Below are 558170 nucleotides of genomic sequence, written 5' to 3' on the forward strand. Positions count from 1 at the left end.
TGTGCATGCATCCATCCTCTGTGGAGCGGAAAGTGGGCAAAGGACCCATTATTTTTAGAAAACAATAGCGGTACCTGGTAGTGACGGAGTTTGCCCACCGTGTCACGGGAGTTTGAGCAATGCTCGCCCCTCACCCAACCCCCGCCCGGGCTGGTGCTGGAATGCAAATCCCCGCTGCCATGGGCTGCCTGCCTGTCTGAGAATGGATGCTGCCGGCTTCAGCGCCAGCATCCCAGGGGAGCACACACTGCAGGGACGCCCGGCTTCTCTGGCCTGCTCCCACGGAGGAGACCCGGGATGGGCTGCTCCCACAGGTCGGCAATAAACACTCTTACAATGTGTGTAGCAACCACACTGCTTATAAAGGAAATTCGAGCTAAGTTTTAGATATTTTCATTACAACAATATCACGGGTATTTCTGTCAGCTATCTATTCAGTGCATGAGAAACGTTAATGTGATGACATTTATATGGACACTGCAGTATTCTGACAACTGTGCAGGAATACTGATGAGCAAATATCTATCTAGTCTCACAGATCAGTGGTGATCACCCTTCCTAAAAAGAAAATCCTCGGTGTCAATACCTTCATTCATTTAAACCAACTCCTTGCTGGCACTCTCACACGAAAATGGGTCATGTGTTTGGGAGTTTCTGACTTTCCAGGACCATCTAGGTGCACCTCTTTAGACCAGAGAAGCAGGACTCTGAAAGTCCACTGCTAGCGACTGACACTGAGACATCTTGATCATTATAGGATGTCCATTTTGTGTGAATACAAAGAAGGTACTTGTATGTCAACTTTGTGGTGTTTTACCACATCTTTCTTACTTCTAACCATGGACTACGATTTATTATCGGACATCAAGCAGTCAATGTTTGCACATGTATGTAACCTGCTGACAGAAGTGATCATCCACCAGAACAGTGTAGCTTTCTTGAATTGGGCTTGCTATTATTATTTTTGGGTGGGAGATGTAACTTGATTTTACTCCATTTGTCACACGCTTACTGCCCTGTAAAATTTCCATGTTTTATTTCATTTTTTTCTGTTTCTACTGTGAGAAAACGTCTTGCCATTTACGTTTTGGCCAGCAGGGAAAACGCGGATTGTTTTGACCTGGCCATGTTCCATCCACCAGTATCCTAATGAGCTAAATTGTAGACTTAGGAGGTATGGTGTTTTTTGTTGTGTGTGTGCGTGTGTGTGGGGGGGGGGGTTCTGTTGAAATATAATATATTTTCGGATTGCCAGGCAAAAAAGGCAAGTATACATTTATTCAGGCTTTTTTTTTAAAGAAACTAGTTTAATGCCGACTGACTTTGTCTGAAGAAATGTTAATATTAGCCAATCAAAGTAGTTCTCCCTCTTGCTGTTTGTATTCGGGCATGAATTGCCTAATGCCCAGTATTTCTGCTGCTGTTCTGGTCATTTTAGGAAATTGCACATATATGTGTGTGGGGAGCTCTGTGTGTGGGGGGATTAAGCTAATGGCAATGTAATGACAGTGCCATTTATTTATCTGTTTTCAAAAGCAAGACATAAATAACAAGCATTTACAATGCAACGGTTTCGCCTTTGGAAAAGTTAGAGCTATTGACAATGTAAAGGACAATGCCATTTATTTATCTGTTTTCAAAACCAACACATAAATACAAATTTTTTCATTTACAATGCCAATAGCTCAAACATTTCCAAAGGCGAAACCGTTGCATTGTAAATGCTTGTTTTACTGTATTTTTACTTTCTTTCTTTTATGTCCTGCTTGTTTTATCTTATCATATATACATGTCTGTAAACATACGCAATAAGGATTTAATGTGTTTCTTCCCTGTCAGCCTGTTAACAATAAAAATTTTTTTAAAAAAACACCAAAAAAAAACACAGAGAAGACTCACGTTGAGGCGAAAATAATTATTCCAAAACAAAATAAAACTGCATAAGCAGTTTGGGAAACAGTGGCGGCTTGCGTAGGGCGTGCTGCGGGTGGTGAGGCAGGGCGGGGAGGGGCATGGTTGGGGGTTAGTAAACTCAGACATACAACGAAACGGGGGAAAGTAATTATTATATTCCTCCGTTCCGTCATATTACTAAGTTTACTACCACCCCTCCCCCACCCCACCGCCCGCAGCACGCCCTATGCGAGCCGCCACTGTTGAGAAATAATTAGACTCTTTTAGACGTATCTACATCACAGTGAAAACCTGTTATTATCTTTTCTCTGAATTCTTTATTTGGGGCGACAAACATGTCCCATTGAAATTGATCTCCGAGGTGGCTGGCCACTACATGCAGCAGCTGTCTTCCTTTTAGGTGTCAAGAAATTTAACCTCATTTCCCCTGCCCTGCTAAGCCTCCAATGCTTCCCACTGAACCGCGGGCCCAATGTAAAACCTCCTGCATTACCCACAGAGCGTTGCACTCCTCTTCACCCTCCTATCTAAACGAGAAACAGAAAATCTCTGGAGCATATTGGGGTTCCAGAAATGCCCAATCCCTGCTTCTTGAACAACCCCAACTTCAGTCATTCTCTGGTAGTGCCACAAGAATCTGGAACTCCTTACTTCCCTCCCTCCACCTAACCACCTGCCACGTCTCCTTCATAAAGGACCTCAAGTTCCACCTAGTTGACAGGCACCGTGGCTAATCACCCCTGACCATACTTAAGTACTCTTTCCACTAGGATACGAGCTACCTTTGGGATGTGACCCCCGCCATCTTAATCGATGCTTGACCTGTGCACGACCTCTAACCAATCTGCAGCAATTGTCCTTGCAGCACCTACCGATGCAAATGTCTGAATGTAATTATTGTAATTGTAACTCGCTGTACACTTGTTATCCTGCTACTGTTAGGGTGACCTCCCATCCATAAATTTCACAGACCACCTGCTATTTGGGCCTCGTCCATTGTCCGTAAGGATTTCTTTCACAGACTCCTTTTGTCCGTAATTCTGACCATCGCAGCGAGCTGTCCCCTGCAAGCAGCCTGAGTGTTCTGTAACTCTCACTGCAGGGGCCTGCTCTCACTCCTGCTGTGATCAATGGCCTGCAGAAGCCCCTCACCGACATGGCACAGATTGCTATTGGCCAATTATCATTCTATATGACGGCCTAATTATCACTGACAGAATGATAATGGGCCTCTCTGTGCAGTGACAGGATGACTTTTTTCCCCTAGTAAGTTCACTTCCGCTTGATGCCGTGTGCAGACTCCAGAATGTAACCAGTATTTGGTGCTTTATTTTCTCCCCACAACAATCAGAATCTTTTAGTGGAGTCAATCTCTGTCTGTCAGCCAGAGTGTGAACTCTCAAAACAGTGTTCAATAATCACAGGCAGTATTTGCCATGCTTGGCTCTCATCTGTGTGATGGGTTGAAGGGTTTTGAGTGATGCTGCGGGGCTAGCAAATGCGTATTTCAAACACACCCAGCTAAATGCAGTGTAAGGTAAAACTACAGCACCACCCACTATAGTTTACAGCAGAATACTTACACTCCTAACAGCATATTGTGGGCGTGGTTGGCATAACTGAGTCTACAACCAGCATAATGGTACCTATCCTACACATATTGTAGAAATGTTTAGAATAAAAACCTCTACATACCCATCTCTAGAGACAAGGGGCAGACTTCCCACAAATGGAGGCCTTTCAATTGGAGCTAACACCCTAGAAAAGGGCAGCTCATTGAAGGCCCTCGCCCTGCCCCCTCGGTAGACATGAGAAATACATTATGGAAAATGGGTTAGTAAAATTGCTTTTTCTGAGCTGCCTTTATCACTTTGAACTTTTTGGGCATTTTCTTAGAGGAATTGGCTATGCACAATGTTTTCAAATTGCCCTTGGTCTTGTTGAAACCCCAATGTCCTGGGCAAGGGCCAGCTTGCTTGGCAGACCGTCAAAGCATTGGAATATGCCTACATCATTTCTGCCACCATGGGAGTAAGATTAAGTCAATCCTTTGTTTAATGGGCCGAAAGTTGTCACAGACCAATGGTCTGTTAATACTCTCCCGGATGCAACAGCCAGTCCTCTAGCTCCTAAGCGGCAAAAATATAAGTACTTAGTAGGACAAACAAGTACTATAATTCAGACCCAGGGTACACCAAGAAGTGGTAGGACAAGGAGCAATACTCCAACACCCCAAAGATAATCCCACCATCTAGCTAGTAGAAAAATACAAATCATTATATTAATTATTATCACTTTAAATGATGTAAAGTTGTATGAACAATATTACACTCATTGTTGCTGGCAAAAGGGCCTCTTATATCAGAACATGATCCAGATTGGACTCTAGGCAAGAGGTGAAGATGATTAGCAAGATGGTAAGTTTTGGCACAAGTGGCAGCATTTATGAACACACAAGGAGGGAACCTGAAAGGAATCAGCAAACCAACGAAGAGTCATCTTCATTGGTTTGCTGATTTTTTATCCCCAGACTAGGAAGGTAAAGGTCCTTCCTGCCAGCAAGCAGCAGCCAACTTACTGGTTAGGACCTCACTGTGTGACCTGATTAGAACAGGTGACTAGTCATTCTGCAAGTGAAGAAATGTACAACCAGTCACTTCTCAGACTCCTTTCATTCTGTAAATTCATCTCTACAAGCACCCAAGTGGACCCACTTTTCACAAAGGCAGTTATCCCCTGTTTCTTTACTCCTGTGTTTTCCTATCTTCAATTTCATCTTTACCTAGTTGGCAATTCTAGAAGGAAATTTGGAGACACCAAGCATCACTCCCTATTGAATATTCACAGATTGTCCCCTTGGTTTGTTCCAGAAAAAGCCAGAGACAGTTAAGGCCTGACTTGAACACTAAGAAATCAGCTGATCAGCACAAAGAAGAAGGTAGCTATTGAATTTTAAACAAGTATTGACAAAGGCGAAAAGGTCCTTATGTAATATTCTTATTGATTGCAGCATTAACATATTAGAGCGAGACTCAGGGAACAGCATCATATAGAGAATTTCAGTACAAGCACACCAGTGGAGGTGGAAGGATACACCTAACAAGCCAGTAGCGTGAGGTGAATGGTGATAAATCCACTGGGTTGAAGCCAGACTTAATTTGTCAAAGACACAAGACATGTCTGCTCTGCAGCTTATCCATCACTCAGGACTGTACCAGCCCCTAAGTCAATGATTTGTAAAGCGCAGATCACCCATGACAGTCTCAAGGTGCTGCATTGTAGGCATGGAGAGATTAAGGGGCAGATTTATGTCGGACTTGCGCCACGTTTACGCCGCTGTTGCGTCACGCAACGGCGGCGTAAATGTGGCGCATCCCTGAGACCCATTTACAACGTGACGCATCTAGGCAGATGCGTCACGTTGTAAAGCCCTGCACCACATGTGGGCGTTCCGGTGCAGGGTGGGCGTTCCAGGGCAGGTGCGCCTCGCAAAAGTGCCTGCGTGAAATCTACAAGATTTCACGCAGGCACTTTTAGGCCAATGCTGCGTCAAAACCCTGCGCCTGCTTGAAGCAGGCGTGAGGCTTGACGCAGCATTGGACAGATAGGGCCCCCCAGAGCATTGCTGGAGCTGCGTCGCGCTTGCGACGCAACTCCAGCAATGCGCCGCCTTTACAGCACAGATGTGTCACGCATCTGTGCCGTTTTTGCCCCATGGTGCGCCGCCTTGTAAATGCGGCGCACCATGGGTGGCGGAGCTGCGGTGCACAATAACTGCCACATCCCTGGGGATGCGCCAGTTATTATAAATCTGCCCCTAAGTGATTTCCCAAAATCACAGGATATTGATGCCGCCAACGAGGCTCAAACCTGGGTCCCACCGGTTCCGAAGTCGGCAGCTCAGGCCATAACACCACAACCACTCATCACCAGCTGAACAGACGTGGAATACCTGAAGTGATCTGACACATAAAGCAGGCCACTCGGAGAACTGCACTTTACTCCAGCAGTGCTGGTCCCAATTAGCTATATCCTATGCGAGACGCTTTACATCTCACAATGGAACTCAAATATGAGATGCTAGTAACAAAGTCCATCGAAGTAGATCTTCCCGACTACACTTTCACCAAACATGCCTGCTCAGGACCATGAACTGTAAACAAAATATCAGACCGGACAACCCAGTGCAGTAACCATATATATAAATCATATGGAATACCCCAAAAATACCTGCACAGTTGCTCAAAATTGCATGTGAAAGGGCGAGATTTTGATCGATACCTTATATCTATTGATCCAAACCTCGATCTGGTCGACTGAACCTTTGTTGCCTGTCTATGAGGAAAGAAAAGTGCACCTATTTCCAAGTTAGTTCACCCAAGAAAGGACTCTACTCCCAAAGATCACAAACAACTTCTAGCTTTCAAAAGTTTATTGTAAAGAAATGATAAGCTGCAAATACAAGCATCTCAAAATGAGATTCACGAGATACACAGGTCCAATTACATACATGTGCTCTCGAAAAGCCCTCAGACGAGCAACAGAAATCACTAACACAAGTTCTAGGAATAATAAAGCTATCAGCATAGACGCATATCTCTCCTTCATTTAGGTTGGAGGAAAACGCAAAGGTTAGGCTGTCCCTACCCTGCTCTAGATGGTATCCCTACTTAACCCAATCCCAACCTAACAAAGGTGTCAGCAGTGAATGACCCCCAAGGGAAGTCACTCACTCTAAGTCTCTTGGTGAAAACCTATAGTTCTCCAGTCATGACCCCTCTCTGCCTACCCATCCGCTCTCTAAAGGGTCCTCAGGTATCTGCTCTAACTCCACCCAGGGGTGCTGTCCCTAATACAAAACAGTCAACAACATTTGAGACGCCCCTTGTGGAACGCCCCTCACGTGGTGCTACTTCTGGCTTTTTCCATGATGCTTTGTCTTGGGCCACATGCGTTAGAGTTGACCTTGCTTCTCAGACTCTTCTCCGGCCCGCTGATACCCCTCAAACATTCCCGAACCCTCCTCCATGTCTGGGCCGTCTACTGAACAGGCCTCTATTCATTCATTTATAATTGGATCCCCCCTCTTCCTTTGCAGACAGATATCTGTAGCCAAGAACCCAACTCTCATATACTTCTAAAAGAAAAAGGCTTGCAACATTTCTCAGCCCAGACATGTACGTATAAATCAATGCTAAAACATTTCAGGCCTACAATAATTCTCATTATGATTATAGCATTCAACTTCTTCATTTAATTAAAGCATGTTAATACTCTTATTCTATTATTAAGTAAACATTTCTATGAATCATGGCTTATTTAATGCAATGACCAAAAACCTTAATACAATCTGTGTCGTGAAAAGAACCACCTTCCCTTTCCCTCCAGCTCTGGCCCTGAGGCCTACCACATTCTGCGTTTAACCGCATACCATCTTATGTTTTAGCAGCTTCACGACATGGATTCAAAAATACTCACATCTAATAAAATCATATAATGTCACACATTTCTGTATTAGTTCCACTTCTACTTAAATCTCTACATTAGCTATACATTCAGAATATAATTGCAGATACTATTAGCACTCATGGCATTTCTCCTCATGATTTGTGCTTACTACAGGTAAGTGTGGTGTACTCATACATTTAAGTCAGTTTGCGCTCTCTCAGTTCCCCCCTTTGATGACCTCTCGGGGTCATCACTTAACATTTAAACTGCAGTTATTGCTGGCATTCTCTGCGCTTCCAGAGCCCTCAGGCTCCTGTACTGATTATCTTGTATGGCAGCCAATCTCTGCAGCTGCTCTCTTTGGGCCCTTTCTGACCTTCTTGCTCTGTACCATTTGAATACCCTCACCAATCCCCACAATATAATCCCACAGATCAATATTATGATGATAGGCTTTAGAATATACCATACAAAGCTTTTGCCTAAGGTGGAAAACCACCCTCCAACTGTACTCATTCCGTGGCCCACCTTTTCCCAGACATTTTCTCTACTCAAGTCTTCGATCTCTTTGTGAATATTAGTTATGTTCTTAATAACTTTCTCAAGGGGCTTCGAATTGTCTGGAATGTAAGTGCAACATTCCTGGACCTTCAAAGCCTTACAGACTCCGCCCTCTTTTGCTAATAGGACATCTAAAGCAAGTCGGTTTTGAAGAACCATAGCCCTTATCGATTGCATCTCTCCTTCTACCAGCATTAAGGACTGAGCAGTGCTGGCAGACAACCTGTCGACAACTGTTGCCAGTCGTCTAATTTTAACATCATTAAGGATTACTCCCAAAAGAGGGAACATAGCTCCAAAGACATCTCCAACCATTTCTGCATCGCCTACATCTCTCCTTCCCCTCGAAGATGTCTTACCCTCAATGATCACTAAGTCTTGTGCATGATATATTTTGGGGAAGACAATTGCCAAGTAACATGATCCATACCAGTTGTCAGGTAGTCTCACGTAGGCATTTCTTCCACATACAAAATACACATTTGGAATCACTTGCATTCCCTTTAGGAAATCCTTAGTGTAGTACTCTAAATTAAAAGCATGCTCACAGTCAACTTCACCCACGTATACATTTTCATAATACGTTTTGGCTCGGTGAAGACATAGCTTTCCTCTCTTCGCTTTATCTAAAGCTATTGGACCACTACTACCCTTTCTCTTGTGTGACTTCTCTTCCTCGGTCCAATCTGTTTTCCATTGTCCTGATTTTTTCAAAATCTTTTGTCTCCTGTAACGATCATCCACCTGCCCTATGAACTTCTTCTCGACTTCTGACACCTTACATGTCAGGTTATTTCTACGGGCATGTGAAGTATCTAAGGTAATCCAAGGAATGAAGAACTTGGCCAATCTGTCTTCACTCTTCCAGTAGTCCCATTTGTTCATCTGCTTATAATTTGGGACTTCTGGCAACACTGAATCATAATTAGAGAAATAGTATTCAAAACTATCTCTCTCATAAAATATACTAAGCAATAAGCTACATGTAATGCCATATGTCAGCGGGAGATGATGGTATCTAATACCCTCGTCTACAGATGCCGGCAACTGCATGCAGACATAACAATCCTTAACCTCCATGGCATCCACGTATTCATACAAGAGTTTAGCATAAGCATTTGACCTAAAGTCTCCTTGGGACTCGTCTACATGTAACCTGCGGGCTTCTGCAGCCAATAACGCTTTCTCTTGAGTGTTTTCCCTTTTCTCACCAGCAACAGTAGGTGTAAGCGTTACTACAGAATTCGCATCAGTTACCTTTACCTCTTCTTCATGTCCCTTTACATAAGAAATTGTTACCACTAAAGCTATTAATATTATCACTCCTACTATTAGTGTACCTATTATACATTTAACTCTGCGGTTCGGGGTGCCGGCCTCCATTTCGTCAGACAATTTGGCTCTCTCTTATCTTGGCAAAAAGTTCTTTTCCTCTCGTTCCTTTACAGTCTCTTTTTAATCCTTTTGTCTTTAGAATCCAACTGGAGGCTGACAACCTTCTTCACAAAAGTCCTTTAACAGTTCAAAAAGACAACCCTAGCCCTTCTCCATCAACTCAAAGGAAGTTCCCTAAAATTCTCTGCTTCCTGGGCGCTAGGTAATCTTCTTTTTCTGCTTGTTTTATTTACAAAGTTCTTTAACAGTCTACTATCAGATTTGTGGTTGCAGCTTCAATAGCATAGTTCAGTATTTCCAAACGAAGATTGTGCTCTTCATGTGCTGTTATCGTTGTACCAAAGTCGGGGAATTGCAATTCTGAAAGGAACATGTGTTTTAACTTGCTGAGGCGGGGAGGTCTAGGGAGCATGAATGTTAGTGACCCTTCTTGTTCGACACCGGGTACCAACAGTCTTATTTCCACGGTGATAATGGGCTCAGAACTGGACACCACCACCGCTCGGATCCTCCCTGTCTCCGGTTTCACAGACATTTGTCGCCAGATATGTCCACTCAGGTGTGGAGTATCTTCTGTTAGGCACACGCACTCTTCTTGACCTTCTTCGGTCCGGTGCTTCAGCGCCCTGAGCACCTTCTTCTGGGTCTGAGTCTTCTGATATCGGAGGAAGGGTTACCTCTGGAGTTGACCTCAGGCTAGAGCTCCTTCTTTGCGGCCAATTAGCTTCTCCACGTGCCCTTCTACTCCTTCTCCTTCTGGTCTGTTCTCGCTCTCTTTCAGACCTGTCAGGGTCAGACTCGTACTCCCAGCTGCTTTCTCCTTCTGTAGCGTCGTCTGTTTCGCTGTTGTACTGACCGTCCTCAGCTTGGTCAGACTCGTTCCCTGCTTCTGCTGGCACCTCTACAGCTTGGCTAGCCCCCTCTATGGCTTCTCGGTCCTCTGCTGGACGTCTATCCGAGAGAGGAGCTGTTTCTTCCAGAGGTGCTGGAACCCTTCGCGTATGTGACGCGTGGATCCAATTGGGCAGGCCTCCCACCTTCACAGCAGTGTTCGTGATCAGGATGACCTGGAAGGGTCCACGCCAACGAATATCCAAGCAGCTTCTTCTCACATGTTTCTTCACCAGGACCCAGTCCCCAGGATACAGGTCATGGCAAGGGCCCTGGCACGCTGGAACCTCGGCAGCCTGCACCTGAAGGGACACAGAACGCATGGCGTCAGACAGCCCCTTACAATAGTCCAGGATCATATCATCTGTGATATTTAACAGTGCAGTAGCTGGGACAGATGGCAGCCTCATTGCTCTCCCCATTAACACCTCATGTGGTGACAACCCTGTCCTTCTGTCTGGGGTACTGCGAAGGCTCATGAGAACTAATGGCAGGGCATCAGGCCAACTCAGGGTTGTTGAGGAACAAACTTTAGCTATTCTGGACTTGATCGTGCCATTGACCTGCTCCACAATTCCTGAGGCTTCGGGTCGGTAACTGCAATGTAACTTTTGGTCGATATTTAACGCTACACAGACCATCTTCACAAGCTCGCTGTTAAAATGTGTTCCCCTATCTGATTCCAAAAAGGCCGGCACCCCGAAGCGAGGAATGATTTCCCTGAGCAGTAACTTGGCCACTGTGAGGGTGTCGCACCTACGTGTAGGGTATGCCTCAACCCATCTGGAGAACACACAAACTATCACCAGGACATATCGGAGGCGGTTGCACCTTGGCATTTCAATGAAATCTATCTGCATTCGATTGAATGGACCTCCAGACCTTCCTATGTGACTTAGTGCAACTGGTGTTCTTTTCCCTACATTCAGCTGCTGGCAGGTCACACAACGCTGACACACTGCTTCTGCTGCTATTCTAAACTTAGGATTGTACCAAGTCTGTCTAAACACTCTCAGCATAGCATCTCTCCCTAAGTGTACGGGACCATGTATGAGTCTAGCCATTGGACTCACCATCTCATTGGGCAACACTGCTCTGCCGTCTGCTGAGACCCAAAAATGGGTCTCACCCATTACACATCCTGCCTTTTCCCATGTTTCCTTTTCAGAATCAGGAGCATTTTCTTGCATGGTTGACAGTTCATCCCAAGTATCAACAGTTTCCAGTATCATGGCTAATTCAGTTCTTACATTTATTCCACCCACATCCACCTCTGTGAAAGAGTAACCTTGCTCTGCGCAATACCGCGCAACTTCATCAGCATATCTATTGCCTTTCGAAACAAAGTCCTCATTTCTGGTATGTGCGGTGCACTTTACAACTGCGATACTTGCTGGACATTGCAATGCCTCTAACAACAGGCGCACAAACTCTCCATTGCGAATGGGAGAGCCTGAAGAAGTCATGAACCCTCTTTGAGACCATAACTGCCCGTAATCATGAACTACCCCAAACCCGTATTGGCTGTCGGTGTATATGGTGACTCGAATTTGATTGCTTGCCAAGCAAGCACGTGTCAGGGCAATAATCTCGGCTACCTGAGCGGAGTGTACTCCTTCCAGGCACCCAGCTTCCACAACTCCAGTAATTGTACATACAGCATAAGCTGCTCTCAACTGCCCAACTTCGTCTCTTACACATGAGCCATCGACAAAGAAAATTTCATCTGGGTCAGTCAGTGGCTCATCTACGATGTCGGGTCTGGGTTTGGTGCATAGTTCAGTCACATCAAGACAGTCATGGTCTGTATATTCATCATCATCCTCAATATCATTTGGAAGTGGCATCAAGGTAGCAGGGTTCAAAACAGAGCATCTCTTGAGGGTCACGTTCTCGGCAGCAAGAATAACTTGCTCATAGCGTGTGAGCCTGCTATTGGTCAGATGCTGTGTTTTGGTCCTGGTCATCAACAGTTCAACAGAATGTGGCACGCACACCTCTAACGGGTGCCCCATGACGATATTTTCACATCTTTCAATGCTGACACCCGTTGCAGCAACGGATTTGAGACATCCGGGCAACGCTGCGGCTACTGGGTCTAAAGTAGCCGAGAAATAAGCAACTGGTCTACGGGCATTCCCATGGATTTGGACTAACACAGACAACGCGCAACCTTCTCTCTCACAACAGTAAAGAAAAAATTGTTTATTGTAATCAGGCATTCCCAATGCCGGAGCACGACACAGGTCCTCTCTCAGCTGTAGGAACGCCATCAAACAGTCTTTGTCCCATGGTACCGGATCACTCACCTCTTTGTGCGTCAGTTTTTGCAAGGGCTTTGCTTTCAGTGAAAAGTTCACGATCCACTGTCGGCAATAACCCACCATCCCTAGGAACATCCTGACCTCTCTCTGCGTCTTAGGCGCATTCATTTTCATGATCGCCTCTATCCTGTCTGGTGACACTTTTCGTTTGCCTTTCTCTATTCTGTGTCCCAAATACTGCACTTCTGTCAGGCAGTACTGCAATTTTCCCGGGGACACCTTATGCCCATTGGCAGCTAGGTGATTTAACAAAGCAATGGAGTCTTCCCTGCAAGCTTCTTCTGTTTCTGACGCCACAAGGAGGTCGTCTATGTACTGGACCAGAACTGACTTCTGGGGCAGCACTAGACTTTCAAGATTTTTCTTCAAAAGCTGGTTAAAGATCGATGGGCTCTCTGTATACCCCTGAGGGATACGACACCATGTTAGGACGCGATTTTCCAGCTTAAATGCGAAAAGAAAATGGCTTTCTTCGTCCAGAGGGATCGAAAAGAAAGCCTGGCAAAGATCGATCACAGTGAACCACTCAGCTTGGAATGGAATCTGAAACAGTATCACTGATGGATTCGGTACCACTGGACAACATGAAACGACTATGTTATTAATCTTTCGAAGGTCCTGTACTATCCGAAATTTCCCATTTGGTTTCTGCAGACCCATAATCGGGGAGTTGCATGGACTACCCACGATTTCTTTCAGTATTCCCTGTTTAATCATGGACTCGATCACGGGTTTTATGCCTGCAATCGTTTCTGGAGTCAATTTGTATTGGGGTGTTCTTGGGAACTCAGCATGTGGTTTCACTACAATTTTCACTGGGTCCACCCCTTTGACCAATCCAATCTCTTCCCCAGTGAAATCCCATACTTCTGGTGCCACTGTCTCTCTCAGGTCCCAGGGGAGCTCCTCTACTGTTAAAGTAGGGTATAGTTCCACGCATATTCTAGAGTTTGCAACTTTGAAATCTGCATCATCATCATTGGTCAATACCTCCACTCCCTGAGGTGTACAGTATATAGTACAATTCAATTTACACAACAGGTCTCTTCCTAGCAGACACACAGGACTTGAGTCGCAAACCACAAACTGGTGCTCATCGCTGTACTTCCCTATTTTCACCTGCACCGGTTCTGTCAATTGGCTGGTTATTCTCCTGTTTGCGACCCCTACCACCTGTATGGTCTCTCCAGACATGGGCAGGTCTGGAACTGCAGCCGATCTGATCGTGGATCTAGTGGCTCCTGTGTCCACCAGAAATGTCGTAGGGCACCCTGCTACTTCTGCTTCAACATAGGGTCCCCTCTGATCTACCTCCAAGGCTGCCCCGAGGGTGCAGTCTTCTCTTTCCACTCTCTGTCCGGTTAATGGGTCCACATAATAGCACTCTTCCCCCTCCACAAACAGGGGCATTTGTCTATAGGTCTTACCCATACTCCCTACTCGAGGAGGTTGCGGGAACTGGGCTCGGGGAGGAGCCCCCCCCCCTTTGAGCACCTTTCCTTGGTATGGCGTTACCCCTCTTGTAGGCGCGCTCTGGACCTCTTCCTCCTCTATCTCTTGTTCTCCTATCTCTACATTGTAGGGGCACTCGCGTTTCCAATGCCCCACCTCGTTGCACTGGTGGCACCTAGTCGTTTTCTTCAAGGCGGCTATGTCTATTCTGGGTCTAAAGGTGGAACTCTCCTCATTGCCCTTGTTCTGACTGTACTGCTTCTTTCCTCCTGTACCTGTCCCTTGCTGCTGTTGCTGTTGTCCCCCCTTCCCTGCTGCCTGCATCTGTACCACCATCAACTTTTCTTTTAGTTTCTTAGCCTTAGAGTCTATCTCATCACAGCAGTACCTGGCATATCTCAGTATTTCGTCTAGGGGTTTAGTTTGCCAACAAATCGAGTGTTGCTGAATCATTAAACTAATATCCGGTCTCAGTCCCAGGACGAACTTGGACACAAATTGCCCTATGTCTTTTGGATCCATTACATCCAAGCCGCTATACTGTTTAAACGCCTTCAGCAATCTCTCGTAATACTCGTGGACTGTCTCTTTGGGTTCCTGTCTTGTTCGGTCTATTCTGACCCAATCTATGTCTTGCATTGGCACTTTCTCTTTCAGCCAAGTCATCACCCTCTCGTATTTTGCCATCACAATCTCGGACGGCCCATTTGTCTTGGCATCTCTCTCTGGCTCCGTTGTGGGCCACTCAGCGCTAACCTTGCATGCTGTCCACAGATCGCCTGGTACTACAATGTCAAACAGCGTGTTCAGATCTATCCAAAGAACCTTTGAGATTTTTACAAATCTCTCCACTTGCTTGTACCACTCCACTGGGCTTTCACGTAATTTGGGGAAAGAGGTGGTAAAAGCAGCTAAATCTCCCCTACTCCAAGGGACATGTACATAGTTCCCATTTGCGACTTCACGCAAAGGGTATGCTTCTATTCCCTGCTGTCCTGGTGTCATACCAATCATGCTTCTCCTACCGGTCCCTTTCTTGGACCACCTCTCTTCCCACTTATCTAGTGCCCTCCATGTCCTTATTCCAGTAATCAGTTCCCTTATGTGTGTTTTCAGCCCAATCGTTCTCCTCTCATCTAGGTCTCGATCTGAGTAATGTAGCCTGTGGTTACCCTGTAATGCTTTGGTTCTTGACAAGTCCACCATATATTTGCCTGCTAGTTCGACTAACTTCTCATGGACTGCTCTCGCTTTTCGAGTAATGTCCTTTGCCATATACAGTATTTCATCCTGTTCATACATTTCCATTCTTTCTAAAGGCAGGGTACCATCTACCATGTCATCCAGGTCTGACCTTAAACTGGAGACATCGAGTCTCTTGGCTTTTATCTCAGCTCGCAATATGTCTTTCGAAGGGGGCTCACTGGTCTCCCTACCATCCCAACTTCGAGCTCTACGTTTGGGCTCGGGAGAGTTAATGGGTGGTCTCCCTCGCTCCCATCTCTCCAGGTCCCATGCTCGGCCATCCGATCTAGGAAGGTGATGGAACACGGGCCTGTTACCCCCACTCTCTCTCTGCCCACTCTCTTCTTCTTCTCTCCTCTCACCGCACACCTCTCTGTTATTTTCCCTCTGTTCGCTACTCTCTCTTTGCCTCGTATTGCTCAGTACCCGATACGATCCTTCCTGGTTCCCCATATTCCCTGGGCTGCGCTCATTGCCGTCATCACAGGGACTATGGTGCGACCTCTCACAACTCCCATTCAGTTCTCTGGTGCCGAGCACACAGTGTGGACATTTAAAGCTGTTTCTGTACTCTTGTGCTCTCCTCTCCCCTTCACTGAGTATTGGGCGCGCCACCCCTTCACTCCCGGGGCCCCCGTTTTCCAGGTCTGTTCTACCTCCACTCCGGGCCCAATGGGTGACTCCCCTACTCCCTCTACAGTCCCACTCCGGGCTACTCTCTCCAGCCCCGCAGTGAGTCCGTGCTCTGCTGTCCTGACTTTCCCTTTCTGCTTCCGCAGCATTGATGCTCTTTTGAGCCTTCACTGCCTCATCCCACTGCTTCATGTACTCATTCAGCTCTTGAAAGGATTTTCGTCCAGATCCCCTCAGATCCATTGGCCATCTAGGGCCCCCAGGATCTCCTCCTGGGTCCCCTGCTGTGTGCATCGGTGTACTCCACTCTCTGGGTATCGGCATCTGACTTGGGGAATTAGTGGTATCGTTCCTCCTTGCCTTCTCTGCTCTTTCTCTGTCTTTCCGTACCCGTTCTTCCCCTCTTGCTCTCTCCTGGTCATATATCGATATTATAGGACCTATGGTGACAGGTACCTGTAGTGCATCTGGTAATGGGTAGGATGTGGCGCTTTCCGTTTCCGGCGCTCTTTGTACCACAAACCTCCCGACTACCTGTTGCACCTGACTAGGCTGGGACAGCTCTTTCTTTGGCTCAGGATCCCACTCTGAACTGGGAAGCGGTCTATGCTCTCCTGCATTGCCCCCCTTTTCTCCTTCCGTATTCTCGACCTCTCCCCCTGCTTTATTATACGGGGGTGGCCTGTCCGTCAATAATCTGTTTATCAGGCTGTCCTCTGTTTCGCTCTCCTCATCTTCTTCTAGGGGGCTTTTATTTACTGGCGCCTCTAACACTGGGTACAGTTTATTTATTTCCAAATTATGCACCCTCCATCTTTTAGCATCCGCATCCCACCTGGCATCCTGTACTGCCCTTACCGATCGTTTCACCCTTTCCTGTCGTCTGTTCATATTCTTCTCATGCGCTGCCCTAAGCCATGCATCAAGAGCTTCAAACTGGGTTGGTCTAGGCAAAGGTCTCATTGAGGTCATGACTGATTTTAATCGATGTAACACCTCTAATCTGAACGTCCCGTACTTCGGGAACGTCAGTTCCTCATTTCCTTCAGTAATCTTACTCCACTCTGATATCCAAAGGATCGTATGCAGCCCAACATTTACTGCCATGTAACGAGCTGGCGTACCCTCCGGCGGGGCTTCTTCCCCTTCATACGATCCCCGCTTCTCTCTTTTAAACATCGCTTTCAGCCATTTAAAACACTTCATAATTATGCGCAAAATATCCAGCCTCGCTACTCTGTTTACTTCCTGATGACAATCCACCAATCCTGTCGCGGCTTTGCTAGCTTGGCCTATCACAGCGCGGTCTTTCTCCTGTCGGCCAATCACTGCGCGACACCACCTGACGTCACTTTTCTCCGCTTCGCAGCAGCACCCCTCCTTTCTCAACTCGTCTCCCGGTTATGCATGCGTCCCATTCATACACCGAAAAATGACTACTTCCGACCAAGCGGTCACTTCTCTCGACTGTACGTCCACAGTCTATCTGTAATTGTCAACGCAACTGACGAGATGTCTATCGTCTCTCTGATAGGTTGCTTACACACACAGTAACTTCCGACCAGCGTCCGTTACCCACGCACTCACTCTTACGTTCCCCCTATCTCGGTCTCTCGGGTGATCAATGGTACCTCATGACCCCCTTCACACTAGTTGACAATTACTCTGGGTGTCCGATACACCCGAACCACTTAAGCTCTCCTTGAACTTAAGATTTCCGCCGGTTGCGCGCGCTCACAACCTGTTCCACAGTCACTCTACAGACATTCAACTCCGCCAGACATTACAACATAGATACAATACAAAACACCGCAATCTACCACGCATAACCCTTTATACTCACTCTCGACCGATACTGCTGCTTTTTCTGTCTCACGTCATCCGGATCTTCTCCAGCGGGCTGTTCTTCCGATCATCGATCTCTAGGGGCCTTGGGGTAAGCTAACCTGGCCTAGGTCACCGTCCTCAAGAAGGCAACCATCCTCTATAGCTACCAACTGAAAGGGCGAGATTTTGATCGATACCTTATATCTATTGATCCAAACCTCGATCTGGTCGACTGAACCTTTGTTGCCTGTCTATGAGGAAAGAAAAGTGCACCTATTTCCAAGTTAGTTCACCCAAGAAAGGACTCTACTCCCAAAGATCACAAACAACTTCTAGCTTTCAAAAGTTTATTGTAAAGAAATGATAAGCTGCAAATACAAGCATCTCAAAATGAGATTCACGAGATACACAGGTCCAATTACATACATGTGCTCTCGAAAAGCCCTCAGACGAGCAACAGAAATCACTAACACAAGTTCTAGGAATAATAAAGCTATCAGCATAGACGCATATCTCTCCTTCATTTAGGTTGGAGGAAAACGCAAAGGTTAGGCTGTCCCTACCCTGCTCTAGATGGTATCCCTACTTAACCCAATCCCAACCTAACAAAGGTGTCAGCAGTGAATGACCCCCAAGGGAAGTCACTCACTCTAAGTCTCTTGGTGAAAACCTATAGTTCTCCAGTCATGACCCCTCTCTGCCTACCCATCCGCTCTCTAAAGGGTCCTCAGGTATCTGCTCTAACTCCACCCAGGGGTGCTGTCCCTAATACAAAACAGTCAACAACATTTGAGACGCCCCTTGCGGAACGCCCCTCACGTGGTGCTACTTCTGGCTTTTTCCATGATGCTTTGTCTTGGGCCACATGCGTTAGAGTTGACCTTGCTTCTCAGACTCTTCTCCGGCCCGCTGATACCCCTCAAACATTCCCGAACCCTCCTCCATGTCTGGGCCGTCTACTGAACAGGCCTCTATTCATTCATTTATAATTGGATCCCCCCTCTTCCTTTGCAGACAGATATCTGTAGCCAAGAACCCAACTCTCATATACTTCTAAAAGAAAAAGGCTTGCAACATTTCTCAGCCCAGACATGTACGTATAAATCAATGCTAAAACATTTCAGGCCTACAATAATTCTCATTATGATTATAGCATTCAACTTCTTCATTTAATTAAAGCATGTTAATACTCTTATTCTATTATTAAGTAAACATTTCTATGAATCATGGCTTATTTAATGCAATGACCAAAAACCTTAATACAATCTGTGTCGTGAAAAGAACCACCTTCCCTTTCCCTCCAGCTCTGGCCCTGAGGCCTACCACATTCTGCGTTTAACCGCATACCATCTTATGTTTTAGCAGCTTCACGACATGGATTCAAAAATACTCACATCTAATAAAATCATATAATGTCACACATTTCTGTATTAGTTCCACTTCTACTTAAATCTCTACATTAGCTATACATTCAGAATATAATTGCAGATACTATTAGCACTCATGGCATTTCTCCTCATGATTTGTGCTTACTACAGGTAAGTGTGGTGTACTCATACATTTAAGTCAGTTTGCGCTCTCTCACATGCATACCGAAAAAACATGAAGTCCACGAATATCACAACCTAATATAAACTTATTCTGACTTGTACTTATGTTGGTTGTCTATTTACGTACTTATATACTATTGCCCGACCTCCTCGGATGTGTCAGTGAAACATACCTTTTGCACAGAATTTTTGTCCTGAATTGTGGCCTTCTGTCCTGAATTGTGACCCTTTGTCCTACATTTTTACACTCACCATCCTGAATTTGCTCCCATGCCAGTCGGTCACCCTAGCTACTGTTGTAAAGCGCTCTGATGCCTTCGGGTTTCGGCTTACTAACTCAAGATGGTCCCGTATGCCTGAGAGTTGAATGTCAGCCCAGCTCTTCTACGTTTGTGTTCTGAGCCTGGCCACGCCCACACTCCTGCACTCAACCCCTGGAGAGGGCAGAGTCCTCTGCACCTGCAAGTTGAAATCAGGGGCGCGGACGTCCAGCATCTTGACTCTAGAGATGGAAGGACGGAGCCAGGAGCGAATGGGCAGAGGGAGCAGGTGAGTGGCATGAATGTATAGCACGCGCACGTTAATGCATTCCGAATGACGAGCCACTTGGTGGGGTGCATAACAACGGAGTTAGTGCTGTCAACATCCCTTACTCCTGCCTCTCAACTTTCATGAGCAAAAAGAGGGCGATCTCTGCCGAAAGTGGTCCATTGTACACAAAATGTGCTACTACAGCGAAGGGGCACAGGGCGGCTGCCGCCACAAGGGCATTTTGTAGATGTGGAAAAGCATAGAGTACCAGTAAATTACGACGTAACGAGTTATGAGCGCTATGACATCACCAACATCAGGTGCCCAGCGCTATAAAAGTCAATCATTCACTAAGTCAAGACACAACAACAACAAAAAACTGTAGTCCAAAGATAACCTGACCTTTAGGACGTTGACTTTATGATAGAAAATATTTTGAAAATGTGCACGCAGAAAACCAAAACAATTAACAGAACTTGATGTGAATACTTATTTGGCTGTTTGCGGAACCATGTGTTAAATCGAATTTTTAAGCATACGGGACTTCCTGACGTCCTTCTTCTTTAATTGCTTACCATATATGTTTCCATCTGTTCAAGCTTCACAAACGAAGAGCTCCGGAACATTTTAGACACTACTCTGTTAAAATATTGTAACGCAACAGGAGACTGGCAAGACCACGTCTATGCGCGATGTGCAGCTCGAGTCCATTTTTAAAACTTTTTTTTTATATTCTATTACTTTTAGACTTGTTTATCCATGGAACAAGTCCTAAAAAACAGAAATGCATGGACTAACCAACTTAAGCAGTATTCAAGTGACATCATGGCAAGTGCCATCACAGTGCGGGACATCGTACATTGCATCACAGGAAGCAGCATCAAAACCCATGACCTCACAGGAGTTACATCACAAAAAGTGACATCAGATCTTAAGACCTCACACATATGTTTACCGGGTCTTTCATGAGTACATTTGAACGCATTACAATAGTTAACAGGTGAGATTTTGCGTAGTGGTTGTGTCAAAAAAGTGACGCAACCCTGACACAAAATCTAGGCCTCAAGTTATGCATTTATTTTTTAAAACCCTGCCACAAAGAAATTGGTAGCAAGGAGAACTGTGGCAGTAAATCTGTTCTGCTTAATTGGTTGCAAAGTCTGCATTTTTTAAATATCTTTTGGGGTTAAGGCACTAACTGCACAGATCTTTGTATGCCCAGTAAATATCAGGGAATAATAATGGTAGAATAACTCTGGAGATTAACATATTTGCTGGAGAGATTTGTGTTTCATCTAGTCCCACTTTTCAATCAAATTAGCATTGAGGGTTAATATTTTTACCTCATGTAAATGGGTAAGTGGGTTCTGCTTTTAACACAGCGATCCTTTTGTTACTTGTAGTTTATAAATTGTACTCCTAATATAGCACAGTAGCTATGCAGAACATGTGTCTACTAAACCTTCTAGCTCTCACTGTGTAACACATCCTGTATTTTGATTTACACACACATGATTTACTGTCCATGTATAATGTGTACGTGTGATGTAAAGCACCCTGACACCCTGACTTGGGATGAGTAGCACTATAGAGCTATGAAAGACGTAAAACAAAGTAGTTGTTTTAGAATTGTTGTTTGTGTAAATACTGGTACAGACTAACACATCTAAAATTCTTACAGTGCATGTATATCTCTTAAAAACAGCGACTGAAATAATGTACTTGTGAAGTAATAACAAGCTGTATGCCTTTGTTTCCCCTCAATTGTATTTGCACCTATGTCTGAGTCCGTAGGCTCTCAGCCTTGTTCTTTCTTGTTGTTTACCTACCGGGTCGCGCTGCATCCTGCCTGCCTTGCTGGGGCTGCCATAGCTGGCGCCACCACACCACCGGGCCGCGCTACATCCTGCCTGCCTTGTTGGGACTTCCATAGCCGGCGCCACCACACCACCAGACTACCACCCCCAGGACCGCTTGCGGCGAGCACGACCCTGACCTGGTTACCACGCTCCAGGAGGCGCTGAAAAGGACGCCCGGGGCCGAGTTCCTAGGGAACCGTGATCTTTCTTGTTGTTTACCTACCGGGTCACGCTGCAACCTGCCTGCCTTGCTGGGGCTTTCATAGCTGGCGCCACCACACCACCGGGCCGCGCTGTATCCTGCCTCCCTTGCTGGGACTTCCGTAGCTGGCGCCACCACACCACCGGACTACCACCCCCAGGACCGCTTGCGGGGAGCACGCCGCTGACGCGGTTACTACACGCCAGGAGGTGCTGAAAAGGACGCCCGGGGCCGAGTTCCTTGGGAACCGTGTTCTTTCTTGTTGTTTACCTACCGGGTGATGCAGCACTACTTCGGAAATAATTTCTAAAACCATGTCACCTTTCCCTGAAGTACAAAATCATACATCTACTCGTCAGTGGGGCCCATAACACCGCGAGTTACTCACAAAACATCTTTCATCCTACGTCATGGATCAGTGGAATTCAAAGGAGAGCTGATGCATCATAGCGGAGTGCCTAAAATATAACTGAACATTTATACTATTTACACCTACAGTTTAAATGAGTTTACCATGGTTTTTATTAACAAAACATTTATTTAGACACACCACCATTTGGGTCAACGGATCTGCTAGTAAAAAATTAGGCGTAGGAAAATACAAGACCAGCTTATTTCTCAAATTATCTAATTGTTATTAAAAGCAAAGTTTAGCATGTCTAAACATTTGTTCACTCTATTTATTTCTTTATTTAAAACGACATTAAAGGAATATGAGTTTTATCTCAAACAGTTATATTCATTTATTTCAGAACTTCAGAAACAGACATTATTATTTAGATTTTAGAAATACAAGTATTAGCAAAAGACAGATAGTTCCCAAAATTCATTTTCTCCTAACATCCCTAACGAATAACCTCATCTAAAGCTCAGTTCTCATTCAAAAGAAAATAGAAATGTATTCAAAGTCTTACATATCAGGAAAAATCAGCATTCCGACAGCATTTCAGGAGGAAATCGAAAAGGAGTTTTTTCTTAAGTAAAATCAGCACTTTTTATACCTTTTTCACTAACTTTATCTACAAAAGTAACTATCAGCATAAACTCGAGTTCTGATTGGACAATTTAGGGGTTGATGAGCATCACCTCATCATTCTAATATTTGCTTTCCGTTGTGTCAGCTAAATTTTAAAGGGTTCTCTGTTTAAGAAAGTCTTTGGCCTAGTCACATCCTCAACTAGCAACTCCATGAACTTTCCCCACGTTCAGTAATTCAAACGTCCATTCTTTTTGTCAGTCATCAGGTCTTCCAGGGCATGTTGGTCTTGAACTGTTTTCATTCAGGCACAGGCAGCTCGCATTCATTCTCGTCTTTTAGCCGCGCATGTGCTTTATCTCTCGCTGTCCCAATAATCGAGAAACTCCATGTTTTTGGTAGGCCTCACGAGCCAGAATGGGAACTATCATAGAAACAAACACAAATAAATGTTAATTATTGAAGTATAGCCCTTCTGTTTACCTCCCCCCATACTAAGGTTTCCCTATTAGTTATTACCTAGCAAACAAGCTACATTTATGCGTGATATGCTCACCTGTCTCCAACCTCTAGCCACAAATACGTAAACAAAAAGCACATTCATGCCGTTTTTGATTATTTAATCGCTGCTTATTAGTTCATGACATAACAAAGGGCTAGATGTCGGTGACTAAATACCGGTCGGTAACGGTGAATATCGGTAAATTTCACCTTTACCTACCGGTATTTAGCCATGTGCGATGTTGGTATTACCGATTGGCTTCGTTAATAAGTAATCGGTAAAAATAAGGGAAAACATTTACCGATTCCTTATTTACCGATTCGGAGAAAAAAAATACAGATTCGGAAAAAAAATACAGAATCGGAAAAAAAATACAGAACTGGAAATAAGGACTCGGTAAAAATTCTGTAATGCGATGTACCAAAAATCGGTAATACTGAATTTGTCAAAAATCGGTAAATAAGAATCGGTATTTAACACTAAGTGAAAGCAGGTGGTAACCAGGTGCACTGCATAAAACAGCCCCAAAATGCATCAGTGTGAACACAATGGCGGCCCTGTACGTGATAGCAAGGCGGCTACGTTTGTGTGCAGCAGGACTGAGGATCTGGAGACGGGAGGAGCGCGTGTACAGAGTGCGAATAACACTGTTCCAACTGACTGAGGCTGAAATCCATGAACGCTACAGGCTACACCCAAACACCATCTTGGACCTCATTCGGGACCTGCACCCACTCCTTGAGCACCAGACACCAAGGGTGCACGCAATACCCACTCATGTACAGGTACTCTGTTGCCTGCACCTCCTGGCATCTGGCAGTTACCAAGGGGTAACAGCTGTGGCAGGTGGAGTTTCACAAAGTTGCCTGTCGCGTTTTTTCCGCAAATTCCTGGATGCCATGTTGCAAAGGATGGCACACTACATCAAATTCCCCAGCACACAGGCAGAACTGCTGAAGACCAAGTTGGACTTTTATCAGAAGGCCCACTTCCCACACGTCATAGGTTGCATTGACGGAACACATATACCAATTTGCCCCCCTGCTGCGACTGAGTACATCTACCGCAATCGCAAGTCCACACATTCCATCAATGTACAGGTCATATGTGATGCGAAGAACATTATCACCGACATAGTTGCAAAGTTTCCAGGGAGCACCCACGATTCATACATATCTGGAACAGTGGGATATATACCCGTCTCCTTGCAGGAGAATTTGGTGAAAGCAACCTGCTAGGTACGTATATGTGACACCCCCTGAATTACACAACTGTTGCTGAGATTGTACGCTGTGTAATACTTAATTACATCTCACACACAGGTGACAGTGCCTATGCAGTGCGCTCTTTCATCCCGACTCCGTACCTGCACCCATCCACCCCAAGTGAAAGGAGATACAATGTTGCACATAGATCGACACTCAGTGTGGTTGAGCGAACATTTGGACTGCTCAAAAGCCGGTTCCGCTGCCTGCACAAAAGTGGAGGTGCACGGCAGTACCAGCCCTTGGTGTGTTGCAAAATCATAGCTGTATGTGCCATGATGCATAACCTTGCCACTAAGAAGGGTACACCTGTTGAAATGTGTGATTCTGAAGAGGAGGATGAAGATGAGGAAGGTACACAGCCACAGCACAGCGCAGCAGGCGGCGCAGCTGCAGCAGATGGGAGACAGAGACGGTCAGAATTCACAAACAATTATTTTTGAGTAAGTGATGAGACAAAGCCATGTAATGCTTTTATGTCAGGGTGTTTAATAGACCTTTCATCAGGCAAATTACCAGCACACCATGACACCAGCTATGTGTTCAAAAGGGTTACTTCACCCACTACAGATTTGAAATTTAGGGCCGTGCCTATCTCCTGCGCCCCCGCTCACCAGTGCCGCGTCCTGCTTGCACATTGTTCTCAGCAGCACTGTGTCCTGCAGCAGAGCCATGCCTCACACTGCGCCTCCTACTCTGTGGCAAGGGGGGGTTTCAGTGCTACGACTGCTTGCCCCCTCACTTTCCTCAACGTCCCCGGAACCGGTGGCAGCAATCTGATTTGTCTGCATGATTTCAACAGCACTGGTGACTGTGACCAGGCCCTGGCTAACCTCACGGCTGCACTTGGCCATCTCCAGTTGCATGGCCACAGATCTTCTACTCATTGTGAAGCCTGCTTTCACCTGCCTGTCTCTCCGCCTTGCAGCACGCTCCCCCTCCATTCTGTCACTTAATTTGTTCACTGCCTCTGATACCTTCTTTAGTCCCTCTGCCATTGTATTGTTTAGGTAGTATATGGCCTCCTTCATTTCATCCACCTTCCTGTTGTTTGCCACCATCTGCCTCTGAATGGTCCGCATTGTCTTCCCCTGCAGGCGCTGCACTATCAGCATTTGGCCCTCCAGGCCTGCAAAGACATTTGAGCCTTTAAATTCTGGACTTTCGGATCTCAGGCGTCGTCTACGGACACCTGTGCTGTGTTCCAGCATGGGGGACTGCGCCCCAGATGGCTGTGTGTCTGCGCCTGGTGATGTATGCTGGACTTCCTGCCTGTCCTCCTCTGTGGCATCAATCTCCGGAAGTGGAGCAACTGTGTAGCGCTTTCACTTTGGAGGTGGTGGTGGTGGTGGTGGAGTAGTTGTTGCAAAGGGTGGAGGTGACAGAACTTCCTCGTCACTCCTGTTATCCTCCCTGGGAGCAGCAGCAGTCTCCCCCTCTGAAGCCTGTGGCGTTGTTCTGCCTGTGAATACAGAATGTATCATTACTCACTTTTCTTGCAGCAAATGTGTGCTAATAAATTTCACAACTGACATCCTAGCTGTCTGACCTCTGCTATCTCATCATATGATGTGTAACAATTGCCTAAGATTATTGGGGAGTGGCTGTTTTGCTACCCATTGCTAGGGACTACATTTCCCATGATGCATTGCACAGCTTACATAAAACATGGCCTGGAGTGGGATTGTGGCAGGGGGGATTGGGGTTAGGGAGGCGAAACAGTATGATGTAATGCAACTTACCTTGTGTGTTGGAAGGTCTAGCAGAGCTATCCACATCCCCAATTCCACGGACACTCTCTGGCTGGAGGGTGGATTCTACCAGTTGGTCCAGGGCAGTAGCAGCAGGCGCTGTGGAGCTTCCACCACCTGTTTTTCCAGATTGTTTCTGTCGCTCAGACATCCTCTCCTTGGCACGTGCTCACAGGTCGAACCAGCGCTTTTTCAAGTCCTCAATTGTCCGTGGTGTGACACCAACTGCATTTATTTTTTCTTCGATTACCATCCAAATGCCCCTTTTCTGGGACTCAGGCACGTTTAGTGACCTCTTACCAAAGAGCTGGTCATGGTCTTTTACTACTTCCTCAATGAGGACCTCCAACTCCTTCTCACTGAATTTAAGTTTTCTTTTTCTCCCAGCTGCAGAATCCTTGTTTTATCAGATGTGGCCATGGTGCAGTTTGTCTCTGTGAACTGGGTGTTATCTGTTCTTCTCCTCTGCTGTTGCTCCCAGTCTCTCCAACAGCTACTGATTCAGTGCACCTGCATGGGTGTGGCCACTTCCTGGTTGGGAGTCATGTGCTTGTTCTGGATTGGCTGATTCAACAAATCCAGTTGTTTTTAATTACCGATTCGGTATTTACCGATTCGGTATTACAGAATCGGTATTTCACCGATTCGGTAATGGGTTTTCGGTAATATATTTACCGATTTCCATAAAATCTGTAACTATTACCGAATTGGTAAATTTTAACGAACTATTACCTACATCACAAATACCGATTCCTTATTACCGATTCGGTAAAAATCAGTAATAACGATTCGGTATTTGTGAATTACCTACATCTAGCCCCTAATCACATAATTAGTTAATTAGGATTGCAACATAAGCAAAATTAGTTTCCCACGTGTACTTGTGTAGGCGCAATTTTTATTCTAAGTTGGTTAATTTCACACATCACTCAATTAGTTCAAGTTATGGTTATGGAAGTGTGATTTCACAAGGGGTATAAAACATTTTGTTTCTCCACCTCGCTCCATCAACTCCCTCCTTTGGTGACTTTATCACCAAATATCTCCCAAAATTTTGAAAATTTTATCTAAACATGTTTCGAGTTCTTCAGATTAGTATAGTTTAAACTCTAGTATCTTCTTCTATAGTTTCCCCAAAGACTCTTTCTTGAAATTCCTTCATTTCTATTTCATAGTTTTCTCTTTCTCTTTCGTGTTTTTCTTTAGTTACGTTCTTTATTGACTTTCTTGCATTCCTTCTTTTTCTATATACACAACATAATCTTATCATCAAAATCACTAACACTATTACTGTTACTGGAATTAATATTTTACCTACTATAATTGAACTACCTATTTCTTGAAACCAATGTTTAGCTGCTGAAGGACTTTTACCAAGTCGTTCAAGAACACCATCAACCTCCAGTGGTTCAATTTCTCTGTGCAACTCTGTAATGTTTGTAATGTACTTTTCAATATTTTGACTTTTGTCTGGAATGTAGGTACAACAGTGCTATACCTTCACAATTCCACAAACTCCTCCTTCTTTTGCCAAAATTATATCAAGAGCAAGACGATTTTGCATTACCATAGCTCTCATAGCAATCATTTCGGTATTTACCATTAAAAATCCACCGGCTGTATCTGTTGACAAATGATCTACTATCATTGACAATCTTCAAATTCGATTCACATTAAAAGATATTCCCACTGCTGGTATCAGTGCTCCAAAAATATCACCTATTATTTCTATAACACTCTCTCTTTTTCTACGACTTAAAGGTTTACCTATCTCATGTATGCCATTAGTACCTCTATCTACATGAAAGATTTTAGGAAAGACCAAACCCACATAGCAGGTCCCGTACCAGTGGTCCGGTAATCTATAGTAAGCTTTGTTCCCACATATGAAGTATATGCCATGAAAGCTGGATCTTTTCCCCCTTTAAATCCCCAACCACCTAGGATTCTATAAATGTCTTTACATTGACTTGCTCCCACAAAATAATTGTCATACACAGTGTTGTCTCTCCTAATAAAGAATTTCCCTTACAATGGAGTGTCTATATTTATGGCTACATTCACATTTCTTTCATCAAGATTTTCATCTTCAAATGTCCAATATTTGGATTTCTCATGCTTTACTTTTTCTTTACGTTTATAAGCAATTCTTCTCTCTTCAACCATATCTCAAAATGTTTTCTCTTCAATTCTCATTTTACATGTCAAATTATTTTTAAAAGCGTAATCATGGCTTAATTCATCTATTTCTAAAAAGAATTCCCCCATTACTCTAGCAGACTTAACTTTATTCACAGCATCAACAATTTTTAACTTTGCAAAAACATCATTTGAATTTGAGTATTAGTATTCCAGTTTTCCTGTTTGGTAAAACAGGTTTGCAATCACACTGCACGTGACTCCATATGTAAGTGGAAGGTGGTGATAATTCAGCCCTTCTGAAAAAGATGCAGGTAATTTTACACAAACATAACAATCACTAGCATCCATTGTCCTAACATACTCAGATAAAAATCTTGAAAACGTGTTCTTAGTGAAATCACTAATGGAACTATCCTGATGCATTTCTGGTCTATATACATGCTGCTTGTTAGATTTTGATTCCACATTTTGTCCACTTGAACTCACATTATGTTTCAATTTCACTAAATTATCCTGGAAATGCATGACAATAGCTAATATTATCTATATCAATATTAGTAATCCTATACATATCAAACATGATCTACACCATTTTCTAAAGATAGAACATTTCGTTTTATGGTCATTGCTAGACCTTTTTTTTTTTTTTTACACCGCAAATTATTTTTTTCCAAAAATTTTTCTTCGACCTTTTGTCACCTATTGGCTTTCACCTTTCACTCACAATGTCCTCTTTTAAATCAGGATTTCAGATGTATACCTTTACCTTGTCCCTTTGATCAATTATCACTATTCTCTGTGATTCCGTTCTTTACTCACTTTTCCCATTTGTCTTTAGGCAGCATAAGTTCTCTTCGCTACTGTTTACTTCTTCAATTGGAGGTAACACTATATATGTCCATTCAGGTGATTTGTACTTCTGATTTGGTCTTCTCACTCTTTCTTTTTGGCCTTTGGACAACTTCTATTCTTTTTCCCAACTACTCCTTTTGACTGGTTATTTTATTTACTTGATCTTCTGGTTTTTTTCCTTTGTTAACCAGTATAAATCTCAGTCCATCATTTCCTTTAGGCCAATTATCTCCTTTACAAACTCTTTTTGTCTTAGGCTCCGTGGTGTTATGTTCCACTCTCCAAGCCCTTTTTCTTGAACCCTTTCTCAATGGAGTTTCATCTGCGCTGTCGTCAGTTTTACCTTCAGTCTCTTTAACAGTTTTATTTATGACAAACTTTATAATGTCTTTTTCTTTTTCAGAATCAGTTTCCTCCTTCGACAGTTCTTTCACTCTATTAGGAACATCTCCATAGCTGATACTTGGAATCTCATCCTTATCGTGAGTTATTTCCTCTTTTCCATTGTCAGGATTTTGGTTCCTGCTTTCAGAGCTTTCAGACTGTCCTTCAGAATTTTCTTGATCACCAGTTTTATCTTTACTTTGCTCAGTGTCCTTACTGGTGTTAGTCTCTACCAAATCTCGATCTTCAGATTGATCTTCAGAATTCGGTATTTCAACAATTTCTCCTTCACATTCAGACGCCGATCTTACATCTGATACTTCCAGATGTCGACGTTCTTGTCAAGCTTCAGTATCTGGACTTCTCTCTGGTTCGCCTTCAGAGTCAGAATTAGTTGTGCTTTCACCTTCCTCTTTTGGATTCTCAGGATCAGGCACACGAATGGTATGGTTTGCAAGTACCCATCTTTTTACTCCAGCACATTTAACTGCAGTGGTGCTGACCAATATGACTTGTCTTGGTCTCTGCCAACGAGACACCAAACAATTTTTTCTGTGGTGTACCTTTATTTGGACCCAGTATCCAGGAACTAGATCATGAGCTGGACTTTTCTCTTTCGTGTTTGATTCAGTTCCCACCTGATGGAACACAGAAGTCACCACGTCAGACAGGTTTTTGCAGTAATCCAGCATGATGTCATCATTAATAGTTAACAGCTTATCAACTGGTACAAATGCTTGTCTCATCACCCTGCCCATTAAAATCTCATGTGGACTCAATCCAGTTTTTCTGTCAGGTATGCTTCTTAAGGTCATCAAAACAAGTGGTAAGGCATCTGGCCACTTTAGTCCTTTTGCCAAACACATTTTTGCAATCCTGTTTTTGATGGTTCCATTTACTTGTTCAACTACCCCTGAAGCCTCAGGCCTGTAAGCACAATGCAGTTTCTGGCGAATGTCCAGTGCTCTCCATATCATCTGCATAAGTTAATTTTGAAAATGAGTGCCACGATCAGTTTCGATCGTTACTGGAAATCCTAACCTAGGGATTATTTCACGTAAAAGTAACTTTGCAACAGTTAGCCCATTATTTCTCCTTGTGGGGAAGGCCTCTACCCATCGAGAGAACAAACAGATGATTACTAAAACATATCTGAGTCTGTTACAAGGTGGAAGCTCAATAAAATCCAACTGCATTCTTGTAAATGGACCTCCCTCCCGTCCTATGGTTCCCGGACTTACAATTTTTTTTCTATTTGGATTAAACTGCTGGCACACTAGACATCTCTGGCACAGGCTTTAAGCAATCATCCTAAACTTGGGATTGTACCATGTCTGTCTAAACAGACGAAGCATGGCATCTCTTCCAACATGAGCTTGACCATGGTACATTCAGGCCATATTTGAGATCATGCTATCGGGCATTACTGGTCTTTCATCTTTGTAAACCCAAATTTCATCTTCCTCTCTTTGTCTGCATCCTGCTTTTAACCAGACACTTTTCTCTTCCTCATCAGCTTCATCCTGCATTTGCCTCACTTCCTGCCAAGTTTCAACTACTGTGGTTAGCATTAAAGGACTTGAAACATGTTGTTTTTCTCTGTCCCGATTAATGGAGGCCAAATTTTTAGCACAATATTTTGCAATTCAGTCTACATACCTGTTGCCTCGGGTGATGTAATCATCCCCCTTTTTTTGAGCCGCACACTTCACCACAGCAATCTTGTCAGGCAACTGAATTGCATCTATCAACATTCTCACGAATTCTGCAGTACGTATTGGTGATCCTGCAGAAGTCAAATAACCTCTTTGGGACCACAGCTGTCCGTAGTCATGGACAACTCTGAATCCATACTGACTATCAGTCACTATGGTAATCTTAATTTCCTTTCCCAGTTCACATGCTCGAATCAAAGCAATCAATTCTGCTATTTGAGCAGAAGGAATCCCTTTCAGACAAGATGCTTCCAATGCATCTGCTACTGTGCAAACAGCATATGCTGCACTCTAAACACCTTCATTTGTTCTTAGACACGAACCATCAACAAACATTACATAGTCTGATTCAGGCAATGGCTCATCTCTGATGTCTCGTCTTGGTTTGGTACAGTATTCAAGAACATCTAGGCATTTGTGATCAACTTCATTTCTCAGTTCAGTTTCCATGGTATCAGGCAATAGTGTAGAAGGGTTTACATTTACGCATCTAGAGATTGTCAAATTTTTTGCTCCCAGAATTACCTTTTCGTATTTAGTCATTCTATTGTTGGTGAGGTACTGCGTTTTTGTCCTAGTGAGGAGAATCTCCACAGAATGAGGTACATACACCCTCACAGGAAATCCCTTCACTATTCCTTCACTTTGTTCTAGACTGACACTTGTAGCTGCTACTGCTTTCATACAACCTGGCAACGCTTTTGCAACTGGGTCTAAAACAGCGGAGAAATACGCAATTGGCTTTCTCAGTTTTCCATGTCTTTGAATCAGTGCTGATAATGCACATCCTTCTCGTTCACTGCAGTACAGTACGAACTCTTTTTCATAGTCAGGCATCCTAAAGCTGGTACTTCACATAAACACGTTTTCAGCTGTTTGAAAACTTCCATCTCAGTTTTGGTCAGTACTATAGGGTCTCTGAGATCTGCTCTTGTTAATCTCTGTAATGGTTTTGCTATCAATGAAAATCCACTAATTCATTGTCTACAGTATCCTACCATTCCCTGGAACATCCTTACTTGTCTTTGAGTTTTTGGTGGCTGCATTCCTTGTATCATTTTGATTCTTTCCGCAGTGACTTGTCTAATTCCTTTGGCAATCTTATGACCTAAGTATTGCACTTATTTTTGACAAAATTGTAACTTTGATGGAGACACTTTATGTCCCTCTTCTGCCAAATGATTCAACAATGCAACGGTATCTGTTATACATTCATCTTTTGTCTTTGATGCCACTAGGAGATCATCAATGTACTGAACCAATACAGACTATCCAGGCATGTTCAAACTTTCTAGTGATTTCTTTAACAACTGATTAAAGATAGATGGACTTTCAGTATACCCTTGAGGAATTCGGCACCATGCCGACTTACGATCTCCGAACCAGAACCCAAATAATGGCTGGCTTTCTGGGTGCAATGGAACTGTAAAGAACGCATTACACAAATTGATCACAGTGTACCATTCTGCATCATGGGGAATTTGATATAAAATCACTGCTGGATTTGGTACAATCAGACAACATGGGACAACTATTTATTAACCTTTCTCAAATCCTGTACAATTCTGAAGGTTCCATTTGGCTTTTTCAATCCCATTATCGGTGAATTACAAGGACTACTTTCTATTTCAATATGCCTTGTTCAATCATTTTGTTTATCACTGGAGTTATTCCTTCTATTATTTCTGATGTCATTTTGTATTGGGGAATGTTCGGGTAACTCACACCTTCTTTTATAGAGACTTTTACAGGATCTACATCTTTCATTAATCCAATATCTTCTCCTGTGAAATCCCACACCTTCTCTTTCACTACCTTTTTCAATTCATCAGGTATCTTTTCTCGATCAAAGACAGGAAACAACTTATTTTGTTCTGCCTCAATCATTAGCATGGTCATTTTATACAAGCTATCTTCATCTGGGGTTTGCAGTTCTTTGCCATCTGGCGAACAGTATATGGCACAGTTCATTTTACACAAAATGTCTCACCCTAACAGATGTACGGGACTACTATCACACACCACAAATCAATGCATGTCTTTGAAATTTCCAATTTGTACTTCAACGGGTTGGGTCAAGGAGGTTTTAATCTGTCTATTAGCTACGCCTACAACTTGGATGTGCTCTCCCGAGAGAGGAAGATTTTGGACTTCCACTGATCTAACAGTAGAACGGGTAGCACCAGTGTCCACCAGGAAAGTTATTCCTACATAATTCACCTTTTCGTTCACAAATGGACCAGACTGATCTACCTCAAGAGTGACTCCACGCACACACTCTTCTCCCTCTCTCATGCACCGTCAGAAACTTTCATCCGACTCACTCCCGCCTTCCTCTTGTAACCAATACTGGGGACTCACATTCACTCTGGGTGATCTATTTACCTGCTCGCCTCCGCTGAATCCTGTCTCTGCACTCTATCTCTGCAGATTTACACTGTGTGGAAGTGGCGGTTGTGGCACCTGACTTTGCTGAGTAACTATCTACTGCTGTTGCAGTTGCTGTTGAATTACCTCATGCTGCACCTGTGGATTCAATGATGTATTTTCTGGATTAACTCTTGGTGGCTACTTACACTCTTTCCTCCAATGCCCAATTCTGCTGCAATTATGACAAGGGAACTTTTTCTTGAGCTTCTATATTCCCTACTAATTTTGTTTTGTTGAAATTTCCTTTCAATTTTCCCTGACTTGCATTAGTATTTTATTTTCCAATTGTGCCACTTGGTGTTCTGCTATCTTCACTTGTGCCCACATAGTCTTTTCTTTTAATTTATTTTGTTTGGCATCAATTTCTTCACTACAATATTTGGCTTTTCTTAAGACATCATCAACAGTACCCGATTTCCATCCTATCATACTATGCCTAATCATGTCTCCAATTTCTGGCCTTAATCCATACACAAATCGATATATAAAATGACTCATGTCCTTTTCACTCAATTCTTCATATCAACTGTATTGTTTAAACACCAACAACAATCTTCCATAAAATGCATGTACAGATTCTTTTGGTTCCTGTGTAGTTCTGTCTATTTTGACCCAATCTGTTTCTTTTGGTGCAATTTTATTCTTCAAGAACACTCTCACTTGTTTGTATTTTCTCATTACTTCAGGTGACGGAGCACCTGTTATTTTATCTCGAGGATATTCCTCCTTTGGCCAATTCACAGTTATTTTACACTCAGTCTATAAATCTGCTGGCACAACTATATCAAATATTCCATCCAGATCAACCCATAGCACTTTTGAAAGTTTCACAAATCGATCTACCTGTCGATACCATTCTACTGGTTTTTCTCTCAATCTAGGGAAATCATTTGTAAATGATAGTATATCCTGTCTACTCCTCCCGGTATTTCTCTCATAGGAAATTCATTTGCGACTGTTTCTTTTTCTCTGACTAGGAACGCTAATGTAGATTTATCACTAGCCTCTTCTTTCTTCTTTGCCCATTTAACTCTCCTCTTATTCACATCTCCCCATCTCCGTAATAGCACAATCAATTCTTTTATTTGGGTTAATCTTCCGGCAGAATTCATATTTTCAATGTCTTTTTCTGAAAAGTCAACTCTATAGGAGTTCTGCAATGTTTTATTCTTAGCGAATTCTACTTCAAATTCATTTGCTAATCCTGCTAATTGATCATGTACAGACTTCGCTTTCGATGTTATACTTTTGCACTGTCTGTTCCAATTGTTCCAATAATTAATTCTTCCATATCAATTTTTTAATCTTGCTACATCTAATACTTTAGGTTCATGCTCTTTTAATTTCAGAGTTTTAATCCAATCACTTAATTCTTGTTCTGATGGCCCTACAGGAGTTTGTGTTAAATCTATTTTCTCAATACTCTTTTTCAGGTTTAGCAGAATCAGATTCTGCTCCGGTTGCATACTTATAGGGTAAACTCTGATTGAAAGTTAAGTCAGGCGGATTTACATTATTTGCTCGTCTAATTTCTGACAAATCTGGATAAATATTTTCTTTTACTTTCTGCAAACTCTGTTGTAAAGGGATTGTCAGACTAGGCTCTTTTATTCTTTGGTTTTCAAACACTTGGATTACAGGTCCTATCGATACTGGGGCTGTTACTGCTTCTATGTTTTTCGTAAGCTCCTGTATCTGTTATGTCAATTCATTTGCAGACCGTATATATTCAGCAGTGCTTGTTTGTTCTTCAACTCGCTTTTCTACTCTATTTACACTTTCTCATTCGCTAATTGCTTGGGAGTACCGGTAAGTCTTGGTTCTGTTATTGAGGTATTCGGATTGTACCTCACTTCTACTCTTTCTGGTACATCTCTAAAATGTGAAAATTGCCTTGGGGTTTCATTAATTCTTTCATCTACGGGTGGAGCATTAGGTGTAGTCCATAAAGAACCTGGTTGATACGGTGGTGGTCTCCTATTTAATATTTCTTCCAATACAGCATCCTCTGATTCACTATCACCATAACTTTTTTTCCCTGTTTCCACATTTTTCCTCTTCTCTGTACATTTCCGCCCTTCATATTCATCCAGTAGTCTGACTGGATACATTCCAAAACACATGTTAGCATATCTCCATCTGCGCATTCTACTTTCATGTGTTTCTCCCCATAAACCACGCAATCTACCTCTTGGTTTGATATGTCTTTCCGACCTTTCTCGTTCCATTTCGTGCATCTCATCTTCCCATTCAACTAAAGCTTCAAACTGAGTCGGTCTAGGTCTTGGTTCAAGCTTCATCATCCTTTCTCTCAAGTTTCGCAAAACTGCCACATTAAAAGATCCAACTTCTGGGAAAGCTAGCGCACCATCATTTCTGGTATACCTTGCCCAATTCTCTAACCAAACACACGTATGGTAACCATATTTCGACAACATATAGGAAGCAGGCGTTTTTGGCGGTAGAAGTAATTTTCCCTCTCGTTACGACCGCCTTGTCCAAACACATTTTCAACTTTTTAAACCATGAAGGTTTCTTCTTTTCCTCTTCGTAATAGTAATCCATTTTTCTGTAAATTCCCTGTCTTTCAAAAGATCGCGTACTTTTCTGTTGCTGTTCCGTAACACCAACCTATCACAGCGCGGTTTACACTAGCGTACCAATTAGAACAAGATACTTCTCTTCAGGGCTTAACCAATAGTTTCACTGTTTTTCGTGATGCATCAATCAGTCCTTACTCTGTCTTGGTCACAAGGACCAATCCCTGCGCGACACTTTTGACGTCACCAACGCTCCGACTTCTGCAGCGCCGACTGACCCCTCCTTTACAAGGTTTATCGAGAAGCCATATTTACAAGATATTCAACTGGATCGGTTAGTAACTTACATAAAACAACTCCATTTGTCTGTTTCGCTAAACAATCACACAAGTATTCTGTATTTCCAGTAGACAGCGCTTACCTCTTCTCTACCACAGAATTTTACACTCGCCGATAAAGTAGCACCACTTCCTCTACTTTACCCTTCTCTCAAGCTCGGGTTAAGCTCTATTACTCTCCCAGCAGTAAGTTTTAAATCAGGATGCACAATGATCCATGTACTTGAAAGCTAAGATTTCATAGACTGTCCTCGCTTTGCATTCATCCTTTCACATGGAAAGTCCCTAAACTTGTGATGTGCGACGACACCACTTGTGATATACGACGATACCACTGCAGTATACTACCCTTTGAAACAGACTATGCTATGTGCAACTTCACTTGCCACACTTCCTCTGCCTGCAGACTAAGTGACCAGCTTTACGCAATACTCGGAAGCCTTTTCAGGACTGCACATAACATAATACGACCTCAACAGATGTTAGTCATAATTCTGTACATCAAAACCCTTATATAACGCTTTATACATAATCCTAGCTAATTCTATAGCAACCAATGCTCTGCTACCAAGCTAATTACTGATGCAGCGCTACTCCGGAAAACATTTCTAAAACCATGTCACCTTTCCCTGAAGTACAAATTCATACATCTGCTCGTCAGTGGGGCCCATAACACCGCGAGTTACTCACAAAACATCTTTCATCCTACTTCATGGATCAGTGAAATTCAAAGGAGAGCTGCTGTATCATAGCGAAGTGCCTAAACTATAACTGGATATTCATACTATTTACACCTGCAGTTTAAATGAGTTTATATGGTTTTTATTAACAAAATATTTATTTAGACACACCACCATTTTGGTCAACGGATCTGCTAGTAAAAAGATTAGGCGTAGGAAAATACAAGACTAGCTTAATCCTCCATTTATCTAATTTTTATTAAAAGCAAAGTTTAGCATGTCTAAAAATGTATTCACTCTATTTATTTCTTTTTTAAAATGACATTAAAGGAATATGAGTTTTATCTCAGTTATATTCATTTATTTCAGAAATTCAGAAACAGACATTATTATTTAGATTTCAGAAATACAAGTATTAGCAAAAGACAGATAGTTCCCAAAATTCATTTTCTCCTAACCTCCCTATCTAATAACCTCATCTAAAGCTCAGTTCTCATTCAAAAGAAAATAGAATATTATTCAAAGTCTTACATCTCAGGAAAAATCAGCATTCCGACAGCAATTCAGGAGGAAATCGAAAAGGAGTTTTTTCTTAAGTAAAATCTGCACTTTTTATACCTTTTTCACTAACTTTATCTATCTACAAAAGTAAATATCAGCATAAACTTGAGTTCTGATTGGACAATTTAGGGGTGGATGAGCATCACCTCATCATTCTAAAATTCGCTTTCCGTTGTGTCAGCTAAATTTTAATGGGTCCTTTGTTTAAGAAAGTCTTTGGCCTAGTCACATCCTCAACTAGCAACTCCATGAACTTTTCCCACGTTCAGTAATTCAAACGTCGATTCTTTTTGGCAGTCATCAGGACTACCAGGGTATGTTGGCCTTGAACTGTTTTCGTTCAGGCACAGGCAGCTTGCATTCATTCTCGTCTTTTAGCCGCGCATGCGCTTTATCTCTCGCTGTCCCAATAATCGAGAAACTCTATGTTTTTGGTAGGCCTCACGAGCCAGAATGGGAACTATCATAGAAACAAACACAAATAAATGTTAATTATTGAAATATAGCCCTTCTGTTTACCTTCCCCCATACTAAGGTTTCCCTATTAGTTATTACCTAGCAAACAAGCTACGTTTATGCGTGATATGCTCACCTGTCTCCAACTTCTAGCCACAAATACGTAAACAAAAAGCACATTTATGCCGTTTTTGATTATTTAATCGCTGCTTATTAGTTCATGACATAACAAAATCACATAATTAGTTAATTATGATTGCAACATAAGCAAAATTAGTTTCCCACGTGTACTTGTGTAGGTGCAATGTTTATTCTAAGTTGGTTAATTTCACACATCACTCAATTAGTTCATGTTATGGTTATGGAAGTGTGATTTCACAAGGGGTATACAAAATTTTGTTTCTCCACCTCGCTCCATCACGGGTCGCGCTGCATCCTGCCTGTCTTGCTGTGGCTTCCATAGCTGGCGCCACCATACCACCGGGCCGCGCTGCATCCTGCCTGCCTTGCTGGGACTTCTATAGCTGGCGTCACCACACCACCGGACTACCACCACCAGGACCGCTTGCGGCGAGCACGCCGTTGATGCGGTTACCACGCGCCAGGAGGCGCTGAAAAGGACGCCCGGATCCTCGTCCCGCGGGACGCGGGCGGCGCCGGGAGAAGCCTGGGACAAGGGCGGGGCCGTCCCAGGCCATCTGAGGCCACAGGAGGCCGGGCTGGGCTGCCCCCTTGACATTTTGTACACCATATTATTGTTGTGGTGAGCCCAAACAGCTCTTACCTATATTATCATTTGTGTATAATTCATTTTTGAGATACTGCTGGTGTTTTGTCTTTGTAGATAGGACTAGTTGTCTTAAACCAATATTTCTTTGTGTAGTGACAATGGCCAAAAGAAAGTCACTTACGGGAAAAGGGGTGGCGGGCACGTTAGATGCCTTCCTGAATAGAGCAGAGTCAGTCTTAATGCACGAGATTGCCGTAACAGAGCGTAGGCTTTCTCTAGATCCCCTGGGCACAGGAACATCAACCGCTTTGCATGTGCAGGAAGTAGACTCATCTACCTCTCCTGTTGGTATATCTCCCGTTTCTGCCCGTCCAACACTGGTAGTTCCATCTCAAGACTCCGTTTATTTCAATACGGAGGGTGCTAGACTTAAGGTTATCACTAGGGCCCAAAAAGCTAAAAGTACTCGCTCAGCCCAAAGGAAATCCATGGGCAAGAAAAGAAAATCAGTGAACAGCCTTGGCCTACCCAACAAAAGACAAACTACGGGTATGGGTCATCTTAATCTCCCCGAGCCGCCTTCACCTCTACCGTCCCGGGAGCAAGCTTTTGTCCCGGAGACTACTGGAGCTGCCCTAGCTGCAGTGGGAAGCAAGGATTTCTGGTGAAAATTGGAGGACTTAGTAAGGGTGGTCACGTCCCCCCTGATGGTGTCACTTACTAACTTGGAAAAAAGATTGGCCACTTTGGAAAAACTGTGTATGGCCATCACTTCAGTAAATTCCCATCTGGGCTCAAGTCCTCCCCCAGCACCAACCACGGCTTCGATAGTCCCCTCAAGTACTACCGATCAGCATAGAGTCCCTGGGTTTCCACTATGTCTAGGTAATCCCCCTAATGCTATTGTTTCCTCGGCTACTAGTGGAAAGCCTGTTGAGAATACACCTTTGCAGTTTCCTCCTGGTGGGCTGGTGCCTCCAAATAGGAACTGCAATAATGGCCAGCAACAGGGGCCTTCGATCTCTGAACATATCACATCTAACTTTGATCATTCCACATTAAGTAAAGAGCTAGCCAATCAACCGAGGATGGCCCAAGTGCAATAGAGGGCAGATAGAGAGAGTCTTAGTGCTCCGGGAACATTCTATTTGCTGCCAGAAGCTAATCCATTAACTGTAGTTCTAGTAAACGTTCCTACATTACGTCAAGGGAAATTTGAGCATTGGTCAACTTTGCGTAAGAGAGCTCTTCATTTTCTATCTGGGAGGACGAGCCTGTCAAACGAGCTCTTTTCCAATTTTAAGATGGCCCGTAGGATAGACTGGGTGGGTGGCTCTGTAAAATCTTTGGAGGGGGACTGCGTTGTTCTCTCTTTTGCTTCACCACTGCTGGTCCATACAATTCTCAGTAGGGTGGCTTTTCTTTCAATAAAGTTTCAGGGGGTCAACATAGTACCTTTGGGTTTTTTCTACCGGCCTGATAGAGTTCCACAACCATGTGTGAGGGTTCCTGACGGTCCTTTGTCACATTCTGGATATTCTATACCAGTTAGAAACTTTTACAAGCCACTTTCTAATCTAGATGCAGTTGACTGACTGTCTACTCCCACCCCTACACAGTGTGATATCACGGTGGTCACTAGAAATAACTCGTGTGTGGGACCCCCCGAGGGGCAAATTGACAGCTTTGAGCCTCATCCTGAAGCTTCTAATATAGTTTCTAATTGTCCCTCAGGCCCAAACTATGGTAGTTTAGATACTATTTTGCCAAGGATAGAAGAGATATCTGTCAGTGCTAGAATTAATCCAACTACCACAGGAGTGTTGTTGACTCGTAGAAAAGATTTATCTGACATTAACATCATCTCTTGGAATATTGCTGGGCTCCGTGAAAAGGTCACAAACCCAGTATGGGTTGGATATATAGAAAAAACAGATATTGTCTGCCTTCAGGAAACTTGGGCGTTGGTTCCTGTTCACATTCAGGGCTATTTGACCTTTAATACTCCGTCAGTAAGAGGTTTAGGAGGCAGGCCCCAGGCAGGGCTATGTATGAATGTATCAAACTCATTATGTATGGACAGGATTTTAACTAAAGGGGGGGATTGTAACCATCATATCGTTCAATTTTCAGTAACAAGCACAAAAAAGAATCCTCATGGTGAATTTTTATAATAATGTTCCTGTAGAGAATCTGGGGGCTGAATTATCTCGCATTGCTGAGACCCTGGATGCTATTTGCACCCTGACTACTGTGCACTCTACTATTTTATGGCTGGGGGACTTCAAATGTGCATTATGTAGACCATTGAGTTAAAAAATCTGCGGGTACCCGATGGATCAGGGAGTCCCTACTTGTCATTTTACACATTCTAAGCTGGGCGACCATCTTAATAATTTGATGTCTCATTATGATTTGGGTTTCGCTAATGACTTTGTTCCTTCTTCTGTTCCTATGTCTGCTACTTTTAATGGAAGAGGTTTATCCTCTGTTATTGATTTCATTATGGTTTCATTCACATTTGCCTCTAGTCTGCTATCTTTTGATATAGGGACCATGGTTTTGAGTGATCATTACCCGCTTTGCCTTAAGTTCCACTTGCAAACTTTTGGGCCTGTGAGGAATACAAATTTTTAAAAGTATAGCGGGCATACTGGAATTCAATAGAACCAAGGGGGATGCTATTCCCTGTCGAATGTTGAACCCAAGGTATTGACCAAGCGGCTAATCTCTACCCATAAAACTGCCTTCAATATCTGCCTCAGTGAGTCCTCCTTTCTGGAAGAAATTACTTCCTCTTTTAATGCGTTAACTAATGAGGTTAAAAAGCTACTGACCGCCCAACGTGTTTCTGCCCCTAAAACAACTGGTTGGTTCGACAGCGTTTGCTCTAAAGCGTATTTCAATCTTAAACTGGAACTCCATAAACAACACAGATCCCAACGGAAGGTTATGAGGTCAAGAGCCACTTATAGGAAGGCAATAGCTGATAGAAAGAGATCACTGAGGGAAGAAGCGTGGGGGGAGCTACATGAGGCCGCAGAAAAAAGGATTCGGCGGCCTTCTAGAAAATCCTAAGAACTCCACCCTTGATAGGGGATGGGAGACCTACCATTGAATTGGCCATTTCAGAAAAGGACTGGATAACCCATTACTCTGCTCTATATAGTGATCCACATTTTAATGAGTATCCACTTCCGCAGTCCCCGTGTACATACAAGGGCAATCTTCATGTTACTCTGGATGAAACATTGTTAGCCCTTGAGCGCAGTAAGGGGGTCAAGGCTGCTGGTCCTGATGGGGTTCCAGTTGACCTGTTTAAGTCAAATGTTACGTTATGGGCCCCTCTTTTAACACAGCTGATAAATGCCAGTGACTGCTCCACCTTCCCTAAGACTTGATCTGAATCAATCATCGTGCCAATCTTCAAGAAGGGAGATCGTCAAGATTCTGTTTGCTACAGACCAATCACCCTTCTTGACTCTATGGTAAAGGTGGTTGGTCGAGTCATCCTGCAACGGCTTCAGGACAGGGCAACCAAATCCAATGTTCTATCTGATCTGCAGTATGGGTTCCCGGGAGGGCCTGGGTACCCTTGAACAAAGTCTTAACCTGGCTATGATAGTCGGGAAATACACTCGAGCAAAAAATGGGAAACTATACCTAGTTTTCGTTGACTTGACTGCAGCTTTTGATTCTGTTGTCCATGCGAGGCTATGGGAGACCCTCATTGATCTTGGGGTGGATCATGGTCTAATCGCTTTCCTGCACCGTTTTTATGAGAGAGCTTCCGCTAGCGTTAGATTTGGGACGAAGGGGCAATGCACTTCGGCATTTCCTGTTAGAAGAGGGTGCGCCAGGGCTGCGTGCTGGCCCCCTTTCTTTTTAATTTATATATAAATGGTATGACCGACGCACCTCTTAAGGGGGGTTCAGATTTTCCGCAAGTTGGTGGGAGAGGAATCCCTGCTCTCCTCTACGCCAACGATGCCGTCCTCATGGCGCGCACAGGCAATGTCCTACAAAAAGCCCTGACCAGTTTTAGTGCTTTTATGGGTGACCTGGGATTAAAAATTAATCTTTCTAAGGCCTTCACAATGAATTGTGTACCTGGGTCCCGGAGGACTAGTGGTCGAGACAGTTTTCTGGAGGGAAGCAAGGTAGCTAATACAAGGACCTTTTCATATCTTGGTGTCCTTTTTAGCTACAACGATACTTGGAACCAAGCAATCACCCAGAAAAAATTGTCCTTTATTAGATCCATTAGTGCCTTGACCACCTTTACCAAAAGATTAGGGAGGAAACCCCCCAGGGAGCTTATACATATATACAAGGCTCAATGTGTATCGGCTGCGGTATATGGGGCTGGGGTTTGGGGCATTTCTAATCCATCTACCCTGCAAACAGTAGAAAATCTCTTTCTTCATTATATTCTTGGTGTTCCACCTGGTACGTCTTCTTTTGTTTGCCATGAGGAGTTGGATCTTTCACATATTACGGATCTTATTAAACTCGAGCCCATACTTCTTTGGCACAGGATTTGGTCTAGTGAACTGACCCAATAAAATCGTAAGATCTTGTACGATTGCATGAAGCTAGATGGAGCATTGAAAATTCCTTGGCTCAGGTACATATTCCAGTTTGCCAAAGACCTTGGCCATCCTGAGTATTTTTTTAAACTGAACTCAATGACCCAAATGTCAAGGAAATCTCTGAAGAAAGATTGTTTGAATATTTCGGGATCTGCATGATTAGCGGTTGAAGCCCCAAAACCCACAGTCATTTACCATCAGCCAAGGCTTACAACCTTCGACATGGAACGTACTTAAAGTTTGTTTCCAAAGACCATGACAGAATGTTATTAATGAGATTCCGATTAGGAATAGTCCCGTTAATTAATGACTGGTCAAGAGAACTCCCTCGGTGTATGTGTGACTTTACATCGGAACAGTCTACCATTCACTTACTCTTCTTTTGTAAAAAAAATTATGAATTAAGGAAATTCTGGATACTTCCCATTTTAAGTTCCTTTGGCCTAAGGCAATGTCGTCCAGCCCTCGTGCGATTGCAATATTTAGAGAATGAATTTGTGACTTTGAGGGTTTTTAGCTTTTTGAAGAAAGCTGTGTGGCTGAGGAAAAGTATTTTTTTTTAACCCTGATGGGGTTTTTCCCTTTTAAACCCTTTTTGTATAAATATTTTAAAATGTATAGCTTTATCATTTTCTCTAGATTTGTATTTTCATACTGTGATTTATTTATTCTCTACACTTTGATGTTTGCTTTTATGATTATATGTATATGATCGAATAAAGCTTGATTTGATTTTGATTTGAGTACATTTGAACGCATTATAATAGTTAACAGGTGAGATTTTGCGTAGTGGTTGTGTCAAAAAAGTGACGCAACCCTGACACAAAATCTGGGCCTCAAGTTATGCATTTATTTTTTAAAACCCTGCCACAAAGAAATTGGTAGCAAGGACTGTGGCAGTAAATCTGTTCTGCTTAATTGGTTGCAAAGTTTGCATTTTTTAAATATCTTTTGGGGTTAAGGCACTCACTGCACAGATCTTTGTGTGCCCAGTAAATCTCAGGGAATAATAATGATAGATTAACTCTGGAGGATAATGTATTTGCTGGAGAGATTTGTGTTTCATCTAGTCCCACTTTTCAATCAAATTAGCATTGAGGGTTAATATTTTTACCTCATGTAAATGGGTAAGTGGGTTCTCCTTTTAACACAGCGATCCTTTTGTTACTTGTAGTTTATAAATTGTACTCCTAATATAGCACAGTAGCTATGCAGAACATGTGTCTACTAAACCTTCTAGCTCTCACTGTGTAACACATACTGTATTTTGATTTACACACACATGATTTATTGTCCATGTATAATGTGTACGTGTGATGTAAAGCACCCTGACACTCTGAATAGGGATGAGTAGCTCTATAGAGCTATGAAAGACGTAAAACAAAATAGTTGTGTTTGAATTGTTATTTGTGTAAATACTGGGAAAGACTAACACATCTAAAATTCGTACAGTGCATATATATCTCTTATATACAGGAAACTGAAAAAATGTACTTGTGAAGTAATAACAAGCTGTATGCTTTTGTTTCCCCTCAATTGTATTTGCACCTATGTCTGAGGCCCCAGACTCCCAGCCAGGCTACTCCAACAAAAGGAAGCCTGATGGCCCCTTAAATTCGCCCTTTGTTTTGGGCCTAGCTGGAATGTAAAATAACAAAGTCCTCTCGCCAGCGCGTTGCTTCACGGAAAAAAAGCAGACATTGTGAAGGGGCTGCTTAACTTAATGTGACCCGTTGTCTGAAAATCACACCAGGACGAGTTTAGCATATTTCTGTAGGGTCCAACTACTTCACTGGGTAAACAACATCAATCAATCAATCAATCAATCAAAACACTTATATAGCGCGCTACTCACCCGGGAGGGTCTCAAGGCGCTTGGGGGAAGGGGTCCGCTACTGCTCGAACAGCCAGGTCTTGAGTTGTCTCCTGAAGGCGAGATGGTCCTGGGTCAGTCGAAGGTGGATGGGGAGGGAGTTCCATGTCTTGGCCGCCAGGTAGGAGAAGGATCTGCCTCCTCCAACATCCACAAAGTGAAAAGAGTGGGTAGGTGCAGAGTACCTGTTTGCTCCTGAGAAGTGCCGCTACTCTCCCATTAAATGTATTGCAGCTGTGCTGATACGCGCAGGTACCCTACCTGTCAAATTAAAGGAGTGCAGGTACTCAGTTCCAGATAGTACCTGCCCAATTAAAGCACTGACTACAAGTCCCAGAAGAAAAAACTTGGACTGGAGCAGTACATCACGTATAGACCTGGGAAACTTGTCAGCTATGAAGTTCATTTCTCCCACACAATGACTTTGTGTATCGAACTTTGTGACTGTACTATCAAAGGTTCTTACTGGGTGGTTCATAGGTTTTGAAACCAGTGGAATCCGTAGAAGTGTTTTTAGGGGGAATACAAAAGGGGCCCCAGGGAAAAGTAGCAGTGCCACCTACAATGGGCAGTCATGAAGTCTGCACATACACAAACACATGCAAAGTAATTGAAACATTTGAAACAAACTACGAATGAAACATTACTTAGGTCTGTGGAAGGGGCAGCTGTCTAGGGAGTGTCTCAATGACTCCAGTTCTCCTTCTCTCACTACTTTCGTCCACAGTCTCTCAGACACTTATGCTCTTTTTCTCCTGATATCTCTCTGACACCCATCATTTGTATTTCACACAGATCATCTCTTTACTCCTCGGTGCCCTCTTTTCACTCTCTCTTGCACATGCTTGCTTGCATCTCCTTACCTTCCCACACACTATGCATCCACTCACCTGTGAGCCCTGCCTTTTCATTAACTTTTGCGCTGTCCCCATTTTGACACCTGTATACCTCTTTCACAAACTCTCACATCGAATTACATTTACAATTGGAACACCTGACAATTGCTCTGTGTGCTCTGCAGAGAGGCCAAAGAAAGGATAATCATTTAGCCTAAATCCCTTTAAGACCCAGTGGCTGGCACTGTGAGAAATACAGGCTGCTTCAGCTTGAATACCCCAGCAGTCAATTGTAGCCTGTACAAGCACTCACTCACAACTTGAATTCGCACAAACATATAGAGGCTACTCACAGTAGGCAATGCATGAGTAATATTTTACATGAAAAAAGTATATAAACACATCCTGGAATAATCAAATACTTTTAGGGAATTCAAGAGTAAGTAAAATGTGAACTGTAAACTGAAACAACATTGCTCTTTCCAGCCTTAGGGGGCAGTATATGTTTTTGTTGCCAGGTGGTGGGGCACATAGGGGATGGGGGAGAACAATGACGGCTGGGTACTACCCCCTCTCCCCTAGCACCATCTGTCTCTAGTGACAACACTATTTAAAGTTGCTGTGTAGAAGCAGTTGAGCCTCTGAGCATGTATAACAGAGACTGCAAAGCAGCACAAACTTGAAGCAGAAGGAAATAATGTACATTGCCACCTCCTTTATCACTGCTGCTTGAAGTCACTACAGGCAGAGTGGGTGGAGGGCATATAGTGTGTACTAGAATCTAATGTAGGGACTTCTGTGGAATGTTTTCAATTCTCCCTAGCTCCCCTCTCACTTCTTCACCCTCTTCATTGTTTCCTTCAGCCCATTCTTCCCGCTGGCTTCAAATCCCTTCTTCACCGAGCCCTTCTTGCCTTAATTTTGACTCTATTCTTGTCGCCCTCCTTCATCTCTGCTCCCAGTATTGTCCCCAGCTCCTCTTGCCATCCATCTTTAGCCCCCTCCTCCCACTTCCATTCCCCTCACGCTCCTTTGTCTTCTCCCCGCTCCTCCCGATTTATTGCCCTCTCCCTCCTACATCCCCTCTCCACCTCTCCCTCCTTCATCCCCTCTCCCTCCTACATCCCCTCTCCACCTCTCCCTCCTTCATCCCCTCTCCCTCCTTCATCCCCTCTCCACCTCTCCCTCCTTCATCCCCTCTCCACCTCTCCCTCCTTCATCTCCTCTCCCTCCTACATCCCCTCTCCACCTCTCCCTCCTTCATCCCCTCTCCCTCCTACATCCCCTCTCCACCTCTCCCTCCTTCATCCCCTCTCCCTCCTTCATCCCCTCCCCACCTCTCCCTCCTACATCCCCTCCCCACCTCTCCCTCCTTCATCCTCTCTCCCTCTCTCACCGCCTCTCCCTACTTCATCCCTGCTCTCTTCTCCCTCCTTCATCCCTGCTCTCTTCTCCCTCCTTCATCCCTGCTCTCTTCTCTCTTTTCCCTCCTTCATCCCTGCTCTATTCTCCCTCTTTTATTCTGGCTCCCCTATCTCTCTCTCATCCTGGCTGCCCTCTTCCTCCTTTCATGCCAGCACCCTCTCCCACCTTTCATCTTGGCTCTCCTCTCCCTCCTTTCATCTTGACTGCCCTCTCCCTCCTTTCATCTTGACTGCCCTCTCCCCCATTTAACCTAGGCGGCCCTCTCCCCCCTTTCATCTCAGCTGTCCCTCTCTCTCTTTTCATGCCAGCTCCCCTCTCCCTCATTTCATCTTGGTTGCCCTCTCCCTTGTTTCATCCTGGCTCCCAATTCCCTCTTTTATCACAGCTCCCCTATCGCTCTTTTATTCTGGCTGCTCTCTCCCTCCTTTCACCCCAGCTGCCCTCTCCCTCTTTTATCCCGGCTCCCCTATCTCTCTTTTATCCCGGCTCCCCTATTTCCCTTTCAGCCTGGCTGCCCTCTATCTCATTTCATATTGCCTGCCCTCTCCGTCCTTTCATCCCTGCTCCCCTCTCCTTCCTTCGACGAAGCTCCTGTCTTGCTCCTTCATCCCTACTCCCAACTTCCTTCTTCATACAATCTCCCCTTTCGTCAGCCAGTTCTTTCCCTTTTGTGAGCGCCTCACATTCCTTCAGCTCAACTGCTCTCCCTTGTTAACCCTCTCCTTTCCCTCCAGACCTTCAACTATTATCCTGCTCGACCTTTTTTACCTTGTCTTCCCTTGCTTGGCTCCTGCTGAGTTACTTTCATGTCCCTTTACAATCTCTCTTTCTCCCTCCCTTTCCCTCCACCAGTTTATGTATTTTTGTTTGGTGGAGCCTAGGAAGCGCGCATGCGTTGCCTGCAAGACATGTTGTATCTGCTCTGTGGGCTTTTGGCGCGCCCATCATTGCCATTTGTCCTTTGTTGTGCCATTTAGAAATGCTGCCTTTTTAGGTCCAGATCTGTTGACTGGTTGTGAGTGTTTGATTGGTTCAGATGCTCCGTCCATCACCACCCCCTTTTGTACTGCCTTTTTAGGTCCAGCATTCGAGACCTCTTGGACATACTTTAGTATATACTTCTTATATACTTTAGTACATACAGCCTGCCCTTAGGCTTCCCATTTGCTGGCTCCCTTGTCACTCTCATATTCTTTTTCCCCATTTGTTCAAGGCATGCATTTGTCATGCCTCCTATTGTGTTTAGCTCTCCCAAGAGCAGGGACTAAGTACAATATAAATACACCGGTCACCATTTTAACATCTGTTCAGGAACTCCTTTCTTCTTTCTTGAAAAGCAATTCACAGGATTCGTCCTGTTTTCACTTGTTTGCTCCGTTTTTATAAACAAGGTCTGTAAATCTTGTCATCTAGTCACATTTGCTGTGCATTCAAAGACCGAGGTCCAATATCCAATGCTGTTTGCCAGCGCTTATTTTCTTTCTCTGATTTCAAAGTTAGAGGATTTCCTATTTTGCTTGCACAACCCCAAACCCCCTCCCCGTTCACTGCTTGAGCCCTGCGGTGTTGCTTGTTTGTCCTTTGTCTCTATTTAGCCACCCCCTGCAGTTCTCCTCTCTTGCGGCTCTCTCCTCTGAGTTAGAGCATCTATGGTTTCGAGCTTTCACTTCTGACCTTCCCCTTTTCTTGATTCAGGACTGGTGCCTTGGTCGCTCATTTAGCTTTACAAATGCAGCTCTCCCTGCTCAGGCAAGCCTTGCCCGTCACTGTAAATGTACATTTACAGGACCCTTAGCAGTGTGGGGTCGCATGCGCTTCGCATCGTGCCAGCACTTTCTGGCAGGACGTGTGAGCTTGGTGTGTGTCAAGAAGGGTAACCTTTCACAAAAACGAAGAGGCAGTTTTGTAATAAATGATGCAAGGCATCAAGCACATACAGCCCTGCTACTCTGGAGAGTGACAGCACGTGAACATTACCTGAACTGCAGCCTGAGGTTTTCAGACGAGCATCTTGAGTTTTATGGACTCTTCCTTTGAGTTGTAATAAATAACTCCTTTCCCGTCCATTCATTGTTGAAAAAACGTGCCTTTTTAATGTCAACGTAATAGCTTTGTATAACCCATGTGCTCCTATCAACATTGTTGATAACTTACGTTTTCGTGGGAGCCTAAGAAGGTTTTTTTTTTTAAATTATGTTTCTAATGCTGCCTGGTAAGAAGCAGTCTAACACTGGAAATGTGGATTTTTTTACTCCATTTTGCTGACTTTTAAAAAAAAATTCAAGCCAACATAAAACAAATGAATTAATCTCGTGGGATTTTATTTGCGAGGACATGTGCTTTAGATGTGCATTTAGATAAGACCTGCCACCTACAGGAGAATTATTGCACATCTTAATAGTTTATAAAGCGAGGTGAATGTGCTGTTGAAAATCGTGCTTTCTGATCTTTGTTTATTAGGCCTCACAATACAGTTTTTTTCAAAACCAAAGTCAAATGTACCAACTTGATCAAATAAGAGACCTGCCAGTTGAATGGAGCCAGTATTGTATCTCGTTTGGTAATCGGTCGACAGTGGTGCTTGATTAATGCAGTCATCCAGGTTTGGTGCTCTTCTCCTCCACCTGTATTTGCTTTCAACGTTTGCCCTTTACTTCGCCCCCTCCCTTTTATAAAAATTCAAGCACTAGTTAATTCCCTCAATGTTTGTTTGGTAACTATGGGGCAAATTATCAACAAAGTGGCGAAGAGAGGCGTGAGCCATCTTGGCTTAACGCCTCTCTTCGCCACTTCGGAAACGGTAGGCTGCACCATATGTGTGCTCCTTTATGCAGCACACATGTAAGTTACAAATTGGCATTTTTAAAAAGAGGTTTGTTTATGTACAGGAAGGGACACCTTCCTGTACATAAAGAACCCTTGGATTTTTCCTTTTTCCATGTGATCTGCACAAGGCAGCACACATGAAAAAAGCAAAAACGAGGAGAAATTAAGCATTTCTCCTCGTTTTGCCCCCTTAACGCCAGGGTTTTCTGCTCTTAAATTTGGCCCTGCCACCTATTATCGCCAAGCTTGATAATAGGTGGCAGCGTCAAAGTAAATGGGTGTTGCAGTGGAACACCCACCGCAACACCCACTGCACACCCTCTTTCACGATGAGTTTATCGTGAAAGGGGCCCTATTACCAAGGCAGCGTTAAGTCAATTAACGTGGCATTAAGCCACTTTAATTGACTTAACGCTGCCTTGATAATAGGGCGATGCAAATATCGCCACGTTATCGGCAGAAAAGTGCCGATAACGCGGCGATAAGGGGCTTGATAATATGCCCCTATATTTTTTATTCAGTGTGTTTCTTAGAAGGAACATTCCACACAGAGGTGACCCTAAAGGTGTTATGAACTTCTATTATTTGTCAAATGGTCACAGGTTTGAATCCCGATGAGTCAACTCCTCATCCTTTCTAGGTCGATATTAAGTACCATACACCTTTTTTATTCAGCTTCAGGAACCCAGAGGTGAATGTACATTTTCACAATTATACCTTACGTATGCCAGTATTACCTCACTTGCTTTTGTTTGCATATCACTAATATGAGGAGTAATACGATTTCTTTCAGTGTGGCTCACATGTCAGAGAAACATCCTCGGATGGCCAGAAGACACCCTGGGCCTCATTTATGAGGCCTTGCGTGAGTTTTGCGCTTCCGATGCGTCACTTTTTGTGACGCATCGGCGGCGTAAAACATGCCTCCTGATGCGCACTATTTACAAAGTGACGCATCTAAGCAGGTGCGTCACTTTGTAAACCCCTGCGCTACATTATACCTGCGTCAGGTATAATGTATGCAGAGGGGGCGTTCACCCGCAAAAAGCCTCGTAATAGTGACGCAGTGAAATCTACGAGATTTCACTGCATCACTTTTAGGACGCTGTTGCATCAAAATCTTGCGCCTGCCTCACAGCAGGCGTAAGACTGACGCAAGCCCTTTCACATGGGGCTTTCCCCATGTGAAAGGAAGCATTGCTGGAGTTGCGTCACTTTTGTGACACACTCCAGCAATGCGTCACTTTTGCGCCTACAGATACGTCAGAAATACTGACGTATCTGTAACTCCTTGCGACATGATGCGTCATATTATAAATATGACGCATCAACCATGTCGCAGGGAGAGCGCAGTGAAAAGTGACGCATCGCTGTTTTCACGCAGCGATGCGTCACTTTTCATAAATGAGGCCCCCTATAATTTTACATTTCAACACAGGATAGAAGCACCCAATAAACCCATGAAGATTAACCTTATGATTCAAAACGTTGCCATATCTGCCTATGTAGGCGTTTTTTGCTTTTATTTCAATAGCAAAACGAAACCGATCCTATTTTCAGCAGTTTTTTTTGGGTTTTGTTTTTAACCCACAATGGTTCCAGATAGTGAAAATTAGTAACTGACATTTGGGAGTAGACGTGCTGGTTACAGTGTACAGGAAAACATGAGCGCATTGATAAAACTTTAGACTGCTTGGGGCAGAGCCATGCAGCATGTTTTAGAGCATTATAAGATTTGATGGATTAGTCTCCGTGCAACGATAGCCCTTGCTGTTGTTTGCAAAGCTGTATTGGGTGAGTTTTTATGGAGTCAAACCATAATGGGTAACCTAGATTTTACTGTTCTTCAAAAACAAGGCAGTAAGCAAAAGTCTTAAATATCATATGGTTGCTTTTATTATTTTTTGAAACACCTTAGAGATTGGGGTTGTCACACAATCACAGGTCTGCGGTGCAGCAACGCCTCATGGCCTACTACTGATCATTGTGCACACCTAGGTGTGGAAACGGTGACTTTGTAACTTACTGGATAATGACAACTGGCCATGATTCAGAAAGATTTTGCTGTGACTTAGTTTTAGAGTACCTACTTCTTATTGTTGACTAAGCCAGGAGTACTCCTGACTTGCACCTGCAATACAGGAGTAAGTTGAGGAGAGGATGTAGCCTTATGGCTAGAGTGGTTGACCTCAAAGCTGGGGAACCGGGTTCGAGTGTCGGCAGGGACGCTCATCATCCTGTGATTCTGGGCAAATCACTTAATCTCCCATGCCCAACAAAAATGAATGTGTCCATCTGTAGTGAAACTGGTGCTCATGTAAAGCGCTCTGATACCTGATATCTTCGGGTCTAGTTTGCGCTATATAAAAAAAAGTTTCTACAAGGACAATCACACACACTAAGCAAAATCTTTATGGATCTGGTCCATTTAGTAGCTAAACGCTCAATGGAAATATAGATCCAGCTGTGTATGTTGTGTTTTTGGTCTGATATTGTCATTGAGTTATGTCGGTTGGTTCATAGTTGCTGGTCCTCACAGCTTTCTAGCATTCCGTAGGTGCCAAGATTGTGTATGTTTTATATCGGTGCATCATTTAGTGAAGTAGCATCTCCATCGCGTAAAAGCACTGTCCAATCTTTAAATGGAATATTTCCAAACGAGCATTGGGGAGATCAGCAACCATGGGAATTCTGTACCACCCTGCACTTTGCCTAAGCTCAGTTTTTTATAGCTGATGTTCCCACTCCTATAATTTGTTTATTAACTCTAGGACAATTCTTTCCATAATGATTGCAAATCTAACGTGTGCAGTTAGATGTACAAGACTTCCAACCAGGGCCCTTTTAAAAACATTTCGGATTCACTAACATAAGCAAACTCTTTGAATGGTTTACTCGTGCTGGTCATTCAAGTTTGTAAAGCAGGAGGTCATGTAAGAACCATGAAGATAGTGCTGCTAAAACATTATAAAGCTAGTGCTGCTAAACCAGCTGATTGTGGTGTACAGGATCCACACCCAGGCAATTTCCAAGAGTTTTCTCCTAGCTAAACCTCAGACTTGAAGGTTTCCCTGGTCAGGTCATGCTGTTGCATAAAAGCTGATCTGTGAATTTTTGGTTTTGTCTACTGTGGCTGCCACATTGTGAGTCAATGAAAATGTGTTCTGACCTATTTCAAGTCATATCAAAATGGGACTTGTAAAGCGCGGCTAAACACTTGTGAGGGTCTCCAGGTGCTGCCTCAGTACTTGGTTAAATCGGTACTATATGCACATACAACCCCTTGACAAAATAACTTCCCTTGAGTTTAGCTCGCCTTTAATAAATTCTTAAGGTGCATGATAACTCCTCATTTGTTGTTCTATGGGAACTCCATTTTTCACTGGGGGATTGCATTGCCTTACAATTCAAGGGTGACAGTTTTGTTTGACTTTCTAGCCACCAGTCATGTGTCCATAGTTAAAAATTAGATGCAGTCTAGTAGCGCATACTCATTGTTTACATGTCTTCTACCAGGGGCGGCCTTAGGCATGTGCAAGCTGTGCACCTGCACAGGGCCACCAAACCCCAGGGGCCACCACGCCAATATATATCCTTAATATAATAATCCTCTGAGGATGGATACATATTTGCGTGGATACATATTTGCGTGGCGGCCCCTGGAAGGGATTTGGCGGCCTCCGGCTCTGTTCACTTCCAAACACCCTGACCCCCCTCCCCCCCTCTTCACTGGCCTCTGCACTCCTCCCCACCCGGACCCCCTCTTCCGGGGCCCCCTACCTACGCTCTCTGCCCAGGGCCGCCATGAGCCTAGAGCCGCCCCTGCTTCTACCTATGCATCTGGATGTAGGACAGAAGGTGCTTCTATTCCCGAGTCCCTCATATTGTCAAGTTGTGTTTGCCCCTCAGTGATTAAGTACCACTCCAGCACCAAAAGACCTGTTGGTGAACGTCTGCTTCTTATGCGTGTCTCCCTATGTTGCGTTCCTGCTTTACTGTCTCTATAATTGGCTATAATCTCTCCTTTCACTGTTTGTATTACAAGCACTGTTGTGTTCTTCTATTAAGTACTTCATGAGTGTTTTCAAGCTGTCTCCCTCGTGTACTTCTCTCCGTCTGCACTATGTTGCTGTCTGTCACCATAATGCTTCTCCCCACCCTCTCCGTGTTGTTTTGTCCTCACCTGCATCCATCTTCACCCCCCCTTTATTATTCGGCTCCTCACCCACACACTCGTATTGCTTTACCCCAATCCCCATGTTGCTTTTTTACCTCTCACACCCTCCTAGCAGTGCATTGGCGTTGCCTCCCCAGTCCCCACCCTCCAATGTGCTGCTTTGGTATACCCCACCCTCCATCATATTGCCTAGGCACCCCCTTGTGTTGCTTTGTTTTTCCCTTCCTCTTCTGTGTTGCTTCTGTCAACCCCCCCCCCACACTGTTTCCCTGCCCCCCGCCAATGCTTTTTCTTAACTAAGGTCCTCTATTTGTGATCTGGTGTCTGAACAGTCCAAAGTGTGAGTGTTCTTGTGCCAGCTTTATGCTCAGTAGCTGCCATTGTGAACTCTATGTTAATCGTCATTACACCTTCTTTCCTGTCCTGGGTACGTGTGGTATTCCTATTGATTTAATACTCTTGCCCGCCACTTCACAGGCTGATCCAGAGATAAACCAGAATTTACTTTTTCATACACTTTAGAAAAAGCCAACATTTTAAAGCAAATAATGAAGAATATATTTGTGATACCAGCATAATAATGTGGGGCAGCTGACATACTGGAAAGATATGTTGTGTTCTAATTATTATAGCCCAAAAACTGCAAGTCTTTTTAGTACACTTTTAATGAAATATCTTGACACCGTTTGTAAGTGCCCTACAAGATCATTACGTGCTCCAGGCTTTCTCCGGAAGGTTGCTGATGATTATGAGACCATTTTCATTGAATTATTTTAGGTTTTGTGATGCATTGGGTAGTCTGATTAATTCATTAAGTACTCCTTGGCACCCTATATGTTGAAAAGAATGCCTTTAAGCTCCATCTAGGCACTGCACATTGTAAACCCTGGTTTAATAACGACTATAAAACACAATGGAAAATGACAATAAGCATGTTGAAACTACAAAGAATATGACAAATTCACCCTCATTCACTTGCACATTTCAAAAAGAGATTGAAAAAAGAATCCAGTAACATGCATCATATCACTCCTGCTATTGATTATTAGAGGTTTGTTTTCATTGCATCACCGACTGGTGCAGTTTTGAAGGCATTTTTTAATAACATAGTTTTTATTTAATTTCCTTAAGGTTGCAGACTTCTCCTATATGGTCATGAATTGCATTTCCAGTGTTTATTAAATAGCACAAAAGCCCAACCTTGGGTCAATGTGGCCATTCACCAGTGGCATGTGAAGTAATAGCAAATCTTGTAGTAGCCAGCATAATGAGCTGCATGGCTAAACACTATATACGTCATAAATGGTAAACAGCCCTCATAACGAAGCTGTCACCCCGCATGCAATTACAAAGCAGTCGTTACTACGACCGCGTTGTAACAACGCATACCTTTACCCCACAAGTCGTAACAACGACTTGCGGCGGGGGGAGAAGGTGTTGGATTTAAAATCCAACACCTTCCCCACTGTCTGCACAGGCTGGAGTTGGGATATTAAATCATACTATTCCAACATCCAGCGCCCCCCTCCGCAAGTCGTTGTTCCGACTTGCGGGGTAATGGTATGCTTCGTTAAAACGTGGTTGTTGTAACAACCGCGTTGTAATTGCATGCGGAGTGAAGGTCTGCATAAAAAGGAGGCATATTCGTCCCAAATGCACGACCTATTGCCTCCCAGGTGCTTCAAAAGTAGTCCTTTTTTGTTGGCCATCGCAACACGTTCACGCCTCCTCCTACCACACCGTGCGATGGTCTTCCTCCTGCCTGTGCTTTGCAGCCTCAGGGTTCTTTCTGGTTTATAAATAACCCTTCTTTGGGTGCTTGGTTCTCTCCCAGGCAATTATTCTAAGTGATCTTTTTTGATGGCCATCGCACCACATTCACCCTCCCTCATGGTACAGTGCGTAATGGCCCCTCCTCCCATCTTGGCATCCCAGCCTCAGTGTTCCTTCTGGTTGTCGGCAGCAATGTTTTCACACAACACCAGTCAAAACAGTGTTTAGAAAGGCACTGAAGGTTTCCTTTGTTCTCGTGCCTGTCCTTGGGTATAGTTAACCACATGCTCGCTGCGCGTTTTTCCGCTGTGCGCTGAGAATCGCGGAATCCCGCGGTTCATGACGAGTCCAGAGAGGTGTGGCTTATGTGAATCCCACATTATTTTCCTACCCAGAATACCCTGCAAACCTTACATTTAGTTTAAAAAAAGTCACAGGACCGCTACAAATTTCCTACCACCCAGTGTTCGCCCAGGTCTCCCAATAAAAATGGTACATAATCTTGTGCAGGTAGGCATAGTGGCCGCGACAGGAAATGGCCCAAATCTTACTGTGGAGACTTCAAAATGACCTATCTCAAAACGACCTGGTTTTGCTTGGGGGGGGCACCTGGGGTTTAGGCCCCAGGCTCAGCGGCCCTCTTAGAAACCTACCAATCCCACACATTTTCGAAACCTAGACACCCGGGAGAGTCCAGGGAGGTATGGCTTGCATGGGCCACCAACGCTTTCCTACCCAGAATTCCCTCCAAACCTCAAATTTAGCTGAGAATGTCAAATTTTTCTCAAATATATGTGTGGGAAAGTTGTGGGAACACCGGGCTGACACAAATTTTCCACCACCCAGCGTTTCCCCAGGTCTCCTGATAAAAATGGCATCTAACTTGTGTGAATGGGCCAAGTACCTGCGACAGGCAAAGGCCCAAAGCTGATTGTGGAGACATCAAAATTACCTTACACAAAATGACCTGGTTTTGCAAGGGGAGTCCAGTGATCCCACAACTTTCCCACACAGAAATTTGAGAAAAATGTGATTGTTTCAGCTAAATTTGAGGTTTGCAGGGAATTCTGTGTAGGAAAACGTTAGGGGGTCCATGCAAGCCAAAACTCGCTGAACTCCCCCGGGTGTCCAGTTTACAGAAATGTGTGGCTTTGGTAGTTTCCCAAGATGGCTACCGAGCCCGTGCCAAAAAATCCAGGTGACCCCCTTGCCAAACCAGGTTGTTTTGTGATAGGTCATTTTGATATCTCCTCAATACCTTGTGGGCCATTGCCTGTCGCGGGTACTTGACGCACCCACACAAGTGAGGTGGCATTTTTATTGGAAGACTTTGGGAAATGCTGGGTGAGTGGATTTTTGTTGATCAACGTAAATTCCAGAACTTTCCATCACAAAAATGTGAGGAAAATGGGGGGGGTTTTGTAATAAAGTTTGAGGTTTGCAGGGGATTCTGCGTAACAGAACGTGGTCAGAGCCAACAAGTGACCCCCTCCTGGACTACCCTGGGTGTTTAGTTTTCAAAAATGTATAGGTTTGCTAGGTTTCCCTAGGTGCCGGCAGAGCTAGGATTCAAAATCTACGGCTAGGCACTTTGCCAGAAAAAGGTCAGTTTTCACTGTAAAAATGTGGTGTCCACATTGCGTTTTGGGTTGTTTCCTGTCGGGGGAACTAGGGCTACCCACACAAGTGAGGTACCATTTTTATCGAAAGACTTTGGGGAAAGCAGGGTGGGTGGAATTTTGTGGATCCACGCAGATTCTAGTACTTTCCATAACAGGAATGTGAGAAAAATGTTTTATTTTTTACAAAGTTTGAGGTTTGCAAAGGATTCTGGGTAACAGAACCTGGTGAGAGCAACACAAGTCACCCCATCCTGGATTCCCCTGGGTGTCTAGTTTTACAAAATGTATAGGTTTGCTAGGTTTCCCTATGTGCTGGCAGAGCTAGGGTTTAAAATCTAGAACTAGGCACTCCGCAAAAAAGGGTCAGTTTACACTGTAAAAATGTGGTGTGTCCACGTTGTGTTTTGGGCCATTTCCTGTCTCGGGCACTAGGCCTACCCATGCAAGTGAGGTACCATTTTTATTGGAGGACATTGGGGAATGCGGGGTCAGTGGAATTTTGTGGATCCACGCAGATTACAGAACTTTCCATCATAGAAATGTGAGGAAAATGTGTTTTTTTATACAAAGTTTAAGGTTTGGAGGGGATTCTGGGTAACAGAAGCTGATGAGAGCCAAACAAGTGACCCACCTCTAACATTCCTCTGGGTGTCTAGTTTAAAAAAATGTATAGGTTTTCTAGGTTTTCCTAGGTGCCGGCAAAGCTAGGGTTCAAAATCTACAGCTAGGCACTTTGACAATAAAGGGTCTGTTTTCATTGTAAAAATGTGGTGTGTCCACATTGCATTTTGGGTTGTTTCCTGTCATGGGCACTAGGGCTACCCACACAACTGAGGTTCTATTTTTATCGAGAGACTAATGTGAACTCAGAATTGAAGAACAACTGTTATTACCTATTGACTTTCTATGCATTTCTGCCTTCCTAATGTAAGACAATGTGTAAAAATGAAGTCACTAGGCTAGTGTGGGTACCCACAATTTTCGGAGATGTGCAAATAGCTACTGTCTCTAAACTCTATATTTCGTGCCCATTTCGGAAAAACATAGGTGTCTTTGGTAACTATTTTTCACTCTTTATATTTTACCAAATGAATTGCTATATACCTGGTACACAATGAAAATCCATTGCAAGATGCAGCTCAGTTATTGGCTCTGGGTTCCTCGGGTTCTTGGTGAACCTACAAGTCCTATTTATACCCACAACCTGAAGGGTCCAAAAGATGTAAAGGGATATTACTTTCAAACATCTGTCATACTAAAAAAAAGTTACAGGTGAAAACGTTGGCACAAATGGCAGTTTTTGTTCAACTCATTTGCAATTAATTTTATTTTCAACTGTTGTTTTCCATAAAAAAAACCTTGAAGGATCTGCACAAATGGCCCCTTGCTGAATTCAGAATTATGTCTACCTTTCAGACCCATTTCTACCACTAACTGGAAGGAGGTTGAAAGCACAAAAATTAGTAAAAATAGGCTATGTCCTAGTAAAATGCCAAAACTGTGTAAAAAATGTTGATATTTTGACAAACGTCTGCTTGCCCCTGAAAGCTGGGAAGATGATGATTTCAGCACCACAAACCCTTTGTTTGGTACCATTTGCAGGGGAAAAACCAGATGCTTTTTTCTGCAGCACTTTTTCCCCATTTTTCCAAAATAAAAAATTTAGCTGCATTTTGGATAATTTCTGGGTCCCCTCCAGGGGAATCCACAAACCCTGGGTACCTCTAAAATCCCCATGATGTTGGAAGAAAAGGGCATAAATGTGGTGTGAATACTTCATGTAGACAAAAAGATACAGGGGCCTAAGTTTAAACTACCCCATAAAAGCCAAAAAAGGCTGAGCACAGGGGGGAGGCCGAGCAGCGAAAGGGTTAACTCTTGTGCAATTTTATTTTTAGAAACATACAGAACACTTTCACTTTCTTCTTGCCTCACTCTCTGTCTTTTGCTTTCTCTTAATCTATGTCTCACTCTTGCTCTATATCTTTCTTTTCTCTCAATGACTTCTGTCTCTATGTTCACTCTGCCTTCCCCTTATCTCTCCAAGAATCTTTCCCCATCTCTCTATCCCATCACTTTCTTCATCTCTTTCTTGCATGTTATGTCATTCTCTTTCTCCAAATGTCTCACTGTTTTTCTCCTTTTTCTCTCTCTATTCTCTATACCTCTCAGTTCTTGCTCCAAGTATCTGTAATTGTCTTGCTTACTCTGCTCTATCTCATTCTCTTTCTTTATCTTTATATTTTGTCTCTTTCCCTTCACTTTACTTTTCCAATAGTAATTATATTTCCTAGTTTTTTTTGCACTCTTCATCCCATCTCACTCTATACATACTCTAACTATACCACACATCCCTCCGTTCACTGTATATTTCTGCTCACTTGTCTTTGCTGGTCTTTAGCCTGTTTCTCACCGACCTTGCAATTGTTTTCGGTATCCACTCTCTTAAACTATTCTTCTCCATGCCTGCTGTCCCTCCGCCCTCTGCGCTATGCCCCTTTCTCACTATAACCTTATATCTCCATGTCCCTATGCATCATGGCTGTGCCTTTCTACATTCTAGCATACTTTACATTTTGGGCCAATCATCATTGACTTTTGAAAAGCAATCATGTATTTAGTGGTGCTCCATCAGAAAGGATGACGTGCAACATGCACAGAGATGCTATCCTGTTGGATGTATGACGGTACAACACGGTATAAAACACCACAGACCATCACAAAGCGGATGTATGACACTACAACGCATGCTTTTACAACGCATGCTGTTACAACGCAGGTTTTACATCGCATGCCATTACAACGCATAATGCTTTTGGGTGCTGGATAGTGAATAGTTTAATTTACTATTCCAACTCCAGTCCCCGTGGACACTAGGGAAGGTTATTGGATAGTAAATTAACCTATTCCCTATCCTAGAGCGCCCCCTACAGCAATGCGTTGTAATAGTTTGTGTTGTAAAAGTTGCGTTGTAATAGCACTTCGTTGTAAAAGTTTCGTTGTAATGGCTGTTTCCCTCACAAAGCAGGTTTTACAATGCAAGTCATTACCCCGACTTGCACTATAGGGTGCTGGACTTAGGAATAGTAATATTTACTATTCCAACACCAGCCTACGTACAGTAGGAAAGGTGCTTAAATAGTAAATCTACTATTCCTTAGCCTAGAGCGTCTTCCAGCGCAAGTCGTGGTAACAACTTGCGTTGTGACACCCGCGTTGTAATGGCACTGCGGTGTCATTACCGCGTTGTAAAGGATGTTCCCCATCCTGTTGGCGTTGTGGAAACCATTTTTGAAAGCAAAAAAAAAAAGCCACCTCGTCGGAAGACCTTTGTTCCTTATCTACGTTCCTATCTTTACAAAAACTGAGCTAGGCACCCCCAAACCAAAGATAAAGTGGAATTAAACACAAGCTCATACTGTTTATGTTTATTAGGTAAAAATCTGCGCAGAGGTCTGCATTATTTTACAACATTGTTGGAAATGCATTCTGTTTCTGCTGAAAGCAGGCCAATACAATGACTTTATCTTTAAAAAAAATTGACATTGGTTGCTTTTAAATACTGTACACATTCTCTTTAACCCCTTCCATGCGGACGCGATTCCCCTGCTGTGCTGTACACAAACGAACAGGGCGGGGCCGTGACGAACCCCAGCCGTCATCAGCACACGAGCACCGTAGTGCATGACGGCTGGGGTTCGTCATCAGCATGGAAGGGGTTAAGTGCTGATTTAAATATTTTTGTGTGCAAAATAAAAAGCGCATCTTATGCTTTTTGCACATCATAAACACACAGTATGTTTTTGCGCAGCATGGTTGGGTTACTCTATATTGTATTTAGTTTGCACATTTCTGCTTTGGTGCTGGCATTTTAACTTTTGCAAAACATAAAGGGGCCTATTACGATTGCGGATTTCCCGCATCCACCGGGCCGGCGGAAGCCACCGCCGGCCCGGAGGATGTGGGAAATCCGCCGGGGAGCCTTGAAAGACCCACCGCCATATTAGGATGGCTGGTGGGTCTTACTATCTGTCCGCCGCTTTTCCGCCGCGGGCGGATTCCACCCGCGGCGGAAAAGCATTAACATGGCTGGCGGTGTCTGTCAGACACCGCCAGCCATATTAGGATGTCTGCCGAAAGATGCCTTTACACGGCGGCATTTCCGCCGTGTAAAGGCATACAGATTTGTGTTTGGGGGCCCGTTGCGGGCCCCCAGGGGTGAAGGGGGGGGGGGTGGGGGGTGCACATGGGGGGTACCTATGGTACCCCCCTGCATTTGCCTGCACAAAGCGGCAGGCACCGTGAGGTGCCTGCCGCTTTGTGCATGCAAATGCACAACTTACTTTTTTATCATTGCGGCGGGTGCTGCTTCAAGCAGCACCCGCCGCAATGATAAAAATACAGGATGTGACCGCCAGGGTGGCGGTCACATCCTAATTTGCACGGAGGGACCGCCGCTGCCCCTGCGGACGGTCCCTCCTTCTCTATGGTGGCGGACGGACTCAGGTCCGTCCGCCATCATAATCGGCCCCTATGTATTTATTTACTTCCTGTATCCCAGGGCGTGTGGGACAAGTTGCCTTTTTTTGATTTTCCAATCAGATCCTTTTTAAGGAGAAAAACATTTATTGACGGAAATGGAAATACAACACTCTTATATTGTGCCATTTGCTCATTTTACACAAGCTGTAAAAGTTTTTAGAAAGCATTATTTGCATAGTGTACTCTGGATTTAGTTAAGCTATTGCGCTTCGGTGGAATGATCAACAGAGTTTTCGACCACATTATTACACTCTACTCCATACCACATAAATCCATCTACATAAATCTACTCTACACCACGTAGCAACACTCCACATAAATACACACCACACTATGACTGTTAGACTTGGCACCATTTGCGTGAGTCTCCCTTCCACTTTTTGCTGTTGCCTCATCTGTTTGTGCTGGTCTGGATGCTTTGGGCACTTTGCCACTGCTGTTCACTGCCAAAGTGCAAGTGCTCCCTATTGTAAATTGTTGTATGGATTGGTGATTCCCTGATTGGTTATTTGATTTACTTGTCAGCCCCTAGTACAGTGCACCATGTGTGCCCAGGACTGTAAATCAAATGCTGCTTGTGGGCTTGCAGCACTGGTTGTACCACCCACAGCAGCAGCTTGTAAAACGTGACTCAGGCCTGCCATTGCAGAGCCTGTGTGCAGTCTGGGACTGTCATGTCGACTTGGCAAGTGCACACACTTTCCAGTCCCTAAACCTTCCCTTTTCTGCATGTTAGTCACCCCCAAGGTAGACCCAAGGTACCCCTGTGGGCAGGGTGCATCGTATGTGAAAGGTAGGACATCCCCTGGTGTGTGTGGCATGTCCTGATAGTGAATTACAGCCAATTTCGTTTCCCATAGGCCAGAATGGGCGGTTTGATTATAACATCTTATAAACATAATTGACCCAGGGAACAAGATAGGAAAACAAAGTTTAATATGCCAGAACTCAGAATGTTAAAGTGCATCTTTTTGATTGGTGATTTTAACATTCTGTGTTTGAAAATACCACTTTTAGAAAGTAGGTATTTTCTTGACTAACTATCCAGTGTGCCTCTGCTAGGTTTGTATATTGCATGTCTGGCTTGTGAGTGACAGGATCTGGGAGAGGGCTGCGGCTCCAGCAGTCTGATGAGTCAGTGCTGGGCTGAATCGGACCTGGGTTGAATTTAGAGTAGGGGGGAGGAGATTTCCTTTCACCTGCCTGGGCCAGGTCTGCTTTCAACATTGCTGTCTCTATCTCCTGCCAGGAAGCTGCACCAGAGAGGATAGAACTGGTTTTGGCTGGCTACAGACACTCTCTGCCTTCAGAGACAAAGGATGTGTGCGTATAAAAAGGGGGACCCAGACCCCAGAACTTTAGATCACTTCTGGGAAATCAAGAGGAACCTTTGCAAAGAAGAAGAAACCCAAAAAGCTGAAGGAAAATTACTGCCCCTGTGCTGTTTGCTGTTTGGGTTTGGCCTGCAGTGGTTATTTGTTGCCAAGGAAAGAAGAAAATGGGCTTTGCTGTTGGCTTTGTCATCTTGAGGAAGATCTCCAAGGGCTTGAAATTGAGCTAGCCTCCTGTCTAAAGTCTCAGGAACACAAAGACTTCACCGCCATCTCCTTTGAATTTCCTTGCTGGGAATTCTAACCTGCAGAGAGGTGCCTGCTGCTGTTTAGGACCTCTAGAAACTGTTTGTCACTGGGAGCTAGAAGCGTGACGCAACAACAAAGAAGCGTGTCGCATATGCCTCAAGACACGACGCATCGACGAGCCACGGGGAAGAAGCGTGCCGCATCTACACCGAGTCCCGATGCATCACCGAGAACATCGTCGCAGCACCTGCTGTGCGGCTGCAAAAGTTAATGCATCAGGCCGGATCGTCGCATTGCATCAAGCCGCCATTTTATTGCATCGCCCCGGATCATCGCATCGCATCGAGGCACCATCTTGTCGCATCGCAACCAGGATGCAGTAAAAAACATACGCATCAACTCCCCACACAGTAAGGAAGTGACGCATCTCCTTCTCTGCACTGCATATGGAACAGATGCCTCCACTCCCCTGCGTGTAAGGAACCGCCCATCACCTTCCCTGCGACCCTTTTGTTTTGCTTTGCGTGAGGCATCTAAGGTACTTTGCTGCATTTACAACTTGCATTGAACTGAACTATTTCTACCATTAAAGAGCCTATTTTTGATGCTGTATTGTCAATTTTTGTCGTTTGGTCTTCTTAAGATAAAGGTTGCCTATTTTTCTAAACTAGTGTGGTGTCCATTTGTAGTGTTTTCACTGTGTTACTGTATGTGTTCACAAATGTTTTACACACTGCCTCTGAGATAAGCTTGTCTGCTCGTGCCAAGCTACAAAGGGGGTGAGCAGGGGTTATTTTAGGAGTGTATCCCCCTTTCCCTGACTAGAAGCAAGGGTTCCTATTTGGACAAAGGTGCAAACCATTGCCAAATACAGTCCCCCATTTCTAACAATGCCATATAATTCCACTCAACATAATTTAACAGAACGCCACACTCTTCCATGCCACACTATTCAACTCCACACTTATCCATTCCACACCACATAATTCAACACCAAAACACATGATTCCACTTCACAACACAATTCCACTGCATACCACATAAATTCAATTCACAACGCAGAATTCAAATTCATACCAAAATTCAACAGCATACCACACAACTGAACTCCACATGACAACACTCGACACCACAAAATACCATTCCACATAATTACACTCCATGACACACAATCCCATTCCACATAATTCCAATAAACTCAAATACTTACTAACCACATAATACCACTGCACACCATGCCACATAACTCCACTACACAAATCCACTCCACACCACACAATTACACAACTAACTAATCCAATCTAACCTACATAATTCCACTACACAACACATACATACACCTCATAACACACAGGTAAAAGACATTGGCATTGTCTTGTAGTGATGACCATGTCTGCCTGCACACATTGCTAACCGCATTATTAGTTTAAACGCCATTTTGCTACTTTGCCGCTTTTTGCACACAACACTATATGTAGCTGTTGTTGTAAGTTAACTTGCTTGATTTTCTTCACATGAGAACGGTCTGTGTTCCACATTCCTAAACTTACACAGTAGCCTCTGTCTGTACAGCTTGTGCTCACAGCGTCATGGTCAAATAACAATGTATGCTGTTGATTCAATGTGATCGGCATTCGAGTGCCTTTAATATTACACTGCAGCCATGTTTGCAGGCACTTGGAGAAAAACCTTTCCTTCTACAAGAGCTGGCTGATCCTTTGATGTGATTCACCTAAGCTGATCTTTGAGGTATGGGGGTCCCCGTTGAAACCTAGAGACCTTCTACTATTATTATAAAACTTAGCTTTGAGCAAGGGGAGGGTGGTACACAAGGCGCTTTATGACCTGTTTCCACTATCAGTATAATATGATTTGTCCCTTTGTGTTTTATGGAATTGTAACAATGCTGATTGTATTATTTCTAATCGTATGCCTGCTAATGTTAGCCAAAATACTGCATCTTAGAGCACGTAGTTGAAATAAATATTTTAACTTTACCGTGTCTCTGATTACTCACGTTGCGGACTTATATGAGAAATACAAACAAAAGAGTGTTCTTGATTACGACCATTCCTGAGAGTATTCTAAGTCGCTTGTTCTGGTTTGTCTAATCATTGGTAGCTTCGCGGTAGGACGGAGAACGAATGAGACACTGATGCTAGTCGGATAGGGGTTCTGGGTACTGAGGTGAGTGTCTGGTACACCACAAGTCATTGAGGTCCTGGTATCCTACTCACAGTTCTGTGCACACATAGAATCCCTGTAACAGTCTAACTCAAACAAATGTTAGACCTATTTCATTTCTAATGCTTGTTTCCAAAGCCCCTCTTCAATCAAGCTGTTTAGGTCTACACCCTCCTCTTTTAGTCACTGAGGTCCTGGTATCCTACTCACAGTTCTGTGCACACATAGAATCCCTGTAACAGTCTAACCCAAACAAATGTTAGACCTATTGCATTTCTAATGCTTGTTTCCAAAGCCCCTCTTCAATCAGGCTCTTAAGGACTACACCTCCTCTTTTACAAAGAGCCACTTTTCTCACATTTTTCTATATCCAACCCTTCATTGGTTCAGCGCCACACGCATGTGTGGGTTACTACGTCTACTTGATTATGTTTGAGCTGACAGTTACACAGATTAAGATAATTGGACTCTGGAGTCCTTTAACAAGTGTTATAAATGAAAATATAAGTGCAGAAACTCACTATTTAGAGTACCTGTTGAGCTGTGCTGGTGCTCTCCCATTCAGGGCCTGAGCATGATCCATGCTTGGGGAGGTTGTGAGGAAGGGGAGGGAATTATGTGGTGAGGTGGCAGCCATCCACATAGTGTCAGCATGTAGGGCAGGAAGCAGCGTTGTGATTGGTAGGCATCCAGGCTCCCCTGACCAATCACACTGCTGCAATGCAGCATTGTGATTGGTTTTGAGTGACCTGGTTTGAACCTCAACCAGGGAATCAGGCCTGGCCTTGTTCTCCACGCAGGTTGTAATGCAGCCTGCATAGAGAAAGGGGAAAGTGTGCATGACTGGTTTGGGCGGCCCCAGTGTGCCAACCAGTCATTGTGCACTTAGGAGTGGGAAACCCACTCCTCCCCTGCTCCCAGAGCAGTCCCATCTGCCGGCAAAGAGGCAGGAAACATAAAATGATGATAACTTTCTGTTATTATCATCTTATTTTTCTTCTTCTCACACTGCTTGAAAGCATTGGAGCGATGCTCTTCCCCCACAGCAGAGGAGCTGCCACTGGGTTCTGTGGCTATTTTTGCATGTGGCTCTCCCTTCCAGGCATGGGAGGAGCGCAGATGACACAGAGCAAGGTGGTTGGGGAGGAAGGGGTGATTACAGCGCCCACTCAAGTGCTTGTCAGAAGGAGCCAAGCAAGAAGGGTGCATCTGTGTGAGGGTCCTGACGGAAGTCCAGGTTGCTGTGGTTACTCTCCCTGGTAGACGAGAGAGGTGTGGGTGCTGCTGGTAATGACCCTGGAGGGCTGAGGATCTATATGGCCAGCGTTTGAGCAGGTGGGGTGCTGTGGACTTTGCAGCACCACTTCAGCTGTAGAATCATTGGCACGCAGGAGCTTCAGGGTCCAGAGACACTGCAAGCCCAGCATCCAGAAGACCTTGGGAGGCTGTCCACAGACCTTTCTATGGTAAGTTGTTTGTAACGGGGTACAAGCCCTTTTCGAGGTTCAATTCCCAGGAGGGGTGCTCTTGAACAATATTATGGAATTAAGACATGGTCTGAGACAGCTGGAAGAGAAGGACCTATAGGTGGTAAGAGCGGCCATGGAAAGGCTGCAGGTGAGGAATGGGGGGTGAACAAGTTTGTAGATAATTACACCTTTTCTGTAAAGGCAGAGGATGATCCTAAACTGTGGGAAATGGAAAACTGGCCAGATGGGCAGCACTGGCAACTCCCAGCACTTTGTTAGGGCTCGCCTAGGCAGCGCTTGCGCTGTCTCTTCAAAACATTCAGGCCCTCTCTCTCTTCTGGACCCAGTGTCTTTCAGATGCCCTCCAGGAAACTATGCGCATGGGCTTTCTCCGTCAACGTCGGTGAGTCGAGTTCACCATAAAAGTTGCTTATGATTCTCATGACTTCCTCCTTCTCACTTTGGAGGTTGCCCTCTGAGTCTTGAAGCTATACCAGCCGTATGTGGGCTGAGTGAAGTTTCTTAAAAAAGAATGAGTTGCATTTCTCTTCCTTCTTAAGGTTCTTGTTTCTGATCCGGGAGATGATTTTCTTGGATTCCTCCCTGAAATGCCCCGTGAGCCATTTTCAGGTCTCCTCCAAATGGTCATTCACGTCTCATCCACTGAGCTCGAGTTCATACAGTTGCTGCAGTTTGCTCTGCAGCTTCCTGAATACCCTCTTATTTTCCAGTGCAGTAGCTCTGCTTGCATCCTGGAAGAATCTCCGGAACCTGTCTATCACCCATTCCCACCACTCGCTGGTGGAGTGAAAGAAGTCCTTCATGTTCTTCCACTCTACATACACGGTTCTGAGATTCACCACTAACTCCTTGTTTTCTAACAATGAGCAGTTCAGCTTCCACAATCCTGGGCTAGCAGGGAACATCACTGTAAGTTCCCCTCAAAGCTGACCGCTATGTGGTCAGAGAAGTGGATGGCGACCATGGACCTTCGCATAGGCTTTACCTTTGGGGAGGTAAGTAGGAAGTCAATCCATGAACGCAGAGATCCGTCTAGCCTACTTCGGGAAAAATTCCGGGCATTTGGCTCCATGCTCCCAATAACATCCTGGAGGACGCCTCACCTATCATCTCCACCAACAGCCTGGACGTCACATCCAACCCTGCAGAGCCTGACCCAGTGCATCCATCCATCTCTACTATGCATTTGAAATCACCACTCATCAGAATGGTTCTGGAGGTCATGAGATGCATCCTGAGCACCCTGAACATCTTGAAACGCTCATTCTTCTCTGGGGGGGCATAGATATTGATGAGCCAAACAGGCTCACCGGCCCAGGAGCCGTCCACGACCAACACTTTGCTGTTGACCTGCTCGGTGACCTTGTCCACGGTGAAATGTCTCCCCTTGATTGGAATGGCCACTCCAGACCAATCATTACCTCCAGACCAAAAAGATGGCCTCTGCGTCCACTACCGTATGAGCTGGCTGTACGACTGGGCGTGTTCGGAATCCATCATTCCTGCAGAAAGCAGATATCTCGGTTCTAAGCAGCCAGGAAGCGCATCATGCCGACCCGCCTAACCTGATCCTTCACACTTCTGACGTTTAGGTGAACAATGATATTGCCATTGTCTCAGCTTTAGCAGTCAGTGCTCAGTTTCTGAACCTTTCTGTAGGGAGGGCTGTTAGACTGCTGGGTACTGAACCCTCTGCAGGCCTTCTGTCACTGGTGCAGTCTCATCTGGGTCTTCAATGGAGATCTCCATGGTGGCTTCTGTGACATCTATCCACACTATCTTCTTCTCTTTTTCTTCTGCTCTGGTCTCTGGGGCTTCGTTGACCATCTGGTGTAGCCTCTGCAGGTCTTCTCGGACAACTACTACAAAGTCCTCTGGAGTGCTTCCGTCGTCCTCCATGTCACTGTCCTCCCTCCTGGAGTCCACTGTGATGCAGTCGTCCTCTGTGTTCTTTCGGTAGGGTGGATTTACCATAGCTTCAAAGTTTATGATGCTCACTTGGGATCTCTAGGAGCAGCTTGCGGTACTGTACTGTTTCCCTGCTCTCGCTTCAATGAAGCAAAGCAGTTTGCAATGGAAGGGTGGAAGCCGCAGGGCTCCCGCCCTGCCATTGCAAACAGCAGTGTCCCGGGGGTGGGCACCCCGGGACACTGCAGGAGCTGGCCCTGGGGGGTGGCGGACCCCAGGGCCTAGACAAGGCTCCAGGAAGGGGCCCATTTTTCAGAAGCCCTGGGGGTGGCGGTCCCCGGGGCTGGGGGGCCTCAGAGCCCCCCTCACCAAATGTTTTTAGGCCCCGGCGGTGGTGGTCCCCGGGGCTGCGGGGGCCTGAGAGCGCCCCCACCCATTTCAAACAAGCCCCGGGGAGTGGCGGTCCCCGGGGCTGCGGGGGGGCCATGAGCCCACTGCCTATTTAACCCCTTCCATGCTCATGACGAGCTCAGCTCGTCATGAGGCACACTGGAGCTGTGCTTATGACGAGCTGAGCTCGTCATGAACAATGGGATTTCTCCATCAACAGCACAGGAGGGGAAAAGTCATAGCAGCCAAGTTGTTAAGTTAGAGCCCCGGAGGGTGGCACTCCCTGGGTCAGTGTGTGGGGGATTGGGACCCCCCACACTATTTTTGGAAATGCCCCCGGGATTTGGCCCCCCCGGGGGCTAATAACCTTCAAAGCGTGGGAGCTCTTACTTCGTTTTTTTTTTCAGCAGCGGGATGCGCGGATCCTACGTGCATACCGCGATTTAAAAAATTAACAAAACAGGGGGCACAAATGGTAACGCTACAGGGGGCACAAATGGTAGGATTTGAGAAATTGCCTCCTGATAAGCTCTACGTATTGAATATTATTATGAAGTGCTGGTTATATTTGCTTTTTGGAACATCTTCTTTGAGAAATGGCTAATATTAGAATTGTATCCATAAACATATGTGGGCTTAATGATCCAATTAAACGGCGAAGAGTCAGGGAAGATCTACGATTCTTGCGGGCGGATGTTCTCTGCCTGCAGGAAACGCATATTGAAGCTAACCGCCATAAATTGCTGGAATTTGAGGGTTTTCAACTAGTTTCTTGGACTAAACTTGAGGCTAAGACCAAAGGAGTAGCAATCTTAGCAAGACGGGGGAAGGTGAATATAATTCACTCTCTAGCTGACAGCTTGGATCGCTGGGTAATTGTATACGGTGACTTTCAGGGCAAAAATATCACACTGTGTGTTTTATATGGCCCAATACTGGATGACCCAGAACTGTATAAATGGCTAAGTCTAGAGCTGATAGGATGGCCATCCCCAGTTATATAATCTGCGGGGAACTAAATTTCAATATGGAGTGTGGACTATTGAATCAACCAGAGAGCGCATAAACTGGTAGAAAACCTAAAGTGTACAAGGCTTTACGCCATCTGATAGAGTTGCATGGACTTATCGATGCTTGGGCGCTTTTTAATCGGAATGATCCTGGGTTCACTTTTTTTTTCTGCACCACATAAAATTTGTGCTAGGCTTGATTATTTTTTTATATGACCAGTTTTTAGTCAAGGCTCCAGTATTATAAGATATCCACGCGTGATGTCGAATCATAATCCGCTCGTGCTGGAGGTGAATATACAGGCATGCAGGAGTAAAAGCGATGTCTGGACGTTTAACCGTGCCTGCTTAGCGAGAAGGAGTTTCTGGACACTATGTCCCCCTGGATTCTAAAGTTTTTAGAGGAAAATAAGGGTAGTACAGGTATTCAGAATGTCTGGGATACTCTTAAGGCTGGGATCAGGGGTGAAACTATAAGATATGGCTGGGAGGCTCAAAAGAAGGAGAAGGCTAATTTACAGAGGCTGTATAAAGAACTGGAAGAAGCAGAGTTAAACCTGTCTCGCTCGTTACAGATAGGTGGGGATAGCGATTCAGCCCTAACACAGATTGCTATAGTAAAATCAACTATCACAGAACGTTCACAGGCGAAAGCAGCTAGCAAATTCATTGCCTGGCGATCTAAAATGTTCGAAAGTAGGGAGAGAGCAGGGCACATGTTAGCCACAAGATCTAAGGACAGAGAAGCAGCTATACGTATTAAGAAGATCCAGGATCCGGATCTGGGGCTTCCGCCTTTCAAAAGTTTTATCAAAAACTATATTATGAGGACATTTGTGATAACGATGCACTTCAGGTGGAATTTCAGGAATACCTGAGGGGGATCGGAGTGGATACGTTATCCTCGGAAGAACGAGAATCATTAGATGCAGAAATCAGTATTGAGGAGCTTTGGCAGGCTATAGATTCGGAAAATTGGGGTGGGGGGGGCCTTGGGGGTCCTTGTGGGATTCCCTGAGCAGGCCTAGGGGGTCAGGGCGTGTCTACCCTGCCACCTTTTCACGTTTTGCAGCGTTTCTTGGGGGTTTCTTGTGCCTCGGTTCTACAATGGCTGCCAACACTTGGATTTGGAGTGTTGACAGCCAATTGAAATACAGCTCGTGCACGGCAGGGTGTGCGTAGGCTGCGCTTAGCGTATGTGTATAGGTACGCGGATCCACCGCGCCCATAGATATAAGTGAATTTAACTGTCATTTTCTCAGGAACTACTGAACGGATTTACACCAAATTTGGTGTAATTCCGTTCAGCAGTTCGGACTGTAGCTGCGGCTATATAGCAACCACCAGTAGGTAATATATGTGTTAATAATATATCGATATACATATATTACCTACTGGTGGTCGCCAACAGGTAGTTATAGGCAGGACCTAGTTTCCATAGGAAAAGCTTTTTTTTATTTGGCAATATCTTTGGCGTCGTTTTGCGAATCTTTGTGAAATTTTCAAAACTAATGGGGCAGTCAGGTCAGCTGCTGTGTTGAAAGTTTTGGGGTGATTCATGAAGCAGAGGTTGAGAAAAAGGGGAGTCCCAAAACATGTTTTCTCCATGCTAAATTCCATAGGAAACTTTAGACACAGCTACTGCCCGAACTGCTGAATTGAATTACACCAAATCTGGCATAAAGATAGCTCTTGTTTCAGAAAGCACTCTTTTTGTTAAATGATGTAAATTCATTCAGTAGTTCCTGAGAAAAGTAAACATTTCTCAGATATACAACTGGGGATGTGGAGGCTCCGTGAACTCCGGATCTCGTGCTTGCAATCTGATTGACTGCCAATACTTCAAACCGGGAATTGTTGGAAGCCATCTAGTGATTCAGTTGAACAGAAAAAATGTTAAAAAACGTGAAGAAACAAGAAAAGGGGTCAGGCTAGAAACATCCTGATCACCCTAGGCCTGCTCCCCACAGGAACCCCTAGGGACAAAAAAGCATTTGGGGGGGGGGGGGGATTTGCAGTGGATCCGCAAATCCGGACAATTTTTTAAAAAAAAGTTGTTTCCTTTGATGATGAAAAAATTAGACGCGGGGGGCCGCGCGGACCACAGCAGCCACAGGGACCACCTCCTACCCGGGGCTTATACATTCAATGTGGGGGGGCTTCTGCCCCATGCAACCTTGGGAACACCCACCTCCCCGGGCCTATGTTTGTGAAATGCAGGAGCTACATCCCCCCACAGTCCCAGAGACCACCACTCTGGGGCTAAGTAGATAATTAGGTGTGGGAGGCTCCTGCCATATCCATGCAGCCCCGGAGAGTGCCCCCAAGGTGCCCCCGGGGCGTGCCCGAGGCCAAATCAGCCTGGGAAGGGCCCTTCTCAAAAAAATATTTTAAAATACATAATAAAATGGCCTGGCCCCGGGAGGTGGGATCCTCGGGCCGAAAATGACCCAGACCAAAGGGGGGTTGGTCGGCCACCATCTCTTAGAAATAAAAAAAATGGCCATACACCAGATGGTGGGGATTTTCGGCCTGGGGAGCTTGGCCACACGGCCCTCCTCCCCTTTTGTGATTGAAAAAAAAAGAAAGGCCTGGTCCCTGGGGATGGGGACCCTAGAGCTGAAATGGCCACAGAAGGGGGGCCCCATGGAACCTCTCCTTTTTTATTTAAAAATGTAAAAAATAGGTCAGGTCCCAGCGGATGAAAAAAAATCGGAAGCAGGCAATCTCGCCCCCTTTCTCCACTACTCTGCAAACGTGCCTCCTGGTGCACTCTTGATTGGGGGATGAAGTCCTCTTCGCTCTTGACGGCCCTTAGGAGCCAACTAGCCCACCTGTCACCTCCAGTAAGCCCTACATAGTGGGATTGCTGAGGGGTGCTCATAGGCCATGCCCCTTTTTCCTCCTCTCTGCAAATGCACCTGTCAGCATACTGCTGGTGGGGCTATGAGGTCCCTTTACACCCTGAGGGCGTCAGGACTATAGTGGGCTTCATCCGAAAAGCAGCAGTGTTCCAGGAGGCACGTTTGCAGAGAGGTAGAGAAAGGGGCGTGGCCTCGGACCACCTCTCAGCAATCCAGCTGTGTGGGACTTACTAGAGATAATAGTAGGGTTAGTTGGCCCCAGGGACCCTCTCCAAAGGCAAGGGGATTTCATCCCCCAGCCAAGAGCTGGAGGCACATTTGCAGTGGAGAACGGGGTAATTGCCTGTGACCACCTCTCATCAACCCACTGTGTGGGGCTTACTGGAGGTAACAGGTAGGCTAGTTGGCCCCAAAGGACCCCCAGCAGTAAAGGGAACTCTATCTCTCAACCAAGAGCGCAGCAAGAGGCATGTTTGCAGACTGGTGGAAAATGGGGGCGTGGCCTGCTATCAGAACTTAACAAACCTGCTTTTTAGGAAAGGTGTATGCGTGTGGCCTCAATCGTCAAGCTTGCAAGTAGCACAAGGTGACAATGTGCAACTTACACACACTATTAGATTCACATTCTAACTCTTATCCTAAATTCGGGACAGGTTAACCTCATGGAGGACGGGAATGAGGGGAGCATTGTAGTCAAACTTTTAAGAAATTTGAGAAAAAGACAAAATTGTTGCACCGTGGACACAATTAATATCTGTGGTGTTTTGTTTTTTTGGTAGTGTAAGCGGATCATTATGCACAAACAATTTGTCGAGCTTGGACGAAGAGGGCAGTCAAGTGTGCGATAACACTGGCATCAATATGAGCATGCCGAGAACTGAAGTGCCTCGCATGTTCTGGCGGCATTGTCATCCATTGCAATAGTCAAAGGGCATTGAGGACGGTCGCATGAACAGTAACACAGACATCAATGTGTGCACCTAATAGTTGCATTCTGGGGTGTGTAGCTTTAAGGGCATAGTTTTTTTATATAGACCATAGCACAGACATTGACACAATATTTTTAATATTAATTAATCAGCAACTATATGATTGTTTAGTTTTTCACAAGAGGGTATAGGCAGGAAAGACGAAATCTCCAAATTACATTGGAATATTCTGGAGGCATCGGGGACAGTCGAGTGGACCATAACACAACGGTCAGTGTGGGCACCTAATGGTTGCATTCTGGGATAAGTAATTTAATGGGCATAGAGTATTATGTAGACCATAACATAACCACTGGCACAATTTTTTTATGATCAGCTGGATTGTGAACATATAGTTTTTTACAAGAGGGCATGGGGGTAAACTCACAATTCCCTACTCTTAGAGCAGCATAGCCTGAAGGCAACTCAGCTCTTAAATTATAACCAAGGTATATTGTCATTAAGTCCATGTATATGAGTTTTCAGACAGTACACCCACTGATGTCCTCTTTCAAGGAGTACTCTAGTGATGTTGATAAGAGGGCATGGGGAAAACGCTTCCAGAATTACCCATGAAATGTCTTGCTTGTGTGCTGTTTATCCAGATAGGGTTCTGTCATGCTGGTAGCACTCTAGTCTTTGTTTATCAGGGGATCGTATGGCCGCGTTGGGGTAGCTCTGTAGTCAAACAGAGGTGACCGTCGGGATACTTCCAGAGGCGGCCACTCCCCCACGCAGCTCCCCACCCCGACTGCAGTGGTATCATAGCGCTTGGCTTTCATAGTGATTTGTGCCTCGCATTGCTCATACTTTCAATCTGTGCTTCATTCATTGCTTGCTTCCACCTCGCATCGCTCGCACTTTAAACCAGGCTGCCATTAATTAGCCGCGCTGCAGAATCGAGTTAATTGAAGTAATTTTCACTCGAACACGCTTGTTGCTGTCTGTTGCTGCCGGATTGTAGAAAGTGACATAGGTGAAGCGCGCAATCAGCGAGTCCGCATAGTGCCTTGATTAATTTATTTATTAAAGTGTTTGTGAATGAATGCTTGCATAGCGTAGTATTGCCCAATCCAACTTGGTTATTTTGCTAGCAGCCATTTTCACGTTTGTTGTGGTGCCTCCTCGCTCGGACCTACACCCCGCCCTCGGCCTCCCAGCTGCCCCTCCCTCGCCCCTCCCCCCCACAATCCATTTATGACAGATGACCCAACGCGCAGCGTCCACGCGCCCCATGCGCGCCGAAGGTGCGCCAAAGGTAAGCCCGTCTACACCCGTCCGCGCCTGGACCGCGCCCAGCGCCAGACCCCCTGGCCCCCGCTTCACCCACCCCTCCCGCATTACTTACGATGCCTCCACCCTCCTAGCACTTAACCCCGGCCGTCTCCCTAACTGCGCCCAAGCAGCACCAGGACACACCCATGGACCCTTCACCTGCCACTCCTGCAAATTCTCCTGCATCAAGACCCACGCCAAACCCACAAACACCAAACAAAGATCCAACACCAACCACCTTAAATGCATCCTTCTCAACACCCGCTCGGTTCACAAACACGCCATCGACCTTTGGAATCTACTCGACGCCACTTCTCCGGACATCGCCTTCCTAACAGAAACCTGGATGAATGCCTCTTCAGCTCCAGACATCACCATAGCCATCCCGGACGGCTACAAGATCATCCGTAAGGACCGCACCATCCAAACAGGAGGAGGCATCGCCATCGTCCACAAGAACACCATCCGCGTCTCAACCAGTTCAGAAGACAACCTCGCCATCGCCGAACACCTTCACTTCCAGATCCACACCGACCCCAAGACCACACTCAGAGGCACCCTCATTTACAGGCCACCAGGACCCCGTAAAAAATTCAGCGAAGACATCACTGACTTCATCACCCCACACGCCCTCCCCTCCGAGGACTACATTCTACTGGGAGACCTCAATTTCCATTTGGAAAAGAGCAACGACACTAACACTACCACCCTTCTGGACAATCTCGCCAATCTCGGACTCAAACAACTTGTCAACACCCCCACACACTACGCAGGACACACACTCGACCCTATCTTCACTGCCAGCAAGCATATCTCCTTCACTCACACCACACCCCTCCACTGGACGGACCACAGTTGCATCCACTTCATTTACAACAAGACCACGATCCACAACCACCCTCAACCAACTCTGCGAAGAAATTGGAACAAAATCACCATCGACCAGATCTCCTCTTTGCTTCTTCAAAAACCCCCTGCCTATTCAACGAACCCGAACCAAGCCGCCATCAACCTCACACAATGGCTAACCCAAACCGCCGACAAACTAGCACCCCTGAAAAAACATCAAATCAAGCAAGGAAGCACGAACGCCCCCTGGTTCAACGATGACCTTAAGAAATCCAAGAAGCTCTGTCGCTCCCTTGAGAAAACTTGGAAAAAAGACCCAAACACTATCACCCAAGCCGCCTTCAAAAACGCCACCCGCAAACACCACCAACTAATCCGGACAGCCAAGAAATCAGCACTCAAGGACCGACTAGACAACAACGCTCGCAACAGCAAGGAACTTTTCAACATCATCAAAGAATTCACCAACCCCACCGCCAACTCAAACGACATCACCCCCTCTCAAGCCCTCTGCGACTCCCTCACCTCATTCTTCCATGACAAAATCACCGACATTCATAACAGCTTTGACAACCAACCCGTGAACCAGTCCACCCCACTCACCTCCAAACCTGTACCTCCTCCGAATAACCTTTTCAACTGGAACCCAATCAACACAGAAGACACCATTCACCTGATGAACTCCATCCACTCAGGATCCCCTACAAACCCATGCCCCCATCACATCTTCAACAAAGCAAACTCCGTTATCGCACCCCATCTCCGAGACGTCATCAACTGCTCCCTCAACTCCGCCACATTCCCAGAAAGCTGGAAACACGCCGAATTCAGCACCCTTCTGAAGAAACCCACAGCTGACCCCACCGAACTCAAAAACTACCGCCCCATCTCGCTCCTCCCATTCCCTGCCAAAGTCATTGAGAAAGCCGTCAACAATCAGCTCGCCGGCTTCCTCGAAACCAACAAATCACTCGACTCCTCACAGTCTGGCTTCCGAGCCAAACACAGCACCGAGACGCCCTCATCGCAGCAACAGACGACATTCTAACACTACTGGACAACGGAGACACTGTTGCCCTCATCCTCCTTGATCTCTCTGCAGCCTTCGACACAGTCTGCCATAGCACCCTGATACAACGCCTCAGAAACATCGGAATTCAAGGAAAAGCACTGGACTGGATCATCTCGTTCCTCGCTGGAAGAACTCAGAGAGTCCGCCTCCCCCCTTTTAAGTCAGAGGTCACCGAAGTCATCTGCGGCGTCCCGCAAGGATCATCACTCAGCCCGACCCTCTTCAACGTCTACATGAGCCCCCTCGCAACCTTCGCACGTCAACACAACCTCAACATCATCTCCTACGCTGATGACACTCAGCTGATCCTCTCACTCACCAAAGACCCAATCACCGCTAAAACTAACCTACATGAAGGGATGAAAGAAGTTGCCGAGTGGATGAAGCACAGCCGTCTGAAACTGAACTCGGACAAAACGGAAGTCCTCATCTTAGGTGCATCCCCTTCAACCTGGGACAACTCTTGGTGGCCAACGGCCCTAGGACAAGCCCCCATACCGACGGACCACGCACGGAACCTGGGCATCATCCTGGACTCCTCACTCTCGATGACCAGACAAGTCAACGCCGTCTCATCATCTTGCTTCAACATCCTACGCATGCTCAAAAAAACATTTCGCTGGATCCCCACCGAAACAAGAAAAACGGTCACCCACGCACTGATTACTAGCCGTCTGGACTACGGAAACACCCTTTACGCCGGCACCTCCGCAAAACTGCAGAAAAAACTCCAACGCATCCAAAATGCTTCAGCCAGACTCATACTAGACATCCCTCGCAAAGACCACATCTCCGGTCACCTGAAAGACCTGCACTGGCTCCCCATCAACAAAAGGATAACGTTCCGTCTCCTCACCCACGCACACAAAGCCCTCTACGAACTTGGACCGGATTGTCTCAACACGCGCCTTTCCTTTTACACTCCCTCCCGCCAGCTACGTTCGATCAACCAGGCCCTCGCAGCCGTCCCGCGCATCCACAAAGCCACCATGGGGGGAAGATCCTTCTCCTACTTAGCGGCCAAAACCTGGAATTCCCTTCCATCCACCTCCGCCTCACTCAAAACCACCTAGCCTTCAGAAAACAGCTTAAAACCTGGATATTCGATAAATAAACCTCCCCCCTTCCCTAAGCGCCTTGAGACCCTCTGGGTATGTAGTGCACTATATAAATTTTGACTTGACTTGACTTGAAACCCTAAGGAGTGCCCCAATAATGAAAAACTCTTAGCTCCTTCGAGATTTTTAGCCTATTAGTTGCGATGGTACAGGGTATGAAGTACCCGTGGCATCGTAAAGATAGAGGGGTCGGAATGGTCCCGAGCGGGTACCCTCCCCATGCGATCCCTGAGAAACAAAGACTCCACATAATCCGGGTAAGACTGTTTGTATGGAGTATGGCATGGCACACTGACATTTTTTTTTCAAATAAAAAAAGATATGTGATAATGGGCGCTTCAAGATTGATGAGAGAGATTTTAAATGTGACTAGAAGCATTGATAATACGCATTACCTAGTATGCTGAAAATGTCAATTTATGAGCAAATGCTTGCCACTCCACTATATTCTGTCACAAAGCCTGATAATGCACAGACTTTAGTGTGAGTGGCACCGGATTTTGATCACTTTCTAGTTGTATAATCATGACACTGGTGTGTTCAATCCTTTTTAATACGCACATTTTGCGAAACAAACATGTGTAAAATTACATGTATAATCAAACCCAGTTGTATGCCTCTTTCTTTCCTTCTATGATTTTTGACAGATGGAGACTCACAATTGATAGGAATAATTTTCATATCACACACATAAGGAGCAGCTACTCTGCCCTTTTTCTACTGACAGGATAGGGAATTCCCTCTTCTGCACCCCAGGGAGGCCAACCCGAGCCCTGAAGAAAGTCCAGGACCTTTATGGCCACGTATGGACTGAAACATGTTGGCACTAGGGTCTTAGGACCATAACACTCCAATAATGACCCATTTTTAGTCAATTTTTAACAACCCCGACAGACCCAATAATAAAGGGATCTCGGGGTACTGTTGGAGGATTTTTACATCTTTAGTCCCCCTGGTCTTCTACAAACTTCAAAGAGCTCCCAACACTGTGGTTGAGCCCACCCCGACTTCTAGGCGTCGGGGTGACCCGATGATGAAGCATGACACCACTAGGGTGTGTGAGGGTAATTAAACCTATTGGTGAAGTGACACACCTTCTCTCACATCAAATGCTTCATGTCCTCCCAATTCAAGTGCTTTTCATTTTGATCGTTACACGATCAGTTGGAGTAATTTTTGTGGTTTAAGTTTCATGTGGGAGGATTTACTCCAACCCAGTTTCCTCTCTACCCTCCAGGCATTGAAAGAAAATCTTTCGAAAGCCTCCTTTGTGTATACATCTTGTATTATATCCTTTTGGCTGTGTTTATGATTAATACCAGCCAGTCTCTGGTACATTTCCACACAAGTTATTACCGTTCTCGGTAGAAGGTGACATCATCCAAGAAGATCGGAAGTTAAAATCAAGCCTCGGGGTGCTACTTTGACCCGCTTGTATTCTGTCATCATGAAGCCATGTAGTGCCATTTCAATCTGATTTCTTTTAAGTGAGGTAAGTAATTCCCATTCGCTGACTTGTGCCAATGTCTGTGCTATGTTACAATCGCCCAGAAGTGATGGAGCCATTAGGATGTTTATGTTTCTTCATCATCAAAGGCTGATTCTCTTGGTTCCGCCATGTTAACAAGCAAAATGTATACACACACTTCAAGTTGTATTCTAAAAAACCCACTAGGAGTATCCCTTGGTTGATTGATAATATGTGAGCTTATAACCTTCTTGCAGCTATCTACCGCACAATAACATCAGACACACTACCCTTACTAATTATAGGGCTGGGGGAATGAAAGAGAAAGTTATATGGGGGTTTGTTTGCGCTCTTCCTTGCAATATCACAAACCACAACAAAAAAAATGTACCACAGCCACTATGGGTCTCAACTATGGGAACCAAATATCCTCATTAATGAGCCAATTACTCAATTCAGGATGATTCACATCCCAATAACAGGAGATAGGAATATGTGGTAGTTTCCAAAAAAGAACGGGATGGCCCCACACACCCCCTGGGTGTCGTGCTTCATCAATTGGCCATCACAAGCTCGTCAGACAATGCTTTCGTTGTGGGCAGCCCTTGTTGTGGATAGAGGGACTATTAATGGATGATACGAGGGGTGGGGGATCGTGGCAACTTAAAACCCTGTTTACCAACCCATGCTCAGATTATGTCTTGTATTAGATGGGTGGTGTAGTGGTGACTAAAAACAGGTTGTCAGACACTTGAGGCACAATTACGTAGCTTGTGTCCTATCAAAGTCGACATGCTTCAACCCAACAAGGTCCCACTGATGGGTCTAGGGCTTTCCTCAGGATTAGGATTCTGCTTGTCCCTATTTTAGCCCTGTCAAGTATGTATACACCCACTCAATGCACACTCATACATATTATACCAGGTTCTAATGGCTAAGTGGCATTTTCAGAATTGTGACTTAAAATTCGACTTTGCCATTAAAGAGGATTTTAAATTCAAACCCTCAGACACCAAACATGACATTTCTCCCTGCTCCCAAACAAAAGTTATCACTTATTAAATATAATAAGGTAAGTCAATGTTTTCCTATGGGGGAGGTAGGCCTCAAAAACAAAAAACGAATTGGTTAATTTTTCTACTACCAGGACATTTAAAATATAAAAGTGTGTGGCACAATAAGCACTGCAGGCCCACTAGTAGAATTCAAATTACCAGCCCTGGGTATATGGTACATCACTTTACTAGGGTCTTACAAGTTAACTAAATATGCTATTCAGTGTAAGCCAATGTTACCACGTTTAAGGGAGTGAGCACACGCACTTTAGCACTGGTTAGCAGTGCTAATCTGCACAGAGTCCCAATGACAACAAAAACCAATTGAGCAGAACAGGACAGGAGTCAGCAACAAGTTTGGGGGAAGACCACCCTAAGGCTTACAGGTCTAACAGACACTTGAAAGAAGAACCACCTCAAACTTGTCCTGCCAGCTTTGACTGCATACCAGTGGAAGCCCCCTACCCACTATTGCCAGTCCCAGGTTCTCTTTGACAATGGAAGGGTAAACTCTGAAGAGTACTCAGCAGACTAATGTGCAATCAGAGTTAGTGTCTGCCTGGCAGCCAGCTTCCTAGAGGTGATGTGACATTACCTGATGTCTTACCTTGCTGAAAGAAGCTATTCATGTGACCTCGGCACCTAGAAGCCAGGCTACCTGCTGAAAGGGAGAAGAAGTCTGCAAACCCTGTAGGCATTCAGTCGTAATGGTCCAGTGAGTTTCAGAAACTGCATGACCTTGGTGGTGTGAGGTTCTGCCAGAAGATGGAACACTATGGAGAGCTATCTGTAAGCCAGAGAGGCTTTGGAACACAGGGGCATATTACCAAGCAATAGCGATAATTATCGCTATTGCTTGGTTAGAGACAAAAATTTACCGCTGAGCTGCGGCGATTTTTATCGCAGATAAACCTTGGTATTACCAAGGTTTATCGCAAATGCGATAAAAAACGGCCGTAATGCATGAATATCGTTGAAAAGTCAGCGATATTCATGCATTACCGAGCTAATGCTCTTAGCCATGTTATCCACCTCCCATTGGATAACATGGCTAAGAACTGCTCAGGGCAGGTGTTAGCTTTTGGAAATATTCGCGCTTAGCGCGAATATCTCCAAAAGTTGGTAATAGGAGATAGCGATGTTAGCGACTGTTTCCAGTCGCTAACATCTTGGCACGCCCACTTTGCATGTCATTAGTGATAAATTTCACTGACATGCAAAGTGGGGCCCAAGATGGTCGCTATCTCCTACTAGCTGTCGCTAACTGGTGTTAGCGGCAGCTAGGTAATAGGGAGATAATTTTATCTCCGCTTTCTTGGCTTTTAAAGCCAAAAAAGCGGAGATAAACCCCCTTGATAATATGCCCCACAGTCTTTTCAAGATTGTCTTTCCGAGTTGAGGTGAATTGGTGGTTGCCAGCTGTGACCCAAACTGTGCTGAGGCCAACTCTGCCACAACCCAGAAATGGATACTATACCAGTTTCTGCTGAATTAGTGTGGGAGTAGCAGACATGTGTGAGAGTTCAACATTTCAACAGGGATGCACACACTAGACACCGGGGAATATTTTTTTACTGGATAGCATTTAGGCCCAGGGTCAGCAGGCACCCTTGGCAACCTAAAAAAACTCAGACAGTTATAAAAAGGCAGTGTCCCAGGGGAATCGGGGGGAAGTTGCTTGTTTGAATGACAGCAATTTGGATTAACCATGATGCCTGTAATTGTGAAGATATGCATGGAAATATTGTTTTTTTTGTTTACTTTTATGTGACAAAACTTCAGCAGAAGTTGTCAAAAACAGTAAAAGTCTAACAATCCAAAGCTCCTACACTTCTCTGGATAACAACGGTACCCCCACTTGTGTGGGAATCCCTATTTTGCATGGGACAAGAGGAGGCCACAAGTTTCACTGTCTGTAGTTGCATGGGAAGACAGGGTAAGAGGACTTTTGCCTTGCTCTGAAAATTCCAGAACTTTCTGTCTCTGTAATGTTAAGGCATTCTGTTTTTTGTACCAACGCATGATGTTTTCAGGCCTTTCTGGGGGGGAAAAAGTGATGGCATCAACACACGCCATGCCAGACTTGACTCCCCAGGGTGTGTACTTTCTAGAAATGGCTTGAGTTGGAAGGCTAACCCGGGTGCCTTTTGACCCCAGGCCCAAACCCCACCACTACCCACATCCCAAAAATCAACCTAGTTCCAGGATTCTTTCTTGTGCTTTCCACTTTTGCGTCCCTGGGCCTTGCCTGTCCCAGACAATAGGCACTAGTGGGGTACAGGTCATAGTAAGAGAAGGTTGTGAACACAGAGTGGTATGACATTTAGTATACTATATATATATTAAATCCCTATAGATCGTGCTCCCTATTGTAACTCAGTGTCCTCAAGCTGCCTCAGAATTATTGTGGATAATCCAGAATTCAGATTGATTCATCTGCTTTAAACTTCATTAGAGATTTTGTTGTCAACTGGTACATGGTCAGTACCGAATGAAAAACATTGTAAGCCACTGCTAAGTTGTTCAAACTAGGTATTGTGGGCTTTCAACAAGCTACAAAACATACCTCTTTGCAACTTGAAGAGTCTAACACACATAATGGTATATTATTTTTGTTGATTTGCCATTTGTGCGAAACGTTACAGGGGAAAACCTTGTTACCCTTTTTCTCCACCTGTAGTCACTGTTTTTTGTTCTTATGGTATAGGTTTCTGGAAATCCTTGAGCAATTTACAAACAGGAGCTCTACTGGATTATGAGTTTTGACAACTTTTCAATTATCTATAGCGTTAGCTTTCTTGTATAGTTTTGATACGTAATGCAGGTAGTTATAAAACACACACATAGGAAATATCTGTTTCTCAGGCTAAGAAAGCAGGGGGCCCAGACACATAGCTGCTTCCTCTCACCTTTGGTTGTGAGAGGAAGGCACTGTATGTCTCCTCAATAGCAAGCAACTAATTGTTGTTGGGATTTTTGTCAGTTGTGTGTCTGGACCCCAGCAATGCGCTAGATGCTATTTGGATTTTCCTTTGGTGTAGGAAAATCAGTGTAGCTCCCAGCTGGGGCACAGACTGATGTGTCTGTGCCCCAGAAAAGAGTCAGCCACTTCTAGGATTTTTTCCAAACACCATCTGGCTCCTTTCTGGAGCACGTGGGCGTGTATGTGTCCCAGAAAGGGCCATGCTGCTTACAGGATCCATATAGGGTCTGTCTTCTTGCTGGTGCACAGAAGGGTGTGTTTGTGTTTGCCCTCACAAGGCCCTAGATACTTGTTGGAATTGTTTAGCCTAAGAAAAAATCCAAATAAATGCTGGGCATATAATTGTGTCCTAAAAAGGAAACAAATGTTGTTTGGATTTATTTAAAACAAACCAGACTGCATTTGTGTCCTTTTTGTGGCAAAGACACTCCACTTCTTCTCATAGTGCCCCTCGTGCAGAGGTCAGCATTGAGAGGAAGGATCAATGTTTCTGTTCTTCGTTTCTTCAGCAAAGAGCCAGATGCTGATTAGCTTTTTCTTAAGATAGAAAAATTCCAAGTAGCATCTACTAGGGCCAGATGTACGACCCTTAAAATTTGCGACTCGCAAAATATAAGTTACAAAAGTGTCTCAGACACTGTTAGCGATTCCTAATGGGGTCCCAAATTTCCTGCCTCATTAATATTCATGAGGCAGGTGCAGTTTGCGACCCCATTAGGAATGGCTAGCATTCCCAGAGATGGGGGCCTGTTGGGGTCAGCAGACCACCATGTCTGTGACAGCTTTTTAAGTAAAGCATTTTTTTATGCAGGCCATTTTTCTCAAAGGAAAACGGGATGCATGTAAAAAAAGAAAAAATAAACATTTCTGTTTCATGTTTTAAGAGTAGGTAGAGGTCCGTGGGACCACTGCCTGCTCTTAAAAAATATTTTTGCCCACATTCACAAAGGGGAAGGGGTACCCTGGAGACTCCTTCCCTTTACCCCTTCCCTTTTGCGAGTGGCTTACCACCTACTTGAAGTAGGTGGTAAACTGCAAGCAATCATACATTTGAGTAAGACTCGCTATTAGAAAGGAACGCCCTTGGCACGACCCTTCCTAAAAGCGAGTTGCAAATCCTATATTTTGAGTCAGTAATAGGTTACTGACTCGCAAAATAGTGTTTGTACATGGGGCAGACCAATGTTGCAGTCGCATACAGCCCGATTTCCCGTTTGGGACCACAAAATGTGATCGTACATCTGGCCCTTAGCACCAAGCTAGAAAACAGAATTGAGTGATTTGCACGTTGTAATAGGTTATAATGTTTTAATACGTATTTTTATAGGTTATGCTGTTTTAATAGGTTACATTTCTTCTCAATATATGTAATGTTTCTCAGATTCTCTTCTTTGTCACCTAAGCCTCCATGCGTCTTTCCTACACTTCGCTGCCTTCCAAACATTGAAAGGCTCTCCCACCGGAAGTGCGTCCAATGGAGAATGATTTACCTTACCTTAAAGATTAAAACCTGGCTCTTCTCTACTTACCTAGTTCACACTGTCTCGTCACGTTTTCCATCCAACCAGATCTCAAACGCCCGGATATACGTCTAGGAAATTGTTGGCACCCCATAAATGTTCTGAATAACTAAAATAACAATATTGGGCATTCACACGCTGCACACGACAAAATTATTAATTCGTTGATTCTCTTATAGCAATGTCATTGTGCATTAAAGGGAGGAAGGAATCATAAATTTTTCTAATTTAACGCTCAGACTCTGTTACTTTTTATTCGTGTCACTCTCTGCATTACTGTAACCTAATGTATTAAATTGAAACACTTTCAAAAGTTAACGAATACACTTTTTTGTATTTTAAAGAGTTTTTAAAACAAGTTACATTTGTTGTGTGGGTTAAATACCAAAATCTTTGACTGTTCAGCTCATGTTTTGGCTCATTGTGCCAAATTCAACTTTTGTCAAGCCTTTGGCTTGGCTCTTTCGATAAATTAATATGTAATAGGCAGTAGAGCATTGTACAGGATTGATGGCAAACATAGCCAGCAAGTGATAGGAGCGTTTGCAGCTTTCTGAGAGTATGCGTGAATTGAGATCTAGGGCCTGATGTAGGTGGCTCATTACCGGTCGGAAAACCCGAAATTCGGTAAATTTCAGGCTTACCGACCAGTATTGAGCCATGTGCTATGTAGGTGATAATTCGGTAAATACTGAATCGGTATTTACCGATTCGGTATTTACCGAATCATTATTTACCGATTCGGTATTTACCGAATCGGTAAATGGCATGTAGGAAGCACTTGTAAGAGTGCTTATGTGCTCTAAGGATTCATTATTTACCACCAACTATTAGTTGGTGGTAAATACCGAATACCTTTGAAAATGCAAATCTGTGCATTTTCAACAGTGCCATGTGGCAGACATACATGCCCTTAGGGCATGCATGTGTGCCACATGTGCACACAAGCACTATTCAGGGGTGCAACAGGGTGTCAATGTGACACCCTGCCACCCTTGAATGTTTCCCTAATTTACCGAATCGGTATTTACTGATTCGGTAATTCACATTCATTTCTATGGGCCTCCAGGCCCATAGGAATGAATGGGAATTACCGAATCGGTAAATACCGATTCGGTAAATACCGAATCGGACCGATTCGGTAATACTGACCGAAGTTTTATCTACATAGCATTTACCTATTCTAAAATACCGAATCGGTAAAATTCGGTATTTTAGAATCGGTAAATTTTCATTACCTACATCTAGCCCCTAGTCAGTCAGGGCCACTGGATTTGTGATTCTGCCAATGCGGCGATTTTCGTATTGCTACGAATTTGCCACATTATCCATCATCTGCTGCATAATCAGCAGATTTTAACAAAAAACAAGTTTCACGTCAAACTGATCAAAAGTTACAGAAAATATGGAAACTCTGGTTCCCGCACACCAGCAGGCTTATTTCAAGGGTCAACTGGTGATCTTTCAGTAGTTTATTGTTGTATTAAGGTGTTACATTTGTACTAATAAGGTCAACTCTGCTCTCAGACACTGTTACCAGGTATAACAATGACAAAATAATGAATTAATACTATTTCAAAGTGTGTCACATTATGCCGCATAATTTGCCTTTTCTTGCTGCATGTTAGTCAACCTTGCCACATAATTTGGTTCTCTTCTGCCGCATAATTCCAAAGGCCCTGGTTTCAGTCGCTCTTTGATGAGTTGTCTTCAGCACTGTCTTAAAAAGACTTGTTGTTCTGACCCAAGTGGAGACAGAATAGTGCAGTAGCGGCGCCCAAAGGTCTGCCAGTGCACAGAAGGACAGACACTGGTGATGTTGTCAAGTCAGCCTATGCATTAGGTTGATTGCATTGAAAGACCAGCTTGTTTTGTGACTTACATTGGGATGATTGTGTTTTTGCAGTATGGATCCCATCTACCTTGTGAATTACTCATTTTCCCTTTTGTCTTGCAGACACCTCTGATGATGGCAAACAGGAAATTGCAGGTGGGTGTGATCGGCGCAGGAGCAGCAGGACTGTGTGCTGCACGACACATTCTGGCACAGCCAGCTGTCTTTGCTGCCCCAGTGGTTTTCGAGTCATCAGACCGGATCGGTGGCACCTGGGTTTACAATGAGAAGACTGGCACCAGTGACGACGGCTTGCCCATCCACTCCAGTATGTACAGAGCCTTGAAGTAAGTGGCTCTCTACCCCTGACTGTCATAATAGAGAGTGGTGATTCTTTTAACACTGCACATGTGGTTTCAGCTCCAGGTGTTTATTCCCAAGGTGACTTATATTTCCAAGATCAAAGAAGTAATAGTGGACGATAAATGGAAGACAGAAGTGTGAGCTAACAAGTCTCCCACCAGGGACAGTCTGGGATCCTAAGCCAGCCCTGGCAGCCCATGTAGTGCAGAACCAGGGAGGGAGTCAGGTCCTTTCGAGTGCATTGGGTGAGTTCTCCTAACTGCACAAAATATTATAAGGGAAAAATGAATCAAAATTGTTCTTATGGCCGGACTGACTACCGGGCGTATTGGAATGCTGAAGAGCTGGGGGCTGATTTCACTGCAGTGGGGGCTGATTTCGTTGATGGAGACCTGCGTGTGCTTCAAAAATAATGAAAGCAAAACTAATTTTGTTCAGTACAACAGGTCCCAATCAACAAAATCAGCCCCCAGCTCAGAAGCATACCAAACTGCCCGGTAGCCAGTCCGGCCCTACTTATTACGGTGCAATCTTTTTAATCTAATAGCTAATCACTTTTAGGTCTGGATCCTGACAGCCATTCTAGCCAGGGGCGTACCTTCAAGGGGTGAGGGGGGCGATAGTTGTGACCCCCAAATAAATGCATTCTCAGCTTGGTAGTTGGGTCTGAGGGCCCGGAATCAGGTCTGCTATTACAAAATTGTTTTTTTCTTGCTGCCATCATTCCACTGTAAGGTTTTAACTTGTTATTTTTTTCGGTTGGTAACATATATATATATATAAAACCTACTGACCAGTAGGTATTTATAGTTAGGACCTAGATTCCATAGGAAAAGCATTTTTTTTACTTGGCTGAAACTTTGTCGTCGTTTGACCAATCTGCATGAAAGTTTGCCAAAAAAATGGCACACTGGGTACTATTGATTGGGAAAGTTTAGGGGTAATCTGTGCAGTGGGGACAGAGAATTTGGGGCACATAATAAGGTTGCGTTTGTAATGTTGATTCCCATAGGAACCTTTAGCCACCTCTACAGACCGAACCGCTAAAATGACTTACAGCTAATTTGGCAGGGAGGTAGATGTCGGTTCAAGTAAGTGCCTTTTGCTTATTTGGTGTAAATCCGTTCAGTGGTTTTTGAGAAATGTAAGTTTAAAATTACAATGATATCTCTTGTCGCTGATATTTGGCAGAGGTTTCGCGATGAATCACGAATGCACGCACCAACGGGAATGCTCTGATTGGCTGATCGCAACCTGAATAGAAAGTTGCGGCCGCCATTTTATCTATCAGGATTGGTTCCCAGGGCTGAAAATATGCCTGAAAGCCCACATAAGGGGTCAGGGTGGAGATACTCTGATCCCATGGTTAAAAAATTGAGGTGTTGGTGACACAAATGATGTCTCCAAAATTAATTTTTTTAAATCCTGCGCGATATTAAACACAACAAAGTGACCGCCAGCACAGCCCCCATGTACCATTGTGGGGACATAGCGACTATCAACGTCATCATGAAAATTGGGAAATCATTAATGCTTATTCTTATAGAGATATTGAGATTCTGAAAAAATGTTTTAATACAGTTATTTATATAGTGAGTTATCTACTGTGATGGTTAGAATAAATTATATAGTTATCATTTTTGAATGTGATGGTAGCTATTAAAATTCTGTTTTTGCTTACCGCTTTTGTGACGTATCCGCAGAGATCAAGTTTACCAAAGTCATCGCAATATCCGGAATCACCGCGAAAACAAACAATACGTTTTAGAGATGGTTGTTCTAGAAATACAGTAGAAAAACATGAGTATGAAGTGTACAGTAATAAACCACTAATGTGTAGAATACTGTAATGTCTGTGCATATATATGTTTTCACTATATGGGAAAGGCACGGAAGATGGTTTTTAAATATACTTAGTACAAGAGTGTGAGTTTAAACATGCTTTGAAAGAAGTATGTGTATAGTAATGTGTGTAGGGCAATGTTCAGAATGTTTTTTTATGTTATTTTTAGATGTGTTGGTGGCCTTTAAATGCCTGCTTTTGTTTTTCGTTTTTCGCGATGTGCCTGTGGGGATTGTGTCGTCATCACAAAGATGCCTAAAAACTAAGCGGAAAAAACCCCTTTAGAAAAACACTTCACAATATTTTGGGTACTAGACAAGAGCCATTCTGTTGGTTGTGTTTATATGGCTACTCCACATAGGACCGGTTAGAGAGTTTCAGGTTACTTAGAAACACCCTGTTGCCTTCATCTGTAAAGTGCACTCCATCATTTCTATACATTCCATGCATGTCAAAATGCAGGTTGTTGTTATAGATACATCCCATGCGATGATCTACGAGGAATACAGAAACAGTTTCATTAATATGTTTCCTGGCTTTGTCAATCCAAGGACAGAATTGATTTGACCACTTCCATTTCTGTCTTTGACATATATTAGAGTACTTCGAAACACTTGCAACGACAAGGTGCTCCAATTCCAATTGCACAGCAATAAGAGATCATCACCAACTCTTCTTATTCAAAAATCTTCGTATTTATTCCTTTTTTTCTCATTTGTTTCAACAGCAAACTTTCCTATTCACAGTAAGACTGGCAGTTGTCTCAATTCTTTCAAATGAGGCAATTATGCCCATCCGGGCATTTTACTGCGACACGTGGGACAGCAAAATCCAAATTAGGCAGCGAAAATTATAATGTCCCAATGCATTTCGGGCTTTAATGTGCCCTTCATCAGGGGTAGCTGTTACATTTTTTTTTGTGAAAAATACGTTTATTGCGGAAGGCATAGAAGACATCAACAATTAAATCTACTCATAGGCACTGACGGATACAATTAACCAAATTGAACATACAGGAAAACACACAGCCATGTAGCCTACATCCCGGAGGCCAGGCGGCGTACGTTGGTAAGTGCCACACGGTAAACACAAACATTTGCATAAAAGACATGCGTATCGCCATTATCCACTGTTTTTTCCTTTCCTTGTTATTCTCCCACCCATGTCTTCCGTTGATCCCAGCCCTCATCCGCTGTTACAGATAATTTTTCAATAAAAAAACACAAGCTATTAACGAGCAACATAATAACTCCCCCCCCCCACACTTGGCATCCTCAATAGGGTACATGTAGACAGTCCGGTTACCTATGCATGGCCCATTGGGGTATAGACAGCACAGTCAACAGCAAACCATTGGGAATCAAGGCAAATGACATAGTTATAGAAAATGGAACATTAGTGCGCACTCAATAGAGCACTACTCCGAAACACGGCCCTCCACCCCCCTCCTCTCCACATCCTCCTCGGAACCAGATGCCACAGGGGTAAACAGCTCGGCACTGGTAGCGTCCGAATCATCACTGGGCATCCCCTCAGCACACATCATTCTCCACGCTAATAAGTCGTCCTGAAGCTTCTCATCGCGGCGCGTGCGCTGCATGTGTGTTTCCTCAGCCAGGGACCATTCCCTAAAATCCCAAAGCCAGAGGGAGAACTCGGGGGCTCTCTGTCCCATCCAAGTAATAGCCATGCGCCTCCTTGCCAACACCAGGAGCAACTATAGCAATTTGTAGGACAAGTTCCTCTTTTTGGGCTTGGCACCAGGGCCAAGAGACAGTGAAGTGGAGCCAGGGCAATCCGGAGACCCGTCACTCGGCCAATGTGCTCCACCACCGCCCTCCAAAAGCTACCGACCTGCGGGCATTCCCAAGCTAAGTGGAAGAATCCAGCTTTCTCCGCCCCACATCTAGGGCAGTTGTCTCTTCGTTCTGCTGAAATACGGGCCAGGGAGACCGGGGTCATGTAGGTGCGATGTAGAAAATTAAAGTGGATCAATTTAAATCATGCATTGCACGACACTTTTTGGGTCAGGAGCCCAATACGTTTGAGCTGTCCCGGCTCCAGAACCATCCCCAAATCCGCCTCCCAGGCCGTCCATGACGGCGCGACCGGAGGGGCTGAATCCTGTCTCATGGCTGAGTACAATAAGGTGATCAGTCGCCTTCCCGTGCCGCAGGAGAGAAGAATGTTAAGGGTGTGGGTCAACGGGGGCGCCTCCGGGAACTGGGGCCAAGTCGCCCTCACCATCTCCTGCAGTCCCCTATAATGCAGGTACTGTCCCCTACCCAGGTTGAAAGCTGCCTCAGCGCGCTCAAAGGACACAAAGGAGTCGTCTGGATAAAGGTCAGCCAGAGTCTCACACCCACCGTCCCGCCACTCCCGAAAGGACATATTCTCCTCCATCAGCTTCACCGGGGCCAAAATCCACACTGTCAGTTCCCTATGAAAGGGGGCCCTCTGCAAGATCCGTTCGACAAACCGCTGCCAGATCCCCGCCGCATGGCGCACCACATAGGGCAGGGCCCTGTCCGCCCCCCATCCCTGCATCAGCGCCACCTGCAAGGCTGTCTCGCCTGCTCTGCCCGCCAGGAGCTTCAGCTCCCAGTTGTCCGTGCCCGCGAACCACCGTGCAGCTGGCAGAAGCTGTGCCGCATAATAGTAGAGGTCAAACCGTGGAGCCTCAAGGCCACCCTCCTCCCAGCTCCGGACCACGGTATGCAAGGCGACCCTACTTCAGCCGCCTGCCCAGAGTAAGGACGTGAGCAGCGAGTTGAGCGCTCGAAATATTCGCGGGGGGAGCGGGCACAGTGAATTTTGCAGGACATACAATATCCTAGGCAGCATTACCATTTTAGAAATCGCCAACCGCCCCATGAGAGAAAGGGGGAGCGTATTCCAGAAGGACACAGACTGGCGCAGAGAGCTGAGCACCCTCTCGGCATTTCAAACCAGCAGTTGCTCGTCAGACGAGGCCACCTGAATGCCCAAATATCGGAAGGCCTCCAACTCCCATCCCAGCCCCAAGCACGGGGAGCTCCCTCCCGGATCCGCGTCACAGCCCGCCAGGGTAAAAAATCAGGGATTTCCCAGGGTTGATGCGCAGCCCAGAGGCCGCTCCAAAACGGTCTAGCAACCGCAGTAGAACGGGGAGCGATTCGCTCGGGGAGGTCAGATAGAATAGGGCGTCATCCGCGTAGAGGGAAATCACATGCACGGCTCCCCCACTGTAATACCCCACTGTTCCATCTCCGCGCGAATGGAGACCGCCAAGGGCTCTATCGCCAAGGTGAATAGGAGCGGCGACAGGGGGCACCCCTGACGAGTGCCCCTCCCCAAAGACCACTCCTCAGAGCGGGCCGACCCAAGCCGAACCCTAGCCCGTGGTGCCCCGTAGAGGATCCGGATCCAAGTGCAAAACACTGGCCCCAGCCCTGCCATCTGAAGCACCGCCAACAAGTATCCCCAGCTGACCGTGCCAAAGGCTTTAGCCAGATCGACCGAGACCAAGACGTGGGGTTCCTCCCTTCCACGCACCTCGTGGAGGATATGATTTAAACGCCGGAAGTTCATTGCAGTATTACGACCAGGGATAAACCCACACTGGTCCTCATGGACTAAGTGTGCCATGTGGGGGGCCAGTCGAGTGGCCAAAAGTCTGGTGAGGATCTTAACGTCGGTATTGATCCGAGTGATAGGCCGGTACGCCGCGGGGTCGCAACTATCTCCTCCTGGTTTTAAAATCATGCAGACCTCTCCCTGATTCATGGTGGGCGGAAGGACGCTGCACTCCAGGGCCTCATTATAGACCTTCAGTAAGAGGGGGCCCAGGACATCCCCAAACGAGTGATAAAATTCAGGCGGGAAGCCATCTCCGCGCGGTGCCTTAGCTCGCGGAAGGGCGGCCAACGCCACTCATATCTCCCGGAGTGTTAACAACGCATCCAGCTCCTCCGCCGCCTCTCCTGAGAGGGCCTGGAGGGTCAATCCCTGGAGGTAAGGCCGATAGTAGGCCTCCGTAATCGTGGGGTCAGCAGTATACACCTCCCGTAAGTGGGAACGAAGGACCTCGAGGATATCAGACTCCGAATGTACCATGTCACCAGCGGGGCTCGCAAGGCAACTATCCGCTCTGGTTCAGATTCTCGCCTAAGTATCCAGGCCAGCAGTCAGCCGGACTTGTCCCCATCACGGTGGAGGCGCTGCCGATATTGACCCAAAGTATACTTGTCCAGACAGGTAAGAATGTCATGGACGGACACCTGAGCCTCCCCCTCTGTCGCCCGGTCCGAGGCATCTGGATCCGGGAGAGACTGACAGTGCCGGAGTCTACCCTCTGCGTCCTGCAACTCAGAAAGCAAGTGCTTCCGGACTCCATAAGTGAGGCCCATACAGGCACCACGCACCACCGCTTTCAGGGCCTCCCATTTGGTTGAGTAGGGCAAATCACCGACGGTCCAGTTCAGGTCGATATAATTGGCCAGGGTAGTCACCACATGGTCCTTTCCCACCTGGTCCTGCAGGAGGTCCATTGGCATTCGCCAAGTACGGGGGCACGTAGCCTGGTCAGCCCAGGTCACGTCGCACGTCACCGGGGAATGGTCTGACAGAAAACGGGCCTGGTGGGTAACCGCCAAGGAGAGGGACGCCGCAATATTGGCTGCAAGGACGCGATCCAGTCTGCTGTGGGTACCATGCTTCGGGGTATAACAGGTGTAGAGCCTCTGGGTAGGGTGGCCCGTGCGCCACACATCCACCGCCCCCAAATTGTGCATCACTTCCCGGAGCCTCACCGTCATGCGCGGCTTCGTGCCAGAGCGAGGAGGGCATCGATCCAGATCCAGATCCAATATGCAATTAAAATCCCCGTACCAGAGGAAGGGGGTATCAAGATCCGAGGCAATAAGGTCCTGGAGATTGGAAAAGAAGCCAGGGTCATCTACATTCGGTGCGTATGAATTTAGGAGCAGGAAATCCCTACCATCCAACTTAACCCGCAGCAGCAGATACCTGCCTTCTATGTCTGCCTCTAGATACTGAACGGCACAGGGAACCCCAGGCGCCACCCAGATGAGGACCCCCCTGGCATAGGTGGAGAAGGAGGAATAAAAGACCTGGCCCCTCCATTTTTTTGACAGTTTCTGAGCTCCCTCCTCGTTCAAGTGGGTCTCCTGGAGACACGCCACAGAGACCCCATGTCTTCGGAGGAATGAAAGGACCCTGTGTCTCTTGGTGCAAGTGCCCAACCCGCGCACGTTCCAGGTTAAGAATTTGAAACCCATTTCAGACAATGACGCCCCTCCGGGCTCTGTAATACATACACGAACCCGAACCATCGTACACTTGATGCCAACAACAACTCTCCCTCTCAACCCCTCCCAACCCCAAAGAACCCCCAATCCCACAACTCCCCCAAAACAATCCCCTCCACCCCCACCCACGAGCAAAAAGACAGCTAGAACAAAACATGCTATCCTGCCCTCCCCCTGCCGGTGCCAGGACGTGCACAACCACCCCATCCGTTCCACACAACACTCACACACACACAACCTAACCAATAACACCCACCCCCCCCCCCTTCCAGCTCCCGCAGGACCCAATCTGGCAGGACAGTTGCTAGGCTGACTATAAATATGAAACACATAGCCTCCCCGCCCCAGAGTCCTCCTTCAGCAGGATGCATGTCCTCCGCTCCATCTCGCCATCCACGGGCAAACAGTATAGGCCACAGGCATCCCCAACAACCCAAAAATACAGCCCACGGTCCTCCCAGGTCAAGAGCAACACAGCAGAGACCAAACAGTACCTCAAGATGGAGCCGACTCCGTCAATGGCTCGGATAGTCCAGTCTCCGGGATCACCGGGGCCATAGTGTCCGTACCCGGTACTGTATCCTGTTGGGTGTCCGGAACCAAAACTCTCCCAGGGACAGACCTGCTCGGGGACCCCGGACCCGTCTCCTCCCCGGAAGGTCTCAGAAGCAGAGCGCCATCCTCGCCCACCATGATCCTAGAATTCCCGGGATCCTCCGAACCAGATCGGCGTCTTCGTCGTCCACGACGTCGTCTCTGAGGACGGGTCCCCCACGTCTCACGGGGTCCCCCACATTCTCCCGGTGGCAGGTCATCACCCCGTATCTCCAGCCACTCCCATACCTCTGCTGGGGATTCAAAGAAATGTGTATGACCCTGCGAGATCACCTTGAGCTTAGCCGGGTATAATAGCATGTACTGGAGCTTCATCTCTCAGAGCTTTTGTTTTACCCCCAGGTAGGACTTCCGCTGCTCCTGCACTTGCTGGGTGTAATCAGGATAGATGGAGACGCGGCTGTTTTCGATAGTGAGATTCGCCGTCTCCCTCGCCGCCCTCAATATGCAGTCCCGGTCCTTATGGTTCAGGATCTTAGCAATGAGTGCCCTCGGGGGCTCCCCCGGGCGCGGAGGCGGAACTAGGGCCCGTTGCGCCCATTCGATAACGAAGACGCTCGACAGGCCCTGCGGACACAGGTGGGTTTGAATCCAGGTCTCCAGGAAATGCTCGGCATTACCCGCCTCTAACCGTTCTGGCACACTCAGGACCCTAATATTACTGCAACGCGCTCTTCGCTCCGCGTCCTCAGCTCTCCGCTCCAAGGCATGCGTCGAGGCCGCGAGGTGCGTTATCGTCTTCTTGAGGGAGGCCACCTCGCCTTGCAAGTGGGTAATGTTGCCCTCGGCATCCGAGACCTTATCCGCCACCTTCCGGAGATCCGTTTGCAAAAGATTAACATCAATTGACACAGTCTCAATCTGCCGCTCCAGCACAGTGTGGGAGCCCTGTATAGCTTTCAATAGTTCGGCCCGGGAAGGCTCCGCTGGCCCATCCGCACCCTCCTCCTGACCGGTCTGGCGCGTAATTCGTTGCTGGGTAGTGTACTGCGTAATGGTGTTGGGCTGGGTGGACTTCGACATTCTATCCTTGCGCATTGCCGGTTGCCAAAACAGTCCCAATGTTCCCTCCAGGGGAGTTCCAAGGATCTCTCACGCCCAACGTCCCTCAGCTGCGGGGGTCCCCAGGCAGCTCCTCAGGTCGTATGTCCGGTACACTCAACCATACCTCCAGGTCGTCGTAAGGGGCGTCAAAAGCAGGGGGACGCCAGGAAAGGGCCAAAAGCACCCCCGCCGCAGCCCAGGCAAGGTCACACGGCTGCAGTCAGGGTCGGAGGGCCCCTTGTCACCTCCCAGGGCAGCAGTGACTGTGGGGGCAGTCCGAGACGACAATCCGATCCCCTCGGAGGCGCTCGACAATGGAGTGGGGCTCACCGGATGGTAGGTGGTAAACACGGGCAGCACCCCCCCTCTTCGCCAGGTAGGCGGTGGGGCCCGGGGCAAGCAGTTCAGCACAGGGAGCAGGGACGTCGCGGCGGGCCCGCAGTCCAATGTTCAGCCACTCACCCGAGCTCTCGCTATCCCAGCCTCCCAGGATCGCGGGGCTCTCGCCAACAACACAGCGCCCTTGGGGGCAGTCCGGGACAACAATCCAATCCCCCAGGAGTCGCCCGATAGAGGAGTGGGCCTCACAGGATAATAGTCGGCAAGGTCAATCAGCACCCTCCCACTTGCCAGGCAGGCGGTGGGGCCCAGGGCATGTAGGCCAGCACAGGGAGCAGAAGCTGCAGCGTCCGCAGGGCTTATCCGGTGCGACAAACCGGCCCCCCAGGGGGCGCCCAGGTAGGGAGGGAGGTCCGCAAGAAAAAGATGCCCAAGCGGCAATGTCCTCCCGCATACACTTCTCCCTCCTCTCCAACGGCGGGACGCAGGGCAGGTAGGCCGGCACCGGGAGCAGGATCCTCCTGTTGGTCGGGCGGCCCGATCTATGGCCACCCACCCCGATGGCAACAGTCACGGCTCTCCAGGGCTCAGAGCCACTCGGCAACAGGAGCGCCGCGGGGTAGGGGCACCGCAATACGCTAGCTCAGGCCAGCGGGCCACGCAAGCTTCAGGCTCCTTCACTGTGGTCAATGTCCTCTCCGCCTCGACAGCAAGATGGCGGCCCAGCAGGGGAGGGGCTCAAATCCGGACTCCGATGCCCCACAGTGCCACTCTCGCCCCGACTGCCTCAAAGTGCATGCCAGCCCCCAGGTCCACCAGGGCAAGGAGGTCTGTCCCCAGGAGCGCCCACCCGGTCGGGAGTCTCCCGCACTAACCACAAGGCGGCATCCGGGGGGAAGGGCGGCCGCCGCTTCGCACCCTCGGGCCTCCGGGTCGGATTCAAGCAAGGTACGATGCCCGCAGAGCCCTCCGGCCACACACGGGCCTCACTGAGGCGGAGCCCCAGATGGCAGCGGGCTCTGCCGTCCAGCAGGCGACACCACGGTCTCCAGGGGGCACAGGGAAGCAGGTCCGCCCCCGCAACACCGCTCCGGACCAGGCCGCAATCCCCGGTCTCACTTAGGTGGAGGGCCAGCTCCCACAGCGTCAGCTCTTCTTGCCGGGAACTCCACGGATCGCCACTCTCAGCCGCCGGCCCGGGGGTCACTATCGTGAGAGGAGCCCTCGGCTCCCGGTACAGGCAAGAAAATGCCCAAACAGGATACTTATGCAGGATGTCTGGATCCGCAGGATGGGAGCTGGCGGAGCTCACGTCCTGTCGCCCATGCTGCTTGGCCACGCCCCCGTAGCTGTTAAATTAAATCAAAACCTCTATTAGTCTTGCATGTCAAAAAATTGTGATGTTTTACATGAATATATGCATTCATTCAGTGGTATTTACATAAAATAGTTCAAATGCACATGATTAAACCTTTTCAAAACCTTTCTTTTAATACATAAATCAACACCCCCTTTCCGACGACTCCAATTGTTTGAATATAAATTGTAAAGCACCCATGTCAAGTGTTCCCTGAACGCGGCAACCTCCCCCACTCCATCCTTGATCTTAAACCTGCCATACAAAACCGCGTAAACAAGCGAATCCTCAACTACCTAATGTGCTCGCTTCCCGCTGTGTCTCTGCATGAATCAATGGAGTTTACTCTTCCACCCTGTCACTCCCAAAAAAGATCTTGTGCCCCCAATCACTTCCACTATCCACTAGACTCTATACCCTCCCCCAGGCTAATTACAAACCGCATACCTGCTCTCACTCCATCGTGGATTCTGACAATATCCACTGTTCCTTTCTCCATGACTGAATCCACAAACAAATACTCGAACACCTGACTCCTCCCCTTCCTTGCTATTTAAGCTCTTCCCCCTGCCTGGCTCCCTCAACTCACCCCATCGTGATTGCCTCGCTTGCACCCAGCATAAGAAAGATGAACTTGGATTATCAATCACAGTAACATTTTCACGAATTAGACTGTTTTTCAATTCATGACAAGGAGACACAACAGCGATTTTGGAACAGTCCTCTTGACAGTGTGAGGGAAAAGCGACATCAGTTCTGCAAAGGTTTCTTTCATTAGGATTTCCATCCCTTCCCCAGTCAATGTGCCTAGGTCATGCCACCACAGTGCAAAATCATGAGGTGAGGAGCTTGGGAATCCACAGTGGATTTAACCTAATCCAGTAACTGATGAAACTATAACCCTCTCTGACAAAACCAAATAATCTGCACCTTTGAGAAACCAAAGTCGCTGCAAAAAGTAGAGTTATTGACAGTCTATTTAGCACGATAGATGTAGCTGTGGCCAACAATCCATACTGTGACAGGGGAATTTCTATAGTTTTGTATGAGTGAAATATCCAACTAACTATAACGTCCCTGAAACCTATGGTTTTTTCAGTGAATTTCAATGTTTTTTTAATTGCTAATTTCTAACTATGCCAACAAAGGTAGGACATGTGAAGAAATACAAACAAAAGTGCAGGAAGAAGCAAGAGATGTGCAGAAAGAACCAACGGAGGAGCAGAAAGTCCTCCTGTGCCCCCAACTTTTTACTGACGGGTACTGGTGATAACTGACTCTGACTAGCCAGGACCAGAGCCAGTGCTATGCTAAAAGACACTTAGTATACAGTGAAAACACCTGCATATACTGGGGAACACTATGCATTGGGGGTACCCCTGTGATTAGCATGACCTTCTCTGTATTTGCCATGAGTTAGTGCCTGGGTCATTGCATGAGTACATGGGTACTGAGTGGATGATTAGAGTACTGCAAGGAGAGTGCATGGTGAATTTATAAGTGCCTGGGTTTTGGCGGAGTAATTGCATAAGCACATAGTGCTGCTGGGTGATTGGAGGAGTGCATGGGTTGTGACAAGGAGATAGCTGGACTGCATCAGTAGTGCTCAGGGGATTGTAGCAATGCATGTGTTAGTGCCTGGGTCATTGCATGAGTACATGGGTAGTGACTGGATGATTAGAGTGCTGCAAGGACAGTGCATAGTGAAGTTATAACTGCCTGGGTTTTGGCCGAGTGATTGGATAAGTAAATGATGCTGAATGAGTGAATTGAGAAGTGCATGGGTAGTGACAGGGGGATTTCTGGACAGCATGGGTACAACCTCGGTAATTGGAGGAGTGAATCAGTTCTGTGTAGGTGGTTAGAGGTCTGCATGGGTAGTGCACAGGCGATTGTACCAGTGCACATGTTAGTGCCTGGGTCATTCCATGAGTACATGGGTACTGACTGGAAGATTAGAGTACTGCAAGGAGAGTGCTTGGTGAATTTATCAGTGCTTGGGTTTTGGTAGAGTAATTGGATAAGCATATGGTGCTGGCTGGGTGATTGAAAGAGTGCATGGATACTGACAGGGAGATAGCTGGACTGCATGGGTAGTGCCCAGACGATTGTAGCAGTGCATGTGTTAGTGCCTGGGTCATTGCATGAGTACATGGGTACTGATTGCATGATTGGAATACTGCAAGGACAGTGCATGGTGAATTTATAAGTGCCTGGGTTTTGGCGGAGTGATTGGATAAGTACATACTGCTCGCTGGGTGATTGGAGGACTGCATGGGTAGTGACAAGGAGATAGCTGGACTGCATCAGTAGTGCACAGGGGGTTGTAGAAGTGCATGTGTTAGTGCCTGGGCCATTGCATGAGTGCATGGTTAGTGACGGGGTGATTAGAGTGCTGCAAGGAGAGTTCATGGTGAATTTATAAGTGCTTGGGTTTTGGCGAACGGATTGCATGTCACATCAGTCCCGCCCCCTCCCTTCACCACTGTGCAAGTGTGCCCCCTAGTTGGTTCTTAGTTGGGGGATTAATTCCTCTTGAATCCTGAGGGTCCCTGGGGGCCAACTAGCCCACCAGCTACCTCCAGTAAGTGCCACAGAGCTGCATTGCAGAGAGGTGTAAAAAGGGGCGGGGCCTCTCAACACCTCTCTGCAACACAGCTCCCTGGTGCATACTGGAAGTACCTATTGGGCTAGTTCACCCCCAGGGACCCTCAGGATTGAAGGGGACTTTATCCCCCAATTTACAATGTGCCGGGGGTAAGTTTGCACACTTGCTATGTCAGGCCTGCCCCCTCCCTTCACCACTGTGCAAACGCGCCCCCTGGCGTGTTTTAAGTTGGGGGGTTAATTCTCCTTGAGTCCTGATGGTTCCTGGGGCCAACTAGCCCACCAGGTACCTCCAGTAAGCGCCACAGAGCTGCGTTGCAGAGAGGTGTAAAAAGGGGCATGGCCTCTGAACACCTCTCTGCAACACAGCTCCCTGGCACCTACTGGAGGTACCTGGTGGGCTAGTTGGCCCCCAGGGACCCTCAGGATTCAAGGGAACTTAATCCCCCAACTTAAATCGTGCCACAGGGCATGTTTGCACACTTGTCACATCAGGCAACGCCCCCTCCCTGCACAACTGTGCAAATGTGCCCCCCTGAAACATTGTAAATTGAGGGATTACATCCCCTTGAGTCCTGGGGGTCCCTGGGGGCCAACTAGCCCACCAACTATCTCCAGTAAGTGCCACAGAGTTGCGTTGCAGAGAGGTGTAAAAAGGGGCATGGCCTCTCAACACCTCTCTGCAACGCAGCTCGCTGGCGCATACTAGAAATACCTGGTGGGCTAGTTTACCCCCAGGGACCCTAAGGATTGAAGGGGACTTATTCCCCCAATTTACAATGTGCCAGGGGGTGCGTTTGCACACTTGCTATGTCAGGCCCGCACCCTCCCTTCACCACTGTGCAAACACGCCCCCTGGTGCGTTTTAAGTTGATGGATTAATTCCCCTTGAGTCCTGATGGTCCCTGGTGGCCAACTAGCCCACCAGGTACCTCCAGTAATCGCCAGAGAGCTGTGTTGTAGAGAGGAGTAAAAAGGTGCGTGGCCTCTGAACACCGGTCTGCACGCAGCTCCCTGACGCATACTGGAGGTACCTAGTGGGCTAGTTGGGCCCCAGGGACCGTCAGGATTCAAGGGGACTTAATCCCCCAACTTAAAACGCACCACAGGGCGCGTTTGCACACTTGTCACATCAGGCCACGCCCCCTCTCTGCACTACTATGCAAACTCACCCTCTGGTGCATTGTAAATTGGTGGATTAAGTCCTCTTGAGCCCTGAGGGTTCCTGGGGGCAAACTAGCCCACCAGCTACCTCCAGTAAGCGCCACAGAGCTGTGTTGCAGAGAGGTGTAAAAAGGAGCATGGCCTCTCAACACCTCTCTGCAAGGCAGCTCCCTGGCGCATACTGGAAGAACCTGGTGGGCTAGTTCACCCCCACGGAACTTCAGGAATGAAGGGGACTTAATCCCCCATTTACAACGTGCCACAGGGCACGTTTGCACACTTGTCACATCAGGCCATGCCCCCTCCCTGCACCACTGTGCAAACGCACCCCCTGGTGCGTTGTAAATTTAGAGGATTAAGTCCCCTTGAGTCCTAAGGGTCCCAGGGGGCCAACTATCCCACCAGCTACCTCCAGTAAGTGCCACAGAGCTGCGTTGCAGAGTGGTGTAAAAAGGGGGTGTGACCTTGGACCACCTCTTTGCAATGCAGCTCCCTGGCACTTACTGGAGGTACCTGGTGGGCTAGTTGGACCCCAGGGACCCTCAGGATTTAAGGGGACTTAATCCCCAACTTAAATCGTGCCACAGGGCGAGTTTGCACACTTGTCACATCAGACCACGCCCCCTCCCTGCACCACTGTGCAAATGCGCCCCCTGGAACGTTGTAAATTGGTGTATTACATCCCCTTGAGTCCTGAGGATCTCTGGGGTCCAACTAGCCCACCAGCTATCTCCAGTAAGTGCCAGGAGCTGCGTTGCAGAGAGGTGTAAAAAGGGGCACGGCCTCTCAACACCGCTTCGTGAATCCATTCACAAAGCGGTTTTGGAAGGAGATGTTTGCCCTCCGCCGTGTGCTCCAGCAATAGCTGAGACATCCCGTGATCTGGACATTCTTGCCAAGTGCCTTGAAGATACTCTCAAGGCCCAGAGCTTCAACAGCATCCAGTGTGTCTAGTCGGCTGACAGACACAAGAAAAGGTATTTCTCTCCAAGGAATTCATAGAAGGCTGTCCACCTTTATTCAAGTCCTAATGAAGTCCCGCCCCTGATGCACGTAGTCAGTGCATCACTACTAGGGTCGAAACATTGATGCACCATGTTTGAGATCAAACTGTACAAAGTCTGTTAGGAACAAAAGAAATTATTTTGCCTAGATGACTATTGTGTTCACAGTTGACAACCTCGAGTAATTGAACTATCATGTATTTATGTATGTATGTTTTTATCCTGCACTAGTTCTTGACAAACCACGCTGTTTTGTACTGTATATGTTCACTTGTTGTTGGGACAGCTTAACTAATGTCTGAAAATAAGTCAAAATATTGAGAGAATGTATTACTAAAGAATTACTTTCTCCTCCACCTGAGTCAGTGTTTTTGTCTAAGGCTGCGGTAGGAGTACCCCGACAGGGACATATCATTCTAGTCACAGAGTTGAATACCGTATTGTTAGGTATTCCCATTGGACAGAACCATTATTGCTTGTTTAACTACCCGCCCAGGTTCTGAGGGTTACAGGGTTACCCCATTATACTTAATGCACTTGTCACATCAGGCCATGCCCCCTCCCTGAACCACTGTGCAAACGCACCCCCTGGTGCATTGGAAATTGGGGGATTAAGTCCTCTTGAGTCCTGAGGGTCCCTGGGGGCTAACTAGCCCACCAGCTACCTCCAGTAAGTGCCACAGAGCTGCGTTACAGAGAGGTGTAAAAAGGGGTGGGCCTCTCAAACCTCTCAGCACTGCAGCTCTCTGGCGCATACTGGAGGTACCTGGTGGGCTCAGCATTGAAGGGGACTTAATCCCTCAATTTACAATGTGCCCGGGGGTGTGTTTCCACACTTGCTATGTCAGGCCCCGCCACCTTCCTGCACCACTGTGCAAACGGGCCAAAATTAAAAAAATAATAATCTTTTTTTGGCCCTGGGGTTCCTTTTGAGACCCCCTGAGCAGGCTTAGGGGGTCAGGGTGTTTCTACCCTGCCCCGTTCTCTTGCTTTATATCTTTGTTTCTCTGTTTTCTGGTGACTCGCTTCTACCGAGCCACAAGATGGCTGCCAAACTTTCCTGGTTTGGAGTGTTGGCAGCCAATCACAGTGAAGCTTATGCTCGGGACATAGGCTCCGCCCAGATGTCGAACCTTTTATTTTTTTCTAATTTTTCAGCAACTATTGAACAGATATACACCATTTAAAAAAAAGATTGCTTTCTGATCCAAGCACTACCTTTTTGCCAAATTTGGGGTAATTCCGTTCAGTAGTTTCAGCTGTAGCCTTGCACAAAGTTTCCTATGGCAAAATGATTTTTTAACTCGTATTTTTTTTAATTCCTCAAAAACTCCTGAACAGATTAACACAATTTAAAAAAAAAGGTTGCTTTCTGAACCAATCTCTACCTTTCTGTCAAATTTGGGATAATTCCGTTCAGCTGGTCGGGCTGCAGCTAGTCGCAAAATTTCCTATGGAAATTAAAAGGGGGGAAAACGGGAGTTGGGACCCCCCTTTTTTTCTCAGTCCCGCTTGATGAATCACCCCCAAACTTTTAGGATAGGAGCTGACCTGAATAGACTTTTTATTTGGAGAATTTTGCGAAGATTCATCAAACGACGCCGAAGTTATTAGCAAATCAAAAAACTATTTTCCTATGAAAACTAGGTTGTAACTATAACTACCTACTGGCGACTGCCAGTAGGTAATATATATATTCATACATATATATATATATAATATTCAATGAAAAAACCATAGGTTATAGACCATATATAGTTAGGAATTAGCATTTAAAAACCTTATTTTACTCACACAAAACCATTGAAATTCCATATATAGTTAGTTGCACTAACTATATATCGCGCACCCGCAATCCACTGCTGATGATGTCACATATTACATCATTCATGACATGGTCAGTGACATCACTGATGACATCACTGATGACATCTCAAATGACATCACTGATGACATCACTGATGACATCATCCAGTGACTGTGTGTTTCTGTAAAGTTTAAATATGTTTGATATATTGAAGAATGAGTGGATGTATAAGTGTCTGGATGAAGGATTTAGTAGGTGCGTGACTGACTGTATGAGTGAGTGAATAAATGTGTCGTACTAAATGCATGGGTTAGTGACTAAACTGTCTGAATGTGTGCATCAGTATGTCTGTTGTGATGTAAACTGCTGCATGTGTTGTTCATTAGCTATACGAGAGACTATATGTGTTATTGATTGGTTGCCCAAATATTTGTATGGGAGAATGAGTTTGTGTGGGGGTGGCTGGGAGGTGTGTGACTCTGTGCATAGATGTGTGAGCAGTTGATTCACTAGGTGTATGAGTTCAAGAGTGCATGTGGAAACAGCTACATGGGCAGTTGACTGTGTGCATGAGTGTATTGATGAGTGAATGGATATCTCAATGCTACATGTCATAGTAAGTACATATGTAAAACACAATACATGTGAGAGTTGGCATATATAAATAACTGTGCATGAGAGCCACTGAATGTGTGAGTGGCTGTATGGATCATTGTGAACTTGTATCAGGGATTGTATAAGAGAGTAAATATGTGTTAGTATATGTTTGAATAAGTAAGGTGTGTATAACTGTATAGTTGAGGAAATGGAGGTGAGATTGTTTCTTTGCATGACTGACTAGGTGTGTGAGTAACTCCATGGATGAGTGACAGTGTGTGAGTGTCTGTATACACTGAGTGTATCTAAGGTTATATTAGAGTCTGAAGAGGTTTATCGTATTAGCACAAGAACGATGTCAAATGAGATGTCATCAGTGATGTCATCAGTGATGTCATTTGAGATGTCATCAGTGTTGTCATCAGTGATGTCACTGACCATGTCATGAATGATGTAATATGTGACATCATCAGCAGTGGATTGCGGGTGCGCGATATATAGTTAGTGCAACTAACTATATATGGAATTTCAATGGTTTTGTGTGAGTAAAATAAGGTTTTTAAATGCTAATTCCTAACTATATATGGTCTATAACCTATGTTTTTTTCAGTGAATTTTCAAGGTTTTTTAAATGCTAATTCCTAACTATATATGGTCTCTAACCTATGGTTTTTTCAGTGAATTTCAATGGTTTTTTAAAAGCAAATATCATAAGCTGTTGAATGTCAAGTACGTGGTAAGTAAAAACATTTTCGTGTTTATGCACACTGATCTGCTTTGAATGCTGCCCCCCCCCTCATTTCTATTAGGAGTACTCTCTCTTTGCAGATAGTGAAGGGTAGTTAACGCAGGCCTTTGCCCCCGTTGTAATCCGTCGTGCCAGCTTCTCTCTCCATTTGATTGATTGTTATCCAAGCATTTACTGTTTTAGAATTGGTTCTCTTTGGTTCATTCTCTATTTACAAACAAGCACAGAGTCGCAATACTCTGTTTAGTCTTTGCAGATAGTGAAAAATCGTGTAAAAAAACAAAAGGAATCGAGCAAAATCAGTAGGCCACTAATGGGATCTCTTTTTGACCTCGCTAAAATAGAAACATTAGGAACAACCCCTCATGAGAAATACGAAACTAGTGAGATGAACTGAACTCCACACCATGATGGCTGCAAGACAGCTCGGCTCCGCCACCCACCCCGCCCAAAATAACGACAAACCCTATGCAAATATTATAAATATATACAACACACCAGCAAAGTAACAGGGTAAAACGTTTTATTAAATAACTATTTACATAACTATTTTATACTTTATGTTGCCCGATCCGGCTAGCTCAATCGATCGAGCATGAAACTCATGCACTCTGATAGTTCAAAGTTTTGAGGAGTGCTTGTTAGACTGTCTGATGCTTATTTGCACCTGCTACAGCTTCACTATTCTCAATGTAAGTGGGGGCTGTTTGAGGACGTGACTGCATTTGAAAACAATGTGATGCGGTGCCTCCCTGAACCGCTTGACGGAGGCCCCCGAGGGACGGTGTGATGGCGCGGACTCGGAGGGGGCCTATTCACTACCGCACCCTCTGACACTCCTCTTCCTATGTGTCCGATTGTCCAGGCCGGTCCAAGGCTATCACCTAGCCCTGCAGATGTAGTTTATGGCCCCAGCTGTAAAGAATCACCCCTCTTCAAAGGAGTTACAGTAGATCAAGGCCCCCACCCGATGAGATCCGTCACACCACACGCGTTCCTACTATCTGAAAACCATCCTGTATTGTGGTTGGGGAGGGGACCGAGCCTGAAGCGGAAGATTCCAGGGATGCCTCTTTGTACATCAAAGTTTTTACAATTATGTGTCACATTAAAAATATATAGCACTCCAACAAAGTAGTAGGATTATAAAACTTTAATAACTTATAAATATATACAACGCAACAAAAACAGTAAATACATTTAAACATTATGTTGAAAAAAGAAGCAACAATGGTCAGTAGCTGTGTTTTGTGTGAATAGTCCCAAGGCAGCACAACGTGCTGAGTTCTGGACGGCACCCAGGTGATTTTACCTGGGTGCCGCACTGGTTTTGGGTATCCTACAATGCAGCTCCGAAAAACGGCGTGGGGCGTCCCGGGGGGTGGCCTCGTCAGTAGCGGTCTGTTGTGCGAATAGTCCCAAGGCAGCAGAACGCACTGAGATGTGGATGGCACCCAGGTGATGTCCATTAAGTTGCCGCACTGGTTTTGGTATCCTACAATGCTGCTCCGAATAACGGCGTGGGGCGCCCGGGGGGGGGGGGTGAGGCGGCGTGAACGGGCCTCCCCAGGTGGAGGCTCGTCTGCTGTAGTGGGGCGCCCCTTTACCGTTTCAGTTGCCATTCCGCCCGCTTTTGGTACACTGTGCAAAATCCGCCATTCAGCTGAGTTGCGCCCACTCTTGCGGTGCAGCGATAGGCGGCTTCCACAGGACTCTCAAAATGGCGGCAGGCTCTTTCCTTTTTGGGCCTGGTCCACTGAAATGGCCCTGGGACACCTTGGAACTCGGACGCTTGTCTGCTAGGTCTTGGGCCCCATTCTCGAAAGCGTCCCCTCAGCCTTGAAGATTCTACAAAAGTCTTGGGGGCCCCCGACTCCCGCAGGCTTCTGGTGGGGAGCGGCTGCCATGATTGCTCGTGGAATGGCCACGACGGAGCTACGAGATGGTGGTGCTCTCATGCTGACGCCAGCTTCAGTCTGAAACATCCAGAAACACTGTAGACTACCAATTCGATCAGTTCCGGTAGCGCCCCAACGTGACCCGGTAGAGAAGAACTTGCCCTCCCCTCTTTGACTGATGGTTCTTGTTGCCTCTCCCTTCTGTTGTCATTTAACAGAACTATTTAGCCTGCTGAAAGGGGTTGTGTTCCGACCGCTGGTTGGAGGAGACATTTTGACTATATTCTGGACCTGCGTTGTCGCGTAATGCGTAATATGACGCGCCGCGTTAGCGCATCCGGAAGTGTGCCGGTGCGCGAAGCGCAGCTTCCCGGAAGCGATCCGGGGCGCGGCGCGCAGCGCGTAACGTAAGCATAACAGGTCATGTGACTTGTTAATAAAACTTTTCATTGGTTAATTTTACTTTTCTTATTCTAATGATGAAAGGCTTGGTCATATGACCTAAAAATTACGCTTTTTATTGCTTTCGAACATTATTTTTTCTTAAACATATATGTTATAATGTTCCAGGCTAATGTACTTTCCCGGAAAATTTACAACTGTCCTGCAAGTAAAATATATTCCTTTTTCGAGAAAAAGGGCGTTTCTTCGTCCCATGACGGAGCTGTTGAGCAAAAGAGGCTCGGCCTGCTGTCTTAGTCGCCGATACGCCTGAATATCATATTCTTATCGATCACTTTATGTTGCAGGAGTAGAAAACACAACAGCCCTTGACCATTTATCTTTACTGCGTTCCTGCGTATTATACCTTTTACCCTTCATGTAATTGGACTGCTTTATTTCACTTGCCTTTTACTAATTCGAAAACAGTGACTATTATTAAAAACTTTACCAATGTAAATACTACTATCATGTTTTCTTTTAAAAACCTTTATTGTGAAAATGTCAGTATACAAATACGGGCCTATAACCACGTGGGCCAGCCACGGAGCAAACTGTAATCGTATATGATGAGGAGACATTTACACTGTAGAGGAACGTAACGGGCGGGCCATTAGGTTGCAAGAACTAAGGTGTCTAACAGTTGCGGAATCGGTGGACGTACATTTTATAATTAAAATACGACATGGCCAGTTACAATAAAATTATCTAGATATACATTTGCGGGCAAGTACCATGGGTGACGTTAATTTGAAGTTTCAATAGTACAGTAATCAATAACACATCAGAACCTAATATCAATAGGGATGTCGAAATATTCAATCAATTCTCGTCCCCCCGCCATGTGCTTCAAAACTGCATACGTATCTCGTGATATCAAGGTTGTGCAACCAGTACACAACAAGGAGTTATGAGTCCCATTTATTCCTGCGCCATTTTGGGCGAGGACGGGCAGGTCCAGGATATAGTCAAAATGTCTCCACCAACCATCGACTATGATGATGTTCATATGCTGTATTTATTAGAGTAACACTCATCTGTCCACATGAAATTAATTTGCCAAAATCTAAACATGTCATTTTAATCTTTCCAAAGTTCTTCTGAATATTTGGGACCGTTTCCCTTGCCTCTGATGCTGTCAGTGCCACTTCTTTGGTGAATGTACTGGCAGGTCGGGGGTTGTCCTCCAAATCTCTCTTTTCTGCAGCACTATAATTAATCGGTGCCACCTCTCCATATGACGATGCATGGTATAATTACCATAACTATATTTTTTTTCGGTCCCTCTGGAGAGTACATCGTGGCAGATGAGGCGGGTAACGTACCGGGCATTTACCTTTTCTGCATGTAGAGGAAAGGAAAAAAAATTCGAGCGTCCGAGTTCTAAGGTGTCCCAGGGCCATTTTAGTGGACCAGGCCCAAATCCAAAGAACAGGCCGCCATTTTGAAAGTCCTGTTGCAGCCGCCTGTCGCTGTAGCAGCAAGAGCGGGCGAAACTCAGCTAGACGGCGCTCCACTGCAGATGAAGTGCCTCAACCTGGAGAGGCGGGAGAGCCTCGTTTGCGCCGCCTCCCCCCCCCCTTCGGGCACCCCACGCCGACTTTCGGCGCAGCATTGTAGGATGGCCACACCAGTGCGGCAACTTGCTAGACACCACCTCGGTGCCATCCGGATCTCGGCGCCCCACTGCAGATGAAGTGCCTCCACATGGAGAAGCGGGAGAGGCTCGTTTGCGCTGCCTCCCCCCCCCTTCAGGCACCCCACGCCGACTTTCGGCGCAGCATTGTAGGATGGCCACACCAGTGCGGCAACTTGCTGGACACCACCTCGGTGCCAACCGAATCTCAGCGCCTTGTGGTGTCTTCCATTCCGAAAATATTGTTGGCAGCATTTTGAAAGGAAAGATAAACAGCCGTTTGTGGCCCTCACTACACCGTTCTCCTAGTGAGTCTCACATTGTTACATTTAGGAAGAATGTTGAAGAGTAGTATGTTGAAAATCTGAAGCCATTGTTCTACAAACTCTCAACCAGCCTTGGATGGAAAAATCCTGAAGAATGTACAAACTGAAAACCAGTTTTTGTCTGTATAGCATCAGCAGCAACGCTTGAGTCAGCTTTGTGTGAAGCCGCCATTTTGATTCAATCAATAGCGTCCCCCTGCACACATTCAGGGACCTGGTCGTGTCTTCAGGTCAAACGGATTGTGGGACAAGATGCACAAAGGAAAAGGAGAAAAGTTCCGCCGGACCCCGGGAGGCGGCCGCCTATGTCATGGGCGATCTTAGGCCACACCAGGGCAATAGTGAAACTGCAGCAGGTGCAAATAAGCTTCAGACAGTGTTACAAGCGCTGCTCAGAACTCTCAACTATGACACCACCTCGGTGCCATCCGGATCTTGGCGCCTTGTGCTGCCTTCGGCCTATTCGCACATCGGTCCGCTACTGACGCCACCTCACAGGCCAACGGGGCACCCCACGCCGACTTTCGGCGCAGCATTGTAGGATGGCCACACCAGTGCGGCAACTTGCTGGACACCACCTCGGTGCCATCCGGATCTTGGCGCGTTGTGCTGCCTTCGGCCTATTCGCACATCGGTCCGCTACTGACGCCGCCTCACGTGCCAACGAATTTTCTACGCTTTTTATAGCCCTATGCCGCATAACAGGTCATGTGACTTGTTTATAAAACTTTTCACTGGTTCATTTTACTTTTGGTTTCCTAATGATGGAAGGCTTCATCACATGACCTAAAAATAACACTTTTCATTGGATTAAAACATTTTTTTTTCCCAAACGATGAAAGCCCCACCTTGTTTCTGGATGTTTCAGACTGAAGCTGGCGTCAGCATGAGAGCACCACCATCTCGTAGCTCCGTCGTGGCCATTCCACGAGCAATCATGGCAGCCGCTCCCCACCAGAAGCCTGCGGGAGTCGGGGGCCCCCAAGACTTTTGTAGAATCTTCAGGGCTGAGGGGACGCTTTCGAGAATGGAGCCCAAGCCCTAGCAGACAAGCGTCCGAGTTCCAAGGTGTCCCACGGCCATTTCAGTGGACCAGGCCCAAAAAGGAAAGAGCCTGCCGCCATTTTGAGAGTCCTGTGGCAGCCGCCTATCGCTGCACCGCAAGAGTGGGCGCAACTCAGCTGAATGGCGGATTTTGGCACAGTGTACCAAAAGCGGGCGGAATGGCAACTGAAACGGTAAAGGGGCGCCCCACTACAGCCTCACCCCCCCCCGGGGCGCCCCACGCCGTTATTCGGAGCAGCATTGTAGGATACCAAAACCAGTGCGGCAACTTACTGGACATCACCTGGGTGCCATCCACATCTCAGCGCGTTCTGCTGCCTTGGGACTATTCGCACAACAGACCGCTACTGACGAGGCCACCCCCCGGGACGCCCCACGCCGTTTTTCGGAGCTGCATTGTAGGATACCCAAAACCAGTGCGGCACCCAGGTAACATCACCCGGGTGCCGTCCAGAACTCAGCACGTTGTGCTGCCTTGGGGCTATTCGCACAAAACACAGCTACTGACCATTGTTGCTTCTTTTTCAAAAAAATGTTTAAATGTATTTACTGTTTTTGTTGCGTTGTATATATTTATAAGTTATTAAAGTTTTATAATCCTACTACTTTGTTGGAGTGCTATATATTTTTAATGTGACACATAATTGTAAAAACTTTGATGTACAAAGAGGCATCCCTGGAATCTTCCGCTTCAGGCTCGGTCCCCTCCCCAATCACAATACAGGATGGTTTTCAGATAGTAGGAACGCGTGTGGTGTGACGCATCTCATCGGGTGGGGGCCTTGATCTACTGTAACTCCTTTGAAGAGAGGTGATTCTTTACAGCTGGGGCCATAAACTACATCTGCAGGGCTAGGTGATAGCCTGGGACCGGCTTGGACAATCGGACACAGAGGAAGAGGAGTGTCAGAGGGTGCGGTAGTGAATAGAGCGAAAGGGAGGTGTCGGGCGGGCACAGGGTGTGATTCTCAAGGAAGAGCAGCGCAGATGGGGGGAGGTTTATTGCCCATGCATAAGACAGAGAGCGGGGGTGACCAGTGCCTGGGGGAGATGCTTGCGAGGGTGGGGAGCCATGCTAAGGATCCACAGCGTGCAGAGAGTGGGTCTGGTCAAGGCATCTAAAATGGCTGCCGTGCACGACAAAAGTGTGGCATTTGAAAAAAGGCAAGATGGCGCAGACAATGTTTTTCAACACTTCCTGATTTCCTTCGAATCGAACGTTAACAGACGTTATCTCTCCCACACTACCGGTCCCCCTGGGCTTAAACGCCGAGATAGTAGGGACTGCATTTCACTCGGCAGAAAAAAAAAAAACAAAAAAAGTCTATAAACATACAATAAGTTAAAAGTCAATCATTCTTGTTCTCTCCCACACTACCGGTCCCCCTGGGCTTAAACGCCGAGATGGTAGGGACTGCATCCCGTGGAGATAGGCCGAGACGTCACTCGGCAGAAAAAAAAAATAATCAAAAAAAGTCTATAAACATACAATAAGTTAAAAGTCAATCATTCTTGTTTCCTTGTAGTACGCTCCCCAGACCGCTTCCCGGTTCGTGAACCGGGCGCACCCCACGAAAAAAACGAGAGACAAGATGGCGGCCGCTACGGACTGTTTGGAATGTTTACAGACACCGGAGAGCCAATCAGCTTCGCTTCGCAAAGCTCCGTAACGCGAAAAGTACGCGAAACGGAGCGCTACCCGGGACGCTGTCACAGATATATATCTTTTTTTGAACGTTAATTTCTCAAAATCCACTGGAGCACATATATTGAGACCTAGCAAGGGCACATCGGGCTACCAGTCCCTACAATTTTGCCAAGTTTCGTGCAAATCCATTCAGCCGTTCGGGCTAAAAGTGAGGCCAACCGCCCTATGGAAATTAACATGGGAAAAACGCGTTTTGGGACCCCCCTTTTTTCTCGGCCCCCCCTTGACGAATCCCCCCCAAATTTTCAGGGGCTGCTCAGAAACAAAATGTTCCATTTTCCTGAAAATTCCAGTTAATTCCGTCCACAAACGCCAAAGTTATTAGACATAGAATTTTCAAAAATCCCATAGAGAAAAAATCCTAACTATATATACCTACTGGCGACCGCCAGTAGGTAATATATAATATATATATATATATATATATATATTGAAATCCACAATCCTGAAGCGCCGAACACCAACAGCAACGGACGCAGCCAGGTACAGACCACAAACCAAGGAATTACAAAAAAATAGTGTGCTTTATTCCATCAATGGGGATGGCGGCATAAAAATCCTAACTATATATACCTACTGGCGACCGCCAGTAGGTAATATATAATATATATATATATATATATATATATATATATATATATATATACACACACACACACACACACAAACATACATATATATTTCATTGGATGCTGTCAGCGTGAAAGTGAATACAGTTAGGTAAAGAAGTCTTATTATTGGCTGTTGTTTAAAAAAAGAAGGATAATACAGACATTGATATGCTATTAAATCTGTGGAGTAGAGCACACTTGTTGTATCTTATTTGAAAGCTGAATGTTCTTTCTAGAATGTGCTAAGAACTTTGACCTACTGGTTCCACTGGGTTGCTAGCTATACTGAGCTAAGACTGTATTGGGTGGGAAGGGTGTTAAAGAGACAGAACATTTTTTTTTATGTTGTGGAGTGATGACACAATGTAAGTAATGGCAAGTTTTAACTTCCAACTCAGGACTATGTAATAAACTGTTGCGTAGATTAAAATTTCAGAAACATTAAGCTAGATATCAGTTTGAACGCCCGTTTTTTGCAAATGTTCTGCGATGATCTCTAAAACATCACAAAAACGCTGCAACAGGAACCTCATTTTTGAAAGAGAGGGAAAGGGTTAACATTTGCCAACCATTCGCAAGGGAAGATACAGTAGTCTAAAATGAAAGACATGATTTCATTTGCTGTCTTTCTCATGATGATAGAGTGGAAAGTTGAAGAGGTTGCCATTTTAGACTTTCTTTGTATGGGAGTGGTGTACCATTCTTGTGCTTAGTTTTTGCAAATCATAACAGTGTCCGAACTATGCAGAAAGAGCTAAAACAACAATATAATCTACAAACTGAATTCAGTGGTATGTATATATCTTGGTAAGTATTTTTAAAATGTGCATTAGAAATGAAGATGTATATAGGAGTTTGATTAAAAGGAGTATCACAGTGATGAGATTGAACTGTATCTATTAGGGGGTATGTGTTTAAGAGGTTAATGGTGAATGTCATGGGAAGTAAGAGAAAAATAAATTAGTGCCTACCTCAGAACCCCCTAGATATTCTAAGTCGATTGCATACATCAAATGCAGCCCACGGGAGATGGGGCAACGAACAGCCAACTAACAAAGAAATTCCGAATCGAACGTAGGGTGAGGCAGGGGTACATCCTCGTGCCCACGCTCTTCTCAATTTTATAAATGGGGTGGTTGATTTTCTAGACAGGGATGGGTGTGACGACCCCAAAATAGTGGAGAAAAGAGTCCCAGTGCTCCTTTTTGCAGACAAAACTTTAATAATTTCCAAATCCCCCCAAGGTCTCTAATCATTGCTAAATGACGTTATAAGATTTTGCAACGAGCGGGGTTTAGTTTTAAATGAGGCCAAAACCAAATATATGTTTTTTACCGAGCGAAATGCAAAACCCAGTAAAAAAAGTCTGTTTGTAGGAAGCACCCCCTCGGAGTAAGTATCCGCTTTTGACTACTTGGGTATCTGCCTAACACCTAGTCTACATTGGGCACCCCACATTGATAAATCAAAGCTAATGCTAATCTTGCAGAATGCTCACATTTCTAAAATAAAGAAAAAAATTTCAAGAAAGGTGACTCCCGCACTGTAGATCTCCAACATCAAAACTCTAGGGGGGGCTATAATTGGGGTGGAACTATGGGGTAGTGGAAATAAAAATGGTCTCATTACTGTAGAAAATAGCTCTTTAAGATCTCTTTTAAATATACCCCCTAGTACTCTCTTGACTCCTTTATGCCTGGATTTTGCCTTGAGAAAACAGACTCACAAGCTTGATTATAAATTACTTCTGTTTTGGCATCGCCTGTGGTATGTTGATGAGTTAGCCCCTTACAGAGCAGCATTGACTGGCCTTTTGCACTATTCCCAGATACATTCAATACCCTGGTTTAATTCCTTGAGATGCCTACTCCAGTGTTGAGGTGTTGAGTCTTATTGGTTAAATCCGGAAAGTATGTAGTTAATATCAAAGGCAAAGGTTAGATCGATCTACTGGGAAAAAGTCATGGAGAAGGAATCTTCTAACTTGGTGGGTTCCTAGACCAGGGTGTTTTTAGATTTTAAGACGACTGCAAGTTATGAAGAAACAATTGATGAAATTGTGCCTCCTCTGGCTCGCAAAGTATTTGTACTATTTTGCTATAAGACTCTGCCAACCAAACTGTTTTGTGGTACATGGAGCCGTAATGTTACTCTGGATATTCTTTGCCCAGCCTGCAAATCAAGTGCAGAATCTTTAGTCCATTTGCTTTTCTTTTGTCCTCACTATCAAAATCTGAAGGCTAAGTGGATTATTCCACTGTGAATATTGGTTGGTCCCGGCCATTACTTGGAGGAGCTAAGAATCTTTTCTACCGATACAAGCAGGTTAATTGTTTTATCCCTTGCTAAATTCTAGTATGCTCTTTGGATAAAGTGCGCCAAATGCATTGTATGAAATACTCCCATACTTTTATTTGTATATATTGTATCTTATGCTTTTTATTGTATAATTTTTATGAGGAGCTATGCACTTTGTAAGATCTATATATGATCGAAATAAAGTTTTAGGACTGACTGAATTAGTGCCTGTTTATTACATTGTGTATTTTGATGAAAAATAACAGTATAGTTTTGTGGAAAGTTGCAATGAGGAACTAAGAATGTTTTAAATGTGTAAACATGTGCAGAATAGTACATCTGTTTGCATTCTGGGAGTTGTAGTACTTTTAGTAACATTATTAAACAGGAATAGTGTAGTGAGAAATAAAATATGAGAACATGTTATCTGTGTGTATATGAATTAGAAAGAAGTAATACTTGCTAGGTATACATTGGAAACTGTTTGTCAAAGTGGTTTTTAACTTATATGACCACTTTGCATATGCTTAGATGGTGAGATATAGTTGTTGTGCTTGCACATAGCTATATATACGGTGGGGCTTTTGAGTTTGCTTAAATTTGCAGAGAGGTGTATATTTTGGGAAAGATGGCTTGAAGGTATATATCTATTAAGAAATCGCATATATGTTTACATGGTGATTTATGTTCAGTAAGGCTGATGGAAATTTCATGTATATAGTGAGGGTAGTGTTTTTCTTTAAACATGTTTTGTTTAAAATTGAGAAGGATTATTAGTGCAGAATTCCTCGAGAGTTCTTGTGCTAGCTTCATTTCGAGTGTAACTGTTGTTTGAGATATGCTGAATATATGTTTTAGAAGCAGAAGAAGTATTTGAGTAATGCTGCAGGTATGCCATTCAGAAAAGGTTTTGTGCTTTGAAAATTTTCAAAATGTTGTTTTCCATTTTAGAAACTTACTGATGCATGTGCACACTCAGTAGCAAAGCAATGTATGTTTCTAGATGGCCATGTGTGCAAATATATATCAAGTATTGTTAAAATCTAGATCGTGGCGTAAACATTATCGGCGCCATCTTGTCTCTTTTCAGATCCATACGTGCGCGTAAGCAGCAGCCATTTTAAATGCCATGATCTCTCTGCCCACTATCGATAGCCAGCGCGTCTTCCCCCCCCCCTTCACCCTCTCGCCTCTTAAGCATCCCCCGTGCTCGGACAGCCCCCGATCTCTCCTGCCTGGGCCATAACACACCTCCAGCGCGACCCTGCCTCCGAGCCACATCCCGTGCCGAAACCCCCACACTCTTTCATCTCATCCATAAAACGGGCCCTTTGATAACCTCTTCCTCCTTGCCCGATTGTCCGGCCCGACCCCAGGCCATCACTTAGCCCAACAGATGCGGTTTATTGCCCCTACAGTAGGACCTCGCCTCACATCAAAGGAGCGGGGATCAATCAATGCCCTCACACCCCTAGATCCGATCGATCGCCCGCATTCCTGTTCCCAGCGGAATGTCCAGCTGCGCGATAGCCACCATGCTGAGATTGGGGTGGGGACTCCTACTGTAGATATGTGTGGGAACGGGCCTGAACCGGGGATTCCAAAGACGCCTTTTCCGTACTTCAAAGCATTTCCAAGAATGTGTTGCATGTAATAAAGTAATAAACCAGTGTATAAGAGGCCAGGCCTCAGAGATGTCGAGAGAGCACCTCGAGAAGATACCCTGTTGTCTGATTTGACGTGTTCTGTTTCCGTCGGAAATAAACTCCTGTTTCCTGCCTTCCAGTCTCCAGCGCCTGCCTCTTTATTTGGTAATCGTGAGTTGGGTGAGAAGCGGCTAACGCTGGGCAAACCTAGAAAAGGGGTATAACGACCTGATCTGCCCGAACCCTTTTTCATCAATTGGCGTCCCAAACGTGGGGCCCATGAGTGACACGTGGATCCAGTGGGAGAGGTCCCGACGACGGAGTGAATGACTGCAACGATCGGGAAGTGCACCTGCCCGATAGACCCTCGTCTGGCAGCCGATCATCCGAACTTCACTGGTTCCAAGCAGACCTCTCTCGAGTGATCTACGGTCCTGACTGGGAACCATCAGGAGTGCCACAGCAATTACGGAGAATAGAGGACGATCGGGCGCTGGAAGCGGAAGACGAGAAACTGTCCATACGGTCCGGGTAAGGTCGTGTAACACGACAAACTGTAAAATATTTGATTGATCGATTGGAAAATACTAGTATTACTCTCCGAATTGTTGGTTCTCTTGGAGATTCTCTGTCTACAAACGGAGAGGAATAGAAAGTATTCTCTCTTCCTTTGCAGGTAGTGAAGGGTAGGTAACGCAGGCCTTTGCCCCCGTTGTAATCCGTCGTGCCTATTTTTCTCCCCCACTGATTGATTGTTTGCCCGAACATTGTTTGTTCGAGGATTGTTTTCTCGAGAATTCTCTGTCTACAAACGGGGAAGGATAAAAATAGTCTGTCCTCCTTTTGCAGATAGTGAAGAATAGGTAACGCAGGCTTTTGCCCCCGTTGTAACCCGTCGTGCCTATTTCTTTCTCGCCACTGATTGTTTGATTGAACGGACATTAATTGTTCGATATTGGTTCTCTCTTTGGGTATTCCCTAATTGCGAATACTGCAGAATAGAAATATTCTGTCCAGTCTTCACAAAGTAGTGAAGGATAGGTGGTGCAGACTTTTGTCCCCGTTGTAACCCGTCATGCCTATCTTCTCCCCATTGGTCAGTAGTTGGTTCAGCCCGGACCGCTTATTAGAGGTAGATCATCCGGCTCCTCTGGAGGGCACCCCTAATAAGGATATGTTTTTAAAATATGGACTAGTCGCCGTAGCTTATAGTAAGTTATGGAATAAATATACTAAAAAGGATCAGGAAAGTCAGTGGCCACTGATAGGATCCTTCGATGACACAAAAATAAGCGTGCTGGAAACAGCCCTTTGTAACAATAAAACCACGCCCACTATGCTTGATAGTTTCGGCATGTGGCGCAAAGAAGCAGAGCAACGAAAGAAAAGAGAAGAAGCGAGAATAGGAAAAGAATTGCGAAAGGCAGCCCACCTGGCCGCTAAGAAACTAGAAGAAGAGATCAAAGAAAGAGCAGAAAGCAGACAAAAACAGGAATCTGAGTCAACAGGCCAGTGTCCTGTTAGGACCCCCTCTACGCTCTACCCTGAGCTGACCTCCAAACAACGGGCGAACGATGAGCTGCTGCTAGGTCCCCCGATCATCTATATGCCCCCTCCATATGCCCCCTCCCAACCCCTAGTACAGCGCGTGCCAGCTCCGAGTGCAAATGAGAATAACCTTGAAGCTAGTGCCACAGCCCTCATGGCCTCCGCTCCGGCCGCATTAGTAACGACATCAGATTTATTTATTTTATTTTATTTTAATTTCTTATAACGCGCTGGATTCAATCCCATGGGGTATCTCCGCGCTTTGTCTGCTAACATGTGTTTAAGAGAACTGAGATGCTTTAAGTGGACTGAAATGCTTCCTGAAAGAGGAACGTTTTCAACGCCTTTCTGAAGGCCAAATGATTGGTATTCATCCTCATTTCAGTAGGAAGTTTATTCCATAGGGCAGGACCAACTGATGAGAAAGCTCGGTCACCCTGCCTAGCTCGTTTAGTTGCAGGAGGTTTCAGGAGGGCTTGATTGCTTGAGCGAAGTGAGCGGCTAGGTTGATACAGTTCAACAGCTTGAGATAGATATTTGGGGCTATTCCCGTATAAACATTTATGAACCGTACAACATATTTTAAAACTGATACGCTGTCGTATCGGGAGCCAATGTAACTCCATCAGCAGAGGCTTAGAGGGGGTTTTAGCCTGCGCACCCATAACCAGTCTAGCCGCCGTGTATTGAACCACCTGCAACCGACCTACTGCGTCAGCATTTGCTAGCGTCAGCAGGCCGTTGCAGTAGTCTAGGCGGCTAGTTACCAGGGCCTGGACGAGTGTCTTCCTATAAGTATCAGGGAGACAAGGAAACACTCGCCGTAAAAGACCAATGGTAAAGAGGCACAATCCTGCAATGTGGTTGACATGCTCCTTAAGGGTCAGTTTTTGATCAATCTTGACCCCTAGATTTTTTACATAGGGCTTTGAGATGGGAGCTGGGCCTAGATCCATCGGCCACCATTCAGGAGACCACAGTAAGCTTGCCCTACCAAAGAGCATAACTTCCGTTTTTGCAACGTTACATTGGAGGCAGTTGGCGGCCATCCAATGTGACACTGCCCTCATTCCCTCAGCAAAATTTTCCTTGACTGTAGAACCAAGGGAGCTGAAAGGGTAGAGGAGCTGGGTGTCGTCAGCGTAAGAAACTGGTATGAACCCATACTTCCGCACAATCTCAGCAAGGGGGGCCACATATACATTGAATAATGTAGGACTAAGGCATGAGCCTTGTGGCACCCCCTTCGTGAGCGCCTTCGAGGTGGAACGATAAGGGCCCAGGCTGACAGATTGCGATCTCCCTGAGAGAAAACTCTCCAGCCATGATAGAGCTAAGCCTCCGACTCCCACTCCCTGCAGGCGGCTGAGAAGGATGTTATGGGACACGGTATCAAAGGCCGCAGACAGGTCCAACAGCACTAATATCATAGACCCTCCTCTATCTTGTGACATTTTGATCTTATCAGTCAGATGAACCCAAGACTAGCAAACAACCACCGAGTAGACTGAATAGATTGAGCAAAGATGAGCGAGAGGGAATTGACAAGATAGCAAAGGCACTGGTAGAACGGAAGGAGAGCGAAGAATACACGATGGATATGCACAATTCGCATGCCGGTAGCCACAGACGGCATTTCATTTTACGGTTTAGTTACCACACCCTAAACGCATATGAGGATAGGTATCAGAATCGGGGTCCTGCTAAACTGACAGCGTTATATATAAAAGTCGATATTGGAGACGAGGCCGAGCGTGACGCGGCGGACCTCTTCATGCAAACGCTTGAGGTTCCTGCCACCTCACGGAACAGAAACCAGAAGTTAAGATTACAGTTCCCGAGACGACTGGGTCCTCAGCAGAAGTAGGCAACACTATGATGCCTATCAGAGAAGCCGCCCCCTACTGGGTTCCCCCACGAGGTCAGGGAACGAACGACGATATCAACCATGCAGATGCAAAAGGGAGGGTTGTGTACAATTGGGTTTATCAACCATGGGATCGGCAAGATATTTTAACTTTTATGCAAACCCTGCCCGATTTAAGAAAGAACCCGACAGCATTTTATACCGAACTAGGTACAGCCTTGGGCTCAACCATAATGACTCTGGCGGACATTGATTTGTTTTTCAGGTTATGTCTGCCGGCTGATGTGTGGAAGCAAATCCGAAAAGCCGACCACACAGATCTGTTCGGACATACCTGGAATCAGCTCAGTGAACTAGATAGGCAGCGAGAGCCCGGAAAGAAACCTATAAAAGACATACTGGAACTCCCGGACAAAATAGTTCAGAAGCTAAAGACATTGATCCCAGAGAAGAAGGTAGACTGGTCGGTAGTCACGGCTTGCCGTCAGAAACCCCAGGAAGACGTATCAGAATACTTCTCCCGATTTGAGACGGTGTTCTCCGACTACAGTGGCCAAGACATGACCACCGCAACCGGACAACACCTATTCGTGCAAAACTACGTAAAGGGGCTATCGCAAGAGGTCTCCCAAAAGTTACAGACGAGCGAGAGTAGTTGGGGGGCCTTCAAACCTGCAGCTATCCTTCAGATGGCTCAGTATTACGAACACCAAAAGAACGAGAACGAGAGGGCGACTGAGAAAAAGAAAAAGGACTTGAAAGAACGAGTGATGATCGCTCAATTACAGTGAGTGACGGCAGGAAGGGAACGGTATAGAGGAAACTACCAACCGAACGCCCCTAGAAATACACCCCCTAGAGACCGCACACCCACACCCGGCGCTCCACGAACAGACCTCGATGAGAACCAGTGTGCGTTTTGCAAAGGGTTTGGCCATTGGAAGTCTCAATGCCCGGTCCTCCTGGAAATGATTAAAAATAAAGAGACAAGGGACATGGCAAATGGCCCCAGGACCAGAGGGCAGGGACGAGGGCACACCCACGACACCAACAATGACAGACCTGGCAAACCGAACACATTTGACCGCCCCGACAGAATCAGTGCCAACAGTCTGACTGCGACAACGCCCACGACTTCGCATAGGACTGCCAAGGGCAAGGAAGGGATCCAGTCGAGCTCTATGTTGACCAGCAAGGTCCTTACGTCACCGCTAAGGTCCTAGGTACGAAGTCTCCATTTCTGGTAGACACTGGCGCGACACGTAGTGCGTTATCTAAACGACTGATTCCAAGGGCACCCTTGTCTGGCTCACACATAACATCAATAGGCTTTGATGGAACGCCCTCCACTAACCCTTTATCCGCACCGGTTTCCTTCGACTTGGACAGTAACCCCACTGACACGACGTTTCTGCTTTCCTCCAACACCCCCGATGCCATTATGGGACTTGACTTACTGAAGCATTTCCGAGCTACTATCAGGTGTTCACAGGACGGGGTTTGAGTCATTCTGTACGATAACCCGACTCTGCTCAGACATCATCATGCACGACACATGCTCTCCATCTCTGACACTGACGCATCCTTACTTGACTCTCTACCTCTGTATCTATGGGCTAAAACTGACGCTGATGTAGGACGAATGATGATCGACCCCGTGCGCATAACTGTCCGCCAAGATGCGATACTCCCAAAACTCCCACAATATCGGATATCGCCCGAAGGTGAGAAGGCATTGGTGATGATAATCCAGTCCCTGGTAGAGGCAGGAGTGGTAGAGGAAGTAGTCAGCAACATTTGCAACAGCCCTATCCTACCCATTGTGAAGAAGCAGGGCGAAGGAGATGAGAAAGCGTACCGCTTCATCATCGACCTTCGAGAGGTCAACAAGGCAGTGGTACCTCAGTACCCTGTAGTCTCAGATATCGCCTACATTCTGACCCTGATTCCTTCCACAGCCACCACCTTCACTGTAATAGACCTCAAAAACGCTTTCTTCTCCATCCCCATCCACCCAGATAGCCGCTACCTTTTCGGCTTCACATTAAAATCCCGCTCATATAGATTTTGTAGAGCTCTCCAAGGTTACACAGAAAGTCCCAGCATCTATAGGCAGGCCCTCAAGAGGCAGCTGGACGCCGTTCAGCTACCAGAGGGAGTGGTGTTGATACAGTACGTCGATGACATCCTTTTGGCGGCCGACACCACTCCACTTGCAGTCACAGCCACCATCCAACTCTTGCACTTCCTTGCGGAAAATGGCCACAAGGTCTCCAAGAAGAAGTTGCAATTCTGCCAAACCCAGGTCACCTACCTAGGCCACCTCTTGTCCAAAGACGGGAGAAAGCTTACACCCGATCGAATCCAGGCCATTCTAGACACCCCTGTCCCAAAGACCCAGAAACAAGTCCGCTCCCTGGTAGGCCTCACCTCCTTCTGTCGGCAGTGGTTACCAAACTTCAGTCTCATTGTAAAGCCACTACTCTCCCTACTAGCCAAAGACGTCCCCTTCCCACTCCCTTGGACCCCCGAATGCCAATCCTCCTTCAAAGAACTCCGAGACGCCCTTTGTTCTGCACCAGTCCTAGGAACCCCCGATTACACCAAACACTTCTCTCTCTACACCCAAGAAAGGGAGGGGTGCGCTTTGTCTGTCCTGACTCAAACTATCGGCCCCAAGCAACGACCATGTGGCTATTTCTCTGCCACCCTTGACCCCGTAGCGAGAGCCTTGCCTGCCTGCCTTCGAGCCGTAGCCGCCGCTGCTGTCTCTATCCGACAAAGTGAGGGGATCGTACTCTCGAATTCCCTCACGGTATTGGTGCCCCATGCTGTTGACACCCTCCTAAACCAGACTAAGACGCAACACCTGACTAGCGCACGACTGACCGGATACGAACTGACTCTACTTGCACCCCACATCACGCTGAGAAGATAGCCACCCTGTTGCCTCTGCCCGATAACGACCCAAATGTCCCCCCTATACACGACTGTGTGACCCTCACAGACGAACAGATTAGGAGTAGGGTTGACCTCCGGGACACCGCCTTCACAGACCCTGACGGAGAGCTATGGGTAGACGGTTCTTGCATAAAACTCCCCGACGGCACCACCTCAGCTGCCTATGCAGTTACCACAGCCCAAACCGTAGTTGAAACTGCCCGCATCGCGCAACGATCCGCACAAGCGGCAGAACTGATTGCCCTCACATGAGCATGTATTATAGCGACAGGGACTACTGCAAACATTTACACGGACAGCCAGTACGCCTTCGGAGTGGTTCACCATTTTGGACTCTTATGGAGGGAAAGGGGATTCTTGACGTCCCACGGCACGCCCATCCTCCACGGAGACTTAGTCTCCGCCTTGATTGAAGCCGTTCTCCTTCCCAAACGATTAGCGGTAATCAAATGTCAGGCACACAAGAAGGTGACGGACTTAGTCGGACAGGGAAACGCGCTGGCCGACATCACTGCCCGAACCACAGCTGAGAATAGGACAACGACACACATGTATGTGACCAGGTCGCAAGCAGAAAGATGGACTGACGCAAGGGAAACTATTAGGGACATCCAGATGGCCAGCTCACCACACGAATTGACTGAATGGGCACGGGTGGGATTGAAAGACGATGAAGGCTGCTGGCGGACAAAGGACACTAACAAATGGTTGCTACCCAACTCATACCTGATCCCCATACTGACTATGGCTCACTCCCCTGCGCACATAGGATCTGCCCCCATGATCGAACTCATCTCCAAGGTCTGGCACAACGACAAAATCCCTGACTCAGCCAGACGCCTGGTCCAGCAATGCCTTATCTGTTTGCAACACAACCCTGGGAAAGGAACTGTGGTACCCCGGGGAGGGTTTGGGGTCCCCGACCATCCCTTTGAGATCCTCCAGATGGACTACATCCAACTAGAAAGATGCCAAAACCTGAAGTATGCATTAGTCATTGTGTGTGCCTTCAGCAAATGGGTAGAAGCCTATCCAACCCGTGATAACACTGGCATGACCACTGCCAAAGTACTACTGAAAGAATTTTTCCCTCGCTACGGCCTTTGTCGAATTCTATGGAGCGACAACGGCCCCCACTTCATAGCTGAAGTTATCCAACTAATCTTGAAAGGGCTGGGGGTAAAACAGAGGTTCCACGCCGTCTTTCACCCCCAATCTGCTGGCTTAGTTGAGCGACACAACGCCACACTGAAACTAAAACTGTCAAAGATAGTGGCCACCACAGGACTTAAATGGCCAGATGCCCTCCCACTGGCATTGCTATCGATGCGCTCCACTCCCACTAAGCACCATTTGACCCCCTACGAAGTTGTATTTGGGCGACCCATGAATCTCTGGACTGCCCCTAAACCGACTTCCATTCACGACGTCCCAGACGTCCTACTGTCCGATTACTTGTGCAAATTGACTAAAACATTGTCTGTCATTCATCAGCAGGTGCAGCAGGCCATCCCCGATGCTTCCAGGGGTCCGGGTCACGATATCCAACCGGGAGATTATGTGTTGATCCGGAATTTCCAACGGACGAAGAGTCTGGAACCCCGGTGGACGGGCCCCTGGCAAGTACTGATCACCACCCAAACGGCTCTTCGAGTGGAGGGGAAGAGACACTGGCTGCACGCACACCACTGTAAGAAGGTCTCCTCGACCCTGACCATGACAGAAAACGTCAGCACCCAAGAAGAACTGCTGAACAAAGACCGGCCATCATTGAACTGTTATCCTGATACCGAGGCACTCGAACTTGCAAAATTCTCTGACCCCACTGTGCCATCCAGGGAAGGGTATTTCCTGCGTCGAAAGGAGGGAGCTTCGGCTAAGTAGAACCACAGACTAAGTTGAATCTCAGAACGGTAGCCTAAACACAACCAAGGGTTACCCGAAGAGAGGCTAAACGAAGTCAGCGGTTCTGCCCACTACCGAGCACCTTGAAGATGATGGAAGAGCCAGATAAGAAGACGACAGAAGCAACAGGAAATACCCGTTATCGAAACCCAAAGACTGACAGTATACACAAATTGAAGACAATTGCTCTTTTTATTGTCCTCCTCTTTTGCCTCCTCCTCATGACTTCCTTCTGGATCATGGAAGAGAGCGCACCCGCCCATCAGATATTGCTGACCACTGCACAGCCAACCACTATGAAAGAACATCACCTGATCTCCCTTTCGCCGCAGCTCCGAGAAAGGCGTAAGGAGTTCTGGAACAATTCCTTCGTACAACTGTTGCACCAGCACAACCTTGCCGCCAACGCCACAAACTGCTGGATCTACGGGTTGCTCCCGCATGCCACTGGACACTCCATCCCTTTCATCCCTTCCCCTTTCTCAGTTCACGGTTCTTGCCTTGCCTGGTTGACCCTCTTGCAAGAGAGCTACAAGGACAACGCCACTTCTGGTCAAACAGTGTCACACTTCTACCACGGGTTCTGGCTGAACAAAACCGGAAGGACGTCTGCTCCCTTTTGTCCTTTGACCTCTGGCTCCTCCTTCCAGATGGACATCCCTGCCAAGGAGCGAGTCAAAATGCAGGTGTTCCATAATCCAGCCAGACCCACCTTCTCCTACTTACGGAAACGAACTGCTGCCACTCTGACGGTGGCTCTGTCTGTTATCAATGTCACGGGCCTCGTGTGCCTCGAAGGCTTGGGAACACAGCCGGTGGGTCACAGTTCCTGCCACATCACCAGAACATTGGACACCATCGATCCCCCCTCCTTTGTTGCTTCTCCGAATATGTACTTTGTTTGTGGCACCAACGCTTACACGTGGCTTCCAAAAAGTTGGGGGGGTACCTGCTACGTCGCCTTCATTCTCCCTCCAACGTACGTGGCCCCAGCCAACCATCACCGGCAGAAGCGCGCGAGAGACATTGAACAAGCCGACTCCACTGGAGCACAGTTCCTGGATGCAGTGAAGGGACTTGTTCCTCTGTGGGGCCCAATGGCAAACAGCTGCGCCATCCGACACCTGACCCAGGCAGTAGAAACGACCATGAACATCACGACTGGCATCCTCACTAACAATACTGCCGAGCTTCAGGCAGTCCGCCTGGTGGCTCTTCAGAACCGCCTTGTTCTAGATGTAGTTCTAGCTGACCGAGGAGGAGCATGCCGCATCATTGGATCCAGCTGTTGCACCTACATGCCAGATAACTCGCCCTCAGTCTACAAAGCAATCGAACACCTCCACAGACTTTCCTCAGAGGTTCACCAGGAACAGGAAGGATGGTCGCTTGGAAGCTGGTTTTGGGGCACTTTGAAGGACTGGGGATGGAGGTTATTCACATTTATATTGATACCGGTCGTGATACTATGTGGGTGTTGCCTAGGTATTCAATGTTTGCCACCTCTGTGTTCGCTCATTGTTAACTGCATGTGCCCTAAGACTTCGGACTTCAAAACTGAACACATGAAAGCATTGTATGACCTCGAAATAAGAAATATAATGGGGATTGACGTAAATTAACAAGCTGGCTAGATATGTTGAAAAGGGAGGACTGTTAAAATCTAGATCGTGGCGTAAACATTATCGGCGCCATCTTGTCTCTTTTCAGATCCATACGTGCGCATAAGTAGCAGCCATTTTGAATGCCATGATCTCTCTGCCCACTTTCGATAGCCAGCGCGTCTTCCCCTCCCCCCCCCTTCACCCTCTCGCCTCTTAAGCATCCCCCGTGCTCGGACAGCCCCCGATCTCTCCTGCCTGGGCCATAACACACATCTCCACGCGACCCTGCCTCCGAGTCACATCCCGTGCCGAAACCCCCACACTCTTTCATCTCATCCATAAAACGGGCCCTTTGATAACCTCTTCCTCCTTGCCCGATTGTCCGGCCCGACCCCAGGCCATCACTTAGCCCAACAGATGCGGTTTATTGCCCCTACAGTAGGACCTCACCTCACATCAGAGGAGCGGGGATCAATCAATGCCCTCACACCCCTAGATCCGATCGATCGCCCGCATTCCTGTTCCCAGCGGAATGTCCAGCTGCGCGATAGCCATCATGCTGAGATTGGGGTGGGGACTCCTACTGTAGATATGTGTGGGAACGGGCCTGAACCGGGGATTCCAAAGACGCCTTTTCCGTACTTCAAAGCATTTCCAAGAATGTGTTGCATGTAATAAAGTAATAAACTAGTGTATAAGAGGCCAGGCCTGAGAGATGTCGAGAGAGCACCTCGAGAAGATACCCTGTTGTCTGATTTGACGTGTTCTGTTTCCGTCGGAAATAAACTCCTGTTTCCTGCCTTCCAGTCTCCAGCGCCTGCCTCTTTATTTGGTAATCGTGAGTTGGGTGAGAAGCGGCTAACGCCGGGCAAACCTAGAAAAGGGGTATAACGACCTGATCTGCCCGAACCCTTTTTCATCAGTATGATACCTAGATTTCACTCACACAGAGCTTAGAAGAAAAGCATGTATACAGTAAAACAGGTAGTTTGATACTGACAGAAGGAGATAACCAATGATTCAATGATATAATGACAATTGTTATTTATCTAAAAGTAATGAAGGTACTTTCTCAGTCACTCAGGCAGTATTCAGGCAGTTGTGGAATCACCCAGCCACTACTCAGGCTGCCATCAAGTCAATGGAGTTATTCAATTAACCAGTAACTATACATGTACTCTTGCTATCACGCAGGCTGAAATTATGTAGTTATTGAAGTATGCAGGCACTACGTATACATTCATCTATTTACCTAGTTACTATCTATTGACTTATGCAATTAACAAAGCTAAACCACCACTTACAACCTGTGTAGTCATTGAAATACAAAGGCATATGTGTGCACTGATGAAACACTCAGGGTGTACTCATGTAATTACGTAATGAGCACAATTGTAGTAAACCTATCACCCATCCAGTACCTATGCAGTTATTTAATTACTGAGCCACTAGTCTTGCACTAATACAATCACCCCAGCAGTATGCTTACTGTCATCCAATCTCTAAAGCTTTAATGGAATTTTGCAGTCTCTCAAACACTAGTCATTCACTCATCTAATTAGAGAGGCACTACTCATGCACTTACTGAATTCTGTGGATACTACCCATGTAGTTCTGTAAGCATCCAGGCACTCCCCGTGCACTCAACCAAAAAGACATGAGCTGCATCCAATCGCTGAAACATTATTCATCCACTCTTCCAATAGGCTAGGTGCTATGCATGGGCGTAAACAATGATGTATGCACTATCCTTGTACTGCATTAATCACCTATACACTGTGTATGCACTCTTACAATCATCCAGGCACTAGAGTTGCATTCATTCAATCATCCTACCAGTATCTATACATGAATTGAATTATTGAAGCATTAGTCACAAACTTGTTGAATCATTCAGGCTCTATTCATGCTCTCACCCAAACACCCAGATACTAGTGCTATAGTCATACAAACACGCAGGAAGTAAGTATGCAGATATGAAATGACCCATAGAGTTATTACATAGTCAGTGATTCATAAAGGCACTAATTGTATCCTTAGTGAATCACCTAGGCACTACCTATGAAGTCATTCAATAATCCAGGGAGTATTGTTGTATTTAACCAAAAATCCATGTATTTACATGTTCTTTTCTGAGGAATATGGGTGATAGGTTTACTACAATGGTACTCTACATAATTACATTAGTGCATGAGTAAAGCCTGAGTGTTTCATTAGTGCACGCGTATGCCTCAGTATTTCAATGCGTGCATGGGTTGTAAGTGGATGTTTAGATGGCTGCATTGGTTCTGCGCAAATGTTATGACTACATATTTACAGCCTTGTAAATTTAGTGTTAAATGTTAAAAAGTGTAAAAGAAGGAGAGAGACAGTAAAACAGAAAGAACGAGTTGTGAGAGTAATTGATAAGGCGTTTGCTTTGAAGAGGAAGCTTTTCATTTTGATTCTAAATAGAATGAATGAAGACTCTTTGCCAAAATAGTGTCTTGCATGAGGAGACACAACCAGAAGAAAAGATTAGTGAATAGAAGCAACTGCTGTACAGTGTTTAGTGGACAATGGATACATACTTCATTTACAGAGGCTTTCATTAATGAAGAAAGCTAGCTCCAGGATAAAAAGATAGTTCATGCTATTGTTTAAAGAGGACAATGTCATCAAATGAAAAATGGTAGTCCTAGAGCAAAAGAGATAATGGTATCTAGAACTGTAGAAGAATGTTTTGCAGAAGAGGTACAAGCAAGGCGTAGTCAGGGTACTGTATACAAATGGAATTGCAGTATGGTTTCTAGTATTAGACAGTAATATTAAGAAAATGGTTATGTATCTTTCCAAGGCGAAGTTTAAAACACAAAAAAAGTTATACCACTCAACAATGCGAACCTTAGGTAGCAGACTATATTATGTGAAAACTCCTGCTTTATGTTTAGAAGAAATAAGTAGAGCACTTTTGCATGGTAGGGTGGCAGACATAGAAAAGGTATCTAGAGATGTGCAGTTTCATGTCTTTGGTCCTGAGCAGGATTCAAGGGAAAATGAAGAGTTGTTAAGAGGAGGAGTTGCAGAACAAGACATATATATTACAGTGGATAGTTTTAAAAAAGAGATTACAAGATTTAATAGAGTGTTCTGTAAAAAGCAGTGTATGCTTGTATATGTTGTTGATGCACTTACTACAAGATTTATACATGGACTATAGGCTTATATTAAAAAATAAAAATGTAAATTATGATAACTTGCAAAAGTTAGCTGTGTATTTATTTTTAGAGGTAACGCTTGACTTGTTTATATGTCAAGTTAAATATAAGTAGTGTTACAATAAATTGGAAGATAATAAAATGAACAACAGATAGATATTAGATGCCCACGTTGTAAGATAATAAAATGCCCACTAATGTAGAAAAACTATGAATGCCAAAAAAACAACATATCAACATTTATTATTCTTTCCAGCATTACGAAGGGCCGTTATGGACTGCTCTCCAGCACTAACTACAACTCCTCATTCCATGCAGTTTGATGCCATCAGGTAGAACTGTGGAGCCAAATCTTAAAGTCGAGATTGCACTTTTGAATGAACTCTCTGCTTCAGTGTTGTTGTGCTGCTATTGAAGTTGAGGGCCCTTCAGCTTTGCATTGCCTTCTTGCTGTTCACTTTAACTCCTCTTATGAAATGTCCAAAAAAGATAATGGGGAAAATATACCATGTATGATTTTTGGCAGCATTTTGAATACCTGTAACAAACTACTCACCAGCCCTTATATACCACTATATTCCACGCAGTACGTGGCTATTCTTGACAACTCTAGAGCCATATCTATTGCAGAAGGGAGTTTCCTACCAGGGATTGTTGCTGCTGCCACTGAAGTAGATGATCCTCCAGCTTCTCTCTTGTTTAGATGGCATAACATGGACATTGCCCCACATGAACATTTTTGTTTGTCCCTCTAGAGAGGGTCTGATTCCCCATAAGTTTGGGTAACAATGGATAGTTTAAGGTTTGTTTGGAAGTTATGTTGTGTTTGTGGCTTTAGATGCTAAAAGTTATTTTTTGAAACTGCTGTTTTAAAAAAAATATGTTGGTAAGCCAATATGTTACTGAACAGCTAGACTTCAAGCTTTGTGTGAAATATGTCTATAGATCTGTTTTACACTTTTTCATTTGTATTTGTGACTACAAATGTCATTGTGACCTCCGGTGTTGCTGTGAGAAAGAAAATGCATTTTTGAAGTAATTATTCCGACAAATGAATACAAACGGGGAAAGTTATATTAGTATCTTACTCAATAGCTACACTAAAACTTTATCTCAAATATGTCTATATATGTGCTTTACACTTTGTCAAAAACACCCGGCATTCGCAGCCTGTCCTTGGCAATGGCACACATGAAATAATATACACACTACCTTTGCAATCATCAAGGACACCCTTTCTGCATCACTCCGCAAACGTGCCTCAACACTGCATCAGCAGTGCATTGCGGGGGCGCGAGTTATAGTTAGCTCAACTAACTATAACGGCTGAACTCTGGTTTTGTACGGGTAAAATGTCCAACTAACTATAATGTTCCTGAAACTTGTGTTTTTTTCAGTAAATTACTAAAGTTTTTTAAATGCTACTTTCTAACTATAATGTCCCTGAATCCTATGTTTTTTTCAGTGAATTTCAAAGGTTTATTAAATGCTAATTTCTAACTATGCCTACAGAAGTAGTACATGTGCAGGAAGAGGAAGAAAGGTGCAGAAACAAGCAAGAGAAATGCAAAAAGAGGCAACAGAAGTCCAGAAAGAGGAAGAAAGGTACAGAAAGAAGCAAGAGATATGCAAAAAGAACCAGTAGAAAGAGGCCTTGTGGCAAAGTCATCCTGTGCCCTCGGCACCCCCCAACTTTTTGCTTACTGGAACTGGCGGTAACTGACTCTGACTGACCCTGGGCTCTGCCTAAACAGGCCCAGAGCCAGTGCTATGCTAAAAGACACTTGAAATACAGTGAAACACCTACACTATGGGTTGGGGTACCCCTGTGATTTGCATGACCTCCCCTGTAAGGCCCTAGTACAGAATAGGGAAGGGGGATTAAAACTCCCTCTAAGTCCCTAGCATATAATAGGACATGACAGTTTAGAGGCCAGCAGCCTTTTTCTGCACTTGCATGTGTGAACTGCTGAGTCTGCCGTTGCTTCAAAAGTAGCCCTGTGTGTGCACAAAGAGGCAAGAGAGGTACAGAAAGAGGCAAGAGAGGTGCAGAAAGAGGGAAGAAGGGTACAGAAAGAGGCAAGAGAGATGCAGAAAAAAGCAAGAGATATGCAGAAAGAAGCAAGAGAAGTACGGAAAGAAACAACAAAGTTGCAGAAAGAAGGAAGAGGGGTGCAGAAAGAGACAAAAGAAGTGCAGAAAGAATCAACAGAGGTGCAGAAAGAGGCACGAGAAGTTCAGAAAGAGGCACCAGAGGTACAGAAAGAGAGAAGAGGGGAGCCAAAAGAGGCAAGAGGGGTGCAGAAATTTGCAAGAGAGATGCAGAAAGAAGCAAGATCAGTGCAGTAAGAAACAACAGAGGTACAGATGTAGGCAAGAGGGGTAAGGAAACAGGCAAAAGAAGAGCATAAACAAGCAAAAGAGATACAGAAATAGGCTAGAAGGGTGCCCAAAGAGGGAATAAGGGTGCAGAAAGAAGCAAGTGGGGAGCAGAAAGAAGCAAGAGAGATATAGAAAGAAGCAAGAGAAGTGCAAAAAGAAACAACAGTTACAGAAAGAACCAAGAGCAGTGCAGAAAGAACCAACAGAGGTGCAGAAAGAGGCAAGAGGGGTGCAGAAAGAGGAAAGAAAAGTACAGAAAGTAGCAAAAGGGGTATAGAAAGAGGCAAGAGGGGTGCAGAAGGAGGGAAGAGGGGTGCAGAAAGAGGCAAAAGGGGTGCAGAAAGAGGCACAAGAGGTGCTCAAAGAGGGAAGAAGGGTGCAGAAGGAGGCCAGTGGGGTGTAGAAAGAAGCAAGAGAGGTATAGAAAGAAGCAGGAGAAGTGCAAAAAAAACAGTGTTGTGGAAAGCAGCAAGAGCAGTGCAGAAAGAACCAACAGAGGTGCAGAAAGAGGCAAGAGGGGTGCAGAAAGAGGCAAGAGAAATGCAGAAAGTAGCAAATAAGGTGTAGAAAGAGGCGAGAGGGGTGCAGAAAGAGGGCAGAGGGGTGCAGAAAGAGGCTAAAGGGTACAGAAACAGGTAGAAGACATGCACAAAGAGGTAAGAAGGGGATCAGAGAGAGGCAGGAGGGGTGCAGAAATAAGGAAGGAAGAGAAGTGCTGAAAGAAGCAACAATGGTGCTGAAAGAGGCAAGAGACATGCAGAAACATGTAGAAAAGGTGCAGAAAGAGGAAATGGGTGCAGAAAGGTGCAGGATAGGTGCAGAAAGAAGAAACAGGTACACAAAGAAGCAAGTGAGGTGCAGCAAGAGGCAACAGAGGTGCAGAAAGATGCAAGAGAGGTACAGAAACAAGCCAGAGAAGTGCAGAAAGAGGCAAGAGAATTACTGAACGAAGCAACCGAGGTACAGAAAAAATGAAGAGGGGTGCAGAAAGAGGCAAGAGAAGAGCAGAAAGAGGCAAAATAGGTGCAGAAACAGGCAGGAGATGTACAGAAAGAGGGAACAGGGGTGCAGAAAGAGATAAGAGAGGTACAGAAAGAAGGAAGAGGGGTATAGAGAAAGGCAAGAGGGATGCTGAAAGAAGCAAGTGAGGTACAGAAAGAGGCAATAGGGTGCAGAAAGAGGCACGGCAGGTGCAGAAAGAGGTATGAGAAGTGCAGAAAGAGGCAACATAAGTGATGAAAGAAGCAACAGAGGTGTAGAAAGAAGCAAGATAAGTGATGAAAGAGACACACGAGATTTGCAGAAAGAAACAATAGAGGTGCATAAAAAGCAAGAGAAGTACAGAACGGGGCAAGGGAGGTGCAGAAAGGCAAGAGAACTGCAGAAAGAGAAATAAGGTGCAGGGCGAAGCAACAGAGGTACTGAAAGAGGCAAGAGGGTTGCAGAAAGAGGCAAGAGAAGTACAGAAAGAAGTAACAGAGGTGCAGAAAGAGACAAGAGGTGTGCAGAACCGGCAGGAAAAGTACAGAAAGAGTGGACAGGGGTGCCGAAAAAGGCAAGAGGGATACAGAAATGTTCAAGAGAGTTGCAGAAAAAAGCAGGAGCAGTGCAAAAGGAACCAACAGATGCAGAAAGAGGCAAGAGGGGTACAGAAAGAGGTAAGAGAGGTACACAAAGAGGTAAGAGGGGTACAAAAAGAGGCAAGAGGGTTGCAGAAAGAAGAAAGAGAAGTGCAGAAAGACAATGGCAGAAAAAGGCAAGAGAGATGCAGAAAGAGGCAGTAGGGGTGCACACAGTGGCAAAAGAAGTGCAGAAAGAAGGCAAGAGAAGTACAGAAAGAGGAATTAAGGTGCAGAGAGAAACAACAGGAAAGAGGCAAGAGGGGTGCATCTAGGCAGGAAAGGTGCAGAACAAGGATAGGGGTACAGAAAGAAGCAAGAGGGATACAGACATTTGCAGGAGAGGTGCAGAAAGAAGCAAGAACATTGCAGGAGGAACCAACAGAGGTGTAGAAAGAGGCAAGAGGGATGCAGAAAGAGGTAGAAGAGGTGCACAAAGAGGCAAGAGGGGTAGAGAAAGAGGCAAGAGGTTTGTAGAATGAAGGAAGAGAAGTGCAGAAAGAAGCAACGGGGTGCTGAAAGAGAAAAGAAGGGTTCAGAAAAAGGCAACAGAGGTGCAGAAACAGGAAGGAGAGGTACATAAAGAAGGAATAGGGGTGCAAATAGAGGCAAAAGAGATACAGAAAGAGGTAAGAGGGGTACAGAAAGAGGCAAGAGGGGTGCAGAAAAGGCAAGTGAGTTGCAGAAAGAGGCAACAGAGGTGCAGAAAGAGGCAAGACAGGTGCAGAAACAGGCAAGAGAAGTGCAGAAAGAGGCAACAGAAGTGCTGAAAGAAGCAACAGAGGTGTAGAAAGAAGCAAGATAAGTGATGAAAGAGACACAAGAATTGCAGAAAGAGACAAGAGAGGTGCATCAAAAAAGCAAGAGCAGTGCAGAAAGAGGAAGGAGGTGCAGAACGATGCAAGAGAACTGCAGAAAGAGGCAAGAGAGGTGCAGAAAGAGGCAGAAGAGGTACACAAGTAAGCACAAGAAGTACAGAAAGATGGCAAGCGAAGTGCAGAAAGAGGAAATAAGGTGCAGAGAGAAGCAACAGAGGTGCTGAAAGAGGCAAGAGGGTTGCAGAAAGAGGCAAGAGAAGTGTAGAAAGAGGCAAGAGAAGTGCAGAAAGAGGGAAGAGGGATACAGAAATGTGCAAGAGAGGTGCTGAAAGAAGCAAGAGCAGTGCAGAAGCAACCAACAGAGGTGCAGAAAGAAGCAAGAGGGGAGCAGAAAGTGGTAGGAGAGATGCACAAAAAGGCAAGAGGGGTACAGAAAGAGGCAAGAGGGTTTCAGAAAGAAGCAACAGAGGTGCTGAAAGAGACAAGAATGGTGCAGAAAGAGGCAAGAAAAGTGCAGAAAGAGGCAACAGAGGTGCAGGAACAGGACGGAGAGGTGCAGAAAGATGGAACAAATACATGAATGTTTTGTCGATGTAGATGTGCTGCTATTACTGCTAGACACTTTGTAAAGACTCTTGGTGCTGTAGTGACACTGAAGGGACGACCCTTGAATTGGTTGTACTTTCATACTATGACAAACCTGAGGTATTTTCAATGAGCAGGATGAATGGGTATATAGAAATATGTGCCTTTAGGTCCTAAGTCACCTATCTGTAGAAGTGGAATGACATCTTGTAGAGCAACCATATGAAAGTGTTCTGATAGGATGTAGTAGTTTGAAGGTCTGAGATCTAGGATTGGTCTTAGTGACCCGTCTTTCTTTGGAATTAAGAAGTACAGGGAATATACTCATGTGCCTTGCTGATGAAGGAGAACTGTTTTTTTAGCCCCTTTGAGAAGAAGAGCTTGGACCTCTAGTTTCAGAAGGCGTTAGGTGATGTTGGGATAACTTGTGATTGCGAGGTTGGATGTTGAGTAGTGTGGTATTGAGCTACATACCGTAGCCATGTTGGATAATGACTAGTACCTATTGGTCTATTGTGATGGTCCCAGTCCGGGTGAAAGGACTGCAGTCTTCCCCCAACAGGTGTTGTGTGATTAGGAGGGAGGATGGGGCAGTCACTGTTTTGGAGCACAGGCTGCACTGCGTGTTGAAGCACCCCTACCCTTTCCTCTCTTATTATTGCCTCTAAAGGAGCCTCTGTAAATCCTTTAGTGTAGGTGGATTGTCCCTGTTTGTGCTGGGAAGTGAGGTCATCTGTGGCAAAGAATTTGTATCCGTCAATGTAGCCTGAGTGGCAAAAGGAGCAACGAAGTGTAGGTGTCTGTAGGGTTCCCATTGCTTTTGTGGTCTCTGAATCATTTTTCATCTTATCCAAAGTGGAGTCCACTTGAGGGCCAAATAAATGTTCCTAATCAAGAGGCATGTTTAAAATTGCTTGTTCAACCTCAGGTTTAAAACCTGTGACAGGCATGTCTCCTGAGCAGTATAATAATAACCCGTTATTTGTAGAGCTCAAACTAATCACCCCAAGGGTCACAGCGCGCTGGGGGCGGTCAGGGAAATTAAGGGAGCTATTGCCCAGAGTTTCAGTTTGCTGAGCTGAGTTGCCGCCGGTGGTGGGAATCGAACCATGAGCCCTGTATTTCAGAGTCAGCAGCCAGGGCCGCTGAGCCACACCTCTCTCCTCTGGTGTTAATGCCCCTGATGGCTGCGTATGCTGCATCTGAGGCATATCTAATGGAATTATTAGTGATAGCCTGACCTTCACTAACAATTTGTAGACCTCTTTTGTTGTGATCTTCTGGGAAATACTGCAGCAGTTCCTCATTTTCATCCCAGTGGACCCTATAGTAGCATGCAAGTAGGGCTTGGAAGTTGTCAATACACCAATGAGTGGTTTCTTGAGCTGCAACACATTTCCCAGCAGCATCAATTCATCTACTCTCCTCATTAGGAGGTGGGTTATCCCCAGTTGATTGACTATTTGCTTTTTTATGAGCTGTGGTTGCAACAATGGAATCTGGTGGGACCTGGCTACGTATAATAAGTGGATCTGAGGGAGCCGCCTTATATTTTTTATCAACCAGTGGGGTTAACACTCAGGGAGTTACAGGCTCTTTACATATGTCATTTGTGTGCGGTAACACACCTGGGAGCATGGGCAGAAACTGTGTGTCCTTATGGGTGGATGACAGTGTGTCAAAGAGGATGTCTTGTTCTAGAGACTCCCCATGAAATTGTACTCTATGATAGGTAGCTGTCCTAGAAATGTTTTGTTGGTAAGTACTAGCATCTTCAGGTGGTGAAGGGCGAGTTGGGTAAATATCTGGGACATTGGGTGTTATGGGGTCTGTGCCATAAACAAATCAAGGATCTGGGTCCCCTAATGTGGTGGAGGATGATGTGCAGGGCTGGTAGCATTTTCTTTTGTCTTCTTTTTGGGAGGTACAGGAACGTCCATGTCCTCATGAAATGTTAACTGTCTCTTAGGAGGAGGTGCAGCTACAATGCACCCTTTGCATTTTTTAAATTAGACTTTTCTTTGTTTAATGTCATTTTTTTCAAGAAGTGGCTCAGGGGACAAAGAGACCAAAGAATGAGAGTGTTTCGGTTCGGTCGATTTTCGAATCAAGGTTTTGGATGATTTCTTTTCGGGTACTGAAAGAGATGAAAACGTCTGCCATGTTGGTTCCGAAGGTTTCATGGAGTCCAAAGAATGCACTCAATCCGAGGAGGTCAGTGCTGAAGCTGAATGCTTAGCTTGTAGGGCAGCTTTCGGTGCCAGTCCCTATCTTTTCGGATCTGACCATGGCCAGATGGCGGTAAAGCGACTTCTGGAAGTGGAAGGTGCGAGTGTTTGAAACTCTTTTCAGTTGGAGCAGGGTCTGTGGCAACAGTACTCATGTGCTGCCCAAGAGGCAGGGTTTATTCGAGTTCTTCCTCCACATAAGAGCAGTAGATCTTGTAGACAGAGAATGCCTCTTCCTTCTCTTCACTCGCTGGCTCTTCCTGGGCATGCTTGTCACCAAAGATGTTGGAATTATCGTCTCTGGTATGGCGAGACATTTCCAGTCGACACGTCCTTCAATCATGAAGTATCTTCTTGTATCGGAAAGACTTGCAGGTGTCGCAGTCAGCCTCATGGTGGGCTGGCAGCAGGCAGAGGTTACAGACCTGGTGTTGATCAGTGTGTGGATATTTTGCATCGCATTGCGGGCAAAATCAAAAAGGTGTTTGTTTCATCAGCATCACATCTTCTGTACCAACGGTGCATGTGAAATGGTTGGCCCAATACAGGGGACGCCCAAAGGGTGATTGGTGGATGTCTAACCCAGCAAAGATTATCGAACAGGATGTATGACATTACAACGCATGCTTTTACATCGCATGCCTTTATAACGCGGTTTTTACAACGCAAACCTTTACAACGCATAGCGCTTTGGGGTGCTGGATAGTGAATAGTTTAATTTACTATTCCAACTCCAGTCCCCGTGGACACTAGGGAAGGTGTTGGATAGTAAATTAAACTTATTCCCTATCCTAGAGTGCCCCCCAGCGCAATGCGTTATAATGGTTTGCGTTGTAAAAGTTGAGTCGTAAAGGCACTACGTGGTAAAAGTTGTGTTGTAAAGGATGTTTCCCTATCGAGCGGCATCCCAAATGCAAAAATACCAGTCGCAAACGGGAAGATTCTGAGAATCTGCCCGTTTGCAACTGGTTTTTCTTTGATGCATGTGCCTGAGTGTGTTTTATAACAATCCAAAAGGAATTTGCTGCCTTGCTTTGTGTTGTCATAAAGGCCTTCCACCAGGCTGTCAGGGCTCTATGTGAGTCTGTCAGCACAGCTGTGCTTGTCTGCTTTTACTGAAAGCTGCAGAAGGGGAAGGAACACAGGGAAGGTGGGCGGGGTTGGTTTAGGATTGCACGTAAAGTTTTTCTTTTTTTTCGTTTGGGATATGTAGGAGAGGCTGTTATGTCCGGCTCCACCATTACTCCTTTATCCCTGCTTAACAGGTGAAAATAAAGGAAGATGATTTGGCGCCGTAGATAATATCAAATTACAGATGGGTAAAAAGTGAATTACGGGGCTGGTTTTCACCTTGGGGTTCTGAATGACATTATGGACAACTCAAGCTTCAGTCTTGTCTATTTGATGTCACTCAGATCCCCTCGGGGAAAAACATTCCCATTATTTGCTGTTACCCTCCTATAATTCTATATGTGATGGATTAGTTTATGTATCCCAGAGACAGCCTCCCTTTTTAATGGTTCCTTACTATTCACTCAGAAAAAACATAAGCTTTCCTCTGTTGTTTGTTCAGTCTTGTCCCAATTTATTCTGTGTTTTGTTCGTACAATTTTGCCTAGATCACATTAACTGTTAAAATTCTACAGTTCTTTCAGAGATGTCCTTTCACTTTTGCCCCACGTGGGCATAGCACTAATAACTATGTTTTTAAGATCTGTTCTGCAGTGGTGCCTCATGTGTATCAAAGAGATAGTGCAGTTCCTACGACAGATAACACTCTAAGGGGCATATTCTCAAGAACGTGTGATAACCATCATAAAAGTAACTCAACGCAATCTTCCACATCGCAGTCTATCGCGGGAAAATTACGCTGTGCTAGCCAAGTATTCACAACACAGTGCTACCATGCGATAGATTCCAGATAACGCAGCAAATGACTGTGGTAAAATCAACTCCATGCCGCAAAAATACAAAAAACCAACGCAAAATATGCTGCGATGAGGCCAATCATGATACAAAAATCAGTAAAAAGCAGTGACAGGCCTGCAATTCACACGTATCAGGCGAGAATAATCACCATAAAAGTAGAAAAAAAACAGACAAACAATTTCCAAACAATAGCGAAGTACAATGGATGTTGCCGGATCAAGTATGGATGAGAACTAATATCCCACAAGCCTCCTGGAGGACCAGCCTGGGACCTCAGGGTCAGGGAAGGCCAAGGAGAAGAAGAGTAGGAAGAAGCGGTTCAGTCCGCAGGAAAACAGGATCCTGACAACGGAGGTGGTAGAAAACCATCAACAACTGTTCGTCACCTCCACTGTGTCATTGGCCACAAAAAATGCACTATGGCAGTCCATTGCGGACAAGGTGAATGCAGTGGGAGTGTTGAAGAGGACAATGGAAGAGGTCAAGAGGCACTGGAATGATGTCAAGCGCAAAACCAAGCTGAAACTCGCCAACAACCGGAAGGCAGCAATGCAGACTGGAGGTGGCAGTCCTGCGCCACAGGAGGAGCTGGACGAGATGGAGGAAATGGTGTCCACAGTCATCAGTAGGGAGACGGTGGCAGGAGTTGGGGGACCGGACACTGCTCAACATGACCGGACACAACAGCACCAGGGTGAGTAACGACCAGGGGCTGGGGGGACAGGAGGAGATGGGCACAATGGCACACATGCACAATTAAGTAGAGCACATCTGCGGACAAACCATGCCCCAGACCCCCAACTCCCACCAAGAGACCATTGTACCCAAGTATGCAACATATCATCACTGTACAAGCACAGAAGTCAAAGGCACACCGCATGAAAGAGATAAGGGGCAGCAAAAACAGAGCGGCAGGGGTGACTCCCCGCAAATGCAGAACACACACATAACATGCAGAGCACATCAACACTGACAACAATTTATTTATTTATTTATTTATTGAAGTTTTGTATATAGCTGGCTGGACCCGAGGGTATCAGAGCGCTTCACATCAAAGACACATATGCAATAAAAGAACAAGGAGCACAGGCGGACATAAAGACAGTACATCAACATCTTGAGCCGCTTACGGGACGGAGATCAGGAGCGAATCATCCGGCTCTGGGTTCAAAGAGAAGGTGGCCTTTCGCAGTCCGGTGTGGCGTTCTCACTACGAACCAGAGCGCTCTAGGAAGAGGGCTTTGAGGAGCGTCTTGAATTGCGGGAAGGAGGCGGTCATTCTGATGTGGGGGGGATGGAGTTCCAGATCCTTGGGGCATTGCCCGCAAAGGATTTATTCGCGGTTTTGTGTTTCTGAGATTTCAGAGGGATGAGTAGGAGTGTGTTGGAGCTTCTGAGGTTCCTGGATTGACCGGCCCTTTTGAGTTTTGAGGCCAGGTATTCTGGTTTGCCTGTATGCAGAGCTTTATGTGTGAGGCAAGCCGTGCAGAAGTTAGCTTGTTGGTCTATCGGGAGCCACTTCAGTTCCTGGAGTGCCGGGGAGATGTGCTCATATTGTTTTGTTCCTGTGACAATGTGGTACAAACCGCAACACGTCCATTTGAGGAGAAGAGTGCACCTTTGGATTCATCAAGATTCAAATGGACAGCACTATTCTATAAAGGATAGATCTGGATCATGTGATCGGTGTTTAAATTGGAAGAGGACAAGTTTTTTTACATATTGGGGCCACAACTATCATATTGATGAATGAGAATAGGAACGGAAACTCATAATACTAATCGATAAATGTGTGGTCATACATCCGGGATACCATCCATCCGTCACAGAGAAGTGCAACTTAGAGAACATCCATAATCATATATTTTTGGATAAATTGGTGACGAGCCTTGAGAAAGCCCTGTGGGCGAAACGCGCGTCGGCTGCTGTTTTCTTCTTGTGAACTGTGGAAATTAAAAACAGACCCCAACCTAAGAAGATCTGTCTGAATCATTTGATTTTCCCTTTTGAGACTTTTTTGGATTCAAATTACATAGGGTGCTGAGACGTCATTGAACTATTTGAAACACTACCTGTATTACTGAGTTTGGAAACAATAATATTGGTGTGCTCAGGTGCTTTGTGTGCTTATGTATGATCTGGGCTCTTTTGAACCCTGGGATTGATTGACACTTTGGTGGGTAGGTGTCATACACCTTAGGAGCACCCTAGCCATAGTTGATTTTTGACATTAATTGATGCTTTCTCTACAACTGGCATAATATTGTGATGTGCGGCTCAAATTAAGCAAACCCATTCAGTGTATATGTACTTTCCAACGCCTTGTGTTGGGGTGCCAGGAGCAGCTGGCTGAACAGGTGCGGGTGGGCTTCGGCCATGGCTGACATCGCTGGATCCCAGACTCAGAGAATCGAACAACTGTCCAGTCAGAGTGGCTCCTTTGATGTCACACTGGAGTTGGGAAACATGCAGAGGTTAATGGAGACCATGGAGCAGGCGAATGTGTAAAGAGCGGCTGCCATGGCTGCACACCAGTGAGTGGTAGCTGGGTTCCTCAATGACCTCAAAACCATCCTCATGGCATTGCTGCCACAAGGCCTGGCGCTGGTGCATGATGCTGCTACCACTATATCCACATCTCCACCCCCTGAGGTGTCACTGCCACACAGTGCAGGGGACAGAACACCACTACCCACATGTGAGGCACATGAAACAGGATGAAGATGTGGATGAAACCACCTTACTGATATGAAGAAAAGTGTAGCATTCATCTCCGCCATATGGCCGGTTTCTGCTTGGTTCTGCCCTCTGCATCATTACCTTCCACTGTCCCCCGATGCACTCTGCGACACTCACCTTGGACCTCGACATGGACAGCCATATTCTGTTTGATCGCCAATGACACAGCAATCAGACTGCGGACTGTACTATTCCCCTTCCTTTGGACTTGTCATTCCCTGAAGGACTCTGGCTGGCCCTCCGTGGGCAAACATCGTCATGTGGGGTTTGCACGGCCCTGTACTGCTCCAGATGCAACACTCCACTGAATGTGCATTAACCATTCATAATCACACAGATGTGTCATGTATATAGTCTTTCAAGTGTGGAAATATGGATGAATGTGGGCTCAGTGAATTCCTCTTACGTCCATGTGGCTCATGGCGTTGGACTAGGGTCACATTGCCGAATATGATCTGAGTGGTGTCAACACAACAACAGGGACACACGCATTAGTAACTTCCTTGTCCAGCCCAGTACGGAACCATGCACAGAGCCCCGGAGTCATTGTTCAAACCCTAATGCTGGACTGGCATACGCCTAGCCAGCCTACTCCGCTTACGCTCACAGGGGTGGACAGCAATGCTACATGTCCCAGGTTTTCCCTGTAGTGATCTGCTGATCACAGGTCTAGTTGTCCGCATGCCACAGCCACTCCCTCACGGCTGGTATACACCCACATTACACCCATCCAGCACACGCATCACAGGACATGTGACCCTTTCAATAAAAAGGCCCGGGTGCACGTGCTCAACGCTATTTCCACTCTCTATCTGGGTGATTCCGTCTGGTGTTCATGTTGGCCTGAGGGCCCTGGCCCTAAAACATCACATTCCCCCGGCCCGGAGGCGACATGATGGCGTCCACATCATGATACCCAATCATACAGGGTCCATGACTTGCGGGGCACAGACTTGATGTCACCAGATACACATCGGCCGGCACAGGCACATCGCCACGGGACGGTGACTTTCGGTGCACTGAGGTAGGGGCACCTTAAGTGCTGATCGGGTGTGCAGCCTGCAATGATGCCCCATCCCGGCGGTCCGGACTGCTCAGGATTTGTGTGCCCTGCTGGACCACAGTGTAGGCCAGAGACAGCAGGCAGCGCCGGACAACCGCCACCTGGTGTCGCCGCCTAGATCACAGAGTTAGTGGCAAAGCAAGGGCTGAGCGGGTGTGCTGCCTGCGATGATGCCGGGTGCACTGGTTTGTCCTCTGCCATGGCGAAATCAAGACCCAAAATCAAATGTGAGACCTGGTGGCCGGCGGAGCGAGGCTGCATGATGTGGAGGGTGCCATGACTGTGGGCCCCGGGCTTGAGGCTTGCACCGGCATGTGGTAGGCCTCAATGTAGCATGCCAGTGGCAGAAGGTGAACAGTGATGCCTGGGTGCACAGGGGCAGACATTCAATGATGGCGTGTGCTATTGTCTGTACTTTGCCAATCATGTATCTGGACTCTGTTTCAGACGACGGATCTGTTTCAGATGTGGGACCTGATGAACTGCACTACATACCAGCACGTGGTTGGAGACACACCGGTATCAGCAGGTGAGCATTGAGGCTTGGGTGCACAGTGTGGGCACTCTCTCTCCCTGTCCATCTCTTCTGTTATCTGTGTCTCACTCCCCCTCGGTCTGTCTTTCTCTCGCTGTCCCTCTCAGTCTGTCTTTCTCTTGCTCCCCGTCTCAGTCCATCTTTTCTCGCTCCCCCTCTCTGTCAGTCTTTCTCTTGCTCCCTCTATTTCTGTCTTTCTCTCTCTCCCCCTCTCTTTCCATCTTTCTCTCACCCCCCTCTCTCTCGGTCTTTCTCTCTCTCCTCTTTCTCTCTCTCTGTATCTCTGTCTCTCCTTCGCTCTCTCTCTGTCCTTTGATGAGCGCAAGACCCACCTTCTCATCTGGATTTTTGTCTTGCAGGCTGTGACCTACAGATTGTCCCTTTGGAGAGCCGCCATGTGTCTTCATTTCTGTTCTGTGGGTATTTAAATAAAATGACGATTGTTTATTCGAGGAATTGCAATCCCCGTTGTACCTCAGTGAGATAGCTTTTCCTGAGTGTGGATGATGTATCGTATTGCCAATTATCACATTGTTGCAATGCACACAATTAAAGCACTTGCGCATTCCGTGGAATTGTTGTTCAGTCTCCGTTTTGGTTGTCAGAATTTCCTTGATGTTTTTAAGGAGTATACGCTGATAGAGCGCGCGGGTCACCCGACCAATAATTTCGCCACTTCCGGCTTCGGGCCCATATATTTCAAATCACCATATACATTGATCGGATGACCTCACGGTCTGCTATCAAAGTTTGTGTGTTCCTTTCGTTATTTTCTCAGAGTACCCGACTTACCATCCACCGACTCGGGTACCTATGACCACAATGGATCAGGGAGCTAGCTGTAAAAGGAAAGGCAGCAAAATACAAACCCAACAACTATCATTCAAATTCTTAGCAAATGACCACGGACAACTGGAAGTTTTAAAGTCTTTATCTAAAGTTCGTTCTCAGAAATCATTAGATTTACAAGAATAAGACAATCAATAATCAAGATAATGAAAAGTACATAACTATAGAAAAATAAAGTCAGGGTAATCATTGAAATGCTAATATAAGGTGCAACGGGAATATGCTATGCATTTAGGGAAGAAGTTCTTTAGACAGTTTAAGTAAGGAGGTTCTAGACCATATCAGGAAATGACAAACCGCAATGCAAAATATAATTTCTAACAGGTAGGGTAACATAGGAACACGTTATGAGATAAATGCAAACGACTTTATGATTCAATGGTTGCGGAAAAAAGCATGGAAAATTAACATATGCAAAGGTATGTCTTTATTAAAGCAAAAGACAGAAATTCAGAAAGGTGCGAGATTCAGAGTGATATTTACCTAGACTGGTGTGGAAAACCAAACCCTGGCCACGGGTCAGTTAAGGACAGGAAACCCTCAAGGAAGGATACCCCTCAGTGGACAGCAGGTGCAGGATGGACACCCAGGACAGGACAGGAAACCCTCAGATTAGGAATCAGGACAGGAAACCCTCAAGACAGGACCCTCAGGACAGGACCGGCACCCGCAGTTCGGAAGCAACGCCTGCGCTCCACCCTCTCTGCAGCTATCGATCAAGACCCCGATTGGGTCAGCGAACTCCCAGCAAAGTGCTCCGCCAGCACTTTAAGGTTTAGTAAAACCTTAGTCTATGGTCAATTTCGGACAGAGTGCTCCGCAGTACTCTGTATCTTCAGTCACCTATTGAGTGCGTTGGGTCAGTGACAGGTCAGCTAAACCAGACAAGTCGGACAATTTCCCTAGGTGAACCCAGGGTAGTTATACTGTTTTGGGACGGTGTACCACCCCCCAAATGTTGCAAGTGTCAGAATCCCTCAATTTGGATTGGTCCTAAGGTAGGATTTGGGTAACACACCAATCAGAATAGACTATTTGGAGGCCTAATTTACATCTCTGGGCACCGCCTAGCAAGATTGGGGTTCCCATGAGAAAGTCGCGCAGAATACAATGAAGAAATACATTTTCGTTACAATTAAACAGAATCATGATGCCTCGGCTGGGCGAAGGTGCTCTTTCCCAGGGTGGCTCTGGCATCAACCTTCTTTGGCCTCAGTTCAATGCCATAGTAGCTTCTGGCGAGTCTGCGCAGAAATACCCTCCAAGATGGACTCCCCAGCCCAGCACCCCTCCGAGTCGAGGATACATGAAAAGTAAGCGAAAACAAATTAAAACATAGAAATGACGGTATGAAAACACATCATTGGTTCTGTACTTTAAACTTATCATTATAAAAATATACTATGCAGTTTAAATGTTAGCAACATATACACTGTTGCAGGAGCATCACCACGTTATGCGCGAAAGCTGTGTATTACGCATGCGCACCTTTTCCCACCAAACTTATAACTACGTCAGGTCACGTGAGTGTGACTGACGCATGCGCAGAAGAAATTTTCCAAGCGGCGGCCATGTTTTAGAGACATGGATTAGTTATATTAGAAAACACATAGAAAAGCTTCATCTACTTCGTTCAAATATAAAAATAAACATTAGTAAGACGTACAAAATTTATTAATTGATTACACACAGGCGAGGTTCATGACTCGAGCAAGTCGCGATGCGAAGCTTGCTCTATCAACGCGAACAGTGGTTCTTCATCAAATAGACCTTTGAAGTCCGATTCCTGTCTCAGTAGTTCCCATCTTGATTTGATAATGCCTTTAATCGCGTGTGATCTGGTGGAGTACTTTGATACAAAGACATGACGTTTAGACTGACCTTTAGTCTTGGAAATAAGTAAAGTCTGCCGTTCTTTTGCTTGCGTTTTATTCAATGCTTTAGTCAAAGTCTCGGAGGGATTACCCCGCTCACTGAATTTAGTCTGCTGTCTTTGTAGGGCCTCTAGCAAGGTAGCGTTGTTAGAGGTTATGCGTTTCACTCTCAACATCTGAGAGTATGGAAGATTTCTGATTAATGATGGTGAATGGAAACTCGAGTGCAATAGAAGGTTGTTTCTGTCTGTAGGTTTCGTGAAAACCGACGTCTCAAGCGTATTGTTCTGTTTACTGATCAGGACATCTAGGTAATTGATGCTATGTTGGCTGATGACATACGTGAATTTGATTCTCTCGTGCTTGTTGTTCAATTCCAAAATGACCTGTTCCAATAAATCTTTCGTATTGTTCTGGATACACCTCATTTTTTCACTTTTTCTTCTCCTTTTTTCTTTCCTTCTTCTTTTGACCCTCAGACAACACATAAGGCATTTCTTTTCAACATTTTTGCACGCTGACTGGACGTTGAATAAGTATGCACCTTGTAAATACCACGCCATTTGTAACAGCATGCTTTTTGTACTCTGGGCAAATTGTTCATTGCTGTTTCTTTGTTTTTTATTGTGATCTCTTCACAGTGCCCCTGAAGAAGGGATCTACCCGAAATGCATTGGGCTCTTCCATCTATTTTTTGGTTGTGTAATTAATACAAACGCATTTTGTGACTGACAGTTTTGTAAATTGACAGTAATGTTTATATTGTTTTTTGAACAACAATACTGTGAGAATTTTGTAGCAGCACAAGAAAGGTCTTGCAGTTTATTGAATTCTTCATGTTATTCATGATAATGAAAATGAATACAGAAGTTGAATCATTTTGGTTTTAAAAGTGAATTCTTTATTGGTATACGTTTGTTCTACAATCATAGTTTCATGTGATTTCATTGTCATACTCTAACATTTAGCTGTGCGTTTGGTATACCAGTGGTTTTTCCACTTGCTGTTGCAATAAATTTATCGCTACTTTTGCTGCGATAAAGTACAGTTAACTCGGCGATAAGTCCTTGAGAATAACCCCCTAAGAGAGTGCACCTGAGCTCCCTAGGAGGATTGTAAGCTGGGTGGAGAGTTTCCCTGAAATGGTGCATTTTGCTGCCAGGCTTTCAAGGAAATTGGCTGAATAGTCACCACCAACACACATTCCAAAATAGGGACTCATAAAATATTTGTGTAATTCAAAGTCTCTGGAGTAAGGACGACCCACATCATGGGTCTTTTTGGATGTCCATTTGTGTGCACCTTGAATTTTACAACTGGGTTTCACTAAGAACTTGGATAGGCAGCACTAATGCACAGTTATTCAATATGACAAGCCTATTTGCTTTTCAAGCTGTATAAAGAGCTGTCCTGAACTTCTAGTCTCCTCTTTATTACTTTGCACTAGAATCTTTAGAAAAAGGGTGATAGGGAAAATGAAATGTTATTCTGAGATCGTAAAATAGGGGTATAAAGCAGTGGTTTGTGCAAGTTTATTTAGGATGAATTCCAACTATGATAATTAATCTCATTTAGATTCATTTATAAAAACGTAGAATGTGTGCACATCCTGCTTATCCTAGAAAAATCTGCCCTGAATGTTCTCACTAAATGCTACCTTCGGGCATATTTGCCTAAATTGTTTAGAGAACGTTTTGTTCAAGAAATCCTTCAGGCTTAGGCTCAGACATTAGTGATGTAAACATATCATGGAGATGGTGATAGTGTGTCACTGTAGTCATGGTTCACTCTGAGGGGCATATTATCAAGACAGGCGATAAAAGTATCGCCGCTTTAGCTGCAGAAAACTGCCGCTAAAGCGGCGATAATGGGCTTGATAATATGCTCTATGGAATTCCAATTGAAGCTCATGTTAGATGTCCTTCACATTTAACTTGGGCTTCAATTGGGTTAAATCCATCATTCTTTTGCTCATCATGCCACCCTAGTTTAGACCTGGCCATATGCAAATCAGTCTTGACCCTGTGCCTCATGGGAACAGTCCAGCCCGAACTGCCAAGCTAGGTCCTCCCTGGACAGGAAACAAGCATCCTAGGACCGGTATCGGGGTTTCACCCCTCTTCAGCCAGTGGCACAGTGAGCCCAGGACCCACGTCTGGGCATACCCTGCCAACTTAGTGTGAACAAAGCAAACTCAAGGAGATGATGCCTCAGTCACAGATCTGGGTTGGTTGAATCCATCGTCATTCTTTAGCTCACTTCGCCACTTCAGTTCAAACCATGCCACCCAGTTTAGACATGGCCATATGCAAATCAGTCTTGACACTGTGCCTCATGGGAACAGTTCAACCCGAACTGCCAAGCCAGGTATTCCCTGAACCGGAAACAAGCATCATGGGACTGGTTTCTGGATAACACCCTTCATCAGCCAGGCTAACTTGAATCCAAAGGCAAAGTGAGCAAGGGAGCCACGTCTGGGCATACCCTGCAAACTTAGGGCAAACAAAGCAAACACAAGATGATGGACGGAGCTCTAAAACTTTTCAGAGACTCACCCCCAGTCATAGATCTGGGTTGAATCCATCATCATTCTTTAGCTCACTTCGCCACCTCAGTTCAGAGCCAGCTATATGCAAATCAGTCTTAACCCTATGCCCATGGAAACAGTTCAGCCCAAACTGCCAAGCCAAGTCTCCCCTGAACCAGAAACAAGCATCATGGGACAGGTTTCTGGGTAATACCCTTCATCAAGGTGGCATGGTGAGCAAAATAACTATGGATTTAGGCCCAGATCTCTGCACTGGGGTGAATGTATGACATTGTTCTGCATTCTGTCCATCAATTGTTCTTTATGCATTTGTCACCCCGAGTGGGATTGGTATGGTCAGACTTGGGTCTCGTGCTCTCCATGCCACTGGATTATTTACAACAAGGGGTGGTGATGGACAGAGTCTCTGAATTAAGCAGAGTACTCTCACCCAGTCAAGAGATCAGGGCTAGATCCAACACCGTTTTTTAGCTCATTGCACCATCCCAGTTTCAGAACCTGGCTGTATGCAAATTAGTCTGTCCCTGGCCCAGTGCATCATGGGAACAGGGCAGACCAGACTACAAAAGCCAATTCTTACACTGGGAAGGAAACAAGCTTCCGGGGACCGGTTTCTGCCATTTCAGGCGTCTTCGGCCCGGCTTGCTTGAATCCTGATGGTGCAATGAGCAAGGGACTCACATCTGAGTATACCCTTCCACGCTTAGGGTGGACAAAATTATTTACAACAAGGGGTGGTGATGGACAGAGTCTCTGAATTAAGCAGAGTACTCTCACCCAGTCAAGAGATCAGGGCTAGATCCAACACCGTTTTTTAGCTCATTGCACCATCCCAGTTTCAGAACCTGGCTGTATGCAAATTAGTCTGTCCCTGGCCCAGTGCATCATGGGAACAGGGCAGACCAGACTACAAAAGCCAATTCTTACACTGGGAAGGAAACAAGCTTCCGGGGACCGGTTTCTGCCATTTCAGGCGTCTTCGGCCCGGCTTGCTTGAATCCTGATGGTGCAATGAGCAAGGGACTCACATCTGAGTATACCCTTCCACGCTTAGGGTGGACAAAATTATTTACAACAAGGGGTGGTGATGGACAGAGTCTCTGAATTAAGCAGAGTACTCTCACCCAGTCAAGAGATCAGGGCTAGATCCAACACCGTTTTTTAGCTCATTGCACCATCCCAGTTTCAGAACCTGGCTGTATGCAAATTAGTCTGTCCCTGGCCCAGTGCATCATGGGAACAGGGCAGACCAGACTACAAAAGCCAATTCTTACACTGGGAAGGAAACAAGCTTCCGGGGACCGGTTTCTGCCATTTCAGGCGTCTTCGGCCCGGCTTGCTTGAATCCTGATGGTGCAATGAGCAAGGGACTCACATCTGAGTATACCCTTCCACGCTTAGGGTGGACAAAATTATTTACAACAAGGGGTGGTGATGGACAGAGTCTCTGAATTAAGCAGAGTACTCTCACCCAGTCAAGAGATCAGGGCTAGATCCAACACCGTTTTTTAGCTCATTGCACCATCCCAGTTTCAGAACCTGGCTGTATGCAAATTAGTCTGTCCCTGGCCCAGTGCATCATGGGAACAGGGCAGACCAGACTACAAAAGCCAATTCTTACACTGGGAAGGAAACAAGCTTCCGGGGACCGGTTTCTGCCATTTCAGGCGTCTTCGGCCCGGCTTGCTTGAATCCTGATGGTGCAATGAGCAAGGGACTCACATCTGAGTATACCCTTCCACGCTTAGGGTGGACAAAATTATTTACAACAAGGGGTGGTGATGGACAGAGTCTCTGAATTAAGCAGAGTACTCTCACCCAGTCAAGAGATCAGGGCTAGATCCAACACCGTTTTTTAGCTCATTGCACCATCCCAGTTTCAGAACCTGGCTGTATGCAAATTAGTCTGTCCCTGGCCCAGTGCAACATGGGAACAGGGCAGACCAGACTACAAAAGCCAATTCTTACACTGGGAAGGAAACAAGCTTCCGGGGACCGGTTTCTGCCATTTCAGGCGTCTTCGGCCCGGCTTGCTTGAATCCTGATGGTGCAATGAGCAAGGGACTCACATCTGAGTATACCCTTCCACGCTTAGGGTGGACAAAATTATTTACAACAAGGGGTGGTGATGGACAGAGTCTCTGAATTAAGCAGAGTACTCTCACCCAGTCAAGAGATCAGGGCTAGATCCAACACCGTTTTTTAGCTCATTGCACCATCCCAGTTTCAGAACCTGGCTGTATGCAAATTAGTCTGTCCCTGGCCCAGTGCATCATGGGAACAGGGCAGACCAGACTACAAAAGCCAATTCTTACACTGGGAAGGAAACAAGCTTCCGGGGACCGGTTTCTGCCATTTCAGGCGTCTTCGGCCCGGCTTGCTTGAATCCTGATGGTGCAATGAGCAAGGGACTCACATCTGAGTATACCCTTCCACGCTTAGGGTGGACAAAATTATTTACAACAAGGGGTGGTGATGGACAGAGTCTCTGAATTAAGCAGAGTACTCTCACCCAGTCAAGAGATCAGGGCTAGATCCAACACGTGTTCATCACCACCCCCTTTTCTGAATCGTTTTTGGCCACTATAGGTGTGGCAGGGTATACTCAGACATGAGTCCCTTTCTCACTGCTCCATCAGGATTCAAGCAAGCCGGGCCGAAGAGGCTGAAATGCCAGAAACCGGTCCCCGGTAGCTTGTCTCCTTTCTGGTGAAGAATTGGCTTGGTAGTTTGGTCTGCCCTGTTCCCATGATGCACTGGGCCAGGGACAGACTAATTTGCATATAGCCAGGTTCTGAGCTGGGATGGGGCAGTGAGATAAATAACGGTGATGGATCAAGCCCTGATCTTTGGACTGGGTAAGAGTGGTCTGCTTAATTCAGACACTCTGTTCATCACCACCCCCTTTTCTGAATCGTTTTTGGCCACTATAGGTGTGGCAGGGTATACTCAGACATGAGTCCCTTTCTCACTGCTCCATCAGGATTCAAGCAAGCCGGGCCGAAGAGGCTGAAATGCCAGAAACCGGTCCCCGGTAGCTTGTCTCCTTTCTGGTGAAGAATTGGCTTGGTAGTTTGGTCTGCCCTGTTCCCATGATGCACTGGGCCAGGGACAGACTAATTTGCATATAGCCAGGTTCTGAGCTGGGATGGGGCAGTGAGATAAATAACGGTGATGGATCAAGCCCTGATCTTTGGACTGGGTAAGAGTGGTCTGCTCAATTCAGACACTCTGTTCATCACCACCCCCTTTTCTGAATCGTTTTTGGCCACTATAGGTGTGGCAGGGTATACTCAGACATGAGTCCCTTTCTCACTGCTCCATCAGGATTCAAGCAAGCCGGGCCGAAGAGGCTGAAATGCCAGAAACCGGTCCCCGGTAGCTTGTCTCCTTTCTGGTGAAGAATTGGCTTGGTAGTTTGGTCTGCCCTGTTCCCGTGATGCACTGGGCCAGGGACAGACTAATTTGCATATAGCCAGGTTCTGAGCTGGGATGGGGCAGTGAGATAAATAACGGTGATGGATCAAGCCCTGATCTTTGGACTGGGTAAGAGTGGTCTGCTTAATTCAGACACTCTGTTCATCACCACCCCCTTTTCTGAATCGTTTTTGGCCACTATAGGTGTGGCAGGGTATACTCAGACATGAGTCCCTTTCTCACTGCTCCATCAGGATTCAAGCAAGCCGGGCCGAAGAGGCTGAAATGCCAGAAACCGGTCCCCGGTAGCTTGTCTCCTTTCTGGTGAAGAATTGGCTTGGTAGTTTGGTCTGCCCTGTTCCCATGATGCACTGGGCCAGGGACAGACTAATTTGCATATAGCCAGGTTCTGAGCTGGGATGGGGCAGTGAGATAAATAACGGTGATGGATCAAGCCCTGATCTTTGGACTGGGTAAGAGTGGTCTGCTTAATTCAGACACTCTGTTCATCACCACCCCCTTTTCTGAATCGCTCCATGCCACTGGAGTCAAGCTATCCTGGCTGATGAGGGCTGGATGCCCGAAACCGGTCCTAGGATGCTTGTTTCCAGTCCAGGGAGGACCTGGCTTGACAGTTCGGGTGAACTGTTCCCATGGGGCACAGGGTCAAGACTCATTTGCATATGGCTAGGTTCAAACTGGAATGGCATGGTGAGCAAAAAAACTATGGATTTAGGCCCCGATCTCTGCACTGGGGTGAATGTATGACATTGTTCTGCATTCTGTCCATCAACTGTTGTTTTTCCATTTGTCACCCGAGTGGGACGGGCATACTCAGACATGAGTCCCGTGCTCTCCATGCCACTGTAATCAAGCTATCCTGGCTGATGAGGGCTGAAAGCTCGAAACCGGTTCTTCGGATGATTGTTTCTCGTCCAGCGAGGACCTGGCTTGGCAGTTAGGGCTGGACTGTTCCCATAGGGGACAGGGTCAAGACTGTTTATCATATGGCTAGGTTCATACTGGAGTGGCATGGTGAGCAAAAAAACAATGGATATAGGTAGGCCCAGATCTCTGCACTGGGGTGAATGTATGACATTGTTCTGCATTGTGTCCATCAATTGTTCTTTTTGCATTTTTCACCCCGAGTGGGACGGTTATGCTCAGACGTAAGTCCCGTGCTTTCCATGCCACTGGAATCAAGCTATCCTGGCTGATGAGGGCTGAAAGTCCGAAACCGGTCCTAGGATGCTTGTTTCCAGTCCAGGGAGGACCTGGCTTTTCAGTTCGGGCTGGACTGTTCCCATGGGGCACATGGTCAAGACTGATTTGCATATGGCTAGGTTCAAACTGGAATGGCATGGTGAGCAAAAAAATGATGGATTTAGGCCCAGATCTCTGTACTGGGGTGAATGTATGACATTGTTCTGCATTCTGTCCATCAACTGTTGCTTTTAGTATTTATGTATAGCCTTCTAAGATTGTCCCAATAAAGGAATGTTAGCCTCACCATCAGTTAGAGGTGACATATCTCCCGCAGCGGGTATTTCTTATTGGTTATAACAATTGTGGTAGTTATGACATACTTGAAAAAGTGGTCCTTGTGTGTGTCTATAGTCTGAACAAGTCCTTGTATTCAAAATCTCTTTCAATCTTGCAGAACCACAGTTCGCTTAACGTATCTATCCCCAGGTTCTGTGCGTAACTGGGTTACTCCATTGTTATTAAGACTTTTCATACTGCTGCACTGCACCAAGATGCTTCTTCTGAAAGAGGGCTAGATAGGTAAGAGATGGCCCCTGCTGGTGAATTATAGAGACGTCTAGCATTTTGTAATCCGAGGCATAAGTGAACATTAATATTATTAGTTTGGGGTGAGGGGATATTCACCTCAGTCATCATCTCCTGTGCATTTAAAATCATTGTCTGGCATGTCAAGAGCCTTACATTAGGATCAAAACAGTGACTCCATCCGGGCAAATCTTTGGACCTGAAGAAGATTCTCTCCCAAGGGTACAAAATGAAAACATGCTTTGACTCCTTTACCCAGTCAACTTTATTGCAGCTGACTTTGAAGGCTTCAAAGGTTAGAAGCATACTCCACTCTAAAGATGGCATCTTCCTTGGTGTTAAAGGTGGCATATCCAAATGGGTGAAAAAGCCTTGGCACTCTAATACTTCTTGTTAGGTGCTTTGGCCCTTAACCTGAGGAAGCACAGAGTTGGGAGGTTTCAGGGATGGAGCTGCTGCAGTCACTAGGTGAGACACATTCTGGTTCAAACTTGGGGAGCAACCTAGAGGGCTCTCCTGAACAGTGGCACCGCAAGAGTGCCATGAGCCCTAGCTCAAGCTAGGAAAGGTGCCCCTTTCCTGGTCACTGGCCCCGAATACCAGCAACCGCTGCCACTCCTCAAACTTCCCTCACACTAATTGTACCCACCAAAGTGCCACGAGAGGCAAGACCCGTGAAAGTGGCATGCCACTAGTGTGACGCTTATTAAAATGATCTATGGAGGACAATTTAGGGAAACACTACCAAGAAACATTTAGTAGATAGAGGTAACATTAATGAAAACATGGTCAGATCAGGCTTTTCCCTTGGAGAATTCTTTTAACTGAGTTTCCTAAGAACACAGGACTAAGAATGGCGTTTACAATGTATATGTTTAAAGACCAGTTCTGGGGGCGTGGCTAAGATGGCGGAGTGAGTGGTCGCATTCACCGCGATCTCCTCCGAGCCTGGGCCCCTAAGCCGCTGAAACTTCGCTGATCTCCCCCCACGTTGCTACCAATCGGCAGCAGAGGGTGAGGGGGACCCCTGTGTCTCGGTCTCGAGAGATACGGAAGCTTGGGGCCGCGATTGGAGAGCTTCGGGAGCAGTGTCGAGTGCGGAGGCGGCCTTGGACGCGGGCCGGTGGTGGAGTCAAGCTTGCCCCGCGGCGGTGGCTGTGCCTAGTGGGTGTCCTGCAGCTCTGGCGCTTGCCCGGAGACGGGAGTAGCACGTCCCCGATCCCGCGGATGTCCCCGAGGGGCCCGACCGGCTGCTCCCTGGAAACGGAGGTGCGGAGGTGCAAGGGGTGCGGCCCGGGACCGGGCGTTACGTTGGGCCGGGGTCGCGGCCCACGCGCCGGACCCAGGCGGCGCTGGGAGGAACCCCCGATCTGCCTCGCTCCACTGGAGGTGCTGGGTAGGAGTCGACTTACATCCCGGTGGGAGCGAGTGGCCCCGGCGGGGAGGAGAAGGCCTTCGGGAGTCAGCTGCATACTGAGCCGCCGCTGAAAGGGCAGAATCACGCGACGCCGCAGCTGCGGCCTGTGCCCCTGGCCTCGCCCCGAGGAAGGTTTGGAGCGGACGAACCTCCTGAGCTCACACGGACAGTCGCATTCTGCACCCTTCCACTGGACCTGATCCTGCCCGCCGTGTTGGCGTCCCACGTCATTGGGCCTGGGAGCCCTAATTTAGAGCGGCCTGCCTGGCGAGTGCTTTCCAGGACTTAGGGGGGGTGCGGAAGCGGGTCACATACGCAGTGAAGACCGCACTGGCCCCCCTGCGTGACTGTGCCGAGTGTGGAGGTGGATTGCTCGGGCCTGGCCTGGGGATCTGGTTGGTCCCGGGAAGTGGGGCCTGATTCAGAGGCGACCTTCATCGCAGGGAGGGAAGTATTGGAGACGAGTGCCCTGCTCAGTGGGTGCCCGGGAGGCCAGGGAGGCTTGGAGACGCCCTCGACCGTCGGAGGCTGCTGGTGGAACCGAGAGGGGATTGCAGCTCTGCCCCCTTGATCGTCCGTGGCCCGGGCGGCGGAGTGTGCGGCCTGGTAGGGCAACTGTGAACCTAGACGCCTACTGGCGTGGAAACTTACGCGACGTCGCGGCTGCGGCCTGCAATTTCGGAGTTTGGCTGGGGAAGTAAGGCGGGGATCGCCCCCACTTTCGCGATCGCCACCAGAGGTAGGAACGCACTGATCGCGCTCGGCTTGAGCCACCAAGGAGCCTCCTGGGGATCGCGCCAGATGGATGGGAGAGCATCGTAGTGGAGGGAGTGCTCCGGGACCGGGGGCCGTCCCGTGCTGAGGCTGACATTTCTTGTGCTCCACATGCCTGCGGACCCTGCGGCTCTTCAACCAGCAAAGGACACGGCCGGAACTTGGTGGGGAGCAGGCCGCTGAACACGTGGCTGGGTGTCCCGGGGAGCGGTATGGACCGGTCTGTTGGTGCCTTAGATGTGGGGCGAGTGATCGCATTGTCCAGCGGCGCCACGGACCACCCAAGAGTGCGCTCCCACGTGCAGAATGGCCAACAACAAGGGGACCAAAAGGGGAGAGCGTACTCTGCCGGACATGTTGAGCAGGAGCACGGTGAGGCAGGATCGGGGGCAGCAATCTCCGGGCCAGCCGAGCAGCTCCCAGGGGGCGAGCGGAGGGGAGCCACCGGTCACCAGATCCTTCCTGGAGTCCCTTTTCAGCTCTCTGCGGGAGGATTTTCAGACTTTGAAGCAGGAGGAGGCTGGAGAAGTTCGAGAAATAGGGAGGGAGGTCGATGACCTCGGTGAGAGGGTGAACACCGTGGAGGAGGCTGGCCACGCCAGGGACGAGGAGATCACACAGTTGCAGCAGGAGGTGGTACGGCTGCGGGACCAGCATCTTGACCTTCAGGCCCATGCAGAGGACCTTGAGAACCGGTCCCGGAGAAACAACATCCGGGTCCGGGGAGTTCCTTCCAGAGAGGAGGGAGAGGACGTGGCTGGATACCTGAGAGATCTGTTCAGAGAGGTGTTGGGAGAATCGGCGGACTTCCCCATCCGGATCGACAGAGCACATAGAGTGGGCCTAGAGCGCCGGTCGTCGGCGCCTCCTCCCGATATCCTAGCCTTCCTGCCGGACTATCCTCTGAAGGAAAGGATCCTCCGCGAGGCACGGAAGCGGCTATCCCTGGAATTTAGGGGTCATCGGGTGGCTCTTTATCAGGATCTATCGGCGACTACATTGCAGAAACGCAAGGCCTTCAAAATAGCAACTGACTTCCTACGGGAACATGGCACTCAGTATTCGTGGGGCCATCCCTTCCGCCTCATCTTCCGTTGGAATGGGACTTTGCATCAGCTACGTTCCCTTCAGGATACTTGCGGAGTGCTGGGAATCACTGCGACGGACGACGGGGCACCCACCCCGCGCCGTCGACGCATCACTAGAGACGGCTGGCAGCCGGTCCCTGATCGGCGGTCTTCGAATTCCTCGACACGACCGGACTCGCCTACTATCCGAGCGGACATGGACAGCGCAGTGGGAGGAGTGGCCAGAGACACTGCGCCCAGTGACGTTGCGTTAACGGCTTGAAAGAACTCCGGGGGGAGATCGACATCGCTCCAACTGTAATGCAGGTTTGGGGGTCCGGGGGAGGGGGGGGGCAGGTGGGTGCGTAGTGGCCGGACGTCCACTTTTGTGACTTTCCACAGGCTTGTCCGCTGAGGACCGGACTGGGACAATGGGTTCTTGGGGTCGTTTGGGGCACCATGAGGGCGGGGGTGGGGAAGTTGGGACAGCTCCAGTTGCGGGTCGGGGCTGGGGACAGTTGGGGAGTTGGGGCGGAGGGCGGAAGGGCGGGGAGGACGGGGAGTTGGGTAGGATTGGGAGGGGAGGGGAGGGGGACCTGGGGGTTGGGGTGGGTGGGGGGGGGGTCGTTCAGTGCACGGTGCGGTTCCTAGGCATTCTGGCATTCTGCATACATCTTAGTTTACCCAGATGGGGATGCTGCACACACACCTACACTTTATTCTTTGCTCTGCTGCCAGAGTGCAGGACCCTTGCAGACTCCGTCCTACGAGTGCGGGGTCCTCATGCCTTCCATCACATCCTTTCGTATGCCCCCTGACAATTGTAAGGTCGTGACCCTGAATGTCCAGGGTTTGAACAACCCTGTCAAGCGACGGGCAGTGCTTTCTCTCCTGGAGCATACCCGAGCGGACATATGTCTACTCCAGGAGACACATCTGCTGCCACAGGACACACATAGGCTGCGCTCTCATAAATTCCCGTCACAGTTCTTTTCCTCTTGCACCACTAAAACGGCCGGGGTGGCGATACTGGTGGCCAGACACTTCAAGGGGGAAATCCTCCACAAGTTTGCAGAACAGAAAGGTAGACTGTTAGCATACCGGTTCAAGATTGGGGGCCTTACTTTTACGATCGGGTCCCTGTATAGCCCTAATGAATGGCAGGATTGTTTCCTGCAGTCAGCGGTCGAGGACATTACTGCCTCGCAGGACAGACATATCATCCTCGGGGGAGATTTTAACATGGTCTTTGATTCAACAATGGACAGGTCGGCCCAGCGCTCCCCGCAGGTCGGGGAATTCTCCGCCGACTGTAAGGCTCTGTTAGCAGAAGTGGACCTCCTTGATCTCTGGCGACGTCTGCACCCTACTGACAGGGACTATTCATACTATTCCCACGCACATAAGACGTACGCGAGGCTAGACCACCTTTTGGTCACGTCTTCGGTGCAGGCGCTGGCCTCGGGTTGGAAATAGGGGTGCTATCTCTATCAGATCATGCCCCGGTCGAGGCCACGTTGTGTTTGCCTCCAACGGTCCTCCCTCCCAGGACATGGCGCCTCCGCGACACATTGCTGCATAGGAAGGAGGTGGTGGTCCGCGTCGAGGGCGCGATCCGGGAATATCTGACCCATAATGACAACTCCGACACTAGCCGGGCCAAGCAGTGGGCGGCCCTGAAAGCGGTCCTCCGAGGAGAATTTCTGGCGATCTCCTCTGCCGACAATAAGGAACGACAGGCCAAGAGGGATGAACTCACGGATAGGGTTCGATAGCTTGAGCAGATACATCGTAGGACAGGAGCCCCCAGGATTTGGCGGCAGCTCAAGGAAGCGAGAAAGCTCCTGGCAGCCCTGGACCTGGATAGGGTGGAGTATGCTGCACTCCGGCTGCGCCATACCTTTTACACAGGGGGGGACCGTTGTGGCAAATTGCTGGCTAACAGGCTCCGGGTAACACGCCAGAGCCAACTAGTGAAGGAGATCTCTGGCCCGGTGAGGGCGCGATCCGGGAATATCTGACCCATAATGACAACTCCGACACTAGCCGGGCCAAGCAGTGGGCGGCCCTGAAAGCGGTCCTCCGAGGAGAATTTCTGGCGATCTCCTCTGCCGACAATAAGGAACGACAGGCCAAGAGGGATGAACTCACGGATAGGGTTCGATAGCTTGAGCAGATACATCGTAGGACAGGAGCCCCCAGGATTTGGCGGCAGCTCAAGGAAGCGAGAAAGCTCCTGGCAGCCCTGGGCCTGGATAGGGCGGAGTATGCTAGTGTAGGTATCAAGGACCCCCTGGTAAGGATCGACTCCTGGGTCAGGGAAAATAATTTTATTGAAAAAGTATACGCCCAGGCAGACTTCGAGTACAAGGAGCTGGCTATTTAAAAAACATATTATATAAACAAAAAACAGAAAATAGTGCAATAGACTAAAATGATATCAAAAAATATTTTTTAATTCTGATAAAAAAGGATCAATAAATATAGCTCTATACATTGGATATACACGATAGAAAATATAGTACATCAATCGTATGTAACTTTTCCATAGTACATTATAAAAAACCAAAAACAAATTGATGATAAAAAGTTTCTTTAAAACATCTCCGAATTTTGCAGAGTTGGGCTGTATGCGTCAACGCGTTTCGACAAAATCTTTTGTCTTCATCAGGACAAATGAATGTTCAGCCACTTTTTCTAAACAGAATAAAACATAATTTTTAGATAAATGTGCAGCCATTTCTTTCTAAGCTGTATACAACTGTATTCTCGGCTGACAAACAACAACAGCCTATTGCCTATTTCTTAACTATATGAATTCACTGATTCTTAAAAATAAAGTATCATTCCTTTAAAACAGAGGGCGGAGTATGCTGCACTCCGGCTGCGCCATACCTTTTACACAGGGGGGACCGTTGTGGCAAATTGCTGGCTAACAGGCTCCGGGTAACACGCCAGAGCCAACTAGTGAAGGAGATCTCTGGCCCGGTGGGGGCGGTGGAGACGGAGGACGCTCACATTGCAGCCGTCTTCCGCAGGTTTTACGCGGATCTTTATATTTGTGAGCCACCGGATGCAACGGCCATGTCAGCCTACTTGGATTCGGTCACCCTGCCCTCCCTGGCGCCCCTGCAAGCAGAATACTTAGATCGAGACATCAGGATAGAGGAGGTGATCTCTGCCATTGCCAGGCTTAAGCATGGCAAAGCGCCAGGTCCGGATGGCTACACCGCGCTCTACTACAAAACGTTTTGCACTACACTGGCCCCTGTCCTTACTCGCCTCTTCAACTCATTTGCGGAACCGGGAGCCATTCCGCCTGATCTTCTGCGGGCTTCGGTCACAGTCATCCCTAAGCCTGGGAAGGACCCGAGGCCTGTAGGATGTAACTTTGATGTACACTTTGGCTAGGGGATGTGCACTGGACGGGGGGTGTGGGGGTAGGGGGGGCTGGGTACGGGGAGTTGGGATGTTGGGGGTTTTGGGGGGATTTGCTATAACATGTCATTTCATGCTACGAGGGCGCACACCATGTATCACCGTGATGGACTAGCCCATGCGAACTACACCTGCCAATTCTTCGCTGGAGATGGGGCTTTGTCCGCCTTATTATGACGCTTTTGGGTTGTGTGTTTGTCCTAGTATGTTGTGCTGAATAAAATACTTTAAACCTAAAGACCAGTTCTGAGAGTTTTGGGAAGGAGGACTCTCCTGGAAGTAACTTTGGGTACAGGTACCAAGAAATCGAGCAATATAAAGCATATTGGGAATTTTAAGGGTATTTCTGTAGAAAACATTTTGGTGAATTGTGCTCTTTAAAATACACAAGGATGTCTTTAGGAATATTTGCACCAAATAGTGTATTTTGAAGTAGATTGTACTAGTGATAATTTGGAAAATCTATATTTTCTGTGTTGTGACCACAGATTTTTTGCCTTTAGCTAGTTTTAGTACTCTGTGCACTTTACTCCTGCAACAATAACGTGCCTGTGCTCTCTCTTTCAACACTGTTGTATTGGCATATTCTTAACTTTTATATTTAACTAACCTATAAGTCCATAATAAATGGTACAAGTTTACCCAGGGCCTGTAAGTTTAATGCCACTAATGGTCTGCAGCACCGTTGTGCTATCTGCTACAGTGACAGTGCACACCATGGCTTTCAGCCCTACCAGTGTAGCATAGCCTGTCTGTGGCAGTACAAAAACTTCAATTCGATCTGCCAAGCAGGGTTCATGGCATTTGAAAGTAGGACATGCAAAAATGTAATGTTAAAATGTGGATACAGTGACTAACATGCAAAAGCTATTTTTAACTGTGGCCCTTAGTCTCCTCCTGATCTTCCTCAGGTTGAGAAGTGCTCGACAGTGGTTTCCTGGAGATGGCATAAGCTAGTGGATTGGAATAACTCCCGGGCATGCCCTAACTCACAGGGTAAAAGTTCAGGGGGGCAAAACCTACCCCGTTTGGGTATTTTCAAGATGGTCAAAGTCTTCTGCCACACTAAATGTGGGCTCTGAGTCCTGAGAATGTGTGTGGGGAGTGTACAATGGAAATCCTAGTATCCTCCCACATATAAAACTAAAATCCAGTTTGGGGCAGTGCCTGTAACCAGAATAGCCGAGGGACAGATGCATGGTAAACAAAACAGAGTTTGTTCAGCAACCCGACTGTAGATACACCGAAAAATTCAATGGTCATAGTAAACTGCTTTTTAATTAAACTATGTTATTTTTTAAATGCAGCATGTTTTCCTTAAATGAAAACAGGATGCATTTAAAAAGAAAAAATTATACTTTTAAGTTTAATTTTTCAATGTAGGCCAATCTTAAAGGGGAAGAGGGCCCCTGAGGACCCCTCCTGGTTTGCGAGTGGGTTACCAGGTCCTTCAAGGAGTTGGTAAAATATGAATGTTTTGCAACCGTAATTTAGTCCTAAAACATTCATACATCCCATTCAGATTGGGTATTCAGTAGGAACACCCTAAACACAGTCCTTTACTAATACCGAATTGCAAACACAAATTGCGATTTGGTAACATTTTACCAAATCACAGTTTGAGTTCTGCACATTTGTAAAATGGGCCGATCGTCCGCTTCCGGCCGCAAAAAGGCTTTGTACATATGACCCTATATGCATTGCCCTACGTTAAGCCTGTCTGCACTGTACTGCAGCGCAAAATAGGGGTTTAGCTCATATTATTACATTACTTACTGAATTTGAGAGTTCATCTGGACTCGAGGGTTGTGATTATTCATTGGGGCGGGTAGTTGCCCCCCACCAAATAATTCTTTGATTGTACTTGAATGAATAAAGAAATAATTTAACAAGGGGGCTTGGGAGCCCTCACCAAAAGAAATGTAAAGAAAAGGTTTAGCAAATGTTGCCTTGCAAGGCACACATCCAGTGTCATTGGTCAAAACTGGAAAAAAAAAGATAATTTTCCAGATTGTTCTTTAGTTCTCCCGTAAGTAAAATCGGCCGGAAACGTGATAAAAGGGGTCATTTTAGGGGATAGCAGCATGGTCAGAACTAGGTAGAATACAATGTGTCTGTCCTCCTCATATCCCATAAAAGCACATAATAGACCTGAGTCTGCAAATTGGTTTCAAGTACGTAGTACTGCTGATGTTATCAATGGTTTTCACCACACCATCAGTACAAGATAATGGATCCAACTGCTGAGACATTATTTCCTCCATGCTAACATTGTTTAGGACCAATGTCTCCAACTAATCAATCGCCAGCTCTCAGACACCTTCAGAGTAGCCCGCTACCTGCACTTAAATGAGCACAGGGTCACATTTTCCTTTTAAAGTTTGGGGAAGGCTGTGTTTGCTTTACATTATTATCATCAGGCTGCAGATAACAGGGCCTGATAATAAGCAGTGCTCAATCAGATTTCCGACCCAGTCTGGGGCACAGAGGTGAAGAACTTAACCACTGAGGTATGTAACTCCTAAATAAAAGTCCTTGTCAGCTCAATATTGGAGAGTGAGAACAAAGTGATGTTTCTGAATGGGAGAAAATTAAAATGAAAAGTTAACTTAAGGATTGAATTAACTGTTCATTTTAATTTTCTCCCATTTCAAAGTGTTGCATTTACAAACAGCTGGCCTCTTACTCCCAGTGCCCAGTGGACACTGTGCCACATTTAAACCTGAAACCTTGTCATTTTTTAAATCAGAAAGTCTTAGGGTCTGATTTGGAAATTGTTAGATTCGTTACACCATCACAACGGTGACGGATATCTTGTTCACCAAAATATAAATCCCATAAGATTTAATGGGATTTATATTTCAGTGGATGGGATATCCATCACCATTTCCTGTCCGCCGATATAAAAATCAGGCCCTTAATGTCTTTCTCTATTTTCAATTAAGCTAATTACGTTTTAATGTTTCATGAAGCATGTTTCTTCACTTTAAATTCCTCCCATTTAAACAATGGCTGTATATTTCTGATACAAGTATGGCACAGTTTCTACAAGCCACTGGGAGCAGGATCCCTGTTGTTTGTAAATGTGACACTTTTAAATAAGATAAAATGTAAATGATGAGTTTTGTGGAATCCATATAAACAAAATTTCCTCTTCAGTTTAATTTTCTCCCATGTCAAAGTGTTCCACATACACACAACAGGCATCTTTCTCCAAGTGGCTGGAAGACACGGTGTCATATTTATCACTGAAAAATACAGCCATTACTTTAAGTGGGAGAAATTTAATGTGCATTTTTTTTTTCTCCATATTATGAAAATGTTTGCAGAACATTTTTCCCATTAAATGCTCTGGAGTCAAGGCCGCTAACTAAGATACCAAGCTCCACGTCCGCCTTTTCCTCTTCCCTTCTCTCCCACCTATCTCTTAGCTCACACCTTTCTCTTCCTGCTCACGAAGGCAACGCATAAGAACGTTAAAATGCTGCAAATAGCATAGGTCGATTATGCATACTCAACATATATAAGCGTCTCAGCATAGCTAATGTATACTAACGGCAATGTATGACGCTAGAAAAAGACCAGTATTGCCTTTGCTATCTCTGTACTGTGTATGTAAAAAAAATTCTTTCTAATAAAATCTTTTGAAATAAAAAAAAATGGTTGTGTTTGTGTTATACATTTAGTAGTGTCACAAATGATGAAAGATATGTACTGTGCCACAAGTACATACGATACAGGCTCTCAGTCACCTGTACGCACATATCTCATTGATACACACACATGTTCATACATCCTTTAAGACCAAGCTCTCACTGGCACACATGGCAGCCCTTTCATAGTGCCCTTGTCAAAGTATTTTGTTGAAACTATAGTATCTGGCTCTACCGAGATTAGGCTTAAAGTTAATAACGCTGGGCTTCATGGTGTTTAGTAACAATGAGCGAGTTGCTTGGCCTTCAATAGCTCACGATGATTTTCACTGATCAAAAGTAGCTATCGCAATAGAAAAGGTTGAAGAACCCTGGTTTAGGATGTCCGCTAGATTTACTATCCCCAATTCAATATCCCCACAAGAACAACATGGTGGCCTGTCCACATAATGCCTCAGTAATATACATATTTGTTAAGATTCTTCAATGTTGAAGTAAAGTACACATTTCTTATATTCACCAATGCTGCAGGTAAGCACACAAGTTCCGATTTCCACAGTGCTGCTTCATTCATGAGTTCCATAACCTTTAGAAAAAGAGTTATGAGGTACACCCTTATAGGGTCCAGACATGTGTGACATGGCCTGTAAATCAATGGAGACCCACAGACTGTTTTAACAAGAGCTGCATATGGCTTCTGGGCTACATAAGAACTGCTCACTTTCAGTAATAATCAGAGTTTCTCTATGGTGGTATGCCTATTGTGTCAGGTAGATTTTTACAAGATGTATACCAATACAGATGTGCCCTGCACAGCACACTGTGACAGGGCTGATCATTACAGGAGGCTGACATCTTGGACACTGTAAGTAGGGCTGATCAATATAGCAATCAGCCATCTTGTTCACTAATGGGGACAATATAATTGTGAATCAGCCATCCCGCACACCGTGAAAGGGACTGTATCACTATAGATTCCTGTATACTATGGATGGTGACCTGGACACTGCAATTTCTGTTTATATTTGAGGAACCCCTCTCTGCTCCATCACGCCCTGAGAGGGATAGGCATATGGCCACTTTCCCTACTGTCTGTTCATCCCTCCTTCCATGCGTCCACACTCCCCATCACCTGAAAATACTGGGCACAGACTCTGATATAGGCAGTCCCTACTACCTACAGGACCTAGAAAAAAAGCCCTTTAGGCTGAGCGGGGGACTGACCCTTGGGAGGATTATATACTTGAAACAGAACATCTAAATGCTAACTGTTCCTTTTTGTCTAGAAACCCCAGGTTTAATAAAAACTCCACTCTGTCATGCTCACTCCCTTGCAATGCCCTGATAATCTGGAGCTCCCTGCCAGTGAACATCTGACATGCTACCAGGCTTGGGAAATTCAAATACACTTTTAACTCCTTAAGGTTCCACTGTGCTGATCATCCCAGTAACACAATTATAGAGATTCTGCAAATTGGGCAACAAACCAACTCAGAAGACATGTTTTTTAAACATGATCACACTGGTTTTATATGTGCCTTCCCGGTCTACCTCTGTCCTCATTGCTACCCCTGTTATTTGCGGTATGGTTCGCCCTGCGTTCACTATGGTTTACCACCTGCTGTTCGCCTTCTTATCTGTTGCTCTGCTTTCATCATATGACGTCTGCTACATTGTTTATCCCTTGGTTGTTTAGCATTCTGCCATCTTGGATGGCGTCTAATTGTAGTGTATAAAAAATAAATTGTACTGCACTTGTCAAGTTAATGCAGAAACATTCTTTTCCTCAATGAGTACTCTGTACTACTTATATTTTCATCTCAACCAAAACCTTAGATTGGGCTTTACAAAACATTCCATATGCTCTTCCCTTGGTAGCCAGAGGCCACATTGTCAAAGCCATTGACACATAGTTTTGGTAAACATGCCCAAGGTGCGACATCCAAAAACCCGGGACATGTATCGGGTCTAGAGATCATCAGTTCAACAAGTACCTACTTGCACCCACTGGGGTGAACCACTCAAGAACTCCATGTACCAGAGTCCCTATGGGCGAGCCGGAGGAGGGGCTAGCGGTGTGCAGTCCATTGCGATTGTTTCTACAAATTGGCTCCCTTGAGCTTTGAGTCGACGGGCTCCTGGACGACGCACCTGCATGCCGGTTGGGGCATCGAGGCCATTGACGGTTGCTTGGTGGCCTTCTCTTCCACCCCTAACTACTTTCTCTACTGATGAGGGAAGTTATCCCGAAACCCGAGCCGTGTCTCGGGCGACATCCAAAAACCCAGGACATGTATCGGGTCTAGAGATCATCAGTTCAACAAGTACCTACTTGCACCCACTGGGGTGAACCACTCAAGAACTCCATGTACCAGAGTCCCTATGGGTGACCTGGAGGAGGGGCTAGCGGTGTGCGGTCCATTGCGATTGTTTCTACAAATTGGCTCCCTTGAGCTTTGAGTCGACGGGCTCCTGGACGACGCACCTGCGTGCCGGTTCGGGCATCGAGGCCATTGACGGTTGCTTGGCGGCCTTCTCTTCCACCCCTAACTATTTTCTCTACTGATGAGGGAAGTTATCCCGAAATCCGAGCCATGTCTCGGGCGACATCCAAAAACCCGGGACATGTATCGGGTCTAGAGATCATCAGTTCAACAAGTACCTACTTGCACCCACTGGGGTGAACCACTCAAGAACTCCATGTACCAGAGTCCCTAGGGGCGATCCGGAGGAGGGGCTAGCGGTGTGCGGTCCATTGCGATTGTTTCTAAAAATTGGCTCCCTTGAGCTTTGAGTCGACGGGCTCCTGGACGACGCACCTGCGTGCCGGTTCGGGCATCGAGGCCATTGACGGTTGCTTGGCGGCCTTCTCTTCCACCCCTAACTATTTTCTCTACTGATGCGGGAAGTTATCCCGAAACCCGAGCTATGTCTCGGGCGACATCCAAAAACCCGGGACATGTATCGGGTCTAGAGATCATCAGTTCAACAAGTACCTACTTGCACCCACTGGGGTGAACCACTCAAGAACTCCATGTACCAGAGGCCCTAGGGGCGATCCGGAGGAGGGGCTAGCGGTGTGTGGTCCATTGCAAATGTTTCTGCTCTTCCCTTGGTAGCCAGAGGCCACATTGTCAAAGCCAATGACACATAGTTTTGGTAAACATGCCCAACGTGGAAAAATATGTTTTTTAGCAAAGCACACAGACTGAATAGCCTATAGGTGCTGTTGTGAATGTGTAAGATGAAAAGTGTCCATGGAACAGCACTTGAGACTCTGCAATGTTGTAAATAAACCTCATAACATTGACATCCATTAATAAATAGAATCCATGTCTACTGTTTCAGGTATTGTTGACCTTACTAACATTATGCTACCGCGTTAACTTCTTCGATAAGCAGAATAACCACCCAGAACTGTTTCTGGGTGCAACACCCAATGGTGCTTCATAGAATTCCTCAAAAAATGTCATCTATTTTTCAATTCAAGAATAATTACAAAAGTGATACTTCTGATAACCTTTTTGCTGCTTTTCATGTCCTGTTCAGTACTGAGTTTTAAATGTCATTATTATCAGAATTTTAAAGGCTGTCTTATCAGGTTATGCAAAAAGAACAATTGATGGACAGAATGCAGAACAATGTCGTACATTCACCCCAGTACAGAGATCTGGGCTAAAATCCATAGTTATTTTGCTCACCATGCCATTCCAGTTTGGACCCAGCCATATGCAAATCAGTCTTGACCCTGCGCTCAATGGGAACAGTCCAGCCTGAACTACCAGGCCAGGTCCTCCCTGGACTGGAAACAAGCATCTTAAGATCAGTTTCGGGCTTTCAGCCCTCATCAGCCAGGATAGCTTGACTCCAGTGGCATGGAGAGCACGGGACCAACGTCTGGGCATACCCGTCCCACTTGGGGTGACAAATGCAAAAAGATGGACATAATGCAGAACAATGTCATACATTCACCCCAGTACAGAGATCTGGGCCTGAATCCATTGTTTTTTTGCTCACCATGCCATTCCAGTTTGGACCCAGCCATATGCAAATCAGTCTCGACCCTGCGCCCAATGAGAACAGTCCAGCCCGAACTGCCAGGTCAGGTCCTCCCTGGACAGGAAACAAGCATCCTAGGACTGGTTTCAGGCTTTCAGCCCTCATCAGCCAGAATAGCTTAACTCCAGTGGCATGGAGAGCACGGGACCCACGTCTGGGCATACTCGTCCCACTTGGGGTGACAAATGCAAAAAGAACAATTAATGGACAGAATGCAGAACAATGTCATACATTCACCCCAGTGCAGAGATCTGGGCCTAAATCCATCGTTATTTTGCTCACCATGCCACCCTGATGAAAGGTGTTACCCAGAAACCTGTCCCATGATGCTTGTTTCTGGTTCAGGGGAGACTTGACTTGGCAGTTCCGGCTGAACTGTTTCCATGAGGCACAGAGTCAAGACTGATTTGCATGTAGCTGGGTCTGAAATGAGGTGGCGAAGTGAGCTAAAGAATGATGATGATTAAACCCAGATCTGTGACTGGGGGTGAGTCTCTGAAAAGTTTCAGAGCTCCGTCCATAATCTCCTTGTGTTTGCTTTGTTCATCCTAAGTTGGCAGGGTATGCCCAGACGTGGGTCCCTTGCTCACTTTACCACTGGATTCAAGCTAGCCTGGCTGATGAAGGGTGTTAACCAGAAACCGGTCCCATGATGCTTGTTTCCGGTTCAGGGAAGACCTGGCTTGGCAGTTCGGGCTGAACTATTCCCATGAGGCACAGGGTCAAGACTGATTTGCATATAGCTGTGTCAGAACTGAGTAGGCAAAGTGCGCTAAAGAATGATGATGGATTCAACCCAGAACTGTGACTGGGGGTGAGTCTCTAAAAAGTTTCAGAGCTCCATCGATGATCATCTTCTTGTGTTTGCTTTGTTTGCCCTAAGTTGGCAGGGTATGTCTAGACGTGGGGCCCTTGCTCACTTTGCCACTGGATTCAAACTAGCCTGGCTGATGAAGGGCGATACCCAGAAACCGGTCCCAGGATGCTTGTTTCCGGTCAGGGAAGACCTGGCTTGGCAGTTCGGGCTGAACTGTTCCCATGAGGCACTAGGTCAAGACTGATTTGCATATAGCTGGGGCTGAACTGAGGTGGGAAATTGAGCTAAAGAATGATGATGGATTCATCCCAGATCTATGACTGGGGGTGAGTCTCTGAAAAGTTTCAGAGCTCCGTCCATCATCTCCTTGTGTTTGCTTTGTTCGCTCTAAGTTGGCAGGGTATGCCCTTGCTCACTTTGCCAATGGATTCACTGGCTGATGAAGGGTGTTACCCAGAAACTGGTCCCAGGATGCTTTTTTCTGGTTCAGGGAAGACCTGGCTTGGAAGTTCGGGCTGCACTGTTCCCATGAGGCACAGAGTCAAGGCTGATTTGCACGTAGCTGGGTCTGAACTGAGGTGGCAAAGTGAGCTAAAGAATGATGATGGATTCAACCCAGATCTATGACTAGGGGTGAGTCTCTGAAAAGTTTCAGAGCTCCGTCCATCATCTCCTTGTGCTTTCTTTGACTTATCAGATTATACCATGTAAATTCCATAACAGATAAAATAATACATACAGTTCTGTACATTATAACCAAGTTTTCCTTTTTGGCTTCACTAATAAAAAGAGAAATGGCAAAATATCAGAGATCTTCTGGCCTACTGTGAGAGGATTTTTCTTAACATTGGGTGTCACTTCACTGCTGGTACCGGAGCAGTGTACACCACTCTAGACCTCTTCATGGTGCCTCGCCCAGCGTCTTCTCTTCAGAATGTAAGTATTTCTTCTCAGCCTTGTGGCTGGTGACACATGGGTCTTCAATACCACTACCACTCGCATGCTTGCTGCAAACCATAGGTTACTGCATCTCCACTGACGCTTCCCTCTTCAAGTTCGGAAGATACTGCCTTTTTTACTAAGGTTGAGTGGCTCAGGTCTACGGAAAATAAGCATTTTGGAGCCCTCCAACATCCTATCCCTTTTCTTTTCTCCCACTTTAGTCAGTCTACCTCCAATGTGTGTATTTCAGCTCTGCTACATTAGTGCCTATTCTAACTCTCCTTCTAGAGGGCTCATTGATGGCTATGGGAGCTGATCTGATCACTTCGACTGGGTCTGCTTACGCTCCTTCCAGAACTTCGCATTAAAGAAACTCTATTAGATGCATTCCCTTCTGCGAGTCTGCTATAGCTAGAAACCCTGGGATTGTGATCTTTGCTGCTTGCCTATTTTCTAGTTACAACTTTTGACTCGAATAGAGAGATGGTGGAAAATAGCAAGTTTTCAAATTGGGGACTCTGCTGGAATTGCTTCTCACCTTCCTGCAGCTTGGTCTCCATCACATTGGATTCCGGTACAAGCTTTTTATCATTTTTGAGTCTTGGAGATACGACTCGCAAGGGAGTCCAACGCCCCTTCCATGGAGAGCATCTTGGAATCTACGTGCTGTGGGGCACCTTGCATCTCTTTTAATGTTCCCATTATATTTGCCTCATTGTGTGTGATAGGGACTTCTCCTTCACTTGGGCATTCCTCATCAATCCGAGAAGTAGCTCCAAAGGGTGGCGATTTTTGGGTGGAGAAGGCTTTTGTGTTTTTCTCCCTATTTTAGTCTCTGATCTTTAAGTGGTGTACATTAAAAGAACCCCAGGCAGGCCTCAGTGGCTAATATGGCACCTGTTCATAACTGTATGGGGAGCTGGGAGGCAAGGCTCATGGGATACGCTCCTCTGCATCTCTCCTATGGCGCCAACTCTCTCCATCTCTCTTACCACAGCTGGCTCCAGTCCAGAAGAAGCCGCTTACAGGTGCCAGCTCCACCCAGAGCACTTGTTTGCTCCTGGATCTTTTCTGCTCTGTCTAGCTATCCACCACATATGGCCCAGCGCAGCCCGCTGCGACTGTCCCACACAGTCCGGGGAGGGGACATGGGGATGCAAGGCCATTCTTCATTTGGTAGGGAAATGGAAGTCAGCTCTCGGGTGCCACTCACTCTCATCTCGGTGGAGGGGAAATCTTCGTGCCTCTACTTGCTCTTCTTGTCTGTATACAGACATTTCTTAATGGAAGATTAAAGTTGAAGATTTGAACATTGGGTCTGGTAGAAATGTGTTTAAGTATAGTGTGGTAGTTCATGAATTACTGATTGTTGGACAATTCTGGGGTAAGTCACTTCATGTGGCTGTTACTGTTTCACCAGGGCCATGTGAGGAGTGTTCTGTGACATGTTGTGCTATCTGGTCATTCTAAGATGCAGTATGTGTTTGTTGGGGTATTGTCTATGCATGGGCTGTTGCAAGTTCTATGCAGATGGCTAGACGGTTGCTCATTTCCTGCTATCGATGAACTGGGAAACGTCTTAATTAAAATATTTTTTCCTCCACAGGACCAACCTCCCTAAAGAAATCATGGCCTACCCTGATTACCCATTCCCCCCAAACCTGCCCTCCTTCCTGCACCACTCTCAAGTTTTGGCTTACCTGGAGAGCTATGCTGACCGCTTCAAGGTGAAGGAACACATTCAAGTGAGTATGGTGAGCATAGCATCACAGAATGCTCGAAGTAGGCATTATGATGGTGTGAGTATCTGTTTTCAGTTCCCTCTTCTACCTGTGTGTGATTTGTGTAATTTTGTACAGACCTATCAGTCCCCTATTACAAAGGGGCTGAATTTAGTCTCAGTGATACATTGTGGGTAGAAATAATGATTCCTTTCAGTATACAATCACTTAAATCTGACTTCTCTGAGTTGTGTCCCCAGAAATGGGAAATTACATGCAGGCCTGCAAATACCAGGTCAAAATCTGCATGCAGAGTTCCCATTGTGTGGACAAGCCAGCTCCCATGTATTCTCTGATGAACAAAGTAGAATAGGAGCAAAGCTGGTAGTGGCCTGAGATCCATAAGAAAGGAGAAAGCAACCAAAAGAAAGATGACGTGCGTTTGTGCAATAAATGAAGAAAAAGAAGATGGAGTGTTAGATTTGGGGGTCTCTGGTTGGCACATGTGGGTACTTGTGACAAGCAGGGACCCTCTCCTCTAGTCAGGGCAAGGGACTTACTCTTAAAAATAACCCCTGCTCACCCTCTAGGCAGTGTGGCGTGAGCAGACAAGGCTAAACTTCAGAGCGTTATGGGTTAAGCATTTATGACCACATACAGTAATTCAATGATACACCACAAATGGACACCAGTCGAGTTTTATCAAAAATAGGTTTTCTTTATATAAGGCTTAGCACAAGACCCAATTAATGGTTGTAAAATGAGGCCACAATACTATTCAGCAAAAATAAGAGTTCTGTTAAAAAAATGTACTTCTTGATTCCGGTGCGCGTTGCGCACTATTGTCCGACTCTCACAGTGTAACAAAACTGTCAAAAGATACTATTCAAGCGTTGCGGATTCCTTGGCGTACATACAGGGGTACGAGTTGAGTGACAGTACATTTGGGATGATGAGTCTGGCTTGAATGAGGCGTCCGGGACGTGTAGACAACAAAAAGATGCTGGCGGCTCCTCTGCGAGGCGGGCCCCTGCTGTGGTAGGCGTCTCGGTGAGAGGCGTAGAGCAGGGGGGCCTCAAGGAGCAGGGCGGGCGATGTGGGTTGTCTTCAGCGTTCACGGCGTTCGAGCCGTACCTTTGGTTCGGAGCTGCTGAGTAAATGCGGGCAGCGCGGCACGAGGCAGCCAGTACGAGGCGTACGGGCCGGGCTCTCTCAGTGCGGCACGGCCCCGGTGATCAAGAGCGTGATGCGAGGCGGCTGGTACGCTTCGTGCGTACGGGCCGCCCTTGGCTTTGTGAGGCCCTCCGGTCGGGCTTCCAGCGTAGGGGCGGCGAGACGAGCAGTGCGGCTCGAACAGGGGAGACAAGTGAGGCAGAGTGCGGGCGGCCCTGGCGGGACGGTGGGAGGGTCGGCTCGTCATGGAGCGGCTCATACGGGGCGGGGGCGGCCAGGCACAAGCGTCACGGCAAAGAAGGGGGATCAGGCGCACTGGAATCGCAGTTCCAGCGATAAGGAAGGGCAAAGTTCAGCAGATCTGTCAGCGAAGGCAGGAGGAGTCCAATAATCCTGGGACTCCGTTCAGGGGGCAAGCTCACCCACAAGCCCTTGGAGATTGTTTGAAGCACAAGTTGCAAAAGTCTCTTTCAGGCCTTTTTCTCTCCTTTCACAGCAAGGCACCCACTGCAGGCCAATCCCCCAGGTCAGGGACAGTACTCCTCCTTACAGCTTCTTCCAGGTCCTTCTCGTCGGGCAGAGGTTCTTCATGGTTCAAGCAGGATCTAATTTCTTAGGAGCAGGGCTCCTATATTTATACTACAAATCTTTTGTTCTTGCAGGCCAGGGGGCCTTTGCCTTGTTCAGTCCAGTTCTTGAGCACTTTGTTGTGGTGACTCAGGCTTGTCTTTTCAGTGTGCAGGGCAGAGACATCAGACGCTCCACGGGAGGTGGAGCCAGCATTGTGGTGGCAGAGCACAGCCCTATTCAGTGTCTAGGTGCACTCCTCCCACCCATCCTGGATGTAATCTTTCTATTCACCACCTGGCTGGCCAGCCTGTCTTCTGGAATTCCCCAGCCCTGTCACTCACAGAAACCAGACAGCAGATACACATCAGAGCAGAGGCGGGCTGAAATGGTTAGGCAAGCAAATGCCAACTTTCTAAAAGTGGATCATAGGATGTAACAATTCTAACAGCCCATTCTGGCCTATGAGAACAGGTAGGCTTGCAATAGCGAAAAACGAAATTGGCTGCAATTCACTATTAGGACATGCCACACACATCAGGGCTTGTCCTACCTTATGCTTACAAAGCACCCTGCCCATGGGCCTACCATAGGGGTGACTAATATGAAGTTAGGGGAAGGTTTAGGGACTGGCAAGTAGGCGCACTTGCCCAGTCAGCATGACAGTACCAGACTGCACACAGGTTCTGCAATGGCAGACCTTAGACACATTTTACAGGGCTGCTTCTGTGGGTGGCACAACCAGTGCTGCAAGCCCACTAGCAGCATTTGGATTCACAAGCCCTGGCACTCCTGGTGCACTTTACTGGGGTCTGACAGGAAACCAAATAAGCCAATCATGGAAACCAATCAACATATATACTTTATACAGGGAGCACTTGCACTGTGGCACTGATTGGCAGTGGCACAGTGCTCTGAGCAGCTAACATCAGCAAAATACCTGAGGCATACCTAAGGCAACAGCAACAAAAAATGGAAGGGAGACCCACGCCAATGGTGCCAGGTCTAACGCGTGTCCCCTCCAGCTGAAATGTGGGGCGAACTACCCTACCCCAGGGCGGAAAAATCTGGAGAGACCGTCAGCATTGGCGTGATCTGTACCAGGGCGGTGTTCCACCGTGAAATCCATACCATCTAGGGTAAAGGACCACCTCAACAGCTTTGGATTCTCACCCCTCATTTGCATCAATGATCTGAGGGGCCTGTGGTCTGTCTGAACCCGGAAGTGAGACCCAAACAAGTAGGGTCTTAGCTTCTTCAGTGCCCAGACCACAGCAAAAGCTTCTCGCTCAATTGCACTCCACCTCTGTTACCGGGGAAGTAACCTCCTACTGATGAAGGCTACAGGTTGGTCCCAGCCCTCCTCAGTCATCTGTGAGAGAACAGCCCCTACACCATGCTCTGAAGCATCTGTTTGCACAAGGAACTCTTTGGAGAAGTCGGGGGCCAGGAGCATGGGTGCCGTTCACATGGCAGTTTTCAGGGTCTCAAAAGCCTTCTGACAGGTGTCAGTCCAGATCACTTTCTTTGGCTGCTTCTTGGAAGTCAGCTATGTCAAGGGTGCAACAATGTTGCCATACCCCTTGACAAACCTCCTGTAATGCCCTGTGAGACATAGGAAGTCTCTCACCTCTGTCTGGGTTTTGGGGGGTTCCCAAGCCAGGATGGTTTCAATCTTGGGCTGAAGGGGCGCCACCTGGCCGCTCCCAACTTGGTGTCCCAAGTACACCACAGAACCCTGCCCGATGTGGCACTTGCTCGCCTTCGTGAGGCCTGCCTTGCGCAGTGCCATCAACACTTCCCAGAGGTGGCGCAGATGTTCTTCCCATGTGACACTGAACATTGCGATGTCATCCAGGTAGGCGGCACTGAACTCCTCCAGCTCAACCAACACCTGGTTGACCAACCTCTCAAAGGTGTCAGGGGCATTCTTCATCCCAAATGGCATAACCTGGAACTGGAAATGCCCATCTGGTGTGGAGAATGCTGACCTCTCTTTGGCCCCATCAGTCAAGGCGATCTGCCAGTACCCAGACGTCAAGTCAAACCTGCTGAGGTACCGTGCAGCCCCTAACCGATCAATGAGCTCATCAGCCCGGGGGATGGGGTGCGCGTCAGTCTTGGTGACTGAAATGAGTCCTCTGTAGTCCACACAGAACCGGAGTTCGGTTGTGGCACCCGGCGCCGCAGCCTTTGGGACCAAGACCACTGGGCTGGCCCAAGGACTGCTGGAGGACTCAATCACCTCAAGAGCAAGCATCTTTGAGACCTCCTCTTTGATGCAAGCCCTGACCCTGTCAGTCACCCTGTAAGCCTTGTGCTTCATAGGTAAACTGTCTCCTGTATCCACATAATGGACGCACCAATCAGTGATACTAGGAACCAGGGAGAACAGGTCAGAGAACTGCTCCAGCAACTGGCGGCAGTCATTCTGTTGCTCAGGGGTCAGGGTGGGAGAGAGGTTAACTCCATCCACTGACCCATCTTGCTCTCTGGCTACCAGGAGGTCAGGAAGAGGCTCAGTCTCCTCGTCCATTCCATCATCTGTTGCCAAGAGCATGCCCACTTCGGACCTCTCCAAGTGGGTCTTAAGGCCGTTGACATGCAGGACCCTCAAGGGGTTCCTGGGAGACTGCAAGTCCATCAAATAGGTAACAGGACTCTTGCGCTCCACAACCTCAAAGGGGCCTGTCAACTTATCCTGGAGCGCACAAGGCTCCACGGGGGCCAAGACCCACACCTTCTGTCCAGGCTGAAGCTCTACCAGAGTGGCATTCTTGTCATACCACCGCTTCATTTCCTCCTGGCTGGCTTCCAGATTTGCCTCATCAAGTGCTCTGAAACGCCTAGTCTGGTTTCTGAAGGCCAGCATGTAACTGTATACATTCTGGGGAGGCTTCCTGGGAGATTTTCCCAGCCTTCCTTGACCAGACTTAGAGGTCCTCTCACTGGGTGGCCATACAGGAGCTCAAAGAGGCTGAACCTTAGAGACTTCTGTGGCACCTCACGGTAAGCAAAGAGAAGGCACGGTAAGATGACGTCCCACTTACGCCTCATGGGTTCCTCAAGACCCATAATCATGCCCCTCAGAGTTCAGTTGAATCTCTCAACCAACCTATTTCCTTGGGGGTGGTAAGGCATGGTGAACTTGTAGGTTACACCACCACACTCTTGCCAAAGGGATTTCATATACTTGGATATGAAATTGGTACCCCGGTCAGACACCACCTCTAGAGGGAATCCCACTCTGGAGAAAATTCCCATCAGCGCACGTCCCACCACTGGGGCCGTCACTGTCCTCAGAGGGATGGCTTCCGGGTACCAAGTGGCATGGTCCACCAGGACCAGGATGAACCTGTTGCCCATGGCTGTCCTGGGATCCAGTGGCCTCACAATGTCAATTCCCACTCGCTGGAATGGGGTACAGACTACAGGGAATGGCTGGAGAGGGGCCTTCTGCTTCCTCCCACTCTTTCCACTTGCCTGGCAAGTCTGGCAGGTCCTACAGTGAGCATCTGAGTTCCTGTGCATTTGAGGCCAATAAAAGTGGGTGACAAGCCTTTCACAGGTCTTGTCCTGACCCCAAATGCCCTTCCAATGGTATATCGTGATCCAGCCCCAGTAGGAAGGCTCTGAAGCTCTGGGGTACCACCAGCGCACGGGCTGACGCAGGCTCAGCAACCTTAGGCTCTGAATACAGGAGATCATTCTCCCAATAAATGAAATGTATTCCGGACTGATCACCGTTAGCCTGGTCTGCAGCCTGCTGCCGCAGACCTATGAGAGAAGGACATTCTTTCTGCACCCTGCAGAATTCCTCCCTGGAGGGGCCTCCTTCCTGCTGCCAATGGGTCAGCTCAGGCAGGTCCCACAGTTCAGCTATCCGTTCCCCTGTAGGTTCCAGGGCATCCCCCTCAAGGTCTGCTTCCTCCTGAACTGTGGGAACAACAGGGTCCGGTTTCCCGCGCCTACTGCGCCTCCTCTCTAAGGCCGGTTCCTGGGCCTCTTCATCAGGCTCCAGGACCTCTTGAGCATCCCTACTGGCTGCCATTGACCGGGTGGTCACGCGCACCCTGTCAGGCAGACCCACCATCCTCAGGTGAGTACTCTTCTCCACCTTCTCCCAAGGTGAACTTTCCAAGTCATTCCCCAACAAACAGTCTACAGGCATGGCAGTTCTCACAGCTACTTGAAGAGTACCAGAAACTCCCCCACACTCAAAGGGAACCTGAGCCATTGGACACTGACTCTCAGTGTTGTCGGCGTTCACGACTCGGCAGAATGCATGTGGGACCACTTCTCTTGAGACACCAGGTGATGCTTGACAGCTGTCACACTGGCTCCTGTATCTCTAAGAGCCCCCACCTTCTTGCCATTGATGGTCACCCACTGCCCATATTTTTTAGTGTTATTGGGCAGTTGGTTTTCAGGGACCACCTTACAGTCTCCTAAAGAGACAAGGGACATTTCTACTGTACCCCACCCACCTTGGGCTGCTACTTCCTCCCCAAAGGCTACACTAGCCATCTGCTGGGGCGGAGCACCAGTGGGTGCTGGCTTACCAAACTGACGACAGTTTGGATCATTGGCAAAATGACCCAGCTCACCACACTTGTAACACTTTGGGGGCCCTCTTTGAACAGGGGTACCTGTCTGGGCCCCGGCCGGTTTCTGGGTTGGGGGAGGCTGAGAACCTTTCCCTGGGTTCCCTTGGGGATTACTTTGTAGCCTCTTCTGAAACTCCCTCTGTTTGCCCTTGTCCCCCCACTCTTCTGCTGGGGACCTTGCCCACCCTTGGCGGAGTCTCCCACTTGACCCTTGTGGACCCTGGTGCTGACCCAGCAGTCCGCCTCCTCAGCAAGCTTCCTAGGGTTAGTCAGCTTGCTATCAATCAGGTGCTGGCGTAGCTCAGGAAAACAATTACTAGACAAGTGCTCCCATGCAATTAAATCAAAGAGACCTTGAAAAACATCAACTTTGCTACCCTTCACCCAACCATCCAGTGCTCTGCAGAAAAAAGTTACATACTCAACATACGTACTGTTAGGAATCTTTGTACAACCCCTGAACCTCTGTCTGTACAATTCAGGAGTTAACCCATACCTGGTCATCAAAGCTTCCTTCATGTGGAGGTAAGAATTATGAACTTCAGAATGCAAATCTAGCAGTGTGTCCCGCCTCTCACTGAGGAACCGCCCCCACAACCCCGCTCCCCAATCTCTCTCAGGGACCCGGTGGGAAGACATGGCAACCTCATAGGCCTTGAACCACTGCCCTATGTCATCATTCTTAAAAAATTATTTCACCACTTCCTTTTGTATGTGCACCCTTGATTCTACCTGCACTTCTGCTGCACTGCCACCAGAAGGAGGATGCTCCAAACGTTTAGCTTTCAGCTCCAGCTCCCTCAATTTCATTTCATGCTCCATTTGGATTTTTCTATCTTCCATGGCCAGCCTTTTGCTTTCCATTTCCAGCTGTCCATTAAGTTTTGCCATCTCCATTTCATGTGCATGGGTTTCCTTCCTGTCTGCCAGCTCCTCTGGCGACAGGACTCTGCCAAAATCAAGGACGCTTTCTGGTGGTTCAATTCCCACCACATTCTCAGGTGCCCTTGACTCAATCCAGGCCCTCAGCACCTTTTGGAAGTGGGACTTGTTTTTACATCCAGACTGAGAAGCCCTTCAGCTGGGCTACAGTGTAGTTCTCTAGTCTTCTTCTTCCCATTCTATTCCTTCAATGTCAGGGATTACAGATGCTGCCTTTCCCCCGTTGACTGAATTAGGCATGACTTTAAAAAAAAAATGGAGATCTCTCAGCAAAACGAAAATCAATACGTATGTGGCTGCGTTATTGGTCTGAACTCACTACATGGTGTTCACCAAATACTGTATATTAATCACAAATGCAAATTCGAAATCTTCAACGCTGCCTCCAATGTTAGATTTGGGGGTCTCTGGTTGGCACAGGTGGGTACTTGTGAAAAGCAGGGACCCTCTCCTCTAGTCAGGGCAAGGGACTTACTCTTAAAAATAACCCCTGCTCACCCTCTAGGCAGTGTGGCGCGAGCAGACAAGGTTAAACTTCAGAGCGTTATGGGTTAAGCATTTATGACCACATACAGTAATTCAATGATACACCACAAATGGACACCAGTCGAGTTTATCAAAAATAGGTTTTCTTTATATAAGGCTTAGCACAATTTGTATTTGTATTTGTATTTGTATGTTGGATTTGTAGAGCGCCCACCCAGGGGTCTCTAAGCGCTTAGCAGAGGGTGGACAAAATACTGTTAGGGGAGCGAGTTAGATGGTATCCCATGCCTCCTGAAACAGCACTGTTTTTAGCTTTTTCCTGAAGGGCAATAAACTTGTTTCTTTGCGCAGGCTCTCTGGCAGCTTATTCCATGCACTGGGAATTGTATAGGAGAAAGTACGCCCTCCTAGAGAGTTTGAACCGTGGGCAGACCAACAGTGCAGCGTCTGCCGATCGTAAATTCCTGCTGGGAGCGTACGCAACAAAACGTTCCTTAATGTATTTTGGGGCTTGCCCGTACAAGGCTTTATGCGTAATGCATAGGCCCTTGAACTTGGCCCGCTGTTTCACCGGCAGCCAATGGAGTTTGTGAAGGAGAGGGGTGGCATGGGTCCTTCTGGGTTTGTTGAAGATAAGTCTGGCAGCGTCGTTCATGACTATCTGAAGTCTGTTCATCAGATTTTGAGGGATACCGACGTACAAAACGTTGCCGTAGTCCAGATGTGCCAGGATCAGAGCTGATACTGCTCTCCTGAGCGTGTCCACCGTCAAGATGGGGGACAGTTTACGCAGTTTTCTCATTAGGCCCACACATGTGCCCACTACAGCTGAGACCTGGGCTGACATAGTGAGATTGGCATCTAAGAGGAGGCCTAGGCTTTTCACTGTTTCTGCTGGTACTGGGGAGGTCCCTAATTCAGTGGGCCACAAGAGATCACTCCAAGGGCTAGATGCCGTCGTAATTGCAAGCACCTTGGTCTTGTCAGGATTTATTTTTAATGAGTTGGCCGTCATCCAATTAACGGTAAATTTTAAGATGTTTTGCATTCTCTGATATGTCGTTGGAGAGTTGCCAATTTGGATGATGATCTGCGTATCATCAGCGTAGTTGTATATACTGCAGTCCATCTGATTTAGTGCTGATATGAGGGGCTGCAGGTAGGCGTTGAACAGCAGGGGTGACAAGGCTGAGCCCTGTGGGACTCCACATGTGATCCCTGCTGCCTCCGATACCAGGTCAGCCAATTGTACTCTCTGGACCCGTTCGCCAAGAAAGGAGGTCAGCCAGGCATGGGCTGTGCCCTGGATACCAAGATCCCACATCCGCGACAGCAGTAGGTCGTGTTTGACCGTATCAAATGCCGCAGAGAGGTCTAACAGCACCAGGGCACACAGGTTTTTTTTTATCTGCTCTAAGTCTCAGGTCGTCCAGCACGGAAAGCATGACCAATTCCGTGCTATGAAGGGCCCTGAAACCGGCTTGGTTGGGTTCCAACAGGAGATTGTTTTCAAGATGATGTGAGAGGCTGGGCAGCACATGTTGCTCCATTATTTTGGCTAAGAAAGGTAGCTGTGAGATGGGCCTGTAGTTTTTCAAGATCTTTGTATCTGCCCCTGCCTTTTTTAAGAGAGGGATCAGCCGTGCTTCCTTATAGTTGGACGGGACCTGTCCGGATGTGAGTGAGCTGTTCAGGAGCGATAATATGTCGTCCTCCAGCCCTGACCAGGCTTGTTTGTAGATCCTCGGAGGACATGGGTCCGCCGGTGAGCCTGATTTGACTCGACCCATCACTATTTTCAGAGTTTCTTTAGTGAGTAAGGATAGTGAGATTAGGGGCTGGGATACTGTTGGGGTAGGTTTTATAGTAATTCCCAGGCAGTCCAGTCTAGGGGTGGTCTCGATTTCTGTCAGGAGGTCTGCTATCTTGGTGGTAAAGAATGGCTGAAATTTTTGGCAGTCTTCTTGCGAGAAGGGGGGGGGCTGTTCCTTCCTCCAATTCTACCTTCATAGAACTCAGCTTTCCTGGCCCTAATAGCTTGTTTGTAGATGGTGAGCTCATTAGCGTATAAGGCTTGAGTATTGGGATCATACCCCTTGCGCCAGGCTCTCTCACTCTGGCGCAGGGAGCGTTTCAGGAGCCTCAGTGCGTCATTGAACCAGGGGGCACCTTTACTCTTATCTCCGATTTTTACCCTTCGAGCTCGTGCCACTACCTCAATAGCACTTTCCAGTTTTTGTGACAGTTTGAGGCTGGCCGTCTCAACGTCGTCATCTGGTAGTCTATTAAAGTGAGAGCGTTTCTCTAAAGTGGAGATTAGGGTGTCAGTGTTGATTGTATTCCACCTTCTCACAACCTGCCACTCAGCGGTGGGAACTACACTTTGCCCCGGGAATGCTATTCTACCCTGCAACAGGTGATGATCCGACCATATACAGGGCGATATGGTAATGGGGCTCAACATCGGGACTGATGTCCAGATCAGGTCCAATGTGTGACCTTTCTTATGTGTCGAACCAGTCACCCTCTGGGTTAGATCTAGCGCGGTCATGGCCTCTTCTAACTGTTTAGACATTGCGTCTTTGGGGGACTCCTCCCAGTGGAGATTGAAATCTCCCATGACCACGAGACCCTCATACCTTGTTCGTAGGTCGTGGACCAGTCCCAAAAAAGGCTCGATGAAGGCTGGGGAAGTTCTAGGGGGACGGTAAACAAGGAGTATCACCAAGCAGTTGGTGGCAGAGCAAAGCTTAACTCCCAGAATATCCGTACCCTCTAGACTTTCTGCACAAATGGTTTCAGTTTTAAAGGATTTATTATAGAGAAGGGCGACTCCCCCTCCCTTCCTACCATCTTTCCTATTGTGAGTAGTGGCGCAGAAGTTGGGAGGCAGTGCTGCCACCAAGTCGGGCATGGACGAATCTTCTAACCATGTCTCCGTGACCCCTAATACATCCAGGTTGCCTTCTTGGAGCAGAGAAAACACCTGCAGATTGTGTTTTTGGAGGGAGCGTGTATTGAGCAGGGCAACGCTCTGTGATGTTACTTTTCCTCTTTCCCTCCTTATGCTAGTCTTGCTAATAAATGGCTTGGCTGTGGGTTTCGCCACGCCCTCCCGCCTAAGTGTCTCCACTGTTTGCGGGCTTATGTGACTGGTTTTATTATTTAGCACAAGCAAGGCTTCCCTGGAGTACCAAGGCCCTGGGCCAGGGGTTATGGCCCCTGGTCCCGGCCAGGCGCGGACGGGCGCAGACGGGCTTGCCTTTGGCGCGCCTTCGGCGCTCCGTCGGCGCCCCCGCTGCACCCGTCCGCTGCGCCTCCTGTATAAGGGCGCCATTTTATCCAATCGAGGGCGGGAGTGCGGAAGGGGCTTAGCGCTAGAATGCTAGCCCACCAACCTTCTCCTCACCCAAAATGGCGGCCCCGAGTAGCCCTTACTCGGCTACAATCGGGTGAGTGACAAAGTGTAAATGCCTAAAAACCCTGATATCGTTTTTAGAGTTAGCTCCCAATGTTTAAGAGCAGGTCCCGGCTTTCTGCCTCAGGACACTGTAAAATTATGAGAACGAACAATTTTTCTAAAGTGCACCGGATTTCTGTGCAAATAACAATTTTAGCAATTAGCAAGACCCAATTAACGGTTGTAAAATGAGGCCACAATACTATTCAGCAAAAATAAGAGTTCTGTTAAAAAAACGTACTTCTTGGTTCCGGTGCGCGTTGCGCACTATTGTCCCACTGTCACAGTGTAACAAAACTGTCAAAAGATACTATGCAAGCGTTGCGGACTCCTTGGTCCGTGGCGTACACACAGGGGTACGAGTTGAGTGACAGTACCTTTTGGGATGATGAGTCCGGCTTGAATGAGGCGTCCGGGACGTGTAGACAACAAAAAGATGCTGGTGGCTCCTCTGCGAGGCGGGCCCCGGCTGTGGAAGGCGTCTCGGTGAGAGGCGTAGAGCAGGGGGGCCTCGAGGAGCGGGGCGGGCGATGTTGGTTGTCTTCGGCGTTCACGGCGTTCGAGCCGTACCTTCGGTTCGGAGCGGCTGAGTAAATGCGGGCAGCGCGGCACGAGGCAGCCAGTACGAGGCGTACGGGCCGGGCTCTCTCAGTGCGGCGCGGCCCCGGTGATCAAGAGCGTGATGCGCGGCGGCTGGTACGCTTCGTGCGTACGGGCCATCCTTGGCTTTGTGAGGCACTCCGGTCGAGCTTCCAGCGGTGGGGGGCGGCGAGACGAGCAGTGCGGCTTGAACAGGGGGGACGAGTGAGGCAGAGTGCGGGCGGCCCTGGCGGGACGGTGCGAGGGTCGGCTCGTCGTTGAGCGGCTCACACGGGTCGGGGCGGCAAGGCACAAGCGGCACGGCAAAGAAGGGGGATGAGGCGCACTTGGATCACGGCTCCAGGAAGGGCAAAATTCAGCAGATCTGTCAGAGAAGGCAGGAGGAGTCCAATAATCCTGGGACTCCGTTCAGGGGGCAAGCTCACCCACAAGCCCTTGGAGATTGTTTGAAGCACAAGTTGCAAAAGTTTCTTTCAGTCCTTTTTCTCTCCTTTCACAGTTTCTTTCAGTCCTTTTTCTCTCCTTTCACAGCAAGGCACCCACTGCAGGCCAATCCCCCAGGTTACGGACAGTACTCCTCCTTACAGGTCCTTCTCGTCGGGCAGAGGTTCTTCGTGGTTCAAGCAGGATCTAATTTCTTAGGAGCAGGGCTCCTATATTTATACTACAAATCTTTTGTTCTTGCAGGCCAGGGGGCCTTTGCCATGTTCAGTCCAGTTCTTGAGCACTTTGTTGTGGTGACTCTGGCTTGTCTTTTCAGTGTGCAGGGCAGAGACATCAGATGCTCCACAGGAGGTGGAGCCACCATTGTGGTGGCAGAGCACAGCCCCATTCAGTGTCTAGGTGCACTCCTCCCACCCATCCTGGATGTAATCTTTCTATTCACCAGCCTGTCTCCTGGAATTCCCCACTCACAGAAACCAGACAACTTTCTAAAAGTAGTATTTGCAAACACAGAACATTAAAATAAACTTTAATAAAAGATACATTTTATTATTCTGAGTTCAGGCATACTAAACTCGAATTTCTACCATGTTCTCTGAGTCTGTTAGGATTATATTATGTAACAATTCTAACAGCCCATTCTGGCCTATGAGAACAGGTAGCCTTGCAATAGTGAAAAACGAAATTGGCTGTAATTCTCTATTAGGACATGCCACGCACATCAGGGCTTGTCCTACCTTATGCTTACAATGCACCCTGCCCTTGGGCCTACCATAGGGGTGACTAATATGAAGTTAAGGGAAGGTTTAGGGACTGGCAAGTAGGTGCACTTGCCCAGTCAGCATGACAGTACCAGACTGCACACAGGTTCTGCAATGGCTGACCTTAGACACATTTTACAGGGCTTCTTCTGTGGGTGGCACAACCAGTGCTGCAAGCCCACTAGCAGCATTTTGATTCACAAGCCCTGGCACTCCTGGTGCACTTTACTGGGGTCTGTCAGTAAACCAAATAAGCCAACCATGGAAACCAATCAACATATATACTTTATACAGGGAGCACTTGCACTGTGGCACTGATTGGCAGTGGCACAGTGCTCAGAGCAGCTAACATCAGCAAAACACCTGCGGCAACAGCAACAAAAATGGAAGGGAGACCCACGCCAATGATGCCAGGTCTAACATGGAGAGACTCGGTTTAAGCGACTCCTATTCCAAGCACTAAGTACTCGATACAGTTAAAAGACAGGCTAATGTGAGTTGTCAGGATCAGGGAGTAGAAAGTAGTCTACAGGTGAGGGTGAGACCTGTTCTAGAATACGCCAATTACCTCTTAGGATATTTCACCATGCTCTGCCATTAGGACAGAAAAGGGTCAAGTTGTGCATGTGGGGAAGAGAACAGTAGACTAACTGTACATGAATAAAACATTTCTGGGTATTTTCTAAGAAAGTTTAGATTCAAGTAAGGATACAGAGGCGAGGATTATGCCTTTCAACATTTTTTTATTCTCCAAAAGAAGCCAACTTAAGTGAATAAACACTACCTTTCACATGAAACTCCGGGAACTAGGTAGCTTCACAATAACCATTCTCAGTCCATTTACATAACTTTTTGTGCTGTGTCCTTCTACTTCTTTATTCACGCAACATTGGCCTCTTCACATGCATCGCTCTCCCTCACTTCTGCTTCAGTTCCACACCATCATCCCAGAAAAACTCAATATTTTTTCTTGATATTTCTTTACTATTATTTTTTTCACATATATCACATTACCAGGGAGCAACCACAAATTCAATATCCCTATTAAAATTCTTAAGCGTTTTACTTACACCTCAAAAATCCAATGATTAGGTCCTTCAGGTCAGAGAAAATGTGCTAACAGTTTCAGCCAGCTGGGATAAACCTCTCCTCCTTGCCCTGAGTATTAATAACACTTCTTCAAGAGAGCTATGAAAGTTTTTTTTTAATTATATGTTAGGTCCGGAGGTGAATATTATAGTAGTTTAAACATGCCTACCACTAGCGAAGCATACATACTGGTTTAAAGTAAAAGGACTTGAAGGTAGGTAGTCATATGACCATCCGCTGCATTCACAAAATTTCTCCAAGTGGTCACCCAGAGTGAATGAATGACTTAGAAGCCATTGCCCTGTTAACTAAGTGAGCAGCAACCAGAGATTTGTCAATGCCTGCCTATTGCATAACACTTCTCACCAATCTGGCTATTGTGGAGGATAAGAATTTTGAAAGTCTTTCTCCAGAATATCAAAAGCTGTGGAACCCACGGTGGTCAAACATCCTCTGTCATAGACTCTTAGGTTAAAACCAGTCATATTTTGGAGAATGCTTAAGTTCTGGATAACATATTGCTCTGGCATTAGACTTGGTACACATCCTGCCCGATACAGCCACAGCTCAGACATCTGCGACCCTTCTTCATGACGTCAGGCAGAGGAGAATAGCCAGTTTCCCAGATAACTCTTCCCTAGTCAGAATTTAATTTCACTGCCACGAGAGGAACACAGGTAAAACTATTTACACTCCAGACACTAGAATATCTCGGCTCTAGAGGTACAGAGAGCCTGACTCCTTTTGATGATCTATGCACCATGGTGTGTTCATCCACCTCATCCATTGCAACACCATCCATCAAGAAATGACCTGCTGCTATGGCTGATCTGAAAGTGTTTCGCAACCTGTAAGCTTGCCCATCCACAACAACCTCCAATATAAAGTTCAGAATATAAACAAGGATTCAGAATCCCCATAGGATCCAGACCCAGTGCCTCAACAATAACCAGTCCATCCTCGCTAATCCGACTTATGCTACCAACCCCAGCTCTCCTGGTGAGATTTTCAGTCCTTAAGGACCCAGAAGCATCCAGAATTTCCTGAAAGCCTCAATGCAATGAGATTGAGCGATCCCTGTGCTGCCAATGGATGGGAACATGTCATCAGTATCTTCAGACAGTTGGGGATATCGATTGGTAAATAGCAATAAATTTCCATTAGAACTGTGAACAATCTCCAAATCTGGGTAATGGGAGCCATATTCACTTCTTAGCTCCGTACCCATAGGACCAGGCTTGCACTCATGATGAAGGGGGGGGGAGGCGTAATTGGTCTCTGAGCTCCAATATTCGAGAAAGGTAATAATGGCAGCTGCCTTGGGTCTGGTTTCCACCTAAAGTACCTAAGACATTGAATGTCCTGATGCACATCAAATAGATTGATTGTACAAGGGCATCATCTTTCCGTGAGAGTCTGAAATATGTCTGGATGAAGCTTCCAATTGATGGAAGCTTGGAAATTTCTGTAGTGCTGGCTTGCCCTGGTGACCCGGTAGGTACTCCTCCATTACTACCATCTAATTTTTCCAGACAGACGTGGCAGACGTTTTTGGCCAGTTTCGTAAGCACTTTTGATCACATCGCTATTAGGTGGTTTAGGTACCGTCACGCCTAGATGTTCTTCAGCAGTGCTCAACATTTTACTGTCTACTAATAAGCTAAGAGATTCCAAGTAATCTATGTGAAAGGAAAACCCTTCTTTTGAACACCTTCCTCCAGTAGACAACTGTCTGCACCTGGTACCCCAGCATAGACTGCCGGCATCTGACTCTATGACAAAGTTAGGCATTGATCCAAAGATCAATTTCCCGTTTCACGCCTCCATTTGATCCAGCCACCACTTGATTTTCTGCCTGGCATTGGATATTGGGGCCAGCTGCTCGGAGCAGGTCAACCCTTTCTGGGAAAATGGCCTTGGTGGAGAAGGTGAGGGGCGAACTAGTCAGGCAAGTTGTCATCGAAATCTTGGTTCTCATCTGAGCTGTCCTGTGTTCTTTTCAGATGTTCACCACTTTCTTGTTCAGAAGCTTCAGCATTGCCAGCACCGGATCTATGACAAATCCCAGAAAGGCCATCTTTTAAATAAGAGATAGTTCCGATATTGCTCCTTTGCTCATTAACCCCGTCTCTTCAGTAGCGAAATCGCCTTCTGCAGACACTGGTTAAGAGTTTGTGGGTGTTGATCTATGATCAGTATATTATCAAGGTAGATGATTAGTCAAAGCCCTCTGACCCAGAAGAACTCCAGAGCTGGCCTCAGCACTTTCGGGAAGGAGCAGAGTGCTGACCACACAACGAAGGGCAGAGCCCTGAATTATTTCAATTAGCGCCACAAATAAAATGTAAGAAACCTTTAATGAGGAGGAAAATTGGGGTTTGTAAGACCGGCATTCTGCAGATCCAGATGCTCCATCGAGTCCCCTGATTTAAGACCATCCCTGGGCCAATGGATATCTTGTATTTTTTTCTCCACCAGGAAGATGCTGCTTCTGAACCCCCTTGACTGGGCCACTCAGCGAAAGATCACCCCTTTTATATCCTGAGACATAAACTCCCACTGTATTAACTTCTATTGCTTATCTGAGAAGGTGATTGGTTCTGTCTTCCCCGTTGCTTTTCCAAGTTGTAGAACTCTATGTGGAGTACCTGCTGGAGGAGTTGCTGGCCCCAATGAAGGAGCCTCTGGATTCACCACACCGGCCTGCTTCACAGGATGGGAAGACAACTGATAAAGTGGCTCTGGTGCTGCCATTGCCCTCTTTGAGTTCTGTCCCCATTGAAGTCCTTGCTTGGGAGCACCCTAGCGGAACACTCACTACTACTCCCAGTTCCACCAAAAACCTTATGTTTTAAAATCTTCCTAATAGACGCTTGAACTTTATCTAGCAAGGCGAATGAGGGAACATACTTCACCAACTCCTTAAGGAAACATTTCCCCAAATCCCCCTGTGATACTGGACCCATTTCTGAAGTAACCAGGTTGTCAACTTTTATCTAGAGTGAACTTCTTCTCTCTGTGGAAGTTGCATAGTTCGTGTTACAGGGGAAGGTGACCCGCCTATGCGTCCAACCTGAAAGTGTGTCTCAGTATGTAAGGGTGCCTGACTCCTCAGCCATGTTGATGATCTTGGTCAAAGGCCTCAAACATTCAGCAGCTTGTCCTGGCAAGCATAACTAGACCTGTTAGTGTCCCTCTTTGAACCTGTGAGAGACTCTGCAGGGAATGTAGCCATCTAACATCTATACTGGTCATTGCTACGACCTTGCCTGGCAGTTTCGGGTGGAAGCGTTCAGCCCTAAGACATCCTCTGGCCTCCTGAGGTTTCCTCAGATGACTAGCTGTATACTTGGCTGTTTCTGCTACAATCCATTCTGTCGAACGAGGGTGGTATATTTCCTCTGGATCCAGTGTGTCAGAAGGTGTTAATCCAGCTTTCTTCCAGGTTTGTCTGATTTGTGGCACTTGTGGTCTGGGTTCGGGTTCCAGAACTTTCAAAACGGGAGATGAGAGGCAACACAAGTTGTTTAGTAAGTTGATACAGTTTAGGGTACAGTTGGCACCGTCTGACTGTCTCATTCCCACTCGACATCTGATGTTTACCTGACATGGCTTCAACGGATGCAACACTGCGAATTATAGAAATAGTTTTAATATATCGGATATTTCTGAATACCCTCATACTGAACTAGGATCACCATCTTACGGGCGTACAGGAGGTCCCTTGGCTTAGAGAACTGTTGTCTCTATACTTCACCTTCTTAAATGACGTTTAAGGATCAGTAATCCTCATCATCTGGCAACATTATGTAATGCCCTGAAGAAGCTCATGTTTGGGCGAAACGCGTTGGCTGTCTATAAGATGCAAACTAAGCACATTTGAAATAAAGGAATGGAAAGATTACAACAAATACATCTAATTATTGCTTTTGCCAACTGTACCCTAGACTGTATCTACTTACTAAACAGCTTGTGTTGCCTCTCATTTCCAGTTTTGCTTGTTTCCATTCGTGGTCAAGTGGCAGCTGACCATTTCAGGCAGGCAATACCCATTACTAGGTGACTCAACTCGGCAGTGCAGTTTTCTATAACCTGACTACTTTTTTAGGGGTTCCAGAGCTTGCCTGCATCACAGCAGTCTCCCAAGTCTCCTTGTGAGTTGCCTCCAACAGTACCATTATCTACAATGGGGATAGGTGCCAGGTGGTGCTTAGGTTTAGCGGCAACCCCAAACATTCTAGGGACCAGACCATTCCAGGCTAATTTCAATATCTGTGTGTCCAAATGAACAACCAAATGCAAGGATGGTGGATTTCTATGCCTTGCAGGCAGCCGCGGTCCGTGCAGGTAACAGTGGTGGGGTGGTGGGGCCGTGTAAGGGGGGATTTCGAGGGATGATGCAGAGGGAAGTTAATTATTTATTTAATTTTCCCTCTGCATCATCCCTCAAAAGCCCCCTTGTCTGGCCCCACCGCCCCACCGTTGTTACCTGCACGGACCGCGGCTGCTTGCAGGCCACCATCCCTGCATTTGCAACCATTCACAAAGTATCGCAAATTGCAACATGTCTAATTACTACCCATTAGGCAGGTCATTTTATAGAGCCCCCACCCCCTTGAATGTACATTTTGCAATGTGACCAATCAGGACGTAAGTTTTATCATAAATTGCACATCCATTCATAGACCAGGCGGTTTTGATGTTGTTGAAATTGCTAGATGCTGGAATCACTGCTTGAGGAAGAAATAACCATTCACTTCTCATGAATATTTCTGTCTAATTTAAATTATCTGGCTCAATTTTGTTCGACTTGTAGTGCTAGAGGCACTTTTGTGGTCTGACACCATGTGATGACCCTTGACTACTATAATTTTAATTGACTTTGGTGTGTTATTTTATCCTAGCCTGAATGTACGACGTCCTTCATATGTCTTGTTTCTCTTAAAGGTTTCTTTCTCGTAATCTTGCAGTCTTACAGTGGTAGCTGTCACAGTAGAACAGCCTTGCAAAGAACAGAATGTGTGGGATGTGCATTTTAAAGCACGATAGAGAGAGAGGTGTGGAATGTACTTTTTGGTTTCGAAGTGCAGTGTTATGAGCAGTGGTGCCCAAATTTGCACTGTGTTGTATATTAAGAGATGAAGTATGTGAGGCTCTAAGCAGTGGTACACAAATGTGCACTATGTTGTACATTGAGAGATGAAGTATGTGATGCTATAGGCATCGGTGCACAAATGTGCATTGTGTTGTACATTGGCAAGAATCATGAAGTTCTTACTATTGGTTTTGACATGGCCTCATGTTTTCCTGCATTCTGACTCTGCCTTGCTTGAGCTTTTCTGCGTGCACAGACAGGCTTGCAAGTTATTTGGGTTAATCAAGTTCAAGGATTGTTTTGTGAGAGATTGTTTAATGTACACTGGAAGGCTTTCATAAGCTTAATTAATATAAAGGCTGGAACATGTGGGAATGTAAAGGAAACGTGGGAACTCCTTCCTGCCGTGGAATGCTTGCCTGGAAGCTGGCCAGTTCTAGTAAGTTTCCTTGGTGTAGAGGGGAAGACTCTTGAACCTTCTAGTGTGTTTTTGAGACTAAGATGCTGAGGGCTGTTGACAGCCAAGGTGGGAGCTCACTTATGGAGTAGATGTACTGTCATAAGACAAACGAAACCTGAGTCCCGGTCGAGAGTACAAGCCCAGCTGTGAACGGGCCCCCCCAGCTTGAGTTGGTAAGGATGTCGAGTGAACGATCGGGTGAGGTGATTTGTTTCTGGCTGTGCCATTGTGATGTGTGGTTCTAGTGGCTGTGGTCATTTAAGGTGTTTTCTTTGTGATGTGTAAATGGGTAAACAGTCAAAATATCGACTACAAAATATCGAATGGACATAATAATGAGTTTCAAATATAGATTGGACAAAATATCGACTGGACAGAATATAGACCTCAAAAATATCGTTTTTAAGGTAAGTAATGCAATATCGAATGTTAAAAATATAGACAGTTAAAATATCAAAGTATATAATATAGGTTATTAAAATTATCGAATTTTTAATAATATCTAATTTTTTTATAGTGTTTTTTATGTTATTATATGTGTGAAAAGTGTGAATTTATGTTATAATTTATTTTAATTAATGAGATTTGTTTTTTGAATTTTTGCGTAATTTCATTCTGTAGCGGGTTGTGGGTTTATAGGGGAATAGGGTGGGAAGTAATTTAATTATAATTAATTAAATATGTAAATTTATTTATTGGTATTCATTTTAATTAATTGTTAATTAATTTATATTTGGTAATTGATTAAAATTTAATTGGCAATTAATTTTAATTAATTGATTAATTGCTAATTATGTTAATTTTACTAATTTATTTTCTGTAGCGGGTTGTGGGTTTATAGGGGAATAGGGTGGGAAGTTATTTATTCATAATTAATTAAATAAATCAATTTATTTAATTCTATTTAATTTGAATAAATTGTTAATTAATGTTTAAATGTTAAATTATTAATTGTTAATTTGTAATTAATTTGTATTAATAGGTAAATAATTGTAATAATTATTTTTAATTTGTAATTTTAATTGATTAATTAGTATATTATATTAAATTGGTAATTACTTTTAATTAATTTTTTATAGATAATAATTTGTATTTATTGAAATAATATATGAAGCATTTAATTTCCCTACTATTGCACTCTCTGGAGTGGGAATAGTAATTTTTACCCCTACGCTATCCAACGCTTTCTCTACTGTTGCACCCACTGGAGTGGGAATAGTAATTTTTACCCCTACGCTATTCAACGCTTTCCCTACTGTTGGACCCACTGGAATGGGAATAGTAATTTAAACTCTACGCTATCCAATGCTTTCCCTAATGTTGCACCCACTGGAGTGGGAATACTAATTTTAACCCCTACGCTATCCAACGATTTCCCTACTGTCGTACCCACTGGAGTGGGAAGAGTAATTTTTACCCCTACGCTATCCAACACTTTCTCTACTGTTGCACTCTTTGGAGTGGGAATAGTAATTTTAACCCCTACGCTATCCAACGCTTTCCCTACTGTTGTACTATTTGGAGTGGGAATAGTAATTTTTACCCCTACGCTATCCAACGCTTTCCCTACTGTTGCACTCCCTGGAGTGGGAATAGTAATTTTAACCCCTACGCTATCCAACGCTTTCCCTACTGTTGCACTATTTGGAGTGGGATTAGTAATTTTTACCCCTACGCTATCCAACGCTTTCCCTACTGTTGCACTCTCTGGAGTTGGAATTGTAATTTTTACCCCTACACTATCCAACGCTTTCCCCACTGTTGCACCCACTGGAGTGGGAATAGTAATTTTTACCTCTACGCTATCCAACGCTTTCCCTACTGTTGCACTCACTGGAGTGGGAATAGTCATTTTTAACCCTACGCTATCCAACGCTTTCCCTACTGTTGCACTCTCTGGAGTGGGATTAGTATTTTTTACACTTCTGCTATCGTACGGTAATAATATTGGCTATTATTTAATTATATTATGTTACTATATATATATATGTTTTAACAAATATGATTGTAATTTTTTTTTTATAACTTTCATTAATTATTTAATTATTATAAGTTAATTTAAGTATTTTTAAGTATATTTTAGTAATTAATTTTAACTATTAATTTAATTTAACACTGTTTTTAATAAAGTCGATATTTTAATAAACTATATTTTTGTAAACGATATTTTGGACTCGATATTTTTGTACTTACCTGTTTGTAGATACAAACTCGATATTCTGTCTGTCGATATTTTGGCATCGATATTTTTGCTAGTCGATATTCTGTCCGTCGATATTATGTCAGTGATCCGTGTAAATGAGTGAGGTGCACATCCAAAGTAATCATTTGAGGTATTTAGTGTATATATATCTTTCTGATCTCTCGAAGGACGTCCAATATATTTGCCTGAGTTTTATCTCATATTATTTTCTGCTTGTATTTCGTATTCATGCATTTAACTGTTGCATGTACCAAGTGTGTTATTATTGCTTGCATATACATATATACCTCTATATATATTTGAATGTGATTCATTTGACAACTGGGAAAGCCTTTCTGTTTGCTTTCTGAGAGCATTTCATTAATAAAACCCCAAGCCCTATTCTAAAAAGAGAGTCTTTGCATTTTGTAAAGTAAAACCCTTTTCTAGGTATTTTTGTGTTTCATGTTTTGCTTCGCTGTGTTTGAGCCACCGTGTGGGAGATTCTGTTTTATCTGTAAGGCAGGTCAATAAAAGACTGAATGGCATGCTCAGCGGCAGTGGGTTGTGAACTGGACTGGAATGTCTAGTCAATGCTTAGTTTTCAAACAATAAGTGCTGTAGCCCAAAGTTTAGCTCAGAAGCTGGTGGCCTGTGCCAATGAAAGTCGGGATGTGAATATCAAGTTTGCGTAGTCTTGATTTCACCCCATGCCTCTTTAATCCATCACCAGACACTACCGCCTCTTTTCTCTCATTCTTACAAGTCCTTTTTCATCTCTGCTTTCTCCCTTTACCAACGTTTTTCAGTCTTTCTCTTCCTCCTCCTTTGTTTTTTTCTCTTGCTCCGGGTCAAAGCATAATCAGAAAAATAAGGGCTGGTGGGCCCCACCTGCAACCACTGGCTCAAATTCAGCACTGTCTCTCTTACTGTGAAACAAGATGTTTGCAGCAGTGAAAGTAGTGATTATCCAAGGGACAATGACTCAAGGGTTGGAGATCTTTCGTAGGGATGCAAATCTAGTTTTGTTGATGCTTTTGTTTGAAGGTCTAGGGTGGGATCAAGGATGCCATAAACAAAGTGACTATGAACTGCCCTGGTTTTTGACAGTGGCCTGTAATGATGCTTGCATAGGTAATGGCACCTTATGCTGAAAGCAAACTTGGATGCTGTGTCACATCGCCCATGTTAGAACTGGTCTGATAAAGCAACTCACCCAAGGACTTCATTCTAAATTAAACAAGATAAAGTTCTGAAAGTTGTAAACCTATCTATCAATCAAACCAGAGACATCCGTGAGTTGATAGGTGAAGGATGAGTGGCCAGCAGATAGAACAGGAAGTTGTAAGGGAAACTGCAGAAGCAAACACAATAAACTTAAAGCTGTTAGTGTCCTGACCATTTGGATTGGCAAAGTGGGCAGCAGAAATGAAAAGGTTTTAGAGCTGAGCTGATTTGCATAGAAAAACTGGTATAGTTTATAAATTGGCAGACAATGGCAAATGCAGTACGGTATTCAACGTTTTGATAGGCAAAGATGAGTCTGATGAGACGAACAATAAACTAGTGAGAACTACCAACAAAGATGAGTAGCACAAAACTAGCTCTTCTCCTTGCATGGTCTCTCAGATGATCAGTCTTCTCTCTGGTGCTAGCATATCAAGACTCCACTAAAATACATGGCTGCTTCACATGTAGGTGAGTTGCTAGCCATACTGGTCTGTGAGATTTGTTATTTCTCCAATACTTAGCAGCTGTTATGGGGTGTGCTGTGTGCATATCAGGCACTGCACCAGCGCCTGACTTCCAGGAAGCTCCTTATTTAAATGTATGGTGCTGGATTGTATCCTAGTAACTTCTTTTAACACCTACCACTACCTTTCACCATTTTGATTTCATAAGGTTGGTCGCAAGCCCGGGCTTACAGGACTCCTAATCAACCAACCAGACAACCCCCACGCCCCGCACAACCCCCATAATGGCCTCATAACCAGTGTTACTTCTGCAGATGTGCTTTGACTTCAAGGACTTGTCATTTTCATACTTTTTTTTTAACCTTGCTGCTTACCATTCTCAAATTTGTTCTCTTAACCTTGGTTACCATGACAGCCATTCTTGAATTGCAATGTTCGCTAACATAGTTCTTCCTCCATTTTGCCTCTCTGATACTTTCAGTTAATAGGCTAACCTATCCAGTCTTAAGAACATTGGATGTTAGCTGGTCGTCCCACCAGGGATGACTGTGTTTGCATGATCCAGTGGTGCAATGAGTGTGATGCCTCCTGGACCAGTAGCAGTAGTTAGGCAGGAGTTCAGAAGGGGGTGTCCCTCTGTCCTTCAATCATGAATGAGGTCTTGTGTAGGAATGAAGTCTGTGGCCAGGATGTAGTTTCAAGTATATTTATTAAGATGTAGTTACAAGTTGTGGATATCCTGAAAAACAACCCCACCAGGAGCAGCCTCCCTGCTGCTCAGCCCATCTTCAACTGTCAACACTCGCACCAGGCACCCTAACATTTCAAGCATGTCCATCACACCAACATTCCATACAGAACACTCACACTGCCTGAGCAGCAAGAAACCAGGTACATAGGAACAGTATAAACACAACTACAGGATTTTACATATGTTCTCCCCTTAAATTTGAAAATTAAATAAACAATACCAAAATTAAACAACTATGCACAACAATGTACAAAAGAAGAAAATAGTCCAGAACACAGAGATGGGTCAATCAATCAATCAATCAAGGGATTTGTAAAGCGCACTACTTACCCGAGAGGGTCTCAAGGCACTGGGGGGGGAGCCGCTGCTAGTGGTCGAAGAGCCAGGTCTTGAGTAGTCTCCTGAAGATCTGCGGGTCTTCGGTTTGTCGTAGGAGGAGAGGGAGGGTGTTCCAAGTCTTAGCTGCGCGGTGGGAGAAGGACCTGCCCCCGGACGTGGTTCTGTGGATGCGTGGGATGGAGGCCATTGAGAGGTTGGCGGAGCGGAGTTTCCTGTTGGGTACGAAGAATGAGAGACGGCTGTTGAGGTAGGCTGGGCCGGTGTTGTGGAGTGCCTTGTGTGCGTGGGTCAGGAGTTTGAAGGAAATTCTTCTGTCTACGGGGAGCCAGTGCAGGTTTCTCAGGTGGGGGTGATGTGATCTTGGCGGGGGACATCGAGGATCAGGCGTGCAGAGGCGTTCTGGAATCTTTGAAGTCTGTTGATGAGCTTGGACGGGGCTCCGGCATAGAGGGCATTTCCGTAGTCGAGTCTGCTGCTGACGAGAACGTGGGTGACGGTTTTCCATCTGTCTGTCGGGATCCATCTGTCGATCTTGCGGAGCATGCGGAGGGTGTAGAAGCAGGTGGAGGAGACTGCGTTGACTTGGTTCGTCATGCTGAGTTTCGAGTCGAGGATGAATCCTAATTTGCGTGCGTGGTTGGTTGGTGCCGGAGGGGTGCCCAGTGATGCGGGCCACCAGGAGTTGTCCAAGGCTGAGGGGTTGGGCCCGAGGATGAGGATCTCCGTCTTGTCCGTGTTCAGTTTGAGCCGGCTTTCTTCCATCCAGTCGGCGACGGCCTTCATACCACGGTGGAGGTTGGATTTGGCGGTGTGGGGGTCCTTGGTGAGGGAGAGGATCAGCTGGGTGTCATCGGCGTAGTAGATTATGTTGAGGTCGTGTAGTCTGGCGATGCGTGCGAGCGGTGCCATGCAGACATTGAATAGCGTCGGGCTGAAGGATGATGCTTGCGGGACACCGCAGACGGTCTTGGTGAATCCCGAGTGGAATGGGGGAGGCGGACTCTTTGGGTTCTAACGGAGAGGAAGGAGGTGGTCCAGTCCAGGGCCTTGTCTCAGATTCCTGCGTTGTAGAGGTGTGTGCGCAGTGTGAGGAGGCAGACGGTGTCGAAGGCGGCAGAGAGGTCCAGGAGGATGAGGGCTGCTGTCTCGCCGTTGTCGAGTAGAATTCTGATGTCGTCTGTGGCAGCGATGAGGGCGGTTTCGGTGCTGTGGTTCCTGTGGAAGCATGACTGGGAGGGGTCGAGGATGCTGTTGTGTTCTAGGTGGCGGGTGAGTTGGGAGTTGACGATCTTCTTGATGACTTTTGCTGGGAACGGAAGCAGGGAGATGGGCCGGAAGTTCTTGAAGTCGCTTGGGTCCGCCTTGGGTTTCTTCAGTAGGGCATTGATCTTGGCGTGCTTCCAGCTCTCTGGGAAGGTCATGGTCTTGAAGGAGAGGTTGATGATGTTGCACAGGTGGGGTGCGATGGAGCTGTCGGCTTTGTTGACGATGTGGTGGGGAAGAGGGTCGATGGGGCGGCTGAGTGGATGGTGCTCATGGTCTTGATAGTGTCCTCGGGGTTCACGTTGGTCCATGTAGTGAGGAGGTCGTGGTCGGCGGGGTTCGGTGGGTCCGGTGTGGTGGGGTCAGCAGGGTTTGTCCGAGGGTTGAAGCTGTTGTGGATGTCAGTGATCTTGTGGTAGAAGAAGGCAGCGAGGGCGTTGCACAGGGCTTGTGACGGCGGGATGTAATTGGTGCAGGAGCTGGGGTTTGAGAGTTCCTTCACGATGTTGAAAAGCTCATTGCTGTTGTGTGCGTTGTTGTCGAGGCGGTCTTTGAAGGAGGCCTTCTTGGTAGTCCTGATGAGGTGGTGATGGTTGCGGATGGCATCTTTGTGGGCTGCGGGGCTGTCGATCGTCTTCTCGTAGTGCCAGAGGTTTACCAGTTTCCTACAGGTGCGCTTGAAGGCTAGGAGTTCCGGGGTGAGCCAGCTGGCTCTTTGGCTGGTGTCTCCGTGGGTGTGCTGTCTCATAGGGGCTAAGGTGTTGGCGCAGTCTTCCATCCAGAGTCTAAGGGTGCGGTCCCCCTCCTCGGGGTTGGTGGGGTTGGTCGGTGGGTTGAGTGCGAGGTGCGTTTGTAGTAGTTCCTTGGTGACTTTGCCCCAGCGAAGTCGGGGGATCGGAAGGGTGCGGTGATGTGTGACGGGTTTCCGGAAGCTGAAGTGGATGCAGTGGTGGTCGGTCCAGGTGAGTTCGGAAGCGTGGCTGAAGGCAACATGGGGGCTGGAGGAGAAGATGGAATCGAGCGTGTGGCCGGTGATCCAGCGCTCTGTTTGAAAAACTGTCTCAAAAACGCTACCTGTCACCTCAATACTCACCATTAATCATAAAACACATATAAAGGCCCATAATACCAACGAGACAGTTTTTGAGCAACTGAATCATGTGGTCTGATTAATCAAAACTATTTACATGTTATTTACATAATTATATACAACTGCAGTTTATCTATTTTCACCATGGTTTTAAGCATTTATCATCTATAATCAGGCCACTAAGGCGATTGGATCAACTGATGGAAACTAGACCATGAATAAACAAGACCAGCTTGTCTTTTCAAATCTAATTTTATTAACTTTATTTTTCATAAAGATAAAGGCATTTACGTTTTAAAATCTTTATTTTATAAGCAATAAGAAAGCAGCATTTTAAAAAGGAAGTGATTTAATAAACTGACATTTTCAAAGCAAGCTCTGAAACATGAAATATTAGCAGAATAACAGTTTCCATTCCCTAAATCTATTTCCCTGTCTATTTCTCACTTCACCTAGAAAGGAAAAATCATTTAAAGTCTGCTGTCCTTACGTGCGCCAAAAGTCCAACAGCATGTCACGTCAAGCAAGACGATTCTGCATTACCATAGTTCTCATAGCAATAACCTCTGTATTCACTAATTGAAATCCACTTGCAGTATCTGTTGACAATCTATCAACAATTGTAGATATTTTTCTGATTTTATTTGCATTCAGGGTTATTCCTACCATAGGTATTAATGCACCAAATATGTCTCCCATTATTTCTGTAAAGCTCTCCCTTCTAAATCTATTCAGGTGATTGCCAATTTCAAATGAACCTTTTGCATTTCTATCTACATGAAAAAATGTCCCATATCAATGGTCTGGGAGATTGTAATAAGCCTTATTCCCACAAACAAAATAAATTCCAGGGAAAATTGGATCTTTGCCTCCTTTAAATCCCCAACCCCTTATAATACGATAAGTGTCTTCACATTGACTTGCACCTACAAAGTAATTATCAAACAAAGTATTATCTCTTCTTATACAAAATTTTCCACTAACAGGTTTATCCATGTGAATTGCAACATTTTCATTTCTACCATTAAGCTTTTCATCTTCCATCTGCCAAAATTTAGACTTAGTTTGTTTCTGCATCTCATTTCGCTTGTAAATTGCCCTTCTCTCTTCCGCCATATTTAAGAACGTCTTTTCTTCTGTTCTCAATTTACATGTTAAATTATTTCTAAAAGCATACTCATAAGTGAGTTCACTAGTCACTAGGAAAAATTCCCTCATCTGTTTAGCATATTTCACTTTATTCAAAGTATTTTCAACTTTTAAGTTTGCAAAAATCTCATCAAAATTTGAATAATAATATTCCAAACGTCCAGTTTGATAAAACAAACTAGCTATTACACTACATGTTATGCCATAAGTAAGAGGAAGCATATTATACGTAACACCTTCTGACACAGAAGTAGGTAACTTCACACAAATGTAACAATCTTTTGCGTCCATCACCTTAACATATTCAGATAAAAGTCTTGAAAAGGTATTACTAGAAAAATATCCCACAGATCTATCTTGATGAATCTCTGGTTTATGTACAATAATTTTATCAGTCTAATCAACTTTATCATGATTAACTACAACTTTACTAGTCGTGTTATTTTTATACATCTCTTTATCTATTCCAAAAGGAAAAATGACAGCTAGAATTAACCAAACTAAAATTATCAAGATTACACATATTGAAGACAGTTTGCAACATCTTTTTAAAATTGAGCATCTCGAATTATTATTAGTAGAAGGCATCTTTAAAAACAAAAAAAATTGAAAAATTTCTAACTATACTCCCCTCTTTTTTTTTTTTTTTTTTTAACAGATAACTTTCTTTTCTAGCAGGTTTTCTTCGACCTTATGTCATACATCAATGTGTTTTCCAGCTAACACAATTTCTTCGACCTTGTGTCACCTAACACAATTTCTTCAACCTTATGTCACCTAATGAACAAAATCAATCATTATCACTTGCATTATCTAAATTAACTTGACTACTATTTACTTCTACTACTGGTGGAATTATAATGTAGGTCCACTCAGGTGATTTATACTTCTGATTTGGCTTTATCACTCTTTTTGCTCTACTGTTTATCACTTAAATTTTCTTTCCTGCTTGTTTTTTCTTATTTGAGTCTTCTTCCTTTTTACTTGTGATCTCATTCACCTGCTCTTTTGCTTTATTCACTAATTTAAATTTTAGGCCTTCCTTTTCATTTGGCCAATTATCTCCTCTTCTTGTTAATTTCCTTTTTGGTTCCGCTAAATTATACTCCACTCTCCAAACTCTTTTCCTTGATCTTTTCACTTTCGATTCATCTCCACTTTCATCTGTTTCACTTTTTGTGTTATCAGCTGATTCATTAATATTCAGTTTTATTGTATCAGATTCTTCTCTAAATTCAGGTACTTCTTTACTCAGCAGTTTCACTCTGTTAGGAACAACATCCTTATAGCTGGTACTTGGAATTTCTTCTTCTTCTTCCTCAATTACTTCCAACTCTCCAGGTTCAGAATTTTCGTTCCTTCTTCCAGAGCTTCCAATCTGCTTTTCAATACTCTCCTGGTCTTGATCTTGAATCACTTCTTGTTCTGTTTCCTTTTCTGCTTCTTGATCTAGCAGATCTTCATCATTTTCATTTTCTTCAGAATCTTGTATCCTAATTTCTTCATTCAATCCTTCATTCGCATTTGAATTTTCCAGATGTCGACTCTCTTGTCGATCTTCAGGATCTGGATTTCTTTCAGGTTCTTCTTCTGAATCTGAATCAGCTGTTGCTTCACCTTCATCAGGATTTTCAGGTGCTGGCACACGTATGGTGTGACTAGCATGAATCCATCTCTTCAATCCCCTACACTTTACTGCATTTGTTGTGACTAATATCACCTGTCTTGAAAGTATTGATTGCCACTTCCCCTTTTCTGTTTTTACTTGTGTGATTAATTTTTAGTATTGTAATATTTGGTTTCTTTGTCATCTTTTTGTGTAAACGTGTGCATTTATGACATGATTTTAAAAGAAATATCATTAAAAAGAATATAGTTTTTAATAATTGTGTAGATCTGTTGTTTTACACTCTCTCTTCCCTTGCTCGGTATAAATGTTGAGATATCATACACACTGTCAGCTGTTGTTTCACCTTCATCAGGATTTTCAGGTGCTGGCACACGTATGGTGTGACTAGCATGAATCCATCTCTTCAATCCCCTACACTTTACTGCATTTGTTGTGACTAATATCACCTGTCTTGCCTTCTGCCACCTTGGTACTAGGCAATTTCTTCTTCGATGTACTTTTGTCCTTACCCAGTCTCCTGGTAACAGATCATGAGCTTGTTCTTTCTCTTTTGTAATTACTTCAGTTCCCACCTGATGGAACACAGAAGTCACCACATCAGATAGATTTTTGCAGTAATCCATAATGATGCTATCATTAATGCTCAACAGTTTATTAACTGGAACAAATGCTTGCCTCATGAACCTGCCCATTAGAATCTCATGAGGACTCAAACCTGTTTTTCTATCTGGAATGCTTCTCAAAGACATCAAAACAAGTGGAAGTGCATCCGTCCACTTCATTCCTGTCGCTAAGCACATTTTTGCTATTCTGTTTTTTATTGTACCATTCGCTTGCTCAACAACACCTGATGCTTCCGGTCTGTAAGCACAATGTAATTTTTGCTTTATATCCAGTGCTTCACAAATCAATTTTAACAATCTGTTTTCAAAATGTGTGCCACGATCTGTCTCGACCGTCACTGGAAATCCATACCTTGGTATGATTTCTCTCAAAAGCAATTTTTCCACAGTAACTGAATCATTGTGACGTGTTGGGAATGCTTCTACCCATCTTGAAAACAAACAGATTATCACCAAGACATATCTGAGTTTATTGTGAGGTGGCATGTCAATGAAGTTAAGCTGTATTCTGGTAAATGGACCACCCTCCCGTCCTATGGTTCCCATGCTCATAACAGTTTTTCTGTTTGGATTGATCTGTTGGCAGATAAGACACCTCTGGCAAAAAGATTCTGCAATTATTCTGAATTTTGGATTGTACCATGTTCGTCTGATTAATCTAATCATTGAATCTCTACCAATATGTCCTGGACCATGGTACATGCGTGCCATGTCAGAAATTATACTATCTGGCATTACTGGTCTGTCATCTTTGTAACCCAAACCTCATCTTCTTCCCTCTGTCTGCATCCTGCTTTTAACCATGTGTTTTTCTCCTCATCATTTGCCTCATCTTGCAACTGGTTTACTCCCTGCCAAGTCTCAACTACAGATGTTAGCATAAGTGAGTTCAAAACATGTTCATTTTCTTTTTCCCAATTAATAGACACATTATGTTTTGCACAAAATGTTGCTATTGAGTCAGCATATGAGTTTCCTTTTGTTATGTAATCCTCACCTTTTTTATGCGCTGTGCACTTTACTACTGCATTTTTTTCTGGTAGCTGAATTCCATCGATCAATCTTTTGATCAACTGTGCATTTCTTATTGGTGATCCCACAGAAGTTAGATAACCTCTTTGAAACCAGAGCTGGCCATAGTCATGGACTACACCATAACCATATTGACTATCAGTCACTACGGTAATTTTTAACTCTTTTCCCATTTCACATGCACGAATCAAAGCAATTAATTCTGCTACTTGAGCTGAACGAATTCCTTTGAGACAGGAAGCTTCAATTATATCTGCAACTGAACATACTGAATATGCTGCACTCAGAACACCTTCATCTGTTCTTAAGCATGAACCATCAATGAATAAAACATAATCTGATTCAGCTAATGGAACATCTTTTATGTCCTGCCTTGGTTTAGTGCAATATTCTAATACATCTAGGCATTCATGATCAATCTCATCCCTGACTTCTGTTTCAGTACCGTCAGGTAACAATGTGGAAGGATTAAAATTCACACATCTCGCAATTGAAATATTGTCCGAGCCAAGGATAACCTTTTCATATTTTGTTAGCCTATTATTTGTCAAATGTTGTGTTCTGCTTCTAGTGAGGAGAATTTCAACTGAGTGTGGTACATATACCTTTACAGGAAATCCCATTATTATTCCTTCACTTTGTTCCAAACTTACACTTGTTGCAGCTACTGCTTTTAAGCAACCTGGTAATGCTTTTGCAACAGGGTCAAGAACAGCTGAGAAATATACTATTTGCTTTCTCAGTTTTCCATGTCTTTGAATCAAAACTGATAATGCACATCATTCTCTTTCACTGCTATACAGCTCAAATTCTTTTTCATAATCAGGCATTCCTAATGCTGGAGCTTCACACAAACTTTTCTTTAACTGTTCAAAAGCTTCTAATTCAGTTTCTGTTAGACTAATCGGGTCTTTTATGTCTGCTTTTGTCAGTCTCTGCAGTGGCTTTGCGATTACTGAAAATCCACTAATCCACTGCCGACAATAACCTACCATTCCTAGAAACATTCTAACCTGTCTCTGTGTTTTTGGGGGTTGCATTGCTTGAATCATTTTTATTCTTTCTGTTGTCACTTGTCTGACTCCCTTTGCAATTCTGTGACCAAGATATTTTACTTCTTGTTTGCAAAACTGTAATTTTGCAGGAGATACTTTATGTCCCTCATCTGCCAGATGATTTAAAAGAGTAATGGTATCTGTTACACAATTATCTCTTGTTTTTGCAGCCACAAGGAGGTCATCAATATACTGCACTAACATGGATTTTCCAGGTAAATCTAGATTTTCCAATGATTTCTTTAGCAATTGATTAAAAATAGATGGACTTTCAGGGTACCCTTGAGGGATTCGACACCATGCTAGGATACGCTCTTTGAACCGGAACGCAAACATTTGTTGGCTTTCTGGATGCAATGGAACAGTAAAGAATGCATTACACAAATCAATAACCGTATACCATTCTGCATCATGCGGAATCTGATATAAAATTACCGCTGGATTTGGTACAACTGGGCAACATGGAACAACAATTTTATTAACCTTTCTCAGGTCTTGAACAATCCTGAAAGTTCCATTTGGCTTTTTAATTCCCATAATCGGTGAATTACATGGACTACTCTCAATATCTTTTAGAACACCTTGTTTTATGAATTTGTCTATTACAGGTATAACACCTTCAATCACTTCTACTTTCATTTTATACTGAGGAATGTTTGGATAATCTGCTCCTTGTTTTACTGATATTTTTACTGGGTCTACATTTTTCATCAAACCCATTTCATCTCCAGTGAAATCCCAATTTTTTACATTCACTGTGTCTTTTAATTCTTCAGGTAAATTAAAAAATGAACTGCTCAGACTAACATCGGACGAAAAAGAAAACCTGGTAAAAACATGGGACATCTATGTGAAGCAGTAACAAGAAATCCCCCAAATACAAATCAGAATTCGAGAAGACTCAATAATGGGAAACAGCCTTGGTATAACATCACCTTGAGAGAGGAAAAAAGAAAAATCGCACGAGAAGTCCGCCAGCAGGTATTATTGATAAAAAGTGGAATAAAACCAGATAAGTCAAAACTGAAAGTCATGCGGAAAAAATCTAAGATCATGCTGAGTAGCGCAAAAACATCGTACCAAGAGGAAATGTGGACAAAATTACTAATTGCCGGGAAACACAATAATGCCAGAACGTTCTGGGGTATTATTAATAAACTGACAAAGGGGAATACCCTAACACAGGTGGCTGGCATAGGAGAAAGCAAGTGGACTCAGCACGTAAAAAACATGTTTTTCGACAGGATGGATGGTCAAAACTGTCCCTGTAAATCAGAGTGCAAATCCTGCATTAGAAATTCCGAACATGCGGAAACTATCTTAGGAACAGGACATAATCCACCAGAAGTAAGTCTGAAGCTAACTTTAGGTTGTGGAATTGGGAACAAAGGGAAACTTGAAAACATACTTGTTGGTAAACCAGAAAAATTAGTAAACATCGTGCCTGAAACCCTAGTAACAACAGATCAGCTGAAAGTTAAAATAAACCGCCTGAAAAAAGAGGGTGCAGCGGGCCCTAACGGGCTTCCAAACTCTATCTTCAAACATTCACCTGAATTCTGGGCAGAATACTTGACACCATTCTTTAATTCAATTTACAACAAGAATAAACTGCCAAGATCCTGGAACGGGAGTATAATCCACCCCATTTTCAAACAAGGTGACCATAATGAGCCAGGAAACTATAGGCTGATTTCGCTGATGGATGTTGAGGCAAAATTATATGGGTCATGCTTACTATCACTTCTCCAAGACTGGATGGAAGACACAAATATAATACCCATGTTTCAAACTGGCTTCCGGCAAAGGACCGGCACACTAACAAACTTGATAACCCTGGCTCTCCTAAAGGAAAAAGCTGAAAAAAGGAAGACGAGACTGTACGCTTGCTTTATAGACCTGCGAGCAGCCTTTGACAGAGTGAACAGGACCCGCCTATGGGAAAAATTAAGATCATGGGGTATCCCGAAGAAGCTACTGGAGGCTATTATAGCCTTGTATAGTAACACCTGGGCTAGAGTAAAATTGGGAGATGGTAGCAGCGTAACGGCCGAAATTAGAACACAACAAGGCTTAAAACAAGGCTGTGTACTGGCCCCAAGTTTATTCAACCTCTACATGGCAGACATTGTCAGTCACATGGAGGTCGGGGAATGCCATCCACCCTATTTGTCAAACATTCCTATCCCCTTCCTGCAGTATGCGGATGACATTGTCGTTCTGAGTCAAACGCCAATAGGCTTGCAAAGGTCGATTAACAACTTGGTAACCTATTTGGAACACGAGTGTTTGCAACTGAATAAAGACAAAACCAAAGTGGTCCGCATCGTGGATCCACAAAAGCCAACATTCAAATGGTACGCAAATAGTACCCCAATAAAGGAGGAAACATCATACAAGTACCTAGGTCTGAAGTTGGGGCGAGGACAAACTAACAAAGAACACAAAATCGATCTAAAAGCTAAAGCACAGTCCCTGATTTACGCATATCGGCAACTACAAAAAAAACTAAGTTGTCCAAATTATACACATCTGCTGAAAGTGCTAAAAGCACAAACCCTACCCACTTTATCATATGCATTGGCCACCTGGTGTGGCAAAGAAGCAGGGCTGTTAAACAGCTTACAAACAAAGGTATACAAGGCAGTCCTAAACCTCCCAAAATCGTCAGCACCGGCGCAGGTTCGTCTAGAATTTGGTCTTCTGAATCAGAAGTTTCGCAGTATGGGAACCTTTGTAAAACTCTGTCACAAAACACGAATGTCAGAAGACGGCTCATTGGACAACCTGTGCTGGAAAGAAATCGATACCCAGCAGAAGCTGCACGTGCCGAACAGTTGGGGAGGTTTCCTGACCCAATCCCTGAACTGTATAGGAATTGTAGAAATTTGGGACACGAGGCCAGATAGATATACTTTTGACAAAATAGTAAACAAAGCGGTCAAATGGGAATCTTATCTGGAAGACAAAACAAGTACCGCAAAACGACGACACGGGTGGACTGTGATAAACTCATATTCCGGGATAAAGCCACAGACCTATCTGGAAAGCCACTTCAATAGTTCCCTAAAACAAAGATATATAAAACATCGACTAGGCTTACAGTTTTCAAAGGACTTGTTACCATCCTGGAAAAATTGTCACACTGACCCTCATTGTCGTCTATGTGGATATCAGAATGAAACAATAACCCACTTATTATGTGTTTGCCCGGTGCTTCAGGATTTGAGGAGACGGCTTTTAAAGAACATTTTCAACAAATTGAACATTCGAACATGTAGGCAAGCTGTAATTCGATGGCTAGATGGATAATCTCCCATGTTGGCCTGGAGGGGGGTTAAATACATGATGAAAGCCCAATCCCTTTTACAGCAAGCTGAACAGAGAATCGTAGTATCAAATTGAAATACATGATATTTATTTTTCATATGGCTAACAGTCTCTAATAGTTAACATTATATAAGTGTTTTATGTTCTATGATGATCAAAATGCATTTTGTAATAATTTGTAATAATTTTATAAACTAAAAATTGACTTGACTCGACTTAATTCTTCAGGTAGATTATTCTTATCAAACACAGGAAATAATTTACTTTCTTCTGCCTCAACCATTGACATTGTTAATTTGTAAAGCCCATCTTCTGGAGTTTGAAGCTCTATACCACCCGGTGAGCAATATATTTTGCAATTCATCTTACACAGGATATCCCTACCTAATAGATTTACAGGACTGCTATCACAAACTACAAATCTATGCATGTCTTTAAATTTACCTATTTCAACTTCAACTGGTTCAGTTAAATCTGTTTTTATTTGCTGATTAGCTACACCTACTACTTGGATTTTATCTCCAGAGAGAGGAAGGTTTTCTATTTCCACTGATCTAACAGTAGAACGGGTAGCACCTGTATCCCCTAGGAAAGTAATTTCTACATCATTCACTTTACCATTTACAAATGGACCAGATTGATCTACCTCAAGAGTGGCTCCAAACACACATTCTTCCTCCTCTCTCAGGCACCGTCAGAAGTAATCTTCAGATTCACTCCCTCCATCCTCTTTCAACCAATATTGTTGAGACACATTCGACACATTCACTCTTCACGATCTGTTTACCTGTTCACCTCCGCTGAATCCTGTTTCTGCACTGTATCTCTGTACATTTACACAGTTTGGAAGTGGCGGTTGTGGTATCCGACTTTGCTGAATCACTACCTGTCGCTGTAGCTGTTGCTGCTGATTTATCTCATTCTGCATCTGTGGATATAATGATGTATTTTTAAATAATTTCTGGGCGGATTCTTGCATTCACGCTTCCAGTGTCCAATTTCGCCACAATTAAAACATGGGAGTTTCTGTTTTAATTCTTCTATATTTCCCATCAATTTTGGTTTATTATAATTACCTTTAAATTTCCCTTGATTCTGATCAACATTTTTATTTCCTAAAGTTGCTATTTGTTGTTCAGCCACTTTTACCTGTGCCCACATAGCCATTTCTTTTAACTTCTTTTGTTTAGCATCTATTTCGTCACTACAATATTTTGCTTTTCTCAAGATATCATCTACTGTATGTGATTGCCAACCAACTATTCCATTTCTTATCATTTCACCAATTTCAGGTCTCAAGCCATATACAAATCTGTATATAAAATGGCTCATGTATTTTTCACTTAAATGTTCATACCCACTGTATTGTTTAAATACCAGCAGTAATCTTTCATAAAATGAATGTACTGATTCTTTTGGCTCTTGAGTTGTTCTATCTATTTTAACTCAATCCATCTCTTTCGGGGGAATCTTGTTTTTCAAAAACACAATCACCTGTTCATACTTTCTCATCACCTCTGGTGAAGGAGCACCTGTTACTTTATGTCGAGGGTATTCTTCTGTAGGCCAATTTATAGAAATTTTACATTCTGTCCATAGATCTGATGGAACAACTATGTCAAAGAATCCATCAAGATCAACCCACAAAACTTTTGAAACCTTCACAAATCTGTCTACCTGTTGATACCATTCTACAGGTTTTTCTCTTAATTGAGGAAATTCATTTGTAAATAGTAAAATGTCCTGTCTTGTCCAAGGGACGTGCACATACCCTCCTCCCGGTATTTCTCTCATTGGAAACTCATTAACTACTTCTCCTTTTTCTCTGGCAGGAAAAGCTAAACTTGTTCTGTCTTCATCTCTTTTCTTTGCCCATTTTATTCTCCATTTGCTTAATTCACCCCATTTTCTCAAAATCACAATTAAGTCTTTCATATGAGTTATTCTTCCTGTGGTATTCATATTTTCAATGTCTTTTTCAGAGAAATCCACCCTGTAAGTTTTCTGCAAATTCTTGTGCTTACTTAAATCTAATTCTAATTCAAAAGCTATATCCTCTAATTGATCATATTTGTTTTTCGTTTTCCATGTTATGCTTTTGCAAAGAAATAATAATTCATCATCCTGATATGCCTTCAAACTGTCAGTTCCAATCGTTCCAATTATTAATTCCTCTATATCTGCTTTCAATTTTGCAACATCAAGTAATTTACATTCTGGGGTTTGTGTTAAATCTATTTTACTCAGGCTCTTTTCCGGAGTTCCAGAGTCATATTCTGCACCTGATGGAGTTTTACATGACAAACTTTGATGAAAAGTTAAATCAGGCATCATTATTTTCTCTCGATGTATTTCAGACAAATCTGAATAAAATGTTTCAGTCACTTTCTGTATTTCTGAATTTAATGGAACAGTTAAAGCTGAATGTCTAATTTTTTTATCAAATACTGGAAGAACAGGTCCAATTGTTACAGGTACTGTTACTGCTTCCATGCTTTTAGTTAGCTGCTGTATTAATTCATCCTTTGAGCGAAAATATTCTGAGGTATTTGGTAATTCCTCACACCTTTCTGTTCTTTTTCCATTTCTTGGGGTTTCATTTCTTTGAACTGGGGTTTCTGTATAATTTCTATTTTCTCCTGATATATTTGAATTACATCTTGTTTCTACTCTTCCAGGTGTTTTTCTATAATTCGGATTTGATTTAGGAGATGTCTCATCAATAATTTCTCTTGGAGGAGCACTTGGGGAAGTCCATGAACAAACTGGTTGATAAGGTGGCGGTTTTCTAGTATAAATTTCTTCTAATACCGCATCCTCTGAATCACTTTCTTCACTATTTTTCTTTTTCTTTTGGGCACTCTTTTGTCCGGTTACCTCACCAATTAGTCTCACTGGGTACAAGCCATCACACATGTCTGCACTTCTCCATCGACGCATTCTATCCTCATGTGTTTCTCTACCGAGACCTAATCTAGTTCCTCTTGATATTCCTCTACTCTCTCGTTCTAATTCAAACATTTCATCCTCCCATTCAACTAAAGCTTCAAATTGAGTAGGTCTAGGCTTTGGTACGAGTTTCATCATCTTTTCTCTTAAATTTTTTAAAACTGCTATATTAAATGATCCATCTTCCGGCCATGCTAATACACCATCATTTTCGGTATACTTCATCCAAAGCTCAATCCAAAGACAAGTATGATAATCATATTCACCTAACATATAAGCTGCAGGTGTTTTGTACTTATGAAGTAATCTTCCACCCCGCGTTGAAATTTTGTCAGGTTTAATTTTGTTTTTCAATTTCTGAAACCATGAAAGCTTCTTTTTCTCCTTTCTATAATAGTAATCCATGTTTTTAAACAATTTCCCTTACTTCGGTAAAGATCGTAACAACTTCCTTGCTTTTCACAACATCAACCAATCCGTGCGCGAAACTTACCAACAAACCAATCAAGTTAAGCTTCGTCACTATTTTGCTCAACCAATAGAATTACTGTTTTTCAGGATCAGCCAATCAGCTGTAAGGTTGCCTTAGTCACATAAACCAATCTGTGCGCGAATACTGTGACGTATGTTAGCCAATCACAGTGCGACACTTGTGACGTATGCTACCGCTGCAGCTGCTCTGTCCCTCACTCCGCTCCTTAAACTAACACCTCCTTTACAAAAAAAAATTCAAAGCGCCATATTTACAAATCTTTCAAATGAATTCAGGTAATAACTTCACAAAAAACAAACCATTTATCTGTTTCTCTAAAATAAAGTGATAGCTTTCCCAAACATTCAAGTATTCTTTTCGCGTGAAATAGACGACTATTTTCACAGAATATTTCAATTCTTTGATAAAGTAAGGCTACTTTACCCTTCTAGTAGGTAATAACTAACTCGTTTCTCTCTGAATGCACATACAGAGATACTTTACACCTCCTTAGAGACAATTCAGAGTTTCACTCGATCGTATATTACAAATTCATTTACACACATTCATACAGAAAAATCCCTAACCATGCATATATAAATCTTTAGTAGGACTTTAACCCACTAATAGAAATCCTCACTCGCCAGTAAGATAGACGACGCTTCCTTACCCTCCACTCAACCTTGGATAAATTCTACTACTCTTTTCACAGTAAGTTTTAAAACAGGACAGAAGTCCCTATACTCGAAAGCTACGATTTCATAGACAATCCTCACTATGCATTCTACCTTACACACCTAAAATCCCTAATTTTGTGCTGTACGTCCACAACACTTGTGATATACGGCAATGCCAATATTTTGAAACAGAACAAATGCACTGTGTAACTTCACCTGTCACACTTCTCATGCCGGCACAAACCAGGAATTTTCACACTGCTGGAAAAAACCTTTCGACTACATATAACAACTGAACAAACTTAACATGTTTTAGACATCAATCCTATGTATTACCATGTAACATGCTAGTTACCATAGAAACCGTAACTCTGCTACCAAGCAATTGATCCAGCGCTCTGTTTGAAAAACTGTCTCAAAAACGCTACCTATCACCTCAATACTCACCATTAATCATAAAACACATATAAAGGCCCATAATACCAACGATACAATTTTTGAGCAACTGAATCATGTGGTCTGATTGATCAAAACTATTTACATGTTATTTACATAATTATATACAACTGCAGTTTATCTATTTTCACCATGGTTTTAAGCATTTATCATCTATACTCAGGCCACTAAGGCGATTGGATCAACTGATGGAAACTAGACCATGAATAAACAAGACCAGCTTGTCTTTTCAAATCTAATTTTATTAACTTTATTTTACATAAAGATAAAGGCATTTACGTTTTAAAATCTTTATTTAATAAGAAAGCAGCATTTTAATAAGGAAGTGATTTAATAAACTGACATTTTCAAAGCAAGCTCAGAAACATGAAATATTAGCAGAATAACAGTTTCCATTCCCTAATTCTATTTCCCTGTCTATTTCTCACTTCACCTAGAAAGGAAAAATCATTTAAAGTCTGCTGTCCTTACGTGCGCCAAAATTCCAACAGCATGTCACGTCTTTCAGGAATCGGAAAGTAAGAAGTTTTTTTCCTGCTCATAGTGTCAGGTTTTATACCTTTCTTTCTAGCTAAACTTTCTACATTTTACATTCTTTCAAGCATATCCGAGCTTTTCATTGGCTGTCCTGTGTCAGTCCATGATAAAATATTAGGTCATGTCCGATTCTTGACCAAGTCCAGCCTTCACATAAGCCCTATTGTCTTTCACTTCCATGTCTTTCAGCTTCCTCAAGAAAGTTACTTTTTCCTCGACTTTAGAACATTTACTTCCTAGCCTTGGCAAACACTTTAAGTTCCTGTCCTTGAGCCTTTTCTCCGTGAGCACGTTCAACTTAACCAAAGAACTGCTTTTTCAGTTAACGATGACAATGCAGTAAAATTCTTCACAGCTACGCATGTGCGAAGACTTCACTCTGGACAAACTTTTGCGTCTGCAGCTCTGTCAGCCATGTTTTCTGAACCACCTTTAGGCCTCACTTTGGAAACTATTATTAAATAAACACAAGACATCAATTTATTAAAGAATTGAGACCCATTCTGTTACCCACCCCCTTTACTAATTAATCCTGTTAATTATGTTACCTAGCAAAAGCACATTCAGGTAGCATCATAATTACTTTTCTTCTTCGTACTGCACGAACTCCATGAGCTTTTGTCACAGAAAAGACATAACATAAGCACACAAATAAGCATATGCCATTAGTTAAATACCCGCATTTAATACTGACAAAGACAATAGACAAGGTTAGTTTAATATTTTTTCTTTGCGTTTGCAACATATAGCACAGTAGTTTATCCCGCGTTTACTGGTGAAGGTATTTCTTAAACTAAGTTGATTAGTAATTTCACCACAAGCTTATTAATTTAATTACTATTATGGGAGATTAACTTCACAAGTTTGAACAAAATTTTGTTCTTCACCTTGCTTCATCACCGGCGATGTGGGTCGGTGTTGTGACGATCTGTTTCAGTCCGAGGGTGGCTAGGTTATCAATCAGGGTAGAAGAGTTGCTGTCGTTGTTGCTTTCCAGGTGGTAGTTCAGGTCGTCGAGGAGGATGAAGTCAGTGGAGGTCAGTGCGTGCGTGCTGATGAAGTCAGCGATGGAGTTGCAGAATTGGTTACGGGGTCCGGGTGGTCTGTAGACGAGGGTGCCTCTTAGGGTGGTCTTGGGGTCCGTATGGATCTGGAAGTGCATGTGTTTGACGGTGTTGAGAGTGTCGACGGTGTTTGTAGCGACCATGATTGTGTTCTTGTGGATGATGGCGATTCCTCCTCCGACTCCGTTGGTACGGTCTCTGCGGGTGATCTTGTATCTGTCGGGGATGGCCACTGCGATGTCTGGGGGGGAGGCTTCGTTCATTCAGGTTTTGGTCAGGAAGGCGATGTCTGGTGATGTTTTGTCGAGTGGGTCCCAGAGGTTGACGGCGTGTTTGCGTGCGGAGCGGGTGTTGAGCAGGATACATTGGAGATGGTTGGGTTCCGTTGTTGCGGGTATCTCGGCGTCTTTGATGTAGGAGAATCTGCCGTTCCGGCAGGTGAAGGGGCTGTGGGTGCGCTTAGGGGTGGCCTTGTGGCAGTTGAGGGGCCATCCGTGGTTGAGAGCGATGAGGGTGTTGGAGTCGTACTGGATGCGGGCTTCATGGGTGGTGCGCGGTCCAGGGGTTCTGGCGCTGGGCGCGGGCCAGGCGCGGACAGGCGCGGACAGGCGCAGACGGGCTTGCCTTAGGCGTGCCTTCAGCGCGCCAGCGGCGCACCCGCTGCACGCGGCCGCACAGCGGCCGCCATTTATGGGGAGATGGGGAGGGAGGATCAGCTGAGAGGCGGGAGGTGGAGGGACGAGGCAGCGAATGGGTGCCGGGGGGCGGGGCCGCTGGGGAGGCAGCAGCGGGAAAACAGGTGAAGCGCGAGGGGGGGGGGGGGAGCGGGGGTACAAAAGAAGGGGCACCGTCACGCCAACAGGAGCAGGGGTACAGCAGAAAGGACAGGGGGCACGGTCACAGGGAGAGCAGGCAACAGGGGCAGAGCGGCAAACAGCGGCAAACAGCGGCAGAGCTTGAGGGTCAGGAGCAGAGTGGCAGCAGTGGCAAAACAGCGATGGAGCTGCAGCCGGGGGAGCGACCTACCTTGGCAAGGTCAAGGGTCGCAAGAGGATGGGTTCACGAGATGGAACAAAAACTAAACAAAGGAGGAAAAAAGAATAAATAGATACATAAAAAATATCTCCCATCACCCCCCTAGTATTAAAAACAAATAGAATACATTCAGGAATGATAAGTCCACATGAACCAAGTGAGATACAACCACATGGATAGACCCATAAACTAGACTGATGAAAGATGCAACAGAAGCATCCAACCTTGCACCACAAAGCACTGTGAAGAGAAACACAGGAGTAATGCACCCCCCGAACTCTACCACAATGGGTGGACTGCACCCATGAAAAGTCTCCTTACCAAAGGAACAAAAACGACAACTGTGAAGAAGGGACAGAAAACCCACTTGCCACCCCTCATGTAATGGACAAAACATGCGAAAATAGGACAGATGACCCATAAAGCAAACAGTGTAAATGGGGCTAACACCCACTAAGTAGTGAAGCAGACGTGCAACACAGGGTGACTTACAACCCACAAAACAACTTCGAGGTTAGGTGCAGCACAAGGTAACTTACACACCATATAACCAACATGCAGCACAGGGTGAATTATACACTTTGACAACGCAAACAGTAGAAATGGGACTGAAACCGGATTCCCTTACTACCCTCCAGACTCCTGACCCAGTGATTGCGTCACAAGAGCTCTGTGATAACATAGCTGTCTTTTTTCAGTCTAAGATCTTGGACATCTATACCGCCTTGGAGTCACAGAGATCTGGTACCTCCAAGCCCACTGTCCCTGCTGTCCTGGACCTTGCTCTCTCGGAGAAACCTCCGACGGGGTGCCTGGATTCCTTCCCTTTTCTCTCTTTACAGGATGCAGAGATGCTCCTTAACAAAACTAAATCTGGCTCTCCTTTAGATGTCTGCCCGCTTAAGATCCTAAAGCTGTGTAGGAATTCTCTTATGCCCCCTCTTGTAGACATCATGAATAGGGCCATGAGGGAGGGTACTTTTCCTCAGCAGTGGAAAAATGCAGTAGTAAAACCTTTACTCAAAAAACCCTCTCTTGACCCTCGGATATTAAAGAATTTCCGTCCCATCTCACTGCTCCCAGCCCCTGCGAAGATGTTAGAGACACATCTGAATAAACATCTCGCTGCTTTTGTAGAAAATTCGGGCTGCTTGGATCTCTCCCAGCATGGATTCAGGAGGGAACATAGCACCGAGTCTGCCCTCACCATAGTACTGGATAATATCCGTATGTGTGTGGATGGAAGACAGACCTCCCTCCTGATCCTTTTAGACCTTACAGCCGCCTTCGATACCCTCTCTCCCTCAGTTTTAACATCTCGCCTGAGGGAGATTGGAGTTCAGGGGGAGGCACTAGCTCTACTCACCTCTTTTCTCGATCAACGAGAGCAAAGAGTGAAGCTGGGTAAATTTCTATCTCCATCCCTGTCTGTGCAATGTGGGGTCCCTCAACATCTATGTGACCCCTCGTGCCAGACTAATTAGATCCTTTGGGATAGAGGTAGTTTCCTATGCGGATGACACGCAGATCCTCGTCTCTCTCTCCCAGTCAGTTATTTCGACTGCCTCCAATTTTAGATCTTGTATGGAGGCAGTCGGACAGTGGATGATCCACAACTCGCTGAAACTGAATGGAGAGAAGACTGAGGTGATGGTGTTCGGAGGTAAGGAGGAGATATGGTCAGCCGACTGGTGGCCAGACTCACTGGGAGCATGTCCTGCCCCTGCTTCATCAGCCAAAAACCTTGGGGTAGTGATCGATCCCACCCTCAGTATGTGTCAACAGGTAAACAGGACCATCTCTACCTGTTGGGGCATCATTCGCATTCTGAGGAAGATCAGGCACTATCTTTCACAGCAGGCTAGGAAACAACTGGCTGTTGCTCTCGTTGGCTCTCGTCTGGACTACTGTAATGCGCTGTATGCTGGACTGAATAAAAGTCTGCTGCAGCGCCTACAGGTAGTCCAGAATGCAGCGGCTAGGTTTGCTTGGGAGTTACCTCGGCGCACCTCGGCTACTTTGGCCAGAAAACAGCTACACTGGCTCCCTGTGGAGGATCGTATCTTGTTTAAAACCATGTGCCTGATCTATAGGGCCTTGGCAAAAAGTAGTCCCACTGGAATTGGATCTATCTTGGCCCGTTATAGTCCTTGCAGGAACCTACGTTCCTCAAACAAATCCCTTCTATCCGTCCCACGTATTCGAAAAACCAGATGGGGTGGTAAAGCCTTTTCCAATTTGGCACCCACATGGTGGAATGCTCTTCCTTTGGAATTAAGGTCCCTTCCCTCCCTGCAGCTATTCAGAAAGGCCCTGAAGACCCGTCTTTTTGTGCGCGCATTTCTGTAGTTTGATTTGCCTTTTTGATCTTTTTTAGGCGCCTTGACACCTTAGGGTTTTAGTCGCGCAATATAAATTATTTTCAATTTCAATTCAATTTCAAACCCACTCGAACATCCTTAATGTAAGGCTTTGTAATGTGAATTATGTAAATGGACCAACCCTCACTAAGACAACAAAGAACACGTGCAGTACAAGGTGACTTATGCACAATGCAACAACTCATAGAATAGGTGCAGCACATGGTTGCTTAAACACCAAATAACCAACGTGCAGCACAGGGTGACTTATACACTATGTCAACAAACAGTAGAAATGGGACTGACACCCACTCTAACATCCCTAATGTAAGGCTTTGTAATGTGAACCATGTAAATGGGACCATCCCCCACTAAGACAACAAATAACACATACAGCACAAGGTGACCTAAGCACAATGCAACAACTCATAGAATAGGTACAGCACAAGGTGGCTTAAACACCAAATAACCAACATGCAGCACAAGGTGACTTATGCACAATGCAGCACTCAATCATGTAAAGGCATGAAAAAGAGAAAAGCAGAACATGGAAATGTAACAAACAATGTAATGAGAGAACAAAACCCTTCGCCGGTGAGCAACCTCTCCTCCGAGTGCTGTCATGGTAGCGCAACGTTTATAAAATGTTTTGTTGTGGAAGAGCTTCTCCCAAGCGTAATAAGCCGCAAAGGTTACAGTCAAAACACTGTGCTACCAGACCGCCTTCACTTCTTCTTAGCAACATTACAGACACTCAAGCAGAGCTCAATACGATTAGATAAAGGCAGCTTACCAGCTGACATCAGCCCTGTAATGTTGGGCCCTAGGCCCGCATTATGTAAATCAGGGAGACACAGACACAGGGTAGTGGGTTAGCAAACTGGCCTCGAGCACGTGAGCTCTGCCTCCTTTATTCTCAGGGTCACCTGACTCGTGAAGCCTGTGGTGGGTGGTTGAATAGTGTGGGTTACACTTTCCAAAAGACTAGAACGTGTCTAGCAGGACACTACATTCCTCCCAAAATTTAATATAAACTGAAAGGAACAAAGTCCGAACCTGCGGGAGAAAATAAACACACAATATACCATTGTCACAATTTTACAGTAGTCTCTTCAGCTGCTTGACGGTTGACTACGGTGGTAATTCACAGCTGAGACCTCTAGTTCACATGGGTACAACGTCCTGGTGCTCCGTGGATGTGCTCTTCTGGACTTAGAGCCTCGCTCTTGTGGTGGTGACCAACAGATGACAAGATGGTAGATTTGATGGATGTTGTTTTCTACCACTTAGTCCTCGTTTCTTTAGTGTAGGCAGCGTGGCTTCTCTTTACAAAGGAGGGAGTAGTTGAAAAACATCCTTCTCACTAGGACGCCCCTCTCGCGGGTGTTCCCCTGCCACGAGATATCCCGGAGGCCCTCTTCATCAGGTTTCCACCGGGCCGGGTGTTCTCCGCAGCGTTGCTCCAACTCCACAGTCTGCGTGTGAATGGAGGAGACGATGAGGGTGCCTGGAGTGAGTGATGAGTACTACCTCAAAGTCTGTAGCTCCACCTGGAGGTGGTTGTTGACTCCTGCCTTTGTGCACAAGTTCCTCTTCCTCCTGGAACGTGCAGGATAGACGGCGGTGGATCCATCTCTCTTGTCGGGGCCCTCTGCCACCGGTGTCCCTGAGGCCTTTACCCCTTGGATATCCACGGGCTGGTGTGGAGTGGTCAGTTCTCCTTCTGCCGGACATCTGAGCGCTCTCCCCATCCAGACTTCCACTCAATCCCAAAGGTAGGTGTTGCCAATGGTCCAGCCTGTTCATTCCTGCAGGCGACAGGTTGTCAGAGGACTTGTAAGTAGATGCCTGTTCTTCTCCTAGTGCCACCGATGTTCTCCTGGACATGTATGTCAATGTGCTCGATGTTGTGGCGCGTGTCACCTTCTCTTCTGGTGTGTGGGTTGACCTCCAACAAAGAGAGAGTTCCCCAGATAAACCAGAAAGGACTGGGTAATACAAATATTAAACAAAAGATTCCTTCCTGTGTTTCTCAATTGAATTCTGATCAGTCTCACAACAATATAATCTATTAATGACCATCTAGGATTTCAATAACCTATTCACATATTATTCACACACGTAGGTATACGTTTCTCTCTTATATTTTATTTTTTCAAAGAGTATTTTTATAAAAAATGTACTTCTTAATCAATAGGGGAGAGGAGTTGGCCTAACGGCTAGGGCGCTCGCCCTCGGACCTGAGGATCTGGGTTCGAGTCTCGGTAACGACGCCAAAACCTCCTGTGATTCTGGGCAAATCACTTAATCTCCCCGTGCCTAAAATGAATGTGTGTCCGTCCTCATGTAACATAACTGGTGCTATGTAAAGCGCTCTGATACCTGATTCGGTTCGGGTCTAGTTCGCGCTATATAAAACTCTGCGAAAAAAAAAAAAAATGTTCCGCAAAATTCCATATATTTCGTTAAAAACCATCACAACATTGCATTAAAACTGAATACTGTAAGTGCCTTCTTTTACATACAACGGCAAACAATATTCACACAATAAATCGGTAGAAAATACCATACATTACAAAAATTATTATTTGGTCCTTTTGTCGACGCGTTTCGGTATCTTTTTTTAATTGTATGTACACCTTCTTCAGGACAAAACAATTAAAAACATCATATCTTCAATTTTAAAAGCCTGTATGTGCCTTACACTCATCGAGTGATGGATCTTCTCAGTGACTTTAGATCCTCCTATTGAGAGCTCGTATTTCGTAACACCCTCGTTTTTAATCCACAGGGCTGCTTTAACTTCCCCTCTTTATTTTGTATCTTGGGTCCCTTTAGTGTATGTAGTATATTTATTAAGTTGTAATTACAAGTTGTGAAGATCCTGTGAAGCAACCCCACCAGGAGCAGCCTCCCTGCTGCTCAGCCCAGTTTCAACTGTCAACACTCACTCCAGGCACCCAAGCATTCCAAGCATGTCCATTACACCAACATTACATACAGAACACTCACACTGGCTCAGCATCTAGGAAACAGGTACTTAGGAACAGTATAAACACAACAACAGGATATTACATTTTGCCTCACCTTCCATCATGCATGTATTAGGAGGGTCATGTGTGACAAAAGGGAGGCTCTACAACCAACACTTAGGGTGATTGCTCCCTGTCTGTTCATGTAATGCCATCAGGGTAGCTCTCCCACATGCGCAGAGCAGGGCATGGCTAGTTGTTGAAGGACTTGTTTATACAAATCCCAAAGTTTGTCCAAGTTTTCCTGTGCTTGACTTCAGTATGTTCTCAAACAATAATCTCTTGTGTGAATGGCTTAAGTGTAAAACTGCCCATGAATTTTATGTTAACTTCTAGTTCCACACAATGGTTGAGCAAGTGATGCCTATATCCAAACTTGAAGGGGAAAATGATGGCACAAGAGCCTGGGAGGTTACTGTGCGATACGTGGGAGATAGAGGTGGAAGTGTGACACACCGGTTTGATGCCATCATGGTGTGCAATGGGTAAGTATGTGTGCATCTCTGCTTCTTGCCCACTTTTCACTTAAACCAGGATTAAAATCAGTATGCAAAGGGTATTATTGGATTAAATAAATGTTTCCTATATTGCTTTACTGAAAGGTGAGTGCTGTCAGCCTGTAACCATTGAGCATTAAGGAAGTTGTTAGAACACAGCAGGTCATGCTTAGTCAAAGTACGGGAACCACTTCTCCGCCATTTTTAAGTGGTTGTTAAGAATCTGCTGTTTCCTATTCAAAACTCTTTTTAATTTTTAAAGTTGAACCATTGATTATTCCTTTAGAATGTTTCTCTTTTACTTCTTTACATATTCATTGAAACAAGTGAATCTACTCTGGTATAACTGGCTCTCACTGCACACCTGTTCCGCTGCATCTCCTTGATCAAATGTGCGCTGATCAAAGCCTTCTGCGCTCTTCCTCAGTGCACAACATTGAATCGGGGGACCCAATTCACGCAAACAACCCGAGCTTCCTCTTCCTGACAGAAAAGTGACTGACCTCCATCTTCAAACCTCATATATGTCACCCAAGCATTACTCAGTGAGTCATGTAATTTTGAATGAGAAAGTAGTTTTGCCTTCACTGTATGATCTCCCCTGAATAGTAGTTCCTCCTCCTTTCAACTTCCTATAAATCTAGCTTTATCTCATTTCCTTCATATTCATTTCTCTGTACCCATTAGGTACCCACTGAGTAATGACAGTCATTCCACTGTTACACTTGCTCTGACTTTTCCAGTTATGTCTACAAGGTTGACTCTAATATTCCTTAAAAACGTATAAAAAAAGAATATGACCTTCACCACTAGGGCATCTTCCTTTACCTAGAACATCATCATTCTTTATTTCCAATCCATAACAAGCATCATCAATCAATCAATGAGATGGAACTTGTATAGCGTGGCTCGTCACGCTGGGGGGTATTGAGGTGCTGCGCTGCAGTCCAGGAACCAGGACTTGAGTATCTTCCTGAAGTGGTTCAGTGAGGGTGTGGTGCGATGGTGGAGAGGGAGGGTGTTCCAGGCTTTGGTGGTGATGTGGGAGAATGAGCGTCATCTGGTATGCCTGCAGTGGATCCGTGGAATTTTAGCAAGATGGGCGGAGTGAAGGTTTCTGGAAGTTTGGTGGAAGGTCATGCAGTGGTTCATGTAGTGTGGTCCTTGGTCATGGACGGGTTTGTAGGCATTGTTGAGGAGCTTGAACTGGCATGTCTTCTGGACGTGGAGCTAGTGGAGGTCTTTCAGGTACTAGGTGATGTGTGTCCTCTTGAGCAGGTTGAGGATCAGCCTAGCTGCTATGCTCTGGATTGTCAAGTGATGAGGGCCTGTGTCACCATTTTCCTGGTGATGATAGAGAGCCATCTGAAGATTTTTTGGAGCATGCGGAAGCAGGCTGAGGCAACAGCGCTTACATGAGGTTTCATGGAGAGTGTGCTGTTGAGGCAGCGCTGCTTTCAAACAGCCCTCATAAACCGTCTCACTTACCCCAGGAGCAAACCAGTTTTAGTCGTCGGTGGGGCCCATAGCACAGCGAGTCAAACACTCACACACAAACCCACTCTGTTCCTGAATCAGTGAAAAGTAGACGAGCTGCTGGATAAGCGGGGGTACCTTATAAACCTATACATTACCTTTATACATTGTATACATTCTGAATTTGTCATATATTCAATAGTCATAAGGAAATAAAACATCAAGGCACTCCGCTATTTGGTCCATTAACCAACTAGTAGGAATCAGTTGATGGATTTTAAGTCCAGCTTAATCACAATATTCCCATAATTTCTTAACATTTAATCATCATGACTTTGAATTTAAAATAAAAACAGATTAAAGTTTATATGTAATTTACAGAATGTTATCTAATTCATTAGGAAGAAATTTTATATTGCAAAAATCTTATTAGACAAGCACAATTTAAGCATTATAGAATATATTTAATGAAAATGAAAATTAGAACGCATTACCAATCAGCCATAGGAAGATGACAGAACTGCATAGAACAGGTTCCCAAGCTGCCTGTCTTTCTAACCTCCTCAATGTCTCCCTCCCGACATAGAATCTCTGCGACAGATTTAGTTTCTTTTCCCCATTAAAAGTTTAAAGTCCAAAATGTTCAAAGTCTCTAGCACCATAAAATTATTCAATCGGAACGCATGTCGTGGTGCAAAAATCATCGGAACCAAAATCTCTAACACCTCTTTCGCACAGGCTCTTTTATACCCTTTTCACTAACTATTTAAACTAGAATTCAAATTTTTAGGGTCCGCACTCATATCCTATTGGTTAATTAGAGGGGTGGTGATGATCATCTCATGTCCTCCTTGTTCAAACCAGTTCATGATTCTGCACATTCACTCTCAAGGTTTTCTCACGACTAAATGTTCACATATGTACTTGTCGTTCATTTCTTGTATCCATTCAAAACATTTTAAGTTTCCACTTCTTCCTTTCCCCGACTTTTAAAATGCAGTCAACCTTTTGGCACAACTCCTATTCATGGGCAGGCTGGCCTTGACATCTGTTACTCCGGGCTTAGGCCATGCATTCATAACTTGTTATTTTCATCGATCATGCGTGGGGGCCATCTTGGATTCTATTCCACCATCGCGCTTAATCAGCAACTTTCAGACTAGGCAGTGCAGGCCGCAATAGGAACTAATATGAAAACAAACACAACAGAAATTAGATATAGAAATTTAACCCTTCTATTTAACTCCCACCAATCTAATTTTCCTGTGTTAAGTGTTACCTAGCAAAAGCGTACACATAGGCGTTATTTACTTACCATCTGCATTCTTTTGCCACAAAAACTACTAACATAAGCACAAAAACACATACGTTTATTCAATGACATTTATAATATCACAGCTCATTATTAGTATGACTCATTGTTTTTCATTAGCAAATTTATATTCTGCAGAACAGCAATTAGTTTCCCACGTGTTGTGTAGACTTCAGGTGTACTCGGTTGGTTAATTTACATGCTTCACACAATTAATATTGTTATGGTTATGAGAGAATGGCTTTACAAGGGGTACACAAACATTTTTGTCACTCCCCTGCTCCATCAACCCCCCCTTCGGTGATTTTATCACCACAAATCATCCCTCAACTAAATTCTTTATTCTTTTGTTATAGCTTAGACTTTAGTATCTTTCACACTTTGTCTTTTTTGAGTTGTTATACATCTTCTCTTTATACTCTTCCAACTCAATTTCTCCCATTTCACGTTCTCTCTGCTTATTTTTCTCATTATTCACTTTTATCTGTTTTTCAGATTTTCTTTTTCTAATACATATACAGCCTAATCTTAATATTAATGCTATCAATATTACTATTGTTACTGGTATTAGTACCTTCCCTACCAATGAACTACCTATTTCTGCGAAACCATTTCTTTACAGCAGAAAAACTTTTACCAAGTTTCTCTAGAACACCATCAACCTTCAGTGTAGTAACTTCTTTATGTAATTCAGTAATATTCTTAATGTATCTTTGAATGTTCTGACTTTTGTCAGGAGTGTATATACAACAGTGTTGCACTTTCAGTACTCCACACACTCCCCCTTCTTTTGATAATAGAATATCAAGAGCAAGTCGATTTTGCATCACCATAGCTGCCATGGCAAACATTTCAGTATTCACCATTAAAAATCCTCCTCAGTATTTGTTGATAAACGATCTACTATTGTTGATAATTTTCAAATTTTCTTTGCATTAAATGATATACCCACTGTTGGTATCAATGCTCCAAAAATGTCACCTATTATTTCTGCAAAACTTTCCCTCCTTCTATGTGTTAAGGGTCCACCTCTCTCATGAATTCCTTTAGTTCCTCTATCTACAGGAAATATTTTTGGAAAGACCAGACCCACATAACAGGTCCTGTACCAGTGATCAGGCAAACGATAATAAGCTTTGTTCCCACACACAAAATAAATCCCTGGAAATGCAGGATCATTTCCCCCTTTAAAACCCCATCCCCCCATGATTATATATGTGTCTTTACATTCACTTGCACCCACAAAATAATTTTCATACATAGTATTATCTTTTTGAATACACAATTCCCCTTATTGAAGCAAATCTAAAGCTATTGCTACATTAGTATTACTTTTCTCATGATCTTTATCTTGAAAACTCCACATTGGTGTTTTCACTTTATTTTCACTCGCTTTTCTTTGATATTTATTTCTCCTGTCTTCAACCATATCTAAAAATGCCTTTTCCTTCTTGCACATTTTACATGTCAGATTATATGTAAAAGCATATTCTAAAGTCAATTCTTTTGTTTCGAGAAAATATTCACCAAAAACTTTACCAGTTTTCATTCTATTCAATCCATGTGTTACTCGGAGTTTTGAAAATACATCAACTACATCTGAATAATAATATTCTAATTTGCCTGTTTTATAAAATAAGCTGGCTAATACACTACAAGTTATACCATAAGTCAAAGGAAGGTGAGGATACGTTACACCTTCTGATACTGATGCAGGTAACTGCATACAAACATAGCAGTCTTGAATGTCCAATGTCTCTACATTTTCGTATAACAGTCTAGAAAAAACATTCTTTGAAAAATCATTAATTGATGTATCTCTATGAAGTTCGGTATTATCCCCAAATTTACATCACTCTTTAAATCATGTATTTCATCACTCTTAGTGTTAGCGCCAAGAAACCGTCCGGTGAATGCTGCGCTTTATAAGTAATTTTTACATTACATTACATATTATGTTCTCCATGTGAATGTTCGAAACTCGGTTTAAATGGGATAACTATTGCTAAAATTACCCATATAAGCATTAATAAACCTGTACAATAAAGCCACATTATACACCCTTTGCGAAAAATGCCATATTTAGATCTTCTATTGTTTTCAGACATTTTGAACATTTTATTTTCACAAAGTCTTTCTCACACTTTAAATATGTGTCCTTTTTTTAAAAATCCTTTTCGTTTGTAATGTCTCTCTTTATCCTTTGGAAGCATCAGCCAGATTCATCAACGGAAAATCGGCTCGCAAAGGGCCAGATTCTGAGAATCTGGCCCTTTGCGAGCGCAATTTTTGCATTTGGGATTCATCACCCCAAATGCAAAAATCGCAAATTGCGAAATCGCTAAATTGCGAGGAATTGCATTTAAGGAATCTCTATTTGAAATGCAATTCATGAACCATTTTTGAATTGCGAAATCGCTATTTTTGGCCGCTATTTACCGCGAAGTCTGACTTCGTGGTAAATAGCGAAAACTTAGAAAAATGCACTTTAGTGCATTTTTCTAAGTTGTATGTTACACACACACATGTCCTTTGGACATGTGTGTGCGCAACATCAGTCTACATTTACATTTCAGGGGTGCTACAGGGTGTCCTTTGGACACCCCTGGCACCCTTGAAATCGCATCCTTATTTGCGATTAGCAAATTGCTAATCGCAAATAAGGAATGACTCCCCATTCATTCCTATGGGCCTTTAGGCCCATCGGAATGAATGGGGAGTCATTCCTTATTTGTGATTAGCAATTTGCTAATCGCAAATAAGGAAGCTGTAGAAATCGCAAATAATATTGCGATTTCTACATGAATCCCGTTTTGCGAGTCTTTAATAGCGATTCCTTAATAATCGCTATTAAGGACTCGCAAATCGGGACATTGATGAATCTGGCTGTATGTCCTTTAATTCTCTCTTGTATTGTCTTTTCGTTTTTTATTTTTATAACCTACTTTCAATTTTCATCTGTTGGTTTCCAGTACAATCACAGTTTATTTTTTTTTTCACTTTTTCACTCACCAAATTTGCCTTGGTTCTCTTGACTGCTTCCCACTTCCTCTATATCAGGCAGTGCAACATAAGTCCATTCAGGTGATTTATATTTCAGGTTTGGTCTCCTCACTCTTTATGGCCTTTTCAAAGTTTCTCTATTTCTTTTTATTTGATCCTTTTGACTTGTTATTTCATTCACATGTTCCTCTTGGTTTTTATTCACATTTATCAATTTAAACTTCAGTCCTTTGATTTCTTTAGGCCAATTATCTCCTTTTCTTGGCTTTTTATTTTCAGTCTCTAGTATCCCACGTTCAATTTTCCAAGCTCTTTTCTGGGACTTTTTCTTTGACCTGTTTCTTGTTCACTTTAATCAGACTCTGTTTCTGTTCTTATGTCACTTCCTCTTATCCTGAACTTTATGATCTCTGGTTCCACAATCAAATCCTGTTTTTCTTTTGTTAATTAAGTTCTTTCACAAGGACCATAACCATAACTGGTGCTTGGAGTCTCATCCTCTTCGTGAGTTTCTTCCTTTTCACCAGTTTCAAAATTAATATTCCGTCCGTCAGAATTTTCTGTTTGATTTGCACAGTTCTTTCTTTCACTAGTTTTACTTTGTTCTTTCTCAGAATCCAAACTGTAATTTGATACTTCCAGATGTCGACTTACAGGTCGATCCTCAAGATCTGGAATTTCAATTATCTCAGTCTCTGCTTCCAATGCTGAACTTGTATCTGATATCTCCAGATGTCGACACACAGGTCGACCTTCCGGATCTGGAGTTCTGTCTGTTTCATTTTCTGTGTCAGAATCTGAACTAGTATTTGCTTCTTCCAGATGTCGACTCACATGTCGATCTTCAGGTTCTGGAACTCTGATTGTATGGCTGACATGAATCCATCTTTTCATGCCTGCACACTTCACTGCTGTGGTGCTGACCAGGATTACTTTGCGTGGTTTGTCCCAACGCAGAACCAGGCAGTTTCTTCTTCTGTGGACCTTTATTCGAACCAAGTCTCCAGGGCTCAGGTCATGAGCTGGATGTCTTTCCTGAGTATTCACATCAGTTGCAACCTGGTGAAACACAGAAGTCACCACATCAGCCAGTCCCTTGCAATAATCCAGTATAATATCATCATTTATAGTCAGAAGTTTGTTGACAGGTACAAATGGTTGCCTCATTACTCGCCCATTAGTATCTCATGAGGACTCAAACCTGTTTTCCTGTCTGGTATGCTTCTTAAGGTCATTAGAACAAGTGGCAACGCATCGGGCCCTTTGAGTCATGTGGCCAAACACATTTTTCCCAGTCTGTTTTTGATTGTTCCATTTACTTGTTCAACTACCCCAGAAGCTTCTGGTCTGTAAGCACAATGTAATTTCTGTTCAATGTCCAGTGCTTCACATATCATTTGAATGATCTCATTTCCAAAATGACTTCCTCTGTCTGTTTCAATTGTCATTGGAAATCCGAATTGCGGAATGATTTCTCTCAATAAGAGTTTTGCTACCGTATCTCCATCATTTCTCCTGGTTAGATAGCCCTCCACCCAATGAGAAAATAAACAATCACAAGTATGTATCTCAGTCTGTTACATGGTGGCATTTCAATAAAATATAATTGCATTCTGGTAAAAGGACCTCCCTCCCATCCTATGGATCCCAGACTTACAACAGTTTTTCTTCCTGGATTCAATTGTTGACATATTAGACATCTCTGACACAAGCTTTCCGCAATTATGCAAAACTTTGGATTAAACCAAGTCTGGTTGAAAAGTCTAATCATTGCATCCCTGCCAATGTGTGCCTGTCCATGGTACATCTGGGCCATGTTAGAGATCATGCTATCAGGCATAACTGGTCTTTCATCTCTGTAAACACAAATTTCATCTTCCTCTCTTTGTCTACATCCTGCTTTTATCCATTTATCTTTTTCCTCATCACTTGCCTCTTCCTGCAATTGTCTCACTTCTTTCAACTATGTTAGTAAGCATCAAAGGACTTGAAACATGTTCTTTTTCTCTTCCCCTATTCATGGATCTCATGTGCCTAGCACAATATTGAGCTATCGCATCCAAAAACCTATTTCCTTCAGTGATGTAATCATCTCCAGTTTGGTGAGCAGCACACTTTACAACCGCAATCCTTTTAGGCAGCTGTATCGCCTCAAGCAACATTTTCACAAACTCACCATTCCTTATGGGGGATCCCACAGAAGTCATATATCCTCTTTGGGACCACAGTTGTCCATAATCATGGACAACCCCGAATCCATACTGACTGTTAGTAATTACTGTTATTGGAACATCTTTTCCCAATTTGCATGCTCGAATCAAAGAAATCAGCTCAGCAACTTGGGCTGAACGTATTTCTTTCAGACAAGATGCTTCCATTATGTTGGCTACTGTACATACAGCATACGCAGCACTCACAACTCCCTCATCTTTTCTTAAACATGAACCATCCACAAACATCACATAATCTGATTCTTCCAAAGGTTCATCTTTGATGTGAGGTCTTGGTTTGGTACAATACTCAAGCACATCCAAACATTTATGATCAATATCATTTTTACTTCAACATCCCATGCATCAGGCAATAAAGTGGAAGCATTCACATTAACACACCTTGCAACTGTCACATTTTCTGCACCCAGAATCACCTTCTCATTTCTGGTCAAAAGACGATTGGTCATAAACTGTGTCTTCGTATGAGATAGAAGTATTTCAACAGAGTGTGGCACGTAGACTTTCACTAGATATCCCATCACAATGCCTTCACTCTGTTCCAAACTCACACTTGTAGCAGCTACAGCTTTCAGACATCTAGGCAATGCTCTTGCTACTGGATCCAGAACAGCTGAAAAATATGCAATTGGTCGTCTCATTCTTCCATGCCTCTGAATCCGGGCTGATAATGCCCACCCATCTCTTTCACTGCAACACAATTCAAATTCTTTCTCATAATCAGGCATACCTAGCACTGGCACTTCGCATAAGCTGATTTTTCAACTGTTCAAATGCTTCCATTTCCTTCTCATTCAGCACTAGAGGGTCTTTCACATTCCCTTTGGTTAATCACTGTAGAGGTTTTGCAATCAATGAAAATCCACGTATCCACTGTCGGCAGTAACCAACCATACCAAGAAACATTCTCACTTGTTTCTGTGTCTTTGGGGGGTTCATTCCTCTTATAATCCTGATTCTTTCATTAGTCACTGTGCTCATCCCTTTTCCAATCTTATGACCTAGGTACTCTACTTCTTGTTGACAAAACTGTAATTTTGATGGAGACACTTTATGTCCTACTTCTGCCAAATGGTTCAGCAATGCAATGGTGTCAGAAATGCAAGCTTCTTTGGTCCTTGATGCCACTAATAGGTCATCAATATATTGAACCAAAACAGATTGTTCAGGCATATTCAAACGTTCTAATGATTTCATCAATATCTGATTAGAAATGGAAGAACTTTCAGTATACCCTTGAGGAATTCGGCACCATGCCAAAGTACGCTAGCCAAACCTAAAGACAAATATTGGCTGGCTGTCAGGATGTAATGGAACTGTAAAGAATGCATTACACAAATCAATAACTGTGTACCATTCTGCATCATATGGAATTTGGTACAAGATTACAGCTGGATTTGGTACAATTGGACAACAGGGAACACCAATTTTATTTACCTTTCTCAAGTCCTGCACTATCCTAAAGGTTCCATTTGGCTTTTTCAGTCCCATTATTGGTGAATTACATGGACTACTCATGATTTCTTTCAGTAACCCTTGCTCAATCATTTTGTTAACCACATCAGCGCGGCGCAGATTCCTGCGCTGTGCTGAACGTTCTAATGAGCCAACGGGCTCATGACGGGACGGTTCCGTCATGAGCACAGGCCACCCGACGCTCATGACGGAACCGTTCCGTCATGAGCATCGAAGGGGTTAATTACTGGACTTACTCCTTCAATAATTTCTGGTGTCAGTTTATACTGTGGGATATTTGGATAAATGGCATCTTCATTCACAGTAATTTTTTCAGGGCTTACTCCCTTCATTAGACCTATCTCTTCTACTGTAAAATCCCACACCTCTTCTTTAACTGTTCCTTTCAATTCATTGGGAATTCTCTCTTTGTCAAACACAGAAAAACGTCTCACTTTTATCTGACTCAATTATGGACATTGTCATTTTATACAACATATCATTATCTGCTGTCTGGAATGCAATGCCATCTGGTGTACAGTAAATGGCACAATTCATTTTACAGAGTATGTCTCGTCCACGTAAATTTACAGGACTGCTATCACACACTACAAAGCGATGCATTTCTTTAAAAGAACCAATTTCCACCTCCACTGGTTGTGTGAGAGGAGCTTTAATCTGTCTGTTTGTTACACCTACAAATTGGATGAATTCTCCTGAGAGAGGAAGGTTTGAAATTTCTACTGATCTAACTGTAGAACGTGTAGCACCAGTGTCCACTAGGAAAGTACCATTTACACCATTCACCTTTCCATCCACAGGACCAGACTGATCTACCTCTAGAGTTGCGCCAAGCACACACTCCACTTCCTCTCCTAGGCACCGTCAATAACTCTCATCTGATTCATTTCCATCGGGTCTCAGCCAATACTGCGAAATAGCAGCTGCACGCGGTGATCTTTTTACCTGCTCGCCTCCGTAGGATCTTGTCTCTGCACTGTATTTCTGAAGATTTACACTCTGTGGGAGAGGTGGTAATGGCACCTGACTCTGTTGAGTAATTATCTGTTGCTGTGGCGGTGATTGTTGATTCACCTCATTCTGCACCTGTGGATTCAATTATTTATTTTCAGGATTAATTTTTGGAGGTAACTTACACTCGTATTTCTAATGCCCTAAATTTCCGCAATTATGACATGGCCATTTCTGTTTAGCCTTGTCTATATACATTTGCCCTCTTCCTTTACCAATATTAAATTTCAATTTTGTTTGCCCATTTCATTAGACTGATTAATTAATTGCGGTTCTTGTTGTTCCGCAACTTTTACTTGTGCCACATAGCTTTTTCATTAAGCTTTCTTTGCCTAGCATTTACGCCATCACTACAATATTTTGCATACCTCAATACCTCATCAACTGAACTGGATTGCCAACACATCATGTGCTGTTTTATCATGTAACCTATCTCAGGTTTTAAACCAAACACAAATCGATATGCAAAGTGACTCATATCCTTCTCACTTATGGTCTCATATCCACTATACTGTTTGAAAACTAGAAGTAATCTTTCATAATAAGCATGTACAGATTCTTTAGGCTCTTGAGTGGTTCTGTCAATTTTTACCCAATCTGTTTCTTTAGGAGGAATTTTATTTTTCAAAAATGTTATGACCTTGTCATATTTTCTCATTACCTCCGGACCTGGAGCTCCTGTTTTTGCATCTCTTGGATATTCTTCCTTCGGCTAGTCAATTGTAATTTTACATTCTGTCCACAAATCTGCAGGCACAGCTATATCAAACAATCCATCCAAACCTTCCCATAACACCTTTGAAACTTTTACAAACCGATCTACTTGTCTATACCATTCTACAAGTTTTTCTCGTTATCTTGGAAAAACATTTGTGAATAATAGTTAATCTTGCCTACTCCATGGTATATGTACATAACCTCCTCCTGGTATTTCTCTCATTGGATATTCTGCGACCACTGGTTCTTTTTCTTTAACCGGGAAAGCTAAGGATGTTTTATCGTTTGTCTCCCCTTTTTTCTTTATCCATCTGCTTCTCCACCGATCTACATCTCCCCATTTTCTCAATAATACAATGAATTATTTTATCTGTGTCAATCTTCCTGCTGTGTTCAAATTATCTATGTCTTTTTCAGTGAAATTCACTCTATAAGGCTTTTGTAATAATTTTATTTTTGCAAATTCTATCCCTAATTCATTTTCTGTTTCTTGTAGCTTATCATGTAGATTTTTTGCTCTCCAAGTTATGTTTTTACACATAAACATCAGTTCTTCATCTGCTCTATGTCTTTAGTCTATCTGTCCCAATTGTCCCGATAATCAGTTCTTCCATATCTATTTTTAGTCTAACTGCATCCAAAAGTTTAGGTTTAGTATCTTTCTTTTGTAAAGTTTTAACCCAATCATTTAATTCTTCTGCTGTTGGCACTACTGGAGTTTTAGACACATCTATTTTATCTATACTTCTTTCTGGTGTTTCGGCTGCTGATTCTGATCCCATAGGAATTCTATACATTGGGCTTTGATTCATTGTCAAATCAGGTGGCGTCATTCTAATTGTACTCTTTGTTTCATTGAGGTCAGGATACATTTTTTCCTCTCTTTTTGCATACTGGAATTTAAAGGAATCGTTAAAGAATGCTCATCTAGTTTCTGATTCCCAAAGACCGGTATTAAAGGACCTATAGTTACTGGTACAGTTACAGCTTCTACATTTTTCGTTAATTCTTTTATTTCCTCCGCTAATTCTGTAGTCGACCTTTCTAAATCTGAAGTACTAGGTTTTTCAATTTGTATTATTTCCTGCCTTTCAGATGGACCTTTTATTTCTGAATGCCATTTTGGGGTTTCTGTCATTCCAATCTCCATTGGTGGTGCATTTGGTTGATATGGAGGGGGTTGATATGGAGGGGGTCTCCTATTTAGAATGTCCTCCAACACCTCCTCATCTGTATCACTAATTCCACATCCACCCTTTTCTGGTATTTGGTGTTTTCTTTTCTCTGTACATTTTCTTCCTACTGTCTCATCTACTGTTTGCATAGGATACATACCATCCCACATATCAGTACACCTCCATCTTTTCATTCTACTCTCGTGTGTAGTTTCCCATAATCCTCTTGAGTTACATCCATTTTCTTTAGCGTCTCGAAATCTCTCTCTTTCCTTTTCATACATCTCATCTTCCCATTCCAAAAAAGCTTCAAATTGTGTTGGTCTAGGTCTCGGTTCAACTCTCACCATTTTCTCTCTCAAATTTCTTAACACCGCTGAGTTGAATGAACCTACTTCTGGAAATGCCAATACTCCATCATTTTTAGTATATTAAGCCCAATTTTCTAGACAAATACAAGTATCATAGCCATATTTCGTCATCATTTATGATTCAGGCGTGTTCGGCCGGAGGAAGAACTTTTCCCTCTCTAGTGACCATTTCTTTGTCTTTCTTAAAAAGACTCTTAATTTTCCTAAACCATGAGGGTTATTCCCTATCTTGCGCATAATAATAATCCATTTTCACGGATTTTCTCTTCAAAACAATCTTAAGCTCCCTTTCAGTCTTATTCTGATATTCTGACCTATCCCAGCGCGACACACACTAACGTACCAACCAAGTCAGTACAAGTCACAGTCTCACAGTCCTATTCCAGTGCAGTTCTTGCTAACGCACCAATCAGAACTGTATACGCCACAGTCACGCGGAAGTATCCCAGCGCGACTCTTGCTGATGTCAGCTCTACACTCTCCTCTGCTGACCCCTCCTTTACAAAATTTATCGGCACTGTATTTATATATTTTACATTACCTAAATCTGTTAATTAGAACAAAAAAAAATGTTTCCATTGTCTATTTCACTAAAACCAAAGACATAGTTTGTCCAAGCATGCAAGATTTCTGTATTTCCAGTAGGCAGCGCTTACCTCTACCCTACCACAGAATTTTATTTCGCCGATAAAGTAGCACTTCCCTCTACCTTACCCTTCTTTCAAGCAGAAGGCAAACCCATTTCTCTGGGGATAAAACAAATGTAGAAACTACTGCTCCTGAGAATTAAGGCCAGAGTTTCACAAGAATACCTAATGCTATTCATTCATCGTCTCAAACAAGAATTCCCTAACATATCACCTTCCTGTGTTATCAGTATAGAAACTAATCAATGCACAATTCCATGTAACTACCTTGTACATATTTCCACTCCCTACTTCCCAGAAGCTTCAAAATTTCAGACTATATATAACATGATACAAACTCAACATAAGGGGTACACAAAAATGTTTGTCTCTCCCCTGCTCATCACTGTCCAGTATGATGCCGAGGTTGGGGCATGAACTTTCTGTGTGGGGGTAGGTCCACGTTCTGCTGGCCACCAGGAGTCACTGTCAAAGGGTGGTGTGTGTGCCGAAGATCAGGACTTTCCTTTTGTCTGTATTGAGTTAGAAGAAGTAGTCTCTCATCCATGTTGCGACGTTCTTCATGCAGTTGTTGTTCTTCCTACAGGTGGTGCTTGCTGAGAGTGAGGACGAGTTGGGTGTTGCTGGCACAGGAGATGATGTTGATGTCGAATCTGACGATGTCTGCAAGTGGTGTCATGTACATGTTGAAGAGGGTGGGTCTGAGGGTTGAACTTTGGGGTACTTCGCTGATGGTGTGCTTGGGGTGTGAAGTGAAGGGAGGAGAAGGACTCTCTGCGTTCGTCCAGTGAGGATGGATGCCATACTGAATGCCTCTCTGTGATTCTGATCTGGTAAAGTAGATGGATGAGTGTTTGGTGGGAGACGGTGTCGAATAATGAGGAGATGTCCAGGAGGATGAGGGCGACTATTTCTCATTTGTCATGTAGGGCTCTGACATCATCTGTTGCTGCGATTAGGGCTGTCTCTGTGCTGTGGTTGGCTCTAAAGCCTGATTGGGATGGGTCAGGTACTTTTTTTAATTTATTTTTATTTTATTTTATTTTAAGAGTTTTCTATAGCGCGAACAAGACCCTTAGGTATCAGAGCGCTTCACATTACATGAGGTAGTTATAGACAAGTATTTTTCAAGTAGATTTTCACAATGTTATGAGGTAGGTACATATACAGCAATAGACTGATATTATACATTAATAGTTATATAGTAAAATATATATAGAGTATGACATAGATTTTGTATCTAGCTAAATATAATGTGCAATAGAATCAATAGATCCCAAGTATCTGTTTCTTGTGCAACTTTTTAGTTTCAGTCCTAGTTCAAGTATTCTATAGTCCTGAGCCAAGCCTATGGAAGGAACTTACTCATTAGGAAGATCTTGTTTTCCCTCTTAAAGGATGCTGTGTCTGGAATTTTTCTAATGTTAGGAGGAAGTGAGTTCCAGATCCTTGGGGCTGCTCCTGAGAAGGCTCTATCGTACGTTTTTTTGTTCCGGAAGATGGCTGGTCTCAACACCAGCTCCATTGCACTCCTGGCCGGTCTGTTTCCTCCAGATATTTTAATTTTCTGAGCCAGGTATCTAGGTGTATTGTGGTGTAGCGCTTTGTGGGTTATGCATGCCATTTTTAGCTGGATTCTGGCTTCGTAAGGTAGCCAGTTTAATGCTTTCAGGTGCGGTGATATGTGGTCAAATTTTCTCGATCCGGTTATCAGTCTTGCAGCTGCGTTGAGACATGCCTTTAGAGGTGCTGTTGAAATTTTTGGTAGACCTGCTAGCGTTGTACATCCATATTCAATTCTTGTGATAACTAGTGATTAAACTGCCAATTTGAGATCCGGCTTTGATATGAATTGTTTTAATTTTTCTAATGTAGTTCAGGTGATAGCGAGCGCTTTTTGCCATTGATTTGATGTGGGCTTTCATGTTTAGGTTCTCATCAAGTGTGATTCCTAATGATTTCGCTGAGCCAACTAGGGTAGGGGTGCAGTTTAACGCTGTGATCATATTGGTCCATTCTTTCACTTCTGCGTGTTTCTTTGGTGGTGTGATTAGTAAGAATTCTGTTTTTTGTGCATTTAGTTTCAGATGATTATCAATCGCCATTGTAGTGACATTTTTAAGGCCTCATTCATTCTCTTGACGTCCTCCATGGATGTGATCTTAATGTAAATCTGCATGTCATCCGCATACATGTGATTGGATATTTTGGAATTTCGAAGGATTTCTGTGAGAGGTTCGATGTAAAGGTTAAACAGTGATGGAGATAATGTAGAACCTTGAGGGACTCCAATTGAGTTAGGGCATGATGGTGAGAGTGATTGATTGACCAGGAATCTTTGCGTTCTATTCTGAAGGAATGATTCAAACCATTTTAGCACATTTCCAGACAGACCCATCCTGTCATGGAGCCTGTTCAGTAATTTCTCATGATTTACCGTATCAAAAGCTGATGATAGGTCAAGTAGGATAAGTAGACATGTCTGATTAAGGTCTAATGCCTGTAGTGCATCATCGACAATATGTAGGATCGCTGTTTCTGTGCTGTGTCCTGTTCTGAATCCTGACTGGCAGTCGTCTAGTAGCGAGAAATTAGTGATGTGTTGGCTTAATTGGTTTTGTACACATTTCTCAATTAGTTTGGCAAGAATAGGGATGTTGGTCACTGGGTGAAAGTTATTTGGATCTGCTGGGTCCGCTGGGGGTGTTTTGATGATGGGAACGACTTGACCAGTTTTTAGGCAATCTGGAAGGATCCCTTGGGATAGGGAGGCGTTTATTATTTTCGTCCATATGGGGATCAGAATATGGTTTATTTCTTTGATGCACTTTGATGGGAGTGGATCATTATAGTGGTTGTTGGGCTTGATGTCAGATAGTGTTTTGGCGACGGTATTTTGGTCAAGTATTTTGAAGTTGTCCCATAGCGCCTTGTTTTTAGTGCTATTATGGGTATTTTCCAAGGTGATATTGACTGTTTGGGGAGATCGATTGTCTGTAATGTCAATGTTGTCAGCTTCTTTTCTGAGCTCTCTTTCCAGAGTATTGGCCTTGTCTGTGAAAAATGTTTCGAATTCTTCACAACTTAGTTGAGTTTTTGTCGTTTCTTGGGCAGTTTTGGCCACTTTATTAGATTGCTGTTTTAAAATCTCGAATTGTTTCCGAGGTCTGTTTTTGACGTTATCTAGTTCAGATATAATGAATTCCTTTTTTTAATTTAGGATCTTTTTGTTGTATTCGCTCCTGATTCTTCTGAGGGTATTCAGTTCGGGCGTTGATGGGCGTTGTCTCCAATTTGTTTCCGCCAGTCTCAGTTTCCGCCTTGCTTCATTCAGTGTTCCACTGAACCATGGATTTTTAGTCTTCTCGGTGATTCTTTTCATTTTTAGTAACATTGTGGTGTTGACTATGTTTGTCACTGTTGTAGTGTAATGATCTGTAAGATCCTCCACTTTCAGCACGTTGTTTGGTGGGTTTAGGTTCTTCTCACAACTTTCTATTAGTAATTTCATATTCGGATCTTTGGTATCTCGCATCCATTTCTTGTGTCTGGTAGGCTGTATGGTTTTGTTCTTTTTCATTGTGTTTATCAGGAAGGTTAAGGCACGGTGATCTGACCAGTCGCACGGCTCAATTGCTGTAATTGAGGTATTGTTCCTTTTTGAGATTATCCAGTCTAGCGTGGCTCCTTTCACGTGTGTTGGCTGTGTGCATGCTTGGTTAAGGCTTAACTCCGCTAGAAGGTCTTTAAGAGCATTAACCTGTTTGTCATCGTTATCATTCCAGTGTAAATTAAAGTCCCCTAGGACAATGTTATTAGTTTCAGTATTGGCGTTGGTGGTGATGATTTCCATTAATTGATCTATGAAAGACATATTATTGCCTGGAGGGTGGTAGAGCGCATGCAGGTTGCATCTTTGATTATCTGCAGATCTTATCTTGGGATTTAGGTATTCACAGGATTCGAGTGGTTCTGATTGATCTTGGCTGACCTCTATGTCCGATCTATATATGCAGGCAATCCCACCCCCTATCTTTTTTGGTCTATCAAGTCTCACAATATTATACTGTGGAGGTACAAGTAGGTCCATACAAGGTGACGAGGATTCCGATAGCCACGTTTCTGTCAGGATTGCTACATCAATTTCCTTTTTCATGATGAGGTCCGCTATGTCTGATGAATGTTTTGCTGCGGACCGACTTTGTTTCTTTCTAGATGATCGATGATGTTGGCTGCAGATGGCTTTCTCCAAGACTTTTGTGGTGCATGGGAGGAGAGAGATGGAATGGTAGTTATGGAGATCTCTTGGGTCTGCTGGCAGTTTTTTTAGGAGGGGTCTAACCTCTGCATGCTTCCAAGTATCTGGAAAGATGATTGTAGTTATGGAGGTGTTGAGGATGGTGGTGAGCTGGTGGCTGATCTTGTTGCTTTTGAGATTAAAGAGTCAATGGGAGAAGGGGTTGCTTAGTGCTCCTAAGTGGATAGATTTCATAAGGGTGGTAGACATTGTTGTACGGAGTTGTTCCCATGTGATGAGGGAGTGGTTGGTAGGTTTTGTGGTGGATGGGTTGCGGAGAATGTCGGAGAGTTGGGGATCGAAGTTGGTGTAGATCATTGCTATCTTGTGGAAGTGGTCAGCGAGAAATTCGCAGACTTCTTGTGAGGGAGGGATCGCTTTTTCAATGGCTAAAGGGCAGGTGAATTCTCTGATGATGATGAAAGAGTTCTTTGGTTTGGTGCTGGTTTCCATGTGGCGTATAAGGGCCTCCTCTTTTGCATCTTTGAGCTGGCTGCGGTATTTGTTGAGGGCTGATTTGAAGGCAGCTCGGTCGGTGTCATTCTTGCAGGTTTGCCATCTTCTTTCCAGTTGTTTACACTCATGTTTTGACGTGCAGAGTTCAGGTGTGCTCCAGCTGGCTCATTTGGTGGGTTTGTGCATCTTGTCTGGTTTGCTGGTGGTGACACATTGAACCACCTCAGGCCACAGGAACTGGAGCCATAGTCTTTGCCCCTAGAGGGTACAAACCTCTAAACTGTAGAGCAAAAGCTCCAGCCTGAGGAGTACTTGAAATTCCCAAAAAAATCCTTTGGAGGTTATTCCTTTTGAATGCCACCAAACTTAGGGTGGGGAGTTGGTTGATCTTTTTGGGGGAGGCAGCGCTTCTCCTGCAGCTCTCCTGCACACTTGTGCTGCCTTTTAGTGGTGACCCAATTATCCTGAGAGCCACCACAAGCCAAAAACAAGGGTTTTCATAAACAAATGTAGCCAGGCACCACAGGGTATTATCGGGCGCGCTTTGCATGCTTTATGCATATCATGGTAGCAGCACTCCCACTGAGCTGGGGTAAGTTGTGTCTTCTTTCTTTCTTCGTCTTCCTTTAATTTGTAATCATCCATGCGCAACGTGCATACTCCTCTGGGTGTCTGGGCGCCCCACTACTAAATCCACAGTTGGAGGACAGCCCGGGTAGCCCAACCCTAGCTGTCCTCACCAGATTCCCAAGCGGCCAGCACTCGCTCTTGCAACCGTGGGAGCTGGCAGTGTCATTCTGGCCTGCTTCCTCCTTCCCGGGCAGACACCTAGATGCAGGTAGGCCTTCCCGCTTCTCCCCAGACATTGGTCCAGGGTGCGGGGCAGGCTGGCAATGCAGGGGGAGTGCAGTGGCACTCCCCTCTTGGTTACTGGCATTGGGTCCCAGGGATGGGGTCTTAGGCCCCCTCCCACCTGTGTGGGGAGCGAGACAGCACTCACTTGCCACCAAACTTCTTGGGGCCCAGGAGTGGGGTCATGGATCCCTTCTCCTTGTCAGGAAAAAGCGCAATGGCCCTTCCCCCTTGGTTTTTTTATTCTCAGGTGCAGGCCCTGGTCCACCCATGGGGCAAGACTAAACTAGTGGTGGAGCTGCATGCACTTCGTCGCCGGTGCAGAAAAAGGTCAAAGTTTGCAGCGCTTCAAATGGCCATAAGGAAGGCCTCATTTGGCCGATATTGACTATCTTTGTCCTAGCCACCTGGATCACTTTTTTCAGGCCTCCCAGACCACAGGTGGCAAACTTTGCAGGAAGCTGGTTTCACTGTCTTCCTACACAAGACTTTCACTTTGCTTTTCCTCTGGGCATCTCTCCTCCTTGCCACAGAAGTGCAGTATTTCCCCCCACCTATCCTTAGGGAGTGTAAGGGGACCAGCTTTCCTGGTCCTGGGGAGTGCCCCACCGATCCTGGGGTCAATCAGAGGTAGAGTCTTTTGTCCAGACGGAAGTCAGGGCATTCTTTCTTCCAATTGTCTATGGCATCAGCATCCAGTCCCAGTGTTCAGCAGAAAAGCCCAAGTAAGAGAGCTCTTCCCATGTACAAGATGAGTAGGTAGGGGAGGGAGGTTCCCCAGCAAACGTTCAAAGGAGCCCCCCTCCTGGTTAGGCTCCAGAGGTCTGGGCTTCCTTGTTTAGTGGGCTTGGGCAACCCCTCTTCCTGGCACAGGCAGAAGGCAAGCTGATTGATGCTGAGCAATCCGCCCCATCCCTTTCTTCCTTAAGGGATGGCTTTAGCGCTATTAATTGCTCACTTTTTGGGGGGAGGCCTTTGTTTCTGCCGCTAGAGAGAAAAATAAGAAACCCAGCCCAGCAGGGTGACAAAAGGCCTGGGCTCTGATCCTGAGCTGAGCTAGATAAACAGCATTCCTTGATGACTCATAAGCTGTACAAATATGTGTTTAGACTTTACAGAAAGGTTCTTTTCACACAGGTTACACTGTACATTGGTACAACCCTTGCGTCTTTAGACCCAGGGAAGCAGAGCTGCAATCTAAGGAGACTTTCCCCATAAGTGTGTATTGAAGTGTCACTGCAAACAGGACAGCAAAGTACACAGACTTTCCCTATCTGTGTACAACAACATTAAAAGACCCTTCCTGGGTCAATGCCCAACCCTACAGAGTCTCTTCTGCAACCAGGCTGCCAGGGCACAATTCCTGTCCTGCACACGACATGAGTCTCCCACGTGCAGCCCTTACATGTGTGCACACGCATGTGCACCTGTGTTCCCGTGTAACCAGCCAAGTGCCCACTGCCCTTGCTATGTCGCAGCGCTCTTATCTTAAAATGCAGATGCTGGGGGTAAACACACACAGTCCAGTTTGCCATGCATTTACCATGGGTGAGTCACAGTTTGTGAGGCTCTCCTGCAGTAAAAGGTCAAAAACTGAGGTGATCAAAAAGTGAATGGGCAGAACCACCTTCTCACATTAAGTATTTGTAAAACCCCTACAAATGTACTTTGTCTAAAAGTGTATCTCTTCATACCTGTCTCCTTTATGCACAATGCTCTGCTGTGGTCTGGCGCAGGACCACGCTTTTTAAACACTCCAAGTAAAACCATGTGCCCACACTATTGGGAAATGCTGAGTTCCAGCTACATCTCTTGTCCAATGTGAAATCCCTGATTCCCTGTCCCAGACCACAGGTCAGCAGTACAAGCTGTTGTTGTAACTCACAATGATGTGGAAGTGCCCTTCATTACAGGCAACTCATATGAGCTCTTTACCTCAGTAAAATACTTTCTTTGCTCCGCAGCACTCGCCAATCTTCCATTTCAGAAGGCCAGATATATCATTAGTTCACTGCACTCCCTTCATTCACGTTATCTCCAAACCTGCAACATTTTTAAATTGTTCTAACCACTAAAAGCCACCATACTTTAAGTAACCACTGTGAAATGTCTGTTAAATATTTTATTAGATAGTATATATTCATAAATTCACTAAAATGCAAATACAGTTCCAAGTAAGTGCAGCCCTCTTTAATAACAGTAATCATAGTATATCTACAAATAATTTTCCACATTTCTTGACAACTGTCAATTCTCAATTAGGTAGGTTATATGAATGATAGCTTCATCCATTGTCAAGACCTACCGAAATCAAGGACCTATACCACATTAGAAGTAAAGGAATCAAAACGTTTATGATAATTTTTATGTGCACAGCCTGGAATGCCTGCAGATAATGTTTAGTTGATATTTGCCTAAATCTGTGCCTCATCTCCTTTAAAAAGTATCTGAAAATTCTCCTATTCCAGGCGTTTTTCAAATCTTGATTATACCCACCACTGGACTTACAGTTTTCGCCCTGCTATTCTTGTGGAGTTTCTTATTTATTACTTTCTTCTTATTTTCTTATTTAGTTAGTTACATTTTGCAAAACAACTATATGCCTCCTAGGCCACTTTATAGTGCTGAGTCATTTATTATGGTATACATTTGTCTCACTTGTCAGCCTTGTGAAGTTACAAGTCACGCCATGTGCATTTACTTGTGATCTAAGCTCTTCCTGTCCGATGTGTATTCCTCCCAAGACATAGTAACAAGAATGCCCACGATCACCAGCTATGCCAAGAACTAGTAATGTCTTAACCTCCCCATGACACTCTTTGGGACTTTGACCATCAAACAATGGCTCAAAAAGTCTATGTTTGGACTTAGATTTGCCTGTTCCGCGACCAGCGCCAGCCATGCTGCTGGCTGTCCCCCTGTTTCAAGGCTATGCTGGTCTGGGTCCTAACTATTGGCTCTTGGAAAAGGGGACTGCACTTGCTCCTCACGTTGCATTCCCTCCAGGCTTTTAACCAACTATTTTAGCTGTGATAATTGCCCATTTACATTAAGTCCACCCAGTGAACGGACCTTCGCATGTGTTAGGGGAGCCACACATTCTAGCCCCCCTGATTCTATCAAGACCTGACTGCTTAATTGCAGATCTCTCCCTCGCCATGCGGGAGATATCTGTCTCATGTTTTCCACTAATTCCTGGGACCTAATGTTTTTGACTGAGACGTGGGTCAAAGATTCCTCCAACCACGACCTTAGCCTTGCTATTCCCCCTGACTACCGCTTGGTCTGGATTAGTCATACGGGCACTAAGGTGGGAGGAGGGATCGCTGTAATCCTTTGCTCTCACTGGAAGATCACTTCTAGGAAATTTGTTAACATTGGCTTTATCGAAGCTATGTATTTTAGCATTTCGGATGCAACTAACCTAATCTTAGCGGGTGTTCTGTTATATAATCCCCCTGGCACTTTCCCTTCTTTTCTTACTAAACTCCTTGCTACGATTGCTGACCTTTCCCTGAGGCATCCACATTTTACTATCCTTGTAGACTTTAACTGCATGTGGACGATGCTGCATGCTCAAAGGCTAGACCTATCCTGGATACCATGGAGGGCTTGAATTTTCTTCAGCGGGTACAGGGCCCTACACATCAAGCGGGCCACACTCTTGACCTCTTATTTACTAATTATTCTGGGCTTACCACCTCACCTCCCCTACCCCATACCTGCTCTGACCATTACCTGATTTCATTTGATCTGGCCATTTCCCTGCCACCTGTTACTTCAACTAAATCCAGGGACCTTGGCAGGAAATGGTATAATGTTACTTGCGATGCTCTTGAACCCATTCTTGCCAACTCGATTTGGCAGACTTCTTGTGATTTGAACACAAAAGTCTCTAATTTTAATACTCGTCTCTCCTCTGCCATTGATGTAATCCTGGTGTGACCCTTATCCTCGTCCAGATCAAAATCCTCAGCGCCTTGGTTCTTCCTGGTCCTACGTACTGAAAGGAGCAATTGTAAAAAGCTTGAGCACAGCTGGCGACTTACCTATGGTCCTGTCTCAAAAGCTATCTATAGAGCCGCAAAATTCACGAACTTAAGCGTGCTACTATGAGGGAATATTTTATCAGCAAAATTTGCGCTGCTGAAAACTCTTCAAAAACTTTGTTTAAAATTGTGAAGGAATTTGCTAAACCCTCGGCCCTTGCCTGTTCGATTTGCCCCGGTCAAAACATTTGTGACAGTCTCTCTAATTTCTTCCAAGACAAAATTGTTGATATCTCTACCTCTTTCAACCAGGCCCTTGCTAGCCCTCCCAGGATCTTAAGGTTCCTCAAGAGGAGGTGTTTGTGGCATTTAAAGCTACATCTATGGAAACAACCCTGATGAAAATGCGGCTGTGCAAATCGGGGTCCCCGCTGGACCCGGTTCCTGCCCAGGTGCTTAGCACTCTCGCCCCCCTCATCTCTGCCCCACTAATTTCAATCTGGAACTCGTCTTTACTCTCAGGTCAGTTCCCCACATCATGGAAGCAGGCCATGTTAATCCCCATTTTAAAAGAAGCTGACGCCGATCCTTCAGTGTTCAGCAACAATCGTCCAATTTCGCTCCTCCCCAAACCAGCCAAGGTACTGGAAAAAGTCGTGCAAGAACAACTGGCTGACTATCTGGAGTCCAGACAACTATTCCACGACTCACAATCCGGATTTAGATTTGGTTACAGTACGGAGACCGCGCTGCTGGAGGTAACTGAGACAATTCATTAATGCGTGGATGCAGGCGAGGAGGACATGTTGGTGCTCCTCGACCTGTCCGCGGCTTTCGATACCGTCTCACATACCATTCTGTTAGACAGAATATACATAGTCTCGGGATACGGGATATTACCTTGGCCTGGATAAGATCGTTTCTGAGTGGCAGAACTCAGCAGCTCTTCCTCCGGCCTTTTGTTTCGGAGGAAAAACCACTCAGCTGCGGAGTACCTCAGGGCTCTGCACTGAGCCCCCTGTTCTTTAATGTCTATCTTTCACCTCTGGCTGAGGTAGTTGAATCTTGGTGGGTCAGAGTGATCTTCTGACACTCAGCTTGTGTTTTCATTTAGAGATCACTCTGATGGCGGCCTTGCCAACTTTAGACACTGCCTCACCAATATCTCATCTTGGATGACCCTCAACACCCTCAACCTTAATACAGATAAAGCGAGGTGCTGTTCTGCAATCAAAGTGCCCCACTTCCTTGTCTACTGTGGTGGCTGTCTCAGCTTAACCCTCCCCCGGTACCTGTAAAATCAGCTCGAAATTTGGGCTTCCAATTTGACAATGAAATGTCATGTAAGACTCAAATCAATAAGGCCACTCCGCATGTTTTGGCAAACTTCGCATGATTAGTAAAATTCTCCCTTTCCTGCCTCTGGATTCATGTAGGAAAGTCACCCATGCCCTTATTACTTCTCACCTGGATTACTCCAATAGCCTTTATGTGGGAGCCCCAGCCTATCTGATTAATCGGCTGCAGTTTGTGCAGAATGCTGCAGCAAGGCTGATATGCAACATCCCCTACCGCCACTCAATAACCTTTCGTCTGATGAAATTTCACTGGTTGCCTGTGCCCTATTGCATCCAGTTTAGAGCCTTGGTCCTGGCTTTTAGGGCTCTAAATGGCCAAAGGCCGGCTTATTTCAGCTGTAGGCTAAAGCCTGTTCAGCCTGCCCGAGCTCTCAGATCCAATCACCTTTGTCTTGTTCACCTTCCCCTTTTCCGCTCCAGAACGGGGGTAAGAGCTTTTGCTGTTGTGACTGCCAAACCCTGGAACAGCCTACCACTGTGTCTGCGGCTGACTGAATCTCAATCTCTGTTCAGGTGCAACTTAAAGACCAGGCTGTTTTCCAACCTCCAGCCATGCTAGACATCCCTGCTGCTCTTTAGTCCGTAGCGCCGGGACACCCCCGTTTGGGGTAGCCGCACGCTTTATAAGCTTCAAAATAAAAAATAAATACATTTGTATATTGGCCTGGACCAACAGAAAATGGACGGATACAGCAACGAATTAACATGTGGAGGTTAAGATATGTTGAGATTTCTTGAGTGGAAATTTTCGTAATGGAAATTATAAATTGAAACCATTGCATACAGTGGTATATATCATCTGAGCCTGACAATTTGCCATGAAGAAAACATGCACAAAGTCATAAGAACCTCATGAATGCATTAGATATACAGATTGCATAGTTGTTTTTTGTTTCTTCTGTGAATTGGCTAGTCTACAACATTAATTATATTTGGTTTGAGTATATCCCACTGTATATGCATTCACTTTTTTATTTAAATCTGGATGATTTTCTTCTTATAGTTGAAATTCCTAATTGGACATTTGTCTTCAGATTCTTCATTGGAAAGTACACCACAACTCACAAGAAGTGAAAAAAAGTAAAATGCCTCTGACCCAGAACATTAAAGCCCCCTGTAATAGAAAATGATTCTGTGTAATCTACACTTTTTTCCCACCCTAATCATTTTTCTTTTTAGGTATAAAAATTCACTATTCTACTCTCTGCCATCAATTGCAATAGCAGGAATCTGTGAATCTGTGCCTAGCCATTGCAGGCCCTACTTTAATATACTACTTTTGCAGCTAAAAATGATTTCCCTCGTCTGCCAAACCTTTACATAATGTCTTTACCTTGGAAATATTTCTGATGTTGTTATGCTTCTCTGAGGGCCCAACACTATTCAGTGTCCCTGATTTAATGGCATTTTCTGACTTTTCCTAATGGGCCCAATAATCTAATGATAGAATGAGAGTGGTCAATAAATAAATGAGGGCTAGTGCAGGCCTTTTCTCAGTACATATAAAAAAAATCATCTTGGTAGTATGGTTTTATATGGTCCCAATGACTTGCTGAGCATTATTTTTTATATGTTTACTTCTAATGTCTTGTCTCCACTTCTAGACATTATTTCGACCCCTTCATCCCCGAACTTCCAGGAGTTGAGAAGTTTGAAGGTGAGTCACTGATAGGAGAGGAATGCAGACGTGATTACTGAGACCAGGGCAGCTTGGATGATAAGTCACATGCTTCACATGCTGTTAGTTGCAGTAGTCTGTGTGCATGACAACAAACGTCAGTTAATTTTACTTTACCTATATGTGATATACTGTTCAAATTACTTAGGAAATCAATACCACGCTTTTGTTACGTTATGTGAATTTGTAGAATTGTCAGTTATTGCACTTGTCCCATGAATGTCGAAATTGTATAACAGTAGAGGGGGAAAACAAGGGTTTGATATGTGTTAGTGGGTGTATACAACGGTCTGTGCACATGTGCCTCAACCAGCTGCCTTTTAGCTGCAGTATGTATAGCAGTAGCAAAGATGAGTTGCAGTAGTTATAGCTGTAGCAAAGATAAGATTGTGTGCTATTTATACCTGTAGCAAATATAAGAGTTTCAGAATTTATACCTGTAGCAAAAATAAGAGTTGCAGTATTTATAGCTGTAGCAAAGATAGGAGTTGCAGTATTTTTAGCTGTAGTAAAGATGAGTTGCTGTATTTATAGCTGTAGCAAAGATGAGTTGCTGTATTTATAGCTGTAGCAAAGATAATATTGTGTAGTATGTACGCCTGCAGCAAAGATAAGAGTTGAGTGTTTATAGCTGTAGCAAAGATAACATTGTGTAGTGTTTATAGTTGTAGCAAAGATAAGAGTTGCAGTATTTATAGCTGTTGCAAATATAAACGTTGCAGTATTAATAGCTGTAGCAAAGATGAGTTGCAGTATTTATAGTGCTAGCAAAGATAAGAGTTGCAGTATTTATAGATGTGGCAAATATGAATTATGGTATTTATTGCTGTAGCAAAGACAAGATTTTGTAGTATTTATAGCTGTAGGAAAGATAAGAGTTGCAGGATGTATAGCTGTAGCAAAGATAACATTGTGTAGTATTTATAGTTGTAGCAAAGATAAGAGTTGCAGTATTGATAGCTGTAGCAAAGATAAGAGTTGCAGTATTTATAGCTGTGGCAAAGATGAGTTGCAGTATTTATTGATGTAGCAAAGATAATATTTTGTAGTATTTATAGCTGTAGTAAAGTTAAGAGTTGCAGTATGTATAGCTGTAGCAATGATAACATTTTGTAGTATTTATAGCTGTAGCAAAGATGACTTGCAGTATTCATAGCTGTAGCAAAGGTAAGAGTTGCAGTATTTATAGATGTAGCAAAGGTAAGAGTTGCAGTATTTATAGCTGTAGCAAAGATGAGTTGCAGTATTTATAGCTGTAGCAAAGATAAGAGTTGCAGTATTTATAACTGTAACAAAGATAAGAGTTGCAGTATTTATAGCTGTAGCAAAGCTAAGATTTTGTAATATTTATAGCTGTAGTAAAGATAAGAGTTGCAGTATTGATATCTGTAGCAAAGATAAGAGTTGCAGTAATTATAGCTGTGGCAAAGATGAGTTGCGGTATGTATTGATGTAGCAAAGATAATATTTTGTGGTATTTATAGCTATAGTAAGGATAAGAGTTGCAGTATGTATAGCTGTAGCAAAGGTAAGAGTTGCAGTATTTATAGCTGTTCAAAAAGGGTGTTGGTGATGGACAGAGTATCTGAATTAAGCAGAACACTCCTACCCAGTCAAAAGATCAGGGCTTGATCCATCCCCGTTTTTTAGCACACTGCACCATCCCAGGTCAGAACCTGGCTACATGCAAATTAGTCTGGCCCTGGCCCAGTGCATCATGGGAACAGGGCAGACCAAACTACCAAGCCAATTCTTTACTGGAAAGGAAACAAGCTTCCGGGGACTGGTTTCTGGCATTGCAGCCGTCTTCGGCCCGGCTTGCTTGAATCCTGATGGTGCAGTGAGCAAGGGACTCACATCTGAGCATACCCTTTCACACTTGTGGTGGCTAAAACGATTCAAAAAGGGGGGTGGTGATGGACAGAGTATCTGAATTAAGCAGAACACTCCTACCCAGTCAAAAGATCAGGGCTTGATCCATCACCGTTTTTTAACTCACTGCACCATCCCAGTTCAGAACCTGGCTACATGCAAATTAGTCTGGCCCTGGCCCAGTGCATCATGGGAACAGGGCAGACCAAACTACCAAGCCAATTCTTTACTGTAAAGGAAACAAGCTTCCGGGGACCGGTTTCTGGCATTGCAGCCGTCTTCTGCCCGGCTTGCTTGAATCCTGATGGTGCAGTGAGCAAGGGACTCACATCTGAGCATACCCTTCCACACTTGTGGTGGCTAAAACGATTCAAAAAGGGGGGTGGTGATGGACAGAGTATCTGAATTAAGCAGAACACTCCTACCCAGTCAAAAGATCAGGGCTTGATCCATAACCGTTTTTTAGCTCACTGCACCATCCCAGTTCAGAACCTGGCTACATGCAAATTAGTCTGGCCCTGGACCAGTGCATCATGGGAACAGGGCAGACCAAACTACCAAGCCAATTCTTTACTGGAAAGGAAACAAGCTTCCGGGGACCGGTTTCTGGCATTGCAGCCGTCTTCTGCCCGGCTTGCTTGAATCCTGATGGTGCAGTGAGCAAGGGACTCACATCTGAGCATACCCTTCCACACTTGTGGTGGCTAAAACGATTCAAAAAGGGGGGTGGTGATGGACAGAGTATCTGAATTAAGCAGAACACTCCTACCCAGTCAAAAGATCAGGGCTTGATCCATCACCGTTTTTTAGCTCACTGCACCATCCCAGTTCAGAACCTGGCTACATGCAAATTAGTCTGGCCCTGGCCCAGTGCATCATGGGAACAGGGCAGACCAAACTACCAAGCCAATTCTTTACTGGAAAGGAAACAAGCTTCCGGGGACCGGTTTCTGGCATTGCAGCCGTCTTCGGCCCGGCTTGCTTGAATCCTGATGGTGCAGTGAGCAAGGGACTCACATCTGAGCATACCCTTCCACACTTGTGGTGGCTAAAACGATTCAAAAAGGGGGGTGGTGATGGACAGAGTATCTGAATTAAGCAGAACACTCCTACCCAGTCAAAAGATCAGGGCTTGATCCATCACCGTTTTTTAGCTCACTGCACCATCCCAGTTCAGAACCTGGCTACATGCAAATTAGTCTGGCCCTGGCCCAGTGCATCATGGGAACAGGGCAGACCAAACTACCAAGTCAATTCTTTACTGGAAAGGAAACAAGCTTCCGGGGACCGGTTTCTGGCATTGCAGCCGCCTACGGCCCGGTTTGCTTGAATCCTGATGGTGCAGTGAGCAAGGGACTCACATCTGAGCATACCCTTCCACACTTGTGGTGGCTAAAACGATTCAAAAAGGGGGGTGGTGATGGACAGAGAATCTGAATTAAGCAGAACCCTCCTACCCAGTCAAAAGATCAGGGCTTGATCCATCACCGTTTTTTAGCTCACTGCACCATCCCAGTTCAGAACCTGGCTACATGCAAATTAGTCTGGCCCTGGCCCAGTGCATCATGGGAACAGGGCAGACCAAACTACCAAGCCAATTCTTTACTGGAAAGGAAACAAGCTTCCGGGGACCGGTTTCTGGCATTGCAGCCCACTTCGGCCCGGCTTGCTTGAATCCTGATGGTGCAGTGAGCAAGGGACTCACATCTGAGCATACCCTTCCACACTTGTGGTGGCTAAAACGATTCAAAAAGGGGGGTGGTGATGGACAGAGTATCTGAATTAAGCAGAACACTCCTACCCAGTCAAAAGATCAGGGCTTGATCCATCACCGTTTTTTAGCTCACTGCACCATCCCAGTTCAGAACCTGGCTACATGCAAATTAGTCTGGCCTTGGCCCAGTGCATCATGGGAACAGGGCAGACCAAACTACCAAGCCAATTCTTTACTGGAAAGGAAACAAGCTTCCGGGGACCGGTTTCTAGCATTGCAGCCGTCTTCGGCCCGGCTTGCTTGAATCCTGATGGTGCAGTGAGCAAGGGACTCACATCTGAGCATACCCTTCCACACTTGTGGTGGCTAAAACGATTCAAAAAGGGGGGTGGTGATGGACAGAGTATCTGAATTAAGCAGAACACTCCTACCCAGTCAAAAGATCAGGGCTTGATCCATCACCGTTTTTTAGCTCACTGCACCATCCCAGTTCAGAACCTGGCTACATGCAAATTAGTCTGGCCCTGGCCCAGTGCATCATGGGAACAGGGCAGACCAAACTACCAAGCCAATTCTTTACTGGAAAGGAAACAAGCTTCCGGGGACCGGTTTCTAGCATTGCAGCCGTCTTCGGCCCGGCTTGCTTGAATCCTGATGGTGCAGTGAGCAAGGGACTCACATCTGAGCATACCCTTCCACACTTGTGGTGGCTAAAACGATTCAAAAAGGGGGGTGGTGATGGACAGAGTATCTGAATTAAGCAGAACACTCCTACCCAGTCAAAAGATCAGGGCTTGATCCATCACCGTTTTTTAGCTCACTGCACCATCCCAGTTCAGAACCTGGCTACATGCAAATTAGTCTGGCCCTGGCCCAGTGCATCATGGGAACAGGGCAGACCAAACTACCAAGCCAATTCTTTACTGGAAAGGAAACAAGCTTCCGGGGACCGGTTTCTGGCATTGCAGCCGTCTTCGGCTTGCTTGAATCCTGATGGTGCAGTGAGCAAGGGACTCACATCTGAGCATACCCTTCCACACTTGTGGTGGCTAAAACGATTCAAAAAGGGGGGTGGTGATGGACAGAGTATCTGAATTAAGCAGAACACTCCTACCCAGTCAAAAGATCAGGGTTTGATCCATCACCGTTTTTTAGCTCACTGCACCATCCCAGTTCAGAACCTGGCTACATGCAAATTAGTCTGGCCCTGGCCCAGTGCATCATGGGAACAGGGCAGACCAAACTACCAAGCCAATTCTTTACTGGAAAGGAAACAAGCTTCCGGGGACCGGTTACTGGCATTGCACCCCCTTTTTGAAAGTATTTATAGCGGTAGCAAAGGTAAGGGTTGCAGTATTTACAGCTGTAGCAAAGATGAGTTGCAGTATTTATAGTGGTAGCAAGGACAAGAGTTGCAGTATTTATAGCTGTAGCAAAGATAAGAGTTGCTGTATTTATAGCTGTGGCAAATATGAATTGTGGTATTTATTGCTGTAGCAAAGATAAGATTTTGTAGTATTTATAGCGGGAGTAAAGATAAGAGTTGCAGTATGTACAGCTGTAGCAAATATAACATTTTGTAGTATTTATAGTTGTAGCAAAGATAAGGGTTGCAGTATTGATAGCTGTAGCAACGATGAGAGTAGCAGTATTTATAGTTGTGGCTATGATGAGTTGCGTTATTTATTGATGTAGCAAAGATAATATTTTGCAGTATTTATAGCTGTAGTAAAGATAAGAGTTGCAGTATGTACAGCTGTAGCAAAGATAGATAACATTTTGTAGTATTTATAGTTGTAGCACAGATGAGTTGCAGTATTGATAGCTGTAGCAAAGATCAGAGTTGCAGTATTTATAGCTGTGGCAAAGATGAGCTGTGGTATTTATTGATGTAGTAAAGATAATATTTATGTAGTATTTATAGCTGTAGGAAAGATAAGAGTTGCTGTATTTATAGCTGTGGCAAATATGAATTGCGGTATTTATTACTGAAGCAAAGATAAGATTTTGTAGTATTTATAGCTGGAGTAAAGATAAGAGTTGCAGTATGTACAGCTGTAGCAAATATAACATTTTGTAGTATTTATAGTTGTAGCAAAGATAAGGGTTGCAGTATTAATAGCTGTAGCAAAGATGAGTTGCAGTATTTATAGTGGTAGCAAAGATAAGAGTTGCAGTATTTATAGATGTGGCAAATATGAATTACGGTATTTATTGCTTTAGCAAAGATAAGATTTTGTAGTATTTATAGCTGTAGGAAAGATAAGAGTTGCAGGATGTATAGCTGTAGCAAAGATAACCTTTTGTAGTATTTATAGTTGTAGCAAAGATAAGAGTTGCAATATTGATAGCTGTAGCAAAGATAAGAGTTGCAGTATTTATAGCTGTGGCATTTATGAGTTGCAGTATTTATTGAGTAGCAAAGATAATATTTTGTAGTATTTATAGCTGTAGTATAGTTAAGAGTTGCAGTATGTATAGCTGTAGTAATGATAACATTTTGTAGTATTTATAGTTGTAGCAAAGATGAGTTGCAGTATTCATAGCTGTAGCAAAGGTAAGAGTTGCAGTATGTATAGCTGTAGCAAAGGTAAGAGTTACAGTATTTATAGCTGTAGCAACAATGAGTTGCAGTATTCATAGCTGTAGCGAAGATAAGAGTTGCAGTATTTATAACTGTACTGCTATGTCGGAATTATCAAGGATTTAATAGACGGTAATTCGCATTATGGACAATCCTCTTTCCTGCCTTAGGATCTGTGATACATCTACCACGATCCCCTCCCTCTAAGAGGCGCCGGGTGGTGCGAACGGAGGTATGTAGAATTTTATGACAAGACCGGAGGCTCCTATTATGCTTTCTAATCTTGCATTTAATTGCACAGCAGCCAAGATAAGCAAAAAAAAACTATAGTTCCCAGAGGGCCAGAGAACAAACTGGGCCATGGGAATGAGAAAAAACGAGAGTACAGTATCCAATCACTGAAGACCTAACAGATAAAGACCCTAACTGACTGCGCAGCTTCCTCTTTTCTTGCTGCTCGCAGTCAGATAAGTGCCTTTATCATTGCTCTCAGCTATTGTTGTTGAAATTATTGTTATTTTTGACCGTTTTCATGGTGTTACTTGATATTGTGTAACGCGACCTCGCGCTGCTGCGTTCACGCTCTCAGCGTGTTTCCTCCTTAGGTTCCGGCGTTCATTCCCATTGCCTCCCACCCCCTCCCCCTTCCTCTCGGGGCTCGCTTGGTTGCTTCCTGGCTCGCGCTGCTTCGCGCGTCCTCTGAACGCCTCTCACCTTCCTCAGACTTCTCCGGTCCCCGGCTCCTCAGCGTGTCGGCGCTTTGTCCTGGCTCTGCTCCTTCTTCCGCGTTTAGAGCCCGGCTGACGCTCTCTGCTCGGCCCGCCTCCTGACACGCCCCTGCTGGCTCTGTTAACCCTCGCCTGCCTCTCCTGCATTTCTGTTAGTTTTTTCCACTGCATACCCTGGACATGGAACATGATAGTTCCTCGGAGGAAGTCCCTGCTGAGGACTCTGCAATTTAAAAAAAGATTTAAGTAAATTTATTAATAACTCTGTTGAGTCAGCTGTGGAAGTCTCCATGAAACGAATGTCAAAAAATATGGAGAACTCTATGTTGAGCATCATGTCCAAAATATTGGCCCAATCTGCGGGGGAAAGCAGAAAGAGAAAGGTGGACCACTCTGCTCAGGCTCGTGCCTCTAAAAATGCGTCATTGGTTGGCGAGTCTTCCTTGCTTTCGACTGAGAACTTAGTGCCTCCCAGGCCTCCTATTAAGGAGGGGTTTGTTGGTTCCGAGGGCAAACGAAAACAAAAAGATAAACACGCAGAGTCTCCTAGGAGAAAATTGGTAATTTCCACCATATTGGACACTGATAATGATGATGATGATAATATGGATGACGCTGACAAATTATTTGACATGTTTGACACTGTTGACCCTTCTACCCCCCCTTCCAAGTCTGCTAAACTGGATTCGTTTTCTTTTGAGCCAGTCTTTGACTCTGAGGGTTTTCCCATGTTTGACCCCTCTACTATCCGTCACCCGAATTCAACGGAATGGCTTCCTTCCCATCATGTCGGAGAATATATTACAGCCAGATTGCGTCTCCCTCTGGAGTCCGCAGTGAGATCCAGACTCAAATCTGAGTGCCCCAAACCAGCTCTTCCCGACAAAATCACTTTAGTTCCTTCCATTGATCAACCTCTTCTTACCTTCTTTTCCAAATTTGGCAAGGACCCCCGCAGAGGGGTCGACAAAGCTTGGTCAACTTGTCAGGACAAGTTGCTAGACGTTGTGGGCCCTCTCGCCCGTATTTTTGATTTGGCGGAAGCCGCCCATTTAGAGGGTACGGAACTCTCCGCAGAAGAGGTCTCCATGTGGGCTCAACGCGCCTTTTGTCTCCTAGGGAATGCAAATTCTGCAATTACTCATGAGCGCCGCAAAGGTCTCCTTATGAAATTGGATCCGAAACTCTCAAATCTCGCCCCAATGGATCCTGGCCCCAAGGCTAATGGTCTCCTTCTGCGGAGAAAATTTGGTTTGTGACCTCAGCAGATTTGTCTCCACTTTTGCTCCTTTGGATAAAGCCCAACAAACCGTAAAAAGGGTTTTTGCCCCTCGGGTTTTTGGACGGGCCGGCAGAGGCAGGGGCCGCTCTTCCGGCCGTCCCTACAATCAAGGCTCCAGAGGGTCGTCCAATAACAACCAGGACTATAAGCCACAATTTTATCCCCAACGTGGCCGTGGCTACAGAGGCAGAGGTCAAGGAAACTATCGTCACAACAACTCCAAGCAACAAGGTAAGCCTCTCTTTTTCCCCTCCTGTGGGGGGTCGTTTAAAGCTTTTCCTTCCAAAATGGTGTGCTCTCAGTTCGGACCCTTGGGTCTTAAACACCGTCCAAGGCTACCTAATCGAATTTCTCTCTCCTCCCGTCCAAACTTCCTTTCCTCCTCCCCTAGTTTTCTCCTCTCTCATGGCCTCTCAGATTTCAAACGAAATCGATGTTCTTCTTCTAAAACAAGCAGTTCAAATTTTTCCCTTCGACTCCTCAGGCTTTCTAAGCTCAATTTTTCTAGTTCAAAAGAAAAACAAGAAGCTCCGCACTGTAATCAACCTGAAGTGGTTCAATCAGTTTGTGGTTTATCGCCATTTCAAAATGGAAACGATTTTACATCTACGAGACACCCTTCGCCCAAACGACTGGATGGTCCGATTGGACCTTCAGGATGCTTACCTCACAGTCCCTATTCATCACTCCCAATGGAAGTTTCTTCAATTCCAATGGGCAGGTGTCAACTACTGTTTCACCTCTCTTCCCTTTGGCTTATCTTCCGCACCCTGGTGCTTCACAAAACTCTTAAAACCAGTGGTCGCTTATCTTCGATCCCTTGGCATAAGGCTGATAATTTACTTGGACGACATCCTGCTCATGAACTCCGACAAGCAGACTCTTCTCTCAGACCTGCTCTTGACACAATCTCTCCTTTCAGACCTGGGTTTCCTCATCAACACGGACAAGTCATCTCTCATCCCATCTCAGAACATGGAATTCTTGGGTTTTCTGGTGGACTCTGCAGCGGCGTCCCTTCGCCTTCCCCTCTCCAAAGTTTCCAAAATCAAAACGGAGATTGTTTCCGTTCTTCAGTCCTCTCTCTTATCTCTCCGGTCCTTGGCGAGGATCGTCGGTCTCCTCTCCTCCTCCATTCAAGCCATCTTCCCCGGCCCTCTTCATTATCTCGCTCTTCAGCGCCTGAAAATAAAGCATCTAAGACAAGGTCTCGCTTATTCGGATCTCGTTGCCCTAGATCCCGAATCCCGCACCGAGCTTCAATGGTGGATAGACCATTTAGATGCGTGGAATGGTCGGACTATCTTCGCCACGGCCCCAGATCTTGTCTTAGAATCCGATGCAAGCCTATCGGGTTGGGGCACCCGATGTGGACCAATCTCGACTGGAGGTTCATGGTCCGCCGAGGAGTCCAAGTTGCACATCAACTGTTTAGAGATGCTTGCAGGTTCCTTTGCGATCAAAAGCCTTTCAAAGAACAGGATTCGCTGTTCAATCCTCCTCCGTATGGACAATGTTTCTGCGGTCCGCTATATCAACCATCTTGGCGGAACCAGGTCCAAACCTCTGGCGGACTTAGCGAAAAGTCTGTGGGAATACTGCCTCGCCCATCACCTATCCTTGTCAGCGGAGTATCTTCCTGGGGATATCAACACTGTGGCGGATTGGCACTCGAGGTTTCTTCGAGATTCCAGTGACTGGAAGCTCTGTCCATCCGTCTTCCTTTCTCTCTCCCATCTTTGGGGCCCTTTCTTTATCGATCTCTTTGCATCCCGGCTCAACTCCCAATTGCCCCAGTTCTACAGCTGGCGACTGGATCCTATGGCTTTGGCGACAGACGCTTTCCTGCAGGATTGGTCTCGTCATCTGCATTATGCCTTCCCCCCTTTTCTGATGATCAACAGGGTACTCTCTCAAATTCGCCGCCAGTCTTCGTCTCTGGTTCTTGTAGCTCCTTTCTGGCAGGCACAGGTTTGGTTTCAGTCTCTTCTCGAGATGGCTGTGGACTTCCCAGTCCTTCTTCCCTCCTTCCAGGATCTTCTACTCAATCCTCAAGGCGAACAACACAGTCTCATTCTCGACAACTCCCTAACATTGTCGGCCTGGAAAGTTTCCGGCCTTCCTCTTCTAACGTCCTCATTTCACAAGAGGCTTCGCTCTTTATCAGCCAGGCCTGGGCCCCTGGAACCTCCAAGGCTTACAAATCCGCCTGGTCTCTTTGGGCAAGCTGGTGTTTGGAAAGGGACCTCAATCCCATTTCAGCCCCTCTGAATTTTATCATTAATTTCCTCGCTTCTGAGGCCAGCGCAGGTAAGGCCTATCGCACTGTAAATCTCTATCATTCAGCTATTTCCCTTAACCACTCCCAAATTGATGGTAAACCGGTTGGTGCTCACCCTCTCATTTGTCGTCTATTGAAAGGAGTTCGATGTGCGAAACCACCGTTGGCTAAGTATACTTCTTTATGGGATGTTACAGTAGTTCTTAAATTGTTCACGAATTGGCCTGACAATCCTGTTCTTTCACTCAAAATGTTATCTGCCAAACTTACCATGTTACTGTGTTTAATTTCCATTAAGAGAGTTTCTGATGTTAAGGCTCTAGATATTTCTGCTCGTCAATTCGCTCCTACAGGTGTATTATTTCAAATACGCAGACGAACTAAGACTAACTTGGATTCAGTGTTTTATCCTTATTTTCCTGCTCATCCCAAATTGTGTGTTGGACAGTGTTTAAAAGTGTACGAGGAAAGGACCGCTAATCTCAGAACGCCTTCTCATTCTCAACTCCTGATTTCCTTTCGTAAGCCCCATCTCCCTGTCTCCTCTCCTTCCCTTGCCCGTTGGGTCCGTTGGGTCATGTCTCTTGCCGGCATTGATGTCTCCGTCTTCGGGGCTCATTCGGCCAGGGGAGCCATGGCTTCTAAAGCCTTTAGGTCTGGCTCTCGTTTGGAAGACAGTCTGAGATCAGCAGATTGGTCCAATGACATAATTTTTTGCATGTTCTATTGTAAACCGGTTCATACTGTGGCTTCTGATGTTGTTAATATGCTTTAAACAAGCATAATAGGAGCCTCCGGTCTTCTCATAAAATGTAGATTTTCCTAGTGTTCATGACGGAAAGTCTTAATTTTATTAAAGACACGGAGGCGAGTATTATCCCGCCGCAACATTACTAACTTTCGTTTCTCCCTCCCTACAGCGAATCCAGCCCTGCCACCGGCTTCGTCTTAGGAAATCTACCCTTCGGCTTCTAAGGTCCTCACCTCCACGTCCTTCAGCTCCAGTGCTTCTGGATCCTTCTTCTGGTGTCCTGTTCGGTCTTCTTCCTTGGATTCCTCTGATGCAAGACTTATGTTCCTGGACTTTGGCTCTGTCTTTAATTTTGTTAATTTTTCCTTTATTTGATGACATTATATGACTTGCTCGACAGCGAAAAGAGGAAGCTGCGCAGTCAGTTAGGGTCTTTATCTGTTAGGTCTTCAGTGATTGGATACTGTACTCTCGTTTTTTCTCATTCCCATGGCCCAGTTTGTTCTCTGGCCCTCTGGGAACTGTAGTTTTTTTTTGCTTATCTTAGCTGCTGTGCAATTAAATGCAAGATTAGAAAGCATAATACTCGCCTCCGTGTCTTTAATAAAATTAAGACTTTCCGTCATGAACACTAGGAAAATCTACATTTAGACTTGCGTTCTTTAACGCTGATGTTTTTGCGTTGTTGCCAAACATTTTTACACAATTTATGCCTCATTTGTTGTAGAAATTAGATTTGAAGCCCAGCCAAACGTCCCCCTCCCTCCTTTGACGTTGATGGAAACATCGTCAGCTTGGAAGTCACAGGTATATCTTCATGATTCTACACTTTGAGAATGGTAGCTACAAGGTGTACCGGTTGTCAATAAAACTTTATTGTTTTTTTGCATCCTTTACAGAGAAATAACAAAGCCCTGATGAGGGTTCGAAAATGTGTTATTCGAACCTGAAACGCGTCGGCATATCCACAAGAGTGACTTTTATCATTTATTGATACACTAAAAACAATATATACTGTCTGACTGTTGTTATCCAACTGTGCTTTGGTTATTTTTTAAAAAAAAATAGGAATTGATTTGTATATTGATGAAATGATTTTTCTAAATGTTTGGTATATGTATAATTGGATGTATTGTTGATTTATGTCTTTTGTGAAAATTGTTTACTTTGTAAAGTCTTGTCATGAATGTGCATCTTTTTTTTTGGTCTTAAAAAACAAGTTTCTTTAAAAAAAAGTAAAAAATAATAGTGAAAGGTATAAATAAAATTACCTGGGGAGGAGCTTCGCGGGCATCCAAGATGGTCGCGTGAGCACAGAGCTCCCCGGACCCGCGCCGCCCTTCACGAATATCCTGACACCATCCTGATTTCGAGGACGGGCTTTTGTTCGCACATCCTTGCTGATCTTTGTACACTTTGAAAAATCGAATTTGGACGCTGGGGTCCACTTTTGCATCGTCTCTACCTTTTGAGGCCCACCCCGAGGCGGACCGGGGGCTCGGTTGCTGTGTGGGCCGTGGAGTAGTTGATCAACAACGGCTGCAGGGGTCCCCTCTGGTCGACCCCTACTGACTTTCGGTTTCAGTTTCTGCTCCCGGCTCTGATTGTCAGAGGTGAAGCCTTCCACCGCCTTCGGCTGGCCTGTTGTCTCTCCTGCTGTTTGGTGCTGGCCCGACTAACTGCCTACAACCCGGCCCTTTTGTGTCTACAATCATCGGAACTAGTCTTATTGACTGTCTTGACACTCCGCGCCCAGCCATTTTCACCAGGTCGCAAGGACCCCTTCAGGGTCCCTTTTCCAAAATGGCCACCGGATAGCCTCTGAGAAGCGCAAGACTAAGGCACCTCTCCATGGTGGCCAAAGCCAGACTAACATCATGGATCACTACTCGCAGGTCAAGGGGTCGCCCGGCGCTGCGGGCCGTGCTTCGGATAACCCTAAGACCCTCTTTCCAGCGTCTTCGGACCCATCCTTGCAGGACGTCATGGGAGCCATAGCCAACATGCAGGCCTCTATGGGAGAACAGTACGAGGCCTTAGCCTCCAAGATCGACACGGTGGCCATTGACATTACGCTGATTAGAGCGGATCTGTCGAAGACCAATGAAAGGGTCAAGTCATTGGGCTTGAGGACTTCTAGTCTTACTGCGGATGTCACTGAGGCCCAGACTGACTTCGGCAATCTTCGTTCCTCGCATGACCTACTGGCTCGTCGTCTCGAGGACTACGAAAATAGGGCCCGTCGTAACAACGTGCGCCTTATTGGTGTCCCGGAGAATCCCGAGATTATGGGGGTTGACCTCTTGGTGGAGGACTTGATTGCCAACTATCTTTCTCCCGCTGGACTCAGCAAGTTCTTTGCGGTTGAGTGCGCTCATCGTGTCCCCGGCGGGAAGGCTAAGCCGGGTGCCCCCCCGAGGCCCATTATTGCCAGGTTGTTTCACTTTAGGGACCGGGACGCTGTCCTACAGGCCTCGCGGGACAAGGGCCCAGTGAACTTTGAAAATGCCTCCATTTCTTTTTATCCTGACTTTTCGCCACTTGTCCAAAAACAAAGCCTTGGCTTTCAGGGAGTTAAGAAGCGACTGCGAGACTTGGGTGTCAAGTACTCCTTGTTGTTCCCTACCAGGCTCCGGATTGAATATCGGGAACGTGTATTCTTTTTTGATCGCCCTGAAAATGTCAGTGACTGGCTTGACTCTCTGCCTATATGAAATTAACATACTGGGCACCCCGGAGGCGCCGACGGGGGTGTGGCGGAATGAGGACTTCACCTGTGGATCCCGGCGTCTGAACTTTTCTGCTGTTTCAGCTGAGTCTGGACTTGGGTCTTTTGTTAGGCCTAGATCAGCCTGTGGGTGGCGGGGGGTGAATGGGGACTCTTCCTCCTCCTGGGTTCTTTGCGTGCGTAGCTTAGTTTAGTAATGGGGCGATAGGCACACTGCAAGTTGGGGTGGCTTATTAGTCTTACGCAGGGGTGCAGGGTGGGGGGAGTAACATGTTCAAGTTGGGGGATGGTGGGGGGGGGTGTGTTTCTGTGTACTCACAAGGCATCGTATTGTTTTTCTCATTTGTACTGATCGTGGGGTTCTATGTGGGTCCTGCTCTTTCTACTTTTTCGGGGATGGGGGGTGGCGAGTTGAGACTGTTATCCTGGAATGTTAATGGATTAGGGGACAGAATTAAGCGAAGTATTGTTTTGCGATTCCTTAGGCGTCATTCCCCCGATATTTTCCTCCTACAGGAGACGCATTTAATAGGCAACGCTTGTCATGCAATGAATAGGCGTGGTTATTGGTTGGTGGCCCACGCGGGGTTTACTTCTGGGTCCAGGGGGGCTGGTATTCTCATTCGGTCCTCTCTCCCTTTTGCAGTTGACGAGGTGAGACTTGACGACAGGGGGCGCTATGCGGTGCTCACTGGCAGATGGGAGGGGAAGACACTGTCCATACTTTCAGTCTATGTCCCCCCGGGTCTGCAGGCTTTAACCTATGCCGACCTGTGTAGAGCCCTTTTGGACCTCCCCGAGGGGCTCCTGATTTTGGGTGGGGATTTGAATTTGGTTGTTTCTGGCGCCTCTGATTGTCATCCTCCCAGGGATCTACCCAAGGCGCAAAGGTGGTTGAGTGATTTGTTAGAGACCTTCGGGCTTGTGGACGCCTGGAGGCTGCTACACCCTACACAGTTGCAGTACACTTTTCACTCTGGGGCACACGGCATCCTTTCTAGATTAGACTATTTCTTGATGCCAGCGGTCCAATCCTCCTCCATCAGAGAAATTTGTCAGCTCCCTAGGGGTATTTCCGATCACTCCCCCCTGTGGCTCCGGTATGAGGTGGGGGCAGGCAATGAGGGTAGAGTTGCTCCTATTAACCCGTGGTACTTTCGTAACCCCAAGACCCGCTCGGACCTGGTGAAAACTATTGAGCATTATTTTGACAACAATGTGGGGTCTGTTTCTTCTGCTGTTTCGTTATGAGAAGCATTTAAAACTGTTATACGTGGTCAGTCCTTATCCTTGATTGTCGCTGCTAAGAAGGCTGCAAATGTGGAGGTTGTGCGCTTGGAATCTGAGATAGCCGCTTTGGAGGACGATCTTCGGATGGGCGTCTCCAGTACCAAGTTGCACTCCCTTGCTTTGAAACAAGCAGACTACAAGGCTCTTGTAACGGATGCTGCGAAAGTGATGTATAGGGAGCAGCAGGGACGACTGTATGATGTGGGTGATAAAGCGGGTAAATTGCTTGCGTGGTTGGTCTCGAAAGAGAGAGTGAATCGTGTGGTCGCCGTGATTGAGCGGCCTGGTGGTGAGTGTGTCACTGACCCAGCTGGGATCGTTCAGTGTTTTGCAGATCACTTCGAGACAGTGTACACCTCCGTTTTTGATAGGGATGAGGAAGACTCCCGATTGTTGTTGCGGGACATTGCTTTGCCTCGCCTCTCTGACTCTGACAGAGTCCTCATGGATGCTCCGCTTTCGGTGGATGAAATCGCTGTGGCTATTCGTTCCCTCCGTTCGGGTAAGGCGATGGGCCCCAATGGCTTGCCCATTGAATTGTACAAGCTGCGACCCGACAAACTGGCGCCTAATTTACGGGACATGTTCCTTGAGGCCCTTGAGTCTGGCTCCCTCCCCTTGGACCAACGGCTCGCTTCTATCGTCGTCATTCCCAAGGAGGGTAAGCCCCGGTATCGTTGTACTTCGTACAGACCCATTTCTTTACTCAATGCCGAACCCAAAATTTTGGCTAAACTATTGGCTAATCGCTTAGTAACTGTGATCGGGGACCTGATCCATCCAGATCAATCCGGTTTTATCCCGCACTGCAACACTGCTTTGAATCTGCGCAGACTTCACGGGGTTCTCGCGAGAGCTGAGACGCTTACTGAACTGGCCATTTTGGCTTCTCTTGACGCTACCATGGCCTTCGACACTATCGAGTGGCCCTACCTTTGGGCGGCCCTCTCGAAATTCGGGTTTGGGCCGGGCTTCATAGCCTGGGTGAAACTTCTTTATGAGAGTCCCCTGGCCCAGGTGGTGGTTAATCGAAGAGTGTCTTGCGTTTTTACGCTTGGACGGGGTACCCGGCAGGGCTGTCCACTGTCCCCTTTGCGTTTTACTCTCGCTCTTGAACCTTTGGCAGAGTGGCTCCGCTGGGAACCATCTATGCGAGGCATCCGATGGTCTCCTGATTTTGAGGATCGAGTCTCGCTATACGCGGACGACATCCTCCTCTATCTCACTTCCCCTTAAAAGTCCCTTAATGTACTTTTCGATGTTCTTACTTCTTTCGGAAAGAACTCCGGTCTTGTTATCAATTGGGCTAAATCCTGCATCTACATTTTGGCTGGAGTCCTCCCTCTACTGCCGCGTAGATTTCCGATTCACTTGACGGAGACCGGTTTCAAGTACTTGGGGATTTATGTTTCCCTGGACCCCTCCAGGCGTTATGAGCTTAATTTATTGCCCCCCTTCAGCGGCTCACGCTTGATGTGGCTCGCTGGCGTAGGTTGCCGCTGTCGCCCCTCGGCAGAGCGGCGCTTTTCAAAATGATGTCTCTGCCTCGATTTTTGTACGCACTTCAGAATTCCTGTGACCCGATTGCCTCGGGCTATTTTCGTGAAGTGGAGAGCCTACAGAGACAACTGGTCTGGGATGGGCGTGCCCGCATTGCTCTTTCTAAACTCACGCTTCCGTGGTATGACGGCGGTATAGCCCTCCCGGACATCAGACGTTACTACTGGGCTTCCCAGTTAAGTGCGATTAATCATGCGACCTACGCACCGGGCCCTGCCCCGGCGTTCTCCATGGACAGATTTATCTTGCCAGGGGGGACCTTTAGCAGAGCGTTGTACTCTGGTGGTCTCCGTGGAACACTGACCGGTCCCACTAAGATTGCAGTGAAAGTGTGGCGTGATGCGAATGCTGCCTTGGGTTGGTGTGGCAGGTTTGCTCGGGCCACCCCTTTGTATGATTCGGAATGCTTGGGCCATCTGTGGAAGACGAAAGGCTTTGATAAATGGGATATGATTGGTATCAGCAGAGTGGCCGACCTGTGGTCGAAGGGTACTGTCAAGTCCTTTGATGTGCTGCGAGTGGAGTACGAGCTTGGTGACAATGAATTCTTTAGGTACGCCCAGATCCGCCATGCTCTGTTGTCTGTGTTTGCTGCGGGTGCTGATATTCCTGAGTCTTCCCCTCTGGAAGACCGCATTTTGGATGGTCATGTGCCCGACAGCACGATCTCATTGATTTATAAGAAACTCATTAACAACAGAACTGACTTACTGGTCCACCTCCGGGCTGCGTGGTGCGCGGACGGGCTTGAATTGGACGATAAGGACTGGCAATCTGCTTTGTCCTCGCCCAAGGAAGTCGCCATTCCTGCTCGTTTGAGGTTCGTCCAACTTAAGATACTTCACCGAGTGTATGTAACTGGGCCTTGTCTGGTTCAAATGGGTTTTTCTGTGGATGGATTATGTAAGCGTGGCTGTGGGATGTCTGGTTCCTTTCTCCACATATTGTGGGAATGCCCGGAGATGGTTCGGTTCTGGTACCGAGTACATGATGTTATGGAAACTGTCACGGGTGTGTCCCTGCTGCCCGAGGCCAGGCGTTGTTTGCTGAATGTTTGGGAACCTAATGACTACAGCTCAGCACAGATCATATGGGCGACCCTCGGAAATATGGTTGCGAAGAGGCACATTGCCCAGCTCTGGGGCTCGCATGGAACACCTACCTTATCCAAGTGGAAAGAAAACATGGACTGGTGCATGTTCCGGGAGAAGACTGTGTACCTGTCCCGGGGACGGCCCAGGAAATGGGGTAGAATATGGTCCCAGTGGAACGCCTATCGTGGTAATATATGTACTCCCCCACAGGATGTAACCATTGATGTGTCTTCCTTCCCCTAATTGACATTCACTCGTCATCTATGATCAATAATTCCGTTTGTTTCCTTGTTCGCCCCTGTCCCCATCCTTTCCGATTGCATTGTATTCATCTAGCCTTTGAGCTCTGCCCGCACGGACCCACAACAATGTATTATTATGTTTCTGTCTTGTGAGGTTTGGTTTGGTTTTTTGTATGTCTGTTTCTTTTCAATAAAAATTTAAAAAAAAGAAAAAAAAAGTACCTGACCAGGTCCAATGAGTGTGTATTTGGTCTCACTTTGAAATAGTTATATTAGTAAAATATGAGGAGTTGAGGCACTTTCTAGTATTCGCTCAGTATTTATAGCTGTGGCAATTATGAATTGCGGTATTTATTGCTGTACAAAGATAAGATTTCTTAGTATTTATAGCTGGAGTAAAGATAAGAGTTGCAGTATGTACAGCTGAGGCAAATATAACATTTTGTAGTATTTATAGTTGTAGCAAAGATAAGGGTTGCAGTATTGATAGCTGTAGCAAAGATGAGAGTTGCAGTATTTATAGTTGTGGCTAAGATGAGTTGCGGTATTTATTGAGTAGCAAAGATATTATTTTGCAGTATTTATAGCTGTAGTAAAGATAAGAGTTGCAGTAGGTACAGCTGTAGCAAAGATAACATTTTGTAGTATGTATAGTTGTAGCAAAGATGAGTTGCAGTATTGATAGCTGTAGCAAAGATCAGAGTTGCAGTATTTATAGCTGTGGCAAAGATGAGCTGTGGTATTTATTGATGTAGTAAAGATAATATTTTGTAGTATTTATAGCTGTAGGAAAGATAAGAGTTGCTGTATTTATAGCTGTGGCAAATATGAATTGTGGTATTTATTGCAAAGCAAAGATAAGATTTTGTAGTATTTTTAGCTGGAGTAAAGATAAGAGTTGCAGTATGTACAGCTGTAGCAAATATAACATTTTGTAGTATTTATAGTTGTAGCAAAGATAAGGGTTGCAGTATAGATAGCTGTAGCAAAGATAAGAGTTGCAGTATGTATATCTGTAGCAAAGATAACATTTTGTAGTATTTATAGTTGTAGCAAAGATGAGTTGCAGTATTGATAGCTGTAGCAAAGATCAGAGTTGCAGTATTTATAGCTGTGGCAAAGATGAGCTGTGGTATTTATTGATGTAGTAAAGATAATATTTTGTAGTATTTATAGCTGTAGGAAAGATCAGAGTTGCAGTATGTATAGCTGTAGCCAAGATAACATTTTGTAGTATTTATAGTTGTAGCAAAGATGAGTTGCAGTATTCATAGCTGTAGCAAAGGCAAAATTTTGTAGTATTTATAGTTGTAGTAAAGATGAGTTGCAGTATTCATAGCTGTAGCAAAGGTAAGAGTTGCAGTATTTATAGCTGCAGCAAAGATGAGCTGCAGTATTTATAGCTGTAGCAAAGATAAGATTTTGTAGTATTTATAGCTGTAGCAAAGATAAGAGTTCCAGTATTTATAACAGTAGCAAAGATAAGATTTGCAGTAGTTATACCTGTAGCAAAGCTAAGATTTTGTAATATTTATAGCTGTAGTAAAGATAAGAGTTGCAGTATGTATAGCTGTAGCAAAGGTAAGAGTTGCAGTATTTATAGCTGTAGCAAAGGTAAGAGTTGCAGTATTTATAGGTGTAGCAAAGATAAGTTGCAGTATTTATAGTGGTAGCAAAGATAAGAGTTGCAATATTTATAGCTGTGGCAAAGATGAGTTGTGGTATTTATTGATGTAGCAAAGATAATATTTTGTAGTATTTATACTACAAAATATAAGAGATGCAGTATGTATAGCTGTAGCAAAGATAAGAGTTGCAGTATTTATAACAGTAGCAAAGATAAGAGTTGCAGTAGTTATACCTCTGGCAAAGCTAAGATTTTGGACATATTTATAGCTGTAGTAAAGATAAGAGTTGCAGTATGTATAGCTGTAGCAAAGGTAAGAGTTGCAGTATTTACAGCTGTAGCAAAGGTAAGAGTTGCAGTATTTATAACTGTAGCAAAGTTGAGTTGCAGTATTTATAGTGGTAGCAAAGATAAGAGTTGCTGTATTTATAGCTGGGGCAAATATGAATTGCGGTATTTATTGCTGTGGTAAATATGAATTGCGGTATTTATTGCTGTAGCAAAGAGGAGTTGCAGTATTTATAGCTGTAGCAAAGATAAGATTTTGTAGTATTTATAGCTGTAGCAAAGATAAGAGTTGCAGTAGTTATAACGGTAGCAAAGATAAGAGTTGCAGTAGTTATAGCTGTAGCAAAGCTTAAGATTTTGTAATATGTATAGCTGTAGTAAAGACAAGAGTTGCAGTATGATTAGCTGTAGCAAAGGTAAGAGTTGCAGTATTTACAGATGTAGCAAAGGTAAGAGTTGCAGTATTTATAGCTGTAGCAAAGATGAGTTGCAGTATTTATAGTGGTAGCAAAGATAAGAGTTGCTGTATTTATAGCTGTGGCAAATATGAATTGCGGTATTTATTGCTGTGGCAAATATAAATTGCGGTATTTATTGCTGTAGCAAAGATAAGATTGTGTAGTATTTATACCTGTAACAAAGATGAGAGTTGCAGTATTTATAGCTGTGGCAAAGATGAGTTGTGGTAATTATTGATGTAGCAAAGATAATATTTTGTAGTATTTATAGCTGTGGCAAAGATGAGTTGCGGTATTTGCCAAATTCCTTGTAATAAACACCTCTTCACTCGCCGCTTTTATCACTTTACTCGCCGCTTTTATCACTTCACTCAGCTCTTTTGAGGCTTATAATAGCATGCCTTAACTCATGGTTATTTTTTGTCTTTTCCTCCCCCTTCTTCCTGTGTAATTATTTTGTGCAAAGTAATGCAACAAAAGGCATAGTGTTAATAATTCAAGTGTAAGACAACAATGGAAATTTTTGTCCTGATGATGATGCCCTATATGTAAAGGCGGCATCGAAACGTCGTCGACCAAAAAACCCCATATGCAATATGAAAATGCAATATTGTAAAAAGCAATGGTGTGTTCAAAATAATTTAGGTCTGTAACACTGACTACAAGTACACAGACAAATCTTTTCTTTGATCTTTTGACCATTCTTTCGTTGTTGTGTCTTGAATGTTACGGGTCACGGCTGTGCCCACTTGTCATTAATTGGTTCTCGCATCTTGTGAAATCCATTTGCACGCCAAAAATAAATTTCTTGTCCGGCTGGACACAAGACATATCACTTATCAAGTGTATGATTATTGCTTCTATACATTATTCTGTCCAAAAATAGGGACCAATGTTTTGTGTAATATGATACTGCCCAAGGTCCCTATGGCAAACCTTCTGGGTTCCCTTGTCTTTTTGTAACAGTGTTTAGCGTAATCGCCGGATTGCAAGGGATTCAGGCAATCCTAGCCCCTTTCTTACAAGTGGGTTCACCTTGTCCACCCCTGTGTGTATTACCCTTGTCAATCCCTCTTATTTCCCCCCAAAAAACTTTCCCACTAGGCATGTCTGATCCTCACCCTCCACTGTATAATCTAGAATACATTAACAACATTTTAGGAAGTCCTTCTCTCCTTTCTGATTCAGCAGAAACACCTTCTGGGTCAAGTACGTCACTAGTAGATGATTTAGAGAAACTAAAGAAAAAAGAGGTATGGCTAATTCTAATGATCAGACTACTAACAGATTACTTGAAATCCAATACAATCCCATTGGGTCTACAAGTACGCAATGTGCCTGGGGTCATTACTAGCAACCCTAAATATTTGAATGGTTTCAGCTACATTAGCACAACATGCTCCCGGCACTGGATGGTGCTCGGGATTGACATCGCTACAGAGGAGCTACAAAAACTCAGTACAGAAATAACAGATCTTGAAAAACAGATTAAAGACAATAATACCAGCTCAGAGACCAGTAAACTTCTAGACCAAATAAACAAGACTATTGAAGATTTTCAAAAATTTGAACAGAACAAAAAAACAATTAAAGTACGCAAAGATATCAAGAATTTCAGTCAAGTAAGAGCGTACCCCTATCTGTCCAAAGATTACTATACCAACCGCCCCTATAACGGCCCACAAAACCAGAGACCCTGGGGTAGGTTTAACAGGAGGCAACAGTATGTAGGATTCACTGACAGCTCAGCTGAGTCATCAGGACAGTCAGATCAAAGTGACAGTCCAGGCCCTTCCAATCGTACTTTTTTAGAAGGCGGCCGGGGTCAACCGAGGGGCAGGGCAAAGCAGCCCCAGACATGGCAAAAACCGTCGAACCCCCAGGCGAACGATTCACACGCCGCCAGTTTTACGGTGGTAGTAACATATAATGCTAATCTCATTGCCATTGACGACCCTAATGAATTAGAGAATGGTCTCCTACCAATCTTTAACCTAACGGAACATATCTTGTCCAGTAACGAAGTGTCACTCTTGAGCAGAGGACTCTCGTTTGTCCCAACAGTATGTCCCAATTTTCAGGACATACAAATAGAACTCTTAAAATTCTTCAGAAAAATTAGCTTACAAAGTTTTTTCCTTTTGTCATCCCCCACCATCCAAACATTGCAACACTCCTTTTACGCCTCCCTCGAAATTCTCCCCACGGCCGGTATGATCCCACCTGAAATACCAACTTTTGAGAAATTGGTTCTCAAAGATCTTACTAACCTTGAGAATAAGAGGGCTTTCACACCCTATAACTTCACTCTTGATGAAAAAAACGCTATTGCCTCCCTTAAAAACAACCAGTCCCTGATCATAAAACCTGCAGACAAGGGAGGGGCATAGTGATTCAGGATATCGACCTTCACAAAAAGGAAATACTACGCAAACTGAATAACACAGAGCATTACTGCAAACTCCCATGCAACCCTACCAGCGAGATCCAGGAGCTGATCACCAAAGTCACCACAGAGGCACTTGACTCAGGCTTTCTGTCCAAAAAAGAGTTCGATTTCCTCAACACAAAGTCTCCCCGCACCCCTGTTATTTATTGCCTTCCAAAAATCCACAAGAACCCACAATCACCACCGGGCCGCCCCATTGTCTCAGGGTGCGGCTCTGTTTTAGAACCTCTGGGCCATTACATATATTTCTTCATAAAACAATTTGTCCCCGAAACCACATGTTACATCAAGACAGTATGGCAATGATTAACCTGCTCGAAGACCACCCATTTGATCCCACATCCAGCACCATGTGTACGCTGCATGTGGAATCACTTTATACTAACATTCCACAATATGAATCCCTACGGGTGATTGAAAAGGTGTTAGAAAAACGCATACTCCCTCACAATGTACCATCTATGTTCATCCTACAGCTATTGGAAATTTGCCTGACGAAAAACTTTTTTCTTTTCGAAGGACAGTTCTATGGTCAGTTTAGAGGGACCTCCATGGGAGCCATTTTTGCCCCTAACCTGGCTATCCTGTACATGGACCATCTAGAGACCAACAGTATTTTGGACACGTCGAACCCTTTCCACAATGGCATCGCCTTGTGGAAACGGTATATCGACGACATCTTCCTGCTATGGACGGAATCCCCTGACAATCTCACGTGCTTCCAACACTGGTTGAACAACAACAGTGGTGGACTGAAATACACACTGTCACTAGCAAAGACTCGTTCCCATTCTTAGACTTACCAATAAAGCATACTGAAGGTCGTCTAACCACCTCTTTGTACCGCAAACCTACAGAGCGTAATACTCTGTTAGAGTATACCAGTCACCACCCACGGGCCCTGCGAGATTCCCTCCCCTTTTCCCAATTTGTACGCATCAGGCGTAATTGCTATTTCAAAGAGGATTATTTCACTGAAGCTAAAACCCTCAGCAAAAAACTCAGAAACAGAGGCTATCCGCGTAAATTAGTGCGCCGGTCCCTGAAGAGGGCCTGGTATTGCCCAAGAGAAACCCTTTTGGAGCCAAAACAGAAAAAAGAACAAGATAGGCTCATCTGCGTCACCACATTCTCGCCAGCCTCTAATGCCATCAAAAAAAGGGTGCTCAAACACTGGCCAGTTCTAAATGCGGGTCAACTGACACTGGATCACCCGATGTTCGCTTTTAAAAGAGCTAAAAACATTAAAGACCACTTGGTAAGGGCATCCCTCCCACAGCAACCCCTCAAGACCACAATAAATGACGTATGGGGTCTCCCTCCCCTCACAGGCCATACTAAATGTGGAAATTGTGTTTGTTGTGATTCTACAATTGAAGGCAAGACTTTTGAGTATGGCGCCATTAAATTTGATCGGAAATACTTCTCCAATTGTAATTCTGCAAACTTGGTGTATGCTATTTTATGTCCCTGCATGCTTATCTACTTAGGACAGACAAGCCAAAAAGTGAAGCTTAGAATCGGCCAGCACCGCAGCAGGATTCGGTGCAAAACGGCCAACGCACCTCTTGTAGAACACTTCTCGGAAAAAGGCTACAGTGAAAAAGACCTACTTTGGACAGTTGTAACCATCATCAACCCACCCCCCAGGGGAGCGGACATATCCAAATTGCTCAACAAAGAAGAACTCCACTGGATTCTGAAAACTAACAGCATTCGAAACGGTCTAAACCGTCTTGAAGACTGGACCTCCCTACTGTAATTTCTATTTTACATGAAAGTAGTATGCAGAAATGTATTCTCTCTAAGTCACATGTGCCGTCCTATGCACCCTTCACCTGTAGCTTCACCACTTTAAGATGGCCGCTCTGATTCCTCACACTCATCACTAGTCACTCAGCACCATAGTCCCTCCTCGCTGTTTGCCACCCGATAGGTTTTATGCACTGCTCTGCCGACCAGGAGCCATAACATATCGGACCGCAGTAACTGCCACAGTGCCCCCGAGGTTTGAAGTAAGTCACTCGCCTTTTTAAATTGCTTGCACTGTATATATGCCATGCTGCCCCCGGTCCGGGTAACTAACCCCAGTCTTGCCATTTTTCAGATTGAGTGATTGTGCTCGTACCAAGGCGGATCCAGAAACTCATTTCTATCATTTGGAATTGGTAAATATGCTCACCCTCTTCACTCTTCACTCCCGGCTACTGCCTGCAACGGCATTTTGACTAATTGTCCATTTCTTTCCCCGTAGAAAGATCTTAAAACCACTAATTGTATTAAGAATTCTTGGAACTACGAGAGTACAAAGCACGTATGTCTACCCTTACTCATTTCCCCTCACGCACTGCGCATGTGTTTCCATTTTCACATAGATCTTGCTATCAGTTTACTTCTTGACGCAGCCGTCAACCTTGCATGCCCAGAGCAACCGCCCGCTCGCGAGCCTTAGCACTACGAGTTAATATATCCGGCCTCGCTGACCACGTCAGTCACTAATGATCTCGATCATTATATACACACGTTCACCGTAATGCTTCCTCACAGATAGGACCGTCTGACTTATCATTTAGAGTCTTAAAGCTCCCTGTTATAGATCCATTGCCCCTCAACGCAATGGTTCACCATCAATCACTACTCCACTAGAACCCCTGTACACTTGCGCCGTTTTTAAAAAATTTGCCAAATTCCTTGTAATAAACACCTCTTCACTCGCCGCTTTTATCACTTCACTCGCCGCTTTTATCACTTCACTCAGCTCTTTTGAGGCTTATAATAACATGCCTTAACTCATGGTTATTTTTTGTCTTTTCCTCCCCCTTCTTCCCGTGTAATTATTTTGTGTAAAGTAATGCGACAAAAGGCATAGTGTTAATAATTCAAGTGTAAGACAACAATGGAAATTTTTGTCCTGATGATGATGCCCTATATGTAAAGGCGGCATCGAAACATCGTCGACCAAAAAACCCCATATGCAATATGAAAATGCAATATTGTAAAAAGCAATGGTGTGTTCAAAATAATTTAGGTCTGTAACACTGACTACAAGTACACAGACAAATCTTTTCTTTGATCTTTTGACCATTCTTTCGTTGTTGTGTCTTGAATGTTACGGGTCACGGCTGTGCCTGCTTGTCATTAATTGGTTCTCGCATCTTGTGAAATCCATTTGTACGCCAAAAATAAATTTTTTGTCCGGCTGGACAAAAGACATATCACTTATCAAGTGTATGATTATTGCTTCTGTACATTATTCTGTCCAAAAATAGGGACCAATGTTTTGTGTAATATGATACTGCCCAAGGTCCCTATGGCATACCTTCTGGGTTCCCTTGTCTTTTTGTAACAGCAGCTATCAATACTGCAATTCATCTTTGCTACAACTATAAATACTACAAAATGTTATCTTTGCTACAGCTATACATACTGCAACTCTTATCTTTACTACAGCTATAAATACTACAAAATATTATCTTTGCTGCAGCAATAAATACCGCAATTCATATTTGCCACAGCTATAAATACAGCAACTCTTATCTGTGCTACAGTTATAAATACTGCAACTCTTATCCTTGCTATCACTATAAATACTGCAACTCATCTTTGCTACAGCTATAAATACTGCAACTCTTACCTTTGCTACATCTATGCATACAGCAACTCTTATCTTTACCACAGCTATAAATACAACAAAATATTATCTTTGCTACATCAATACATACTGCAACTCATCTTTGCCACAGCTAGGAATACTGCAACTCTTATCTTTGCTACAGCTATCAATACTGCAACTCTTATCTTTACTACGGCTATAAATATTACAAAATCTTAGCTTTGCTACAGCTATAAATAAAGCAAAATCTTATCTTTGCTATAGCTATAAATACTACAAAATCTTGACTTTGCTACAGCTATAAATACTGCAGCTCATCCTTGCTACAGCTATAAATACTGCAACTCTTACCTTTGCTACAGCTATAAATACTGCAACTCTTATCTTTGCTACAGCTATAAATACTGCAACTCTTATCTTTTCTACAGCTATAAATACTGCTACTCTTACCTTTGCTATAGGTATATATACTGCAACTCTTATATTTGCTACTGCTATAAATACTACAAAATCTTATCTTTGCTACAGCTATAAATACTGCAACTCATCCTTTGATACAGCTATAAATATTGCAACTCTTACCTTTGCTACAGCTATAATTACTGCAACTCTTATTTTTGCTACAGCTATAAATACTGCAACTCTTATCTTTGCTACAGCTATAAATACTGCAACTCGTATTTGCTACAGCTACAAACAGTGCACCTCTTATATTTGCTACAGCTATAAATACTTCAACTCTTATCTTTGCCACATCTATACATACTAAAATATGTTATCTTTGCTACAGCTATAAATACTGGAGCTCTTATACTTACTACAGCGATCAATAGTACAAAATCATACATTTGCTACTGCTATAAATACTACAAAATCTTATCTTTGCTACAGCTATACATACTGCAACTCATCCTTGCTACAGCTATAAATACTGCAACTCTTACCTTTTCTACAGCTATAAATACTGCAACTCTTATCTTTGCTACAGCTATGAATACAGCAACTCTTATCTTTGCTACAGCAAAAAATACTGCAACTCTTACCTTTGCTACAGGTATATATACTCCAACTCTTATATTTGCTACAGCTATAAACACTGCAACTCTTATCTTTGCTACAGCTATAAATACTGCAACCCATATTTGCTACGGCTATAAACAGTGCAACTAATATTTTTGCTATAGCTATAAATACTGCAACTCTTATATTTGCTATAACTATAAATACATATAATGAACAAAAATAGGTGCAAATGCCGCTAACTCATGAATATGACAACTATTTGGTCATAACATACGGTTAAGACAATATGTTTGTTGGTTTTAATCCAATTCCTTTATTTCTTTTTTATTTAGATTTTCCACTTCTATTTGAATATATGATTTTTCAAATTATTATACAAATATTAAAACCTAGTGTACACAACAAAGAATGATATTCATTATATCAAAGAAAACAACTTTCATATTTACAACAAAATGCATACTAATGTACATTCAATCCGCACTCATTCGTCACTCATACCAGTACAAACAACACAAAGAAACATCAATGGTTCGATATATGCTGGAATATCAATATTCACAACAAAAAAGCCAATATGTGTTTTGAAACAAAAACAAATATATACAATTTTTGATTTTTATCAATTCCTAATTTTTGCTTCTGGCTTGTAACATAAAGTCTACGCGTTTCGAACTCGCGTCAATTGGGAGTTCTCATCAAGACCAATATCTCGCGCTCATCAGAGTATAACTGGAAATGTTCATTAAGTCACACATTGTGTGTTTTTAATCGCCTGTTTATAGCTGCCTGACTCTCAGCATTCTGGAGGGGGAATCAGGCGCCTTGTGTACGATACCGGGGAGCTTCCGTATTCAATTTTTCTTAAAACGGAGCCCACTGAGGCTGTCGAGTATCTGTTAAAACGACTTCAAAATGCTCTCCTACTTGCATTCACTTCCTGGTCCGCATACTGCAATTCTTATCTTTACTTCATTCGTACATATTAAAATATGTTACCTTTGCTACATCTATAAATACTACAAAATCTTATCTTTGCTACAGCTATAAATACTGCAACTCATCTTTGCTACAGCTATAAATACTGCAACTCTTACTTTTGCTACAGCAATAAATACTGCAACTCTAACCTTTGCGGCCAAATAAGTAAACATTTGAATAAATAAAACAAATTTCATTGCGCGCACTGCATCACATTTGGTGATGCAGTGCGCACAACGAAATTTGTTTTATTTATTTAAATGTTTACTTACCTGTAAAACTCTGTAATCCATACATTACTACCACCCCACTCTGCCGCTCCCCCTGCCCACGTCACCGCCCTACAGAAACACCTACTGCCGACCGCTATTGAAATATGAGTTGCAGTATTTATTGCTGTAGCCAAGATAAGGGTTGCAGTATTTATAGCTGTAGCAAATATAAGAGTTGCATTATTTATAGCTGTAGCAAAGATAAGAGTTGTGGTATGTATAGCTGTAGCAAAGATAACATTTTGTAGTATTTATAGTTGTTGCAAAGATGACTTGCATTATGTATAGCTGTAGCAAAGATAAGAGTAGCTGTATTTATAGCTGTAACAAAGGTAAGAGTTGCAGTATTTATAGCTGTAGCAAAGATGATTTGCAATATTTATAGCTGTAGCAAAGATAAGATTTTGTAGTATTTATAGCTGTAACGCAGGAATTACAACGCAATACCTTTACAACGAAACTTTTACAACACAAGATCCTTCACAACGCATGTTTTTACAACGCATGTCATTACAACGCATATGCTATTACAACGCATGCCATTACAACGGAAGTATGGGTAAGTATTTTATTTATTTAAATTTATTTTATTTACTAATTTTAAATTTTTTTATTCATACACTATGCAGCACTTACCCACAATATGCACCCCCATGGAATTTGAATAGTAATTATTACTCCTAAACTATCCAGCACTTACCCTACATATGCACCCCCATGGAGTTAGAATAGTAATTGTTACTCATACACTATACAGAACTTACCCAAAATATGTTCCCCCATGGAGTTAGAGTAGTAATTATTAATCCTACACTATCCAGCACTTACCCTACATATGCACCCCCATGGAGTTAGAATAGTAATTGATACTCATACACTATCCAGCACTTACCCACAATATGCACCCCCATGGAATTTGAATAGTAATTATTACTCCTACACTATCCAGCACTTATCCTACATTTGCCACCCCATGGAGTTAGAATAGTAATTGTTACTCCTACACTATCCAGGACTTACCCTACAGATGCACCCTCCTGGAGTTAGGATAGTAATTGTTACTCCTACAGTATCCATCAATTACCCAAAAGATGCGCCCCCCGGAGTTAGAATCGTAATTGTTACTCATACACTACCCAGCACTTACCCTACAGATGCACCCCCCTGGAGTTAGAATAGTAATGGTTACTCCTACATTATCCAGAACTTACTCTACAGATGCAACCCCCTGGAGTTAGAATAGTAATTATTACTCCTACACTATTCAGCACTTACCCTACAGATGCACCCCATTGGAGTAGAATAGTAATTATTACTCCTACACTATCCAGCACTTATCCTACAGTTGCACCCCCCTTGAGTTAGAACAGTAATTGTTACTCCTACACTATCTAGCACTTACCCTACAGTTGCACCCCCCTGGAGTTAGAATAGTAATTATTACTCCTACACTATCCAGTACTTATTCTTCCATTTTTAATACAAAAAATATATAATGTTTTTATAATGCATTTAAATTTATTTACAAAAATATATATTCTAATTGTAAATAGAATAAAATTTTTGAGTTTTAACACATTTTTAAACTAAAATCTATACATTTTTAACATTAATAAAATGATAATAAATATTATTATAAAATTAACAAGTATTTAAAATTATTTTATATGCATTTAAAATAGGAAAGTTACTTATAACTGTGCTTTACATTAATTACTACTTTTACACATTTAAGTAATTTAATATAAATATGAATCAAGATATATTTTCCCACGCTTTCACATTGAAGTGAATGGGTAAAAATGTCCTTCTTTTATTTCAATAGTTCACAAGGAGATTGAACCGTCTTTGTTATTGAAGTTCATTTTGTCTGGATCGCTGGAGTGTTTAGAAGCCTTATGGAGCAGCTAAAAGGTAGGAATAATGTAATAATCTAAATAACATACTTTATAAAGTAGTAGTTAAAGAATAATATATTATTTAAAAAAGAGTAAAAATAACACGACTGTTTTTAAAAAAAATAATTATAATGATATTATTACAAAATCTTTTTTTAATAAAACTTTATCATGTATATATAATGTAAAAAATAATTTTATTTGAAATAAATACAATTTATTAATAAAAGTATGTTAAACATAATGTTTTAAAAAATAATCGTTTTCATTTTTTGTTGCTCGACATGACGTTTACGCATATACGTCAAACATGAAGGCAGCCGTTTTGAGGAGCGTTGCCGGACAGAGCAGAGCAAAAGTTTATTACCTGCGCTCAGGTAATAAACTTTTATAAAGTTAAATTATATAGTGCATGAGTGACTTTTATTGAAAGGAGAGACGAGGGAGGTTTATAGAAGTAACTAATGTGTTTAAAATGTTAAAATGTTTAAAATGTTAAATCGTAACATGTCACAAACCATGTGTATGCCCACATCGGGTCACGTGTTTACATTCAAAAAAAGTTTGTGTTTGAAAAAGTAGGATTTAGACAGGATAACTAACTGTAAATATGATTTATTATTTGAAAAAATATAAAACGTTTTTGAATTTGTAAATATGATTAAAGAAGAAGATCGAATTTCGATACATGGGTTATTTATTGGGTTTCCGGATGGTTATTTTAGATTACAAAAGGATTACATCAACACATTTTTGGATTTTTATACTCCTATTTTTGATTGTTGAATCGAAGTATTGGAATTTTGTATGAAGATTGGAGAAGGTTAGTTTTCGGGGAAATTTTGGAATACCAACATGGTGAAACTGGAGGAAAAAACACTTTTGCATTGGATCATTGGAAATTGACCTTTTTCTTTTCTATGGATTTTTGGAATGGACTATCAACATGGATTTGTTTTATTCTTAAAAAAGAACGTTATAGAAGATTTTATTTTTGGGGAAAAAAACAGTCTAATGGAAAATGAGTTGTTTAAACAATATTTTGAAAAGGGATTTTTGCATGTGGATTCTTTTTGGGAAAAAAACAATCATCGAAAATATTTTTATGGCTAAGAAAGTTAAAGACTTGAAAAAAGAAAACATCTAAGGTAAGGTGACCCGAAGTTTAATATATTGATTTTAAAAAAATGCCAATTTAATAGAGTTGTACAATTTAGGACAAAACAGGATAGTAAAAGTGTAGTGAGTATTAGTAATGTAGAATGTTAGCAACATTATCCAGGTAGTCTGAAGCCACACACAACGAAAATTGTTGTAAAGTTACCAATAGTCTTTCCGACATTTCTTTAGATTTTTTGCTAATTTGTGGGTTAAGACTACCTGTTAATGCTTGACACATTCTCATTTCTTGAAAACTTTACTCCTTCCTCAAAGTTTCCAAAAAATGATAAAAGTTAGGGTGAGCTTTTCCAATTGTGTGGTTGAAGGAGTTGTGCCATTCCTCTATGGCTTTGTTTGTCTTTGCTCCTCCTTCTAAGCCGCTTGAGTAGCAGTTCCATGACTCCACATGGAAACGTGGCTTCTCCTGTGACCCGACTTGCATAGATGCCCAATCCATGTGTCTTCAAAATAATTTAGTAAGGGTGACAGTTTTTCTTCGTTTGTTGTATAAAAGTCAGATTCAGTAATTGCAGTGTAGTACTCGTCTACACTATCAGGAGGAACAAAGCAAAGTGATGTTAGTTTTTTTAGTTCGAATTCAAATGGCAGTTTGCTATCCGATACGTAATCCGCAACTAAGGATGTTTTTTGTATCTTACGCCAAAATGCCTGGGAAAAGTGGAAAAAACATCCTTGAATTTGGGTATCTACGTACATTTTAGAAATAACATTGATCATTGCAAATTCAAAATCAATAATCATTTTCCTAGGACTTTCGTTGGATGTTTTTGATTTTAACACTGTTAAAAGTTCAGTGTAAGTTGTGGATTTTTTATCAGGTAGCAAACTGTATACCAAGGGGACTACTGTATTGTTAATTTTGGCATGACTAGTGTATTTTTGGGTGAAAGGATGGGCCGTGCTTTTAAACGTCCCATCCATCACCCAAACATCACTATTCTTCAACTTAACTAGATTACGTGGTGTGCCAAAGATGAAGATTTGTTTATGAGGGATTTGGTTGTCATGTAGTAAAAAAGGTTCGTTAGAAACAGATAAAGAGAGCTCAGGAGGAATAAGAATGTCAGAAAAGGTTTGTGATGTAACTTTTTGTGGGTTACTTACCTGTTTTTTACATTGTATAATTCGTCTCAGATTCGGTATAATGGGCATACTGCTGGCAAAATGACTTGGGACATGTTGTGCAACCTCCCTTAAAATAGAACCACAGGAGTCAGTGGAGTTGCTTGCAATATCCTTCATTTCATTAATAGTTTCTCTCACCTCAATCTCCATTGCAGAGGCAGAGTGGTTATGTACTGCAGTTTTTAAAACTCACCCAGAGTAACCGCTCTGCCTGTGCAATCGGTTGAGTAGTATTGCACACACCTCCAATGAAACCGTGGTTCTGTTAGTCTCTCCTTGCAATAAATGTACCCTGCATGCTTTAGGAGGCGGTTTCCCTTGCTCGAAGTTATGTAATGTGCTGTCTTGTCCATTGACATTATCTGAAATGATAAGAAAATGTAGGATATTTTGTAAGTCTAAATCAATTTTTATTCATTATTTCATTATTTTGATATTGGTTTAATATTAAAAAACTGTTCTAAATGCATTGATTGAAGATGGAAAATTAACTGCTCTCCTTGTTTTATTAAAACATTTGAAAATCTTCTATTTTTTTTAAATTATACATTTGTCAATTTGTTTCAGTTCATATTACCTTTTGCTTTGGTTGGTTTTGCTTCAAGTTGGTCTCTGTTGTTCTTCAATTTGGTCTTTGAAGTGTTGATTATTTTAACCTGGAAGAGAAAAAGATATATGTATGGTTGATTTATATTTAATTTTTTGGTATGTTGGTTGTTTAGGAGAAAAAGGTGTTAGTATAATTTTTTTTAAATCAATTTTTAAAAGAACTTACCTTTACAAATTTTTAAGAGGTTCTGAAGATGCTCTTAATTTTCTTTCGAATGTCTGGCAAAGCAGGTGTCTTATGGTTTTTGTCTGAGCTCTTTTCTTATTGTTGATATCTGTGGAAAGTTATGTTACATACCTTGTAATAGTTTTGGAATAGAGATAACGTTTGTATCAAAATAATTGCAGTTTTTTAAGGGGAACAAGTAAAAAAATGTTAACAATTTTCAAATAGAGGAGGAGCTACGCTAGCAACTAAGATGGCCGCTTAGGCTCCTGGCTCCGCCGACCTCCGTCCCCTGCCGGATAATCCTGCTACAATTCCTGAATTTACACCCTGCCTCCGGGCGTGTGAACTATCGTGTTGTACTTTGGAGCGATCCCGGGATTTTTACCAGCTTGGTGGACGGAGCTACGTCAAGTTTTAGTTTGGGGCCTACACCAGCTTGTGAGCTGGGGACTCGAGTACTGGCCCAGCCGGGTTCCAGTTGAATACCATCGACTGTGGGTGATCGACAGGGTCCGGTCCTCGGATGTGGAGACATTTTTTTGCCCGATTTTGACGGCGGTTGTTGCCCTGGCCTACAATTGATGGAGGGTTGACGAGGCACGACTGTGGCTGTGGGCGGAGGCCCCTGACCCGGAGACCCGGTTCCCCGCCGCTGGTGTTTGCCGGTTCGGAGTCTTCGTTTGCGGTACCAGAGCTTGAACTGTGGCCGTGATAAGTCCTCGGTCTCCCTCCATTCCAGTCCATCCCGAATTTGCCGATCCCCTGAGGAAACCGATGCCTCTGGGGGCGCGAACATGGTCGACTCGGAACAATATTTGGTGGGACGGATTGGGTCTGAACCGTTGATTCGGACTGTACTGGCAGCACTCTGGGCACTACATTCCCATGTGGAATCCATCGTTCAGAAAAAGATTGCGGTCCCAATGGGACATGGGCAGGTAGGACCGGACCCTGATTCCTTCCACTATCCTGTTTGGTCTATACAACCCACAGAGGTCCCTGTGACGGCAGTGTGCCCTGTGCCACGAGAGGTGTCGGAGCTTCATGGTACTGTGATGGCCGATGACCGTACACTCGATGCTCACTATGAATCGCCAAGCCCACCATCATTGCTTACTGTGTTTGGATCGGTTGGTGCTTCCCTTCCGGTTACACTTGATGGGATCTATCTACGGGACGAAACAGTGTTTTTCTCCTCTCCGACACCTTCACAACGACTGCAGGGACAACGTCATCGTGAGCTCTTGTCGATGAGGATCATCGTTGATGCCGACAGGGTTCCCAGTGACTTTACAACTTTGCCTTGTCTCGGAAGGAACTTTATTGAACTGTTTCTGCACATTGACTATCCGTGGAGGCGACAGCCTGTCCGGAAGGGGCCTGCACGACTGATCGGAAGGGTCAAGGTTGAGACTGATTGTTGGGGCTTGGCACCATGGGTTTTCTGAAGAGGGATTCGTCAACATTGTATTTACGGGAGGTCGGTGGTGTTTATTGTTTCCCCAGTTTCGTTTTAATATCACTTCTTGATTTAGTTGTGTGTTTCATTCTGGGGATCCGTGGTTCTGGCAGGGGAAGGGGGACCGGGGGCCCATATTGAGGTGTCCTCCTCCACATTTACTTCTTTTAGTACTAGTTAGATGGGGCGACAGGCACACTGCTAGTTGGGGACAGGCGCAAGCCATATGCAGGGGTGCAGGGAGGGGGTGGGGTGTTCATCTAGTTAGTGTTAGTAGTGTTTGTGTTTAAAATCCTTTATAATCCTGATAATTGTGGTCTCATTGCGGCGCGCATTAGTGTTTTGGGGTGGATGGGTTCTGGTGAAGGTATTATAGCAGAAGTCAGTCAGTGGTGACGTAACTTGTGGTTGTATTCGGGATGTGGCTGTAGCCTTGTATCATTTTACTGCGACACCCTCCCACCTCCCTCCTAATTTGGTCTGCTGCTCAATGTTCATCCTGTTTCCGGGGAGGTGGGGTTTGTGGTGGGCATTTGTCTGCTTATCCTGATTGTAGTGCGGCCACGTCCCTGATGTAGCTTATGTGTATGCTTTTGATGGTTCTTCCTCCACTAGGCCCTGTATGTATCTTGCTTATCCTTTCATCTCGTGCTGTAAATCACCTGTTATTTGTTTCTTTTTTCTTTGGAAAATAATAAAAATATTTATTTAAAAAAACAATACTCAAATAATGATGCAAATATTAGTAATCAATATTTCCTAAAAAATATTCGACTTGTGATTTTAAAAAACAATTGTAGATATGTTCATGATTTTAATTTTAAACTTTTCAATATTGCCCTTCATCCATAAATTGACAAGTTTTCCAAAAGAGAGACGCATATAAAAAATGGAATATCTTTACAATTATACTCTTTTTTACCTTGCACATGATTTTTAAATAATTGGTTTACAAAGTGGATATTCTTCTGTTTTCTGTTTCTAAAATGAGGTACGAGTATGATCAATTTGTTTTAGGAAAAATAGTATCCCATCAGTATAAGAAAACATCTTCATGTTAAAAAAGACAAATTATATTAAGTATAATTTTTTTGTAAAATTAACTTTTTTTAAACGATGTCTCTCCTTCTTGTTCATATGAAGTGTTTCTTTAATCTTCAGCTCTGTTAGAGTAATTTAAAAAACATTTACAAACTTTTCTATGTTTATAATGTAATTTTTATTTGAAGATAATTTATTTTTCAATACTAGAACTCACCTAAAAAAGTTATGTGTTACTTGGAAGAAGGTTTATTGGAATTTGGATGCCTTGTTGAATTCTCCTTTCTTTATAGAATTTGCGATCTGAATAGACTGCCTGATTGAATTATTATGAATAAAAATTGTCAGTATTTTTAATACAAAATATTGGGTTGTTCAAGTAAAAACCTTTTAAACATCGTATAGCTACATTTTCCTTTTAAAACTCAAACATAGGTAGACCATAGAGGTTTATAAATATTATTATGAGCTGCATATTTCATGTTTTTGGAGAATATTGAAAAAGGTTGAATGAATATACCTTTTTACATAATTTAATTATCACATCTAGGGGTCGATTAGGATGGCGGACGGAAATGGGTACTGTCCGCCATGGTGGGGGAAATTTTACTCCCGGCAGCGCCGCGGAGAAACCGCGGTTGGGATTAGGATATTCATGTCACGAAACTCCGACCGCGGCGGACGGAACACAACCAACACCGTCCGCGGTGGACGGAACACAACCAAGTCCGTCCGCGGCGGACGGAGTCCAATGAACAACCACTGCCGCGGACGGAAATGACCGCGGAAAATAAAACATGTACCGCCATCCCTGAGAATACTCCGTGGCCGCAATTAGGATAAATCCGCCCGTACAACGGAACTCACAGCCATCCACGTCCGCGGCGGAAACAATGCAACGAGAACCACAGCATCAGGGCGGAAGGCCAACACGCACAACATCCCTAGCGCCTAACAAATGTATGAAAGTGCACCGCAAGTCCTAAGCAAACATACGAACATTGACAAGGCCCCCCCCCCCAGCACAAGCCACCATGACACGTCCCAATTATCCAATAATGCACACAAGTCAACACGCCCACCTACCACCTGACTGCCAACAACCATCGAGACACGACTATAAAAAGACACCCCCACACAACCACAATCCCTTGCACCACAGCATTGCTGCCAGCAAGAGGGCCATTCGAGACACTGCTAACTCACATAAAATCACATAGAAGACACCCACCCACCACCCTACCACACAAACACCCACCACACAAATCCTACACATCACACACCACACACCTGCACCTCCCAACTCACTCAACTCACACACTGAGCACCACACACCATGGCACCCAAAAAAAAACCCAAATTCACGGAGACAGAGTTGCGGGTAATGGTAGATGAAATTATCCGTGTGGAGCCCAACATCTTCGGGGCCCAAGTCCAGCAGACGACCGTGGCGCAAAAGAACCACATGTGGGACAGGATCATCACTCGTGTGAATGCGTCGGGGACTGTGCCGAGGACCAAGCACGACATTCAGAGGCGGTGGCATGACCTTAAGACCAGGGTCAAGGGCATCCGAGCGAAAAACCACGCCAGAGCCAATCTTACTGGCGGTGGCACACCCCCGGAGCCCATACCCTACACCGATTGGGAGGAGAAGGTGCTGGTGATACTACACCCAGAGAGCCTAGACGGCCTTGACGAAGGAGAAGAGACTGGTGAGTACAAACCAAGCACCACGATCAGCACGACATGGTCAGGCTCACACAACTGAGAAGAAACATCCCCCACGCCCCAACCCATGCACGTCGGACACCAACACACTAACATGTCCATGGCTCCCAACAGGCCCCCATGTTCACGGGGAGGGTGGTGGTGGTGGTGGCGGTGGTGGAGGGTGGGGTGTGTGAGAGGCCCAAACTACAACTCCCAACAGGCCCCCATGTGCACGGGGAGGGTGGCGGTGGTGGAGGGTGGGGTGTGTGAGAGGCCCAAACTACAACTCCCAACAGGCCCCCATGTGCACGGGGAGGGTGGCGGTGGTGGAGGGTGGGGTGTGTGAGAGGCCCAAACTACAACTCCCAACAGGCCCCCATGTGCACGGGGAGGGTGGCGGTGGTGGAGGGTGGGGTGTGTGAGAGGCCCAAACTACAACTCCCAACAGGCCCCCATGTGCACGGGGAGGGTGGCGGTGGTGGAGGGTGGGGTGTGTGAGAGGCCCAAACTACAACTCCCAACAGGCCCCCATGTGCACGGGGAGGGTGGCGGTGGTGGAGGGTGGGGTGTGTGAGAGGCCCAAACTACAACTCCCAACAGGCCCCCATGTGCACGGGGAGGGTGGCGGTGGTGGAGGGTGGGGTGTGTGAGAGGCCCAAACTACAACTCCCAACAGGCCCCCATGTGCACGGGGAGGGTGGCGGTGGTGGAGGGTGGGGTGTGTGAGAGGCCCAAACTACAACTCCCAACAGGCCCCCATGTGCACGGGGAGGGTGGCGGTGGTGGAGGGTGGGGTGTGTGAGAGGCCCAAACTACAACTCCCAACAGGCCCCCATGTGCACGGGGAGGGTGGCGGTGGTGGAGGGTGGGGTGTGTGAGAGGCCCAAACTACAACTCCCAACAGGCCCCCATGTGCACGGGGAGGGTGGCGGTGGTGGTGGAGGGTGGGGTGTGTGAGAGGCCCAAACTACAACTCCCAACAGGCCCCCATGTGCACGGGGAGGGTGGCGGTGGTGGAGGGTGGGGTGTGTGAGAGGCCCAAACTACAACTCCCAACAGGCCCCCATGTGCACGGGGAGGGTGGCGGTGGTGGAGGGTGGGGTGTGTGAGAGGCCCAAACTACAACTCCCAACAGGCCCCCATGTGCACGGGGAGGGTGGCGGTGGTGGAGGGTGGGGTGTGTGAGAGGCCCAAACTACAACTCCCAACAGGCCCCCATGTGCACGGGGAGGGTGGCGGTGGTGGTGGAGGGTGGGGTGTGTGAGAGGCCCAAACTACAACTCCCAACAGGCCCCCATGTGCACGGGGAGGGTGGCGGTGGTGGAGGGTGGGGTGTGTGAGAGGCCCAAACTACAACTCCCAACAGGCCCCCATGTGCACGGGGAGGGTGGCGGTGGTGGAGGGTGGGGTGTGTGAGAGGCCCAAACTACAACTCCCAACAGGCCCCCATGTGCACGGGGAGGGTGGCGGTGGTGGAGGGTGGGGTGTGTGAGAGGCCCAAACTACAACTCCCAACAGGCCCCCATGTGCACGGGGAGGGTGGCGGTGGTGGTGGAGGGTGGGGTGTGTGAGAGGCCCAAACTACAACTCCCAACAGGCCCCCATGTGCACGGGGAGGGTGGCGGTGGTGGAGGGTGGGGTGTGTGAGAGGCCCAAACTACAACTCCCAACAGGCCCCCATGTGCACGGGGAGGGTGGCGGTGGTGGTGGAGGGTGGGGTGTGTGCGACAGGAAACAGAAATGTCTACAAATCAATGTAACCATGTACTGTCCACATTACTGACCTGCTCGATCTTGTCCCTCAGGTGATCGTCAACTGACTGGGGAAAGCAGTACCCGGCCGCCAGCCTCGCCTCCCACACCTACAGGACTCTCTGCCGACGACGACACAGGCAGCTCCGGGGCGGAGGATGGAGCGGGACCAAGCACGCAGCCAGGGCCATCTGGCTCACAGGGACTCCCGGGACCGACCAACGTCGCATGTGTGACTCCCGCGGCACCCGTCTCTGTGATCTGCACAGTCCCCACCACCACCAGTACCACCAGTACCACCAGTACCACCACTACCACCACTACCACGAGCACCACGACTCCTGCCGGTGCCACCCAGCATGACCCAGCGCGCAACGCTGGTCCAACGGCCCCACACACAAGCAGGGTGAGTGGGCCACAAACACAGGCAACGGGACAACTGCCAATCAGGCGACCCACACACCGCCGGTCAGAGGAGGGACAGCTACCCGAGCCAGTGGCACAGTCCCTACAAGCTCTTGCCAGGTGCCAGGCCTCATACGACCGGTCCCAGGCAAACGCTGATCGTGTTCACGAGGACTCAGTGGACAACACCAACAGCCTGCGCGAGATCTCTGGCATCCTTGGCCAGATGTTGGTGATCATGGGCCAGCAGGCAACGATGTGGAGGGAATGGGTTGCCCGGAACAACCCCCCCCCTCCTCCACCATGTGTGTCAGCGCCACCGCCACCGTCACCTCCGCCTCCCCCGTCGCCTCCGCCTCCGCCTCCACCGCCGCCACCACCACCTGAGCCCCTGGCGACGGATGTGGCCCATCACCAACCTGCCCTCCCAGCTGCCTCTGTACCACCTCCGAGACGGAGGGGGCGGCCGAGGCAGGAAGTTGCTGAGAGCAGTGTTGGAGCGCCAGGCACACGCTCCAAGAGGGGACGACCTTGACAATGCCACTGCCTGTGCCAGACATTCACCCTGCAAACCATCCTGTCCCACATAGACAATCATTGCCACTGGTCTGCTGGACTAGCCTGACACCCCCCAATGTGGTGTCAGCACGGACATTTCATCTGCCATTACCTACAACTCCAACTCCCTCCCTCCCACTTACTTGTATATATTCACCAGCACAAAAGCACAACCTGTCAATAAATTGCATTTACTCACACAATGATGTTTTGCCTCCATGTTTATTCACATGATTGCCATCAGATACAGACGTAAACAGGTACAGGGATCATAGTCGCACATGATCATGGCGCTGCGGGAGTGACCTAGAGAAAACCAGAGACAGCAAACACACGTCAGTAAAGAGATTCACACACATCACAACACAATGCACAGCAACATGACACAAACGACAACCATCACACAAGCATGGGATGGGAGCACACACATCATGGACACTCCTATGTCCAAAGACATGAAGACACACATGTGCAACCATCACAAACCACACCCAGCTGAATAACCCCATATCCACACAACACCAGAAAACATACATGAGGCATTGTCAACCGCCACTAGAGGTAGATACTCACATTCAAGGGAAGTAGCGATCAATGAGCTGGCGCCTCTGGTCCACACCTTCCTCCTCACCACTATCCTCATCAGTCGACATGGGTGGGATGGGAGGCCGAGGAACTCCTTCGTCTTCAGGGTCCAACAGCAGTTCAATGTCATTGCGTACTGCCAGGTTGTGGAGCATGCAGCAGGCAATCACGATCTTGCATACTTTTCCTGGTGAGTAAGGCAGTGCCCCTCCGGTCTTATCGAGGCACCGAAACCTAGACTTCAGCAGTCCAAAGGTACGTTCGATGACTCTCCGTGTCCTTCCATGTGCCTCATTGTACCGCATTTCACCCGCCGTCCTCGGATTACGTAGGGGACTGAGGAGCCAGGGCCGGTTTGGGTAAGCCGAGTCGCCTATGTAGGGGGATGACAGAGACAAACATCAGAACAAGATATGGTGGGTACCCCATGCAACACAGAGATCACAAGAGTCCCCACTGCACACTCACCAACAAGCCACGCTTGACCGGGTGGCAGATTTGCCATGAGTCGTGGGACATTGCTGGTTCGCATGATGTGGGCGTCATGTGCGGATCCAGGAAATCTTGCACACACATGGGAGATGATGTTGCTCGCCAGGCACACCACCTGCACGTTCAGCGAATGAAAGTGTTTCCGATTCCTGAACACTTGTTCGCGTGCCCGTGGTGGAATGAGCGCGATGTGCGTGCCATCAATTGAGCCCACAACGTGAGGTATGTGGCCCAGTGCATAGAAACCAGCTTTGACAGCTGGCAACTCTTCCGGACGTGGGAAATGTATGTACTCATCCTTGTACAGCATCATAGCTGTTAACACATCCCGAAGAACCGTGCTGAACATTGCCTGTGACATACCCCCGGCACCTCCAACTGTATACTGAAATGTGCCAGTAGCGAAGAAATGTAGTACCGCCATGACCTTTGCAGTGGGTGTAAACGAGCCAGGATACGTTCTACGTGGCTGCAGATGAGGAGCCAATTGAGCCACAAGCTCCAGCAACCGACGTCGATCCAGCCTGAATTTCCGAATCACCTCCTCGTCTACCATATCCTCCAGCTGAGTGTATGGGCGATGCACATTTGGAGCCCTCCTGTGTGGGAGAGAGATGTAACTTAGGTCAACGTACAAACGACGCATACGTGTACAACTCCATCACATGTGTACCTTACTGACATAACTCCAGTCGTCACCCTAATGTATCGTAGACACATCACAGACACTCATGCAACTGCATGCACACAAACGATAAGTTTACACACGCCATGTCATCAAGCACAAATGCCACCACCAATGATGATGTGCATACGGTAATGACATGCATGGTGACAGAACGTATAAATCACATACACGGAATGCATGTGTACCACCACCACTGTAGTCACCTCGACACAACAATAAACCGACAACAGATGCATGAATTGGCCACACAGCCGTGATGTACTGTGTAGTTGTGAAGATGTAACAACGTCTGTAGGGTCAAACCCGACGTCAACACGTACGAATGCACATCTGTTGGCCATTGTGTGCCGACCGATGTCCATTGTATGGACACACATGCTATATTGTATGACATATGACCTTTCACAATCACGCTCACATCCCTCATGACGCAACTGCACACAACACATCACGGTGCAGCGTCTGACAAGATCACATATTTGGCGCCGCCATGGCGGTGCTCAACTTCCGCTACTTCCCAAAGGCAGAATGCGGCCTGCGTCCCTCTTCCCATTGGCTGCATGTGCAGGGACCGTGACGGGCACACATCGGCAACCGCACGTGCAAGCTTCAGGCACGGATGCTTCAGTTGCAACAATGTACTATCACTGGCGCCTCCATGGCGGGGCACGTACACAGCGGGGGAGGTGCAGGCCTATACACCCTGCAGATGTACTCAATGGACATGCCAGTTCATGACCCCCCTTACAGTCACCTTGCATCATCCACCGTACACCGGCCGGAGCGGCCGGCCCATGAACAACCGCCGTGCACGGCCATGAACACAACCGCCATGGCCGTGCCCGGCCATGAACAACCGCCGTGCCCGGCCATGAACACAACCGCCATGGCCGTGCCCGGCCATGAACAACCGCCGGTCCCGGCCATGGCGGTTGTGTTCATGGCCGGGCACGGCGGATGTTCATGGGCCGGCCGCTCCGGCCGGTGTACGGTGGATGATGCAAGGTGACTGTAAGGGGGGTCATGAACTGGCATGTCCATTGAGTACATCTGCAGGGTGTATAGGCCTGCACCTCCCCCGCTGTGTACGTGCCCCGCCATGGAGGCGCCAGTGATAGTACATTGTTGCAACTGAAGCATCCGTGCCTGAAGCTTGCACGTGCGGTTGCCGATGTGTGCCCGTCACGGTCCCTGCACATGCAGCCAATGGGAAGAGGGACGCTGGCCGCATACGGCCAATCGCAAGTAGCGGAAGCTGTGCACCGCAACAACAGGGCCAGTCATTGGCCCATTTCACGATCACGCTCCCAGGGCTGACCAATTGCTGGCGACGTATGTCACTGACACGTGCTGAGGGCCCTATATATGTGTCTTGGCCAACATGAAACTTCCTACCCTGGGGACCAGTGCTGCCTGTGACCATCACCTCGACCTGCTGCTGCTGCTGAGCTGACCACCGACTGCTGCCTGTGACCATCACCTCGACCTGCTGCTGCTGCTGAGCTGACCACCGACTGCTGCCTGTGACCATCACCTCGACCTGCTGCTGCTGCTGAGCTGACCACCGACTGCTGCCTGTGACCATCACCTCGACCTGCTGCTGCTGCTGAGCTGACCACCGACTGCTGCCTGTGACCATCACCTCGACCTGCTGCTGCTGCTGAGCTGACCACCGACTGCTGCCTGTGACCATCACCTCGACCTGCTGCTGCTGCTGAGCTGACCACCGACTGCTGCTCTAGTGCCATACTCCGTGATCTTGCCATGTCGAGAGGCAAAGAGATCCGGTCTCGACCCTTCACCGCCGCGGAGCTTGATGTCCTCGTGGACGGTGTACTCCGCAACTATGGACGCCTCTACGGCGCACCGGGACGGGTGGTAAGTGCAGTGTGGGACATGTTGGTGTGCATGAGGGGGCCAAATGATCAGGCCTATTTATATCTTAGCTGTGTAGTGTGGGCTAGACATATGTTCCTGATTGTGCATGGCTGCTGACAGTAACGTCTTGCCCCTATGTGTGTGACAGGCCACCTGTCCACTGACTTAAACCCTTTTGTCTCCCATCATGGTAGGTCAAGCTGCACCTTCGCAAGGACCTGTGGAGGACCATAGCACGGGAAGTACGGGCATTGGGGGTGTGCAACAGACGACATACACACTGCCACAAACGCTGGGACGACATTTCCAGGCTGAGCAAGAATGTAGCGGAAGTAACACTGGGCCTGATTCCAAGGACGCCCCGTCTGGCCCGACGCTCCATGACCCCTCTCATGCACCGTATCATTGCAGTGACGCATCCTGAACTGGCCGAACGTCTGAGTGCCGATCAACAGCAAACTAGCGGTGAGCATACTGTCTGTGTAGGAAACTTGTGAGTGCTATGCATGTATTGGTGCACAGACACACCATTGAGTTCCGTGTTGCGTATGTATGCCTGTGATGGCATTTTGGTCCCATTGGGTGGTACTCATTTGACATCCAGGTCCGCCATGTTGACACGCCACTTGCTTAGTAGTTGAGTGTTAAAGCACATCCCCTAGTGGTCCATGTCCCCATGGCAGAAAATGTGAGGATGACTGGTAGGGGTGGGCCATGTGCAGGCTGAGGGCTCATGAACCTTTGTCTGCTATGTGATTTGGCTATCCTGTTCCTTCTGTACGTGAGTGTGCCCATGACTCACACATCTTTTCTGTGCATTTCAGCTTTGACAGAGGACACTCAGCCACAGACGGTGGAGAGTAGCCGAGGAAATGAGTCCGGCTCAGACTTCGCACACACGCAGACTGACACGGAGGAGGCCAGCGCCGGAGAGGGGGACAGGACCGTCCCTGAGGACTCGCATGTGGAGACACCATCGTCCTCCTCGTCGGACACTCTTGGTGAGCCTGCACTGTTGTCACAGACTGGGAGTGGGCACTCATCACCTTCTGTCGGAAGACAGCACACAGGGCCCACACTTCCGCCAACTGCACCATGTATTGTTCGTGGCCGAAGGAGTAGGGGGAGCAGAGTGGCGTTCGGTGCAGGCACCGCTGCCCCTGCCACGGTGAGCCAAAATGCACTGTGTGCTGAGGCCGTTGATCTGCTGCGACAGCTGTGTGTGGGTCAGACCAATATGACAAATGCTTTCCAGGATCATGATAGGAAGTTGGGGCAGGTGGTGGCATTCATGGAAGGGATGCATGGCGATCTTGCAGGTCTACACAGGACAGTGCAGTCATTGGCAAGCAGTGTGTCGTCTGCAATAGTACAGTCGAATGAACAGGGTGCTACTTCTGTTTCCCCATCTACACCGCTGGATGTCTCAGGGGGTAGTGATTATTCAGAGCAGGACTCAAATACAGGTTATTGCACTAGAAGCAGCGTCAGACAGCACGTCAGGGCACGCAGGGCACAGACCCCATCCCCTAGATCAGCTAAATCTGTTCACGTAGACGACGTCAGATGCACTGGAGTACACACACAGGATCCACAAGTGTTGTTGGGGGACATGCCTTCCGGAGCTACACAGGCATTCAACACGAAAGGTACTCCGAAGGCAAGGGATACTCACATGTCCATGGACTGTTCCTTGGACAAGGCCAGTCAGAAGACAAAGGCACCTACTGAGAGCAGGGAGACTCCCAAGAGCAGGCCCACAGCAGAGGTAAGGGACACTCCCAAGGACAGTGAGAAGACTAAGGCACCTACTAAGAGCAGGGAGACTCCCAAGAGCAGGCCCACAGCAGAGGTAAGGGACACTCCCAAGGACAGTGAGAAGACTAAGGCACCTACTAAGAGCAGGGAGACTCCCAAGAGCAGGCCCACATCAGTGGATAGGAACACTCCCAAGGACAGTGAGAAGACTAAGGCACCTACTGAGAGCAGGGAGACCCCCAAGAGCAGGCCCACAGCAGTGGATAGGAACACTCCCAAGGACAGTGAGAAGACTAAGGCACCTACTGAGAGCAGGGAGACCCCCAAGAGCAGGCCCACAGCAGTGGATAGGAACACTCCCAAGGACAGTGAGAAGACTAAGGCACCTACTAAGAGCAGGGAGACTCCCAAGAGCAGGCCCACAGCAGTGGATAGGAACACTCCCAAGGACAGTGAGAAGACTAAGGCACCTACTAAGAGCAGGGAGACTCCCAAGAGCAGGCCCACAGCAGTGGATAGGAACACTCCCAAGGGCAGCGACACACACAGGGAGCAGGTGTCTGCTGGAGGCAGGTGCACCACAGACGACAAGTCTGCTGGCAGGAACAGGGCGGCGAGCAGGGCACAGGCTACATCCAGAGACAACACTCCACCTAAGGATAAGGCACATCCTACGGACAAGGCATCTAGCATGGACAATGGCGCAATCAAGGACAGGCATACTTCACCCCTGGCTGCACTGAGGCTGATGTTTTCTACTAAACGCCAAACTGATGTCTCCGCGGCGGAGTCCCCCCATACCTCCACTCCCATCCAGGCCAGTCAGAAGCAGAGGAGGGTGTCCCCTGTTGTTGCATCCCCCATTACACATCATTCCGAGTCCAGGCGGCAGGCACAGAGCAAACAACAAGCAGGCTCCAGCACGTCCCCCGAAACCAGATCCCCGGCAGCAGTTGCTCCACCTATACTGGGTGGTGATTCTTTGGAGTCCCCACCACTTGGCAGTCCTGTCCTGTCCAGGGTGCACTCACACCTCCCTAAGAAACGCAGACACACACCATTGACACCTGCAAACCCCGATTTGGCTCTAGGTGAGCTATCCCCAGCTCCCAGGCCCACCCTGCCTCCTGGCCCATACAGCCCTGTGGCTCATCATTTCAGTTGTCCCAGTGGCGCCGGTGCAGTTGACTCTCATGTATCAGATGGTGGCACAGTGTCAGTTGTGCCCTCTCCTGTTGCAGGTCCTGGCAGTGTATCTGGGTCTATGGCTCACGTGTCAGTTAGAAGATCTGTGGCTGTGTTGCACACTCCTGTTTCTGGTGCTGGCAGTCTGTCTGGGTCAGTGGCTCACGTGTCAGTGACTACATCTGTGGCTGTGTCTCACACTCCTGTTGCTGGTGCTGCCAGTGTGTCTGGGTCCGTGGCCCATGTGTGTGTCACTCGGGCTGTGGCTGTGTCTCACACTCCTGTTGCTGGTGCTGCCAGTGTGTCTGGGTCCGTGGCCCATGTGTGTGTCACTCGGGCTGTGGCTGTGTCTCACACTCCTGTTGCTGGTGCTGCCAGTGTGTCTGGGTCCGTGGCCCATGTGTGTGTCACTCGGGCTGTGGCTGTGTCTCACACTCCTGTTGCTGGTGCTGCCAGTGTGTCTGGGTCCGTGGCCCATGTGTGTGTCACTCGGGCTGTGGCTGTGTCTCACACTCCTGTTGCTGGTGCTGCCAGTGTGTCCGAGGCAGGTAGTTCACGCAGTCCCCCCTGATTCTGTGATGTGACGTGCTGTACACTTCACTCAAATGTTAATTCACATGGTGTGTCCATTGAGAACTGCGTGGCACTCTTGTGGTCCCTGTGACGGGTTGGTAGGGACACGTAGTTGTGCTGCCTCTGATGTACCTGCTCTGTAATGCACAATGCCCTGTTGATGCTCTGATACTGCATACTGGCCTCTCGTTACCTGCCTCTGATGTACCTGCTCTGTAATGCACAATGCCCTGTTGATGCTCTGATACTGGCCTCTCGTTACCTGCCTCTGATGTACCTGCTCTGTAATGCACAATGCCCTGTTGATGCTCTGATACTGCATACTGCCCTCTCGTTACCTGCCTATGATGTACCTGCTCTGTACTCTACAATGCCCTGTTGATGCTCTGATACTGCATACTGGCCTCTCGTTACCTGCCTATGATGTACCTGCTCTGTAATGCACAATGCCCTGTTGATGCTCTGATACTGCATACTGCCCTCTCGTTACCTGCCTCTGATGTACCTGCTCTGTAATGCACAATGCCCTGTTGATGCTCTGATACTGCATGCTGCCCTCTCGTTACCTGCTATGTTGTACCTGCTCTGGTGCCCACTTTGCCCATGTTCACGCATACACTGTGATTTGACCCCTATTATTTGACAATAAAGGTAGTCTATCAAGTCTCGTGGTCTGTCGTTGTCATTCCTGCTTGCGTCCTGCTAATGTGTATTCGTATATGCTTCTCATCAGTGGTTTCGGTAACATGACACTCCCCCTCCCTACGTCACGTCCCTTGCTGGTATTCCCCTCCAGACAGCCAATGGTTTGTACCTTACCTGCGTCGTCGTCCATAGTAGGCCATGACTAGGACGTGGTGGATCGCGAAGAGCATCGGGAAAGCGTGTAGCGCCGGGTCCATGGTGGTGGTCAGCTTGCGGTGGGTATCTCGGCTGTGTCACCTATGTTCGCTGTGGGGATTCCGCCGTGTTAAGACAGGTTGTTTTTCCGCAGCGGTTTTATGTGTGTTTTCCGCCATCTTGATTTGGGGGACGGTCTTCGACGTCAGTGCGTACGGCGGAGCGTTTGGATGTGTTCCGTCCGCCGCGTGGTCGTGTGTAGTTGGCCGGCGGAGCGTGTTTTTCCGTCGCGGACGGAAATTTGACACGTTTTCCTATCCTGATATGGCGGACGGAGTATCCGCGGCAGGCGGACACGGAAAAGGCTTTTTCCGCCTACTCCAGGGCCGCGGTGGCTCTTCCGTCCGCCATCCTGATCGACCCCCTAGTGTGTATCTTTTCATCGGAGGCTGACTCATTTCAACTTTTGACATTATTTTTTAAAATAAAATTTCAAAAACATTGTAAAATGTTTTTTTTAATGATTTAAATAATATATTTAATTTTTTGACTTACTATCGAGTTTAGTAACCGAAAACCAATATTTTTTCTCTAGTCTCTAAATTCAGTGAACAGGTTTTGATTAAAATGCAAATTAATGATCATATTTAAAATTAATGTATTGTTTATTCCAAATAATTAGCTAGATATTCATCAGCAATTTATTATACTTACTTGTTTGTTTTCAGAGGCTGTTATGTGATTTCCCAGTGACTTTTTATGTGAGAGAAAGAGAGGGGGCTTCAAAAGCATCTGCTCTCGCTGGTAGTCAGATGACCACTGTTTTCAAAATGGTAGACGTCTTCTTTTTATACCTTTTTTGGGTACCACTATTATTTTCCTAAAAATATGTATTGTGTTTCTTATTTTTTCCTTGTTAATATCATGTGAAAACATATAATTTAATTTTCATTTTCCAAATTGCCCGTTTTATGGTTTGTGTTTGTTTTGTCCTCCATTTTGTGTGCTAGAGACTGTATTCCATGTCATGGATACTGTTGTAGGACTTGTTTTTGGCCCAAGGTCATAAAAGGGTGGTCCCCTTGTTTTCTATTCTGAAGTCTTCCTTTTATATTATGTTATTTTGCAATATTTTTAAGAATTTATTATATGATTGTGTATATGTAATTTGCACATTTGTGACATTTTTACCTTTTTTTATCGATATTTTAATACGCGATAAATACTTGAGTATTACAATTAATACCTGAGTATTAATTTTCAAAATGAGTACCACTTTAAAAATATGTGTGTACAATTTTGGACCACATTTTAATACACTTACCCACCCAAAACCCCTATTTTCCCTGCATCCTGTGGCAGGAATTATTTTACAAATAATTGTTTGGAATGCGTAGTATTGTATTGCGTTATAATGGCACATAATGCTTTTTATATATATTGCGTTGTAATGGTTATCGTTGTAAAATATAGCATAGTAATAGCATATGCGTTGTAAAAAATGCGTTGTAAAAGTACGTGTTGTAATAGCATGCGTTGTATCATCATACATCCATAGCAAAGATAATATTTGCAGTATTTTTAGCGGTAGCAAAGATAAGAGTTGCAGTATTTATAGCTGTGAGAAATATGAGTTATGGTATTTATAGCTGTAGTAAAGATAAGATTTTGTAGTATTTATAGCTGACGTAAAGATAAGAGTTGCAGTATTTATAGGTGTAGCAAAGATAACATTTTGTGGTATTTATACGTGTAGCAAAGATGAGTTGCAGTATTTACAGCTGTAGAAAATGTAAGAGTTGTTGTATTTATAGCTGTATTTACAACAAGGGGTGGTGAGGGACAGAGTCTCTGAATTAAGCAGAATACTCTCACCCAGTCAAGAGATCTGGGCTAGATCCAACACCGTTTTTTAGCTCATTGCACCATCCCAGTTTCAGAACCTGGCTGTATGCAAATTAGTCTGTCCCTGGCCCAGTGCATCATGGGAACAGGGCAGACCAGACTACTATTTATAGCTGTAGCAATGATTAGTTGCAGTATTTATAGCTGTAGAAGTGATAACATTTTGTAGTATTTATAGCTGCAGCAAAGATAACATTTTTTAGTATTTATAGATGTAATAAAGATGAGTTGCAGTATTTATAGCTGTAGCAAACATAAGAGTTGCAATATTTATAGCTGTAGCAAAGATGAGTTGCAATATTAATAGCTATAGCAGAGATAAGATGTTGTAGTAGTTATAACTGTAGCAAATATGAGTTGCAGTATTTATAGCTGTAGCAAAGATCAGAGTTGCAGTATTTATAGCTGTAGCAAATATTAATGTTGCAGTGTTTATAGCTGCAGCAAAGATAAGAGCTACAGTATTTATAACTGTAGCAAAGATAAGATTTTGTAGTATTTATAGCTGTAGCCAAGATAAGAGTTGCAGTATTTATAGCTGTAGCAAAGAGGTGCAGTATTTATTGATGTAGCAAAGATAAGATTTTGTAGCATTTATAGCTGTATTAAAGATAAGAGTTGTGTATGTATGGCTGTAGCAAAGATAACAATTTGTAGTATTTATAGTTGATGAAAAGATGAGTTGTAGTATGGGTAAATGGTCAAAATATCGAATCCAAAATATAGACAAACCAAAATATCGAGTCCAAAATATAGAATGGACAAAATATCGAATGGACAGAATATAGGCATCAAAAATATCGTTTTGAAGGTAAGTAATGTAATATCGATTTTAAAAATATAGACAGTCAAAATATCGAAGTACATAATATAGTTTATTAAAAATATAGAATTTTTAATAATATCGCAATTTTTAAAGTGTTTTTATGTTAGTATATGTGTGAAAAGTGTATATATTTTTGTAATTTATTTTAAGTAATTAATTTTATGTTATTTATTTATTGTGTAATTTAATTCTGTAGCGGGTTGTGGGTTTATAGGGGAATAGGGTGGGAAGTAATTTAATTATAATTAACTAAATATGTTAATTAATTGATTGGTATTTATTTAGAATAAATTGTTAATTAATTTTTAATTGGTAATTACTTAATTCTTAATTGATAATTATTTTTTATTAATTGATTAATTGATGATTATGGGAATTAAATTGATTTATTTTCTATAGCGGGTTGTGGGTTTATAGGGGAATAGGGTGGGAAGTAATTTAATTATAATTAATTAAATATGTTAATTAATTAATTGGTATGTATTTAGAATAAATTGTTAATTAATTTTTAATCGGTAATTAATTAATTCTTAATTGATAATTATTTTTTATTAATTGATTAATTGATAATTATGTGAATTAAATTAATTTATTTTCTGTAGCGGGTTGTGGGTTTAGAGGGGAATAGGGTGGGAAGTAATTTAATTATAATTAATTAATTAAATATGTTAATTAATTAATTGGTATTTATGTAGAATAAATTGTTAATTAATTTTTAATTGGTAATTAATTAATTCTTAATTGATAATTTATTTTTATTAATTGATTAATTGATGATTATGTGAATTATATTCATTTATTTTCACTAGAGTGGGAATAGTAAAATTTACCCCTATGCTATCCAATGCTTTCCCTATTGTTGCACTCTCTGGAGTGTGAATTGGAATTTTTACCCCTACGCAATCCAACGCTTTCCCTATTGTTGCACTCTCTGGAGTGTGAATTGTAATTTTTACCCCTACGCTATCCAACGCTTTCCCTACTGTTGCACTTTCTGGAGTGGGAATAGTAATTTTTACCCCTACGCTATCCAACGCTTTCCCTACTGTTGCACTCTCTGGAGTGGGAATAGTAATTTTTACTCCCACGCTATCCAACGCTTTCCCCACTGTTGCACTGTGTGGAGTAGGAATAGTAATTTTAACCCCTACGCTATCCAACGTTTTCCCTACTGTTGCACTTTCTGGAGTGGGAATAGTAATTTTTACCCCTACGCTATCCAACGCTTTCCCTATAGTTGCACTCTCTGGAGTGGGCATAGTAATTTTTACTCCTACGCCATCCAATGCTTTCCCTACTGTTGCACTCTCTGGAGTGGGAATAGTAATTTTTACCCCTGCGCTATCCAACGCTTTCCCTACTGTTGCACTCTCTGGAGTGGGAATAGTAATTTTTACCCTACACTATCCAACGCTTTCCCTACTGTTGCACACTCTGGAGTGGGAATAGTAATTTTTACTCCTACGCTATCCAACGCTTTCCCTACTGTTGCACTTCCATGAGTGGGAATAGTAATTTTTACACCTCCGCTATCCTACGGTAATAATATTGTGTATTTTTTATTAATATTATGTTAATATATATATATATATGTTTTAACAGATATGATTGTATTTTTTTATATAAGTTAAATTAGTTATTTAATAATTTTAAGGTAATTTAAGTATTTTTAGGTATATTTTAGCTATTTATTTTAGCTATTTTTTTAATTTTACATTAATTTTAAGAAATTCGATATTTTTATAATGTATATATATATGAACGATATTTTGGGGTCGATATTTTGGTACTTACCTGTTTGGAGATAGGAATTCGATATTTTGTCTGTCGATATTTTGGAATCTATATTTTGGGTAGTCTATATTTTGTCCCTCGATATTTAGTCAGTGATCCGTAGTATGTATAGCTGTAGCAAAGAAAAGAGTTGCAGAATTTAAAGCTGTAATAAAGGTAAGAGTTGCAGTATTTATAGCTGTAGCAAAGATGAGTTGCAGTATTTATAGCTGTATCAAAGATACAGGTGGATACAGGTCTGTCAGTGGCAGAGACAGACGGTTCAATTTTTAAGGCATTAACCCCTGTCTCAGAGCGAGAGCCCTGGAGGCATTTGGAAAATGTTTTTAATCTTTAAAATTACTTTTTAACTGTTACCGCTCAGAATTAGTAATTGACTTGTGGGGAATTAATGGTGCTTGGGGAATTTACCTGCTCTGTTTGACTGTGCCTGTGTTGCCCGCCCCGTTCCGCCGCGTCCATTGTTGACGTTTGTTGCGGAGGGTGAGGAGCCCATCACTTCCGGGTCTACAGGAAGGAGCTTAGCGGTCTAGTTGCGCCATCCTGCCCCCTACTTAATGGGGGGAGGACAGCGGCCGCGCGGTGGATACAGGTCTGTCAGTGGCAGAAACAGACAGTTCCATTTTTAAGGCATTAGCCCCTGTCTCAGAGCGAGAGCACTAGAGGCATTTGGAAAACGTTTTTAATCTTTAAAATTACTTTTTAACTGTTACCGCTCAGAATTAGTAATTGACTTGTGGGGAATTAATTTTGCTTGGGGAATTTACCTGCTCTGTTTGACTGTGCCTGTGTTGCCCGCCCCACAGGTGGATACAGGTCTGTCAGTGGCAGAGACAGGCGGTTCCATTTTTAAGGCATTAACCCCTGTCTCAGAGCGAGGGCGCTGGAGGCATTTGGAAAACATTTTTAATCTTTAAAATTACTTTTTAACTGTTACCGCTCAGAATTAGTAATTGACTTGTGGGGAATTAATGGTGCTTGGGGAATTTACCTGCTCTGTTTGACTGTGCCTGGGTTGCCCGCCACATTCCGCCGCGTCCATTGTGGGCGTTTGTTATGGAGGGTGAGGAGCCCATCACTTCCGGGTCTACAGGAAGGAGCTTAGCGGTCTAGTTGCGCCGTCCTGCCCCCTACTTAATGCAGACAGCTCAGCGGCCGCGAAGCAGATGCGCGCAGCGGGCGCGCTAAAGGCAAGCCCGTCTGCGCCCGTCCGCGGCCGGTCTGGGCTAGGGGCTTGCACCCCTTCCCAAAAACCCCCTGATGCTCCCATAAGACTATAGTACTCTAAAGAACAGATGGAGCGTATGTCTCCACCCATGGAAGCGGCCTGTAAGCATGCACTGCGGGCTGAATCTATGCCCCATAGGTGCATGGTCTGCTTATATAATCCCTGGGACATGAGAGTGAGGATGAGACATTAACCATGATACAGATGAACTGTCACTCCCTAAAAAAACATAGACTTGAAATCTTTGATCTTTTAATCGATCACCAGCCAGATGTACTCTTTTTAACGGAGACCTGGTTGTATGGGGAATCTGCGCCGGAAGTCCTGGAAGCACTCCCCCACAAATACGGTATGCTGAGACTAGATCGTAGTACACAACGTGGGGGGGGGATCGCTTTGGTGCATAAACTGGAGGTGATATGCACCCTGGAAGCAGTGTGCATCAATAATAGCGCAGCAGGCTTCTTCTCAATTAAAACCTCGCCCAATCTGACTACAAATGGTTATTTGATCTACCGCCCACTGGGGGTGGCATCGCAATTCATAGACAATTTGACGGAGGTGTTGGCTCAGCCTGCTCTACGCTACCACAGGCTCCTAATCTTAGGAGACCTTAACTTGCATTTGGAGGAGGAAGGAAATAGGGAAGCATAAGGGGTGATCGCCACGCTGGAGTCTTTCATGTTGAAACTTCAATCTTTGACGCCTACCTACCAGGCGGGCCACCTTCTCGATCCTATTTTTGCAAATTGGGATGGTGTGAAGGTACAGCCCCCGATCAGGGTACTATGGTCAGATCATTATCTGATTCAGTTCTCTATACCAGGTTTGTCTAAAAGTCCCGCACAAGTTAGACCGGTGGCGTACAGACGTAGGCAATGGGGGAAAGTCAATCAGGCAGCCTTGGAACTTGCCTTGAGGCAAGGTTGTCCCCCGTTGAGAGAGAACCTAGACGAAGCCTGGAAGGAATATGAGGACTGGCTGACCAGGGCCCTAGACAGGGTCGCGCCGTGGACGAACAGTGCCCCGGTGAGACGCACTAAGACAGCGCTGTGGTTCAATGCTGATTTAAGAGCAGCCAAGTCCACATGCAAAGGTTTAGAACGCGCTTGGCGCAAAAAGTATGATAAGTCGGCCAAGATGGAATATACGAATAGTCTGAAAGAGTAACATGGTCAGATAAGGGGAACTAAAAGAGAATTTTTAAATAAAAAAATTGAACTAGCAGAGAACTCCTCTAAGGAACTCTTCTCCATATATAAGGAGCTTACTTCACTCAATAGAACGCTGGCTCCGGACACATACTCCAAGGAGAACTGCGAGGCGCTCGCGGACTACTTTGTGCAGAAGGTTGAGACCATATATCGGTCCTTCCCAACGGGAGCTGATGAGATACATACAGGGCGAGCTGGAGAAACGAGGCTAAGGGAGGATAAGTGCCTCGACCAGTTTGTAGTTCCCGCTCAACCGGAACTGATGAAGATAGCTCTGAGTATCCAGTCAGGCTGCCCAACAGATGCGGCTCCACCTAAGATCCTTAGGAACCAGTTGGAACTTCTTATAATTCACATAGGACGTATGGCAGAGCTATCCTTTCAGGTAAGCTATGCACCCCCTGATTGGAAAAGAGCTCAGGTAATCCCGATTAAAACAAAGGCCAACCTCAACCTGTCCATCTGGACAATTTTTGCCCTATTTCGCTCTTACCTTTCTGCGCGAAAGTGGTGGAGAAAATTGTCAATGCCCAGATGGGTAAATATATGGAGGAATGCCAACTCCTCCACCCCTCACAGTCAGGCTTTAGAGCCAACCATTCCACGGAATCGGCTCTGCTCTTTTCCACAGAACTGCTTCGTAGGAAAGTAGATGAAGGGCGGCCGGCCGCTCTGCTGCTACTAGATCTCAGTGCGGCATTCGATACCGTCTCGCATCCTTTACTACTCGCCCGTCTCAGGGAGGCTGGGGTTGTAGGGCCGGCTCATTATTGGCTGCGTTTGTTCCTTGCGGATAGAAGGTTCCAAGTCCACTGTCCCCCCTTTAAATCGGAGGCACGATCTTTAAAGCAAGGGGTTCCTCAGGGCTCTATTTTGAGCCCTACTTTGTTCAATCTTTATATGGAACCCCTGGCGAAGATAGTGGAAGCTTACGGGGTGGAGATTGTGTCCTACGCTGACAACACGCAGTTGGTGGTGACCCTATCCCAATCCCCGGAAGAGGCGGTGGCTAATTTCTCCACCTGTCTAGGGGAATTGGCAGGCTGGATGAATAACAACTACCTACGCCTCAATGGGAGCAAAACCGAGCTTCTAGTGATGGGGAAAACGCCGTCAATCTGGTCTTCAGCATGGTGGCCGCCCAAATTAGGGCCCACTCCCAACCGCTCTGAGCAGGTGAAAAACCTGGGAGTACGACTGGACGTCAATCTGTCCTTTGAACACCATATCAGAGGGGTTGCAGGCAAGTGCTATGGCATTCTAAAAAGTCTGCGTAAAACCTTGGACCTACTCTCCGCTACTGGTAGGAAAACGCTAATACATACCCTTGTCACCTCCCATCTGGACTATGGGAACTCACTGTATATTGGTCTGAGTAAGAAAGGGCTGCACCAACTTCAGTGCGCTCAGAATGCGGCCGCTAGGTTGGCATTGAATCTCCCCCGGAAGTCGTCCGGGAGTGGGGCCATAGCCACCTTGCATTGGCTTCCCATCCGCGAACGAATTGTGTTTAAAACTATGTGCATGGCACAGGGAAAGGGCCCTATATATCTACAAAATTTACTGACCATGTATCGTGCTAAGCGGCTACTGAGATCCCTAGTTAGCATGCTCTTTCAGGTTCCGCGTATTTATAGAGCACGGATGGGCGGTCGCTCTTTTAGATACCTGGCCAGTAAACAGTGGAATGCACTTCCGATCGAGCTCCGTATGGAACCATCTGAGGTGAGGTTTCGTCAGAAATTGAAGACTCACCTATTTCCCAAGTAGTTAAGTCCTACTTTTTCTCTAAGCCTTTTTGTGCTCCCTGTTCGGACAGTTATTGTTGCTTTTCTTGGTCTGTATCCATAGCGCGGGGAGACACTGATATAGTGTAACCAGGCGCTTTATAAACGTATTATTATTATTTTATTATTATAGGATTTTGTAGTATTTATAGCTGTAGGAAATATAAGAGTTGCAGTATTTATAGCTGTATCAAAGATAAGAGTTGCAGTATTAATAGCTGTAGGAAATATAAAAGTTGCAATATTTATAGCTGTAGCAAAGTTAAGAGTTGCAGTATTTATAGCTGTAGCAAAGCTACGAGTTTCAGTATTGATAGCTGTCAACTCTACAGACGCTGAAAACTGCACGACGCTTTTTGGACTCTCTGCCCCTTCTGCAGCCTTCCAACCCACGCCTCGCGGCCCCCGCTTTACGGGTGCCGCTCGAGGCGGCCAAGTGCCGGTTTGCCTGATCTACAAGGATACCGCCGAGGGATTTCCTAGGACTAAGGGACTGCGAGGACCAGCGGGCGCTGCTTCACCAAACTCGCCGCAGCTGGTCCTCTTCCCGCCCCCTCCCGCCTCGCCTTGAAGAGCGTAGGGCTGTGAGCGCTCTGTGTCAACTCTACAGACGCTGAAAACTGCACGACGCTTTTTGGACTCTCTGCCCCTTCTGCAGCCTTCCAACCCACGCCTCGTGGCCCCCGCTTCGCGGGAGCCGCTCGAGGCTGCCAAGTGCCGGTTTGCCTGATCTACAAGGATACCGCCGAGGGATTTCCTAGGACTAAGGGACTGCGAGGACCAGCGGGCGCTGCTTCACCAAACTCGCCGCAGCTGGTCCTCTTCCCGCCCCCTCCCGCCTCGCCTTGAAGAGCATAGGGTTGTGAGCGCTCTGTGTCAACTCTACAGACGCTGAAAACTGCACGATGCTTTTTGGACTCTCTGCCCCTTCTGCAGCCTTCCAACCCACGCCTCGCGGCCCCCGCTTCGCGGGAGCCGCTCGAGGCTGCCAAGTGCCGGTTTGCCTGATCTACAAGGATACCGCCGAGGGATTTCCTAGGACTAAGGGACTGGGAGGACCAGCGGGCGCTGCTTCACCAAACTCGCCGCAGCTGGTCCTCTTCCCGCCACCTCCCGCTATTTAAAGTGAGTCACAGACGCGCTAGCGGGACGCGCGCGGAGCAAAGCGCGGAGCGAAGCCCGGGCAAAGGGTGGGCCCTCTGAGGCCCTCCGAGGACTGCAGAGACTGGACTGGGCACCAGACTTTGGTGCACTTGGAACTTGGGATTCCAGATTGCTAGGTATTGCCAATAATGATATTAGTTATTTGTAGGACTATGTGCTGACTTTGATGGTCGCAGCCGTCCTGTTTTCTGCTTAAGATTAGTTTAGATTTCTTATTACTTATTCGATTTACTTTTAAAAATATTTTCAGAATCAGTTTATTGTCAAGCTTCTATAATGAACAAGGAAAAAACAGATAAAGGGGCTATGGATAACTATTTAATCCAAAAAATTACTCAGATTAACTCTAATAGACGTGCCTCTCTTGGGCAGGGGAATTCTCATGCGCTGCAGGATGAGGCACCTCTAATTGATATATCCTCGCCCGAAAAACCTCCTATTCCTGCTGGTAGGTTAGTGACTGTGACAGCACAAGTCCATGCTACAAACCCCCTTGTTTACGCAGATATTGCGGATAAACTAAAGTATACCCCTCCTACAAGAACATTTAAAAAGGTGAAAACACGAAAGAGAAGGGGGAGGCAAAATCATAAAGTACAACTAGAAGTTCCGAGAAAAAGCACACAAGTAGTTAATATGCTAAACGAAAAAATTAGTGTAGGCAACACAGGGATAGCCCCCCTGGGACTACATGTACATAGTAGTGTGGAAGAAAGCAGGCCTCCCAATCTAGGTAAAGGGGAGGATGAAACCGGAATTTTCAACTTTTCTATGAAGGAACTTTCCGTATCAAAAACTCCGGTTAGCCTGAAATCTCCACAAATTAGTCGAAGTAGTATGGATGAGGATGAGGGGCTTTCGGATTCCCCAAGATTCTCGCCTGCTCTGTCTACTAATTCCACTCATTCGTTACCCTCGAAAACTACTACTTATAATACAAAAAAAAAGAGGGGGTTGCCCTATGCCCGCTAGGGATGCTAAAGTACAGAGGACTGGTTCGACTCCTGTTGTGACCAAGGTGGCAACTTTGCCTCAACCAATATCTGATTTTTGTACTCCTGGTGAGACAGTCTTATGTGTGAGGCTAGAAAACTTGTTAAAAGATCTAATTCAACCGTTGCTGGATAAAATGACTCTGTGTAACACTAGACTTGAACATCTAGATGGAAAAGTCGGGACAAATACACAACTTCTAGCTGATCTGATACAGGGGGTGGTCTTAAAGAAATCCGATGGTTTACTTGTGCCTCCGGCTATTGTTACCGTCCCCAAACTAGTAAAACCTCCTCCAGTGCTCCCAGTAAAATTAGGACCTGCCGGGATGAAATCAACTGGCTCTATATCTAAAAGTGCCCCACTGGTGACCCCGTTACAAAATAAACCTTCTACAAAACCTGTGAACAGTGTAGGTGGCCAAGACAATGATAAATTGTTGGCAATAGAAGGGCCACAGATACTCCAATCTAAGATTAGTAAGGAGAAGGCCACGGAAAACGTGCATAATGAAAAACGGTAGCAAAGGAGAACGGTTGATTTACCGCCTGAAGCAGCTCCCTATACTATAGTTATGGCAGGGGTCCCTGAGCTATCTATAGATGCCAGGGAAGATCACCGTGCTTTAAGAAATAAAGTAACACACTGGTTACATAATAACAGACCCCTTCCAGCACACATTAATGGAGAAATCCGGACAGTGAGGCGAGCAATCTGGGTGGGTTCTAGACCCAAAGATAAGAAAGGGGATACCATCATTATAAATTTTAAAGACCATAGAGCAGTTCGTCATATAGGAGATTGGTATGAGTCAATTGGCAGTGACTCTATCTCTACTCACTATCTTAGTTATTTCTATCCTTACTGCCCAGGCCAAAAGCCCGGAGGCAGGGATAGTGTAAGACAACTTGTAGATTGGTCCTTGCCAAACCCCCGTGGGTATGGCCCGAATGCTTTACCCCACTTTCGTATCCCTCAGAGACAATTTTTCCCAACCACGTCTGGAATGGATTATGGGAATAATAACTATTTTCGGGAGAATAGGGATTTTTTCCGCTCACCTTTTGACTTACCAACTTATAACAGATTTGATGTGTTTTCGGGCCTTGATTATGTGGATTGACATGAAAAGGGTGCCGCTCACACAATCCATCGGAGTCTGTTGGAGGTTGACACGTTTAAAGGTAACCTTAGAAATCCGTCTATAGGCGAGGGATGTAGAATAACCTCGCCATCAGAACTGATTGTTAATACAAATCCAGACATGGGTGAGGAGTCCTCACCTTCTAGCTCTATTATAGTGCAGAAGGATGAGATTGGGAATAACATTGGGGAAGTGACCTCACAATGCAAGGAGATAGACTGTGATATTTCCTTGGTCCAAGAGGCAGGAAGAAATAAAATACAGGCCTCCTGTACATTCCTATCTTGGAATGTAGCAGGTTTAAAAAATAAGATAGATAATCCAGCACTTAACTCAATTATAGATGAACGGGATGTTGTGGTCCTTCAAGAAACATGGTCCACAGAACCCGTCCATCTAAATGGGTATAGAACCTTTTTTTACCCCAGCCGAGGCCGGTATATGGCCGTGCGAAGGGTGGTCTAATAACCTTTATTTCAAATAAGCTTAAATATGAGAAAGTAATTTTTAAACCTAACTCGAATTATTTTCAACTTATAACCATAAGTACTAAGGGACTCACTGTAATTTTGATACATTTTTACAATAATATCCCGAAAGATCAAATAGTGATTACTTTAAGAACACTTAGAGAAAAAATACTACATGAAATAGATAAATCAAATAAGGAAACTGTAATTTTATGGGGGGGTGATTTTAATTGTCCACTCTGTAGCGGGGGCAGAAATGGGCTCTGTGGCCTTATGTTAGAACAAGATACACATCTAACACATTTTGAACATTCGCTGATTGGGGATTCACTAAATGAACTACTGTTTATGTTTGATTTGGGATTCGCAAATGAAATAGCTCAGAATTCCACTCCATTTAAACCGACATTTGTTGGCAGAGGTGTAATGTCCACTATTGATTTTGTTCTCGCATCTAATAGCTGGGGTAATAAGGTCAATAGTTTGCTGACTCTGGAGTTGCCCCTAAGTGACCATCTGCCTTTATCATTGGATGTTGCAAATCTTCTTTGCGAACCCTCTGATTGTATCCCCCCTTGTGATATTGCACCTGATTTAACTATAGGTAGGCAAAACGGGTATACTCTAAAATGGGGCAAAGTTATTACTGAGCAATTCCTAAAAAAAATATTAAATACTTGTTCGGATAGTTTTTCTGTATGCCTAGGAGAATTAACATGCCCCACCCAGATTTTAGAGCATTTTGATAAAATAGCCCTTGAAATTAAGAAAAATCTGTGGGTGGAGCTAAGAAACAAGACTAGGCGTTCTAAAAGCTGGTTTGATACCGCTTGTACTAGGGCTCTAAGTGACTTGAAAAATGCCATCCATAATTCACCCCGGAATCACTTAGTAATAAGAGGCTTAAGGAAACTCTATAATAAGGCTCTGAAAAATAGAAAAAATCTTATTAAAAAGGTGGCCCTTGAAGAACTTTGTGAGGCTGCACAGTCTAAAGATGCTTCGGCATTCTGGAGGGCAGTCAATGCACCTTTTCTTTTCGATAAGCACAAGGCCCGAATTGAGACAGTGATTACCGAGGAGGAATGGGTGGGACATTTCTCAATGTTATATAGCTCGCAGGATGCCCCTGGTCCGACTAATGTTCTTACTTTGGGGAAAACTGTAATGGGCGTGGAAAAGTTGGTGGTATCGCTGGAGGAAGTCATAATCGGATTAAATGCGACTAAGGGTGGAAAGGCTGCTGGTCCTGATGGGATCCCCGCAGATTTATATAAATCCAATGTGGAGATTTGGGGCCCTATGTTGGCACAGCTATTTAATGCCGCCCTATCCCATGGTTTGCATTTATCCTGGTTCACTTCAATAATCGTGCCAATCTTCAAAAAGGGAGAGAGACAAAATTGTGCCTGTTACAGGCCAATATCTCTTCTTGATTCTTCTGTAAAAATCCTTGGGAGAATAATTTTGGCAAGACTTCAGAGTTGGGCTGATGAAAATGAAATTTTGAGTGATTTACAGTACGGCTTTCGGAAAGGCTTGGGAACCCTGGAACAATGTTTAAATCTAATGATTATCCAGCAAAAATATGTTAGGGTTAAAGGGGAGCGCTTATATTTTACATTTGTTGATTTGTCTTCGGCCTTTGATTGTGTTTCGCATGGCAAATTATGGGATATCTTGCAAGGGCTGGGCATCGATGAAGCTATAATTTGCTTCTTGAGAGATCTTTATTCAGGTGCCACGGCATCAGTTCGCTATGGCCGTGGGGGAGAATGTACTAGAAGATTTGGTGTGGGTCGTGGAGTACGTCAGGGCTGCGTCCTCGCCCCGTTCTTATTTCTTCTTTACATTAATGGACTTGAACATCGTCTACTTCAGGAGTGCGGGGATTTGCCTAGAGTGGGGAGGAGGCCGATCCCAGCGCTTCTGTATGCGGACGATGCTGTCCTTATGGCTCGAACCCCCCTGGCCCTGCAGAAATTGTTAGTATCCTTTGAAAAATTCATGTCGAGCTTAGATCTGAAAATTAACTGTGGTAAAACTTACTCCATGAATTGCGGCACAAAATCTGGTAAAAAGCCGAAAACTATGTTTTTAAATAAGCTCCCCTTGTAAAATACTACATGTTTTCCCTACTTGGGTATTTTATTTCATGAGCGGGGTGGCTGGTTGAGTGCCATAAAGGCCAGAACCCTTTTGTTTCAAAAAACCCTAATGGCTGTTAGGATTTGTATGAAAAAGCTGGGGAAAAAACCTATAAAAGAAATCCTGACCATATATAACGCCACATGTATATCCGTTGCGCTATATGGTGCGGCACTTTGGGGCTTCTCAAATATTGATTCATTACAGATAGCTGAAAACATCTTCCTACGGGATATTCTATCTGTACCACAGAGTGTTTCTACCTACATCTGCCATGTGGAGTTGGGTCAACCTTATTTGTCAGATTTAATCCGCATACAGCCCATTCTTGTCTGGCACAGGGTGTGGACTTCAAATGAATGTATAGTTAATCGGGCTGTGATACAGGACATTCTGAATAGCGAAAACTCGGACAGGGTTCAATGGTTAGCATATATAAAGCAATTTATGTTTGATATTGACCACTGCGAATACTACGAGGATCCACTATCTATGGTAAACATATCTAGAAGTTTTTTGAAAAAGTTGTGTTTGGAATACCTCGTGGATAAAAGAAGAAGAGCAGAAGCAAATAAAAAGACAGTTGCTTGCCATAACCAAATACTGACTGGGGTAAAGGTACAGCCCTACTTGACCCTGGTAATGCCAAACCATGAACGATTTCTCCTAACTCGTTTTAGATTGAACCTTCTTTTTAGACCTGTCCTTCCCAAAGATGAACTTATGGACACAGACCTTACCCACTTGCCCTTGCGATGATTCCTCGCCCCAATCTGATATTCATATCTTATTTTTTTGTAAATTTTATTATATTCCGTGTCGAAATTTTTTAATTCCGTTCATTAAAGATATGAATTTAAAAAGATGTAGACTAGCATTTTTAGAATGTCAGAGAATGGACACTGTTCTTACTGTTGCGGTTCTTTTAAATTATTTTAAATATGTATTGAAATTAAGGAAAAGTATCAGTGTAAATGATATATAACTTGTATGTGTATTTTTCTTTAATTCAGTTTCTCTATGTAGTATGTTGTCTATGTTGTTGTTACTTTCATGGTTAATTTTGTTAGCCGAATAAAGTACTTTCTGATTCTGATAGCTGTAGCAAAGATACGAGTTTCAGTATTTATAGCTGTAGCAAAGATAAGAGCTGCAGTATTTATAGCTGTAGCAAAGTTAGGAGTTGCAGTATTTATAGCTGTAGCAAATTGAAGATTTCTTCTAAAGACATATTTGACTCTTCTCTGTTGACCTGCTGCTGCAGCTGACAAACACAGCAGGCAGTTTTTTGGCTAATTAATAAGTAAAATCTGCCCATTTCAGGTCCTAATTGACTAAATGCACCACACATGTCTGGCTAGAGTTCAGGATGCAGGACGGCTTCTGCAATATAGCCTGATTGATAACAAAGGAGGTCTTCTACTTCCTCAATTGAATTCCATAAAAGAAGGATTTCTGACTGTTCTGGTGTATATGATAGCAAGACAGTGGTCGTTAATTACACTGTAATCAGGGGCGGCTCTCCTTTGGGGGCTTCAGGGCTACTCCCTGCTTCTGATCTGGCCCATTTTCCTTGCTATTATTCCACAAGCGACTAATAATCTATAAATCACTTGTGTTATGATAAAAATAAATCATCTTATGGCTGGGTCAGGCGCACAAAGGCACCTGCACCAGCCATCAGAGAGTTTTATCCAGGGCTGGTGAAGTCCCCAGTCCTGACATCAAGGCCCTGGCATGCCTCAGTGTTTCCCCCATCTGTGACATCTAAGGCGCCACAACTAAAGGTAGCCATGGGCACTTCAGGCCTAAGCCCTGTAGTGCCCATGGCTATGCACCAATCAGTTAGGCACCCAACCCTTTCTCAGTTTGTTTCAGAGTTGGGTAAAGGTGGGGTAATAGAGCAGACAACAGAGACTGAAACCTAACATTTGTTACTGCGCAGGTTTGAAGTTTCAGTTTCATCATGCTCCCGCACTGGAAGCAGAAAGGTGCAGGAGTTGAAACTGCAATTGAGCAGGCAACAAGGGAAGTAAAAAATGTTTAAATGTTGAGTGTGGATGCATAAGAGTGTGTTTCTCTGAGGGAACACATGTGTGCGAGCATGTCTATGTGTGAGTGAAAGTGAGAGAGTGTCAATGAAGGAATAAGTCAGAGTGAGTGATAATGTGTGAGTACAAGTGAAAGTGAGGGGAAATGGCAAGGAGTCTAACTGAGTGTTTCTATCTGTGAGACTGAGTGATTCCCAGTCTGAGTGATTCTTAGGGGCATATTCTCAAGGACCTATCACCGATATGTCTGCACTTTAGCACGGCAAAAGTGGCCATAGATTTATCGCCCTATTCTCAGGCTAGTGCAAACTGCCGATATCTCCAGTTTTCCAGGAATAGCTGCCGCAAAAAACATCACCACGGATGAGAGCGACAACTAACGCTAATGATATGCAGAGTAGGCATTCCCATGGAAAAACACATGAAAACACATTCTCAACGACCAGCCTGATCTGCGATGTGATCCAAAAACAGACAATAAGGCACGTTAGCAGCAGGGATTTAACACCTGCCTTATACTGGTGTTAAGCAGGATGACAACCTGTAGTATGAAAGGGAGCCCAGCCCAGAGCAACATCTGAAGACTAACACATGTCATGGAGCTACTGATCATGCAGCTCGGAGATCATGCAGCTCCCAAGAGGACCACAACACGTACCGCTACCACCCCCAGCCCCTCCTGCACCCTCCTTGGACTACCCCCGAGACAGCGTAGAACAAGACAGCTGACCTTCTGAAAACGGTATGTCCCCCAGCCACACAATTGCAGAATGTGGGGAGAGGTGGGAACCAAGTATGTGTGAAGGAGGCAAGTCACCCACGAATAAGAATGCACACAATGCCAAGTGTGGCGGAGATGTGCTGGACAAACCTCCGTATGCAGAGCACAGACATGTCCATGTGGACATATACTACTGGTGTTTGTAGTGTTGTGGACAGTGGACACAACCATGTTACCTCAGGCAGTGGGGAAGACCTCGGTCATGTAGCTTTGTCGTCCTCCCTCTAGCGTAAGCGGAGTGGGCTGGTCTGGCGTACGCCAGTCTAGCGTAGGAGTGTGACTAAATAGGCCGGGGCTCTGGGCGTGGTTCACTTCTGGGATGGCCAACGCGTCTTCCAGGTCTGCGCCCCTCACCCTGCCACGAGTCTACCGCCGTGACCGCCAGCCTCTTCAGCCGATCGCTGGCTTCCACAACATAGGCCTCCAGTGCACCCAACGGCAGAGCACTGCAAAGTCATGTGTGTGCTTACTATTGCCTTTGGCATACACTGCGGTCAGCAGGTCCCCCAATCCAAATCATGTCTTGATTTATTCATGGTGCAGTCCAGTAAGCAACAGACATTGCATCCAGAGTGGCCCACCTAGACGACGCATCAACGCTGGCTGCGCACATGCTGAGCTCATCAGGTGCCACTAACTGTGCAGCTCAAGTCAACGCCACATGGCTATGGGCCCTTGCTGACCGCTGCCTCTGGCCTACACTGCGGTCAGCAGGGCTCACACATATCACATCCAAACCTGACCTGCAAGGACACGCCGTCATCGCTGGCTGCTCACACGCTGAGCTCATCAGGTGCCACCTACTTTGTGCATCTCAAGTCAACGCCACATGGCTGTGGGTCTTTGCTGACCACTGCCTATGGTCTACACTGTGGTCAGAATGGCTCACACATTTCAAATCCAATCCTGACCTACAAGGACACACCATCATCGCTGGCTACACACCCACCACCACCGCCAGGACCACCTCCAACCAACAACTGCCAGAGTCAGAGGAGTCTTACAGCTAGCCTATTAAAGTTGCTCACAGCTGTCTTGGATGCCATCATCAGCGTGATACCCTGCTCAGCTTTTCCGGTGCCCCAACCTCTGTGCACCACAAGTAATGAACCCTTTATGACTGAGTTTCATGCAGTGGACAGTGGACGCAACAATGTTACCTCAGGCAGTGGGGAAGACCTGGGACAATGATGATGAAGGGGAAACATCCTTTACAACGCAACTTTTACCACGCAGTGCCTTTACAACGCAACTTTTACAACGCAAACCATTACAACGCATTGCGCTGGGGGGAGCTCTAGGATAGGGAATAGGTTTAATTTACTATCCAACACCTTCCCTACTATCCACGGGGACTGGAGTTGGAATAGTAAATTAAACTATTCACTATCCAGCTCCCCAAAGCACTATGCGTAGTAAAGGCATGCGTTGTAAAACAGCGTTGTAAAGGCATGCGATGTAAAAGCATGCGTTGTAATGTCATACATCCATGATGAAGATGAGGCTGGTGTAACACATTCCACTGCAGCTGCAGCAGGAATATCCCAAAGGGATACAATCATTAACAATTTCTTCACATGAGCCGCTCCTCTCTGGTGCCCCTATCTCAGTGCAGCTCAAGTCATGGACCCTTTATGATTGAATCTTGAGTGTGTGATTTCAGATCTGGTGCCCCTCCCTCAGTGCACCACAAGTCAAGGACCCATTATGATTGCATGTTTTGTGTGCGATTTCAGATCCGGTGACCCTCCCTCAGTGCAGCCCAAGTCATGGACCGTTTATGATTGAATCTTTTGTGTGTGATTTCAGATCTGGTGCCCCTACCTCAGTGCAACACAAGTCATGGACCCTTTATTATTGAATCTGTGTGTGTGATCCGATGGTCACTGTCCTAGTTGTTGCAAACACCAACCACTCACTGAGGGCTGGCTTACACTCACCCCACACCCATCCAGCACAGGCGTCACTGGACATGTGACCATGGTAATAAAAACCTTACATTGTGCTGTGGACAGCGGACGCAACCATGTCACCTCAGGCAGTGGCTAAGTCCTTGGACATGTAGGTTTGTCCGCCCCCGTAAGCATAAGTAGAGAGGGCTGGGCCGGCGTACGCCAGTTCAACGTAGAGATGTGAAGAATTTGCCAGGGGCACTGGTCGTGGTTCAGTTCTGGCCTCGGCAAGGAATTAACGAATGTGTGTGCTTCTGTTGTGGTGTCTGTGCCACACGATACTATAGCAGCTGATGACGACTCCCACACTATGCACAGCCCGACAAAAGACCAACGTATACATACCCCACAGACGGAAGTCCTTGCTCGAAGTTATCTTGTATGGATTGGCCTTCACACTTACCCCACACCACCTTAGGTGTACAACCATTGCACAATAAAACAACTCATTGATCTGAGCGGTGGCATTTCATCCATAGAACTGGAGCAGGTCAGAACAGTGCCACTTCAACCAGAGCCACTAAAGCAATAGCAGAACATCCCGGACACATGCACAACCCCTGTCACATGGAACTGTACCGTGCACTTATGCTGCATTTACTGGGGGCACTGCCATTGGAAATTACCGGCTGAGCTTCCACCTTGCCAACGTCACCTGCTTTCAGCCTGTGTTGTACTGTCGATTGTGCACAATCGAGTGATCCATGGTTGTCTGCCTATCCAACAGGACGGTAGCTGAAATTAATTTTGACATGTGGTGTGTGTCCCCTGTTGGCCCACAACCAGGAGTGTCACGGTGATACCCGTTTATGGGATGCCTTGATACTTGGCATACATGCTGGCAGCAGGACCTGGGAGATTGCACAAATCCTCGTGTGCAGTGACCACATTGAACCGCTCAGGGAGTACCTTTTTGTGGAAGCACTGTTCCTACATTCATCCATACTTACATACTTGATTGATCATAGCCATGACACATCTGTGTGAATTCGAATGTTTTATTCACATTCAGTGGAGTGTTGAAGCTGGACTAGTACAGGGCCATGCAAGCCCTACTTTACATTGTTGGCCCGTGGAGGGCCAGCCAGAGTCCTTTAGGGATTGACAAGTTCATCGGAAGTGGAAGACTTCAGTCCGCATTGTGCTTGCTGTGTCATTGGTAACCAAACAACATATGAACATATGGCAGTCCATGTTGAGGTCCAAGGTGAGTGTCGCTGAGTATATCAGGGGACACGGGAAGGTGTTATTCCAGGGCACGATGCAGAAGGCAGAACCAAGCTGAGACCGGCCATATGGCGGAGATAAATGCTACCACTTCATTCTTACCACAAAGCCAGATTCATCATCATCTTCGTCCTCTGATGGGTCAGGTTCCTCACATGTGGGTGGTGGTGTTTTGTCTGCATCACTGTGTGGCCTGTGACACATCAGGGGCCAGAGGTGGAATGTCTGCCGCACTGTTTGGCACTTAATTTAGAAAAACAAGGGGACCCAGCGGGTAGCTACGGACCATGGGTAACAGTTAAATTTAAGGAAACAAAGGTCCTAAGCATATATAAGATAATAAACCAATGTAATATAGACCACAATAGGCTCTATATAATTCTTTCCCTTGTCCAGCCGGACAGGGAATTTTATTAGTTAAGTAGAATAGAATCTTATTTTAATTCAAATATACAACAACAATTCATTGCAGCAAAGCACACTCCTGTGCCGTACCGTGGGAAACAAGAAAGAAGGTTAAGATGATAGGAAAGGGTGTTTCAGGCAGAAGAAAGAGCAAACAGGGTACTGTTTTTAGTCAAGGATTTTAACAGTATATCCTGAAGTGGTCCATACAGATACAGGTACAAATTGAATTCACTGTATGTCCACTCAGAGGAGTCGACGTTTCGATCCCGCGCTCTAATTAACAAGGGATCATCATCAGGACTTAGTTAAGTGTTTGCCTGGTTTAATCGTTACAGTTAGCCTGTTGGGGAAAAAACAGGGAGCAAATAAAAATAAAAAATAAAAAGGAGAATTTATCAATATACGACTGGGGAGAGTAGTCAGTTTTAGCCATTTTCAACGTTGTCACATTCGGAACCGCAGTGGGTGGACTGTGCTGGTGATTGTGGATATAAGATATCCCAGAATTTGCTGGAGAACATTAAAAACATTGCATAAAAATCAGAATCGCAGTGATGGAGAAGTGATGGATTGGAGTTTTGATGGTGCATTGTGTTAGCTACAAATTATGCTCGTCCCCCTGTGTTTGTGGCGAGGGGAGCAAGGTGCACTTATCTATATACGTGGGTGGAGATGCGTTGATGTTGGGAACAGCCTACCTTTTGGATATAAAGGTCAACAGGGGATAGACTGTACCTCGCGGCGATGGGCCGCCAGTGGGTTTCAGTGCAGATGGCAACTGGTGGGTTTGGCTGTGGGAGGAAATTAAGGGTTACATCTCAGTCAACCAGGGTGGTGCCGACCTTACTGTGGTGGTGTTTGAAGACATACCTTGGGCTATTATATAGAGCGTTTATATAGAGCGCTGGCAGCCAGAGAGTTACAGTGCAAGTGGCATCTCGTGGGTTTGGCTGTGGGAGGAAAATATGGGTTACATCTCGTTTAAGCAGGGTGGTGCCGACCTAGCTGTGAAGGTGTTTGGAGACATACCTTGGGCTCTTCTATGGAGCAAGCAAGGTGCGTCAATTGGATTTAAGGTGGCAGTTCCCTCCGTCGTTGTGGTCAAGGTTGATGGAACCGGTGAATGGGGTCCTATTGGATCTAATATTTAGAGAGTGAAATTAATAACCATTAGTGACCGCACATGGGCGATTTGATACTGAGGGTTGTGGCAAAGGCTAGAACCTACCCTTGTGTTTGGAAGGGGAAGATAACCGTTTACGTTGCTGTCGCGCTTGAATTACGGGATTTTAAGTTTCGGCGTGGCTCGCTGGCCCGTGCCGGGAGGCGGTCATGGGGAATCCACGATCCGCTGGGGGGAAAAAAGGAGAGGAAGCATACTTAATTATAGTGCTGGGACCCCTCTGGGACTGGATAGAGTGCCGGTGGAGCAGGAGCTTACCTAGTCTGGACTGTGCCGTGAACTTCAATGGTTCTGCCGTGTGCGCGCTTGATAAACGAGCTGACGAGCATGGTCATGTGACCATGTACAACGTCCTCATTGGCTTCAACTCCAAGCGGGCCGCCATCTTGGAGTGGGTTGAGGTGTGCAACACTCTCTAAGGGCTCCGAGTCCATGCGGATTGAGAAACACGCCTATTTTGTAACGCGCTAAGGTAGACGCCATCTTATAGTGGTGTTCTAGCGCATCCGCGCCAATGGGGTAACAATTAAATGGTGAGGGGGACCATTATTGGGTGAGTCGTGACAGATAGTGGGGTAGTGTGGAAGTGATGAACAGTGGTTGGGAGTGATTGATTCCAACGGGAAGTGCAGGTGACACATGATAACTACATGATTATCTTAAAACAAAAACAGTTCATGATGGATTCAGGGCATGTTGTCAATCATTGGAAAAAGTCTCTTAGAGGAGGTTGGTCCAATCCTCACTTCTGTTCAGTCCTGTGTGGATGGTGTTAAACTGACTTATGGACTTAAGTTCCTCGCGATTCAAGAGTTGGCTTAGGTTGCCCCCTCTCAGTAGTAGCTTCACAGCTTTCAGAATTATCCATTTCAGGTCATCCGCAGTGTGTTTGAGTTCACAAAAATGTTCAACCAAAGGCGCATTCGGAGTCCCACACCTAATGCGACTTCTATGATATGAAGAGCCTCACCAACTGTAACAGCAGCAACGTAATTTATGCAATTCTATGTCCATGTCCTAAAATGTACGTTGGCCAAACCACCCAAAAGGCGAAGACACGAATATGCCAACATAGAAGTCGCATTAGGTGTGGGACTCCGAATGAGCCTTTGGTTGAACATTTTTCTGAACTCAAACACACTGCGGATGACCTGAAATGGATAATTCTGAAAGCGGTGAAGCTACCACTGAGAGGGGGCAACCTAAGCCAACTCTTGAATCGCGAGGAACTTAAGTCCATAATTCAGTTTAACACCATCCACACAGGACTGAACAGAAGTGAGGATTGGACCAACCTCCTCTAAGAGACTTTTTCCAATGATTGACAACATGCCCTGAATCCATCATGAACTGTTTTTGTTTTAAGATAATCATGTAGTTATCATGTGTCACCTGCACTTCCCGTTGGAATCAATCACTCCCAACCACTGTTCATCACTTCCACACTACCCCACTATCTGTCACGACTCACCCAATAATGGTCCCCCTCACCATTTAATTGTTACCACATTGGCGCGGATGCGCTAGAACACCACTATAAGATGGCGTCTACCTTAGCGCGTTACAAAATAGGCGTGTTTCCCAATCCGCATGGACTCGGAGCCCTTAGAGAGTGTTGCACACCTCAACCCACTCCAAGATGGCGGCCCGCTTGGAGTTGAAGCCAACGAGGACGTTGTACATGGTCACATGACCATGCTCGTCAGCTCGTTTATCAAGTGCCCGCACCTACTCGCAGCGCGCACACGGCAGAACCATTGAAGTTCACGGCACAGTCCAGACTAGGTAAGCTCCTGCTCCACCGGCACTCTATCCAGTCCCAGCGGGGTCCCAGCACTATAATTAAGTATGCTTCCTCTCCTTTTTTCCCCCCAGCGGATCGTGGATTCCCCATGACCGCCTCCCGGCACCGGCCAGCGAGCCACGCCGAAACTCAAAATCGCGTAATTCAAGCGCGACAGCAACGTAAAGGGTTATCTTCCCCTTCCAAACACAAGGGTAGCTTCTAGCCTTTGCCACAACCCTCAGTATCAAATCGCCCATGTGCGGTCACTAATGGTTATTAATTTCACTCTCTAAATATTAGATCCAATAGGACCCCATTCACCGGTTCCATCAACCTTGACCACAACGACGGAGGGAACTGCCACCTTAAATCCAATTGACGCGCCTTGCTTGCTCCATAGAAGAGCCCAAGGTATGTCTCCAAACACCTTCACAGCTAGGTCGGCACCACCCTGCTTAAATGAGATGTAACCCATATTTTCCTCCCACAGCCAAACCCACGAGATGCCACTTGCACTGTAACTCTCTGGCTGCCAGCGCTCTATATAAACGCTCTATATAATAGCCCAAGGTATGTCTTCAAACACCACCACAGTAAGGTCGGCACCACCCTGGTTGACTGAGATGTAACCCTTAATTTCCTCCCACAGCCAAACCCACCAGTTGCCATCTGCACTGAAACCCACTGGCGGCCCATCGCCGCGCGGTAGTCTATCCCCTGTTGACCTTTATATCCAAAAGGTAGGCTGTTCCCAGCATCAACGCATCTCCACCCACGTATATAGATAAGTGCACCTTGCTCCCCTCGCCACAAACACAGGGGGACGAGCATAATATGTAGCTAACACAATGCACCGTCAAAACTCCAATCCATCACTTCTCCATCACTGCGATTCCGATTTTTATGCAATGTTTTTAATGTTCTCCAGCAAATTCTGGGATATCTTATATCCACAATCACCAGCACAGTCCACCCACTGCGGTTCCGAATGTGACAACGTTGAAAATGGCTAAAACTGACTACTCTCCCCAGTCGTATATTGATAAATTCTCCTTTTTATTTTTTATTTTTCTTTGCTCCCTGTTTTTTCCCCAACAGGCTAACTGTAACGATTAAACCAGGTAAACACTTAACTAAGTCCTGATGATGATCCTTTGTTAATTAGAGCGCCGGATCGAAACGTCGACTCCTCTGAGTGGACATACAGTGAATTCAATTTGTACCTGTATCTGTATGGACCACTTCAGGATATACTGTTAAAATCCTTGACTAAAAAACAGTACCCTGTTTGCTCTTTCTTTTGCCTGAAACACCCTTTCCTATCATCTTATCCTTCTTTCTTGTTTCCCACGGTACGGCACAGGAGTGTGCTTTGCTGCAATGAATTGTTGTTGTATATTTGAATTAAAATAAGATTCTATTCTACTTAACTAATAAAATTCCCTGTCCGGCTGGACAAGGGAAAGAATTATATAGAGCCTATTGTGGTCTATATTACATTGGTTTATTATCTTATATAGGACCTTTGTTTCCTTAAATTTGCACTGTTTGGCACTGACACTTCAGGGGGCAGAGATGTGGATGGAGTGGTAGCAGCAGCAATCATCCACGCCAGGCCTTGTGGTGGCAATGCCATGAAGAGGATCTGCAGGACATGGAAGATCACAGCTACATCTCGCTGGTGTGCAGCAGTGGCAAACTTCTTTCCACCTGCATCCTCTCCAAGCTCTCCATCATTCTCCTTATGTGTCCCAACTCCCGGCTGACATCGCTGGAGCCACTCTGACTAGACAGTTGTTCTTGGCTCAGAGCCATGACTCCAGAAATGTCAGCCATGGATTGTTGGAAAGCATGGAGTGGACAGTGGGTGTCCGTTAGGGACTGTAAGTGGTCCCTGATGGGACTTAGACACCCCCGTATTGGCACCTAGTATGGTGCCATGTGGTCGAACCCCACCCACAGTTGATCAGCCATCGTCTCCTGGCACTCTAACACATGGCATTGAAAAACCATGTGTTGGCCGTGGGGGTCCTGGGAGAGAGCTGTGGTGATGGGTGCTTCCTGCTGTTTGGTCTGTGCAGGGGGTGTGTTCTCCTCGATGCAGCTGGGATGCCCTGCTCCTGGAGGTGGCCGGAAGTGTCCATGAGCTGTTGGAGGGCGCCGGTGTCGATGTTGGGGAGGTCCTCTTCATCATCAGTGCTGTGTTGTTGGGTCTGCTCTGCAGGAGGTGTTGATTCTCCCTCTGCAATGTGAAAGGGAGATGCAGATTGACATTGTGTTCACATGTATGTTCACGCATTGTAAAAGTTTACCAACAGACTGAATGACAATGTACATTGTGATTGTTCGTGAGAAGATGCCTATTTGATGCGGGACAGTTGACATTTCTACACCATAACGGATGTGAGGTTGTACTTGTACATTATTATCTCACAGTTTCCTGCTATACCAAATGCGAATGGCCATTTTCTACACACAAGCGGCAGTAGTTGTGTCCTCTGTTCTGTTGTGAAAGTATTGCAGTTTGTACCTGTTAGAACTGGGATTTCTGGTTGGCTAAGGCTTACACCAAAGCCAGGCAGAAACCACCATTCTAGTCAGGGCAAGGGGGTCACACGCCAAGATAACCCCTGCTCACCCCCTTGGTAGCTTGCCACGAGCAGACAGGCTTATCCCGGAGGCAATGTGTAAAGCATTTGCGCATGAACACAACAGCAACAACATCCTAGGCACACCACAAAAGGAACTCCACATAAGGTTATATAAAAATAACTTCTGTATTGTCAAAACACATTAGATTGTAATCACACATATACATTGTGCCAACTGGCACGGGAAATATTCACAAGGGATTATGTACAAGACAGGGCCACCTGGACCACAGTCAGGAATCAGCACTTTTAGAACTAGAAACACTGTTAGAAATAGCACGTTGTAGATCATAGAATAATAATCACTTTAGCACACCTGTACTAGAAAGAACAACCACCTAAGTATCACCATACATTTAGGGGTATAGGCAAGAACACATTACACATGATGCATCACAACATTCAGAGGTGTAGGGAAGGAAAACACATGATGCATAAACATACATTCAGCGGTGTAAGAACAAGGCACATGATGCATCAAAACACATTCAGAGGTGTAGCACAGGAAAACACATGATGCATAAAAACATTCAGAGGTGTAGGTAAGACACATAATGCATACAACACATTCAGAGGTGTCACAGGCATAATGGCGTAGCACATTACGCATAACTCACATTTGGGCCTGACCGGTAAAAATACAGTAGGCAATCTCCTCACTAGTCTAAACACCTTAGACTCTGCCTCCTAAGAATAAATCATATTTAGGGGCGTAACTCACATAGTGAAAACATCTCACTAGCATAAACCTACATAGGTAAAATAACCTCATAATCACATTGTGCAAACATCACCTTAGGCAATTACTATCATAAACATAGTAAAATCACATTGCGCAAAAATCACATTAGGGCCTTGCGCCCTACCCACATACCAGCCCCCTGGCCAAATGGCCATCCAAAAAGGGAACTCAAAAAGCCCTGTGTCCAGAATGTCAGGGCGCGCTGCCAATGCAGCGTCAGTCAGGGGTGCGCCACCGGCGCAAACCTAAACGTTGCAGCTGCCTACTACTTGCTGGCCAGCTGAGAACAACAACAGGGCCTAAACGTTGCAGCTGGCACTAAGTGCTACGCAGCTGTGGAAGGCCTGGCACCACGGTGCCATCTCTGTCCCACACAGGGACTCTCTCTCCCTTGGCGCCTAAACGGTGCAGCTGCCCACTAATTGCTGGGCAGCTGTAGACAAAACTGCGACAGGGGCTCTCACTAGCCCCTAGAACAAATCTGCACCCTCTGTTTAAGCCCCACAGGCTCTAGAACAACATGTGCACTCAGGGAGCGCATTAGCGCTTTAAAATGAAATATGCCCCCAAACACTAGCGCCTAAAATAAGGCCAGGGGATAGCCACACAGGCTTTTTAGACAATAATGCCCCCGTGGTCGTGGGAGCCTCGAGTTTCTAAACACAAATGCCCCCAGGGAGCCTCGTGGGTTCTAGACAACGTTGGGGCGACCCACTGCCATCCGGGGCCGCCCTAAATGCACCACCACGCTGTGCCCGTCCCCCGCACCAGCAGTAGCCCCTATGGAGCCCGCCCCAGCCTGTTTCACTCACCGGCTGCTCTGCGGCGGGGCAGCAGCTTCACGCTGCCTCCTCTTCTCTCGGTGCATGGGCGTCGATCCAGACTTCACCGGACACCGCGGGACTCACTCGGCACAGGGGAGCCCTGCAACAGGCCGCAACACTCCTCCTCTCGCCATGACAGGGGGGGGGGGGCAGCCAGCATCTCCGGTCTCCCTCTCCCTACGGGAGCCCGGCAACCACGCCACGGCTTCCCGGGGAAGCGGAAGTGAGTCCCTCCCCGCCCCGCCCACAGTCAGGCGGGTGTGGGCTGGACTTCCGGTTTTGCCGCAGCGGCGGCGGCTCTCTTTGCGGGGCTGCACCGAGGGGTGGGCACCCTCGGTGCACGAAATAAAAGTAGAAACGGGGTGAGCACCCATTAGATAATTAAATAAACGGGGTGGCACCCGTCCATAAAAATATGCAAATAAGCCTCAAAGGGGCAGGAGCGCTTCCCTCCAAGGGAAAACGACAGCGCTCTGCCCAGTAAGTAAAATAAAGCGCTCTCAAGGCGCTGGGGGCTCAGACAACGCCAGGCCCCTCAGTAAAGACCCCATTAGCAAGGAGGGTCCCAGCAGTCCTAAGCAAATGCACAGGGTTCAAAGAAAAAGGTCCTGGGGGCAAAGTGAAGCAAAAGAGGACCCTAAGAAAGAAAAGATCCTCCAGGCATCCAGGTCCATCAGGTATCCAGGGGCTGGGCAGGGCCCAGGGAGGCAAGCCTTCCTCTGGGCCCAAGCAGCAGCACGCCCCTGGCAGGATTCAAGTCAGAAACAAGAACATTTTGTAAGGGGACACAGCCCCTTTTTATACAGTGAATTCCTTTGTCTAAAGGTGCAGGGTGGGGGAAAAACCAGGCGCAGCTGGTTTGGGAGCCCTCTTGATGAGCTCAGCCACCCCTCCCATTCACTAGTCAGGCTAGGGTCATCACTCGCACCACAGGGGGTGGAGCCAGCATTGTGTGGGGAAAGCCCAGCCCTTTTCAGGACCCAGGTGCACCCCTCCCCTCACATTAGCATGCTAATCTCAACACTCACCACTGGGCAGACCCATCCAGACTCCTGGAGCCAGGCTCCAGCCAATCACGTGCCAGCACACTCACTACACACGCACACCCATGTCTAGAAGTGGCACTTCCACACTAGACACATTCATGCCGCATACATCATTACGCAGCATTCAATCTCACGAGTTTGCACATACCAAACTCGACCCTGCACTCCCCACACATCAGGAACTACCATGGTCACACTTATTCCCCATGCATTCCTATGGGAGGGCAGGTCACTCTTACACATACACAGAGAGCTCAAGCACTTTACACTGTACCACAGTGAAAAAGTGCGCAGAGGCCTAAAATCACCAACACCAGGTTACAAAAACAGGCTAGGCAAAAGCAAAAAAGTTTCGGGGTGAACCTGCCAAAAGGGCCAGGTCCAACAGTACCACATTGTTGTCAATGTTGAGGTGCTCTGATTCTTATGTGTGTGTGCTGCATTGTGGGTTAGTTGCCCCTTCAGCTCTGATTTGGCTGGTCCTTATCCCTTTCAGGCAGCGTGCCTTTCACTTCTGTGCTTATACAGTGCTGAGATGTTGCAGACTTGGGTAAATTGGGCTCTTGGTCGGAGTTGTGACTCTTGAGTATGATTTCTCCGCATATGTGCTCTACTTAATTGTGCATGTATGGCATTGTGCCCATCTCCCCCGTCCCCCCAGTCCCTGGTTGTTACTCACCCTGTTGGTGTTGGCTCAGGTCATGTTGTCCAGTGTCCCGTCCCCAAACTCCTACCACCATCTCCCCAATGATGGTCCCAGGCTGATCCTCCGTGGGGCTTGTGGGGTTCTGGTTGTCCTCTGTACTTACTCCGGCTACCTCCTTGGTGCTTTGCAGTTGTTTCAGTTTTTTGTTGCCGCTTTTATAGTGATTTTTCCCGCCTGACTTTTGGGACTTGCAGGACTTGCGCTGCTTATCGCTGAATTTGTTGGGCCCATCGCAACTTTTTTCACGTTCAGGTTTAGATTTTTATCGCCGTCCCGGTGATTTTATCGCGGACATTTGACGCGTTATCGTGAAACTATTGCATGTTACTGCCGTATTGTGAATACGATGTTAACACAAAGTTATTTTCCTCTGATAGACGGCGATATGAAAATTTGCGTTAACCTATTTTGGCGATGATTATTGCACGTTCTTGAGAGTATGCCCCTTAGTGTGTCAAAGAATGAGTGAGTCAGAGAGAGAGTAAGTAAGACTGAGTAAGTCAGACTAAGTGTGAATGAGCAAGACTAGGCGATTCAGAGTTAGACTGAGTGGTATTCAGTGAATAAAAGTAAGTAAGAATGAATGTCACTGAGTGAGTCAGAGTGAGATTGAATAAATTAGATTGAATGGGTGTAGGAAAGTGGTATATTAGTAGGTGGGGTATTCAACATCAGTTAGTAATACTACCCCAATCACTTATAGGTCCTATTAAGTTTCATTAAATTAATCCTTGCTTAACCCTTGGTAACTTGGCAAAGGAGCAGTCGGGTTTTCCTTAGGAGACATATATGGGTAAAGCATTAATTGTTATCAAAACAGTAAATAAGTACAAGCCACAACACAATAAAAACCAACACCAATTTATAAAAATAGCGAATATCTTTAAAATTACACCATAATGACAAAAACCCAATGTAGGGAACCGGAAATATGAATTTTGAAAGATTAAATAAGAAATTGCGTATTCTAGTGCCTAAAAAGCTTAAATCAACACTTGAGGCTATCTGGTTGCGATTGTGCTGGGACAATGTTAAAGTTTTAGGCAGACCGCGATGGAGCGCAAGTTGGATAGGCTGAGTGCTAGGTCCCGGACAAAAGTAAAGTTTACCTTGGGACTTTTTCTTAGAGCTTTTCTCTTTATGTCGAGTCCTTTGGTCCCTTTGATTCAGAGTTTCATTTGAAGATGGTGGCCTTCTACAGGGTGATGCCCCAGTGAGCCTCTGGAAGTTCTTCTCCTCTACGAGCTCTAGAGTGTTCAGCAGGACAAACCAGTGCAGTCAGGCTAAGTCATGAGTTGATGACGGCAGTTTGACTATCAAGCTATGGCGAATCAACAAATACGCCACCAACTGTTAACTCCTACCAGCCAAGGCTTATGGAAAGGTGGGCTCACTAAGTCTCCTTGACTTTCAAGGTCGAAGTAATTAAGCAGTCAAGGCCTAGTTTAAAGGATGTGTTGTAGGGTGAGTTTAGGCGCAGTACAATGATGTTAATATAGTTGCAATAAAGATATGAATGTCTAGCTAGAGGTGTGAGTACACGACACTTTAATAATTTTTGGGAATTTAGAAGTATTTTGGCAGAGCAAATGGGCTTTAAAGAGGCAGGAAGTATACAACTACAGTAAATTGGTAAAAGCAGCAGAACACAGTAGCAAAATGGCGTCCCTTGGCTTTGGGCACTGTGCACAGTTTGTGATCATCTGTTGGTCTTGGCTTTGGCACAATCCTGAAAGTGAAAACAGTGTACTCACAAGGAAGGTAAAAGGGTAGAGTCATGTTCACAAACATGATGTGGATTGCAATTCTCGCACAGAATTTTAGAACCTTTTTAAAAAGTCTATACCAGTTAATGTTTCCTGGCCCTAATTGGTGTAAGCACGTGGAATAGGTCAAAAGTAAGTCAAACACAAATACAATCGACAATTCCGTGTCCCATGTCTCCTGTAAAAGATAGGAACAATGTCTTAAACTATGCGTTTGAGGCATGTTTAACTGTAGATACATATGCTGTGTGTACTCCTGCCATCTGACTCCTTTACCCTTGAGCTCCGGTTTGGTGTGTGTGGTGTTCTCGCTGGGATCGCTCGGGTCCGTTCCTCACTGGAAGAGTCTGCAATCTCGCGTTTGGTTTCCCCTACCACATGCTCCCTTAGACTTGACTTTCTGCAGATCAAACACTTTTAATGCCCCGGCAGGGACCTGGCCCCCTCTAACCTTTCCAAATCATCTCTGATCCACCAGAACATTCTAGTGATGGAAAGTATTCTGTTCTGCTTTTGCCACAAGTGTCATTCGGTCAATATCGGTGAAAGGGATGTCAATGTACACCATGTTATATGCATGCACAACAGTGGCAATACCGATAAATGCAATGTCGATGTACGCCATAAACTATGCATCCATGACAATGTCAATACAAATAAAAGGAATAGCGATATATGCTACCACAACTGTATGCATAATAATTAGAATGTTGGTAAATATGATATCAATGACGACCATGTTCTATGTACATGCCATAATGAGCTCGTATCATTGCTTTCAAAGTAACGCAAGATGACTTCCCCATCAACCCTGAGTCAGAGATACATGGCCAGACAGGCCCTGCAACCCAAACCCAGGCCTATCGATTGATAGGTCACAGGTAGGGTTACACTCAGCCTGAAGACAAACGTGCAACCATGGAAAACCCTGATTGATCAAACAGGTCTGAGGAAATTGGCCCCAATAATGCACGTTTGGCCAAAGGCACATGTTTCCAAAAAACCACAAAGTTAAATACCAGATGTGGTCAGGAATGCTCACCCAATCAGGACATAGCATGCACACCACATATAGTGATCATGCGATCCCCATGCCGGGCATCTGGACGCATAGACAATGGCCCACACTAGCTCTCCCCAAGGACAAGAGCTATCGGTGTCCATTATCAGAAGGTTATATTCATGATTTATGACTAGGCCCAGACCCACATGCTCTCTAAGAATGTGAAATTGGTTTATTGTGCTCACAAACTGTATATATGATTGGCCAAACTTCTGTACATTGAGACTGTCTTAAGAAACTACTCTGTCAATGCTTTACTGGCTGCTGCATTTAATTAAACCAACGTGTTCCCTTTTTGTCAAATGCCTCTTGTCTTTACATTTTTTGAGGTAAATTAATAACTGAGCAGCAACTCCAAGCACAGTGGACAGATTTCCATTTCCATCTACTCTTTAACCTCTGATTGTCTCAGAGGACTCCTGTGCATCCTGTCTCACGGTCCATATTAAAAAGACCCTTTGGAACCATCGAGCCCATCGTATTACCTTGGCCTCCATGGTGCACCAACAGCAGGAGGACTCCCCGACCTCTTCGGGGACCGAGAAACTGAGGGTGAACAACAACAGGAGACTACCCGAGGCGTGGTAGAAGAGCCTTTGCTGATTGAGAGTTCCAGTTCTGACTTGGAGGATGATGAGCCCCCTGCTGGCGCAATGACAATCCAAAGTGACCGCAGTGAGTACTACCACCTATTAGATGGTGCCTCCCCATTATTTACCTCCTCAGGAGGCTAAAGCCTTGGGATCCTGAAGCACTTATGAGGCCTTTGGGTCTCCACTGCACATGCCTTGGTGGGCATGGTGTGGAGGGACTCGTCACAGCACAAACATACTTTGTTGCCTAAGTCCACCTCCATGCCTCGTCCATTTAACTCAGTTCCAGACCTGAAAACTACCTCCTGACCTGTTTTGGAGCCAATGACTTTGGACTTGAAAGCAATTTCAGCACTGCAAGGGCCTCGGAAACCATCGGATCAGAAGAGGGTGCTATCCATGAATGCCTCTTCCGCTGCCTCCAATGAGTTTGAACAGCTAATTCCTCAGCGCCCCCATGAGGAGCTCAACAGCAGCCAGCATTGCATCCACATTCAACCTGGTACTAGTCAGATCTGGGCCAAGCCTCCACACAAGACTTAAGATTATGTTCCTCCCAAAAGAAAATTAATTTTTGAAGAGACACTAAACCCACCTTTAGAGCTGAGTCAGGGTTAAGGTGATTCTTCCCCTCCAGACCCGGAGAGCAAAAAGATTGGCATTGCTGACAAGTGTGTCACCGATCAGTCTGCCATTCATTGGTGGGTTAACAATTTAGTGGGCATGCTGTCTTCGCACGACCATGCCCACGGGGATGAAATGTAAGATGTAATTCAACATTATCTAAAGTAATATAAGCAAAGTGGCCAAGAGTTGGTGGTGGATGGGAAAATCATATCAAACACCAACTTCAGGTGCCCTCTAGACACTGCTGCACATGCAATCAACAGTAGTGTCATCCTCTGCAGACACACGTGGCTGCACCGGTCTGACTTTAAACCGGCACTCCAACATCTCCTCAACTTGCCTTATGATGAGGAGCACATTTTTAGCAGCCAAGTTGATAAGATGTTGGAAAAAATGTAAAAGTACACAGATGACAAGGCCAAGGGTGCCCTGCACCCCCACAACTCATTTGCTGCACACCATATTGTGGGGGGAGCAAATCCACAGCCCCACATTCTCAACATCCTTCCCAGACAGCAACAACAGAAACCACCAACCAGGGGTTACTATAAGGGAGGATAGGCAATAATAATTGAGGGATGGGAAAGGGCACAGCCCCCAATAAGACTGCACCTACTAAGCAGTGACTCCCTTCCCCTTTGACTATCTTGGGAAGATTACAGCAGTTTCCGTACCACTGGACAGAGATCACTTCGGATCAGTGGGTTCTAGACATCATAGCGGAGAGATACTGCCCAGAACTCTCACAAACACCACCAAACATCCCCGTCCCCCCCACACACACAAGCTCTCCCCAGAACATCAGCACTTTCTCCAAGAGGAGATGAATGCAATACTCTGCGAAGGGGCTCAAGAACCTGTGTCACCTCAGCACTACGGAAAAGGGGTGTACTCCTTGAACTTCCTGATCCGCAAAAAGGAGAAGTCCCTAAGGCATACCTGACCTCAGGTCTCTCAATTAGTACATCCTTGTGTAGCATTTCCACATGTTGAGACTCCAAGATGTCATTCCACTGCTACAGCAAGATGACTTCATGATTGCTCTTGTTCTAAAAGACGCATGCTTCCACAAATCCCTATCCAACCTGCACACTGAACTGATAATGCTTACCACTTACCACAAACAAGAAAAGCCTTCAAAGTGTTTACCTTTGGAGTAACCATAGCTCCTAGGGTGTTTACAAAATGTCTCGCAGTGGTAGCTGCTCACCTCATCAAGAGCTGCGTCTATTAGGTTTCTCCTTATTTGGACGACTGGATGATCAGGAGCACAAAGCCCCAGAAAATTCCCAGCTGTGGGAAGCTGGCTCTTTATATGGTATACAAAAAAGAGGTATATTGTGCAAAGAGTCCAGGAGTTCCCTTACTAGTAGACAGGGGCTTGGTCTAGCAATTCCAAGATGCTCTTCTAGGAGGTAGTGTTGTCGAGCAGCCTTAGGCTTAGCAGAGAGGAGTATTAGACATGTTCAAATAAACACAATATTCAATAAATGATGCACAAGACTCAATAAGGAGACCCACACCAATTTATAAAAATAGTACATATCTTTATATAACTTTAGACACCAAGATCAGCAAAATCAGGTGAGTACTTTTTAAAATAGCAGCTTTAAAGAAAACATTTTTTTGATACTTTAAATCAAAATTGAAGAACTTCATGGTAATGTTCACCTATGGAGGAAAGGTATGTATTGTATTTGGGCACTCAACAGTAACTTACAGGACCAAACTTCTGGACATAAGGAGAGTATTGGGGAAGGTGCAAGGCACCACTAACTGTTCACTTCAGGCAGTACTGGAGTGGACAGGTGCAGAGGTGCCTTGCAGAAGCGGGCGCCCCATTCAAGTCTGTGGAGAAAAGTCTGCTGGAAAAGAGGCTGCAGGCTGGGACTGGGGGACCAATTTGGCAGAACCAACGGGGGATCAACTCATACAAGGGTCAGAGACTTGGGGACTCCTTTGGTCCTCTTCTTCAGGGGCGACATGTGCAGAGGTGTCTTTAGCTGTCAGATTTTCATCACCGGGAGCACTCGCAGTAGAGGGGGCCTGCAAACAGAGGCTGCAGGCAGTATCTGGAAGTCCACAGAGGCAAGTCCAGTGTGGGCTTTGTCTCTAAAGGTCTGGGTACCATGCTGGCACTGTTGGCCCACTTCAGCTCAGGCTGGAAAGCATGGGTGCATTGGTGCTTTGCTGTGTCAGGTTTTTGCAGTTCTGGAGTTTCACATCTTCTTTAGGGTGCCTGCAGGATGCCAGGAAGCAGTTCTACTGCTCCAAGGGAGTCCTTGATTTTTTGATGAATGCTGGTAGGCCTTTCAGGCTTTGGAAGCACAGCTGCTGCAGGACAAGACTACTTTTGGTGCACTCTGTCGAGAACAGCAGACAAGCTGGCGGGGCTGGCACTGTGTCAGTTGCTTCTTCCTAAGTAAGTGCTTTTGCGGCTCTTCACTGTCCTTCTGCTTCATTGGTCGGTAGGAATCTGGGGACCACATTGGCACAGTTGGTCCAATTCAGCTTAGACTAGGGTTTTCGCAGTCTTGCAAACCCTTACAGCTCAGTCTATGGTACCTGCAAGATGCAGGAGAACCGTGCAACTGTTGAGAATAGGCGAATAGTCTGGCAAGGCTGGTGCCAAGTCTGTTGCTTTTTCTGCAGTTCTGGCTTTTGCGGCTCTTTGCCCCTTCTTCTTCTTTTGGTCTGCTGGGTCTGATTTCCTGGTGCCAGGGCTCCCCTTAATACTGAATTTAGGGGCATTAGGGGAGTATAGGATAGAAGGCAATGGGCTACTTACCCCTAGAGGCCATTACACCCCCTATATGATGAAAGTGGGCATTACCCTGTCCCAAAGATCCTACATTTGTCATCACCATGATCATAACTTCTGAAAAGTTGCATCCACTTCAGGTAGCCCAGTTCAGGGGTGGTGCTCTCCTAAGGGTGGTCTCACCTGTTTTGCCTAGCTAATTTTCCTGCCTGTACAGATGTCAAAGGGCTCTGGACAAAAGGGGGGTTGTTTCCTCTCCTACGAGAGAAATCAGATTCGCATACCAAATGCGGTGGACCTAGGAATGTTAATCTGGGATCACTGACACAATATCGATGGAAAAAATATCGACCTACACAAAAATCGACATTGAAATATCGGAAGCAAGAATATCGACAGCCTATCTACAAAATGGTAAGTACAAAAATATCGGAAAAAAAATATCGAAGATAAAAATATCGTGATTAAAAATCTTTTTTTTTTAATAAACAAAATGTAAAATAATGTAAATAATGCTTATAAACCAAATAAACATAGTTAAACATATTTAATAATGTTTAAAATTAATGAATAATACATATACAATAATATAACATTAATTAAACATATACATAAAAAATATAATATATACTTACCTAATAATATGTTTTAATAATTGTTTTAATAACTTATAAATTATTCAAAAGTATTATAAATTACAAATACATCTACACACATCAAAAAATAGCCTAAATAAAAAGTAAATAATTATATTTAATAAAAAAAATATATACCTTCAATATTTTTAAAATTAATAATATACTACATTATCAAAAATAATAATAACAATATTAAATAGCTCAATAAATAAAACTACTATTCAAAGTCCCCAAAAAACTACAGTAATGATAACATTAGATAGCGTAGGGGTAAAAATTACTATTCCAACTTCAGAGGGCGCTACAGTAGGGAAAGCGTTGGATAGCGTAGAGTACAAACTAATATTCCAACTCCAGAGGGCGCTACAATAGGGAAAGAGTTGGATAGCGTAGGGGTAAAAATTACGATTCCAACTCCAAAGGGTGCTACAGTAGGGAAAGCGTTGGATAGCGTAGGGGTAAAAATTAATATTCCAACTCCAGAGGGTGCAATAGTAAGGAAAGAGTTGGATAGTGTAGGGAAAAAAATTACTATTCCAACTCCAGAGGGGGCAACAGTAGGGAAAGCGTTGGATAGCGTAGGGGTAAAAATTACTATTCCAACTCCAGAGGGCGCTACAGTAGGGAAAGCATTGGATAGCGTAGGGGTAAAAATTATTATTAGAACTCCAGAGGACGCTACAGCAGGGAAAGCGTTGGATAGCGTAGGGGTAAAAATTACTATTCCAACTCCAGAGGGCGCTACAGTAGGGAAAGCGTTGGATAGCGTAGGGGTAAAAATTACTAGTCCAACTCCAGAGGGCGCTACAGTATGGAAAGCGTTGGATAGCGTAGGGGTAAAAATTACTATTCCAACTCCAGGGGGTGCTACAGTAGGGAAAGTGTTGGATAGCGTAGGGGTAAAAACTAATATTCCAACTCCAGAGGGCGCTACAGTAGGGAAAGTGTTGGATAGCGTAGGGGTAAAATTTACTATTCCAACTCCAAAGGGTGCTACAGTAGGGAAAACATTGGATAGCGTAGGGGTAAAATTGAATATTCCAACTCCAGAGGGTGCTACAGTAGGGAAAACGTTGGATAGCGTAGGGTTAAAAAATACTATTCCAACTCCAGAGGGTGCAACAGTATGGAAAACGTTAGATAGCGTAGGGGTAAAAATTAACATTCCAACTCCAAAGGGTGCTACAGTAGGGAAAGCATTGGATAGCGTAGGGGTTATAATTACTATTCCAACTCCAGAGAGTGAAACAGTAGGGAAAACATTGGATAGCGTAGAATTTAAATATAACATACTTATAAAAAAAAATTGTATTCAAAATAATAAATAATAAAAAATGTTAATACCTCTACATCATTTACAAATACCCATTAATAAATATTAAAAACATACTTACAATTGAATAATTAATTAACAATAAATGAACAATAAATTAACAATAAATACCAATAAATATTAATTAATAAATATTAATCACCAATTAATAAATATTGAACAATAAAATATTTTTCTTTACAATTCTTTTTTTAATTATTTAAAATTAATTCACAATTAAAAAATATTAAACAATACAAATATTTTTCATACCAAATAATACTTTTTATGAAACATTGATTACCAATTTATTAAACATAATTTCCAATTAATAAAAAAACAATTACCAATGAAAAACATTATTTACCAATTAACAAAATTAATTACTAACTAAAAAAGTCATTAACAATTAAAATTATTATTTGCCAATTAAAAACATTAATTACCAATTAAAAAAATTAATTACCAGTTAATTATTAATTATAAATAAAATATCTACTCATTCCAATAAATAAGAATAAATCATTAATTAATTATTATTAAATTACTTCCCACCCAATTTCCCTATAAACCCACAACCCGCTACAGAACTAAACACAAACATTAATTAAAATTAATTTATAATTCCTAAAAAATATTGATAAATGTAGTATATTTAAATTACTTCCCACGCTATTCCCCTATAAACCCACAACCCGCTCCGGTACTAAAACATAAAATTTACTTAAAAATAACATTAATAATATATCAAAATAACACATATAATTTAAAACAAGTAAAATACCTAAAAAATAAATATTACACATACATAATAAAATACATAACAATAATACAAATTTCGATATTACTTACATCGATATAAAAAAAATCGATATTACTTACCTTAGGGTCGATATTCTGTCCAACGATATTCTTGACCTCGATATTATGTACCTTCGATATTTCCAACACGATATTTTTGTAGGTCGATATTTCAAACTCGATATTTTGACTGTGCACCGTTAATCTGCAGGTCATTCTGCGGACGGGGGTGTCAAGCTCCTTCTGCCCAAGCAGGCTTTGTTTATGGCTCCCGGAAAGCAAAGGCCCTCTCCCTTGGAAGTTAAAAACCTGTCTCTGGTGGCAGGTTGCTGAAAACCAGTCGGCCAGCACACAAGTGGGTAGCAGGTTTTCAGGGGGCACCTCCAAGGTGCCCTTTGGGTGCATGTATTACTAAATCCTACACTGGCATCAGTCTGAATTTATTAATATGAGATGTTTGATCTCAAACATCCCTATTTTCAGTGAAGCCACAATGTAGATGAGGAACTCATTTTCACCAGTGTCTAGCACATGCTTTTAAAAGGGTTCCCTGATCACTGACAATTTCCTAGTATATATGGCCCTCGTGTAGTGAGGCTCGCTGGCTGCACTCCTGGCTTTATTTTGTGGCTATGCCCACGCTGCGGAAGTGAAATAACCCCCATGAAGGAAAATGCAAAACTGATCAAAATATTTACCAGCTGGTAATGGTAAAGCACAGAAACACATCACCGGATCAACCCAACTGAGACCTCCATTTGAAGCCTACAGTGACAAAAGCAAATATGGGAAATGAAGACCCTGTTGACAGTCAGAAGGTGTACAATGTATGCACAGTTCTGCAAAGGGTGGGAGACCGTGTGGACAGAAGCCACATGCTGAAGGTCAAGCATGGCCAAAGCTGGAAAGGGAGGGAGCTCCGGTAGCTCCCTCCAAAGGAGGTGAGCTGGTGGTCGGGCATGGCCTCTCAAAGGCAGGAATCCGCTTTTGAGATGGCTTAGGCGGGAAGGGAAAACTGTGCGCATTAGTATCAAATGCCTTCTTCAACACTTCATCACCTCATCTGCTAGTAGGTGCAGCTTGAGTAGAACTCAAATGCCACAGCCAGACTAAAAATAAGACATAAGCTCACCCAAAGAGTGGTACAAGACACTCTCTCTCTCTCTTGGACTTTGTGAAGGCTAGCAAAGTATCAGGAGTTCACCTGGCCTCAGTCTTCAGCCATCTTTAAGAACATTCTCACCTTTCCTTCTACATCAGAGCTCTTCTCTACCTATTCAACTCATCACTTTCTGTTGGCCAAGGGCTGGAACAATTGTAAAATACTTTTGGTGATCTATCATTGAAAGAATATTCCTCTAACACACGGATCATCTATCCAAGGGCCCTTCTGCAGCATCCCTAACCCACGCAAGCATCTCACAATCTTTACCTAACACCTCGAAGCATGTCCTGTGCCTGACGCTCCCAAGTAAAAGGCTAGTCATTGTGGGCATCAGTATGTGATTTTTCAGGGCTCTTACGCGACAGAAATAATGTTGGGAACGTATCACTCTAGATGTTTCAGCAGCTTTCCTCATGATCCAGCGCTCCCCACACTCTGACCTGGGAATCCAAGACATGCTGCTTTATGACTCTTAAGTCTCCCCTCCAACCGATCCAAAAGGTAGGTAATAAGTGGAGTGCTCCAAATATCAGCCTGTCCGCGGCAATCTTCAAGTCATACATGACACTATTATTGTCGTTCATTGGCCCTTTCAGTACTCCATCATGCGAGAAAACCTTGCTGAGAACAGAGACAATTTTCAAGTTATATAGGCCACTTAACAACTCAGCATCTGAGTGACAAGGAAACACCTCAAAACATACCCAAGGCAAGATCAAACTTTTCATATGTGGTGCTCAATCCGGATCCACTAACTCACTATTAGGGCTATCCATCATCAACTTTTGCTCAACTCAGGAGTAGAATAAAAAACCTAGATGAAATCTAGGCTGTTACCCCACACTGGAACACCATATTGACACTGTAATGAGGAACTGCTTATTTTACCTATCAACAAAGCACCACTTCTAACGTCATTGCCCTGCAACCATAGATTTCAGGACACATCTCTTTGGTACTTTCTTGAAAGGGCTATGAAAATACAATGTATGCTCAAGACTCGAGATCTGGTGTCAAAGTATCGAAACTACATATTGAAACAGGAAGACCTATTTCCCCCACCATGCGAGTCACACATAGCTGCTTGCAAAAGGACAAATGAGATATAAGTGGCTCAGAATCACATAGGCCTGCCAGAGTGGTGACTTAGCCACATGTCCAGGGGATGTGGTGGCATTTGCCATTGCTTTCAATGGCAAGGTCAGCTAGCAGTGCATGACTACTGCTCTACCAGTCTGCACTGGTAGACCTAGAGTCTTGTGTTACTTGTGGGATCTCCAGGGTGGCAAAATCAGTGCTGCAAGCCTTGGTATACCCCTCTAACTTGCATGCTCAGGGTGCCATTTGCAAGGGACTTTCAGGTAAGTTTGCCACTTCCAATTGCTCATAGCCAATTCTACATACAGTTTGGAGTCAGGTCACTGAGGTCTGGTTAGAAAAACCAGCAGCATCAGGGTAAAAACTTGGGGGATGACCATGCAATAAGAGGTATTTCCTTACAGAACATTACCAGTACTGAGTGCTATCCTTTTGCAGTGACAGCACCACAGAGATGGCAGGGTATACACATTCTGTAAAAATGAAGTCCATTAGCCGAAGGGTAAGTTATATAGGATGGTTTATTGATCTTAGTTGAAAATATGTATATTTATAGGTTCTTAGCTTAGATTTTAGGATTACCCCACAAGGAGCAGCCTCCTTGCTGCTCAGCCCATACTCCAACTGACATTCCACATCACAGGCATCCTGACATTCCATTGCATCACCATGCACACCAACATTCCACCCAGCACGTTCATACTGGCTGAGCAGCAAGGACCAGAGTACCAAGGAAGATGCATTGTACACTAGCGGTACACAGAACAGGACCGCTCTTCTTCAGGACTGACGTAACCAAACACATTCAACAAAAGAATCTCCTCTCCAGACTGGCACCCCTCCTCAAAACCCCACCATACAAGAGAAAAACATGGGTGGCACATTCTCTGTTCAAGCAGCCAAACTATGGAACTCTTTACCCCCAAATATAAGATCCACCGATAACTACCTTATCCTCAGAAGAATACTTAAGAATTGGCTCTTCCGACATAACCACCGTACTCAAACATAAATATAGAGCATACCCCTCTGTATGTAAGCATTTATTTGTACTATAGATGTGTACCTACATGTGTGTATTGCTTTGTATAAATATGTGTAATAATTATGTTTTTAAAGATCTAATTATTAGTTCTGCTTAACAAATGTGCATATTACTCATAGTTACATTATTCTATGTTTAACATGTATATAAGTGACTGCATGAATAAGTGCATCTTTTATCAAAGCTATTGATCTACAATTGCTTCACTATTGAATTACAAAAAAAAGACAAACAGAATTAATTTGAAGTTCAGCAACACGTGAAAGTCTGAGCTTATTAAATGCAACTTTAATCTACATGAATTACCTTCCTTATACATATATACCTTCCATGTACTTATGATATACCTTCCATGTACTTATGTATATTTATAACTATTACTTCGCTTGTAATTCAGCTTATACAATGAACTACCCTATATCTCACCCTATATCTCCCACAACATAACCTCTACCTCCACTCTGACTCATCTCAAACCTCATTCCACTACTCTCTCAAATGCGCTACCCAATTTCTCAACCTATAACTTCTCTTAATATATCCTCTACCTCAATTCTCTGACTCAACTCAAACAGCATTCTACTACTTTTTCCAATGAACTACCCTATTTCTCACCCTACACCTCTCTCAATATATCCTGTACCTCCACTCTCTAATTTATCCCAAACCCCATCCCACTACTATATGATCCCCATAATAACCCTTTCTAGACTGTTAGCTCCTTTCATCATCTCAAACCTCTTTTACTATTCAGATCTTCCACACATGCCATTCTAATACTAATTCACTACTAATCCTTTTTGGGTTCCGGAGTAGCATGCTACTCATCGAAAAAACATTTCGACACCTCAACAGGTGTAGTAAGCACTATATAAATGTAATTACAATACAATACAATACTGCATGCAGTGTCAGCAGGCAGGGCACACGGGATGTGTGCCATGGCGTATTTTCACTTTTGTCTCCATCAAGACACACAGCCTGCAGTGGCAGTTTGCATGAGCTTCGTGAGGAGTCTAGGGCAGGGGGGCACAATTCATGCTGCAGCATTTAGGGACCCTCTTTAGTACCTCAGGCCGGGGTGCACCAAGGGTACCATTTGCTAAGGACTTACAGAGGGTACTATAGTTATCGCCAATTGGGGCAAACACTTGCTCAGTTTTGGGAAAGAGATCTGGCACTAGGACTTGGTTAGCAGGAACACAGTGCACTTCCATTCAAAATCATATTAAATACCAGTCAAAATGTGTTGGTGACCATGTTAAAAAGTGCACACCTAACCAGCATGGATGTACGTCATGACAACGCAGGCTTTTACACCGTGCTGCCATTACGACGCATCCATTACAACGCAAGTCGTTACAAAGACTTGAGCTGTAGGCGCTGGATTTTGGAAAAGTATGATTTACTATTCCAACTCCAGCCTACGCAACAGTAGGGAAGGTGTTGGAATAGTAAATCTACTATTCCTTAGTATCTAACGCCATCCAGCGCAAGTCGTTGTAACGACTTGCGTTATGAAGGCAGCGTCGTAATGGCGCCGCGGTGTAAAGCCCGCGTTGCCATGGCTGTCTCCCACCAGCATACTTCTACTGCACAACCTAGGCTTCATCATCAATGCAACCAAATCCCATCTCCATCCCTTTGAAGGGGCCATACTGGTTTCCAGGGTAGGGAAACCATTCCGCAGCTGAGCAAGCGTGGAAGCATTCCAAAAGATGTTATCTATTTTTCAGCTAGGTCGCCAGGTAATGGTCAGGATGATCATGCACCTCTTAGGCATGATGCCCTCTTGTATAGCCATAGTCCCACACGTCAAGTTACACATGCATCCATTGCAGGAGTGCCTAGCAGCATAATGGCCACATGTGGATGGCCATTGGGAGGACCTAATGTTGATTATGGGGTTGTAATCATCGCTTTCTGCAGTAGTGGAATGCCAGCAATCTGTTGCAGGGAAGCCTTTCTTGGACCTAATTAGCCCAAGTGACCATCACCACAGACGCATCCCTAAAAGGGTGGAGACTTATTTACAAGACCTGACTATACAAGGTGTAGTGACACCTGATCAACAGAATCTCCACATGAGACATCTGGAGTTCTTGGCAATACTTTTAACCCCCCAGTGCTTTTCTCCCTCTCATTCAATACAAAGTAGTTCTTGTCCTGATGCATAACACAAATGCCTGGTCAAGTTCCAGAAGGAGGGGCACACACTCCCTCCAGTTGTTGGCATTAGCCCAGGGCATTTGGTGGGGGGCGAGGTCCATCTACTTATACAATTCATACCCGGGGTGGACAGCCACTTTGCATACCTGCTCAGCAGGATGCACCAACAAGCCCACAGGTGAAAACTCCGCCCTCAAGTCCAACTCCCTTACTTAACGCTGATGGGGATTCCCCCTCGTAGACCTGTTCGCCACTGCTGTAAAGGCAAAATCCACAAACTTTGCTTCCAGGTTTCCACACCCACAGACCATGGGCGATGCGCTATGGATGAACTAATCAGGGATATTTGCCTATGCTTTTCCTCCTCTCCCACTGCTGTTTGTATTTCGGAGGCTTCAGCAAACATCCCTCACCCTCATTCTAGTAGCCCTAATCTGGGCCAGACAGCCATTGTTCACCACACTCTTCGACTTTTCTGAAGTGCCCACGAAAAGCTGCTCAACAGACCAGGTCTATCTTCTCACCCAAAATCAAGACACTTTCAGACATACCAACGCCAAACAACTCAATCTTGTGATTTGACTCCTGAAGTCCTAGAATTTGGGTACCTTAGGGCCTGATTACTATTTTGGCGAACTGAGTTACTCCTTCACAAATGGGATGGATATCCTGTCTGTCCAATTATAATTCCATAATATCCAGGGCGTGGCCAAGCCGAGGATCATGGCAGACGCGTGAGCCAAGAGCTCTGCACCAGCCCTCATCTAATTTTCTTGGAACGGGTAGCCGAAGCGAGTTGGGAGTGTCCCAACAGCCCCTCCGTTGTCTGTATGCTGTGGGGTACGCCTGAGAGACTCCAGTGATCTGGCGACGGCAGCAGTCAGACAAAGCGCTCGGCTATGCATGGCCCGAGACTGATGGCTAATGGCAGCTGTGGACAACGACGAGGAGCCCGAGTGATTTGTTTGAACATGGAATCAGGGCTTGGAAGGGCGACCACTGCCGCCCTCAAGATCAGTGGTGCACATTGGGTGAGGCAGCGGCCGTGGAGGTTCACGAGATTGCGACAGACGCAGTGGCCTGGGGGTGAGACCCAAGAGTTATTGGTGCATCATAGGCGGGCCCTTGTTGCAGTACCTGCCGGCCGAGAGTGAGAGGCAGCCTGGGTGCCGCTTTCAGAACCTTGGTGAGGGGATGCACTCTTCAATATTCAATCGCCTCCCAAGACGGAGGTAACAGCTGCGCGCCCCCAGGGGGGGACACTGGAGCTCGAGGCCCCGGCTAGGGATGGCGCACCTGCACCCAGATCCTTCATAAGTGCTTAACGGCACGGGGCTGGTCGGAACCCCGGAGAGACGGGCCAAACAGGGCCGTCTGTTGCTTAAGAGGCCCCCCTGCTGTAGACTGCAGATACCACCGAGCACAGCGGAGGGGGACCAGGAGTGTGGAGCAGGGCCATCTGGAGCAGCAACATTGGGTCTCCTGGCGAGATTGCAGAGGCGGACAGCGCTTGAGTGGCCTGGGTGTCCTGGGGGGCAGCCTTGGCCTGTGTACTACCTTATACCGGAAGCGTGGGGGCAGCTGGGCCCTTGAGGCACAAGCATCCGCTGCTGGAGCATTGGAGGCAGCCCCCCCCCAGTGGGTCAACTGGTCGGTAAGTAAGCTGGCTGGTGCCCGGCCTGGCGGGACCCCTGTGCTGGGGGGGCCCCTTTTAGCCAATGAACTGCCTCCTGAGCCACTTACTGAGTGCCCTTGGAGCCTGAGGCTCCAGCTGGAGACAGCGCACTGGCGCCTGGGACCCCACATGAGGACATAGGGGAGAGTTGGCTGGTGGAGTTCCCTGAGGGCCGGCTGGGAAGTGAAGCCGGAGACTGCGGTGGCCCCCTGGTCTAGTCTGTGGGTGCTACTGCATGTGGGGATGGATGTGCTGGGGTGCTGGACGTGGCCTGCTTTGACAGCATCTCAGTGTCTGCCGGTGGGGCTGTGGAGGCAGGCAGCACTGGCCTGGGCTACAGAACTTGGTGCTAGTCTTTGGCCATAAAGGAATTGATTACCGCCAAGGGACGGGTCTTCGTCAGGCGACCAGGGCAGAGTGCTGATAGGGGCACACCTAGGTGCGACGCCAGAGAGAGGAAGGTGCTGGCCCTTAGCTGGGAACTTGAAGAATACCCTACCCGAAACTGCGGATTAGTGGGCTCCAGGGCTCACGACTTCAGCGGACAAAGGGAAATCCAGGGGGACAATTGACACGATGGGCAAACCCAGGGGCCGCCAGACAGGGGTCCCTCAGGACCCGGAGGACGGTGCCCAGGAACCGTTGCAGTCTACCCCTGAGGATCCGGTGCAACAACAACTTGGTAAAATCTTAGAGGCCATAACCGACACAAAGGTTACTCTTCACCAGGACATAAACATGGTTGCGGTGGGGCTGGGCCTACTACGGGAAGAACATTAGAAATTGTCAGAGAGGGTTAAAGAAACTGAGGGGCATATTACCAACAACTAGCGATAATTTTTGTCTCTAACTTGTTTAGAGACAAAAATTATCGCCGCACATCGGCGATTTTTATCAGCAAGGTTTATCGCAAATGCGATAAAAAACGGCCGCAATGCATGAATATCGCTGAAAAGTCAGCGATATTCATGCATTATCGAGCAAATGCTCTTAGCCATGTTATCCACCTCCCATTGGATAACATGGTGAAGAACTGCTCAGGGCAGGTGTTAGCTTTTGGAGATATTCGCGCTTAGCGCGAATATCTCCAAAAGTTGGTAATAGGAGATAGCGATGTTAGCGACTGTTTCCAGTCGCTAACATCTTGGCACACCCACTTTGCATGTCATTAGTGATAAATATCACTGACATGCAAAGCGGGGCCCAAGATGGTCGCTATCTCCTATTAGCTGTCACTAACTGGTGTTAGCGACAGGTTGGTAATAGGGAGATAATTTTATCTCCGCTTTCTTGGCTTTTAAAGCCAAAAAAGCGGAGATAAACCCCCTTGATAATATGCCCCTGAGTCTAATGTTGCGAAACTGGTGCCTGGTCAGAAGGCTCTGGAACACCAGATGGGGGCCCTTACGGACAGAGTGTGTCTACTGGAGCGAAGAGCCGAGGATGCCGAACGGCGCAATAGGAGGAACAACATCAGGGTCCTTGGATTGCTGGAAGGGTCGGAGGGCGATGATATGGTGGCTTTCTTGGAGCACTGGTTCAGAACTGTAATGGCACCAGAGGGCCTGCCCACTTTTTATACGCTGGAAAGGGCCCATAGAGTACCGGCCAAGCCATTGGCTCTGGAAGGCCTCCGCAGCTGCTCCACTTTCGGGACAGGGATCTCCTTCTGCAGAAGGCAAGGATAGAGGGTGAAGGCCTCCAATACTCTCTGAGGTTTCCGGCCCATCTGAGAATAATGCTTGAAGGTAACACTCATTACTTCGACAGCCCTAACGATGCCTGGAACTGGTTGGAGGCTTACAGGGGGGAGGCACCGCGGGACAAGGGCCCTGGGTCTAACACGCGGAAGGGCATGGCACTTGGGAAACGTCCGAGATGACTGCCTTGCAGGGGGGGACCTCGAAGAAACCTGCCTCATTAGACAGAGGAGGGGAGAGCTGAGGCTCTGCAGGTGGTAGCGACGCTCATGCAGAGCCAGAGTCCTGCCTCAGGAGCGGGGTTTGGCTCCTCTAGAGAGACTGAGGAAAATTACTCTGACACTTCCCGCAGCGATAGTGTTAAGCTGACAGTAGTGACCCCTAACACTGCAGACGATATTATTTGATGTAACTTGTAAGCTGCGGTGTATGTGATACATGGGAGAATGCTGTAATGCAGTTGCCTGTTTCATTCCCCATGCTGCCCTGCCACTTCGTTGGGCTGGTGCTCTCTGCCTGGTGGGAGAATCCTGATATATGCCTTATCGGCTTACCCCCATTTAGTGCCGCACTATGTTGGGGCCTCATTTAGTACTAATTGTTTTACTTGATGTTTGGGCTGCCGGCCATTGTCAGACTGCCCTGGGGTTGGGCTGTTGAACATCATATGGGTCCTTTTGTTTTCTTTTTGAGTTTTGATGTTTGCAGAAGGGGGAGGTGGCGCAGGGCTGAGGGGAGATAAGGGGTTGGGCTCTCTGTGACATGCCGTTTGCTGATACTCAACACGAATGGCAGACACTGGAGGAGTGTGGCTCAATGGTTAGAGCGGCAGCCCCGGTGCAGAGTTCTGGCCCGGGACCAGGGTTCAATTCCCGCCTCGGCGGGTCTTGGGCTTAATTTCCTCGGACCTGACAATTCTCGCCTCGGTGCCTATTCTAATCATGGGCCCCACGCTGCAACTCTGGTCAATAGCTTGCTTAACCTCCACACCGGCCCCAACAGCGCTAGGATGCCTGGCTTCACCCTGGGGGTGCCCAGGAGTGGGCACTTCACAGGGAAAGCCAGGAAGGGTTCCACAGCGGTATGAGTAATAGCGCCAGGAAATCGCTTGGTGACAGTGCGCTCTACAAATACCTTGACATTTACATTTACATTTACATTTACACTCATAGTCTTATAAGGTTCCTCACATGGAACATTAGAGGAATGGGGTCTATTGCAAAATGCCATAATATTTATTCCTACCTGAGGCGTAGGGACATACACATTGCGCAGCTAAGTGGTAGCTTGATACTTGGGGGGGTTTCAATTGTGTCGCAGACGTTGTTACTGACCGATTGCAAACTCCTTTGCTGGGGACGCAGCCGCGTCGCACAACCTTGGGGTTTCTCAACTGGAGGCCTCGAAGATACTTGGAGGTTACATCAAAATCGGGATAGGGAATTTTCCTTCTATTTACCGGTCCACCAGGTGCACACGCGGCTCAACACATTCCTCTGGTCCCCTACCATCAATAGCTCTGATAAACACACTGAATACTTAGGGTGCACACTATCGGATCACAGCCCCCCAGTAAAGACACACCAGCCCTCGGGACGCTGCCCCCCCTAATACCCACTTGGAAATTGAATCCTGCACTCCTGGATGATGCTCCTTTCCGCTCTTCTTTACATACACTCCTAGACACCTACTTTCCCTTTAATGTTAGTACTGCATCCTCATCTCAAGTAGAATGGGAGGCATTTAAGGTTGTTGTGTGGGGCCATTTCATGGGGCAGGCGACGAGAGCACATAGAGAGCTCTGACAGGAAATCTCAGACTTGGAAACGCATCCGTAGACTAGACAACGTTCAGGGCACGGACGACACGGCCCAAGAGTCTCTATTGTTGGTGCAAGCAAACTATAACGAGACGTTGGGGCCGCTGCAATGCTACAATCATAAGGCCTACTTGGATAAAGTGCAGAGAGAGGAAGGGAAGGTGGGCCAACTCTTAGCAAGATTGATCAGACCTGAGCTGGGGGGCACTCCAATCATTCAAATTAGCTTAGACACTGGGGAAGTGGTGTATGACCCGGATGCGATCAATGATTCTTTTTTAATGTACTATGAGCAATTATATTCAGCCCCAACTGAGGCTTCCCAGCTGCACAGTCAAGAGTTCTCTGAGCCTTTTCCTCTCCGTGTGCCGTGGGAGGAGTTCCAGGAAGAACTGGGAGAACCGATAAAATTGCAGGAAGTCAGAGCGGCTATTAGAGCATTAGCGCCTGGCAAAACGTCAGGAACAGATGGCCTCTCGGCAGAGTTTTACCAATGCTTTACAGATTTATTAGCGCCACATCTTGTCAGGCTGTACGGGGATGCGTATGAGTCCGGGGAGTTGCCTGGCTCCACCCAGTTGGCCCTGGTGATTCCTCTCCCGAAAACCAAATAGACTGGTGCGGGTATTAAGGGTCATAGGCCTCTCTCCATGCTCAACATGGACTTTAAAATTCTAAGCAAAGTGTAAGCCGGGAGATTACTCCCACACATGAAGTCATTAATACACCCTGACCAGAATGGTTATATTCCTACTCGCAACACCTCATACAACCTCCGCAGGCTTTATTCTGTACTATATCATGCCGAGGCCCCAACCAAAAGCCAAACTGCTGTTCTTTCTGTCGATCTCGAAAAAGCATTTAACAAGTTGGGGTGGGTGTATTTGTTTGAGGTGATGTTGCGCATGGGACTGGGAGAGGAATGGGTGCAGTCGGTGCAGCTCTTGTATGCTACGGCGAGGGTTAAAACCGGTAAAACAATCTCTAGGCACATGTGGATGGCCATTGCAAGGACCTAATGTTGATTTGGGGGATGTAATCATCGCTTTTTGCAGTAGTGGAATGCCAGCAATCTGTTGCAGGGAAGCCTTTCTTGCACCTAATTAGCCCAAGTGACCATCACCACAGACGCATCCCTAAAAGGGTGGAGACTTATTTACAAGACCTGACTATACAAGGTGTAGTGACACCTGTTCAACAGAATCTCCACATGAGACATCTGGAGTTCTTGGCAATACTTTAACCCCCAGTGCTTTTCTCCCTCTCATTCAATACAAAGTAGTTCTTGTCCTGATGCATAACACAAATGCCTGGTCAACTTCCAGAAGGAGGGGCACACACTCCCTCCAGTTGTTGGCATTAGCCCAGGGCATTTGGTGGGGGGCGAGGTCCATCTCCTTATACAATTCATACCCGGAGTGGACAGCCACTTTGCATACCTGCTCAGCAGGATGCATAAACAAGCCCACAGGTGAAAACTCCGCCCCCAAGTCCAACTCCCTTACTTAACGCTGATGGGGATTCCCCCTCGTAGACCTGTTCGCCACTGCTGAAAAGGCAAAATCCACAAACTTTGCTTCCAGGTTTCCACACCCACAGACCATGGGCGATGCGCTATGGATGAACTAATCAGGGATATTTGCCTATGCTTTTCCTCCTCTCCCACTTCTGTTCATATTTCGGAGGCTTCAGCAAACATCCCTCACCCTTATTCTAGTAGCCCTAATCTGGGCCAGACAACCATAGTTCACCACACTCTTCGACTTTTCTGAAGTGCCCACGAAAAGCTGCTCAACTGACCAGGTCTGTCTTCTCACCCAAAATCAAGACACTTTCAGACATACCAACGGCAAACAACTCATTCTTGTGATTTGACTCCTGAAGTCCTAGAATTTGGGTACCTTAGGGCCTGATTACTATCTCTGCAAACTGAGTTACTCCTTCACAAATGGGACATCCCTGTCTAGTTCTCGCAGAACTAGACAGGGATGTCCCCTTTCCCCCCTCCTGTTTGCTCTGGCAATCGAACCCCTGGCTGAGAGAATCCGTCTGGGTGGAGATGAGATCGGGATGACTACTGAAGGGCGGCTACACCATATCTGTCAAGGGCAGTAGTGGGCACCTCAGCGGCCATGCGAATCCTAGAAAATTTTGCGTGCTTCTCGGGCCTCTGAGTCAACACATCGAAGAATTATCTATTTCCTGTTGCTGGCCCCGGGCATCGGTCTGAGGCACTGATTACCAACATATCATGGGCCCAGCACACTTTTAAATATTTGGGCATACACATTTTTCACTCCTTAGAGGACCTGAAGGAAGGAAATGTAGGTAGAGCTCTGTGCTTACTGCGTTCCTGTGTGCACTTCTGGGGACTCTGCAATTGCCCCTTTTTACCATTCTTGTAGTATTTTTTTGTCAACCTCCAGGTCCTCATGCCCGGTAGTTGGTTTCCCCCCTTGAATGCCCTACTGAGAGATCTGGTGTGGGGAGATGGGTGCTCTAGGGTGTCCCTCAAAACACTACCGCGCCACATGTCTGAGGGGGGTTGAGGGGTGCTGAATTTAAAACTATACATGCTAGCTGTGCAATTGCAGTGGCTGGCGCAATGGGTGAAGGGTGTGAATGAGGAGGGCACGTTTTTATCGATCCCGGAATCCCGCTCCAACCTCGTGATACTTTTGGAACACCATGAGGGAGGAGGACCCGTGCTGGAGTTTCCCCAGGGGCAGCTTTCCAGATCCCTAACCCGGCTGCGTATTTTTGATCCGCGAGTCCCCTGACCGTCTTAAGCAGCTTCAGAGTCTTTTGACAGTCCTAGCTACTTTTAAAGAATACATTTTGAAAACTTGCAGAACTAAAGCGGACCACATGATTATTTAACGTATCTGGAGGAGCCAAGAAACGGAAATAAAAATGTACTGATCAGTTGGAAAGCCCCGGATGTCCCAGTCAATTCTAATCGCAGAGGAACCGATGATGGTCCTACCCCGTTAGGCCACTGGACGGCCCAACAATAAGCGCTCCTGCACCTTTAAGTCTGAAGAAGACCCCAGCATGAGGCTTCAATCAACCCTTAATCCAGGGGTCGAAACGTAGACCGGATTGCACTTATTCTCTTAACATAGGAAGCAACCCATGGATTAACACAGATCCTATGTTAAAGAGTCATTTGGAACTAATGAACAAAATTAGTCTGTAAAGGTTGCATTGAATACCACTGTGATTGTAGTAAGGTCACAACATCCTTTACCCAGTCCTCACTTTGACCCAACCACACCCATCCCACTTAACTGTCTCCTTTCCTTGTCACTTTGAGTGCGTCGTAATGTTACTATGTAGATAATATATGTGAATTGAACCCACAAGAAAGTTTTTATAACATTTCTACTGAGACTTTTGTCCTTCAGTATGTGTTTGACCCAATGAAGTAATTGGTCTTTTTGTATATTGAACTTTTTTTGAATATTATCAAGTACATCGACCATCAAATGTTTGAATAAATGGTTCCGTACTGCACAGAAGCAATCTTAAAATAATTTATTAATTTAATGGTTTCCATGATACATTCTCTGTTGTAATCTATAGACCCTGACCACTGCATATATACTTACCAACCTCGTGATGGCAAAATTATTAATACCGGCAATGCCGACCCCGTACTGTTCTCTGTAATAGCACACAGCTTTCCAAGCCTGGAGGAGGTCCCAGGGCAATGGGCCGTGGGCCGCCAAATACACCCCTACGTTACCTCTTGAAGGACTACCACATGGGAACCCCAAAACTGTATTCACAAGTGACCTGATTGACTGAGGCAGGCTTGGATACTGCTGGGAATTGCTTCCTAGATAAATCTCTGCTTCGGTTCGCAGATCTGGTGGAGGAATGTGGTCTCCACTCGGGTCAGTTCCTTCAATATGAGGCTTTGACCTGTACATTTGCGCAGTTGTGGAATAAAGGGAGGGACGAGCTGGAGACACACCCAGTGCTACAAGCTATGTTCACGTTGGGGACGGCGGGACACCTAGTGAAATGGTTTTATGTTGCATTGCAATCAGTATATGTGGGTCCTTTAAGCGGATTGCAGGCTAAGTGGGATAAACTCATAGGCAGAGAGCTTACAGAGGTGGAGTGTCACAAGGTCCTGCATTACCCTAAGAAGATTTCCCGCAACACATGCCTGAAATATATATACAATTTAATTATACCCACATGGCTTATATGAAACTGCACCGCCTTAACGTGACGTATGGGGGAGACCTTCGTCTGTGCCCTAGATGCATGCACCCAGATGAGGACTTTGGCCATATGACATGGGACTGTCCCTGCTTGCATCCTTTCCGGGAGGTTGCGCTTGGTAAACTTAAGGAGGTGCTGGGTAGGGATCTGCCTCCCACAATACTGACTTGCTTGCTAGGTCTTTTTCCCAGACCCCCAAAACATAAGGTTGGGAACAGGCTCATAGACCTCCCACTGGGCGTGGCTAAATGTAGGATAGCGATGGAGTGGAAATCCCCAAGAGGAACGCAGTTCGAGGCCTGGAACAGAGATTTCATCATGTGAGCTGTTAAAGAATGTAGAGTGCTGTGTTGGGAAGAGTCTAAGGGCCTGAGGAAGCACCCAATAGCTGGACAATAAAGGGAGGAATGGTAGCTTGGGAAGCACCCGAGGATGCTACGTCTGATGCGACTGGCTCAGACCCTGGCCTGAGGTCCCACCCTGGAACTGTGCAGCGCACAGACACTAGTGGTCCCCAGGAGAATCCCGAGCACTGACCCGACTGGTAGCTTTATGGGAACTTATTGGGCAGAGACCGGCTGTCAATGTATGGTAGCTCTGACATTAGTTGGGAACCTCATCCCCTATCTTCTTTTACTTTGATAAGTAGTACAGTTGCACTGTGATTCCCTCCTATACGCACTATACTAGGTGTGACCTATGGTCCCCCTGTGCACTCTTTTTATTTACTTCTTTATCTTTCTTTAATTTATGGCATTCCTTTTGTTATAAGGATGTTGTTTTCTTTTCCTCCCTTATGTTAATAAAAGTAGCATTTCGATATATATGACTGTTCTGCTTGTGTCTTGGATCATAGATGGATGTCCCCATTTTTAAGCTATTGTGATCAAATTTAGTGGAACAAGAACTAGGAACTGTTATCAATGCCAGTGGTTGGTGGGGTCGTAAAGATGCCTTCATTTGACTTGCGCTATTGTATGTATTGCGACTTATATAGCACACGAATCACCCGAAGGTATCAAGGCGCTTGCTTAGGGAACCCGTCCTGGTATTCCCCTGTGAGATACCCCGGCAGGGTATCCACAAGGTGAAAGCCAGGCATCCCGCCACGAGGGGCTGTAGTGGAGATTAAGCAAGCTATTGCCCAGAGTCACAGAGTGTGACCCCGCGGGTCGAGTAGGCACCAGAGCGAGAATTGTCGAGTCTGTGGAATTTTTGAGCCCGAGACCCGCCGAGGCGGGGAATCGAACCCTGGTCCACAGCCGATCTCAGCATCCGGGTCTGCCGCCTCTAACCACTGAGCCACACTTATCCACGTGTATACTTAGTCTGAACAAGGAGTAGTAGGAGACGGTTTTGGACTCCACTATTGTATATATAGCCCTGCACCTCTGAGCTGTGATGAAACTACCACTTGTCATTTATTTCTATGTATGATCGGCAGGGCCGGACTGGCCATAGCGGGCACCGGGCAATCCCCCGGTGCGCCGCATGGGTGGGGGCCGTTTTTGTCACAGGGCCAATTTTGCAGCTATGCTGCAAAATCGGCCCTGTACCAAAATCGGCCGAAAACCGGCCCCTGCACAGAGCTCGGTGGCACCTCCAACCCCCCCTCGAGTGGGCAGGGGGGGCCAGCCGAGCACTTTGCCAGGGCCGGTTGTGGTTCCCAGTCCGGCCCTGATGATCGGCAAGGGCCTTTAACAAGGGAGAGGGGCTTTAATAGCCGGTATAGCCCAGCTACGAAGGGCTAGAAGGCTATTAATTGTTTTGTCTAAGATTCATTTTTGCCAGATTGTTGTCTTTTGTCTTGCCTGGGTATTTTACCTTGCCTCCAACTAGAGGGCTATTAGAACATTCTTCCACTAGAGGGCAGAATGTTCTAACAAAGCCTCATGGAAGCGTGAGGGGATCGGAATCCCCTCAGGCTCCCTGAAGCCTTTGTTCACAGTCAGAGCTGTGAAAAAAGAAACATTGGAATGTTGGAGCTCCAGGCTTATACCAGCCATTATAAGCCCGGAGCACTCCGTTGTTTTCAATGGAGCGCCCAACATTCCAATGTTGTAATGTATGGTAATATATGCTTATTGAATATTACAAAATTACAAAATGCCAATAAAAATACTTTAAAATATATATTTTTTTTTAATTCCATAATGTCCTATGGAACGGAGGGGATATATCTGTCACTTTTGGGATGAAGTATCCCATCTGCCAAGATCATAATTAGGCCCTTAATCTGCCTGCAGAATTCATGAACATTCTTAAGAAAGCCAGCAGGTCTACTACCAGAGCATACTATGCTGTAAACTGTAAACTCAAAATAGTCTGTATGCTACTGTCTCCCTAAAAATACTGCTACTTCGCATATAGTTCTATTAAGCTTCAGGGTGCCTGTTTTCAAAGCTTTCATGGAAAGGCTCAAAAGTGTTATCCCACCACAGATGCCACCCCGTCCGTTGTGGAACCTAAACATTGTTCTCACTAGGCCAATGGGCCTTCATTGAAGCGCTCCACTCCTGTCCTCTGCAGTTCCTTTCCTGGAAAGTGGCTTTTCCAGTAGCCATCATTACCCTTTGCTGGGTTAGTGAGATACAGGCCCTTACCCTGCAAGAAACTTTCTTCCTAGTGTAGCAAGAGAGGGTGGTCTTCAGAACAAACCCTAAATTCCTACCTGAGATGGTCTCTAACTTCCACCTCAACCAGATCATTGAGCTCCCACCGTTTCTCATGTCCAGAATCAGTAACAGAACAAGAACTCCAAACATTAGATGTCAACAACACTCATGTATTTCAATCGCAGTTCACAGCAACTTTTTGCCTCTTTCTACAAGCCACACAAAGGGCATGCCCTGTCTAAAGCAGATATTGAGCGCTGGCTGGTCAAATGTATACAGACCTGTTATGATAAAGCCGAACGCCATTTGTTGGTACCCCTCAAACACCACTCACTCTGCAAAAAGGAGCTTCTATGGCGTTCTTGGGTACTATTCCTATACTTAACATTTGCAAAGCAGCTACCTGGTCTGCATCCCAAACGGTCACAAAACATTCTTTGGCCCTACAGAATGGAACTCCCTGCCTACAGCCTTAAGATCTAACCAGAATCATAAAATCTTCCGGAGAGAACTCAAAACCCTACTATTCCAGGCAATGACATAATTTCCCTTCTTCTTGCATCTTTCATACCCTCTGTCAGCGCTGTGAGACCGAATGGTGATATGTGCGCTTTATAAAAATAAATACATACATACATACATACATTCTTGTGTGAATATTTTAGCATGCCAACATGCCAATGTTCATCAAGATCTATAATTTTTCCTATACATTGTCATCTTTCTGTATCTCTAAGCTCCATCTACATCCTCACCCTATGTGAGGAAAAAACAATCGAACAAGGGAATCAATGCCCATGCGCATTACCAGCAATAGATGGCGTCTCAGTGCCTTGTGACTAAAAAAGGCCTTTTAAAGAAAAACGCCTTGCACATGTTGAGCCCAACACTAGACGGCAGGAGTATGCACAACATGTGAATCTACAGCACAGCATTCCAGAAAGAGATGCTTCTAGGGTAAGTAACATTTTCCTTACCTCCTGGGTTTAGGGTTAGTGATGGTGTTCTACTGAGTGAGGGATATTTCTCTACCTACAAGAGGCTGTGAAAAGTAACTGAAAAATATTTTATTGCACAATTACTTAAAATCATTTGCAATATTTCTTACATGTGTGAAGAGAACACACGAGTAAAATTCTATTTGATTGCAGTTGTAAACTTGTTGGAAATACTAATCATATTAAAAGCCATTATATAAGCAGCATTATTTTAAAAAATTTGTATCAAATTAAGTGGCAAAGGACATCATGTGACCAACTTGTAGGACAGAAAATACCTCTGTACCGGCCACCGTAATCTGTAAGCGCCGCTGGGTTTAAAGTGAATAAGTGCTGTGTATCATTTAAAACTCTGGTGTTAACATTAAAAAGTGAGTCTGTTTTCTGTTTGATTGCTTCTGGGCAAACCCCTCTGGTGTCTTCCGAACCTTCCTTCTTGGTGAGCCTGACATGCAGCTCGGCCATGTATTTCCTAAATTTGGCCAATGCAGGAGAACATAGCCTATACCTCTTCTTTGCATGTCCGAATCCATCAGATAGACACATTGGTTTTAGCAGCTTCTAACAACACTGTAACAGGCCGGGGCAGCAGCATACCAAATGTAGCAGGGATTCCTTTTTATGATTGCAGATTCTGCACCTGGTTATAGAAGCAAAGGATTTCCATCGAGGTTTAGTTTTTAAATTGGAAGGGGCACTAGTCTGCCCATTGAATGTTTTTAGACCCATTCCTTCCCAAGGCTTGCCTCAAGTAGGGCTGTATTTTTTGCTCCTTGTATGTTGTAATCAGCCCAGGGAGTCCTCTCCCGGCTATATAGTTTGCTAAATCTGCTGCACATGACAATTGGTGAATTTATTTATTAAGTGTATTTTTAATTGCCGCATAGCGTAGGCCCTTTGTCCTCAGTTCTGTGTTGCCAAGCCCAAAGTTTCCATTGCTTTCTGCATATAAATTTGCCATGGGTTAGTCCCTTCATGGATAGGCTTTAGCATGCTCTTTACACTTCCAATAGGAGCTTTGAAGACTTGGCAGTAATATTTTGCCTGCATTCCCAGGCATTCTTGGTTTTGCTGCACCAGACCAAATTGAATGTGAATCAAGCTATTGCGGGTGTATTTTGGTAGCTTGAATATGCATTTGTACGCCTGGAATTGTGCTTTTTCTAACATACTGTCCATTTTACCTGGGAAAGCCTGCTGTGCATACCGCACTATTTACCTTATTTTGGATTGTGTTACCTTTCTTATTGGGAATGTCATTGAACTCTGCAGTTTCTCGTGGAGTTCACACTAAGCACAAATTGATCACTGCACTTTTGAATTAATTTTATGTAAGTGTTGAGTCGCTTTCCCAGAATCGCTGAGCCACGCTCCGAGATAATTATATGTTTTTGTAGTGGAGATTATCTCTCTGCTCATGTTCCATTTAAGCAGTGTTTTTTTGCACAACGCCCAAAAATCATTACTTTAGTCTTCTGTGAATTTATGGTTAATTCATTGGGCACATTATAGATCTTTAGGATGTTTAGACCCCTTTGTAGGCCAATTTACTGTGGTCCATCACTACTAGATCTTCTGCTTATTGCAATATTTGGAACTTATTAGGGCCTATTTTGGGACTTGCAAGGTTGGCATTTTGAAGCATCGTCCCTGGATCTGCTGTGTATAAGTTAAAAAGTGTAGGGGTGAGATTGAAGCCCTGTTTTAGGCCTCGGTCTGTAAAGCACATTTTTGTTGTTGTGTTGTCTGCTAGCTTAACTTTAATCCAGGTTTTGCTGTATAGCGAGATGATAGCGATTAGGAGTCCTACTGGGATTTGCCAGTTGCTTAGCTTGGTTCAAAGCTTGTATCGTAAAGCCCCATCAAAAGCTGCAGAATAATCGACAAAGCAAGCAAAGACTGTTTTTTTAATGTTGGCTTTAGGCTCAAGTAAGATACAGCCACTATTTTGTCAATTGTTGACCCTCCTTTGCGAAACTCTGTTTGATATGGTGTTATATCCTACATCTTTATGTATCCTTATTACTTACATGTACTTCGTTTGTTCCTTTAAGAGAATGCGGCATATTATGTTTCTGTGTGGGTTCTCTGTTCTAACAGAGCCTTGGTCATGTTTCATTCTATATTCACTCCGTGATCAGCTGACGGCGCCTTTATCACCGCGTTTAGCTACTTTTTCCTTGGCAATCGTCTCAATTGTAGTTTACTACAACTTTGGAACTATCCTTTTCATCATCTATTTTCAACTTCATGGAATCAATGCGAGGAGGAACAATCAAATAGAAGTGATTCCTGTCTTATTTGTTTATCAACGTAATGTGCTGTTTTGCAGTTACAACCATTAGTGATTTCAACACTACAGTTATGTTATTTCCAATATTTGTTCTACTTACTTTCTATGTTATTTTTCAGCACTGCATTTAGATTGTGTGGTTTACAAATACTTTCAAGCTTTAATTTCCTTTCCGTTTACAGATTTGACTACTGGTTAGTATTAGCACTTTTGTTACAATGCAATTTGATCCTCCAGCAAAATGTTTGCAGATCAAGGGTGATCCTCCCATGCCGTGGTCGAGGTGGAAGGAGGAATTTTTTAACTACATGAGAGCTATTGACGGGGAACGTATGGGGGCTGAAAGAAAAAAAATCATTCTACTTCACTGTATTGGTTCTGAAGGCCAAGAGGTTTTCAGAACTTTGCCTCAATCTACATTACCTTCTGGTAGTGGTGATTCGGTTAATGTTTATTTAGAAGCTCTCAATAGATTAGAAAAAAGATTTAAATCCGTAGCTAATATTGCGCTTAATAGATTCAAATTGTATACTAGAGCACAGATACAGGATTAATCTTTTGATGACTTTCTCACTTCTCTAAGAGCCTTATGTTTGCACTGTAACTTTGGAGCAATGTCTGATGAAATGATTCAAGATCAAATTTTTGTTCATGTCAAAAACAAAAAAATTCAAGAGAAACTGTGGTGTATGGGTGATCCCAAATTAGAAGAAACTATTGCCATTGCTAAATCCACAGAAATGTCAGAAAAATGGATGGATGTCGTGGTTAAACAGAGCTCTAGTTCCAGTAAAACTGCTTCTGAAGAAGAAGTTTTTATAGTTAAGCCTCAAGTGGACAACAAAGTCTTGTTTCCTACACAAGGGAAAACTAAGAATTCCTTTTATAATATTAATAGCAAGAGAACAGATTTTACTAATAACGCCTTTTCTTGTTATAGGTGTGGGAGCAAATCACATATTGCATCTTTTCAGGGTTGTCCTGCTCTCAATAAAGAATGTAATATTTGTAGAAGGTTAGGGCATTTTAGCAATGTTTGCAGAGAAAAACGTTATAACAGTCAATCACGTGTAGGACAATCACGCTCATCCAACAATAATATTGTTCCTGCAAAAGTTTCTTCTATTAGCAATGTAGAAGAAGTTAATCAAGAGCTTGATAGAGGGTATGTTGTTTCTATTGTCCAAAGAGGGTGTGTGATGTTATGCAGCAGGAGGTCACCCAAATGTATTTTTCAGATTTTTACGGTTGAAATTGAACTCATGGTGGACTCAGGATCTCCATGGACAATAATTACTAGGGAAAATTTTAATGAAAAATTACAAGAAGTTTGTGATTTTTCCAATTTACAACAATCTGACATCATGGCTGAGAACTTTAATGGTAATAGGATTGACATTGAAGGTTATCTGAGAGTACCTTTAGTATTTAGAGGCAGATCAGCTCAAATTAAATAATATATTGCCTTAAAAGTGTTAATGTTCTCGGTTGGCATGACCAATGGGAATTAGGCATTACTTTAAATCCATGTGCGAAAGATCCTGTATCTCTGTGCAGTGAGCAGGATATGGTAAATGTTATTTGTCCTATGATAGATGGAAAAAATGACATTTCTTATTGGAGTAAGAAATTTAACAGAGTGTTTTGTGACCAATTAGGTAAATTGAAAATTTTTGCGCATAAAATAGTCCTAAAGGAGGGTGCCATTCCTGTGAAACAAAAGTTGAGAGGTGTTCCTCTTAATATTAGGGGTGAGTTAAAAGAAATGTTAAATGACTTGTTGAAAGATAATATCATTGAAACCATTGAGTCATCAGAATGGGTTTCACCCATAGTTCTAGTACGTAAACCAGATCAAAAGTTGAGAGTGTGCATTGATTTGAGGGCTCTTAATTCCAACATTATCATTGATTGTCATCCCCTCCCAAATATCAATGAGCTTGTTTCCTTATTTGATGGTGCGCAGATCTTCACTACTTTAGGCCTTAGGTCAGCGTACCATCAAATTGAACTTACGGAATAATCCAAAAAGTACACTGCTTTTATTACACCCATGGGTTTATTTCAGTACAAAAGGATGCCTTTTGGTCTGGCATCCGCTGCCTCAGTCTTTCAACGTGTCATGTTTCAAATTTTTAGAGATCTTGATTTGTTTGTCAAATGTTTTCAAGATGATATCTTGGTCTTTTCTAAAAATGAGGTAGAACATGTGTCACATTTAGACGAAGTTTGCAGAAGACTAGAAAGTTTTGGTCTCACTCTCAAGGCGCACAAATGCAGGCTGTTCAGAAAATCCGTAGAATATTTAGGGCATACACTCTCTGGGGAAGGGTTAGTTCCCAAGAAATCGAACGTGGAAGCTATTCTTAATGCTCCAGCCCCAAGTAATAAAGAACAGTACTGTCATTCTCGGGTATGTGCGAGTATTACAGTAAGTTCGTTGAAAAATTTGCAACTAAAATGGAACAGTTAAGGAAATTGTTAAGGCAGTGTAATGCATTTGAATGGAAGGATGAACAAGAAAGGGCGTTTGTAAATATTAAAAATGATATTGTTAAGTCTCCAACTTTGAAGCCTTTCAGGATAGGTAAAAAATGTAATATTACCACTGATGCTAGTTTGTATGGTCTTGGTTGCGTCTTATCTCAAGCTGATGGAAACATTGAGTGGAATGTGGCCTTTTCCTCTAGGACATTGAATGAGACGGAGCATAAGTATGATGTTATTGAACGGGAGCTGCTTGCCTGTGTGTGGGCTATTGAACATTACAGAATTTACATATGGGGAAGCAAATTTATTCTTAGAACAGATCACAAACCACTGTTGCATATTTTATCGGTAGGTGGAGGTTGGAATTCTACGGCAAGAATTGCACGTTTGGCATCTAAGTTACAGGAATATAATTTCACAGTGGAATATATACCTGGAATTTTTTTTTTTTACTGCGGACTGTCTTTAACGTCTTCCATGTGGTAGCAGTAGTGGTAATGTGAATGAGCTCAGGGAAATTGATTTTGTTTTGAGTATTTCTGATGTGGTTTCTTCTCAGTATCAAGACATTACCGAATAGTTTTGGATGGAATGTCAAGGTGCTGATGATAAGTACATTCTGTTAAAAAAATATCTCCTAGAAGGATGGCCCAACAAAACTAGCATTAGACATGATTTACTCCCATTTCACAAGGTAGCAGAAGAGTTATAGTGTGATTGTGAGTTGATTTTTAAAGATGGGACATGTATCCCACCCAGTGGAGTTCAGGAGTTGATATTGAAATTAGCACACAAAACTCACCCGGGGATCTCGGCCATGAAGCGGTTAATAAGATTATATTTTTGGTGGCCAGGACTGGATAGATTAATTGACCGGATGGTTAGAGAGTGTAATGAGTGTTGCGCCAGTGACAAGATGTTAAAATTACATACCCCACCCCTCAGAACTGTGAAATGGCCTGATTGTCCATGGAATAAGATTGCTTTTGATATTTCAGGCCCCTTTCAATTATTACCGGAAGCTTCACGTTTTGCTTTGGTAATCATCGATTATCATTCAAAATGGCCAGAAGTGAAATTTGTAGCCAAGGCTACCACTGGTACGGTTATTACCTTTTTCAAAGAAGTATTTGCAAGAGAAGGATGTCCTTCTACTTTAGTATCTGATAATGGTGTGCAATTGCTGTCTTCAGAGAAGCAATCGTTTTTGAAAAATTGCAATATCAAACACTTTCGCACATCCCTTTATGAACCTCATGAAAACGGACAGGTTGAGTGCTTTAATCGAGTTCCTAAAACTTTTATATGTGATGCTATCAAATAAAAAGGGAGTTGGTTAAATATTATTAGGGAAAAGCTTTGGACATATCGTATAACTCCTCATACCACCACGGAGATTAGCCCTTTTAAATTACTTAAAGGAAGGGATCCAGCTTCAGACATTTGTCCCTGGTGGTTTAAGGAAAAATGTAAAAATCTGGTAGAAAATGAGATAAATATTCAAGAAGTTGCCAACAAAGTTAGTTGCATGCAGGACAAGTCAGCTTTGTGGTATAATAATAAGTGGAAGACAAGGGAACACAATTTGAAAGTGGGTGATTGGGTCAGGATTTTGAAACCATTTATGGTTAGTAAAGGCATGAGTAAGTATGGCAGACCCATTCAGATTAAAAAGGTTTTCAATAATACTGTGATCACTCAAGATGGTAAGGGTTAGAATTCGAGAAAAGTAGCAAAATGTCCTATACAAAATGTTACGCAGTCTCATGAAGATTTCATTCATTGTGACAATTTCAGTCATGAACCAAAATGTGACTCTGTTGCTTCTAGAATTCAAAATGATGTACGAGTCAGAAGAAGGCCTGTGTCTCTGCAAGATTTTGTTTAAACCTTTTGTTTTTCTTTGGTCTTTTTATGAATAAGGGAGATGTGTTATATCCTACATATTTATGTATCCTTATTATTTACATGTACTTGGTTTGTTCCTTTAAGAGCATGCGGCATATTATGTTTCTGTGTGGGTTCTATGTTCTATCAGAGCCTTGGTCATGTTTCATTCTATATTGCCTGTCAGTTACATTGCTGCTGTTGCCATGTCAGGATTACATGCTGTGCAGTCAAATAAATCTTCTTAAACCTTCTTGTGGATTGGATCATTACATATGGGGGATGATTTATTTGTCTTCGATCCATCTATTCAGCTCTGCCAGTAAAGTGCTAGCATAGGCTTTCCCTTCGATGTCCAGAAGGGCAGTCAATCTATAGTTCTCCTTTCTTAACTATTGGTTTTGACGATGTACCGCACCAAGAACATTGGCTTGTAATTGACAATCAGTGAATAGGTTGGATAGGTCTCCTACCCAATAAGCCGGGTCTTCTCTAAGCATTCCCTCCGTTAGCCTATTAGGACCAGGTGCCCTGTCTTTTCTTATCTTTTGTATTGTCTTTTCAAGGGCTGGACTGTTTTGCTCTTTACGCCAGGCTTCTAGCATGTGCTCAGCTTTGTCAATTTGTACACTCAACTAGGCATTCCACTATGCTTGCTTGCTGAATGCTGCCTTTGTTTTCTATGTAGATTGTGGCTACGTGACTTAACAATACATCGGCAGGGACAGAGTTGTGCCAATCCACTTTATCGTTTTCTAGCCGGGCAATATATTGTCAGAACTTCCAATGTTTGTGATGCTTGGATAGCTCATGGATCTTGATCCATTCTTCCTTTAGATTCTTCTGTTTAACGGTCCAGATCAGGTGTTTGTGCTCAGTATTGAGTTCTCTATACTTATGCCAGGTGATTTGTGTGCCAACAATGAGATAATTTATTCTTGCCTTTTTTTTTATTTCGGGTTAATTCACTAATGGGGCATATTATCAAGATAGGCGATAGAATTATCGCCGTTTTAGCGGCAGAAAACTGAAGCTAAAATGGCAATAATGGGTTTGATAATATGCTCAATGGAATTCCAATTGAAGCCCTGTTAAATGCCCTTCACCTTTAACATGGGCTTCAATTGGATTTCCATAAAACATATTATCAAGCCCATTATCGCCGTTTTAGCGGCAGTTTTCTGCCGTTAAAATGGCGATAATTTTATCGCCTGTCTTGATAATATGCCCCTTAGTTTTATATTGTCTTGTCAAGTTTGCGTAGTGGATGGAATGTTTACCTAAGGTTTCCTTTGCACTTCTGCAGAGGGTTGTTTTCTGTGCCAATATCCATGCTCCCCAGTTTTCAATGGTATGTTCAGAGTAGGGATTGTTGCTTCTATGTTCTTGTTTGTGTTTCCATAAGGTTAGTGTGGTGGCCTTCTACTCATTCCATTTTATCCTTCCGATTAACTCTGCTACCAGAAAATACTGATAGAGCGCGCGGGTCACCCGACCAATAATTTCGCCACTTCCGGCTTCGGGCCCATATATTTCAAATCACCATATACATTGATCGGATGACCTCACGGTCTGCTATCAATAATTTGTGACTTCCTTTCGTTATCCTTCAGAGTACCCGACTTACCATCCACCGATGCGGGTACCTATGACCACAATGGATCAGGGAGCTAGCTGTAAAAGGAAAGGCAGCAAAAATACAAACCCAACAAATAACATTCAGTACTCTTTGTAAAATGACCACGGACAACTGGAAGTTTTAAGGTCTTTATCTATTTTAGTAAAATTCAGAAATCATCAAATTCACAGTAATTAAGCAATCGAGAATTAGAATAACAGAAAGTACATAGCTGAATAGCAAATAAGTCAGTGCAACCATTTATAAACTAATGGAACCAGGACACATTCAAAATGAAGGATCAGGAATTAGAACGTTTAAAATGAATCACTAAAGATGGGATAGGCTTTGATTAGGACTAGTATTCTAGAATTATTTCAAAAATATGAGACAGGAGTTCGGGACATTTATATAACTATAGGAGAGTCTATGAAGAGAGACACGCTATGCTTTAAGGTAAAAGTTCTTTAGATAATTTAAGTAAGGATGTTCTAGACCATATCAGGAAATGACAAACTGCAATGCAAAATATAATTTCTAACAGGTAGGGTAACATAGGAACACGTTATGAAATAAATGCAAATAACTTTATGATTCAATGGTTGCGGGAGAAAGCATGGAAAATTAATTCACGTGCAAAGGTATGTCTTTATTGAAGCAAAGACAGAAAAATAGAAAGGTGCAGTTTCAGGAGATTCATGAGCAATATTTACCTAGACTGGTGTGAAAAACCAAACCCTGGCCACGGGTCAGTTAAGGACAGGAAACCCTCAAGGAAGGATACCCCTCAAATGGACAGCAGGTGCAGAATGGACACCCAAGACAGGACAGGAAACCCTCAGATTAGGATCAGGACAGGACCACCAGGATACGACCAGCACCCGCAGTTCGGAAGCAACGCCTGCGCTCCACCCTCTCTGCAGCTATCGATCAGGACCCCGATTGGGTCAGCGAATTCCCCAGCAAAGTGCTTCGCCAGCACTTAAGGTTCAGTAAAACCTTCAGAGTCTATGGTCAAATTTCGGACAGAGAGCTCCGCAGCTCCTCTGTATCAAGTCACCTATTGAGTGCGTTGGGTCAGTGACAGGTCAGCTATTCAGACAAGTCGGACAATTTCCCTAGGTGAACCCAGGGTAGATATACTGTTTTGGGACGGTGTACCACCCCCCAATGTTGCAAAGTGTCAGAATCCCTCAATTTGGATTGGTCCTAAGGTAGGGTTTGGGTAACACACCGATCAGAATAGACTATTTTGGAAGCCTAATTTACATCTCTGGGTACCGCCTAGCAAGATTGGGGTTCCCACGAGAAGTCGCAGAGAATACAATGGAAAGAATACATTTCGATACAATAGAACATAATCATGATGCTTTTGCTGGGTGAAGGTGCACTTTCCCATGGTGGCTCTGGCATCAACCTTCTTTGGCCTGAGTTCAATGCCATGGCAGCTTCTAGTGATTCTGCGCAGAAATACCCTCCAAGATGGACTCCCCAGCCCAGCACCCCTCCGAGTCGAGGATACATGAAAAGTAAGCGAAAACAAATTAAAACATAGAAGTGACGGTATGAAAAACACATCATGGGTTGTGTACTTTAAACTTATCATTATAAAAATATACTATGCAGTTTAAATGTTAGCAACATATACACATTCACAAGAGCATCACCACGTTATTCACGAGAGCTGTGTATTACGCATGCGCACCCTTTCCCACCAAACTTATAACTACGTCAGGTCACGTGAGTGTGACTGACGCATGCGCAGAAGCAATTTTCCAAGCGGCGGCCATGTTTAGGAACACGGATTAGTTGTATTAGAAATACACATACGCAAGCTTCCTCTACTTCGTTCGAATATAAAATAAAAGATTAGTAAGACGTACAAATTTTATTAATTGATTACACACAGGCGAGGTTCATGACTCGAGCAAGTCGCAATGCGAAGCTTGCTCTATCAATCCCCTCTTTGATGATATTTACTATCATCACAAAAATTAATGGAACCAGATGCCAACTTCTCACACTTTACACAACTCTATCTCTTCCAGCAAGCGATTCAGCTTCTCTTTCTCATTTTTGGTAGGGTGAGCATTTTTCACCTTTTTGTATATCTGATTATTCATTTCTTCTAATTCAAGCTCATCCACACTTCGTTTCACTCCTCTGGCATTCACTTGATGCTTTCTGGTGTGCTTACGGCATTTGCAACAGACAAATATGAAAAATAGGATAAGACCTATAATTCCAATTGGCATCAGTACCTTAAACAATAAGCTTTTACCTAAGCTAGCAAGCCAATGACCTACATTTGAGAGACCATCCACCAGTCTCTTCCAGGCACTGTCAACCTCGAGTGGTTTGAGTTCCTTTTCCAACTTAGTAATGTTTTTCACATATCTTTTGAGCTGCACACTTTTGTCCGGAATATCAGTGCAACAATGTTGCGCCTTCAACATCCGGCAGACTCCACCTTCTTTTGCTAATAAGGTGTCAAGAGCAAGTCTGTTCTGCAAAACCATTGATCTGATCGCAACCATTTCGGTATTGACCAGCAGAAATCCATGAGCTGTGTCCGTAGACAACACATCCACTATGGTGGACAATTTGCAAATTCTGTGAGTGTTCAGAACCACTCCCACTCCAGGTATCAGTGCACTGAAAATACTACCCATTATTTCACCTACGCTTTCTCTTTTACTACGCACTAAGCCATTAGTATTTTCACTGCTTCCAGCAATTTCATTCACATGGTATATTTTCGGGAAGACAATGCCAAAATAGCAGCTTCCATACCAGTGATCCGGCAATTTGAAATAAGCCTTGTCTCCACATATATAATAAATTCCAGGAAACACAGGCTCTGACCCATTTTTGAAACCCCATCCTCCAATTACCTTGTAATTATGTTCACATTCACTGGAACCAATGAAAATGTTATTATAGTAGCTAGTCTTCTCGCGGTGAAGACATAGCTTTCCTTTCCTTTCAAAATCCAGCAACAGAGCAGGTCCCGCCCCACCATTTGAGGTGCCTTCCATGTCCTCAGCCCATTTTGGCGTTTTCTGTTTTTCGTCATCTGCCTTTTTTTGTATTTTTATTCTCCTCTTCTCTGCCATGTTCAGGAACATCTTTTCCTGCTCACGCAAAGAGCAGGTCAAGTTATCTCTGTGTGCGTCACCTATGTCTATATTACCTATGGTCAGAAAGTATTCGCCCATATAGCGAGTAACGTCACTTTTGGTATGTACAGGATTCAGGTTCCCACGTATAGGAAGTTCAGAAAAGATCACGTCATTGTTAGAGTAATAGTACTGTAACGGTCCTCTTTTGTAAAATAAGCTTGCTAAAATACTACAGGAAATTCCATATGTCAGGGGCAAGTGATGGTATGTCACGCCTTCAGCCACAGAGGTAGGTAGCTTCATGCAGACATAGCAATCCTCAATTTCCATAGTCTCTACATAGTGTATTAATAAGTTTGCGAAAACATTTAAATGTGTCTTATTCTTAACTCCATGATAATGTAGTCCTCCCTCATCTGATGCTTCTAGGTCTCGTTTTGTTTGTTTGAGTGCTCTCTCATGTCTTGCTACACTCTGTGTTGTCAGCTCCTCATTGTCAGTATTTATAATCTCAGTAGGGTCAACATTAGTATTTTTGCTCACCGCAAAAGGAATGAAAACTGTTAGTCCTATCCAAACTAATATCACTATAATTATACTACATACACATACCTTGCAGCATGTTTTGCAACAACTGCGACTAGGTCTACCATTCACGTTTGAATCAGACATTTTGGCTCAGAAGAAGTTTCTCAACCCCTCTTTTTTTCTTTGCACCAGTAGCTTACTTTGTGCAAATTCACGGTGGCTCGTCTTCTTCTTCGGCAGAGTACTCGGCTACGGGTTCTCCGTCGCTTTCGTCTGTTATATCAAGATCTTCAAATTCTTCCAAAACGAGCGTCCATTCAGGAGACTTGTACTTTTTGTTTTGTCTTTTTATTCGATCGCTCCTTCTTTTGGAAGTGTCTTCTGGTTGTTCTGCTATGCGAGAACTCCTCCTTTCTTCTGCACGTTTTTCTTCTACCGTTTTTATCCTCAGTCTCAATTTCTTTATGAATCCAGGCTCAATGTGCTTTCTTTTCTTAAGTCTTTTAGTTGGCACTGGGACTTCGTTTTCTGTTATTGCCCTTTTATTTTCATTTGTTTGTGGCAATTCTGCTTCCTTTACTTCCCTTCCTATCTGACTAGTTCCAGGGCTCGTATCTATTTCTTCTGCCTGGTTACTAAACTGGCCTTGTTCAGGAGAGTTTTGTTTTTGCCTTTCAAATGTCTCTGCCTCTATTTCCTGAACACGTTCTTTTAATCCTATCTGATCCTGTTCGAGCACTTCGATCCCTTGATTTTCTTCTGCTCGAACTATTACACTATGTCTAGTCTGTCCCTTTTCGACATCAGGAGTCAGTGGAGGTGTATCAATTATTTGCTCAGTCCCTGTCTGACCTTCTCCTTCCTCAGTTTTGATGTGAATCTCAATAGTCTGAGGTTCTTCGCCTGTGCCTTGCTTTTCCTCTCTATTCCACTCTCTACCTTCCCAAATTCGCTCTCTTGTTCTGATTGGGTCTTCTGTGAGGTCAATCAAGGGTATCCACTCATCTGGCCATATGCTTGGCAGCTCGTCATCAGCTACTTCTGGACCAACTTCTGGGAACCCCTCAGCAGGCTTGACTCTTGGTAGCTCGTCATCAACTACCCCTGGACCAACGTCTGCGGACCCCTCAGCTTGACTGGTACTGGGCTGTACGTCGTCAGTTACTTCTGGTCTTGCTTCTGCAGGCCCCTCTGCTGGATGGCCTTCTTCTCCAGGCTCTTTGTCGGGTAGTACCTTCTGGGTGTGGCTGGCGTGGATCCAATGGGGAACACCTGCACACTTCACTGCTGTGGTCGTTACCAGGATTACTTGGCGCTTCTGTCCCCACCTTGGTTCCAGGCAGCTCGACCGAGTATGCTTCTTTATTTTGACCCAGTCCCCTGGAACCAGTTTGTGGAGAAGAGTCGTTGGATTGGCGACGGCGTCTTCTCCGATCTGGCGAGAGATATAACGTACTTGGTCACCTAATCTCTTGCAGTATTCAAGCACCAAATCATCAGTAATACTCAACAGTTTGCTTCCTGGTACCCACGCTTGTCTCATCACTCTTCCCATCAGGATTTCATGTGGGCTCAGGCCTGTCTTCCGGTCTGGAATACTTCGGAGTCCCATCAGAACCAGAGGCAGGGCCTTTACCCAGGTCATGCCAGATGCATCACACAATTTCGCTAGTCTTGTTTTGATAGTCCCGTTTATTTGATCCACCACTCCAGAAGCCTCTGGATGATATGCACAGTGGAGTTTTTGCGAGATCCCAAATGCTTTACAGAGTTGGTCGATCACATCATTCTAAAAATGTCGGCCTCTATCTGATTCAATAGTGACTGGAACCCCGAATCTAGGTATCAGTTCTTTCAGTAAACACTTGGCTACTGTCAGTGCGTCACTTTGGGGAGTAGGGTAAGCTTCCACCCACTTTGAAAATAGGCAGACAATGACAAGGACATAACGCTTCCCCTCACAACGTGGCATGGTGATGAAATCAACCTGTATTCTCACAAAGGGACCCCCTGACCTCCCAATTTTCCCTAGTTCTACCATTGTTCTCTTGCCTGCATTGAACTGTTGACATGACAAGCACCTCTGGCAGAGGGACTCTGCTACTTTCCTGAACTTTTTGCTGTACCAAGTCTGTTGGAATACCAGAATCATGGCGTCCCTACCAATGTGTGATCCCTCATGTATCAGTCTAGCCATTGTGCCAAGCAAGTGTCTGGGTAACACAGGCATACCATTTGGGCCCAAGATGACACCATCCTCACGTCTTGGTCTACACCCTTCTTCCTTTCACTTCTCTCTCTCTTGCCAGGGTGCCGCCTGCTGCCATTCTCTCACTTCATCCCATGTAGGCACTTAGGCACTTCTTCAAACACTCGAAGTTGGCAGCTGTTTCCGGCCCCCCCCCCCCCCGTTTTGGATTTATGATCAATCGATCCCTGGCGCATAATTGTGCCACTCGATCAGCGAAATCATTTCCCAAAGATACAGGGTCAAAGTCCTTCTTATGGGCAACACACTTGACCACTGCCAATTCCTTTGGTAATTGGATCGCCTCTAAAAGGTCTTGAACAACTTTTACATTTCGAATAGGGGTACCTGATGAAGTCAGGAACTCCCTTTGTAGCCATAATTGGCCAAAGTCATGCACAACTCCAAAACAGTACTGACTGTCAGTATACACTGTTAGGCTTACGTTTTTCCCCATTTTGCAAGCTTTTATCATAGCGATCAATTTGGCTACTTGTGCAGACTTTACTTCAAATAAATAACCTGCTTCTTCAATTTTGGTTAAGGAGACTACCGCATAGGCAGCACTCAGGCCTCCTTGTTCATGTCTTAGGCATGAACCATCCACAAACAATTCCTTGTCATGTATAGGCAAAGGTGTTTCTTTAATGTCTGGGCGTGGCTTTGTGCAAAATTCTGTTAAATCAATGCAGTTATGCTCATCTTCCTCCCCATCTTCCATATCCATTGAGTTGGGAAGCAGGGTGGCGGGATTCAGAATGTTGCACCGGACAATGGTTATATTTGCAGCACCCACGAGAATCCTCTCGTATTTAGTCAGCCGACTAGGGGTGAGATACTGAGTTTTCGTTCTGGTTAGCAAAATTACCACTCCATGTGGAACATACACAGTTACAGGATGTCCCATGACAATGGATTCACTCTGCTCTAAACTTGTGCAAGTAGCAGCTTCTGCTTTCAGACATCCTGGTAATCCAGCAGCCACTGGATCCAGGGTGGCAGAGAAATATGCCACAGGCCTTCTCGTTGTGCCATGTTCTTGGGTTAGGACTGACAATGCACAATTATCGCGAGTGTCACAGAACAGGGCAAATTCCTTGGAATAGTCTGGCATTCCCAATGCAGGGGCTGTACACAGACAATCTCGCAATTTTGTGAAGGCTGTTAAGCTTTCATCATCCCATTCTACAATATCCGGTGTTCCTCTCTTGGTCATTTTTATCAAAGGCCTAGCTAGGACTGCAAATCCCACAATCCATTGCCTGCAGTATCCTATCACTCCAAGGAACATTCTGATTTCTTTCTGAGTACGGGGTAACTGCATCTTTTGAATTATTCTGACTCTTTCTGACGTTACTTTCCTGATGCCTTTCTCTATCTGGTGCCCCAGATATTTCACTGATTTTGCACAGAACTGTAATTTTTCAGGGGCCACTTTATGTCCCTTCTCACTCAGGTGATTCAGTAGGGCAATGGTGTCAATCACACAATCTTTATGACTTTTGGACGCCACCAAGAGGTCGTCAATGTATTGCACCAAAACAGAATTTCCAGGTAAGACCAAAGTTTCCAAACATTTTTTCAAGATCTGATTAAAGATAGAGGGGCTCTCTGTGTACCCCTGGGGGACCCTGTTCCAGACATACACGTGACTGTTGAAAGCAAATGAGAAAAGAAATTTGCTGTCTGGATGCAAGGGAATGGAAAAGAATGCATGACATAGGTCTATCACAGTGAACCACTCAGCATCCCAGGGAATCTGGTACAGAATCACTGCTGGGTTCGGGACAATAGGACAACAAGGAACCACTATTTTGTTTACCTTTCTTAGGTCTTTCACTACTCTGTACTTACCACTAGGCTTTTTGATGCCCATAATCGGTGTGTTGCATGGGCTACTCATTACTTCCTGTATGATGTTTCCTTCTAGCAATTTCTGTATTTCCAGGGCAACACCTGCTCTTACTTCTGCATTCATTCTGTAGGGTTTAGTATTAGGGTATACTGCATTGTCCTTGATGGCTATCTGTATGGGGTCTACGTTTTTCATTAATCCTACATCTTTTCCGGTAAAGTCCCATACCTCGGGCTTCACTGTTTCTTGGAGTTCTTTGGGCAAATCCTGCATAGTCATTCGTTTAATTTCTGAGTCAGGTCTTATTAACATTAATTGATAAATGCCATCTTCATCTGGGGTCTGAATTTCAACACCCTTTGGTGTGCAAAAGATGGTACAGTTCATTTTGCACAGCAAATCACGTCCCAGTAAGTTCACTGGACTGGTGTCACAAACGACAAATCTATGCATTTCTTTAAAGTTTCCAATTGAGATCTCCATGGGCTCGGTAACAGGAGTACTAATCAGTTGATTAGATACCCCCACTACTTGGATTGCTTCTCCCGAGAGGGGTAGGTTTGGAACGTCCACTGTTCTCACAGTAGAATGGGTAGCGCCAGTGTCCAACAGGAAAGTGACATCATTTCCGTCAACCTTTCCTTCAATGTATGGTCCTGACTGGTCTACCGGCAAGGAGGCGCCAAGTACGCACTCCTCGTCCTCCCCTCTCAGGCCCCGTCAGTACTGGCCATCACAAAGGAAGGTATAATTTAGTAAATACTGCGAAGTTGCTGTATTTCTGTTCTCATTGCTTCCCCAGACTTCTACGTCATCACCCTGCGTGGATTTTCCCTTAAATACTTGCTTTGGTGCTCGGGGCAACTGAATCGTTTTTACCTGTTGTTGGGTCTTTCTTGGTCTTTCATTCTGCGTCTGTGGAGTTAAATCAGGTGTTTGGGAGTTATCATCCTGCAAATAGGGACACTCATCTCGCCAGTGTCCAATTTCTCCGCACTGGTGGCAGGGAAATTTCTTCTTTGCCGCCTCCCTGCTCATTTTGGGCCGGGGCTTTCCTCCACCCCCACCCCCAGGACTTGGATTCTGAGTAGTTTTGGCCATTTTATTCAATTGTTTTTCCTGCTGTTCTGCGAGCTTCATTTGAGCCCACATAACCTTCTCCTTGAGAGCCTTTTTCTTTTCTGCCATCTCGTCCTCACAGTACTTTGCGTACCGTAGGACCTCATCCATCTTTTTAGTATGCCAACAGATTTTGTTATCTTTTATCCATTGACAAATTTCGGGTCTTAAACCATTTACAAACCTGTAAATAAAATGTGTCATATCCTTCATCTCGATGTTATCTATACCACTGTATGTTTTGAACACCTGCAACAGCCTTTCATAAAAGGAGTGCACTGTCTCGTCTCTTTCCTGCGTGGTTCTATCTATCTTGGTCCAATCAGTTTCCTTTGCTGGCACCTTTAGTTTCAGATGCTGAATTACTTGTTCATATTTTCTCATCACTTCTTTCGATGGTTCCCCTGTTTTGTCATCTCTCGGGTATTCCTCACTAGGCCAAGCTATGGCTATTTTACACTCGGTCCATAGATCTACAGGGACCACGATGTCAAAGAACCCATCCAAGTCTTTCCACAGGCATTTTTGCCCCTTTACGAACCTTCCCACCTGCCTATACCAATCCACGGGCTTTTCTCGTAAGTTCGGGAAATCATTAGTAAAGGACACAATATCCTGTCTCGACCATGGAACGTGCACATACTTTCCACCTGGTACTTCGCGCATAGGGCATAACTGTTCTGGCTTGTCAGTTTCCCTTAGAACAAATTCGGGAGTTGCCTGCCTAGACCTGGCCTCATCCTTTTTCTTGACCCATCTGGCTTTCCACCTTTCCACATCTCCCCATTTTTGCAACACTGTCAATAGTTCTTTGACCTGTGCTTTTTTCCCTGAAACATTCAAGTTTTCCAAATCTTTGTCTGAGAAATCTGCCCTATATGGTTTTTGCAGCGGTTTCGATCTTGAAATATCTATTCCCATGCTAGCAGCAGTGTCTGTCAGTTTTTCATGAAGTACTCGGGTATTTCGGGTGAGACTCTTGCAGATAAACAGCATTTCGTCTTCGGAGTAGGTATTTAATCTGTCTAATCCTACGTTTCCTGCCATCAATTCCTCTATTTCTATTCTCAGCTTGTAGATATCTAAAGGTTTCGTTGGGGACGCTTGTTTTTCAAATTCTTGACTCCATCTTTCGATTTCTTCAGGAGTCACCAATGTGACACTCTTCGTACCTGAGGTCGATTCCATCTGAATTTCCCTTGCGTTAAAAGGATTATGTCTTTTCTGTATCCTTTTTCCTGTATTTCTAACGGGCAGATCCAGCAGCGAGACCTCCGACTCGCACTCACTTGTCTGGTCATCTACAATTAATGGTTCTGGTCTGGTCGGTGCAATGACAGGAGTAATTACTGGAGTTTTCGGACTTCCTTGACGGTCCCCGTACAACGGAACCACCGGTCCGATCGTTACTGGGATCGTCAAGGCTTCAGGACTTGCATTTAGCTGTGACATTTTCTGTATTATCTCAGCTGTCCGCTTTGCTAGTGCTTCCTGCTCTTTCTCTTCTAATAACCTGTCCAAGGATTTGTCATGTAACACCTGCGGGGGTTAGAATGGGAGCATAACTCGGGGCAGTGGGATGTGTCTCACTTGGTCCTCCGCCATAATTAGGTTTCGGGAACAAACTTCCTGTGCCTAGAATTCTCTGATCTTCCTCCTCCCGGGGCTGTAATAACGGCATTCCTGAACCTAAGGACCTCACCTCACCTCCGTAGGGGGGACGAGAGCAAAAATCTCCTTCCCGTGAATGTCCCATTTCCCCACCAATTGGTCTCCTTGGGTAAATACTTCTGGTTTCTATGGGTCCTAGATTTTTAGTATAAGGAGGAATTAGATAATCCCCTCCTACACTTGCGGACCTGACCTCTTCCCTTTGTAGGGGTCTCCGGGGAATATCTCCTGCACTCGAAGGTCGGTGTCCCTCATTATAAGGAGGCGGACTTCTCATGCATATGTCATCTAACAATTCGTCATCTGATTCTCCCAGGGGCCCCCAGTGTTTGGATTTCTCTGTCCTTTTTCCCCCCCAGGAGGATCTTCTGCTGGCACCATGGGAAACAGTCCCTCAACAATCATGCTCTGTCTCCATTGTTTCATCTTTTTGTCTCGGGTTTCTTGTTTCAGTTTTGGGTAATACTTTGTCAGCCCTTTGTCCATTCGGGGCTTTTCTCTTTGGAAAGCCTCAATCTCCCATTCCTCTAATGCCTCATACTGCGTTAGTCTCGGTCTGGGATGTAATTCATTCATTCGGGTTCTTAAATTGAATAGGATCCTACCATTAAAAGTACCTTCTAACGGAAAGGCCATTATTCCGTCATCCTTTGTGTATTTCACCCAATTTTCTAACCACACACATGTATTGTACCCTCTGTCAAACATCATGAAAGAGGCGGGAGTATTTGGTGGTGGAATAACAATGCCCTCTCTAGTTTTAATCGGCTTGTCCTTTTTGAAGTAATTCTTTACCTTATTTACAAGGGACATCTTTCTCTTATTTCCGTACATAATGTCGTATCTATTAGCTTTCCACTGATCTCTTTCGAACCCTAGATGCCTTGGATCAGGTCTAGTATATGGCGTATACGTATGCCACATATAAGTTCCTGTGAGCGACTTTGTTTACAAATCACTTCCAATCGGAGTACGTTTTCTAATTTCGTGCGGCCAATGAAATGCACGAGTTTAAATAGTTTCGACCAATGGGTGCGCGGCCCCTTCGTGAGACAGTTCCCACGCTTCGGCGCTCACCCCTCCTTTACAATTTCAGCTCCACTACCAGCCCGCTGCTTCCACCAATCCCAGCGCAGCACGGAGTGACGTCAGAGAAGCTTCGCGACTGACTCCCTCCCTTCACAAGGTAACGGAAACTTTCTTTCTTTCTAAAGTGCTCAGTGTTTGGTTATTTAACAACGAATACACATTCGCCACAGTGCTCAAGTGTCTAGACAGGAAAGATTTGTTTTACTGCAAGTAAACTACTTCCATTTACTTTTCACACGCTGCGGGTAGATCTCTTCCGCCTACCCTTCACTCTAGCATCAGTGAACCTGTTACTTCCCTAGACCCATCCACTCTTTCCGGGATATATCCGAGTCTAAGGTTTCCCAGCGGACCCTTTTGCTTTCACCCAAGCTCCGATGAACCTGCTACTCTTCCGATGTGACCCTTACTAGGTTACGCCACTATTGGAATTTTGCCAATGAACCTCGTTGCTAACATTTATTCACACATGTATTCAGAAAAAGCCCTAGTTAGTGCTTCCGGTTCTGCCTAACCTGCACCTAACTTTCCTTGAGCCTGCGACCTCAAGGCAAGTAGATTCTATTCACCACTTGCCATTCAATTCCCCGGGGAGTTCCGACAACACTTAACAAACCGTTTTACATAAGCATGGATTAATACATATAACAATATAAGAACAAGAATAACAATTTTCAAACAATTCATAAATTTAAAAGCAACACATTTCAAGAGAGTGATCAATTCCTCGAAACGGCCGCTCTTGTAGCAGCATCAATATACTAGCAGCTACCGACTTGACTTAGCTTAACTAGTCCTACCTAACCTTTAACTATTCCCTAACCATAACTCTGCTACCAGAAAATCCTGATAGAGCGCGCGGGTCACCCGACCAATAATTTCGCCACTTCCGGCTTCGGGCCCATATATTTCAAATCACCATATACATTGATCGGATGACCTCACGGTCTGCTATCAATAATTTGTGACTTCCTTTCGTTATCCTTCAGAGTACCCGACTTACCATCCACCGATGCGGGTACCCATGACCACAATGGATCAGGGAGCTAGCTGTAAAAGGAAAGGCAGCAAAAATACAAACCCAACAAATAACATTCAGTACTCTTTGTAAAATGACCACGGACAACTGGAAGTTTTACGGTCTTTATCTATTTTAATAAAATTCAGAAATCATCAAATTCACAGTAATTAAGCAATCGAGAATTAGAATAACAGAAAGTACATAGCTGAATAGCAAATAAGTCAGTGCAACCATTTATAAACTAATGGAACCAGGACACATTCAAAATGAAGGATCAGGAATTAGAACGTTTAAGATGAATGACTAAAGATGGGATAGGCTTTGATTAGGACTAGTATTCTAGAATTATTTCAAAAATATGAGACAGGAGTTCGGGACATTTATATAACTATAGGAGAGTCTATGAAGAGAGACACGCTATGCTTTAAGGCAAAAGTTCTTTAGATAGTTTAAGTAAGGATGTTCTAGACCATATCAGGAAATGACAAACTGCAATGCAAAATATAATTTCTAACAGGTAGGGTAACATAGGAACACGTTATGAAATAAATGCAAATAACTTTATGATTCAATGGTTGAGGGAGAAAGCATGGAAAATTAATTCACGTGCAAAGGTATGTCTTTATTGAAGCAAAGACAGAAAAATAGAAAGGTGCAGTTTCAGGAGATTCATGAGCAATATTTACCTAGACTGGTTTGAAAAACCAAACCCTGGCCATGGGTCAGTTAAGGACAGGAAACCCTCAAGGAAGGATACCCCTCAAATGGACAGCAGGTGCAGAATGGACACCCAAGACAGGACAGGAAACCCTCAGATTAGGATCAGGACAGGACCACCAGGATACGACCAGCACCCGCAGTTCGGAAGCAACGCCTGCGCTCCACCCTCTCTGCAGCTATCGATCAGGACCCCGATTGGGTCAGCGAATTCCCCAGCAAAGTGCTTCGCCAGCACTTAAGGTTCATTAAAACCTTCAGAGTCTATGGTCAAATTTCGGACAGAGAGCTCCGCAGCTCCTCTGTATCAAGTCACCTATTGAGTGCGTTGGGTCAGTGACAGGTCAGCTATTCAGACAAGTCGGACAATTTCCCTAGGTGAACCCAGGGTAGATATACTGTTTTGGGACGGTGTACCACCCCCCAATGTTGCAAAGTGTCAGAATCCCTCAATTTGGATTGGTCCTAAGGTAGGTTTTGGGTAACACACCAATCAGAATAGACTATTTGGAAGCCTAATTTACATCTCTGGGTACCGCCTAGCAAGATAGGGGTTCCCACGAGAAGTCGCAGAGAATACAATGGAAAGAATACATTTCGATACAATAGAACATAATCATGATGCTTTTGCTGGGTGAAGGTGCACTTTCCCATGGTGGCTCTGGCATCAACCTTCTTTGGCCTGAGTTCAATGCCATGGCAGCTTCTAGTGATTCTGCGCAGAAATACCCTCCAAGATGGACTCCCCAGCACAGCACCCCTCCGAGTCGAGGATACATGAAAAGTAAGCGAAAACAAATTAAAACATAGAAGTGACGGTATGAAAAACACATCATGGGTTGTGTACTTTAAACTTATCATTGTAAAAATATACTATGCAGTTTAAATGTTAGCAACATATACACATTCACAAGAGCATCACCACGTTATTCACGAGAGCTGTGTATTACGCATGCGCACCCTTTCCCACCAAACTTATAACTACGTCAGGTCACGTGAGTGTGACTGACGCATGCGCAGAAGCAATTTTCCAAGCGGCGGCCATGTTTAGGAACACAGATTAGTTGTATTAGAAATACACATACGCAAGCTTCCTCTACTTCGTTCGAATATAAAATAAAAGATTAGTAAGACGTACAAATTTTATTAATTGATTACACACAGGCGAGGTTCATGACTCGAGCAAGTCGCAATGCGAAGCTTGCTCTATCACTTCCGATTAAAGAGTATTCCTCGAATGCCTCGGTAATGGGCTGGGGTGGAGGTTTGTTTCCGTTGTTTAATGTGGATACTCAGTTCCTCCTCAAGGATTGCGTGGTCGCTTGTTTCGTATGTTGCCATTGCAAGTGAGCTATTTTTTGACTGAGTTGAGTACACAAGAAAATGTAATCAATTGTGGTGCTATTATAAGAAGCGGCTACTGCCGGTAAGTTTGGGTCTAGGTTTTTGTATAATCCCTCAGTTGACTTAAAGTTGTAATTTATTAGAAATGTGTTGAAGATTTTTTCAGAGCTCGTTAAGAGCCCAACACTGCTACACTGTGACCTGTTGTTACCTTCTGCCATCCGCTGTTTTGCCGCCACTGACGATCCCGTGGAGACACCGGGACAAGGGGACTACATCCCCTTCATTCCTTGCGGTGCGTACGCCGCACATCGTCTTTGAAGGGCCAGGAGGCGCTTAAAAGGGGGCCAGGGCTCCCTTAGCGTGGGAGCCCAACACTGCTACACTGCGACCTGTTGTTACCTGCTGCCATCCGCTGTTTTGCCGCCACTGACGATCCTGTGGAGACACTGGGACAAGGCAACTACATCTCCCATCATTCCTTGCAGCGCGTATGCCGCACATTGTTTTTGAAGCACCAGGAGGTGCTTAAAAGGGGGCCAGGGCTCCCGCAGCACAGGACGCGCGCGGCCTTGCCCGGGCCAAGGGCGGGCCCATCTGCGCCCGTCAGAGGCAGGAAGAGGCTGGGCTGGGCCACCCCCATTGATATTGCATGCTCTGCGCTGGACAACAACTAAACAAGGTACGGAACTGCATTTGGGTGGGGGTTTACACGTCATCGCTTACTAGTGCCCATTAGTTATCTAACATTATGAGCAAACGTAAGGCCACAGGCCCACTAGCAGCGGAAGGGGGGGTTGCAGGGACCCTGGATGCTTTTTTGACGAGAGCAGAGTCGCTCTTGACCCACCAGATCCAGCTGACTGAGAAAAGACTCTCGCTTGACACCCTTTTAGCTCACAAACGGTCTTCAATGGAAGGCATAGCCATGGCCAAATCCCCTACAGGTCCGCCGCAGTCTGTGGATAACCTATGTACCGCCATTTCAGCTCTGGGCACTAATGGGAATGCAGTCTTACCATCAGCGGGGTCCGAATTGACTACAGTTGCACAGATTCACATTGTCAATCCGGCCTAGAAGCCCTTAGGGGGTGGGAACTCTGACCAATCGCCCATACTGATTGTAGGAACCGTGAGCCTGCCCACAGTGCACATGGAAATGAAATCTGTCAGTGATGAGACTATCACCAGATCAAAAACGGCCACCAGGGCTGGTGTGATAAGCCTATCGAAATCTCTGATAGCAAGCACAGATGTTCCGCCTGCAAAGCACACGAGGGGGGGAGCCGCACAAAAACCGAAACCCAAACCTAAGCCCAGATCTAAACATCAAACAAACAGGTTTCCTGATAAGCGGACACCAGAACCTAATAATGGACTGGCCAGGATCTGTGTTCCAGATGGTGAAAATTGTATAGCAGTGGAGGCTGGGGATTATCCCGAGCTCTGGAAACAATTGGCGACTATAATGACTACTGTTATGGGACCCCTTTTATGTAAATTAGAGGCAATTGAAAAAAGACTGTCGCTTCTCCAGAACTCTGATAATGTATTAATCAATATAGGGGCATGCAGATGTTCATGTGTTGCTGGGGGAGGGGGAGCAGCAGTCATTAATGCACAAGCCCCATCTCCTATCAACGAGAGGGTGCAGAGGGTAAAGCTGGTCAAGGTTCAGGCACTAGTGGATAGTGGGGGGGCTAATAGTAACCAACATGTGTGTCCTGAAACATAGAGACCAAACCCAAGTTTTGTGAATGGGGGGGGTCAAGGGATTCTAGAACAGTGACCCCAGGTAATCCTCCAATTCAGTCAGTAGACACCTCATGATCAGGAAGGGGAGAAAATGGGCGGCAGCAAGCAAAAGAGATGGTCTCACTGGCACAGAGTAACCCCGGCTTACCTGTTCTAGATCTTCCCCCTTCCTCAAGCCCGCATACAGTTGTTCTAACTGGCGTCCCAGCTCATACCTACCAAAGGGAGGAACCCACGATACAACTGATTAATAAGGTGGTGCATTGGATGTGTGAAATGTGGGGTTTAATATTAGAGACCATAGACACATCTTGATGGCAAGGAGGGTATCCTGGGTCAGAGGTTCAAAGAAAGTATTCCCAGGGGGCTGTGTGATTGTGACACTTAGATTCCCTGAACTTGTGTGCAAGATCCTTTCCGAAAGTAGAGGATCTTATTCAGCCAGTGCTGATTCAAGCATTAAAATGCTCCCGCTTTGGGTTTTTTTCAGACATTTGGTCAACCCTAACATGCCTCGCGGATATGTGGGCCGACAGGAGGGTGATCTTTGGCAGGCTAACATAGTGTTGAAAAGTAGCATCTTTGCACCACTTAGAGATTTGGACAACATCGATTGACTAAGTCGGGTGGGGGAAGCAGATACTGCTCATAACAGCTGGGTGCTCAATACTGACCAAAGATGTAGGGGAGGAGAGCTCAGCCTCGGGACAGTTGAAGATCAAGATACCTGTGAACCTCAGGTGGCAAACGCCCACGAGGCTAGGGCCGCAAGTAAGCCAACCCACGGTTCTCATAACCCCCAGGAAAGTATTAGCTAATTGGGAAAGATATAAAAATGGTCTCCTGGAACATTGCAGGTCTGTCTTCCAAATTTATGGACCAGCAATGGCTACTCTATATACGGGAGTTTCAGATCATCTTTCTACAAGAAACCTGGGAACCAGTTAATAACAACTTTTTTTAGAAAGATATAAAATCTTCTTTTGCCCAGCTCATAATGCCTTGTCAAGTAGGGCCAGGGGAGGGTTGGTAATTTACGTAGATCCTACATTACAGGAAAGATGGTTAGATCTAGCTTGGGGCTCGGAAGTTGTGCAGGGGCTGACATTTTTTAATAAATGTTACAGGTTACTTTTTATAAACTTTTATAATGTCAATTCAAATGGACATGGCTCTGCAAGTCTGCATGAATTGCATACAAGAATTAATCAGTCACTGGTTTATGGGCAGATGGCTCCTCGGCTGGTTTTAGCAGGCGATTTTAACTGTCACTTGTGTCCAAATCGCATAATATTGCTTGGGGATTGGACAACGTGTACTCTACAGGATGGTCCAGACCTGAAACACACAAAGGAGGGAAAGGAACTTAGTGGACTTTTAAATACACATGCATTAACACACACAATGGATTTGGTCAATACCAAGCAGGACAAAACAGTTCATCCCACATTTAAAGGCATAGGCCGTGCCTCATTTATTGATTACATTTTTTCTCTGCATCACTCAGAAATTGTGTGACTTGGTTTAGTATCAATTGTAATGTATTGAGTGACCAAAACCCTCTTGCCTTATCTCTGGCCAATGTATGCTAGGACCAGATACCCATTGGATTGGGAAGGGGATGGCCAGGGCTATGGATCAAGGTAGGAGGTTGCGCTGGACACGGGTTGATGGCAAGGCTTTCTATGAATCATTTTAAAGGAGGGCAAATGCGCTATACAGAGGTGTTTAGACCCTGAAATGGAAGGTGCACAATTAGTGGATGCTTTCAAAGATGTTGCCTAAATAGTCGACAGCCTGCTGAAAGCCCCAGTCCTTAAGGTAAATTTGGACACCCCAAGATGGTTTGACCTTCAATGCTCACGTGCCCTAAGAGAATTAAAAAATGCCTTAAAGATGTCCCCAAGACACAGGGAGCGGATGACCCTAGGCCGGAAAAACTATAAGTTGGTGGTCAAAGGACGCAAAAGCCAACTACAGACACAAGCCTGGGAAGATCTATTAGAGGCGTGGCACTAAGGGATTTTACCGCTTTTTGGAGAACTATAAATAATCCATCTTTCCAGGAGGCTGATAAACCAAGATTGAGTAGCAACATCCTGCCGGAGCAATGGCATGAGCCCTTTCAGAGGCTGTATAACCATAATCCAAGCACGAACCAGTTGCTGGAGGAGCACTGGGAACAGGTCGTACCCCATTAAGATTCTCATTGGGAGAGGTACAAATTGGAATTGGGGGCCTAACCAGGAATAAGGCCCCGGGCCCGGATGGGATTCCACCCGATCTTTTCATTAGCAAACTGGATCTTTGGGCGCCAATCCTGACTAGGGTCATAAACGCAGCAGTGGACACGGTAATGCCATTATCTTAGACCACTGCCACGATTGTCCCTATTTTTAAAAAAGGCAACAAGGATAGTCTGCAGTGTTATCGCCCGAGTTCCCTTATTGATGTGTCAGCGAAGGTGTTAGGACGGGTGGTCTTAAATGGGCTGATTGACTGGGCTGAGGAGCATCGGGTCATAACACACTTCCAATTTGGTTTTAGACCTGGAAAATCTACCATCGACCAGTGCCTTAATTTGTACCTTATCTCGGCCAAATACACAATAGTCAACCAAGGGACAATGTATTTAGCATTTATGGACCTGACTGTGGCCTTTGATAGAGTTAATCAAGGGAAACTGTGGGCTATTATGGGTGGGCTGGGTGTGGACACAAGGCTTATTAACATTTTTAAATCCCTGCATTGGCACACCACCGCAGTTGTCAGATACTCTCAGGAGGGGAAAACAACAGAACCCTTTCTGTGCTCTAGTGGGGTCAGACAGGGTTGCATATTAGCTCCCTTTCTGTTCACATTATATATAAATGGTCTGGACCGTGAATTAAGCATGTTACAGGTGGCTACCCCTAGGATAGGTACTCGGGGATCCCTGTTCTGCTTTATGCAGATGATGCTGTACTTTTAGATCGCACCCCCAAAGGCCTGCAGCTTTTAATTGATGGGTTTGTGTCCTTTATGGAGAATTTGGATTTATCGCCCAACCTGGCAAAGTCATATGTAATGGAACTTGTGGAAAAAACGGGTAAATCCTATATGTACACAATCGGTTCGCATAACCTAGGAAAGATACAGTCCTTTTCATTTCTGGGGATTTTATTTGACCTCCCAGACAACTCAGTCAGAGCCTGAGGCACCGACGGAGAGGACGGGTTCTCCCATACCTGAGTTGTGACTGGGTGAGGTGAGGTTTTAACCTCGTACAAGACAGGTGTGAAGAACACTCCACTTGTACAGAGGAAGGATCATTTAAAAGGTTGTATTTATGACAACTTTACATACACAAAAGATTTGTCACTAAATTGGTAATGCAGTAGCAATACAATTTGTTGCTTAGGTCATGAAGAAAGCCTATGGCTAATAGTCAACAAGGCTGAAACATGTTGACCGTATTGTGAGGCAGCCTATGTGTTCAAAGCTGCTTCTGCACTATTTTTAATCAGGATTAGCAGAGATTTTGTATTAAAGTAGTTTTTTCTCTTCTAATTCCTTTTTAAACTTCACTCACATGCACTGCACATATAACTCCATCACCCAAAGCATCCTATATCCATCTTTGAGGCCTGTTACTAGGTGAGCAAACGGTCGCACTCTCTCCTTTTCACTTTCACTTCCTCCTGCCATGAATTCTGTGACCTGGTTGAAATCCGATCCAAATGACCCTCCTCTGTGATGGGATAGTGGTAGGAAGGAAGCAAATCCAAATGAAGACACTGACCTCTTTGGTAGTTGACGGAAATCCTATCAGTTCGCAAAGGTCTTTGCTTTTTGGTGTCCTTGGGTGTTAGCACATGTGTGTGACTTGGTAATTCAGTTCTTTCTCTCTATTGTAGAACACCAGATTTATTTGTTGTTGTTAAAAGTGTTGCATAGGGGATAAAGTCTGTGGTTTGGTCTTTAAACTTTCCCTAGGACCCTCCTCCATGCTAGTTGTAGATGAAATCCTATAAGTACACAATCAGTTCGCATCACCTAGGAAAGGTACAGTCCTTTTCATATCTGGGGATTTTATTTGACCACCAACTAAATTGTAAACACTTGATAGAAGAAAAGCGCCTGGTTATGACCAGTTGCATCGGGTCCATAATGAGTTTTACGAACAGGTTAGGACGCTGGTCCCCTGAGCAGATACTGAGGTTATATAATGCTACGTGCTGCACCAAAGTGCTGTATGGAAGCGAGGTGTGGGGGTTTTACCCAGGCCATACAGTTACAAACTGAAGAGAATATTTATCTTCAACGCTTGCTAAAATTACCGCAGAGCACCCCAGCCCACATTGTTCATGAAGAATTGGGTGTCCGATATATCAAGGACAGCATGGCAGTCAAAACCTTAGGGCCTCATTTATGAATAGTGACGCACCGCTGCGTGAAAACAGCGATGCATCACTTTTCATAGCGCCCTTCTTGCGACACCAATGATGCATCATATTTACAGTATGATGCACATGGCACAAGGAGTTACAGATACATCTGTATTTCTGGTGTACCTGTAGGCGCAAGAATGACGCATTGCTGAAGTGTGTCACAAAAGTGACGCAACTCCAGCAATGGGTCATTACACATGGGCAAGTCCCATATTCAATGTGCCTGCGGCAGTCTTACAAAAGTGGCGCAGTGAAATCTCATAGATTTCACTGGGTCACCTCTACGACCCTTTCTTGCGTTGGAACGCCCACCTGCATACATTATACCTGGCGCAGGTATAGTGTGACGCAGGGGTTTACAAAGTAACGCATCTATCTAGATGCGTCACTTTGTAAATATGATGCAACATGGCTCATTTGTTACACCACTGTTGCGTCACAAAAAGTGACGCACCAGCGGCGTAAAAATTACGCAAGGCCTCATAAATAAGGCCCTTTGGGGCAGATTTATGATGACTGGCGCATCCCCAGGGATGCGCCAGTCATCCTGCGCCGCTGCTCCACCACCCATGGTGCGCCGCATTTATAATGCGGCGCACCTTGGGGCAAAAACGGCACAGATGCGTGACGCATCTGTGCCGTAAAAGTGGCGCATTGCTGGAGCTGCGTCGCAAGCGCGACGCAGCTCCAGCAAGGCTCGAGGGTGCCCCATCTCCACAATGCTGCGTCAAGACCTACGCCTGCTTCAAGCAGGCGCAGGGTTTTGACGCAGCATTGTCCTGAAAGTGACTGAGTGAAATCTCATAGATTTCACTCAGCCACTTTTAGGAGGCGTTCCTGCACAGGAACGCCCCCCCCCCTGCGCAGGAACGCCTCCTTATGGCGCAGGGCTTTACAACGTGACGCATCTCCTAGATGCGTCACGTTGTAAATAGGGCGCATTGTTTGCGCCGCCGTTGCGTCAAATAAAGTGACGCACCGGCGGCGCAAGGATTTCATAAATCTGCCCCTTAGTCTGTTGGATAAAGATCTGGGCAAACGAGGAGGTGGCTTTTAGCAGGCTTGTCATAGAAGACGGCCTATGGGCTGAAAATTCCCTGGCTCAAATACGTGAAAGAGACTTTGTATCAATGCTCCAGGAAGACACAGAGCTAGCTAAGCCGTCGGTGAGGGAACACCTAGTAGTTAGGTCTACCAGAGGCATTGAACCATACCTGTCTTGCATATAGAGTGCACATGATAGAATTTTAATGACCCGGTTTAGGTTGAATCTCTTGCATCACATTTTAGCGGCCCCGGTAGGGTTCACACCTTCTATGGAGATAAAGGGGCCCTGTGGCTGCGATTATAGATCTCATAAGGACACCCTCCATTTCCTCTTACTATGCCTTTTTTTCATATCCCTGGAGACTCTTCCTGAAGGGAATTTTAAAGAAAGCTAGATTCAAACAGGCACGGGTGGCACTGTTATTTTTAAAATTGGCTCCAGATGCTCTTACACTTTTTTGTATCATTAACTTTTTAAGGGCTGCATTCAGACTAAGAAAATTCAGGGCGCAGCGGTAACCTGTAGATTCCCTGTCATAATTACCTTTTTTTTTTTTTAAGAATGGTCCCCATGTCTGTAGAATAATTGGTTGGATGTGGGATAGGTGCAACGTAATCTTTTAACCTTTTGACTGAAACTGTATCATGTGGTTTTTAAACAGTGGGATTATTAACTCTTTTTATGTTTGTACCTGTAACCTGTATTGGATAATGTGTTGCTTTTATGGTATTTTTACATATCGAATAAAGTTATCTAATAATAATAGTAATAATAAATGCATTTTTTCATTTTTCTTCATTCCTAAATAGTGGAGATTGAAGTCATCCATGATCAACTTGCTGGGTAGCAGATATGTGCATAAGATTGCCTCTTTTGTGGCGATCGTATATCTTGTTGCCTCCAATATTGGCTGACCATGGGCATTAAGATATACATTTATTACGGGGCGTGGCTTGGCCGCTGTTGGGAATGGACGCGTGAGCTCTGGGCTCCGTCACGGCCTTCCCGTTTATCCTGTACTGCATCCCCTCGCTGGCCCCGCTGGCTGTGGCTTGACCACATCCCTGCCCACAGACTCTCAGGCTCACCTTGGGGCAGCGGAGTTGTCCCGGCAGCGGTATGGAGCCGCGCTGGGCCTGAGCTCTCTTGGACGGCGACGGCCATTTTGTGCGGCCTGGGTGTTCGGCTGCATCCCCGGCCTCAATTGAGTGGGTGGCCGACCTGCGGCAGGAGCTGCCCGGCCGCCGACCACCACAAGGGGCGAGTCGGCAACCTCGCGACCGGAGCCCCGGCGGCGGAGGACGGGCTACCCCGCGGGATCACTGAGGCGTGGACGGCTAGCGGAGCCCACACAGCGAGAGGTCAAGCCGGCGCAGGTGGCTGCGGGGGCTTCTTGGACTCGAGCCGGGGGGAACCCAGATCATCTCCGGGAGTCGACGACCGGCGGAAGGCGCCTTGCTGACCCGGCCACTTCCCCTGTGAGACCAACGCGGAGCCCTGAGGAGGCGGCGCGGGGGGTCCCTGAGGTGATTGGGGCCTGGGGGACTCCACTAGATGATACCGGCGTGGGTGCTGCTACCCTGACGAGACCTCTGGCTGGGCGGTGGGGCCCGGCCCCCCGGGAGTGGTGCTGGTCTGACGCGCAGTGGCGCTGACCCCCCCTGGCTGAGACCAGGACCTGCTATCCCAGGAGGATATAAGTGCTGCCAGCTAGCTGACTCCCTACTGTGGGGTGTTGGGCTCGGACCCCCCGGCGCTGTGGCTAGCGAGCCACGAGAGGTGACCCTAGGGCTGGAGGCCCGCCGACGCGATTTACGCCCTCGACGGAACAGTTTGGGGGGACGCCCTACACCTGCGGCCAGCTACCACCATGGGGAGACGCCTGAAGCCCTCGACGGATGCTGAGGAGGGAACGGCGTGCAGTCAAGGTTCTACAGCGGACAAAAGCTCGAAGCCGGGCCTGCCACAAGATCAATTGGAGCAGATTTTGCAGGCCATCGCTGACACCAGGGAAGCATTGCGACAGGACATCGGACAGGTGTCCACGAGCCTGGGGCTCTTGCGGGCGGACCACGGCAAACTGGCGGACCGGGTCAAGCAGGCTGAGATTCGAATGGACGCACTGGAGCCCACGACCAAGGCGACTGAGGCCTCGCTGGGGGAGCTGCAACAAAGGGTGCACCTGCTGGAACAGAGGGCGGAGGATGCGGAGGGGCGCAACCGCCGCAACAATATACGTGTGGTTGGCCTGCCCGAAAAAATTGAGGGGGCGGACATGTTGGGCTACCTGGAGTCCTGGCTGCGTGACGTGGTGGTTCCGGAGGGTCTGACTCCATTCTACACTTTGGAGCGCGCTCACCGGGTACCGGCTCGGCCCCCAGCTGAGGGTCGGCCTCCTCGACCAGTGGTGGCGCGCTTGCTGCACTACAGGGACCGTGACATTATTCTACAGAGGGCGCGGGCACTAGGGCCCTACCGCTTGGACAACGTCCAGGTCTCCATCTACCCGGATTACTCTTTAGAGGTACAGAGGCAGCGCTCCACCTTTCTAGCAGTCAAGAGGGCTTTACGGGAGGAGGAGGTCCGTTACTCTCTCTTATTTCCAGCCCGCCTGCGGATCATGATGGATGGTAAATCCTCCTACTACAATTCCCCGGACGAAGTCTGGGACTGGCTGGAACTATACAAGGCTGGTGCAGATGATCATCCTGTGTCTGGGGAGCCGCGGAGGGTGGCGCAGAAGTCCAGGCGGCCCAGGAGACCCAGGAGGCGACCACCGAAGGCTGGGACACCTTCTGTCTCGCAGACCGAGCTGGAACGCAAGGAGGCCCTTCGGGCGGTCTCGACCATTTCCAAGGCGGTGGTATCGACATCAGCAATGGAGTCGGGCTCCCGGGAGGGCTCTGAGGAAGCGGCGTCGGAGGAGTCGGGTGCCGGTGGTTCTGGGCCGCCTCATGTCACGCCTGGGACTGCTGATGGCTTATTGGACGAATGATCCTCATGCCCCGCCGTGATGGTATTGTACTTGCAGCCGGGCCCCTGTTTGGGCTTGGGGCGGAGGCATGTGGCTCGGGTGAGCGGAGAGTTGTGTTGTTGCGGAGGGACTGCCTTCCGCCCTTAGTGGTTTCTGCTTTTGCAGGGGTGGGGATGTGGGGCAACTAGGGCACATTGGGGAGGGTCGGCCAGGTGGCACATGTAGCTCACGGTCTGTTGGACGTAGCGACAGGCCGCCCCCTTTATCTCACACCTATTGTGGGACTCTGGTAGTTACCAGAGACTGTTTTACTTGGGTTTTTGACTTTTGGATGGGTTTCGGCTGTTCGGGGCCTATTCTGGGGATGGGTGGGACACGGGATTGTTGGGTGGTTTTCAAGAACTGGTTTTGGGGTGTTGTCAGTGTGCCTAGACTTTTATCTTTCATCAGAACTGTACTTGCTGATATGAATGGGGACCCTACCTGAACTGAAGTGTGTGACCTGGAATGTGCGGGGACTGAACTCTATGTTGAAACGTCACAAGGTGCATGCCTATCTTGTTCGCAGGGGGATTCAAATAGCCTTCCTGCAGGAAACACATATTGACCGAACAGAGGGGCGGGCTTTACAACGCAGGTGGCGGGGACAGCTGTTCTCCACGGTCTACTCGGCCTTTGCGAGGGGGGTCTTGATCTGGGTGCGGGCGGGGGTCCCCTTCCAACCCTTGCTGACAGTGCTTGATCCCGAGGGGAGGTTTGTAGCTGTACAGGGCCGCCTGGATGGGAGGGACGTGACACTCTGCAGCGTCTACGCCCCAAATGTGGACCAACCTGCCTTTTTTGCACGACGATCTGGGAAGCTGGCGACAGTTCTAGCCAACACGGTCTTAATGGGGGGGACTTTAATTCTGTCCTGGATGTGGAATTAGATAGGTCTACCCCATCACTGGCGCAGGCGGCAGCTCACAGGCTAGCGAAGAGTAGGGGTGAGTGGCAGAGTGGCTGGGGCCTAGTTGATGCATGGCGAACCCAACACCCTACAGAGAGGGATTTTTCCTTTTATTCCCCCCCACACGCGCTTCATGTTCGCCTTGACAGCATTCTGTGCTCGCCGGATGTTCAATGCTTGGTCCGCCACAGTGAATACTTGGCTAAAACAATATCTGACCATAACCCTTGCCTGGTAGTGGTCCAATGGACGCGGCAACGCCAGGCTATACCGACATGGCGGTTAAACCCGTTGGCATTGGAGGACGCGGCGTTTAAGGCTGAGGTAGGCAATGGGGTGGAAGGCTACTTTGATGCTAACACGGACACAGCTTCCAGTAGAGCACTGGAGTGGGACGCCTTTAAGCAGTGGTTCGGGAATCTGTATTTCGGCTACCGCAGGAGTCCGCAAGACCCTCCTGCAGGAGGTTACGCGGAGCGAGGATCCCTTACGTGAGGAGGAGCGACGTCACCACGTGACTCCTGAATCTCGCGAGGCGGTTTCGGCCGCGAGGGAGGAAGTGGCGACGGCGACGGAGAAGCTGCGCTGCTTCAATTATAAGGAGTTCCTAGTTCGGGCTCATGCCGAACGCGACAAGGTGGGCTCACTACTGGCCTGGCTGGCCGCTCCGGGGCCCCGCGGCACCCCGATTGTGGCTCTGACCACGCCGGAAGGGAACGAGGTCTATACTCAGTCGGAGATCAATGGCCAATTTTTGACATACTACGTGCGCCTGTATAAGAGCGAGATGCCAAGTGTGCCAGTGGAGCTAGTTGGGTTTCTCATGGCGGCGCGGCTTCCCCGGCTTGACCCTGAACACGTGGACCGCTTGGGCGGGGACATTTCTGAGGGAGAGATTCGAGTGGCCATTAAACACATGGCTCGCCGCAAGACCCCTGGCACAGATGGGCTACCGATCGAATTTTATGCAGCCTATGCGGATGTATTGATACCGCGATTGCAGACGGTTTACCGGGAGGCCTGGGATACCGGGGTCCTTCCTGCAACTACTAGAGAGGCCTTGGTAATACCCTTACTGAAGCGGGGTGGCGATGCTACCTGGCACTCGGCCTACCGCCCACTGTCCATGCTCACAACGGACTACAAGATCCTGAGCAAGGTTCTTGCGACGCGGCTTCTGGCCCACATGCGCGCTTTGGTGCACTCAGACCAAGCAGGCTTTATTCCCCAGCGCACGACCGCCACCTGTGTACGTCGGCTGCTTCGGGTTATGAAGGGCAACGCTGCTGGTTTACCGGGTGCCGCTGTCCTGTCGACCGACATTGAGAAGGCGTTCGACAGTGTTGAGTGGCCGTACCAGCTCCGAGTGCTGGAGGCCTTCGGATTGGGCGAATGATTTGTGACGTGGACCGCCTTGCTTTATGCTGCGTCCACAGCCCGAGTCAAGAGCGGGGCTACCATCTCAGCCCCGTACAGAGTAGGGCGGGGGACTCGGCAGGGATGCTCCCTGTCCCCCCTACTATTTGCGCTAGCCATAGAGCCCCTAGCTGCTCACGCCCGTATGGGCCGAGCGTATGAGGGCCTCCAGCTAAGAGGCGACACCCACTACATATCCCTCTATGCCGACGATTGCCTACTGTTTTTGGCTGACACGGACGTTGCCCTGCGTGGGGCTAGGCGCTTGCTCTCGGATTTTGGCCGATTTTCGGGACTGAGGGTCAACTGGGGGAAGTCCTGCCTCTTCCCGTTGGTGTTGGGGACGGACGATTCCCAGCCGGAGGGCGAGCTGCGATGGGAATACCATTGCCTCCCTTATCTAGGCACGCACATATACCGATCGCCGTTGGACCTCCTGGAGGGTAACATTGAAAGAGCGATCCGGAGTCTACGAGGCTGCATGGAATTCTGGCGGACGCTGCCGTTGTCGGTCGCGGGGCGAGTGGCGTTACTAAATATGGTGGCACTACCCCGTCTACTATATCTGTTTCGCACGCTGCCGGTCTGGATCCCGACATCGGTTTTTACCAGACTTCGCTCCTTAATCACCGGGTTCATTTGGGGAACGGGTAGGAGGCGCGTGGCGCTGGCCACGTTGATGCGCCCCAGATCAGACGGGGGACTTGCAGCCCCGGATTTTGAGTGGTATTATTTGGCGGCACAGCTGCAGTGGCTTACCCAGGCAGTGGCTTTGGAATTTTGAGGCCCAGAGGGGGCAGCAGGCGGAATCCGCCCGCGATACGTCCTCTCGTTTATAATTCTAGGCCAGAAATTGGACCTTTCCCAGCTTACAGGGGAGGAGCGGACGATTCGTAACTGCTGGCTACGTTGCCATAGGCGATCCGGCGTCACTCGCCCATATGCCCCTGAGATCCCGCTAGGGATGTGCACCGCCTTTCCGCATGGGGGAGATTGTTCTGCGCTGGCGACCTGGGAGGAACTTGGCCTGCAAATGCTCGGTGATCTCTACAAGGAGGGATTGCTGCTCTCCTTTCAAGAGCTGCACGACGCTTACGGCCTCCCGAGGGGCGATTATCTGTTGCACGCATCGCTGGTGGCCGGTATTCGGAGCCACTGGAAGAGGGGGCTTTCTGAGCCGCCAACATCTGAATGCTGCCAATATGTGGTCATGGCGGCTGGCACTTACAAGGCCGTCACCTGCCTTTATCGGAGGCTGTCGACTGAAACTTTACAGCCCCTGGATGGGCTGAGAGCCAAATGGGAAGAGGATATCGGGCGACCGATCCCTGAATCAACGTGGCCGCAGCTTTTGCGGCGGACGTGGAAAGGCACTAGGAATGCCAGGTTCCAGCTGTTCCAGTTTTTCTCCCTCCACCGAGCTTACTTGACGCCGGCTAAGATCTCGCAATATTTTGAAGGGGCGTCTTCACTCTGCCCTAGATGTGGAGCGGAGGACGCGGATTTTGCGCACATGTTCTGGTCCTGTGGGAGGCTAACTGATTACTGGGAGGCGGTGGTGGCCTGCCTGAATGCTGTCACGGATCGGCAAATTGACGCGGATATGGGCGTTTGCCTACTGTTGTGGTTCCCTCACACCCCCCGCACTCGCATTACCAGCAAATTTTATGACTTGGCCCTGATACTGGCCAAACGGAAGATCACCATGCATTGGAAATCTAGCCGGGGCCCCAGCTACTCGCGATGGAGGTCCACTCTGGAACGGTGTTCGAAAGCGGAAAGCGCATTGCGGCTGCAACAGGCCAGGCGACTAGATAATGACGGGGCATTAGAGGCGGCCAGAGCGTGGGAGGCCCTAGTGACCGCGCTCCAATTGCCTGAGAGTGACCAAAGTGAGGATGGCGAAATAGCGACACCGTATGGTAGTTCTGTTGAGGGGTACCCCATTTCCAGTGCAGCGCACCACTGTAACAAGTAACGGCGGAGGTCCCGAGAGCTCAGGTCCCCCATTGGTATGCACTACTTACCTTCTCCTATCGACTGGTTCGAGGAGGTGACTCGCTGTTGATTCTTAGCTGACTGAGAGAGGAGACACCGGCGCACTGACTAGGGGGGAGGGACCCAGGGAGGGAACAGTTCTGGGGATTGTTATCAGAAAAGGCGTCTGGTCAGATATGTACAGTTATCCTGAAATGTCGGTTGTTACTGCATAAATTAATCATTGCAATGTGATGATCTGACTTGAAATGCCAATAAAAATAGTTTTTACAAAAAAAAAAGATATACATTTATTACTATCAATGAAGATCCTCCTTCCTTTTCCTCCCACTATGAACACATGCAGCATTTCTGACTCTGTTTTTATTTTCCTTATTGTGAATTATTTTGCACGCTTTATAAAGGTCGAAATCCCACCTGATTGTATACTATAACAATGACATCTAATTGTTGGTTTGTGAATGACATAAAAACCTTCCAGATGCGTGGGCTCTGTTGCCCAAGTTTTTTGTAGGCATAGTATGTCACCTTCTTGCAATTTTTTCCTTGCCGATATGTGTTTGAGGGATCTATGAATGCCAGCAACGTTCCAGGAAACAATTGTGATACTGGATTGGTTGTTTTAGTTGGTACACTGATTTATAATCTCTGTGGCCCTGAGCTGTTTTGCATTACACAGTTCTGGTGAGACCACGCTGGTGTCAGGAATAATGAGTGACATGCACTGTCTCACTGCTTGTCCTGCAGTGTTTCTCCCTCCTTTGAGGTATTTGAAGTGCTGTTACGGGTCTGTTTTTGATCATATCTTCCTGAGTCCTTACCGATATACTCAAGTTTTTATATTTTTGAAATAATTGTGTTTTTATAGTGCCTCTCAATAAGCTCTGCAAATTTTCCTTGGCCTTCTTTGACTGTTTTACGGTATTTGTAGGTTGAAGTAACATAAGAGGGTATTTTTGTTGCTATCCCCCAGTTTTCAAAGCTTTCTTTTTCCCTAAGAACTGCTTCTGCTGTGCGATGGCTCTTCCAAATCACTACGATGTCTTCTTAGCTACTGTTTTTTTCTTCTTGGATATAAATTGTAAGCGTGGGCGTAAAATCCGTTTCGTTTGCGGAATTTGCGGATTTTTGGCAATTTCGCGGTTTGTGAATCCCGCAAATTTGCCCAAAAATCCGTAAATTCGCAAGCTTGTGGATTTTTTTTGCTTGGGCGCGGTTGAAAAATACAATATCGCGGGCGCGGCATTGACTTACCGTGATTCTGAGTCCGCCGAGTTGTTTTTCTCCCGGTTTGCGTGTGCTGCGCCATTTTGGATCTTGCTGTGTGATCGCGCAAGAGTTTTTCGACCGCACTTACGTCATTGCGGTACGCCATCTTGTACAGCGAGAGTTTGACAACGCGAGTACGTCATAAGGGCCCGCGATCACGCATCCCGGGAGTAACACGTAGATACGGCGCGCAGCTGACTTCCGGCGGGAGATTTGAACAGCTCGCTTTCCCGAACTTGCAAAAATTGCAATTCTGCACAAGAAATCCACCGCAGGCAGCATAAACCTTCTGAAAATCATGATTTTGATCAGAATAACTCCTCAGATTGACATTTGGCTGCACATTTTTGTGCAAGGAGTCCATTTTGGAGGGGGGGTGGGAGGAAGGAAGTGCCCCAGAGTCTCCAACTTCCTGTTCCTGTCCAGCAGGCTCCTCCCAGTGCTTTGTCCATGTCCTGGTCACTTTTCATTTGGATCTGGAGCTGGAAGGATTACTTTTTGTGTCTGCTGCTGGATATTTGTATTTGAGGACTTTTTGTATGGATCACTTTTGGATTACTTTTGGATTTGAGATTTTACAAGTAAGTTGGTGTTGTTTGCTTGTGGCATTGCAGTTGCTGCAACTACAATTGTTAAACGTTTTCACAACTTTAAAAAAAATATATTGTGGGTAGCCACAGTATGCAGTAGGCCCAGGGTTAGTCATGGGTTTCATGATGCAACTCTTTCTGTGAGTTTTGTTGAACTTAAATATCATTTATGTCATGAAATTGAATAGCTCACTGTTATATGTGGATTTTTTTTTAAATTTTGGGGTGCGTGTAAAGCCACACTAGCCAGTAGGCCCGTGGTAGTCAGTGCTGCATGGACCAAGTCTTTCTGTGGGGTGTCTTGAATTTAAACATCATTGAGGGCATGGATGGCATTGGATTGTGGGGATTTTTGTGTGTTTTTCGACTTTTGGGGTGTTGTTGGGGCCTGGCCATGTGGGTGGGGGCCATTTTGAGGCCTGGTCCAGGCAGGGCCTGGCCATGTAGCTGGGTGTCAAGGGCCCATTTTTAAGCCAGGCAGTGTGCTCAGGCCTGCCACCAATTTGCCTTGCTTTCTTCCATTAGACCCAGGGGTAGTGAGTGGTGCATGGACCAAGTCTTTCTGTGGGGTGTCTTGAATGTAAACATCATTGAGGGCATGGATGGCATTGGATTGTGGTGATTTTTGTGTGTTTTTCAACTTTTTGGGGTGGTGTTGGGGCCTGGCCATGTGGTTGGGGGCCATTTTGAGGCCTGGTCCAGGCAGGGCCTGGCCATGTAGCTGGGGGTCAAGGGCCCATTTTGAAGCCAGGCAGTGTGCTCAGGCATGCATCCAGTTTGCCTTGCTTTCTTCCATTAGGCCCAGGGGTAGTGAGTGGTGCATGGACCAAGTCTTTCTGTGGGGTGTCTTGAATTTAAACATCATTGAGGGCATGGATGGCATTGGATTTTGGTGATTTTTGAGTGTTTTTCGACTTTTTGGGATATTGTTGGGGCCTGGCCATGTGGGTGGGAGCCATTTTGAGGCCTGGTCCAGGCAGGGCATGGCCATGTGGTGGGGGTCAATGCAGGGGCCATTTTGAAGCCCAGTTTGCCTTGCTTTCATCCATTAGGCCCAGGGGTACTCAGTGGTGCATGGACCAAGTCTTTCTGTGGGGTGTCTTGAATTTAAACATCATTGAGGGCATGGATGGCATTTTGTGGTGCTTTTTGTGTGTTTTTTTTACTTTTTGGGGTGTTGTTGGGGCCTGGCCATGTGGGGAGTGGGGGGGTGGCATTTTGAGCCTGGTCCAGGCAGGGCCTGGCCATGTAGCTGGGGGTCAAGGCCCCATTTTGAAGCCGGGCAGTGTGCTCAGGCCTGCCAAGTCTTTCTGTGGGGTGTCTTGAATTTAAACATCATTGAGGGCATGGATGGCATTGGATTTTGGTGATTTTTGAGTGTTTTTCGACTTTTTGGGATATTGTTGGGGCCTGGCCATGTGGGTGGGAGCCATTTTGAGGCCTGGTCCAGGCAGGGCATGGCCATGTGGTGGGGGTCAATGCAGGGGCCATTTTGAAGCCCAGTTTGCCTTGCTTTCTTCCATTAGGCCCAGGGGTAGTGAGTGGTGCATTGACCAAGTCTTTCTGTGGGGTGTCTTGAATTTAAACATCATTGAGGGCATGGATGGCATTGGATTGTGGTGTTTTTCGAATTTTTAGGGTGTTGTTGGGGCCTGGCCATGTGGGTGGGGGCCATTTTGAGGCCTGGTCCAGGCAGGGCATGGCCATGCGGTGGGGGTCAAGGCAGGGGCCATTTTGAAGCCAGGCAGGGTGCTCAGGCCTGCACCCAGTTTGCCTTGCTTTCATCCATTATGCCCAGGGGTAGTGAGTGGCGCTGCATGTGCCAAGTCTTTCTGTGGGGTGTCTTGAATTTAAACATCATTGAGGGCATGGATGGCATTGGATTGTGGTGATTTTTGTGTGTTTTTTGACTTTTTGGGGTGGTGTTGGGGCCTGGCCATGTGGGCGGGGGCCATTTTGAGGCCTGGTCCAGGCAGCGCCTGGCCATGTAGCTGGGGGTCAAGGGCCCATTTTGAAGCCAGGCAGTGTGCTCAGGCCTGCACCAAGTTTGCCTTGCTTTCTTCCATTAGGCCCAGGGGTAGTGAGTGGTGCATAGACCAAGTCTTTCTGTGGGGTGTCTTGAATTTAAGCATCATTGAGGGCATGGATGGCATTGGATTGTGGTGATTTTTGTGTGTTTTTCGACTTTTTGGGGTGTTTAACTGATGGTCCTCTGGCTTCCATTGCTTTTAGGTGCACAAGAGAACCACCAGTGCCAGGAAGAAGTCCTGCAGCGGTGTGTGCAGCACAACGTCACGTGTGGCCACAGACAAGACAACTCTGCAACTCGTGCAACTGCGTCCTGCTGTTCTGACATCTGAAGAAGATGGGCCCAAAGAAAGATGGCCACAGCGCCTCAGCAAAAAAAGTTGCCAGTGCCACTGCCAGTAAGAAGGAGCAGAAGAAGCAAGTGGCACCACCTACCAAGGAGACTGGTGGGCCCACCGACACCTTTTTTGGGAAAAAAAACTACGCCTGCAGCAGCAGTGGTGTCCGCCAGGGACCAAGCTGGAAGCAGCACCTCCGCTTCATTAAGCTCAGTGCCACCACGCCAAGTTAGGTCCAAGACCATGAGTGCTGCTGAGGCAGCCACTTTAGTTTCTCAATCACCATCGACCAGTGATGTTGGCTCATCACAAGAAAGTACCATCCAATCAACTCAGCTGACGAGTGTTCAACAACACAGCCGCAACGACAACCACAGGTGCAACTAGTACAAGCGCAAGTACATGGGCAAGGAGAGGCACAAGGAGAGGCGCAAGTAGAGGCGCAAGGAGAGGCGCAAGAAGAGGCGCAAGTAGAGGCGCAAGAAGAGGCGCATGGAGAGGTACATGGAGAGGTGCAACTAGAGGTTCATGGAGCGGCACAACTGCCTACAATGCTTGTTCCTCCAGAAGTAGGGGCACATCAGGAAATTGATATTCAAGTGGAGGTATCATCCGAGGAAGCCACTCCTCCTGATGATTATCCATTGTCTTCCAGATGCCCAGCAAGAAAAAGGTCAAGGAGGGCTGCTACTACTACTACTACAAGTTCTTCTTCAAGCCCCCTTCATTCTGATGACCTTGATCTTGATTGGAACCCACCAATGCAGTCTGAGAGTGAGGCACGCCATGAGCCGACAAAGGTAGCTCAGCCTAAAAGGAAGTTTCCCGCAAGGCTTCCACTTATGGGTGATGACGACGAACAAGAAGTGGTGTCTTCTGCTGCTGATGAACAGTCTGATGACGACCCAGTCATCACAGACGTCACTGCAGCCCCAGCGGGCATGCAGCAGACAGACATTTTCACCCTGTCCCGAATGGCTGCTGAGCGGGATGTGGGCGGCGTGGCACTGGTACCACCACCAACGCAGTTAACTACAACACCAACACGACCTACAGCTTCCATATTTTTTAGTCAGAAGGGCCGGCAGGGACCTCCATCTAGCTCGACCTCCATTACCTCAAGTAGTGGTGCTGTAAGTGAACAACAGTAACAAATTCAGCCACGCCCATCCTCAAGTTCATCTGGCATTGAAACTCAAAGTAGCACCTCCACCACCAGCAGACATCTCCAGTCCCCAGTTTGGGACTTCTTTACTGTTAGCCAAAATGCGGAAAACATGGTTGTTTGTTCGATTTGTAAAATATTAGTTAGTCGGGGTAAGCTTGGTACCAACTATGGTACCGGAGGCCAGAGAGGTCATCTAAAAAAACACCACACTATCCAGTGGGAGGCGCACCTAAGGAACATCCGGGAAGCCAAAAGTAGAACTGATCCAAATGTATCCATTCACATTGCATCTGATGCTGACGAGGGGCTGATTGTGCAGGGGGGAAGTCAAGAAACGACCAACATTTTTTCTGGTACACCCAGTACCCCTGGCAGCAGCACTGCAGTGGTAGCGCCCACACCCTCTACCCCTGCAACATGTATGAGGCACACTTAGAGTCTGAGAGAGACACCAATGCGAAAAAGTACATCAATGAGCCTAACTGGTTTGAAGAAGTCTGCATCATCATCTTCATCACGTAAAACGGTCCAGCCCACCATTAGAAGCATGTTTTGGTCGGATGCTCCATTTGAACGCAACCACCCAACGGCACGTCTGTAAAACGCAAAGCTGTCTAAAATGCTAGCGCTGGACCTTTTCCCTTTGTCTTTCGTGGAAGGGGTGGGTTTTCGTAAATTTGTGGCAACAGTCTGCCCTAAATGGAAGGTTCCTAGCCGGTACTATTTTGCCAGGGTTGCTGTTCCAGCACTACATCAAGATGTGCTGGAGGTGATTGGCGCAGCTATTCTGAAGAGTGCTGTTCACACTATCCACCTGACAACAGACATGTGGACCAGTTGCCAAGCCCTTGATTACATGTGCATCACTGCACACTGGGTCTCTTTTGCAGGGGTTAAAGACCAGTTAAAAGCAGGTTTTGACACGGACACAGTTATTCAAGCTACTCGGAAACATGCAACAGTAGCCATGTTTGCCATGGAGAAAACTCATACTGCACCTAACCTTTTGGATGAGTTTGATAGGAAGGTCTATGAATGGCTGCATCCAAGAAATCGCATAGTTGGTTATGTTTCCAAGGATAATGGCAGTAATATAGTTAAGGCCTTGCAGGATGGTGAGTACTTCAGAGTGCAGTGTTTGGCGCACAGTATTAACATTGTGGTGCAAGATTTCTTGAAAAAAGAAAACACAGTTAGCAAGTTACTGACCACCTGCCGAAGAATCTGCACACATTTTAGCCATTCTTTTAAGGCCCGGAAGCAGCTGAGGAGCATTCAACATGAACGTAGACTGCCGGTCAAAGGACTCATCCAGGAGGTGGCAACACGTTGGAACTCAACCTTTTACATGCTTGAGCGTCTGTCTGAGCAGTGGGGGGTAATAAATGATTATGTCTATAAACTGGGTTCTACTATAAAAGACATGAGGCTAGAGTTGGAGGAATGGAAGCTAGTTGCAAGCCTGACAGACATGCTTCGTCCTTTTGAGGTCTTCACGCGTGAAGTCAGCAGGGAGGATGTTCTTTGGGCAAAGCTATCCCATTGTTGGTCATGCTAGAGAACCAACTGAAGGCAGTGTCTTCAATGTTCCGAGATGATGCTGAAAATCAAGACGCATATCAGTTGGCGGAGAGGTTATTAAGCCGCCTAGTTGACAATGAAAGGCTTAAAAACATACATACAGAACAGCATTACATTTGTGCCACTATTCTGGATCCACGGTACAAAAAGGCAGTGGCCAGCAAAGCATTCATTCCTTTTGATGAAGCAGATGTTTCAAAGTGCAAACATTGGCTAGCTGTGTCGGTTCGAAAAAGAGCGGCAGAAAATTCAAGGAGCCGGCAGAAGTACAACTGAATCAGCAGGCCATCCAGCGTCAAGTTCCACTTCTGAAGCTGTGGCCGAAAGGAGTCACTTTCCCTCACAGCCGTTAACAACACCAGCAACCGTATCATCCTCCTCACCTGCACCAGGCCCAGCCATAATATTGTAGGAAGCGGATTGGCTAACTCATCAAGGGTTTGCTCGTTCCAGTGCTGCAAAGGCCACAGATGGTACGCAAAGTGAAACAACCCTGGAGAACCTTGAGTCGATGGTGCAGGCCTATCTGGATGACCCAACAGAGGTCTTTGTTAATCAGAACCCATTGCTGTATTGGTATAGGAAAAGGCCTCTATGGCCACTGATCACCAACCTGGCTCTAAATTATTTGTATTGCCCATGTCTTCTGAATGTGTTTTCAGTGCTGCTGGTGCCATTGTAATTTCAAAAAGGACCCACCTTTCACCCAAAAATATGGAGAGGTTAACACTGATCAAGATGAATCAGCACTTCATACCACCAGATTACAAAATACGTGAATGCACGCAGGAAGAAGAAGACACCGACTTAGGTGACGGAAGTTCTTCTCTGTTAGCTGACCTACTCCCGTCTCAATTCATAGAGTTTGAGGATGAGCTCTACTTCCCTGACACCGAGGCCTGAAAATGACTTCCTTTTTTTCGTCCTTATTCACTTTTATTCCTGTGTGTCTTTCTTTGTTTTGCAACTTTTACCACAACAAAACTCTAATCACCTAATCACAACAAGTCCATCAGCAGCACTGTCTTCATCTTATTTTCCTTATTGATTTGAAGGTGCCGCAGTCTGCATTCCTGAAGTTCACAAGTTCACAACTCAATCATGCTCCTCTATCCTCCTCCTCCAGTCTCCCCCTATCCATTTCCCTCAAGGCAGATGGATGGATTACGAAGAATAAAGAAACTTTGTCTTCGTAGACGAGTCCCCTCAAGTGGGACTGAAATTACTGACTGACTACATGCTTGCTGATTGCTGACAGAGTTACTTCTGAAATTGACAGGAGAGGCTGCCCTGTGGGCCCTCACTTTCCGAAGAAGATGCGGACAAAAAGTAGAACAGGTAATGAACAATGAGAAGATGGCATGCAGTGGACAGCAATGGCTGTCTGGCTCTGATAAAACCAATTGCTGTTTGTTTTGTGTGCATTAAATGAATCATATGTCTTGTCTTAGTTATTATTTAGTACATAGATAGGGGTCCCAGACTATGTAGAATTTACGTGCACAAAAACTTTTTCTTTAACTTTTGATACATATCACTCGTACCATAGTTTTAAGACGGATGTTGTTTATTCACATCCTCTTACTCATACATCTTATGTACAAAACATAGTCAATATTCACATATGTGCCCATAGAATAGAAGAATGGGGAAAAAGGAGGGTTTGTGTTGTGAACCCAATTTTACAACAATGGATTAATTATTGTGTAACATTTTATATGGGATAGGAACGAACTGATGTTCATCAATGTATGGGGTGACTGACTTTATCACCCTTGTGATTTAAACATATTGAATACTGTTATATCACATGTTATTTTTCTAAATGGTCTGTCCACTACCCTTATCTGCACCAAACCTCCCTTCACAACACAAACCCTTCTTTTTCGCCATTCTTCTATTCTATGGGCACATATGTGAATATTGACTATGTTTTGTACATAAGATGTATGAGTAAGAGGATGTGAATAAACAACATCCGTCTTAAAACTATGGTACGAGTGATATGTATCAAAAGTTAAAGAAAAAGTTTTTGTGCACGTAAATTCTACATAGTCTGGGACCCCTATCTATGTACTAATCGATACCCAGGTCCCAGTACCTTTGGGTCAACCCTTCAATTGTAACCCTTAGTTATTATTTAATCTTTTACCCAGTAATTGTAACTCATGTCTACTACTCTGTTTTTTTTACCTTGTTTAATTCAAATTGTACTTCAACTTCAGGGGCCACTATGTTGCATTTTCCAATATGCAAAATGTCCTTGGAGTGGACTCACTTGCCAATATACCATGATGATTGATTAAATAATATATCATTTTTCTTTACAGTCACTCACTGGGATGGATGGATCATCAGCGTCGGTTTACGGAAGAACTATGGCCAATTAGTGAGTGACAAACAGGTAAACCAGTCTACAACAACTACTACAGCAGAACTACATGTCTGTCTATTCGTGGTATGTAGTGGTCGAGGGCGAGGCAGTGTACTTTTGTTGTTATGCCAGGCAGAGTCCACTCCACTCCAGACAGCAGTTCATGTAAAATTGGGGCTATGTGGCTTTCTGCATACAATTAGATATGCTTTGTCTGTCTGACAAAGAGCCTAGGTATGCTACGTCAGATTGCTTCACTCAGTGGTGCCTGCCTTGACCGTCTGCATGGCCCTGCCTCAAGCTTGGGCCAAACATCCGTTATGTTTGCGAAATTTGCTGTTTTTCGTTTTTTCGCGAATCTCGCGAAATTACCGAAAATTTGCAAATTCTTGAGCGGAACAGATTTTTGGCCCATGCTTGCGGCAGGGCCATGCAGGCGGTCAAGGCAGGCACCACTGAGTGAAGCAACCTGACGTAGCATACCTAGGCTCTTTGTCAGACAGACAAAGCATATCTAATTGTATGCATACCTAGGCATACCAAGGTATGCCTAGCATACCTAGGTATGCATACCTAGGCTCTTTGACACAGACAGACAAAGCATATCTAGGGTTTAGGGTTCAGTGCGATTTACTAGGGTTTTTGGGTTTAAGTTGGTAGGGTTCCCGCTGAGTCTAGGGCTCAGGGCCCGATGCAGGCTCGTTCATAATGATGCTGGCAAGGTTTTAGGGGGGGTTGGCGTTCTTTGGTCCAGAATTGGCAGAATTTATGCCTTTTTTGGTGTTTTGCGGGCGCGTGTGTTTGGGTAAAAAGTGAAAACTAGTCGTAGACCTTCTTCTTCTTCTTCTTCTTCTTCTTCTTCTTCTTCAAAGAGCGCAGTGGTTCAATTTTGTTCTGCCTTGCTGAGATTCTAGGGAATCGCTGGAACAAGTGTCCAGGTAAGTTTCAAGAGGATCAAAGTAGTGGAAGTGCTGAAAACAACAATTTTTTGTGAACAGCGCAATTTGCCATGTTTTGGATATACCAGTATTGCAAGTTTTTGGGGGGCTGTTTCGGGGTGTTCTAGATTTGTTGGGGTGGGTCGGGGGGTCTTGGAGCACAGCTGGGAAGGTCTAATATTGGATGCAAGTGGTTTGGAGAAAATCCATGGTGAAAAAGTTTTTATTTAGCTCACTTGCATATTTTTGGGGGGCTGTTTGGGGGGTTCTAGGTTTTTGGGGGTGGGTTGGGGGGTCTGGGAGCACTGCTGTGGAATGTCTAATGTTGATTGCAAGTGGTTTGAAGAAAATCCGGGGTGGAAAAGGGGAGTTAGGGCCTAGCTGCAGAGCGCGTTTGGAGTGATTTTGAGGTAGGCCTCAAATTTTCTAAGTGTGGCATTTTCCATTTTTGCTTTTGGCCTATTTGGGGGTGTTCTATATTTTTGCGGGTGGGTTGAGGGGTCTGGGAGCAATGCTGGGAAGGTCTAATATCGGATGCAAGTGGTTTGGAGAAAATCCATGGCGAAATAGTTTTTTCTTTTTAGCTCACTTGCGTGTTTTTGGGTGGCTGTTTGGGGTGTTCTAGGTTTTTGGGGGTGGGTTGGGGGGTCTGGGAGCACTGCTGGGAAGGTCTCATTTTGATTGCAAGTGGTTTGAAGAAAATCCATGGTGGAAAAGGGGAGTTAGGGCCTAGCTGCAGAGCGCGTTTGGAGTGATTTTGAGGTAGGCCTCAAATTTTCTAAGTGTGGCATTTTCCATTTTTGCTTTTGGCCTATTTGGGGGTGTTCTATATTTTTGCGGGTGGGTTGAGGGGTCTGGGAGCAATGCTGGGAAGGTCTAATATCGGATGCAAGTGGTTTGGAGAAAATCCATGGCGAAAAAGTTTTTTCTTTTTAGCTCACTTGCGTGTTTTTGGGTGGCTGTTTGGGGGGTTCTAGGTTTTTGGGGGTGGGTTGGGGGGCCTGGGAGCACTGCTGGGAAGGTCTCATTTTGATTGCAAGTGGTTTGAAGAAAATCCATGGTGGAAAAGGGGAGTTAGGGCCTAGCTGCAGAGCGCGTTTGGAGTGATTTTGAGGTAGGCCTCAAATTTTCTAAGTGTGACATTTTCCATTTTTGCTTTTGGTCTGTTTGGGGGTGTTCTACTTTTTTGCGGGTGGGTTGAGGGGTCTGGGGGCAATGCTGGGAAGGTCTAATATCGGATGCAAGTGGTTTGGAGAAAATCCATGGTGTAAAAGTTTTTCCTTTTTAGCTCACTTGCGTGTTTTTGGGGGGCTGTTTGGGGGGGTTCTAGGTTATTGGGGCTGGGTTGGGGGGTCTGTGAGCACTGCTGGGAAGGTCTAATTTTGATTGCAAGTGGTTTGAAGAAAATCCATGGTGGAAAAGGGGGGTTAGGGCCTAGCTGCAGAGCGCGTTTGGAGCGATTTTCAGGTAGGCCTCTTTAGATTTTTAAAGTGTGGCATTTTCCATTTTTGCTTTTGGCCTGTTTGGGCGTGTTCTACTTTTTGGGGGGTGGGTTGAGGGGTCTGAGGGCACTGCTGGGAAGGTCTAATTTTGTTCTAAAATCGCAGTTTACACTTTACACCTAGCTTGAGGGGAAAGATCCGCAAATTTCGCCCACACTTATTTATCCTTGAAAAGGAGACTCAGAGTATGCACCTTCGAAATTATGCTGGTATGTATTGTAATGCTGTCGACTCTGAAACTGAAAGTGTTATTTTTGCACTACACAGCATACCTTATATTTTTTTATCCGTGGTGTTTTAATATCACTTCCTGCTTTTCCATCAACAATTACAGGCCGGATTTTACCCTGTGCAATGGGAAAAAAATGAACTCAGGCTTACCATTAGTGAGCCGCAATTCAGCATCCGCCAGGCAGGCAGTGGACAAGGTGTCTTATGGTCCCCAACATTGATCGACGGAGCGTCAGATGGAATGGAGGAGTACCGCGAAAAAGAGGAATGGCTGGATGCATGCAACTTCCCAAATTCAACAGGACAACTACAACAACAAATAGTTACAGTATCCATCTTAATTTCTACTTATCTTTTAAGTAATGTTATTGCTGTGAACTTCTATGAGTGTGACTCTGTGCATTTGTTTGCTCTCTGCTTCAATTCATCCCTCCAGCCATTGTATACTTTTTTCTTTGCTATTTTTTAATTTCAAATTTGTTTTATTGGCTTTAAGGGCAAGAATGACAGGCAATGCAAAACAGTAGGTATGCAGTAGGCATATATAGCGAGACAGACAGACAGGCACGTCTTCTCTAAGAGTCTTCAAGGAAGCAGATAAACCATGCCCACATAGAAATGCTCTGCCGACACTTTGGTGAAAGCGCCATGTAAGAGAGTCAACCGAACAGAACAATAAGAAGAACACAGCCCCCCACCCTTTATCCAACATTGCCCCCCTCCCCCCGCCCCGACCAGTATGCCATTCGTCCGGAGCCTCTGTCATAGCACGTTCAGAGTGGTGTGTGTCAAGGTGTTCAAGTTCGTGGGGATCTCGTGGTGGTTCCGTGAGCCGCAGAATGCGGAGATAGTTCGGGCATGTGATTTTGTGAAATTCTCTGGACAAGAGGGACAGGAGCGGTTGCCAGACCTTCTGAAATGAGCCAGCCGTGTGTGTGAGCGTGGCCTGGATACGTTCCATGCCCAACGTGAACCACAGTTTATGCAGCCAGCCAGTGTGGGTGGGTATGGTGGTGGATCCCCAGAGTGACAGGACGTGGTGTGACGCAGCCTGCACGGCAATGCCCATCTGTTTTCCACGAGGAGACCTCAGGGGAAATGTGAGTGCGTTGGGCAACCCTAGGATTGTGTATGCAGGAAAGCGCGGGATTTCAGTTTCAAATGTGGAGTCGATATCATCTAAAACCGCTTTCCAGTACCCTTGCAGAGCGCGGCAGTCCCACAGAAGGTGGGTCAGAGTGCCCTTTTCACCGCAGCCCCTCCAACACAGCGCGCTTCGAAGAGGATTGCTTTGATTGAGTCTTGCCGGGGTAAGATGCCAGTAGATGGCCAGTTTCACCGCCGATTCCCTGGCACTAGTATTACGAGTGGTGTGTGCAGCTCTGTAGTGTACAGACCCCCACTCCTTGGGTGATAATGTCCTGCCGAGTTCTGATTCCCAGCGTTTCTGTCCCGCTGTCTTACCTGGGCCAGCCACGGGGGATAACATCTTGTAAAGGTCTGAAATAAGGTGCCTATCCGAGTCTTTCGTCACCAGCCATTTCTCGAATGGTGTCATTTGCCGAGCAACTAGGGGAGCACAATCCGGGTTCAAGAGCCAGTGGCGGAGTTGGAAGTATTGGAACATGTGGGGTTTGGTTACTCCGTAGCCTCGCGTGATATCGGCGAGGGGGAAAAAACCCTCCAAGTCAAAGAGATGGCCGGCCGAACGGCAGTCCGTACCACGCCATTGTGGAAAGGCACGAGGATCAGTGCCCGGCGGAAATTCCGGATTGTCGAAGAGCGGAGTGAGCGGGGAGGGGAAAGTCGTCAGGCCTCTCTTGACCGCCACCATGTCCCAGGTCTTCATGATGGTGCGTGTGATGGGGGAGCGGAGGAGGTATCGTGGTCTATGCTGGCGGGCAAGGAATGGGATCTTCCACAGTGATGTCTGAGCCATCGCCCTATCCTGCAATAGCCATCTCTTTACGGACTCAGGTCTGTACCACTCCACCAAGTAGCGGAGTTGTGAGGCTTGAAAACATTGCTGGAGATTAGGGATCCCGAGGCCCCCCTCATCAACACCTCTGTGCGCCACCTGCTTATGCAGCCTTGCGCGTTTCTTTTCCCAGATGAACTGATGGAGAGCGGTTTGAAGATCAGCAAGCACGCCCGGCGGCGGCAGTACTGGGAGGGTCTGGAAGATATACAAGATCTTAGGTAAGGCTGACATTTTTACTGCTGCTATGCGGCTTAGCAAGGAGAGGGGTTGTTTCACCATCGCGTGAGGTCGGTTCGGATTTGGGAAGCAAGTGTTTTATAGTTAAGGGTCACCATAGAGTCTGTGGAGGAAGTAAGAGTGATCCCCAGGTATGGGAGCTGCGTAGAAGTTTGTAAGTCGCAACCAAAGTCAGGCGTTGGGGTGTGAGGGTGGGCATTGCTGCCCAGGGGTAAAATCAGGGATTTCCCCCGGTTGATTTTGAAGCCCGACACCGTTCCAAAGCTCTCCAGTTCCTCCAGGAAAGCAGGTATAGAGCGGGACGGTTGGTCTAGGGCAGCGATGATATCATCGGCATAAAGCCCCACTATGTGAGGTTCATGGCCGAAGGAGACTCCGCTAATGCGAGGATTGTCTCGGATTTTCTGCGCCAGGGGTTCCACGTACAAGGCGAACAGAAGGGGCGAAAGAGGGCACCCCTGACGCGTGCCTCGTTGTATCTCGAAGGGGTCGGATTTAAGGCCGCCCAATCTGACCCGGGCCATAGGGTGGTGGTAGCAGCTTGAAATCCAGGGTTGAAAGCGGTCGCCCAGCTGGTACCGTTGCAGGACCTTCTGCAAGTAGGTCCAATCGACTCGGTTGAATGCCTTCTCCGCATCGATAGCCAGCAGCACCGAGTCCGAGTTTTGAAAGTGAGTTTTATACACGAGGTGCAGTAGCCGTTTAGTATTATCGCTGCATTGGCGGTTTGGGACAAAGCCCGATTGATCCGGTTCGAGGATACCCGGTAGGCAAGGGCCCAAACGGGCCGCTAATACCCCCGTGAATAGTTTCAAATCTAAATTAAGTAGGGAGATGGGGCGGAACGCAGAACAATGTGTCGGGGGTTTGCCCGGCTTGGGCAGCACCACTATGTCAGCCGCCAGCATGTCCGGTGGTATGGAGCTCGGGCCCTCGAAAGAATTAAACAACCTCGCAAGTATTGGAGCTAGTACCTGGCCGAAGAGTTTGTAGAAGCCTGATGAAAAGCCATCAGGTCCTGGCGATTTGAGCGGGCGGAGGCGTGAGATGGCGTCTAGGACTTCGTCAGGGCGGATAGGAGCATCCAAGGCCTCTGCGTTCGCTGGACACAGCGGTGTGATTTCCGCCGATTGCAAATACGCGTCGACGGCAGCTGGCGATACTTTATCCTCGCTATACAGGGTGGCGTAAAAGGAGCGGAAGGCGGCAGCGACCTGCGCGTCTCCGGTAAGGGTCTCACCGGAGTCATCCAGGAGAGTGGTGATTTTTGAGCGCTGAGTCTTGGCTTTTAGGGCGCTGGCCAGAAGGCGCCCGGTGCGGTTGCCTCCTACGTAGTACGTATGGCGGAGACGAAGGGCGGCAAATTCCGCTCTGTCAGTATCGAGGCTGGCCAGTTGAGCCCTAGCGGCTTTCAGCTGACGCCAAATCCTCGGAGCGCAGGTGCGACTGTGAACCCTTTCTAGTTCAGCTACTTGTGCTGTGAGGTCAGCCCTCTTGTCTTTGCGGATCTTGGCGTCAGCGGCCGCGATGGCGATCAGTTCCCCCCTGATTACGGCTTTTAAGGCTCCCCAAAGGGTCAACACCGATACAGCGGAGGTATCATTAGTGGCAAGGTAGTCCTAAATGCATTTATGAATTTGTTTAATAACAGCCGGCCTCTGCAAAAGGGGTTCGTTGAGCCTCCATGAACCAGGGGTGCGTGGTGTCTTGGGCATGCTGAGTGTCAGTTCCACCGCATCATGGTCTGAGAGGGCCGCTGGGACAATGGAAACCTCAGTGACGTGAGGAACCAGTTCTGAAGAGCCCAAGAAGTGATCTAGGCGTGCGTATGTGTGGTGTACATGGGAATAGAAGGTGAAGCGTGCTGTGTTGGGGTGCGCCGTCCTCCAGAGATCTAGAAGACCCCTCTCCTGCAGCCAGGACCCGCCCGCCTCTGATAGCGCGCCAGTGTCCCCATAGCGGTGCCCAGACCTATCCTTATTCGTGTCCATGACTAAATTGAGGTCCCCCCCCAATGAGCAGCTGAGAGTGAGGTGACTGTAGTGTTTAGGAGAGTGCAGTTTTCAGGAATGGTTCCTGAGCTGTGTTGGGAGCGTAGATGGAGCTGACCGTCAGTGTTCTATTCCCTACAAGGAAGGTGTAGGCCAGGAGGCGTCCTTTAATTTCACCTACTTTGGCCCACACCCGGCCACGGAAACGCCGGGACACGAGAATGGCCACCCCTGCTTTCTTAGATGGAAGAGAAGAGAAGTATTGCTGAGGAAACGCCCGGGAGTGCATCCTGTGCCAATCTTTAGTTAGGAGGTGGGTTTCCTGCAATAAGCAGATGTCAGCCTCTGAGTGCTCCAGATAGGAGATGACAGCCCTTCTTTTGATCGGATTATTGAGGCCTTTTACATTGAGAGACAATATCTTGAGTGTATCAGTCATCATGGGAGAATACCAAGATATCTGAGTTCAGCAGCGTAGGTCGCTGTTGCGTACAGTAAGCTATAGTTAACACCTGAAACCTGTAGAAGTCCCTTGGCATACTGGTCCCCGCCCTCATTCCCCTCCCCGCCCTACCTGCAACACTGTTCCCCCCCCGTCCCCCCTTCCCAACCATCCCCGAGGAACCTCCCCAACCCCAACAGAGTGAACCTCCCCAGTCCCAACATAGCCCCCCTCCACCCCCTCGTCCACCCCCCCAACCTCCCCAGAACAAACCCCAAAACTAGAACTATTCATAGTCTCGGGCCTATTCGTGTATGACACAGGTCCGTAGAAAGTCAGTGGAAAGGGTACCATGGTAGCGGCCGAATTGGCGGCCCCCCGACCCGTTGTCCCAAGTAATTACAATGTGAAAGAAAACCCCCAGGATATCATTGCCTTACAGATCGGTTGCAGTGTTGTCCGCCACTTCTTGCACAGCTGCCTCTCGTTCTAGAGCGACTGTGGCCGGGTCCGGTTTTGGGACGGATCTCGGGGATCCCCTCCGTCGCACTGTCTGCCAGCCGTCTCCTGTTCGCCGTGAGGGGTCATCTTGCGATCTGTTTGGGGATGTGTCTCTAGATCCGGGCCCTTCCGGCATTTCAATGTTCAGTAGAGCACAAGTGTCGCGGAGGGACTTGAGTTGATGAAGCGAGCCTTTCCATTTAAAGATCAGGCGAAACGGGTGACCCCAGGAGGAGGGTATACCATTGTCTCTCAAAAAGTTCGTTGCTATCCGGAAGGATTTACGTTTCTGCAGAGTAATGGCAGAGAGGTCTTGGAAAAGAGCTACGGGTTCGTCCCGGAAAAGGATAGGCTGTTTCCTTCGGGCCTCTCGTAGAATGCGTTCTTTTAGGGGAAAGTCCGGGAGGAAGGCCAATATGTCCGGTGGTGGAGCTGGCGCTCTTCGCGCCAGGCCAACTCTATGTGCTCTGTCGATGCGTATCACAAATTCCTTAGCCTCACCTAGGATCTCCCGGAACAGATCTTGCAAATACTCAACCAGATTGTTCTTCTCAGATTTCAACGGGACTCCACGGACCCGTATGTTGTTCCGCCGGGAACGGTTCTCAAGGTCTTCTGAGTGCGCTTGTAAGTCCACTTGTTGGTCATGAAGCCGAAGAATCTCCTGCTGCAGCCTCTACACCTCCATGCTGCGGGACTGGTCAGCCTCCTCCACCGACGCTACTCGCTCGCCCAGGCTGTCCAGGTCTCGACGTAGTTCCCGCTGTTCCCCTGCCAGTTCCTGTTTCAGGGTTTAAAAGTCCTCCCTCAGAGTGTTGAAGAGGGAGGCTAGGAAGGCCTTGGTGATGGGGGCGGTTTCATCCTCTTGTCCCTGGGGGCTTGCCGGAGGCTTCGGGGACACCCCTGACTGGGCCTTTTCCCCTTTCGGTGCGTTTTTGTGTAGAAGATCCACGATGCTCCGAGTCCCTTTGCGACTGGAGTGAGCCATGTCGTCGAAGCAGGGGCCCCCGGAGATCCGGTCCGAGAGAGCAATAGGGACGTAGATGGCGCTCCGTCGATATGAGGTGCAGAGTCTGTCGGGTCCGGCGGGTCCTCCAGTGCCGTCGTATGGAAAGCGCTGGGGGTGGGTAGCAGCTCTCCGTTAGCGGGGTGCCTAGAAGTCTTCAGGTAGTAGGTCGAGGTCTGGTGTGATGTCCGTGGGGGAGTTCTTGCAGGGCACCCGGGGTTGGCGTTCTGGAGGAGACGTGCAGGCTTCCTCGGGCGTCAGGGCCGGGCCCCCGCCGCTAGCACAGCAGGACCAGAGTGGGTAGTGCCAGTCCTCGGATGGTGGGGCACATATGTCTGTCCGGAGGCGGGGGGCACCGTCAGCGGGGATGCTCAGCGCAATGCAGCACCCACGGGCGCCAAGGACGCCAGTCCCCCCCAGTCGCTTATAAGCAGGCCCAAAGCCGGGGAGTCTGGTAGCAGGTCGACCGCTCACCTCGCGTCGCTCTCAGGGTCACAGTCGGGCCATCCAAAGCCCCCGAGGGTAGACGCCACCACCTTATGCGTCGCGGCCGGGCAGGGCAGCGCCGGGGCGCACGTGGGTGTATCCTCGCCGATCAGAGCCAGGGGGCATCAATGGCAGAGCAGGATCTCAGTAGGCGCGAACCCCAGCAACGGGCACACGTGGCTCCAAGTTCGATGCAAGCTGGAGGTGGTGGGCATGTAAGGTGGCGTGGGAGACCTCGGGCGCAAACGCCGCCCAGGCAGGCCTGTCAGTGCTTGCAGGAGTCGCCTGGAACCTCTCGGTCTGCTGTGGCCCGCCGCCGCAGAATCAGGCCCGGCGCCGGGGCCTCGATTATGGCGCCGACCCAGCGGGAGAGCCGGCAGCGGCGGGCGGCTTTCCGGCCCTGGAACAGACTCCTTCGTTGGTGCGCAGCCACAGATAGAAGGGTCGGAGCAGTTAGTGGGCCGTGGGCGCTCGAGAGATGAGGTGCGGCAGCTCCGCTCAGACCCGCCTCCGCAGGAAGGGGTCTCGTCCGCACTCAGTCCAGGCCCGAAGCCGGGGCCTAAAGTAGCGGGGACCCGCTGGAGCCACGCGCGGTCCCCGGATTCACAGATCGCCCAGCGCCGATCGCCCCACCACCGCAGGGGTTCGGCCACCTCTCACCGCCTCTGGCAGGTCAGTGTCGCAGGTCCGCGGCCTGCTCCTCCGTCGCAGGCTCCGCCGGGTAGCTTCAGCTTCGCGCCGCCATAGCGCTGAACTCCCAGGCGGTGGTCGCAGTGGGGTGTAGGTATTCGCCGCTTAGCTGAAACGCGGCCATGAGCGTGTCGCAATGGGGTACAACCCAGCAATGAAAGCACGAGCAGTTTTTGGGGGAATTGCAGCAACTTACGATGTGCTATGGGGTACAGGGCTGGGGAGCCACACAAAGCACATCCGTTCAGGCCGCCATCGTAGCCACGCCCATTCTTTGCTATTTTTTAAACTAATTTAATGTACTAAGTGATTCTTCTATCTGAGGGCAGATAGGCAAGTGAAATTGTGTAATTACTGCAGCCCTGTACTGTCACATTGTTTCTTCATAGTTAGTACATTGTAGAAAGTACTATTTACTTTTCAGTAACTTATCCATTTAGCAAACAACTTCATGCATGCAGTAGTGCATGCACTTCCTTTATGTCCCTTAAAAGATTTATGGATAGCTTCGTAGCCAAAGATTTGTTTATCTTCATTTGTTGTTTGTCCATGCTGTGTTTTTTTTCCTCTCTCCACAAAACTTTCCCCACAAACCCCATTCCTATCCAAGTTTCAAACCTTAACCCTCTTCCCCCGGGCTGTGTGGTTTTCATTGAGGTGTGAGTAAATTACAACAATAATTCCACACACTTGCTGGGGAGGATAAGGTGCAAGCAACCTCCTCAAACAATTTTAAGGCAGCTAGATGAATCCTAGGGTATTGTAATGCTGGTTAAAAAAACAACAATGAGTATTTTAAAATAAATTCTGAATTTCAGGCCCACCATTGATTAGATCCATCGTCAACATCATCCTCCTACACGTCAAGAAGACTTGTTGTTACGTTTCTGTGTCACTGTTCTTGTTGTAGCCATAATCATCCATGCAATTCTTTTTTCCCCATACTTATCTTCAGCATTGCTTAGGCTACTGTTCCTCCTAATACTCCTCTCAGGCCACTCAATGTCTCATGTTTTTTACTTTGTTTTTCATATGCTGCTACTGCTAGTGTGGTACCACTCCTACTAACACCACAACAACGGAATTTCGGTCCGGGATGGCGTAATCGCCATTTGCTATGCAGCCAGCGCTGTGCCTAGCTCTATTCTCAAACATGAATCACAGGTTAGATAAGCATTTTGGGGATGTAGAATAATGGGCTAGGACTCAGAGGAGAGATTGACAGTAGTACTAGTAAAGTCATAGTAGGCCAATTGAATTCACTGACTCAGTTAGTGGCACTTTTGAACATTTTTGGACATTTTAGATAAATCATGCTGGTAAGTTTGAGGAAACCAATTAGTGCTGTAACCCCCGCCCACCACCCCACAAAATAAGATCAACACATACACTATATTGAAGTATGTAAAATGAATAATGATATATTTCCCCTAACAAAAATAAACTTGTCCCACTCCTCCCTAACCCAAACAATTGTCCATTTCAAATAGTCCACTAGTCCCAAATAATCCCCAACTCCAGAGTCCCACCCCCCCCAACAGTCTTTAAAAAAGGGGCAAGGGACACAGTCACTTCCGGCGGTGTCTGGACAAGCGGTCCCGCCGCTCCTTGCTGTTTTTCAAGGTTGTCCACCTTCCGCTCCAGGTAGTCCACTCTTGGGCTTAGGTGGCACATGCGAGCCTTCCAGGCTCTGGGGGGGCCAGCTGCTGGTGTTCTTGCAGCTGAGCGGCGGCAGGGGGCTGTCAGAGCATGGCGCCGTGCTGGAGGCTGCTGGCTGGTGGACACGGGGGCAGTGCTGGAGGAGGTTGTTGACGCCCCTCCTCCTGTTCCCGAGCCCACAGCCAGCAATATTACACCCGAATGGCCTCCAGCTTCCGGGCCCTGGCCCCGACAGCCATCTCCCTTCTGGTGAGCTTTTTGGGAGCATCTATATGAAGAAAGAAAGAAAAATAATGTAACCAATACTCTTTAACAATAACACAAACTAATTCAACAGAAAGTTGTCTCACAGTAACACTAGCAATTTGCAAGCACAGTATAATATTTTGGCATGTATCTTTCCGCCGTCTTTGTAGGCCTGTAACAGTGGGAGTTTCAGGAATTCTACTACCAGGCAGCACTATGGACTCAATACATAGTCAGAGAGTCAGAAAGTACACCAGTATTCTTCTTTTTTTCTCTAGTTTTGCGAAAGAAATTACTTGTACGTGAACTTGTGGTATCCGGCATAATGCCTGCTCAGTCAGCTTGCACCCAAGAAAAAGAGACACAAGCCATGATGACGCAGACTTGCATACATTATTTTAAGCAGTACATGCAGGTGGGGATAGGGAAGCTCTTACTTTTGTATCGGGGTGGCACTGGCCATACTCGGTTACATCAAAGGCTACTGCTCAATGTAATTTATATTTCACACTGCCCCCCCCCTGGGCCTTCAGTACTACAAAAGGAAAATGAAGATTATTCATTTCCGATCATGTATCCAGCCGATCGCATGATCTCTTTGCTTATATGATGGATGACTTTAGGTGCTTTGTTGTGATAGATTGAGTGAACAACAGCGATAGTCCACCCATGATTAACACAGCAGAAAGAAAATTATAAACATAGGGAGTGAGTGTGGTAACCATAATTGCCAGAGGAAGGGACTTGACTTGATATAATTGTCCAATACATACACAATATATGCTGTGCTTGCAAAGAAAACTACTGTACTGTTACTTTAGGCAAGGGAGAGTTTCTGAACAATCACAACTTGTAGTATTTGGATTTCCTCTGCTGTGCTACTCTGGCACGGACATGCTGTTCGAACAAAGTAACACTCTTCATGCACTGAGCGTCTGCTCTACATACACCTCTGCTATGTATGAGGAAGAAGATGCCATCCAGGCTTCCAAAGTAAACGTCTATCATTCTTCTTAATGTCTCAACTGTAACAACTTTACTTTTTCTCAACAACCAAATAACACCCTTTTCATTTTATTTGGTGAACCACCGTCTTGACTTGCATTTGAGTTTCACCAAAATGATATATTGCAATGCACACCACACATGAATTTTCTGATTGGCCCACACAGGCAGTCATTTTTTCTTTCTCCTCCAACCATCCTTGCTTCAAGCAGCCATGCATCTGATTCCTTCCTATCAGCCACCTCTGCCTGCATTCAAAAACACGTATCATTCTTTAGTCATATATGTTACGACTCGGTCGTCCTTCCATTGACCCTAAGTTCTTTCCCTTTTCATTCATCACATCCCTCAAGTTCATCTGATATGACTTGGCTTCATGATAAAAGTTTCCCAGCTGATTTTAAGTCAAATAGAGGGGGCCATTGCTTACTCGAGAACTGCAACCGCTAATGCTATTGCTAAGTAAAGGGTGACTGTCTTCTCCGTGATTGGCTAAAATTTTTTTGTTCTAAATCAGTAACTGTTTTTAACAGTACAGTGTACTTGTAGTAGTGTACTGTCTACTGTACAGTACATCATACACTCCTTTGCGAGCCTACTCTAGAATGTCAATAAGTAAGGAGTATAATAATAACTTACCACCGTCCGCCGCTGCTGAGCCATCCCCCTCAGCTCCTCCTGGTGGCGCCGCCGCATCCGCCGCTTGAGTGGACCCCTCCACGCTGCTGGCCCCGGCACTGGTGGTGGCAAGTGCTGCATCCGATGTTGTGACGCCTAGAAAAACATGTCATATTTTTAGATGCCATACACCACCCCCTACTTCTTCTCGTAATGGAAGAGAAAATGTTAAACAATTTTTTATTATTGGGACTGAAAAGAAGTCACGGTTTTGGGGAGGGTGTTAACTAATATGCTTAGCCATAACATGCAACTCTTTTTGGCACAACTGTTGAATGCTTGCTCTTTAACGTGCAACATTTTTATAATTACAGACAGAACCAACTACTCCTCACCACCACCAGGAGGACTTGAAGTTCCAACAAGGTGAGGGCTCCCGAGTCCCGCACAGTTACTTCTGACTGAGGTATGTGGAAAGTCGAACTGCACCTATCATCAACAATGTCCTATTTCTCTTGTCCCTACTTCTGTATGTGTAGAATAGTCCCTGAAACACTAGCGGTATGGTATGTGCTACTATCAAATCAAAAAGCCAACTACTAGCTTATTCTTGGTGGACATTGACATTTTGGTGCTGGAAATTGTCAAAGCACTAACATTAGGAAGAGTGGAATAGACAGCAAGGGCAACCAACCCAGAGGACTGCACTGAGTGCCTCTAGAGCTTTTGCTGGATCAGAGTTTTGTTTAACACCGTTTGCCAACTGGGCAAGCTTAGCTACCTACACAGACCGACTCATAAATAATAGTAAATAGTAGTAGCACAGAGAGTGATGGTAGAGAGGCAGGATAAGAAAGTAGAAACCGTCTACAAGAAGATCAAAGACTATTTTGTAAAAAATAGAATTAGGATACAGTTTGGAATGAATAGGAGCTGTAAAAGTTAGGGAAGTATAATTATATTAACAACAGAACAACTTACTGGGGCCAGCAGAAGAGCCTGCAGAGGACCGTTTCTTCCCACTCTGTTCCGCCGGAGTCTGGGATGTTGCTGCCTTGCCCCTGGGAGGTGCTGATGATCATGAAATAAACACAAACATGGATGATTGTTTTTTGGAAATATTTGATTTCTTTGACCACAATCTAAAATTATCTCGGGAAACAAATTAGCAACAATTGCACTACATGTATTGACCTATCTGATCTGGTCAACTAGGAGGATACTTGTACAGTATTCCTGGATTCGCAGACCGTCTACTTGGAAAGTTATGTAAATCACTAACTAAACCAACAACAAAAAAGGTTCCACTATGACTGCCAGCACTCAGCAGCACACGATGTGACAGACACAGTCCGTCATCATGATTGCAGAGTACTAAAAAATGTCCTACTACTAATAACAAGTCATAATATACTCAATCTATCAATCCATCACTATCTCTTCTTCTTAGTGGCAGCAGGAGTACAAAGGAAGGACTAGACTTGAGTCTCTATTCTCTCTAGCATTACGCAGTTCTGTAAAACTACACTCATACATATTCAGGCAAAATGAGTACAAAGTTGCAAACAAGTAGACATAGTAGCAACGCCACTGAGGAGGTGAGCACCTGCAATCACAGAAGCTATTTAAACATTATTTTACCTGCAATGTAATCGAATAGTCAGCATTCTTGCTCTTCGATAAAAACATATATTAGAAATATAACACAGAGCAGAAGAATACAAAGTAGTTATTAAATACCTACTCACCAAGGCCAGGGTTTTCCACACCTAGCAGGTGGAGCAGATCCTGCTCCCGGTCGAGGACGTCGGCCCACCGGTGCGTCGCTTGGTCATAGGTGCGCCGGACCCCCGACTCCCTCCGCATGGCCCGGCACACCTTATTCCACCGCTGGCGACGCTCCCGGAGGCCATACCCTTGACCGGGCCTGCCCCCTGCTGCCACGGTCTTAGGGAGATGGCGCAGAACAAAAAATATAAGAGCGGCCACCTCCACCGTGGTAAAAACCTCCCTGGCCACTACATCCTCCCCCCTCAATCGCCCGCATGGGAGCCAGGTACGGGGTGCGGGACCCTTCCACTTGCTGTTCCCAGCTCCCTTTGCCATGGTCCTGGGCGAAAGAAGAAAAGAATAGGGGGAAAGAAAGAAATATAATAAAAGAGAGAGCTAAACAAAAAAAGTAGTTATTAAAGTAACAAAAAGTTGAAAAAAACACAAAATATAGATCTAGACAAATAGAGAGATAGATAATGAGCAAAAAAGAGCAAAAAAAGTTCAAAGAAACAAAGGATTGCAAAGATTGAAAGAGGATAGAAAAACCATGCCCAGAACCATAGCAATGAATGAAAAACAAGATGGCCGCGCCCATTGAGGAACGCGTGGGTAAGTTTGCATGATATTTCCCCCGCGAGCACGCAAAAACACACGCGAACTCGTAATAGCGCGCCACACACAACGCGAACTTGCCAATAGCGCCCGGAAACAGAAATACGCAACGCGCCCAAGATGGCCGCGCCCATGTATGACCGTATGGGTAACTTCGTGGTCGGTGCGCTGCAAGCGGCCCGCAAATACGCAAAAAACCCTGCGAACACGCAAAAAAAATCCGCAAATTTGCACAAATTTGCGGATTATGCGGATCGCAAATTCGATTTCGCGCGAATTCGCAAATTTCACCCATACTTAATAAATTGTACTCTGACCATCTCTACACTTGTTATTTCTGTCAATGAAGGTGTATGTTTAGAGAGCCTCAGTAGGTTTGCCTGGTTGAGTGAGTCATGCCTACCCTTTGATTTATATAACGGTTGAAAAATGGTCTTACATGTATTGCTTTACTGGGCGGAATTTGGGGGCATATCATCAAGAGGGAGCGATAATTATCGCTAAGTGCACTAGGATAACTATCGCCACCCAACTCTGAATTTTATCGCAGAGATAGCGTGCTATTAGCAACGCTTATCTCCACAGTGATCAAATTCAGAACGCAAGCTGCCTAACTGTGTGATTATCGCTGGAAATCCAGCGATAATCGCACAACTTTAGGACATAGCTTGCTGATAGGGCTACACATACTTAGCCATGATATTCACCTTCCAAAGGATATCATGGCTGAGTCAGTTTCAAAGCAGGCTTTAGGAAAGTAGCGATAACAGATTTTATCGCTACTTCTCCTGTCGTATGCTGCTTTGTGTGATGCTTGATAATAGGGGAAATGTCGCTTAGCGACATTTCTCCCATTATCCTGGGGAGAAACGCCCACTTTGCACCTCATTAGAGATGCAAAGCTGGGCGCTGAGGGAATGTGTGAAGAAGCATGGATTCACGCGTTAGCGTGTCCTTTCTAATAGGACGTTAAAGTTATCGCCGCTTTTCGGCCGAAAATGGCTGCAAAATCGGTGATAATTTTTTAACGCTGCCTTGTTGATATGGCCCTACGTGTATTTTACTCTCGCAGTCTGTGAGTGTATTTTTCCTACATCGAGTTTCTCCTTAGGTGATTCCGGGCGGTGCTTCTCAATCGAGTTTCTGTTGTTGTCTGTGGAGCACCCTTAGCTGCCTCTTCCTGGGGACTGTACAGGGCCTCTCGGTCTCCTTTTTCCTACCCATGTGAAAAGTTGTTTGGGTTCCAGACCAGCTTTGGCCCCATTGGGTTTACCCCTGATGTTAAGGCTAGTGTGTGAAAGTGGCGGTACCCGTTGTATTCCCTTCTCCAAAAAGTTTACTTTACTTATGCATCTTTGTGACAATCAGGTATAACTTCATGTTTGTGGCTCGTCCTGATTCGTAATTGGCTTTGCTATTAGGTCTGCGGAAGCGAGCGGGGTTGTCCCCAGCTTCAATTGATTTGTGTAGTCTTGACACTTCTGTTGTTTTTTAAATCTTTTTTTCTCGAGTCCTGACAACTTACTTGTAGTAATCCCTTGCTTACCGGAACTTGGTGTTTCCTGTGTCATTGATAACACTTTTTGCCCCAGACATTTTTTTCGCTGATTCCAATTTTGAAGACACTTTTGCTGGTTCTTCTTTTTGCTGCCTCTGTATTGCGTCATCATGTGGTTTGCCTTTTTTCATTAAGTTTGAACTTATAGAGTCAGGGTCTGTTTTGCCTGTGGGTGTGTTTTGTTGAAGTTGACACCGGTGGAGGGGGAGGCAAGTCCTCTTGTCCTTTTCTTAACCGATCCCTTTTAGTTATTCTGCGTGATTTCCTAAGCATGCTTGCCAGTTTGCATCTGGTGTTATATTCTCGTTGTTTAGGTTTCCCTAGCCAGGGGAAGTGAGGTTCCACAGCTCATTTATCATGGATGACAGGACTTTGGGGAGTGTCATTAATGTCTCTACAATTTCTGTGCAATGGCACTCCCTGACCTTGAGCCCTTTTTCAATGTTGTCTAATTTGGCGAGGTTGTCACAATTTCTAGAGCTATTGTTTGAACTATATCCATATGGATTTCTAGTTAGCTTGATTGCTAGATAAGGGTGTTGATTGCTGCCATAAGAGTCATATTTATGGAGGACAGCAGTTTGTCTGGGTCCTTGTGAGCGCCAAGCTAACAAATGAGCAATCTTGTGGGGAATTACCATATTTTATGTCGGGCATGAAAGTCAAAGAATGTGGACTTGAGCTGATGTCTCTCTGGTGTTTCCTTGTTTCCTGTCCTTGTTGTGAGGGATCAGAGTCTTCGATGTCACCAGGGCTCCAGAGCTTTCTTTTTCCCTGTCCTTGCTGATTTCATAAGTCAGAGTCTATGGTATCACATGTGCTCATGGGTGTGGGGTAAACTGTACCCAACTGATCACCACTTTTGTTGTGGGTCAGCAGCTCCTCACGTTGCGTAAGCCATCCTCCTTGATGAAGTGTGCAGATTTTAACATTTAAGTACATTTCACCTGCCAATACTTTGGGGCAGATTTACAAGAACTGACACATCTCTGCATTTTAGCAGATATGTGTCAGTTCATTTGCGTCATGCAAAAAAAACCTTGCGCCACCATGGATGCATCGCATTTACAATGCAGCGCACCGTGGTGCAAGGATTGACAGATGCGTGATGCATCTGTAGGTGTAAAGGCAACGCATTGCTGGAGTTGTGTCGGAAGCACGACGCAACTCCAGCAATGCGCAGGAATGGCTATTCCTATTATGCTGTGTCACTCCTTATGCCTGCTTCAAGCAGCGTAAGGTTTTGAAGCAGTGGGGTCGTAGAAGTGATGCAGGTATGCAAGGCTTTTTTTGTGTCGGAATGCCCACACTGCATACGTTATACCTGATGCAGGTATAATGTAGCGCAGATCTTTACAATGTGACGCATCTCCCTAGATTCATCACGTTGTAAATGTGTTCCAATATGGCGCATTGTTTACGACTATGGTGCGTCACAAAAGTGAAGCAACGGTGGCGTAAAAGTGTCACAAGGGGCTTGTAAATCTGCCCCTTTGAGTCTGCACATTTTAGTGAAAGTCTGTTTGCAGTTGCCCTTTTGCAAAACTTGAACTGTGCACATATCAGTGAAAATCTGTTTCCCGTTGCTCTTTTGTGAAGTTATAAGTATGCCACATTCTGCAATTCACAATTAAATGTTATTCTGCATGACTCTTTTGCCCTGCAGTGAGTTATATAACAACTTTAGCCATTTTGTGGTGTTAAAGGTAAAAAAATTTAAGTAAATATCATCTGTCAGCATTATATGATGCATTTAGTACTTGTTTGTTCATATACCTGACTAATCCTGCGTGATTCTCTTCCCAGGTCTCATCCTTCACAGCCATGCCTACCGCTGTCCCGAGCAGTTCACTGACAAAACCGTAGTTGTCCTGGGCGCCGGACCCTCTGGTATTGATATTGCCCTGGAGATCTGCACTGTGGCCAAGCAAGTGATCCTGAGTCACCGCAAAACACTCCTGGAGTGTCCTCTGCCCACCAATCTTCGGCAAGCACCTTCTGTCCAGGGTTTTTCCCCAATTTCTGTCCACTTCCAAGATGGCTCCCTGCAGCAAGCGGACGCGTTCATCTTCTGCACGGGTTACAATTACCGCTTCCCATTCCTCATGCATCAAACAGGATTGCAGGCTGGTGGTGTATCACTTGCCCCACTCTACAAACACCTCATACACCCTGAGCTACCCAACCTGTTCTTTATCGGCCTATGCACAGGTGATTTTCCATGTATTCTCTTTGATTGCCAAGTGCAATACTGCCTGGCAGTGCTGGCAGGGTCTTGCCACCTTCCATCGCAGGAGGTCATGGCAGCTGAAGTGGACAAGGAGTACCAGTGCTACCTGGCCACCGGCAAGCCACCCAAGAACTTTGTGAAGCTGGACTCCTTGCAAGAGGGCTACTGCCATCTCCTAGCTGAGGTGGCAAGGTTCAAGCCTGTACCCCCAGTGATCTTTCAGGTTGGTGAAGCTACCGATAAATTTCGTGCTGCCGACCTAGTTAATTATAAGTCTATTAATCTTCATCTCCTGAGTGATGAAGAATGGGAGCTGGTGTAAGGGTGTGAGACCCAAGGAGAGGGAATATTTCTGAGAGTGAAGTCTAGCATTATGTGGGGAAGGCCAATTAATAATATAGCTGAATGACCATGGGGATGGGTCTTTGGGTGCTCTACTGGGTAGAGATGGAGGTGCAATATGACATACATGCACACACTTACGTGTTTGGGCCTTATCGGCTTTGGGCCAATATGAGAGGACATATTGTGCACCATCAGAAACCTTGTGTGCATAGCCTTTAACTTGGAACCTATGTGACATGACTTTCATACTGCAATATACACAACCAGCTTTTCTTATTAATTATGATGACACTATCCTGTCACATTATCTAAATTTAAAATGCCTACAGACATGGGTGCGGTGTTGTCCTGAAGAATGTATGAGGAAATCTGCATCTTTAATAGATTAAGATTCCCAACAAATCACATTGCGTAATCAATTAGATACGTTTTCACGAGACAGACTGTAAGTTAGAAACGTTAAATGTTTATTACATGATTTAAAGTCATGGCAGAAGGCAAAATATAGTTTGTCTCAAAATCAAGCAAAATGTATATTAAATTATATTCAGGTAATTAGAATAAGGCTCAGAAACAGCTAGCATTAAATGCAGCATGAGACTTGAGGTCTCCCTCAAGTGGAATTTTAAATTATTCTAGTTCAAGAGTATACAATAAATCAGTGTGAACCTGCTTTCTAAGAATAAGGGAAAGCCAGACTGACTCACCACCAAAATGTGCCTCTTTTATAGCAAAATAGTATAGGTGGGAGGATCTCTGTGGAATTTCATGAAGTTACAGAAAAGACAGCAAGACTTTGCAAACTGCATCACGCAGCACGCCAGACAGTACTGCTTCTTTCTCCTGCTCACATAGATTTTCAGTTCTTGCTCCAGCTTTCTCAATGCGAAATGTCGGGAATGCCTGCGTCGAAAAATCTCACCACGAGGCTTATTAGTGGCAGGAAATTGCACTACGGGACGCAAATTCTCACTTATCAATTTAATGTTGGTGAGCCACATGTGAGAAAAAAAACACTCCAACGCGGCGTTGGCGGAGTTTTCACTGAACTCCTTGTCCCAAGCGGATTGCAGATTGGAGAAGATTCAGCAAACTCGCCAGTGGAGTGGAATCTTTTGCCCACCCCTACAAAATGCACTGTAAAATCATGCAGTCAACAGGCAGTGAGCAAAATGATACATAGGTTCAGCAAATCACAATACAGAATAAAATGGAACAATACCTAATACAATCCCGTAGGTTAATAATAACTAGCCCCTTATGCCCTAATGTCATCAAATGTGACAGTACAAATCTCTGTACACATAAAACAATGTAAGACCTATGAAATTAATGGGCTCACTAAGCTTTGAGCAGGCAGAACGTTGAACTGTAACATTTGGGATGAAAAGTTTCTTCTACAGCTTACAAAGAACAACATCCCATTCAAAAGGAAATAACAAAATCACAAAACATACTGCATTCAATAATGTTTCAGTGCAAATTTTGTCACATGTGGAGACAGTAAGAAATGATAGCATGTTCACATTTTTAATTAAACTTGGAGTCTGGGCCTTGTTTGTCCAGTTTAAGGAAAACACAGTCCTATTAGTGATAGCAACTTTGTTGCAAATGCAAATCATTCCTACTATTAAATAGTCATAGTTTGCTCTAACGAATTTCCCCCTGATTAACAGGTCATCAAAAGTCACACTTTTGAACTAAATCAGTTTGCAACCCAGTTTCCAAAATCTTCAGCTTCTTGTATCTTGTTTCTTCCACACTCTTGATAATTTCATAGGTATGCACCTTGAATGTTTTCACATTTGATGTCCCCTCTCTTCCTTTTTTCTGTCACCTGCACCTTATTTTCACACCCACAATTTACACCACTCTTAAAGCAAACTATTTTTTAAAATGTAATTTAAAAGAAAGAGACTGATTATACAAAGATGGAAAATTGTTATTGGGGTGAGAACTTTATGTGGTATGCTCCCACAGACATCACCAAACCATTCATCAACCTTAGTAATCCCTTTTTCATTCTCGCTAAACTATGAGCTGGTTGTCTCCCTCAAACCACACTCTTCAAGAACGTTTGCCTCATGGAAAATATTACTTGTGTTAGTAATAGAATTATTAATAAGATTGGTATTGTCAAATTTGTATTTTGTATGTGCGGCACTGTTGGACCCTTAGTGCGTGACAGACTCTGCCCTCTTTTGAAAGATGAATGTCCAAAGCAAGGCCATTTATTCTCCATAGCACGAATAGCCAACAGTTCTTCATTAATATTGCTTAATACAAGGGTAGTGTTAGTAGCCACATGATCCACCAAAGTAGACAGCTTTCTTATTTTCACATCATTCAAATCAATTCAATTCAATTCAATTATAACTTTATTTAGGTCTTTTAGACCATAAAAGTGCATAAAAAAGTAAACATTTCCATCATACACTTAATCGATAGCTGTTTTGTCACATTGATTGGGTGTTAGAAATCACAATTTTCATGGTCCGTCCTAAATATAGAATTAAAACCAATTGATCTATAAATACAATAAATATGATAAAATTATTTCAAACAATAAAAGTAATCACATTAAAAACTATCTAAAATCTTTCAATAGCACTCCTCATAATTACAATTTGTTAAAATATATAACATCCGATAGCTCCACCATTCCAAGAGGTTGAAAAATTCATCACTGGGTTCTTTGCAAATGTAAAATATAAATACAAAATATGTCAATTGTTTACTAGAGTTACATGTAGCAGTATTACAGTTTCAAACCAATTTTGGCTCTAATAAACATCACATTACACAGGAATCTAGATACACAAAAAACCACCAATTGCCTGGTATCTGTCCTTAATAGACGCTCTGCCTCTCTACTGTGCCTTAAGTTCAAAGTGTTGCAGAGGGGTTTAATCCATCTTTTTCTTGGAGTGTCATATAAGGGACAAAAAAAAGTATATGTGCATCATCTTCCTTGACCTCTGCCAAATTTTTACAAAACTTACATTTATCATAATCTTTATCATTGCGATTACTGCCCCATTTGGATTTATTATTGTTTGTAGAACCCCATATCTAAATTTCAGGTACAAAGATTTAGCAATTTGCGGGCGTACCTCAACTAGAAACGGTTCAAACTGGGCTATTTCTTTGAACAAGAGAAGCAACGTGGTTAGAGATCCTAGACTGGAATCAGGTAGTAATTTACTGCTAATATAGGTCCAAAAAGATGACTTAACAACCTTACTACATGCCATAGTCAGCTCTGAGGGCTCCTCCCAGTAGTGTGATAACCCTATTTTTTCAAACCAGGTTGACACATGATGGAACCATGGAATGGCCAATAAAAACCATAAAACCATAAAAGGCCAATACTCATTATCTCCTGTAAACCATTTTTATTGTGTACAGCTCCACTGTTGACCAGATTCTTACCCAAAATAAAAGGGGACGTAATACAGCAAGATTATCAGTACATTTTAAATTCAAATCCAATGTTACCGGAATCAACGGAGTCCTATTAGGTAGAGACAATAATTTACGGATAAAGTTATTTTCTCCAATTTCAAAATTACGTTTACAATAGGGTCCCCATATTTCTGATCCATACAAGGCAGCTGACTGAGCCTTGAATTTAAAAACCTCAATGGCAGAAGATACAGCCTTAGAGGTACTCCCCCCATGCTGCTTTATAATGGGAGTACAATTTTGGAGCAATACTATTCTATTTTTTCCAGTTGTGGCTTCCAGGTCAATTTTGTGTCCAATATGATGCCTAAATAGTTAAAACTGTGTACGTATTCTAATCTTTGGCAATTTAACTCTAGATTCTTTTAAAAAGATTTGTGGGGATTAATAGCCATATATTTGGTCTTGCTGGGATTTATTTCAAGTCCCTTATTAGTACAGTACAAATGGAAGGAATTCAGCAGATTTTGGAGGCCGCTGGGAGTTTGCGAGATTAAGATGGTATCATCTGTAAAAAGTAATGCGGGTATTACTTCATCAGCCAGCATAGGGGAATCGTTTTTACAGCCTTCCAAGAAACAGGGGATATCATTTACGTACAAGGTACACAACCTTGACGTACTCCCCTTCTCACAGGTATTTCCTTGGTAAGTTCACCCCTCGGCCCTCATCTCACTTTAGCATAGTTTCCCTCATGTAGCCTAATTATCTGGACAAGCAGTTCGATTGGCACCCCTAGGTCTTTCAGACAACCCAAAAGCCGGCTCCTGGGTACCAAATCGAACGCAGCCTTCAAGTCTACAAAGGCAATATATAGACTACCTTTCCTTAGGGTTATATATTTCCAGCAAAGACACAAAAATCTGAAGACTTGATCAATAGTGCTAGTCTTCTTTCTGAACCCAGCTTGGTATTTTGAGAGTAAGTCAACCTCTTCAGTCCATGCAGTTAGCCTAGATAATATATGCCTGGCAAATAGTTTCTGTGGGATGTCGATCAAGCTAATGGGGCGATAATTAGCTGGATCATGTCGATTTCCCTTTTTAAAAATTGTGACTATTTCCGCCCCCTTCCACGAATTTGGTATTGGTTCAAAATCAGCTATTGCATTGCAGAGACAGTTAATATAGGGTCCCCAAATACTCAAATCATGTTTTAAAAGATCACCCGGGATTTTATCCGGTCCTGGTGCTTTGCCTGATTTAACTGACTCCAGTATTAGTACCGTTTCGTTTAGTGTGAAGTGCAGTCTAGCTGCCTTTGCAGTATTCTTCATGTCTTTTGTTACCACAAAGGCATTGCCATTGGATTCAGAATAGAGGCCAGAAAAATGATCTACCCATGTGTTTTCAGCGAGGAATGGGTCTCTTTGCGTTCTTCCCCACCTATTACCTTTAGCCATCAAATTCCAAAAACCTGTCTGATCCTTGGCTTTAGCCGCACAAATTTGGTCTGACCAAATCGCCTCATCCCATGACCTCCTTGCATCTTCTAGGGTCTGTTTGTAATTATGGCTTTTTGCCCCTATTCTATCTATATTTTCACTCCTGATGGCCTGGATTAGCTCTGTCTTGGCCACTCGGCAATTCCCATTGTACCAGGTATTACCAAAGTCAGCCTTGTCTGATGCTCTTCCAATCCCTTCTTTGGGTATTTTACTTAGTACTGGTCCTAAGGCATTTATCAGCGTACCATGCAGGTCTGTCACCTTAATTTGGCCTGTGGGATGTTCTATAAAAGGTGCAATGGTATCTACAAAAATGGAATAAATACTAACCATTGCATTGGTATTCCCTAGAATATGTGGCCATTTTACAGCTCGATTATTTTTCCTTAACATAATTTCATCATCCTTGGTGCCGGTCTCATTAGAACCAGTTTGGAAAGGAAAAAATAATTCTGATAATACCACCAAACTCAAGGGTCGATGGTTACTCTCAGTTCTGGCATCTATTTTTAAATCAACCAGATGGCTCCAGAAACCCAATGTCACTAAAATATAGTCTATATTACTACTGCTAAGCGTATAGACATTTGGCCTATCAGAGGGAAGGCGCCCATTTCAGGCTCTCTAACTATGGGCCATTATAAGCCTTAATAGTTGAGTCGCCGCTACTGTACACTTTACCTCTTTTTTACTTTCTATCTCTGGGATATTATACGCGAGGTCTTCACCCTCCAGCAAATTACCAAATCCCGATACAGGTTCATAATTACAGTTAAAGTCACCTCCAACTATGATATTTGGTCTGTATCCTAGTGTATCAAAGAGGAGGTCTAGCTGGCTTATTACTGCTGACTCGCGATGTGCAGGGCCAGGTCTATTATAGATATTAAATAAAAATAAGACCCCACCATTCTTTGCGACTAATTTCAGGCCCAATGTATCTTGGGACGGTACATTTAGTGGATCAATGTTAATCTGCAGGGATACCCGAATCCAAATCACCAAGCCCCCCGACGGTCTTCCTCTCACTGAGGGACTTACCCCCACACATTGGGGCATATGTAGGTAATTTCCATTTTGCGATTCCCAAATAGCGATTTTTAAGGAATCGCTATTTGAGAATAGCAAAATGGAATGTAGGTAAAAATTTGAATTTTTTTTGCGAATCTCTAACATTCCTTAATTGCGATTCGCAAATTGCGAATCGCAATTAAGGAATGAGTGTCCAATTCATTCCTATGGGCTAAGAGGCCCATATGAATGAATGGGGATACATTCTCAAATTGCGATTTTCTATGAGAAAATCACAATTTGAGAATCGCAATTCCAAGGGTGCCAGGGTGTCCAAAGGACACCTGTTGCACCCCTGGAATGTGCCTGTAAGTACATGTGGCACACATACATGCCCTAAGGGCATGTCTGTGTGCATCATGGCACTTTGAATTGTTTTAAAAAATGCATTTTTGAAGGAATTCGCAAAACACCATCTACTTGAAGTAGGTGGTATTTTGCGATTCCTTATGCAAAAATCGCAATTTTTAGGGCAACCCTACATAGCATTTAAGGAATCGCACAATTGAGATTCCTTAAATGCTATAAGCAAAATAGGGAATCGCAATTTTTGCGATTCCTTATTTTGCTAAGTGGCACCTACATATCAAAACGCCATTTGCGATTCACAAACGTCGAAATTCGCTGAGTTTCGGCGTTTGCGAATCCCAAACGGCTACCTACATATGCCCTTAAATGTTTTAAAACCAACTCTGTGAGGTATTTCTAAAAGCTAGGTCTCCTGTAGAAGTATCACATCACTAACCTCTATATATACATTCCAAGATGGGTCAACCATATTCCTCCTTAAACCTGCAATATTCCAAGATGTACACGCAGATTCGGTATGTTGCTAGAGACCCTAAGCTGCATTAAGTCATCTCCTATAGTCTTAGTTGTTATAGATGAATCATTTGTATCTATTCTGTTGGTTGGGAGCACCTCTATGTCTGCCACCTGTGGTTCCCGAGGACCTTCTACTGTCTCTGGGATAATTACTTCATCCATTGGGTCCCTTAGCAGATGAGGCTGGTGGATCTCCACCATCAGTGTCTCAGGGACAAAACCCCTGTCCAGACAATCGTCTTCCCTAGGCACTGTTGGTGGTTCCAACCTACAATATGGGAACTTTTGATGTCAATCAAGATCCTCGAGGGTTGATAAAACCTCAAAGCCATTATTCAAAGGGACCATTGGATCAACACCATTTGCATTGCCTCTCTCCATCGGTCTGTGAAAATATCCCAACGGTAACACACTGATACTAGTATTCCCCAAAGCAAATATCTCTTTGGTGGCTAAAATGGCCCTGGTCATCTGTGGCCGTCTAAAATTTACCGCCACACAGACCCCTCTAATATTCCTAATAGATTCTCCCACCTAGCCTATCCTGCGTACCATTAGGTTATCAGCTGCTCTCATTGGATTGAATTGCCTACATTTTACTAGCCAATCTATCACCTTATTTTTCAGATTCATCCAATTCTCATTCTGGTCCCTCCTGAGCGCCGGTACCCTTGCTAAAACTAACGCATACGGGCATGAGGCGGGTGGTAAATTTAGGACGTCATTATTGGGAATTAGATCTGTACCTTCGGGGCTGTATAGTATTGGTTTATCAATATGGATTCCTGGTCTATCGCAAGCTGGATCGCAAAGTAAAGAACCTCCTGCATTACGTTGTGGTTCAGTACTGGTTCCTATCTCAACCATTGTTGCCGCCCTATCGTCTCCCGTGGACTTATTGTGTGATCTCAGGCTATTCCTGGTCATACCACGACATATACTTATCTCTGGCTCAAGCGGTATAGGCCTATTGGCGCCTTATACACTTAGTTTTAGCGGATCTCCATCTTTTTTTTCCATCCCTCTCTTCTGAGTACAATCACTAGGGGGGAACCTACCTCTACTCAATAGTCCTATAGAATTTTGCAATAGGCCCAACTTTCCTTCCAAGGGCCTTAGAGCCACACTAATATGGCCCACTAAATCGGATAGTATGGCTTCCATGGCAGATTCAAGAGATCTCTTAACAATGGACTCAAGATTCCTGTAATAATTGGCTAGTGCAAGGTAATTTTGATCATCATTAGGCTCTGTCTGGGTATATACATTTTTCACAGGTACTCTAGACGAATCAAGGCTGGATTTTATTTTCCCTCCTTGCGCCAAACCCCCGGCAGCCCTAGCCTTAGATTTCCTTGGAGCTAAAACTTTCTTTTTTACACACTTCTCATCTCCTTTTTTCCCCAGTATCTGGTTTTGCTTTCTTGATCTAGTTCCCACTTTCAAATTGATTGTATCATTTGTCCCTGTAGAAACAGATGTATTAGAACAGTTGATTGCTAATCCATCCTCTTTACCGGTTTCTACGGATACCAGTGGGGATAGATGCGGAGTACCTGAAAGCCTGGGTGAGCACATTTGTGTGTGTGTTGGTTCAAGAGATAGTCTCCTTTCGGCAATTTGAATCTCATGATTTAATAGAGATTCTGCCCTGATGATAAAAGCATCTAGGGTGGCAGCAGGCCCCTTGCGTTTACTCATGATGCTTCCCTTTGTAAACAGAGAATGAACAAGGAATTTACCAAGCACGTAAAAAATACAGGAAGTCCGGCCACACTAATAATTGAAGCTTACCACGCAGCTATAGGGCTACCAATGTCCAAATGTCAGAGGGGTAGCCCAGTCCGGACTCTGTCGGGCTGTGACTGCACGGAGGGGCCCGTCCTTGGCCCGGGCATCACCCGGGCAGTGCCCTGGAACGCCAGCGCGCGTCCCGCGCTGAGGGAAGTGCGAGGCAGATTTAAGCGCCTCCGGGCGCTTTCTGGTGATGCAGGCGGTGTGCGCCACTTAGGGCTGCTGGGAGTTGCAGTTCCTGGCGCCCCGCTATCCCGCTCGACAAGAAGATCTATAGGAAAACCGCCTCTCAGAGCCCTTAGCAGGTAGGTCGGCTCCCAGATGTAGGCAGAGCAGTGGCAGGAGCAACTTCCATGGATTCCCGTGCTGCGGGAGGTGCGAGGCAGATTTAAGCACCTCCAGGCGCTTTGTGGGGATGCAGGCGGTGTGCGCCACTCAGGGCTGCTGGGAGTTGCTGTCCCTGGCGCCCCGCTGTCCCGCTCGACAAGAAGATCTGTAGGAAAACCGCCTCTTGGAGCCCGTGGCAGGTAGGTCGGCTCCCGGATACAGGCAGATCAGTGGCAGGAGCATCTTCAATGGATTCCCCAAATTCTCACTTATCAACTTAACGTTGGTGAGCCACATGTGAAAAAAAAACTCTGCAGCGCGGCGTTGGCGGAGTTTTCACTGAGCTCCTTGTCCCAAGCGGATTGCAGATTGGAGAAGATTCAGCAAACTCGCCAGTGGAGTGGAATCTTTTGCCAACCCCTACAAAATGCGCTGTAAAATCATGCAGTAAACAGGCAGTGAGCAAAATGATACATAGGTTCAGCAAATCACAATACAGAATAAAATGGAACAATACCTAATACAATCCCGTAGGTTAATAATAACTAGCCTCTTATGCCCTAATGTTATCAAATGTGACAGTACAAATCTCTGTACACATAAAACAATGAAAGACCTATGAAATTAATGGGCTCACTAAGCTGTGAGCAGGCAGAACGTTGAACTGTAACATTTGGGATGAAAAGTTTCTTCTACAGCTTACAAAGAACAACATCCCATTCAAAAGGAAATAACAAAATCACAAAACATACTGCATTCAATAATGTTTCAGTGCAAATTTTGTCACATGTGGAGACAGTAAGAAATGATAGCATATTCACATTTTTAATTAAACTTGGAGTCTGGGCATAGTTTGTCCAGTTTAAGGAAAACACAGTCCTATTAGTGATAGCAACTTTGTTGCAAATGCAAATCATTCCTACTATTAAATAGTCATAGTTTGCTCTAACGAATTTCCCCCTGATGAACAAGTCATCAAAAGTCACACTTTTGAACTAAATCAGTTTCCAACCCAGTTTCCAAAATGTTCAGCTTCTTGTATCTTGTTTCTTCCACACTCTTGATAATTTCATAGGTATGCACCTTGAATGTTTTCACATTCGATGTCCCCTCTCTTCCTTTTTTCTGTCACCTGCACCTTATTTTCGCACCCACAATTTACACCACTCTTAAAGCAAACTACTTTTAAAAATGTAATTTAAAAGAAAGAGACTGATTATACAAAGATGGAAAATTGTTATTAAGGTTAGAACTTTATGTGGTATGCTCCCACATACATCACCAAACCATTCATCAACCTTAGTAATCCCTTTTTCATTCTCGCTAAACTATGAGCTGGTTGTCTCCCTCAAACCACACTCTTCAAGAACTTTTGCCTCATGGAAAATATTAGTTATGTTAGTAATAGAATTATTAATAAGCTTGCTATTGTCAAATTTGTATTTTGTATGTGCGGCACTGTTGGACCCTTAGTGCGTGACAGACTCTGCCCTCTTTTGAAAGATGAATGTCCAAAGCAAGGCCATTTATTCTCCATTACACGAATAGCCAATAGTTCTTCATTAATATTGGTTAATACAAGGGTAGTGTTAGTAGCCACATGATCCACCAAAGTAGACAGATTTCTTATTTTCACATCATTCAAATCCACATTACTGGGAGTTATCAAAGCAGCAAACATATCTATCAGTACTTAAAAACTATGTTTCACTCTGCTGAGACTAATCTCTTCCCTTTCACTCATTTTATTCAAGCAAGATAACAGCTTCCCACCCAATAATGCTATTGAATAGAATGAGCAGTTTTGCCTCGGACATAATACATTTTTCGGACATAATACATTTTTCTAAATATTGGTTCTTCATCCAGAAACTCATCATCAACCAGATAACTCTCGTCACTCTTACTCTTTCCAACTATTTCTACTGGCTCATAATGTTGAGATTTCTCATGCACTATACACATCACTCCTTCCTCTTATCCTCGATTTTTAGCCTAGGATGTGTCTTTGAATTTCTGAAGCTTTGTTCAGCCTCTTCTTTCAATTCAATCTCTCTTGTTTCTTTCCAATCTGTACTAATTTGCACTCTTCTTTCATGTTATTCTCTAATAAACTTACACTCCCCATCATTCAGTTTACACACAACCCTATTTTATGTCATGTGATGGCCCAGATTAGCTTACACTATCAATGTTTTAGCTTACACTATCAATCTCAAATAGGTAGAAATAGACTCTAAATTTGTATTTATGGGACGTTCACCTAAAGATATATTGTTGTCAGCAAGAAAAGATTCCAGGACGTCTTGACCACAAAGAACACAAACAAAAATACTGCATGATAAGGAAGATTTTGAAGGAAGCTGCAAATATGTTACTCCCTCAAACATAAGCAGGAAGGAATGTACATACAGAACAATTATGAATTTGTATTAATCCTAGGATATTCTGCTTATAAATGAGATCATGCATTCTCCTTAGAATTACCTATTGACTTGTGTTAACTTTGTCTACTATGAAATTATGTGTAGTGGTTAACTCAACATTTTAAATTTTAAGTGAGACATATCCAACTGGTGAAATCAACTTTACCAGCAAGCCACTTCAAATTATTTATAATATAATGAATCCTCTTGATGCACATTCTCATATTAAGATCCACTTCTTTACTTGGTTCACATCTTTGTCTAGAACAGCTTAATTCTCTCGTTCAAATGCAAGCTGTTTTCCTTTGCTGGATTTTGAAATTAGAATTTTCAGTTTCCCTCCTTGATTTTGAGTTTGATGTTCTCACTTTCCTCTTTGTTCTTGTTGTTATTGATCTTGAACTTGAGTTAGTTCTTGGTTTCAAACTTCACCCTCCTCTGGATCTACTCAGCGAACCCAAGTTTGACACAGAGTCGGTAGTTGTTGTCACCCCTTCTTCATTGTAGGGTGACCACCTCACATCAAGGCAGTGAGTGTAAACATTATTGACAAAGGGTCAGAATATAGAAAAGAAATTCAGGACAAAAATGAATAACAAAATGTTCGTTTTAAGAACACATTTGAGTAGGTCAAGCAATATTAAAAATGAAAGTAAATAGGCATCTGACACAAATAGGAGACAGTGCTGGTTTATAGTCTTTTGTATGTGTAATACAAAGCACTATTGAACAAATATTCATTTGTAACTAGACTTATTTAAAGATTTTAAAAAATAGCGAACGTGTACACAGTGAGCAAAGAGTGACAGCCAAGACAAAGGACATTTGCCACCAGTGCTTTGAAACTACCTCTGGTGTATCACATCCTTTCCTGGTATCTGTATGGATAGCAGCGGTTTCTTTACATCAACGCAGAAGCCTAAACCCCCTCACCTCTGGCTAATACAGCAATGCTACTCGTATAACACAGAGGTATGGCAGAAAGGTTAATAATACATTGCTAGAAGGAGGATAGTATGTAATAAACGTTTGTTCTGATTTAAGGGGAGGTAGTCATACTGCTCAAATGCTGCCTCTCCTTCCAATTTCTACAAACACAACACAAACTGATAGGTAGATCTATTGCCACCTCTAACATGCTATATGCAAACTGTGTTCTATACTGAACATATATATCGCCCCCTTATCAGCCCCTGTCATAAGCATTCCTGGAAAGCACAGAGCAACCTGGCCTGAGCTCCCCAGTGTATATTGGCTAAGGGAGAATACTTCAAATGTATTATTTTTCAGTCATTTGACAGTTTGCACACCTCATGTATGCATTCATAGATATAGACGTTCCACTCCTCTTGCGGACTCTGCAATATCCATGGTCCTGAGCGAGCATTGGCATCTTCAACACTCTAATTAACAATAGTGTATACTTTACTCTGGGGCTTGCACTTCCTTTTTTGGATACAGTAGTTTATAATGCTTCTCCCCAACCTTGGACTCTTCATATATACATCTATTCTTGCCAGATGCAGATGGGATTGTTCCTCACTGGCACTCATGCTTGACCTTGGCAGGCAGTGGGAACAGACCGGGTGGAGACTTATTGGATGGTGGCGGACTGACCGTAAGGGCCTCATTTATGAGGCCTTGAATGAGGCCTTGTGTCAGTTTTGCGCTTCTAATGCGTCACTTTTTGTGACGCGGCGCAAAACATGCCTCCTGTTGCGCACTATTTACAAAGTGATGCATCTAAGCAGATGCGTCACTTTGTAAACCCCTGAGCTACATTATACCTGCATCGTTCCCCCGCAAAAAGCCTCGTAGAAGTGACGCAGTGAAATCTATGAGATTTCACTGCGTCACTTCTAGGACGCCGTTGCGTCAAAATCTTGCGCCTGCCTCACAGCAGGCGTAAGACTGATGCAGGCCCTTTCACATGGGGCCTGCCCCATGTGAAAGGACGCATTGCTGGAGTTGCGTCACTTTTGTGACACATTCCAGCAATGCGTCACTTTTGTGACACATTCCAGCAATGCGTCACTTTTGCGCTTACAGATACGTCAGAAATACTGACGTATCTGTAACTCCTTGCGACATGATGCGTCATACATTAAATATGATGCATCAGGTATGTCGCAAGGAGGGCACACTGAGAAGTGACGCATCGCTGCTTTCACGCAGCGATGCGTCATTTCTCATAAATGAGGCCCTAAATGTTTGGCTCAGCTAGTAACAGATACTGACACTCAGCCATAAAGCCTCTGGTGGAATGGTTCCTCCAAATTTCTCAATTTGGCCTTTGACTGGACTGGAGATGAGGATAATGTTTCCCTCTATGCAGGTGATCGCCTTTTTTCAGAGTTCTTTGTTAATACAAAGAAATCAGTGGTCTACTCAATCAGAGGAGATTCAGCACTAATTTACTGGACCAATGGCCTTAAGCTTGCAACCAATGATTTTACATGCCTTTTAATACATGTATCATGTGCTGAGAAGACTGAGTGCGGGAAAGAGGGAGGGCGCTGCCTCTGCTGCAGGATATTCTCCAGCAGGACCCACTGTACTGGTCCCACTCTGGCTATCCTTGATCGGGCAAGCCCACATAAATAAATATGGTGTCACTCTCTCAAGCACTTTACTAGATACAACATTTTCCCCAGTGCTTCAGCATAACTTCTTTACATGACTCAATGCCATGTAGAGAATATAAATACGAGATGTGCATAATCCCAGGTTGTCCCTTGATAAATGAATGAAGTCTCAATATGATTGAGGCTTTGATATGGCTGACATGTATCCTACCACTCAGCCCAAATAGTGGTTGTCAATAACTGGAAAAACATCCCCACCTTGGACCCCAATGGTGGTTCATCGGTGATTCATATTCTTTGCACCTTATAGGCAGGGGAAACCCTTCAGTCTCTTGCCACTGTTCTCCAAGCACATTTGGGTGTAGAATAATACACTGCAGGCCTTTAAGCAGGATAGATGCATCACAGGTGAAACTCTGCTCTGGCTGGATGCCATGTTAAAAGACGTCAGTACCTATTGGGTTTTAGGACCTGGGACATCAAAGGCGTCTATATATTAGGGGACATTATGGTGCAATCAACTATCTGCTCATGGGAGGAGCCAAGATGGCGTCCGGGTAGGACGCTCAGTCCCTCGGCTCCGAGGGTCGTCTTTTCCTTTGAAACTATCCTGCCCTTTATCCTGGCCCGACATGGCGGATTTGTGATGCTGATGACGTTCGGCGACCGGTGGGGAAATCCTGACACTGTAGCGTCTTTGTGAGCGGGAGTAATGACGGATTGCAGTACGCGGCCCACAGCGCTCTCAGACCGGGGCCTCGAGTGGACGGTGAGGCCGGCCGCTCAGTGCCTGACTCGGTATGCCGGTAATCGCTGTGAGCTGATCCGAGCTCTCCTGGTGCGAGGCAGCCGACCTTTGACAAGCACGCCCCGCTCTCCTGCAGGTACGGGTGACTCGTGCCTGGCGCTTCGTTTGGGGCACCGCACGGCGGCAAATGCCCTATCTTCTGGCTGCTGAGAAACGGCTTTCGTGGAGCCCCGCAATCGACGGGCGGCTCCCGAATTTCTGCTCCCGCAACATGCTCCATGACGACATCTCTATGGGTCGTAAGTTTGTGGCACCGTATTGGCACTGTTTGTGAACATTATAGTGCGTGGACCTCTGGTTTCCCACTTTGAGTGCCCTGCCCTGTTTCGAAGTGACTACCCCCACGCAAGCGGCGGCCATTATGGATCACAGCCTGGTGAAGTCTGTGTTGCAGTGTGATGGCGGATTTGTGGTGCAAGGGGACACACTTGAAGGGGAGAGTTGTGATGATTTGGGATATGGCGATCTTCTGGCTGCTATTCTCTCCCTCCGTTACGTTCTGGCGCACTCTGCTCAAACCCTGATCGAAAAGGTGGATGATATCATGTGTGCACTGGGGAGATTGCGACTGGCTGATTCGCTGATACGTTCCGACTGTTCTTGCTCCTCGTCCGTCTCCATCAAGATGGCTGCCCTATTCCACAATGGCGGAGCTGAATCTCCGGATCTCGACAACTTCAAGGCTGCGGATGTTGCGTGCCTGGGGCGATGTGAAAACCTTGGACTGAAATCGCGACGGGAGTGCCTGCCCCTGGCCATACTCCCCATTGCCCGGGGGTCGCCTCGGGTATTGTTGGTTGTTGACATTTTTCCTCCTGGCTTGACTCCGCATTGTGACATGGGGATGGTTTATTCTTTGCCCGGGATGGGGTTATTGGGTTTGAACGTGGCTGCCAGGATTGGGTGGTTGTGCCGACTTGCCACTTTTGGGTTGCTGCTTGCGTTTCTTGGGGACACTTTGGTGAACTGTGGTGCACGTGAAAGAACGGGACAGGGATGAACGCCTCCTATTATTGATTGATGGGTTTCTCGTTGCTGACCGAGCCAGATTTGTGTCTCTGATTTCTTTGTCTATGCACTGTGCCGGCTTCGTGCCTTGTGAATTGCTCTGATGGTACCATTTTTTGGCACCGGCCTCTACGTCCCTATTGATCCATGGGTGGGTGATACTGGGGGTAGATATGTGGGATGTAGATCGCTATCTGTGCTTACGATGTGGGCTGCATTTGTGTTTCTGCCTTCTCTCGCTTGTAATGGTTGCCTCCACCGGTCGCCATGTTTAGTGCTGTTGGCTGTGCGGGTGGGTGGAGCCGGGGGACGGGTGGTGGGCTCCTCCCCGTTTTCCCTTTCATGGGAGTTTAGAATGGGTTTCTTCTCTTACTTTCTGCATTTCGGGACTCCTTTTCCTGGGCGACAGGCACGCTGCTAGGGGGGGGAAGGCCGTAGCCAGCTGCAGAGGTGCAGGGTGGGGGGGTGGATGGGGGGGGGTTTTGTTTTTATTTTTGGTTCTATGGGCCTTCTATTCTTTCTCCTTTTCTTTTTTCTTCTCGGGGTTTAGACGTTTTTGTGGGTGGTGCGCAGCGATTCTGGTTTCTGTTGTGTTGTGTATTTGGCTATCCTGATTATTACGGACCGGGATCACCCTGTTGTGTCATGTTATCCTGATCTCGTCTATCCTTCGTAACGCAACCTTTAAAATTAGACCTCTGTACTCCTGGACCAGATCCTTCGCGTTTCTGTATTGTGATGTACTATATTTGCGAGCCCTGGGCTCTTCGCTGTGTTGTACTTGCGATTTCTATCAATAAAGGTCTTATAAAAAAAAAAAAAAACTATCTGCTCATTTTCAGACCAGCAATCAGAGTTCCAAATCCATACCCATTAATGTTTTAAGTACTTGCAGCTTTGCCAGGCTATCTCCACATACCTCAAATCGATCAACACCCTCCCAGAATTTATCCCACTAGAAGCCAAACTACTGATGGGTGAAATGGGGAGGCACAGAATGTATCCGCTATATCGATTGCTCCCCATTCCTTTCTGACACTACAAGAATCTTGACAGCCGGACCTAAGCCAGCTTGATGAATAGTAGTGGCTAAACACCTTAGTGGCACTGCGGGATGGCTAAACCCCTTAGTGGCACTGCGGGAGGCGAAAATCTCAGCCCAATTCCGATTGATCCAATTTAAGTACATACCCTGCACCTACTTGACCCACAATTATCTGGACCTTTCAGTGTGACTGCTGCATTCTATGTTTAAGATGTAATGATGTGGAAGGGAATTTCTGCACACAACATAGTTATGCCTCACTAATTCATACCATTTGGCTTAGCACAGTCCACACACTGTCACAGATCTTTAGATTTCTCAAGCTCACACGTTAATCTGCCCTGCTCAATATTTTACTGGACATTGAACCAGATAGATATACCAGAACATTTCCACACATCAGTATCATAGTTCTAAGAGAGACATCACATGCAGATGGCATGATGTGACTCCCCAGACGTGTAAACCTAGGCAGGTGGCTAGTCCACTGCATGGCACTTGAGATCTCGATATATAGTCCTCGGGCAGCCCTCACAAACACCAGAAAGTATGTGATTACTGTGGCTTCTACAATGGCATTATAAAATGACTGATAGAAGGCATTGCTAAGGGATAAAGGCTTACTGGAAGGACTGGAAATGTAAATGTAAATGTGACCTGCCTATTTTTACAGTACCACTGCCAGAACAGATGTGTCTACATACGTAAATACTCAAGTTGAGATGAAAGACTGTGTGAATTGCCAGGATTAGTGTATGTGAAACTAGTGTGAATTTCATGTGGATGTGAGATTTCAGAAAAAGTACCTGGGAATTCCAATCTAGTGTTAAATGCTGTGCTGTATGTAGTAGAAAATGCATCTGTGCATCCTTTTTGGCCACTAGGATTCATTTCATGCTGAAAACAATCCCTGCAAACAACAGCCGCTCATGTTATGGTTATTGGCTTTGCTTTGGTTATTTGCTTTGTTCCCTTGCTATAATTCTTTTGAGAATGCAGTGCAATTGCTTGCCATAGTGTAATAGTTTAATTATGGCAATTTCATGTACCAAGAGTAACATGAAATTCCATAAATTATGCCGGATTAATTACAATTTTGTCTACAGCTAGCAAGGATGGGATGTGTCTTATGTACATTCTATTGAGGAATGACACTAAAATTTACTGTAAAAAATGTTTTTCATATCTATTCACTTATCCATCCATGTATGCATCCTTGCACCCACCCTGATCATCCATTCAATCACCCACCTAAATCAATCCATCTATCTGCCCAAACACCAATCTATCCTTCCATGCATTCAACCCACATAATACATTCTCCCAGAACCACTCATCGGTCCATCTTCTGGGCCAGTACAGTCATTTATTTATTTATTCACCCATTTGCGCACAATCTATTTATCCCCCTCATACTGCATCCATGCACCCACCTACCCATCCATCAGTCCATCACTGCACCTCAAACAATAATAATAAAAGTTCAAAATTATTTAACATGCTCAGCATCAATGAGAACTTCATATGCGCTTAAAACTCTTTGTGCAAATTATTTAAAAGGGAAATTAATTTGAAAATATTAAGAATAAATGTACTTCCAAAATCTTATTTGTATTGTTGACAATATATCTCTCTTTAATTCGGTGTTATTTATACTTCTAACCTTTTGTAATGCAATGGTGTGGTGGCAAATGCAAAACAGCTTAGAAAGACACCACAGGAGCTGTCCGCTGCACAGTATGAATGAACCTGCAAAACCGAACTTAGGGGTCGATTATGATTGCGGTGAATCCGCATCCTCCGGGCCGGTGGAAGCCACCGCCGACCTGGAGAATGTGGATTCACGGCCGCGTTCCGAGAAAACACCCACCGCCAGATTAGGATGGCGGTGGGAACAGCGGCGGACGGCAGGTCCGTCTGCTGCTGATCCACGGGGTGTTGACCGCAATTTGGTAGCGGTGTCTGCAAGACACCGTCAGCCAAATTAGGCTGTGTGTGTAAACATGCTTTTCCTCGGCGGCTTTTCCGCCGTGGAAAAGCATGAGGACCTTTCCTTCTAGGGGCCCCTTGCGGGCCCCCAGGGTGAAGGGGGGGTGGTGGGGGTGCACATGGGGGTACCCATGGTACCCCCCTGCATTTGCATGCACAAAGCGTCCGGCACCGCTTTGTGCCTGCCGCTTAGTGCATGCAAATGCAAAGCATGCACTTTTTAACCTTGCGGCGGGCGCTGCTTGAAGCAATGTTAAAGATACGGGATGTGACTGCCAGGGTGGCGGTCACATCCTAATTGGTATGGAGCGAATGCCGCTGCCCCTGCGGACGGTCCCTCCACCTCGGGGAGGGCGGACGGACGGAGGTCCGTCCGCCATCATAATCGACGTCCATCTGAATATATCGACCAATGCTGTCTGGTAAAACCCATTAAAAGTCAATGGACATTAGGCTGGATTTATGAACTGTTTGCAAAATTAACGTGCAGGTGGTCACCCTATTCATCGGCATGCTTAACTTTTTTCATGTGAGCTGCATAGAACCACTGTGGCAAGGCTGTGCATTTCACAGCAATACTAGTCACCAGGGCCACTTGATGGGAATCTTTCAACCTTGGCTTCTGGCTGGATATGCAAATGTGCTTCTTCATCATGACCCATCCAGTCATCTGGCTAGCGACTATGACTCGATTCTTCTTTTGCCGATGGTGTTGCCAAGTTTACCTGACGAGAGAGAAAGCCTACCACATCTGTTAGGCCTACACAGTAGTCCCAACACAATGGCATCACAGACGTGCAGCAGAAGAAATATAAGGAAATGTCATTTTTCTCTCCACCAACACCATATGGGGATAAAGACCTGTATTCCTAAGACTCATTAACACAAGTGGAAGAGCATCTGACCACTTTAATGACTTTGAGGCACACTTTCAAGAGCCTGTACTTCAATGTGCCATTAACTTTCTCCACTACTCCGACGCTTCTTGACTGTAACTACAATGGAACTTCTGCTCAATTAGTAAGGATGTGCACAGTAACTTCATGATCTCTGTTGCAAAGTGAGTTCTCTTAACTGATGCTAAAGAAGGTTGAATACCAAATCTAGGGATTAGCTCCCTCAATTATAGTTTAGCTACTGTTAGGCTGTCACATCGCCTTGATGAGTAGACCTTTACCCACCTTCAAAGAAGACATGCAGTCACTAAAATGTATCTCAGATGATCGTGAACAGGCATTTCCGCAAAATCCATCTGGATTCTGGTTAATGGACCCTCAGATATTCTTATGTAGAGCATTTTCACGAATGTGTTCTTCCAAGTATTCATTTGCCGGCTAAAAATACAACATTGACGAAGACTTATAGCTACAGTTCTAAAGTGTGGATGAAACCAGTACTTATTGAAAATGTTGACCTTTGCATCACAATCAGCATGTAAAGCACCAGGTATTAACTTGGACAGTGGTGACATCATTGAATTGTGTAGGATTTACTGTTTTTCAGTTGTCATCCACGCGATTCAGGGTATTGCATCTCCTAACTGAAACATTTTCAGTTGCTTGGATCACTTGTTCATATTCAGTCAGTCGGCTGTTTGTTAAGTGTTGAGTTCTAGTACGAGTCAGCAAACTATTAACTGAACGAGGGCCTGACACAATACGTGTATAACCCATCACAATTCATTTGCTTGATAAATTGCAACACAATCTGCTGCCACCATTTGTTTTTAACTCGGGAAGTGCTGAAGCTACTAGATACAATATGGCCTAGAAGTAGGCCACAGTATGTTTCTCCTCACCATATTTTTGCACAAATACTGACAATGCACACCCCAATTTTTAATTGCAGAATCAGTAAAATCTTTTTCATACGTTTGCATTCCTAAAGCAGGTGTGATACATAGTTTATCTCTGAACTCTAGGAAGGCATTAATGCATTCACTGTCAAATAGCACAAGATGACTTACATCAATGTGAGTAAGCCTGATTAAAGGCTTTGCTATCAGGGAAAATGTTGGAATCTACTTTCTACAGCAGCCAAACATTCCCAGAAACACCCTGGCTTCTTTGTGTACTTTGTGGATTCAGTTTTAGGATTATAGAAACACATTTTTAGATTCTTTTGTGGCCCCTTTTTCAATATAGTGTCCAACATAGACTTTTGTCATGAAAAATTGCATTTTGAATGGGATATTTATGCCCATTTTCTGAATGATGGTTCAAGAGTGCATTTGTATCTAACTTGTAAATCTTCTTTAGTTTTTGATACAACCATTAGGTCATCTATATATTGCACCAGTACTGAGTTACAAGACAACTACAGATTTTCTGAATCTTTCTTTAAAATGTAGCTGTAGATTGATGGGCTTTCTATATACCCTTGTGGAATACAGCACCAACAATTTTGTTCAGTATTATTCAAAATCTGAATGCAAAGAGATATTGCCTGTTCTCATGAAGAGAAATAGAAAAGAAAGTGTGGCAATGACTGTGCCCCATTCTGTATCAGCCGAAATATGAAACAGTCAGAGCAGGATTCAGCACTACAAAGTGCTGCAAATTAATTAATATTCCTCAGGTCTTAAATTACCCTGAATTTACCACTTGTTTTTCTTCATGCCCTTCATCTGTGAGTTACAAAGCCTTCCTAAGGCTGCTCGATTACCTGTTCAGTGACTGTTTTCATCCTTTATTCTGCTTCACAGTAAGCATTTACTGAGTATTTGAGAATAAACTTCATTTGGCTTCACTGTAATTTTCATTGGATCTGGACTTGTAATCAGTCCAATTTATTTTCCTGTAAAATCCCATACCTCCTCTTTTATTGTGTGTCTTAAATCGGGAGGTAACTCTTTTTTTGTAAGAAAAGGAAATAAACAAACTCTCAATTCTTGGGATTTTATTTTAAAATCTGACTCTTGGTCTTGCATCTGTATTGCGACACCATCTGGTGTGCCGAAAATCACACAATTCATATTGCAAAGGAAATCTCTTCCTAAAAGGTTACCAGTACTAGAAGTATGTATTATAAACTCATGATCATTTTCTTTCTGGTCAGTTTTTACAGGGACATGTGCTGAGACCTGATTAGTTTTGTGTTAGAAATATCTTAATTTTGGACTTCATCATCATCATCATTCCTTTATTTTGACTCAAGTGAACCATAAAAGGTACACAATAATAAATTCCTTAAAAATATACTTTGAAAGTGTAATATAAACAAACACATACTTTCCAAAAAGAAAAATACATATATCAATAAAATACAGTTTTGGTCCTGAATATAATTCAGCGGTGCATTTCTTTGGTAAAATACAAATTTGATACGAAACTTCCTGGAAATCTAAATTAATCCCATGTAATATAGATGATTAGACACTATTCAATAAATAAAACTGAAACTCATAATCTCATGACTCAAACTAGAGCAAAAAACTAATTCAAAGGGAGTAAGCCTTAATATTTTTTCATGCACTCATCCTAATATACCAAATTGAAGACAGATACCTCAACAAAAGTGCAAAAACAATCAACTCTCTAGTATTAGTTTTGCATACCCTTAAAGCAGTATGACGATCACTGAAACCAACAAGACGGCAAAGTGAGATAATCAAATGTGAACGTTGTTTTGCATGGGCCTTCCAAAAAAGGAGGCCAGAGGTAAGAGCCCAAGTCTGAATTTTATATAAAGTGTATGTGCAGCTGGATTACTGATAACATCCATAAAATGCTCAAAATATGGCATACATTTGGCCTGCAAATAGGAGTACACAAGACTGCATAAAGAAGCAGCAGATGTTCTGGCTCTTAGGACAAAGTTTCAATAGCATCTCGAGTTTGTGCAGTAGGGTACAGCCAAGAGTCTTTCGAACCTACCTTAAATAGCCATGCTTTTATATGTAATAGCCAGGGAATCTTTCCAAATGTTTGGCCATCTACAATTACACCCTGACACAATTCCTAAAGGGGCCCAGATCCTCAGTTGACCAGAGCCTAATTCTGTATAGGATGGGTCTCAATGCAACAAGGTCAGCAATTGTTCTAAGATTCAAGTAAAATCTTATTGGGAGGGATGGGGCACTGGAAGGAAGTTTCAAAAGGGTCTTAATAAAAGCATTTTCAGACGTGATAAGAGCGTCAAGATTGCAATGTCTCCACATGTCCACCCCATATAAAGCTGCCCCACAGGCTTGGATCTTGTATATCCCAATAGGAGGTGAAATGGCAAACGCAGATGCCCAACTGGCAAAATTTATAATAGACCCTGATGTTTGCTTTAGGATCACATTCAACCAATACATTCTGTTACGATTCACAGACTTTTTTTAAAATAAGACAAAAATAAAGAAATGATAATAATGGTGTAATACAAGTAACCTTATAGCAGTATTTTGTCAGATTCAAGCGAAACACACATTGATAACTGTCAGGGTTTCAAAAGTAGTGGGGTGTCTTGAGGGCTTAATTACATTCTGCACTTTTTCCTTTCTTGGGAAGAAATGCATTGATACTTCAATACATAGTGTGCTTATTCCTTTGACTCTGAGCAAAGAACGTGACCAAGTTATAAACATACTAATGTATGGAGAAACATAATCGGACAGACTCACATACTTAATATATATATATTCACTGGAAAAAAACAAAGGTTACAGGGATGTTATGCTCAGATTTTACTCGTACAAAACCATAGACATTTTGCAGTTATTATTACCTGAGCTAACTATAACTTACGACCTCATAATACACTGCTTATGACCTTACATATGACATAACTTATGACATGGCATGAGTGCCTGAGTGGGTCTATCAGTGGGTGCGAGAGTGTCTGTGTGAGTGCATGAGTGTCTGAGTGAGTGTCTGAGTGAGTGTCTGAGTGGGTCTGTGAGTTGGTACATGAGTGTCTGAATGGATCTGTGAGTGGGTGCGAGAGTGTCTGTGTGAGTGCATGAGTGTCTGAGTGAGTGTCTGAGTGGGTCTGTGAGTTGGTACATGAGTGTCTGAGTGGGACTGTGAGTGGCTGTCTGAGTGGGACCGTCAGTGGGTATGTGAGTGCCTTAGTAAATGAGTGGGTGTCTAAGTGTCTGCGTGGGTGTGTCAGTAGATGTGTGAGTGACTTGGCCACAAAGGAACAGCACCTGATCTTTTATCCAACAAGAGTCCCAGTTATGCACAAAATATCTGCCCAAGTGGAGTTCTTTCTACAGGTTAAATATTAAATGCTGTCTCCTCTGTTTAATGTTCCATATGTATTACACTATTTGGCGCAATGGAGACTGATGAAATGTGACCAGTGGCCTTGTGTGCATTTCGGCAATGTGATTGTTACTGGTGCATCTTTATCCAGAAATATGTGATAAAGTGAATCCTCCTAAAGAGAAGACTACAAGACTACAAAGAGGTAAATCTCCAGCAAACTAGGGTTCTTCCTCTTAACTACATGAAGTAAGTGATTATTTGCTTGGCGGTGATGTCCTCATATTCCTCTGCATCAAGAACTCCTCACCAAAATTGCCATGAAACTCAATGGGCGAGCCGCTTGTTAAGCTGTCCATCCTCCTGGCAAAAGGCAGGAAGAGCTTTGGATACTACTAAGGTGGGCAGGGCCAAATGGGGGAACATCTAAGTAATTTCCACATATGCACACTCTTAGCAATTTGAAGGGAGAACCATTGACTTTGCTGTCACCAGGAGAGGACAAGAAGGAACCCACTTGCCATAGTCACAAACAGATTATGCTGCAATAGATCAACGATGCAGTCCCCTCCACGAAGGATTTCAGTTTGTTTTTCAATATGGAATTGCTGAGAAAACACACTTGCTTTGCCTTCGCCAAGCCCAATAGTTAGGATCATATGTCCTTTACAGAGGTGGAGCTTCAACTGGGGCCCCTTCTATGTTTATATGTGTAACTGTTTACTGTTGAGGTTTATTTTTTGTGAAATGAGCATCAGGTCTAGAAAATACCTGGGAACCCCATTCCTTGGGATTGGCCACGACTTCATGGGGGAGGGTTGGTTGAGTGGCCCACCTCCCCAGGCCCATTTCGCCCCCAGGGACCTCATTCCCTTGGGACCGGTCTTAATAGAATAACGGAAAGGGGCCATACGCCACCCCTGCTCCTATTTCAGCCCCTTGGACCCATTCCCTGGGGACCCACCTTCCAATGCTCAGTGCCCTGGAGCCCACCCCGGGCACCCAGTCAGCATCGTTGTGGACCGTTGGGGGAGCCTGAATGCCCCATGTTCCCTGCCAGCTCCCCACCTCCTACGGGAGCTGGCATTGCTCTTACAGAATAGGAGCTGTTAAACATGCAGCTCCTTCTGTGTGAGAGCAATCGCTTGCTAGACAGCGAGCATGGAAACAGATGAAAACTCTGCTCCTAGCAAGCGGGAGCACTTTCATGGCTCCCGCTTGCTGGAAGCAAAGTTTGTGGTTGCTCTGACTTCACAGGAGCTGCCAAAGCTCACACCAAGTCAGAGCAAACACCTATGTCTTGGGGTGGGAACCCCGGGACATAGCAGACCCTGGGAGTTGCTGGTCCACAGGGCCATATACGGCTTCAGGAGGGGGTCAGCATGGCCCTCCCCTCCTGTTATATTTATTGGCTGGCCCCAGGGAGGTGGTGGTCCCTGGGGCAGCATATGGCCAAAAAGGGAGACCATGCCCCCTCCCCCTCTTTAAAATCTTATTTTGGCCCCAGAAAGGTGGTGGTCCCAGGGGCCCATAGGGTCCATTAGTTCCACCATAATTAATTGTGTTTATTGCCCCAGGGAGGTGGTAGTCTCCAGGGTTTCTAGGAAGCCCAGCAGGGTGGCAGACACGGACCCTCTCAGTTATTTAAAATAAAGCCCCTGGAAGGTGGTGGTCCAGAGCGGGACCCCGTGCACCCAAATCTCCGATTTGTATAAAATGGCCCCAGGAACTGGCCCCCCGGGCCCTTTTCAAAACAAGCACTGGAGCCCACGCTTGTTTTGTTTTCCTAGAGTTGCAGTCCAACCATGATTTTTGGCAAAAAAAATTAAAAATGCTTTTTTGCCTTGGCTGAGTTCCGCTGCGAACCCAGGACCAGAGCTAAGTGGTCAGGGTGTTCCTACCCTGCCCCCTTTTCTTTTAATAATGTTTTTTCTGGGACTCGGCGAAAGCCAAGTTCCACGATTGCTGTCAATACTTCCTCACTGTAGGGTTGGGAGCCAATCAGACCCTTGCACAAGATCTGGAAAGTTTGTGGAGCCTTCGTGTCCCTAGATATACAAATTTGTTTTGTGCCGCCTGTTGGGGACCAGGCACCATGTGGAGTCACTACGCATATTAATGTCAGACTCTCGCCCGCTGTATGTTTGTACTCTCTAAATTTTCATCATGGGCCTGGTGTATTAGAAGTAAAAGGCTTAAAGCAATTGTTTAATTCCCTTTTAATTAATCACCTATGAAATGCTTCTTTTATATGAAAATCAATATTTTTTAAAACTGACTGTAATTAAATTTTGGTATTCTTCTTTTCTTTTTTAAATCAAATGAATTTATGTATTTTTACTGTGACGCTTTTATGATAACTTTTATCGTAATAAAGCCTTTTTGACTTGACTTGACTTGAAATTTGTTTTTTCTTCAATTTCTCCCAAACTACTGAACAGATTTACAACAATTCACCAAAAAGGTTGCTCTTTGAACCAAAAGCTACCTTTTTGCCAAATGTGTTGTCATTGCATTCAGCCGCTCAGGCTGTAGTCATGTCTAAAATCCCAATGGGAATTTGCATGGAGAAAATGTGTTTTCGTAACACCCCCCCCCCCTTTTTTTTCTTGGCCCTGGCTTGACTAATCACCCCAAAACTTTCAACATGGCTGCTGAACTGACTGTTGTACTAATTTTGAACATTTCTTGAAGATTCGTAAAATCGCGCCAAAGTTTTTGGCAAAACAAAAAATGATTTTCCTATGGAACCTACGTCCTAACTATGACTACATACTGGCGGCTGCCAGTAAGTGGGGAGAGGGGTGTGTGTGAGTGTGTGTGTGTGCGTGTGTGTGTGTATTTACACACATCCTTCGGTCAGTTAGTCCATCTGTCTATCAATTTCTCTATCATCCTACCATGCATCCAACAATCTGGTGCACGCCAAAGATTTGGTCACACCCGGCAGATTGCTCTTTACCCCATCCCACCAGCTGCAATGGTATTCCTATGAGTTATGCGTAGTGGAGTTATGCTCATTTGCCGAGTTGTCTTGGCGAATAAACCGAGAGTTGGGTTAGAACAGGAGCGTAATTATAGCTTTTTTTTAAATGCATATCTGTTAATTTTAAAATTGTAGTATTTTTTCCAAATCGATCAGAGTGGAATGAATTTAGGGTAATGGTTGGCATGAAGGAGACACCTCAAGCTGTCAGAGGAGCATGGAAAAGTGAAAAGGTCCCCATTTCACAGCTTAAAGAGCCAGTGTAATAAAATGTAGCAACGAGCTGGGGGGTCGTAGCACGCACCAGCCGCTTCAGATGGAGATGATAAGCTGTTGAGCATTTTACTATATTGAAAAGTCACTGGGTGGGGGCGGGTCAACAAAAGGTGAGAGAAAAACAATGACAAAAATACTCACATTCTTTATTTTTGTATTTCACGTTTGTAAACAAATCTACAAACTACAAAATAGAACGCAGAACAATGACAGTGCAATAAATATTAAATATTAGTAAGTATAATGTGGCCCACTACATTCCTCTACCCCGGTGACCCTCCCTGAGACCTGCAGTTATCCTCTTACAAGAAGAATTATGTGTCCAAGCCTGTCCCAAAGTGTACATTGGACAAAGTCCTTTTTGGGGGTTCATACAAGACCCCCTGAACTGCCAGGACCTCAGGGCCCGCAGATAAGCTGGTCACTGAGCCCCAGTGCATGCCGGGTGGAGCCGAAGTTGAAGACTGGGGGCCACTGGGGCGCAATGGACCATTCGTCCAGGAAGTCCAGATCACTCCGGAAGTCCTCCTGCGGGTTCCGGAGCAGAGGCGCGGGGGCATCTCCGGGTCCAGGGTGCCCGGGAGGCTGAGGGAGGGAGGCTTGAGGGGGGACAGGTGAAGGCCCGGTCCTCAGAGTCAGGGGGGGGTCCTGGTACCCGGAGGTCCGGTACCTGCCTTCCTCTGGCGTGGGCTGGATAAGATGAGGCCTGCTGCTGGGGGTGGTAAAGGTTCTGGTCCTGATACTGGTTCTGGTCCTGGTATTTGTCCTGGTGCTGGGGATGGTGATGGTAAAGGTTCTGATCCTGGTTCTCGTGCTGGTCGTGGTATTTGTCCTGGTTCTGGGGCTGCTCCAGGCACTGGTCCAGTTGCCGGTTCTGCTGCCGCCGCTGCTCTGGACTCACAGATGGTTTTCCGGGTTTGCGTAAGTGCCGCGCTCTGCGGTTCTGGAACCAGACCTGTGTCAAAGGGAAAGAAGAGAACAGAGGGTGAGGGGAGGACAGACGGGAGCATCTAAAGAGAACAGACAGCACCCTCCCCCCGTGAACCCTTGCACCCCTCGCCTTGGACCCCGGGACCTCCCTCTGCTGCCTCTTTATCCTCTGTCCCACCTCCCCTCGCCCTTCTCCAACAGGGCCTGTCTCTTTCTGTCCATTCTGGTTATGTGCGGAATTAAAGTCACTTTTAAATACCTCAGAGCGGCAGGAGGCAGGGAACCAATGGGGCAATGTTTTCTGGTCATAATATTCAGACTTTTCAGAAAGAAGGTCGAAGAAGAGAGAAAGCGCAGAGAAGAGAGAGAGACAGAGCCCGGTAAGGGTAGGTCCTATGCAGAGACTGAAGGATGCAACATATGAGAAATATCAGGTCGCTTTAGAGTGGTGCCTAGTTACATAACTGGAGGGAGAGACGTTTAGGGGAGCAGAGCCATCAAAAGTAGAGAGAACGAGAGAGATGTTACGCACAGTGCACAGGAGATGCCGCCCCGGGGCCGGCGCGCACCACTCACCTGGACCCTGGATTCGGGGACCCCGGTCACCTCGGAGATGTGAGTCCTGCTGCTGAAGTCGGGGTAGGGGTTGAGGTGAAAAGCTGCCCTCAGGAGGGCGAGCTGGTCTGTGCTGAAACTGGTCCTCCTCCTGCAGCCCCCGCCAGAGGAGGGACCTGAGGGCTCAGGAGAGGGCAGAGAGGGCTCAGGAGAGGGCAGAGAGGGCTCAGGAGAGGGCAAAGGGGGCCCGGTCATTCTGAGGGCACCGCCAGGAGCCAGCCAGGGCTCTTCCGAGGGTATCGCAGCAGGCCTGGCCCTCTTGAGGGTCCCCCCGTCCTCCAGCTCGCGAGATGCTCCTGCATGGTGGAGACGGAAGGGCTGTTAGAAACACTCCTCATCTCTTAAAAACAATAACAGACACTAATGATCCGGCCCGGGGCAGGCTGCTGGGCCAGGACCAGTCCAGACACTCACCTGTCAGGGCTGCTGGGGGCTCTGTCCGCTGCTGCGGGGTCTCCCGAGCCCTCTTGGAGGGGTGGGCTCGAGGGTAGTCATTCTCCAGAGACAGCACCTCGCAGATCACCAGCTCCAGCTCGGGGTCTCTCTCCATCCTCCTGTCCGCTCCGGACTCTGTTCTGAGAGGCCCACCCCGGCCCCCGGCTATAGCTGCTCCTGGAGCAGAGGCTCACGGGAAGGGGCCACGGGCACGTGTATTCCAGGTATGGTTCAAAGGGTGCCGGGTGGGCAGTGCCAGTGTTTGATGCACCCGAAAATGCCTCAGCTTTCAAGTCTGGGTCAGAACTGAGCCCTGGCACCGGACCCGCCCCGCCCCGCCCACTTTTCACACCTCTTCGGCACCGCCAGCTTCAAAGAGATCACAGAGGGGCATTGAAGGGGGGTATGTGGGTCCTTCTTTGATGCCAATACACTAATGGACACAATATACATCCCTTCCCCGTCCACGTGCTGGAAGGGAACAATAGCTAAATGTATTATTTTAAATGTATTAATTTACTGTCATGTTAAACTCATCATATACGCTGATAGTGAAATACTAGAATTATTCCACAACTTAGGGTGAATAACTTTCTTTATTAGACAGTGAAATGAATGTGATGTTGTCCTGTCTGCTAGAACCCTGCACAGAATGGGCGCTGCGTTGGCTTACACGTACTATAGTCCGACTATACTTTAGATTTAAGCCAATTGTAAAGGCAGTTATTTTATTACACCACTGGAGAGATGTGAGTCTAACACGATGACTCCCATTGGTGCAATACAAAATTGACTTTAACATTAAGTATATATTTGAAATGTGTTCATAACTTTAAGCATCTGTTGGCAGATATGCGCTGAGGCGTTTAGGCCAGTAAAATAATATTAATCAACTAACTGGGTCTATATTTTCTGACCTTCGTCCATCTCCTCACACATAGCACATAATGACACTATCAGGCGGGCACGTGGGCGTCCTTTCATTTATGCATAGATTGTATATAGCGCCTGTTTGTTCCAAGGTCGCCAGGGCGCTCTACACGAATAGTTGAATTCATGTACAGAGAACTAATGACAGGATGAGTATAAAACGTTCGGGATTCGACTGGAAGTTTGACAGACATGCCAAGGAAGTGACGTAAAGATGTACAAGTATGATGTAGGTCCTCTTTTGACCAGCATTACTACGTGATGAAGCACTGAGGGCCAGTTTATTGGCGCTTTGTGGCACTCGGGGGGGGGGGGGGGGGGGGGCTTTGAATGAGAATAATCTGTGCGCACGGGCATCCACCAAGGGCTCCACGTGCAGTGAGAGGGCGGCGGCGCTGATGTGGAATGCATATACCGCACGGGAGCCCAGTGACCCGGCACTCCACCAGACACGCACTGTCCTCCCCAGGGGACCTCAAGGCGCTCGTGAATGGCGAGAGGGCGGGGTCAGGGCCGGCTTTAGGCATGTGCAAAGTGTGCACCTGCACAGGGCCGCCAAACCCCAGGGGCCGCCACGAGGAATCGGATACATACATATTCGTGGCGGCCCCTGGCAGGGATTTGGCGGCCTCCCCGGCTTTCACTATTACTAACTTCCAAAGCCCTGAGTCACCCCCCCACCCCCCCTCTCCTCTCCCCCATCCTCCCTTTCACTGCCTGGCCTTTGGCTCCGCACCGACCTGTGTTCCTCGTTCCTGATTGACGTCTGAGGACCAGCATGAGCTCGGCTGAATGTGCTACAGTGAAAGCAGTTATTATTTTCGTTTTGGAAAGGTTTCTTTTACACACTTGGGCACGGGCAGTGCCAGTGCATCTGGATTTTGTGGCCTTGCCTTTGTACTAGTGTGACAGCGCATGTACACTCATTTATGAACATTTTAATTATCATTTAGCTTTAGCGGCAAAGGCTATAGTACTGATCTGTCTATAGTGCAAGCAAAAATTCATACCATCCGTGACTTAAAGAAACAGTTATCGTATATGTGCAGTGTCTCTTCTAACAAAGTCGTCAAAGTTAAACTATGCCCAAAATGTTAAAAAGGTACTAATTTTAAGATTGCTACATACTCCGCCCCGCCCGGACCCCCTCTTCCGGGGCCCCCTACCTACGCTCCCTGCACAGGGCCACCATGAGCCTAGAGCCGGCCCTGGCGGGGTCTTAATGCAAACAGCAGGCCGTGCATCGAGGCTGCTGCCCCTGGGCTGCTGGGGGTCACGGGTGGGCTGCTGTGGGTGGCTGTTGTCTCTTGTGGATGCCAGAGGCCCGGCCGGGATACGTGAAGCTCAAGGTCACACCTCGCAGCTGTGGCCAGGATGTGCGGGGAGAGGGCTGGGAAGTTACTGTAAGGAAACCGCGGCCCAGGCGGAATCCGTACATCCCCACGAGCTCATGTTTCTTGGAAAGAACCTCTGTTTCGTTTCCAAACATTCCTTATCCCTTGAGTGGGCATTAAAAGCACGCGCGCCCTCACCACGGGGCCGATCCAGACCACCAGGGGACCCCTCTTGACAACTAATAGAAGGCGCAGCTCTGCCAGCATCAACCATTCACCTCAAGGCGCTACCGGCGGGAGCTCTCTCAAGACAGATGAACCTTGTGGGTCTGAGACACAAGAATAAACTGATATATAGGGTACGGAGCACTGCTTCCAGCGCCGGGACACCTCGTGTGAGGTAACTAGGCGCTTTATAAACTGTATTGTTATTAAAAAGGTGATGAGAATGCGGGTTGCATTCCAACAGCTACCTTCATGAGTACTGCATGAGGGTGTGGCTGAAGTGAACATTTACACCACCGAGATGCACGTGACAGACACTGGCTTGAGGTGGCGGCGGTGGTCTGTGATAAGCCAGAGTTCAGCGAGCTCTGTGTAACCCCTGCCTTGGGATGTGTAACAAGCTCCCTCGTGACCTTTATTTCTTTTGTTTATGTGTACAACATCAGATAAGGGCTAAACATATGGGGGCAGATTTATGAAGGCCTTGCGCCACCGGTGCGTCACTTTTTCCCATGTTAAAAATGACGCACCGGCGGCGCAAGGCCTTCATAAATCTGCCCCATGATTTATACAATTTGACACTCTAGCCATATGATTTAATTGTCATTATTTTACGAATGCGCCGGTAATAGTGAAAGAGAAGATACGAGGCCACTGTCCTTGCTGGGGGAATTCCCCGAGAGGGCCAATGTTTAAGTGACGATCATGGTAACTACCCTCCGCATATTTGAAATAAAACAACGGAGCAATTAATCTGTGGATCGCAGATCGCCGAGGAAGATCTCTCATAAAGTACAGAAATCAAATATATGGAGTATTCATGAAGAACATATAGGATTGAGTCTGGAGAAATAACTAGTAGTTGAAAATCAACAACCGTGGCCTCTTTGAATTAGCAGGAGCAACAAAAAACACTCATTGTACCCCTTGTTTGGTTGTCAGCTTGTTTGGCATGGTCCTGAGGAAGGTGGTCCGTCGTTTGTTTCCAATCCACCGAAACACGCGTCGACCTTCTGATAAACCCTGTTGAATTTAGATCACCAAAAGGGCCGTGGAGACCAATTAGTTCTAGGTCTCCCCATGATCCAGATATGAAGAGGGGTTGATATTGGATGATGTGTTTTGGTTGCGATTGAGTGAGTTTGAGAATTGATGCTAGCTGATTATAAGTATTTGTGTAGGGGTCTGGAACCATACATTATGTTTGTTCCTCAAATGCTTAAGAGTGTATAATAATGTATAACAAATATTGCACATAAATGTGAATGTATATTTTTATGGTTTTGTATTTACAAAAAAAAGGAAAAGAAAAAAATCTTTTCTATGTACCTTTGAATAAAAAATATTATGACAATTAAATCATATGGCTAAAGTGTCAAATTGTATAAATCATATGTGTAGCTCTGATCTGATGTTGTACACATAAACCAAAGAAATATAGTCATGAGGGGGCTTGTTACACATCCCTTGGTTGTGTTCCCCTCTTCTCCCTGACCTTAGCTCTCTTAGAGGGGGGCCCCTTACTAGGTATAACGCCTGCCTTGGACCTGGCCTATATCTTGGTGGCAGCCACCATCTGTGAGGAATACCTGGTACATCATGGTACTGTTTTCTGGTCTAATTATTGGTCAGGTGGGGAAGTTCTTGGTAGTCAATTTGCGCGGTGCCGGTGCAAGGGTTGATACTGGCCCTGGGCTTGCAGTTCTGTGTTTATTGAAGAGTTTCCCATGAGATACATTCGAGATGTACAACTGATGTCACTGATGTTTTACTTGGTTTAAGATGAGAATCCTAGTAAGAATATCCCCTACATGGGTGGTGAAGGATCCTCTTCCTGAAAGACCTTCAGAAGTGCGGGCTCCTTGATTGACCCTGATGACCTTGAAGCTCTCAGGTAACACTTGGCCAGTTTGAAGTGGGTACTGAAGATTACTGGGAGTGGTATAACATCACATCAAAGGGGGCTACAGTTATAAAGGGGAGGACCTTTACACCGTTTACAACAAAGGCATTACTACATGCAGCCTTTCCATGCATCAATTACCACTACCACGCAAATCTTTACCAGTCATATGCTTTAACTATGCATGCCTTACCCATGCCTGGTAATAATAGTTAAGGTAAGTATATGTGCATGTAGTGTATATATGTAGATATATATATATATATGGGAAAGAGAAGCGGTTGCAGATTTATTCTTTGAAAACCTACCAAATTTAGATGTGATCGACAAGCAATATCAATGCTAGAGGAATAGTGGATGTCAAAATTCGTTTGAGAGCCCTAGAAAAAGCAAATCAAAAAATGAACAGGCCAAGTGGTGGGAAAGGAAGTCCCTGCAAAAACATCTCAAAGCTGAACGTGTACCAAGGGGGCTACGATTTGTTCTGGCATCAACTTTTGAAAATCTAATCCTCCTGATGCTCAAAGGATGGCTAGGAAATAATCTAGAAGCATACAAAAGGCTAGTTTAAATTTTAGTTAAATATGGAGGAATAGACCACGAACAGCTATAAAAGGAAATTGGTATTATTAACAGTGAGTTGGGGAATTCTGATCAAACATAGTTCATCATAAAATATCGAGAAGAGATGACAGGAAGGCTACGTAAGCAGGAGGACATTATTAAAAACAGAAAAGTGCATAAGTTCCAAAGAGACAAAATAGACTATGAAACTGGGCACATTTTTAATTTTTCACAAAAGTATGACACAATGAAGAAACAAAAACAAACTGATTGCAACATTGTGAAACAGGATGAGATGATAGAATTAGTGGATCAACATCCAATATGACACCAGCCTCGGATCTTAGCTCAGCCCATGAAAACAAAAATCAGATTCTGATGGAAGTAGAGCATCAGATGGGCGCGTCAGGATTAAACAAGCTAACTCTAGCTGAAGAATTGCAAACTTCAAAACAAGCAGATGAGAAATAAAAGATGCAGAGAGAGAAGAAAACACATGGGCATCAAGAGACAAGAAACAATCAGATGCAAAGTGGGAATGCAAGCAAATGGAGTGCATAAAGATAGCAAAACAGTGATCAACTTGTCCAGTGTAGTATTGGATGAATCGGAGAAACAACTATTAGCATTAGGACTAACTTACTGTCCATAAAATTCTGTTAGCTATAGCCTAACTAGAATCGACATCTACAAGGTCATCCTGAAATTGAAGCTTACAAAATACCATCTTCAAAAACCAAATAGTCAGCCTGTGATTAAAACAACTAAAAGGGCTCAGGGATATGACAGCAATGAAGACAATGAACACATTTTAGATATTTATTTTATGCAGGACCTACAGCAATTGCAAAATAAGGATTCAGAGACCGGTTCAAGACAATCTATTCAATCAGTGGTGATACAACAGGAACTAGATACACATGGAAGAGTCATCCTCTTTTAAACCTAAATCTAGATTTATACCTGTGATGCAGTGAGATACAATTAATGTGTGTAATGAAAAGATAACTGAACAATTCAAAAAGTTCAATCAGACAACTCAGAGAGCACGTAAGAAGCAGAGCAATGACAATAAGAGATATCAGAACCTAATCCGGAAACTGGAGAATAATAATTAGATTATAATACGTAATGCTGACAAGGTCGGTAATATTGTCATTTGGCCAAGATCTGAATGCATGTTTCTACACCCCTCTTCCCTGTTTCTGCACCTCTCTTGCCTCTGTCTGCACCTCTCTTGCCTCTTTCTGCACTTCTCTTGCCTCTTTCTGCACTTCTCTTGCCTATTTCTGCACCTCACTTTCCTCTTTCTGCACATCTCTTGCCTTTTTCTGCTTCTCTGTTGCCTCTTTCTGTTATTCTCTAGCCTCTTTCTAATCTTATCTTCTTGCCTCTTTCTGCACATTTCTTACTCTTTCTGTCCCTTGGTTTTTTTGCAATTCTCTTGCTTCTTTCTGTTCTTCTCTCTCCTGTTTCTGTATTCAAATGGGAAGTGCAAGCTGTCAAGTTTAAAGGTCTGCGTACTCTTGTGACTGAGGTATATGTCACTCATGACATGGTCAGTGACATATATATATATATATTTATATGGAATAGATTTATTTACCTGGAAAAAAAACAAAGGTTACTCCTGCCCTAAGGTAACTATAATTCTTGCTCTTGCTCTGCACAGCTTTCTCATCAATAATTTTATTGTAAATGTTGTAGGGATAATATCAATGATGACATAGAAGATGTCATCAATTATGTGATTTATGGGGTATTTAGCTCTGCATGGTTGGGGAGTGAGTTATACTTACCGTAGTACTCAAGATATAGTTACTTGACTTAACATTAACTATTACAGCTGAATTTCTATTGTTTTGAGCATTAATTAAAGCATAGAAATTCATTGAAAAAGCCAAAGGTTACAGGGACGTTATAGTTAGGAATTAGCATTTAATAAACCTTAAACATTCACTGAAAATAAAAAAGGTTACAGGGATGTTATAGTTAGGTTCTGAATTTTCACGCACAAAATAATAGCGATATCTATATTTCTTTTGCCATTAATAACCCCAAAACTAATGAACTTTTTGCCATATTTGGTGTAATTCCATTCTTCAATTTGATTGTAGTTGTGCTCAAAATCACTATAGGAAATTGTTACGAAAAGTGTTTTGGGACCCCACTTTTTCTCGTCTCCACTTGACAAATTGCCCTGAAACTTTTGACATAGCAGCTGAATTGAGTGATGTATTCATTTTGAAAATTTCATGAAGATTGGTCAAACAGCATCATGTTCCAAACAATGTTTTTCCTAGGGAACAAGGTCCTAACTATAACTACCTAATGGAGACCATCAGTAGGTTATATATATATATATATTACCTACTGGCGGTCGCCAGTAGGTATATATAGTTAGGATTTTTTCTCTATGGGATTTTTGAAAATTCTATGTCTAATAACTTTGGCGTTTGTGGACGGAATTGGCTGAAATTTTCAGGAAAATTGCACATTTTGTTTCTGAGTAGCCCTTGAAAATTTGGGGGGGGTTCGTCAAGGGGGGGCCGAGAAAAAAGGGGGGTCCCAAAACGTGTTTTTAACATTGAGTTTTCCATAGGGCGGTTGGCCTCACTTTTAGCCCGAACGGCTGAATGGATTTGCACGAAACTTGGCAAAATTGTAGGGACTGGTAGCCCGATGTGCCTTTGCTAGATCTCAATATATGTGCTCCAGTGGATTTTGAGAAATTAACGTTCAAAAAAAGATATATATCTGTAACAGCGCACCGCTTCGCGTACTTTTCGCGTTACGGAGCTTTGCGAAGCGAAGCTGATTGGCTCTCCGGTGTCTGTAAACATTCCAAACAGTCCGTAGCGGCCGCCATCTTGTCTCTCGGTAGGATCGAACAGCTGAATGGATTTGCACGAAACTTGGCAAAATTGTAGGGACTGGTAGCCCGATGTGCCTTTGCTAGGTCTCAATATATGTGCTTCAGTGCATTTTGAGAAATTAACGTTCAAAAACAAGATATATATCTGTAACAGCGCTCCGCTTCGCGGAGATAAAATTATATGTGTATTACCTAGCTGTTGCTAACACCAGTTAGCGACGGCTAGTAGAAGATAGCGACCATCTTGGGCCCCACTTTGCATGTGAGTGATATTTATCACTAATGACATGCAAAGTGGGCATGCCAAGATGTTAGCGACTGGAAACAGTCGCTAACATCGCTATCTCCTATTATCAACTTTTGGAAATATTCGAGATAAGCGCAAATATCTCCAAAAGCTACCACCTGCCCTGAGCAGTTCTTAGCCATGTTATCCAATGGGAGGTGGATAACATGGCTAAGAGCATTAGCTCGGTAATGCATGAATATCGCTGAGTTTTCAGCGATATTAATGCATTGCGGTCGTTTTTTATCGTATTTGCGATAAACCTTGATAATAGCAAGGTTTATCTGTGATAATTTCTGACGGTAAAAAAATCGTTGCTAAGCATCGTTAGGGATAAATATCGCTTAACTTTGGTAATATGCCCCAACGTCTGTTAACGTTCGATTCGAAGGAAATCAGGAAGTGTTGAAAAACATTGTCTGCGCCATCTTGTCTTTTTTCAAATGCCACACTTTTGTCGTGCACGGCAGCCATTTTAGATGCCTTGACCAGACCCACTCTGTGCACGCTGTCGATCCTTAGCATGGCTCCCCACCCTCGCAAGCATCTCCCCCAGGCAGTGGTCACCCCCGCTCTCTGTCTTATGCATGGGTAATAAACCTCCCCCCATCTGCGCTGCTCTTCCCTGAGAATCACACCCTGTGCCCGCCCGACACCTCCCTTTCGCCCTATTCACTACCGCACCCTCTGACACTCCTTTTCCTCTGTGTCCGATTGTCCAGGCTGGTCCTAGGGTATCAGCTAGCCCTGCAGATGTAGTTTATGGCCACAGCTGTAAAGAATCACCCCTCTTCAAAGGAGTTATAGTAGATCAAGGCCCACACTCGATGAGATCCGTCACAGCAGAAGCGTTGCTATTATCTGAAAACCATCCTGTATTGTGATTGGGGAGGGGACCGAGCCTGAAGCGGAAGATTCCAGGGATGACTCTTTGTACATCAAAGTTTTTACAATTATGTGTCACATTAAAAATATATAGCACTCCGACAAAGTAGTAAGATTATAAAACTTTAATAATTTATAAATATATACAAGAAAACAGAAATAGTAATAACATATAAACATTTTTAGGGAAAAACAACGAAGTAGCGGTCGGCTGTGCGAATAGTCCCAACGCAGCACAACGTCCAGATTTCCGGCGTGGGGCGTCGCGGGGGGTGGGTCATCAGTAGCAAACTGTTGTGCGAATAGTTCCAAGGCAGCAGAACGCGCTGAAATCTAGATGACACGAAAGTGATGTCTAGTAAGTTGCCACCCAGCAAATAACGGCGTGGGGCGTCGCGGGGGGTGGGTCATCAGTAGCAAACTGTTGTGCGAATAGTTCCAAGGCAGCAGAACGATGGCACCAAGGTGATGTCCAGTAAGTTGCCGCACTGGTTTTGGTATCCTACAATGCTGCTCCGAATAACGGCGTGGGGCGCCCCGGGGGAGGCGGCGTGAACGGGCCTCTCCAGGTGGAGTGTCATCTGTTGTAGTGGGGCGCCCCTTTACCGTTTCAGTTGCCATTCCGTCCGTTTTTGGTCCACTGTGTCAAAAGCCGCAATTCAGCTGAGTTGCGCCCACTCTTGCGGTGCAGCGATAGGCGGCTGTCACAGGACTCTCAAAATGGCTGTTTCCTTTTTGGGCCTGGTCCACTGAAATGGCCCTGGGACACCTTGGAAATCGGACGCTTGTCTGCTAGGTCTTGGACCCCATTCTCGAAAGCGTCCCCTCCGCCTTGAGAATTCATCAAAAGTTTTGGGGGCCCCGACTCCTGCAGGCTTCTGGTGGGGAGCGGCTGCCATGATTGCTCGCGGAATGACCACGACTGAGCTATGAGATGGTGGTGCTCTCATGCTGACGCCAGCTTCAGTCTGAAACATCCAGAAACAAGGTGGGGCTTTCATCGTTTGGGAAAAAAAAAAAGTTTTCATCCAATGAAAAGTGTTGTTTTTAGGTCATATGATCAAGCCTTCCATCATTAGGAAACCAAAAGTAAAATGAACCAATGAAAAGTTTTATAAACAAGTCACATGACCTGTTATGCGGCATAGGGTATAAAATGCGGAGAAAATACGTTGGCACGTGAGGCGGCGTCAGTAGCGGACCGATGTGCGAATAGGCCGAAGGCAATACAACGCGCCAAGATCCGGATGGCACCGAGGTGGTGTCATAGTTGAGAGTTCTGAGCAGCGGTTGTAACACTGTCTGAAGCTTATTTGCAGCTGCTGCAGCTTCACTACGCGCCAAGATCCGGATGGCACCGAGGTGGTGTCTAGTAAGGTGCACTGGTGTGGCCATCCTACAATGCTGAAAGTCGGCGTGGGGCGCCCCGTTGGCCTGTGAGTTTGCGTCAGTAGCGGACCGATGTGCGAATAGGCCGAAGGCAGCACAACGCGCCAAGATCCGGATGGCACCGAGGTGGTGTCTAGTAAGTTGCCGCACTGGTGTGGCCATCCAACAATGCTGAAAGTCGGCGTGGGGCGCCCCGTTGGCCTGTGAGTTTGCGTCAGTAGCGGACCGATGTGCGAATAGGCCGAAGGCAGCAAAACGCGCCAAGATCCGGATGGCACCGAGGTGGTGTCTAGTAAGTTGCCGCACTGGTGTGGCCATCCTACAATGCTGAAAGTCGGCGTGGGGCGCCCCGTTGGCCTGTGAGATGGCGTCAGTAGCGGACCGATGTGTGAATGGGGCCGAAGGCAGCGCAACAATATTTTCGGAATAGAAGACACCACTAGGCGCTGAGATGCCAAGATCCGGATGGCACCGAGGTGGTGTGTAGCAAGTTGCCGCACTGGTGTGGCCATCCTACAATGCTGAAAGTCGGCGTGGGGCGCCCCGTTGGCCTGTGAGTTTGCGTCAGTAGCGGACCGATGTGCGAATAGGCCGAAGGCAGCACAACGCGCCAAGATCCGGATGGCACCGAGGTGGTGTCTAGTAAGTTGTCGCACTTCTGTGGCCATCCTACAATGTTGAAAGTCGGCGTGGGGCGCCCCGTTGGCCTGTGAGATGGCGTCAGTAGCGGACCGATGTGCGAATGGGGCCAAAGGCAGCGCAACAATATTTTCTGATTTGAAGACACCACAAGGCGCTGAGATGCCAAGATCCGGATAGCACCGAGGTGGTGTCTAGCAAGTTGTGGCACTGGTGTGGCCATCCTACAATGGTAAAAGTCGGCGTGGGGCGCCCTGTTGGCCTGTGAGATGGTGTCAGTAGCGGACTGATGTGCGAATGGGGCCAAAGGCAGCGCAACAATATTTTCTACAATATTTTCGGAGTAGAAGACACCACAAGGCGCTGAGATGCCAAGATCCGGATGGCACCGAGGTGATGTCTAAGTTGCGGACCGATGTGCGAATGGGGCCAAAGGCAGCGCAACAATATTTTCTGAAGAGAATACACCACAAGGCGCTGAGATGCCAAGATCCGGATGGCACCGAGGTGATGTCTAAGTTGCGGACCGATGTGCGAATGGGGCCAAAGGCAGCGTAACAATATTTTCTGTATGGAAGATACCAGTAGGCGTTGAGATGCCAAGATTCGGATGGCACCGAGGTGATGTCTAGCAAGTTGCTGTACTGGTGTGGTCATCCTACAATGCTGAAACTCGGCGTGGGTCGCCCCATTAGCCTGTGAGATGGCGTCAGTAGCGGACCGATGTGCGAATAGGCCAAAGGCAGCACAACGCGCCAAGATCCGGATGTCACCGTGGTGGTTTCATAGTTGAGAGGCACTTCATCTGCAGTGGGGCGCCGAGATCCGGATGGCACCGAGGTGATGTCTAGCAAGTTGCTGTACTGGTGTGGCTATCCTACAATGCTGATAGTCGGCGTGGGGCGCCCCGTTGGCCTGTGAGATGGCGTCAGTAGCGGACCGATGTGCGAATGGGGCCAAAGGCAGCGCAACAATATATTCTGAATTGAAGACACCACAAGGCGCTGAGATGCCAAGTTCCAGATGGCACCGAGGTGGTGTCTAGCAAGTTGTGGCACTGGTGTGGCCATCCTACAATGGTAAAAGTCGGCGTGGGGCGCCCTGTTGGCCTGTGAGATGGTGTCAGTAGCGGACTGATGTGCGAATGGGGCCAAAGGCAGCGCAACAATATTTTCTGACTGACACCACAAGGCGCTGAGATGCCAAGATCCGGATGGCACCGAGGTGATGTCTAAGTTGCGGACCGATGTGCGAATGGGGCCAAAGGCAGCGCAACAATATTTTCTGAAGAGAAGACACCAAAAGGCGCTGACATTCCAAGATTCGGATGGCACCGAGGTGGTGTCTAGCAAGCTATGCAGTTGAGTTGTGTGCGCACTTGCGGCGAATAGGTCGAAGGCAGCATAACAATGTTTTCTGAATAGTAGACACCACAAGGCGTTGAGATTCGGTTACCACCGGGGTGATGTCTAGCAAGTTGCCGCACTGGTGTGGCCATCCTACAATACTGCTCCGAATAACGGCGTGGGGTGCCCGAAGGGGGGGGGGGGGAGCCGGCGTGAATGGGCCTTCCTAGGTGGAGGCTCGTCTGCTGTAGTGGGGCGCCCCTTTACCGTTTCAGTTGCCATTCAGCTGAGTTTCGGCTGCTGTTGATGCTACAGCGACAGGCGGCTGCAAGAGGACTCTCAAAATGGCGGCCTGTTCTTTGGATTTGGGCCTGGTCCACTAAAATGGCCCTGGGACACCTTAGAACTCGGACGCTCGATTTTTTTTTCCTTCTCTGTACATGCAAAAAAAGGTAAATGCCCGGTACGTTACACGCTTCATCTGCCACGATGAACTCTCCAGAGGAACCGAAAAAAAATATAGTTGTGGTAACTATACCATGCATCGTCATATGGAGAGGTGGCACCAATTAATTATAGTGCTGCATAAAAGAGAGATTTGGAGGAGAACCCCTGACCTGCTAGTACATTCATCAAAGAAGTGGCACTGAGAGCTTCAGAGGCAAGGGAAACGGTCCCAAATATTTAGAAGAACTTTGGAAAGATTAAAATGACATGTTTAGATTGTGGTAAATTAATTTCATGTGGACAGATGAGTGTTACTCTAATAAATACAGCATATGAACATCATCATAGTCGATGGTTGGTAGAGACATTTTGACTATATCCTGGACCTGCCCGTCCTCGCCCAAAATGGCGCCGGAATAAATGGGACTCGTAACTCCTTGTTGTGTACTGGTTGCAGAACCTTGAAATCACGAGATACGTATGCAGTTTTGAAGCACATGGCGGGCGGGGACGAGAATTGATTGAATATTTCGACATCCCTATTGATATTAAGTTCTGATGTGTTATTGATTACTGTACTGTTGAAAGTTCGAATTAACGTCACCCATGGTACTTGCCCGCAAATGTATATCTAGATAATTTTATTGTAACTGGCCCTGTCGTATTTTAATTATAAAATGTACGTCCACCGATTCCGTAACTGTTAGACACCTTAGTTCTTGCAACCTAATGGCCCGCCCGTTACGTTCCTCTATAGTGTAAATGTCTATTCATCATATACGATTACAGTTTGCTCCGTGGCAGGCCCACGTGGTTATAGGCTCGTATTTGTATAATGAAATTTTCACAATAAAGGTTTTTAAAAGAAAACATGGTAGTAGTATATACATTGGTAAAGTTTTTAATAATAGTCACTGTTTTAGAATCATTAAAAGGCAAGTGAAATAAAGCAGACCAATTACATGAAGGGTAAAAGGTATAATACGAAGGAACGCAGTAAAGATAAATGGTCAAGGGCTGTTGTGTTTTCTATTCCTGCAACATAAAGTGATCGATAAGAATCTCATATTCAGGCGTATCGGCGACTAAGACAGCAGGTCGACCCTCTTTTGCTCAACGGCTCCGTCATGGGACGAAGAAACGCTCTTTTTCTCGAAAAAAGAATATATTTTACTTGCAGGACAGTTGTAAAATTTCCGGGAAAGTACATTAGCCTGGAACATTATAACATATATTTAAGAAAAAATAATGTTCGGAAGTAATGAAAAGCGTAATTTTTAGGGGATATGACCAAGCCTTTCATCATTACAATAAGAAAAGTAAAATGAACCAATGAAAAGTTTTATTAACAAGTCACATGACTTGTTATGCTTACGTTACGCGCTGCGTGCCCCGGATGACTTCCGGATGCGCTAACGCGGCGCGTCATATGACGCATTACGCGACAACGCAGGTCCAGAATATAGTCAAAATGTCTCCACCAACCAGCGGTCGGAACACAACCCCTTTCAGCAGGCTAAATAGTTCTGTTAAATGACAACAGAAGGGACAGGCAACAAGAACCATCAGTCAAAGAGGGGAGGGCTAGTTCTTCTCTACCGGGTTACATTGGGGCGCTACCGGAACTGATCGAATTGGTAGTCTACAGTGTTTCTGGATGTTTCAGACTGAAGCTGGGGTTAGCATGAGAGCAGCACCATTTCGTAGCTCCGTTGTGGCCATTCCGCAACCAATCATGGCAGCCGCTCTTTATCGTTATTTTGGGCGGGGTGGGTGGCGGAGCCGAGCTGTTTTGCAGCCATCATTGTGTGGAGTTCAGTTCATCTCACTAGTTTTGTATTTGTCATGAGGGGTTGTTCCTAATGTTTCTATTTTAGCGAGGTCAAAAAGAGATCCCATTAGTGGCCTACTGATTTTACTCGATTCCTTTTCTTTTTTTTACACGATTTTTCGTTATCTGCAAAGACTAAACAGAGTATTGCGACTCTGTGTTTGTAAATAGAGAATGAACCAAAGAGAACTAATTCTAAAACAGTAAATACTTGGATAACAATCAATCAAATGGAGAGAGAAGCAGGCACGACGGATTACAACGGGGGCAAAGGCCTGCGTTAACTACCTTTCACTATCTGCAAAGAGAGAGTACTCCTAATAGAAATGAGGGGGGGGGGCACCATTCAAAGCAGATCAGTGTGCATAAACACGAAAATGTTTTCACTTACCACGTACTTGACATTCGACAGCTTATGATATTTGCTATTAAAAAACCATTGAAATTCACTGAAAAAACCATAGGTTATAGACCATATATAGTTAGGAATTAGCATTTACAAAACCTTGAAAATTCACTGAAAAAACCATAGGTTATAGACCATATATAGTTAGGAATTAGCATTTAAAAAACCTTATTTTACTCACACAAAACCATTGAAATTCCATATATAGTTAGTTGCACTAACTATATATCGCGCACCCGCAATCCACTGCTGATCATGTCACATATTACATCATTCATGACATGGTCAGTGACATCACTGATGACATCACTGATGACATCTCAAATGACATCACTGATGACATCACTGATGACATCTCAAATGACATCACTGATGACATCACTGATGACATCTCAAATGACATCACTGATGACATCTCATTTGACATTACTGATCACATCACTGATGACATCATTCATGTGATAATACGATGAACCTCTTCAGACTCTAATATAACCTTAGATACACTCAGTGTAAACAGACACTCACAGACTGTCACTCATCCATGGAGTTACTCACACACCTAGTCAGTCATGCAAAGAATCAATCACACCTCCATTTCCTCAACTATACAGGTATACACACCTTACTTATTCAAACATATACTAACACATATTTACTCTATTATACAATCCCTGATACAAGTTCACAGTGATCCATACAGCCACTCACACATTCACTGGCTCTTATGCACAGTTATTTATATATGTCAACTCTCACATGTACTGTGTTTTACATATGTACTTACTTTGACATGCAGCACTGAGATATCCATTCACTCACCATTACACTCATGCACACAGTCAACCGCCCATACAGCTGTTTCCACATGCACTTTTGAACCCATACATCTAGTGAATCAACTGCTCACACATCTATGCACAGAGTCATACACCTCCCAGCCACCCACACACACACTCAGTCTCCCATACAAATACTTGGGCAACCAATCAATAACCCATATAGTTACTCATATAGCTACTGATCAACACATGCAGCAGTTTACAGAACAACAGACATAATGATGCACAAATTAAGACAGTTTAGTCACTAACCCATGCACTCAGTGAGACACATTTAATCACTCACTCATACAGTAAGGCATGCACCTACTAAATCCTTCATCCAGACACTTATACATCCACTCATTCTTCAATATGTAAGACATATTTTAACTTTACAGAAACATAGTCACTGGATGTTGTCATCAGTGATGTCATCAGTGATGTCATTTGAGATGTCATTAGTGATGTCATCAGTGATGTCACTGACCATGTCATGAATGATGTAATATGTGACATGATCAGCAGTGGATTGCGGGTGCGCGATATATAGTTAGTGCAACTAACTATATATGGAATTTCAATGGTTTTGTGTGAGTAAAATAAGGTTTTTTAAATGCTAATTCCTAACTATATATGGTCTATAACCTATGGTTTTTTCAGTGAATATATATATATATATATATATATATATATATATATATATATATATATATATATATATATATATATATATCCGGATTCGCAGGCAGCAAGAGGTTGAGGGCGGCCACCAACTTTCAGGGCGGGGTCCGTGGAGCGAAAGCAACCAAAAATCTTTCGCAATTGGTATCCACACAGCTTCTGTCTCACCGATATAGCACCACAGAATCACGGACCACCAAGCAGCGCGAAAGTATTTAAGTCAGGTTTATTATCTTTTCCAGGGTCAATTTTGGCATGACAAGTTTCGGGTAAAGATTACCCTTGATCACATAGGCTAAGTCGATGCAGCACAGCAGCAAGCGTCGGGCCTACGTCGTAAGTCGGAGCAGCGCTCATGGCTATGGCAGGCTTACGATGTCGTTCGCTGGCGTCGATGTGGCATGGCGGGCTGCGTTGGGTCTACGTTGCAAGTCGGAGCAGCGGTCACGGCTTTGATGCAGATGAGGGCGTCGCTCGCTGGCATCGGTGTTGCCGAATTCCTTCTGTAGCAGCTATAACAGCAAGTTCCAGATGCAGGCAAACAGAAGGGGTGAAGTCTGATATCCCTGAGACTTCGGTCAGGAGGCAAGCTCAAATCAAGCCCGTGGAGTAGTATTCTGCAAGAGGATGAAAGTTCTTCAAAAGTTACTCCACCTTTCCTTGGCATCAAAGAAACCACTGCAGGCCAACCCAGCAAACAGCACACTGGCAGAGGGGCAGTACAAACTCCTGCCGCTTCCTTGGTTCTTCTCCTTGGCAAAGGTTTGTCTTGTGTTCCCAGAAGTGATCTAAAGTCTTGGGGTCTGGGTCCCCATATTTATACTGCAAAATCCTTTGTCCTCTGAAGGCAGAGGGTCCTGTACCTAGTCCAAACCAGTTCTGTGAAGTCCTGGAGCACTTTGTTTACATGACTCCTTCTTTCCTTTGGGAGGGTTGGCCAGGGTCATCAGACACACCACAGGAGGTGGAGCCAGCATTGTGGCAGGCACCGTCCTATTCAGGCCCAAGTGCTACTCCTCCAACCACTCTACACACGATAGGTCTATTCAGCCCTGTGCTGATTCACCCTGTCTCCTGGAGCCACCCCAGCCCCTGTCACTCACAAGGTTTGTTCAAGATTGCGTCGTCCAGGGTCTCCTGTCACATGGTCTCTGAAAAAGCCCCTTCCCCCCAGGGCTCACACCCGTTACAGTGGATTTTAGTGTGTGTCTGAAATCTGTAGGCCTTAGGAAAGTAAAACTAGCCCATGTGCTCCCTATCCCCATAAGAGAATAATGGAATACACACTGTAAAGCACACTGAATTTCCCTAGCATGTTTCTTTCCACTGTATTAAGCCTATTCCATGTAACCACCCAATTCTGCATAAGTCTTGCCACACCATTCCCTTTGTAGCTGTTCCTGGACTGCGCACAGCAAGAATCTCCCCTGAGCAGCCCATCCACGTGTGCACACGAATTTACACATGGGTCTGCATGTAACCAGCCCGGTGTCCTTTACTCCAGCTCCTGCGCATCTGCCTGGTCATGCCAGGGGGACACCAGTAAAATCCCCATGCAGTCTCTCATTATGCATTCACTGTGGATGAGTCCCAACTTATGAGGCTCCCCCACAGTAAAAGCTCAACAAGTAGGTGCTCAAAAAGCGAAAAATCCGGGCGGCTCATAGCGTCAGAACTACCTTCTAACACAACTTTACTAAAAGATGTATTTTATCATTCTGAGTTCAAGCATACTAAATTTGAATTTCTACTGTGTTCCTTGGGTCAGTTAGGATTATAAAATGTTATAATCAAACTGCCCATTCAGGCCTATGGGGACAGGTAGCCTTGCAATAGTGAAAAATGAAAATGGCTGTAATTCACTATCAGGACATGTCACACACATCAGGGCATGTCCTACCTCTTACATACAATGCACTCTGCCCTAGGGCCTACCTTAGGGGTGTCTGATATGTAGAAAAGGGAAGGTTTCAGAACTGGCAAGTGTATGCACTTGCCAAGTCGACATGGCAGTACCAGACGGCACACAAGCTCTGCAATGGCACGCCTGAGACAGACTTTACAAGCTTCTTCTGTGGGTTGCACAATCAGCGCTGCAAGCCCACCAGCAGCATTTGATTTGCAGGCCCTGGGCATACATGATGCACTGTACTAAGGTCGGACAAGTAAATCAAATAAGCCAATCATGGAGTCGCTAATCAATACATAAATTTAACAAAAGGAGCACTTGCACTGTGGCACTGAATAGCAGTGGCACAATACCCAAAGCACCTAAACCAACAAAACATATCAAAAACAGAGGAGGCAGTCAGTGAAAAATGAAAGGGAGACTCATGCCAATGGTACCAGGTCTAACACATGGTATTACGTTTTAAATTCTGAGGTTGTGTTTCTCCAGACCAATCACTGTTAAACTATACGGCCTACTACTATTGTTGTCATGGGACTCCTACACCTTATAGTCCTTAGTCTTATGTAACATTTCCTATACAGTGTTTTACACACATATAATTGATCGTCTCTGTGTAATGTGGGTGATGTAAAGTGCTCTGACACCCTACACTGGTATGAGTGGCGCTGTAAATCAAATTCAATTCAGAAAAGGGGGTGGTGATGAACAGAGTGTCTGAATTAAGCAGACCACTCTTACCCAGTCCAAAGATCAGGGCTTGATCCATCACGGTTATTTAGCTCACTGCCCCATCCCAGTCAGAACCTGGCTATATGCAAATTAGTCTGTCCCTGGCCCAGTGCATCATGGGAACAGGGCAGACCAAACTACCAAGCCAATTCTTCACCAGAAAGGAGACAAGCTTCCGGGGACCGGTTTCTGGCAATATAGCCGTCGTCGGCCCGGCTTGCTTGAATCCTGATGGAGCAGTGAGCAAGGGACTCATGTCTGAGTATACCCTGCCACACCTATAGTGGCCAAAAACGATTCAGAAAAGGGGGTGGTGATGAACAGAGTGTCTGAATTAAGCAGACCACTCTTACCCAGTCCAAAGATCAGGGCTTGATCCATCACCGTTATTTAGCTCACTGCCCCATCCCAGCTCAGAACCTGGCTATATGCAAATTAGTCTGTCCCTGGCCCAGTGCATCATGGGAACAGGGCAGACCAAACTACCAAGCCAATTCTTCACCGGAAAGGAGACAAGCTTCCGGGGACCGGTTTCTGGCATTACAGCCGTCGTCGGCCCGGCTTGCTTGAATCCTGATGGAGCAGTGAGCAAGGGACTCATGTCTGAGTATACCCTGCCACACCTATAGTGGCCAAAAACGATTCAGAAAAGGGGGTGGTGATGAACAGAGTGTCTGAATTAAGCAGACCACTCTTACCCAGTCCAAAGATCAGGGCGTGATCCATCACCGTTATTTAGCTCACTGCCCCATCCCAGCTCAGAACCTGGCTATATGCAAATTAGTCTGTCCCTGGCCCAGTGCATCATGGGAACAGGGCAGACCAAACTACCAAGCCAATTCTTCACCGGAAAGGAGACAAGCTTCCGGGGACCGGTTTCTGGCATTACAGCCGTCGTCGGCCCGGCTTGCTTGAATCCTGATGGAGCAGTGAGCAAGGGACTCATGTCTGAGTATACCCTGCCACACCTATAGTGGCCAAAAACGATTCAGAAAAGGGGGTGGTGATGAACAGAGTGTCTGAATTAAGCAGACCACTCTTACCCAGTCCAAAGATCAGGGCTTGATCCATCACCGTTATTTAGCTCACTGCCCCATCCCAGCTCAGAACCTGGCTAGCCCTGATCTCTTGACTGGGTGAGAGTATTCTGCTTAATTCAGAAACTCTGTCCATCACCACCCCTTGTTGTTAAATATTTTGTCCACCCTAAGCGTGGAAGGGTATACTCAGATGTGAGTCCCTTGCTCATTGCACCATCAGGATTCAAGCAAGCCGGGCCGACGACGGCTGAAATGCCAGAAACCGGTCCCCGGAAGCTTGTTTCCTTCCCAGTGTAAGAATTGGCTTGGTAGTTTGGTTTGCCCTGTTCCCATCATGCACTGGGGCAGGAACAGACTAATTTGCATATAGCCAGGTTCTGAACTGGGATGGTGCAGTGAGCTAAAAAACGGTGTTGGATCTAGCCCTGATCTCTTGACTGGGTGAGAGTATTCTGCTTAATTCAGAAACTCTGTCCATCACCACCCCTTGTTGTTAAGTAAATCAAATTCAATGCATCTGAGAGAGAGCACAGTTATGGAGACTTGAGGGGTACTGTTAAAGAATTGCAGTGTGGGAATCCATGGCGGAGGTGGTCATTGGGGGGCACCAACAAACATTGTTGCACAAGGTGCCACCAGAACTAAAGTCCAGTCCATCTCACTCATTTGTGCCTCCATTTGGCCTTGTTTCAGCAGTAGTAGATGCAACTCACAAAGGATCGACAATGCAAGATTTGCACGCACACCAAACTAAGTATGTAACCTTCACAGTCTCTTTGGTTTATGCACAAGTACTTTTAACATGTGCTGCCTGCTTTGTGACCACTTGAATTATGCACCAAAGAGGGATAACATGATGCTGCAGTGTTGACTATTATGCAGCTAAAAAAAGGCTGCAGCGTGATGCAGTATATTTTCTGATTCTTTATTATTCTGACATTTTTACACATGCTAACAGTCTTTGCAAAAAATGTTGCCCTATTAGTGCAAGTGTAACATACAAATGCAGCAGTGAGAAAGGTGATCAGTCAACCTTTACAAAGCGCCCTCCACTTCTCACAAGTCACATTTTTTAGTAACATATGATCCGTTTGAGCTTCAAATAATGTAATAGTTAAAATTGTCAGATTATGCAGCAAATTATGTATTATGTGGCAAATGTGCCAGAGCCATAATCATGTGGAAAACATTTGCACACAAGGATATTTTGCCATTCAATTCAATTCAAAGAACTTTATTCGGTTAAAAACAAGTAACCATAAAAGTAACAGACATAAAAACAGATTACAATGATTACAGCTCTTAATGTGAGTTCAGTGAGGGGGATCAATAGACAGTTATTCAGTAGGAAAAAATGTAAACCATTTCCGTTACCATTTGTTTCCGTAATTTAAAAACACTTTTTAAAAAGTTTAAAACCACAGTTACAGTTAAAACCGTATCCATTCTCTGGACTTCTAAAAAAGCTGGGCGGCATCTGGTTAAATTCATTTCTTTTAAAAAAGGGACGATAATTTTTCTACGAGAGGCACTATAAAGTCTGCAGAAGAAAAGGATATGGATATCCGATTGATGTGACATGCCAACACACAAGCAAGTGGGCAATATACGTATCCATGAATTCATACTAGGAAAAGACACCAATCTAAAAAATATACAAAATCTAAAACGAGTTAAAAGAAAGCGATCATAGTTTGTCATGGGCAGGGATAGGTATGGCTGTACAGACTTAGTCTCACATAGAGTAAGGAGGTGGGAATGTACTGAATGTTTCAGAGTTTCAGCTCTCCTCCTCTTATCCTCAAGATGGTCCAGGCAGAGGGTTTTCAGTGTACTCCTTGAGATGCTATCCATTGAAGATGGATCCGAGTAATAAGAATAGCACCCAATCTCAGTCAGGAAACACTTTACGTATCCCAGCCATTCTGCTCTATCCACGTGATCCAAGCTGAGGGTATCCTGTAATAGAGCCCGATTCATAACGCATTCATTTGTGGTCCATACCCTATGCCACAAAAGGATAGGTTGAATTTTAATAATGTCTGTTATGTAGGGTTGAGCAAGTTCAGCGTGACAGTTAAATGTGGCAACACACTGTGGAACTGCAAGGACTTCCCTCATAAATTTGTTTTCCACCACCTGGATTGGATCAACATTTGCGTACCCCCACAAGCCTGAGCCATACATAGCCACGGATAAGCATGTTGCTTTATATATAGTTAACATTTCTTTTATCGGCTTCCTGCCCAATTTTCTAACAAAATTCTTTAGGGCCATGATCGTTTTCATAAATAAAAGAGTTCTGGCCTTAATTGCGCTTGTCCAAGAACCTGACTCATGGAATAAAATGCCCAAATAAGAAAAGGTTGGGGTGTTATCTAATGGAACATTATTTAAAAACATCCGTTTCATCGGTTTACCTGATTTTGGACCACAGTTCATTGTGAAAGTTTTACTACAATTTACTAGCAGGTCTAGATTCAGCATGAAGTTCTCAAAACTTACTACTAGTTTTTGCAGAGCCTGAGGAGTACGTGCCATAAGCACGGCATCATCCGCATACATGAGCGCAGGGATTGCCCTCCTCCCCACCCTGGGCATATCTCTGCACTCCTGCAGCAGGTGATGCTCAAGCCCATTAATATAGAGGAGGAAAAGAAAAGGTGCTAATACACAACCTTGACGCACTCCACGACCCACACTGAATTGTCTGGAGCATTCGCCCCCCCTACCGTAGCGAACAGAAGCTGTGGCTCCACTATAAAGTTCCCTCAGGAAACAGATGATGGTGTTGTCCACTCCCAAACTTTTCATTATTGCCCACAATTTGGTGTGTGACACGCAGTCGAACGCTGACGAAAGGTCCACAAAGGTAAAATACAAGCGTTCCGACTTTATCCTTATATATTTATGTTGCAATAACATTAAATTTAGGCCTTGCTCGATTGTGCCAATCCCTTTTTGGAAACCAAATTGCAAGTCGCTCATGACTTCATTTTCCTCCGCCCAGCTTTGGAGTCTTGCCAACACTATTCGTCCCAAGATTTTTATTGAAGAATCGAGAAGGAAGATTGGCCTGTAACAGGCACAGCTGTTTCTATCCCCCTTCTTATAAATAGGGACGATGACAGAGGAAAACCAGGAATCTTTCAAGCCCCTTGACGAAGCCGCATTAAAAAGTTGTACCAACATTGGACCCCAGATTTCAGTGTTTACTTTAAATAGGTCCGCAGGGATCCCGTCAGGCCCAGCTGCCTTGCCTCCTTTGGTAGCTCTTAGGGCGAGAAATACCTCATCAAGTGTTACAACCAAATTAGGGTCTGGTTGTAAGTCTTAGCTAATCTGAGGACCTCCGCTACGGGTATCATCCTGTGCCTTGTAAAGATTGGAAAAATTATCCACCCAATTATCCACGTTTATTGCGATCTCAATTCGCGCCGTATGGGTTTCGTAAGGGAAAGGGGTGTTAATTACTTTCCAAAATGCGGCGGAATTTTTAGTTTTTGAAGCCTCGCAGAGTGAATCTATTGCCTCCTTATTTAGCACAGTTTTCCTTACTTTAAGGGCCTGGTTATATGCGGACCTGCATGCTCTTATTTCACCTGTGTCCCTGGGGCTTCTGTTTACTGCATGTTTTAAATTTTTCAGCGCCCTGGTACATGCGTTCATATTTGAGCTGCTCTTGTGGGAAAAGGGAGGAGATTTGCTGATGACAGAAACTGCATGGCTCAGACAAATGGCTTGCGATTCTACTTTTAAGCGTATTTGTGAAAGGAAACGTGTTATAATCTACTGCTGCATTTCCCTTTGCCTAAGTGTCTCTTCTCTACTGCTCAGCCAGTTTGAGTGTTGGTGTGTCTGATGATGTCTAGAATGTTGGAAGTATGATGAGGTCGTGGAATGTTGGGTGCTTGGGGAGCTGTGGAGTGTCAGTTGGTGTGCAGGCTGAGCAGGACAGAGGCTGCTCCTGGTGGGGCATCACATGGATTTACCATCTTCCTGTGATTTACTGATGTGATTATCTTGACAATAAATCTACTATATTTATCTACATTACATCTGGCTACAAAGGACTATTTTATTTATAATACTGGCGACGAGGTAAAAGGAACTACGTGTTGGTGAAGGATTACCCTACATTACCCTGGATAACCCTGGATTACCCTAAAACTAAGGACTTGAAAAACTACAGGAATTTTAAAGAAAGAAGATTACATAAACTACGCTCTGGTAAGCCCCACCAGTGTTCTTAGTCAACACGATAGCCTGCAGTCCAGAGCGTTTAAAGTTCATTAGCTTTCCTTTGAACAAAAGATTTGGATTTACCAGCCTTGCATGTTACCTGAATTTTTCTATTAATATGACTTTCACAAGCGCTAGCGTATGCTGAAGATTACTTTGGATGGCTGTTACTTGTCCTTTTACCGCTTCTAATCTTTACTTTGGTGTACTCTCCTGCTGCCCTTTGAATTTGACCTGGGACTGGTGGCAGCAGACGGCGAGTTTTCCCTTCACAGTTATTACGAGTGGGCAGTTTTGCTGCATGTGTGAAGATTTAACCTGGGACCAAAGGTGGTGTTCACGTGCGAAGCGGACTAGCGGCATGTGTAGAAACAAGGTTGGGGGCTGAGTGTCTTTTCGCTCATTAAGACCAACATTTTTTTTTTAACGGCCTATATAATCTTCGTCAACTTAATAGGACATTTCAGCGCATTTGCAGCGTGTTTTGGACATGAAAATGTTCTCACTTTTAACGAGCCAATGTATTTTCCGATGTTCGTTAACTCACCGTTTGTGTCTCGGTGACGGTTGGCCAGCGGAGCTCATCCCTGTTTCCCGGCTAGCGTTCATTTGATGACGTGTTGGAATTCTTCAGCGTGCTGGTGATTCTTGGGTAAAAACGAGACCCATCTCCTTTAGAAAGCGACGCTGAACGACGCTGTGGCGGCCATCTTAATACTTTGGGAAGGATTTCGTTGTCTTGCTGAGTGTTGGAAATGGGATCCCTGGCTGGCCAGGGCTTGCGCCAAAGTCAGTCAGAGACCACCACTCCCAAGTCAGGGCAAGGGAGTTACACACCAAGATAACCCCTGCTCACCCTCTAGGTAACGTGACGCGAGCAGCAAGGCTAATCTCGGAGGCGATGTGTAAAGCGTCTGCGCGCGCACCCCAGCGACAACACCCTAGGCCCACCACAAAGGAAACTCCACACAAGGTTATATCAAAAATAGCCTTTGTATTATAATAATAAAAACACATTAGATAAGACACACACTTTACAATGTGCCAACAGGCACGGGCAAGATTTACAAGGGATTATGTACAGGACAGAGCCACCTGGACCACTGTCAGGGGAATGCACTTTTAGAAATAATACTTGTAGGTATAACACTTAGCACATAAACATATAATGAATGTAGAACACAAAATAGTTACATGTAGCACACAACCAGGACTTCCTGGTAAAGGGTAAATACCTCCTACGCAACCCTAAACACTGTAGGAAAATCACGCAGGGAACTAGGACCTTATCATCAAGACCTATGGAAGGAAAACCATCCCCTAAGCAAGTCACATTTAGCAAAGTGGAAGAACCATAAACAATCACCTAAGCAGGTCACTTTTAGCAAAGGTAATAACACATAAACAATCCTCTAAGCAGGTCACTTTTAGCAAAGGGAATAAAACATAAAATACATTGCACATGAGGCATTAAAACACATTCAGAGGTGCAGGTAGAATATTTGCGCAGGAATCAAAATAAGCCAGTAACTCACAATGCGCAGGGTGCACATAGCACAACACTAGAACTGTCCCTCAGGCCAACTGGCCTTGCAAGGGCTGAAATGCCCTGAGTTCAAATTGTCAGGGAAGGATGCGCAGGCAGCACAGAACACAAAGCCTAAACGTAGCAACTGTCCACTAAGTGCTGGACAGTTGTAAATCACTGATGATGCCAACGTTGGAGCCTCGTGGGCTCAAGAACACACTGGGGTGGAACACCACGTGGGAGCCTCGCAGGGCTTTGTCACAAAGCACTCGTGTCCCAAGAGCCTCACTGGGCTCTAGATCAAAAGAATGGCGATTAAGAGCTTCTACGCTCCAAAACAATTAAATGCCCCTAGAGCCTCTCAGGCTCGTAACTCAGTTAGGGGGGGGGAGCCTCTCGGGGCTCAAAGAACAAATATGCGGCCAGGGAGCCTCCTGGGCTTAAGAACAGATGTGGCCCCACGAGCTTCTCTGACTCGTGAATCAATTGTGGGTGACGAGCCTCGCAGGGGCTCGAAAACAGAGGTGGCCTGAGCCTCGCAAGGCTCACAAACAGGAATGCCCCCAAGAATCTCAACCGGCTCTTCACACTGACGGGGAGGGGCGGGCACCGGCAATGTGCCCTGACGCCCTCCTCCCCGATTCTGCACTGAGCCCCACTCACCGGCTGTCTCGCTGGCGGGACGGCTCCTCCTCTCGGCAGCGCGGGGCTCCTCTCTCCTCACGTGGAGCCTCGGACGGCCATGCAGGCTGCTTCCTGATTCTCCGCTCCTCCCCCGATGACGCGGCGGGAGGCTCGGCCGGCTGGGCCAATCCCAGCGCGGCCTGGCGGTGACGTCGGTGGCTGCTTCCTCTCGGCCCGGTGCTGCGGCAGTGATCACGGGGCAATGCCGGGTGAGCACTGGCGTCCAATAATTAAAATAACACGGGGCAATGCCGGGTAGGCACCGGCCTTTGCAATTAAAGCGCTCACGAGCGCAGGAAGTAAAATAAAGCGCTCCTTAGCGCTAAAGGCAGGTAAAGCGCTCCCCAAGCGCTGTAAGCAAAGAAAAGCGCTCTCAGCACTAGGCAGGCAGGGAATAGCGCTCACAGCGCTAAAAGGCACAAATAAAGCGCTCCCAGCGCTGGGGACCAGGGTAGAGCGCTTCCAGGCGCTCCAAGCAAAAAGTCAAGCTCCAGCAGGGTCTGGAGGCAGGCATGGGGGCAAGGCTGGGCCCAGAGCCAGCTCATTGGGTCTCCAGGCAGGGAGACAGTCCAAGTGGCGGTCCTCCTGGCCCCAGCAGCAGCAACAGCCCCCTCTGGCAGGATCAGAAAAGAGAACAAATTGTAAGGGGACACAGCCCCTTCTTATACTACAAAATCCTTTGTCTTCAGGGTGCAGGGTGGGGGGAAACCAGTTGCAGCTGGCTGTGGAGCACCCTTGATGGTCCAACCACCCCTTTCATTCACTGGCAGGGCTAGGGTCATCAGTCGCACTACAGGGGGGCGGAGCCAGCATTGTGTGGGGAAAAACCCAGCCCCATTCAGGACACAGGTGCACTCCTCCCACACATCACTCATGCTAATCTCACACTCACCACCGGGCAGACCCACCCAGACTTCCTGGAGCCTGGCATGCCAGCCAGCTCCAGCCAATCACGCTCCAGCACCCTTACTGCACACATACATCAATGTCTAGAAGTAGCACTTCCCTTCTAGACACATACAAGCCGCACATACCACCGCGCAGCATTCATTCTCACGAGTTCACACATACCAAACTCGAGCCTGCACTCCCCACGCATCAGGAACTAACATGGACACACACATTCCCCATGCATTCCTATGGGAGGGCAGGCCAGCCATACTACACGCACGCACTTTACTCTGGGACACAGGGAAAAAGTGCACAGAGACCCAAAAATCACTAACACTGGGTCAAAAATAAAAGCAAAAACATTAGGGGTGAACCTGCCCTAAGGGCCAAGTCCAACACAACCCCCTTCCAGCCAAAACTCAGGGCAGACCAATCACCACCGTGATGGGCTTCCCTGCTTGGGGCGATAAAACACGGACGCGGGCCCGCAACTGCAGGGACACCCTCCCGTTTTATGCCACGGTGAACCCCTGGGGTTCCTTCTAAAACTACTGTAGGGACTAACTGGGGTACCCCACTGGTACTCTCCAGCTGCCCTCGGCCAGGACCAGTCCCTAGGCCACCCAGGTGCCACTGGATCCTGCCTACTCACAGAGTGGGGGGTAGTAACCCCTGGCACATAATAGCCATTCTCCACCCTTCCTGTCTGCAAGACAGGGCTAGACTGCCACTGGTTCTCCAACCTAGGGTCTACAACCTCAGGTGGACCAGGAGTCTCAGGGAAGGCTCTCCTCCCCCTACCTCTTCTTCTAGGGTTCCTCCTCCTCCTGCGAGGGGTACCCTCTAAACACCATTCTCCCAACCTGGGGTTTAACCCCTCAGGTTGCACCGGGGTCAGAGGTGGGCTCTCCCACCCTCTGCACCCCCTTCCAGAGTCCTGCTCCCTCCCAACCGGGGCGGTACCTCTGGAAAAGGAACTGGTCAGGACACTGATTACAGTAGTCCCACCCTTCAGGTCAGGCGGATCCTGAACCTGGCCTTCCAACCTCTGGTCTAAAACCTTTGGGGGAACCAATGCCTGGCACTCCAGGACTTTTGGGGACTCACATACTATCCCCCAATCACTCCTTTCGCTGGACTCCTGTACCCTCCCTACCGGAGCGGTACTGCCAGACTCTAGAAGCATAGAAGCTCTGCTTACAGATGCCCCAGGTCCTTTACACACTAGGAGATCTCCCTCAAGTGAACTAACAGGCAAGCCTAGGTTCCAATCCTGGTGTTCCCTAAAGAAACCATCCAGGCTCTGAGGCAGGGCTTCGGGCGTCTGGGGACTCTCGGTCACACACTCACTCCCGCTCCACTGAGACAGGCAGTCAGCCCCTACACCCTCCTCACTATACTGGGACCTAGCTGGGCTACTCTCACCCTCCTCCACCACGCTGGGCTGGAGGACACCTGACCCACTATTGTTGGAATCACTCACTAATGACTCCAGAGAACCTCTCGCACTGTCCCAGCGCTCTGCTTCCTCTGCAAGGTCCCAAGGACAAAAACATTTCAACTTCAGCAGGTGCTGGCGCAACTCTGGACACACAACACTGAGCAACTGCTCTTTGAGGAACATATTCACTACTCCGTCCACCTCATTGTCCGAGTTAGCCCTCAGCCAATCCCACATTGCATCAGAACAGTCATCCACAAAATACTGCCACCCCTGGTGAGGCAGTCTCCTAAGGTTCCTGAATTTCACCCTGAACTCTTCTTCTGGGGAAACAGGTACCATACTCGGGGAACTGGGAGTGGGACTGTCTACACTAACATTTAAATAGCTGCCACCACTGGACTCAACCCTCCCCGGGGAATCCAGAAAATCAAAATTGCACTCAGGGGATAACTTACCCTCTAGGGTTACCTTCTCCCTGAACAAGGCCCTTTCAGCCTCTAGCTTGGCGTGCTCCAACCTGAGCTGTTCCATCGCTAGCTGATGCTCCCGCTCTTCCCTCCTATCCAACCACTCCTCTGAGGACAGGACAAGGGATGGGGCGCTGGTACTGACACTGGACCCAGCAAGGGACGCCCTATCTATGGGATCCTCACTATCTGCTGGCGCCCATTCACTCTCATCCTCACATTCTTCAGGGCTCCCCACAGACTCTCCACCCTCATGGCGTGCGGCCCGGGCCCTTTCTCTCTCACTGTGCTCAAGATCCCACTGATCCTTCTGCCATTGGATCAGGCTGTCCCTCAGCTGGGACTGAGTATCCGACTCACTCACCTCCATGCCTCCCTCCTCACAGAATCTGACCAGCTCTGACCTACTGTACCTAAAAAGACCACAGAGATCAAAAACAGGCTCCATTTTGGCGGACGTTCTCAAGAAGAGTTTGACACAGGGAACCTGGGGGTCTGAGCTTTAACAGGAGTATACAATTACAAAAATTCAGCAAGATTCCTATCTCAGAGAACTTGCACTCCTCTGTCCAGTGTAACACACCACTCATTCACCCCCCCCCCCCCCCCTCGGTAAGGCAGTTTCTACCACCCCTGATTTCTCAACCTGACCATAAAGCGACACAGGTACCAATCTGGGAGCAGGGCGGGGAACAAGGTACTGGACACAAATTACAAAATGACACCTTTCAGGAGAAGCAATACTTAAACTTCACCTAAAAAACAATAATCCCCAAATGTGGTTATCTAAAATTGTAGAGTTTTGTAGTGTGGCCTGTCGCCACTGTGGTACAGCGCAAACGCAACTCCAATCCCACCGCTGCCACCAATGTTGGAAATGGGATCCCTGGCTGGCCAGGGCTTGCGCCAAAGTCAGTCAGAGACTACCACTCCCAAGTCAGGGCAAGGGAGTTACACACCAAGATAACCCCTGCTCACCCTCTAGGTAACGTGACGCGAGCAGCAAAGCTAATCTCGGAGGCGATGTGTAAAGCGTCTGCGCGCGCACCCCAGCGACAACACCCTAGGCCCACCACAAAGGAAACTCCACACAAGGTTATATCAAAAATAGCCTTTGTATTATAATAATAAAAACACATTAGATAAGACACACACTTTACAATGTGCCAACAGGCACGGGCAAGATTTACAAGGGATTATGTACAGGACAGGGCCACCTGGACCACTGTCAGGGGAATGCACTTTTAGAAATAATACTTGTAGGTATAACACTTAGCACATAAACATATAATGAATGTAGCACACAAAATAGTTACATGTAGCACACAACCAGGACTTCCTGGTAAAGGGTAAATACCTCCTATGCAACCCTAAACACTGTAGGAAAATCACGCAGGGAACTAGGACCTTATCATCAGGACCTATGGAAGGAAAACCATCCCCTAAGCAAGTCACATTTAGCAAAGGGGAAGAACCATAAACAATCACCTAAGCAGGTCACTTTTAGCAAAGGTAATAACACATAAACAATCCTCTAAGCAGGTCACTTTTAGCAAAGGGGATAAAACATAAAATACATTGCACATGAGGCATTAAAACACATTCAGAGGTGCAGGTAGAACATTTGCGCAGGAATCAAAATAAGCCAGTAACTCAAAATGCGCAGGGTGCACATAGCACAACACTAGAACTGTCCCTCAGGCCAACTGGCCTCTCAAGGGCTGAAATGCCCTGAGTTCAAATTGTCAGGGAAGGATGCGCAGGCAGCACAGAACGCAAAGCCTAAACGTAGCAACTGTCCACTAAGTGCTGGACAGTTGTAAATCACTGATGATGCCAATGTTGGAGCCTCGTGGGCTCAAGAACACACTGGGGTGGAACACCACGTGGGAGCCTCGCAGGGCTTTGCCACAAAGCACTCGTGTCCCAAGAGCCTCACTGGGCTCTAGATCAAAAGAATGGCGATTAAGAGCTTCTACGCTCCAAAACAATTAAATGCCCCTAGAGCCTCTCAGGCTCGTAACTCAGTTAGGGGGGGGGGCTCTCGGGGCTCAAAGAACAAATATGCGGCCGGGGAGCCTCCTGGGCTTAAGAACAGATGTGGCCCCACGAGCTTCTCTGGCTCGTAAATAAATTGTGGGTGACGAGCCTCGCAGGGGCTCGAAAACAGAGGTGGCCTGAGCCTCGCAAGGCTCGCAAACAGGAATGCCCCCAAGAATCTCAACCGGCTCTTCACACTGACGGGGAGGGGCGGGCACCGGCAATGTGCCCCGACGCCCTCCTCCCCGATTCTGCACTGAGCCCCACTCCCCGGCTGTCTCGCTGGCGGGACGGCTTCTCCTCTCGGCAGCGCGGGTCTCCTCTCTCCTCACGGGGAGCCTCGGACGGCCATGCAGGCTGCTTCCTGATTCTCCGCTCCTCCCCCGATGACGCGGCGGGAGGCTCGGCCGGCTGGGCCAATCCCAGCGCGGCCTGGCGGTGACGTCGGTGGCTGCTTCCTCTCGGCCCGGTGCTGCGGCGGTGATCACGGGGCAATGCCGGGTGGGCACCGGCGTCCAATAATTAAAATAACATGGGGCAATGCCGGGTAGGCACCGGCCTTTGCAATTAAAGCGCTCATGAGCGCAGGAAGTAAAATAAAGCGCTCCTTAGCGCTAAAGGCAGGTAAAGTGCTCCCAAAGCGCTGTAAGCAAAGAAAAGCGCTCTCAGCGCTAGGCAGGCAGGGAATAGCGCTCACAGCGCTAAAAGGCACAAATAAAGCGCTCCCAGCGCTGGGGACCAGGGTAGAGCGCTTCCAGGCGCTCCAAGCAAAAAGTCAAGCTCCAGCAGGGTCTGGAGGCAGGCAGGGGGGCAAGGCTGGGCCCAGAGCCAGCTCACTGGGTCTCCAGGCAGGGAGACAGTCCAAGTGGCGGTCCTCCTGGCCCCAGCAGCAGCAACAGCCCCCTCTGGCAGGATCAGAAAAGAGAACAAATTGTAAGGGAACACAGCCCCTTCTTATACTACAAAATCCTTTGTCTTCAGGGTGCAGGGTGGGGGGAAACCAGTTGCAGCTGGCTGTGGAGCACCCTTGATGGTCCAACCACCCCTTTCATTCACTGGCAGGGCTAGGGTCATCAGTCGCACTACAGGGGGGCGGAGCCAGCATTGTGTGGGGAAAACCCCAGCCCCATTCAGGACACAGGTGCACTCCTCCCACACATCACTCATGCTAATCTCACACTCACCACCGGGCAGACCCACCCAGACTTCCTGGAGCCTGGCATGCCAGCGAGCTCCAGCCAATCACGCTCCAGCACCCTTACTGCACACATACATCAATGTCTAGAAGTAGCACTTCCCTTCTAGACACATACAAGCCGCACATACCATCGCGCAGCATTCATTCTCACGAGTTCACACATACCAAACTCGAGCCTGCACTCCCCACGCATCAGGAACTAACATGGACACACACATTCCCCATGCATTCCTATGGGAGGGCAGGCCAGCCATACTACACGCACGCACTTTACTCTGGGACACAGGGAAAAAGTGCGCAGAGACCCAAAAATCACTAACACTGGGTCACAAATAAAAGCAAAAAGATTAGGGGTGAACCTGCCCTAAGGGCCAAGTCCAACACTGAGGTTCACGACGTTTTTTTTAATTAAAAAAAAAACGCTTTGCATTACTGTTCTATGGACTTTGAGCCTAGTGACATTTCATTTTCATTCACGATGTCCATCCGACTTCTCATCACTCGTACTTGTCATGGGATGCAACGTTTGATTTTGCCAATTGATGGTGGGATTGTCGTGTCCTTGTTGGTACCGTTACTCGACAAAGGATTTCTTGGGCTTTTACCTTGTGGGCTGATAGGAGCCACTGACTTTATGCTGGGGGATTTCGGCTGAGGACACCCTCGCTTAAAGGAAGGTCATCGGAAGTCACTCAAACGATGGATGCTAACTGAAACGTTGCCGTCAAGACTGGGATTGTGGTACTGTTCTGAATAATTGGTGGAGCAGTTGTGAACTTTTGGATACACTGGATCTGGCTTGTACCACATGGACTGCTCATGGACTTCGGGTGAGAGCTTACAAGGATTTCGGGTGAGAAATCGCTCATCAATCCTAGACTACGGTGACCACGTTCTTTGTTTTAATTTGTTATGTTACTGTTGCTTTGTCCTATTTACTTCTGGGTGTTTACAATTTTGTAATGTGGGCATATTGCAAGTGTTGCAAGATCTTTCTGTTTGTTTTTGAATTTATATGGAAGAGAGGAGGAGAGTGTGTGTTGTGTTTATTGTCCTTGCTTGCATATTTGGGTTGGTGTGTACTTGGTTTGGCGTGGTTTTCCGTTATGGGTTGCCCTGAGTTTGGGGTGTAGTGTTTATCACTGGTTTTTCCTGGATTCACATTTTGTGTGTTCCTTTGGTTTTTCAACCACTTATTGTGGGTATGGTTTCACATTTTTCTGTGTTACTTGAATGACTTTTGGTTTGCCAATCTACTTCACTTTTAGTTTGGGTGGATGAATGTCTTTCTGTTTTGGTCTGCGTGGAGTAAGCATCTTCACATGAAGTTCTCTGCGTTTACACTCACTGTTTGGTTGGTGGGTGAATGGTTTTCCTGATTGGTTATTGTGGTTTGGTCTGCGTGGAGTAAACGCCTTCACTTGAGGTTACTTTGCGTGTACACTCTCTGTTTGGTTGGTGGGTGAATGGTTTTCCTGTAACTTTCTTTAAGTGCTATCCTGGATAAGATTGTGTTGCAGATGGCACTTTCTTGCGAGTTTTCTCTGCTTCTTACTTATTAATGTTTGACTTGAAGCAATTTTGGGTTTTACCTGGTAGTTACTCTCTTTGAGGTTTTTCTTGGTTTTATTTATGTAATGTTGGTTTGGTTATTAATACTGTCTGAGTTTAATGCTTTCCGGGAACTCTTTTATTGTGATTCAAGGTGTGTGGTTACATTGGCATTTGAATTGTCATGCATTTTCTTCTATGTTATATGTACTTGATTCAAATGCTCAGTGTATCTTCATGCATCTATTATTATCCTTTATTGTGTTTGGTTTCCTTAGGGAGGGGGATGTGTTATAATCTACTGCTGCATTTCCCTTTGCCTAAGTGTCTCTTCTCTACTGCTCAGCCAGTTTGAGTGTTGGTGTGTCTGATGATGTCTAGAATGTTGGAAGTATGATGAGATCGTGGAATGTTGGGTGCTTGGGGAGCTGTGGAGTGTCAGTTGGTGTGCAGGCTGAGCAGGACAGAGGCTGCTCCTGGTGGGGCATCACATGGACTTACCATCTTCCTGTGATTTACTGATGTGATTATCTTGACAATAAATCTACTATATTTATCTACATTACATCTGGCTACAAAGGACTATTTTATTTATAATACAACGTATTCCACTTTGTGAATGTATTTTAATGTTAATAACTCACTATTTAACCTTAAATAAACATTTGTATTTATTGGTTGAATTTAATAACATAATAAGCTGCAACTGTTTAGTGAAATGCCCAAGAAATACAAAAAAATTGGATATTTTGCGCATTCTGGCCATACCTCTGACTACGCCCACTGATCCAATCTTTGGGTTATTCCCACGCTCTGATTCTCCGCCCACAGTTCCCCTACTCATCCTCCCCCCACCCCCCCTTCACAGACCACTGGTTAGAACAGATGTGTTTTGGGAGATTTCTTATCGCATATCTGTTTATTTTAAACGTTAATACATTTTCCAAATAGATCAAAGTGCAATAGCGTTGGGGTAATGGTTCTACAGAAGGGGACACATTTATCTCCAAGAGGAGCATGGCAAGGTGAAAAAGCACCCATTTCACAGCTTAAAGAACCAATGTACACAAATTTATCAAAGAGCTGGGTCTCCGTAACACGCAGCAGCTAGCTTCAGCTGCAGATTATATTTTGTCACGCATTTTATTATATTGAACAGTCACTGGGTGGGGGAGTGGGGGTCAACAAAAGGTGAAAGAAAAACAAAGACAAAAATAGATCAAATCTTTCCCTTTTTTATTCACGTTTCCAAAGAAATCTGCAAACCACAAATCAGCAGAATTGGGGCAAAAAATCGTAATACAAAGAATCGGGATCACCATTTAATAGTGCAAGTGAATTGAGAATATATTTGCTGGAGAACAGTGACAGTACAATAAATATTAAATATTGGTAATTATATTGTTGCCCACCACACTCTGCTGCTCCCAGTAACCCTCCCTGAGACCTGTAGTTATCCTCTTCCATGAAGGAATATGTGTCCAAGCCTGTCCCAAAGTGTACATTGTACAAAGCTCCCGTCGGGGTTCATACAAGACCCCCCTGAACTCCCAGGACCTCAGGGCCCGCAGCTAAGCTGGTCACTGAGCCCCAGTGCATGCCGGGAGGAGCCGGAGGTGAAGACGAGAGGCCACTGGGGCGCAATGGACCATTCGTCCAGGAAGTCCAGATCACACCGGAAGTCCTCCTGCAGGTTCCGGAGCAGAGGCGCGGGGGCGTCTCCGGGCCCAGGGTGCCCGGGAGGCTGAGGGAGGGAGGCTTGAGGGGGGACAGGTGAAGGCCCAGTCCTCAGAGTCAGGGGGGGTCCAGGTACCCGGAGGTCCGGTGTCTGCCTTCCTCTGGCGTGGGCTGGATAAGATGAGGCCCAGTGCTGCTGGGGATGGTAAAGGTTCTGGTCCTGATACTGGTTCTGGTCCTGGTATTTGTCCTGGTGCTGGTGAGGTTCCGTAACAATTATTACGATGTTCTGGGCATTGCCGAATATGGATAAGTTTGGTATCTACGAACCGCAAATGACGAGTTCGGCAAGTGTGCGAAATTTCGCTACACTACCTGCCAGGGTTCGTCTAATATTAGGCGTTCTTCATCTGAACCCTCGGGTTCCATTTTAGATACAGCATCCATTTTGTTTCTTGCCCTCACGTAGTCAGCGAGCAGATACTGTTCGCCCCCTGACCCTCTAGTTCCCAAGCCTTGCGGAAGACGCATATTCCTTTCATGCGTCTTTATGGCCGGAGGAATGACACAGCAAAGGCAAATGGCTCAGCTTGAGGGTAATCTGGTCGTGCCGGCTTATTGTGACAGCCTTGCAGGCGATGGATCCAACTCTTTGATCCTACGATCATGCTTCCGATATTACACCCACACTCTTTTCTCTACACGTGTCTGACTTCCTTGCAGCTGTTCTTGTCTCTTCTTCTTTGTCATTTACAACTCTAATGGGTGTGCCTAATGGTGGGAAGATGTACTTTTACAGTTGGGAACCGGCATGGCTATTGTAATGATGTTCCGGGATTCTGAACACATGAAAGCGACCCTTTTGAAGTTTTACTGTGGGAACTGAATTGTAATCTTTTGTCCACATGTTGTGCAATGGCAACATTTTGTATAAAAGAGAGCGACCTACATATGCAATTTGAAGCAGACTCTCAGAACCTACACACTGTTGTACTTCTTGTGACTTTTGCCTCCCTGCAGTAATAAACGCTGATCTTTGACGCCGAAGGAATTTTCCCGTGTCTCTGTAATTTGTGCGCCGAAACAGGTATCCCATGAAGGTTATAGGTGTTGTTCCCTGGCACCGCTGGTACTGTTAAAAGTCCAGTCCTTCAGTTGGCGCCCAACGTTGGGCGACTTCAGCGGTACCGGTCCAAAGCCTGATGATCGTGAGGAACTTCGTGTGAAATCTCCGAGGGAAGGTGCACCCCGCTTCATCGATCCTGTTGTCGAAATAAGTGGCCCGAAGTTTTTCCCTGCGAAGATTCCCGCCTCCTGACGGCTGCGACGGACCGATGCCCTGACTGTCGACCTGTCTTCGACACCCGGTCCAGACCTTATGTACAAGCGAGACGATAGACGGGCCTTCCTGGTGACGCCATTGAAGTTCTGAGTTAAGTATTTGTGGGTCGCTCCCAGTCCTTAGTGGTTGTTCTAGCTTCTTGAAAGCTTTGTTGTTAGCCTTTAAGGCTTTGTTGTAATAGCTCACCGAGCTTTGTAATAGCCTCCTCAGGCTTTGTGGTTAGCTCTCCGAGCTTTGTGATAGCCTTAAGGCTTTGTTGTATTGCATGGTTCCATTGCATTTGTGGTTCTTAGTATTGGTTCTTAGTATTATTTGACAGTTGCAATTGCCAAAAACCGAGGGTTTTGACTTACACGAGGTTCTATTGCTTCGGTAATCCTTGAAGTTTGATACTAGGTTAGTGTGCATGATGCCTAGCCATAGTGGTTTGTTTCGTATTTTCCAATGTTGCGCAATGGATTCCCGGTTGGAGGACTCGTGTCCGATACCTCCAGTTGGAACTCCGATACATGATCTTTATAGTCGACATGGGGTGGGTCCTATAATATATAATGATTACTGGGTCCGCTATACAAAGAAAGACGGTGACCTTAGATGGCCACCACATGGAACTTTTGAACTTTCGATTTTAGATAATCTTGAGGCTAAATTATTTTTAAAGAAAGCTAGGCCAGCTATGTTTGATTCTTTTCGGATATGGCGTAAAGAGGCCAAGCAGAAAGAAATCAAACAACTTAAAAAGGATCAAAAGCAAGGGTTCGTTCCGATAATGCAAACTATAAAAGAATGTAAACAGGACAAAGAAGAAAGGGAAATGGAAATTTCTACTAGATTGCATCATATGAAAATAGATAAATGTTACCCGGTTTTACCGAATAATCTAGAAAAGAAAGAAGAAGATTTGAAGGAGGATTCCTTGTTGTCATATTTGATGAAATCACCACCTCCTTATGTACAGGGTGCTATTGCTCCTGTAGCTGCTCCTGTTATTCCTCCTGTAGTTCCCCTTGTTGCTCCAGTGGCTGCGGGCCAGCCCGTTGTTAACCCTACGTTTGTTTCACCACCTGTCCTTGTTCCTACTGCTCCTGTACCTGTACCTTCGCAGACTGTTGTTTCTGCTACTCCGACTACATTGTCAGTTCCTACTATGCCTTCTTTCACCTCCAGTGTTGTTGCCCCTGTTTTTCTTTCCCCTTCTGTTCGTAAGCGTGTTCCTAACTCTGTTGCTACCCTTTATTCACCTCTTTCTGGTCCGTTATTTTCGTCTGATTCATCTGAAACTCCTCAGAGACGGAGTCAGATCCCTAGTGGTAGGGAGAAAGAGACATTAATAACCATGGCACATAGGTGGATAAGACATCCTGCTAATTACACTCCTCGTGTGGTCTTTGATACATTTTCTCAGTTTAATGAGCCTACGCAGAGATTCGTGTTTGAGGAGATGGGTAACTTTTTGAGGGAAGAATGGTATAATGATGATGTAGATAATGTACCGTCCTACATAATTGAACTTCAGAGTCACTTTTCCAACGGTATGATCATAGGTGAAGATGTACGACGTGCCGTGGAACGCTTATTAGCGTTCAGATCCACAGCACATTCTCGGGTGTCCTCAGATGATACCACCGAGAATTGGAAAACGGTTCCTGGTCAGTATCCTATGAGAGAGGTTCCGCCACTGTGGGTGCCTGGTGATCCTAATGCAAACCCTGTGGTTCTAGCCCATTTTCGAAGGGTATGGATACATCTTCCATGGAAACGATCGGAAGTTTTGCAAGTGAAGCAATCCTTACCCGATCCGCGTAAAAATCCGGCTGGTTATTATAAGGAGTTATCACAACTGGTGGAAGCTTCTATTATGAACCTTGCCGACATCGACATGTTGTTTGGCAATATTGTACCGCAACCAGTTTGGGCCAAAATTCGTCAAGCCAACCACGCAGTTGAATTAGGGGGTGATTGGGCTGCACTGCTAGCGGCTGATGCATTACAAGTTGGTGGGGCTAAGCCCGACCAGCTAATCTTAGACTTGCCGCAGAAAATCATTACGCTCATGAAAACTATCATGCCAGCGATGAAGGTGAACTGGGATAAGTTATCAGCTTGTAAGCAAAAGAAAGACGAGAGTGTCTCGGATTTCTTTACAAGGTTTGAGGAAGCGTTTGTCGACCACAGCGGTCAGGACATGGGAGCTGAGGGAGGCCAGCGGTTATTTGTTGACAAATTTGTGTCGAATTTGTTGCCTGAATTAAGCAACAAACTGAAGAATTCAGAGAGTGCGTGGGCAGTTTCAACCCCTGCGCAAATACTAGCAACAGCCCAGTATTATGAGAATAGGGAAAAGGAAGAAAGTGATCGTGTAGAGAAGAAAACGAAGGAGCTCAAAACGAAGGTTTTGTTACAACAAGCATACCCTCCACGATCAAACCAAACTGAGTCACAACAGCAGTATCGACCACGAGCACAGCCCGATAGGATACAGCCGCGCTCTGACAACTTTGATTATAGATCTTCACTTGGGTATAATCAGTGCGCATATTGTAAGAAAGAGGGACACCTAAAATATGATTGTCTTGCCTTACGGGACCGCCTAAATGGTGTGTCAGCACGAGGAAACCGCGGTGGTGGTCCCCAACAGGCATCACGAGGTAGAGGTCGTGGTTCATCCCACAATCAGAGTGATCGTTATCAAAATCAATCAGATGCAAATAATTGTTTTGACCAGCGAAATGCAGGATCAGTCCGATCTGCACAGTATAATGTGGACGATTATTACGTAGAGCATGAGACTGTTGTAAATGACCATTACTAGGACAGCCAACGACAAAGAGAGGGAGTAGTGTCAGTTCCGGTCGATCAGAGTGGGCCTTACGTTGCAGTGGCTACATCGGGTGTAGTTGAGCCTTTTCTGTTAGACACTGGTGCGACGAAAAGTTCCATCATGCATTCGAAACTCCCTGGCGCACCTTTGTCTGGCTTAACGAACGTTTCCGTTGGATTCTCTGGCGCCCCTGTTAGTAACCCAGTCTCTAGTCCTTTGCCTCTTATGATTGGACCTCGTGAGCTAACGGCTCCACTGATTCTATCTACAGGTTGTGGTGAAAATCTTTTGGGCCTGGATTTGTTGAAACGATTATATGCAACATTGTATTGTTCCCCCGAAGGAGTGGAGCTTACATTGGGACGGAGAGTGATCTCTCCAATGTATTTATCGGTCGATAAATTCCCACCGGAATTGAGTTCCCTCCCTGCGTCCTTATGGGCCACAGGTCCCAATGATGTGGGCCTGTTAGACATTCCACCCTATGTAATTCAATTGAAACCAAATGCGCGATTACCACGTTTACCTCAATATCGTATTTCTCTTGAGGGCGAACGAGCGCTGTTAGCAATCGTTCATGATCTCATTGGAAAAGGTGTTGTTGAAGAAACTCGTGGAAACGTGTGTAATAGCCCTGTATTACCAATTCTGAAACGAACTGACCCAACTAAACCTCCTGTGTATCGTTTTGTAATAGACTTAAGAGAAGTAAACAAAATAGTGGTTCCACAATTTCCTGTAGTTCCCGACATTACGGCTTTACTAACAATGATTCCGGCATCTGCTTCCTGGTTCACAGTGATCGATCTAAAGAATGCTTTCTTTAGCATCCCAATTGCAGAGGAAAGCAGAGACCTATTCGGATTCTCATTAGGTGGTCGCAGTTTTAGGTTAAAACGCGCTCCACAGGGCTACTGTGAGAGTCCGTCAATCTACAGCCAAGCACTTAAAGGTCAACTTGATGCCTTTGTATTACCTAAAGGTGCAGCTTTGATTCAATACGTTGATGATCTTTTAGAGGCAGCTGATACAGAGGCTATTTGCAAAACGGCTACAGTATCATTATTGCATTATCTACATGACTTACATCACAAGGTATCGCCTTCAAAGCTACAGTATTGTTGTCAAGAAGTAACCTATTTAGGTCACTTATTGTCAAGAGAAGGGAGAAGGTTGACCCCAGAGAGAATTGCAGCAATTTCCCGAATGACTGTGCCAAAAACCCAGAGAGATGTTCGCGCCTTTTTAGGTATTACGTCCTATTGTAGACAATGGATTCCAAATTTTTCACTGTTGGCGAAACCATTGATAGCCCTTACGTGCAAAGATGTGCCATCCCCATAGCCTTGGTCTGAAGAGTGTCGGAAAAGTTTTTCGGAATTACGTGATGCGTTGTGTTCGGCTCCTGTGTTGGGCACTCCTGATTACAGTAAGCCGTTTACAATATACGTTCATGAGAGGGATGGTTGCGCGTTGAGTGTTCTGACACAACTTTTTGGTGGCAAACAACGCCCATGTGCCTATTTTTCTTCGACTTTAGACCCAGTAGCAAGAGCCTTGCCAAGTTGTTTAAGGGCAACGGCGGCAGCTGCGGCGTCCATTCGACAGTCCGCAGGTTTAGTCATGAATAATATGCTCACGGTAATGGTTCCGCATGCAGTTGACACTCTATTGAATCGAACGAAAACTCAACATCTGACGAGCGCAAGATTGTCTGGATATGAGTTGACGTTGCTGGCCAGTCACATACGGATAAAACGATGTAATGTGTTGAATCCAGCAACATTGCTGCCAATCGACACAGAATCAAGTGGTGAAGCAGTACATGACTGCTATCTCAGAACTGAAGAGGAAACTAAGGGTCGTATTGACCTAAAAGATACTCCATTGATAGATCCCGATGGTACTTTGTATGTGGATGGTTCTTGTTTTAAGTTGCCGAACGGTGATGTGACGACTGCATATGCTGTAGTTACATTGAGAACGATTGTGGAAAGCGAAAGACTAAGTCAGAATTCGGCTCAGGCTGCCGAGTTAATCGCTTTGACGAGAGCGTGTGTGTTGTCTAAAGATAAACGGGTGAATGTGTTTACAGATAGTCAGTATGCGTTTGGCGTGGCACATAGTTTTGGACGATTGTGGAGAGAGAGAGGATTCCTTACGTCGCATGGCACGAAGATTCAACATGGTCAGCTTGTAAATGATCTTTTAGATGCACTCACATTGCCTAAACAAGTGGCCATAGTCAAATGTAGCGCACATCAGAAAGTAACGGACGATGTGGGTCGTGGTAATGCGTTTGCGGATGAAACGGCTAAAGAGACGGCTAAAGATTTGACAAACAGAATGTATGTTACGAGCTCAGTGAGATGGCCAACAGAGACTGGTATGTGTGAAGACACATTTGAAAGTGTGAAAGGAATACAGAATGAAGCCACTGAGACGGAAAGGACTAAATGGAGAGAGAGCACGGGAAGATTAGATGAGAATGGATGTTGGGTTGATCTATCAGAGAAACAGAGATGGATGTTACCGGATGCGTATGTGCTCGCTGTTGTTACAATGGCTCATGGTATGGCGCACATCAACACGAAAGGTATATGCAAGTTGTTGTCTCATGTATGGAAGAATGATGGGATTACTAAGTGCGCCGAGAGAGTGGTTAAAAATTGTATGGTGTGTTTGATGCACAATCCTGGTAAGGGCACCCCCACTCCACCTGGTCATTTTGCCCCTCCTACGTACCCTTTCGAAGTTATCCAGTTGGACTTTATCCACATGGACCGATGTAATAACTTGAAGTATGTGTTGGTTGTGGTGTGTGCATTCTCTAGGTGGATTGAGGCCTACCCCCTTAAGGATAATACGGCTTTATCCACGGCAAAAAATTTTGCTCAAAGAGTATTTTCCCCGCTACGGAATGCCTCGGGTCGTATGGTCGGACAACGGAAGTGAGTTTGTTGGGAGTGTGATGAAGAGTGTGTGTCGCGGTTTAGGGATAGTACAAAAATTTCATAGTGCAAACCATCCACAATCAGCAGGCTTGGTGGAGGGATATAATGGCACTCTAAAACTGAAATTGGCTAAAATTCAGGCAACAACTGGTTTATCATGGCCCGACGCTTTGCCTCTGGCTCTCCTGTCGACCAGGGCAACTGTACACTCTCGAGTAGGGCTCAGCCCATATGAGATTGTGTTCGGTCGTCCTGCTAATATATGGGGAGTCCCAAGACCTAAGGAAGTTGACAGAATTGAATACCCTATGTTGATTGATTATCTCTATGATCTGACTGCTAAATTGAGTTTGATTCATCAACAGGTCTTTGAGTCTCTGCCATCACAAACAGAGGGTCCTGGTCATCGACTTCAACCAGGGGACTGGGTCCTCGTCAGAAACTACGGACGAAAACGAAACCTTGAACCAAGATTTGTGGGCCCGTTTCAGGTACAGCTGGCTACGAGAACGGCGGTTCGACTACACGGACGTCGGAACTGGGTACATGCTACCCACACGAAGAGAGTCCTGCTTCCTTTGCCATCGGACACCTGGATAAGAAGAGGTCTTTCTTCATCTGAGACCGACACTGCACCACGTTTCGTTCCATTCAGCGAAGCTCGGCTTGTATCTGACACCGTTGCTGACTCCTCTCAAACAATTTCCTCCACGTCAACCTTGGAAAATTTGACTGTTGAACAATTGCCTGAACAATTGAACACTCCTTTGCCGTCCAATCCATTGTTTGAAGATCAGACTCGCCCTGGAAGTAGCCGATATTTTCTTCGTCCACGAACAAGCCATAAATAAAAAGATTTTTTTGTTTATAGGTTCTACGTTACTCTGAAAACAAGTGGACAATATATATATTGTGTATCTTTTTCTTTTTCGTACAGCCAAGAACATTATCTAGCTAGAACCTACCATCCAGGTTGACCGTAAGGCTGTGCGGGTACTTCCTTCTGTTTAGCAGCTATCGACACAAGGTTGGTTTCTATTATCAATTTCTGGGAATTCCTGGGAATTGATAACCGCTACTCAGAACGAAGTGCGTCAAGAACGTCGCGGACGGTCGTTAGGGGATGGAATCATCATTGTCTGAGCTGTCGAAAAGAGAAGAAATGTTGGCGCAAAGATCTACATTGCAGAAAATATGTCATACAAAATGGTTTTTCTCACAAGTAATCATACTGTTTCTCACCATATCTATGCTATTGGTAGGAGGAATATATTATGGGTCTCAGTTCTTATTGTCTTCTGCTACACCTACTCTTCCATCTCATGATCAATATTTCGTTTCTACTGTTTCTCCACATTCCTTTTATCCTCTGCCTCAACACGAACAAATCAGACGTGCGGAATTCAGAAACAACTCTTTTATCCAACTCCTGCATCAGCATCAGTTAGTGGTAAACACTACCAATTGTTGGGTGTGTGGGTTAATGCCACATACCATGGATAAGGGTATTCCGTATTTAGTTCTGCCTTATAGTGCACAAGGGTCAGCTCGAGCATTACAAACTATGTTCCGTAGCGCACTAGATTCCTACCCCCATCGAGAACCACGCTCAGCAAACTCTGGTCCTGGCCCGTACCACAAGACTCTGGCGAGAGCTATTGCAGACTTAGATAGAGATATTTTTGACGCATCACTCATCCCAGAGGAAGAGGTGCGAGCATATAAGGAACTAAGTGAAGCTGAGTACAGCTTATCAGTGGGTGAGAGGCAGCTTAAAAGCTCACCACCGATATGGATTGTACCTCACCTTGGTAATTTCTGCTTGAAAGGTCTTGGTCGAAATCCGAGAGCTCAGTTTGGGGAGAGTGCTTGTACCGAGACATATGTCTTACCCACACTCTCCTCCCCTGTCTTCCTGCCTGCCAAGGGTACCTACTTTGTATGTTATGATCGAGCCTATACGTGGTTACCTCATGACTTCTCGGGTACCTGCTATATTGCAAATCTTTTGCCTCCGACTTTCACTGTGGCCTCTGATTATCACAGAAATAGAATTGTAAGAGGTGTGATTAGCAAAGAAGATACTTCCGGACAAGAGGCGGGAGACTTCTTTAAGGGTTTCCTACCGTTCTGGGGACCGATGGTTAATAGCAGGAACCTGAGACAGTTAACTCGTGTAGTAGAATCAACTGCCAACATAACTGCAAATGCCCTTGGTAATTTAACAGCCGAAGTTCAGGCGGATAGACTGATGACGTTGCAGAACCGTATGGTTCTAGATATCGTTCTAGCAGATAGAGGTGGGGTTTGTAAAGTCATCCATTCGAGCTGCTGCATATTCATACCTGATAACGCTCCAACGGTTTATCAAGCCATCTCTAAGTTGCACAAAATTTCGGAGTCCATACACGTGGACGAAGGAAATTGGACGCTTCTGGGATGGTTTTGGGGTCTGATATCGACTTGGGGTTGGAAGATTCTGATGATCATAGGGGTTGTTGTGACATTTCTGTTCTCATGTTGTCTTTGTGTGCAATGTGGTCCTGCCTTATGTGGCCTTTGTGCTACGACGTGTATAAGACAGCCCGTTGTCACCAAAGAAGCATTGAAGAGCAGAATAATGTACCAACAACATCTGAGTGATCTGATGAGTATCGAAATCGATTATGATTCCGACTAGTGCTTGCCTACATGAGGGCAAAAGGACCGTCTGAGGTTCCGTAAAAATTATTACGATGTTCTGGGCATTGCCGAATATGGATAAGTTTGGTATCTACGAACCGCAAATGACGAGTTCGGCAAGTGTGCGAAATTTCGCTACACTACCTGCCAGGGTTCGTCTAATATTAGGCGTTCTTCATCTGAACCCTCGGGTTCCATTTTAGATACAGCATCCATTTTGTTTCTTGCCCTCACGTAGTCAGCGAGCAGATACTGTTCGCCCCCTGACCCTCTAGTTCCCAAGCCTTGCGGAAGACGCATATTCCTTTCATGCGTCTTTATGGCCGGAGGAATGACACAGCAAAGGCAAATGGCTCAGCTTGAGGGTAATCTGGTCGTGCCGGCTTATTGTGACAGCCTTGCAGGCGATGGATCCAACTCTTTGATCCTACGATCATGCTTCCGATATTACCCCCACACTCTTTTCTCTACACGTGTCTGACTTCCTTGCAGCTGTTCTTGTCTCTTCTTCTTTGTCATTTACAACTCTAATGGGTGTGCCTAATGGTGGGAAGATGTACTTTTACAGTTGGGAACCGGCATGGCTATTGTAATGATGTTCCGGGATTCTGAACACATGAAAGCGACCCTTTTGAAGTTTTACTGTGGGAACTGAATTGTAATCTTTTGTCCACATGTTGTGCAATGGCAACATTTTGTATAAAAGAGAGCGACCTACATATGCAATTTGAAGCAGACTCTCAGAACCTACACACTGTTGTACTTCTTGTGACTTTTGCCTCCCTGCAGTAATAAACGCTGATCTTTGACGCCGAAGGAAGTTTCCCGTGTCTCTGTAATTTGTGCGCCGAAACAGGTATCCCATGAAGGTTATAGGTGTTGTTCCCTGGCACCGCTGGTACTGTTAAAAGTCCAGTCCTTCAGTGGGGATGGTGATGGTAAAGGCTCTGATCCTGGTTCTCGTGCTGGTCGTGGTATGTGTCCTGGTTCTGGTGCTGCTCCGGGCACTGGTCCAGTTGCCGCTGCTCTGGACTCACAGATGGTTTTCAGGGTTTGCGTAAGTGCCGCGCTCTGCGGTTCTGGAACCAGACCTGTGTCAAAGGGAAAGCAGAGAACAGAGGGTGAGGAGAGGACAGACAGGAGCATCTAAAGGGAACAGACTCTAGAACACCCCCCCCCCCCCCGTGAACCCTTGCACCCCTCGCCTTGGACCCCGGGACTCCCCTCTGCTGCCTCTTTATCCTCTGTCCCACCTCCCCTCGCCCTTCTCCAACAGGGCCTGTCTCTTTCTGTCCATTCTGGTTATGTGCAGAATTAAAGTCACTTTTAAATACCTCAGAGCGGCAGGAGGCAGGGGACAGAGAAACAAAGGAGCAATGTTTTCTGGTCATTATATTCAGACTTTTCAGAAAGAAGTTCGAAGAGAGAAAGCGCACAGAGAAGAGAGAGAGACAGAGCCCGGTAAGGGTAGGTCCTATGCAGAGACTGAAGGATGCAACATATGAGAAAGAACAGGTCGCGTTAGAGTGGTGCCTAGTTACATAACTGGAGGGAGAGACGTTTAGGGGAGCAGAGCCATCAAAAGTAGAGATAACGAGAGAGATGTCACGCACAGTGCAGAAGAGATGCGGCCCCGGTTTAGAGCCCCGGCCCCGGGGCCTGCGCGCACCACTCACCTGGACCCTGGATTCGGGGACCCCGGTCACCTCGGAGATGTGAGTCCTGCTGCTGAAGTCGGGGTAGGGGTTGAGGTGAAAAGCTGCCCTCAGGAGGGCGAGCTGGTCTGTGCTGAAACTGGTCCTCCTCCTGCAGCCGCCGCCAGAGGAGGGCAGAGGGGGCTCAGGAGAGGGCAGAGAGGGCCCGGTCATCCTGAGGGCACCGCCAGGAGCCAGCCAGGGCTCTTCCGAGGGCAGAGCAGGCCTGGCCCTCTTGCGGGTCCCCCCGTCCTCCAGCTCTTGAGATGCTCCTGCAGGGTGGAGACAGAAGGGCTGTTAGAAACACTCCTCATCTCCTATAAACAATAACAGACACTAATGATCCAGCCCGGGTCAGGCTGCTGGGCCAGGACCAGTCCAGACACTCACCTGTCAGGGCTGCTGGGGGCTCTGGCTGCTGCTGCGGGGTCTCCCGGGCCCTCTTGGAGGGGTGGGCTCGAGGGTAGTCATTCTCCAGAGACAGCACCTCGCAGATCACCAGCTCCAGCTCGGGGTCTCTCTCCATCCTCCTGTCCGCTCCGGACTCTGTTCTGAGAGGCCCACCCCGGCCCCCGGCTATAGCTGCTCCTGGAGCAGAGGCTCACGGGAAGGGGCCACCGGCACGTGTATTCCAGGTATGGTTCAAAGGGTGCCGGGTGGGCAGTGCCAGTCTTTGATGTACCTGACGATGCCACAGCTTTCAAGTCTGGGTCAGAACTGAGCCCTGGCACGGACCCGCCCCGCCCACTTTTCACACCTCTTCGGCACCGCCAGCTTCAAAGAGATCACACAGGGGCATTGAAGCTGTATATATGTGTCCTTCTTTGATGTCAATACACTAATGGACACAATATACACCCCTTCCCTGTCCACGTGCTGGAGGGGAACAATAGCTAAATGTATTATTTTGTTATATGTATTACATATAGTGGCAATAAAATACTACAGTCAGTTCGCAAATCAAAAGTATTACTTCCCTCCCAAGCAGTAACATTTGTGTGAAATTGTATTGTCTATTAGAACACAGTCCTCTTAAATTAATACTAAATGTATAGTGCATTCTCATGACGCTGATTGGTGTAATACATTAATTGTGTTTACCATTACATACTTAGTTGAAATGTGTTCCTAGGTATGAGCATCTATCTGTACATCAGTTTTAAAGCTTTTAGGCCAGTAAATTATTATCACTCGAGAACTGGGTGTGCGTGTTTTGAACCTCGGCCGGCTCCACGAACAAAGTACATTGGTAAATGTAATGTCTTCAATACCACGCGCGTCAGGGCGGTCAGAGACGTATGTGTTTTTTCATTTAGGAATTTATTAGATTGTTTAATAAAACGCTTATTCAGCCCAAGGTCACCAGGGCGATTCGGGTGAATTGTTTAATCTGTGTACAAGAATGCAATGGCAGGATTAGAATAAAACTTGCAGGAATCGATTGAGTGCTTGACAAATTTACCATGCTGGTGATGCAAATAGCTTTTGATATGACGTAAGACACCTTTTGACCAGAAGACGTGCATTACTGTGTGATGTCTGACTGGGGTCAGAGAAATGGCGTTTTGTGGACTCGGGGAGCTGTGACGGAGAACGATTTCTGCGCACGGGCATCCGCTGATGGCACTGCACGCTGCCTGAGGGTGACGCTGCCAGAGGGTGACGGGCTTTAACCTGAAGGAAGGCCTTGCTTGCCCTTCACTGATCCGCATGCGCATTGAGGGCACGTGACGGGGCTCAGTTCATCATTAGCACGTGCTTCCGTTCTTTCCCTTCCAGGTAAGGCGCGCCATTCCCGTTATATATGCTTTCATTGCCAAGTGGTAAAGTAGGGCGAAAGCCTGAGTCGGAATCAGTGTCAGGGGCGGATGTGGACAAGGCCAGGACTCTGCAGACCCTATGAGTCGGTCTCAGGACTCGCCAGCACCGGGGGCACACTTGCCAACACTTAAAAACAAGAACGAGGGACATAGTGAAGAAAAAAATGGAGGAATTTATTTTCCCCATTGACTAACATTGCAACAAAGGCACTTCTAGTGTCTCACCCTGCTGCCCGCCTACACCTGTTTATTGTATCACCCTCCTACTTGTATTTTGCACTGCATTTTCGTTCTCTCCCTTCTTCTTATGGATATTGATATAGATATTGCTTTTGTCTTTCCGCCCATCATATTGGAGTAGAGAGTCACACAGTTAGCCTATATGCGGACGATGTGGTTGCAACACTCTAGTCCCCTCGCATCTCTGTCTCAGCTTTTCTGGCCAAATTGGAGGAATTTGCAGCAGCCTCTGGCTTCAAGGTCAATGTAGCTAAATCCCAAGCGTTTAGCTTCTCACTGAAGCAGACCACCATTATCGCCCTGGCCCATACGCGCCCTATTCAATGGGACCAAAAAGCTATGCCCTATCTCGGCATTTTGTTGCCTTTGCCCATAGCGGAGACAAACTCCCTCAAATATACTCTGCTATTGCGCCAAACTAAACAGGAACTCCAGGGGTGGCGACCATTCAATCTTTCATGGCTGGGTAGGATAGCGGCCCTTAAAATGAGCATACTCCCCAAAATCCTATATCTTTTCCAAACTCTCCCGGTGGAGCCCCGTCCGGGTGTCTTAGAGCAAATGCAGTCTGAATTTGTCTAATTTGTTTGGGCAGACAAGAGGCCACGACTAAGCAGGGAGTTGAGCTACAGGCCCCATGTGGAAGGGGGGTTGGGGATCCCTGACCTTGACCGCTATTACAAGGCAAGGCAACTGAGGGCCCTCCTAGAGCCGGAATATGAGAAGCGCTGGCTCTTCATGGAGCGAGCGCTCGCGAAGATGGCCCTCTGGAAGATTCCCTTCCTTCGCAAGATTAGTAGACCTCCAGGGCTCTATGGCTCTTTGATAGCCCGCGCCACATTGACAGCCTGGGACGCGACAGCCACCCGCAATGGTTGACGACCTTCCCCTCGCCCCTCACTCCCATTACAGAAAACCAGGATTTCTCTCCGGGCCTTAATAGGGACGCGTTCCATCATTGGGATACAGAGGGGCATAGGTCTGAAGGGCATTTCTTTGACGTTGAGGGCTCCCCTTCCTTTGAGGATTTCAAGAACGCTTTCCATGTGCAAGAAACAGAGCGCTACCATTACCTGCAAATACGACACTGGGTCATGCAGCCCCAGGTCCGCCCAGGAGCGGGGAGGTTCCTCACCAAGAATGAGCGATGGCTGCTTTCCCAAAACTCCCCCGAGCGACTCATTACAGAACTCTATCACATCCTGCGGCCCCCTGAACAGTTGCTCAAGTCAGCTGGCCAAAGACACTGGGAGCTTGAACTAGGACGGACGCTTACCCCCAAAGAATGGATGGTTATTTATTACCGAGCCCGGTACTCAGCGTGTAATATAAACAACATTGAGACGGCCACTAAGATCATGACATACTGGACCTTACACCCTCCCGGCTTCACAAGAGCGACCCTGATCGCTCTCCCACTTGCTGGAGGGGGTGTGACTCTGAAGGTACACTCTTACACCTGCTGTGGGAATGCCCTACGCTCTCTACTTATTGGTCACAGGTGCTAGACGCGATTGACTGCCACTTTGACACTACACTCCTCTGCTTTCCTGCACATGTAGTCCTGGGGGTATCTGACAGACTTACTTATCCCCTTAAGTCTCGCAAATGCAAACAAATAGGTATAGCCTGGGGCAGCATTACAAAATATTCTATCACACTGGGGCACAGACACTATACCAAATATACAAGGATGGCTGCACCGACTGTGGTATGTTCTGGGCATGGAGCGCATCACCTCCTCGCTTCAGGGGAATGGGGCCTCCTTCGCTGATGTGTGGCGCCCCTTTGTCTCCTTGTTTTGCACCGAATTCCATGAGATGTCCTGTCCTAGATACCTACGGCTGCTTCGCCTTCCTGACCTAGGTCAAAACGCAACTTAGACGATATCCCCGACGATATGGTGGACTGGGCCTGTTTCTCATCTTATGATTCAGATGTTTGATACTGGGGAGGAGACGGGAGGGGGAGGGAGGGTACGGGGAGGGGGGTGGGTGAGTTACTACTTTCTTTATTTTGTTTTTGTGTTTGTTACCTTGATGCTCTGAAAAGCAATCTGACAGCTACTGGCCTGCGACTCCAGCCATATCTTACACTGCATCTTGTTGTTAAAACTCAAAAAAAAGATTTCAAACTAAAAGAAAAAACAGTTTTGCTGGAAATGTCGTTGTTTTCCGACATTTTTCTATCCAAAGTGCAGTCTCCGGATTAAAAGGTTCAAAATATGAAAAATAATTAAGTATCTAAATAAAACAAGACAGAGTAGTCACAAAATAAATTAGCGTCCCTTTACAGAATTCACCAGTGAAGTGCTACTTTTGTTATCTTGTCTTTTTTTTTTTTAACTGTACTGTTTTCCCCGGTGGGTTAGTGCACCATTCCTAGAGGTACTGGAATGCCTGATTGATGGATGGATTGGAAAACAAAATGTGTACCGCGTCTCTGTGTTCACGGATATGGTCTTTTTATACCATACTGCTTACCTTTTGTAAGTATATAAGCAATGGACATTGAAATAGGTCCTTTACAGGCCCCGTAGTCATGTCCTTTACTTTTCAGGCAAAATCACAAAGTGATTTCTGAATATTGAGTATAAAAGCGGTAAAGTAACCATCTTTTTCCTTACGTTTCACAGGTTTTGCTTAATATTTGCATTTCCTATTAGTGTTTGCTTTTTCCAGGATACTGTTACTTTTGTTGTTGTTTTTTGAGACAACATATTTCTCTTGTCTAGTGCGTAATTTGAACTGGGTCACATGCAGGTGTTTATAGCAGGGCACAATTGGGTTGTAGTTGAAGGCAGTGCAAGTTTCTTTCAGTGGGGCAGAATGGTGTTCAGTGGGGGAGAAGATGTGGCACTATTTTCAGAGATACCTAATTTGGAACTGAGGAACCAGGTTCACCCTTCATGACCAGTCCCCCAGACCACTCTCCTGAGGTAACACTGTCCCATGCTAGACATTAGAAGGTCCCATAAGAACTTAGTAGCCCTGGTGTCTTAGCACCAGCAGGTGGACCCTAGAGGTTGCAAGTGTGGGTTAACCTTGCAGTCCTGTCCACCACATTCCATACTGAGTTCACCTCCAGTCTTGCAAGCAGGCCTATGAAGCAGCACACCCTAGAGCACTAGGGTCACTGAGGTCACAGGACCATTGAGAAGGGCCAGCTCTAGGGCGGTGTGACCACACTGTCAGCTGACTTTGGGTAGGGGCGTAGTGTTTGCATATATATTCAGTTTTAAAAGCACTTGCTGTCTCCTTCCTTGCCTACAACAATTTTTGGCAACAATAAAAATGGCACAATAACTCCAGTGATTAAAGTTCTTCCTACAGAGAGATAGGAGTTTTGTCTAGTGAAAGTTGTTACTCATGGAAAGGTAGCGCAGAGGGTTAATGTGCAGGCTGCTAACAACATGCACCATGCAGATCACAAAGCGCACATAATGTAAATAGGGCAGTGGGTTACTGCTTTTGTCTGAGAGATCCTTTTGTTACTTTCAGTTTATATGTTAAAATCCTAATGTACAACAGTGAACTATTTATTAATTGTCATCTAAGAGCTGCAGGCAAACTGCAAGGAAAAGATTAGAGCGTTATGATTTTTACACCGTCTTTGAGTAGCCTAATGTTTCAAAAAGGGTTATTTGGATAGAAATCAATTCTGGTTATTAAAGAGAACCCCCAACCTGTGGTTCTGAAATTCTGGACCCTACTGTTATCACGATATCGAGATCCAATACCCGTGCCACAAAATATCAATATCCCATGACGAATTTGGTGTCAACAGACCGATAATGATTAGGACATCATCCCTATGCATTTGTGTCATGATTGGGGGATGCCAACACCCTTAAATCATAGTTTCCGTTCCGAACCCTTAGACTCCATTTTGTGAACGGCATCCATCTTGTGTCTTGCCCTCATGATAAGTCAATTACGTGAGGCCGAGTCTGATCTAAAAGGACACGTCCACCTTTCCTTGACTTCCCCCTGACCTGTCCCAACTGACTCCATTGCCTCTAGCCAAACCTGTTTGGGCAGCTCCTCGCCCAGTGGCCGAATACGATAGCATCGATGCACAACATACCACAAACCATTCACTACATCCAGATCATGTTTTTACACACACACACACCTGTCCACGCACCCTGTTTATGGCCAGTTTTATGACTAGGAGGTGCCTTTCTTTATTGGGGTTTCGTCGATATCTGATGGGAGTTCCGGGCCTGGCCGGGTAATCTATCACGAATTGGACGTCTAAAATAGGGGCTTGCCTACATGACTTCGCTCTTTTGTATTATTGTAGAAATATGTGTATAGCCATATCATAAACTCAGGAATTCTTGCTTGCAGCTATTATTTTTGTATATAAGGAGACGGCTGGTTCTGTAAGAACGAACAGTCTCCTGATAACACACAACCCGTGCTGTCGTGTTTTTAGGACACCTGTTACTTGGTAGCTGCCAATAAAACTTGATCTCTGACAGTAACTAGAAGACTCCGTGTTTCTGTGGTCCGGAACAAGGGAGAACTCAGAGGTCTTCAGGTGTTATCCCCTGGCACCAGCGGGTTCCTAAAAACCCGTTACCTCAGTTGGCGCCCAACTCGGGGCGGTATCAAGCGGCGACGGTCCAAGCCAGATGTTCGTGAGGAGCTTCGTGTGAAAATTCCAGAGGACGGCCAGCCACTTCAGCGACCCCTGTATGTCGACGTGGTTCCGAAGGTCTTTGCTGCGAGGTTCCCCGCGTCCCGACGGCTACGAAGGACTGCTGCCCTGACTATCGCCTTGTTTTGGACCCAGTGATCCTTGGTAGAGCGAAACGATAGACGAGTCTTCTAGCGACGTCACAGATCTTCAAATACTTCAGTTAAGTATAAGTGGAGCGTCTCCCAGTCCTTAGTTTGTCCTTAGTTTTTGGTATCCTTGAGATACGCTTTGATTTGGTACTTGCAAGCCCCAAAGCCGAAGGACTCGTGTTTTCACGAGAAATATCGTAACAGATAATCCTTTGAAGTTTGAAGCTAGACTAGTGAGCAAAGATGCCTGGTTTTAGCAGACTTGGAAACTTGTTTTGTCTTGGTTGTAGTAAGGACTCCCGATTAGAGGATTCTTGTCCGGTTCCTCCAATTGGAACTCCAACATATGAGCTCTATGTAAAGCACGGCGTAGGTCCTATCACATATAATGAAGTGTGGATAAAATACACCCGCAAGGATGGTGTTTTAAAATGGCCCCAATATGGTAGTTTTGATTCAGAAATACTAGATAACCTAGAGGTCAAATTGTTCAAGAAAAAAGCCCGGCCGGCGATGTTTGACTCTTTTCGCTTATGGCGCAAAGAAGCCAAACAGAAAGAAATAAAATTAGCAAAAAAGAATAAAAGAGGAATGTCAATGGTGCAAGCTGCCATTGCATACAGGGATAACGAGGAAGAGCAAGGAAACAAACAAATGCTTAGGAGCAAGAAACTAGCAGTAGATAAATGCTACCCGATGTTACCACATAAGGGACAAGGTCAAGAGGAGAGATCCGAGAAAGATCCATTAATGTCCCACTTATTAAGCTCACATCCACCGTATGCGTTAAACGCTACGGCACCACCAAAGCGTTTTACTATACCGCGCCCCGGCGCACGTAACACAGCTCTTGCACACACGCCAGCTACTGTTCAGCTGGTTCCTACTTCGCCGGCGCAGCCTTCTCAAAGGCCGCCGTCTCTGCTACCTACTCCATCTACTTCTACGACTTTGCCTACAGCTCCAACTATTCTCTATGATACTACGTCTGCTACCGCTCCAACTTCCTCTGCTATTGCCTCTACTTCTTCTTTGCCTCAGCATGTCTTTTCCGATGCACTTGCCCTTCCGCAAGGTTCTCCTTCTACTAGACAAAGAGTGACAGGTACCGTCACTAGTCTGTTTTCACCTTTCTTTGGGTCGCCTAAAAAGACCCCTAAAACAGAAGATAGACAGTCACGTAGTCAACTGCCTGACTACGAGGAAAGAAAAGTGCTGAATGAACTAGCCCGCCAATGGATTACGGATACTGTTAGATATGATGTTCAGCATGTTATGGAAGTTTTCCGTCAATGGAATGCACCCACTCAGAGACACGTATTCGAAGAGATGTGTGTATATCTGTACGAAGATTTGGAGACGAATGATCCCAAATACACAATGGACGAACTATGGCGTACGCGCTTTAAGTTCCATGGAGGTATGATTGTAGGCGCAGATATTGAGAAAGCGATAGAGTTATTGCTCTCTTATAGGAGTAAGGGAAACGTCTCTAGATCATTGCACGAAGACGACGTATCAGGTAGGAAAAGAGCGAGACAGTACCCCATGAGAGAGGTTCCTCCGGTTTGGAGGGAAGGTGATGCGAATGCAAATCCACCAATTCTGCCTCATTTCCAGCGTGTATGGGTACATGTCCCCTGGAAAAGATCAGAAGTTTTAGCGCTCAAGCAGACACTACCTGATCCGCGTAAAAACCCGACTGGGTATTATAAGGAGTTATCGCAAACTGCAAGCTCATGTATAATGAATTTAGCGGATGTAGACATGTTGTTTGGGAACGTTGTTCCACATCCTTTATGGAGTAAAATACATCATACGAACCATGACCAAGAACTAGGTGACTCATGGGCAAACATTACCGCTACAGATGCTAGACAAACTGGTGGTTTTAAACCTGAGCCGTTAATAGCTGAACTTTCCGGTAGGATTATCGCGTACATGAAAACAATAATGCCTGAAGTACGCGTAAACTGGGATAAGCTATCTGCGTGCAAGCAGAAGAAAGATGAGAATGTGTCTGACTTTTTCACGAGATTTGAGGAGACTTTCACCGATCATAGTGGTCAGGATATGGCTACCGAGGGTGGTCAAAGATTGTTTGTAGACAAATTCGTACATAATTTACTTCCTGAACTGTGTAATAAACTAAAAGATTCAGAGAGTGCTTGGGCTGTCTCTACATCAGCACAAATTTTAGCAACAGCCCAGTACTATGAAAATAGGTGCAAAGACGAGCTAGATAAGGCAGACAAAAAGACGAAGGATTTAAAAACTAAAGTTCTTCTCCAGCAGGCCTATCCGCCTCGCATGGCTAGTCAGCCCAATTATCAACAACAACAGCAGTATTCGAGAAACGCGCAAGGAAACGAGTTTTCCCATCAGCGTCTTCCGTATGGCCCGAATCAATGTGCGTATTGCAAGGAAGAGGGTCACTTCAAAAGTAATTGTCCGGCTCTTGCGCGACGCTTAAACGGCGTTTCAGGTGTAAGGGGAAGAGGTGTCCAACATGCCCCTAGAGGTAGGGGCCGTGGAAATTTCTCCCAGAATACAACTTCTTTTCCGCCTCAGAATTCCATGAACAGCTTTGACCAACAGAATAATGCGTCGTCTAGGTCAGCTCAGTACTATGCTGACGACTATTACACCGAACACGAAAATGAGGGTAACGATTGCTAGGACAGCCATGGACAAAGAGAGGGAGTCGTTTCAGTTCCAGTAGATCAGAATGGACCTTATGTCGAGGTGATTGCCTCAGGAGTGTCAGAGCCATTTCTGCTGGATACTGGTGCTACAAAAAGTTCTATTATGCACTCGAAACTTCCTGGCGCACCTTTGTCTGGCGAAATGAATGTCTCAGTAGGTTTCTCTGGCGCCCCTGTTAGAAACCCGATCTCTAGTCCTATATCACTTTCTGTTGGCCCATGCGAATTAGAAGCACCCCTCATTTTGACAACAGGTTGCGGTGAAAATTTGTTAGGTTTGGATTTACTAAAGAGGTTGTATGCGACTTTGTACTGTTCTCCCTTGGGAGTACAACTTACTTTAGGTAAGAAAGTCATTTCTCCAATGTATTTGTCAAAGGAAAATATTCCAACTGAATTGTCATCACTTCCTGATATACTTTGGGCAAATGGTTCTAATGATGTCGGTCGTTTGGAGATAGCACCGTATGTCATAACTTTGAAAGCCAACGTTAGGTTGCCACGTATTCCCCAATACAAAATATCTAGCGAATGCGAAAAGGCGTTGTTGACGATTGTTTATGATCTGATTGACAAAGATGTCATCGAAGAAACAACAGGTAATGTTTGTAACAGTCCAGTTTTGCCCGTCTTAAAACGTACTGATCCTTCACAACCGCCTGTGTACAGGTTCGTGATTGATCTCAGAGAAGTGAATAAGGTAGTTATCCCGCAGTTTCCAGTTGTCCCCGACATTACTGCTTTATTGACAATGGTTCCAGCTTCAGCAGCTTGGTTCTCGGTGATTGACCTGAAGAACGCTTTCTTCAGCATCCCGATTGCTGAGGAGAGTAGGGATCTTTTTGGATTCAATTTAGGAGGACGAAGCTTCCGCTTCAAGTGCGCTCCTCAAGGCTACTGCGAAAGCCCATCAATATTCAGTCAGGCCCTGAAAACACAACTAGACACTATTGTTCTGCCAGATGGGTCAACTCTGATTCAGTATGTAGACGATCTGCTGATCGCTGCAGACACTGAAGAAATTTGCAAACAAGCCACGTTGTCATTATTGCGTCACTTATGTGACATGAAGCACAAAGTCTCTCTTTCCAAACTACAATTTTGTCGACAAGAAGTAACCTACTTAGGTCACATCTTATCGAAGGAGGGAAGGAGACTGACACCAGAAAGAATACAGGCAATTGCAGAACTGAGTGCCCCAAGGACACAGAGAGAGGTTCGAGCCTTCTTGGGCATTACATCGTACTGTAGACAATGGATACCGAATTTCTCACTACTAGCTAAACCCTTGCTGGCACTACTCTGTAAAGACACGCCCAATCCTATGCCCTGGTCTGAAGATTGTCAGACGAGTTTCCACGAGTTGCGTGATGCATTGTGTTCGGCCCCTGTGTTGGGAAACCCCAACTACAGTAAGCCTTTTACATTATACGTCCATGAGAAGGAAGGTTGTGCATTATCAGTCTTAACACAACACTTTGGGAACAAACAGCGCCCATGCGCGTATTTTTCGGCAACTCTAGACCCTGTGGCTAAAGCCCTACCAAGTTGTCTGAGTGCTACCGCCGCAGCAGCTGTCTGCATTCGACAGTCTGCTGGATTAGTCATGAATAATACTCTGATCGTTATGGTTCCGCATGCAGTAGACATTTTGCTAAACAGAACGAAGACACAACATCTCACTAGCGCTCAACTATCCAGTTACGAACTTACACTGTTAGCAAGTCACATCCACATAAAGAGGTGTGATACACTCAACCCCGCTACGCTACTACCCATCCCGACAGAAACAGACGAGATTGATAAACATGACTGCTGCTTTAGGACAGAAGAAGAGACAAAAGGGAGAGTAGACTTACAGGACACTCCCCTTCCTGAATGCAACGATACTTTATGGGTTGATGGTTCATGTTTCAAATTGCCGAATGGTGATACGACTGCAGCATATGCCGTAACAACATTACACACCATTATAGAGACCGCGCGCATTTCCCACAATTCTGCACAAGCTGCAGAGCTAATTGCACTTACAAGAGCATGTGTGTTGGCGAAAGGAAAGCGAGTGAATGTGTACACTGACAGCCAATACGCCTTTGGTGTGGCTCACAGTTTTGGGAGATTGTGGCGTGAACGTGGGTTCCTTACATCACATGGTGCAAAGATACAGCATGGTCAGCTAGTTAATGAACTCCTTGAGTCACTGACCTTGCCACTACAAGCTGCAATTATGAAATGCAGTGCACACAAAAAGATTCAGGATGATGTTGGCCGCGGGAATGCATTTGCAGACGAGGTTGCGAAAGAGACTGCAAGGAACACGATGAGTCGGATGTATGTTGTAGGTCCCGCTAGATGGATTACTGATGTGGGAATGTGTGAGGACACCATTGAAAGCGTGAAATCTATACAAGCCGAGGCGACTGAGAAAGAGGTGAATGAATGGAGAGAAAGTACAGGTAGATTAGATGCGAATGGTTGTTGGGTCGAATTGTCGGAACACCAGCGATGGCTATTACCTAACGCATATGTACTTGCAGTAGTAACAATGGCTCATGGAATTGCACACATCAGTTCGAGAGGAATATGTAAACTATTGGCCCCAGTATGGCAGAATAGTAATATCCCAAAATATGCAGAGAATGTGGTCAGAAACTGTATGGTGTGTTTAAAGTACAATCCCGGTAGGGGAACCCCAACTCCAGCTGGTTATTTTGCGCCTCCAACGTACCCGTTCGAGGTTTTGCAGCTCGATTTCATCCACATGGAGAGGTGCAACAATCTGAAATATGTGCTCGTTGTTGTTTGCGCCTTCTCCAGGTGGGTGGAAGCGTACCCCCTTAAGGACAATACCGCCTTGTCAACTGCCAAAGCCCTTGTCAAAGAGTTCTTTCCTAGATTTGGTATGCCCAGAATTATCTGGAGTGATAACGGAAGTGAATTCGTAGGACGCGTGATGAAGAGAGTGTGTGAGTGTCTAGGCATACACCAAAAGTTCCACTCTGCAAACCACCCCCAATCAGCTGGACTAGTAGAGTGCTACAATGGCACGTTAAAGCTCAAATTAGCCAAGATCCAAGCCTGTACAGGTCTTAAATGGCCTGACGCCTTGCCTCTAGCACTCTTGTCAACCAGAACGACCGTCCATTCCAGATTAGGACTTAGCCCCCATGAGATAGTGTTTGGCCGCCCAGCCAACGTCTGGGGCGTGCCAAGGCCAAAGAAACTCAGCGAAATAGAACACCCCGTACTGCTTGACTATTTGTGCGAATTAACAACTAAATTGCGTGTCTTACACCAACAGGTTCACAGTTCCTCTCCGCCAGCCTCTGACGATCCAGGTCACTCCATCGAACCCGGCACGTGGGTCTTGGTGCGGAATTTCCAGCGCACAAGCAACGGACAACCGAGGTGGACCGGACCGCACCTGGTACTTCTTTCCACGAGATCAGCTGTTCGGGTGGAAGGCAAAAAGAACTGGGTGCACGGGACCCATTGTTAACGGGTCCCTCTACCCCTCCCATACGACCGGTGGGTCAATGAAGGACTTGCCGACTCTGAGACAGAATCCGTACCTCGCTTCATCCCTTTCAGCGATGCACGTTTGAAAGAGACTGGTTCCGAAAAGGAGAGTGATCATATTTTGCAAGGACTTGTGCCACCGTCCATGCAGTTGGACACTATCGAACCTGAGACATTGTTTGAAGACCACACTGTACCTGGGAAACGACGATACAATCTAAGGTCTAGACAAAGAGACTAATAAAAGGCAAACTAATGTGAATTTCCTTTCCCCTAAGAACTATTTTTTGATTTTTCAGCTCTCTCACTCTCAGGAAACTTGCTCATTTTTGATTTTCGAACCGCCATCCGGTTCTGCTGCTAGGGTCGCGGTTGAAGTCTGGGGAGTGCAACTGGGGACGTTTAGGTCAACGGTTCTGGTTGGTCCACAGGAGTTACCCCGGACTGAACAGAGCGCACTCCCTGGCAGAATCAATCTACCACCGCGGGCAGCAACTAGAGGATGGAGTTTCCTAGGGTAAAGAGACCTATCAGATTCACGAACTTTGAAAAACAATTATGCACAATACTGTCCAAAAGAAGATTCCTAATAATATGTGTTTTAATGCTGTGTAGCATAGCGATGTTCTTGACTGGTTATGCTCTATTCGTATTTCAAGTTTCCTTGTTCTCAAATGACACTCGGCCAACGCCTCCTCCCACTCTCTCTCCGCACTCCTTTCACCCTCTACCTGAACACGAGTCTGCCAGAAGACTCGAATTTGTAAATAACTCATTCATTCAACTTCTACACCAACACCAGTCCATAATGAACACATCGAACTGTTGGATATGCGGACTCATGCCACACACAACTGATAAGGGTATCCCATACTTTATCCTGCCATTCAGTTATTATGGTTCCCTGTGGGCCTTCCAGACCATGTTCCTATTCGCCCTAGAACCATACCCGACCCGTTCCACTGAGAGCGATTCCAGTAACAAGGCACTAGTGGCAGGGATAAGAAATATGAGTAGGGAGTTCGACACTTATCTTACGATCCCAAAAGATGAACTCAGTCCTTACACTCGTTGGAACGTAACTAAATATGGGGTTTACCTGAGTAAGAGCCAGGCAGCAAAGAAATCTCGCCCAGTTTGGATAGTGCCCCACCGAGGTCACTTATGTTTACAAGGTATCGGTAGGGATCCCAAAGCACAATTAGGAAAGAGCATATGCACGGAAACATATGTGTTCGCTTCCCGAACTTCCCCTATACTCTTAGCAGCCAAAGGCACGTATTTCGTCTGCCACGACCAAGCCTACACGTGGTTGCCCCCTGACTTCTCAGGTACATGTTTTATCTCATTTCTGCTGCCTCCCACCTACACGGCCAGAGCAGATTACCATCGGACAAGGACAGCTAGGGGTGTCGTGAGTAAAGACGACACCGCGGGTCAGGAATTCGCTGACTTTGCAAAGGGTTTTCTGCCATTTTGGGGGCCTATGGTGAACAGCAGGAATATTCGTCAATTAGCAAGGATAGTTGAATCCGCCGTGATTGAAACGGCCGGAGCCCTTGGCAATTTAACAACCGAGCTTCAGTCGGATCGACTTATGACCCTTCAGAACCGAGTTGCCCTAGATATCATACTCGCCGATCGTGGTGGTGTGTGTAGAGTGATCCAATCCAGTTGTTGCATTTTCATCCCTGATAATGCACCGACAGTGTACAGGCCATCTCTAAGCTACATGAAATATCTGATTCCCTTCACGTAGAAAAAGGGGACTGGTCCTTGCTAGGGTGGTTCTGGGAACTGATTACTGCCTGGGGATGGAAAACACTGATCTTCATTGGGATGATCTTAGCGCTTCTGTTTATGTTCTGCCTGTGTGTACAGTGCGCTCCTGCACTATGTGGCCTCTGTGCTACCCCATGTGTACGGAAGCCTGTGTCAAGGGACGAACTGAGCAACAGAATGATGCTACAGCAGCATCTCCACGAATTTCTTCATACAGATTTAGACTCAGATTAACATGAGTTATTGCCTTACATAAGGGCAAAAGGAGGGTCTGTGGTTCTGAAATTCTGGACCCTACTGTTATCACGATATCGAGATCCAATACCCGTGCCACAAAATATCAATATCCCATGACGAATTTGGTGTCAACAGACCGATAATGATTAGGACATCATCCCTATGCATTTGCGTCATGATTGGGGGATGCCAACACCCTTAAATCATAGTTTCCGTTCCGAACCCTTAGACTCCATTTTGTGAACGGCATCCATCTTGTGTCTTGCCCTCATGATAAGTCAATTACGTAAGGCCGAGTCTGATCTAAAAGGACACATCCACCTTTCCGTGACTTCCCCCTGACCTGTCCCAACTGACTCCATTGCCTCTAGCCAAACCTGTTTGGGCAGCTCCAAGCCCAGTGGCCGAATACGATAGCATCGATGCACAACATACCACAAACCATTCACTACATCCAGATCATGTTTTTACACACACACACACCTGTCCACGCACCCTGTTTATGGCCAGTTTTATGACTAGAAGGTGCCTTTCTTTATTGGGGTTTCGTCGATATCTGATGGGAGTTCCGGGCCTGGCCGGGTAATCTATCACGAATTGGACGTCTAAAATAGGGGCTTGCCTACATGACTTCGCTCTTTTGTATTATTGTAGAAATATGTGTATAGCCATATCATAAACTCAGGAATTCTTGCTTGCAGCTATTATTTTTGTATATAAGGAGACGGCTGGTTCTGTAAGAACGAACAGTCTCCTGATAACACACAACCCGTGCTGTCGTGTTTTTAGGACACCTGTTACTTGGTAGCTGCCAATAAAACTTGATCTCTGACGGTAACTAGAAGACTCAGTGTTTCTGTGGTCCGGAACAAGGGAGAACTCAGAGGTCTTCGGGTGTTATCCCCTGGCACCAGCGGGTTCCTAAAAACCCGTTACCTCAAACCATGGTGTTAGAACTGGGGGTCTTTAGTTGGCAATGGTATATACCTTTGACCAAATAGGGACCCTCGCTTCTAAGTCAGGGAAAGGGGATTACACTACTGGTAAACCCCTGCTCACCCCCTTGGTAGCTTGGCACGAGTAGACAGGTTTATCTCAGAGGCAGCGTGTTGAGCATTTGTGAACACATACAGTAATACATTGAAAACACTACAGATGGACACCACACAGGTTTTATAAAAAATAAGTATTCTTTATATAGATTTAGCACAAGACCACAAACGACAAAAAAAACACAATACAGTAATGAATAATAATTCTTCAAGATGGTAGGAATAGTTCAAAAATAGGTTATTCAAAGCAGTCTTTAGCAAAAGATAACCCCAACGGGAGTTATCACGACGTCAAGGTCAAAGAAATCCCAAAGTACGGAGCCGATCGCTAGGTGCGCGGCGTCGGGCCCCGAGTCAAAACAGACCCACAGAGAACAGTACCTTGTAAAAGCGAAAACAAAGACAGCTCACAGCGTCTGGGAGGTGTGGCGTCATTGGCGCGTTGATGCGTCGGTTCCTTGCTTCGGGGAGATGAGGCGTTGGTGCCATAGATGCCAGCGCAGGGAAGGGAGGCTTCGGTGCCTGACCGGAAAGGAGGTGATGTCACGATGTCGCCAAAACCACGATTCTGTAAGATGTCACGATGTCGATGGTTTCTTGACCACCCACATCGACGATTGGCTCCGCGATGATGTTGGCTTCAAAGTCGATGCAGCACAGCAGCAAGCGTCGGGCCGATGTTGCAAGTGGGAGCAGCGCTCATGGCTATGGCAGGCTTACGATGTCGTTCGCTGGCGTCGATGTGGCATGGCGGGCTGCGTTGGGTCTACGTTGCAAGTCGGAGCAGCGGTCATGGCTTTGATGCAGATGACGGCGTCGCTCGCTGGCATCGGTGTTGCCCAATTCCTTCTGTAGCAGCTATAACAGCAAGTTCCAGATGCAGGCAAACAGAAGGGGTGAAGTCTGATATCCCTGAGACTTCGGTCAGGAGGCAAGCTCAAATCAAGCCCTTGGAGTAGTATTCTGCAAGATGATGAAAGTTCTTCAAAAGTTACTCCTCCTTTCCTTGGCATCAAAGAAACCACTGCAGGCCAACCCAGCAAACAGCACACTGGCAGAGGGGTAGTCCAAACTCCTGCCGCTTCCTTGGTTCTTCTCCTTGGCAAAGGTTTGTCTTGTGTTCCCAGAAGTGATCTAAAGTCTTGGGGTCTGGGTCCCCATATTTATACTGCAAAATCCTTTGTCCTCTGAAGGCAGAGGGTCCTGTACCTAGTCCAAACCAGTTCTGTGAAGTCCTGGAGCACTTTGTTTACATGACTCCTTCTTTCCTTTGGGAGGGTTGGCCAGGGTCATCAGACACACCACAGGAGGTGGAGCCAGCATTGTGGCAGGCACCGTCCTATTCAGGCCCAAGTGCTACTCCTCCAACCACTCTACACACGATAGGTCTATTCAGCCCTGTGCTGATTCACCCTGTCTCCTGGAGCCACCCCAGCCCCTGTCACTCACAAGGTTTGTTCAAGATTGCGTCGTCCAGGGTCTCCTGTCACATGGTCTCTGAAAAAGCACCTTCCCCCCAGGGCTCACACCCGTTACAGTTGATTTTTGTGCGTGTCTGAAATCTGTAGGCCTTAGGAAAGTAAAACTAGCCCATGTGCTCCCTATCCCCATAAGAGAATAATGGAATACACACTGTAAAGCACACGGACTTTCCCTGGCATGTTTCTTTCCACGGTATTAAGCCTATTCCATGTAACCACCCAATTCTGCATAAGTCTTGCCACACCATTCACTTTGTAGCTGTTCCTGGACTGCGCACAGCAAGAATCTCCCCTGAGCAGCCCATCCACGGGTGCACACGAATGTACACATGGGTCTGCATGTAACCAGCCCGGTGTCCTTTACTCCAGCTGCTGCGCATCGGCCTGGTCACGCCAGGGGGACACCAGTAACATCCCCATGCAGTCTCTCATTATGCATTCACTGTGGATGAGTCCCAACTTATGAGGCTCCCCCACAGTAAAAGCTCAACAAGTAGGTGCTCAAAAAGCGAAAAATCCGGGCGGCTCATAGCGTCAGAACCACCTTCTAACACAACTTTACTAAAAGATGTATTTTATCATTCTGAGTTCAAGCATACTAAATTTGAATTTCTACTGTGTTCCTTGGGTCAGTTAGGATTATAAAATGTTATAATCAAACTGCCCATTCTAGCCTATGGGGACAGGTAGCCTTGCAATAGTGAAAAATGAAAATGGCTGTAATTCACTATCAGGACATGTCACACACACCAGGGCATGTCCTACCTCTTACATACAATGCACTCTGCCCTAGGGCCTACCTTAGGGGTGTCTGATATGTAGAAAAGGGAAGGTTTCAGAACTGGCAAGTGGGTGCACTTGCCAAGTCGACATGGCAGTACCAGACGGCACACAAGCTCTGCAATGGCATGCCTGAGACAGACTTTACAAGCTTCTTCTGTGGGTTGCACAATCAGCGCTGCAAGCCCACTAGCAGCATTTGATTTGCAGGCCCTGGGCATACATGATGCACTGTACTAAGGTCGGACAAGTAAATCAAATAAGCCAATCATGGAGTCGCTAATCAATACATCGATTTAACAAAAGGAGCACTTGCACTGTGGCACTGAATAGCAGTGGCACAATGCCCAAAGCACCTAAACCAATAAAACATATCAAAAACAGATGAGGCAGTCAGTGACAAATGGAAGGGAGACTCATGCCAATGGTACCAGGTCTAACACATGATATTACGTTTTAAATTCTGAGGTTGTGTTTCTCCAGACCAATCACTGTTAAACTATACGGCCTACTACTATTGTTGTCATGGGACTCCTACACCTTATAGTCCTTAGTCTTATGTAACATTTCCTATACAGTGTTTTACACACATATAATTGATTGTCTCTGTGCAATGCGGGTGATGTAAAGTGCTCTGACACCCTACACTGGTATGAGTGGCGCTGTAAATCAAATTCAATGCATCTGAGAGAGAGCACAGTTATGGAGACTTGAGGGGTACTGTTAAAGAATTGTAGTGTGGGAATCCATGGTGGAGGTGGTCATTGGGGGGCACCAACAAACATTGTTGCACAAGGTGCCACCAGAGCTAAAGTCCAGTCCATCTCACTCATTGGTACCTCCATTTGGCCTTGTTTCAGCAGTAGTAGATGCAACTCACAAAGGATCGACAATGCAAGATTTGCTCGCACACCAAACTAAGTATGTAACCTTCACAGTCTCTTTGGTTCATGCACAAGCACTTTTAACATGTGCTGCCTGCTTTGTGGACACTTGGATTATGCACCAAAGAAGGACAAAATGATGCTGCAGTGTTGACTATTATGCAGCTAAAAAAAGGCTGCAGCGTGATGCAGTATATTTTCTGATACTTTATTATTCTGACATTTTCACACATGCTAACAGTCTTTGCAAAAAATGTTGCCTTATTAGTGCAAGTGTAACATACTAATGCAGCAGTGAGAAAGGTGATCAGTCAACCTTTACAAAGGGCCCTCCACTTCTCACAAGTCACATTTTTTAGTAACATATGATCCGTTTGAGCTACAAATAGTGTAATAGTTCAAATTGTCAGATTATGCAGCAAATGATGTATTATGTGGCAAATGTGCCAGAGCCATAATCATGTGGAAAACATTTACACACAAGGATATTTTGCCATTCATGTTTGAGCTGCACTTGTGGGAAAAGGGAGGAGATTTGCTGATGACAGAAACTGTATGGCTCAGACAAATGGCTTGCGATTCTACTTTTAAGCGTATTTGTGAAAGGAAACGTATTCCACTTTGTGAATGTATTTTAATGTTACTAACTCACTGTTTAACCTTAAAGAAACATTTGTATTTATTGGTTGAATTTAATAACATAATAAGCTGCAACTGTTTAGTGAAATGCCCAAGAAATACAAAAAATTGGGATATTTTGCGCATTCTGGCCATACCTCTGACTACGCCCACTGATCCAATCTTTGGGTTATTCCCACGCTCTGAATCTCCGCCCACAGTTCCCCTACTCATCCTCCCCCCACCCCCCCTTCACAGACCACTGGTTAGAACAGATGTGTTTTGGGAGATTTCTTATCGCATATCTGTTTATTTTAAACGTTAATACATTTTCCAAATAGATCAAAGTGCAATAGCGTTGGGGTAATGGTTCTACAGAAGGGGACACATTTATCTCCAAGAGGAGCATGGAAAGGTGAAAAAGCACCCATTTCACAGCTTAAAGAACCAATGTACACAAATTTATCAAAGAGCTGGGTCTCCGTAACACGCAGCAGCTAGCTTCAGCTGCAGATTATATTTTGTCACGCATTTTATTATATTGAACAGTCACTGGGTGGGGGAGTGGGGGTCAACAAAAGGTGAAAGAAAAACAAAGACAAAAATAGATCAAATCTTTCCCTTTTTTATTCACGTTTCCAAAGAAATCTGCAAACCACAAATCAGCAGAATTGGGGCAAAAAATCGTAATACAAAGAATCGGGATCACCATTTAATAGTGCAAGTGAATTGAGAATATATTTGCTGGAGAACAGTGACAGTACAATAAATATTAAATATTGGTAATTATAATGTTGCCCGCCACACTCTGCTGCTCCCAGCAACCCTCCCTGAGACCTGTAGTTATCCTCTTCCATGAAGGAATATGTGTCCAAACCTGTCCCAAAGTGTACATTGTACAAAGCTCCCGTCGGGGTTCATACAAGACCCCCCTGAACTCCCAGGACCTCAGGGCCCGCAGCTAAGCTGGTCACTGAGCCCCGGTGCATGCCGGGAGGAGCCGAAGTTGAAGACTGGAGGCCACTGGGGCGCAATGGACCATTCGTCCAGGAAGTCCAGATCACACCGGAAGTCCTCCTGCGGGTTCCGGAGCAGAGGCGCGGGGGCGTGTCCTGGACCAGGGTGCCCGGGAGGCTGAGGGAGGGAGGCTTGAGGGGGGACAGGTGAAGGCCCAGTCCTCAGAGTCAGGAGGGGTCCAGGTACCCGGAGGCCCGGTGTCTGCCTTCCTCTGGCGTGGGCTGGATAAGATGAGGCCTGCTGCTGGGGGTGGTAAAGGTTCTGGTCCTGATACTGGTTCTGGTCCTGGTATTTGTCCTGGTGCTGGGGATGGTGATGGTAAAGGTTCTGATCCTGGTTCTCGTGCTGGTCGTGGTATTTGTCCTGGTGCTGGTGCTGCTCCAGGCACTGGTCCAGTTGCCGGTTCTGCTGCCGCCGCTGCTCTGGACTCACAGATGGTTTTCCGGGTTTGCGTAAGTGCCGCGCTCTGCGGTTCTGGAACCAGACCTGTGTCAAAGGGAAAGCAGAGAACAGAGAGTGAGGAGAGGACAGACAGGAGCATCTAAAGAGAACAGACTCTAGAACACCCCCCCCCCCCCCCATGAACCCTTGCACCCCTCGCCTTGGACCCCGGGACTCCCCTCTGCTGCCTCTTTATCCTCTGTCCCACCTCCCCTCGCCCTTCTCCAACAGGGCCTGTCTCTTTCTGTCCATTCTGGTTCTTTGCAGAATTAAAGTCACTTTTAAATACCTCAGAGCGGCAGGAGGCAGGGAACCAATGGGGCAATGTTTTCTGGTCATAATATTCAGACTTTTCAGAAAGAAGGTCGAAGAAGAGAGAAAGTGTACAGAGAAGAGAGAGAGACAGAGCCCGGTAAGGGTAGGTCCTACGCAGAGACTGAAGGATGCAACATATGAGAAATATCAGGTCGCTTTAGAGTGGTGCCTAGTTACATAACTGGAGGGAGAGACGTTTAGGGGAGCAGAGCCATCAAAAGTAGAGATAACGAGAGAGGTGTTAAATACAGTGCACAGGAGATGCTGCCCCGGTACAAGAGCCCCGGCCTCACTCACCTGGACCCTGGATTCGGGGACCCCGGTCACCTCGGAGATGTGTGTCCGGCTGCTGAAGTCGGGGTAGGGGTTGAGGTGAAAAGCTGCCCTCAGGAGGGCGAGCTGGTCTGTGCTGAAGCTGGTCCTCCTCCTGCACCCCCCTCCAGAGGAGGGCAGAGAGGGCTCGGGAGGGGGCAGAGGGGGCCCAGGAGAGGGCAGAGAGGGCTCAGGAGAGGGCAGAGAGGGCTCAGGAGAGGGCAAAGGGGGCCCGGTCATTCTGAGGGCCCCGCCAGGAGACATCCAGGGCTCTTCCGAGGGTATCGCAGCAGGCCTGGCCCTCTTGAGGGTCCCCCCGTCCTCCAGCTCGCGAGATGCTCCTGCAGGGTGGAGACGGAAGGGCTGTTAGAAACACTCCTCATCTCTTATAAACAATAACAGACACTAATGATCCCGCCCGGGGCAGGCTGCTGGGCCAGGACCAGTCCAGACACTCACCTGTCAGGGCTGCTGGGGGCTCTGGGTGCTGCTGGGGGGTCTCCCGGGCCCTCTTGGAGGGGTAGGCTCGAGGGTAGTCATTCTCCAGAGACAGCACCTCGCAGATCACCAGCTCCAGCTCGGGGTCTCTCTCCATCCTGCTGTCAGCTCCGGACTCTGCTCTGAGGCCCACCTCGGGCCCTGGTTATAGCTGCTCCTGGAGCAGAGGCTCACGGGAAGGGGCCACGGGCACGTGTATTCCAGGTATGGTTCAAAGGGTGCCGGGTGGGCAGTGCCAGTGTTTGATGCACCCGAAGTTGCCACAGCTTTCAAGTCTGGGTCAGAACTGAGCCCTGGCACGGACCCGCCCCGCCCACTTTTCACGCCTCTTCGGCACCGCCAGCTTCAAAGAGATCACAGAGGGGCCGGGGCAAATTAAAGCGGTGTATGTGAGTCCTTCTCTGATGTCAATACACTAATGGTCACAATATACATCCCTTCCCCGTCCACGTGCTGGAGGGGAACATTAGCTACATGTATTAATTTAAATGTATTAATGTACTGTCATGTTAAACTCGTCACATACGCTGATAGTAAAATACTAGAATTATTCCACAATTTACGGTGAACAACTTTCTTTATTAGACAGTGAAATGAATGTGATGTTGTCCTGTCTGCTAGAACCCTGCACAGAGTGGGCGCTGCGTTGGCTTACACGTACTATAGTCCGACTATACTTTAGATTTAAGCCAATTGTAAAGGCAGTTATTTTATTACACCACTGGAGAGATGTGAATCTAACACGATGACTCCCATTGGTGCAATACAAAATTGCCTTTAACATTAAGTATATATTTGAAAGTATTCATAACTTTAAGCATCTATTGGCAGATATGTGCTGAGGCGTTTAGGCCAGTAAAATAATATTAATCAACTAACTGGGTTTCTATTTTCTGGTCGTCGCCCAGCTCCTCACACATGGCCCATAATGACATTTACAGCCGTCTGTGCTATCAGGCGGGCACGTGGGCGCCCTTTCATTTATGCATAGATTTTATATAGCGCCTGTTTGCTCCAAGGTCGCCAGGGCGCTCTACGCGAATAGTTTAATTCATGTACAAAGAACTAATGACAGGATCAGTATAAAACTTTCGGGATGCGACTGAAAGTTTGACAGATCACCAGCTCCAGCTCGGGGTCTCTCTCCATCCTCCTGTCCGCTCCTGACTCTGTTCTGAGGGGCCCACCTCGGCCCCCGGCTATAGCTGCTCCTGGAGCAAAGGCTCACGGGAAGGGGCCACCGGCACGTGTATTCCAGGTATGGTTCAAAGGGTGCCGGGTGGGCAGTGCCAGTGTTTGATGCACCTGAAGATGCCACAGCTTTCAAGTCTGGGTCAGAACTGAGCCCTGGCACGGACCCGCCCCGCCCACTTTCACACCTCTTCGGCACCGCCAGCTTCAAAGAGATCACACAGGGGCATTGAAGGGGGGTATGTGGGTCCTTCTCTGATGCCAATACACTAATGGGCACAATATACATTCCTTCCCCTGTCCACGTGCTGGAGGGGAACAATAGCTAAATGTATTATTTTGTTATATGTATTACATATTGTGGCAATAAAATACTAATGTCCGTTCGCAAATCAAAAGTATAACTTTACTCCCAAGCAGTAGAATGTGTGTGGAATTGTATTGTCCATTAGAACACAGTCCTCTTAAATTAATATTAAATGTATAGTGCATTCTCATGACGCTGATTGGTGTAATACATTAATTGTGTTTACCATTACATACTTAGTTCAAATGTGTTCGTAGGTATGAGTATCTATCTGTACATCAGTTTTAAAGCTTTTAGGCCAGTAAATTATTATCACTCGAGAACTGTGGGTGTGTGTGTTTTGAACCTCGGCCGGCTCCACGAAAAAAGTACATTGGTAAATGTAATGTCTTCAATACCACGCGTCAGGGCGGTCAGACACGTATGTGTTTTTTCATTTAGGAATGTATTAGATTGTTTAATAAAACGCTTATTCGTCGCCAGGGCGCTTCGCGTGAATTGTTTAATCTGTGTACAAGAATGCAACGGCAGGATCAGAATACAACTTGCAGGAATCGATGGAGTGCTTGACAAATTTACCATGCTGGTGATGCAAATAGCTGTTGATATGACGTAAGACATCTTTTGACCAGAAGACGTGCATTACTGTGTGATGTCTGACTGGGGTCAGAGAAATGGCGTTTTGTGGACTCGGGGAGCTGTGATTGAGAACGATTTCTGCGCACGGGCATCCGCTGATGGCACTGCGCGCTGCCCGAGGGTGACGGGCTTTAACCTGAAGGAAGGCCTTGCACGCCCTTGTTTGCTCTTCACTGATCCGCATGCGCATTGAGGTCAGGTGACGGGGCTCGGTTCATCATTAGCACGTGCTTCGTTCTTTCCCTTGCAGGTAAGGCGCGCCACTCCCGCTATATGTGCTTTCATTGCTGTAGAGACGGTCTAGTCGTTGCACGTCACGTCGGCGACGTGAGTGCTGGCAGCCATGCTCGGCTGCCTGCGCATGCGCAGCAGAGAGTGAAAGTGAGCTCAGCGCCGGAGCACAAGCATTAGGCTCAGCGCTCTTTAGGGAAATATAGAAATAAATACACCAGAAGCAGAACTGGCTCCAGAGTCTTTATTGGTGGCCTCACACACACTACAATGGCGACGAGGGTGCGATAACGACCCCCCAGCAAGAAAAGACCACCAGAGTGACCCCCACACAACACGGAGAGCACCAGTGTCACCAGCTCCGCCAAACAAGAGCCCAAAGTACAGAGAGACAAGGAAGACCGCAAATTTACAACGCAGGTACCCTAAAGAGCGCGGCAGAGCCCAAGAGCACCCGAAGGAGAGGTACAGAGGAACGACAAAGAGGGGACAGACCCCAGAGACCAGCAGAAAAGCGCGCCAATTCACACAGCAGCCCAGAAGACAAGAGGAACCGCGCTGGATAACCCACCGAAGAGCGAGTGGGCTGACGCAGGTAGTCCCCACGTCCAAACGAGCGAAGAAGAGCAAGACGACGCACCAGGGAGTCCTAGGAGCCAAGGGGGTGCACAACCCAAGGTCAAGAGAGAGAACATGAGCGCGCAGACTGGATACGCAATGGCGCCGGTACAATTTTTACCCCGCCCCGGAGAACCGCTTATGAAGTGGGAGGACTGGAAAGAATATATAGACAATTTCATAGGAGTCCTGGAAGATGAGAACGAAGAGGTGTTTAAACCCGCGAGAAAAAAACGCATATTGTTACTGAACCTGGGCCCGGAAGGTCTGAGACTATACAAGAGCCTAGTACCGAAACAGAGAACTACCACAGATGACGACGTATACGCACACGCGCTTGACGACCTCAGCGAACACTTCAGGCCGGCAGTGTGCGTCTCTGTGGACAGGTTCAATTTCCAACAGAGGAAGCAACGTCAGGGAGAAACGGTGGAGGAATACGTGGCGGCGCTAAAGCGGTTGGCATCCACGTGCAAATACGACAACTGGGAAGAGGAGTTCATTAAAGACCAGGTGGTGATGCATACCACGTGCAGGTCAGTGCAGGACAAACTGTGGGCCAGTGGAGACACTACACTGAAAGAGGTGTTGGTCATCGTCAAAAGGGCTGAATTAGCACGACGATGCGCAGAAGTAACGAGGAAAGAAACTGCGTCCAACGCCATGGTGAACAAGGTAGACGACGAAAGACCCCGCAGAGAATATCAGAACAAGAAGCCGATGGAGAGGGGACCCAACAAGTGGCAAAGCAACACAAGTCCACAAGGGAAACAAGCAGGGAGCAGCAAGAAGCCATGCTACAGATGCGGGAGCTGGTCGCATGAGGCGCACGACAGAAAGTGTCCCGCATTTCGCGCCAAATGCATGTACTGCTGAATAATTGGCCACTATGAAAAGGTCTGTCGGAAGAAGGCCTCCAAGAGCACGGTGAGATACGTGGACCAAGGCAGTGAAGATCAAGACGAAGACGCAGAGGAGGATGTCGTCACGGTGATCTATATTGAAGATCAGGTGTTGAGCACGGACGGTCAAGTCCTGGGAGCAGATGGGAAAAGGACAATGAAACCGGTCCTAGAAATGGCAATAGGAGGAATCACAATCAGCGTGGTGGCAGACACTGGCTCGCCCTTCACCATTGTCCAGAGAGCAGTGTGGGAGGAGAAATTCGTACCGCGACTAGGCCCAGAATTAGAAAAACTAGACATTCGCCCCGTCACCTACAACGGAGATCGCATTCCAATGGCGGGATTCAGACCGTTGACTTTTGAATTCCGAGGCCGATCTGCTTACTGTAAGCTCTATGTGTCGGAGAGAGGCCCATCTGTCCTAGGATGGCTCGATCAGGGCGACCTGGGCATTAAGCTGGATCCGGGAGGCAAGGACCAGATACTACTAACGGACCAGGAAGCGTGGCCCGATCTCGACAAATGGAGGAATGAATACCCCAAGGTGTTCGGGGGCAAAATTGGAAAGCTGGAAAAGTTCACCCACAAAATCGTCCTAAAGGAGGATGCCCTACCTGTAGCGCACAAAGCAAGAAACATCCCGTTAGCAGTGAAGGAAGCCGTGCGGGAGGAACTCCAAGACCTGGAAAGGAAGGGGATCATTGAGCCCATCACATGCGCTGAGTGGCTGGCGCCCTTGGTAGTAGTCAAGAAACCCAGCGGGAAGGTCTGGCTGTGCGTCGACTTGCGGGAACTGAATAAGAACATTGTGGTGGAAAAGTTCCCCTTACCCAGGATAGAGGAGATGCTGGCTAGCACAAGGGGGATCAAGTGGTACTCCACTATAGATTTGACCTCCGCGTACCATCAAATAGCTTTACATCCGGAAAGCCGGAAACTAACATCGTTTATCACCCCGTTCGGGTGCTACCAGTTCCGCCGCATGCCATTTGGACTGGCCTCTGCGGCAGCGGTGTTCCAGAAGCTGATGCACCAACTGTTCAAGGACATCACGGACGTCCAATACTTCCAGGATGACATCCTGGTAATGGGGAGAGACAGGCAAGACCATGATGTGAAGCTGGGGAAAGTGTTGAGGACTTTAGAAAGAAAAGGACTCACAGCGGAATGGTCCAAATGCCGGATAGGGATGAACTCAGTGACATACTTAGGGCATGAGATAGGAGTGCAAGGAGTGACTCCCAAAGCAGAAAACGTGAGAGCGATCTGTGAAGCACCACCACCCACCAACAAGGAAGAGGTCAGATCATTCCTGGGAATGGCAGAGTACTATGGCAAGTTCGTACAGCACTTTGCCTCCAAGACTCATCACATGAGGCAGCTGACAAAAGAGAACATGGAATTCTGTTGGTCAGAGGAGACACAACGGGAGTTTGACGTCATCAAAAAGGAAGTAGCGGGAGCAATACCGCTCCAAGGGTACGACCCCCAAGGAAGGACCGTACTAACCACAGACGCCAGCGACAAAGGACTGGGTGCCGTCCTCATGCAAGACCGGGGACAGGGAAGACTAGAAACAATAAGCTTCGCCTCACGCACGCTGAGCGAAACGGAGAAGAAGTACAGCGTGATAGAGAAAGAGATGCTGGCAGTGGTGTGGGCCACCACGAGATTCAGACAATTTCTGTGGGGCACACTGTTCCAATTGCGGACGGACCACAAGCCATTACTGAAGGTGCTAACGTCGAGCGGGCACGCGGATGCCACGCCCCGCATATCCAAAATGACACTGAAACTACTTGAATTCAGGTATGACGTGGAGCATATCCCGGGCAGCAAGAACAGAGTGGCAGACTACCTGAGCAGAGCGGCGGCCATGGATCCGAGTGAGGAAGACAAGGTGGGAGCAGAAGAATGGGTCGCACTCATGGAGGACCATGAAAAGGTCATCAGCCTTCAGGAGTGGAAACAGGCGTATGCAGAAGACCAAACGTTAGAGGAAGTGAAGCTATACATCACCCAAGGCTGGCCTGACAAGAGACACACTCGTGGGGAACTCAACCCCTACTTCGAAGTCAGGGAAGAATTATCCATAGACGACCAAGGAATATTCATGTACAGAGGCGGAAAAGTCGTTCCCCCAACAAGCATTATCCCCAGACTGCTGGACATGCTACATGAGGGACACATGGGAATCGGAAAACTTAAGTTGAGGTCCAAACAAGATTATTGGTGGCCAGGAATGGATATAAGAGCAGAGCGACATGTAAGAGAGTGCCCAAGGTGCCAGGGTGCTGACAAGACACTCAAGCCACTACGCCCAGCACTAGCTACATTCGAACCTCCAAGGAATCCATGGGAGGAGCTGTCAGTAGACATCCTAGGCCCGATCCTAGACACACAAGGAGTACAAAAGTATGTGTGTGTCCTAGTAGACAAGTACTCGAAATGGCCAGAAGTGAAAATCGAAGAAACCATGGACACAGAAAACATCGTGAAATTTTTGGCAGACACCTTTGTGAGGGAAGGCATTCCAAAGTCCATCCTCAGCGATAACGGCCCCCAGTTCAGGTCGGAGAAATGGAACAACTTCATGCAAAGGAACGGCATCACAGCGAAGCACACATCCATATATCACCCGGCAGGGAATGGTCAAGTGGAGCGCTTCAACAGAGTAGTGATGGGGTCAATCCAAGCAGCCATTGCCGACAACAAGGATTGGGAGAAGGACATATGGCACGTTATGGGCGTATAGGATAACTCCCACAAGCACGGGATACAGCCCCTTCCAGATATTGCGCGGCCGAGAACCATTTACCCAAGACAATCGGGTGTGGAAAGAGAAAACAATAGTGAGTGAATGGTCACCCGCAGTGGTGCGTGCCAACATAGAGAAAGCACAAGCAGTCTACACAAAACACTACAACAAGAGGAGAAACGTGAAAGACAATGAGCTGGAAGAAGGTGAATGGGTGAGAGTGAAGTTGCCCACGCTACAAAGGAAAAGAGAGAGCAAATACAGCAAGCCCATGCAAGTGAAGGAAATAATGGGCAGAGCGGCTAGGTTAAGTGATGGGAATGTATGGTCACAGGACCGCATGGCGAGATGCAATAAAATTCTATCTTGGAGCTATGAGGGAGCAGATGAAGAGGATGGAGAGACTGAACTCGGACAACAAGAGCATCTGGAGGCGGAACCTGATATGAGAGGAGAAGAACAGTGTTAGACGGGTTACCCGGAGGGTCGGCCGAGCACAAGGGGAGAGGCCTCCGGTGAGGGCCGTCTCCAGCGATCGTACAGACAAGTAACTTCCCCCCCACAGATGGACACCACACGAAGATCAGATTAACACCTTTTATAGGCAGTACTTGAAGTAAGGTAGTACGATACAAGGAGATCAGGACACGATGATCCTCTCAATTCTAGTCTCTAGTAGGGAAAAGGGGGTAGCGGGACAGTCTTGGTACCTACGGGTACTGAGGTGGAACGGCGGTAGCTCACAATCCTCGAGCTCGGCGGTCGGACGGGTCGGACCGCGGCAGCGCCAGCAGGTCCCGAAGAGATCGTAGATGGCAACGGGCCGCGGCAGCGGCAGCAGGTCCCAACGAGGATGACGGTTACACCGGGCCGCGGCAGCGCCAGCAGGTCCCACTGGGATGGAAGTTACAACGGGCCGTGGCAGCGCCAGCAGGTCCCACGAGGATGAAGGTTGCAGAAGGCCGCGCCAGCAGTCCGTCAAGGATGAGTTCTTCTCGGTGTCTCTCGACTCCAGGATACAACTGCCTTCCTGCTCTGGGGCTGCCTCGGTTATAGGTCTGGCGCCCTTTGATGTCCGGACCCTCGCACTGGGAGGTCGGGAGGTCCGGGATGAGGGAGTCCAGACACCCAGCAGGGGGGTGGAGCCAGCACCCGGGGAGGCTGGGGGCGATCGGCACCTGGCGGGGGAGAGCCATCGACACTTCTTTCTCCCATTAGTCTGCCAAGTGGTCCGTCCACCTCCTGGATGGATGGTGGTGCCGGGATGGCGGGGCCTGGCCGGGCCCAGGGTTGGGGTCGAGCTGAGGCCACGCGGCCGCGTGGTGCAGTGTCCAAGATGGCGGCTGGGCCGGGCAATGGGGCTGACGGGGGCCCGGGCCCGTGACACAGAGATATCCGGGAGCAGGCGTCCCGGAGGGGACGGGTTGCGGGTTGCTTCTGCGGGTAGCCCCCGGAGAGCCGGTGTCTGGGCCCTGCCATGCGGGGAGGGAGCGAGCCCTTCGTGGGGCCTGTCCAACATGCGTCCCCCCCAGCTGAAGGCGGGGAGAGTCACCCATCCTCTTGGGGACTCTCCTCGTCGAGGCGGAAAAAGCGGGACAGGCCATCCGCGTTGGCGTGGTCTTGGCCAGGGCGATGCTCCACAGTGAAGTCCATCCCCTGCAGGGAGATGGACCATCGCAATAGTTTGGGGTTCTCCCCCGCATTTGCATTAGCCATTGCAGGGGCCGATGATCTGTTTGTACCCGGAAGTGGGTTCCGAAGAGGTAAGGCCGGAGCTTCTTGAGGGCCCATACTACTGCGAAGGCCTCTCGCTCAATGGTGCTCCAGCGCTGTTCTCGGGGCAGGAGGCGTCTGCTGATGAAGGCCACTGGTTGGTCGACTCCCTCGGGGTTCAGTTGGGAGAGGACGGCCCCGATGCCATGGTCTGAGGCATCAGTCTGGACGATGAACTCACGGCTGTAGTCGGGGGCCTGGAGCACAGGAGCGGTGCACATGGCGGCCTTCAGCCTCTCGAAGGCCGCTTGACAGTCGGGAGTCCAGTTGACTGTTTTTGGGTTGGTCTTGGATGTGAGTTCCGTGAGGGGCCCCACAATGCTGCCATAGTCCTTTACGAACCGCCGATAGTATCCAGTGAGCCCCAAGAAGGCTCGGACCTCGGTTTGGGTTACGGGGGGGCGCCAGGACTGGATGGCAGCGATCTTGAGCTGGAGGGGGGCCACCAGACCGCTCCCCACTTGGTGTCCAAGGTAGGTCACGGACCCCTGGCCGATTTGGCACTTGCTGGCCTTGATTGTGAGGCCGGCCCGTTGGGGGGCCTGCAGGACCCCTTGGAGGTGGCGGAGGTGGTCTGACCAGTGGCGGCTATACACCGCGATGTCGTCCAGGTATGCGGAGCTGAACTCTTCGAGGCCCGCCAATACCTGGTTCACAAGTCGTTGAAACGTGGCTGGAGCGTTTTTCATGCCGAATGGCATCACTCTGAAATGGTAGTGTCCATCCGGGGTGGAGAAAGCGGATCGTTCTTGTGCCCTGGGGGTGAGGCCGATCTGCCAGTAGCCCGCCGTCAGGTCGAAGATGCTTAGGTAGCGGGCCGCCCCCATGCGGTCAACTAGTTCGTCGGCTCGGGGGATGGGGTGAGCGTCGGTTCGGGTGACAGCGTTCAGACCCCGATAGTCAACGCAGAACCGGAGCTCGGGTGTGGTGCCCGGGGCCGCAGCTTTGGGGACCAGTACAACCGGGCTGGCCCAGGGGCTGTCCGAGGGTTCGATGACTCCGAGTGCGAGCATCTTGGAGACTTCTTCTTGGATGCAGGTGCGTACCCGATCTGGTACTCGGTACGGGCGGTGTCGGATAGGCGGACTGTCGCCAGTGTCCACGTCATGCAGGCACCAGGGGGTGACCCCGGGTGCGAGGGAGAATAGGTTTGCAAATTGCAGCAGGAGAGCCCGACAGTCTTGGCGCTGCTCCGGGGTCAGAGCCTCGGAGAGTTGGACCCCGTCCACCGAACCATCTTTTTCCCCGGCCCCCAGTAGGTCAGGGAGGGGCTCGGAGTCCTCTTCCGCCCCACTGTCTGTAGCCATCAGCAGGCTGAGCTCCGAGCGTACGAAGTGGGGTTTGAGTCTGTTGGCGTGGAGGACCCGGAGGGGGTTCCGGGGGGATTCCATGTCGATGAGGTAGGTGACGGGGCTCTTACGCTCGATCACCTTGAAGGGCCCCGTCCATTTGTCCTGTAAGGCACAAGGTTCGATGGGGGACATCACGCATACCTGCTGGCCAGGCTCGAATTCGATGGAGGAGGCATGGTGATCGTACCACTTCTTCATGTCCTCCTGACTGGCTTCAAGATTGGCTTTGGCGAGCTCTCTGAATCGCCGGGTCTGATTACGGAGGGTCAGGAGGTACTTGTAGACGTCTGGAGGGGTCTTCAGGGGGGCCATTTCCCACTCTTCTTTAACTAGGCTGAGAGGCCCGCGAACAGGGTGTCCGTACAGGAGTTCGAAAGGGCTGAAGCCGAGGGACTTCTGGGGGACTTCTCGGTAGGCGAAGAGGAGGCACGGTAGTAGCACGTCCCACTGGCGGCGTAGGGGTTCTTCCAGCCCCATGATCATCCCCTTGAGAGTGCGGTTGAATCGCTCGACCAGTCCGTTTCCTTGCGGGTGATAGGGGGTTGTGAATTGGTAGGTGACTCCGCACTGTTGCCATAGGGATTTCATATATTTCGAAATAAAGTTCGTGCCCCTGTCGCTGACGACTTCCCTGGGGAAACCCACTCGAGAGAAGATCCCCATTAAGGCTCGACCTACCACTGGTGCTGTTACAGTTCGAAGGGGGACCGCCTCAGGATAGCGGGTGGCGTGGTCCACCAGGACGAATCGATGCCCTTGTGCTGTTCGGGGGTCCAGGGGCCCCACAATGTCTATTCCCACCCTTTCGAACGGGGTGGTCACCACGGGGAATGGTTGCAGAGGTGCCTTGAGTTTGCGGCCGCTCTTCCCGCTGGCCTGTCAGGTCGGGCAGGACCGGCAGTGGGTGGAGACGTCATTTCTCATTTTCGGCCAGTAAAAGTGAGTCACCAGGCGGTTGTATGTTTTGTCTTGCCCCAAGTGTCCAGCCAGGGGGACATCATGGGCCAAGTTCAGAAGGAAGTCTCTGAAACGGAGGGGCACCACCAGCACTCGACTGGCCCCCAGCTCCGCTATTCTTTGTTCGCTGTACAGTAGGTCATTGTCCCAGTAGATCCAGTGGGCCCCTGCGGTGTCTCCTGCGCCCTGGGCGAGCGCTTGCTGTCGCAGTCCCTCGAGGGAGGGACATGTCTTTTGCTCTTGCCGGAATTGTTCTTGGGTGGGCCCCCCTTCCTGACGCCACTGAGCCAGGTCCGGAAGGTCTTGGGGCTGAGCGGGCTCTTCGTGGGTTTGTTGCGGGGTGTCGGTAGGGATGGAGTCTCCCTCTGGAGTGATCGGGGGAGGAGGTGCTGGCCATTCGGGTTCTTCAGATCTAGGGATGGTATCGGCGGCCCTGGACCGGGTTGTTACGCACGCCCAGCCCGGGAGGCCTAACATCCCCAGGTGCTCTCTTCTTTCAACGGCTGCCCACGGGGAACTCTCGAGATCGTTCCCCAGGAGGCAGTCCACGGGGGCATCGTCGCGGACAGTCACTTTTAACATACCGGAGACTCCTCCCCATTCGAAGGGGACGCAGGCCATCCGACACAGGCTCTCCGAATTGTCGGCCGATCAGACGGGGCAAAGAACGTTTGGCAGAATTTGTTCTGGGGTCACCAGGTGACAACGGACGGCCGTCACACTGGCCCCTGTGTCACGCAGGGCTTCGGCCTTACGCCCATTTATGTTCACCCACTGGCTGTATTTCCTGGTGTTGGCTGGTAGGGGAGCCCGCGGGATCAGGTCCCGTCCCCCTAGGCAGGCCAGGGTCATGGCGGCAGGTTCCCACTCGGCCTGCTCCTGCTCGTACTCTTCAGGCTCTTCGGAGACTTGTTCTTCTCCTAGGGCGGCGGCAGCCACCTGGCGGGGCCCGGGGGTCTGGTTCTTTGGGTAGGTCGGGTCACTGGCATAGTGGCCGACTCGCTGGCATCGATGACACGTAATGTTGGCTCGGAACCCCGGGCGCATCGGGGGGTTGCCCCGGCCGGCCGGGGGCGGGGTGTTGTTGGCGGGAGCGGCCGGGACGGCGTCTCTGCCCCGGCCCTGTCCTCCTCCTCCTCCTCGGGGACGATGATGACCTTGGTTGGTTCTGTTCGGCTCGTTTGGCCCACTCCGGGTCACTCGGGTGCTCTCCCATCGGTCAGCCTCGGCGGCGAGCTGCCGTGGGTCAGTCAATTTACTGTCAAGGAGGTGCTGCCTGAGCTCGACGAAGCAGTTGTTGGAGAGGTGCTCCCACACAATGAGGTTGAAGAGCTGTTCGTAGGTTGTTACGTTGCTACCCTTGATCCATCCCTCGAAGGCTCGGCTGAAATAGTTCACATATTCTATCCAGGTTGTACCCGGGATCCGGGTGCAGTTGCGGAACCTCTGGCGGTACATCTCGGGCGTCAGCCCATATCGACTGAGGAGGGGCGGCCTTCATGTGGTCATAGGACGTCATTTGATGGTCCGGAAGCTGCAGCAGGGCATCCCGGCCTTCATTGACGAATCTCCCCCATAGACCGGCTCCCCAGTCACTTCGAGCGATCCGGTGGGCAGTCATGGCGATCTCGTACGCCTTGAACCACTGCTGTATGTCGTCGTTCCGATAGTATTCACGGACCACATCCTTGGGGATGTGGACCTTCTGTTCGGTAGTACCTGGGGGGCGCGGTTGCTCGGGCACCCCTAGGTCTTTGTTCTGTTTGCGCATTTCTATCTCCGCTAGCTTGCACTCGTGTTCGTATGCCAGTCTTTTTTCTTCGAGTTCTCTCTGTCTCTGCTTTTCCTCTCGCTCTTCTTGGAGCCGTAAGTGTTCTAAGTTCATCTTTTGTTCTGCCAGTTTCAATTCTCCGTCTAATTTGAGCCGTGCCAACTCTAACTCGTGTAGTCTATTTTTCTCTCGTTCTCGGATCTCTTCCCGGGAGAGATCCGTTCTCCTTTCTTCCGTCAGAGTGGTGTTTGTCTCCGGGGCTTCGGCGATATTTGTCTCTGCCCAGGATTCTAGGGCGTGTTTGAAGTCCTCTTTCGTGCTCAGACCGGTAGTGGCAATGCCTAGTTCTATGCAAAATTGTTTTAGCTCTCGGTGGTTGTACTCTTCCAGTTTTTCCCTCTGGAATTTCTCTGCAGATCCGCTCTCTCTGGTCGTCATTGTGGATTAGTTGTAGGGTGAGTTACTCTCTGTACGGTTACGCGTTGGTTCGGATCGCGCCGCTGGCCACCAATGTTAGACGGGGACCTGGAGGGTCGGCCGAGCACAAGGGGAGAGGCCTCCGGTGAGGGCCGTCTCCAGCGATCGTACAGACAAGTAACTTCCCCCCCCACAGATGGACACCACACGAAGATCAGATTAACACCTTTTATAGGCAGTACTTGAAGTAAGGTAGTACGATACAAGGAGATCAGGACACGATGATCCTCTCAATTCTAGTCTCTAGTAGGGAAAAGGGGGTAGCGGGACAGTCTTGGTACCTACGGGTACTGAGGTGGAACGGCGGTAGCTCACAATCCTCGAGCTCGGCGGTCGGACGGGTCGGACCGCGGCAGCGCCAGCAGGTCCCGAAGAGATCGTAGATGGCAACGGGCCGCGGCAGCGCCAGCAGGTCCCAACGAGGATGACGTTTACACCGGGCCGCGGCAGCGCCAGCAGGTCCCACGGGGATGGAAGTTACAACGGGCCGCGGCAGCGCCAGCAGGTCCCACAAGGATGAAGGTTGCAGAAGGCCGCGGCAGCGCCAGCAGGCAGGATGATAGTTCACAAGGCAGGGCTGTGGCAGTGCCAGCAGTCCGTCAAGGATGAGTTCTTCTCGGTGTCTCTCGACTCCAGGATACAACTGCCTTCCTGCTCTGGGGCTGCCTCGGTTATAGGTCTGGCGCCCTTTGATGTCCGGACCCTCGCACTGGGAGGTCGGGAGGTCCGGGATGAGGGAGTCCAGACACCCAGCAGGGGGGTGGAGCCAGCACCCGGGGAGGCTGGGGGCGATCGGCACCTGGCGGGGGAGAGCCATCGACACTTCTTTCTCCCATTAGTCTGCCAAGTGGTCCGTTCACCTCCTGGATGGATGGTGGTGCCGGGATGGCGGGGCCTGGCCGGGCCCAGGGTTGGGGTCGAGCTGAGGCCACGCGGCCGCGTTGTGCAGTGTCCAAGATGGCGGCTGGGCCGGGCAATGGGGCTGACGGGGGCCCGGGCCCGTGACACAGAGATATCCGGGAGCAGGCGTCCCGGAGGGGACGGGTTGCGGGTTGCTTCTGCGGGTAGCCCCCGGAGAGCCGGTGTCTGGGCCCTGCCATGCGGGGAGGGAGCGAGCCCTTCGTGGGGCCTGTCCAACAAACAGCGACAGGTGAAGGCGGATGCGCCGAGCAGGAGCCGAGGGCCGGAGAGAACCAGAGTGAGGTAACTGGACAAGCAGAAGCAAGAGGAAGCAGTAGAATCAGCGAAGGAGAGAGCCACACCACCCCGGTAAGACAGACCCGGCGTGGCAGGGCGGTGGTCAAGCCCACAAGATTCAGAGACTATGATCTGAGCGACGGACTGTAAGTTAACAATGGTTGTGTTGGAAAAAGGGGAGATATGTAGAGACGGTCTAGTCGTTGCACGTCACGTCGGCGACGTGACGTGCTGGCAGCCATGCTCGGCTGCCTGCGCATGCGCAGCAGAGAGTGAAAGTGAGCTCAGCGCCGGAGCACAAGCATTAGGCTCGGCGCTCTTTAGGGAAATATAGAAATAAATACACCAGAAGCAGAACTGGCTCCAGAGTCTTTATTGGTGGCCTCACACACACTACAATTGCCAAGTGGTAAAGTAGGGGGAAGCCTGAGTCGGAATCAGTGGCAGGGGCGGATGTGGACAAGGCCAGGACTCTGCAGACCGTATGAGGCGGTGTCAGGACTCGCCAGCACCGGGGGCACACTTGCCAACACTTAAAAACAAGAACGAGGGACATAGTGAAAAAAAAATGGAGGAATTTATTTTCCCAATTGACTAACATTGTAACAAAGGCACTTCTAGTGTCTCACCCTTGCTGCCCGCCTACACCTGTTTATTGTATTACCCTCCTACCTCGCTGTGCCTTTTGTGCCATTTGCTGCCTTCGTGGTATTTACTCGTTTTTCATTCTCTTTGCCCTCTGCTGCCTCGTTTTTATTTTCTCTCGTTTTTAATCTATGTTCCCTCTGCTGCCTCGTCTTTATTTATCTCGTTTTTTTAATCTCTTTTCCCTCTGCTGCCTCGTTTTTATTTCTCTTGTTTTTTCTTCTCCTGCCCTTTGCTGCCCGTTTACTTACTCGTTCTATTCATTCCCTTTGCGTTCGTTTTTTCTTCACAGGGCGACCCAGCCGCCGCTGAGCCGTCCTCTGCCCTCCTTCCCGCCGCTGCCTCCCTGCGGCCCCGCCCCCCCTGCCCATTTGCCGCCCCGCTCCCGCCACGCAGCTGCTCCTCCCTCCCGGCTCCTTCTTAAGGGGACAGCGCAGAGGTTAAGGGAGCGACCGCTGAGCCTGTTACCAGGCGAGGTCGCCCCCACACACCCCTGCTACTGCCTCCTCAGCTGTGCCCTTTTGTGCCATTTGCTGCCTTCGTGGTAATTACTCGTTTTTCATTCTCTTTGCCCTCTGCTGCCTCGTTATTATTTTCTCTTGTTTTTATTCTATTTTCCCTCTACTGCCTCGTCTTTATTTATCTCGTTTTTTAATCTCTTTTCCCTCTGCTGCCTCGTTTTTATTTCTCTCGTTTTTTCTTCTCCTGCCCTTTGCTGCCCGTTTACTTACTCGTTCTATTCATTCCCTTTGCGTTCGTTTTTTCTTCACAGGGCGACCCAGCCGCCGCTGAGCCGTCCTCTGCCCTCCTTCCCGCCGCTGCCTCCCTGCGGCCCCGCCCCCCCTGCCCATTCGCCGCCCCGCTCCCACCACCCAGCTGCTCCTTCTGCTGACGCCCCTGCATACACGCAGCGGGCGCGCCGATTGTGCGCCGAAGGCGCGCCAAAGGCAAGCCCGTCTGCGCCCGTCCGCGCCTGGCCCGCGCCCAGCGCCAGGCCCCCTGGCCCCCGCCGATGCGAGACCACCCGACAGACCTACAACGCCGCCGCCCTCAACGCACTCAATGCCGGACGGAACCCCGCCTGCTGCCGGGCCACCCCGAAACGCATCCACGGACCCTTCACCTGCAAAACCTGCAAGTTCACCTGCCTCCGAACCTGCATCGCACCCGCCAAGTCAAACGCCAGCAGCAACCACCTCAAGTGCATCCTGCTCAACACCCGCTCCGTCCACAGACACGCCGTGGAACTCTGGAACCTCCTCGACACAACATCACCAGACGTCGCCTTCCTAACAGAAACCTGGATGAACGTCTCCTCAGCCCCCGACATCGCCATCGCCATCCCGGACGGGTACAAGATCATCAGGAGGGACCGCATCAACCAGACCGGAGGAGGCATCGCCATCGTCCACAAGAACACCATCCGCATCACGACCGATTCCAACGACACCTTCGTCACCGCGGAGCACCTCCACTTCCAGATATACATCGACCCAAAGACGACCCTCAGAGGCACCCTCGTCTACAGACCCCCGGGACCACGCACACAATTCAGCGAAGACATCACGGACTTCATCAGCCCGCACGCCCTCCCCTCCGCCGACTACATCCTCCTAGGGGACCTCAACTTCCACCTGGAGAACAACAAGGACCGCAACACCGCCGCCCTGCTGGAAAACATCGCCAACCTCGGACTCAAGCAACTGGTCAACACCCCCACCCACTACGCCGGCCACACACTTGATCCCGTCTTCTCTTCCAGCCAGCACATCACCTTCAGCCACGCCACCGGACTCCACTGGACCGACCACAGCTGCATCCACTTCAGCTTCAGCAGAACCACGACTCACCACCACCACCCGCAACAGGCTCCTCATAGGAACTGGAGCAAGATCTCTGCCGACCAGCTCACCACCTCCCTCGGCAAGAGCCCACCCGCCAGCACAACGGACCTCAACGAAGCAGCCCGCAACTTCACACAGTGGCTGACCGCCTGCGCCGACGACCTCACACCACTGAAGAACCCTCCCAGCAGACCCAGAAGCAAGAAGGCCTCCTGGTTCACCGGCGAACTCCAGGACTCCAAGAAGAACTGCCGCACCCTCGAGAAAGCCTGGCTCCGCGACCGGACCACAGACAACATGACCGCACTCAAACAAGCCACCCGCAAGCACCACCAGCTCATCCGCACCACCAAGAAGAAATCACTGAAGGAACGACTGGACAACAATGCCCATGACAGCAAGGAACTCTTCAGCATCGTCAAGGAGTTCTCCAACCCCAGCACCGGCAACAACGACATCACTCCATCACAAGATCTCTGCGACTCTCTCGCCTCGTTCTTCCACCGCAAGATCGCCGACATCCACAACAGCTTTGGCGCACCATCCACGCACCCAACCGTCGAACCAACGCCCCCCACCGCCATCCTCCGCACCTGGACCACGGTGACCACCAAAGACACAGCCCGCACGATGAACACCATCCACTCCGGACCTCAGACCGACCCCTGCCCCCACCACATCTTCAACAAGGCCGACTCCACCATCGCACCCCAACTCCGGAACATCATCAACACCTCCTTCAACACTGCCACCTTCCCGGAGAGCTGGAAACATGGCGAGCTCAGCGCCCTACTGAAGAAACCAACAGCGGACCCCACCGACCTCAAGAACTTCCGCCCCATCTCGCTCCTCCCTTTTCCTGCGAAAGTCATTGAGAAAATCGTCAACAGACAGCTGGCCGCCTTCCTCGAGACGAACGAATCCCTCGACCCCTCGGAGTCCGGGTTCAGAGCCAATCACAGCACCGAAACCGCCCTGATTGCAGCCACCGACGACATCCGAGCCCTGCTCGACAATGGAGAAACAGCGGCCCTCATCTTCCTGGACCTCTCCGCAGCGTTCGACACTGTCTGCCACCGCACCCTAGTCCAACGCCTCAGCAACATCGGCATCCAAGAGAAGACCCTGGAGTGGATCATCTCGTTCCCCGCCGGAAGAACACAGAGAGTTCGCCTTCCCCCGTTTCGTTCCGAGGCCACCGAAGTCATCTGTGGCGTACCAAAAGGATCGTCGCTCAGCCCCACCCTCTTCAACGTCTACATGAGACCTCTTGTAGCCATCGCACGCCAACATAACCTCAACATCATCTCCTACGCCGACGACACCCAGCTGATCCTCTCCCTCACCAGCGACCCCGACACCGCCAGAACCAGCCTACACGAATGGATGAAAGACGTCGCCGAGTGGATGAAGAACAGCCGCCTCAAACTGAACTCAGACAAGACGGAAGTCCTCATCCTGGGACCATCGCCCTCCGACTGGGACGACTCCTGGTGGCCTCCCGCCTTGGGCACCGCTCCCAAAACGACAGACCACGCACGCAACCTGGGCTTCATCCTGGACTCTTCCCTCTCGATGACCAGACAAGTCAACGCCGTCTCCTCATCGTGCTTCAACACCCTACGCAGATCTTCCGATGGATCCCGACCGAAACCAGGAAGACGGTCACCCAGGCACTCGTCACCAGCCGACTGGACTACGGAAACGCCCTCTACGCCGGAACCACAGCCAAGCTACAGAGGAGACTCCAAAGCATCCAGAACGCCTCCGCCCGACTCATCCTGGACATCCCCCGGCGCAGCCACATCTCCGGCCACCTGAGGGACCTGCACTGGCTCCCCGTCAACAAGAGGATCATGTTCAGGCTCCTCACCCACGCACACAAGTCTCTCCACGACCTGGGCCCCAAGTACCTCCACGACCGACTGACCTTCTACATGCCCACCCGCCAACTACGATCTACTAGCCTCGCCCTCGCCGCCGTACCACGCATCCGAAGAGCCACCGCCGGCGGCAGATCCTTCTCCTACTTGGCGGCCAAGACATGGAACTCCCTCCCCATCCACCTTCGACTGACCCAGGACCATCTCGCCTTCAGGAAACAACTCAAGACCTGGCTGTTCGAGCAGTAGCGGACCCCCTCCCCCAAGCGCCTTGAGACCCCCCGGGTGAGTAGCACGCTATACAAATGCTATGATTGATTGATTGATTGACTTGTATTTTGCACTGCATTTTCGTTCTCTCCCTTCTTCTTATGGATATTGATATAGATATTGCTTTTGTCTTTCCTCCCATCATATTGCAAATCGCTCTGTTATCCCTCGGGATCTTGTTCACGCTATATAAAAATGTATAAATAACCACAGGTAAAAGAATATAAAATCAGTTTGTTTATGGCTTTAAAAAGCAATAGTCTCCCACATGACTCGGGCCTGTTGGTGTGTGGACAGAGGGGGCTCCATGTGCCCGTTAATGTAGAGTGGGTGGGGTCCTCTGACGAACAGCAGCACACGCGCCCAGGCTGCCATCCGGTGGGCTGCTTTGGGTGGCTATTGCCTCGTTTGGGTGTTTAAAGGATTCAAGGAAGCACCAGGACATAAATCACAGCTGTGGCCAGGCTGCTCGTGGAGAGCGCTTGCCCTGCAATACTCCAGCTACCCCAGCCACAGTGCTCCTTGGTTAGGGGTACAGCAAGATCGCCTAAAAGTTGTGTTTTTTCTATTACTATTATAATTCGTTTACAAAAAAGGGGAAATGGCTAAAATTGTTCCTCCTCTAGTGGTTGCTGTTTGTAAGACAATGCTACCTGAGGGACAGTGCACATAGGGGTGGTTCAACTACCCCACCCTCCAAGAGCTCACTAGAACACGAACACCCACCAGACAAATACAGGGCTCCTAATAACTGTTCCACAGAGCCAGTAAGTGCAACATACTCCCAGGTCATCACTAAGCACGAGCAGAGAGTATTCAATGGGCCTGGAGAGACAGGCTCTGTAAAATCTCACAACCGAGTCTGCTGACATCCTAGAGCCCTTCCAGATCGCTGCTGATAGTAGGGGCAAGCGAGCTGCACCCTCCTCTGTTCACATTACTCACCACCAGCACAGCACAACCAAGGAAGACCCAGACAACTTACCTACCATTGTTGCAGCATTACCTCCCACCATACACCACCATCAGTAAACCACCAGCGCTGGCGCAAAACACCTTACCTGCCCATTGTTTTAGCATATTTCCCACCATATTCTTCCATATGCAGGCCATGAGGCCCTTAACTGGCAACTTTGCTAACAGTGCCTCTAACTATAAATTCCCAGCAGTAGACCACATGGGCAGTCCTTACCTGGCCAATTTTAGCATTTTCCCCACCAGACCCCAGGCCAGTAGACTCCAAGACCAGACCCAGACATCTTACATGGTACATTGCAACATGACCTCCCACCATACACTCCCACCAGTAGGCCACAAGGACAAGCCCAGACACCTTACCTAGTACCTTGTTAGATTGCTTACCCTCCCACCATACACTCATTCCAGAAGAGTCTTAACTGACCCATTGTTTTAGCATTAGCTCCCACCACACACTCACTCACTCCAGTAGACTCTTATCTGACCCGTTGTTGTAGCATTACTTTCCACCAATAGTAGAGCACTAGGGCAGACCTTTGTTGAAGCAGTATCCCTCTCCATATATCCTGTCAGTAGACTACAGCTGCCAAATGTTCTGCTGACTGGGTTCACTTAGAGGTTCTGCTTCTTCTAAACCCCACCAGTTGACCACCAAGCTAGGTCCAGACAGCCAGTACTTTTGGAGCAGCTAGGTACATCACTACAATGTTTTCTAAAAATATATCTCTCCTTGGACCTCGAAAGGTCTTATAGTGGTGAAATGAGAACAAGTAAAGGAAATGGAGAACAACAGTCAATGATGTAGGAGGGAGTTTTCTGAAGATGAACAGAACACCTGTAAGAGCCAGCACCCTCCTGATTCAGTAATGTCCCCAGGTTGTAAAGTGGGAAGGGAGGGAGACCCTTTTGTTATTATAGCCCTCACTCACTCTAATAGTGACATGTTTCATCATGGGCTCAGCCGGACTCCTAAAGGTCAGGGTGGGCTCGACCATATCAAACAAAAGGAGATGATGGACGAGCACTGAAACTTTTCTGACACTCAACCCCAGTCACAGATCTGGGTTTAATACATCATCGTTCTTTAGCTCACTTCGCCACCCCAGTTCAGACACAGCTATATGCAAATCAGTCTTGACCCTGTGCCTCATGGGAACTGTCCAACCCGAACTGCCAAAGCATGTCTTCCCTAGACCAGAAAGAAGCATTCTGGGACTGGTTCCGGGCTAACAGCCCTCATCAGCCAGGCTAGCTTGAATCCAGTGACAAAGTGAGCAAGGGACCCAGGTCTGGGCATACCCTGCCAACGTAGGGCGAACAAAGCAAACACAAGGAGATGATGGGCGGAGCGCTGAAACTTTCAGACACTCACCCCCGTCACAGATCTGGGTTGAATCCATCATCGTTCTTTAGCTCACTTCGCCACCCCAGTTCAGACACAGCTATATGCAAATCAGTCTTGAACCAGTGTCTCATGGGAACTGTCCAACCCGAACTGCCAATTCATGTCTTCCCTGGATGGGACACAATCATCCTGGGACCGGTTTCGGGCTAACAGCCCTCATCAGCCAGGCTAGCTTGAATCCAGTGGCAAAGAGAGCCAGGGACCCAGGTCTGGGCATACCCTGCCAACTTAGGGTGAACAAAGTAAACACAAAGAGATGATGGACGGAGCGCTGAAACTTTTCAGACACTCACCCACCTCACAGATCTGGCTTGAATCCCTCATCGTTTTTTAGCTCACTTTGCCACCCCAGTTCAGACACAGCTATATGCAAATCAGTCTTGACCCTGTGCCTCATGGGAACAGTCTAGCCCAATGTGCCAAGGCATGTCTTCCCTGGACCAAAACAAGCATCCTGGGACCGGTTTCAGGCTAACAGCCCTCATCAGCCAGGCTAGCTTGAATCCAGTGACAAAGTGAGCAAGGGACCCACGTCTGGGCATATCCGGCCAACTTAGGGCGAACAAAAAAACACAAGGTGATGATGGACGGAGCGCTGAAACCTTTCAGACACTCACCCCCAGTCACAGATCTGGGTTGAATCCATCATTGTTCTTTAGCTCACTTTGCCACCCCAGTTCAGACACAGCTATATGCATATCAGTCTTGACCCTGTGCCTCATGGGAACAGTCTAGCCCAATGTGCCAAGGCATGTCTTCCCTGGACCAAAACAAGCATCTTGGGACCGGTTTCAGGCTAACAGCCCACATCAGCCAGGCTAGCTTGAATCCAGTGACAAAGTGAGCAAGGGACCCACGTCTGGGCATGCCCTGCCAACTTAAGGCGAACAAAGCAAACACAAGGAGATGATGGACGGAGCGCTGAAACATTTCAGACACTCACCCCCGTCACAGATCTGGGTTGAATCCATCATCGTTCTTTAGCTCACTTCGCCACCCCAGTTCAGACAGCTATATGCAAATCATTCTTGACCCACATCTGGGCATACCGTGCCAACTTAGGGCAAATAAAGCAAACACAAGGAGACGATGAACCGAGCGCTGAAACCCTTCAGACACTCACCCCCAGTCACAGATTTGGGTTGAATCCATCATCGTTCTTTAGCTCACTTCGCCACCCGAGTTCAGACACAGCTATATGCAAATCAGTCTTGACTCTGTGCCTCATGGGAACATGCCAGCCCAATGTGCCAAGGCATGTCTTCCCCGGACCAAAACAAGCATCCTGGGACCGGTTTCAAGCTAACAGCCCTCATCAGCCAGGCTAGCTTGAATCCAGTGGTAAAGTGAGCAAGGGACCCACGCCTGAGCATACCCTGCCAACTTAGGGCAAACAAAGCAAATACAAGCAGATGCTGGACGGAGCGCTGAAACCTTTCAGACACTTACCCCCAGTCACAGATCTGGGTTGAATCCATTATCGTTCTTTAGCTCATTCACCACCCCAGTTCAGACACAGCTATATGCAAATCAGTCTTGACTCTGTGCCTCATGGGAACAGTCCAGCCCAATGAGCCAAGGCATGTCTTCCCTGGACCAAAACAAGCATCCTGGTACCAGTTTTGGGGTAACATCCCTCATCAGCCAGGTTAGCTTGAATACAGTGGCAAAGTGATCACGCTGTAGGAAACTACCTGAACAGCCTGCAGCTTCATCATAAGCTGCTCATCCAATCAGAAGCAGAGGTTTTTTACCTTAGGTGACAAATTTGGGAGGCTAGCTAGAGCCTTCCACATGTGCTGAGGGCCCCATAGTTGGGTATTTTTACCAGGACCATATCCTCAGTCTTCAGTTGAACTCAAATCAAATCAAATTAGGTGTTTGTTAAGCGAGACTACTCACCCGTAAGGGTCCCAAGGCACTGGGAGTGTGGAGGGGGTTGGCAGGTGCCAGTCCATCAAGAAGGGGGTCTGTCGAAGAGCCAGGCTTTGAGGTTTCTTGCGAAGATGGGGAGCGATGTTATCTGTCTGAGGTGGAGCGGAAGGTCGTTCCAGGCACTGGCCGCATGGAAGGAGAAGGAGCGGCCTCCCGATCTGGTCTTTCTGATGTGGAGGACCATGGCGTAGTAGAGCTGGGCTGATCGTAGGGTCCTTTGGGGTTCGTGGAATTTGAGTCGGCTGTTAGGTATGCTGGTCCGGTGTCGTGGAGGGCCTTGTGAGCGTGCGTTAGCATCTTGAAGGTGACTCTAGCTTCGATGGGGAGCCAGTTGAGTGTGCGCAGGTGCTGGGAGATGTGGCAGTGGCTTGGCAGGTTGAGGACCAGTCTTGCGGCAGCGTTTTGGATGTTCGTTAGCTTGCGGGTGAGGTTTTTGTTTATTCCGGCATAGAGTGCATTGCCGTAGTCGAGCCTGCTGGTGACCAGGGCATGAGTGACAGTTTTTCTGTGTTCCAGGAGGCTCCATTTGAAGGTCTTACATAGGAGGCGGAGGGTGTAGAAGCAGGAGGATGAGACAGAGTTGATCTGGCGGTCCATTTTGAGTTCTGAGTCCAGGATGATTCCCAGGTTGCGTGCGTGGTCGTGGGGGTGGGCGGACTTCCGATGGCGGGGGGCCACCAGGTGTCATTCCAGGTGTCTGGGTTTGGGCCCATGATGAGTACTTCCGTTTTTGTTTGTGTTTAGTTATAGGCCTGAGCAGAGATCCTGCTCAGGCCTGAGTTCAGGGTTTGGGTGTCATTACTTTGTGCAGACAACAAAGCATTGATGATCTGTGTGTCGTCTGCATATGAGAACAAAGTTAAGCTGCAGCTATCCACCACCTTTGCAAGTAGGTGAGCAGAAATGTTAAACAGCATTGGGCTTAATGTCGATCCCTGGGGGACGCCACAGGCTATTGTTCATAGTTCAGGCCTAGCACTGCCTGAAAAGACCTGGAATAAACGGTCTCCAAGAAACCAATACATCCAGACTAATACAGCGCCTTCCAGGCCCAGTGACTTAAGCCTTTCCAGGAGGATGGAATGGGACACTGTGTCAAAGGCCGCACTGAGATCCAATAAAATCAATGAGGCTGTACCACCCTCATCCAGGAGACACCGTAGAAGTTCAGTGACCCCTAGGAGAGTGGATTCAGTACTGTGTCCTGCCCGGAGGCCTGACTGAGATGGATGCAGACCATTAAAATCTTCCACAAAGGTAGCAAGCTGCGAATTGAAAATGATTTCCAGGACCTTCTCGAGGATGGGCAGCATTGAAATCGGTGTAAAACTCAATCAGTTAGTGGGGTAGAGACTGGGCTTTTTCAGGTGCGGGAGAACCATAGCATGTTTCCTGGGTTATGGAATGCGACCCCTTCCAAGTGAGGAGTTGAGTACTTCTACAACCTTTTGGAGATTCTCCTGATCCAAGAGACAGAATTTAGACAGAGAGGGTCAAGTGAGGAGCCAGATGTAACTGATCTCAGTATGGCCAGGAATTGAGATATGTTCAGCAAGGACATTTGTTCAATTTTCTGAACACCTGGGACAGCACATGACAGAGTTTTTACCTTTCCTAGGCTACCCTCCTCGAGCAAATTACTCGGGGTGGTACAAGCATCCAGAGCAACAACCAAAGGAGCCTCTGCGGGAAGAGTTCGAATGTTAGCCACTTTCTCAACAAAGAAATTGGCCAAATCTTTGCAAAGATTGTTGGACAACACGGGTACCAGAGAGATTTGTTTGGGTTCTGAAAGTTCCTTAACCTCATTAAACAATGTTTTGGGGGCAGTTATGGGCATTTATAATTTTGACAGGGTAAAATGGTGCTCTAGTGGCCTTTCAGAGCCCTCTAAAGGTTTTTTAAACCTAGTTTATACACCGCCTTCCTCCCCTTACAGTAGGACTTGCTCCACTCTCTTTCTCTAAGCCCTCACAGTGTTTTTTTTCTAGCTGCAAGGCTTTGCTAAACCATGGGGCAGGGGGATGAATTCTCTGCAAGGCACTTAATGTCACTGGCCAGGAAATCTCCAGGGGATTCATAATCCACTGATCAACCACCGGTAGATCACAATCCACTGTATGATCGAAATTAGATACAGTGCGACACAGTCGGGCATTCAAATCAGAGATGTCTAGTCTCACCCAATTTCTAGACCAGCCCTGACCAGTAGCCGGTTTCCTAAAAGAAGTACTCTGGTTCTTAACAAAGAAAGGCACAGCTAAATGGTCTGACCACAATAACGACACTAGAGGGGCAGTGTTAGGACCCTCAAGATTGGAAAGAAATTGGGTAAAGATGAAGGCGAGTCTCACGGATGCTTGCTGAGTTAAACAGACCAAGATTATGCGCACATTGATCACCTTTAAAGGTCGCTCCCAGGTTACCAAAGGGACCCTCAGGGTGGATATTCAAGTCCCTTATAAGTGTAACATTTGTACCCTTCAAGATATGATGGTCAAGTAGGTCAGGGACCACTGAGCACCAGTTCCCTGCGTATCCTGTGGCCGATAGATTAGCGCCCCAGATAAAGTGAATTCATGACACAGCCTAAAGGAAAAAACCAAGGCTTCGAAGTCTGGGATAGGTAACTACTGCGTCTTGCAAAAGTATTTATTCTTGAGTATGATGGCAATCCCGCCTCCAACCCTACCTTGCCGATCCCTTCTGGAAATGGCATAATTGGGTAGAAGTGTGGCGATAATGTCTAGGAAAGATGCCTCATGCAGCCATGTTTCCTTTGGAAACACAGCATCAGGATTATTATCCAACATGAAATTAAACATATATGTAGTTGATGTTTGGCCTGGGATTAGCAATTAATACTTAAGAAAGTGAAATTCGCTCTCTAGGGTACTCCTTGATGGACAGGCTTTGTTGCTGATCGCGTAATAAAGACAAGTGGCATTGGCATGGTAACTCATGCACCCATCATCCCCAGGATTGGCAAGGACGTTACATCTAAAGCAGCTAAAGGAGTGTCTCTTTGGGTCCAGAGAGGCAATGCCTGGCCTCCCACAGGTCGACCACAGTGCCAAGAGCTCTATGGAGAACACCAGCTATTCTTCTGGGAGCAGACGGGCTTGCCTTAGGGCTCTTGCAGCCTTTCTGGGCCACGGCCACTATGAAGAGCCAGACGGCAAAAAACTGCACCGCTAACTTGAACAGGCACTGGGACAACCAAGATGGCTACCAAAAAGGTACAGTGAGACGGGCGCTTGAACACGCGCACCACGAGTTCCGCGCTTCACTACCAACTATTTTAAAAAGTCAAAAAGGCACTGCAATAAATTAATTGCGCTGTCTGGGTCCTGACGGTCCTTGAAAGCAAGTTGCCCAGCAGGGGAGCCTTCGGTGGGCAATTCTCTGCAGGAGGACCCTGCAGGCATGTGCCACAAACAGGCTACCCTTCTAGAGATGTTGCTTTGAAGAGCACTGTCAGCGGCCCAGGCAACATACCAACTTTATGCAATTGCTATCAAGGTGAGTACATAGCCCAATTTGACAGTGCTCCTAAAAGCTACTGTATCAGGTTTTGGGCTTTTTTTTACTCTGCAGAGCAACCCTAATTCAGCTCCAATTCATCTGGTAATTCTACAAAGCTCTAGTATTTTGACTTGTGTACTGGCTGTGGACCCCTACAAGCATTCACCCAGAGGTAGGCAGCTGCATTTGAGCACACACCAGAGTCTGCAAAGAACCACTTTTTGAAGGGAAGCGGGGACATGTACACACAGATTATCGAGGCACCTGAAGTCTAACTGGTGACTTCTAGAAAACTGACAGCTGGAGCAATAAAGAAAAGGAGAAAACAGTTTACAATCCTGCCCTACTGTGGTACACAGGTGCTTATAAACTAGATGAAATTACATATATCTTGCCCACTAACACAAAGCCATAATTCACCCTCCCCGGAAGGTGGTTTATTCTAAGGCTTAACTCGCCTTCAGGCTGCTCTTGCAAGTTTTCTACTTCAAAGGCAGATACATAGTTTAACGCATAAACCTTTTAAAGCTGAACATCAGTGTAAAATAATACTCTTAGTTCACAGTCGTAACATAATAAGGTTTTTAGATGCTTGCTCAGTGGTCGCAATTACAAGTGGGTCAGAGTCTACAGCACCTGGTAGTTACTGGGAGTGAGAAACTCCACATCCCCTGAATACATTTTGACAGGACAATCTTGTCCTACTTTCTAGGGGGAAAGGCCTGGTAAATACTGGGGAAGAGGATTTTGATGTTGAAAGCACCAACATCTTCATGTTATTCCCCATTTAAAAAGCGACAACTTGTAGCATGGACTATGTATTGTACCCTTTAAATTTTGAGCCATTTGACACCAGACCTTAATGGGAATAAGCACCTGTTGCACTTTTAATCAAAGACTTAGCAGAAAGTGATGAACAAGAGTCCCACAGAGTGGTCAAACACACATTTTGTCAGGGCTTTAGCGCGGGGAACGCTCGGTACAGCAATCTTTACTGCCCCCTACCCCATAACCTCCTCCTTCACAGATTCCCTCATTACCACCCTCCAATGGTGCCCCTAATTTCCCCTTAGCGCCTCTCTCTCTCATTTATTTTATAGCGCTGCTCATCCCACTGAACACTGTCAAAGTGTTTTACATCATCAACATATTATACAGAGACAATGAGTTATACAGGTGTGTAAATCAATGTATAGGAAATGTTAATTAAGAAAAAGCGGACTACAGGGTGTAGGAGTCGAAGGTCATTCATACTAACGGGCATTATATGTTAGGAGTGCGAGGTGTGGAGAAACGAAGGGGAAGATTAACGATGCGCAGTAAGTAAAGTTGCTGCACTCTGATGGGCTGCAGGTGAAAATGAGAGAGACAACAGCACCATATCTATAAAATTATGGTGCTGCTGCTCTCTCCTCTAGTGCTGGTGTACATTAGGATGCCTTGTGCCAATGCACACACATTTACGCCATAGTGGAAGGTTGTTTGTGTGAGGTCAAGTTTAGGATTTATACTGGAAAGTTACACTTCCAGACCAAAATTCTATGCTTTGACAAAGTTTACCACTTTATCACATTGTGTGTGTGCTGTATAGTGCAGCACTCATGCAAAGTTGGAAAGGTCTTTTGAAAATAAATCTTTTCCCCAACATTGCGCCTGCCTTGAGGAGGTGTACATTTTTGATGCTAATCCCTTTCCATCAAAGTTAGTAGAGCGGGATTAGCGTCTAAATCCCTGGGTGAGTGCATGGGAATGACCATGTACCAAACGTAACACAGTGATTGGTCATACTAGTAAAATTGTATTGCTACCCAAAGGAACCCTTTTTAACGAGCTTCAAATAACGAAAGATTGAGGAAGAAAACAATAAGGTTTTTATCAAATCAAATTAGAAATATTTGTAAGGCGCTAACAGGTCGATAAGGCAAAGGGATCCACAAGTGAGACTTAAAACACTTCATTAAAATGTCAAGTCTTCAACTGATGTCTCAAAGACTCCGGATTCTGAATGGCTCTGGGAGACAAGGGCAAGGTATCCCAGCCTCAGGTAGCCATAGCAGAAAAGGAAGATTCACTCCATCTTTTCTTCTTTGTCTTGGGCACTACGATCAGTAAACCTCCATAGAGCGCAATGTTCTTGGAGTCTGGTAGTGCAGCAGCACCGTTGACAAAAGGCTAGGCCCCAGTCCATACAAAGCTTTGTGAGCTAAGGTCAGTTCCTTAAAATTATATCTTGCCTTGACCGGCAACTAATGCAAATCTTTAAGGTGGGCATACACCGTGCTACTCCTAGGAATCTTGAGTAAAAGCCGAGCAGCAGCTTTGTGCACCACCGGCATTCTTTTTAACAAGCACTCCGGGAGAAAGAGCATTGGCAAAATCCAGCACGCCACGTTATCAAAGAATGGATCATCAACATTTGACAGGAAGCGGGAGGCATATACAGAAACTTCCGCAACATCCTGAGGAGGTCAAAACATATCCTGACCATGCTTTCAACTTGAGAATTGAAGGTGAGATTATTATCAAATTTTACTCCTAAATTTGGCACTACAGTGGAAGGAGCTGGTGGAGAGCGGGATTGGTTGAGCCAAATCTCACCTCCCCACCGTGGAAGGGAAAGGGGGGGGGGCAAAAACAAACACCTCTGTCTTGCTAGTGTTGCATTGGAGATTGTTCTGAGAAATCCAATTAAGCACTGCAGAAAGACACAATTTCAATTTAACGTGGGCAGTTGAAACAACACCCTGTTGTAACTATCACTGTGGCACTTCCCTTGCCCCATGTTTACCCCCTCCCTTTCAGCAGTACTTGGTACTGCCCATGTGACAGCCGGCGCTCGCTATGGAATGTTGACATAGCAGCGCGGCTCATGTGATGACAGCTGACGGCATCCTTAATGTGTTATTATACTCAATAAAGAACCTACCTTCTTACAACGGACATCGTTATTTACTACATTCTTGGCGACGGGGAGAAGGTGAACTGTGCCAGGGACAGTGGATGTCGTCTCCCTGGATTGAATTCATTGCTGTCGAGGAAAATAGAAAATAGAAAAAGGGAAAAAGGAAATTAAAAGGAGCCTATGAAGTGAAGTAAACGAAGAATAAAGAGACAGGTCTTATGGACAGGCGGAGTTACGAGGAGCTCAAGTAAGAGTGCTCAAACGTTCAAGATACTGAGTCCAGCGCTGTGGTACTTAGTAGGCATTCCCTGGGTGGTTAATGAGTGATTTCGGGTGTCGGGTCGGGCACCTTTCCCACTGACTAGCCCATGGGTGGGCTTTGAGGGGAGCTGCGCCCTGGCTATAGGGATCTGCGAGTGTCACATTCGGGTCTTTTGTCAGACCGGGCACAGGGGGAGCTGAGGCGAAGAGCGCGAAGGCGACGGCAACGGCTGTGAGGGGAGCTGTTACACCTTTCGATCGCTTCTTAGTCAGGCGGCGGAATTATCGACGGATTTGAAGACGCGCTGCGCACTGTGCATCAGCTGTTCTCTGAGCTCGTTGTGAGTGTGTTTAGAGGAAAATCATCTCCTGGAAGGTACCTGGGTGCGCGGCGGCGCGTTCCCCGTCTAGTCTCCTCACTTCAAGAATCACGAGCCTCCGGCTGAACTCCCGTTCATTTTCAGCTTTGGTATTGGAATAAACTGTACACTAACTGTGTGGAATAGTAAAAGTCACCGTGTATTCCGACTTGACTGGAAGTAATATTGTGAGGGGAAGTTGTTTCCACAGGAAGGTCCCGCCTGTGGGTGGAGGTTAACAGTCTCATTGGTCTGGCATACAAGATCTGAAGAAGTAAAAAGGGGACTTGCAAATCCCGGTTATACTGTTTTCACATGATATTCTGAACGTTTTTAATTGGTATGATTTGATTATTCTCATACAAGCATATTTCCTTTCAGTGTGTCCACTTTTGTTTAAGTTGGAAAAAAAAAAAAAAAAAAATCATTTAGAAAGTAAAGCTACTGTATGGCAATGGCGGGAGCTGGTATGAGCCAGCCTCCACCCTTCCTCAATGAGTTAGGAGAACCTGTCATTCCTTGGAGGAGGTGGGAAGGTATTTTCAAGTCATATTTAATTGCCATAGGAGGTAGCAATTACATCAATGTGCGCAAACAGCATATACTTCTCCACAATTTAGGTACACATGGGAGGAAGATATATGAAGATATAACAGGGAGGTTAGTGGAGGATGAGCAAGAAGAAGTGGAGGAAGGCGTTAATGTATATGAAAGCACACTGAGAGAGCTAGGGGCTCACTTCAAGGAGAAAACAAATGTGGTGATGGAGAGGCATAAGTTTTTTAAGAGGGGGCAGAAGAGGGAAGAGAAAGTGAGCAATTACATAGCAGTTCTGAGAGGTTTGTCAGCTATATGCGAATTTGGGCAACTCACCGACTCATTGATCAGGGACCAACTGGTGAGGTGCACCAATGATACTAAAACCCAAGAGGAATTGCTCACAAAGAACCCCAACTTAGAAGAGGCCATTAACATAGCTAAGGGTCTAGAACACACCGCGAGGTGCATTAGGGAAATGAAAGCACCTGAGGGGACAAACAAGGAGAGGGCGGAAAACAAGTCTAGCACAGAGGGAGAAACTGTCTGTAAATTAGGGGACAAGAACAAAGAGGTGGTTCGCAGCAAGGCAGGTCCAATGGTGTGTTTTAAATGTGGCAGTCCCAACCATTTGGCAAGTAACTGGAAGTGCCCCGCTAGGAACGTGCAGTGTAGAAAGTGCAACAGGTGGGGACACTTTTCCAAAGTGTGTAAAACTCCAGGTAAAGCGGTGCATGTCGTTGAGGAATTCACACAAGGGGAAGAAGGGGAAAGATCCTATATCTTCCAAGTAGGAGAAGAGGAAGGAGATGAAGGAGACTTGTATCCAAAATGTGATGTTTTTCTGGATGGTGTAAAGTTTAGTATGTACGCTGACTCATGCTCCCCTTACACCCTGGTGGATAAAAATGTTTTTGAGGAGAAATTTGCAAATCATCCTGTGAAATTGATGCAACCTGACATCAGTCCCAAGGGGTACAACAAAGGAAGGATCCCACTAGAGGGTATGTTGATCATGAGAATCTCCTTTAAGGATAGACATACGGTAGGAAAGGTGTATGTATCCTCTAGTGGCTCAACTCTACTGGGCTGGATACACCAGAAGCAGTTAGGTATCACTCTAGATCCAAATAACAAAGAACAAGTGTTGTTAATTGACCCCATGGGCATAGCAGGTAGTCTCACTGAAGAGTTCAAGGAGGTGTTCAGTGACAATTTGGGGGTCTTCAAGGATTACATGCACAAGATCATTCTCAAGGAGGGGGCTGAACCTGTAGTGCACAAAACTAGATCCATACCATTGCGCATGAGAGAACCCCTCCAGCAGGAACTTCAGAGACTGGTTAGTCAGGGAGTCATCAAGGAGATTGAAAGTTCAGCCTGGTTGGCCCCGATCGTGATCACGGCAAAAGATGGAGGGAACAGTATAAGACCCTGCGTGGACCTGAGAGGCCTCAATGCGAACATTCTGGTGGACAGATTTCCTCTTCCCAGGATAGGCGAAATGCTGAGCACAATCAAGGGGGCAAAGTACTTCAGCGTGCTGGACTTGTCCTCCGCCTACTACCAAATCAAACTTCACCCGGATTCTCAGATACTCACAGCATTCACAACCCCGTTTGGTAATTTTAAGTTCCTGCGTATGCCATTTGGGTTGGCGTCAGCGGCCGCGGCCTTCCAAAGAGTCATGCAACACGTATTAAAGGACTGTAGGAACACCCTCTGTTTCCAGGATGACATACTGATCTACGGAGGTTGTGAAGTGGAACATAATGAGATGGCAAAGGAGGTGTTGGGAAAATTGAGAGAGGTAGGATTCACCACCAAACCTTCAAAATGCAAGCTGGGAGTATGTTCTGTAGACTACCTAGGACACACTCTATCTGAAGAAGGCATCAAGCCTAAACACGACCTAGTCAGAGCAGTGAGAGACGCCCCTACTCCCACGTGTAAAGAGGACGTACTATCGTTTCTGGGGCTTGCAGAATACATGGCCAAGTTCATTAAGGATTTTGCGATGGTATCACAGCCATTAAGAGACTTGATCAAGAAAGACAGTGTCTTCAATTGGGGCAAAGAGCAAGAGGGGGCCATGATGGGCATAAAGAAGGCCATTGTTGAGGCCCCATTTATCGGAAAGTTTGACCCGAATGGCGTGACCATCATCTCGACGGATGCCAGCAATAGAGGTATCGGTGCCACCCTGGCTCAAAGAGAGGGGAGCAGAACCAAAGTGGTGGCCTTTGCATCAAGGACCCTCACCTCTTCAGAGAAAAATTACTCTACCATAGAGAAGGAAGACCTAGCTGTCTATTGGGCAGTCTGCCACTATAAATTTTTCATCTGGGGAATTCCTTTTGAGGTGCAGACTGATCATAAACCATTGGTCTCACTATTCACAAAGAAAGACATGGAAAGCATGACACCCCGCATAGCTAAGTGGGCAGTGGGGCTGCAAGCCTATAACTTCAAAGTGTCTTACATTCCCGGACAACAAAACAGGGTAGCTGATTTCCTGTCGAGAGCGCCGACAGAGGAAGAGGCGGAAGAGGAGTTAAGAGGTGATTCTATCCTGGAGTTGCGTTTAGCAGCAGTAGAAAAAAATACTTGGGAAACTCAGATGGAACAAGATGAAACGCTGAAAAAAGTGAAAAGATATATACTCACGGGATGGCCGAAGAAGTGCAAGGACATGGAAACGGAGATCCAGCCGTACTGGAATGTGAGGGAAGATTTATCGGTAGAAGGAGACTTTATACTGAAATCCGGAAAACTGGTTCCTCCAGAAGCTTTAAGGAACCAAATAGTGGATCTTGCACACGAAGGACACTTAGGGAGAAGTCTGAGCAAGGCTAGACTTCGTACAGATTACTGGTTCCCAACGATGGACAGTGAAATGGAGGACAAAGTGCGTGATTGCTACGCGTGCAGTTTAAGTGACAAGTCTAAGACCACGAGAAGGGCACCATTGTCACCAGTGGAAGTACCCGATGCTCCGTGGAACAAGTTGGGCTTTGACATAGCTGGACCGATCCATGGCAAAGGGCCCCAAGACTGGTATCTACTAGTCATGGTGGACTACTTCTCAAGCTGGGTAACATGCAAGATTGTCCACAACGTGAACACCAGAACAATCATTGAGTTCATGAAAGAGGTGTTCTCAAGAGAAGGGGTGCCTGCGACACTGGTGACAGATAATGGCGTACAGCTAATCTCAGAAGAAATGAAGGAATTTCTCAAGGACTGTTCCATTGTACATGTTCGCACGCCTCTGTACTGCCCCAAAGCAAATGGCAAAGTGGAAAGAGTAAACCGTATGGTGAAAGAGTGCATACAGTTAGCCAAGCAAGCGGGACAGAACATCGAAGAAGCGATAAGAGACATGTTGTGGGCATACCATACCACGCCAAAGTCTACCACCGGTTGCACGCCTTTCGAGTTACTGAGGGGGAGAAAAGCTGGCACCAAACTCACACCAAGTTGGATGGGAAGAAGACTAGAAGAGGAGGCCAACCCTCAGGAGATCAAGAGGAGGATTGAAGCCAATCAACGCAAATACAAGGAATGGTACGACAAGAAGTGGGGAGTTAAGGAGAGAGGATTCCAGCAAGGACAAAGAGTCTATGTAAAGAAACCTGAGAGACTGAGAATAGGGGGTGACAAGTTTTATGCCCCCAGCACAATCAAGATACGAAACAAGAATTCGGCAGTCATGGAGGATGGTAGACTGTGGTGTCATGACAGGATAGTGCCTGCTGGAGGGGAAGAATCCAGGTCTCACACGACCAGATCCGAGAGTGGAGACATCAGTAGGGATACCAGACCTGACAGGAGGAGTGACAGACCTAGGAACGCCCCCCAGTGGCACAAACATTACCAAATGAGATAGCTTCCTGCAGGAGAGCCAAGTTAGTCGAGCAGGTTACCCTAGGTAGCCCCACAGCGGGGACAGAGAGGTACCGCCCCATCTTCCATCCCCTTGGGAGGGCTGTCACCTTTCCCAGTTACATTTTCCCCTTCACTGCTATCAGGTCCCATAGGGAGGATGATGTGTTGTAACTATCACTGTGGCACTTCCCTTGCCCCATGTTTACCCCCTCCCTTTCAGCAGTACTTGGTACTGCCCATGTGACAGCCGGCGCTCGCTATGGAATGTTGACATAGCAGCGCGGCTCATGTGATGACAGCTGACGGCATCCTTAATGTGTTATTATACTCAATAAAGAACCTACCTTCTTACAACGGACATCGTTATTTACTACACACCCTCCCCCCCATGTTAACATTAACTGCGTGTCATCGGCATAGGAAATATTCTGCACCCCAAAAGACTCCACCAAAACTGCAGGCCCGTAATTTCTCTGTTGTCCAAAACCTTGTATTCAGATTATCAAAGGGAAATATCTAATTCCTTTAGCAGCCTGTAGGTGGCAACAGAGCCTCTTGAAACTTCTCGATTATTTAAAAAAAAGCATGTTTTTCTTACCTACAGTTAAGTCATTATTTTGTCAGAGCATTTGCTAATGTTTGACATTTTAACTCATTATATATAATTTCTCAGTTTCAGCATGGCATTGCTTCTTTTTAGTTGTCACATTTCACTTTCATTCTGAATCATATCACGCTGATTACAAAAAATATCCAAGTAAACCTTATTCATTAAATAAAATTTTATTCATCCATTTATAAAACAGATTTTTGTTCGGCCCGTGGATATTTGTAAAAGGTACTATGTGGCCCGTACTGAAACGTTTGGAGACTCATGTACCTTATTATGAGTCAAAACTGTGACTAAACAAATCGCAAATCATTTCCTCAAGTGCATTAACCACCAGAGTTATCATGCCATTGTAATACCCCCTAAAAAATAAAATGCTGTGCACATAAAGATCTCTCCAGGCTGCTCTTATCCCAGTCCGGCTCGTCGTACAGAGGGCACCCCTTGATCCTGGCACCCGGTGCGACGGCACCTGTCACACTCCCCTGAAGCCAGCACTACATTATATACAGGACGTTTCATACTTGCACCAGTGCCTTTAATGATCAATTGATATCAGTGCTTACACATAGCTGCCCCACAGTTTTGTTTGTTAGCCAATGAAAGTTTATGCTGCACAGACTGAGATTTATTTATTGCACATGAAATGCTCTTTGGTTAGTAGGATTCACTGAATTACATTGAATTAAGTCTCTTTTGTCCTAAATACAAACTTGTTGAAGTTGGTTTGTAGGTGACTTTATTTGAATTCATAAGTGAGACTGACTGAGGTTTCCTAACGTTGCAGAAGCTGAAAACTTTACATAAAAGATAGTGACCTTAAAACA

General features: G+C 46.0%; 1 protein-coding gene across 1 annotated transcript; it reads left to right on the forward strand.

Annotated features, from left to right (window-relative positions):
- The first annotated feature begins 88523 nt into the window (after window positions 1–88523).
- LOC144799878 (uncharacterized) lies at window positions 88524–422917 on the forward strand. Its single transcript, XM_078671483.1, has 5 exons — window positions 88524–88735; window positions 174047–174185; window positions 222902–223050; window positions 249038–249090; window positions 422172–422917. Exons 1-5 carry the CDS (start codon window positions 88524–88526, stop codon window positions 422915–422917), a joined length of 1299 nt encoding a protein of 432 aa, XP_078527609.1.
- Window positions 422918–558170: the final 135253 nt, after the last annotated feature.

The sequence above is a fragment of the Lissotriton helveticus genome, chromosome 12 (assembly GCF_964261635.1).
Source record: "Lissotriton helveticus chromosome 12, aLisHel1.1, whole genome shotgun sequence".
NCBI lineage: Eukaryota > Metazoa > Chordata > Amphibia > Caudata > Salamandridae > Lissotriton > Lissotriton helveticus.

Coding starts and splice junctions, on each gene's coding strand:
- LOC144799878 (XM_078671483.1), top strand. CDS start 88,524: ATGGCAAACAGGAAATTGCAGGTGGGTGTGATCGGCGCAGGAGCAGCA. Junction 174,186..222,901: donor AGGTGAAGGAACACATTCAA/GTGAGTATGGTG, acceptor GTTAACTTCTAG/TTCCACACAATGGTTGAGCA. Junction 249,091..422,171: donor AGGAGTTGAGAAGTTTGAAG/GTGAGTCACTGA, acceptor TTCTCTTCCCAG/GTCTCATCCTTCACAGCCAT.